General features: G+C 50.9%; 6 protein-coding genes and 5 long non-coding RNA genes across 21 annotated transcripts; 6 read left to right on the top strand and 5 right to left on the bottom strand.

Annotated features, from left to right (window-relative positions):
* Positions 1-29,647: 29,647 nt before the first annotated feature.
* On the top strand, positions 29,648-48,124 carry LOC309859143. 3 transcript variants are annotated; one of them, XR_014308561.1, is made up of 4 exons: positions 29,648-29,830; positions 30,420-30,492; positions 39,132-39,283; positions 47,691-48,124. It is a non-coding gene; the product is annotated as an uncharacterized lncRNA (long non-coding RNA). The 3 variants fall into 3 exon arrangements; XR_014308562.1 differs by lacking the exon at positions 47,691-48,124 and adding an exon at positions 44,880-45,126; XR_014308560.1 differs by lacking the exon at positions 39,132-39,283.
* Positions 48,125-52,571: 4,447 nt separating this feature from the next.
* ABRAXAS2 (abraxas 2, BRISC complex subunit) lies at positions 52,572-82,101 on the bottom strand. Its single transcript, XM_082721684.1, has 9 exons — positions 81,469-82,101; positions 77,456-77,546; positions 73,594-73,630; positions 71,154-71,220; positions 61,379-61,569; positions 60,475-60,594; positions 59,876-59,960; positions 58,220-58,334; positions 52,572-54,770 (listed from the first exon to the last, which is right to left on the bottom strand). The coding sequence occupies exons 1-9, from the start codon at positions 81,613-81,615 to the stop codon at positions 54,301-54,303; spliced, it is 1,323 nt and encodes a 440-aa protein (XP_082577810.1). The 5' UTR covers positions 81,616-82,101; the 3' UTR covers positions 52,572-54,300.
* Positions 82,102-87,916: 5,815 nt separating this feature from the next.
* On the top strand, positions 87,917-157,433 carry EEF1AKMT2 (EEF1A lysine methyltransferase 2). Of its 7 annotated transcripts, none has more exons than XR_014309181.1 (7): positions 87,952-88,117; positions 89,167-89,232; positions 90,246-90,360; positions 103,259-103,366; positions 106,082-106,298; positions 110,764-110,951; positions 157,296-157,433. XR_014309181.1 is itself a non-coding variant. In XM_082721687.1 (6 exons), the coding sequence occupies exons 1-6, from the start codon at positions 88,005-88,007 to the stop codon at positions 110,856-110,858; spliced, it is 705 nt and encodes a 234-aa protein (XP_082577813.1). In that variant the 5' UTR covers positions 87,917-88,004; the 3' UTR covers positions 110,859-111,160. The 7 variants fall into 7 exon arrangements, 5 of the variants coding, with proteins under 5 accessions (XP_082577813.1, XP_082577812.1, XP_082577814.1 ...); XR_014309182.1 differs by lacking the exon at positions 157,296-157,433 and adding an exon at positions 147,196-147,295; XM_082721687.1 differs by lacking the exon at positions 157,296-157,433 and having other exon boundaries at positions 87,917-88,117; positions 90,246-90,351; positions 110,764-111,160.
* LOC309860131 lies at positions 98,139-102,023 on the bottom strand. Its single transcript, XR_014309183.1, has 2 exons — positions 101,313-102,023; positions 98,139-101,101 (listed from the first exon to the last, which is right to left on the bottom strand). It is a non-coding gene; the product is annotated as an uncharacterized lncRNA (long non-coding RNA).
* Positions 157,429-228,369, top strand: FAM53B (family with sequence similarity 53 member B). Its single transcript, XM_082721683.1, has 4 exons — positions 157,429-157,568; positions 165,418-165,472; positions 178,636-179,414; positions 224,139-228,369. Exons 1-4 carry the CDS (start codon positions 157,491-157,493, stop codon positions 224,505-224,507), a joined length of 1,281 nt encoding a protein of 426 aa, XP_082577809.1. The 5' UTR covers positions 157,429-157,490; the 3' UTR covers positions 224,508-228,369.
* A 3,912-nt stretch (positions 228,370-232,281) lies between these two features.
* Positions 232,282-345,011, bottom strand: LHPP (phospholysine phosphohistidine inorganic pyrophosphate phosphatase). The gene is made up of 7 exons (XM_082721233.1): positions 344,795-345,011; positions 329,849-330,036; positions 325,514-325,667; positions 318,784-318,847; positions 317,826-317,918; positions 299,366-299,457; positions 232,282-233,024 (listed from the first exon to the last, which is right to left on the bottom strand). Exons 1-7 carry the CDS (start codon positions 344,917-344,919, stop codon positions 232,928-232,930), a joined length of 813 nt encoding a protein of 270 aa, XP_082577359.1. The 5' UTR covers positions 344,920-345,011; the 3' UTR covers positions 232,282-232,927.
* On the top strand, positions 246,315-255,602 carry LOC309859940. The gene is made up of 2 exons (XR_014309050.1): positions 246,315-249,324; positions 251,140-255,602. It is a non-coding gene; the product is annotated as an uncharacterized lncRNA (long non-coding RNA).
* Positions 247,212-250,782, bottom strand: LOC309859941. The gene is made up of 2 exons (XR_014309051.1): positions 250,495-250,782; positions 247,212-249,781 (listed from the first exon to the last, which is right to left on the bottom strand). It is a non-coding gene; the product is annotated as an uncharacterized lncRNA (long non-coding RNA).
* Positions 345,012-359,030: 14,019 nt separating the features above from the next.
* NKX1-2 (NK1 homeobox 2) lies at positions 359,031-361,605 on the top strand (the record flags this gene model as incomplete). Its single annotated transcript, XM_082720242.1, has 2 exons — positions 359,031-359,244; positions 360,872-361,605. The coding sequence occupies 2 exons, from the start codon at positions 359,031-359,033 to the stop codon at positions 361,603-361,605; spliced, it is 948 nt and encodes a 315-aa protein (XP_082576368.1).
* A 9,391-nt stretch (positions 361,606-370,996) lies between these two features.
* On the bottom strand, positions 370,997-378,142 carry LOC309860121. Of its 3 annotated transcripts, none has more exons than XR_014309169.1 (3): positions 377,537-378,142; positions 375,846-375,926; positions 370,997-372,076 (listed from the first exon to the last, which is right to left on the bottom strand). It is a non-coding gene; the product is annotated as an uncharacterized lncRNA (long non-coding RNA). The 3 variants fall into 3 exon arrangements; XR_014309170.1 differs by lacking the exon at positions 377,537-378,142 and adding an exon at positions 376,782-377,269; XR_014309171.1 differs by lacking the exon at positions 377,537-378,142 and adding an exon at positions 377,178-377,269.
* Positions 378,143-378,229: 87 nt separating this feature from the next.
* OAT (ornithine aminotransferase) lies at positions 378,230-399,450 on the top strand. Its single transcript, XM_082721664.1, has 11 exons — positions 378,230-378,346; positions 383,773-383,859; positions 385,219-385,443; positions 388,217-388,441; positions 388,547-388,642; positions 392,185-392,312; positions 393,540-393,662; positions 394,292-394,420; positions 395,373-395,486; positions 396,801-396,945; positions 398,453-399,450. The coding sequence occupies exons 3-11, from the start codon at positions 385,245-385,247 to the stop codon at positions 398,611-398,613; spliced, it is 1,320 nt and encodes a 439-aa protein (XP_082577790.1). The 5' UTR covers positions 378,230-378,346; positions 383,773-383,859; positions 385,219-385,244; the 3' UTR covers positions 398,614-399,450.
* Positions 399,451-423,059: the final 23,609 nt, after the last annotated feature.

The raw sequence follows: 423,059 nt of genomic DNA, 5'->3' as shown, positions 1-423,059 counted from the left end.
TGTTTTATAACTTTTTAGGCAACAATAATAACCTGTATCTTTAAAGTTTTTAAATTTTCTCTTTTTTTAAAGGGATTTATTAGTTTGCGAGAGAGAGGGAATGCAAGCACAAGCGAGGAAAGGGGTAGAGGGAGAGAGAGAATCTCCAGACGGCGCCCTGCTGGGCACGGAGCCTGATGTTGGACTTGATCTCAAGACCCTGAGATCATGACCTGAGCAGAAATCAAGAGTAGGACACTCGATCAACTGAGCCACCCAGGTGCCCCTAGGATATTTAAATTTTCATAGCACTTTACCATCCATCATCCTATTCTATCCTTATTAGTTTTGACAGATAAGTATTATTTCCAGTGATTAAACGGAAAGCCAAGGGCCAGAAAGGTTCCAAGACTCTCTTTTTAGGAATTAGAACACAAGCTCCAGAAGTTATAACCCAGTAACCCTTCCCCAGAATTTTTCCTCGACATAGCTGGGACCCAGAAAACACACCGCTTACCAAGGTTTTCATAAAATGTGTGGATTAAAACTAAATAGCAGTGCCTTCTCCATTCTGAGATTACTTTTTTCAAGAAGCAGTTCTTGCAAATAGAATTTGCCAGAAGGATGAGAGATTAGTGACCTCATTGCATTTGTGAGATCACAGTCTTCCCAATTGGGGGGGAAAATGAGAACTAGCACAAGCACCAAAGCTGAAACCAAACTCATTCAGTGACGCACTGAGTGAATCTGAGTGCTCAAACTGAGTGACTTTCTCACGCAACCTTTCGGGATGGGTCCTTAGCATCAGCTCCACAGCACTTTGTTTCAGGAGCCTTGCCCAAGTCCCCTTGAAGTGTTAGTTAGGGTCAGCAGGCAGGACAGTAATGGGGAACAAAGCAAGGCAATAAGAGAGTGAGCTGGAGTGCACATGCCTGCAGGGTAGGTGGGTCTGGGAAAGAAGACGCTGATCTTAGAGCCCACTCAGTACTACACACATCGGCCCCGGATCACAGTGGTAAGACCACCACTCACAAGGGTCTGGGAGCTCTGGCAGGATGTCAGCAACCCGCCTTGAGACCTCGTTGAATTGTACAACTACCTTGCAGAACTACATCCTTCCTCTTTACGTTCTTGTGAAAATGTAAACAATTTCAACTCTAGTGGCAAAAACAAAAAAAACAGCAGGAGAAACTTAAATTGTCCAAGGCCTTGCTTTCAATCTTATTCATGTTGAAAATATTTTCTCCAAACAAGTCATAGCCAAATGACTATTATCCCAGGCTTAGGGTTGTCATCAGGAAACTCGCCTATCCGTGTCCCAGGCAGAAACAGCATGCTCCACTGGGAAAATCGAAATTCTTTACAAACGTGTGGGCGAGGTTGAAGAAAACAAACAAGGATGGTGAAACAGCCCTGAACCACCATTAAATCCTGGGGAGGGAGCCCTTGTAGGGAGGCCCACCTGGCAGGAACCTTCCTAGGGTAACATAGCCACTGTCAACCTGCAGCCCAGCAGGAACCAGCCAGAGTAAACATCCTGGTGTCTCTCTCCTCCCTTCAGTGTCTGGATAGGGCCTCCCACTGGCCAAACCAAATCAGTGGCCATAAAGCCAGGGAGCCATTGACATAGCCCTCACAGGCCAGTCTGCCCCAGGGGCACAGAGCAAGTGGATCTGGAGGGACAAATAAAAGTTCTCCAGCCAACAGACACTATAGCAGAAGACATGCAAAAGAACGGACATTTCCTGGGGTGCCTGGCTGGCTCAGTCATTCGGTTTTTAGTTCCGACTCAGGTCATGATCTCAGTATCGATCATAGGACTAAGCCCCGCGTCGGGCTCTGCACTCAGCGTGGAGTCTGCTTCAGATTCTCCCTCTTCCTCCAGCTCACTACCCACCCCCCAAAATAAATAGATAAAATCTTAAAAACAGAAAAAGAATGCATATTTCTAGAACTTCACTTGGAGGCAAAAACTATCGCTATTTTGCCTAAGCAAAGACTTTTCCACCCAAAGACAATGTATTTTGAAAACTTCTGAATTTTGCCTTTGTTACTTCAGCATGATTTCATGCTATAAAAAAGAATTCCATTAATCCATTCTAGAGCTGAAACTCAGGAAAGACGGATGTCAGAGGTGGTACAAACACATTGCAGTAAAATAATGGACAGTCACCGGGAACAGTCTTCCTAAAGCAGTAGGAAAAAGTTTAAGTCCACAAAGGTTATCTCTCCAGCACCATCTCTTCAGACTAAAAAGATTTACCACCAAAGGTAAGATTTGGGGTGCCTGGGTGGCTCAGTCGGTTGGGCATCTGCCTTCGGCTCAGGTGGTAATCCCAGGGTCCTGGGATGGAGCCCTACCTTGGGCTCCCTCCTCTGCGAAGAGTCTGCTTTTCCCTCTCCCTCTGCTGCTCCCCGAGCTCATGCTTTCTCCCTGTCAAATAAATAAATAAAATCTTAAAAAAAAAAAAGCTAAGATTTGTTGGGGCCTCCACTGAAGTTGATGCCTGTCGTCCTCATATGTTAAGCAATTAAACTATATTTCCACAGTTGGCGGATATAAGAGACTTTCCTTTTATGATTTTGTCTTATGGAATAGGTCTGAGTCTGTCTACAGGATTTCCATCCCTGAAATCAGGATTAGAGATGAAGAATCTTTTATTTTATTATGTAGGAAAGAATTATGTGAAGAAGCCAGCTCTAACTCAGAGATAACTATATTTTAATAAGGCAGAGAAATTCATAAAGGACCTGTAGATTTGTGCTAACATAATACTCCTGGAAGCTTCGCTCATCAGAAGGAAAAACCCCCCACGAAGAAAACATTAGCAATTTAATCACCAGGTTACCCTGCACAACAGATACCTGATAACATAGTGGCCCACGGTCATTGTAACTGAAGCATGACGTTTTTCTTGTGTTGCTATGTTGAGACACAATGTCTGTCACCATGCGAAAGAAAGAAAATCAGTCTTTTAGAGGAAGGTATACTCTTGCTCAAGAACTGAGAAACAGGGCACCTGAGTGGCTCAGTCAGTTAAACATCTGCCTTTTGCTCAGGTCACAATCCCGGGGGTTCTGGGATCCAGCCCTACATAGGGCTCCCTGCTCAGTGGAGAGCCTGCTTCTTCCTATCCCACTCCTCCTGCCTGTGTTCCCTCTCTTGCTGTGTTTTCCTCTGTCAAATAAATAAATAAAATCTTATTTATGAATTCATTCATTCATTCATTTGATGAATGAATGAATGAATGACGCCTGGGTGACTCCATGGGTTAAGTGTCTGCCTTTGGCTCAGGTCATTATCCGAGAGTCCTCTGCCACTCCCCTTCCTCCTTCTCCGCTCCCTCCCTTATAAACAGATAAAATCTTTTAAAAAAAGAAAGAGTTGAGAAATAGACCACTTAAAAAAAAATACATTCGCTTTCCATCAGAAAGCCTCACGTACTTGTAGAAGATTGCCTGACCAGGTGCCCTACTGTGGCAGGAGTCAACAAGAGAAAAGAGCTTTTTTGTTGGGGATTAGTTTCCACAGGAGAAGAAAAAAAAAGGTAAGATGTCCATTCAGAAACACTTTTGTTGGGACCTCGGACCTAGAACTTAAATTAATACCGTTGTAATCAGCCCATTATTATTTCCTTTCTCAAATGCATGTTTAAAAAATTATTTTGTCCTGTAAAATACAAAGTTCTATTTAACTACAGTGAAATCCTCTTTTATTTGACTGTACAACGCCAAAGCAGGCGAAATGGTAGACTACTTAAGTTGACATACACAAAAGCAGTAAAGATGACAGAATCTACATTCCCCACTGGAATTTCTCATCTGAATTTTAAAAAGCTAGAATGAGAACATTTTAAAATATAGTTTCTCTTGGCCCTAGGAGTTAGGTGTTGATTTATTTTCCTGAGATTTATAGCCCTTATACTTGAAAAGAAAAACGAGGGTGGAGATTGTGGCAGACATTGTTAGGGACTCTTTCCAACACCCGTTCTCCTTCCTCTCTGGAACAACAGAGCACAAGTTTCTAATCAAACTGTTACTCGGCTAATGCTTTTCCTGTATTTCCAAGTCTTTATTGTAGATAGGTGGGGCCATGTTATTAAGTTCTAGCCTATAGTGAGGTTGTGTGTGTGTGTGTGTGTGTGTGTGTGTGTGTGTCATGAGGGATTTGATGGCAATTTCCCTCAAAAGAAAGGAAACAGGCCATTCAGCTCACCCGATCTTCCTTCTTGGAGTGTGGATGTGATGGCAGGAGCTCCTATGACTGTCCTGAACTAAGAGGCGATTTTGAGGATGGTAGAGCAGAAATACAGTTCATGCATGGTCTGCCTTCCACCAGACATCTCTTACATGGGAAAGAAACATCCGTCTTTATTGAAGGCACTGTTATTTGGGGATTTTCTTTGTCAAACAACCTGACAGAATGTCTACTTCCTGATGTGGAAGAATTGCTCTTGTTCCTTTTCCTGCAACCTTACATTTTTATTATCTAACACTCTGTGTTTCTTTTTGGGGAAGAAACCCTAGTGAGCAGGTGAAAGAAGGAAGGGGAAAAGATCATTGCAAAAAATGTTTAATGCTCAGAAGATGCCAGAGATAATTTTCCCAAGTCTCCAAAAATATGACAATAAATGAAGTGTCTGTTTCAAGGAGAACTGAATTCATAAACATTACAGTTTAAAAAAAAAAAAAGAGGGGGATTCTAACCAGAATATTTTTTATATGACATTTTCAAAGCTTAAAATAACTTCTAACTAAAATTGAATCTTACGCGGGCAGATTTTAACCGAACAGTTTGTGCTATTGCACACTACTCACAACTCCTTGTAATCCGGATGGAGCCCTGGGGGGGATGACAAGGAAGGTGACACAAAGGACAGCTGTGGTGCCTCATGTCCCCTCCTTCTCCTCAGCTTCTTGCTCAGACGTCACTTTCCCAAACCCCAACACTGAAAATCTTAACTCACCCTTTTCCTATCAGCATCACCCCCTGACACTTTCTCTCCCCGTTCCTTGCTTCCATTTTTCTTGTTAGTACCTACCACCTCCACACTTGGGGTCTAAAGCAAGTTTGGTTGCTGCCTTGAATTTCTGAATTAATTTTATCTCTGCATTTGTGTTTTACGCGTGAGATCTGGTGGGTCAGTGGAGTACGGTCCTGGATTCACTCACCGGCTAACCTCCCTCTACCTCTTCCCACCCCCAGGATAGGTGCTCCGTTGCCCAACCCCCCGATCCAAGTACTGAGCACCTCTGCCTTTGATCTTGGTGGGATCCTGGGTGCAGGCACCCAAAGAATCAGGTAAGTCACATACGCCCTGTGTGCCAAGTCACCGGGCAAGACCCCAGGCAACTATGGGGTTTGGCATTCATCCCACAAAAATCCCCAAGTCCAAGAGAACGTGACATTAAATAGGAAATAAAGGAAGCTGTGAGGGGTGGAGAGAAAGAAATCATGGGTGAATAAGGAAAAGGCTTTTGAATGAGGAACCTGCGTTTTCACATCGCACTGGGCCTTGCAAGTGACACAGCTGGCTGTACCTAGCACCGAAGAGAAAGGGGCCAGGGAACAGACTCCGCAGAGTGTCCTGCCAAGCCTACCTAGTCCAGCGGCAGAACATCCCTTAGGGGCCGTCCTCCGCACGCTGTCCCTGTCTGCCAGCAGGTGCGGAGCGCAGGACGCACAGAGCCCCCAGGCTTTTTCCAGTTCTGGTCAGTGAGTCGGGGGGCAGCCTCTCCTGCATCCATGGGTCAGCTTCACCCTGATGCTGTTTTGGACCAAGCTCTGTCCAGATGTGAATGTGTGGAGGCGGTGCTGTGCCAGGAAAGGTTTAAAACCCAGCTCTCCAGGAGTGGGAGCCTTGATTTGCAGGATTTGCTGGCTGTCGCACCCTAAATGTCTGCACAGGGCTGATTCCGGGCTACCCATAGTTGAAAACCAGTTCACAAAATTCTTGGAAACTTAACAATTAATTGACTCTCATCAGCCAGCGCAGGCTGCTGCCCCTTCCTGCTTGGAGGGGAAAGGACAGAGAACTCGCTGTGATTGTGCCTATAATCTGGAACAACATGGCAGATAATTCACAAGAAACAAACAAACAAACCAACCCCAAAGGACCAGCAAATGAGAAAGATCCTCAAAGTGATTATGAAAACACAAATAAAACAGAAGAGTATATTACTTTTTAAAAATCAGAGATAAAAACACTAAATCTCATGGCGAGGGGTAGATACATGACTGGAAAGCGTATAAATGCGTGCAGATTTGGAAAGCACTTTGACAGCATGCAGGAAATTCAAAATGTGTATCAAGCTAGCAGCTCCTCTTCTAGGTTTGTTCAGGGAAACCCCCCCACGCTGCGAGGATGTTCACCCCACAACATCACAGAGGGCGCCCTGCCCCATCACCCAACTTCAACAATTGTCAACTCGTGGCCAGTCTTATTCCAGTTTTATCCCCGTCTGCTTCCCCCCTACCCATGTGATTTTGAAGTAAATCCCAGACAGTATATCATTTCATCCATAAATATTTCTGCATCCCTGAATTAAAGACAGACACCTGAACAGGCTTTTGCTGTTTATGCAGGAAAGAAATTCCAGCAGAGTGATCCAGGAAGGGTGGATAAAAAGGCGAAGATAATTTTCTGAGCACTTGGAAGTTTGGTTAATTCAAGAGAAATGTTTCAAGAACATTCCCTGAGGAAATTGTCCCTGTTCCCTACCAGACACAGCAGGCTGAAGGGACAACCTTCTGGTGCTTGGCAGATTTGGAGGTCAAATAGAATCTGTGCTAGGTAATCAGCTTAGTGGATAATACACTAAGAACTAACGTTTGCATGATACTTCCAAACTTCCGGTGTCAGGGGTTATGCCCTGTTTTCATAATGTCTCCCTTGAATAATATACTTTATTGTCACTCTTTGAAAATAGGTACCTGATTAGTTATACTCAGTCAATAAAAATACCAAATGTAGGGGTGCCTGGGTGGCTCAGTGGGTTAAAGCCTCTGCCTTTAGCTCAGGTCATAATTCCAGGGTCTTGGGATTGAGCCCCGCATTGGGCTCTCTGCTTAGCAGGGAGCCTACTTCCTCTTCTCTCTCTGCCTGCCTCTCTGCCTACTTGTGATCTCTGCCTGTCAAATAAATAAATAAATAAAATATTTAATTAACAAAAAAACTTTAATATTAAAAAAATGTTTTAAATACCAAATGTAAAAATGACCACGTGAGAGGTCTTTAAAATGGCAGTGACCTTTGATTGCTAAATTCATTCCCACCTCTAAACTTTTGTCTTGATGTAATACTTCATACTTGAAAAAGTTACACTAATAACAGTGACCTTCCAGATTGTTTATCAACATAAATCAAAAGAATCCCTCTTTCCAGGGCACCTGGGTGACTCAGAGGGTTAAGCCTCTGCCTTAGGCTCAGGTCATGGTCTCAGGGTCCTGGGATAGAGCCCCACATCGGGCTCTCTGCTCGGTAGGGAGCCTGCTTCCCCCCTCTCTTTGTCTGCCTCTCTTGCCTACTTGTGATCTCTCTCTCTGTGTCAAATAAATAAATAAAACCTTTAAAAAAAAAAAAAAAGAATCCCTCTTTCCAAGTTGCTGTTTTGTTCTGTGATTTGTGGAAGAAGCTTCAGAATTTTGTTTTAACCCAAAAATGATTAGGCCAAAGGATGAAAAGGAGAAAAGGAAAAATGAGACAGTTTCTCACGTTAAGTGATGCTGTATCAAAACCTTAGTAAACTGTTCTATATTTAGTTTCTGATTAAGTGCTAGAAAACTCCCAGAATACATCAGAGAACACCATCTCCCCGTGGAACATGGTTTCGTAATTCCTACACACTACACATAATCCTCAAAACCATCTCCTTACTCACTGTCACTTGGTACAAATCATTACTGACTCATTAGATCTTAAGCAGCAAGCAGCCGGTGGGTAGGGAAGAAAGAAAGAAAGTGCAAAAGCACTGTGGTTATCCTGAAAACGCAAGGATCTGCTTAGCTTTCAGTAGTAGTAAGTCCACAGCTTGCCCTAAAGCCTGTGCTACCGTCAGACTGAGCGTCCACCCAGAGCGACGGCAGACGTGCAATGAAATGGCAGGATGGGACACCATTAGAGGAGGAATGTCAGCTCCAGGAGCAAAAGAGACAGAGCTGCTGCGTCCCTATCTATGGAGCAAGAGCCATCCTCCTCAGTGGAGCTCTCCCCATCCCAATCCTTAAGCAACGCTGTACCTTCCCTCTCTATAATCTGCAACTCCTGCCCATCTTCTATAAGCCCCTAAACATTGTCTTTATTGACAATGTTTTTGACTTCAAAACTTTATTATGGCATTTAGAGCCATAATAGGGTGAAATCACATATTTTGTGGAAACAAATGCTTATCATTCACTGGGGCGGGGGAGGTCTGGAGAGGATGGAGAATGCTCCCAACACATTGACCCTGCCTTCATGGTTTTTGTCCAGCAGCAGGAAAAGTGGGATGGTCCAGACTGGGGCTCTGGGGTCACCCACCTATAATACCATATAATATCTATAATACCATCATGATATTGAGCCAGACATTGCATCAATCAGCCTCTGTTCACCAATCTGTAAAATGGGAACAATAATATACCCAAATGAAGAACGGGTGTCACCCCAACCGTAGAAGCATGACGGAGAGGGCAAACACAGGACTGAGCATCGCAGAAGCGTCTACAGTTCCTCCTCAAGCCCAGATGCCACCTCCAGCTCCTTCCTCACCCACGGCCAACCAGGGACTTCTCCCTTGGCCTCTTTTATAAAATAAGTGATTTAGAGGAGATCAAATTCACATCTGGGTGTAAAATTCTAGTAACTTCTCCTGAAATGACTGACCCACTGTCCCCTGTTTTTACAAGACAATATTGCAGATCCTGGGGAATGTGAAAGTCTGATCAGGTAACAGAGCCCCCACTTCTGTACATTAAATTCACATGTGGGGATCCCCTTAAAGAACTCTGCAATGAACGAACCCAGAAAGGGCTGCCGGATCCCCTGATTTAAAAAAAAAAAAATGTTTGTTTTTATAGAGCCAAGGAGAGGTGACCTTCCTTTCACTCGGCAAGAAAGGATATTTATAGGGCTTTGCCTTGATCTCTCAAAGTCCATATCCTTGCATTTGTGCATGGAATGGACAGCCCTCCCTAGGAACTTAAACTGGGCAAACTCATGTATCTGTTAACCTTTATTTGTACCATATTTGACTATTTACAAAGCATTTTCACAACCATTAGCTCCCACCAGAGCCAATTCATGCTGAATCTATAACGTTTTCCAGGGGCGTCTGGGTGGCTCAGTCATTAAGTGTCTGCCTTCTGTTCAGGTCATGATTTGTGGGTCCTGGGATCAAGCTCAGCATTGGGCTCAGTGGGAAGCCTGCTTCTCCCTCTCCCACTCCCCCTGCTTATGTTCCCTCTCTCACTGTGTCTGTCTCTGTCAAATAAATAAATAAAATCTTAAAAACAAAAACAAAACAAAACAAGAAACCTTTTCCAGAAATCCTAACTATTCCGGAGAATGTAGGTATATCCAACCCGTCAACACTGAGGCACCTCGGCTGGGGCTCCCACCCACCAAAAGACTATCATGGCAATTTTTGAGAATGTATTTTTTCCAAGTACGTTGTTGAGTCTTTTGAATGTGCATAAGATGACATATTTTGTGGCGTTTAATTTGTATGTTTTTCACATTTAACATCTTTGAATTCACGATGCATCTCACAACACAGCCTTAGCTTTCTGTCCTAATTCTGTGTCCTGGGTTCAGTAGTGTCCCCCAGAAATTTATGTCCATCTGGAACCTTGGAATGTGACCTTATTTGGAAACAGGGTCTTTGAAGATGCAGTCAGTTATGATGAAGTCATGTAGTTTTGGGGGGGTGGGACATCTGATACCATGATGACTGGTGTCCTTAGAAGGACAGGAACATACAGAGACACAGGGAAGAAGTCCATATGATAATGGAGGCAGAGATAGAGGTGACGTGTCTGCAAGCCAATGAGCACCAAAACTTGCCAGCTCCCAACAGAAGCTGGGAAGAGACAAAAGATACTCCCCTAGATTCTTCAGAGGAAGCCTGGCCCTGCCAACACCTTGATTTTTGACTCTTAGCCTCCAGAACTGTGAGAGAATGCCTTTCTGCTGTCTTAAGCCAGTCAGTGTTTGGTACTTTGTTAGGAAAGTCCTCAGAAGTTAATACACCCTACAGAGTGTGTACATGTATGTGTGTATGCACACACATACACAAGATGCGCGTGGGTTTGGTTTTCATTTCCCTTTCCTCACTCACATGGAAAGGATGAAGAGAATTACTATCTCCCGAGCTGCCAAGCTCACACTGTGCTCTCTGGTCTCCCCGAGGCCAGCTCACGGATTCCGACAGTCTCCCCCGACCCCTGCCCCGGCCCTGCCATCAGTACCCATTTCCAGAGGAGGACCTGAGCACGGGGAGGCTGAGCTGGGCTCAACCACTAGATCCTGGTAAGGAGAAAGTCACGGATTTTGGAATGAAAAGCACAGACCAGGCAGCCATAATGTCAGTCTTCTGCTCGGTACAGAAGAAACAGTGTCACGGGAACTTTCCTTAAACTCAGTGTGTTGAGTGTTCTGAATTTGTCTTTAAAGGATAAACTTTTGCCTTCTCTGTCTGCCCTACAGTCTACAGAAGAGTCGAGCGTCTAGGGGACAGTAACGATGGTAATAACCCTCCTTGGAGCAGAGCTTTGGCTGGGATTCTGGGAGAATCTCAAGAGGCCAACACCCCCCGGGCTTCCCTTCCTGACAAGTCCCTAGAGCCCCAGGTCCTCTGAAGCTGAGTCTTCTCTCCTCAGCCAGGGTACCCCTCCCCCCTCCTGCTCCCCCCAATCCCGGGGCTGCCCTGCTGGTCTTAGGGTTCAGCAGGCAGAATGTATTGCTATTTGCATGTGGTTCCTTTTCAGGGAAGGAGGGACAGACAGAAGGAAGAAAGAGAGGAAGGGAGGGCCCAGCACAGGACCTGGAACCTAGGAGCTTCTATCACCCCACAGGTCATAACCAGAAACATCCGCATCCAGGACATATGTGTCAGGCCTCAGAAAAATGCTTCTGCACAATTCCTGGCTGCTGTCCTTGAACAGAAGGTAGCTAAGCCTGATCACCTTGGAGATCTGTGGTTGCAACATTGGAGACAGACACGATTTCCAAAGAGCAGAAGGGATTTAGCCAAGGAAAAAGACTGAGAAAGGGAAGAGAAAGACAGATTGGTCAATTTGTTAGATCTTCAAGCAGCATAACTACAACAGAATCTTGCAAAGAGAAGCATCATTTCCCAGTAGTCCTAGATGCCTTTTTGTCCCTGTTCCTTCGTGTCCTAATTCAGGATAGGAAGGTGTTCGTAGATGAACACAGTCTTCACCGGAGTCACTCATGGTGGCCGAGGAACACCGTGCCGTCTCATACCATTCATGTCTTTCTGACAAGTGTTCATAAGTACCTCTCAACGTCATCTCGTGAAGCACAATGCCAGATATTAACTGGAGTCTGCGGATCTAGATATTGAAGAGATGGGGAAAATTGCAGTATAAATGATAGCAGTTTTTAGGGTGTGATTCAACATGCTGCAATCTTTGCTGCAGTAGAGAGAACTTGTCACAAGTAATCTGATGTAAGCTTGATTCTGACACATGAACTGCACCGCTCATTTCTGAATCTAACTATTGCTCTAATAATTCTACTGACAATTTCAGTTGCTATGGCTTCACCAGGGTGAAGTTTCTCCAAATTGAAATTTAAAGAATTTTTTTTTAATTTGAGAGAGAGAGAGAAAGCGAGAGCGCACACATGCCCGAGAACTCAATGGGGGAGGGGCAGAGGGTAAAGCAGACTCCCCGCCCAGCCTGGTTTGGCGCTTGATCCCAGAACCCCAAGATCATGACCTGAGCCAAAGGCAGATACTCAGCTGACTACCACCACCCAGGTGCCCCTCCAAATTGAAATTTAAATTAAAAAAAGAAAAAAAAAAACTACCCAAGAACTACAATGACTCCAAGTTGTCTAAATTAGTACTACTACTGATAGAACACAAAGTACCTGAAAATTTTGCCTAGAACAATATAATGACTTTGCTGCAATATAGAAAAGAAAAATAAACATAGCAGCACAAAGATAGAATAATTTATGAATTTTATCTCTATCACCCATACACACATCACCGGCCCATTAACAAAGTGCCAAGACATTTACAATAATAATTCAAGTCAGCTTCTTTGATATTTTTGCCAACTTTCTCCAAGTAAAAGCCAAGTCTTTATAAATAGAAATGTTTTGTCATTTTGTCATTATGAAGACACACTTGTTGAGACAGGAGGGTAGAGCATATTTTTATGTATCAGTTGGGAGACTTGTCAATGACTTTTAAACATTTGGACACATGGCATGTGGGCTTCCACTCCCACTCCTGTCCTGGGCCTTGCCGGTGGTGGGGAAGGCCGGGCTGGGGGCCTCCAGTTTCGGCACATACACGCAAGAATGGTGGACGGCTCCATTATCGATCATGGGAGCTCTGATGCATCTCCAAGCAGGGGGTTGGCGGGGGAGCCCTTTAGCCAAAGAGCTCTGAGAAAAGCCCATCTAGGGGGCATGGTAAGTAGAAGCTACTCCCCAGGCGATGCGTTTCTTGTGCACGTCCTTCTCCTCCCTCTGGGTCATTGTACAAGTCAATCCAAGGCCCCAGCTACTGGCTCTAGGTCTTAAGAGAGGGTAGGACCAGGAGTTGGCCGATACGTCTGCCCTGAGCTAGGATGAGCCTCCTGGAGTGGCTGTAAGTGGTACAATACTGGAGGAGCTAAAGTGGGGTGAGCCCACAGGAGCGCTCTCGAGGCACTGCCCAAACCCGGAGGACCTGACCTTCCCTCCAAGCCCCAGAAGCATGAATAAGGGTGTATCACGGGGGTTGGGGGTGCATAAGAGTAGACCTAAAGGCAGAGGCTCCAGAACAGACCCTAATACCTGATGCAGAACTGAGGCCACCTACTCCGGGACAGCAGCATGGGACGGGATCCTGGAAGGTCCCGCCCACTCCACACAGGCGAGGCGTCTCATTCAACCATGTTGGCTAGGGGTGACCAGACATGGCCACTGAGCGTCCCTCCTTCCCTGGGCCATGTCCTGAGAGGGCATGAGGGTTCCTGCTGTACGTCTCTAACAAATGCATCTACACCCTATGCCACGTGGTCGTCCCATGGCTGAGGGGTGAATTCATGGTGGAAAATCTGGAGCCCCGGCACTCCCTTCCTGAGGCGGCATTCATCTCCCCCGACCAGGGGTCGGTTCTGTGCCCCCGCAGAGAGGGGAGCATGTTGGGCACGGCTGACCCTGGGGTCAAGAAGCTGCTGCTCAGGGAAGCTGCCGAGGGGAAGACAACACGCTAAGCCGGTGGTGGTGAGTCTTTGGAGATTTCTAGTCCCCAGCCCCGAATCCCAAGGGACTTTCCAGCCTGGGCAGGGTAGGCAAGGCCGGCATCTGGCAGCTGTGAGCTCAGCATCCTTTGCTCGCAGGGGTTCTCTGGCCGTTTTCACAACGGACTGAAGCTCGGTCGGTTGTCAGAGTCAAGAGACTGATCAGACTTGGGTTTGAAGTGCCCGAGAGCCACGAAATCACCCTCGGGGGTCCCCGAGCAGCTTCCATCGGCCCAGAACCCAAACCCACACGGAACACTCCATCCTCTCTCCCAGAAACTGCAGCGAGTCAGCATTTCCAGGCCATTTGCAGCACCATGGCAACCCACACACGACACACAGCAGAGTCTGGAGAAGCCAGACCGTGAGCCTGGGGCCCAACGCGAGAGACTGAGCTGCGCCATGTAGACAAGAGACTCATTCACTGAGGGACCCGAATTAAGAATTTAAGACAAGAGGACTTGATAAATTCTTGACTTGATGACAATTTTTCCTCACGTAATCTAGAAGAGGAAACAAACCCGTGTGTCTGGTTTCATTCTGACCAACCGGAGGGACAGAGGAGGGGCAGGGAAGAAGCGGGGTCACTGCAGAGCGCCCAAAGATGCGAGGCCCTCACCAGGCGTTCTTCCTGGGCTCTTAAGAAAGCAGCTCACGGGCTCCTGGGTGGCTCAGTCAGTGATCCCGGGGTCCTGGGATCAAGCCCCTTGTCTGGCTCCTGGCTCAGCAGGGAGTCGGCTTCTCCCTCTTCCTGTGCCGCTCCTCCTGCTCATACTCTCATGCGCATGCTCGCTCTCGCTCTCTCTCTTTTTCAAATGAATAAATAAAAATCTTTAAAAAAGGAAAAAAGAAAGCAGCTCTCAAAAGATGTAGAGAAGAGCTGCATGTCTCAAGGGCCTGGAAAATCCTGGCTCGGCTCCTACATCACTCCCGTGATGAATGGTGGAGTCCAACAGCAACAAGGCCACACAAGGACTTGGCCAGGGGACAGCAGCCGCCTGCAGGAAAGGGACCTGGGAGCTCAGAGGGCTTGTGCCAAGGCCCTGTAGGCCAGACCTTCACAGTCTCGGGTTCACACTGGGCAGAGAAACACAGCAGCCCGACGCCCCGCTCCCAGCTGGGAGAACACTGCACACCCCAGACCATCTCTCCTCCTTGGTCCTGGGCGGCTCGTGCCTTTCCCCAGAGGCTGCGGCTGCCGCCACCTTCGTGGTCACTACCACCACTTAGTCGCCTTGAGCTTGTGTGTCCCTCCAGGCTGTGGTTCTTGAGGCTCTAGCCCCTGCGGTTATCACAGTTGAGGGGCCCAAAGGTTACAAAGGGTTTTGCTGAGACCTTTGTTTCTAGCTTCTCCTAAGGCCGCAAGCAGAGGAGTCTGTCATGCCGAGAAGGAGAAGAGTGACAGAGGCGTGCATGGAGGAGACCCCAGGCGGATTAGAACCACCACGGCGGGGGCTCCTGGGTGGCTCAGTCAGTTAAGCGTCTGCCTTTGGCTCAGGGGGTGCTCTCAGGGTCCTGGGATCAAGCTCTCCTCAGTGAGGACTCTGCTTCTGCCTCTCCCCGGCTTGTGCTCTCTCTTAGATAAATAAATAAAATCTTTTTAAAAAAATAACCGCCATGATTATGCTTTCCAAGATTTCAGAGAAATGGATCTACACCCTATGCCACGTGGTCGTCATGGAGTGAGCACACTCGTGACCCACTCCTAGACCCTCCACCTCTGATTCGGCTTCACCAGGTTCCTTCGTTTGTTCCTGGATGGTCTCTCTAGTCAGTCTCTACCAGCTGATGATACTCTGGACCATTTACCTGGCTTTCCACTGTAACATTCTCCCACAGCCCACCCAACCCTGGCCTTTCAAGGAGAAAATCAAATAAAAGGAATCATCATTTCTAGGGTGCCTGGGGGGCTCAGTCTGGCTCTTGGTTTCAGCTCAGGTCATGATCCAGGTTGGGTCAAAGAATCAACCCCCGCGTCGGGCAGGGAATCTGCTTCTCTCTCTCTCTGCTTCCTCTGTCCTTCCCCATGCTCATACTCTTTTTCTTGAATAAATAAATGAATAAAATCTCAAAAAAAAAAACAAAAAAGACTTATTTCTTACGGAAGATCTAGAAACTACAGAAAAAAAAATAAAGAATACAAATTACCTACATACCCCAAACCAAGAGAGAATCACCAATGATATTGTAAGGAATTTCCAAAAATGTATGATTTGAGGGTACCATTACTGGACTTGGTGTGTGTATGTTTATGTATACATGTATACATTCTGGTGTTTGTTTACTCACATTTTTCATCTCTACATATGTGTGTATATGGGCCTACAAATTCTTTTTTTTTTTTTTTTTTTTTTTAAGTAAGCTCTACACCATAGTGGGGCTCAAACGCACACCCCTGAGAGCAAAAGTCACATGCTGTACTGACTAAGCCAGCCAGACGCCACAATACTTTGTAAACATTTTACTAAATAACTACGTGAGATTCTGTTTTAGGAGTATACCAGCAGTCAGCCACTCCCCTACTGCTGGACATTTAGGTTGCTTCTGAATTTGACTTTTCGTAGGAAGAAACAGCTTCGAAGGTCTTCTCCAATGCTCATGCTTCAACATACCCAAGAGCGTGATTCCAAAATACACGCTGTTCCCAGTTCCTCCACGAAAGAGGGGGAGTAGCTCATTCCATTGCCTCTAACTTAGATCAACATTTTACCAAAGATCAAGGTCACCAGGCCTCAAAAGTGGGCACTGTGCAATTCCTCCTTTACAGCCAGACTCAAACGTAGGCAGCCCTCTGGGCTGCGCTGCTCTACCCTGTCCCCTGGTATAAAGAAACCTGGGACTGTCATTCTTGCGGTTGTTGGATGGCGTGGACATGAAGTCGGTTCAACCTTGTCTTGCCGCACCACGCACCTGACCATGTGGAAGCTATATCTAGATTAGGCATGAGAGCGAAGAGACCTTCGACCCCAGGACTGTCCCTGTCCCCCAAGATTGGGGCAGGGAAAAGGGAAGGACAGAGCGAAAATATATTTTTACTTTTGTGTTGTTCTCTTTCAGCAGTTTAATGCCCTCTCTCCAGCAGATGTCTAAATGTGGACTCCTGTTCTCTTGGGGTACATTGGGGGGTATGTGGCGGGGGCAGGGGTTCGAGACCCACCCGTTCATCCAACCCTACCCTTGACATCACACAGGTCCTGGATGCAGGTGAGGCACGGTCATGCTGGACTCTTCTAATGCCCCGGCCCCTGCCCCTCTCTTTCAGGGGTACAGTTGGCACAGTTGGACCCTCCCAAGAGCTTTTCTGAGTTTATCGCTAGAACCCCCCCGGGAGATCTGTGCACTTCTGCAGACACTAGAGGGCTGAGCTGGAAGCCCCTCTTATGGCGAGCACCCCACTACCTAGGGTGGTCCTGTCAGTTGGTTCGAGAAGGGGAGGAAGTGGGGAGACCACAGCACCCGCTGCCCCCAGGCCAACAGCCCTTCCCCACCCATCCTCATGTCTGCATCTTGCAGAACCAGCTGGCGCCGCCCCTCTCCCTCTCTGCTGTTGCTTCTCTGCGATGAGCCCCATTCCTTTCTCTGGAATGGGGACACTTGTCACTCACTGACCTCTCTTCCTAGACAGAAGTAGTTACGTAAGCAAATGAGATCACGTTTCAATCAGCTGCTGAAAATCATTTGCACTCATTGCAGAAAGAAGCTTTGTTTTATTGTCATCATCAAGGTTGTTTTCATAGCTGGATAAATAAAACAGAGGAAAGCACCCCCTGAAGTGGAGATTCCACGTAAGTTTCTACGACTCCATGGTCACCAGCCCCAGAATTCTGTTCTCAGAAGCAGGGCCATGGAAGGAGCCAAGTGAGCAGAGAGGAGCAGGAGACCCCAGCCACAGGTCTAGCTGGACTGGGAAGGCTGGCTGGAAGTGACCAAGGAGCTTTGTGCCAGGACTTTCTGGAAGCGGGTTGCAGGGGCAGGTGGAAGAGCTTTGGCCGCGCAGAAGCCTCACCAAGTAGACACGGCTCAGGCCAGTGCACAGCCTGTGCTCAAGAAAGTTTCGAGTCCCACATTAAATTCAGACAAGAGAAATTTCAGTACCGTAGGCTGCTTCCAAGAAATTTTGTGCAGTCACTATGAAGACAAAACAAGGCTTTTCCCCAACAGTCTTAAAATGAATTCTGAAGCAAGAACATGAGAAATTCAGTAATGTTGGGGATAATATTTCATAGCTCAGAGGGCCAACTTTATATTTAAAAATGCTGCTAGGTCTCTGGAAAACACGAGTGCAGCAATGAAAACATTGTAAGAATAGGAGAGGATTCAGGATATAATTTCATTTAGTTCTTTATGAAGTAAAAAATAGCAGGAGGATTTCTGGGTTGAACTGATGGATTGAACACATGCATCTACGTTCACGTCCCCCTGAAATCTCCAATAAACGGATTGAACAAAGAATCAAGCGAACAAAAATAGAAACTAATAAGGAGAGAGGGAACAGGGAAGGGAAACAGTGACCACATTTTCAAAGCTGGACATCAAGCTGCCCCTGACAGGAAACCCAAGAAAGCCAGTTCCTACCCAACAGTGAGAACAGCTGAGAGCCCTTGGTTTATATGTGGAACCTTGAATAGACATTGGAATGGGCAATACCAGGGACTTCTGGCTGTAGAGGAAAGGGGCTGTGCTGAAGTGAGGGCTGGCTGGAAACTCTTTGGTAATCACATGGACTCCTAGATGCCCTGCCTGATCTACGCGGCTGCATGACAGCCCCACCCTCGGCACCATCTTAGTAAAACAGGACCCAAAGCAGGGGGTGGCAGGAACACTCGAAGATGTGAGTGACATACCAAATGCACATGAAGGTTGAGTACAGAGAGCCTTTGCCGCCTCTTGGACTCCTAGATGTCTGGCATCCAGGCTGTCCCTCTCCACAGAACGACTGTGTCCTGAGGAACCTGGCTAGCCATAAGAAAACATCTCAGGTCATGGGCAACAGGAGTGCTCCCAGGAAGTGGTGCCCCGGTCATCCTAGGGAAGAGTGTGAAGACAAGTTCTACCCACATACACCGAGTGTCCAATAGGTTTTTGAGTTCCCACTTCATGATCAAGGATATATCTGAGAAAACCTATTATCTAGGAGACCCAAGAGAAACAGAAAAAAAGAACTTGGTGGAAATGAAAACCGTGTAGAGAAAAGAAAATTAAAAGAAAAAGCTATCAGTGAGAGATAATAGAAGCTATTACATCATGAAAGGCTAAGGCACTATGAAAAAGTTATAGCCAGAGAACCACATCTCTGAAAAACATGAGTGCATCAATAAAAACTCGACAGAGTTCTAGCAGTGCATTAAGCCAAGAAAAACAGAAAGGCATAAAGATCAAAAAGGAAGAAATAAAACAATATTTGTAGACAAAATGATTATACGTAATCATAAGGAATCTATAAAAATATTATAATCGGGGCACCTGGGTGGCTCAGTGGGTTAAAGCCTCTGCTTTCGGCTCAGGTCATGATCCCAGGGTCCTGGGATTGAGCCCCACATTGGGCTCCCTGCTCCACAGAGGAGCCTGCTTTCCTTCCTCTCTCTCTGCCTGCCTCTCTGCCTACTTGTGATCTTTGTCCGTCAAATAAATTAAAAAAAAAAAATAAATATTATAATCAATGAATTTAAAAAAGAATACAAGGTCAGTACACAAAAATAATTGTATTTCTATACAACAGTTCTATACAACAGAAATACAATAATTGTATTTCTATACAGTTTATAAAAATAAATTGTTTAAAATTTTAATATAGAAAAAAGGGCAAAAGATCGCTATAGATAACCTCAACAAGGATAGTACACAGATGGCAAATAACCAAGTGAAAAGACACTCAAAGTTATGCCTCACTAGGGATTTGCAAATTCACATGACTCCACATCCGACAGCATGGACAACATCCAGAATGCGGACCCCTCCAAATGCTGGTAAGGATGTGGAGCAACAGGAACTCTCATTCACCGTTCATGGGAAAGCAAAAAGGATAGCCACTTAGGAAGACATTTCTTACAAAACTGAACATGCTTTTACTGTGTGGTCCCACACTCACATTCCTTGATATTTACCCAAAGGAGGTGAAAATTTCAAAAAAAGTTGCACACAGATAGTTATAGTGGCATCATTCATAATTGCCCAAACCCATAAGCAACCAAGATGCTCTTCAATAAATAAATGAATAAACCATGGCCCATCCAGACAATGGGCTAACCAGCCATGGAAAGACACAGAGGAACTTTAAATGCATATGACGAAGGGAAAAAAACCAATCTGACAAGGCCACATGCTATATGATTCCAACTACAGGACATCCTGGGAAAGGTCAAACTATGGAGACAGTAAAGAAATCAGTGGTTGCCAGGGATTGAGGTGGGAGGGTAAAAATGAACAGAGGACACACGGGAATGTGTGGGCAGTAAAAGGACTCTGAGGATACTATAAAGATACCAACCCAAAGAATACCCAACACCAAGAGTGAAGCCTAACATAAAATATGAACTTGGTTGGTTCATCGATTGCAACAAATGTTCCACACTGCTCCAGGGATGCTGATGCAGAGGAAGGCTGGGTGGGGAGGAAGGGTTGGGATGGAGATACATAAGAATCTCTCTGTACTTTCTGCTCAATTTCTCTGTGAAACTAAGACTGCTCCAAAAAATAAAGTCTATTTGGGGCACTTGGCTGGCTCAGTTGGAAGAGCATGTGATTCTTGATCCTGAGGTCATGAGTTCAAGCCCTACGTTGGATGTAGAGATTACGTAGTAAAACATTTAAAAATAAATAAATAAGGTCTATTAATTAAAAAAAAAATACCATATTGTGTTTTGTTTAGGGAGTCCTTTCCCCACTTAGAATGTTCTCATCAGGGGCATCCAGCTGGCCCAGTTGGAAGAGCATGGGACTCTTGACATCAAGGTTGTGAGTTCAAGCCCTACGTTGGATGTAGAGATTACGTAAATAATTTTTTAAAAAAGAATATCCTCTTCTAATATTTTTATGGTTTTGATTTTTACATCTTCATCTTTCAGGAATTTATTTCAGTTAATAGAAATGAAAACTGTCATTCTGTCAAGGGAGGGGAACAGGACAGGAGATCGACTGATCAATAGCAGAAGGGAATTCACTGGAATGGTGGAATGTATACATCTTATTCGGTGGTGGTAACATGAATATATATCTTTGTTGAAGTTTATCAGCTGTGTAGTTTTTTTTTAAGATATATGCACTCCATGCTTATTAAGTTTTTTATTTTAATTCCATTAGTTAATATAGTGTTATATTAGTTTCAAGTGTACGATGTAGTGGCTCCACACATCACCCTGTGCTCATTATGACAGGTGCTCTCCTTAATCCCATCACCTCTTTAAATGCCCATCCCACTCTGGTAAACATCAGATTGTTCTCTGTCATTAAAAGTGTGTTTCTTGCTTTGACACACTCTCATTTTTTAGTTTTTGCTTATTTTGTTTCTTGAATTCTACATATGAGTGAAATCAGATGGTATTTATCGTTCTCTGACTTATTTTGCTTAGCATTATACTCTCTAGTTCCACTCATGTCACTGCAAATGGTAAGATTTCATTCTTGTTTATGGTTGAACAATATTCCATTGTATATATACACATCTTCTTTATCCATTCATCAGTCAATAGACGCTGGGCTGCTTCCATATCTTGGCTATCATAGATAATGCTGCTATAAACATAGGGATGGATATATCCCTTTGAATTAGTACTTTCGTATTCTTTGGGTAAATACCCAGTACTGTTATGTGATCACAAGGATCTTTTCATGAGTTTATTGACCATCTGTATGTCATCTTTGGAAAAATGTCTGTTTGTGTCTTCTGCTCATTTTTAACCGGGCTATTTGTTTTTTGAGTGTTGAATCTTCTAAGTTCTTTACATATTTTGGATACTAGCCCTTTATTGGATATGTCATCTGCAAATATTCTCTCCTATTCTGTAGGCTGCCTTTTAGTTTTGTTGATTGTTTCCTTTGCTGTGCGGAGAGTATTTTGTTGTAATTCCAATAGTTTTTTTTTTTTTTTGTCGTTTCCCTGGCTCAAGCTGTACGTTTTTAAATCTATGTATTTTATTTTATGTAAATTATACTTCAGCATGCATTAAAGTAGCTTACTAGAAGATTTAGAAAGTAAAATTAAAAAAATTTCTCCAGAAAATAAAAGAACAAAGAAATTTTTAAAATAGTCAAAAAAGGATTCGAAAATCAGAGGACAGTCCAGGGGACACTATTACAAATAATATGAATTACCCCAAAAAGAGAACCAAGATTATAAAGGGAATATGAACATCAAATAATCTTAGAAAATATCCCAGAAAGCCTTCTATACACACGCTGTAAATCATGACTCTTTATTTAACCTCCCTATTTGGGGATCATTGCCAATGTCAGTATATAAAGACCCATCTCACTATAGCCACAAGGTATTCCTTACAGGGTAGCTCATAATGACTTAACCAGTCCCCTAACAACTGGCATTCATGCAGCTTCTAATCTTTTGACATTTTTTAAATTTTCAAATTTTTAAAAATTTATTTGACACAGAGAGAGCACAAGCAGGGGGAGCAGCAGAGGGAGCGGCAGGCTCCCCATTGAGCAGGGAGCCCAACTGTGGGGCTCAATCCCAAGACCCTGGGATCCTGACCTGAGCTGAAAGTGGATGCTTAATCAACTGAACCACCCAGGCGCCCCTAATCTTTTGACATTTTAAGTAATATTGCTAATATCATCTTCACACATTCATCATTTTCCATGTGAGAGTATATCTCTAGGAAAAATCCTGGAAGTTAAATTGCTCAGTCCAAGGAAATATGCATTTTAGTTTTAATCTAATTTGGCCAGACTCCCTCGCCCAGCCCATGCAGGTAGCACCATTACAATCCCGCCCTGGGATGAGCCCCCTTTCCCTCATTCTCGGTAATGCACGGTATCAGTAACCTTTTTCATCCTTGTCAGCATCATTGGTGAAAAACACAATCTCTCGTTATATTTTAGTTCTCTTTTCTCAAATTGAAGTTTTTAAAAGGTGTTTTGGGGGGTGCCTGATTGGCTCTGTCAGTTAAGCTCCCGACTCTTGATTTCTGCTGAGGTCATGATCCCTCAAGGTTGTGAGATCAAGCCCTCCAGCAGGCTCCACGCTGTGCATGGAGCCTGCTTAAGATTCTCTCTCACCTTCTCCCTCTGGCCTTCCCCTCTCTCTCTCTCTCTCTCTCTCTCTCTCAAATAAATAAATAAATAAATAAGGGGAGAAGGTGTTTTTGTGTTGAGTATCTGGGAATGACATGAGCAACAAAACAAGTAATATTGGATTATAAGGCAAAGGATAAAATATCCATGAGTCCATGTGGATACCAACTATTAGCTGTGTAAGTAAGTAAATGTGAGAGAAGTGACAACTCTTTCTTACAGAAGAATTCCAACTAATCAATTTAGAAGGAATGGGGAATGGCAATAGGAGATCACATTAAAACATCACAGTAAGGGGCACCTCTGTGCCTCGGTCGGTTAAGACTGCCTTCAGTTCAGGTCATGATCTCAGGGTCCTGAGATTGAGCCCCACATCAGGCTCTCTATTCAGCAGGGATCCTGCTTCTCCCTCTCCCTCTGCCACTCCCGCCTGCTTGTGTGCTCTCTTTCTCTGCCAAATAAATAAAATCTTTTAAGAAAAAAAAAATCACAATAATGACTGTTGTAGGAAAATTCACTGATGGATGCTAAAATTAATGGATAAAAGTTAAAAAACAAACAGGATTTTTGCATAATCTCAAAAATATCTCACCCAAAAGATTTCAGCATTTCAAAGGGAAAAATTGTAGAGAAGCCCAGCAGGCACCACTTCAACCAAGTGATCAGGGTTGACGTACCAAAATCATGTATTCTTGATGATACACTGAGAAGGGTACCTTACCCTATGTGTCCTTCCCAACAAAACACAAGCTCAAACCAATCACAAGAAAACGCCAGACAAATGAACAGTGAGGGGTATTCTCCAGAATATTTGATCAGTACTCTAAGAGTGCCAAGGCATGAAAGTCAAGGAAAGGCAGAAGACCCATCACAGATGGGGAGAGACTAAGCAGACAGAGAAATGCAGTCCCTTACTGGATTCTGGACCACAAAAAGGACATGCATGGGAAAACTGATAAACTATGAATGAATTCTGTACTGTAATTAATAGTATTATATGGAGGTTAATCTCTTAGTTTTGATAGTTGTGCTCTGACTACATAAGATGTTGATATTAGAAGAAGCTGGAGGAAAGATACAGGAAGACTATATTATCTTTGCAACTCTTCTGTAGGTATACAGTGGTTTCAAAATAAGAGGTTTTTTTTTTTTAAGCTGATTTTCCCTTTCTGCTCATACACACTCCTTTTTAAATTTTATTTTCTGCCTTTTACATAAGGATTTTTAGGAATTCTTTCTTACATTAGGGAAAACAGGTTTTGTTATATGTACTACAAATACTTCTTCCCAGTCATTTGTCTTTGATTTTGTTTCTGTTAACTTTTAAAGCAAAAGTTTATTTCATTTTTAGTCAAATTGATTAGCCCTTCCTTTCTATGTCATGTCTAGAAAGTTATTTACCCATTTGGAAACTTTTCTTCTAATATTTTTATGCTTTCCTTTTCCCCATGTAAACCTTTCTTCCTCCTGGAATTTAGTTTGGGATTTTTTTTTTCCAAAAATGGCTACCTAGTTGTTGTTTTTTTTTTCAATATTTCCACTAAATTATCTACCTTTTTCTCAGTGGTCTTAAAGCCTGCCTTTATTCTATACTGATTTTTTATTTTTAATTTTTTAAACAAGGTAGTCTCTGTGCCCAACATGGGGCTTGAAACTCATGACCCCAAGATCAAGAGTCCCATATTCTACCAACTGAGCCAGCCAGCTGCCCCTATATGTTTTTCTAATTAAACAAACTGCTTCTGAGACTTACATAAGTAAATACTCAAAAAGAGCCAAGGAGACTCCGAGAAGGAAATATGATGAGGACAGTACTAACCCAACCAGACAGGAAAGTGCATTTTTATAAAGATTTTATTTATTTGTCAGAGAGGGAGAGAGAAGGCACAAAAGTGCATTTTAAAGCTACTAGTAATTCTAAAGATTTGTTTAGTAGACCATGAGCCTGTGGACTGCAAGGACTGATTCATCTCTGCATATAGCACAGTCCTGGCAAGAATAGGGAACCGACAAATGTTTTCTGAATGAGTAACTGACTGCGTAGACAAGTTGGGAGAGGTCAAAGCAACTACGCTGTTGGGAGCCTATTGTGTTTCCAGTGCTTTACATTTGCTTTCTTTTTTACCTCCATTTTCGACCCCAGTTTACCCTGAACAGCAGCTGACCAGGTACTCAGCTGGTGGTGAGGGATGGAGCTAAGATGTGGCTTTCACAGACAGTCTACAAAGCTGCCCAGGACCTTGGGGCCCACTTGTCCCCATGCCAGGCTGTAAGGGCTCCAGGTCCCAGGCCCCATGCAGGAAGGGTCAGGGTGGGTGATGGTCTCCCATCAGGGCTTTCCTGAGCCACCACCCAGGGAAAGGTGGAGAAGGAGGGGATTTTGCAGAAAGGAAAGCCAGGGTCAGAGTGAAGAGTGCACAGGATGCTGTGGCCAGAGAGGCAAGGTCTGAAGGCTTCAGTGGGAGAGAATGGCAGGAGGGGAGGGAGGCCATACTGCTCTCTGGGGATTGTCAAACACTTTCCCACACGTAACCACCCCATGAAGAAAGCGGATAATTATCCCCATTTCATAGGTGCAAAGACTGCAGGTCTGGGAGAAAAAGCTTCAGCAACCCATCATGTCATAGCAAGTGTCTGAATGTTCTTTTATTTTTTTTTTAAGATTTTATTTATTTATTTATTTATTTATTAGAGAGAGAGAGAGAGAGCATGGCAGAGGGAGAGGGAGAAGCACTGACATGGGTCTCCATCTCAGGACCCTGAGATCATGACCTGAGCCGAAGGCAGACACTTAACCAGCTGAGCCACCCAGGTGTCCCTGTCCTTCCTTTTAAGGCTGAATAATATTCCAGGACATGGCTGGACCACATTTTGTTTATCCCTTCCTTCGTCAATAGATACTTGATTTGCTTCTACCTTTCAGCTGCTGGGAATGCTGCTGCTATGAACCCAAATGTGCAGGTATCCCTTTGAGACTCTGCTTTCAAATTTTTTGGAAGAAGTGGAATTACTGGATCACGTGGTGATTCCATGTTCAAGTTTTGGACAAACTTTGGTTTATTGGTCTGTGGTCACAGAGCAGAAAAGTTCCATTTGACGGCAAAGTCCTTACTCAGCCAGGATCTTCACAACTGTTGGAGAGGGCATACGTGTTCTGAACATCATGGCGGACATTACCGCGGACTTCAACTGCATTAATTGGAGACCCACAGCTAACGAAGAAGTTAAACTAGTGCTTCGGTACCTGACTAACCAGGTTAATAGTGGTCAAGCCAGGACTCTCTGACCCCAAGGATCCCAGGAGCTTTAATCAAAGATTAAATGGAAATGTGTGAGCATATTAGCAGTGACTGTGTTTAGGAGGAACCTAGAAGTGATTTTTTTCCTGCCTTTTAAAATTTTTTAAAGTACTCACTAAAATTCATATATATGTATTGCTTTTATCATGGAAAGAAATTAATCCTATTATCTGTAAGACATTGGAAATACAATTTTTCAACTCTTCTACTAGCTCTGTATTCCACCACAGTTCAGTCGATGTAGCTGTTAACTGATGAGTCATAGCACATTTGCTTCATTTTCTAATGTCCTAAAGGAAATGTTCTCACAGTCCTTAGCATTTATTTAGTAGTTTTTAAAAGCTTCATTTATCAAAATGACATGTTTATAATAAAATTATAAACACTCCAAGAATGTGGAAATTATCCAAAATTCCACACCCAGACAGAACCTCTGGTGAAGTTCAGTGAATACTTCCGGTTTGCACAAATCCATTTTTTAATTGATTTTATCTCTTAGTTGTGTTTTAAATGGGTTATATATATTTATAAGGTTTAAAATCGAGCTTCAAAATGTGCAAAAGGAGACGCAGAGGAAAGAGCATCTTCCTTAACAATGGATCAGTGAATCTGTAGATGTGCGTTGTTCCTTGGAAGGGGACCACCGTCCGGGCTTGGCAGGTACTCTAACTGATTTCACCTGAGCCGGTTGAAGGACGCTCTGCTGAATTAGATTCATTCTCTCCAAGCTACGAAATCACACACCACATGCAGATGAATAACCTCTCCGAGATATGCCATCACGGCCTCTGCTTTTGAGCTCACCTGGATGAGACCCATTTCCTGCCCATACCAGCACCTCTTGGTTTCAACAAGCCAGGCCTCATGGATCTCCGTGAAGTGCCCTTTTTTGCAGGACCTAGATATCTGCTTTCCAAATTAGCTCTGCATTTGAGAACTAAGTTGGCAAGAAAGAGAAAGGTCACCTTTACACATTGAAGGCTTCTCTCTTTTGCAACGTCCTGCCTTCCCATGTGGCTGAGGCCCTTCTGGCATGGCCAGTGAGCAGCACCCCTGACAGTCACGAAGTACACTTGTATTCTGCAAGTTCATGATAAATGGATGGGAAGAAAAATCCAGTCGGGGCTGGGTGTGTCTGAAACTATCCAAGCATCTAGCACATTAGAAACAATGTTTTTTGGAGTGTTGCCTCCCCTTGTTCAAAAGGGCAATCACTGGCATGTGATGGTGTCGCTTGCCTTCTTTGTTTTTCGAGCTGATTCTCCACCACCCCCAGAAGCAGCAATCTGGTCTGTCTCCTTAGATAAATATTTCTCCTTTTCTTCCTCAAGGGCACATGTATCCACACACATTTGAATTCGGGGCCACTCCTCTATCCTGCACTGACTACGGTTTGGAAAGACCAAATAAGAAAAAAGAATAACATGTACCTCAAAGATTGCTTGAGCTTCCTGGAGCTGAGAGAAAGGCTGAAGAGGCCTTGGCCTATCAAACAAGGTCCCCTGTGTGGCCAGCATGGGACAGGTGCCCCGCCAAGTCCGTGGGTGGGGCTGAGGCTGGGGATGGAGCTAAGTGGGGAGCCGGCAGCCACCATCTCCACGCGTCCACACGCATAACGCGCCTCACATTTCCCATCCACACAGGGGGCGTTTTCTAGAGCCATCTCTCCCCGAATCACAGGGGGAAAGACAGCAGGCGGCAGCCTGGCCCATTTCGGAAGGAAGTGGATATTCAGGGAATTCATCATTGTTGGTCACAATGTCCAAGACTGCACAGGAAGGCAGTAAACCATCCCGGTCCAGGGGTGTCCAGGCTCAGGGAAGGGAGAGCAGCTGCTTTGGGGAAGACCATTTTCCAGCTGGAGTCACCTTGCATCTCTCAAAATGGCCCCGTGACCTTGACTGAATGACGGAGTGGCTAAAGCCACAGCCTGGCTGCCGAGTTCTGGTCCTGGCTCCACCACTGAGAAGTCCTGTGCCCTCAGTTCGAGCCAGTGACATCTCTCAGTGTCCTTAACGGTAGCAGTGGCGCCTAGCGGTAGCAGTTGTACCTAGGTGGTAGTGGGGCCTAGTCCTCCTGAGGGCTAGCGGAGAAGCAGGTGCCTCACCTCCTAGAGGGCTTCACGGCTGTTCACTAGGGTTACTCCCCTGAGCACACCATGCAGGGACCAGCCAGACCTGCTGTAATTACAAGAAACCAGGGAGGGAAGCCACTAGAAGTCTTAGGTCGGATGTGCTGACAGACGGAGACTTTGCTCCTCCTGCTCCAGACGCAGGATGTCAGGGCTAGGCCGAGGCCCTGAGCCCGGCTGCCCTTCAGGAGACACTGAGTTTACAGGGCTGCGGACCGCGCCGCTCTGCAGGTGGCCAGCCTCGTGGAGGACAGTGCACGACAGCTCAGGGAATGGAGGCAGGGGTGCGGTGGGGAGGGGCCTGTCCAAGGGCCTGCGTGCAGTCGGTGGACAAGCTGGGCCGGCCCCGTTTTCTGTCCTTGGACCCCCACCATCTTTCCTCTCCCGCCAGGGTCCCTGCAGCCAGGAGGCCCCTTGGGAAAAACCAAGGAGGATGCCAAATGTCCTTCAAAGTTGTTTGTTGTTTTTTTAAACCCCAGCAGATAGAAAGTTGCATTTTCTGCCCACATACTTCCTCTCATCTAAAAGCAAGCAAACTTCAGGGTTTCAGACACAGCTGGATCCAGCCAGGACCTTCACTGGCCCCACGCACAGACAATCCACCGGCTGGTGGGCTGAGCTGAGACCTTTTTAATTTAGAGGATTGTTTCCCTGCAACTCAGGAAGACGCGTGCTCAGCTCCACTTTAGAATTCGCTCTTTTCAGGAGGATGAATATCCGTCTGTTGTTTTGAAAGGGAACATATGGGCGTCAAATGACCATCATTTTCCTTTAATGGCAAACATGTGTTGATGAATATGGAAACGTCCAGAGGTGAGGCTGGTGGAGCTTGGCTGTTGCTGGGCTGGATTTCTTTGAAAGAGCCTTTGCACCAGATGGCGTTTGGGCTGCCAGAGACTAAAGCTTGGAGGAAGAGGTCTTTGCTTCTCCCTCCGCGTCCTCAGGGTGGGGGTTGGGGGTGAGCAGCCCCAGGGAGGAGCCCTGTTGACTGACTTCTGTGCTCCTGGGCCGCACCTCCCCCCGACACCCCCTTCCAGGAGAGAGAGGAAGGAGACACATGGGCCTCTGAGTCCAAATGATTCTGCCCACGTGGCCTCAGCCAAATGGGCCGCACTGTCATCAGCACAGAGTGTAGGTGAGGCCACCTGGGTGACACATGTCACGTGCCTAGAGCCAGGCCGGCAGCGGGTGTGTTGTGAGTGACAACAACTATGGTCACCCAGGCCTAGACTCCACCCACCGGCCTGATCTGGTTTGGGGCTGAGATGTTGACTCATGGCCATGCTGTGCTCTAAAAAGGGAATGTGTTGGGCCATAGCCGCAGAGTAGCAGGAAACAGAGCCGGCTCGACACCCTGTCATTACTGGCCCAAGAGCTCCTCCTGGGCCTCTGTCTCCGCTCATATGGCAAGGGCTGGATGGAGGTGCCCCCAGGCTCCCTCCGGCCTCAACAGGCTATGCACTCAAATGACTGCGGGTTTACATCATAATGAGCAGTCGGGGTTGAGATGGCCAGTTGCCCAGTGAGCTCTTCCACCGTACCAGTGGCCCTGGCCATGCTCTAGACTGGTGTGGGGCCTGAGTGTTGGTATGTTGCTAATGCCCCCCTGGGGGAAGGGAGAGAAGAGCCCGGGTGGAGAAGCACTGATAAGAGAGATGTCCTCTCATGGAACAGTTCGGTGAGCCTCACAAATCCAAGGCCAGCAGTATTCAGGTATGAACTTGGCACCGCCGAGCTAACTGCCCCATCCTGGCCAAGTTCTAGGCTATTATACAGAGGCAAATTTCGGAAAGTTCAGCCGGCAGTGCCTGTTCCACTCCCCTAGTCTGGAGGTAGTAGATTTGTCTAGGAGTCTTTGGGGTCAGAGGTCAAGTCTAATGTGGGCTAAAATCCTGGTGGAGTGGCTTAGCACCTGCCCACGGGCTATCCCTAAAAGGATCCTGGTTCAACCACACACCCACCCATGGGCTAGGAAGGGCAGCCTGCTGTGGGATGGGTCCACACACTTTCTGACAGCTGGGTCAGCCCGTTGACAACCTCTCAACCCTTCCAGATCTTTGATGGTCAGCAAAATGCTAAGGATAGGTCCAGTAATTTTAACAACTTCATAACCATCTGTTTACTGAGGGCTGGCTCAGTGTCCGGCCAATACTACTTATTTCACATGCATTAGCCAAATTCTAACTCCCACGGCATTCAAGCGAGACAGAGGGATGGTCCCTACTTCATATATAAAGAAATAAGCTTGGTAACTAGCTCAGAGGAAAGTTGCTAAGCCAGAATTCATTCCCTCGTGTAACAGGCCTGATTGCCCCCCATCCCTCTGCCAAGGCACCCTGCACTGCCCTCCTGGCATGTGAGCCTGAGGCTGCAAGGTAAGGGGGCCCACGGAACACACTTGCATCTATCTGTTGGTGCATGTGAAGCTGCGGTGCAACTCCTCTACATCTAGTTCTTTCAGTTGTGATCCCCTGTAGCAGAGCTCAGCTCAACTCCTCGGGGACTTCTGCTTGCAGCTAGGACACTGTAGCTTCTAGAAGACCAATTTTCCCGAGGGGGACAACCAGGAAAACTGGGCAGCACACACTAGTGTGCGTGAACACACACACACACACTCATACATACACTCCCTCGCTCTTTGAAGGCATCTGAGAACTCCTTAGACAGCCAGGACTTCGAATAACACTAAATAATTCATCAAAAGAAAGAAAAAAGGAAGAGGGAAACAAAATAGGTAGGATAAATGGAAAATAATTGTTAAAATAGCAGATTTAAATCCCAATATATCATTGTATAGATGTAAATAGACTAAATGCTCCATTAAAAGAACCTTTATTTTTAGAGATTTGGGGTAGAATGGCACATTCTTGGGACTGATGCCATAATGTTCTCCCATCTAAGATTGAATGGTTTATTTTTAAATGGAGAGGAAGGGACTTGGACAGATATTAACTATCCTGGACAAAAACGAAACAGATCAATAAAAGGACACGTGGAGAGGCCAGACATTTGAGGTCGAAAGGGTCTCAAACTCAGCTGGCAGAGACACACTAGTGGCAGGAGATGAGGACGAGAGCCACCAGACACAATGGACAGACCGTGCTCAGGAAACAGACTGACGGCAGCCTGATCAGGCAGAAGGCAGCGAGTTAACACCTTCCTAAGGAGCGGGGGGAAGCAGAGAACTATACACTCAGAACTGTAAACCCAGCAAGAGTATTTTTCAAAGATGCAAATGGAAACAAAGGCATCAGATAAACAAAGTACCAGAGCCTCCCTGACTTCTGAAGGACGTGCCTTTGGGAGCGGACTGTGATCCCAGCAGAAAGAGCCAAGGTGCCATCAGGAGAAGTGAGACCAGGACTCCTGGACAGGACCCTCTGCCACCCAGGAAACTTCTCCCAGTTCCCAGCTCTACTGCCAGCTGCTCCCCGTTTGCCTTCCCTGAGACAGCGGCTTTCTACCATGAGCTGGGGACTCAGGTAAGGACACTGTTTTCTACAGCTGTTATTCTCAAGAACAATATGGAGACTCTTCTGGGGGGCCCACCATGTCCAAACTATTTTTCTTGGCCAAGCTATTTTTATACTACTACTAAATTATTAGACTCTTGCACTCCTGTTCCTACATGAGCACACCATGGGGTTTTCTAGAGACTCCATGATGTGTGATACTGCAACAGACTAAATGTAGAAGCCAGTAGGAGCTTTCTTCTGTCTTCTATTAAGCTCTGTATTAGGGGTGCCCATGTGGCTCAGTCAGTTAAGTGTCTGACTCTTTTTGGTAAGATTTTATTTATCCATTTGATAGAGAGCACAAGCAGGGGAGTGGCAGGCAGAGGGAGAAGCAGGTTGTCCTGTTGAGCAGGGAGCCAGATGCGGGGCTCGATCCCAGGACCCTGGGATCATGACCCAAATTGAAGGCAGACACTTAACTGACTGAGCCACCCAGGTGCTCAGCATTTGATTCTCGATCTCAGCTCAGATCTTGATCTCAGGGTCATGAGTTCAAGCCCTGTGTTGGGCTCCATGTTGGGCATGGAGCCTACTTAAAAAAAAAAAAAAAATCTATACATTAAAGATTCACAAAAATGTAAAACATTACTACTATTCTAATTTTTTTGACATGGAAAATAAAGCTATTCTTCATAAAAGATATGCTGTGTTCATGTTAACAGGCTTATTGTAATTTTAAGATGAATTGATGTATTTATTTTGTGTTTTTTGTATTTTTAAGTAAGCTCCATGCCCAATGTGGGGCTTGAACTCACAACCTTGAAATCAAGAGTCTCACACTCCATTGACTGAGCCTCATAAATTGGTGAATATTTTAAAATTTCCTCAGAGTATAACACTCTTTTTAAGAAAGTACCACAAGGGGCGCCTGGGTGGCTCAGAGGGTTGAGCCTCTGTCTTCGGCTCGGGTAGTCATCTCAGGGTCCTGGAATTGAGCCCCACATCGGGCTCTCTGCTCGACGAGGAGCCTGCTTCCCCCTCTCTCTCTGCCTGCTTGTGGTCTCTCTCTCTCTATCAAATAAACAAATAAAATCTTAAAAAAAAAAAAGAAAAAGAAAGTACCACAAAATCTAGCACTCAAAAAACACAAAATTTACAATGTCTGGTATCTAATAGAAAATTACTAGACATGTAAGGAAGTATGAATAGGTGACCCACAAACAGGAGAAAAATCATTAAAAGCAGACCCAGAAGTGACTGTCGTAGTCAGCACGGACTATTTTAACAGAATCCCGCATAGCTCATATACTGCACAAATGGAATGCTCATGGTTCTGGAGGCTGGAAGTCTGAGATCAGGGTGCCAGCATGGCTGGGTTCTGGTGAGCAATGTCTTTCTAGTTTGCCATCTTCTTGCTGTGTCTTCACGTGGCAGGGCACTAATCCCATTCACCTGGGCTCCACACTTATTACCCCACCTCCTCTTAATTACCTCCCAAGGGCCCACCTGCTAATACTATCAAATTAATGGACAGAGTTTCAACATATGAATTTTAGAAGGACACAAATATTCAGTCCCTGAGAGTGAAAGGGATGATTAAATTAGGCAAGTATATTTAAACAGCTATTATAAATACGCTCAAAGATTTAAAGGAAAGAGGAACCTAACAGAAGAGAAATGAAGATATTTTACAAAGACTCCAAATGGAACTTCTGGAGATGAAAATTATTATAATACCTGAAATAAAACTTTCACTGGATAGAATGAATAGTAAATAGAATTCTGCACCAAAAAAGATCAGTACCTGGACAGAACTACAGAAGCTATCCAAAATGAAAGACAAAAAGAACAACAACAAAAAAGACTGAAAAAGGAAAACAGAATCTTGTGAACCACCGGATGGGAGTCAGCAGTTTGAGGTTTATTTCATTGGGGATCCAGAAAGGGAGTGGAGACAGAGGAACAATTATCAGAAGAAATAACTGAACATTTTTCAAATTTGATTAAAAAGTATAAACCCACAAACCCAGAGATTTCAAAGGCTAAGCACGATAAATACAGACAGTGACACCAAAAGCACATTATAATCAACTTGATGAAAACCTATGATAAAAAAAAAAAAAAGGAAATCTTAAAAACAGCTCGCATTTTTTTTTTTTCAGCTAGCATTTTAAAAAGGGGAAAAAAGGCCTATTAGGAAAAGAAGAAGAAAGGTAACAATTATAGATTGCCCACCAACTACTTAGGCCAGAAGATAAGAGAAAAATCATTCTAAAATACATAAAGAAAAAAGTCATCAAAGTAGATGCGTTTGCATAGTGGAAATACCTTTTATTTTTTTGGAAATACCTTTTACAGATGAAAGCAACATAAAGACCTTTTTCAGACAAACGGGGGAAAAAAGTCAAGAGAATTTATTGCCAGAACTAATCTATGAGAAATGTTAAAGGCAATTTTTCAGACAGGAAAAAAATGGTATCCGATGAAAATTCAACACAAAATGAATGAAGAGTGTCAGATATAGTTAATATGTGGGTAAATATAAAATCTGTGGACTTCAGATACAGCTGTATTTAAAGGGAAATTTGTGGTCTTAAATATGTGTCTTAGAAAATGGGTACCACTATATCCATCATGGGAAGCAAAGGAAGCAGAAAAAGGTCAAGAATATGTGAAATTCAAGTAAGCAAATAACAGAGATAAAAGCACCAATGAAATAAACAGATTTACCATTTTTTAAAAGTCAAAACTTGTTTTTGAAAATAAAATAGATTTACAGAAAGAATGATCAAGAAAAAAATAGGAGCAGCACATGCTACCAGTATGGACAGGGAAGATTTAACTACTTATGAAACAGTTATTAAAAACACAGAAAGAGCCTTGTTCTAAGGAAGTCAATGTTCACTGAAATATTTAATGATAAATGTAGCAGGATATCCCCAACTTGCTCTCGAAGATTCAGGAAAAAAAAAAAAGCGGGGGGGGGGGGAACAAAATGTAAACAATTTTTGAACTCTGGGTCAAGAACACACAGAGGTTATCTGTACTATACTTGCAACTCTATTAGTATGAAATTACATATAAAGTCATAAAAATCATGTAATGATATCATAAACAACTTTATATCAGTAATTTAAAAGTGAAATGGACAGATTGCTTGAAAAAGTAATTTACCAGGGTCTCTGGGTGGCTCAGTGGGTTAAAGGCTTTGCCTTTGGCTCAGGTCATGATCCCAGGGTCCTGGGATTGAACCTCGCATCGGGCTCTCTGCTCAGCAGGGAGTCTGCTTCCCCCTCTTCCTCTTCCTGCCTCTCTGCCTACTTGTGATCTCTGTCTGTCAAATAAATAAATAAGATCTTCTAAAAAAAAAAAAAGTAATTTACCAAAACTGACACAAGAAATATAAAATGTGAATAGTCCCATATCTACTGAATAAATTGAATTTTGAAATAAAATCTTTGAACACAAGACACACAAACATTCTGGGTATATATAGCTACACCAGAGAATTCTTTCAAAACAATTCAGGAAGAAATAACTCCAATATTACATAAGCTCTTTCAGAAAATCAAAACAGATGGAACAATGCCCAGCTGATTTTGTAAAGCCAACATAACCTTGATTTCAAAACTTGATAAAGACACTACAAGAAAATGACAAGTGGAGGTCTTTTGTGTACAGTAATCCAAAATCCCTTAGCAAAATATTAACTAAAGCCCAGGATAAATGGAAAGGATAATACCCCATCGAAATTTACAAATCAAAGATTATTTTCACATTTAAAAATCAAACAGTGTAGTCTATTTAACCAAATACGGGGAAGAGTCACTTGCATTTGGTAGTCAGTCATCATTCGTAGTAACAAAAACTCTCAGAAGACTCAGAAGATCATAGACAGCTAAGAAAGCTTCCTCTATCCAACAGAACATCTGCAAAAAGCCCATCGTAAACATCATACTGAGTGTAAGTTATTGAAGGCTTTCCCCTGGGATCGGGAATGAGACACGGATATACCCTACCACTTTTATTCAACACTATACAGACATCCAACAAGAGCAAAAAAGGTGAAAAGAAGTAAAATGTATAAAGAATGGAACTGAAGGAGTGAGACTGTCATTATTCTTGGAAACACGGTGGTATCATAGAAAATCAAGAAATCTGTAGATAAACTCTTGGAATAATTTAGCAAGGTTGCTGAATACAAGGTCAATATCAATAAAAATCAACCGTATTTCACCATACTGGTAACAAACAAGTAGAAATGAAATTTTTAAATATTACTGTTTCTATTATGTGTGCATGTTTGAACCCACATGCACTCAGACATGCTCACACACCACAAATGTCTTAGAATAAAACTAATTTTAGTTTTGCAAATAAAGATTTGCAAGATGCCTACAGTCAGTATTGCAAGAAATTAATAAAGACATAAATAAATGTGTAGATATATCTGGTTTATGGGCTTACTGTTATTTTTATTTTTTTTTAAGATTTTATTTATTTATTTGACAGAGAGAGATCACAGTAGGCAGAGAGGCAGGCAGAGAGAGGGGAAGGGAAGGAAGCAGGCTCCCTGCTGAGCAGAGAGCCCGATGCGGGACTCGATCCCAGGACCCTGAGATCACGACCTGAGCCGAAGGCAGCGGCTTAACCCACTGAGCCACCCAGGCGCCCCAATGGGCTTACTGTTATAAAGACGCCAATATTCCCAATCGATCTATACATTCAATGCAATCAAAATCCCAGCAAGACTACTGGGAGAATGTGGGAGCTGACAAGTCCATCCTCAAGTTTACATACAAATGCGAAGAGCCAGGAATAATGAAGATGAACAGAACTCCAGGATTTTCCACTTCCAGACATCAACAGCTGTCATAAACTGACACTGTGATAAACAGCCCACAAGGACAACAGAGAGATTAGAAACAAACCTGCACTGGGGGCGCCTGGGCGGCTCAGCTGTTTGAGCATCCAACTCTTGATTTTGGTTCAGGAGTTGTGGGATCAAGCCCCAAGTTGGGCTCTGTGCTTGATGGGGCGTCTGCTGGAGACTCTCTCTCCTTCTCCCTCTGCCCCACCCCTCACTCTCACCCTCTCTCTTTAAAAATAAATTAATTTAAAAAAAGAAGAAGAAAGAAAGAAAAGGAAAAGAAACCTGCACTTGATTCAACAGATATGACAGCGGGGTGCTATGGGAAAGGGTTATCTTTAATTACTGGGGCTGAGCCCGCTGGATATTCAAAGTGAAAAAACAATCTTTTTAAAAGATTTATTTGACACAGAGAGAGCACAAGTAGGCAGAGAGGCAGCCAGAGAGAGAGAGAGAGGGAAACAGGCTCCCTGCTGAGCAGAGCGTCCGATGCGGGGCTCAATCCCAGGACCCTGAGATCATGACCCGAGCTGAAGGTAGAGGCTTAACCCACTGAGTCACCCATGCACGCCGGGAAAAAATAAATTTTGACCCTCAGATCACATAACATACAAAAATTGTGCCCTTACTTCATACAATATGCAAAAATCAAAATATGTAAAGTAAAACAATAAAACTTCTAGAAAAAAAACTCAGAAAATTTTCTTAACTTTGGAATAGATAAGGATTTTTTTAAAAAAAGATTTTATTGTTAAGGGGGACCTGGGTCGTTAAGCATCTGCCTTCAGCTTGGGTCGTGATCCCAGGGTCCTAAGATGGAGCCCTGCACTGGGCAAACTGCCCGGTGGGAAGCCTGTTTCTCCCTCTCCCACTCCCCCTGCTTGTGTTCCCTCTCTCGCTGTGTCTCTGTCAAATAAATAAATAAAATCCTTTTTTTCAAAGATTTTATTTATTTATATGACAGAGAAAGAGAGATCACAAGTAGGCAGAGAGGCAGGAAGAGGGAGAGGGGGAAGCAGGCTCCCTGCTGAGCAGAGATTCCCTTGTGGGACTCGATCCCAGGACCCTGAGATCACAACCTGAGCTGAAGGCAGACGCTTAACCCAATGAGCTACCCAGGCACCCCAATAAATAAAATCTTTTTAAAAAGAAGAAGATTTTATTTTTACATAATCTCTAAAACCTACATGAGGCTCAAACTCACAATCCCGAGATCACGAGTTGCACGTTCTACCAACTGACCCAGCCAGGCGCCCCGAGATTTCCTAAATAATCTGTAAAAACACTTAACCACTAAAGGAAAACAGCTGGTAAATTGAGTTAGATTAAAATTTAAAGTTTCTGCGCAGCAAAGTAAAAAGTTAAGTCACTGAGAAGAAGATATTTGGCTATCTATGTGCATATATGTGCACACATAACACACACCTGCACATACAATATGTAGACATGTACATATTTGAAAACCATGTCTGGAATATGTAAGAGCTCTTACAAATCAACAATAAAAAGACCACACAACAGGAAAATAAGCTCAAAAAGGAATTTTACAGAAGTTATTTTATAGGGACACCTGGGTGGTTCAGTCAGTTAAGCATCTGCCTTCAGTCATAATCTTGGTGTGCTGGGCTTGAATCCCACGTTGGACTCCCTGCTTGGCGGGGCATGCTCTTCTCCCTCTGCCCTGTCCCTTGCCCACTCATGTGCTCACACTCTCTTTATCCCTCTAATAAATAAAAATAAAATCTTTAAAAAAAAAAAGTCATTGGATGATCAGAAAACATACAGAAAGCTGCTCCCCCTTCGAAGTTTCCAGGCAAGCACGACTTCAAACCACAATGGCGGGCGCTCCCACTAACAGTCATGGCTAAAATGTTTACAGCTGTCAGTACCACGGGCAGACAAGCATGGAGTTCCGGGAGCCCTCCTACCTGGCTGTTGGGACAATGCTGAGGCGACAGCCCCGTGAACTGCTGGTCATGTCTCCTAAAACCAACCAGTTACCTGCGCCATGACCAGCAACACACCCTGAAATACGTACCCAAAGAAACGCGGACATGGGTCTACCAAAACACAGGATAAGAAGGTTCCAACGGCATTACTGGCGCCCCCATCCCCGAAAAGCCTCCAATGTCCACCGTGGTTGGACAGTTGCTGTACTCAGCCACACCGATGGACCCCACAAACCTAACGGTCAGTGGAGGAAGCAGACGAGTTTACGAACAGACTAAGCGAACGGATGGCAAATGTCTTCGCTTGGGCTGCTGTAACAGTGCCGCAGACCGAGGGCCTGCAAATACCAGAAATGTACAGAAATGCATCGCTCACGGTTTGGAAGGTCTGAAGCCAGAGATCACGCGCTGGAGCTGGTGGGTCCCGGGGTGGCTGCTGTTCCTGGTTTGCAAGCTCTCTCCCAGCTCCTCTCAAAAAGTCCCCGGTCCGTGGGGCGGGGAGGTGGGAAACCGTGTGTTGGGTATTAAGGAGGGCGCCTGTTGTGATGGGCACTGGGTGTTATACTCAACTAAGGAACCATTCAACACTACATCAAAAACTAATGACTTACTGCATGTGGGCTCACTGAACATTAAAAAAAAAAAAAAAGGTATTCACAAACTCAGAAAAAAAAAAGTCCCTAACCCCAACATGAGAGCCCCACCCTCATGACCTCCTCTAACCCTACTCACCTCCTAAGGGCACCACCTCCACATACCCTCCCATTGAGGATTCGAGTGTCAACATAGGCATCTGGGGAGGACCCAAGCAGTCAGTCCCCAGCAACGAGAGAGAGGTCAGGAAGTAGGAGGAATGACTGAGGGGGACATCAGCGGGCATCCTAAGGCACAGGTATGTTCTATTTCTTTTTCAGTTGAGGTGTAATTGACATATAACATTAGAATCAGGTGTCCAACATAATGGTTCGCTACATGTACTGTAAAATGATTGCCGCTTTGTGCTGGTTTCACAGGTTTGTTTGGTTTGTAAAACTTTAACAAGCCGTATACTTATCATTTGTGTCCTTTTCTGTATGTATGTTACACTCCCATAAAAATGTACTCCAACAAAAGGGAAGGGACGGGGAAAGAGGGTGGGGTGGGGGAAAAAGAGAGAGGAAGGAAGGAGGAGAAGATGCCACATCTTCCAGCTTAGGAAATGGGGTGGACAGTTGGTCCCACCAGGTCTCCAGGTGCCTGGAGCACGAGTTCCCAGCACTGGTTGCAGTGATGTGCCTTCACACAGGATTTGGTGGGGACAGATGGCTAGAGGAAGGTGCCAGCGATCTCTCCCGCCATCCCCCTTCTCCTGAGGGCTTGGATGTCACTCAGCCTCACTCCCAACTCTGTGCCCGCTCTCCCCGGGTGGGTGGACATGTGCGTGCCAGCCTCCGGATAAAGAATAGGGATTAATTTGATCCTGCACCTGCGTACCTCTGAGTGGGCAGGCCTGGGGAATGAGCAGGTGGCGTGTGTGCATGAGCTGCAGAGACGTGGCTGACCTCCACCTTGATCCAGCTCTTCCCGCGCAAGCTGGGTCAGGGGAAAGGGGGCCGTGCTGGTTAGGAATGGGTCGCCGAGACTGCAGCTGCTCAGGCAAGGTCCCCTGACCCCTGCCGGCTCTGGCCTGCCTGCCTCTGTGGGCCAGGGCACCACAGAGGGCATCGCAGGCTGAGCTGAGGACAGCCAAGCTTCCTGAGTGGGGTGCCAAACCCCGTGGGGGCTCCAGAGCCAATGCTCCAGCCTGTTCCTTGTTTACTTCAATCTGGGACAAATGTGGCCGAGATGATCTCTATTGGGCTAACTTTCTGAGTCTGGGACGGTCTGGAGAGGACTCTGCTGAAAGGAGGCAGGTGGCCTGAGCTCTGGATCTTTCACTGGCTTGGTGACCTGCCACCCATCACAAGCTACCCTTGCTTCAGTCCCCTCTTGTGCCGTCAGCAGTTAGCATCCTGTGCTGCCCAGCGGGGTAGCCACTGGCCATGCGGCGTGTGGCCCTTTAAATCTAGATTCCAGTTAGTTACAAATGAATTAAAGTAGGGGTGCCTGAGTGGCTCAGTCAGTTAAGCATCCAGCTCCTGATGTTGGCTCAGATCTCAATCTCAGAGTTGTGAGTTCAAGCCCCACCTTGGATGTAGAGATTACTTAAATAAGTAAATCTGTTTTGTTTTTTTTTTTAAGTGAATAAAAGTAAAAACTTGGTTCTTCAGTTGTGCTAGTCCATATTTTAAGAGTTCAGTAAGCCACATGGGGCTGGTGGCAACCGTAGTGGTTGGTGCAGATGAACTTTCCATCAGGGCTGGACTAAACTAATCCATGGTTTCAAGACCATTTCTATTACCCAAAGCCCAAAGTAGTCAAGGCATAAAATAAGGGGGAGGCGTGGTGACTGGGGCTCTAGTGGTTCTCCCCAGGTGAGAGGAGAACATTCCATCTCTCCCACCTGCTCAGGGTTTTGACCAGAAGGAACTTAAGCAAGCACAGCATTCATCTAAATAAACAGGAGAGAAAAGTAGGAGGTGGAGGAGGGAGAGGACTTGACCGGGTAAGAATCCCCGCTGGGCACCTTCCGGGACAGCTCACACACCTCTTTCTTGGATGCTCTGTGGTTAGTCTCACGGCAACCCTGTGATGTAGGCCGGGCTAGATATTAGCATCAGCCCAGTTAAAGGATAAGTAAACTGAGGCTCAGAACGCCGCGTAGCTGAGATGGAACCCACACCCATAGCTTGGCCCGTGTGTGGTCTTAGACCCGGTCCCCACGTTACTCCCTCAGGCTGAACATCCCTTTGTCGGCTCCTTCTAACCGCTTCATGAGGACTGGCTCCCATGTACTACGGGGAAGGCCTCTATGTTCTAGCAACAGTGGGCCTTGCCCACTACAATTTTCTCCCCCGCACACTCAGTCACAAACTACCCGTCACCGTGGGTAGATGAACGGTGGTCCATTTCGACAGTGGAACATTACTCAGGACTAAAAAGAAATGAGCTACCCAGCCATGGGTAGACATGGAAAGAGAGAGAGGAATCTTAGATACCTACGATGGAGTGAAAGAAGCCAATCCGAAAAGGTTATGTACTGTATGATTCCAACCTTGTGATATTCTGGAAAAGGCAAGAACTATGGAGACAGTAGAAAGATCAGTAGTTCCCAGGGGCTTGAGGGGTGGGATGAACAGGCAGAACACGGAGGGTTTCTAGGTCAGTGAAATCATTCTGATACTGTAGCGGTGGATACATGTCGACATATATTTGTCAAATGCCAGAGACTATGCAACACCGAGAGGGAGCCCGGGTACAAGCTATGGCCCTTGGCTGAAGACGCCATGTCAGTGTAGTGACCTCCCTGGTGAGGGAAGCTGGCAGGCCCGGAGCCTCTGCATGCGTAGGAGGAGGGAGTGTACGGGAACTCTACTTTTAGCTCAGTTTTGCTGTTAACCTAAAACTGCTCTAAAAAAATAACATTTGTTAATTAAAAAAAAATAGTACTGGCTACCCACTGAGCGCATCAAGCTGCGTCCTCTGTCCCAGGCTTTGCACTGCCATTCATCTCCTCTCGTGGGCCTGGCCGGTTTCCTCTCCCACCTTTCTGACTAGATGTCCCTCCCACCCAAAAGCCTCCCCTGGCCCTCCTTTGTGCTAGTCCCATACTTTGAAGATGCATTGCTCGTTTCATGTATCCCATTGTATTCTCGCTTATTTCACAGTTCTTGTCCCATCTGTGCGTCCCCTGGGGGCCTAGAATAATGCCCGACACAGTGGAATCTCTCCGTGTTCTGCTGTGGACTGTCCTGAACCATGCTGCCTCTCTGTAGACTCTCCGAAGCTTCTCTCTGCACACCTGCCCCAGACCCAGTTCTTCACGGACAGATCCCTTACATCCCTACCGATGATTAACCAAGTGACTGTGTTGGCTGCTCTCTGGAGCTCTAGACCAGCCACTCCTTGAGAGTTGTGTGTCAGCAAGGGCTTTATAGTTGCAAGGAACAAAAACTATTTCTAAAGTTGGCAAGAAAACAGAATTCACCAGGGGGATTCTGAGGAGCACACACTATCGGAGATGAGCCAAAGGGCCTGGACCAGGCTGGGCAGGGACTGGGACATCTCCAGGGATGTCAGGAGCAGGAACACCGTAAGCCCTCCCTCCAGGCTATGGCCACCAGGTGACTCGGCTCCAGCCCCTTCTGACTCTACATACCTCCCTCAAGATGCGAATTTCACCCTTTGTCAGCCTTACTTTCTCCGAGCAGGGAGCTGAGATCCAGGAGGGTGAGGTGTTTTGCTCAAGGTCCCAGCATCATCAGGATAGGTTTCTTCAATCACGTAAAGGTCAGGGTTCATTCCACTGTGCCGCTGTTACCCTCTGTGCTGACGGAGGGGTCCTGGGGAGCCCGGCCTTGGGCCTTTCCTTGGTGATCGGATGTCGGCTGGCTTGTTCCATTTGGAGCCACTTTTGCCTCTTTGGTCCACAGATCCAGGATGATGGCAGCTTGGCACAGTCAGGCTGAACGGCACCGTGATTGCCTCATCCTTGGTAAATGTGCAGCACGCACACCTAGGCTTTCTTCTACCTGTATTAGCTAGCTATTGCTGCCTAACAAATCAGTCTCGAAAGGCAGAACCTTCTAAGAATAACCTTTTCTCTTACTCACAGTTCCACAGGTTGGGAATTTAGGCTCAGGTTGGCTGGGCAGGGCTTCTGGTTTGGCTCAGCTCCCTCACTTACCTGCAGACAGATCTGTTACCTTGGCTGGGTGCTCTCCTGTGTTTGGGGATCAGGTGGCTGTAGACACAGTCTAGGGTGGTTTCAGTTGGGACAACTGGGCTCTTCTCCATAATGACTTTTACGGTCCAGCAGACCCTCCTAGGTTTGTTCTCACGGTGATGGAAAGGGTGAAGAGGGACAGCAGAAACGGAGGCCTCTGTTACATTCTATTACCCAATTTATTACCAAATCACAAGGTCAGCTCAGATTCAAGGAGCAGAGAAATAGACTTTCCCTCTTAAGCATGAGAGCTTACCTATTACAGCAAAACTCATGGAACGCATTATTCATAATTACCAAAAAGTAGAAGCAATGCTAATGTTCACCAGCTGATGAACAGATAAACAAAATGTGGTATATCTGCACAAAGCAATATTTTGGTCATAAAAGGAATGAAGTATGGATATGTGTTACAACCTACAGAGATCTTAAAAGCATTATACTAAGAGGAAGAAGGCAGATACAAAAGGCCACATATTGTATAATTCCATTTACATGAAATGTTCAGAACAGGCAAATTCCTAGTGTCAGTAAGTAGATCAGTGGTGTCCAAGGACTGGAGTGCACAGGGGAAACGAGATGGGGTTTCTTTTTGGGGATGATAGAAATGTTCCAAAATTAGATAGTGGTGGTGGGGGCATAATTCTGTGAATATACCAGTAACTACTGAATTGTATCATTTAAAAGGGTGAATTTTGGGGCGCCTGGGTGGCTCAGTGGGTTAGGCCTCTGCCTTCGGCTCAGGTCATGATCTCAGAATCCTGGGATCGAGCCTGCTTCCTCCCCTCTCTCTGCCTGCCTCTCTGCCTACTTGTGATCTCTCTCTCTGTCAAATAAATAAATAAAATATTTAAAAAAAAAATAAAAGGGTGAATTTTTTGGTTTATGAATATCTAAATAAAGCAGTTATATAAGTAGTAAACAAGTGAAACTTAGGGACCCTGGGTGGTTCAGTCTGCTGTTCCCCCTGCTAGTGGGTGCTCTCTCTCTGACAAATAAAATCTTAAAAAAAAAAAAGAAAAATGAAACTTATTCAAAACAAATCAACCAAAATAAGAATACCTCTTTTTAGAAATGTATAAATCAGGGCCATGAAATTTTAAATATTTTTTTAAAGATCTATTTTGTTTATTTGAGAGAGAGAGCATGTGTGCTCACACACATGAGCGGGGGGGAGGGACAGAGGAGGGGGAGAGGCAGACTCCCCCCTGAGCAGGGAGTCAGATCCTACTGGGGGCTCCATCCCAGGACCCCAGGATCCTGACCTGAGCCAAAGGCAGATGCTTAACCGACTAAGCTGCCCAGACACCCCAGATTTTAATCACTTTTCATGAACTTTCATCTGTTATACATAGAAATTTATTGATAATCTACTCAAAAGAGAGATTTTAAGATTTTTACAGCCATTTAATGATTCTCGTCCTCAATGAACAATATTTGAAGTAGTACAGTGAGCTTTATTGTTGCTACTCAATAAAAATGATTCCACTGGAAGAATTTACAAGTAAACATCATTGGTTTTGTGTAGATAGTGCTCATGTAAAGCTATTAAGGAAATCTAAAATTTGGCCCAAAGTTTAGAATATTTTCTGGATGGTTGATACCTTGTGGATATGTTCAATTATCTATGAATTATACAATAAAATATGTAAATCACCTAAATCACTGTCTTTTCCTTTAAAAGCACTGTATTTACTATCACACCAAATAACTATCCAAGAAAATTAAACAGTGGATCTTATGAGCTGAGAACCTATAAATTGAAAATCAGAAGACTATTTGGATCCATGGGCAGTCCAAGATACTCAAGCTACAGGAAGAGTTTGGAAATTGAATTGAGTCTTCAATTTTATCTTTAATGGAAATTACAGTGTAGGAGCAGTTGGCATTTGGAAAAATGAAAACAAAGAGTTGTAGTTTTAGGAAATAATTTTCAGAGATGTCAGGACTTTGAGTACTTTGTTGAGTTCTACAAGAAAGAAATGTTTTGATTATTGAAGCTGATAAGTAGAGGGTGAGCATAGAAAACTGGTAAAGGAAAACATGAAAGAGGAACAGAAGGTATTAGAAAAACATAAATATGCTGTCTTTGAAAACAACAAAGTGGCAGTTCCTAGGGAAAAAAACTATTAAATTGTCTGACGAATTACACGAGAACCTATTTGCTATTTTATCATAAAAATAAATGAGCGTAGGGACGCCTGGGTGGCTCAGTCATTAAGTATTTGCCTTCAGCTCAGCTCATGATCTCAGAGTCCTGGGATCAAACCCTGCATCAGGCTCTCTGCTTGGCAGGAAGCCTGCTTCTCCCTCTCCCACTCTCCCACTCTCCCTCCTCTGTTGCTGTCTCTCTATCAAATAAATAAATAAATAAATAAATAAAATCTTAAAAAAGAAAAAAAATGAGCATAAAGGTGCCTGGGTGGTGCAGTCAGTTAAGCATCTCACTCCTGGCTTAGGCACAGGTCATGATCTCAGGGGTCACGAGATCGAGCCCTCAGTGCAGAATCAACTTGAGATGCTCTCTCCCTCCCCCTCTGCTCCTCCTGCTCATTCCCTCCCTCACTTTCTCTCTCTCAAATAAATAAAAATCTTTAAAATAAATAAATAAATGAGCGTAGTAAGCTTTGCTGTGCTTTAATGGATTTAATTCTGAAATTGACCAACTGACGTTTGCAAAGCTTCGTGGTTTTCAATGAACAAAATTTTATAAAATTGAACCAACTTATCTGACAGTCTAACAAAATATTTGTAAAATAGGTGATAATAGAAATTGGCTGTACAAAAATGTCACTACAATAAAGGCAGAAAAATTCCAAATGCAGATGCTGTGGGTTTAGTAGACACCAGAAGTCCAGGGTTCAAAGCACAACTGTGGATGATAAAAGCGATTCTCTTCTTCCTGAGACTCTGTGTCTCCCAATGCTATTGATTTCCCGAGAAAGCCACTGGAAAAGTTTGATGCGATCCCTAAGTCAGACTGTGGCCCAGACAGGGGCGCCATTGAGCCAGCAACAGCTGTACTGAAAAAAAGATCACACCCACAATTTCTGAACTCCAATAAGTGACTTGAAAATGATTAGAATAATGTAATGAACAGTTTATGTTACTATATATACCCCTTCATTTTTCTATGTCTTTCTATATGAAATGTCTTTATATATCTTAGGTTTATTTCAAAACAATAAGAGAAAATATATTAGCTTTATTATTGCCACGTTAATTTATATTCCCCATTACTGCTTATTTTTACTATCATCCTGCCTGTGGAATAGTACAGTAGGAATTGTCATCATCTGTGTTTTTATTTTTTCCCATTCTTATTCCGTACGTTTTCAAACTTACAGAAGAGGAGTTCAGCGAGCACTCGTGTACATACGGTCACCTGGCTTCCGCAGGTGCTGACCTGTGCTGCATTGTCTTTCTCTGTATCCGTGGTTTTTGAGCCGTCTGAGTGTACACTGCAGACAGCATGACTTTTCACCCCAGAACAGACAGGCCATGTATTTCCTAAAAGTCAGGAGATCCTCTCACATAGCCGTAGTATCATTACTGTGCTTGAGAAAACTCACAATTTCCTAATATCTAACCCAGTCCCTACTCAAATTTCCCCAAACGTATAGTCGTTTGTTTGTTTGTTTTCAGAGTCACAAGCAATCCTGGTTGTTGTGTTTCTAGACTCATTTAGTCAGATTGGTCCCTCCACTTTTTTCTCTCCTCCCACTGACACTTTTTGAAGAACGTAGACCAATTACGCCATAGTGGCGCATGTTCAGGATTTGTCTGTCTCCTCATGACACTCTTTCCTCCACCCCTATGTGTTTTTGTGTACCGGAAATTGGGCCCAAAGACTTGGCTGGATTCAGCTTAGAAAGTCCAAACATGGGGCGCCTGGGTGGCTCAGTGAGTTAGGCCTCTGCCTTCGGCTCAGGTCATGATCTCAGGGTCCTGGGATCGAGCCCCACTTGGGGCTCTCTGTCCCCCCCCCCCCGCCTGCCTCTCTGCCTACTTGTAATCTCTGTCTGTCAAATAAATAAATAAAATCTTAAAAAAAAAAAAGTCCGAACACTCCACAGGTAAAGTCCGTTTGGAGTCCCATCACATCAGGAGGCCCATGGTATCATGAGTCCCCGTTAATGAGACTAATGGGTTGAGGAGGGGAGACAGTGAGATCTCTGTCGTGCAAGCAGAATTTTGAGACAACCAAGGGCACTGGGACATGCACAAAGCCCTCGATAGTAGCAAGGAATTCCTCGCTTCGTTGGGGTGGTAATGCTGGGATTATATAAGGACCCTCACACACAGAAGTATTTAGGAGTAGGCAGAAGGAGGAGATGCTGGCAGCAAGTGTTGAAAGAGCAGAGCCACAGTTTGTTGAAGGAAAAGAGGGAGCCGAAGCAAGGCCGTCAAATAGTTGACAATCCTTGAAACTGGGGCAGGAAAAGTTGTGGTTCCTCATACTAATCTCTCTGCTTATCTTTGAAAACTTTCATAGCGAAGAAAAAAGAAGGAATGAATGATTTTGAGACGGTGAGGGGCAACACAGCCAAACCAAAGAGCCGCAGCTGACCGACTGCGACCGTGGCCACCGGGCTCTGTCCCTGCTCCGCCAGCAGACCAGCGAGGCGAGCCCCGTGAAGCAGAGTGAACGTTTCTACCACCGTTTCAAAGGGCACAATACCTTTAGTCAGCCTTACCTTTGTAAGATCCACTTAGCGCTTGTTTGCTCAATAAAAGGCCACAAATTGTTTTCCCAAATGGCCAAAGGATGAGGCTGAAAACGAGTGCTGTTTCTAAAAAGCGGATTTTGTTCACGGAGGAACCCCTCGGACCCTTCGAGCTCGTCTCCAGTGCGGCTGCACCAGGCCTCGCCTTGAGCGCAGTTGGCAGAAACCTATTCTGGCCTTGGAGGAAAACCAGACCCATGAAAGAAAGGATGCTCACGAGACTGCTTTCCAGGCCCTTCTGTCTCTCCAGGGACTGCCTGCCACTGTCTTCAGAGGTGATCCTGGCTTCTTAAAGCACCTTTCCTAGGAAGATGTTAAAATGAGGTCCGGCCCACTGTAAGATAACAACTTCTATGGCGCTTTTCAGTCTACAAAGGCATTTTATCCCTTTTTTTATTTGACAGAGAGAGAGAACAAGGGGGAGGGGCTGAGGGAGAGAGAGAGGCAGGCTCCCCGCTGAGCAGAGAACGTGGGGCTCCATCCCAGGACCCTGAGATCATGACCCGAGCCCATGGCAGCCACCCAACAGGCTGAGCCACCCAGGTGCCCCAGGAAGTTGGTCTTGAATGGAAACTCTTTTTTTTTTTTTTTAAAGATTTTATTTATTTATTTGACAGAGAGAAATCACAAGTAGGCAGAGAGGCAGGCACAGAGAGAGAGAGAGGAGGAAGCAGGCTCCCCGCTGAGCAGAGAGCCCGATGCGGGACTCGATCCCAGGACCCTGAGATCATGACCTGAGCCGAAGGCAGCGGCTTAACCACTGAGCCACCCAGGTGCCCTTGAATGGAAACTCTTAAGGGTGTTTTCAGGACACGTGCTTAAAGGGGTAAGATTTAACAAGTGAAGATTTATCCAAGCGACTTCCTCAGATGACCATCTGCATCTTACCGCCTTTTCTTCAGGAACAAGTACATCTCCGGGGCGGTTTGATTTGGGTCCCCCTATTTTCATTCAACAGTCAAGCAACAGGTATTTCCTGGTACCCGCTCTGTGCCAGGATTGTGCTGGTGCCAAGAGTTCTGAGATGACTCAGAATTTCCTGCCCTTGAGGGCTTCGCGTCCTACGGGGGAGTTCCATACGAGCCGGAACTCTGTGTGCTGTGCTGAGTGCTCTGTCCCGTACGGGCCAGGCACCCGACAGGTGTCACAACAAGTCCTCAGGTCGCACAGGCCTCCCAGGTGAGACAGGTTTCCTCAGGGAGGGGACATTTGATCTGGGCCTTCAATGATGAGTAGGATGTGACAGATTGAGAAGATGGAGAAAGTTTTCAGGATTTAAGTTGCGTAAGTCTCACGTGTGCCAGCTGCCTGCCTTGGACTGTGTTTCTCAAGAATGCTTAGGTAAGATCTCCAAATTCCTCCCACACACCGCACCCTGAAACTGTCTAAAAGGTCTTTTGGATGGCCCACCTTTTAGTACAGCTAAACCACATATATTTCTTTTTCAAGATTTTATATATTTACTTGAGAGAGAGAGAGAGAGCATTCACGCATGGACAGGAGGCAGAGGGAGAGGGAACAGCAGACTCCATGCTGAGCAGGGAGCTCAGTGCAGGGCTCTGTCCCTGAGATGGGACAGAGTCTCGGACCCCGAGACTGCAACCCAAGCTGAAGTCAGACACCTAACTGACTGAGCCACCCAGGTCCCCCTAAACTACATCTGTTTTCTAACCAGTCAAGACTAACGACTAGTGGCCACGAGCTCTACCGAGCGGTGCTCACAACTGGAAGGCCACAGCAAAGGCATCAGGCAAGCGTCTATTTACTTCAGAATCAAACACCTCCCAGACCTGTTTGTATGTGGGATGGACCATCAAGGGTCTACACCTCCTAATACTGAACACACGGTAAGCTTCCTGGAGCAGGAAGGATACGAAACTAAAGAGTAGTAGCCAGCAGGACACGTGAACCTACTTCTCCACAAGATGAAGGAAATCAGGGCGCCTGGGTGGCTCAGTGGGTTAAGCCTCTGCCTGCGGCTCAGGTCATGATCTCAGGGTCCTGGGATCGAGCCCTGCATCAGGCTCTCTGCTCAGCAGAGAGCCTGCTTCCCCCCTCCCCCGCCTACTTCTCTGCCTACTTGTGATCTCTGTCAAATAAATAAATAAATCTTAAAAAAAAAAAAAAAAGATTTAGGAAATCACTCTTACAGTTTAACACCCCAAAATCAATTTTGTGGGAAGCACAGTTGCCTTAGAGAAATATAAATAATTGCTTCAGTTTTGAATCACTCCCAAACTCAGAAGGCCTTTCTTATGTGCTTCTTGGAAATTTAGGAAATGGATTCCAAAGGAAGGAAAGTAGAATTGACTCTAGTAGTATTAGGGGAAAAAGTCCATGCCAATGCAAAACAAAATGTAAGTACGTGATTTCATCTGGAAATGAAATAAAAGTTGAATGCAGGGAAGTTAGCAGCACCCATGAGGCTGGCTATATTGCCTGCAAGTCTAAAACACTGCAGTGCGGTGGCCAAGAGACCCGGGGACCAAGAGCATTTACCGGATCACCTCTTGGGTGCTGTGCATGAAATAAATCGTGTAACCAGCAACCCATCATTTCTGTCTCTTGTCATACAAATACTTATCACAGAAATACTAGAAAATACAAACAATGGTGGGGGAAAAAATCGCCTGCATTGCCCTGACCTCGAGACAACACTGTTGATACTTGGGTGAAGATCTTTCCAGTTTGTTTTCTATCAAGAGCAGTTTACCTCTCTCTCCCCCATAAGAATTAGACCATGACTTACATACTACTTGGAAACCTGGCTTTCTTCATGTACATAAAACCCATCTTTCCACGGAAAGACATCTTTTTGATTCCCATCTCAGTATTTTTATTGGCTGCAGACTTTTTTTTTTTAAGATTTTATTTATTTATTTGACAGAGAGAGAGATCACAGTAGGCAGGCAGAGAGAGAAGGGGAAGCAGGCTCCCTGCTGAGCAGAGAACCCGATGTGGGGCTTGATCGCAGGACCCTGGGATCATGACCTGAGCCGAAGGCAGAGGCTTAACCCACTGAGCCACCCAGGCGCCCCATGGCTGCAGACTGTTTCTGTCGGTGTACTGCATCTAACCATCCCACTATCAGGAGGATTAAGTCCCAGTTTTTTGCTGTTAAGGCAAAGGCTACAGTGAACGTCCTTTAGCTAAATCTGAGCACACACAGAAAGCCACTTCTTGGTGTACATTCTGGACCATGCATGGCACCTGGCATTCGAGGACATGTCTCCCTGTTGATGTTCTGAGGCCTCACTGCTAGAGAGGGGGTGCCCCTTCCTCCCTCCCCAGGGGTCAGAGTAACCTCAGAGTAACCCAGTTTGGATGTGCCCCAGGTCCAGACTCTCCTGCTTTATTCAGGACATCACAAAAATCACTGTAAAAAGGAAGGCAATTTAAGTGAAATCCCAGAACTTTTCCAAATCTGTTTGCCATTAAGTTGGAAAGTAAACATTTTCCGTTACTTATTAGCACCACACTTGCAGAAACAATTTCCCTTTCGGTCTCCCCGTCTGGCAGAATTACGGTTTGCTGTGGAAAGAAGGATGCAGAACCTTGTAGAAGGACGATCTTTTAGTAACTGAAATGAAATGGACACTCAAGGCTGGACGCTCAAGGCAAAGCAGACCCAGAACACAGCTAATAACCGTTCTTTCTTCCTACTGTGTTATTTTACATTCCCCAGGCTCCACCTCCTTAAGAGACGACTCACAAGACAGTACATTGAAATCTTTTTATTAAAGCAGATATTGTCACTGCTCCCCTTGGTCTGGAATTTTAAAACCTATATCCTTAGGGTCTGAATGTTTGGGGAGATTTCCGTACTTGTGTTTTCTTCTCCAGGAAAGCCAATTATAACATGTAATTAAGTATCTCCAGACTTCTAAGTAAAAGAATCCAGTCTTCTTTTCTCTCAATAGGTGGAAAAGATAGAGTAGAATCCCACTTTTTTTTTTTTTTTAAGATTTTATTTACTTGACAGACTGAGATCACAAGTAGGCAGAGGCAGGCAGGGTTGGGGGGGCGGGAAAGCAGGCCCCCTGCTGAGCAGAGAGCCCAATGTGGGGCTCGATCCCAGGACGCTGGGATCATGACCTGAGCTGAAGGCAGAGGCTTTAACCCATTGAGCCACCCAGGCGCCCCTAGAATCCCACATTTTAAAATCCCCCTGAAAACAGACTATCACCTAGATCTTGGAAGAGATGCCTCACTCACCAGGAACGGCTCCCACGGAATCCAGAAGGCACTTGTTAGCCAACATGATGTCCTCCCAAGGCGGTTCTGTCACCCCTCAGACACTCAAACAGCACGAAGTTCTATAAGCTCCAGATGGTTATGCTGACTCAGTCTGAGGGGTCTCTTTAAACAACATCAGCTCTTCCTCGAAAGGTGCCTTTGGGGACTTCCTAAACTCAGTGTTGTACCCAACTGGTGCTCCTCTCTCTTGACACTCAACACACGCTCCTTGAAATCAACAGAAACATTTTAGTCAATTGTGTTCTTGGATCTCCCCCGAAAGCAGCCTTACCAAAACTGTGTGCAGATGAGTTTTCTGACCTTTACAACTGTATTAAGTCCCCTGAGAGCAGCCTGAAAGAGAACACCGAGGCAAGACCTTTCTGGGGCGCAGACACACAGGAAGACAAAGGTACCATGATTAAATAAGTTTTTATTGTCATATTGAACTGCTTTGTCAGCTATACATTGTAGGTTTCAGTATGGCATAAAAATAAAGATATTTTCCTGAATGTCAAAATCTGAACAGAGAAGATGGCAATGGCACTTAAAACAAAAAAATAAAATAAAATAAAATAAATTCACACTGGCGCTGAAGCCGCTAGAAGGGAGCTGATAAAAACCGCAACACATTTGCAGATAAAGTGGTCTGCAACGTTTCAAATCCAATGGCAGTGGTGTATGGCCAACAAAACCATGAGAGCAGGAAAACACAGACCCCACAGTGTGGTTCTCTGAAGAACGGCAGTTTTAGTATTTCATGTTTCAGTCTACACTGGGTAATTTCATATTGAAACCAAAGCTCAGGGAATAAATTTCTCTCCAATAAAATGAAACTTTTTCAGAACCTGGATTTGAAGTCTCTTGGACACCTTCCTTATGCTCCTAGGTTTTAGCTAGTTCAAAGGAAAGGCAGTTATTTCGCAAAGCATTAACTTCATGGGCTGACCTCATCAGTCTTGTCATTTCCAAACCAGGAGCCTCATGTGCTCACGAATGTCTTTAGTGGTTTCACACATTCTGGGCAAAACTAGAAAACAAGCACTAATTAAATAAAAATATAAGTGCATCCCAACAGAAAGTCTCTACACATTCCACAACTATCCTCCAAATAGCAATTAAAAAAAAATAAGTATGGTTATTTGGATTTAAAATGAATCTTTATTCACCAAGATTCCCAAACAGTTTATTAAATGTCTTTTCCTCCACAAATAAAACTAACACTAGGATTTGTCAAAAGAGCTAAATGAATTATATCCCTTATGTACGAACTTGGCTAAATCCACCATGTCTGGAATCTGTTCATCATAAAACTCAGGTCTGGAGCGTAACTCCTTTCTGATGTACCCACTGCTGTGTGTCCTTCATCTTGAAGACTCCAGAACAGAGACCATAAACGTGGCTAGTGCAACATAGCAGTCACTGTAATTCCCCGAAAGAAAAATAAGTAATTTATTTTATGACATACTTATTTGGATGATTACTTACTGGTAATTAGTATTTCTACATTTTTTTTTAAAGGCAACCATTTTAAGTGACAATATATATCAGGCTAGTAGAAAAAAGTTGAAACAAAGCCCTCTCTTTTGATCTCACAAAGTCATGCAGACAAGAGAAGGTATATCCGATTTGTTCCAATCAGGCTTCTTGGAATTATCAAAATTTCTTTCTGGCAAAGATGAATTTGGCTCATCATAGAAAGAAGGTTCTTTGAAGGCTGCTGCTAAACTCGCTTCCCTTTGAAAAAAGTAAATTTCAAGGCATGATAGTGCAAGAGGTAAGTTTTTGATTTATAGAATATTTATAGACTAATTGTGCTTAGTCTCTAATTTCCAATTTATCTTAAAGAACAGAAACTATGTTGATAAGTTTCACTTTGCCTAAATTTACCAGTACATCCATGAATCGCACCAGAATTAGGACAATTTGATTATCTCAATGATTCTGTCATGAAATCTGCACACTGGGTCTGTAGGTGAGAACCGGCGATGTGAGGCCCCTACCAGCTCTGTGCTCGAGGACCCTCCTGTGGGGTGGCCAGGGGTCTGAGAACGCAGTCCCCCGCCCCCATTAAGTCCTCAAAAAACTCTCTCAATAAGCCATTAAGAAAAACAGTGCTAAGTGGAGAGTTTCTTTGTTTAGCTAAATCTGGGAGGTCTGAGTGTTCCTGGAGCCCCCGTCGGGATGTGTCAGGGGTCGAGAATCCCGCGAATGGGAGCATTCACTATTAGAGGGTTCTGTTGGGTCAATCAGATTTTCATAATCACTGTCATCTGATTCCTCAGCGCTGTCTGCAGCTGCTCTTTGGGAAGGAGGAAGGTCTGTGCCACTTCCGGGACACTTCAGTCCGGCACTGGTGGAAGCATAACTGGAAGAACCCACGGCTTGAGGTCGAGGCATAAAGACACTGGTTTCCATGCGCGAATGGCTCAAAGTACTTTCTTGATTGTTTGGGTGAAAATCGGAATAAGGGGGAGGAGGATCAGAAGCCTCTGCATCTCCAAGTGGACTTCTACCTTCGGCTGCAAGCCCAGAATAGGGCATCCGAGGGCTGAATGCCGGCCCCAGACTTTCGGATGGCACCTGTCTGTGGATCATCGCCTGCTGCAATCCTGGACAAAAACAGAAAGAAAATTGTAACATTTCCTCTAGTTTCAAAGCTTTGCACTCAGGGCATCAAACGGTCAACCTGAATGTTCTGGAAAATGGCAACAAAGAAGTGAAACTGACAATTATCTTAAACTTGCACAGTACTTCGCAATTTATAAATCCAGTTGCTATACATCAATCGATTTAAGCCTCAGAAAACCTGAAGTGTTACTGTCATCATCACAAAAATCACTGCTTCCAAATTATGAGGCAAAGAAGCCAGAGTTCAGAAAGGGGAAGTGACTTCACTAAAGGAGTGGCTAGCAGTGGGGCCCCGGATACGCAGAGCAGGTGTTTTAACTGCAGGTCCTGCGCTTCTTCCCTCCCCTCTGCTCACCCTGCTCTCAGACTGTGGGGATGGAAAGATGAAATACACAGTCCTTACCACCCTTGGCACACATCTCAGTGTGAGTTTCTTCTTTGATAGGCCTTGCATCACAAAACCATATTTCTTTTTCTTTTTTTCTTTTTTTCAGATTTTTATCTACTTATTTGACAGAGAAAGACACAGTGAGAGAGGGAACACAAGCAGGGGGAGTGGGGTGGGAGAAGCAGGCCTCCCGCTGGGCAGGGAGCCCAATGCAGGGTTCAATCCTGGGACCCTGGGATCATGACCTGAGCTGAAGGCAGATGCTTTAGAACTGAGTCACCCAGGTGCCCCTCAAAAGCCCCCCCCTTTTTATTTTTAATTTTTTTTTAATTTTTTTTTTTTTAAAGATTTTTATTTATTTATTTGACAGAGAGAGATCACAGTAGACAGAGAGGCAGGCAGAGAGAGAGAGAGAGGGAAGCAGGCTCCCTGCTGAGCAGAGAGCCCGATGCGGGACTCGATCCCAGGACCCTGAGATCATGACCTGAGCCGAAGGCAGCGGCTTAACCCACTGAGCCACCCAGGCACCCAGCCCCCCCCCTTTTAAAAAGATTTTATCTATTTATCTGACAGACAGAGATCACAAGTAGGCAGAGAGGCAAGCAGAGAGGGAGAGAGGGAAGTAGGCTCCCCGCTGAGCAGACCCGGAGATCATGACCCGAGCCAAAGGCAGAGGCCTAAGCCACTGAGCCACCCAGGCGCCTCAAAAGCCTATTTCTTCCCAACGATGGGACACAACATACACATACACCATTTTATTTTCTTTTCTTTTTTGAAACAATGTTTTCTCCTTTAAAGTTTAAAAGCCAAAAAAAAAAAAATAAATAAAGTTTAAAAGCCCTGTGTTAGGAGGCCAGTTTTCCAGGTTCTGGACCCTAAATACAGCACCTTTTTTGTTTGTTTGGTTGGTTTTTTTAGACATAAGCTCTACACTCCATGTGGGCCTCAAACTCACAAACCCGAGATCAAGAGCTGCTCTCCACCAACTGAGCCAGCCAGGCTCCTGATACAACGTATTTTCAGGCATGTTCTGGAATAGTCCAGAGCATCTCTGGACTCATACCGATGAGTCCCTTGCCTTGAAAAATACTGGTATAAAATTTAGAAAAGAACAAGGAAAATAAAATCACCCATAATTCTATCACCCAGATAACACCATCGGACTTTTGGAAAACAGCACAAGATTTGGGGTTAAAAGATAGAAACTTTAGATGTCGGCCCCTCCCCCCTTTTCTAAATTCCAATTTTATTATCCAGCCGTGTGCGTGCGCGCGTGCCTACTTATCTGTCAAATACATAAATAAAATGTTTTTTTTTAAATAAAAAAATAAAAATAAATAAAATAAATAGAAAATATATAATTATAATTATAAATAAAATTATAAATATAATAATTTATAAATTTTTATAAAAATAAAATAAAAATTAAAAGTAAGTAAAAATTAAATTTAAAAAACACAGCTGAGATCATATGTTTATGCCATTTTATATCCTACTGTTTTCACTTAAGATTATATACTAGGGGGGCGCCTGGGTGGCTCAGTGGGTTAAAACCTCTGCCTTCGGCTCAGGTCATGATCCTAGGGCCCTGGGATCGAGCCCGCATCGGGCTCTCTGCTCAGCAGGGAGCTTGCTTCCCTTCTTCTCCCTCTGCCTGCCTCTCTGCCTACTTCTAATCTCTGTCAAATAAATAAATAAAATCTTTAAAAAAAAAAAGATTATATACTAGGCATTATCCCACGTTACTAAAAATTCACTTCAATGGGACGATATTCCACCATATGGATACATCATAATTTATTCAACTATTCTACTGCTAGTTATTCAACAACCCCAATAAGTTGTTTCTCAGATTTTAGAATCATAAATTTGTGATTAATATTCTTATACATCAATCCCTGTGTGCATTTGATTGTTTCTCAAAAAATATAACACTAAAAGTCAGGGCTGCCTGGGTGGCTCGGTGGGTTAAGCCTCTGCCTTCAGCTCAGGGTCATGGTCTCAGGGTCCTGGTATCGAGCCCCACATCCGGCTCTCTGCTCAGTGGAGAGCCTGCTTCCCCCTCTCTGGCTGCCTGCCTCTCTGCCTGTGATCTCTCTCTCTCTCTGTCAAATAAATAAAATATTTTTAAAAAATGAATCAGATATCATCTACCCAGAAATAGAAATGACATTTTAATTGGTTTGCAAGTATTCTTTTTCAATTAGGAAAGGTTATAAATTTAATGTACAAACATTAAATCTGGTAGTATTACAGTAAACATGTCTATTCTCATGCTAGAATCAATAGATTCCCGGGTCTCCTCCTCATTCAACCAGCTGGTTCCTTAGCTCATTTGTATCCATTCATCTACAGCTACCAAAAACCAGACATTTAAAGCCTTTGTTGTGACTGTGACTATGAAGCAAATGTGAAGTGATAAGAATATTAGGTAGCTCCTTTATGTGGCTATGTGAGGAACACAGGATGCGGTCCCCATACGCTAGGTTCGCAGGGGGTTAACTCAGTGAGAAACATCCCAGCTGAGGTAGAGATCATAGTAGTCCACTCAGACACGTCTGCACCAACCGCTTCTCAGGATTTACTCTAACTTGCTTCCGTGGAGGCGCTTCTACAGTTAATCTTCTTTTCTTTTCTAGTTTAAAGTAGTTGAAGGGGGTGGGACACCTGCGTGGCTCAGTTGTTAAGCGTTGGCTTTCAGCTCAAGTCATGATCCCAGGGTCTGGGGATCGAGTCCCGTATCCAGCTCCTGCTCGGCGATGAGCCTGCTTCTCCCCCTCCCTCTACCCCTGCTTGTGTTCCCTCTCTCCCTGTGTCTCTGTCAAATAAATAAAAATCTTAAAAAAAAAAAAAAAAAAAAGATAACTTGAAAGGGTAGCATGAAAAACAGTCGTCTGTTCTGGAAATACAAGAATGCTCCTTCACTAACGCCTCCCGGGGGCTTGAGGACTGTAGAAGGAGTCCCGTGATTCATCCTATGGTTTGATGTTTGAAAAAGACATTTCCCTGACACCGAATGGTGAAATTAATAGGAAAACTCACTTCTTTCTTGCTCCTTTTCATTTTTCCTCTGAGTGATTTGTCTTCTTAATTTGTTCACTTCTGCCTGACAAGATTCAACAACTCGCTCACTCTTTTCTACATCTGCACACACTGCCTGAGGGAAAAATGACAACAGGGTCAATCAGTTTCAATCCGAGCACAAGGCAATCCATGAAGATGGCCCGGACTGCAACCCTAGGAAGAGACCAGATGCTTTACGGAGTCAAAAAGCAGACATGTGAGGCAGAACAAGATCACGAAGGTCCAGGGAACCAGTATTGCGGTTCACTGACTTGTTTTTCTTAATTTTGTTATGATGATTAGCTATTTAGCCTGTGAATTCTTGAAGTCAATGATTCTTTTTTATTAAACTGAAAGAAGGATTTTGATACCAGTCTAGCATACAAAGGACGAACAAAAGATAAGACAGGAATGAGATGCTTTCAACTTTAATTTATAACCAACAAACAAAAATCAGATGTCACAAAGAGACTTACTTAACAGAAAATATTTATAACTGGGGGAGTGGGAAAGAAAGTGTGTTTCAAAGTCGAGAATCTAAATAAAGACAGCGAGTGAGGCTACAGCCTGCCCTCTGACCATCGGGATCAGGGCTCTCTATGCGAGACCGGGTTTGCAGAGCAGGCCTTAGTCACTCAGCAGCGAATGCACAACAGCGAATGCACTTTGAAGTCGGCTAGAGAGTGCGGATGGCCTGAAAAGAGCATGGTCATGAATTTAGGACAAAAAGCTGTTTTTCACTGCACGTTCCTTCCATAGCAAAAATCCCAGAAACTGCTGGAAAGTAGGCCAGTCACCAGTGAGCCTGTTTCACTGCTAGGCGGGCCGCGACCCGACTGTGGAGCGCCAGCGCTGGAAACTGCCTGTTGTGGGCTTTCCTCTTCAGCCCCAGGCCGACCCCTCTGCTTTCTTCTTTTTCAGCAGCTGCCTACATTCCCTTCTCTGTTCCCTGCGGCTTCTTCCTCAAAGCTAGGCTCTCTCTGGGCCTGGGAGAGCTTCTATCCGGCCTGCCACCCTTCTTCTTGTTCTCAAAGCCTCTTTTGTTCTTAGGGTTTAGGGTAAATGACTCCTAAGAACACACTGGGGATGATGAAAAGATCGTGGGAAAGCACTGGGAGCACCTAGCTCAGTAAGTGGCTGGTAGGAGACGTTTCCATAAATATTTGTTGCATGAATGACTAGGAATGAAGAGGCTCCAGCGCAATCCTCCCACTCAATGAGGTAGCTGGGGGCAAAGCGAGTGACCCAGAGCAAAGGGGCAGAGCTGTACCAATTACGGGTGCCCTCTGATGCATCTCAACTTCGAGCATACTGATGGAGACAGCTGGGGTCTTAGCAATCCTCTAAACTCGGAAGAGATTTCCCGAAAGTAAACACGGTTATCAAAGGGGCACGCGCATTCAGAATAGTAACAGAAATGCTAGACTTCAGACTCTACTTCGGGCCAATCATGAGACAGCCTTTTGTAGGCCAGTATGAGTAACTACCTTGCACATCTGAGATTATTTTGGGAAGGTACATTCTGACTTTTGGACCATGATTCATTCGTCAGTTGGGAGATTATTAAAAATTAAAGTAGAACTAAAAGCATTGGGCATTAGAAATAAGACAAAAACTAGTGAATAACTTGGTTACCTGCACTTTCTCCTGAAGTGCATTATAAACCTGATAAATCGCCCTGATGTCCTTCATGACTCCGTCCTTGTCAAAAAAGTCAGTACTGGAAGACAGGAAAAAGAGGTCACAAAATTATTTTAATTGCTATGGGCCCGAAAGGCATTTTCCTATCATTTGCACCTTCATTTATTACATAAATGCTGCAACTCCAAGTGACTGTCTGAGCAACAATGCCCACGCTACTAGAATTACAGAAAGGGAAAAAAAAGAACCCATGTTACCAAGACAACTTGAAAAATAATAAAAAGCTATATATTTTTTGTTGGCCACATTTAGCTTTGGAACCTCAGAAATATACATACTCTGTCCAAACTTTTACATAAAAAAAAAAAAATTTTTTTTTGTAGCAAATGTTTAAAAAAATCACCGGTAAAAACAAATGATCTTTTTGATCAGCACAAAAGTCTGATATTCGGTGGTGGTGGTCTAGAGGATGACCTGACCACATTCCACCATCAGTTTCCATCACATCAAAATTGATTTTACATGTCTCCATAAACCTGTTAAGCACTCCTCACAAAAGACAGGAAGACATTTTCATTGTACTTTCAACTCACCCATGTTCTTTGATAACTTTGGCGTAACTCTGAGAAGTGTTTGGCACTGAAGACACTTTATATTCCTGCTGGCTAGTGTTGCCTAGATTGGGGATGGCAAGGCTTATCCTCTGATTATACCTGCGGGAGGATCCAGAGAGACCATGTTAAAGGCGTTGCTCTTCCTGAACTCTGGGTCTCTGCGCTGCTGAATTAACAGGCTTCATGGGGCAGCTACTTGCACAGATGACCAAGGACGCCTGAGTGAGTAGAAACTCGACGGTAAACTTCTTGAGAACAGAGGTCATGTCCCACAGCAATGGGCAGAGTGCTGAGGTGGTTTTAAGAGCTCAGGAAATACCTGCTGATTGACTGATTAATGAAACCTTGCAGATGGCTAGTTAAGAATTTGTTTCCGTTGATGTTGATGTAATATAATCTACAAGTGAACTTCCAGAAGGAAACCTTTCTCTTATTGATAGACATCATAATCGTATGATTTTTTTTTTTTTTTTTTTTGCTTTCACAAGTTCACAATGCAAAACCTTCATTAACCAGTAGGTGGATCAATTTGACAATTTTGTCTTTGAAATTGGTTTTAAAATTACAGACTTCCAGAGCAGTAAAACCGTGTATCTACATAATGGATCATGGAGAAGCAAATGATGATTTCCAGCTGTGTATTCCTGTAAGAATTTATGCACAATTAACATATCTCGCTAATGCTTCTTGGTTCAAAACATTTTAATTTATACAGCTGACAGGAAAACACCTTCTCTCAAACAAAGAAAACTAGCTGAATGGGAATTATAAAAGCTTTTCTTTAAAGATGCTACAAAATGCACATTTTCAAAGTTATAAATCCCAATTATATGTACCAACATCTTTACTATTTATTTGAGGCTGGTGGGAACGCTTTCTTTACCTTCGATTTGGTCTAAAGAGAACGTATTCTAAAGCATGAGTGGAATTGTTGGCGGTGGAGATGAAGCTGAAGAGAAGGAACACGAGGTCGGGCACCCCGAGGATGCGGGTGAGCTGCTTATGGATAACCTGCTCTCGGTACGACATCTGCTGCTGTGTGTTTCGCCGGAATCTGTACCATCCAATAACTTTCTGCAGTAAAAACAGAAGGAAAAAAGGATGAAAGGTTGCATGAAATCTTAATGAATTTAATTCTGAATGTATCCATACAAACACTTGTACACATGTTCGTAGCAGCTTGACATACAACAGCTCAAAACTAAAAAGCAGCCCAGTTGTTCATCAACAGGTGAATGAATAAACAAACAAAATTCCTAGAGGAAAACATAGGCAGTAATCTTTTGACATCAGCCATAGAAACATTCTTCTAAATACATGTTCTTTGGCGAGAGAAACAAAGCAAAAATAAACTACAGGGATTACATCAAAATAAAAAACTCGGACACCTGGGTGGCTATTAAATGGGAGAAGATATCTGCAAATGATGCATCCAGAAAGAGGTTACTATCCAAACTACATAAAGAACTCATACAGAGGCACCTGGGTGGCTCAGTGGGTTAAAGCCTCTGCCTTCGGCTCAGGTCATGATTCCGGGGTCCTGGGATCAAGCCCCGCATCAGGCTCTCTGCTCTGCGGACAGCCTGCTTCCTCCTCTCTCTCTGCCTGCATCTCTGCCTAGTTGTGACCTCTGTCTGTCAAATAAATAAATAAAATCTTAAAAAAAAAAAAGAACTCAGGGCGCCTGGGTGGCTCAGTGGGTTAAGCCGCTGCCTTCGGCTCAGGTCATGATCTCAGGGTCCTGGGATCGAGGCCCGAATCGGGCTCTCTGCTCAGCAGGGAGCCTGCTTCCTCCTCTCTCTCTGCCTGCCTCTCTGCCTGCTTGTGATCTCTCTCTGTCAAATAAATAAAATCTTTAAAAAAAAAAAAAAAAGAACTCATACAATTCAACACCAAAAAACCAAATAATCCAATTAAAAAATGGGCAGAGGACATAAACAGATAATTTTCCAAAGAAGACATACAGATGCTCAACAGACACATGAAAAGATGCTCCATATCACTCACTGCGGAAATGCACATCAAAACCACAATGAGTTATCACCTCACACCTGTCAGAACAGCTTAAAAAAAAAAATTTTTCAAGAAACAAGTGTTGGCAAGGATGTGGAGAAAAAGAAACCCTGTGCACTGTTGGTGATGGGAAGGCAAACAGGCGTGGCCACTGTGGAAGACAGAGGGGAGGTTCCTCAGAAATTTAAGAACTGAAATACCATATGATCCAGTAATTCCACTACCAGGTATTTACCAGAAGAATACAAGAACACTAATTTGAAAAGATACACCCATACCTATTGTCTATTGCAGCATGATCTACAATAGCCAAGGTATGGAAGCAGCCCAAATGTCCATCAATAGATACATGGATAAAGAAGTAGCATAGAGGGGCACCTGTGTGGCTCAATGGGTTAAAGCCTCTGCCTTCGGCTCAGGTCATGATCCCGGGGTCCTGGGATCAAGCCCCGCATTGGGCTCTCTGCTCAGCAGGGAGCCTGCTCCCCCCACCCCGCCTCTCTGCCTGCTTGTGATCTGTCAAATAAATAAGTAAAATGTTAAAAAAAAAAAAAAGTAGCATATATATACACAGTGGGATATTAGTCGGCCTTAAAAAAGAATGAAATCTTACCATCTGCAACAACATGGATGGATCTAGAGAGTTTAACACTAACTGAAAGAAATCAGTCAGAGAAAGACAAATACCACATGATGTTATTCATATGTGGAACTTATGAAACAAATGAACAAAGAGACCAAAAAACATACCCTTAAATACAGAGAGCAAATTGGTGGTGGCCAGAGTGGGGGTGAAGGGGGAACGGCTGAAATAGGTGAAGAAAACTGAGAGTGCGCTGATCACGATGAGCGCTGAGTAACGTACAGAATTGCTGAGTCACTGTATCGTACACCTGAAGTTAATTTAACACTGTACATTAATTATACTTGAACAAGATATATTTTTTTAAAAAGAAAAGGGCAAAGGAGACTTGCAAGGGTATAGTCATTATCTTATTACACTGACGGGTTCATGGGTATATAAATATTTCAAAATGTATCCGAGTAAATACTATTAAATATGTGCAGTTCACTGTATGGCAACTGTACCTCCATACAAAGATTTAAGAGATTTAGCTTCGGGCGCCTGGGTGGCTCAGTGGGTTAAGCCACAGCCTTCAGCTCAGGTCATGATCTCAGGGTCCTGGGATCGAGTCCCACATCGGGCTCTCTGCTTGGCAAGGAGCCTGCTTCCCTCTCTCTCTCTCTGCCTGCCTCTCCATCTACTTGTGATTTCTCTCTGTCAAATAAATAAATAAAATCTTTGAAGAAAAAATACGGTACACAAGAAGAAAAAAAAAAAAAAAAAAAAAGAGGTTTAGCTTCATCGGCTCTAACTACAGGATAACTAAACTGCCCAAGTCGATTAAACTGATATGCTCCCTGGAAGAGTATCTTTTATAACGTGATCCTCGGGACATCTGGGCACTTACTAAAATGCTCCTGGGCCCACCCAAACCTGCAGAATTAAAATGTCCAAGGGGAGAACCAGGAATCTGAATTTAAGATAAGTTCCTTGAGTTTTTTTCTTGTTTATACTAGAGTTTGAAAATCTCCACTGTAGAGACAATCAACTCTTTATCAAAGGAATAATCTTCATATAGCCTCATTCTGTGAAACACTTTTTTTTTTAAGTGAAAATCCTGTTTCAAGAAGTAAAGGTAGCTTGGGGTGCCTGGGTGGCTTCAGTGGGTTAAAGCCTCTGCCTTCGGCTCAGGTCATGATCCCGGGATCCTGGGAATGAGCCCCACATTGGGCTCTTTGATCAGCAGGGAGCCTGCTTCCCCCTCTCTCTCTGCTCTGCCTCTCTGCCTACTTGTGATCTCTCTGTCAAATAAATAAATAAAATCTTAAAAAAAAAAAAAAAAAAAAAGAAGAAGAAGTAAAGGTAGCTTGGACTCCTAGGTGGCTCCGTCAGTGAAGTGGCTGCCTTCAGCTTAGGTCATGATCCCAGGGTTCTGGGATCAAGTCCCACATCAGGGTCCTTGCTGATCAGAGAGCCTGCTTCTCCCTCTGCCTGCTGTTCCCACTGCTTGTGTGCTCTCTCTCTCTGACAAATAAATAAAATAAAATCTTTAAAAATAAATAAGTTGGGGCACCTGGGTGGCTCAGTGGGTTAAAGCCTCTGCCTTCGGCTCAGGTCACGATCCCAGGGTCCTGGGATCTGGCCCAGCATCGGGCTCTCTGTTCAGCGGGGAGCCTGCTTCCCCCTCTCTCTCTGCCTGCCTCTCTGCCTACTTGTGATCTCTGTCTGTCAAATAAATAAATAAAATCTTTAATAAATAAATAAATAAGTCAGCCTAAAAAAAAGAAGTAAAGGTAGCTTAAAATTGTTAGTGTCATATTAAAATTAACAGTAAAGGGGTGCCTGGGTGGCTCAGCTGTTTATGCATCTGCTTTCAACTTAGGCCATGATCCCGGAGTGCCGGATGGAGTCCCACATCGGGCTCCCTGCTCAACAGGGAGCCTCACTCTCCCTCTGCTCCATCCCCTGTTCGTGTTCTCTTTCAAATAAATGGATAAAATCTTTTTTAAAAAACGAACAGTAAGTTTAGGGGCGCCTGGGTGGCACAAGTCAGTTAAGCATCTGACTCCTGATTTTGGCTCAGGTCACGATATCAGGGTTGTGGGGTCGAGCCCAGCATCAGGCTCCACACTCAGCACAGAATCTGCTTGAGTTTCTTTCTCTCTCTGCCCCTCCCACTCATACTCTCGGTCTCTTTCTCAAATAAATAAAGAAATCTTTTTAAAAAGTAAATAAGTAAAAATAAATAAATAATAAAATTAATAGTAAATTTAGATTCTATTTTGGTACTTTCATGTAGGAAGTGAACCAATCTTTGTTGAGCCCACGTGCCAGGCCCCCAGGTAGCTTTATTACAACTATTTTCACTGATTTTAACAACCCTGGGAGGCAAGTAATGTCTTCTCCACTGGGTTCACAACATAATTAAGTAACTACAGGAAACCAAGGAATAGTTCCTGCCTGCATGGAGTATTACTGAACATAAAGTATAACTTCTAATTATATAAAGCAATTAACTATGATATTTTTTTAAATTTCTAACTTTTTTAAAAGATTTTATTTTGGGAGGCAGTTGTTGAGCAACTGCCTTCGGCTCAGGTCATGATCCCAGCGTCCTGGGATCGAGCCCCACATCAGGCTCCCAGCTCAGCGGGAGGCCTCCTTCTCCCTCTCCCACTCCCTCCACCCGTATTCTCTCTCTCACTGTCTCTCTCTCTCTCTGTCAAATAAATAAAATCTTAAAAAAAAAAAAAAGATTTTATTTTTTAAGTAATCTCTACATCCAATGTGGCTCAAACTCACAACTCTGAGATCAAGACTCACACGCTCTGCCGTCTGAGCCAGCCAGGCCACCCCGATATTCTTTAAACAAAAAGGAAACCCAAACACTTCTGACACTGTAAATCCTATAAGAGATGTTTTGTGCAAAGTCACTGAGCTCACGAGTGACAGCCAAGATGGGAAACCTGTCTTTTCCACTGTACAATGGTAACTTCACAATTCCAAACTGGTCACATGACGATGAGTGAAGAGTAGGTTCTAACAAGTTCCCAGGTGCCGCTAATGCTGCCGGTCCAGGGACCACACTTGGAAAACCAAAGCTCCAGGGGCGCCTGGGTGGCTCAGAGGGTTAAGCCTCTGCTCTCGCCTCAGGTCATGATCTCAGGGTCCTGGGATCGAGCCCTGCATCAGGCTCTCCGCTCATCGGGGAGCCTGCTTCCCCCCTCTGTCTCTGCCTGCTGCTCTACCTTCTTGGGATCTCTGTCAAATAAATAAATAAAATCTTTAAAAAAAAAAAAAAAGAAAAAGAAAAGGAAAGAAAACCAAAGCTCCAGCTGAAGCCCCTCCACATGTAAAGATGAAGAGAGGGAAATAGAGGCGCCTTTTGAACACTTACTCTCATTTAATGAAACATTTAGATTAAAATACCATCCTTAATCCTTTCACAATGGGGAAATCACAGTGAATCATTTCACAATGTATACGCTTACCCAATTAACACAATGTACACTTTAAGTATCTTACAGTTTTATATGTCCATTGTACCTCAGTAAAGCTGAAATAAAAAATAAAATACCAAAAAAAAAAAGAAAATGTGGAGAGGTAGTTTCCTTTAAAAAAAAAAAAAGAAGAAGAAGTCGGTAAGAAAAGCCATCGCCTGGCTAGAGGTATTGATGCCTGAGAACATGGCATGTCGCACTCTGAGCAGTATGTCTGGGGCATGAGGAATAACACTGGAGTCAGCTCCTTCAGAGGCCTGGGGGTGTCTCTACTCCCTCTCCCTGGCACCCTGCAGAGACCTAAGCTTTGCCAGAACATTGGGTGCTCTCATGAAACGCTCACTGATGAACAGAATCTTACAGGTGGCTACTGGATGAGGCATAATGCTTTTCACTTACGTGGATTCCAACTGTTTTATTCTACCTGTATTTTCTGAGAGACAGGAGCCTGATGCATTTATTTTGGATATCAACAGACAGAAATCAACGTATTCATTTGTTATATGCTAAAAGGACAACCCCATTATTCTTATTAATGAAAGATGAGATGCCAAATTCATTCACATTTGTTGACACCCATGATTGTACCTTTTAGAGCTAACAAGATCGTTGCAAGGCTACTGAGAAACTTCCTGACGCTAAAAAGCCCATTTCTGACAATTATGCCTGGGCCGTGATGAAAAACTGTGGACATCTTTCCCTACAACCTTATTTCAGCCAAAGTTTCATAGACAACTTCTCACAAAGACTTTCCTCTCTACTCTCAACTAGATAGTCACTTATACTCTTTGGAGCCAAAGCAACCGTCCCCAATAGAGGACATGCTGGTTATCTTCACCTCATGAGCCTTTGGGCCTTACGATGATATTAACGTGGCCGTTATGTTTATCATCATCTACTGCACAGCAGATGATTCCAGAAGGCAGAAACCCCCTTCTCACTTGCTTTTTTGGCCTTGGCCCCAAACCTGAGGCTTGTGCAAACTTGGTAAACACAAGACGTAGTCTGCCAGGGCAGTAATTCTGCACGTTGCAGTAGATGACCATGTTGTACCTACTGGGGGATTCTCATATCAAATCATTAGCCTTTGGATGCCTGGCTGGCTTAGTTGGTTAAGAGTCCAGCTCTTGATCTCTGCACAGGTCTTGACCTCAGGGTCGTGAGATTGAGCCCCATGTTGGGCTCTCCCTGGCTGTGGAGCCTACTTAAAAAAACGAAAAATAAAACATTAGCCCCTATCTTAAGTCTATGGTTAAAAAAAAGTTTTAGCAATGTTGTAGAGTTTCTACATTTGAGAGCCACATACCTTCCAGATAACAACAGATGTAGGATGTACTAAAGATCAAAAGAGCAAATCCAATTTTACTTTGTTAATTATTATTATTTTAAAGATTTTATTTATTTACTTGAGCGAGAGAGAACAAGTATACGAGCTGGGGGCAGTGGGGGCAGAAGGAGAGAGAGAATCTCAAGTGTGGGGCTCGATAGTAGATCCTATGCATGACCCTAAGATCACGAACTGGGCAGAAATCAAGAGTCAGATGTTCAACTGCCTGAGCCACCCAGGTGCCCCAATTTAATTTTTTTAATAAGCTCTACACCCAACATGGGGCTTGAACTCATGACCCAGAGGTCAAGAGTCACAAATTCTACTGAGTCAGCCAGGCTCCCCCGGCATATCCGAGTTTTAAACCCCCAAATTAATTAAGAAATGTGTCCTTATCTACAGCTAAAAACAAAACAAAACAAAACACAGAAACGAAACAAAACCCTACCTGGTAGACTCCTCTTTTTTTTTTTTCCCAACTTATTTTCAATTAACGAACACTGTTACAAACTTTTCCCATAAAGTTCTCCTTCTTCAGCAGCACCTCTCCATTCCCTTCCCCAAAGTAAACACTTTTAAGTTTGGCTGCCTTCCTTCCTGATCTTTTTCTGTACATCTAAATACTCATTCAGATTTGTGTTTTTACATAAAACAGGCTCAAATTATAACACTACTTTTCTCATGTAACCCAACTTTGAGATCTTTCTAGGGCATTACCCAAGAACTTCCCTCATGCTTTGCAATGGCTGCTTCATATCCCACAGTATAGAGGTGTCAACACAACCGACTTGACCGTTTCCCATTGGTGGACATTTAGACTGCTTTCAAAACCCTTACTATTAAGCAAAGACACAATAAACACCCTTGCATGCTGGGTTCCGAGGCCAGACTGCTGGGGTTAACCTTGGGTTCCACCATTACCCACTGGGGACCTTTAGCAAGGCACTCACCCCTGTTTCCTCAATTGTAAAATGGGGATGGTAAGAACAGCAATTTACCTCCTAGTTCCAACACCCGGAAAGTGCTTAGAACACGGCCTGGCACAGAGTTGAGCTATTCATTAACGCCAACCTTTCATAACTTTGTTCCTAGATCCAAATGTTTACTTGGGCCAGATTCCTAGAGGTGGGACTGCGTATTTAAAATTCTGTTACTGCAGAGCGCCTGGCTGACTCAGTATGTGGAGCACGTAACTCTTGACCTTGGGGTCCTAAGTCTGAGCCCCACATTGAGCATCAAGATTACTTTAGTAATAATAGAAAGAAAATTAAAAATAAAATTCTGTTACTGCAAAACTCTTAACTGTTTGTCATCAACTTACATTCCCACCAACTACAGCTTCCCCATTTCCCAAAGCCTTACCCAAAACTGGGTATTAGCAATCCCTTTACACTTTTGCTAATCTAATGAGCAAGAAAATAGCATCATGCTGTTTCAGTTTGCATTTCCAGATTGAAAATAAACATCTTTTCATTATTTCTTGGCCATTTGTGTATTTCTTTTTTCTTTTGTGAATTTCCTGTTCATATTCTTTATTCATTTTTGTCACTTCGAATTTTTTTCATCTATTTAAAAAAATACTTCAGGGCACCTGGGTGGTACTGTCGCTTAAGCATCCCAGTCTTGGTTTCAGCTCAGGTCATGGTTGTGGGATTGACCCCCACATCAGGCTCTGCACTCAGCGTGGAGTCTGCTCAAGATTCTCTTTCTACCCCCCTCTCTGCTCCTCCCACTCATGCTGTCTCTCTCTCTCTTCCAAATAAATAAAATCTTAAAAAAATATATAGGTGCCTGGGTGGCTCAGTTGGTTAAACAACTGCCTTCGGCTCAGGTCATGATCCTGGAGTCCCGGGATTAAGCCCCACGTCAGGCTCCTGCTTCTCCCTCTGACCTTAATGCACTCTCTCTCTCTCTCATTCTCTCTCTCAAATAAATAAATAAAATCTTTAAAAAAAAAATACTCCTGTTACTTTTAATGTGTAGTAAATACTCTAGAAAACTGCTCGAAAGAGAATTTTCATGGAAGAAATTTCAGTTTTAGAAAGTATAATAAAAGTTCACTGTCTAAAATATAAATGGAATGAGGAGATAGGTTGGAGCTAGGATAGGAAGGTCGGACTCCTGAGAGATTCCAGAACATATGCTCCTGGGCACGTCACTGAAAACAAGAGAGCTGGACCCCAATGTCTGTGGCCGCTCTAACTCCCTTTCCCGGGTGGATGGTGACGGGGTCCAATTCCAGAGACCTGAGCTCATCAACATCCATAAAGCGGTCTGTCCTTTCTTCCGGCCTTCCCAGTCTTCCTTTCATCTTACCTGCTTTTCTTTCTGCTTTTCCAACTGACGACGCAACTGAGCCAGCCCGCCCATCGCCCAGGCAGCTGACTTACTCTGACTGCACCCTTACTCCTGGTGCCCTTCTTCAGACACCTCGGGAACCAAGTCCTACGGTGCTGATTCTTTTTTTCCACAAGTAATCTTTTAAAAGCTTTTTCATAATACACACTTCTAAACAAAGGCATTTTTTTGTGACAAACTGAAAACTTTTGTTAATATTTTTTTTCCTCAAGGCATGGTTTAATAACAAATCTACTTTTCTGGAATTAATATTTCAAGGTAGAAAAGTAAAACCCACACATGGTACAACAGAATAAATTATAAATGAGATCATCAGACAATGCCGCAGCAATAAAACTGGTTCATTTTCAATTCTATTCAGACTTGCTTACCATACATAATCAGAACATTATATGCATATGTTGACAGAAACAATAAACACATGACCTTTTGGAAAAACATCTATGTTTGGCATTAATTGAACTTGAAAGGGTAACATATCCAGAGATGTTTAATTATGACTTACCTTTTTTAGAACTATTTTTCCTGGTTATAAAATTAATGCATGTATGTAAGATACTTGCAAAATTACTTTTTAAATTACAAAAGAGAAAAAAAGAACCACTCAGAATCAACTAAACTAATTTTTAACTCTCTAGAGTATGGTTCTTGTTTTTCCTTCTGATTTTTACATAATAGAATCACACTATAAATATCTAAATTTTTTTTTCTATTGATAGGTTATAAACATTATCTCACATCTGCATTTACCCTTAAAATCTACTTAAGTCAACAGAACTCTCATACATTAATATCAAATCCTATTGTTTCATTTTACATTCCCTTCTGGTTTTAAGTTTAGGTAATAAAATAAACAGTGATTTCCAAATCGGACTGGGCAACAAACAGGACATACCTTTCTCCGATCCTTAAGAATCCTGTCCAAGCTCTCTTCGTTAACTTTGCTTGCATAGTCATAAAAACTGTTTTTTTTTAAAAGAAAATACATTTTATTAAAGTCATATGGTATTTTGGAAATGAATATACTTAGCCTCATGTGTCTATGGGTCCCTGGATCCTAAAAGTTGGTAATCAAGACATAAAGATACAATTGCTTATCTTCAACAGATAACCAGAGAAATCAATCTCAGTGCTTTATTGATGATATATCTTTTGCATCAAAGAATACTCAAGAGACTGTTACATTCAAAAGGTATTACTTCCACATGTGGGAGATACTGATAGCAAGTAATTAGAAAACGTGTGGTTTCCAATGGCTGTGACATCTTTTCCTTGTTTCTAAGTATCAGTTACTTATGGGGGAAAAAAGAATACAGGAGCTTATTTTCTGAGAAATGCAGAAGGGAAATGAACATCTGTTGAATGGTTAAGAGGCCTGGCTGCATGCTTTCTCAACTTATTTCTTTTCATTCCTGCTTCAGTGCTGGTAAATAGGTATTACTGCAGCCCAACGTGTCCCAAGTTTTATTCCCAGTTTTGTAGGTAAAGATACTTAAGTGACTTGCCCCAAACTATACAGGTGGAAGATGGAAGAGCTGGGCTTTGAAGCCAGGTCTGCCCCTCAAACAGACCTAGCCGACCAGGATCCTACAGTAAGCAGGCATAATGATGTTTGGGTTTTTCTACCACTGACTGTGCTTTTAGGAATCCCATTCTTGGGACACCGGGGGTGGCTCAGTTGGTTAAGCGTCTGCTTCAGGCTCAGGTCATGATCCCTGGGTCCTCGTATCGAGTCCCTCTTCACGCTCCTTGCTCAACAGGGAGCTTGCTTCTCCCTCTCCCTCTACTCCTCCCTGCACTCATTCTCCCTGTCTCTCTAATAAATAAAATCTTTTTTAAAAAAAAGGGAAAGCCATCCTTCCTCCCTCAACCCACAACCATTAGGCCCAGGCCTTATAAAGCAGTAAGAAGTTCGAGAAATGGTCAAAACAAAACAAAACAAACAAAGAAAACCCACTGAACTGGGAGTCAAGAGATACTAGCCCCAGCCCAGCTCTGCTTCTCACTGCATGATCCTGGGCAAGCCACTGAACCTACGTGCTCTCCACTTCCCTCTATACAGAAGAAAGAGTCTGGAGCAGACACATGACTTCTAAGGTTTCCTTCCACTGTAAGAATTATAGGTATGTAATTTAAACTTAGTTAAATCCCTCTGAGACAATTTTACTGACAGCCTTACATGCAATTCCTCAGAAGGGCAAAACAGGGCACACCTAGAAGAGCTTCGCAGAGTCAGGGCCAAATCAGACACTTGTGTGGACCAAACATAGCCAATGTGTGAACCATGGCCTGAATCCTTTCATTTGCTCGGAGATTCTTCTCGAACAAACTGCTTGTCTTGCTTCCCACTCCTCTTTCAGTTACATGCAAACCTAAAAGTGATGAGGATCTTGGCTGCCTTTAGACTTTGTCCACAGGTAAACTTCCTGCATGAGGACAATCTTCTAAAATAATAAATGGATGGGTATCTGTGTGTGGTGGGGCGGGGGCCCCCCAGCAGTTCTTGGGTGCAAGGGCCTAGGTATGTGGGTCAGCTAAGAACAGGACAGGGACCAGGGTGAAAGCTGCAGGGGACACACAGCAGGAACAGCCAGGCACCAAGGGTTGGCAGTTGTTAGAGAAGGGAGTGCTGACCAAGAATGCCGAATCCTACTCCGGGAAGGGAAGTACTGGCTGCTGGGAAGGTAGAACATGCTGGGCCGGGGGGTGCTGAAGGAGCTGAAATCATCACACCAGCCAGCAGGTGGAGGGCTCTGGGGCTGAGAGAGCAGACAGAGGCCTGCATATTGGTGGGGAGAAGTCTAGTGGATGGGGGTACTGGCCCTTGTCTCTCTCACCCGCCACACATCTGTCATTTGCTGCCTCCCTTCGGAATGTCGCTCCTCCCATTTCTTTCTCTTGCTGTCCTTTAGTTGGTCTTAGTATGTAACTAGTGTATGTTAACACATACATGCAAAAAGAAAGTTCCATGTTTCCTTTCCTTGCATTTTAAAGTTGAACACTGAACATGTTTTATTCTTCTTAAAAACACCCATTAAATTCTTTTATCTGTATGGGATTCTTGACTAACTTCCTGCTCTGTGGCTGAAAAGCCCTTGCTTGGGAGGCTGCTGGAGTAGACTCTCACTGTAAATCATGGAGGCCAAGATTTACACCATCCCTCCCCTATCTCTAACCTTACACACACTGGACACTCAATAAACAAGTGAATTTGGATGCCCTCAGTTACACCTGGGACTTCATAGCCACAATCAGGTACAAGCCTAAATTCAATAGTTTTTAATCAATTAATCTTTCAATAAGGACTAAAAGTGACAAAGGAAGATGTGGCTTACCTAAAAAGCTTTGAACACGGCTGATGATTATGGATTTCTGTAATTAGAAAGAAGGAACACAGCTTAGTTAATCATGTAAGACACAGGCAAGTACAAAATAGCCTACTTGTTTGTTTACTGAAACCTCAAACAATAAAAAGACAGTTTTCCTCTCCCATATAGGTGCTGCATGTACACTAGTGAGGGCAGTGTGTCTTCTCAACACTGAAACTCAGGGACACCTTTTCAGGACGAATTAAGCTGGAGAACACGTTCTGTTTCCATTTACCCATGGCTGATGAGCACATAGCCGAAAGCTTTTACTCAGGAACACACAGCCGTTGTGCGCCCTCATGCAATCTCACCTAGTTAAACAAAGCATAAGAGGGAAAAGTAACAGCTAACTGAAAGCATTTAATCAAAGCGGATAAGCAGGGTGAGGGCAGCTTGGGGAGAGGAGGGCCTAACCTCCCTACAACCAATAACCCAGAACAAGCTGGGCCAGGCGTCCTGAACGTCCTGAACGGAAAGAGAGGAGAAAGCTCTGGACGCCTGTTAACCCCTTCAAAGATGGTCAACACCAAGGGAAATAGTCCTTTGTAAGGCAGATCCTAACAGCTTCTGGAAAGACTGCTCTGATTACCCAGAGGAAACAAGTCCTTCAGGCTCATCAGGGGGCTTAGGATCTGGGTGGCTTTCTAAGACCATGAGACTAATTAACCACTCGATCCTATTCCTAACATTCTTCGAGACAGAAACTCATCACCTGCTGTCTAAAAAGCCACAGCCACAGAGCTCCAGGCTGCCACTTTAACACAATTAAAATGAAACCATGACCCTGGTGGCCATGGGACTCTGCCCGTTAGCTTCTGTACTGATGTCAATGCTGCAAAAACATACGCACAGATGCAATCCTTCCACTGGAAAGACAAGCTTCCTTGCCTGGCATGGCTGTTGACACAGTGATGCAAATAAGAAAACTTCATCCAGAAATTGTTCCTTCTTTTACCACCAGCAATAATACAGTGTGCCATCCTATATTATTTCTGAGGTACTATGAGTAAATTAATTAGAATGTGGAACATTTTTAGCAAAAACTTTACAGAGGGCTCAGGAAAAAGAAAGAAAAGCCCACCTTCTCCTTTAAAGGAACGAATATTTCTTAAAAACCCTACAGTGGATCTGGATTCCCAAACACACAGTGCTGTCATCAACTGCCCCAGCAGACTTCTGTCGTGATTTACAACCGGGATTAGCAGCACACTTAAGATACGCCCTAGATATCATGTGGCATTTGCTAAAGAAAGTTGGACCTTTCTCTGTAAGACTTTTTGCAATGCCTAAACCCTCCGTGGAAAAAACAGGGTGAAGGCCTCGAACATGATCAGGATGCAGACTGCAACGAAGCTGGCAGGCACACTGGCGGATAGACCGCTGGAAACCGGCAGGAGCAGGGCAGCCCTGCGTGGGATTCCAGAGTCGGCCACGCCTCTGCAGTTCATCCACACGGCAGACTGCTCTTCATGTAGGTATGACTGCACTCATTCCCTTAGCAGTCCTCCCCAGCCCCCCGCCCCACCCCCACCTCCGCCTAGTCTCACTGATCTTCCTACCTCTGCTTCTCCTCTCCTGATGGAGACTCAACAGTTCCACTACTCCCTCCTCCATCCTTTCCAGTAACTGCAGTGGCATCATCTAATTAACTAAGGAAGCTCTTCCGTGGCTGCCTGCTCCCTCCCCTTCTAGAACTAAGGGTAGACAACTCTGCTGAAAGTGAGTCAGCCCAGCTTTTAAAATTAATATGCAGTTAACACAGAATGCGACACATCGTGTTCAAAATGTAGCACTCTGGATGCAGTCCTTACTGTACAGAGTAAAAGTGTCCGTGCGTGGATTCAGTCATTTGCAATAAATAACAACTTCAGTAGACTCAATTTTATTTAAAACATCTTATTCTGAAGTTAGGCTATGCAAGAAAATTTCTTGATACCACTGGTCTGGAATACTACTCAGGGCACTTGACCTAACCTTTGGCCTTCCAACCTAGGTTTGGAGTCCCTGTTTCTATTTCGAACATGTACTTAGTTTCAAAAGAAAACTACTGCAATGGTAACAGTGCACCTAAGATAACACCAGTAAATACTTTGCCCATGAGAGCCACAACTGTTTCATGCAATGAACGGAATATAGTTAATAAATTAAACGTTGTGCAGCAGAAGATGGTTGTCATGGCGCTGCATTAACTGGGGCTCTATCGACTGGTACTTCTCTGTATCTACAGTACCATGGAAACGTATTTACTGAAAGAACCAGAAGGTTTATGAATCAGATACAGTGCATGAAGCTGTAGAATTTGATTATTTACAATTCTACTTCTTTTAAAATAAATAAATAGCCAGAATATTCAACAGAAGTACTATTTTTATGGTCACACTAGGTAACAGAGCTCTTTCTTGCTTGGTGTGCTGTCTGTTAACTACGTCTGACATTTTAACCTTCGCATACCAAATTAGTTTTGAAAATCCAAGTGCAAACAATAAAACTACACCCATGTTCCATGAAACCAAATTCTCCATTTTAGGATTTTAAAGAGTTACAAGAAATAAAAACAAAACCTCAGTGAAAGAACAGCTGGAGACAGTATATTGAGTCTTTATTTAACAAGTCAGTATTGTGAGGAATGGGTCTTATCGTATGGGTCCTTGAGGAAATGAACTGTTCCTTGTTTTCCCCCAATCCTAACCCCACCTCAATCCTCATCCTGGCCTCCCAACCCATATCCTAGAAGGCTATCAGAACTGGAAGGCTTGAAATTGATGATGTGGTCGCAACATAACCTAACCTTCCAGCAATACTTCAAACCAAACCACTCACCTTCACACATTCTGTATTTTCTCCACATAGAAACAGGCCAGATTACCTGTATATCTTGTGTACTCCCTGCTCTGTGTTCCCCTGAACCCACTGCCCCCCTGACCCTAAGTTCACTGCCTTCAGGATACCTTTACTCTCTACTACCTTTACCCCCTAGCAGGGAGGGGATTTTCTCTGTTCCTTTCTTATAGTACTCATCTTGTACAGTTGTCTGAGACTTCTGTGCACTTGTCCTATCCTGCCCCGCTCCAGGAATTAGGGATGCACCTGGGTACTCCTCTCCTTGCCTGGCACACGCTTCACACACAGACGGTTAGTAAATGGTGGTGGCCTAAGTGAAGCACCCCTTGCTGAGACCTGAGTATCAGGATACGCTGTTTGGTGACATGCTCAATGTGCAGCTGGAAGGAGTCTGATCCCTATTTATCGAAAGGAGACTGATCCAAAGAGGAAAAAAAAAGAAAGACACAGAGAGAGAGAGAGAAACTGATCCAAAGATAGTCAGTGCATCTATAAACACTCCTTCATCTTCCCCAACAATCAACCCAAAACTATTTGGATTGTCCTCCAGAAGGCTGGGTAGATTTAGCCAATAGCTCTTATAAACAAGTATGAACACCTTTGGCAGATCCCTCCAGGAAGGACCAGCCCAAAAGATCCTTGCATTTCAGTGTGTGGTGATGTCGACAATGGGGAACAGCCCAGTATGCGATCTAAGGGTGACTGTGGTTTTGAAGAGACCATCATGAGCAAGAGCAGACAGCGATTCAATAAAAGACCAGTTGGTGGATAAGAGCTTTATAGACTACCCAACCTTACAGCCACCACTGCACGTTCACACTCCTAAAGCATTTCATACCAGCTATCAGTGCAAACGATTTGCATTGTGATTTTAGCTGCTTTTTATGTACTCTTTTTATCTTTCAGATTAAAACCAGTTAAGGACCAAAGAACAAAACAAACAGCATTGATACAGAAAAAATATTCCTAAGCTAGGTGATAAACTCACCAATTACTTGCAGAAATTCTGTGTTGCTGATTTGTGAGTCACTGATGCTAAAGGTTTCTTCTTGTCTTACTTCTCCCAGCAGAAATCCTTCCTGAAAGTAATTAAAAAAAAAAAAAAAAAGATAGTTGCAGACTAAAAGTATTTTTTACTGGAATTAAGACGAATTGAGAGCATTATAATTTTAAAATAATTTTGACATTAATCCAAATAAGCTTTCTATTCTATAAACCAAGAAGACTAAAGTAGTCTGAGATGTACCTATTATCTAGATTGCTTGGAAAAAGGATTCCATACACAATGAAATATTTTAATCCCTTAAAAAACACCCTGTTTTTTTGAAGCAAAAATAAGCAGAGTGAATCCACTTCCTAAATCCTACCGAGTGTAATAACCAACATCAAAAAAGCTCAGGAAGCAGAAATATTCCAAGGTTGTTTTCCTGTAACAGCATATAATTTATTTCATTGTTTTAAAAGCCCTGTTAACGATACAAGGATAAAGAAGTTAACACAATGCACAACGAACTGCTCTTGTACAGGGTGTGGGAAATGAGAATTTCAGCAAATAAATCACTCACATGAACGTTCTTCCTCAATAAACGCTGAGGTTACTTTCTTTACACCTTTGGTGAACACAGGCCATAAATTCTGGATTACGCAGCACATAACCTGCTGTGGGAGCACTTGCTGTCATGTTGAGCACAAGCACGGTGCAGAACATTAACTCTATGTGCCTCGGCAACTTCCCTATGAGGATGGGCTAACAGGATGCCTTGCAATCTCCTTTCTTGGGAGAACCACATGGCTTGCTCCTTCCCTCCATCTGGCTTTTTACTCAAACAGCACCTTATCAGAGAGGCCTTCCCTGGCCAATGTAACAAAAACAGGGCACACCAGACACTCTGTCCCCTGTGTTTTCCTCTCAGTCTTCTCCCACTTGCCACATCTTTACATTAACAAATGCCTATACCTACTAAAATCTAAGCCCTGGGGGCGCCTGGGTGGCTCAGTGGGTTAAGCCGCTGCCTTCGGCTCAGGTCATGATCTCAGGGTCTGGGATCCAGTCCCGCATGGGGCTCTCTGCTCAGCGGGGAGCCTGCTTCCTCCTCTCTCTCTCTCTGCCTACCTCTCTGCCTACTTGTGATCTCTCTCTGTCAAATAAATAAATAAAATCTTTAAAAAAAAAAAAATCTAAGCCCTGTGAGAGGGACTTTGTGCCTGTATACCTCAGCAACTAGCACAGTGCCCAACACACAGCAGGTGCTCAGTACATACTGGCTGAGAGTATCTGTGGGAACAGTGACCTTGTACTATGTACCTTTCTATTCCAGGCTGACCCTTCGAATCAAATACAGAGATTGCCTAGTTTAAAAACACTCCCAGTTGGAATCTGTGGGGGTGAGGAGGGAGGGACAGATGCTTTACAGCATAGCTTTTGTATTGGAATAGGGGAGGGAGTGTCCTAAGTTCCCAAACTATCACGTATAGGGCTTTTCTCAATCTTGAGTAATATACAAATCTCCCTTAAAAAAATTCTCTCAAACCTGAAGCAATATCTATGACTACTAGCTTGAGAAATAGTGACTAAATAAGCTTGTTTTATCCAACGAAAGCCTTTCAGTTAAGAATTCTCACTACACAAGAGCAGCTTTCTCTTTATAACAAGTTAATAAAGATTAAGGTGAAAGCAATTTTTTAAAATTCCTACAGAACTTTACATTTTAAGAACATATATCCAGATTCCTAATGTTCCACAGTCTAGGGATGCTAAATTTAGAAAATAAAAATATAGGATACTGTTAAATTTGAATTTCAGATAAACAAACAATTTTGTGTAATATTTAGGATATACTTACTCTAAAAAATTATTTCCTATTTATCTGAAATTCAATTTATCGGAGTGCCCTATATTTTATCTGGGACCTCTATCATAGTCCTCAGTTTGAAAAAGTCAACAATGACAGCAAGACATTCTAAAGCAAAGTATGAACCAGTGCTTCTTTTCTGCTAGTCTGGATTGTCCGAACACTGTTACTTTATAGAAGGAGGAGGCAAACTACGGTGTGTGGGTTAAATCAAGCCTCATGCCTGTGAGTGTACAGCCCACAAGCGAAGAATAGTTTCCACTTTTAAATGGTTGAAGAAAAAATAGGAATATTTCATGACATGTGAAAATTATATGAAATTCAAATTCAGGGTCCATAAATAAAGCTTTATGGAACTGTCACCCTAATTAATTTATTGTCTATGATTGCTTTCTCTGTACAACAGCAGAACTGACCAGTTGCTACATAAACCACATGGCTCACAAAGCCTAAAATATTTACTTATCTGGAAAAAGCTTGCTAGAGCCAGCTCTACAGAATGAGTTGTTTTAAACTAATATCTTGCCTGGAAAAAACAGGAATGTGCTACAAAGGCAAAATTTGGTTCCTCAACTTAAAAATACGTAAAATTGACAAAAGTATTCCACATATATAATTGCGGCAAGGTTAACATAACCAGCTATGGTCACATAAAATACACCTGCAAACTACTGTCACGGTGAAAACTTCCATGAAGTCTACTACCATGCCTGGCACAGAATAGATACTAAAGAAATAGGTGTTGAAGTAAATTAGTAACAATCTAAGGAATGTAGCCATCTCCCTGCCATTTGTAGAAAAACGATCTGCTTTTCAACAGGTAGCTGCTTATTCTTAGAGTAGCCTCGCCTTTTACATAAACTATGATATTACTAAGTACTCCAAGAACTAGAGATGTTAAAAAGCATTAATGAAACCATATTTAGTACTTTCATGGACACTAGGAGTATCACAAACCACCTATACATGGAACTGTATTACATTATTAAATAGCTAGCTCCAGCATCAAAGGCCTTAGCATCCAGAGACATCTGCTAACTCTGGAAAAACCCACGTTGTGTGTACTCCTATCATTAATCTCTACCATCAACACTACACAGAGGAAAAGTAGAATAATTTAATGCCATCCAATTATCTAACAGAATCACCTCTATGAGATGAGTTTTTATTAATGGAAGCTAAAGTTGCAGACATCAAACCAAATCCAGTTCCTTATTCTACAGTGTATCATTTTGCTTTGTAATGAGAACCTCAACCCCCCCCCCCCCACTTACTAAATGAATTTGAATAACTCATTATTAACATCTCTTAAAACCATCTCTCAATTTCGTGGGCAGATTAATTATGGACTTAAAGATAAAAATTATCTAGTTTCACTAAGAAACTTCCAGCTAGGCGAATGACATTAAAAGACAATTCGGAAAATAAAGATATTAAAGCAGACAGGCTCTGCTCCCTCTGAGCTCCGAAGCCTATGCGTTTTCCGATCACTCATATGTAGGCCTGTCATTTCCCTATTTCACTGCGATTAGCGCCGTGGCTTTAAAACATTCGCCAAGGAACTAAACGTGCAACTTCAAGGCAAGCAGACCCGACACCTAACACTCCTGTTTACATTCTCCATTTTCCATTGAGGCGAAGAAAACACATGAACGCATCTCACAAGTAGGAATAGTGACAGTCATGGTTTCCCTCGTCGCACCCCACGACAACCTGTGAGACCGGCGGGCGGGGCTGGGTGCCTCGGCTCCTAGACTAAAGCTCGGTCTCTCCGCTCTTTGCCGACCCCGGGAGCCCCTCGCAAGTCCAGAAGCCTGACTCTTAGGAGGGGCAGACGCTTGGTCTCCAGTTAGCGACGCTTGACACTGCCGGCGGCCAACCTAGACAGCTTTGCTGAAAGGGAGACGGCTGTCCTGAGAGGGTCAGGAGGCGGCAGGCACTGAGTGAGGGGGCCCAACCCCGGGACGAAGGAGCTCTGGGTAGCAGGAGCTCGCCGGGGGCGGGAGCCGCCCGGGTCACCAGCCCCTAGGGCCCGCCCGGGAGCCCGGGAGGGGGGGGCGAGCCGCGAGTGGTCCGGCTGGGCCGCAGACACGGGCCCGGGACCAAGGCTGGAGGCTCCAGCCGCCGCGGCGGGGGGCCCGGCACCTACGTGGTCGGCGTTGCTGTTGGCGCTGTGGAAACACACAGCGCTGAAGGTGTAGCCCGAAATGGAAGCCGCCATGATGGAAATCTCCAACTCCCCCATCATGCCCCGCGGAGAGGACACAGCCTTCCGGCCGGTTCCGCCCCTTGGCATCCTGGGAAATGAAGTCTTCGGCGGATGAGGCCAAGGGGTCGCTTTGCCCGCGAGCGAGCGCTGAGAAATGCAGGTCTGCGTGATCGGAACTGACCCCGAGGACGTGTCCTCTTTGTGGGTCTCGCGCGCGGCACATCTCAGACACTACCTCTTCTGAACAACCCTCGAAAGTTCCCCAGATCGTCTTTTCTGTTTGCGGGTGAAATTCTTACTGATAAAAGCCAACATTGCGGTGCTCAAGGATGAAAGGAGGGCGATGATTCAAGCAATTGTCTGGCTTGGGTTTGACGTGGAGTAACATGCTGTGATTTCCATTTTCATATGACCATTCTAGCTGCAGTCGAGACTACAATGTCGGGGAGGGAGACGGGGGGGGGGGGGAGTGTGGCGGCACTCCTGTAACCCGAAGGGACAGAGAGGACAAAGGTGGTAGCTGTGGAGGTGCTAAGAAGCTATTGGATTCTGCGTACAAAAAAAAAAAAAAAAAAAAAAACCATGAAAAATCATGGAAAGAAAAAGAAGAAGAACAACAAAATAACCGTGAAAATAAAATATAACAGTTAGGAAAAGAAACTCAGGGGTCCTTGTTCTTCAATTCGTTTGATCGCTCAGGGTCAAAACTGGACTCCTGATCTCCGTCAAGGCTCCTTCTACCACACTGTTCAGCAAATGGAACTGCTTTTGACAGTTGCAAAGGCCAAAAATCTTCGACTCGTTATCGACACGCCCCATTTGATCCATCAGCACAATCTTAAAAATATGTGGAGAATCCTAGAATTCACTGCTAGCACACCTAATGGTGGTCCAAGCCATTAACTCTCTCCTGGATCATTTTAACCATCTCTAACTTAAGAGGTCTGAACTGGGGGTACCTTTGGCGGAGTCTGGAGACATTTTTAGATGTCACAACTATGGGGAGGGTGCCACTGGTAATTTAGTGGTTAGAGGACAAGGACACTGGCTGCTAATCATCCTACAAAGCATGGGAAGAGCCCCTCTCCCCCTCTCCCACATCAGTGGGATGATGTTGAGAAATCCTATATTCCAGCTTCTGTCTTTAACCCCCTCCCTACCAAATCTATTCTCAACATAGCAACTAAGCTGGTCATGCTAAAACTGAAATTTAAAATTTAAATCATGTTGCTTCTTGGTCTAAACCCAAACCTTGTAATGACCTCGTCTGACTTCCTTCCTTTCTGCTGACCCCTTTGTTCACTCTGCTTCAGCTACACTAGTCTTTCTGCTTCCTGGCAATTCCTATCTCGTCCTACCTCAGGGCCTTTGCACTTGCCCTTCTCTTTACCGAGAGTGCTCTTCTCATAGAGCAGCTCGAAGTTTCCTCCTTTATCTCTGCTCTAGATGTTGTAATGTGCCAGCCATACCCACCCTTCTGGGATTGATAGACTTATTATTCTAGCCGCAGGGGAAATTGTTTGCTTTCTCTGGGAATTACCTTCAGTGTAACAGAGTGTCATTGCCTAAGGTCATTCCCCTTTTCCTGGGCAACCAACATTCAAGGCCTTATCAGTGCAGACAGATAAAGGTCCACCACCTTCCCTTCAACTTGGAGCAACTCCAAAGGGTCAGCTCAGTTCCAGAGTGCTTTGTGGGGGAAAGGATGCGAGTGCTAGCTGAGGTGCTGTTGTAGCTGTACCCCGGTCCCAACCACTTCCTCCATCCAGCTCTGTTTCTTTCCCTTCCCCAGTAGGTGGTGAGCCTGAGAGCACTTCCTAATAAACTTTCACGTTCATCTCAGTGTTAGACTCTGCTTCACTGGGGATACTACCTATGACGACCTCTTGTAGGTTTCCACTTGGTGCCACCCTGTCAGAGAATCCTTCCTTATCACCCTAGTTGGACTGCAGCCCTCACCTGATGTTCTCAATCTTCCTCCCCTGTTTCCCTTCCCCTTTCCCAGTCAGCACCACCTCACATCATCTCTGGCTTATTCATTTCCCCAGCGTATTGCCTTTGTTCCTCCACTGGCATATGCTGAACTGCATGAAGACAGGGACTCATCTTTGATTTACTTCCTGGTGTATCTCCAGGGGGACTCAGTCCCAGGACCCTGGGATCATGACCTGAGCTGAAGGCAGACACTTAAATGACTGAGTTACCCAGGTGTCCTGCCACAATATTGGTAACAGAAAATGCAACCTACAAACAATGCAAATGGTAAAATCCCATTTCTGTATATTTATCAAAACAAAGCAGTGCACTTCTGCAAGTACGTGTATGCCGGCAAATGGCACACTGCCACGATGGGTCTGAAAGTAGAAACAAGAAAGTCCAGTTTCATTTGGATTATGCCCATTGGGTAGTCAAGGAAACTGGAACCTAAAAGGGTTAAAGTAAGTGCTTTGCCCAAGGTCATGCCTGGTAGGGACAAAGTTGTGATTGAAGTTCAAGATGGTGACTCCATAATCTGTGATCAAGCAAGAGAACACAAAGGAAAGGAATGGGTGACATCAGGCATCGAAGGAGAGAAAACCCAGCTGGGTTTTAGGGACCTCTGTAGAGGGAGAGAGGGGAAGAGAGGATAGCTGGGAACAGAGAAGGGGCCTAGAGCTGAATGGTTTGAAGGAGGTCTACTGGGAAGGGGCTGTGGTGGCCCCAGTGAGCTGTGAGCCTGAAGAAGCCCAAGGGAAGGCAGAATGATGACAAAAATGTCCCTGAGCCTTGAGACCAGGAGAAGCTGCATGCAGAGGGGTGGAGGAAGGGCAAGACAATGATGATGCTCTGCTTTGGCTGATGGTAGGATGGTCAGGAGCCAAACAAATGGAGAACATGGGGAAGATAGGGTTTGGAGGCATCAGAGCTGGGGGAGAAGGCAGTGCAAGAAAGTTCAGTTTTGAACAGGTTGAATTTCACATAACAAGAGACATCTAGGCCAAAGCAGTAAAAGCCTAGAGCTGGGGATAGAGGATGAACCTGGAAGTCACTAATAGTAAGAAAAATACCTAACATTTACCAAACACTGACCATCTGCCAAGCTCTGTTCTAAGCTCTTTAGATGTACATTCTATGCCCTTATTCAGTTTTACTAACAATGCCCTGAAATAAATGCACTTTGTTGATTTTTAAAATTTTCATATTTTTTAACAATTTTATTTATTTGACAGAGGGAGCGAGAGAGTGTGTGTGTGAACAAGCAGGGGCTGTGGCAGGCAGAGGGAGAGGCAGAACATGGGGCTTGATCCCAGAACCCTGGAATCATGACCTGAGCTGAAGACAGCCGCTGAGCTGACTGAGCCATCGAGGCGCTCCAAATAGACCTATTGTAAACTCTGTTTTATAACCGAAGAAACTGTGCTAGCATTTATTGAGCGTTTACCATGGGTCAGGCACGTAGGAGTTCACGGGAGTTCTCTCATTTAATCTCTACAAGGGCCCTAATTGTGAAAGGATGGGCATACTGAGGCCCTGAGAACTGACAGAACTTGCCTCTAGTCCTACATGATAGGGTCAGGACTCAAAACCTGAATCCAACTCTACAGCCTTGTGCCTACCTCCCGTTTTAGAAGGCTCACTTAAGAGTAGGTGGTGCTGGGAAAATAGGGAGGGGTTTTCAAGAATGGCATCCTAGGTGGTGTTGATCACTGCAAGAGGATCCAGGAAGGTAAAGCCTGGAACTTGACCCTCGGTTTGCCAAATGCGAAGTGTTTGAGAACTCTTGAAAGCACTGTTTCAGGGAAGTTGTAGGTAAGCAGGGTTCCGGGCTGCAGGGATTGGCAGCATGAGAGAGGGTTGAGGCAACCAGGGCATCCGAAGAGCTCCCCCCACACCCCCCAATACCGCCTATGTAATGGACACCTGGTGAGAGGACTGTGTTCCTTGGATCATTCCACCTTCTCCTTGGTGATGGGCAGCTCTGCTCGGATTGAGCTTCTCCACCCTCCACTAAGAATCCTGTTGCCCTGGGTGATCAGAGGTGGTGCCCCACACAGCCGTCAGGACTAAACAGCCAGAGTTATCCTGGAGCCAGAGCAGGAACTCTTTATAAACAGAGGGTTTTTCCAGGGCTTCATACCAACAACTGTTTATAGTGTTCATCACACACAGCAAAAACATCTTAAGTGTTGGCAGGACACCAGGTTGAAGATGGCGTTATCTTTCATGGGTGCTTCTTAATTAGAACCTAAAACTTTTTAAGACTTGGTCACATTCAAGCTTGCTTTCTCTAACATCTAGAGCCTGGAAAAGATCAAAACAACCATTTGCCCAGCGCAGCACTAATTGGCTGTGGCATTTGGTGGTTTTATTACACTGTAATAAGGTTACTTCTGTTATTTCTTGAGTCCTTTAATCACTATACACATGGATCCCCATCTGTGTTTTACTGTATTCTAGCACCAGTAGTTGCTGGAACATCTTGGAACATCTTGTCTAGGAGAAGATGCACATTCAGTCCTCACTGGGGTCTCTGTCAACTGTTGGTGCTGTTTACCTCTAGGGACTTATTGGACTCCTGTTTGCTGAGTCAACAGAAACGCGGCCTAGGAAACATTCCTTTTGGTAGGAAGGCAGCTTTCCTAGGAGCCTTTGAGAGCCTTGCCTAGGACATTGGACTGTCAGTAGTTCACTGCTGCTACAGAACCCCCCCGACCTTTGGCTCATAGATTTCTCATATTATACTACAGAACTCCCAGTGGTTGTCAGACCAAGAGCAGATGAATTTCAGGTTCCTGGTTTGGGAGCAACCTGGTAAGAACCAGTCACCATCTATCTTAGGCATGGTGCAGGTGAGGAAGTTGAAGCATACAAAGGTTAGGAGTCTTGGGCAAGGTGAAGGTGCCTGGTTAGGGGCAGAACTAAGACAGGCATCCGAGCATCTTGACTCCCAGCATTTTCCTCCACACACTCTGATTCCCATGATTGGAGTACTTTGGTGTGGGGGATGGGGAGGATGTGGTGTGGTGGTGTCGTAAGGCAGTCATTTCTCTGGGCATAAATTTCCGTGTCCACCAGTGATGTCAAGTTCCGAGAGGGCAGAATGCTATTTTTAAGGGAGAATCCAAACTACAAATTAAATCTCTGACCAGGAAGCCGAATAATGCAGCAGACTATCCCATCCAATTTCCAGATCTGACCATGATGTGCATACATGAGGTGATTTGTGTTTGCAATCAGCAGTGTTGGCTTAAGGTAATGTGGTTTTCCCATTGCCAGCCTTTTCCAAAATGCAGTACCTTGAATAGTCCTGTTTTTAAAAAATGTAGCTGAGTAACGTTTTTTTGAAATATCTTGTTTGTTTCTTTATTGAGAGAGCACGAGAGAATGCATGTGCAAGTGGGGGAGGCAGAGAAAGAGAGAAGGCAAGAGAGAATCTCAAGCCAGCTCTGAGTTGAGCACGGACCCTAACACCCAGCTCCATCACCTGACCCTGAGATCATGACCTGAGCAGAAGTCAAGAGTCAGTAGTGGATTAACAGACTGAGCCACCAGGCAGCTGAGTAACCTTAAATATCTAATAGATCTTATTCAGTGAATCATGAAGCAGACGACACCCAGTCTATGAAGTAGAAGGGAGCTCTGAGGAGTTGTGCAAAATGGAAGGTTTTTATAGGCATCAGATATCGGTTTGGGGGTGGTGTGGGTGGGGAGGGTTGGGGCACCTGGGTGGCTCGTTCCTAAAGCATCTGCCCTAGGCTCAGGTCATGATTCCAGAGTCCTGGGATCCAGCCCCACATTGGCTCCCTGCTCCGTGGGAAGCCTGCTTCTCCCTCTCCCACTTCCCCTCCTTCTGTCCCCTCTTTAGTTGTGTCTCTTTCAAATAAATAAATAAAATAATTAAAAAAAAAAAAGCAGGGGGTGCGTTGGCTAGTACATTACGAATGGATTATTTCAACATCCCAAACTAACGTAAAGTTGTCAACTATACTTGAATAAAATAATAAGAAGAAAAAGAATGGATTGGTTCGGACAATGTCACTCTCCCTTAAGGGAATCTTCTCAGGCAGATGACTTCACTAATGCCCACCAGAGAATTCCATACTGATTGGTTTAAAATTCCATTCCTGGAAGAGGCTCAAATCGGCAGTTAACATTGGATATTAAGTCTCAGGCAAACCTGACTCCATTTGGACCTGCTTCTTCCTCTCAGTCCCTTACAAACAGCAGTCCTCCCATGCAGCGGCGCTTAGGCGGGCACCCCAGCAACCGGGTGCCTCTGACGCCGGCGGCAGCGGCCAGAGAGGCAGGCGAGACCCCGGCGACCGCGCCTGGGTTTGCGAACCTCCACTCGGGACCAAAGACGAGCTGAGGAAGCCGAGGCCAGGAGTAGTAGAGAGGGCAGCCTCCTGCCGCCTAGAGGCGCCCACCGACGAGGCCGCTCTGCCTGTGCCTCGTCTCTATGGCGGCCCCAACGGCCCTCCGGGGCGCGGAGCGGGATGAACTCGGGCACGGGCGGCGGCGGCGGCGGTGCTGGGGCCGCGGAGCCGTCCCGGAGCGGCAGTCCCGGGGAGGATGGCTTCGCCCCGTCGGCGCTGGGGACCCGAGAGCAGTGAGTGTGGCATTGGGCAGGGAGCCTGAGCAGCTCCGCCCGGCTTGGGCCCCGGGAAGGGTCGGGGAGGGGGAAGAGGGCCCCGGAAGATGGGGAGGACCTGGGGGGGGCGGGGAGTGGCGCGAGGAAGCTCAGAGGGGGCTGGTGGGCTGGAATCCCGAGGGGCAACCCTGGGGGTGGTTAAGAGGCGCTCCAAGGAGCCGGCGTGTAAAGGGCACGTGAGGTGCGGAATGGCCTCCGAAGCTCTTGGGGGAGGCCTTGTTGGGGGGTCTGGACCCGGAGGGGCGGGCTTGGGAAAAGCGCGAGGGGCCGGGACGTAGGGCTGCTGGGTAGGGGATGGGGTAGGGATGTGGGAGCGGGAGGATGACCCGAGGAGGGAGCGAGGAGAAAGTGATCTGACCTTAAATCGATGTGCGGTATTTATGGGCGAATTAATAGATGGGTGAGCGAATGCCAGGGGAAAGGTACGGATGGAAGGTGAGTTGGAGGACCGAGAGGGAGCAGCGATTCTGGAGAGGGGACGAGGGAAGCGAAGGCAGATGTTGGGGAGAGGGAACTAGACTTCCAAGGAGTAAATGTTAAACGTGCAGTTTAATCTTTAGGCAGAGCTTGTGTTTGCTGAGTTCCCTTGTGAGGAACCACTGTATTGGTAGGAAATCTTTGTGTCCGCACGTTTTAGGCTGAAATGTGCTATGATGACACTGTGCCTGTGCAGTGAAGTTTTGGGCTCGTGTTTGGGACTTAGGGATCCGTGGACACATACTTATTTGTGGGTGTGTGGGTTTTTTTTTTTTTTAAATTAAACTAAAATATATAGCATTTTTATGTGTCAGGTATTGTACTTAGAGCTTTACATGTGTAAACTTATCTGCTTTTCTGTGTCTTTCATTCTTTTAACAAGGATGTTAAGAGCGTGATCTAGTGCACTTACTGAAAACACTGATAATGTCTTAAACTTCTGTCATAAATACCTACAATGTATTAGAAACATTTACATTGTAATTCAGTTTGATTCAAGAATCTTGCTTTGCATTTGATTATTTATATAGTTGGGATGCTGTCTATGAGAGAGAGCTGCAAACTTTTCAAGAATATGGAGATACAGGAGAAATCTGGTGAGTTAGAAAAAATAGCGGAATTATGATTCAGAAGAGTGTGTGTGTGTACGTCTTTTAAGTGCTTACCCCCAAAGAAAATAAAGACAACCTGAAAGTTCTGGGAATCTTGGACTGATTCTGGCTTTAGCAGGTAGATTTAAAGAATCTCGCTCTTCTCTCTCTTTTAATGGTCCAGACTTAAATTTGATGAGAATATTGGTATCCTCTGCTTTTTGAAAATTCACATTATGTCTCTCAGCTTTTATGAAAGACTTATATTAGTACCTGTTTTTGTTAACTGAAAGAAATATGAAGATTTTCTCTTGTACTAAGAAAGGTGAAAAGCAAAAATAGCGTTCACCGTTTGTTTTTCAGTGAGCCATTTAGGGAGGCAGTGCATATCCCAGCAGCAAGAGTGGTGCTGCCAAGCTTCTTTCCCCAGGAACTACACTCAGCATCCCAGCGCAAGGCCACCATAGCTTTGAACAGTGTCTGTGAGCGTCTGTGCTTTATCTTGATTTATTTTGTGCCTGTGTTAGCAAGACGTGTCTTGTGGTATCAGGCCTAAGACAGGTTATTTTTGGAGTCTGGGAATGCTGAAAAATTCTACCACATAAATTACTGGTCATTGTTTCTTTGCTTTGTGCCATTTTGCCTTAGGAAAGATTTCATAGCAGTGCTCTACTTGCCATTAGTGGGGGAAACCTGTGTTAGGAAGTTGCTATCATCCTGTGATCATCCTTGTTCAATGAGCAGTAACATTTTGAGCCATCAGCATATACAAGTGCTGATGCTGATGTAGTGAAACGTTAATAAGTAACATATTGACCTTATCTGTTGTGTCCTATTCTTGGGAGCATACTCTCTTCAGTAATAGCACAGGTGAAGCTTAAGCAGCCACAGATGCTACGTCTTCTTTCAAAAAAAGGCTTAATTGAGCATATTGTATAAGCTGCTTAAATGGAATATAGTTATAATCTTTGCTCTATATTCCTCTGGTCTTTGAATAACGGATTCTCTGTTTCTAATAGGTTTGGAGAAGAGAGTATGGATCGGCTAATAAGGTGGATGCAAAACCGCAAGATTCCATTGGATGCTTCAGTGCTTGATATTGGAACTGGAAATGGTGTTTTCTTGGTTGAACTTGTTGGTACTTTTAGTATTCATGTGTTAAAGCCAAATTTTGAAGTGAAATTAAAAAAGAAATCTTGGAAGTGAGGATACTAATTATGTTAATCTAAAGTAGAAGAGCAAAAAAAAAAAAAACCAAAAACCAAAAACCAAACAACTAATAAATAAACAAAGTAGTAGAGGAGTTGTACCACTTACTTTGAGAAGTACACAGTAGAAAAGGGAGGCTGCATGGATTGTGAGAAAGCATTAACTGAGAAGCCAGGGGATCTGAGTCCAGTTTTGGCCCTTCTGGCCTTAGTCTTGACCTTGAGCAAGCCACTTAATTTCTCTGGGTGTAGTGTATTGTAGTTTTTTTTCTAAAGCTTTTGACAAGGTGATCTTAATTGGTTTCTTTAGCTCAGAACTCTGGAAATCTGTGTGTATAAAAGAAAGGTGACTTTTTTACGCTTCTTGTAGGACATAAATACCTTATGTGCATATGGTTCGAAGAGCGTATTTTTTCTATGGAACTGAATTTTGGCACGAAACCATCACTGTTGTGTACCTGTTGTGTGCTCATGGCTGTGGCTTGTACTATGGAGAAAATTATAAAACTTAGGCTTCCTCCTAGATGGCTTTACTGTCTTAATGTAAATGGATATATACATAATGGTGACATTTATTGAATGGCTTCCACATGCCAGGCCTTGTGCTAGGCATTGGCAACCTGAAAATATAGACCTTGTACTTGAATACAATAGAGGATGGACAGACATATAAACAATTAATGCTGTAAGTTGATATGTGTGATAATAGATGACTGAATATAGAAAAGAGGGCGGTTAATTTGGGGGAGCAGAGATAGGAAGGGTCCTGGAGGAGCTAATATCCACGTTGGGTGGAAGTTGCAGGGGCAGGATGTGGTGAGTGTGGGAGAGGGAGAGACTTTCAAACAGTGGAAATAATATTTAAAGATTTGGGTTGGAGGTGCCTGGATGGCTTAGTTTGTGGAGTGTGCAGCTCTTGATCTTGGAGTTGTGAGTTTAAGCCCCATCCATGTTGAGTGTGGAGATTGCTAAAAATAAACAAACAAACAAATAAATAAATAAAGACGTGAAGGTTTGAAGCAGCAGCATGTACTGGGGATGTAAATAATTTGGGAAGTTAGAATATAAAGTGTATTGATGGGATGGACGGAGGCGAGGATTAACTTAAAGGTAGGAGCCATATCATATACCACGTCTAACAGGTTAGATTTTACTTTTAGGTTAGGGGAAGCCATTAAAATGTTTTAAGCAGTGGAGTATGATTAGAAAAAACTTCGGTAAATGTTTTTGAAGCTTAAGGTATAATGTATGTATGTCCAAGTGCACAAATCAATAGCATGTGGCTCAGTGAATTTCTGCAAAGGGAACACAACTGTAGTCACCTATCAACTATTGCCCTGGTCAAGAAGTAAAAAATATTACAGACTCTAGAAACTCCCCTGAACTCCCTACCAGTCCTTTCTAAATTACTTTCTCCTTCCTCTCTAAAGGAAGCCACTAATGGCAAGGAGTTTTAACATTAGAGATTAATTTGCCTGTTTTTGAACGTATACATGGAGGACTCCAGTTTGCTTTCCAGGGTGTTCTCCACTTTCTGTGAGAGTCACTCAAGTTGTTGTGTGTAGTAGTAACACATTCATTTTCATTGCTGTATAAGATTTTTTTATACTCAGCTTTATTCATTCTCTTGTTTACCTGCAGATTCTTTTGGATTTTAGTAGTTTACTTGTAGAAGCTAATGATTTATCCTTTGAGACTTTGAGACTTGAGACTTTGAGAAAGTAAATTCTTTCATATTTTTACATATACAGTTGACTCTTGAACAACAGCGGTTTGAACTATGCAGGCCCACTTATTTGTGGAATTTTTTTCAATAAATGTATGTATAGTCCTAAAATGTATTTTTCTTGTGAGTTTCTTAATCTTTTCCTTTCTCTAACTTTATTGTAAGAATACAGTATATGATACACATGGCATACAAAGTACATGTTGATCGATTGTTATTTTATCAGTAAGGTTTCCACTCAGCAGTAGGCTATGGGGTGCCTGGTGGGTCACTCCGCTAGGCGTGTAACTCTTGATTTTTGGCTCAGCTCATGATTTCAGGGTTGTGAGACTGAGCATGGTGTCGTGCTCTGTACTGAGTGTGGTGTCTGCTTAGGATTCTCTTTCACTCTCTGCCCTTTCCTCTGGCTCACTCTCGCTTTAAAAAAACTGACTAAAACCAAGCCCCAACCCTTAAATACCCATAGATGATTAGTAAAGTTTTGTGGGAATCAAAGGTTAAATGCAAATTTTTGACTGCATGGGGTGTCAGCACTCTTAACCTCTGTGTTGTTCAGTAGTTAACTGTGTAATTATGCAGACTTTGCATAATGGTCATTTTCTTTCTTCCTTTCCAATCCTTTATAACTTTTCTCTTATTACACGGTCTCGGACTTCTAGTAGAATGTTGAAAAGAAGTGGTAACAGAAGACATCCTTGTCGTTTTTCCCCTTTCCAGAGATTACTTTGAAAGTTTCACTGTTAGGTATGATGTTAGCTTGTAAATTTGTTTTGTAGATCACTTGGTATCAGACTAAAGAAGTTTCTTTCTATTCCTCCTTCGCTGAAAGAGAGTGAGTGTGTGTGTTTCTTATAAATATTGTTATTTATCAAATATTTTTCCTGTTGTTGAGATAATCATATGAATTTTCTTCTTTAGCTTGTTTGTGTTGATGAATTACATTCATCATTTTTAAATGTCAATTGCATTTCTGGAATGATTCCAACTTACATATATCATTGGATTCACTTTGTTAATATTTTGTTTAGGGTTTTGCAACTCTGCCCATGAGAAAGATTGTCTCAGTAATTTAAATTTTTTGTAGTGTTCTTGTCAAGTTTTAGCAACAGGCTATGCTGACATCATTAAATGAGAATGTATTTTTTTGAAAGAGTTCATTAATGATTAGTGTTTCTTCCTTAAATGTTTGCTAGAATTCACTGGTGAAGCCACCTACAGGTGGAGTCTTAAGGGAAGTTACTTTCTTTTTTAATGTGTACTTACTAAATGTAGTGTGATGTACGTATGGAAAAATGGTCATTAAGTATATAGCATTTACAAAATGAACACCTTTGTGTAACTCACCAGACTAATCAAGAACTCAAACATTGTTAGTGTCATAGAAGAAGCCCCTTTGTGCACTCCCTCACTCCCATTCCTTCCTAAAGCTTTCACTATTCTGATGTCTATCATCATGTTAGGCTGTTTTTGGTGTTAGCTGTACTTGTTTCTCATTGTGATTTTATTTATCTGTTAGTCAGAGAGAGAGAGAGAGAATGCCGTGCTAGCGGGGGTGGGGGGGTGGGGAGTGGTGGCAGGGGGAGAAGCAGCTCCTGCTGAGCAGGGAGGCTGATGGGGTAACTGACTGAGCTACCCAGGCATCCCTATTTATTTTTTTAGCATTTTATTTATTTGAGAGAGAGAGAGCACATGCACGGCCAAGCATGAGCAAGGTGGGGTGGTGGGCTGGGGCAGAGGGAGAGAGAGAGAGAGAGAGAGAAGCACTCTTTGCTGAGCTGACTCCAGTGCAATCCCAGGTACCCAGATGACCTGAGCCGAAGGCAGACGCTTAACCAGCTGAGCCACCCAGGCAGCCCCTCACTGTGGTTTTAATTAACATCTCCCTAATAATTAATGATGTTGACCACCTTTTCATGTACTTATTTGCCATTTGTATATCTTGTTTGGTGATGGGGGTTCAGATCTTTTTGGCCATTTTTAGACTGGGTTGTTTGTTTGCTTATTGGTAAGAGTTGAGGATTCTTTATGTATTCTGGATATAAGTTCTTTACCAGGTATGTGGTTTCCAAATATGTTCTCCTGGTCTTTGGCTTCTTTTTTTATTCTCTTAATAGCATCTTTTGAAGGGCAGAAGTTCTTGATGAAGTCCAGTTTATTGACTTTTTTCTCATATGGATTGTGCTTTTGTGAACATAATAACTCTTTGCCTAACCCAAGGTCACACAGGTTTTTTCCTATTTTGTCTTCCAAATGTTTAAGTTTACATTTATTTTCTTTCTTTCTTTTTTTAAATTTTAAGTAGACTCCACATCCGATGTGGGGCTTAAACTCACAACCCTGAGATTAAGAATAGCACGCTCCACTGACTGAGCCAGGCAGGTGCCCCCTACCTTTTACATTTAGATCTGTGATTTTTTTTTAAGATATATTATTTACTTGTTTTAAGATATTTATTTATTTGTTTGAGAGAGCGTGTGTGCTAGAGAGAGAGAGAGTGCGCGCGTGAGCACGAACAAGGGGAGGGGTAGAGGGTGAGGTGGAGCAGACTCCCCGCTGAGCAAGGAGCCTGTTATGGGACTCCATCCCAGGATCCTGGGGTTATGACCCGAGCCAAAGCAGAGGCTTAACCAACTGAGCCATCCAGGCGCCCCTGAATAAATAAAATCTAAAAAAAAAATTAATTTCTAGTAGTTCATTGCTAATAAAAGCACAAATGATTTCTCTATTAATTTTATATCTGGTAATTCAGACATTAATTCTAATAGTTTATTTATAGATTCTTTTAGATTTTCTTATGTACAGTAATGTCATGTAGTTTTAGTTCTTCAATTTCAGCTTTGATACCTTGTTTATTGAAATGCTCTGTACTCTTGAATACAGTGTTGAATAGAAATATGAAAGCAGATAGCCTAGTAGAAGAGGAAGGTTTCTAGTATTTCACTGTTACATATGGTGTTAGTTATAGGTTTTTTAGATAGTTTATCAGATTGAGGGTGTTCCTTTATATTCCCCTTTAAGTTTTTAATCATGAATGGGTGGTGAATTTGATCAGCTGCTTTTTTTGATATTGAGATGATTAGATGATTTTTCTTTATTAATGTTGAATTGATTGGTTTTGGGGACAGGGTGTCTTTATTTTTTTTTAATTGACTCTTTTTTTTTTTTTAAGATTTTATTTTTATTTATTTGACAGAGAGATCACAAGTAGGCAGAGAGGCAGGCAGAGAGAGAGGAGGAAGCAGGCTCCGTGCTGAACAGAGAGCCCGATATGGGACTCAATCCCAGGATCCTGAGATCATGACCCGAGCCAAAGGCAGCGGCTCAACCCACTGAGCCACCCAGGCGCCCTTAATTGACATTTTTATTAAAAAAAAATTTACGGATTTTTTTTTTTTAATATTTTCTAAGTAAGCCCTGCACCCAGTGTGGGGCTTGAACTCACGACCTGGAGCTCCAGAGTTGCATGCTCTACCAACTGAGCCAGCCACGTGCCCTTAATTGGTCACTCTTACAACAAACTTCCATTCTTGAAATAAACCAAGTTTGATTGCTGTGTATCATCCCTTTCATAGATTATTGGATTTCATTTGGTAGTATTTATTTTGCTTACCCTTTGTATAGTTTCATGAGAGAGATTAGTAAGAAATATTCTTCACAAGAAATTTTCATGTAAGGTTTTTGTATCAAGGTTATGCTGGCCTCTGAACAAGATGGGAAAACTCTCTCCTTTTATTCTTTAGGAAAACTTGTAATTGGCTTTGTTTCTTCCTTAAACATTCAGAAGAATTCTTGGTGACATCCTCTGGAATATGGAGGGTTTTTTATTGTGTTTTTCAAATTTATCTGTTTATCTAGATGTTAACATTTTATTAGTGTCAAGTTCGTAATTTACTGTTAAATTTAAAAAATTTACATACTATAACATTGACTTTTTTGCATAGAGTTCTGTGGATTTTAGCACATGTACAGGTTGATATAATCACCTTTACAGTCAGGATACAGAATAGGTGCATCCTATGTAACCCCATCTTTTCCCCCTGCTAGCCGCCAGTCTGTTCTCCATCACTAGTTTGTGCTTTTGAGAATATCCTATAAAATGGAATCATGCAGTATTATCATCTTTTGAGTTTTCCCCTTCTTTTGCTCAACATGGTACTTTTGAGATTCATCCACGTTTTTGTACGTAGCAGTATTCATTTTATTGCTGAAACGTGGCCAATGTATGGATATATCGCAGTTTGTTTATCCATGTACTTGCTGAAGGACATGTGAATTGTTGGTAGTTTTTGGCAATTATGAATAAGCTGCTGTGAACATTTGTGTAAACATTTTGGTATGAACGTGTTTAATTTCGCTAATGTAAATATGTGTTTACCTTTATTAGAAACTGCCAAGCCACTTTTCTGTGTGGTTGTACCATTTTGCTTTCACATTTCACATACATAAACAATGTATGGTGGTTGCGCTTGGTCTGTATGTATCTTTGCTGACACAATTGCCCATGTTTGCTGTTTTAGACATTCTAATATGTGTATAGTGACGTCTAATGATGGTTTTAGTGTGTAGTTCTCTGATGGCTGATTATGTTGAACGTGTTTTCATGTACTTACTTGTTATCTTTATATATTGTTCAGTGAAATTTCTGTTACAGTCTTTTGCTCATTTTTGGATTGAATTGTTTTCTGACTGTCGAATTTTGTGTGTTCTTTGTATGTTCTGAATACAAGTCTTCTCTGAAACATAATTGTAAATGTTTTCTAACTTCTCTTCAGTCTAGCTTCTCTTTTTATTCTGTTAAGAGATGAAAAGTAAAATTTTAAATTTTGATAAAGTCCCAGTTTGAGTTATTTCTTTATATTTTTTCTATTAAGTATCTCTGCGCCGGGCTCAAATTCTTGACTCTAAGGTCAAGAGTTACTTGCTCTGCTGACTGAGTCAGCTAGGCACCCCTAGTTTTTTTTTTCTTTAATGTATTGTGTGTTTTTGTTGTTTTTTAAGATTTTATTTCTTTGACAGAGAGCCATCGAGAGAGGGAATACAAGCAGAGGGAGTGGGAGAGGGAGAAGCAGGCTTCCCTCTGAGCAGGGAGCCCGATGTGGGGCTCAATCCCAGGACACTGGATCATGACCTGAGCTGAAGGCAGATGCTTAAGGACTGAGCCACCCAGGTTCCCTAATGTATTGTGTTTTTGGTGTCATGTCTAATAACTCTTTGCCTAATCTACTTTTTCTCGTTTCTTTTCCCCTGAAAGTTTTTACAGTTTTACTTTTTTACGATGATCCTTTTTGAATTAATTTTTGTATAAGATGAGGTTCAAGTCAAGAATCTTTTTTTTTTTTTTTTTTTTTTGCATATACATGTCCCTTTGTTTTATTTAAAAAAAAAATTTTTTTTTAAAGGAGCACCTGCGTGGCCCAGTTGGTTTGGCTCAGGTCATGATCCCGGACTTCCAGGATCTTGTCCTGCATTGGGCTCCCAGCTCCTTGCGGGGTCCGCTTCTCCCTCTGACCTTCTCCTCATGCTTCTCTCTCACTCATTCTCTCTCAAATAAGTAAGTAAAATGTTTACAAAAATTTTTTTTTCAAGATTTTTTTTTACTTATTTATATGACAGATCACAAGTAGGCAGAGAGGCAGGCAGAGAGAGAGGGGAAGCAGGCTCCCTGCTGAGCTGAGAGCCCGATTCGAGGCTCGATCCCAGAACTCTGAGATCATGGCCTGAGCCAAATTCAGAGGCTTTAAACCACTGAGCCACCCACGTGCCCTAAAAACTTTTAAAGATTTTATTTATTAGAGAGACAGAGTGCGCATGTGCGCGATGGGGAGGGTCAGAGGGGAAGCGGACTCTCTGCTAAGAGGGGAATCTGATGAGGGCTTGATCCTGGGATTCTGGGATCATGAGGTGAACTGAAGGCAGACGCTTAACTGACTGAGCCACCGAGGCGCCCCGATGTCCTTTTCTTTTAATACCATTTGTTAAAAAGACTGCTCTTCCTTCACTGAATTGTCTTTTCACTTTTGCCAAAAATCAGTTGGCCAGAGTTTTGTGTATCTGTTTCTGGACTCTTTTTCATTGATGTGTCTATCCCTTTGTAACACCGCATTGTCTTGATTAGTGTAGCTTTTTAGTAAACTTTAAAGGTTGAGTAGTGGGATTCTGCAAATTTTATTCTTTTCTAATTTTTTGTAAAAAGATTGTATTTATTATTAGAGAGCATAATCACAAGCAGGAGGAATGGCAGGCAGAGGGATAGGGAGAGGGAAAAGCAAGCTCCCTGCTGAACAATGAGCCTGACGTGGTTCTCACACCCAGGACCCTGGGATCATGACCTGAGCTGAGGGCAGATGCTTAATGACTGAGCCACCCAGGTGCCCCTTGTCCTTCTTTTTCAAATGTTGTTTTGGCTATTCTAATGCTGTTACCTTTCCAAATAAATTTTAAAATCAGTTTGTATTTATCTGCAAAAGAATCCATGCTGAAAATTTGGTTGGAATTGAACTAAATTTGTAATTCGATGAGAATTGACATCTTTACTATCTATAGTCTTCTGATCCATGAACATGTTATGTCTCTTCATTTATTTAGATCTGCCTTGATTTCTTTCATCTGCATTTTTTCATTTTCAGCATATAGAGCCTTTTAGATTTTTATACTTGTATCAATATATATTTTTTGGAGTATTTTAAAGGTATTGATTTTTGAAATTCAGTTTCTGGGGCGCCTGGGTGGCTTAGTCATTAAGTGTCTGCCTTCGGCTCAGATTATGATCCCCGTGTCCTGGAATCGAGCCCTGCACTGGGCTCCCTGTTTGACAGGAAGTCTGCTTCTCCCTCTCCCACTCCTGCTTGTGTTCCTGCTCTCACTGTCTCTTTCTCTGTCGAATAAATAAATACAATCTTTTATTTTTTTAAGATTTTACTTATTTGTCAGAGAGAGAGAGTGTATAAGCAGGGGGAGCAGCAGGCAGAGGGAGAAGCAGGCTCCCTGCTGACCAGGGAACCTGATGTGGGACTTGATCCCAGGATCCTGGGAATATGACCTAAACCAAAAGCAGATGCTTAACCAACTGAGCTGCCCAGGAGTCCCAAAATAAAGTCCTAAAAAAAAAAAAAAAGAATTTCAGTTTGTAATTGTTTATTGCTAGAAATATGGTTGATTTTTTTGTATCGACCTTGTACTCTGTAACCTTGCATTTATTAGTTCTAGGAGTTTTTTTTGATGGATTTCCTATGCTTTCCTATGTAGACAGTCATTGTTTATGAATAGGGGAAGTTTTAGTTCTTCCTTTTTAATTTGTATGCCCTTTATTTCTTTTTTTGCCTAATTACATTAAATATGGCTTCCAATACAATGTTAATTAGAAGTGGTGACAACAGGACATGCCTCCCTTGTTCCAGTTTTAGTTTTCCAATCCACCTGTGCGTTTCACCATTAAAGATGTATTGGCTTTAAAAAAAAGGGGGGTTGGTTGTGTCAGCTGTAGGATTTTTTTTTTTAGATGTCCTTTATCATGTTGAGGAGATTCCTTTCTATTTCTAGAATACATGTTGAATTTTGTTGAATTTCTGATTGTCCTATCAAGGTTATTTATTTCATTTGAGTGAGTTTGCAGTTTTTGAGGAATTGGTTCAGTGATATTATAAACAGAATTAGATTCTATGACCAGATGGGGCTTATTCTGAGATTGCAATGCCAGTTCATTATATGAAAATCATATAACCTATCATATTAACAGTCTAAAGAAGAAAAACTTCATTATTATACTCACTGATGGGAAAAAATATTTATATAACTCTTCTTTCCATTTGGGAGTCTGGAAATAGCAGTGTTAGAACTTTTCATAGTGTTCCACAGGTCTGTGAGGCTCTGTTCATCTTTATTCCCCCTATTTTTCTCTGTTGATCAGATTTGGTATGTCTTCAAGTTCATGGACTTTTTCTTCTCTAATTTCTATTCTGTTGAGACTACATACTGCATTTGGTTGATAGTCTCTCTAAGGCTTTTTTTTCCCTGCACTTTTTCCTTACTTAACTATGTGATGTTTTTGTTGTAAAAGGTAAAGTTTATTAGTCCCAAATGATTTTCCATGATGTAGATTTTTCTAATTGTACTTCTGTCATTTAAAATGTTTTCTGCACTCTGTATTTTTGTAGATCAGAAGTTAGATCTAGAATAAGGTACGGTAAACTACAGTTTGAGGGTCAAATCTGGCCTTCCTCTGTTTTTAAAAATACTGATTGAAACGTATTTATATACATATTGTCTGTACCTGCATGTGTGCTGTGGTGGTAGAGCTGAATATTTGGGACAGAGACTGTATGGCTGGGAAAGCCCAAAAATATTTATGCCTGCCTGCCTTCACTTTCTTTCTTTACTTTCTTCGTTTTCTTTTCTTTTTCTTTCTCTCTTTCTTTCCTTGCTTCCTCCATACCTCCCTTCTTTTATTCCTTCTTGTGAGTAAATGATAGAAGTTTATTAAGCAAGGATACAGGAAAAAAACCTTTCAGGAACGAGAGGGGTCCCGACAGGGTTGCTCTGCTCTATTCCTTTATTTATTTTTATTTTTTTAAGATTTTATTTATTTACTTGGCTGAGAGAGAGAGACAGAGAACGAGAATGCACAAGCAGGTGGAGCAGCAGGGAGAGGGAGAAGCAGGCTCCTCACTGAGCAGGGAGCCCCATGCAGGGCTCGATCTCAGGTCCATGGAATCATGACCCAAACTGAAGGCAGAAGCCTTAACTGACTGAGCCACCCAGGTGTCCCTGCCCTGTTCCTTCAAAGTAAAATTTTGATAATCTCTGATTCAGAGATTGCTTTTTTTTTTTTAATGAACTTAATAGATGGTCATTTATATTTGCTTCTGTGGCACATAATGTTTTGTTGTCTGTTTTTGTGATGTTAATCGTCATTGCTTATAAAAGGGCTTTTTAAGTGATTCACCTACATTTTTTTTTTTTTTTTAAAGATTTATTTATTTGACAGAGAGAAATCACAAGTAGACAGAGAGGCAGCCAGAGAGAGAGAGAGAGGGAAGCAAGCTCCCTGCCGAGCAGAGAGCCCGATGCGGGACCCGATCCCAGGACCCTGAGATCATGACCCGAGCCGAAGGCAGCGGCCTAATCCACTGAGCCACCCAGGCGCCCCGATTCACCTACATTTTTGATGTTTTTTTTTCTTTTTTGCTGGGCATAAAATTTTAGACTGCAGTTTTTCCTTTGCTATTTTCTGGCTTCCATTCTTTATGACTTATTGTCAGCTTTCAGTCTTACTGTTAGTCTTCGAAGGTAGTCTCTTGTTCCTGTGTTTCTCGCTACCCTCCACTCCCTGGATACTTCTGAGGTTTTCCTGTTTGGGGTTTTTATCAGATACACAGTACTGGTTTTCTTTTTTCTTTTTCAGTCTTCTTTAGATTTATATTGCTTTTTTAGTCTGTGGCTTGAGGTCCTTCATTGGTATTAGAAAATTCTGACCCATATTCCATTTTCTCTCGTGCCCCATTTCTCATTTCTTCTCCTGAGAGTCCTATTACATTTATTTTAGATTTTATACAGTGTTATATTTTGTTTTTTTATGTTGTTTGCTGTTTTTAATTGATTGTGCCTTTTCTTCTTTGCCTAATAGGAGTATTTTCTTTTGACCTTTCTTAAAATTCACTAATTTTTTTTCTGTGTTTAATCTACTGTCAAGCCTACCCTTGAATCTGTTTAATTACTGCTTTTTTCATTTCCGTTATTCATTTGGTTCTTTGTTACAGTTTTCAGGTCTCAGAATTCTCCATGAACTGTCATTTATTTCAGTTGTTTTAAAATTGATTTCTGATCATTATTTTATTTGGGTCTCCTGTGGTCTTTTCTAATGTCAGTTCTTCAAAAGAGTTGGCATCAAAGTGGGGATGGTAGACCTTGAGATTAAAATAAAAATAATCAAAGGGAAAAAAATTCTGTGGGATATAATTTGTGTGTTAACTAGAGTTTACAATTAGCTACTAGGTGAAAAGTCAAGGTAGTCTTAATGGAAGGTGTAGGTGTAGGTTAAGTTTTGAAGGAAATAAATTAGGTAAATAGTGAAGAGCAGGAATAGAATTTCAGGCTACACTGCTTTTCTTCTTCAAATTTCCTTTGAAATTACCTTTAGCCTGATTGTTCTAAAAATGTTCGGCACAGTGTTAAGGGGTGGGGTGAGGACCGGAAGCCATCATTTTTTTTTTTTTTGCCACAGGCTCACACACTCTAGGTAAGTTCATACAGCTAGTGAACAGCTGGCGCTAAAGTTCTTGGCTCAAAACTCTTAATGTCCTCTGAGCCTTGGTTCTTTGGGGATTTTAATACTTTTTTTAAAAAAAAATATTTTATTTATTTATTTGACAGACAGAGATCACAAGTAGGCAGAGAGGCAGGCAGAGAGGGAGGGGGAAGCAGGCTCCCTGCTGAGCAGAGAGCCCGATGCGGGGCTCGATCCTAGGACCCTGAGATCATGACCTGAGCTAAAGGCAGAGGCTTTAACCCATTGAGCCACCCAGGCCCCTCCAGCATATTAATACTTGCCCAACAACCTACCTCACATAGTTTTTGTCAACATTTCAAAAAAATACTGTACAAATGTAATGTGGTTAATAATCACATGGCTGGTTGAAAATTGTGATTTGTAGTTATACTGAAGGAAAATTTTTCAAGAACTTACTACGTATTCATTTCATTTATTCATATAACTTAATTGTGCTAAGTAAAATTTTTGACAGATTTATGTGTGAATTAGAGCATGTCAACATCAGAAGTTTCATGTTACATTTTTCTGCTTGAAGGCAAAAATATTACACGTACATTCTCATTATCTTTGAGAGAATTAATTTTCTTTTGGAATAGAAACCAAATACTATAAAAACAAATGAATTGTCACTTGATATAAATTTGAACTCTTAGTGTCTATTTAGATTCTACAATAAAATTTAAACTGTAGATTATTGGATAGTATATGTCACTTGATCTATTATGTAAATAAAGCAGTCCCAGTCCTAAAGGAATGTTACAATTCATAAGCAAAGCAGTATGTTAAAACTTTATTTTAAACTAAAGTATAAAATTGTTTCTCTGTCTCTAGGCAAAATTTGGTTTCTCTAATATTACCGGAATTGATTATTCACCTTCTGCAATACAGCTTTCTGGAAGTATTATAGAGAAAGAGGGTTTATCTAACATTAAGTTGAAGGTAACTATTATATTACTATAAATTTTTTAAAATATAAGTTATAAAGTTTAAGCATTTCTAGAGTATATTTGCTAACAATATCTTTGAACTTGTAAATTAAGGATTAATTATAAATAATCCAAATTGAAACATCTTTAAGTAACTGAAAATTTTCAGTCTAGTCAGCTTGGGGAAGTTATTTTCTCCTCTTCCTTATGTATGAGTGTGTTAATTCTCATGTTTGTGAACATACACAAATACTGGCCGCTAACTTTGGATTAACTAGGTCAAAAAGTTGTAGATACGTAAAGTGGTGTAGTGCCACCGAAGATTAGTTCGTTTATTTTTGTGTCCTGTGATCCATAAGGAGATGATGACTCTTGGATTTATAGATCTAGCCCAGGCTTCTCTGAGCTTTAGAATGATTTATTTATTTATTTTTATTTTTATCTTTTAGAGATTTTGTTTATTCATTTGAGAGAGAGTGGGTGAGAGAGAGAGCATGAGAGGGGAGAAGATGAGAGGGAGAAGCAGACTCCCCGTGGAGCTGGGAGCCTGATGTGGGACTCGATCCTGGGACTCCAGGATCATGACGTGAGCTGAAGGAAGTTGCTTAACCAACTGAGCCACCCAGGTGCCCTGAGCTCTAGAATGACTTAAAAACTGCCTATTTTACAGTTCTGCCTAGATAGCAGTAGTCTCTCATTTAGTCCAAAAGGAAACTCTTACTTTCTCTTTAAACCTGCTTTACTGCCGTCTTTCCATTTCTGTTACTGATACCACCATTCACCTGTTGTATTAACTTAAAACCGGAAGAGTCATCCTTGATGCTTCTCTTTGCCTTAAGTCCTGTGTTTCCTTCTGTTGGTTTTATCTTCAGAGTGTATCAGGCACGTGCCCATTCCTTGCTGTTTCCTCTGTGCCCTCCGAAGTCCGAGCCGCCATCATTTCTTGCCTCCGTGGCTGCGGTGGCCTCTTGCGTGGCCTCTCCATTGCTCCTCTTGCCACCCTCTGTTACCACAGGGCAAGCAGAGTGATCTTTTAAAATGTCCCCGTTGCATTGAGAATGGAATCCGAGTCCCCATCCCCCTTACAAAGCCCCTCCTTTCTCACTTGGTTTCCTCTTCTCACCAGTATTCCAGTCACACTGGGTTGCTTTCTGCTCCTGAAACATGTCGGGCCTGTTCTTTTCCAGTCTTTCTACCTGCTGCTCTCTCTGGAATATTCTTGCCCCAGATCTGAGCTTGTTTGGCTCATTCTCATCAGTCACATCTGTGCTCAGATACCACCTTCTGAGACCTTTCCTGACTCCTTTTCCAAAACATCTCTCTTCCCTGTCACTCACTGTGTTTATTATTCTGTTTCTGTTGTCTTCAAAGCACTTCATCTAAAGTTATTTGTTTAGCTTATTTATTTGTTGTTTCTCCCTTAGAGAACATAAGATATGTTCTCATACACGGACACTTTCTTTTTTTGTTTACTATTATATTCTCAGTGACTGAGAAATCCCTGCATTTAATAGGTGTTCACGACATACTTGTTGAATGAACGGGAACTTTGATACAGGTGTTTCAGATAGGACCCTCTCTAAACTTAGCTCCTAAGAATAGTGGTCATCCTTTGCTTCAGGTATAATGAATACTTTGGTGTGAGGGCGGAGAAAAGAAACCATGTTCTAATGTAGATAAACATAAAGATCCACATTTTAAAATCAAAGGGTTTTAGGTAATACAGTGTTTATGATTAATGTATTAAGGTTGTATGAATAATAGCTAGTTGCTCAGTTTTTCAAAGTAGCTTTTCAGAATTAAGTACACTGACGAAGTATTGTATTAAATGAAATTGTGGCGGATCACTGGCTCAGGTGCTTAAAATATACTAATAGGTTATTGAAAATGAATGATATGCTGATGTGTGACTTCCACAACCTAAACTGCATGGTATTTATAAAGTTAAGTAACTGCAGTTTAAATAGTCCTCTGATTTCTTTCCCTTTTTTTTTTCTTAAAAGATTTTATTTATTTATTTGACAGATAGAGATTACAAGTAGACAGAGAGGCAGGCAGAGAGAGGAAGGGAAGCAGGCTCCCTGCCGAGCAGAGAGCCCGATGTGGGGCTCTATCCCAGGTTCCTGGGATCATGACCTAAGCCAAAGGCAGAGGCTTTAACCCACTGAGCCACCCAGGCGCCCCAGTCTTCTGATTTCTTAAGCTTTATGCCATTCATTTTATCCTATAGTTCTTGCTGAGCTGCTGGTCAGGGCTGAGCAACTTCTGATTTTACTGAGTTTACTTTGAGTCACGTAACTGGTAATCATATCAGCTAAAAATCATCGTATTTCTAATGACCCGTTTTGAGTTCAGCATAGTTTTTGTCATCTTTAAGAACATGTCAAATATTCTACTTTTGATGGAAATAACTTTCATAAGCTGGGCTTGGAGGCTCTGTTATGTGCTGGTATTATTAGGCCGTACACCTGGCTTTGATTTGTTTCCAAATTTGTAGAGATTTGGAATGTCCAGGAAACAGTGTTAGTCTCCCACCAATGTTAGCTTTAATGATCTTAGAATGAACCACATAAAAGTTAGCTATAAAGTTGAAAATATATTTATTATATGTAAAATGCCATCATAATTCATTGGTTTTTTTTATCCGTAATCTTTTACAGATTGTCACTTGAATTCAGGAGAGATTGTGTGTTAATTGTTCTCATAAAGACATTGATTTTTAATATAGGTAGAAGACTTTTTGAATCTTTCCACAAAGCTGTCTGGATTTCATATTTGTATTGACAAAGGAACTTTTGATGCCATAAGCCTTAATCCTGACAATGCGATTGAGAAGAGGAAGCAGTATGTGAAATCCCTGTCTGGGGCGTTGAACGTGAAAGGCTTTTTTCTAATAACCTCTTGTAATTGGACCAAGGAAGAATTGCTAGATGAATTCAGTGAAGGTAAATGGCCACGTGTTGTTAATGTGTGCTTACTTCGGGTTTCATGTATTTCAATGGTTTTTTTTTCCCCCTTGGTGTTACAGTGTTTTACTGTTCCGTTTGTGGGAACTGCCCGCTTTTCTTCTCTTTTAACTGTATAGGCAAGGGACAAAGAAATAATATCCTGAGATCCAGAGTCCTTTCCAAAATTTTCCAAGAAATCCTGGCAGTGAGGTACTAACATTTATGAGTCTATAAAAGTTAAGTTCTTCATTTAAGCTATATAATCTCTTATTTAGAGACTCAAACAGAAAGCATATACATTGTGCTTCAGACTAGTGTACTGATAGACTGGTCATCAGCAGTAATAGTAATCAGTCATATGCAAATGGGAGCAGTATTTTGAAAAATCTGACATGAGACTTTGTAGTCTCTAAATACTTTCTGTGTCTTGCTAATGGTCATTTGGGTATTTAGGATTTATCTTTTCATTGTACATAGAACAATTATTTTTAATGTTGCACAGAAAAAATGTAGGGACTTTGTAGTAGAAATGCTTCCTGTTAATTCTTTTTTTTTCTGTGTTTATTATTATCTTTATTATAGCCATTCTAATAGGCATGTGTTTTTAATTTGCATTTCTTTTTATTATTATTATTTTTTATTTATTATTTTTTAAAATTTTTTATTTTTTATAAACATATATTTTTATCCCCAGGGGTACAGGTCTGTGAATCACCAGGTTTACACACTTCACAGAACTCACCAAAGCACATATCCTCCCCAATGTCCATAATCCCACCCCCTTCTCCCAAACCCCCTCCCCCCGCTTCCTGTTAATTCTTGAGGACAGCTCTACCTTTTTCAAGGTTTTGGTGCCAAGACAGGATCCTTTCTTGCCCTGTTAAGAAATTATAATTAGTGCTGTGTCTACTAGGTGGGAATCTTGTGAGAACTGAGAATCTGTAATCTATGCACAAATATTTTGAGTTCATTGGCAGACTGTTCTTATGTGTTTAAAGGAGTATTTTACCTGCCAGTTTGTTCATGTAGTGCACAGGCATTTCTGGGAAAGTACCTTGACAATCCAGGACTAGTATTTGCTTGTTTTTTTTCACAGACTCTTTTTAAGATTAGCATGAAGTTTTGTTAAAGAAAGGGGAGGGATTTTTAGGATGGAATATTAATATGATATGGAAGATTATATTATGTGGAATATGGAATATTAAGATGATATGGTACTAAATTTGTGTTAAATTTTGAATCTCAGTTGCCACAAGCTGATGGGAAATGAATTTATAACTATTTGCATGTACTTTTATCTTAGAGTTTGTTTTCTTTTTGGTAATAAGGGAATAGGCAGTAGGAGGGAGAACACTTAACACATGTCCTTCTGTGTGCATTCAGTGACTTTGGCAGGTTATATAATGTAAAACTTGAAGTGTTTGAAGCTTGAAATGTGAGCTTGTGGTTTCATTACTCTTGCCTCTGGAAAACAAGAATTATATGTGATTTATTGTCTTGTATTTCATGCCATTAATTTTACTATCTTCCATGTTAAATTTGTTTCGTTTAGAACTGCTGAGGCCCTGTATCCATAGTCTTTCCTTTTTCCTGAAGCTTGACAGTTTTAATAAATGCTTGAAGTTAACACTGTGTAGGGCAAGTTTCTTTCCTGGTTTTTAAATACAGGTGTTCTCTTTTACCCTTGGAACCACCAGACAAAAACATATTTGTCTGTCTTTGATAATGAGGAACAGACTTTAGCCTGGTAAAGTGTGCTTAAAATTGTGTCTGTGTCTGAGAACTACTTTAAAGTTATGTTCACTTTCAGAGCTTAATACAGAATTTCAGCAAAATGTTACAACAGGAAATGTTAAATAAATACATAGAATTGAGGACATTTTTTAGGCATCTGTTTGAGAATATGGTGTTTGGAGTTAGAGATAGAACGCTAAATGAATACATGCATCACTGCCCAGGGGATTGCCAATGGCTTCTCGCGACTGGCTTCTGTGGTCCCTGTGACAGTCTTTTAAGGTTCTTTGCTTCTTTCCTTATTTGAAACAAAACTGTTGAAATAAATCTTGTATTTTTCCTTTATAGCGCTATTTATATAAACATTTTGTGATGTCATTTGTTTTGGTGGGGATTGCTTGAATCATTTGCCAGATAGTGGGATGTTCTAATTTGATGTCCAAGGAACTTTACTTTCTTAAAACTACTGAGTTAAAAACAACTCCAGAAAACCTGTTTTACTGCGTAAATAATCCAGATTTGTTAAGAAAAAGATTGAAGAATGTCAATAACCCCAACATGAAGGATATAGGTTAAAATAACTAAAATGATTTATTACTTATCATTGGCTTACAACCACTTTTAAAATTTCGGTCTGTTATTTATTAAAATATAAGCACTTCAATTCTGTAGGTTAGTCCAAAGAGTTAAAAGATTAGTCTTGGAGAATTCACACAGACAGCTCCATTTTCTCTCTCTCTCTTTTTAAAGATCTTATTTATTTATTTGACACAAAGAGACAAAGTGAGAAAGGGAACATAGCAGGGGGAGTGGGAGAGGGAGAAGCAGGCTTCCCACATCAGGGAGCCTGATGTGGGGCTCGATCCCAGCACCCTGGGATCATGACCTGAGCTGAAGGCAGACGCTTAATCAGTGAGCCACCCAGGTGCCCCTCCATTTTCTCTTGAACATTTCCATTACGAAGTATTTTAAACATGCGTAGAAATTACAGAAAAAAGATAGAGTCTGTACCCATATATCCACCACGGTGACTATGTTTTCCAGCGTTAAGAGACATCATGTTATTTAAAAGACCTGTCCTGGGGCGCCTGGGTGGCTCAGTGGGTTAAAGCCTCTGCCTTCGGCTCAGGTCATGATCCCAGGATCCTGGGATCGAGCCCCACATCAGGCTCTCTGCTCAGCAGGGAGTCTGCTTCCTCCTCTCTCTCTCTGCCTGCCTGTCTGTCAAATAAATAAATAAAATCTTAAAAATAAATAAATAAATAAATAAAAGACCTGTCCCTCTTTGGAGAAGTTTTCTTATCAGTTTTAATGAGCATTTTGATTTATAGATACTTGTTAAGATTTGATGAAGTTTGATGAAGAGTATGAATTAGAATCACAGTTGATACTAATATATATCTCTTTTTTTTATTTAAGATTTTAATTTAATTTAATCTTTTATTTTTTTTTAAAGATTTTATTTATTTGCCAGACAGAGATCACAAGTAGGCAGAGAAGCAGGCAGAGAGAGAGGAGGAAGCAGGCTCCCTGCCGAGCAGAGAGCCCGATGCGGTACTCGATCCCAGAACCCTGGGATCATGACCTGAGCCGAAGGCAGAGGCTTTAACCCACTGAGCCACCCAGGTGCCCCCATATATATCCTTTTATATTTTTTCTGTTTATAAGAGTTAGTTCAGCTGAAGCTCAAGGCAAGGAAGCTTCCAGAATGCAGACACCCCCACCTTGCAGGAAAAAAATCTACCCTCCAAACTAATAGTCCCATCGCTTAGGGAAAACCATGGTTAACTTCAGCCTTGCTTATCTTAGTTTTTCAAAACTAAATAATGAAATGTTAACTTTCCATTTCATTTTATAGTTCAGGAAAATACTGTGTTATCTTATTTTGATCTTTGCAAAATCACTGTGAGGTAGGTAGGGGCGTTGTTATGTGTAACCTCCTTGCATAGAAACTGAGGGTCCCGGCAGCATATCTTTCACCTAGTAAGTGGTAGAGCTGGAACTTGAACCCAGGACTCTTGAATCCACATTAATTTTTAAGTCACACTGTGCTGCTTTGAAAGTTATTACTTCCTTTTCTTCCCAGATCCTTCATTAGTTCAGTCTAGATCTTGGTTTTTGTTTACAAACTCTTTTTTTTTGTCGTGGTAAAATATATACAAGGTAAGATTTACCATTTAGCCATTTTAAAGCGTACGGTTCTGTGACATTAAGTTCTTTCCCATTTTTGTTCAGCCACGAGCACCGTCCATCTCCAGAACTTTTTCATCTTCTACAAATGCATCTTGATTTCCACATTGTTTGACCCCTCTGTATTAAGTACATTTATATGTGTGATGTGGATCGAGTTACTACATATAAACCCCTCAGAACAGTGCCCGAATCCTGGGAAGACCTCAGCATGTGATGGCTGCTTCCTCCAAGTGCGATGGTGCAGCAGTCTAGGGAGAGGCGGAGTGTAGGGATCGTAGACAGGAAGTGGGGGAAAGAGGAATGGATGGAAAGCCTCTTTTCTGCAATTTGATTTGGGGCTCGTCTGTTCCTTGTTCAGTTTCAAGCATTAGTGTGTATGTACTCTGTGCACACAGTAGAACTGAAAAATTATCAAGTGAAATTCCGTCACAGTTAATAGTTTTATAAAAAAGGTTTGCAAGTACATTGTTCATACAAATTTCCCTTAACTGTGGGATTCAGTCCCTATTAAAAGTATTTTAATCTTGTCTGACAGGGTTTGAACTTTTCGAAGAGCTGCCAACACCCACGTTCAGCTTTGGAGGCAGATCTGGAAACAGTGTAACGGCATTGGTTTTCCAGAAAACGTGAGACTTTCCACTGGACAAATTCAGTTAGCTTCATTAAGAAGCTCCACATCAAAGTTAACCTGACACAGAAAATGCCAGTGCAAATAAATGCTTAGTAAGTACCCAGGATGCACATGTTGAAGAGATGAAATGGGTTGGTAAGAATATGAACATGTGAGCGGTTGAGTTTTAGAGACCAACCAAGAACCATTTAAAGTTTTCTTTTGTATTTGAGATGTAAGTATTTTTCTCTTTGATTAAAAAAAATTTTCTGTAACTGCTGAACAGTCAAAAACGTTAAAGCAGTAAATGAATTTACAGAAAGCATGTATTCTTGGTTTTTGTGCCTTGGAAAAGTTGAATCGAATATAGCTGCTCATTAAGATTTGATGAAACTACTCCAGGGTGAGAATAATAAACACCAACTTTCTTAGCGTTTTATTAAACTGTCTATGAAACATAATAAGTATAATATTTTGGGTTGAATGGTGGTTATTTAAAAAAAAATTTTAATATCTGAGAAAAGTCCCTTAGTTTTCAAGTGTATAATTAAACAAAATCAGATAAATGTGTGAGTTGATCAAGAAATATTTATTGAGCTTGTATTTTGCTGCTGATGGCCTTTTACACACCGCGAAGGATAAACAGGAAGTAGGAAAGACAGCTAACAAATCCCATTATCTGCTAGCACCGTGTTAAGTTACATTATAGTATTAAGTCACTGAATCCTCTAGATATCTTCTTAAGGTATGTATTAACTTATTCTGGTTTCTTCATACCGAAGGGCTAGTACTGGGACACCTGACTGGCTCAGTTGGTAGAGCATGCAACATGATCTCGGGGTTGTGAGTTCAAGCCCCACATTGGATAGAGAGATTACTTAAAAATAAATCTTTATTTATTGATTTTAAAGATTTTGTTTGTCAGAGAGAGAGAGCACAGACAGGGGGAGCAGCAGGGAAAGGGAGAAGCAGGATTCTTGCTGAGCACGGAGCCCGATTCGGGACTCAATTCCAGGACCTTAGGATCATAACCTGAGCCGAAGGCAGCCACTTAACCAACTGAGCCACCCAGGCATCCCAAAATAAAATCTTAAAACAACAACAACAACAACAACAAAGCTAGTGTAGGATGGAGCCAGGAAGGATTCTTTGGGTCTGACTAAAACCCATTCTCTCCCTCTAGCATATTAGCCCCCTCTGCCTCCTCTAAGTCTTTGCTTTATTGGTACTTGCAGTTCAGTAGGGGAACCAGGACTGGTCCAGAGAAGACACTGTCAGAGAAATTGAATAGTCGAATTTTCAGGAGTTCTGCAGCTCCTTGTTGTGACAGTGTTGGTCTGTGGCCTGTGAGTTAGTGCGTCATCCTTCCCTACTTTTCTCCATCTCCCTTTTGTCTTAACGGACTTGCCTAACCAAGAACTGAATAGTGGCATTCTTTCTGGAAAGGGTGGTGTAGGCTATAAGTATATATAAGCCTTTGAGGACGTGGGGACAAAGATATTTTAGTTAGGGCTAATTAGAAAGAGAAAGTTTATTTGTTAATGTTTTTGAAGAGAGATGTTAATATATAATGCCAGTTTTGTATTTGGGATAATATTTTCATATTGGAGCCACAATACAGATTTTAAAGTGATACAGTTTTTGATGATTTTCAACTTTTTGGATTGGTTGGATTTTTGTTTGGCAAATGTTAATCTAGTAACGAGTAAGTCTAGCATTATAATCCTTTTTTCTTTTCTTTTTGTGTCTGAATGGGGGCAGGAGTACGGGGAGCAGAGGGGCTTGATTTAAATCAACATTAATCAGCCGTTAAGATTACTACCTGCCTTGCACAAGATAACTGAAGACATTTACAAAAGCTTTCAACACAAATAACATTGTTTGAAAACCTTTAATTTTTAACATGTAAAGAGTGAGGAGTTCCTTCAAAATATATATGTGATTTAAACTTACCAAAAAATTGCGTTAATGTTACAAATTAGGCAAAGGATCTTAAACCACAGGAAAACAGTTCATAATTTATTGAGGAGATCTGCTCTTTGTTGTTTTTTCATATTACTGTTCCTTGATATCAAATAGGATAGTAGTGTGGAAGTACTTTTTTTTAGAATTTTGAGTTGTTACGTCTGGTATTTTCAAGCATCACTCTAACAGAAAGGGCTTTCTGTGCTCCAGACTGAGGCACTGAGTTTGATTCACCGATAGCTTGGAGTGGGCCTTTGTTGAAAAGCTCCTCGAGTCACCCTTGTGGCGGGGGATGTATGTTCCATTTGCAGAGAAGAAGGATTTGGGGGAATCATGGAGCTGTTGCTAAGGTCAGGAGAAGGGATTTGTGATCTCTCCTTATCAGTTAATCCTGCTGGAAGCCAGCCTCTCAGAGGTTGAAATTAGAACAAATGGAAGGTCCCAAAATGCGAACACTAAATTAGTATTTTCAAATAATACCACACTTTAAAAAACGAGGCCAGTAAATGGCCCCAAGTTACTGAAGCAAGTCGTAAATATGTGACTGTTAAACTGAGTTTCGTTAAAGCACGTGACTGTGTGGGTAACTGGAAGAAATTATACGGTTATAAAAGGGAGCGTGAGTTATGTAGTGAGCGCTGGTTTCTCTGCATAAAAAGTTGGAATTGTAATTTTATTTCATCAAAAGACACTCCTATTTTGAGGAAACTTGTTTGAAATGCAAACGAAGTTTCTTTCCAGAGCCTGCGTGCCCTTGTTGCTTCTCATTACGCTGTTACTGCTGCAGAGCAGGGCGTCTGTGTGTAGGAAGCGCGCGGCCCGTCCCAAGGGATTTGAGGCTGAATGGGTGGGTTACACCAATTAACAAATAGAAAGTTTCAGAACATTTTGTTTTAAGCCAGGTGCACAAGTTAGAGTTGCTTTTTGGGACTGGCATTTATGCATATGAGAATCAAACCTGACACTCCTCTTGGCAGCTTGACTGAAGCCATTTTAAAATAAGTACAAACTGTCCTTGAATTGATTTTTCCCCCCATTGTAGTAGCAGCAAGTTTGCCTTTCTTCCTCTGTGACATGCATGCAGTTTTCTGTTATTTGGGGGGAGGAAGGGAGGTAAACGTATACAAAAGACTTCTATTTATTTTTTATTTTTAGTTTTTTTAAAAAAGATTTTATTTATTTATTTGACAGAGAGAGAGAGAGCACAAGTAGGCAGAGCGGTGGGCAGAGAGAGAGGGAGAAGCAGGCTTTCCGCTAAGCAGAGGGCCCAACGTGGGGCTCGATCCAGGACCCTGGGATCACAACCTGAGCCAAAGGCAGCCTCATAACCGACTGAGCCACCCTGGTACCCCATACAAAAGACTTTAAGTCTTTGAGTGAATAATGTGTTTCAGTTTACTTTTTATTTTTAATTTTCTGTGATACTGTAATATTATATAGTATGTGTTGACCTTAATTCACGTTCATCCGGAGTATAGTAGAAAGCTTAATTTTTAAGGAACCTTTGTTAGTCTCTAACCTTTGAAATAATTTTCCTTAACTTGGTATGCAAAGAAATAGAGTATCCCTGCTTATGTCAATAGACTCAGATATATGTTTTCTTAAATAATTTTATTTTACGTATTTATGCATGCATGTGTCTGGTAGTCCATAATGAAAATATATACAAATGTGAAAACTCAGTTGCTCTCCAGGCCAGCATTCTGCTGCTGTGGGGAGGCCTGGGTTTGATTTCCTGTTGTTGGCACTGTGAGCTAGAGTGTACGTGCTCCAGAGAGAGCTTTCTGCTTTGAAAGCAAGAGACGAAGTGTCTTGTGTTCCACAGTAGTAACCTCTTTAGCTAATTGTATGTGTGGGGGTTGTTGATGGGCTCTGAAAGGAGTCTTGTCTAGTACACTTCACTGGAAGGAGGCTGCCCATGACCTAGAGCTTGATTGTGGGAGACCAGGAGCATGGTAGGTTGAAGGACAATTGTTTAGTGGGAAAAAATTAGGAAACCCTTGTCATTTCTCTGTCAGGCAGGAAACAGAGATGTCCTTAGATGAAGGGGGAGCACATGAGCATGTTTTATTAACAGTTAATGGAAGAAAATTAATGCTAATTTATTCTTCATACACACCATGCAATTTGTTAGAAAAGTAAAAGAATAGTTTGAAATTCTTTGGTCAATTGATGGGTTCCTATGTTAGGGGCATAGAAATGAAACTCAACATTAAGCAGACAAATACCCAAGCCCACAGGCTACATAAATGCTGAATAAAACCAGCTCTACAATAGAACTCTGAAAAGCGAGGGGTAAGAAGCCTAATGAATGATTGAATATGACCTTAGCAAAATCCCTGGAGTGTTGTTGAAAGATCATTCATTTCCAGCTTAGATGTCAAGATGGGCTCCAGTAACCAGGAAAAAAGAGAGCTTGAGTCAGTACTTACTGAGTTTTAAAAAATCTTTACAACTCAGTGCATTAGACTAATCATTAAAAGGGCTTCTCTAACTGAATTTTGAGCTGTCACTGTGTAGACCTGTAGTGTAGGCCCAGGGAAACCAAATTAAAAAGATAGGAATAATTCGCAGGACCTCAGTGTATCAATATCATACTTTTATGGAGTGGGACTTCAAAAACTGGATGTAGAGGCTGGCAGAATGTACTTTTGTCATGCTGATACTATTGTAAGGAAGACTTACAACCGGGAGATCAATTGTGCCTTAGAGTAATTGCAAATTACTTGCCCAGTTTCTTAGAAGAAGATAGAGAAAAACCAAAATGTACCTTTTTCATTTCTAAGTGGCCTATTCTGAAGAAATGATAAATTCTTTTATGTTATATTTTAAAATATGTATTATTATTACTGCATCGGAAAATAAGTATTTTGTGAGTGATCTTTGTTGTGCGTGCTGTCCAGAAGCTTTTTAAGAAAAGCCAGTCTAACACATTTGTTTTCCCAAATACCTAAAAATTTACACATGAACCAAGATTAGCGTATCCTGGATATTGTATGAGGAACTTAAATAGGAAAACACTCTGTTGCATAAGGGGACCTTGAACTGTATTTCTCATTCTTCATTAACATACTTACCGATGAAGCAGTTTATTATTGTCTGTGACTCTAGCAGAACCTAAGTGCTGTTGGGAGGGTCGCAGCTCTCCTGCTCTGGCCCTCCAAGCTGCTTGTCAGAGCTGGGCAGAGTCGGGGGAGGGAGCTAAATGGAGAAGGGAGCGGGTGCTGCCAGCGCACGTTTTCTCCTCACCCCTCTAGTATGAAAATGTCAGTCCTTTGTTCCCATCTAATTTTAGTACATCCTGGCTAAAAAAAAAAAAAAAGAAGTTAGGATGCTTTCCAACCCTGGAACTTTGAGGGGTGGGGTGGGCGGGGGAAAGGGGAGAGGAAGGAGCAGTTTACATTCCATATCCGTCTGCCTTTCTGCAACAGCATCTAGGCCCTACTCTGTTGATTCTGGTAATGAAATAAATTTAGATGCACCGAAGCAGCAATAATTAAGTTTTCCTTCCATGTCCTCAACAAGAAGCCTGGTTGGAGTCTGAATGGGGAAAATCATAATATGGCATTTAATAAAACGAAGTGGGCTGAATTAAAGAGCTGTGTGCAAGGTTTGGAAGACAGGCCTGAAATTGTGAATGAAAAACTGCATGTTGTCTTCTTTATAAATGTAACCTTTGAGGCCCATTTGTGATTCAGCGAATCTGCTTTTATACTTTTATTTTGAATGAGAATAATATTTGTTGATTTTTGAGAAGCAGTCCTAACCAAGGCGCACAGGTCAGAGCTATTTATTCCTTGTGGAAACCTTCGCAGGTGGAGAGGGAAAGACCTGATTTCGTGAAGAGAACCAGTTGGGTCAAAAAATTGATAGGATAGTTTGTTCAGCAGATAGGACCGAATTCCATATGGCTTTGTAGTTGGAAGTACTGATCGTTGTGGTTATTATTTAATTAAAAAGTAATTAACCAGATTAAGCTAGGAGGGGAAATCCACTTGTCGGACCGTACCATGAAATAAGCCCATCTTTTCCAGAGGTTTGGTGCTTCAGCGTGCTGAGGTTTCCTCTTGGAATCTCTGTATGGTAAAGATGTTCAGATAGCCAGAGGTAGGAGGCATCATTTTGTTATTAAGTCCATTTGATTAATGATTTAATCTGTGACACATGCAGTATTATTTTCTGAACTTGAAATTTATTTTCATTCCTCTCATTTTATAGTAACCTAGTGTTTAAAATCTGTTAATAGAGTAAATATTGCAGAGAAATGATTTTTTTTTTTAAATACTAAATTTGGGAATATTTATTTTAAATACTAAATGATTGGAATATAGGCAGGTCGCTTTTCTTTCCTGGGCTTCAGTTTTCCTCCGCGTAAAATGAGGGTGGTCAGTAGGTGATATTTAAAGTTCTTCTCTACCCCTGTCCTAGTCAGCTTGGGCTGCCATTGACTGGGGGGCTTAAACAACAGAAATTTACTTTTGACAGTCTGGAGACTGGGAAGTCCAAGGTCAAGGTGCATACAAGGCAGGCTTCATTCTGAGGCCTCTGCTCTTGGCTTGCAGATGGCTGCCAGCCCCTATATGTTCACACGGCCTCTTCCTCCTCGTACATGCTTACAAGGGAGAGAGAGAGGGTGGGAGTCAGCTCTCCTGTGTCTCTTCTTAGAAGGGCACTCATTCCATCACGAGAGCCCTACCCACATGACTTCACCTGACTCTGATTACCTTCTAGAGGCCTCACTTCCAAGTACCTTCACATTGGGGCTTAGGGCTTCAACATGTGGATTTGGGGGCAGGACACAAACGTTCAGTCCATAATACCTGCTGAAATTGATCTAAGATTTAGAGAAGGGCTCATGAAGTAGATTCTACTACAAATGAGAAGTTTAAATGCTCCCACTAGCTAAGTACCAGTTGGTAGGTCACTTTACTGTTCTGTTAAGCCACGGTGTCTATGTATATGAGAAATAGGTGTACATATAATAAAACGTTTGGAGCAAAAAATCATGTATTTTTTCATCTAAAACATCTTTTGTGCGTTCATTGGTAAACTTCAGATTTTTGTATTGATTGTCTGTTATATATATTTTTGGTAATTCAGTTTACATTTGTTTGACCATAGCTATGTTTTATCCAAGAAGAAATTTACATCTGATTGTTTAGGCTCCTTCAGTTTTACATACAGAAATATAGAAATCAAGATTGGGCCTAAGCAAACACAAAGGAATCATTCTCACAGATGATCTAATTTAGAACCATAAAGTCCCAGGGCTCTGAGACTTTCCCTTCTCATGCTACACAGAAACCCATGCTTGAATAGGCAGTACATGGGTCTGCCCTTCTCAGGCCTTGTAACCTCTCTGGGTTACTGTCTTCCTTTCATATACCTGCTTATCCCCTCAGGGAAGCTGAAAAGTATGTTAAAGATGTCAGGAAAGTGCTTAACGGATAGTAATACTTTTTTTTTAAGATTTTATTTATTTATTTGACAGATCACAAGTAGGCAGAGAGAGAGAGAGAGAGAGAGAGAGAGAGAGAAAAGCAGGCTCCCTGCTGAGCAGAGAGCCCGATGCGGGGCTCGATCCCAAGACCCTGAGATCATGTCCTGGGCCGAAGGCAGAGACTTAACCCACTGAGCCACCCAGGGGCCCCCGGATAGTAGGACTTAAACGTGGTTTCCCTTCAGAACATTTCTTCAAAGCAGTTCCAGTGTAGCGGAGGGAGAAGCAGATGTGGACACCTTCTGTAACAGGGTTAGGACTATTCAATGAGAAGAATCAGTGTGAAGCAGCTTAGCAGGATTCCTAGCTCACCCCGGCGACCAGTCTCTTCTCCAAGACCCCTTCCTCCCCTTGCAGCTGATGCATTGACTTGTTCAAGATTTTACCCTTCAGGGGCACTGAGTTCATGTCTTCAGTTCAGCTGTATTCTAAGAGTGTTTGGATGAGGGAAGAGAGCAGGAGTGGTGGATGAGTGTGTAAGAGTGAACATTTGCAGCAGGTGGGCCTTTCAGAACCTCTTGAAAAATCCTACTGTGTAGCTCCTTCTTGAGTCTGTAGATAGGGCTGGTGCTAAAGCACCTTTTTATTTAGCTAAGAAATGAGGACCAGATAGAATGCCAGATTTTCACCAAATGTTCTTTACAATGTGTTTCAGCAGACTCCTTAAGGATATTCAGATTTAAGATATTGTCTGTTTAAGTGGTAATTATTTAGTAATAATTATTTAGTAATAAATAAAGATGATGGGGAAAATGTTCATGTAGATGCATTGGAATTGGTCAAGAACATGATATGACTTGCTTCATTATGTTTGCTTGCTAAGGCATTATTTCCAGCGACATGAAACAAGGGAACTGCGAGCAGGTCCCTCGACTATCTATGTAGGTTTAATGAAAACCGAGTTGGATTTGGGTCTTCCTGGGCATTTAGGAAGCAGTGGGCTAAGATTTTTATTATTATTATTATTATTATTTAAGATTTTATTTACTTATTTGACACAGAGAGAGAGATCACAAGTAGGCAGAGAGTCAGGCAGAGAGAGAGAGAGAGAGGAAGGGAAGCAGGCTCCCTGCTGAGCAGAGAGCCTGATGCGGGGCTTGATCCCAGGGCCCCTGGATCACGACCTGAGCCGAAGGCAGAGGCTTTAACCCACTGAGCCACCCAGGCGCTCCAAGATTTTTATTATTATTATTATTTTTTAAAATATTTTTCTTTTTCTTTTTTTTTTTTTAAGATTTTATTTATTTATTTGACAGAGAGAAATTACAAGTACACTGAGAGGCAGGCAGAGAGAGAGAGAGAGAAGGAAGCAGGCTCCCTGCTGAGCAGAGAGCCTGACAAGGGACTCGATCCCAGGACCCTGAGATCATGACCTGAGCCGAAGGCAGCGGCTTAACCCACTGAGCCACCCAGGCGCCCCAAGATTTTTATTTTTTTAATTTTATTTATTTATTTATTTATTTTTTTTTTAAAGATTTTATTTATTTACTTGACAGAGAGAAATCACAAGTAGATGGAGAGGCAGGCAGAGAGAGAGAGGGAAGCAGGCTCCCTGCTGAGCAGAGAGGCCCATGCGGGACTCGATCCCAGCCAGGACCCTGAGATCATGACCTGAGCCGAAGGCAGCGGCTTAACCCACTGAGCCACCCAGGCGCCCCCAAGATTTTTATTATTGATTTCTGCCTTGCATCATCTAGATTTGATTTCTTTGATCAGTGAGTCATATTTATTTTCCTTGTTTTAAGTTGAGTTAACAGTGCTATTCACAGTGACATTTCAAGGTTCGATGTTGGGTAATACTTTATAGTTTATCTGATTTGATCTTAATTTAAAGATTTTTATGTATTTATTTAATAGAGATCACCAGTAGGCCGAGAGGCAGGCAGAGAGAGAGGAGGAAGCAGGCTCCCTGCTGAGCAGAGAGCCCGATGCGGCTGGATCCCAGGACCCCAGGATCATGACCTGAGTCAAAGGCAGAGGCTTTAACCCACTGAGCCACCCAGGCACCCCAAATTTGACCTTAATTTATACTGGAACTGACCATATCATATATAATATACAGTGAACCAGTTGTTTATACTAATCTAGAAAATATTTGGTTTTCAGATTTGTTTGTTTATTTAACATTTTTGTTGGTGGTGAAGTCGCTCCCTTAGTGCTTGGGCTGCTTAGTGCCTAGAGAAATGCTGGCCAGAGCAATGTCACTTTCTCTAGTCAGCCTCAAAGAGTGTGAGTCCTTTGAACTATTTTTAATAAGTTCTATAGGGATGCAGTCAATATGATGATGATGTATGTCCGTAGGATAGTTTACTAAAGTTAAGTAGTTTAATAGTGTGATGGTTAAGTAACCTGGTTTTTTTTTTTAAGTTTTTATTTATTTGACAGAGAACACAAGCAGAGGGAGTAGGAGAGGGAGAAGCAGTCTTCCTGCTGAGCAGGGAGCCCAACATGGGGCTTGATCCCAGGACCCTGGGATCATGACTTGAGCCACCCAATAACCTGATCAAGATTGATCACGATCAACTTTGATCAAGATTTTTTGTTGTTTGTTTTGTTTCTTTGTGAAAGTTAAGAGAAGCTGTAAAGTAGTATTTAAAATAGCAAGGTAACTTCTCATGTCATTTCTCTGTTTCAGGTCAGGTCCAGGGTATGTGCATACAAAATGGGCAAACCTAGTCCCTCAGAAACAGTAATGGATACAGTAAAACAAAACGTCTTTGCTTTTGGTTAAAATAGAAGCTTGACAAACTGCTGAGGAGAGTTCAGAAATTCACAGGCTAATATGCTATGTAGGACACATGTTCCTTTCATACTGCTCCCGGGGTGTTCTCCCCTTTGGAGCCAGAGACTGATTTTTTTCCTTGATATTTTAAATCCAAAGGATTCAGTCTTTAGATTGGGTATTCAAACTCTATGAAATCACAAACTGTATGTAGTTTCACAGTTTCCTTTCTACCTACTGAAAATGAAATTCACTGTTTCATTTTTATGGGGCTAGGCAGGATAGCAGTAGCTTCCAGCATATCACTAGGGATGAGTTAAAAATAGATTGCTCTTGAGGCAATGACTTATATGGTAGATAGTTGACAGGAGAGAAAAATTAAGTTAAATTTTGGGCTTGTATCATAAATACTCAATCTGAATTCCACTAAAGGATATGTAAGAAAAAAATTGAGATGGTTTTCATTTGAAGACGATAGCATAAACATTTAGTGTGGGTGTGCTGTTGAAATATTTTCTACTTAAAATTTAATGTGTAACAGTATGAAAATATTGTGACTTGTTTTTAGCTATGTATTTGGTGGAGTAATAAGGCCAAGCTAGGTTATGGGTGACTAAATGTGTTAATAGTGATATTAGAGTACTTCAGCTCAGATCATAAATAGATCAGGGAAAGGTCAAGAATGAATTATGCTTTTCACTGTTACTATTAAAATAGTAAAATAGGTTTGGTAAGTTTTACAAACACCAGTAACTTTGCATGTAGATCATGAAAAGCCTTCATTATATTTACTTTTGCTTATTTACCATGCTTAAACTTTTCACTGTCTGTTTTTCTCATGTTTGTGTTTTCTGGTAGCACATAACATCAAGAGCTACTATTGGCTTGCCAAAAAAAAGGGAAAAAAGTATATATCAAATTGAAATAAGTTTTAACTGTTGCTCTGTTCCTTTTAGCTTATATTACCCAGAGTTCTTCCATCCAGTGAGTTGCAAGCGTGACATTTGCTGTGTTTTCAGCACCTGCCAACTTGGAAACCAGGGTTTGTGCTCAGGACTTAGGCTTACAACCCACACTTTGTGGTGCACAATGCCGTCCCAGCTGGCAGGCTTCGTACCTCAATGGTGCTAGACGTTTGGTTACAAAGCTGTGCAGATTCGCATGCACTGATTTCAATAGGCATTCCGCTTCAAGCTGCTTTCAACTCTCATTTTGTATCAAAGGAGTTAGATTGGTATCATTAAATTCACTGCCATGGTTATTTTTCAATGAAGATAAATTTGTTTTATTTAGTTCTTGAATCAAAAAGTAACTGTCTTCAGGAACCAAAGTACCTCTTAAAAAAGGTATGTACCTCGATACGGGAGATGCCACTGCCTCTGTCCGTGTAGATAGATCTGCCTATATGAGAGAGATTCCAGCCAGAGTTACAATTCATTTTCATCAGTGGAAAGGTTTCAGAACACAATATAAAAAGGACAGAAAGGAAAGAACAGAAGGATTAGTGTGTCATCACATGCTTAGGTAGCTGGCTCATAGATGTGGGAACTTACTTTTCTGAATAAGATCTATATTAGAAAATTGTCCCTATCATAGAGTCAGAATTTTGGCTTTCATCTCTAACCAGAAACTTTATGTGTTACCCAAAGTGATGTATTTTGCTAACTTGTTTCAGTAGCCAGTTTCTTTGAAAATGCTTCAGGTGGACTTCGTGATGTCTATCTTTCCATCATCTGTTATAAGCAATTTTAAAAGGTTCTGCTTTATAAAAGATCTTTTCAGACTGAGAAAGGACAGTGTGAAATGTGAGTGACCGGCTTTTAATACAGCAGTCGTGACAAAGAGGCAGAGGCTTTTGGAAGCTGAATAAAGGGGTTAATACTGTGCTGTTGGGTCCAACATATAGCAAGTTTGATGTTTGTTTCACTCACTTTATTCTGAAAAGAATACTACGTATTCTCAGAGACAAACTGCTTTATCACTTTCTAATGGTGAACTCTTTTTACAAGAATAGGCACACATAGATTTGTTGGGTAAAACTAAACAACGTTGGCTTCAAAGCTTAGCTCCTTATTCCTTGAATATCACATTAATCTGGTTCTAAAGGCACAAAAATAAGATACCCACTAACTACCTAGGACACTCCTTGGTGCGTATTAAAACCCAACCTTTACCCTCCCTGGCATAAATATGCTTAGGTGAATACTTGATTAGCTTGTTGATACAAGTTATAGTTGGTTACACCCTTTCTTAATAAAGTACACCCTTCTCATCTCCTATTGCTTAAGAACATTACACTTGGAATAGGGGAGCTCTTTAGTACAGAGTGATGCTCAGTTTAAATTCTCCTCGGGAGTTTTGAGTAGACATGATGCACGCCATACACAAGCAGTCCTCCACGTGGTGCTTCTGCTTTGAGCAGAGCCAGGAGAGCCAGTATTGCTGTGCTTTATCCTTGGGTTTCATGTATGGTCTTGGAGTGCGACTGTAAGTAATCCCTACATTTTATATTTCCCAGGTGTTCGCGGTTTACCCAAGTTAGTGTTGTTGGTCAGTGGTAATAGAAAAGCTACAAGTGATCGTTTTGGGATTATTTATGGATTTACTCCTAAATTGGCTTATGAATTTGTGTTTAGGTGCCTAGTTGTGCTCTAAATCTGGTTTTGATTTGGCTTTGACCTTTAAGGATTGAACAAAGGTAGACAGTTTAGTCCCCCATCCCCCGATTGCAGCTTACATCGTTTTACATCCAGAGTTCAACTGCGGAGTTTACATTTTTTAAAATAATAAGTAACTATGTAGTATACCCTAAAAAGTGGGCTATAGGACTTAATTCCATTATTTGGGAAGAACCGCATAATATGGAAGGCTAAGTGACACAATCCTTATTGTATGTATTTTTTAGCCTTTGGAGATTTAAATTAAAGTACATGAGAAATAGCCATTCATTGGTTAGTAGCACAGCTTCTTAAGGAGATATTTTAGTTCTGTGCACTTGCAAGGAAGCCTCGGAACCAGAAAAACAGGCTGCTTTAGGTTGGAAAGGAGGCGTGCAGCAAAGAGCTTGCCATAACCACAATCCTTGGAATTTTGTGAATCTAAAATCATCCTGAAAGCAACAGGAATCATGGTTGCAATAATTGTCTCCAGGCTCTGGACAACCCCCCCGCCCATACCCAACCACCCCCTGCGTTTTGTTTCATTGACCCTATGAACTGGTAATTGTAGGAATAAGCTGAATGTTTGCCAGCAGGAGTCACTCTAGGCTTCCTAATAAAAAGTAAATTAAACTATATCCTTAAAAGCTCTCAAAGGCCATGGTGACACTATGATAAGATGGCATTAAGGAAGTGTAGCAGCATTCTCAAATTATCCCTTGTGTTTTATCTGATTAACTTAGGAAGACTTGGTTCTCGTTCCTTCAGAATTGGCCTGTGATAAATTCTTTTAAAGCAGTGTTTATGGATAAGGATATCAGTATCTTAGCATTCCGTCTATTAGCTCATTTTGGCGTTTGTAGGATGAATTGATTATATCGCACTTCATCTAATTGAATGAATAGACACATATCCTTCTGATGGTTGTTCATCCTAATCTTGTAGAAGAAACCACTGGAGCTGGAGCTGGTATGAAAGGAGATGTTAGCTCATGGTTTTCTGAAAAAGAATGGGTCCAGTGTGATGGGAAACTGAAATATTTCAGCAATAGCCATGAAATATAATAGTTTCCCAAGTGCATAGAAGTTAATTGTTCATTTATGTTTGATACTGGGATTGAAACATTGGATTAAAACCAATTAAATGTTCCTAGAAGCAACAGAAAAAGTTTCCTGATTTATGAATAGAACCATTCAAACGGCGCAGACACAATCCATGTAAAGTAATGAGGTGTTTTGTTTTTTTGGCAAAGGAGAACACAAAACAGGCATAGGGGAGTTCTTAAAAACAAAACAAAACAAAAAAAACCCTTCTCTTTAAAAATCTCGTTGGATACAAGGTCAATAAAATAACATACACTAGTCGGATCGAGCAATGGGAAACCTGGGACTTCACAAGGACAACAGTCCCCCTCCCCCAGGTGAGCAGTGCAATGAAAACACTCCGCCTATTCTATCAGGGTTACATTCCTGAACTTAAGTCAACATCCTAAGTTACAGAACGAAACATGCTCTGCGTCTGCTTAGCAACCACAAACCCTCCTTACCCAGTGGCGTAGATTTTGCATGTGGCTTCTGAAGTACACATTCCTTTATTTCCATCAGCGCCCCTAGTTGGGAAACTAGCGCTTTATTTTCCCAAAGTGTGACAACACTAACACAGCCCTCCCTCCCCTGCTGCCCAGCACGCCCCCGAAACGATCGTTTCTTTGAAACCTCAAAAAAACCCAACAACCCGGAAGCTGGACGCCCGGAGTCCACGCGGCCCAGGGTTTTTGCCCCGGTTCGTGCGGGGGGCGGGGGAAGAAGCCTGCGGGACCCCTGGCTCCGGGCCCGGGCAGCCGCGGGGGTGGTGGCGGCGCGGCCCGGGCCCGGGGCCACTTCCCGCGTCCCGGGGCCTCGCAGGCGCGAGCTCGGCGAGCGGCGCGCGGCTCAGCCCGCAGGACGCCCTCTAGCCCTGCCGGCGGCGCGCCGCGACCCCCCCACTCCCCGCCCACCGGCGGCTGCGCGCACTGCACACTCGCCCGCCGCCGCCGCCGCACGCCGCCCGGCTCCTGCACGCCGCCGCCGCCGCCGCCGAGCGCCCGGGCCCCGCGACGCCGCCGGCGGAGAGCCCGACCCAACAACACACAGCCGCGGTCCGGCGGCCCCGCGGCGGCGGCGGGCGCGGCGGGCGAGGGCGGCCTGGCCGGGGCCGGTTAAAGGGACGAGTTGCAAACAGTTCAGGAAGTGACAAGTCGATTTCCTCCTCCCTGGGAGCCGCTCGGTACAAAGCGCTCGGCGCCGGCAGGAGAGCGTGCGCGCGGCGGACGCGCGGCGGGCAGCCGGGACGACTTGGCGAGCGCCGGCGGCGACGGCGCGGGGCCCGCGCCCGGAGCGCCCCGTCGCGCACAGTAAGCGACCCTGGGCCGCGCGGCGGCGGTGGCGGCCGGGGGGCCCGTCCCGAGCGGTGGTCCCTGCCGTGTGCGCCGCAGCCTCGGGCTGGAGGGACCCCGCTCGCGCGTGTGCTGGGCTTGCCGTTTTAAGATTATTATTATTATTTTAAATATTGCTGGTTTCCTTTTTTTTCTGCCTTCTTTCGCGTTGGGTCGAGTGGTTTCTCGGGGCGCTGAGTGTCGCCCCTGGTGCAGGCGTGAGACTTGTCAGAGCGCAGCCCGGGGAACGAGCCAGACCGGCCCCTGCAGAAAAGTCTGTGCTTCCCCGGGGCGGGTGCAGGGACTGCTGGGGCGGGGGCGGGGGGGGGGTGCTCCTCTCCGCGTCTCAGCTTGAGCCCTGGCTCGCGGCCGCGGCGTAGGCGCCAGAACCCGGGGACCCGGGCGCCCCGGCTCGCCCCGAAGTTCCCGCACCGTTTGCAGACAACTCTTTTGTTCGCGGAAGTTTGCGTCCGCCACCCCCGGGATGCGGGCGCACAGCGGCTGGCTCCGCGGCTGCCCAACCGGCCGGGGCGGTCGCACTGGGGGTGAGGGGGCGTTCTGCCCCGGGCGGGGGAAGCCCGCGGGGTGGCGGCACCGGGGGCTTGCGGAGTGGGGGGCGCCGGCGTGGCTTTGCACATGGCGTGAAGGGCCGTCCGGCACGGGCACACTGGTCGAGTCACATTTTTGCCAGTCCTTGATTGGCAAGCCTGTGGGAGTCAGCTTTCCCGCTGGGAGTTTCTCTTGCTGGGGCAGGGACGGAGGAGGCCGGGACACCCAGAGTCCGGGGAGGGCACTCGGTTTGCGTTGCTCCAAGGGGCTTCTCGGGCACCCCCAGCTCCCCACCCCCGCTCGCAGACTTGGGGAACAATGCTCGTGGCGCGGGACACAGCGGCGGAGCGCCGGGGAGTCGCGCGGGCTGGCTTGCTCGGGTCCCTCGCCCCCGGAAGCCCCCTGAAGCCGGGCTCCCTCCATCTGACCGCCGGGGTTCGTTAACACGTACAGTACTTCGTACGATGGTGAACAAAGAACAGCTCTTTGCAGCATTTGATGAATGGGATTCTGCCTCCTATAGGCCACACTCCGAGTCTTCCATACGTTACAGCCTCGGGACTCGGTGGTGGTGGGCGAGTGGCCCCTTCGGTGGGCTGCGTTCGGGTCCCCGAACCCTGGGCCAGGGCATGGGTGCCGCCGCCGCCGCCGCTCTCGCCTTGCCGGAGCGGGTGCAGATGGAGCCAGGCTGATGGTTGTTCAACAGGAACAAATGTTTGTTGAATTGTTGGATGGCGGAGACAAGGGACTGTTTTCTATTGACTGCTGCAGGAGTTGGAATGGCATTGTTTATTGGCCTGGGAAGCCAGGCAAGCGTCTTGCGCTGCTTACAACGTATTAGCAGACTTCCAAATGACATACTAGCATATGTGTTCCCAGCGCTTCCCACGGGCTGGAAGGGGAGCCCCTCTTACTTCAGATCCCAGACTCGGTTGAAAGATGTCACCCGCTTTGAGAACTTGGGAAGGAATGGAATTAGCAGACAGGGCGAAACTCACTGTTGCTGATTTGGCCAGGTTTTAGTTTCATTTTAATTTATCCACTTAGCAATAACTTGTCTCAGTTACACTTTTGATACTGAATTGCAGATCTGTGGGGTTTTGGTTCTCCTTCCCGCCCCCCCCCCCAACTCTGGACAGTCAGATAAGCAGAAAGCAACTATTTGTCCCTATTGATAGGCCTGTTTAGTGGGAGCAGAAGGTTTGGGTTTAAAGGTTTGGGCCCTTGGCCCTGTGTCTGCACTTGGCTGGGATCTGGATGCTGCCAGCCATCCTGCAGACCCAGGAAGGAGGATGCTGATCCAGCTTCTAGGGGGTGGTTCAGTCTAGGAAAGGAAGGAGAGGCTTGGGGCAGGTCTGTGTCCCCCCCACCCCCCAGTGCTCCTCCAGAGAACAAGGTGACTTTAAGACCAGTTCAAATCACTTTGGCCAAGAGCTCACTATTTTCCCCTGAGAAGGTAGTACTGATATGCACCCATTTTAACCCTGAAGACAAGGTTTAAATAAGACAAATTTTAAATAAAAGCTAGCAGTACTGGTTGCTGCAGAAGTGGACTCGAATTCCTAAGGCTGGCGGGACAAGTAGAGCATTCCACGATTGTGATTGATAACGTTCATAGTCAGTTTCTCCCTTCTGTTTTCAATTTAGGGTAAGTTGCACCCCTAGTAGCATTTTGGAAGTTCATAAAGTTCTTCTAGGAAGAGCTTTAAGATACCTTGTTGTCATCTTGGTGGGCTCTCCTTCGTTGACATTTTATGGGAAGCCCTGTTGGTATTTTTTAGGCTTTTTCTCTCCATACCTTTCATCTTTCTCTGTCTCCCTATGGGTTCCTTCACTGTGCCCCAGCCTCCATCTCCCTAGTTCTCTGGAAGCCTCATGGGCTGCATGTCCTTTGAGTGGGCTCAGGGGGCAGGCGCCTGCCCCATGGTGGGAGCTCAGAAAAGGCCAGCCAGCTCTCTTCCCCCGCAGGAGATGGGAGAGGAGGGAGCCTTGTACACCCTGGAGCTGGCGGCAGAGGACGCCTTGGAGCAGCCTGGTGGTGTCTGTTTGCAGTGCTCTTTAAACAGTTGGCCCGTCTCACCCCCTGCTTGATGCAGGAGGCCCTGGAGCGCTGGACCCACGGGCGGGTTGTTGAGTTGATGTTTTATCCGGGCGAGTGTGACTTTTTTGAACTGCATACCATACGGAAACTTTTTTTGTTCTCGCTCTTAAGAAAGCCTGAAATAAGCAAATACTCAGACCCGCACAACTGCCATCAGTACCCCCCCCCACCACACACACCTCTCTGATGTGTAATAAAAGAAACCTGCAGGCATAATTTGTTATGTAATATGCTGATAATACAAGTTTCGGTTTTTAGATGGAAACCAGATGTGGAGGGGCTCTCTTTAATTGATCCAGCAAGGGGGACATGTTAATAGATTGACTAGCTCTTGCAATCTCTGAAAGTGATTTCTTTTTCCATGTCAGGGGAGAATCCTTAATGTAGGGCTTTTTCGAGGGTTCCCCCCCCCCGCTCCCCAGCTTCTTGCTTTGCTTGCAGCTGTCCTTTTTGTCAGAGTCTTCCTCTCTTGAAAGAACCGGTTTGTTGCCAACATGAAGCACATGGCCGGGTCTGGCTGGGCTCAGCGCAGCTTAACTCTGCTGGGCTCCATGCTCCTCCTCGCCTTGTCCAGCTGCTGCCCTGTCCTCCACCCTAACAGAACAGGGCCTGACTGAGGGACTTGCCTGCTGCAAGGAATGTTGACTGGCCTCCTTCAACTCCTTTCTGAAATGTCTGATCATCCGGGGAGAGCTGCTGTTGAAACTTGTCCCATGAATACACTTTACAAAATCATTGACTCTCCTTCTCTGATTAATTTCTGTGTTTGTTTCCTGCCTAACTTTACGAGGGTTCTTTCTACATGGCTGAGTCACCTTTATTATGGCCCAGGGTCGGGGACTGCACTGTAATAGCTGACCCCATTAACAGCAGTTTCATTGCGTGCTGGGATGTAGAGCTCTGGAAACAAACCCAGAGGCTTAGATAACGCTGATGTGCCCGGAGACTTGCTTAGAAAATTTTTGTTTTAGCGCAGTTTACATTAACATGATTAATGACCGCGCCACTGAAAAGTCTATATTCAAAAGCAATTTACGGTTCCCTAGAGTTTTTCTTATGGTGAAGTAATTTTCTTTGCCAAACAACTTTGTTTTAAGGTAATTTCTTCTTTCATGTTTAATCCAAACCTCCTGTGCACACGGTTTTGGATCAAGGCTTGGGCTTCGAAAATTGTGCGTTGTGGTTTTGGTGGTGCCTGTCTTAACCTTCCCTAACTCGGGTCCGGGTCGGAGGGCACCCAGATCCTTGATTTAATAAGAAAGCCCTCTGAGATCCGAAGCAGGGGCAGAGTCCATGCGGGTCTGGTCAGGACAGGAGGAAATCTTGCAGGGGAAACTTGGCTTCGGGGTGTCTTGGAGGAGGGATGTAAGGAGGCTGGAGCTGAGGACAAGATCTTTTTTTCCCCCTCTTTCTTGCATCGGCTGGAGATACTTGAGCTTTTTCAAAAACAGAGACGTCCTTGCTGCAGCCACCACCTCCTCTCTCCTTCTTTCTTTTCTTTTCTTTCTTTCTTTTTTTTTTTTTGGTTAAATGCTGGTGATTGAGAGGGGAAATGCTGATGGGTGGGTCTGAAAGCAGCCTTAGGAACCCGAGGAAATAAAAACACATTTGAAGGACTCGGGGAGATTTTGCATTTCAAAGGGTCTACCTTGTAGAATTTCACATCACGTCAGGGGTTAGGGAGAAGTGTGACAGGCACCCCCTGCTTCGTTAACGGTCCTGCCCCTCTCCTGCTGTGGGGGCTGCAGAGGAAGCTGTATTTTGCAGGGGTGGGGTGGGGGCCATTTGGCCAGACTGGGCAGGAATATCTCAGAAACAGCAGTGCTCCAAGGCATCTCTGGTCCCCGGAGGGACTTTTTCCATGGGGCTGCTCTCAGGAGGTAAAAGCAAATCATGCTGCTGCACAGCCCGTTTGACCCCAGAATGCAGGGGCAGGCCGGCTCCTGACGGATCTTGCTCTTTTCCTTCGCCCCTGAAACAAAGACACAGATTCTCCTTCTGCGCTGGTATAATGTGGTTCCCAAGATTCAGGACCATGAAGAGTTGGGCGCAGCAGGCTTCAACTGAAATGGGTGTGGATTGTTCGAAGATTAATAGCAGTGCCTACTAGTTATTGAGGGCCCACCCTGGGCCAGGGGCTTTGCACACGCGTTCCTGTAGTTTCAGCTAAAGAAATGGAGCCTCCGAGAAGCCAAGTTACTGGCCTAAGGCCACACAGCTACGGGGCCAAGAGGCTAGCAGTTCTGAGAGCATGGTGGTTTTGTACACACGTGCTATTGATTGGCGGGCTCGAAAGGTAGAGGCGGTAGGTTCTGTTTTATCTCAAAGCATAAATTTTGTTTAGTCTTGTTAGCACCGCAGGGAAACTTAGAAATTTTGACTGCCTCTTTTCCTTGCTCCCCTTTTTCCTACAGCTTAAAAAAAATTTTGTTTTTTAAAGGAGTTCTTGGATTCTAGATCTACTGTAGGACCAAAGGCAGTCCCTCAGCAGGGAAGACAAGAGATGTTTTGCATCATCCTTACAGAAGACAGATTCACAAGAAAATATAATTATTCCTAGCGACCTTCTAGGGGAAATGGGAAATAAATCTGGCAGCCCAGAAGGAGCATCCCCATTTAATTCAGATTCCGTTTTCCATTCAAAGAGGTTGTTAAAAGGGTTTCTGGCCTTTGTGTGTGTGTGTGTGTGTGTGTGTGTGTGTGTGCATTTGTAATTCAGAGCTCTCAAAGTAAATCATTTTTGGTGCTTGCCACCCCAGGTTTGCGTAGTATCACGTTTTGTTTACATGCCTCAAGTAATCAAATAATGAAACACAATTGTGTGGCGTCCCGTGTGTGGGAACGTGGTGCGGCCCAGCCCGGGCTGGGCAAAGGCCCTGCATTCTATCTCAGACAGATGGCTCTTTGCAGGTTGATCCTGGTTTGGGGGTGGAGGTGGGGGGTGGCGGGAGGATACCGATCTCCAGCAGGGCCTGCCTGGCTGGCTCTTCTGTTCCTCAAGGGCTTGTGGGAGGCGGCTGGGGCCTCTGTGCTGAGATTTTTGACTCTGGAGCAGTCGTTCTCAACCTTGGCTGTGCATTAGAATCACCTGGAGAGTTTTTTTTAAAAAAAAAAAAAAAAAAAAAGGCCTGATGCCCAGTTATGTCAGAATCCTGGAGAGAAGGGGGGGGACTCAGCATTGGTGTTTGTGAAGCTTCTGAGTCGATCCTGTTGTGCGCCCAGGGCTGAGGAATGAGGGCTGGAATAGACCCCAAGCGTACCTCACTTCCTCAGGGACCTTGCTCTTCAGGAGTGGAATAAACCTACTGGAATTTTCCGTTGTTGCCATGTCTCAGTGCAGGAGGATCTGAAAGGTGCCCACCTCTGGGCGAAGTGCCTGCTGTAGACATCATCCAGGTAGTTCCTATTTCTACTGGGCTGGGTCTTGGGTGTGCCTCCCTGCCCGGGATTTGGTACAGCAGCCCTGAGCCACCTTCTTTCCGGAATGCAGAGGGCAAGTTTTGTCCATCTTGTTGCCTCAGGGTAGTTCTCACACGGGCCCTTCCTCCCTTCTACCTTGCTGGTCTTTTCAGCTTCTGGTGCCTTCTGCAGGCTTGGCACGTGGGTATCCCTCTGGGCTTCAGGGGAAGGAAGATGCAGTTTGGGTCCCGGCCACATCTTGGGGATTCTCAGTGAGCGGTCATTCCTTTTCTCCTCGGTCTGCAGCGACTGTCACACTGTCCAGCCACCTGGTTGTACCCGACTGCTCAGAACCTGTCCTCTTATTTGCATGCTTGAGATTAGGCGTCGTAGAATTATGTTTAGAATGACCAGGGGCTGTAGAGAGCACGAGCGTCTCTGGCCTGCTTGTGTCTGCTTACGGAGAAGAGATTCCCCCCCCTACCTCCAGAGGTGCGATGACTTTGCCAAGGTCACACAGCTGGCACACAGAGGAAACAGCACCCACGTTCTCTGTGGAGAGACGACTCGAGATGCAGTCTTGCTTGCAGGACAGTGTGCTGTACGCAGCACAGAGCGGCAGGCCACAGAGTCACTGCTGAGAGCCCTTCCGGCTAGTGAAACGGGCCCTCCGTTGCGCTCGGTCCATATCATCAGTCGGTCCTGTTATTCACCCTCTCCCCCTCCCCTGATGCAGGCTCAGCAGGGATCCCTTAGGTTGCTGAAGGTAGGCTCACTAAACCTGGGGGGGGGGTGGACAGGAAACTGAGTCCCAGTGGAACATACAGAAACCTTGAGCTTGACAAAGAGAGGCTGTTGGTTTCTTGGCCAAGGTTTGTCCACCTGCTCTTCTGTGCCCTGCTGGTGGGGGTAAAAAAGGGCCCTTTCTCCTCGCTGGGAGCTGGGCTTGGGCCTAATGAGGTGGGGAAGCAGGGGCTCATCTTCTCCAGGCATTCATTTCCCAGGCGTTGATTGGGCACCTGCTGAGCATCCCGAGTGGGGCTGGGCCCTTGACTTCATTAGTTCATTTAACGCTCAGCACAGCGTAGATGGCCGAGGGACTTGCTCCGTCCACTGCAAGAAACACTGCCGCTCAGAGCAATTACTCGCCCGGAGAGAGAGGGGGTAGTGGGATTCCAGCTCATTCTGGCTGGCTGCAGTCCTACCGGCTTACCACCCTGCCCCCCCTTGCTCTTCGTCCTGCCTCCGGGGACCGGTGATGCAGTTCCTGCTGCACACAGGGCGTGTTTGTCGGGGTAGGGGTGTCATTCGGGGGCCGTGCCCTGGTCGCCCTTGCCCGGGCACCGCGCTGCTGCTTCCAGGAGGGGCTTGGGTGGCCGTGCCGCGGAGCCTGCTAGGTGGTCCCGGCAGGCCCAAGCCCGGCTGGCAGGCCTCTCTGTGTCCAGCAGCGCCAGCAGTGCCCTGGAGAGCGGGGTGGCTCGCGTGGGTTCCAGTGCTCCTGCTCGCCCGTCCTCCGCCCAGGGAGGCCGCCCTCCGCCCAGTTGCCCTCTGCTTGAAGTGCCCTGACGGACAAGGCCCAGCTGGGAGAGGCCTCAGCCGTGCCTGGAATTCCCCTCGCTCTGGCACTCGTGTTGGCCGGGGGCCTGGGAGCTGAGGGAGGTGCCCTCCGCTGGCCGGGAGCAGCCTCGCCGCATTTTCAGAGGTGGAAGGACTGTGTCCTCTGTCGCCGGCCACCTCTGTGCTCTGGGTGAGGAGAGGGAATCGTCTCCTGGGGGTTCGGGGTGTGTGTGTGTCTGTGGTTCTGAGACTCCAGAGGGGGTGTGAAATGCTGGGGTCCCCATGGTATGGTCCTGGGGCCATCCTCCTGTGAAGGCTCTCTGGCAAGCTGCCCCTCTCTTGCGGGACTGGTGTGCCCTGTGACCCCCTGGGCCCTGGAGTTCTTGTCTCGCTGGCTCTGCCTCCCAGCGCGTTAAGGAGCAGTTAAGAGCTGGTCTGAGAAGCCCCTGCGTGGGGTGTGTTGCCGTGTGGAGGGACGGCAGGTAGGAGATGCGCGTGGGACTGGATGGGCAGAAGTGCTGCCACGCGGGCCAGGGCTGGCCACCTTCCAGCGAGGGAAGGACCACGGAGGCACTTTGGGCAGAGCATAGCTGAAACCCAGGTCTGCGTCGTTCAGGGCCACGCAGCCTGGTGCTCTGGAGTCAGGGCCCAGGTTCAGATCCAAGGTCAGCCCTGTGCTAACCCTCTGCCCTCGGGCAGGTGACTGTCCCTCCCAGCTTGGGTTCCCTCATCTGAACAATGGCCTTGCCAGCAGCACCCAACCTGTGGGTTTAGGACACTGAGTGAGTCTATGCGTGGAGACCCTTAGCTCCCTACGAATGTCAGTGAGCACCTCGTGCAGCCCGTGGTGGGCACAGACTGTGGAGGACAGATTGGAGGGCTGGCAGGACAAGGGAAGGACAGGGCAGTTGTCCTCATGGCCCTGGGGGGTGACAGGACAGAGCACAAGGCTGAGCTCGGCTGGACGGGCCAGAGTGGGGCAGATAGAGCATTCTGCAGTCCCGATGTCCTAAGATTTTTTTTTTCAGGAGGAAGGATTGAAAGCATGTGTTTGAATTTAGCTCACAGTGTGTCTCTTAACAAGAGTTAAGGCTGGTGAAATCTTTTAAGAGTTCTCCTTAGGAAACAAAATCTCTGTTTACTAAAAGTGACTGACTCTGGTCCTAAACACAGGGAAGTAAATGCGTGTCAGCGTGGCCTTGGAGCCTTGGCTCTGCTCCTGCCAGCCTCCGAATGCGAGCATGTTCTTTGCAAGTCTCCGGGGCTGCGCACCTCCCTGGCCTGAGCGCAGGAGGGCGTTTACCTCCTCCTCAGCCTCTCTGAGATTCTTTGCAGCTGATGTCTTTATTTGGTTTTGCCCCTTCTTTCGAGTCCGTGAGCTGCCTTCACAACCGCAGTCAGTGTTGGGGCAGGTCATGGGGTTACAGCTGGGGCGCTTGGCCCCAGCCTGGCCGCCTCTTGCTGACCCCTGGGGTGTGATTCCAGGTGCCTCTGGACTCCTGTGCCACCAGGACGTGGCCGTCCACCTCTCCAGGGGGAAGCGCTCATCTAAGGTCATTCGGGCTTTTGAACCAAGCCCTTGACACAGTCGACAGAGGAAACGGCCTTTACCCTCTTCAGTGGTCGCTGGGCTTCTCCTGGCACAGGCCATGGTTCCTGACCACCACCCCCCCACGTGTCTTCTGAGCATTACACCTTGTCAGCCCCAGCCTGGCCTTCTGTGGGGTAAACAGGGTGGACAGTCTTGGCATGAGAGACTGCCTGCTGGACTTTGGGCAGCCTTGGGGGAGACCCCTTGGTACCCCTTGAAGTGCGAAGGCTCAATATTATTTACTGGGCTCTGGCGGGGGCCCTGGCTCTAGGTAGTGGCAGCCCCTTCCCCCCAGAAGCTGGCATCTGTGGTTGAGGCTGGCTTTGGAGAGCCCCCTGCAGAGGGCCCAACACGGTGGTTTGGACTGGATGGCCTTGACACTGACCCTGCTCTTGGACAGGATGAAGCTTTGTGACGAGGGGTTGTGTGAGGGAGATAAAAGGCGTCTGGACTGCCTCTGGTCTTGGTGGATGTGCCAGAACAACTTTTCCTCACCTCTGTGTCTTTTCAGATGTGTCATTGTTCCTGTGGTGAGCACAGACCTCCCTGCCATGCTGGTGGTACCCCGGACACAGTCCAGTCCGTCGGTAGCTCGTAAATGCCCTCTGTTGTGTCAGGCCCTGAAAAATTCAGAGATGAGTAAAGCAAGTTCCTGTTTTTGCAGAGCTCACGGGCTTGTGTCATGGATAGTGAGACGGCACTTGTTTTTTTTTTGTTTTTTTTTTTTTTACTTTTTTTGTTTTTAGTAAGCTCTGCACCCAATGTAGGGCTTGAACTCAGGACCCTGAGAACAAGAGTCACGTGCTCTTTCGACTCAGCCATCCGGGCGCCCCGAGAGACAGCAGTTGTTTTGACTGAGTTCCTACTGTGTGCCAGACGAAGTGTGATGCGTGTAACGGAGATGTGGGTGCACAGGGTGCTGGCGAGTCTGCAGTCCCCTGGGAGTCTCAGGAAGCTCATTTCAAGCCAAAGGGAGGGGGGCAGAAAGGCTCCCCGAGTCTTGACGAATGAGCAGGAATTGAGACAGGTGAAGGAAGGACGGGGAGTGGGAGATGTTCCAGACCAGGGCACTCTGAGTGTGGGGCCCCAGAAGCATGATGCTTTGGGGCGTTTGGGGAACAGCAGGTGGTTGACCGCCACCGGGACTGGGGCACCTGAGTGATAAGAATGTGTTGGGCTACGCTGGTCAAGGTCAGGATGGCAGCAGGTGCAAAGCAAAGGGGTGCTGTCTTTAAGCAGAGGGCTGGGAGCCGGGAGCCATATATTGATGCTTTGCGCTTTTGGAGGCTCAGCGTTTGGGGTGTGGCAGCTCGGGCCAGTTGGAGCAGACAACTGGGAGCCCACTGACTGAGCCGTGGGAGGGATGTTGAGCCAGGGCGGGGTGAGGACTGAAGGGGATAGCACTTGTCCCGTCACGACCTGGAAAGGGGGGGCAGCCTTCTGCAGCAATCCTCACTTTGGGGGCCACCTTCCAGGAAGACTGCCCAGGGGCTCAGTCCTTTTGACCTTGGAGTGACTTCCCTAGAGGGCACAAGGCTAGCTTCTTAGAATGTGGAACTTCCATCAGGTTCCATCTCCTCGGCCAGAGGGATGTGGCCTTTGTTTATTTTAGTGGGAGCTCTTGCTTGCAGCAGGGACACTTGGGATTCCCAAGAACTTCCAAAGTCCCTTGCCTATGCCTACGCTGGAGCTAAAGAAATCACGATGAACGAAGCCTTTTTTAGCATTGGGTGAATTGAAAACATCCAATTCAGTATAAAACTACCTGTTTTTTTAAATTTTTTCTCTTAACAGAAAAAAGTAGCCATGTTGGTGTGATTGAAACAGGAGCTTCAGTGCCCTTCGGGCTCTGTCATAGCGTGTTCTCCAGGGGTGGGGGAGCTGCTGACACAAACACGCGAGAATGTTCTGCCTTGGGTCACCTGATTCCTGGCGCCCTACGCTCCTGTGGCCTCCACACCCTCAGATGCCAGCCCAGATTCCAGGCCCTGTTGCCTGTGCGGCATGTGACTCAGGCCCAGAGGAGGAGAATTTAGGGAAATAATGAGCCTACAATGATGGGTGTGGCAGCAGCCCATCTCGGCTTTGGGGTGTCTCTTCCACGCCTTGTAGGGTTTTGCTCATCAGCGTTCAGGCCTGAGAGGAGAAGTGCGTTAGCTTTAAATAGTGATCAGTTCGGCGGCAAACCTCCCTGTTCATCTATTACCCGGGAGGTTAGCTGACACCCTGACGTATTAGAAAGGAAAGTACAAGAGAGATCGGGCCTGGCTGAGGCTACGATCACCTACGGCCAGCAGGTGAACTATGACCTGGAGCAGAAGAGCCACATGCTGGGAATAGTGGCCAAGCCTGTTGGCCCCAAAACCTGGGCTTCTGACTTGCCATAGAAACCAGTCAGTTTTCTAAACTTGTGTGAGGTTCAGGCATGTCCCTGAGTGTTATGAAAAAGACTCCAGGGCATTTCATGCTCCGGGATGCAGCACAGGGCCCCAGTGACTGCTGTGCCGGGTCAGAGGATGGCCAGTGCGGTGTCTGCCTGCCGGGGCCTGGGACACTGCCCTGTGTCTGCAGGTGTCCTGCTTGGCTTTGAACCTCTGTGAGAATGCCTGACCCAGCCCTACCCCTGGACTTGTGCGAGAGTGACCGAGCAGGCTGCCCCTGTCTGTTTCCGGGCAACACGTGGGGTCTGGGGGAGACCGCTGACCTCCCTCATGAGTGGCATGGTAGTGAGTGGCACGGCCAGGCCCTAGGTGCTCCTGGGGGCACCGTGGGCCCAGCTTCCAGCCCCCAGCTGTGGCAGAAGGAGAGAGCTGGGGCCCCGCTGATTCGGCCTTTGCTTGGGTTTTGGCCCAACTGCTTGGTGGCTGCAGTAAGGCTGGCATGTTGGCCACAGCCTGTGGTGTCTTAGGGCTCTGAAGGAGAAGACAGTCGTCCCGAGTGCCCTGTCCTCTGCTTGGGAATGATCCTGGCATATTTGCCAAGGAGATGGGGGAGAAGACTCATTCTGACCCAGCACTGGAACAGGGACCGCACTAGGAGGACGTCTTGTGGTGTGTCGGTGACCGACAGCCTTAGGTGAGGGCTCTCTAGTCCCCAGAGGTGACCAGGGCTCCAGAGGGGTGGACAAAACAGGAACCAGAACAGCACAATATCTTAGAGCCCATAAGAAAGGATCTGCTTTGTTTTTCTTAATGATTTCCTTCACAAAGGAGTGAGCCTCTCACAGGGCAGGCTAGCAGACATGAGCCCAGACAGCCAGGCCAGGCTGAGCTCCCGTGGAGGAGACACTGAGACTAGGGCATGGAATGGGGAGCCCTGGATCCTAGTCCTGTCATTTTATCACACCTGACTTGGAACCGGCCACTTGAGGTCCCTATAGGCGGGACTAGCCGTCTGCCTCACTGGATGGGGAGGAATACGCAGGAGACTGGAAGTCAGAGCACCCAGGACGTATCTGGCTCCCGTTCACCCTGCAAGTACTTTTGGAACACCCACTCAGTGTGGGCATTGTACTAAGTGCGTTACAGGCTTCTCATTTAACTCTTAGAGCCCCCTTAAGTCGTGGGCGCTACGATGGTCTCCTCTTTATATAAGATGAAAAAATTAAGGTTTAATAAGATAAAGATGGCCAAGTTTGTCCCAATGGTGGGCAGTAGTCCTGAGGTTTGAACTCCCAGTTCTCTGTTCTGTATCAGGGGTTGGCAAACAGCCCACAGGCCAAATCTAGCCCACTGCCTGCCTTTGTAAATAAAACTTTATTGGCACGCAGGCATGCCCATTTGTGCTTGCAGTGCCTGTGGCTACCTTCGTTTCGGCAGCAGAGCTGAGTGGTGACAACAGAGCCTGTATGGTCTACAGAAACTGAAATGTACCTGGCCCTTCCCAGGAACAGCGTGCTGACTCTTCTCTGTGTGGATGCTGTATGTTCTGTCATGTATGGTGGCCACTAGCCGCATACGTGGAGCTATTTAAAAGTTTTTCAGCTTCACTGAGGTATAATCAACAAAGTCGTCAGGTTATTTAAATTTGAGTTGATGACACAAAGTGGAATCGAAAACTCGGTTCTTCAGTTACACTAGCCCCACGTCAGGTACTTAGTGCTGGACGGCACAGTGTGAACCACCACCGTCCACACAGGAGCTTCCGCTGAGGGGACGCGCCCTAAACCGTCTCCCAGTGTGTAGAAAAGCCAGATTGGAGAGAACCAAAGGAGGCATTCCAGTGAGAATGAACATTGGCCTTTCCTGGCCCAAAGCAAAGAATTGAAAGTGAGTTCACTGACTTAGAGGTAATGGAAAAATGGGTGACATGACGGAGGGAATGTGGGTCCAGAAGAAGCTGCCCCCCAGACTTCTGTATGACCGTGGGTAAGCCACCTCGACTGCCCAGGCCCCAGGTCCTGACCGAAAGTGTCCTGTTGCTGTCCGAGGATCCCCCTCAGCGCCGCTTCGCTCTGCTCTCCCAACCTGTGAGCCCTGCTCCTTCCTCTGCACCTCTTGGCTCACCTGGGCTGATGGCCTCATCAGCGGTGCTGTGCCTGGCACGTCCCTGTCCCCATCTCTCCCCCCTCCCACCACACTGGGGTAGAAACATTTTTGCTCTGATGAAGTGGCCATGTTTTCCGTGGACACAGATAGGGAACTACTTCACTCTTTCTGAACCATGGCTACTGTGGAGCTTGAGGAAAGAAAGAGAGGAGTCCTAGCTCCCTAAGCCAGCTCAGGTCACGTGGCTTTCCCCGCAAAATGCTCTTAGCTGCAACACTGAGGCAGCTTGTTGACTAGCTTGGAGCTCTTGTCTGCTTGGGTCCAACATTCTCTGAATAAGAATCTCATGCTTGGGTGGCTCAGTTGGTTGGGCGTCATCTGCCGTGGGTTCAGGTCATGATCTCAAGGTCCTGGGATGGAGCCCCGCGTTGGGCTCCCTGCTCAGCGGGGAACCTGCTTCTCCCTCTGCCCCTCCCTCTGTTCATACACACTCTCCTCTCTTAATAAGTAAATAAAATCTTTAAAAAAGCTCTTCAGAAGCTAATGAGGAGCAGAGTCATTCTGAGGTGAGAAGGCGAACATAGAGGATGTGGGATTTCGGTTCATTGGATCCGTCCGTGCCAGAACCACCTCCCGTCCCTTTGTGCGCACTGATGGATCTACGCGTGGAGGAAAGCTGTGTGGCTGTGGGCTGCTGGGCTGTCCCTGGTCTGCGGATGGCTGCTCTGGGGTTTCTAATGACATGCCGTGTGTGGTCAGGAGTCTGGTCCACTCCTCCTGGGAGCGGCCGGGCTGGTCTGTGTTGGTTTATATGGGTACATTCTGCACGCATCTGCCCAGCTTAGCCAGTGCCCACTCCCTGTATAGCCAGAATGAAAACTGGGAAAGTGCAAGAACGAGATGCCGGGCAGAGTTTGCAGAGCCCTGGGCAAAAGTAAAGAAAGGGGAAAACCAGCCCAGCCTGGTGGATGTAGCCATGGCATAGGTGCAAGACTGAAGCACTTGGTAAGGAGGAAGTTGGGGTTAAGAGGATGCACAAAGAGAGGTTTTGTCTCTTGCTTTAAAAAGGAAAAGAATAGCCCCGGAAGGCCAGGCTTGACTGCGTGCCTGCCTCTTGACACTGCTTGCCTCTAGCCAGCCACTCCCCACTGGTCTCCTGTGTCTTCCTTCCGCTCCAGGGGAGGGCTGAAGGCGGGGCAGGTCGGGCTGGGCCCTGAATTGCTCACTGCCATCTCCTCACCCTGAGCAGAGCAGGGGAGAACCCACATGCGTACAGAAAGAACCTAGGCGCAAGTAAGATTACCGGGGAAGTTGTTTTGTACTTGAGAGTTAGCTTTCACTGAGCACCTACTATGTGCCACGCACCGGCTATATATTCTCATCTGCCTGTCCCGCAGTCGGTTGTTAGGTAGTTAGCCCCTCTCTGTGGGTAAGGAACTGAGCTCCAGCCGTAGCCTTCCAAGTGCGGGTCCCAACCCCAGTTCGCTTGTTCCGAAGCCTGTCTCCTCCACCCCTGGTGTTATCCGCAGTCGGGGACCAAGCTGCCCTTTGAAAGAAGTCTCTGGCTCCTCTGGATGGGCTCCCCAGTCACATTTTTATCAAGGCCTGTGGGCAGAGAAGTAGGTTGCTCTGTGGGTTGACATTTAAGAAAACCCACTTCATTCAGCTTTCCCTTTTAATGTGTTGTTATGGTACAAGAAGTCTTCGTTTGTCCCAGGCTATTTTGAAATAAAAGGCAGGAAACCCCCCTCTCATTTCTATATCTCACATAGAAGTCACCAGAACAGAATCCTGTGTTCTGTGCAGGAGATGTGATTGAGGAAGCAGCTGTTCTGTTCCCGCTGACCCGGCCGGAGCCAGCCATCTGTGGGCGTCAGGGAGCCAGAATTGCCTGTTCCATCTGCCGGCTGTACTTGCATTTGCTTCAAGTGTTTGGCATGGAAACTCTTTCCTGCCCCAAGCCCACGTTGTGAGAGGCCAGAAGGGAGCCCTCTTCACGAGGGCGGGACAGACTCCAGGCCCCTCTCTGCTCTCAGGGACGCCGCAGCTCGCCCTCTAGAGTGGAGGCCAGGCAGGGACACAGCCCAGGTCAGTCCCCTCCCCAAGTACGCAAGTTGGGAGGCGCATACGGTTTGGGATTGGGAGCTTCGTGGCTCTACTTGGACGTGCTCAGGATCTCTAAGTCTGTGCTTTCTAGTCATTCTGGGGCCTCGAGCTCACTCAGAATAAGCCAGGAGTGACAGGGACGGACATGCGTGGCTGCGGCACGGACGCCCCATGAGTTCACACAGCTCGCCAACCAAGATCAAGCCTTGCTGTGCAAGCCGTATCAGTTTGAGCAGTCAGCATCCGTGCAACCGGAGCCTGCACCCTTGTGGTCCCGGGGCCAGATGTGGTCCTCGGGCATGATTTGCTTGACCTTCATGAAGCTTTAGGAATTTTTGCATTTCTTGACAACACTTAAAAGCTGGGATTGTACAAAGAAGTCTGGATTTTCACCTTCTCTTAGCAAGGCCAGTGATTTTGAGTGTTACCCTTGGGCCCTCTTTCTCACTCAGTGCCCCAGTGCTGGACCGAGCGCCCAGAGTAGCTTGCTGTCCGCTCCCAGGGTGCGCTTTCCACGCATATGACAGCTCCCGCCTGGCGCTCTTCACCCAGTTTCGTTTCCTGCTTGCCTCTAGAAAGCACTTGAGTTTGAGATCCCTGGAGTAGACCAGACATTCAGAGGACAGACTGAGAAGTTCTGGATTTCCAGGTTTGGCGCAGGGTGAGTGGTGGTGCATGGCTGTTACTGCGCGGGGCTCTGGGTCATTCCCACTGTGGTCCTGCAGGCAGACTGGCAGAATCAGCCAGCGCTAAGCAAAGGGGACCTGTAGCCTTCTCCTCGGGGCTGGGGGGTGGCGCTCTCCCTGCTGCCCCCACAGTGGCCACTGGCTCTGGGAGGACAGCACCAAAAACAGGGCCCTTAACTCAGAAGCCATCCTCTGCCCAGGTATCTTCCACCCAGGGGGCTCTGCAACGCCCCGTGACACCCTCCTCCTGTGCCCCCCACCCCCAGCCCTATAGAGTCACTCAGGTGCTTCATCCAGTTTCATCTTTTTAGTCTAAAAGTGTCTCCATGGCCTTAACAGATACTGCGGGATTTTTTTTTAAACAAAGATTTAATCTTTAAATTATCTCGACAAGCAATCAAGCTGCCATTTATCAAGTAGATAATTTCTTTTTTTTTTTTTTTAAAAGATTTTGTTTATTTATCCAACAGACAGAGATCACAAGTAGGCAGAGAGAGAGGAGGAAGCAGGCTCCCCTCTGAGCAGAGAGCCTGATGTGGGGCTCATCCCAGGACCCTGGAATCATGACCAGAGCCGAAGGCAGAGGCTTTAACTCACTGAGCCACCCAGGCACCCCAAGTAGATAATTTCTGCTGGTGGTAGAAAGAGAAATATTTCTGAGAATAAATGAAAATACACTTAGATTCTTCCAGCCCTGACTCTTCAGCAGAGACTCAGCAGAGGAAGCGGAAGTGAGGAAAAGATTCTCCAAATGGCAGTTTATGTTTTTCCAGGAATTAAGTTTTTCTTCTCATAGTCCCACAAGTATTTAGTATCACCTTCCTCTTTCTGCACCTGTTTTGCTCAGTCCCGTTTTTCCCCTCCTGTGGCCAGTGTTCTGCAGGCATTTGATTTTCCCCTTGCTGATGCTGACACATTTCACTAGATGGTCAACCTTTGGGCTTCTAGGTGTCCCTTCAGGTTGTTTGCTCCTTATGGACAAGCACTAAGTCATCTGTACCTCGATCACCAGGTCCTGCCCCAGAAGAGATGCTGGTGGTGGGCTTAGGCCTCGCACCCCTTACTGACCGACCTCATGAACTGTTACAAGAGACTCGGCCTCAGTGGACCTCAGGTTTTTCATCTGCCATGCTGTCCTCCCTGTTAACAGAGTTCTGGGTACTGAATGCACAAACACATTGGTTTCCAAACTTTTGGGAGCACCAGAAACACCCGGAGGGCTTGCTACCACACTGATGGCCAGACCGCACTCGCAGAGAGTTTTTGAATTAGTCAGCTGGGGTGGGGACTGAAACTTCATTTCTGACAAATTCCCCGGTGAGGCGGCTGCTGCTGCCGGTCGGGGGACCACACTTTGAGAAGCGCTGCTGAAACCACATTGTTGAAGAGGGTGTCATACGCTATAGTGTTTACCTCAGCAAGGGTGTGGGGCAGCCTGCACAGGTCCCAGCTGGCGACTTGAATGCCTGCCCTTGGCAACTCGTGAGTCTTCCTTTGTATTTTTGCGCTGTGCGGAGGTACACACTTACACAACTTTGCGTCTTATTTTCTGGGAAACTTGACCCTTGATGCCCCAAGAGGTTTCGTTTCCAGCTGTTACGGTCTGAGTGTCTCCCTCCCCCCGCCCCCAGCTTGTATGTTGAGATCAAGGTGATGGTGTTAGGAGCGGGGGCCTCTGGGGGTGACTAGGTCATGCCAGGGGAGTCCTCATGAATGGGCTTCGTTTGCGCCCATTAGAAGAGTCCCCAGAGAGCCCTCATCCCTTCTGCCCTGTGAGGACACAGTGAGAAGACGGCTCTCATCCGACGCTGAATCTGTTGGCCCCATGGTCTTGGACTTGCCAGTTTCCAGAACTATGAGAAGGAAATGCGGTTGCTGTAGGCCCTGCAGTTCCGGGTACTCTGGTCGCAGCCAAGCTCTTTGTCTTCAGACTTCCATTGTCGTACTTAGACATCCATTTCCTACCTGTAGGCGAGTCTTTCTCCGCAGGCCAACTGCTGTCCACCCCTGCTGTCTCTCCCCTCCTTGTCTGGACCCTTAACACCAAGGGAGGGAAATACTGGTCAGCCTGGGTTTCGAACTTGGTTTTCTTAGGTTTGTCTTCCGTGTTCTCACTGAAGCAGGGCCCCCGCCGGGTTGAGCTAATAACCAGCACAGAGACGTGGTCAACCTCTGAGGCAGCTTGTGTCCCTCCTGATGCTTGTGCTTCCAGATGCTTCCCCAGACTTCCCAGGAGCCAGTCCCTGGCTGAGGTGTCTCGGGTGCCCTGAGATCAGCATCCCCATGTACTGGTGGGAGCTGGGCGGGGGGTCACCAGCAGTGTCCAGAAGCAGCTGCTCTCAGCCCTCCTTTCTCTTCCCTGATAACAGAGGAGCCGGCCTGGTCTGCCAGAAGGGAAAGAGAACTTGCTGCAACTGGGGAAACCGAGGCCCAGAGCTAGGAGCTAAGGTGCCTGCGACCATACAGAGCAGCCCTGGTCGGACAGGCCTGAATTGTCTGTCTGTTGGTGGCTGGCAGAGATTGATTTCATCTCGTTTTTGGTTCCCGTTGTCCAGAGTGAGTCTGAGACCCCTGCTTGGTGCGTGTCTTGAGCCGGACTAGCTGGGAGGGGGCGTGGCTTATCTGTTCTGCCAAGCTTTGCAGTTTTCCCTGTGCCTCTGTTCTCTGGAGCAGTGTCCCCCTTCCACTTTTGCCTTTTAAAAACTCGGGGACAATAAAGCAGTCATGGCTTTGAATGCAGCGTTTCTGTGGTGTTTTTCTGAGTCCTTTCTCGCCGCCCCGGTCCTCTGCTGTCCCCAGGCCAGGCCCCGGCAGCTGAAGCACAACGGCCCTTGGGCTTTTGTGTTTTTCATAGCCGCATAAACACGTGGTGAGCGCGTGCTCCGCACATGCCTTGAGCACATACTTGTAACTCGGGGGTCTGAGACGATGGTGACATTGTCATATGGGCTTGTGCATGGCCACGCCCCTTTCCGCAGAGAGAGCACAATTCTCGCATTGTGTGTTGGCATATGCCGCGTTAGCCGCGTGGGGTGGCTCGGGGGCTGCTGGTTCACGGGCAGATTGAAATAACTGTTCTGCGGCTTTGCATCTTTATGCTGTCGTTTTACAGAAGGGGGAGGTTTGGGATACCCTGTCAAGACCCCCCAGGCCCCTGACTGTAGAGCTCTGGCCGGTGTCCCTAGTGGCTCTGCTCGTGTGCCTGGTGTTCTCGCCGGCAAACAGGAGAGCAGGCCAGGTGTGGTAGGGTAGACCCTGGAGAGCGAGGCTTCAGAGCGAGGGGGAGGCGGGGCAGGGGATAGAGAGGTGGGTGGCGGCCCAAGGCCACCCTCAGCGGCAGAGCCCCCCATGCCCCTGGGCCTTAGGAGGGGCAGCTGCATCAGTGGTACACGTGCCCGTTTGGGCAGCGCGGGGTTCCTTCCGCCGGAACCTGGGAAGGGGCCCTAATCTCCCAGCTCCCCAGCCTGCTGGCTTCCTCCTGGAGTGCCCTCGCTCTGTCTTTGGCTGTTGAACTCCTACCCATCCGTGAAGGCCCGACACTCAGGCCACCTCCTATGGGACATCTGCCCAGAATTACCTCCCCATGTGGATCACAGTCCATTCCTCTGTCCCGTGGCAGTCACCGTGTTCTGGTACTTACGGTGCCTGTTGGAACACCTGGCGGGTGGTGCGAACTCGGTTGGTGGTCCGTCTTCTGCCCTTGGTGCCTGGCATAGCTCGTCCGGCGAATGCTGGACTTAGGATGGGAGGAAATCTGGTGGAAGAGGCCCAGCACGGGGTGTGCTTGGGATTTGCCCGTTAAACTCATGTTCTCTAGAAGGTTCCTGGTGTGTCCAGGAGCAGAACGTCACAGACACGATCAGCTTCTCTCGGACGATCGTGCCTGCTGTCCCTCTGCTGCTCACCACGAGGGCTTTCAGGACCTGTGGCCTCCTTGTTCGGAGGAGATGCTGGCCCATGGGGCTGACCCCAGAAGCTCTGGCTCCGAGTGAGCCCCGAGGGGGGCCAGCCGTCGCTCCTAAAAGCAGAACGTGAAGGACAAAGCCTGGCGAAGGGGCTGGGGCAGGTGTTTCTGAGGATCCTCTGCGAGAAGGGCTGCACCTGCACGGAGGCTCTGGCTGAGGCTTTGACGAGTGTTCGCAGGTTCCCAGGAGGTGCGGGTGCTGTCAGGGGAGGGATTTTGTGCGGGCTTCGGACTCTGCTGGCGTTCTGCTACTGGGAATCCATGCCGCTTTGAGTGTAGCCCCTCTGTGGACCGAGAGTTATCATACTTGAAGTTAGTGTTAACAACACAATTGTGAAAGCTGCGGGAAACCCCACAAGCAGGAGAGGTTTCAATAGCTCTTGGCACTGGGAAAGTTGAGGGAAGCAGGCTCCTCGCCAAGCAGAGAGCCGATGCAGGGCTCCATCCTAGGATGCTGAGATCATGACCTGAGCTGAAGGCAGAAGCTTAACCCACTGAGCCACCCAGGCGCCTCTATATAGTTTAGATTTTTTATAGGTCATCCTGCATGTGGTTCTCGATTCAAAATGAGCAGAGGAGTCTCCTGTCACTTCTCTTCCCAGCTACCTGCTTTCCCTCCTTAAAGACCACTGATGTTAAGTTTCTTTTGTATCCTTCCAGAGACTTCTAGATCATTAGAATCATCTAGTTTCACCCAGATGGGAGCTGATGATGTCCACTGTTCTGGTCTTTGCTACAACTAGACTGGAAGATGATTTCCTAATAGTACGTGTTGAGGGCTCTTGACCTTTCGAAGAGCTGCCTTTTGTCCGTTGCACAGGTGTTTTTGCATTTGTATACCCTGCCCCTCCTGCTGGGCTGTTAGGTGGCTTTCTGCCCACGAGCAGGACTCTCTGGAAGGCAGATTAATTTGGTACGGTGGGCTCTGGGCGCACAAGGGTCTTACAGGGGCATGGGGACTTTGCCTATAGTATGTATGTGTTGCGTTCCTCTCTCTGGAGGTTGACTCATTCCTCTTTGTGGAAGGCAAGTGAATTTTAAATTCGGTTCTACTGAGAGTTTTGGAGAGAAACTCCCTTATTCCTTTGTTGCCTGCTATCAGTGATGCCCTCTGTGATGTGGGTGGGATTCACCTGGGCTCATGAAGTGTGGTTGCGCTGGGCTGTGGTCAGCAGCACTCAGAGGAACTGCCTCTTGGGCACCTGTGCCAGACTCAGACCCTCCTGCCACCCACAGTGGCCAGGCGAGGCCAGACCACGGGGCCAGGAGAGAGCCCGCAGAGCAGCTTTGCCAGCCGCGTCTGCCGGGATCTCATGGACGTGGAAGACACTCCTGGGCACTGGCTGGGCTTTGTGCTTTGTGGCTATCACAGGTCTAGTAAATGCTTCGTTGGCTTATTAATAATTGAAGTGAGCAAGCATCTGCCCAAGTAGAGAACTGGCCAGCGTGCCGGGGATGGGGGGTAGTGGGGAGAGAAACCCCAGGATAGCTTTGTACTTAACCCATAAAGTTGCGATGCCAGTTTCTGAACTTGAGAAAGTCTGATTTGTTATCGTGTTCCTTGCTTTTTGAAATGTGCTCTGCTTCTTAGTGTATTTCATTTTGCTTTTTATTTGACTCAAGTATCAGTTGTTAGTCGTTTCCACTTCCTTGGGAGGAGGGCCTCTGGCTCCAGCCCCTCCCATCACCTCTGCGGCATAAGTGCTCAGTGAGGGCCTGTGGGACCGTGAACACAGCTCGGATCTCATCGGGCTTTTCAGGGGTGGTAGCCTGCTGTTAGCTCGTCACTGAGAGCACCCAAAACTGGTTTGGCGCCCAGATGCCAGCCTCTGACCAGTACCGGTTAAGTTGCCCCCGTTCTGACCCCATCCCCTGATGTAGTCTCACAGCTTTGTATCCTTTAGTGTTATTTCCAGCTCTTAGGACGTTGCTAATCTCTGTCCCCCTCGCTTCTTGTTCCCCCGGTCAGGGGCGCTGCTGGGTTGTGCAGTGCTCTCGCTCTTGCACATTTGGTAACTCCTGAAGATGAGGCTCTCAGCGGGGCCAGACCCTTCCCCGAGAGCCGAAGGCCACTGCGTGCTGGCTTTGGGAGGCGCCCCAAGGCCTGGCTCTAGAGTTCCGCTGCTGACTTACTGAAATGGGCTTCCGCAGTGCAGGGCAGGCCAGCACCCACACCGGGTTCTGGTGACTCCAGGCTGGGGACAGTGACAATAAGACAAGCATGGCAGCAGCTGGTGCATCTGGCAGTTTTTCACGCACTCTGTGAACAGATAGTGGAGCGAACCTGTTTCTTCCGGGGCCATTTCTGATGAGGAGGATGGTGTGCTCACCTTTGGGAATCAGGTCAACTATCCCAAAGACCTTTGGAGTCTCAGAGCCGTCACAGTGCAGGTGGAAGGCTCTAGAATGGCTCAGCAGGGCTTCCAAAGCACCTCACCTTGCTCCTGCACCCACCTCCTGCCAAAAAAATCAAAAAGGGGCTCAGGACCCAGTAAGCTGCTGCTCCCCAGGCTGCTCGTATTCATTTCACAGACAGTTCCAAGTAACTTGGGGGGACTGCCTGGGCTTGTCTTTGCAACAGGACCTCAGTGAAGCCCTTCTTACAGGAGGGAGTCTCTTTCTTTGTCGGGCCTTTCTGCAGAGTGCTCCACGGCCAGAGTGAGCCTAGTAGGGTCCGTCTCACCCTTCGGAATCTCCACCCCAGGAGGTAGCAGAGAGATGACTTTGGGGTTTTGACCTGAGAGGTGCCGTGAAGCTCAGGCATACCTGTTGTTCATTGTAACAGATTGGTCAGGCAGCTAAGTCTCTCGAGTTTGCTTTTGGCAGATGACGCTGGTCTTGAGCGCACGGTGGTGCTTGCTGTATGAAATGGGTCAAGGGGGGAAGGCGGAAGTCTTGGTGTAAGATTGTTGCCTGTCTGATTGATCTGTGTACCCGACCCAGGAAACCAGGTTGGCCGATATGACTCAGTCGGGTCAGGAGGGTGACGTCCCGTAGGAAGAAGAGATGAGGCTGTGATCTGCGAGTGGGCGGCAGATGGGAAACCTAGCGGTGCTCGTGTCCCTCCCCGTCTCCTAGAGCCTTTTGGTCCGTCCTGCGTCACCTCCCGGGTTTCACTGTGATACTTGTTTTGATAGTGTTTGGGGCCCCAAGGCCCCTGAGATAAAGAGATCGCTGCTCTCCCAGCTGTGTCCCGAGTGCCAGCTGCCGAGTGATTAGGAGCCCCCTGCGGGGTGACCTGGGGGAGTCGCACTGGGCTGTGGCCACGGTCTGAGCTGGAGTGCTTCTTCCTGCCCGTGCAGCTTCTGGAGCCATGCTAGCGTGGAAGCCACGCATGCTGCCCGGGCTGGGGGTGGCTCGTCTTGTAGGAGTGTGAGAAGGTAGCGGTCTGTGGACCCTGAAAGTCCAGTTTAGGAAGAGGATATTCTTGCTGCAGGGGTGGGAGATGAAGGTGTGAAAGCTGGTGAATGACTAACTTCCTGGGCCTCCAAGAAACTTCTAATTCAGAATGCGGTGAGTGTCACTGAAAGACCCCGAGATGCCCCAGTGTGCTTGAGGACGGAGCTTGGAGAATGAACGTGCACAACAGCCCCGTCTCTCTCCATTGATAGGTAAGAGAGGGGCTGGTTCTGTAACGCCACCTCCCCCAGCCGTGCGTGACCTGGAGGTCGCCAGCAGAGCAGAACGGCTCCCAGCTTCCCACTTCGCCGTGTGGGAGGGCCCCGCTGAGGCTCCTGACGGCAGTGAGGAAGGAGTAGGCCTTTGCTGTTGTCTAGTTTCCTGGGGCCTTGAGCACCACAGGCCAGGCTGGAGCAGGATCGGGAAGGCTGGCCTAGAAACAGCCCGTGCCAGCAAATGCTCCGGGATGGGCGCTGTTGCCGTCCTCTGTCACGGCTCACGCGCCCTCGGATCCATGGTTGAGACTCTGGGTACGCTCGGAGTTCCTATTTGCATGTCACAGGAGAGGAAACCGAGCCTCAGAGCGGCACAGTGACCTGGCAGGTGGCTGCACGTAGATGCTCGCTTGTCAGAAAAGGAGCTCCTCTGGCCCAGGCCCGCATTTGACAGGAGGAGGCCCAGAGATGGAGAGTGGCTTGGCCAACAGGCAGAGCTGCTCGGGAGCAGGGCCAGCGCCAGAGCCCACGTTTCCGGAGCCTTGCTGGCTCTACCCGGACCACACTGCCTCTGGTTTGGGCTTTTCTACTTTGGATTTTGCTTTAAAAAAAAATTTTTTTTTTCCTTTAACTCTTTACCTCCTTTGGTTTTTCCTCATGGTTTGACTAAATTCATTGTACTTGTAAATAGGTCCGACTGAAGAACAGGTCATGGTCGTCTTAGGCTAAGTGGCTTAACATTTCAGATTATCTTTGGGGCCCTTGCTGTGTCTCCCCGTCCTCTGCTCTCCGCCCTTCTCTCCCATGGCCCGGTTTGGAGGCGCGCGCGGCGCCCGGCTCTGCGCCCCGTAAGTACTGGTTCTCTTCTCCTCCCTCCCTTGTCCTTCCTTTTGAGTTTGCTCAGCAAGTTCTGGTCACAGTGTCTCGTCTCTCGTGGTGGCGGTGGGTTGGAATGACACGAACCGTACTGAGAAGTCCTGGAGTGCTCATGGGAAACTTGTCTGTTGGGTGTTTCTCATTGATAAACGGGCCCCTGACAAGTCATGCATGCAGCTGGCTTTGGTTTCAAGAAGGGACACCGGCTGTCTCGTTCCCATGTTCAGATTTGTTTTGGCTCAGGGTCTCGACACTCTCATGTCCCTGAATAATGTCACCCCTCCCCTCCTCTCGAAATGCTATTTGCTTAAACCCCAGGAAATCCCTACAACACTGAGAGTGACTGTGTTAAAGTCCCAGAGAACAGAGTCCTGATGTGGTTCAGTGGCTCATTTTACTGGTTTCTTTTTTCCCTCCAGGAAGGTAGTCTCATAAGGGGGCTTGCTCGACTTTGTTCGGCCAAGGGCATGGGTGGGTTCCTTGCTAGGCAGTGATGTGACTGCCGGTCCTTTTCCAGATGTGGACCTTTGGTGGCCTTTGGTCACTTGAGGGACTAGGCCAGGGAAGGTATGTTCATCTCAGTTACAAAGAAAATGCCTCCAAGGGGACACCTCACTTTAGGGTGGGGAGTGAGGGTTGGGTTGAGCAGGTGGTTGGCCTCTTCTCCCCTGAGAGTCAGACGTGGGCACATGCCAGCTGTGAGGCTTTAGATCATTTTGTTTCTTGTAGCCTAGTTTCCTCACCCCCGACCCCCTCCCCCGGCCCCCCCGGCACATGTAACTGGGATCCCCGAGTGAGCATGAAAACCAGCAACAGACTCAAACGTCCAGCAGCCCCATCCTAGGAGTAAGGTGCTTGGCGGACTCACAAGCCCGTTTCCTGCCCCCAGCAGCTCACGCTGCGGCTGAGAAGACATGACCATGTTAGCCACACACAGCTAATAGAGGCCTGCACTCTGCTTGGCACGGGGCACGCTGAGGACTTCATGCCTGCAGGGACCACCCTGCAGAGTCTTACCTCCTCAAGCTTCCACGTGAGGGGGCAGAACAAGGATCACGTCTTACAGATGACAGAGGGTGAGCTCAGAAGAATCATGTCGCTCCCCCGGGGTTCTGCCGCTCCTCTGGGACTGCGCTGGGCAGCCGTGTGGCTTCCGGACGGGGATCCACTGCTCTGCCCCTATTCTCCTGACTCCGCCGACAGACCCGGATGTCAGGTTCCTGCTGTGGCAGGCTCCGGGCAGAGACCAGAGGATGACTGAGGCAGGCCTATACCCAGACTCTGCAGGTGGACGGGAGGGCCCCCCATCCCCTAGGAACAGACTTGTACAGGAGGGCAGGGTGGCCGGTGGAGAGGCCGCTGGAGGCAGAGGCCTGGGGAGAGGTGGCAAATGGATGTGGATTCCAGCTGGTGTAGCAGGAAGCCAGCAAGACGCCCCCAGGGGACTGGGGACACCCCGGTGTTCATGGGGAGCACTTCACCTTCCAGGTGGCACCTGGCCTGGCTGAATATCCATGCGGTTAGGATAGACGGCACTGACGCCCTCTTGCCTCCCTGCGCCCTCCAGCTGTGGGACCCTAGTGCTGTGTCTCAGCAGTAGGTTCCGGAAGGTCCGTGCTCGGCCTGGGATACCTCAGGATGAGCCGTGAGGACGAGGACTGCTACAAACCTCGTGTCTCTGCTTCCATATTTGGTCAGTTTAATTGAGAAATACTTGAAGGGTCATTACGATGAAATGCACAGATCCTGGAGTAGAAGAGTCAGGGGTCAAGACCCAGGTCTTGGAGTTCAGCAGATGTGGCCCAAGTTTTTGTGCTGTCCCTCACAGCTGGGTGACCTAGGGCCTGTGCCTCAGTTTGTCGTTCTGTAGAATGGACTAGCAACAGGCCCAGGCGCAGGGACTCCGTGGATGCACTAAGCTGAGAATCCAGCACGGCTGCCGTGGCCCTTATTTTATTCATGCTCTGCGGAAAGGTGGACTCTGCATCACACTTAGTTCTGCAAATACAGACCAAGGAGATATTAGGCAAATGGTGAAAACAAAATGCAGTTTCTCCCTGGATTCTGTCTCTCCCGTGGAATCCCCTCAGATTGACAGGGTTTGGTGTTCCTTGCATCTGGCGTGTTACCGTATCGACTGAAGAGGCTGTTTGTCTCTGGTTTTCTGTGTGTTGAAGGTGGTGGAGGCACCGTTGTCTCGCCTCACTGACCCTTTAGGAGGCTGGAAGGCCTGGGCACCTGGGCTGAGGGACATCACTGAACCGTCTCGCGGGAGCCCACACACTCCAGCCTCAGGTCCCTTTACTGAGCCTCCAGGGCCTTTTTCTGACACTAACTGGGTCTGGAAAAGGAAGGGCTCTGGTGAGGTTTCCGCATATTTTAATGTTCCTCCTTCAAACTCTCGGCACGTAGCTATAGAGTCTGCAAGCCAAAAGGTTTGGTTCCCTTTGTGGGACAGCTAGGAGCCTTGATTTCCACCCCCCTGCACCCCCCCAGGATTCGGCTCCCCTGGCCACCCTTCTAGTGGTTCATCACTGGCAGAAGGCACGGCCCACTCAAAGGTGCACTTCGCCACGTGTCCCTAAATTTGCTGTAGGTCCTGTTTCCATACAGCATTTGTCACACGAATGGCTGAAGTGAGGCAGGTCTAAAAATGCATGCGGCCTTTCTGAAGACCTTGTCAAAGGGGCTGCTTCCCTTCCATTTCCTTTGCTTCATGGGAGGGGAGGGACAGTGCTGAGGCACGGCCGGCTCAAGCCCTCAGCAAAGTCACTGTCAGTCACCAGGCCAGAGGGGGGTCCGTGCCCAGAGGTGGCCTGCAGAAGGCCTTCATCATGTCACCTGCGGCTCTGGGCACCTTCTACCTGGGCCAGAGCCTTGCTCCCAGTTGTTCCTTCAAAGGTGGGGCCAGTCTCCCCTCACCCCCCGGCCTCCAGCCCGGCTTCACTCCCAGCTTTTCCCTGAGCCGTCCCTGGCCCCATTCTCAGACTCGACTCTAAGTCTCTGGATGGGCATTGGCATTCCTTAGTGAACTTGGCCAGGCCCGTGGCACGGATCAAAGGAATCCCAGAGAATTCCAGATTGTGCCAGGCTCTGCTGGTCTGGATTTGCCTCACAAGGTCTGAGAATGTGCCTGGATCATTTCAGATGTTGCTGTGATTTAGCTTCATTCCAAAACGTGTATTGGGCTCGTGCTGCGTTCAGGGCACCGTGCTGGGCATTGCAAAGGACCCCCCAGAATCACTCTTCCTCGACAGGCCGAAGAAGCCCAGCCCCTCGGGGAGCTGCCTGTGGCCACGTGGTAAAGTCTGCACTCGGTCGGCATTGCGAGCTGTCAGTCCGGTTTGAATCTGTCTTCCCAGCTCCTTGTCCCCGTGCTGCCACCTGTCCACACACCCTCTGCTCCTGCCACTGGGGTGCTCCCCGAGTCCCATGCAGCATGTACGGGGCAGGGCCCCATGCTTTGCTCGCAGCCTTCCCTCCGCTCCTGTGCCTCTCCGGCATGTGGAAATCTTGCCTATTTTCTTTTTCACGGAAAAGGTGTTGTAGGTCCTGGGTGGGGTATTCAAGCAGCCTGCAAAAGCTGCCCAGTCTGTCTTCTACTCCAGAACGGCAGGCGCTTCCGTAAGGCGGCCGCGCTTTCGGGACCACACTGTCCTCCGCTGTACTCATCTCGCAGCGTGGCTTGGAGAGGGTTTTTTTCTGTCCTGTCAGAGTCACCTTATTGCCGATGTGCCTGAAGTGGCGTGGTGTCCCTTTCCGTGGTTCCACCGTGTTTCATGGAAACAGCCCCCTGTTGATGGCATCTTGGTTGTCCCCACTCCTGGGCTCCTGTAGGTTGTGCTGTATGTTGTCGGCCCTGTGCAGGGGGTTCTCTTTACAACTCAGCTGCGGTGCCCCCTCGCCCTGCCTGCCTTCATCGGATTTGTGCCTGTGCCCTCAGAATTCCCCATGACCCCCGGGGACAGGGCTTGTGCTAGACCTCCTCTCTCCGTTTGGCGCCTGCCGTGTTTGGTGACCGCCCGTTTCCAGGAGCTTACGGTGCCCCGGTATCCACCCCTCGCGCTGCCGCCCCAGGTCCTGGGCTCTCGGAGGGGCGGAGCTGCAAGAGCGGGGCCGCCCACGCTGCTCCCTCCGTCCGGCTTTGTGTCTGGTGCCAATCGGCTGCATCCCGATGGCCTAACACGTTTCCATGGCGACGGACTCCCACAGTATCATTCTTACTGGCCACCTACTGTTTCACCAGAGGGATGGGCTATAAGATGGCCTGTTCCATCCTGGTGAAATTTAGCCTTAAAAAATTTTGATGAAATTTCTCTTTAAAATAAAAATCCAAGAGGACAGATAGATGCTTGGGCATCCGCTGCTGAGAACGGACGGGGACCTACAGTCTCCCCGATGAAAGTGGGGACAGTAGCTACTGTTTATCGAGCCCTTCCTCAAATGAGCTAGGGCTTCTCCCTGAGCACAGGGCTTGAGCTCTGTTTTCAGACGATATAGGAATCTTGTGAGGCAGGCGCTGTGGTCCCCATGTTACGGAGAGAGAAACAGGCTCACAAAGTAAGTAACTTGGTAAAAGTCCCTCAGACAATGCATTTCAAGAGCTGGGATTCCAACCCAGGTGTCTTAGACTCAGGACCTGAGCTTGTAACCACCAAGCCGTCCTGCCTTGTTAGGGAAGAAGGAAATGGGGGGCGGGGGTGGGAAGGGCAGGTCCCCCCTGGGCCTTGGACCAGTGGCCAGCTGCCCCAGAAGTGAATGAGGCTGCACCCAGAAAGAAGATGGCCGCCAGTGGGCCTGGCCTCCGCCCCTGAAGCGGCACAAAGGGTCCCTTTGAAGGGCGAGTCCATAGCACCCCCCTACCCTGCTCCCCAGCCAAGCGTCCAGGGGGCTGGCGGGCATTTCTGGCTTGGTTTTCTGGCCTGAGCTGGGAGGAGTGGTCTGACATTCTTTCCTTGAGCAGCTCACTCTCTGTCAGAATGTGTTGCTTCTAGACTGAGGTGGTGGTGAAACTCCTTTGTGACCTGGGAGCCTACATGCCACCAAGTCTCTTCCTGAACAACCATCCTTGGAAAATGTATTGATTCCCGCCCCCCCCTTCCCTGCTCTTGCACTTTGGATGAACCTTGTTTTCGAAGAACAGTAGAAGGTAATTTTCCTGGGCTTGCCAGCTGGCCCGTAATTGAGCAATTCCAATAACACCCACTGTAAAGTCTAATCGAAGTAAACAGGAAAATATGATTTACAATCTGGACGGCAAGTAAATACCAGGGTGCAATTAATTTTTACACAGAGCAGCAGATTCTGAAACATTTTCCTGCACGGAGCAGTTTGTTGCTAATTACAGATTAGGAGCTGCCCTTTTCTGGTATTTTTCGTTGTTATTTTTTACTTTGTGACGGTGATCTTCAGGTTCCTTGCATCCATGTGACTTTCTCTGAAGGTGTGACCACAGAGGGGTGGGCTGGGGAAATAGGATCCGAGAAAGTAACGTGTAGGGAGCGAGTTCTCTAGCCTGAGCTAAGGCCTGGTTCTCAGCATTTGCTTGGGGGTTGACGCGGTAGGAGGCGCTGGTGGGCTGTGCAGAACGGCGCCACGAGGGGTCCTGTCACTGCTGGCAGCTCTGGGTGGCGTGGGCAGGCCCTGTGAAGGCCGTGACTTGCTTCGGCTCAGTCTGCAGAAGGAGGCAACACCGGGGGCCTTGCAAATGTGTGTTTTGAAACGTGGCGCTTCCAACAGTGGGAAATATGTGCCTTTAAATGGACCTCCCGCCCCCCGGCGACTCTTCCAGTAGCTCATAATTCGGTGTTCATAATTCGGTGGAGGACAGCAGCCACCTTGCTGCCTGAGGCCGCCTGAGGGCCTCAGTTTTGACTGTGGGGTTGGAGCCAGTCTGACCCTCAGCCTCGGGCATATACCAAAGCTGTCTGTTAAGCCAGCCAGGTTTAAGATGCCATGTGACTTGAGTACACTCTGGGGACAGCAGATTGTGACCAACCCAGACCCTGAGCTAGGTCTTAAAGGTGCCATGCGGCTGAACGGAGACCCACTGCTGTACCCACTAGAGCGTGGGCTTTAGGGTTGCCCCAAGGCCAGCATGGGGGATCCTGAGAAGGGGATCCTGGCCTTTGTAGCCATATGCCTGTCCTTCAGCAGCGAGGCAGTTCCGTTTCCGAGCGGGGTCCCAGCACGGGGGTGTGCGGCCGGTTCTCTCGGGGACCCGGTCTTCCCATGTCCTGAATCCCTTGCCTTTTTTTGTTGTCTTCTCAGGGAGTTAAGTGCATGCAGCCATTTCCTGGAGGAGCCCTTCCCCAAGCGTGAGCAGCCGATCGGGAACTGCTCCTGCTGATGCCAGGCCACCTCAGCCCTGGGAGGTGCCCAGCAGGCCACCTGTGCCCAAGTCCGCCCAACTGAAGATGGCTCGTGGCCGCCCTGGGATGGAGCCCAGCGCCTGAGGTCCTTACCATGGTGATGATCCTAAGTAAAAGCCTCGACAACCAGGGAGCCGACGCCATAGCGTGCAGGACCTTGAACCCTGAGCTGGTAAGGACCTAGTGGGCCTCATTTCCCTGATGACCTCTTCTGAGGCCTGCTGTCCAGGTGGGGCTGTGGACTGCACGTGTGGGCTTAGCAGACTGAGTCCAGAGTGCCCAGGGCAGAGCCCTGGGAGATGCGGCAGGTTGGGGCAGTGGGCCGAGGTGACCCAGAGCCCGGCGGCATGCTTGCGAGAAGTAGCTGGCGGAGGGCCCCTGACATGCGAGGTGGGAAGGCCGGCACCCTGGTGGAGAATACCAAGCGGGGCTCTGCCGCCCTGCCGGGCTGAGACTGACATACCTTGTGGCCTCCGCCCGGTAAGGGGCGGCAGTTTCCCCGCAGGGAGGTGGTGCCCGAGTGGGGGTGAGATTAGGCCGCCCTTCAGAAGGCTGGTGCGGAGCGAGAGCGGCTGCCTCAGGAAAGTCAAGGGTGGGAGACGAGCGAGAAAGAAGGGGCGGTCCAGCGGCCAAGGTGGTGGGCCTTGGCGACAGCTGCCCTCCAATGCCTTCTCCCAAAGTTGTCCTATGACCAAGTGGCCTGATGGGGTGGGCCAGAGAGGCGGACTGGCCTTCTCAGACTGAGAACAGGGTAGTCCCTTAACCTTCCAGACCTCATTCCTCAGAAGTGAGTGGGGCTGCTCCCCTGCCGGGGGGCGGGAAGGGTCCCACTCTGACAAAAATAAACCTGAGGAGGAGTTTTGCAGACAGCTAAGAGTCCAGGGCTCTGCCACATTGCCTGGCACCCTTCCTAGTGAGCCCCTCCTGAGAGCCCACCCTAGCCCCCTTGTGGGCTCCCTCCCCAAGCTCACAGTGGCAGTCAGGCGAGAGCAGACGGGCCAGGCTGGGTCTCCAACCCTTGTAGGAGGGTGGGAGAGCCATCGAGACCTGAGGCCTTTATGTACCACTGCGCATGTGCCGGACACTGGGCTCGCAGAATTCCACAAGCAGAGATGGGTCAGGTCTCTGCCCATCCTGGCTTCCTTTCCAGTTTGCCCTGAATATGTATCTGGAAATATATTTGATTCCCACTCGCCATCCTCACTGCTGCCGCTCTGGTCCCACCTGCTGCCCTCTCTTGTCTGGGAATGTGGTGTAACGGTCTCCTGCTGTTGGCTGCTTGGTCTGTTCTCTACCAGCAGCCAGAGGGACCACAAGACAGGTGCATCTCTCCTCGGCTCCGGCCTTCTGCTGGCTTCCCATCTCCCACCTAGCAAGCGCCAAAGCCCTTACCAGGAGGCCCAAGGCCCATGTACTGTGGCTGTCTGTGACCACGCTGCTCTTTCTCTGCTCTCACCCTGCTCCCTTCACTCTGCTCAAGCCACACTCAATCAATGTGTCAAGCACGAGCCCGTCTCAGGGCCTTTGCACTTCTGTGGCCTGGACCGCTCCCCGCCAGCAGGACTCCTTCCCTCCCTCGTTCTTCTTTGCTCACTCAGCCTGAAACCGAGCTCTGCTCCAACCACCCTCTGCCCAGCACTTGCCTGCCCTTCCCCTTCTCTCTCTTCCTTCTCAGCGCCTGTCACTTTCTGACGTTTCGATCTTGTTTGTTGAATGACTGCTCTGAAATGCGAGCTGCATAAAGGCAAGGAATTTTGTTTCTTTTGCTTGTTGCTGAGTGCCCAGGGCCCGAAACCGGGGCCTGGGACAGGGTGGGTGCTCTGAGATGTTTGTAGAGGGAATGGACGCGGGTTCCTGCCGCCCAGCCCCTCACTGCTTTAGTTCCTCTCCGGCTGCTGCCCAGGTTCACAGCCAAGGGTACGGGAAGAGCCGCTCTGCTTTCTGCTGTGTGGGTGGGGGCGCGGGGCGGGGGGGTGCTTTCCTGCCGAGATCTGAAGAATACACTGGGAGGACTGTTGGCCAGAAGGGAACGACCTCTGGGGTGAGGGCCCTCCAGAGGTCCCAAGGGAGGGTCCCTGGCCACTTCCAGCTGTGCTGCTGGCTTCAGCGGATGCCACAGAAACTGGTCCCCTCACGGGGCCCGCCTGGCTGGGGCTCACCGTGCGGCTGGTCCTGGGGCACATGGGCCCCAGTTCCGCTGAGCTCCATGGCCGGAGTGCCTGCCTGCCAACGCGGGGCCTCGCAGCCCTCGCCGGGGAAGGGAAACTCATCTCCAAAGAGTCTAGGGAGGCCGACTTCCAGTCCGGCCATGCACAGGGAGCAGCCCAGAACAACCCCAGATCATCTCGGTCCAGTGCTGACGTCCGTGAGGCGGAAGGGAGGGTGAAGCCACGTTAGAATGCGCCCTCCCCTGCCGGCAAGGTTGGGGGGGAGCGGACGGGGCTCTGCTTCAGCTTCCTAAACTGGCAACGCCATCCTCGTGTAAATACCATCAAGATAACAACAGGAACATGGAAAAGCATTTCTCTTTGTTTTCTAATCAGCCTAAGAAGATAACAGAAAGGGGGGGGGCGGTGGGCTTCATATTAAAAAGAAAACATGAGTCACAGGCCACTTTGGAATTAGGGAAGCAGGCCCCAGAGGCACCCGAGCGAGAGAGAAGGTCTCAAACTGCGGGTGAAAGTCACCTGGGGGCCACCCAGTGCCCTTGGACACACTGGGCAAGGAAGCCTGTAGCCCCTCCCTCCTTGCCCTCCAAGGTCTCTTGTTCTTTTTCTAAAAACAAAATGCTGGTGACAAGTGACTGGTCTTTTTCCCAAGAGAGATATAGGAAAACAGAAAAAAGGACTGACAAGTGCCCAGCGTTTTGCCTTTCCCGGCACCTGGCCCTGGGGAGAGAGAGGGCTAAGGGCCCCGCCTGGCCCCAGCCTGGGCCTGGCTTACACAATGCACAGCAGTGAAGACTGCTCAGTTCCCTTTACCACCCCCCCAACCCCCCTCCCCCCGCCCGCTCTGCTGGTCGCTTTCCTCTGCCGAGTGGGCTCTTCCTCCTAGTGTTCTAACATTAGCTGCTGCTGCTGGAAGGCAGCCCAGACGGTTGACCTCGGGAGCAGTGTTCCCCAGCCCCTTCCCACACGCCCACGCTCAGCCTGTGGCCTGTTCTCCCAGGCCAGAGGGACCGTCTTCCCCGGCCGGGCCTGCCTCCTCTCCCTGGCCGGTGTCTCAGCTCTCTCTCAAGTCTGGAGTCTGTCTTGGAGGAGAGGGTGGAATGTGGCTGTAGGCGGCCTTGCTCTCCCCAGCCTTGAGGTATTTCCCACAGGAGGCGACACCGGGTCGGGGAGCCGGTCCTTCCCTTCGTTCTTGTCAGGTTAGGAGGCCCGGGCTGTGATCTGCCCAGTGGGGAGAGTCCGTGGCCATGTCAGGCCTCGCAACTGCCTGGGGTGGAGGGTCTTCATGTTCGCAGCTCCCCAGAGCTGACACTGGGCTCACTGGCCCAAGCCAGCCTCACTGGTGGGCCCAGGCTGGCCTGAAGTCAGACCCCAGAGGGGCACAGATGTCTGGGACAGTCTGAAGCCTCTTGCCTGCACAGGCTGGGCCTTGGCCAACCCTGAAGTCCGGGGAGCCCAGGGAGCCCGGGCCGCTGCTCCATCCCTGTCAGCGAGTCTGAGAACCTCTCTCTACGAGGCCGCTCATCCCTTCTCGGCTTCTCTTGTCCTGGTCAGGCCTGGCTCTGTCTTCTGCTTTCCACTGCCATGGTCTTGCTGTGTTCCTTTTTGGAGGCCGGGGTGTTCTTGCTTGTTCCGCTCGAGGGCATGAGTAGGAGCCTGCCTGTGTCGCCTTGTGGTTCCCCTTAACAGTGTTGTGGGGAAATAGTGACTTGACGGCTTTGGTCAGGAATCTGCGAGCAAAGCTCTGAAGAAGCGCGACGAAGGCCAGAGAAGAGCTGCATCACGTTCCGTCCGAGCTAGCTCCTCATTAAGACTTCAGACTGGACTGTGGCTTTATCTAAGTCAGGCCTTCTTTCGTCAGTCAGACAGATGGCCCCTGAAGCCCCGGTGGGATGTCCAGCTTTTGCTCTCCTTGTGGAGGGTCTGATTCCAAAGCCTTCCCTTGTGCTCTGAGGACTCTCACAGAGGCCCGGCTGAGGCGGGCTGGAGAAGAGGTGCGTCGCGGCGGGAGAAGCGTCACGGGGAGCTGCGCTCCTTGGGCTCTTCCTGCCAGCCCCAGCCGAGGCCTGGGTGCCGACTCCGGTGCGCGCGGTGAGTGTCGTGGGAGCCCGAGGCTGGAGTCCCCACAGCCTGCTAGGCCTCGGGCCGGCCCGTCCTCCTGCAGTGATGCGGAGGGTGTGAAGTTTGGGAAGGCCGCTTGCAGGCTGGTACAGACCAGTCTGGGTCTGTTTTGTCACAGTCTGGGCATACCGGGGATGACTTGGCTCGGGCCAGCCTGGAGCCCAGAGGGGACCTTGATGTTGGGCTCAGAGAAACCCGACAGCAGCCAGCGTATGCCTGCGCCTGACATCTTGCGAAGCTGTCAGGAGAGCTGGCGAGGGGGGGCCCCAGAAAGGTCAGGGACAGGGCAGCTCGGAGGGTTTTGGAAGCAGGTGCTCGAGGCAGGCTGGGGGACCCCCACTGGGTAAAGCAGCCCCCGCACTTCTTCAGTCCAGGCTCAGAGCCCCAGAGCAAAGAGGACCCGGTCGGCCACGCCAGCGTCCCGTGCCCGTCTCTCGTCAGCAGAGATGGAGGCGTCGTCCCGCCGAGAAGCTGTGCGGTGCGGAGGGAGGAGTCCCAGTGTAGGAGTCGGTGCTGAGGACAGAAGGAGGTCACCCACTTTCACGTGCTCCATGAGAGAGCGGGGATGGAGCTCACTGAGAACAGGGGACGCGGAGGTGTTCCTTCACGTCGTGAGATCTGAGTGTGAGTGATTGCTGCCCTCTTCTCCCCAGCTGTCCGGCGGGTGCTCTTTCCCCTTCTCCACCGAGTTTTGACTTGGCATGAGCCCATCGATTTGGGGAGGTGGCAAGTTCTGCCCAGTGAAAGTCTGTTTCCATTGGCCCTGCATTTGCTGGGTGAGTGGCGGCAGGAGCTAGATAAGCGTGGGCAGACAGGTGGCCATCGCTGTCGGTCACCAGATAGTCACGTGGTGCCCAGTCTGTGCTGGGACTAGATGGCAGCCTTAAGAAGCTTCATTCTCAGGGGCAGAGAATAAGCACAGAAGCAAAGGAACGGACGCAGGCGGTGCGGACACTAAGAGGAGAGTGTGGGTGGGGAGGGTGCCCTTTGGCTGGGATGGTCAGGGAAGGTGGCCTGGTGAGGAGCTGGTCATGGAGAGACCTGAGGTGGCAGCACTGCACATGTCTCCTGTGCCCAGGCTTGGCTCTCACGGGCCGGGTGGCTGTGGGGGGAGGGGTAGCCGGGTTCTGTTCTGGTGGCTGTGGGACGTCACGGGAGCAGAAGAGCAACTTCAGCTGCCTCTGGGTTCTGGGTGGAGAATGAAGGTGGGCCCAGGACACAGGCCCCGGGACCAGCTAGAAGGCTGGTTCGGTCTCCTCGTGGAGGGTGGTGGCTCAGAGCAGGGCTTTGGGGGGCAGTGAGAAGCACTCCCATTTCAAGTGTGAGTCCTCCAGCCTGGGAAATGAACGGTCTGCAACCAACAGGGCCTGATCCTTGCTGAGGGAATGAATGCACCAGCCAGGAGAGCCTCGGAGTCCCTGTGGCTCGGCCCGGTGCTCCCCTCTGTAGGCCCAGACCCCAGCCTCTCTGGTGCCCACACAGGTGTCCGCAGTCCCTGGGAGGGCCCGGATCTGGAGGGCCCCACCTTGCCCCTCTGTCTGGAGCACACCGGCTTTGTGGAAGGACAGGTGAGCGGGCTGGTTCCCTGGCTCACTTCCTATTGTCTGTCAACCCCAAGCCCTCCTCGGTGGGCCTGCGTGCCAATGCTGCAGACAGCTGGCTCCGGGATCCTTGCTGTCTTCTGCTTTCCCCGGCCCGATCTGGGTTTGGGTTTCTGTGGGCCACCGGCCTTGGCTCACTTGGCCACCTGCCCCCTCAACCCAAGTGTGGGCTGGGGACTCTGGTTCCCCAGCGGGTATTTGCTTGGCGCCAAGGTGCTCTCGCAGTGAGAGTTGTCTCCCTTGGCTGCCAAGGACCCTGGCCTTGGCAGAGCCCGACTCATGACTCTGCACCATCCCCCTGGAAGCAGAGCCTGCCTGGCGTCCACGGGCTGTGTGCTTGGTTGTTTGGGGCTATGTGGCGTGGAGGTAGGCTCTCAAGTCATTGTCACCCATTCTCCATTTGGTGGCTTGGCTGTGGGCTTTCTGTGTGGATCCCGCTGCGTCAACCACGTCAGTTGGGAGGGAGGCAGACGCAGATGTCTTTCACTTTTTCCAAATAATTCCTCGGATGACTGTGAATGGGATGGTTCAGTCCAGGAGGACAGCCTGTCTTGAAAACACAACGAGTATTTGAAGCTGAGGAGGGCACCAGAGCAGGCCCGCCCCGGCGCCTTGTTGCTTGTAGGCGTCTTCTGGTCCTTGAGAGGAAGCCAGGGCTGACCTCTCGCACCCCAGTACCCTGGCCTGGGCCGTCTCCTCTCTGGTCCCACACTCCCTGTAGTGTAATGGTTTGTGGGACTGTGTCCTCTGTGAACTGTGAGCTTCCTGAGGGCCCAAACAGGCCTCCTTCACCTCTGTGTCCCAGGCTGGGCAGGAAGGACCCTTAGCAACGAGGCTGGTGAGCACATGGCTGACCAAGAGCAAAGGTCTCTGAATCAGGGAGCTGGGGACAGGCACTCGCCACCCTTTTATCTGGGAGGACCGGGCGTTCCTAGTCACCTCCGCCCTTCTCCTTCCAGGCCCCAAAGCTCCAGGGCCTGGGTTCCCACCCACTTCTCAGACAGGATGCCTGCGTGTCCCTGGTATTTGGGGCTCCTCTCAGAAGTCGGAGTTCTCTTGGACAGGCTGACTCCTCTGGGACAGAGAGCTGCTTCCCCCGTCATGGGCTCAAGCCGTGGTGCAGCCCGCATGTGAATAATCACCAGTACTTAGGAGTGGGTGAAGGAAGGAAGGAGGGAATGGGTCTTAGGAACACTCGAGGCAGACCTTTCTTCCTAGAGCCCCAGTGGGCACCGTCTCCGCCTCACTAGAGGTCAGAACAGGCCACCTGACCCATGCCTCAACTAGTGCAGGGGAGCCTAGAATGTTCCCTGTGCTCAGGTTACTGTGTAGCCATGGAGCAGTGCCTAGTCTTGGAGCCTAGGACCCAACTGGCCTGTCCCTTTCCCAGTGGCCGTAGCATTTTGTGAGGCTCGGTGTGAGCCTTGAGGGGAGGCATGGGATCCTTATGGTGGGAAGGGGAGCCATTGTAATACGGTGCCAAGGAGTTCAAAACCCTAGCTCTCTGCTGCAACCAGACATAACCTCTGAGTTTCTGTTTCAGTTCAGGGAGAGTGCCTGGGGGGCCTCCTTGTTGCAGCAAAGCAGCTTTGCATGGTGCAGGGCCCCCCGCTTGCGCTCTAACTGGTGCTTCTGTGGAGAGGATGAGTTGCTGTTCTCCTGGTGTCTCCGGGGAGGGAGGGAGCTGGGGTGGCAGACGTGCCTCCGCTTCTCCCTGGGGGCTCCTCCTGTCACCAAGAGGCCCCCTCTTCTCCCAGCCTGCGCTGTGGGGTGGCCTCTCTACAACCCAGCTCGGTGACCGTGTGCATCACACCTCCTCTCGCACCCTCCTCCCCAGCACTCACATGGAAAAATCCCCAAGTGTCAGAAGTCGTGGCGCTTTCTTGTGTGTGTTTTGAAGCCATTAACTTGATGAACTCCATAACTCACTGGAGACTTTGGACGGAGAGCCCAGGTCTAATTATGGGCAGATGTTGCCTCTTAGAATGCTTTTTTCTCCTTTCCCTAATCTGACGTTGGCAGAAGGCAGTTACCCCTTTAATTGTGACTTTAGCGAGGGATCAGTGCAGGGTCATGTACAAACGTGCTTCTTATGACTTGAAGAGTGAATAGCTTTTCTGGTTGTTTTCAGCACACGCCAAAGAAGATGAGTCAAGGACCGACACTTTTCTCTTGTGGAATTATGGGTGAGTAACCAAGGTGGCTGTGGAGAGTCGTTCTCTGGTCCTTCCACCAGGGCCTGAGTCCCCAGGTGAGATGCTGGAAGCCCTTTCTGGACACAGGCACACACGGCAGCCGTGGGTCCCTTCTCTGTGCTTGAGCAGTCTCGGGCCCGGCCGTGCCGGAATGGCAGCCGGGCTGTGGGGCTCAGGGAGCCGGCGGGCCCTGGGGTGTGGCTTCCAGCTGTCATCTCCAACCATAACGTTGAGAGTTTCTGTCTGGTTATTAAGGTAATCATGTTCACTTTGATACATTGGGACGACGTACCATAGTGTAAAGTATAAAATAAAAATCTCTTCTAGTCCCAGTACCCGGTGAGAACGCCTGCTAATATTTTGGTGTATTTTTAATGTTCTTTGAATTTCTTACATGGCCAAGTCCACAATGAATGAGCGATTGTATAAAATTATATACAAAAAACTTTTTTTCTTCTGGTTTCACTTAGTAGTCCTTACTCCCATTTCCCCCAGCGCGGTAGCGTTGGCCCCTCCGTATGGTTTAATGAGTGTGTAGTAACACACTAGGTATCAGCGGGTGCTGACCGATGTCACTGTCTTTTGTTTGTTGGGAGGAATGGCCGTGTTCTGTTCGCCATTGTGACGAACAGTGACTACGCGTCTAAGTCTTTGTCTTTTGTCGGCCTTCTGGATTATTCCGTAGGAGTTCCCGGGAGTGGCTTACAGAGGCCGGGGGCAGGGACATTTTGAAGGCTCTTGCTTTTGTTGACATGCTTTCCAGAAGGGTTGTCTCAGTCTCCGGTGCCCATGCAGACACAATTACTCTTTCTCCTAAGGGGGAGGCTGAGATGACTGTATTGATTATGTTGATTTTTCTGAGCTCCAGAGGATCGGGCACTATCTCTCCTTCCACTGTCTCCCCATGGCTCCCGCCCACCATGGGGACACCCTGCTGCACGAGTTTCTGGAATGTTTGCACCGAGGCAGCAACCAAGTTCCCGTGGTGGGTGACTGCTGTAGGCCTTCCCGTCCCAGGCCTGTCTTCACAGGACTGTCAGGTCTTCCTGCCTCTTTTCTCAGCCTTTGACTCTGTGTGCAGTGTTTTCTTTGTCTTCTTGAGACTCTGTCTGGTAGACGGGTGGTGATGGCAGAGGGGTTGCTGGGTGTGTCATAGTAAGCACCAGGCTCCTTCCTCACGACGCTGTCTCTGGGACGCTGCAGCAATTCTGCTGTGGGGCCGCGGAGGCCGCCCCATTCGCATAGGGGGACACCAAGAGCTCATGAAGCGACTCCCCACCAAGCTGCCTTGGCAGAGTTGGGCCCAGGTTGGGGGAGAACAAAGATGGTTTGCTTCTTAGTCCCAAGCCACAGCTTGGTGGGAGAGCCCCAGGTGGTCCTCTTGATGCTGCCCCCCAGAGGACGTGGAAATAGCGAGATCACCTGGCCTTGGTTCCCCCACCACGACACACTTCTGAAGCCTGTCCCCATATGGGGCTTGACTGAGCCCCTCTGGTGGTTAACGGCTTTCAACAAACCCTCAGCGACTTAGCCACGTGGCTCAGAGGCTTGCCTCACTGCCTGCTTCATGGGCTGGGCTCGGTTTTGTGGTGGCGAGACTGCCTTTGTCCCGCCAGGAAGCAGAGGGAGGCTCCTGGGCACACTCAGCTCCTCGGGCCCGGACTTCAGCTCCGTCCCCTGGTGGTGGAGGCACCGGAGGCGCCGGGCTTCATTTCAAGGCTGCCTGATGTACGCTGGCCCCAGGGCACGGCCAGGGAGCAGGGGAGCGGCCCCGGGCGGTGGGGGGTCTGCCGAGCCCTGTCGCCTGCCCTGTCGCCTGCCTCCTCGGCTGTTCTCTTCTGTTGGCCAGCCCCTCCTTGATCTGGGGAGACCCTTGCCCCTCTGACATATGCTTTTCGTTCCCCAGGGTTCATTTTGGCGGGTTGTTCCCGTAGGTGTTTATTGAAGATCTACTATGTTGTCAGGCACTTGGCCCAGAGAGGGAGAAAGTCAGCCCCTGCAGTCAAGAGGGTTTCTGTCTAGTGGAGCCGAGAGAGCGAGAAACAGAATTCCCTGTGGATTGGGGTCCTCAGAGCTGAGGGCAGATCAGCCTTCCTGAACCCCAGTCTCCTCCTCTTGCAGATTGTAGTTTCTGGTAGGATTTAAAGAGACAGCAGCACACAGAAGGCACCAGCTCAGTCCCTCCCACCCGCATCCCCTTCCTGGGCGCCTTCCCAGGCCTTTGTGCTGGTGGAAGCTCTGGGGACTGCTCTGGCCATTTTACCCTGCGCATCGAGGTGTGGCCCCACCTGCACCGTGAATGGGAGGGCGTCCGAGGCAGTGAGGTCTCACCTTCCGCTTGCCTGCTTTTTAACGGCCCTGGGAGGGTCTAGCTGGACTTTTCAAGAGGCTTTTGAGCCTTTCCAGGACTGGGTCGATACTCAGACAAGACAAAATGTCCCATTACTATAATCACCAACCCCCGTCTGTCTCCCGGAGATAATGAACTCATGTTCTGGCCCCGATTGGTGGAATTCTCCCGTGATTGCTGGGGGCAGGTTGGCCCCATGACTAAGGGCGTTTCCCTCCCAAGCGCCCACTGCAAGGGTCCTAGCTGGAAGCCAGGGCAAGTTTGAGTTCCCTGAGCATTCTGAAGAGAATCCAGGCAAGTGCATTGGAGTGGGGAGTGTAGCGGCCTGTTTGCTTCCTCTTAAAAAGCCACCCTTCCCAGGAGCCCAGCCTCCCCTACGCCCACTTAGATAAAGTGCCTTACTCATGTCATCAAGGGCTCACCACAATGTGTTCTCTTTAAGTACTTTTTGTTATCGTGAGCTGAATGGGCTCCTCCCCAGCGTTGTCTCCCCCCCCGCCCCCCCACACCCTAAGTTCGGGAACTTGATAGAAAGAAGCAGTTTAATGCCTTCCCAGAGTAGGGGAGAGAACAAAGCCAGGATGAGGGGTGAATGGCAGAAACAGGGCACAGTGGGGCCCGGCCACCGCCCAGCCTGCTCTGCACCAGGGCCCAGCACTCCTTATTAGGTTGTGAGCCCAGCCCGGTCCCTGAAGGGCTCTTTGTAGCAGAGACAGTGTTTGCCTCTCGGTTTCCTTTCTCCCCTCCCGTAGCATCCCGAGAGCGCTTTCTGTGCCGAGCGGTGATTTCCTCTGCAAGTGGCTTCTTTGGGGAAGGGCCACGTACATGGCTGGTTCCTGTGTTCTTAACACGGGAAGCCTCGGTCAGGTGGCAGCTTCAGGGCCGTGGCCTGTCCCCGGTCAGCTGGCCTGGCAGGCGGGCCAGCGCTTGCTGCTGGCCGTGATCTCTAGTGGGTAGGGAAGGGGGCGTGGCCGCACCTGACAGAAGCGCTCTGCGCTGGGAGCGCAGGGGCTCCCCCTCCCAGGTCAACAGTCACTCGCCCTGCACGAAGCTTCTTTGCGCTGACCCAGTGGCACACGTGTGTCAGTTTAATCTTTTTTGGTGAAGCAGGGCAAGCGGGGTGAGAGCACGCTTCGCTCACCACCCTTGGCTAATTGCACCCATTAAATGAGTTCCGTATCGCGGGGACAATGGACACTACACATTCCATTTTCCTCACCACTCAGGCGAGGAGAGACCTGGAAATCAAATAATATGTGAGGAGGCAAATGCGATACCAATTATTGCAGAAGGGCCACTAGGAAAAGTCGTGTAAATACAAGTCAATGAACAGAGAACAAAACAATTCATATGCTAAAAAAAAATTGCATGGAAACCCATAATTACTTTAGGAGTTATGGTAATAAATTATTTATTAATGTAAATTATTTCACAGGCAGAGAACATAGAGAAACTTGAGCAGAAGGATCATGCATTATGTATAAAAGGGAATTGTAAAAATATTATAGCTGTCCTGCTTGTGCTGCGCTGGTTCAGGTTTGTCAGCATTTTAATTACAAGCCCGTACTTTCTGTGTTTAATTACTTGGCTGTTAAATTCTGCTCTGTACATGAAAGGGTTGTTCCCGGGGGCACTCTCTGTATTAATTTCTACAGGGTAAACCAGTTGGCCGTGTTGGGCCATGCAGGATGGAAAGATTTCACTTTGAGATTTCATAGCTTTTGGTCTTTTCACTCTGTCACTTGTTGAAAGTGGAATGCAACGGCCCCTCATATGAGAAAGCTGGCATTCGGAGGTGGGACATTTTCGGTTTCCTAGAACAGGCATGTGACCGAGGCTGAAGGGACAGTCATAGCAGCCGCTGAGCTGCCCAGGCCAGTTTCTGGTCTCTGCTGCTGCTTCCGTCTCTCGGGGCTAGCCATTTGGAATATGACCATTGGACCAGAGCCTCCTGTAAGGAACAGGTTAGTAACTGAAATTGGCAAAAGGGAGCTTTGTTTTCATTTTTAAAAGTACATCCCTATAGAGGCATGCAGAGGAATGATTTTTTTTTAATTTACTTTTTATTTTTTATTTATTTTTATTTATCGTGGGCATATGTGTGATTTTTTAGTCCCTAAGGTAGTTTAAGGTTTGTCTATAGAGAGTGCTCTAAATGGCCCCTCGCACCGTGCATTGGTTTCTGACAGTGTTTCTGGAATAAAATACAGGCTGGAAGTAGGTGCAAAGTGTAGTTGGCACAGGATGGCTGTTTACAGTGTCAAGTGAAAAGGGAGCCTCCCGGGCTGCCTTCTCAGCCAGGCTGGCCTGCCTTGGGGTGCGGAGGGGTCCCAGTGGTGCCAGAGGGAGGGGAATGAATGACAACTGCCGGACTGACTTCGGGCACCACCCAACACGGTGCATTGCCAGGTGGAGAGGGGCAGCCCGGCCCCACTGCAGGAGCGTGGCCTTGGGACCGCAGACTGTGCTGTTGGTGGGCGCTGTGGCCCTGGGTGAGGTGTGACGCTCTTCTGAAGCTCGGGCTCCCCACTCATGTGACCGGGTGCACTGCGATGCCCCACGGTTGAGTAGCGTGCGTGCGACGTATGCTGTCTGCCGCCTCAGCAAGGAGCCCGGCAGGGCGTTGGTTAATCACCAGTTAAGACGCGTTTCTCGGCAGTTTCCTGACCCGTTCTCCCGGCTGCTGGCTCTCTCCTCAGCTCTGCTGCGTGTTCATCTCGGAGATGAATCACAGGCACGTACCCATTTCTGATGCTCCGCATGTACCCACATCCAGGACGGGGGTGCCAAAGAGGGTGGGCAAAAGTGACCTTTCTGGCCCTTCACAGCTCTTGTTGTCATTGGGGGTACCGGCTCCCTCCACATTCCTGGATGACCCCGGGGTCAGGTTGGGCACCCTGCCTCATACAGGGGGGGCGACTAAGGCCCAGGTTCCTAATGGTGAGTCTGGTGTGTTTTTTACCCCTCTATTCTGTCTGTTGGGAGATCCCACCAAGTCTCTTTTTGTAAGAACAGCAGCTTGCCAGAAGCTCTGGCAGCTGCCATGGGCCACCCCTCCCCAGCTGGTGAAGGCAGGGTCCTGGTTACCACTCGGAAGTTAGCAGCCTCTCAGCCTCCAAGGCAGGCTCCTTGCTTCCTTGGATGGGGCTGGTAGTGTGTCCTCTCCAGTCATCCTCATGCCCTGTCCTTGCACCTTAGCCGAGGAGCTTGGTGTCCTGTGTCCCTGTCCCTGAAGCAAGGACGCAGCTGACATTTTATGGTTCATCGCTATCGAGAGGCACCACCGGAGGCGAGGCCTGCTCAGGCAAAGCCCGAGAACCTTTTCTTCCTGACATAGCTTTGAACTCTCTGTTCTGATGACACAGGGAAAGAGGCACTCCAGGGGGCCAGGGGCTCTGAAGTTCATTTAAAAATCAGTGACCCCCTGTGGGATAGCGCAGGTCATTGTCCTTCATGGTTTTCCCGTGTTCTTTTTTGTAAGATTGGCTTCATAAAGCCGCCTTCAGAAAGATCTCTTTCCATTTCCTACTGAAAGGGCTAGGGAGCTTCTACCCTAACAGCGAGCATAGAGTCTGCAGTCCTGAGGTCAAGTTAGCACTAGCCAAGCCACAGGGCGGGGGAGAGAGAGAGAGAGTCCTCATCAGCCCAAGTAGATAGGTGTGAAGTCCAAGAATGAGTCAGCCGGTCTTGATGGGGCTGGAGGCTCGAGACCCAGGCTGAGAGGCTGCAGGAGTCCAACTTCTCCGGTCTTTGCTTCAGGTGCTTGGCCTTTTCTAGAAACCACATTCTGCTGTGGTTCTGTCACCATAAGGTGGCCTGTAGCACACAGCACACAGATGTCCAGGGCTGTAAGTCTCCTGGCTTTTGAACAGAAGAAGGCTGCGGTCCCCTAAGAATCTGGGCCCCTGGGAATCTCCCTTCAAGTTTAAGGGTAGGAATGGAAACAAGAACATTTGAAGTCAGAGGCTATTTGTGCTTCTCCGAGTGTTTTCTTTCTTTGAGCTCTAGATCTGTGTACTCAGCAGCCTTCTGAACCTCCCCAGTCTGGGGGCGGCAGGATGGGTGCCTTGTGAGCAAGGCTGGGTGGGGATCAGGGGTTTTGTTCCCACGCGTGTGAGCGTTGGCTTCTCCCACGCCTCCCAAGCTGGTGCGAGTCTCCAGAGACCTCAGGCTCAGATGTCAAACCTCACGTTGTGGAACCTGGGAGGTCACCTAGTCGGGCCGTCTGTGAGAGACCTGGATGGTTGGTATGCTTTTGTATGAGTTCGCGTGGTTTCTCTTCCTGTCTCGAGGTAGAGCTTTGTGGGTGCTTACCACACACACACACACACACACACACACACACACACACCTGTGAAGAATCTCAGTCTTGTGAAGATAGGCTCCCTGGGGAATGGAGCAACAGGAGAGGACAGGGGACTTCCCTGAGGGGGTGTGGCTGGGGCTGGTGCGCGCAGGCTGTGGGCCATCATGCTGGGTGTCCTAGGAGGAAGGAGAGAGACCTCAGACTCTTCCCCTGGCTTCCCAGGCCTCTTCGCGTGGCTCTCCACCAAGAAGGTGCTGGGCAGCTTGGGCCCCCGCCCCCTTCTGTGAGAAAGGGCCCTCCAGGGATGTGAAGGGTTAAAAGGTTCCTTCTCTGTTGTTCTGCTTCTTATTACCGGCTGGAAACAAAACAGACACCAAAGCACCAACTTCTGATGGTGGTCTGAATCCAAGTTTGTAGAAACTGGAAGGGTCACGCCTTCAGGGGCGTCCTGGGTGTGGCTGGATGGTTTGAGTGAGAGCCCCCCCACCCCCCACCCCTGACAGAGGCGTGAGAACCCCAGCGCTGGGGCAGCCTGCAGGAGCAGTTCTCCATACCTTTGAGTTCAAAGAGCCCGAGGAGCTTATTCAAATGCACCCCCCCCACCGAGATTCTGTTTACCAAGTAAAGGACTGGGCCTGGGAATCGCATTTTATCACCCCAAGGGGCGCTCCTGCCAACCCAAGTGTCACAAAACCACACTGAGGAATACCGGTGCAGAGCGTATAGGTTCCCGCCCCAGCCAGACCCCCAGAGCTTGGGCACAGGAGCTGAGCCTCGGCTGAAGATGCGTCGTCCAACACTGTCCTCCTTGTCATGGTGCTGCCGCTGGCAGAGCCCGCTGTGCCCTGGCAGGCCCTGTCCCAGGCAACTGTTTGATTCTTAGAATAGCTCTGCAAGGTCGTTCCTATCTGTCTCCCTCATTTTATAGACGAGGGAAATGAGGCTCTGAGAGAGTCAGTGACTTGCAGAGCTGAGGTGCAAACGCATGTCCACACCCTCCCACCATCCCAGGTGACCCCTGCTCCGTGGACTCCCCAGGTCTGTGGCCATTGTCACTTCTGACAGAGTTATTGCTGTCTGTGCAGAGTGGTATTGAATGGAGGGGCGGGGGTGTCCTGTATCCTCTCCTCAGAGCCCTGCCGGGGCCCTTTGTCCAGAGTGACGTCAGGGCCAGAAGTTCGGGGCTGTTTGCCATGAAAAAGTAGCTTCTATTCCTGTTTCTTTTGTCTGGTGACCTGACCCAGCAAATTGCTTTCTGTTCCCTGAGCGAAGGGGGAAAACACAAGGGCTAAACATAGCCTCGATTGTTTTTACTTTTCTGATATTGTACTTCTTCAAGCGATAAAGATAGTAACAATTAAAATATTATCTGCCCCTCAGACAGACCAAGTGGCCACCTGGCTGGTGTTGACACACAGTAGCAGCACTCGGTGTTGGACAGGGCTTTGTGTTTCCAGACTATCTTAGACCTCACACTGCCAGCCAGACTCCCAGCCGCTTCGCACGCAACTGTCCATGTCCTCGGGAAAGTGGGAAGTTGAAGGCAGAGCCCCCAGGGTGGACCTCGCTGGTCAAGGAGGGGTTACTGGGGCCAAGGATAAGGGGCAAGTGGCGCTCATGGCGTCAGATAACCGCCCATGGCCGGCTCTGCAGCTTTTATCTGCACATTATCTGTTCCTTCCTCTGCCCACCACCGGCTAAAGTCTGCTCTGTGCCAGGCTCCACGCTGGGCACTTGTGGGCTGCACTGGGTCAGTGCTCAAGAGCTTATGGCTCCGTGGAAGCAGACATGTAAACAGATGATTAGGGTTCAGTTAACATCTGAGCCATAAGATTGAAAGTCAGTCCAAGAGCTGTGGGCGCCCAGTGGCTAATGTGGAAAAGGCACATGAACAGAGAAGGTGATGTTGGAGTTGGCTCTTAAATGATGAGGAAGAGATTCTTGCTGGAAGGATAGAGGCAGGAGAACAGTGCAGGCCTATACAGAGGTGTCAGGGCTTGAAAGAGCTGGTGTTTGGGGGCAAGCTACAGATTGACTGCAGACGCTCGTCTCTCGTGTTTAACCAGTGGACCTGGTGGAGAACTGAGTCTTCGTCATCCCCAAGGCACAGGCATCTTACTGCTAAGGTCATAGAGGGTCACCCTTACAACAGAGCCTAGAAGGTCACCCTGACAACCCTCGCACAGGCAGGCAGGAGCCCGTTAGAGTAGCCATCCAACCCCAGGCCCCCCGGGGATTTTGACAGTCCACCTAAACAGACGGAGCTCCCCCTCTTGCGTGTAGATGTTGGCTGTGCGCGTTTCCACAGCTGTTTCGTGAACATTCATTTGACGAGGACTCTTTTTCAGGGCTGTGCACCCCCGACCCGAAGGCGTGAGCTTCCCGGGATCGTCCAGGGATCGTCCGGGATGGTTTTGATTCTGCTGCTTCCTGTCTGACTTCTGATGTCACAGGAGGGTCGCTGTGCCTGGAGTAGGGTGAACAGGGCAGGCGGCGAGTAGATGGGTCTGGACGGCAGGTCAAAACTTTTCTGTTCTTTCTTGGAGGCCACGGGCTGCTGTATGGGGACGGACATGACAAGTGTGGGCCTCGGGAAGTTCTCTGGAGGCAGTGAGTGGGTGAGCCTGGAATAGGGAGGCCTGAGGGCCCTGTCAAGAAGCACCAGGATCACGGGGTGGCCGTTGGGGAGGAAGGGCACTGCCAGGTGAGGGGGACTGAACCTTCATGCTTCACCGGCTCCGAGGTCCCCTTTCTTTTCATGACTTCCCTGGAAATGGGGTCAGTTCCGGGGCAGGGAAATTAAAATGGAATGAAAAGTGGTGTCCTTTGGTGGTGGGTTCGGTTCTTTTTAATTTCAGGGTTTCCCAGGACCTGGGATGGAGACTGCCTGTAGTGACCCTCGGGTTCCCAAGGCAGGGCCACTGTGGCTCCAGGTGGGGACCCTCACCGCTCTGTGGCTGGGCCTGCTGGGTCCTTGATTAGCCACATTCCTGGCCCATCTGGTGCCTTAGTGCCTTGTCCCAAAAGAGAAGTTGGTGGCCAGCGTTATTCTAAGGGAACTCCCTGAAAGACCGAAGGAGCAAAACCCAGTGGAGGTTGGGCTCATAGGCCCTGACCCTGGCACAGCACCAGCGGCTTAGTGGCCACGTCCCCCACACATGTGGAAATATATTTGTCCTGAAAGAGAATGTAGAAACTGTAGCAAAACAAACAGGAAATAAATAAATAAATAAATAAATCAGCTGGCTCTCTCCCATTCGGTTATGAACATTTTGGTTTATTTTCTTTTTATTTTTAAAAGACTTTATTTGACAGACACACAGCGAGAGAGGGAACACAAGCAGGGGAGTGAGAGAGGGAGAAGCAGGCTTCCTACTCAGCAGGGAGCCCGATGCGGGGCTCCATCCCAGGACCCTGGGATCATGACCCAAGTGAAGGCAGAGGCTTTAACCCACTGAGCCACCCAGGCGCCCGGTTTACTTTCTTTTAATCATCACATATAACATACATATTTTACAAAATAGGGATCATGCTATCTATATAGTTTTTCTATCCTGTTTCTTTAGGCTTCGAATTACATAATTAACATTTCTCCATTTCATTAATATTCTTTGGAACTGTACTGTTTTCATGCTCCTTATTATTCCCTGATCGTTTATGTCACCAGCCCGACTGGAGGGCGTTTTAGTTGTGTTTATAATGTTGTCACTCGTATCACTTTTTCTTTTTAAGATTTATTTATTTGAGAGAGAGCAGGAGTGAGAGAGCATGAGCAGGGGGGAGGGGCAGAGGGAGAGGGAGAAACAGCCTTCCCACTGAGGAGGGAGCCTGACCCAGGGTTCAATTCCAGGACCCTGAGATCATGACCTGAGCCGAAGGCAGACACGCTTAACCAACTGAGCCACCCAGGCGCCCACTTGTGTCACTTTGAAGAGCATCATTACACAAATCTGCCCTTTTTTCTGAGGATAACTTTTCTTCTTGTAAATCAGCTAACAGTGACTCAGTTGATGTTAGCTTGTATTTCTTTTAATTTTACCTTATTATGAGTTTACTGATCTTTCAATTGCCGACGAATGTCAAATTGAAAGTGTTTTAGAAGAATCACGGCTGCTCTAGGGGCAGTGAGTAGTGAAGACATATTTTGAACAGCATAAACGCTACTTGTGAAAATGTAGCTTATGGAAATACTTTATCAGATTTTGTTAAAGGGACACGCATGGAGACCTGCTGTGTACCAGGGCCCAAGAAGATTCCTGGAGGAGGTGAATTGTACGCTTGTGACTGTCCTGTTTTCTTCCCCACTGGTTTAAGGAAGAGCCTCTCCCGCATCTCCAGCTTCTGAGGCAGCCTCCTGGGGAGCAGCCTCTGGGCGGTTCCTCCTGTGTCCCCTGTCCAGAGTCCCAATCCCTTAGGCGTGTCTCAGGACTGGCAGGGTGGTCTGCGTGAAGAAGCAGGCACATTTAGCCCCGATTTGGCTCATCTTGGCTTGGAAGGCTCCTTTTGAGCCTCACTGGTCATTCCCTTTGAACCTGTCCAGTAGCTGCGGACACTGAGCACAGGGTCAGTCCCTCGCTGTGTCTTTCAGTGTCTTTTAAGAAGTGGCCCCCGATTGAGGAGATGGACTTGTGGTCCTTGCTGACTGGTGCACTCACGTGGGTTTCACCATGGTTTGTCTGAGTGGATAGCCCATTTTGCATGACTCAGAAGGTCACTGAGGGCAGCCCCGATGTTGGGCTCCCCTTCGCTGTGGTGTAGTGAAGAGAGCAGGGCACTGGCGTGGGCCAGCCGGGGTTAGCCTCCAGACGATTTTTTTTTTTTTTTGAAGATTTTATTTATTTATTTGACAGAGAGAGATCACAAGTAGGCAGAGAGGCAGGCAGGGAGAGAGGAGGAAGCAGGCTCCCCGCTGAGCAGAGAGCCTGATGAGGGCCTCGATCCCAGGACCCTGGGATCATGACCTGAGCCGAAGGCAGAGGCTTTAACCCACTGAGCCACCCAGGCGCCCCCCTCCAGACGATTTTTAGCTGTGTGGCCTCGGACTACTTTCTTACCCTCCGTATGGGGCACCCGGTGGCTTTCAGCCACCATCCAAGATAACTGCTCTGTGACCACTGAAAGTGCTATGAGAATCCATGTGCATCAGACACCTGCCCGAATGTCATTTCACGTTTTGCTTCTGTCCTGACGACTGATGGACTCTAGCCGTAGTTTTCTGTGTATTCTCATGTGTACTGTTCATAAAAGTGTGCAGATTTAAAAAAAAAAAAAAGACCCAGAAACGTGCTAATATGTGGATCCCTGGCAGCACATGCTGTTTCTCAGCTTTGCTTTTGTATTATAAACTCGAATACAAGAACTCGGTCAGGTTTATCTGTGCCCTCCTAAGGTCCTCAGCACAGTGCCTGATTCTTTAGTAGAAAAACACCAAATAGTTCCTGAATATTTCACTAAAATAAAGGGTCAGGTACAAAGCCAGCATTTCCTAGTGGGGTTAGCTTATTTATTCATATGTTCAAGTAGAGACCTGACGATGTAAGTTTAAATCATGCCCTGTGTCTGTGCAGCCGAAGACACGCTTCTGCAGATTTTGACACTTTAAACATCCTCGATCTCGGTGAGGAATCAGGTGAGCACAAGGAAGGTGCTCCATAGTTGGCTGTCATTGCTGATGATGTTGATATTATGGGGCATTTTGATAGAGGGAGGCACAAATCAATACAGTTTCCAGTTTCTGTTGTCAGCGAGCATTTTATTTTATTTATTTTATTATTTATTTTTTTAAATTTTATTTATTTATCAGAGAGAGAGAGGGGAAGAGAGCGAGCACAGGCAGACAGAATGGCAGGCAGAGGCAGAGGGAGAAGCAGGCTCCCTGCTGAGCAAAGAGCCCGATGTGGGACTCGATCCCAGGACGCTGGGATCATGACCTGAGCCGAAGGCAGCTGCTTAACCAACTGAGCCACCCAGGCATCCCGTCAGCGAGTATTTTAGAGATAGAATTCCGAAGAGCTAACCCGCAGCACTGCCCGCCTCATTTGACCATGACCTTCCCAAGTACCAAAAGATACCTCTTGGGTCGTGGTCTTCTGCCAGGGCATCAGGCCCCAGCTTGAGTGGGGATGGAACTGCTGCAGGCCAGGGAGGGTTGGGGCAGGTCGGCTTCCCACCTAGAAGAGGGGAAAACATTTGGGTTACAGCTGTGGTTTTGGACTTTCCCAGGAGGCAGTGTGGACTGTTGGAAAGAAAGACGCGCCAGGAGGCCTGGGCGGGGGCGGGGGTGTGCATCCCCGGCCTCGCTCTGCACCTCACTCCACACCGTGGGACTCACACCCCCGCTCTGGGCCTCCGTTTCTCATCCATAAAGCGAGGTTGGACTGGAGGGGCTTTGAAGGGCCTTCCTGGCTCCAAAGTCCTGTCTAAAATGGGCTCTTGGTTGTGGAGATGGAGGGCTGGCCTGGAGGCCTTCTCAAGTCCTGTTTTCTCTCTGTCGTTCAGAAAATGACAGATGGCGCGAGCTGGACAGGAAATGCCCTCTTCAGATTGGGCACCCGAGCGCCGGCATCTGGGAGTGCCTGCCTGAGAAGTGTCAGGACAGCCCCCTGTGGCACCGGGAGGCCGCGACCGCCTGTGCCGTGACCAACCTGATCAAAGACCTCAGCCTCAGCGACCACAATGGGAACCCCTCAGCACCCCCCAGCAAGCGCCAGTGCCGGTCACTGTCCTTTTCCGATGAAATGTCCAGCTGCCGGACATCGTGGAGGCCCCTGGGCTCCAAGGTCTGGACCCCCGTAGAGAAGCGCCGCTGTTACAGCGGGGGCAGCGTCCCGCGCTACTCCGCCGGCCTGGGCACCATGCAGAGGAGCTCCAGCTTCAGCCTCCCCTCCCGGGCCAACGCGCTGTCCTCGCCCTACGACCAGGCGGGATTCCACCACCGATTCGGAGGTCAGCCTTGCCAGGCGGCGCCAGGCTCGGCTGCCTGTGGACAGGCGGGCGACCTCTGGAGCCCCGACCCGAGCCCCGGGGGCGGGGGCCGGCTCGACATGCAGCGGTCCCTGTCCTGCTCTCACGAGCAGTTTTCCTTCGCGGAGTACTGTCCACCCTCAGCCAGCAGCACGCCTGCCTCCACGCCAGAGCTGGCCAGACGCTCCAGCGGGCTGTCCCGGAGCCGCTCGCAGCCGTGTGTCCTGAACGACAAGAAGGCGGGAGTCAAGCGGCGGCGCCCGGAGGAGGTGCAGGAGCAGAGGCCTTCCCTCGACCTGGCTAAAATGGCACAGGTAAGAGCCCCAACCCCGCGGGAGGCATGGCACAAGCATCTCGGTGCTCTCGGGGGCCTCTGCTGGTCCTGGCCTGTCCCGGGCAGAGGCGGAGCGCCACTTTCAGAAGTGCCCGGAAGCGGGTTAGGAGTCCTTGTTTTTTAAGTCCTCTTCAAAGAAGGATGAAATTGAATTTTTTTTTAAGTATCTCTTTCTCTCCATTTAAAATCAGAGACACAATGCTAGCGGTATTGGAGCAGAGTTGGGGTGTTGGGGAGGCATAGACCATCGTCATCAAACCCTGGTGGTCCCCTTCCAGCACTTTGCTGGAGCCTCTATCCCCGGAACCCAGCCCTGCGGCACAGGCCGGGACTCACTGACACTTGGATGATGCTGGCCCTGAGGTCAGGACCACGGGTCATGGTTTCAGAGGGTGAGAGATGGGGGGAAGGCACTTACTCCTTTGATTAAACTGTCAGCATCACGAGACCCGAAAGTATGACTGCCACCCTCTGTGCCACCTTTGTAATCATCCCCACTCTTGGCTAGGCGAGACCTCAGGCCACATGCCCTGGCCCTTGCACTCTGTCCTCTGTGTCTTGGAGTCCTGCCTTGTGCTAACACTGAGCTCAGGGACCAGTTTGAATGAGATGAACTTGGAGTGAATACACTATCTATGGGACAGTCTCTGAGTCTGGGTGCCAGCTGGGTTTGGTTCTTACGGAGGAGGCCTGGGCAAGACAGTGAGGTTCAGGGATGAGGGTTGGCCCTTGTGACCCAAAGTGGGGACGGGTGGGTGTGGTGGGCAGGGTGCAGTCTCTCTCTTCTGTGTCCTCACTGGGGACCCTCCGGTGCTTCGTGGTACGGTTTAACTCTCGTCTTTGCATCTTGTCATGGAAGCATTGGTCACCGCGACGTGTTAAGGGATGGAACCTGGCTGGCCTTGCTCATTAAGCATGTGGCCCCCTCCGGGCAGGCAGACTCCTGTGCCCCTCCTCTCTGTGGGCAGGATGGCCTCCCTTCAGTGCCCAGAGCTGCTTTTGCCTTAGAACAGAAATGCTACTTCTGTAGATGGCATTTCCTTCATTTCTCTGGCCCCCCTCCCAGCCTAGAGGTACCCACCCCCACTACAAAAGAAGAGGGGCAGGTATCCTGAGCCTTGACCATGCGCCTGGCCCCAGAGTCCAGACTGTCTGGCCCTTTGCTCCAGAGCCCGGCCCTGGCCTGGGGCAGCCAGAGGACAAGCTCGTGATGTGCTCTGCCGTCCCCTGTGCCGCTGAGGCTCCACCCCCCACCCCCGCACTGTCCAGGTTCCGTCACTCCTCCACGGGTGTCCCTTTCTTTTTCCTGAGTAGCGGACATTCTTTGCTTTACTAGCTAGGCAACATCAAACCCGCGTTCATTTACTTGGACACGCGGTTAGAATTTTCCTTCCCTGGAGAAATTTAAATAGGTAAAAAGGCTGGAAAGGTGACAGATTTAGGTGACTTTCGGAGGGAAACCCAGAGCCCTGAGTCCTGGGTGCGATAAATTGCTTCAGTTAAATTTTTAATGTTGAGCTTATTTTATTAGCTAATAAGCTAGATAGGTAATAAAAGCAGCTTACACATGTTATTCTGTTTTACTGCCCACAAGTTGGAGTAACCGCACGGGCATCACTGGAGACGTTTCCCGTCCTCACTTGGGTAGACGCTGTTTGAAAATATATTGCTCGGTGGGGCTGTGCCCAGTTGTGTAGATTGCTTCATTGGCTTCAGGCAGGCCTCCAAGATCCTGGGGAGGCCGCCCTGATTCCGCCTGGTTTTCTCTAGCCAAGGCCTGGGTAGGGCAGAGTCCGGGGAAAGTGAAGACGGGGCCCCTGGGAAGGGCGTATGCCAGAGGGGGAGGCTGGAACCCTGGGGATGGACCCTGAACCAAACCACCCCGACCAGGCCTCTGGAGCCCCAGGCAGCCCTCTCTCCACAGGGCCCAGCCTGCTTCGGCTCCCCTGCTGGATAATTTATGGCCTCACGAGGTAGACCTTGCTTTTACAGGAGCTTTGAAAGCCAGGCCTGAGGCAGCCCCAGTACCTTTGCAGAGAGCCCTAGATCCGTCCTGGAATGTGAAGGACCCTGTGCCTGGGAACCCCGTGAGCTGAGCCTGTCACTGGCTTACAGACACCTGCCTGTGGCCAGGTGACAGCTGATGTGGGCCTGCTGTCCCCAGATAACAGCCTGTGTGGGCTGCGGCTTTCTGAGCATTTGTCACTGCTGGGGAGGAAGCAGGGTCTGTCATGTCTGGGAAGACAGGCTTGCACTGGGGTCAGCACGGCTCTGTTTCTCCAAGCTGGATCTTGGACTCTTTTTCATAGGTCTTGTGATCTTGGTTTAGAAATACTCATTTACGGGGGGTGGTGGGGGGTGGCGGGCAAGGGATGCTAGCGGAGCATCTTTGTGAAGGAGCCCCTTTGTGTGTGTCGATCTGGGACCAGATGTGCGAGATGGGTGCGCAGCGCCTTTTCGGTTGGAGTGACTGGGAGTTCTGACAAACCCCAGCTTCCTGCAGGCGCTGACTGGGGCTGGGCACACCTGCCGGCCTGCGATGAACACGCAGGCGCTCTTCTCCAGCTGTTAGGGCACCCAGAGCAAGGCGGGTACCCAGAGCCCCTCCAGCCTCATCCATTATGGCCCCTCCTGAGATCCTTCTGGAACACGGTGTTCACTTTTGGGTCTGCATTTGGAGGCTGCCGGGGGACATCAGCACATCAGAAGGCCTCCAGAGGAGTGGCAGGAGGCTGGCAGCCCTGGCACATGGCCTCCCGTTTCTGCACAGCGGATCATACTGCTGCCGCCTCTGCCGCCGCTCCTGCCCCCCAGGACTGTCAAGGTCGGGGGGGAGGAAGGGAAATAGTGTGCATGCATGCGCACGTGTGTGAGATGTGTCGGCGTGTACGCATGCATCTGTATCTATGGAGACGTCTGTGCATGTCTCCTTGTTGGTCTCTGCATGCGCGCGCGCACACACACGCACACAACCCGGCGCCCTGGCTGGCATGTGTCGACGGTTACCATTAGCATTGCTGCTGCACGTCTTGGGAGGGAAGGCTCATTGTGGGCGACTCCAGAGGTGGAACTGGGAGAGAGGGTGACGGTCCCAGGAGGCACGCTCCATGCATGAGAAGGGCTCCCTTTTTTCTGTATCTGCCCGTGTCTTTCTTCCCTTCTGCTTTTCCCCCTCCGTTTTCTGTCCTTGCCGATTACTTCTTCTTCTTTGTTCCTCTTCTTGCCTCAGCCTTTCCTTTTGAAAATGGGAAGGAGCCTGCCCTGCGGCTCAGGCCGGCCCGTGGTGAGCTCTGTGCTCAGAGCCAAGGGGCGTGAAGTGGTGACAGAGTCGGAACTGCTACCACCAGAGGAGGGGGCTGTGTGGGGGCATTTTGTGTCACGCCTGTTGCCCACCGGGCTAGGGAGACGTGATCCTGGGAGCCCACCAGAGGCCCCACCCCTTCCCACCTCACCCCTGGCGCAGCTGGCCCACCGGCTACAGCAGTGTCCCTCTCAGCCAGTGAGGCCGCGGCGCGGAGCGTCCAGAGCTAGAAATCGCTTTCACACTGTCTTTGCTCACGTCTTCTTAAAACCTCAGTGCCCAGCTCGTGGGCATGGATGCCGAACGAGGCTGCAGGTGCCCCAGCCATCCGGCTTCGGAAGGACGGAGGATGGTTGCAGAGAGGAAGGTGCCCCGTGGGAGAAATGGCGCCAGGACCCGGCCCAGGAAGGGCCAGCCCGCCCTGTTTGTTGTCCTCGCCTCCACTCGGCTCTCAGAGCAGCTGCTTGAAGGCGGCCCAGAGGGGCAGTTGGGCCTGCCCCTGCCCAGGTCACATTTGGCTGACCTCCCCCTCAGCTTTCCCCACGTGACCCCTCCTGCCTGATGTTTTATGTGAAGCTGAAGCCTCTGTTTGCAGAATGACAATGTGTGCCATTGAGAGCAGGGCCCGGCCTGAGCTCAGGAGTTGTTTACTGGCAGGACTTTGCTGACGTGATGAGTTACTGCTTCTCTGAGACCAGGCTTGATTACCAAGCGCTGGTTGACTCCCAGCGAGACCTGAGCTGTGCATGGCCCTTCAGACACAGGTCACATGTATGTGAGCAAAGATCTCAGGAAAAAAGCGATAGTTAAAAAGATTACCCACGGAATGCCATGCCCCTGGGCGTCCCGGTCTTGCTGTATTTTTAATTCTGAGCTAGTCGGCTTGCAGGAGCAGCACGCTGTATTTCTCAACAGTGCTTCAAACAGAAGCGAGACATTTGTGAGGAGGGGTCGGGCCGCTGAAACAGAGGTTTGATTGATCGCAGCTGCCCACGCACTCAGTCCTCCAGCCTCCTGGAGGAGAAGCCCCAGAACAGGCAGCAACTGTTGTGTTAGCAGATGTGTGAGGGGCCCGAGAAAGCTGGCCGGGGGCGGCGCGCCGTAGGGGAGCAGCCTCAGACTAGAAGCTCTGCTGAGAGTTGATCCAGGACTCGTCTCCGGGACGGCCGGGTTGGCTGGGGCTGTGGGGGCTCTGCCGGGTAAGATGCTGGTGCCGGAAGCCATCGGAGGGGTAGCACAGACACTCGTCAGCAGCTCGTGGCTCTTTGTTGGCAGCGCGTCCCTGGATCAGCCTTCCACTCTCTGTTCAGCTTGCCAGTGGGGGCTGCCTTCCACCAGGGAGGGGCCCTCCTCAGCCACCATGTGGGGTGCCCCCTCACACCCCTGGGTGCGTGACCTCCCTCCTTAGGCGGCCCCAGCATCCCCAGCCAGCTGTGCTTTTCCTTGGCAAAGTCCCTGGGCTCAGGCCCGGTGTGTCCGAACCTTCGCAGCCTCCTCCTGTCTGCTCTGGCCCCAGCTGGCTGCTGGGCTGGTTTTCGTTTGCTGCTGCCTTGCACCCCTAGACCATTCCTGCTGCCCTGGAGGACGCACTGACTGCAGACAGAGGCCCTCAGCAATGGGCCGCCCCATACAGCACAGAGTACAGGTGGTCCCAGAAAGCCCGGGATCGCTAACTGGAATGAAATAGATGCTTAATAAAAATAAAGGCAAAACCAACTGTGGGCACATGGGAGTCGCTGCTTCTGATGAGGAAACAATCAGAAAGGGCTTGAACCAAGGGAGAGAGTCTTTAAGACTTGGATCGTTAGGGGGCGCCTGGGTGGCTCAGTCGGTTAGGCGTCTGACCCTGGGTTTTGGCTCAAGTCGTGATCTCAGGGTCACGGGATTGGCCCCATGTTGGGCTCTGCTCGGAGTAGAGTCTGCTTGTGCCTCACCCTCTGCTCCTGACCCCCTTCCCTGGCTCATGCACTCTCTCTCTCCCTTAAATGAATGAGTAAATAAATAAATTAAATATTAAAAAAAAAACAAAACCCAAAAACTTAGACCATCAAGTGGTTGGTGGTTGGCCGGGAGTGGCGGCTCTGGGCGCTGGCCCAGCGCGTGCTCTCAGTGCTGGTCAGTCGCAGCAGTCTTTCTGGGTGAACTGGGAGGTCGTAGACTCCTCCTCTCTGCCATCATGGCAGCCACTGCCGAGCGATCTGCCTCTGTCAGTCTCTTCACTTGATGGTGAGGCCTCTGGAGTCCAGGAGAATCAGCGACTTGCCCAAAGCCACGTGGCTCTTCAGGACGCCAGGAGCGCTAACCTTGGGCCTCCTGACTCTGGGTTCAGGGCTCCTCCTGCTGCTGTGATCCGTCCTCTGAGAGGACAGCCCAGTTGGCCTTTCCAGGTGGGCGACCCTGGCAACCCTTACAGGACCTGGTGGGTGTGGAAGCGAAGGCCTCGGTTCTGGAATCAGAAAGGGGCTGTTTCCCCCTCTGCCACTTTTTTTTTTTTTTTAAAGATTATTTATTTATTTATTTATTTGACAGAAATCACAAGTAGACGGAGAGGCAGGCAGAGAGAGAGAGGGAAGCAGGCTCCCCGCTGAGCAGAGAGCCCGATGCGGGACTCGATCCCAGGACCCTGAGATCATGACCTGAGCCAAAGGCAGCGGCTTAACCCACTGAGCCACCCAGGCGCCCCCCCCTCTGCCACTTTTGAGCTGTGTACCTTGGGCAAGTCACCCTCTGTAGGCCTCCACTTCCGTGTCTGTAAAATGGGAACGGCAGTTCCTGTTTCTCATGGGCGAGGGGAGGAGTCCGGCAGGGTGGATCCCGACAGTGGCTCGCATGCCGATGAACTTCGAAGCTGCCCTCTGTCGCCTGTTTCCCTTTGCTCTGGTTCTGGGCATCAGCGGAGCTCGCCACTCCCGGGAGAGGTGATGTCAGCATGAGGCTGGGGTCCTGCCGGCCGTGGGGGAGCGGAGAGGGCTGAGCGGGAGACTAGTTTCAGTTCTGTCCAGGGTTTCTTTTCTGTCAGTAGGCCTGTCAGGGACAGTGCAGCACCTTGATGGGGGTTCTCATGATTCAGGGACACCCCTGTGCAGATGCTTGGATCACTTCTTGCCATCCCCTGTTGCAGCCACCAGGTTGCATAAGCAATCCGCTTAAGGTCACTCAGATTGGGGCCGAGTGTTGACACAATAGATTTGATCTCCCGGGAAAAGGAAAATAGGAGTTCAGCTGGGGACATGCCAGCGAGGCAGCTTTTAGTGCCACTTGGTGATTTTCCATGCTTTAATTGTGGGCCTTTCTGAGCCAAAGGGTGTCTTAGAAGATGTGAGGCAACACCACTCTAGGGTGCCCAGGGCTTTCCTGAGGGCCTCTGCTTCGGAAGCCGGTCGTTTGGGTGGGAGCCCTCCTGCTCCCCAGGTGTGCTTGGAGCATCTGCAGCTGCTGGGCACTGCTCTGTTCCTGGGCACAGAGGCCTGCGAGCTGGTGGCCCTGTCCTGTGGAGGCCAGCACACCTGAGGACATCTCTAGTCCCACTCCATGGAGGCCAGAGTGGGAAGGGTCTGTGGGCCAGGTGGCTCCTACCTCTTTGCTTCAACTCCAGGGGAGGGTTTTGAGGAACCCTGTGTTGCCCCCCAGCCCGCTGAAGAAGAAGCAGACTGTGGACAGAGACATGGGGAAACAGAGGGCTGGTGGAGAACAGGGCCTTGGCTCTGCCCATGGGGTGGGCTCGAGCCTCACCCTGGGCGACTTCTTGACCCCTTGGTGCGTGTTGGCCCAGCGTCAAGGTGGGGTAGCACCATGTCCCCCTGCCGTGTTGTTGGCGGCCCTGACTGAGCTCATCAGCGTGACATGCTTGTGTGTGCCCAGGGTCAGCCCTCAGAGTTCTGGAATCAGAAAGGGGCCCAGTTTCCCCCTCTGCCATCAGGCTACTGGCAGTGACACTTTAGGAGTAAGGGGGAAAAATTGGTCAAAAAGAAGGACCTGTCATTCATCGCTGTGATCTCCTCCCTGTGGCGATTCTTTGTCTCTGCCGCTCAGCGGTCCTCGGCTGTGTCTCTGCTCCCCAGGAGAGGGTGTGGAGCCCAGAGACTTCTGTGTCTTGTCCGAGTTGTTGAGTTGCCTTATTGGGGTTTGGACCCAGGGCTCCCGGCCTCCCCGGTGGGGGTTTTGCCCGGCTGCCACGGGATAGACACTCCCACAGTACCACGGAGATGAAGCAGGGCCTGTCATTGGGAGCACAGCTGTGTCTGGAGCTCGAAGACCCAGGTTGGGACCCAGTTCTGCACCCCACTGTGCTGTGAGCCTGTCATCTTGCTTCTTCGAGCCCTGGGCTTCTGACCGTGTGTGCATGTGTGCAGGCATGGCTGAGAGGGCCTGCAGCTTCCTGGGCCTGACTTCAGGGCCTGAATCCGTGGGTCTGAGCCCAGGGCCCCCAGGGTCCCCAGTGCCAGGGTGTTCCGGGAGCTCCCCAACGGGGTGGGCTTTGGGAGCAACAAGGCCCAGCCTGGTGACTCTGCAGAGGCCCCGGATGGACTTACCTTGTGTGGAGACAGCACCAGGAGTCAAGGCCCCTCCGTCAGGAGGCACTGGGTCAGCCTGGACTTGGAAAGGCATAAGCTGTAAGAAGGGATGCAGGAGCCTAGTTTTCTAACTTCCCGGTCCTTGGGTGGCCCTGCTGAGTCCTTGTGCCGGCGGAGCGGCAGCAGCCCTCCCCGAGGGTGAACCTTCCCGAGCTCCAGAGAGAGCTTGGGGTCGACTTACGCTGCCTTAGAACTGTCTGGAAAGACAGCTAACATGCAGCGTTGGACATGTGGGAGGCCAGTCCCTGCGCCTGGGTTCTTAAAGGCGGCTTCCGAGTCCCTGTTCACCGTCCAGAGTCTGGGCTTCAGGGCAGTGTGAATGAGCAGGAACCCAGTGGGACTGTTTATGCCCTGTCCACAGGCTGCGTGTGCTGGGTGTCTCGGGCTTGTGGGAGCCTTTGAAAGAGGCCAGGCTTCCAGAGTCTTCTCACAGCACAGTAGACTCGGCCTCAGGAGGGAAATAAGCCATGGGGCAGCCCTGGAATTGCTGCGGGTGAGATGGGGCCTGGCGGCCCCAGAAGAAGCACAGATGCGAAGGTCGGAGTTAGGAGGGGCTGAGAGGAGCCCCATGTGGCTGGAATAGAGTGGAGGAGGGGGCAAGGGGCCCCGCACGGGGGCTTCCTCTGTAGCACGCTCAAGTCCTCTGGCTTTTATTCTGATGCAGGCAGGGGGCTTCAGAGAGTTTTAAGCAGGGGAGGGACAGTACCCCAGAGAAAGCTCCTTACAGGTGGGGTGAGCCGCCCAGACTGAGAGCTGTGGGGAGACAGGAGTCCGTCGGCAGATGGTAGTGGGCGAGCCCAGGGCAGGGGCAGCGCTTGTGTTGGTCTGTGTTTGAGGCTCAGACATTTTGGAGGTGTACAACAGGCCGATGGCTTCCTCTGGTCTTTAGCTTCCAAGTCGACTGAGTCACGGGACCTCAGGGGGCAGAGAAAACGGAGCCTTAATCCCCAAAGACCGCTTCCTTTAAACTACTCAGTTTAGTGTCTGCTGGATGTATGTCTGTCTTGGTATCTGACCTGCGGCCCTCACTCTGTCCGTTTTCTTGATCTTTTCTCAGTAAAAGTGAAGTGCAGTCAACCACTACAATTCCTTTGGTTTCCGCAGCCACCTTGAAACTGTCCCACCCCCAAATCCTTGCATCTCGGTGCTTTGCCAACCGGGCTGTCTTTCCCTGTTGTGGAAGCTCGATTCCTACCCTGTCCCTAGACCTCTGACTCCTGTGCCGAAGCTTCTCAGTTCCTTGCCCGCCTGAAAGTGGGTGCCACTCTGGGCTGGAGAAGGCTGAGGGCAGCTTAGGGCCGCAGGAGGGTTCTCGTAGAGGTTTGAGTGGTTGTCCTGCTGGATTCCACTTCAGCGGTGCCACAGCTGATCTGTTTACAGCAGCTGGGGCAGCAGCTCTAGAAACGTGGCATCTGCGGTGGCTTCTGTGGATCTACTAGCAGCCCGGAAGGATGCCGGGGATGCGATGCTGGACAGCCCTGGAGGGATTCGGGGCTTCCCTGCCGTCTTCCAGCCCCGCCCCCCCCGGGAAGGCGCTCCAAGCCCTTGGCAAGCCTGTGGGGCTGAGAGAGCCCCAGGGAGGGTGGGAGACGGGGAGGCGCAGAGCCGCGTCCCTGAGACGGGCCTGTGCTTAATTACGAGGCTGACCCTGAGCTGACCCATCCGACAGGAGCCTGTGCCTCTGCCCAGGGCGGCCGCTGGCTTCCATGGCTCCAGCACAGGGTAGAAGCTTACTGTCACCCCTTTCGCAGTACAGCCCTCCACGTCCCAAGGACAGAGAATCTCCCCTTCGGACAGGGCTGTTTATTTACAACATTTTTGCAGTATCCGCTGTCCTGAGTTACTGCTGCTGCTCCCAGCGTCGGGCCCCAGTCGAGAACTAAAGACAGGAAAGCCCACACGGGAGGGCAAGTTGCAGTCCCCAAGCCAGTGGGAGCTTGGTTCGATTGGACTTGGAGTGGCTGGTAATTGCCTGTTTATGGCCAAATGATGAACAATGCCCCCTTTGAAAGTTGGGCATAGTAGGGCTCTTGGATAGCTCCTTTTGGGGAGGGAGTGAGGTGGCTTTCTTTTCTGTCTTGGAAAACAAAAGAGGTGGTTGGTTCCAGAATACAGTGCAACGACCAGAAGCACCATTCCCTGGCAGTAGCAGTGAGCTTGCGTTGGTATTGTGTCACTGAAGGCCACCAGGCGCCAGCCCTGTCCCTGAGATAGTGCAGGGCCCTCTAATGCATTTAATCCGTGTGGAGCGGGTGGTCGCGGCGGTGGGGGCTGCAGCTGCTTCCTTGCCAGAGCTCGTGCACGGAGAGCGTGGGGAAGGCTGCCTGGAGCAGCCAGGGCCCTGGCAGGGGACAGAAACCACCCACGTGTCCACGGAGGGCTCATCGCGAGGAGTTGTTAATTGGGTTTCTGGAGAACCGAGAAGCCAAGACATGAACACGAGATACCATGGAGGAAGCAACGGCAGGAAGCTGCTCCCGCCCCGGTGAGGGTGACAAAGGGGAGGCCGTGGTTCCGCAAGCTGCAGAGCTTAGAGGCCAAGGGCCCCGGGGCTGAGGACAGGAAGCGCGGTGAAGCTACAGCACATGTTGGGAAAGCTGCAGGCTGCAGCAGCGCCGGGCATGGGGCAGAGGGCCCTGCCGGGTCAGGAATCAGGCCGGTGATGGTGACAGCCACGGGAAACAAGCAGGAGGATGCAGCCCTACTCCCCCCCCCCCCCCCCAGCGCTCCTGCTCACAGGGACTCGAGGGGAGCAGATGGCAGAGCCTCCCCACCCCACCCCACCGCAGTGCTGGGCTCAGAGGCCAGGGAGCCTGGAGCTAAGCCCCTGGCTCTGGGATTGACCAGAGCTGCCGTGGGAATGCCTGCCCTCTTTTTGCCATGCGACCGAGCGTGGCCCCTCTGTACCATTGAGCATCCCAGAACTCGGGCTGTGTTCGCACTCTTCCTCTCTGTCTCTCCTGGCCTCATGCCCTGGTGACCCATGAGTGCCGGGCACTCAGCAAGGCCCTGAGGGGGGTCTCTACAGGTTGCGCTCCGTTCTCATTTTCATGGAAGCTACTTTCTAGAAAGAGGGGTAGATAATGAACAACAGGCAAGAGACTTGCAGGTGCCAGTAGGTGCTATAAAGAAACTAAAATGGGCCGGATGTGGATGCCAGGTGGGAGGGGGCATGTGGCCCGCTTTAGGTTAGAGTGACAAGGCGGCCACTCCGGAGGTGATCTAATAACAAGACGCCTGCGGCCAGGCACAGGTGATGAGGGACAGTGAGCACAAACGTGAGCAGGCGGGGTGGGCTTGGCAAGTTCAGGGCAATGCAGGCTCGTGCGAGGGCGTGCCCAGGAGGGACTGCAAGGGATTGGCAGGGCCAACTCAGGGCTGGGCCTCGCAGGCGGGGTAAGGAGTGGGTCTTAGTGCTGAGCCCAGGGAAGGCCATCAGGTCCCTGAAAGGGATCAGATGTCATTTTCTAGGTCTGGGACCCTCTGAATCCATTGCCTTGGGGATCTGGTCTCAAGAGTGCACCCAGGAGACCATTGTGCAAACAGGTCAGATCAAGAAGGCATATAAACATTCATCAGAGGGAAGAGGAAGATAACCAGCTTTGTCCTTGGGGATGCAAACCAAGTGAGATACAGCTTGCTTTTCCTCTCAGGCAGCAGCAAAGCCAGAACAGTGAGACAGTGGAGCTTTCTGCATTAGTTTGGGTCAGATGCCTGGTCAGCCTGCCATTCCCTTCTCCCTGGGAATGAGGACAGCTTGGTTCATGCTGGGAACCTTTAGCCGGAGACGTGTACCTCCTGTGGCCTGGGTCCCACTCTCTGAAACCCCAGTGAACGGATAGACGCGTCACTGATGGCTCTCACCACGTGTGACCATGTGCTTGCAATGCCTACATGTCCTTACCTACCTCACCTGTGGGCCAGAGACGGGATTTATGTTTGTGGTGTTCTGTGTTGTCTTCATTGCAGTCCTGGAAAGTGGGGATTGCTCTTCCCATTTTGCAGAAGAGACTGAGGTCCAGAGTGGTACCCAAACCCCCAGGGCCTGGTGTGCCTGCAAGTTCCACCCTGGGCAGAGCTCAGGGTGCCAGGCCCTTCCCACCTTGGGTGTCTGTACAGAGGGTGAGAGCCAGTGGGGGGGTTGGTATCATAGAGCTGAGGCTGCGCTGGAAGCAGGTTTCCTTCCTCAGCTCTGGTGGGTCCTTGATGGGACAGATCATCCCTGGACACGAAGGGCTCTCTGGTTTGAAGATAGTGACAGGGATGGGCTCCAAGGTCAGTACCCAGTTCTGGGATGGCAGCTAGGTTCTCCCGTGACATTGCCAGGGGACCCTGATCTGGCCCCCACTCCACCAGCTGTTGGAACTGTCTAGACGATCTGAGGTGACAGTTGTCACCAATCTGGATGAAGTAGGCTACGATTGGATTATTATTGAAACCTGAGACCATTTCGAAGCAGTGACAGCAAGCAGCGCCCTAATGGGGCACTGACGGTGGCCTCGGTGGGGCTCAGGCAGCTGTGTGAGGTGTCGCGGGCTCTCACAGCCATGCCTGGGGCTTGGCACGAGGCGGTGTGTGAAGCTGAAGGGCTGCTCCCTCTGTGGACCTTCCCGACTGCCCCGGCCCAGGCCCTAGAGAGACCCACAGTGCGGGGTGCTGGCCATGAGGCTAGGCCCACAAACCTGCCATCCTGGAGAAGGAAGGGAACAGGGGGGAGCACGGTCCTCATCTTAGGTTTTGGGACCCTGGTGGGTCTCTTCAGAGGCCGTGTATCCCAGGGAGCTCGCCTAGCCTTTGCTTCAGTCTGCTGGGGCCGTCTCTGGTTTCTCCAGCGTTTTAGGTGGAACAGAGGGGAGCCATGAGCCCCTGAACCCCTGAGCCCATGCTGGGAGGGCATAGGGAAGGCCCTCATCACAGAGCAGGACCGTGGAGGACCAGGGCCCAGTGTCCGTGGAGTTCTGTGCGGGGGTGACTTACTATTTTGTAATAGGTTCAGCATTCTAACTAGACTTCTGCCAGGTGGACTCCTGGGGCATGTGTGGTGGGCTGGGTTCCTAACTCTACAGTTGTGGGCAGTGTTTTCCAGTAAAGGTGACAGTTGTCACCTCAAATCATCTAGATCAGGGATCGGCAAACCACAGCCCACAGGCTGTTGCCTGTTTTTGCAAATAAAGTTTTATTGGCACATAGCCATGTTAGCTTACTTAGTAAATTGCCTGTGATGACTTTCATGTTAAAACAGAGACTGGATGGGCCACAGAGCCTCAAATACTTACTGTTGAGCCCTTTAAGATATTTATCCCAGCCTCTGATCTAGATGGCCCAATGCCTTAGTTTCCCTGTATGGAAAGCGACTGGAATTTGTCGGTTTCTCACTGAAAGCTACTCATAGAAAGGGCCCCGAGACTGTTACCCTGGCGGTCAGGAATGCCGGGGTGATGTAACGCGGCCCACCCGATTGGCTAAAGTTCTGCCGAGCCGAAACTTGGCCCCTGTGTGGCCTTTTCCTGTGCTCCTCAAGTGGCAAATAAGAACACGGTGCTGGAGAGGAGGCAGCGGAAAAGGAGCGGCCAGAGTTTGTGAGTTTTGGCTAACTGGGGCCCTGGCGTCCGAAGGAGTCATTCAGTGTATCTCAGGGCACAAAACGTGATTTTTTTTTTTTTTTTTTTTAATGAAAACGGCGTTCTCATGGTGCGTGGCTCTGGGAGGGTGTGCTGGGTTGCCTGTCCAGTCCCAATGCTCCCAGCCTTTCCAGGCTGCTCGTCTGCCGCTGCCATGCCTCAGGAGCGCGGGCCAAAGACGATTGTTCATTTCCTTCTGCTTTCACTCACTGCCTGCATTTTCTCCTGTCCCTCGAAGAATTTTGGTGAGGCTGTTCCTCTCAGTGTGGTGGAACAAAACTCCAGGGAGGCCGCAGGGGGGTTGGGGAGTGGCCCTGGGGTTCTCGTCATTCAAGACAAACCCCTAGAAAGTTCACCCTGGCCAGGGATCCAGAAATCTCTCTGCCGGCCAGATGTGTCCTGGCCCCGGAGGCAGACAACCAGCTCGGAAGTTGCTAGAGGATATTAACTTTGTGGTAACAGAACTTGGCCCTGCGAGGTAGTTTTGGAGCCGCATTGTGAAATAAGGGAGGGACGACTGCTCCGACATGTGAAGGCCTCTGCTGCCTGGGCTTTTGTCCCGTGCTCCGCCCCAGACTCCATTCCCACAGGCCGGCCTGATCCCCGGCTGAGGCCGCCCCGTGCCTGGGCGGCCCGCAGCGGCCCGCACAGAGCCAGGAGGCTGTTTCTGCCCGGGCGAGGCGCGTGCTCCCCTGTGCCCCCCAGCAGCACCCCGGGGGCCCTGGGAAACACTGGGGCGCCGGAACGAGGCTGCAGGCCCTTCTCTGACCCTTTCTGCTTCCAGTGGGGGCGAACTCTCCTGATGTTCAACTCAGGACACAGAGACCCTTTTGTCACGCGGCTCACTGCTGAGGACGGGGTCGCAGAGACATGGTTGGTGACTTGCCCGTGGCAGGTGTGGGACTCACAGCTGGAAGGTACAGTCAGGAGTGTGGCCGAGCCCGTGCGCCCGGGGCAGCCTTTAGGAGGCCCTGGAAGCAGGGTCGGAGGAAGAAAGGCCAGAGAAGATTTCCCAGGCAGGGGTGGGAGCGTCGGTGGAGAGGAGGAATGCGGTCCTGGAGTCCTGCCCCTGGCAGCCCGTCCTGTCCCGCAGCTCCTGCCCCGCCTTCTGGGGGCGGGGAAGGTAAGTCTGTCCGGGTGCCTCGCCCGCTGCTGGGAACTCGTCTGCACCTTTGTGCCCGTCTCCTGAGGGGGACTTTGCAGACTCTCTCCCTGTGCTGGACTCGAGAAGGTTCTCCAAGGTCTAGCCCAGGGACACATGTCTCCGAAAGGTGACGCTTCTCTGAGCAGGAATGTGCTGTGTGTCTGAGGGACTGGAGAACGCAGCATTTTGCACGCATGTGTCGGGGCCGACCCCTTCGCAGAGCACCTTCTGGGAAACAGCGTGAACATGTCAGCAGGACTGGGCAGGTGGAAGCATGTGGGAGGGGGCTTGCTCGACATCTGGTCTGGGGTCTGTGGCCTGCAACCATGGCAGAGGGGGCCTGGGACTTCTGGTCCTGAAGCCTCCTAGGGTGGCACACAGTGTCAGGCAGCACCAGCGACGGCCAGGCCTCCACCACCTGCCTTGCAGCGTCCATATTCCCGAACATGCTGGCGTGTTCTTCAGTTTCACACCTAGCAAAGCCGTTCCCCCAGGCTTCTGCTGGCCCACGCCTTTCCCCTGCCTCACACAGTCTCCTGGGGGAGGCCAGGAACTGACCCCGCTCTTCAACTTTGGGAGACAGGTCACCAGAGTGACCCAAACATCTCCAGAGTGCCCACCCAGTCTGTGGCCTCTGTACTATTTGTGATTTACTAGGACAGCTGTTTCCAGGGGCCAAGCAGGAAAAGGGGCAGAGAGAAAGGAGCCCTCAAGTCTGTGGGGAGGCAGGGAAGCAGGCTGCCTGAGAGCAGGGCCCCGGGAAGCAGACAGAGCTGGTTGCAGATCTAGCTGTGGGTCCCCGAGCCTCCGTGTCCTCATCTGTGAAGTGGGTCTGGTAATAGGGAGTTACATGAAGTGACATCTCTCTCACACTTACGTGCCACTACATCCTCAGTGGCATGTAGGACTGCAGTCTTGGCACATAGCAATGTTCTTGTTGGAGTAGGGACAGACGCTTATATATGAAAGCAGATGATTTCTAGACTTATTTATTTATTTATTAGATTTTATTTATTTATTTGACAACGAGAGAGAGACAGTGAGGGAGGGAACACAAGCAGGGGAGCAGCAAAGGGAGAGGGAGAAGCAGGCTCCCCGCCGAGCAGGGAGCCTGATGCCGGGCTCGATCCCAGGACCCCAGGATCATGATCTGAGCTGAAGGCAGACGCTTAATGACTGGGCCACCCAGGAGCCTCTCTAGATTCATTTAAATTTCTTGTTTCTTCTGCTTACAAAATTAATGCATACATGTAAAAATTTCCAAGTTTAGAAGGCAAAAACATTACAGTTCAGAAATGTAAGAACAAAAAGGGAGATCCTTCTGGAATCCACCCCAGAGGTAGCCAGCACCAAATGTCATGGTTCTCAGTCCTTTCTCTAAACAGCTGTGACACTTGAGTGGGGGCTCTTGAGGCGCCTTCCAGCCCAATGAGCCCATGGAATCTGCAGGTTCAAACGCACTGCGGAACTGTGACAAGAAATAGGAATTTGTTCCTTTAAAACAGAAAAATGAAAGAAACAGTCCTTATGAAAACAAAACATGTGAGCTTAGCACCAGTTTGTCACTCTAACCAATAAGAAAAGCAGACACATAGTCTTTTTTTTTTCTTAAGATTTTATTTATTTGACAGAGATCACAAGTAGGCAGAGAAGCAGGCAGAGAGAGAGGAGGAAGCAGGCTCCCCGCTGAGCAGAGAGCCCGATGTGGGGCTCGATCCCAGGACCCTTGGATCATGACCGGAGCCAAAGGCAGAGGCTTTAACCCACTGAGCCACCCAGGCGCCCCCAGACACAGTCTTTAAAAAAAAAGTCCCCACAAAATTCTTGGCGCAGCACAAAATAGAATTGAATTCTTTTAGGCTCTGTGGTCCAAGGTCTGTGGTGAATGTGTCGATTCTTTCGTACCCTGAGTTTGTAATAACGCAGGTTCCCGTTAGCATCACTGAACCCGCTCCGCTGGCTTGGACGACAGGTCTCACGTGACTCGGTCAATCTGCCACCTGTCCAGGGGCTCGTAGTGGCTGCACCGAAACACAGTGTGACCAGACATTCCCAGGCCGTCCGAGCTCAAGAGCTGTTTCCAGCGTCGGCCCCATCCCACAGCTTGGAGCGGGGGTGCCTCTGGCCAGGGTCCTGCTGGTGCTTTGTTTTTTGTTTTCGAATAGTTTGGGTGTTCGGGGAGCTGGCTTGACTAGCTTTCTCTCAGGAGCCCATTCTGTTTTCCAGCAGTGGAGCCGGGAACGCCTGCCCACCTACCACAGTGGTGCCCCTGGAGCCTGAGGCCCCCGTGCTCATGCAGGACACGCGCAGTCGTGGGGCCTGCCGGGTGTCCACACTGCCCGTGCACACAGGTGTGTGCATTTTGTGTGGGAAGACCCAGAACGTGCCCACTTCGTGTCTGCTTCCCAGAGTCCCTGGCCTGGCTCCATGCCGGGGGCCTAATCGGCTTCCACCTGAGTTTCCTTCATATCCACATAGGACCCATGTCTGGTCTGTCTCTCACCTTCCATTCAGTCCAGAACCTCTCTCTGGGTTCCTGCTGTATTCAGGCCACCTCAGGGCAGGAGAACTAGAAGCCGGATCCCGTTGCCTCCCTCTGTGCGGATTCTTTTCCTTCGGGGGCAGTGCCGCTGGGTGCCCGCATGTTGCTCTTGTTGCTAAGGCTGCAGTGTGGGGCAGGGTGGCCGCAGGCCCTGGTCTCTAGAAGCTTCCCCCTTGTGTGGGTAGACGGACAATAAGCAAGAGCAAAGAAGATTACATGAGACATAGTGCTTCACAGACCTGAGATGTGGCTGATGGGGCAGAAACAAGGGGCAGAGAAGCAGAAGGATCTTCCATGGGGAAGGGTAGCGTGAGTGACCCCAGAGGCGAGGGCAGGGGGCATGGTCAGGGACTGCACCTGGGCTGGCCCCAGCTCTACTGCTGAGCAGTGCTCCAGACGGCAGTGACCTGTCACCCAGAGTGGTAGAGCCTCCTTCAAGGAGGGGTCATTGTGCAGAATCCCAGCGCTGGATGGTTCTTCCCCCTTCCTGTTCCCTCAGCATCCGATGTGCCCTTTCTTGGCCCAGAACAGTCTGTGGGGGGCATGTCTTGGTGGGAAAAGGCGAGGAGGAGTCTGGTGCAAGGAGAAGCCCCTTGTTTTGCTATTGATGTCCAAGAGGGCTATGGCTTTGGGGACCCTTACCAGCCCAGTGGGTGTTGGCACAAACCCTTAATTCATGTGGAGGCTGTAAGCCTCAGAATGGGCTGCCTGTCCTGCGAGAGGGGGCGTCGGCAAAGGGATGGTCCTGGCCTGTGAGTGTGAGATGGGGTGTGACTGTCCTTGAGGGTCTTGGCAGCATTGTCACCCGAAGGTAGCAAGTCATACCACTGTCTCTGGCTGAGAGCAAGCAGGACAGTAGGGAGGTTAGGAATGGCTGATAGCCTGAGGGCCTCAGGAGGCAGTCCTAGGCACCAGAGCCCATATTCTGTGTTACTGTCAGTTAAAATGGGATTTCCCAGAATTCCGTGACATGTGTGCACCTCGAGCTCATATAACCTGATCACTGTTTCGGGACCTATGGCTCATTTGAGTCCTGACTACTGGCAAATGCTCTTCATGCCCTTCTGGCCTCTCTTGCTTTTCAAGGGAGCCAGGATAACCTGGTGCGAACCTGCCCTCGGGGCTCCCTGGGCCAGACATGGGCAGGTGAGTAGTCGCAGGAGGGCTCTTTTCAAAGGCCACTAGCTTGCAGACTCAGGAACTCCCAAGCGGGAGGGGGTCGAGTCAGCAGCCTGGGGAAGACTGAGCCTCCTGCAGCCCTACCCAGTAGCTCTGGCCATTCTGGTAATGGGAAGGAGCGAGCTCCTGCCACGGCCCCTCCGCGGGGCTGGGAAGGAAGCCGTTCCTGCGCACGACAGGGCCCGGCCTTGCTACCCCGGGCCTCCCACAGCGCAGCCACAGCCGGTCCTGGGATGGGAGGACCTCGGCTGAGTCAGAGGCAGAGTCTGCCTTCCGCCACTCCCTCTGCTTGTTCTGCTGCAAGTGGAAAATAAGCCCTCACGGTTCTACCCCCACCGCCACCCCGACACCTGCAGGCCTCGGGACCGGAAGTCCCATCTCGTCCCTGGGAGTCCCGCTTCTCTCCCATTGTCCCCAACATGGCAGCCATTAGAAATGCCCCCTTTCTGAGAGTCCGTGTTCCAGTGTGGTCCCGTTTGGGTCCCAGGGTGGAGAGGATGTCACTGCTCACACTCGGGGGGGGAGGGCCAGCCAGGTCCAAGGCTTTGGGTCCTTTGTCCTAGGGTCTTTTTCTGAGCACCTTCGTGTTGGATGAAGATGACGGTCAAGCGCAGCGCAACGCGCTTTTCTCATTTAATGTTTTGTAATTATTTCCTTTGATAATGATAGGACTTTTTTTTTTTTTTTTTTTTTAAAGAATACGCCCAAATGTCTTGAGAGCCACATTCTCTCCAAATAAGAGGAGATGTGTGGCAGCCTAGTCAGTGGCTGGAGTCCTGTGGTTCCTTAATGGCTCTGAGCGACCGTTCTTCCTGTGTCCAGACTGACCTGGTTAGGGGCTCACTGGAGCTACTAGAAGCTTGATTTGGGGGTTCCCGGCACATGTGACTTGCCAGCTAAGCCTCTGGTGAGTGCCAGGCGATGTGAAAACATCAGCTAGAGGATCCTAACGCTGCCAGCCCTCAGCCGGATGGCGGGTCTCTGGGCCTGATGTGTGGCCCCTCACTGCAGGCCTGATGTGGTGTGGGAGGGTCCACACCACATCTAACGGGTTAGATTCATGAAGAACATTTATACGCTTCATTTTCTTTCTTCCGTGCGGGCCCCCTCTGACATGGGCTGTGCTTGTCCAGCTCGTGGATGAGGAAAGCAAGGCTCGGGTGGAGGGAGCTGCCCAAGGTCCACAGTGAGGAAGTAGCTGCAGAGAGGGCTCTGAGCCCAGGCGTGTCTGGCCCCTTGCCTGACGCTGCCATCCCAGCGGCACCCTAGCGAAGAGCCACAGCCCGTCTGTCCTTGGCTCTTGGCAGAGCCATTAGAAAGTTGACGGCAGAGAGTGGGGCCTGCTGCCCCGGCACCTGGGTGTGCCTAGCTGCTTCCAGCCTCATAGACACCTCTGTTGAAATAGCATCAGAGTCCCCAAGGGGGACCGCTCTCGCCGGCCCCTGCCGTGCCCCAGCCTTCTTGGTGTAGAGGAAGCCGGTCACCCCAGCTCAGGCACAGTGCCTCCTGAAGTCTGGAAGACCGCCCTTCCTAGCTGGCCCTGAGCTTGGGGCTTCAGAGAAACTCATTAAAGCCTACGGCTTTCCTTCCAGGGAGCTGGAATGTAGACTCCTTTCCCCAAGGTGGTTTAGAAACCATCAAAATAGTTTCGAAGAACAAACCCCTGACAGTGGGTTTGGGGTGTTTGAGGGGCAGGCAGGGAACCCTTGAGGCCGCTGTGAGCTGAGCTGTCTGCAGAGCGCTGGGGGTCCCGATGGGTGGCCTGGCCGAGGCACTGAGTTCCCCAGAGAAGGCAGCCTCTTTTGTCCGCAGTCCCTCGGGAGAGGTTTATCAAGCCCACGCCAACATAGGCAGCTGTGCCAACGTGCAGCCATAGCTAGAAGGTCACAGGAGGTGCCTGCGTCTTGGGGACACACCGGGAAGTTTCTGCTGGAAAGACTGCATCTCCTTGTGGCTGGACTCCTGCTGCCTTCCAGCCTGAAGGGGCTGGGGCCCTGAGCTGGAAGCCAGGTAGGACAGGGGACCCTGTGGTGTCAGGCCCTCAGCCAAGATACTTCTCTGTAACTGTGACCGCACACCATCCTGGCTCCTGGGCTCCCTATGGCACCCAGTGGACTGGCAGCACCCAGAAACACCAAACTTCCTTCAGTTCCTTGACTGCAGGCGAAGCCACTGAGGCCTGAGGAGGAAAATGGCTGCGCTACAGCCACCCAGGAGCTTGACACCAGGGATGACGGACTGGGACCAGACCCGAGGGTGGCTTCAGGCCAGGCTCCTTCTCAGAATTCTCCAAAGCCCAAGGCAGAGAGGCCATGGCCATGGCTTCTGCTGCCACTGGACAGTAGTGTGCACTGGCCTGTCCCGGTGCTGCCCAGGGCCTTAGTTTCCTGATCTGTGCATTGGGCCAAATTCTTTGTTTTACTTGCCCCCAGGACTGGGTGTGGACATGCTGTTTGCATGGGAGAACCCCAGGCACCGTAAGCGCTCTTGTGGTTGTGACCTACTGAGTAGAAACGTCTGGGGAATAGGTAATTTTCCCCTTTGCAGAGACAAACTTGGGCAAGTCTTAGAGCCCAAGTAGGAAAAAGGGCTGGAAATTAAGAACATGGGGAGATGACTCGAACCTCAGAATTATTTTCACTGCACTTTGATGAGTTGGGTTTGTGCTGGACTCCACATTCTCCAGGCAAGTCCTTTGGGAACAGGGCTTCTAGAAGGCAGGGGGCCCGTCTTGCTGATGGCTGACTCTGTGGAAGTCAGGACAGCACGCCGTGCACAGTGGGGACTTTGTGGCCGGGGATGAGTAAAGGAAGCTGAGTGCAGGCCCCTTGGGCCCTCCGTTTCAGGTCATCCTAAACATTCTGGGGTCTGTCAGCAGGGGCTGCGTGAGGGACCTGGTGGTCTGTGTCATGTGTCAGTGCTCAGGTTTGCTGACCTGGGGCAGGGGCCAGATGTCTGCAGGGAAGCTCCACCAGCTGTCTCTGCAGCGCTGTCCCCGCAGAGTGGTCAGGCCCCAGGGCAGGAAGTCAGCTGAGTGTCTGCGCGGCACTGCAGGAAGCCAGGAGGCCTCTAGGCTGGGATAACCATCGCCGGGGAGGCCTGGCAGAGGAAGAGGAAGGAGAGTGGGCGCTCAGTCCGGGTCCCTGGTGCCCGTTTGTGGGCTGGAGGTCTTGTCCAACAGCTGAGCTTGCCGTCACAGTGCCTGTGGGTCAGGAGCGAGACTGGCGCCAGCCAGCGCCTTGGACTCCTCCATGGCCCTCCTCAGCTGGGCCTCTGCCTGGCCTGTGCGGCTCCGAGGCCAGAGCGGGAGGATGCCAGGCAGAGGCCTCCCTCCAGCTCCCGCCCTCGCCGCCTTCTCCTACCCTGTTGCATCAGGTGGAAAGGGAACATGAGGAGCTGAATTGAGGTGCTGGAGGCCTCGATTGCTGGCAGGAGCCTGGCAGCGTGGCCATGACAGCCTCTGAGGGAGGGCTTGGGGGGACCTGTGTCCGCCGCTCTACCTCACGGCTGCGCTTGTCGCTGTGCCTTTGGCTCTGGAGTGGTTTGGGCAGGAAGCAGGCTCTGAAGAGAGGTTGGGGGGCTGTCCGGAAAGGGAGGTGTGTGGAACCCAACAGTGCCCCTCATTGTCCTCCCAGTGCCCGTCAGCCCCCGCTGCTCTTCCTTCCTTATAGGAAGAAGTTTGCTTCTTGGGCTCGTTGCTGAAGGCGGGAGAGGGGTCCGAGTCTGCCGCACACAAGGCCTACTTTAGGAGGAACCCTCTCCTTTCCGATGAGCCTGCACCTTCTACAGCGAGTGCCGGCGGCTAAGGGCGGTCGGCCCCATGCATCTGTGCTCTGGGGCTAGAGCCCGGGAATGGCTCCTTGGCAGGAATGATGTCCCCTGTGCAGCTACTCCCTCAGGGAGCGTGAGGTAGAGGAGGAACAGTGACTTTGGAGTCCAGAGCCCCTGCCTCTCCACTGTCATCAGGTAGCCATGCTGAGCCTCAGTTTCCTCATTGGAAGATGAGGATAATATTAACTTACCTCAGAGGGTTGGTGTGAGGATCCCATAAGCCAGAGGCTGTAAAACGCCTGGCCACGCCTGGCCACACTGCAGGCGCTCTGCAGATGGTAGCTGCTGTCGTCCTCACAGTGACCAGCCCCGCTCCCTTCACCGTCACCACGAACACCACCGCCTTCATCACCACCACCACCCCTCCCCCTCCCCCACCCCTTCCCCCACCTCCACCATCGCCATCACCACCATCCTCTAGTACAGAAAGTGCAACCAGAACACCTTGAACACTTGGCCTCCTGCCCGACTCTGAACCACAGGGGCAGACAACTGTCCTGTCACAGTGACCTGGGCTTCTGTCTCCTCACGAAGGCGCTTTACCTTTGGCCTTTTCCATCTGGTAGTGAGTTTTCCGGTAGGAAGAGGTTCCAGTGTTGGTTGCCATCTCCTTAGAGCTCGCTCAGAGTAAAGCAGAGCCTACAGGATCTCAAAAGTATCCTGTGCTCAATTATAATACTAAGAATAAAACATTCTGGCTCCATTAGGGAGAAAAGTTGTCTGGTAGATAATTATGTTGTCTGTACATGTCATCAAATCATCTTTTTATGACTTTAGTTCTTAATGCCGTGAATATCCCAGTAGACAGAAAACTGGGATCTGAGAGCACAGCGGAGCAGGGGCCAGCGCGGGGGGCAAGCGGGCCCCGGGGGCCGTCCCCACCCCTGCTGTTCCCTAGCTGAAGGATCCTGGCCGCAGGACTTTTCTGGGCCTCAGCTTGTTTAGTTTTGAAGAATGGGGCCCCGGGCGCCTGGGTGGCTCAGTCGGTGAAGCATCTGCCTTCAGCTCGGGTCCTGATCTCAGGGTCCTGGGATTGGTCTGTTGGGCTCCCTGCTCAGCGGGGAGCCTGCTTCCCTCTCCCACCCCCATGGTGTTCCCCTTCTCTCTCCCTCAAATAAATAAATAAAATTAAAAAACAAAGAAAAATAGGGCTAATAATATGTCATGTAGAGGCTTTGGGAGCAGTGAGGAGGGGTGGCTTGGTTCCCGCTACCAGCGTGTTTGCAGTAGCTGTTGGTGCTTTGGGAGTCTGGGGGAGTAGAGACAGTGCCGTGGCCCTTTCGGTGCATGCCAGGGAGACCCTGAGTGCTGGGGAGGGCCGCTGTCGGGTCCTGACTCTGGCCAGCTTCCAGTCGGGTCCTGTTCGTGGCACGAATCCTTCATACAGTCATGTGAACGTGGACTCGGGCTTGATCCAGAAGTTTGTTGAAACTGCCGTTGTCCAAATCCTTGCAGTTGTCGGGTGTTGGCAATACCCTGTGGCATGCGGTGGGGTAGCAATAGGTTGGGAGAAGCAGCTGCTGACTCACGTGGAGGTGAACCGGCCAGGACTGCTCTTCGGCTTCCCACCGCAGCCGCGGACGCCTGGGCCAGCGAGCCAGACAGCACCCTCTCCACCCGTCTACCATCCCCCATCCCGGCTGGCCAGGACGGTGGTCCAAGGGTGCCAGGTGGGTCCAAGAACAATTTGGGGGCCTCTGCCAAGGTTGGGATGCTGGGGTCTACTGAGACAATGGTATCTTCCTCTGGGAAGACAGTGTGAAAACTTCAAGTAGTCAAGGATGGTTTCCGGGCTCCCGGTTTTGAGAATGAAGAGGTACAGAAGGTTGTAGCTGGAACTTGTAAGTCTCGGAGCTTTGAGGGACCGGAGTCTGGTCCCGTCCATTGTCTATCTGGAGAAGGTGAAGAGAAGAGGCCCCTCGCCCAGGGTCACATAGTGACGCAGTTGATGACAGGGCAGTGACTGGCCCTGGGTCCTCCATCACTCCCGTCGCCTGCCCTTGCCCCAACCTGGACACCCTCCCCTGCGGGCCTGCAGCTGTTCTTGCAAGTGGGTAGGAGGTAGCTGTCCTCTGCCACTGGTTCCGTCCTGTCTGCTCGGCCCTTGCCCCGAGCCTCCCAGTGCCTCTCGTGTTGCGGCAAGCTCTTCCCACTGGTCTCGCCAGTGACACCGCCCATTCCTCAAGGGCTGGGGTGGTGCCCTGTCTTCCCAGGGCGGCCTCCCATGATGGCTGATCCCAGCGCAGCCTCTTAGTGGAGAGAGGAGCCCTGAGCAGTTGAGGCAGGTGGCCGTGTCCAAGTGCTGGTTGCACGGCCTTCAGCTCTGGGACCTTGGGCAAGTCACTGGGTCTCTCACCCCGTTTGCTCATCTGCAGAGTAAAGATTAGACACACCTCGTGGGGCTTGGTGGTGGGAGCACAGGTCTACTCTTTATTATTATTCCGCTGCTACTATTTTAGGGGGTTTTCCCTCCTGAAGCTTCACGACATCATTCTTGAGGTCTCCTGGCAATGCTCTGAGGGGAGCTGGCCGGAGGCCCCTTTTGCCGTTTTACAGATGGGGACATGGAGGCTCTGAGGGGGGTGGAGATGAGTGGTGACTTTATGCCCCGTGCTGTCGGGCCGGGCCAGCGCACAGCAGGCTCATCCCTGCCCCTAGTCCTCCTCCCCGGGCTTTCCCGTCCACAGAGACTGGGCTCATGGGTGCTGGGGTCAGGGGTCTGGAGGCAGCCACTGCCCTCCCGTCCTCCCTCTCCATTTTGGGGGTTTCCTGCCCCACGCATGGCCCTTTGCTGTGCCCCAGCCTGTGGCCTCAGATCTGGAGTTTCTGACCGATGTTCTCAGAGTCAAGGAGCCTTAGTATCTGCGTTTCCTCCCAGAAGCTTGGGTGCTCCCTGCACCCTCCGAAAGAGGGCTTTCTCAGGGAGGAAGAGCGTGCTGTTTTGCCTGGCAGAAACAAGCAGATTTTCAACATCTGAGGGAGGCCTGAGAATGCAGAAGTCTGGGGGTGGCAGCCCGGGCCTCAACCTGCCTCAGGGGCATGTTCCCAGCGCATTTCCTGTTGACTGTCTCCTCACCCACACCCACTTCCTTTCCCATCCCTGGCTCCACCCCGACCACCCCGCTGCCTGACAGCTCGGAGTCCCGCTCCTGTGCTCCCCGTTCGCCTCCCGCCGTCCTGGGCGCTGCAGGGAGCCCGGACCCCAGGGCGGCGCCGTCACAGCTGTCCCGAGCTTCCTCCTGCGTGCGTCTCCTGAAGCCAGAGATGTTTTCTTGGCTCGTTCTGGGTCTGTCCTCAGCTCCTCCGACAGGTGCGGGCAGGAGCAGCCCTGGGTGGGGAGACGTGGGTCCCACCACGGAGGGGGCGGGGCGGGGGGGAACGAATGATGTGGAAAGAACACAGGATTTCTTCGCGCTCTGCTGCGCCCTAGCTGTGACACTGGGCACCCCAGCGTCCGTTAACGTGTCCGTGACTTTCACTTCTCTCCGTACAGCTGTGTGAGGACTTACTCTTGCTCACGTGAAGGACCAGCACAGATAGATAGTCCTCAGCAGGCTGCCTTCCCTTCCTGCTCATGCTGAACAATCGGAACGAAACTTAAGAGTTCATCTGGGGCCTCAGACTGGACCAGTCATTAGCCAGCTTGCGGCCCCAAAGCACCTGACTGGCACCGTGTGGGGCTTAGGAGCAGGAGAAGGAGCCGAGCACGGGTAGGGGGTGGAGGGGGCCTCGGGCATGTTCTGGGATGTGGGGAAGCTTGTATGGGTTCCTGCCAGCCATTCACTAAAGCTACTGGGGCTCAAGTCCCCCATTTAGGACATGGGGATGATAGTAGAGTCCCTTAGGGAAGTGGCACAAAATAAATTTGATGACAGTTGAAAAGCGCTCGGCAGAGCAGCCAGCACAGACCGCATGGTCTGAAAACACTAGCCCTAGTACCGCACCCTGAGCACCCCTGACCTTGTCCCTTCCCGGACCGAGAACTCCTCAGACGCAGTGGCTGGTCCCCTGCTCTGGGTTCCTAGCTAGGGCTTAGTGCCAGGCGATGGGCCTGGCAGGAAGCTGACCAGGTCACTCTGCCGTGGCCCCTGGCCACCTTGGATCCGTGGATGGAGCCTCACTTTAGACCTGGAGACAACAGTGACCACTACGTTCAGACTGACTCTTGGCGTGTCGTAGGCACTTCTGCGGGGGCAAAGATGCCGGCCGTTCTCTCAGAATTCCTGGGCAGCTGTCATGCCCTGCTTCTAGCCTTCCCTAAAGTAACCCTGTGACTCCCCCCAGCAGGGCAGTTGACAGTTCCCGTGGGGGAAGAGCCACAGAGAGTGACCTTTACCACTCGTGCTGGGGGAGCAGGACACAGAGTCATGTCCACCATGAACCTGAGCTTGTGTCTTTAGCCCTTGGCCTATCATCCCAGAGACCCAGGGCTGGGAGTAAAAGGGCCGAGGGAGTACATAGCAGGTGGAGCCATGACCGTGGGAGCACCCTGGTTTGGGGCAGCTGGTCAGAAAGCCGTGGTGTTTGTTCCCAGATTCCTTCCTTCTGCAGAGCTGCACGTTCCTCCTCCCTCTCCACACGCCTGCTCACGGCCTGCGCGGGGAAGGTGTTTGAGCCCCCGAAGGGCCAGAGCAAGTGTCGTCGGCACCGAAGCCACGGCGGGAACATTCTTACTGCACCTGGCAAGTGCCTGGGCGCAAGCGAGCTGCCCTCGCGTGTCCCGGGGGGCGACGCTGCCACAGGGAGACCAGAGCTTCTCAGCCTCGGCACTGCTGGTGTCTTGGTCTGGATGGTTCTCTGTTGGAGGGCGAGGGGCTGTCCTGTGCTGTGGGATCCCTGCTTCTTCCCACCTGACGCCCACAGTCCCCGTGACCTCCGGAGTCCGGACAGTCCCTGGGGTGACGTAGTGTAGGTGGAGATCCACAGACTGGACTGAAAGGTCTTGGCCTCCCTGGGGCCCTGTTACGTGCCTGGCCTCCGACCGGAAATCTGAGCCTTCTGAACTAGCAGTGCCTTCTAGGCCCTACTCGGCAGGAGCACCACGCCAGGGGGATGAGCTGGGCCGTGGGGCCTCCTGTTACCTGAAGAGGGGTTACAAGGCCTGCTGCCCCTGGGCTGGGTGTGTTGGCTTTGTTGGCCCACCACTCAGAGTCTGCGGCCCCAGGAGCTGGGAACCACGGCGCTGCTGTCTGCGGGCTCGTCGGCCCGCTCTGCCCGAGCCCCTCCAGGAAGAGCAGGCGAGCAGGCACATGGCCAGGCAGCTGCCAGCAGCGTGCACTGCTGTCTTTCATGAGAAAAAGCGCCAGCGTCCCACTGCCAAAGCAGAGCCATCTTGCCTATTAATCAGGACTTCAGGGTTCTTGGAACCGTCTTAGCAACTGCTTGGCACAAGCCCTACTCGACTTACCATCACCTGTCTGCCTTGAGAGCTGGCCCCTCCTGGGAGGCTGGAGGAGGAGGGGGAGGGAGGGAGCTGCCGCCCGCTCCTCCCAGCCCCAGAGCCCGTTTCAGGGGCCGAGGCTGCCCCTCTCAGTGGGGCCCCGGGAAGCACTGGGTTAGGATCAGTGTTGTTTTTGTTTTTTTAATTTTTTTTTAAAGATTTTATTTATTTATTTGACAGACAGAGATCACAAGCAAGCAGAGAGGCAGGCAGAGAGAGGAAGGGAAGCAGGCTCCCTGCTGAGCAGAGAGCCCAATGCGGCTCGATCCCAGGACCCTGAGATTATGACCCAAGCCGAAAGCAGAGGCTTTAACCCACTGAGCCACCCAGGTGCCCCCAAGATCAGTGTTGTTTTTGTTATGACTCTTGATTTTCAACTTTAAAAAATTTAGAAAATGGAAGCCTGACCACTAGTCCCCGGTATCCTTCTGAGGAAGAGGAGAAAGGAGCAGGGGCAGGGTGAGATCAGAGCAGGGCGTGATCAGAGAGCACGGTGATGGAGAGCCCCCGCTGGGCCTGGCTGCCCCTTCCTGCACTGAGGGCTCAGCCAGCTCCTCAAAGGGCCACAGGGGCACCCAGGGACTCCCCCGCTGAGACGGAGCCTGGTCACGTTGTGCTGCTCTTAGCCCCAAGGGAGGTGACCACTGTTGGGGTCTTTGTCTCAAGGGCCTGACTTCTGCCCTGTAGACAGACACGCATACACCTGGCTCCTTTTCCTCTCATTCAGCGGAGGATAGGAGAGGCAGACCCCTTGGAATCTGGGTGTGGCAGGGGCCATCCTCACCCCCTGCGGGGCAGGTGCTCTAGCAGTGCTGGTTCCCATAGTAGCGGGACCCGAGACACCGTCCCTTCCATCTCCCAGTATCCCGACCAGAGGCGGCTCCTGCTGCCCGCCTCCGCATCTCTCTGCCGTTTCGATTGCCTCTGCCATCCCCGGCACCTGCCTGCCCTCTTCAGTCGAGCTCTCGGGCTTTGCTCATCTCCCTAGAAGCCCCTTCCCGACATCATCTGGGAAACAGACATCCCAAGCCTCCCTCTATGGCACAAACCTTTGAGCAGTATAGTTCGGAGACGTTCTTTGGGGCGGACCTCATACAGCTCAGATACCCTGGTAATTTGGAAAAGAGCGAGTGCCACACAGGTCAGCCGGAATTAACATGCGTTTTGCCAAAAGAACAGAGTTGCCCCCGTGTCTTCATCCATTGCCGGGCAAGGCGCTGTCCTGGAGTTCTGAAGGGCGCCGGGAAGGGAGGCCGCAGGGCAGCAAGGGCACCCCCGTCCACTTCTGGGGGTTCTGATTGGCCTCATGGAGCCAGAGCGCCTTGGTTTGCTGGCAGAGCTTCTGACGGTGGTGGCCACTGGGCAGTGCTGTGCTTAGCGGTCTCCGTGTTGGCAGTCACAGGGCATGGCTGTGTGCGCCATGTACATGCTAGCCCAGCAATTCTGCAAGGGAGCACGTATCCTCACTGCTTTCCAGTTGAAACAGGCCCGGGGGGACAGAGTGGGCTTTGGATAAACAGCCAAAATGGGGCCAGGCCTGGGTCCCTTCTTTGCACCAATCATGACTGTCTCAACAGTCCGCATCCCCTAGCTCCCTGGCTTGCTGTCCCCGGGTGTCTTGGGAGCAGGCATGGATGGTAGGTGTATCCCAGAGGCGTGTCAGCCCTGCAACAGGGCCCATTCCTACCTATACCAGGGTTGCCCTGTCTTCCTGAGGTTCAGAGGATGCAGGGAGCTCTAGAATGTTCCACTGGTCCAAGGGGCGGATGCCCAGGAGGGCCCTGCTCCTTCCTCCCAGCCTGCCGGTCGCCGCTGGAAGAGCCGGGCATTCAACAGTCGCGCCTTGTCTCCTGAGACCTCTGTCTTTGCTCCACCCCAGGATCAGCCTGGGACGGACCACGGTTTTAATTAGCCTCGTTTGGGGATGGCGGCTTGGAAGCCCTGGGAGGTGAATGCGGCCCGCCTTGCTTTTGGAATCCACTGCCAGTGGACACAATGTAGCTGTAGGAATGAAAATGAGGGAGAGAATGGCCCACAGGCTGGGCTTTTTAATTGGCACCGTCCTCCCGGCCCTGCGCCCGCCCGCTGGCCCTCCCGGGGCTCTGTTTGGGCGGCCGGACCTGGGCCGCGAGCGGTGGAGCCTTTCAGAGCGTCAGACTGATTTAAGTGGCCCCGTATAGATGCCGGCAGCGCTCGCTGAAAGGCGCCGCGCGGTCCCCTCATCGAGGAGCCCTGGGAATGTGTCCGCCACCTGCGCGTCGTGAATGGCAGTGACCGCCCGGAGCCCCGCCGGGCAGCCTGGGCTTCAATGGGCCCTGGGCCCTGCCCGAGAGAAAAGGTTTTTCTAAAGCTGCAATTAATGTCTTTCCCCCAATCAATTGAAGGTTGCTTTCTTGTTTTCAGCCGGGTGAGCGGGACGCGTGATTCTCTGCTTCCCTGCTAACCTGGGCGCCGACAATTGATGTCCGTCTCAAGAGACAGAGAGTGGCTTTATTTCTCACCGGCTGTGGAGGACGGGACTTTTTTGTGTTGTGTGTGTGTGTATGTGTGTGTGTGTGTGCGTGTGTCTGTCTGTCTCCCTCTTTTTCTTTCTCTAAGATCATCTCAAGCTAATAGTGAGAAAAAAGGCATGTGAGCGATTCTGCCCAGGCAGGTCCCACAATACCTTCTGGAACGTCCATTTTTCTTGCTTTCATGGGAACACTATGAGGTCTCTCTTGGAGGGGACAATGGCAAGATTAAAGAGGGAGGGAGCGTGAGGGAAAGCGGGGAGTAGAAAGGCTGTTCAGCCGGACCGCTGGAGAGCTTTATGCCGCAATTTAAAGGGGTTTATCCTGGACGCCCCCGACCCTGCCAGCAGGATTGGCGGAAGCCTCTTGGTTTCTACTTAGTTTCGCAGTGAGAACCAGTGTTAAGTGCAAAAGAGAGAAAAGGCCACCCTTTCTTTCAGGAGTCGCTCTTGGGTTTCTGCGAACATAACTGTGAGGGTACATATGTCTGGGTTGGGTGCTGACCCACAGGATCTCAGGTTCCTTGTTCACGTGGGGACACTCCTGGCAGGACGTCAGCCTGGCCGCTGTTGTGCCTAAGCCGGATGCCTCAAAGCCAGCCTGAGCACCGTCTGTCTCTTAGGCCATCAGGGTGTCCCCCGCACCCAGGCCGGTCCTCCTATGGAGGGGAGGGGCCAGACTTGAGAAGTGGCCTCTGGGACTGTCTGGGCGGTCACGGCAAAATCCCCCCGGCCCCTCTGCCCCAACCTTGAAGCTGGCCTGCTCTGGCCTCCAGGAGAGATTTTGGTGAGAGGGGAAGGTCTGTCGCTGTGGGTTTGTCCACGGGCTCAGCTTTCACCCCCTCTCGTCTGGGGCCCCAGCCTTGTTAGGATCCCTGACCTGCTTGCTGGGCCGACGCTGCTAAACCTCGGCACAGTCAGTATGTGCCGCCCCGAGCCCAGAGACATGACCACTGGCTGTGACTGCAGTGACCGGCCGGTTAGGGCCCCCCAGACTCACTGTCCCCTGAGGCGCACGGGTGCTGTGTGCGCACGCCGTTTCGTTCAGATGGGAAAGGGCCACGCTTGCTCACTGACCTTACAGGCTCCTCAGCTTCCTCATCCCAAAGTGGAGGCTGAACTTTGCCTCCTGGGGGGCCCCTCCTGGGGGTCGTAGGGGAGCAAGTGAGGCCACGGGTACGGAGTCTCTGCTGTCTGCACTGAGTAGGTGCACAGTTCAAGGGAGATGTCAGCAGCTGGCTTTCTTAAGACGCACCTAAATCTGTGCTTGGAAGACGGAGGGCAGAAGGAGGCCCAGGGGCAGGGACCTCTCTAGGGGGTGGGTCAGCCTCTGTCTGCTTTTGTCCTAGGCTGTGGTGGCAGCTCCACAGGGATCTGAGAACCTTATCGCTCGAGGTCCCATGGCTCCGGGCTCCCCGTTCTAGGTGAACGCGGGCCTCTGCCCGTGACACACAGTGTGGCTGCCCCTTTTGTGGCAGCCACTTGCAGATGGAGAGTGAGGGACTTCCCCCTGGGTTCTGTGCTTTTTCCAAAGTGTTACACATTTTTATTTTTGCAAGAGAGAAGTAGGCTCATTTCCTGACTTGGGCTCAGCCAGGGTTGGTGTGAGGCCAGAGCCTGGGGCCCCAGGCCTGGAAGCTGGTGGCCTGGGGGTGGGCACGTCCTGTGTCCCGCTGCAGCTCGAGGGCCACTGGGGTTCAGAGTCAAACGGACCGTGTCATCATCAGTATAGGAATTACAGCATCTTGAAGCAATTACAAGATGGCGGTGCTGTGTGCGTGCGCGTATGCGTGTGTGTGTGTGTGAGTGTGAGCGGGAGGCAGTTGCCCGCACACCTGCATGTGCGCGCGTTTATATCTACGGGACAGAAGGGAGCGAGGGCCGAGGGCTGACCTGGAGGCCCCGCCGGAAGCCTGGGACTCTGCGCATGGAGGATGTTGTGAGGGCCCTCGGCTGCTTCCTTTTGTTTTGTCTTGCTGGTTCGCCGCCTCCTTGCACTTTCAGCCGTTTCGCCCTGACACGTCCTTCATCACCTGGGGGAGGGCTGCAGAGGGAAGTGATACACTCACGGCCTTTGCCCTTTTCTCCCTTCTGGCCGAGGGCCTGGCCCCGCGTGGGGTCAGCCTGGGCGCACCCTCCCGCCAGCCTCTGGCCTGGCTGCCACCTCGCTGGTGTCCTGGATCAGGGAGGCCCTGTCCTTCCCCTGGCTCCCTCCTTACAGCACCTGGGCACCCGGCCCTGCCGGCAGACCGCCGGGGTTCAGGTCCTCCCCAGTTGCTCCCCAGGTGGCCTCGGACCCCCGACACCAGTGGCACAGCGCCCCCCGCACCGGGGTGGTTGTGCGGGTTCAGAGGGCAGTCCCTGTGAAGACGCTCGCCGTCAGTGCTCAGTAAACATTAGCCCTACTGTCATGGGAGGCTCCGCAGCTGTTAGGACACGAGAATGAGCCCCCAGAAATGCTGACTTTGTTCCCGAGCAAGATAAGATTGCAGGGGAGGACGGGCGGGATTGACGATCGCTCAGCCTTGTGAGTCCGTTTTCTATACATGAGGAAATGTCTGGACTTGAGAGTGGTTTAAGGCAGCTCCCAGCTCTGCACATTCCCCGGGAGCTGTTTGGGAGTCCCTGTCCCTTTGGAATTGGTATCAGTACCAGGTGAGGATTGCTGGTGGCTCTAGGTGGATAGAAATCAGGTTGGGTTTCTATTCTGAGTTTCTCTGGCATGATGGGTAAGGGCACAGGCCTTGACCAGACAGAGCTGGGTTGAGCCTGGCCCAGCCACTGCCCCCTCTGTTGGAGTTTGCGGAGTCAGCCTTGGGCTGTCCAGGCATACACGGGGCTGCCGACAGTTCCTGTCTCGGGGGGAGGAGGGGGGCCTGGGCATCCACCTCAGGTAGATTAGCTCGGAGGGTCAGGGCTTCTTGGGCCTTCTAGGAGCCTCTTGAGATGTGGGTGCCGTGTTTGTGTATCCTGCCAAACATTTAAACAGTAACGAACAAAGGAGAAAAAATAGAAAGGGAAAAAATAAGCCTATCAGGAAATTAACAGTTGTGCCGAGGTGTGTCCCTGAGAAAGTCAAAGGGACGGAGACCCGCCCTGGCCAGCGCTTCCGGAGTCTGTGGTCAGGCCTCCCAGTGGGAACTACATTCTTTCGGCACAGGGATGCCTTAACGGGGCCATCCACACGCACCCTTCCGCATGAGGTCAGGGTCGTGATTCCCATCCTGGCTCAAAGAGTGGAAATGACTCGTCCAGAGTCGCTAAGCTAGAGAACGCAGACGCTGCCGTCCACCTGGGTATGTCCCGGGCCACACCCTTTCTGTTGAAGCTGGGCCTCCTCAACAGGCCTTTATGGCCCTCCTGGGACCTCTGGTGCCCTTTAAGCCAGTGTCTCTCCCAGATGCCTGCTCCTGGCCTGGACTCTGGATTTCCTGCTGGCTAGGTCTGGCCTGGTCCTGTAGGAGAAGCCAGAGCCCCTCCCATGCGGCCCCATCCTTGCAGCCCAGGAGCCCCTGCGCTAGGGGTGCCCGGTCAGCAGAGACCGAGGCGTGCCTTGGGCTGGTGGCCAGGAGCATCTAGAAGTCCAGTAAGCACAGCGCAGCCTCCCAGATCTGTGCACCCTCTGGCTTCTGCGGTGGCTCCAGTCATTTTTCCTGCGGCTCAGAGGAGCCTGCAAGAGGGGATGAGACCTGCTCAGGTGACCCATGGGGCACTGGGCAGAGTTGGGACTCTGAGCCAGGTCTGCTGTCCAGCTCCTCCGAGATGCAGGCCCTGCATGCCGCAGCACTGGATCTGGTTGGAGAGAGGGAACTGGAATGCGGGTTGTCCTGGGAAGGGCACTGGTGGGCCAGAGACCAGGGTGAGTCCCCCTGGAGACTCTCTGCCCTACCCCAAAGTGAAGCCCTCAGGTGAGGCAGTCCTCTCATGGGGCCTCGGGCTTAGGAGGACCAGGACCCCATGCACTGCGTCCCTGCCACTCATCTTGGCTCTGCGGGTGGGGACAGCCGGCCCTGAGAAGCAGAATGTGCCCAGGAATGTCCTGCCGCACCCAAGGCCAGCAGGCATGTCCGTGGCCACCTGCCGGGCTCGGGCAAGCCAGGACATGCTGGCTGAGCCCGGCTGGGCCGCTGCTGCTCCTCGCCCCCACAGGGCTCCAGTGGCCAGTGTGGGCCCACGCCGCCCCTTTGCCCAGCATGCCTGCGATTCTGCTGTCACTGGGAGTCCGGGTGGGTGAAAGGCTCTCCTGCCGCTGCTTCCTCCTGGCGCCTCCATCCGGGCACAGCTGGGTACCATGAAGCGGTGTCGAAGCCCACGGAGTCGGCCCCCACGTGATCTGATTTCCTCACCATCACGGCCCCACCAGAGCAGTTTTAGCTCCCCATTTTACAGACAGGGAAAGTGAAGCTTAAGTTGCATAAGGAGCTGAGGGAGACCTGGCCTGACGGCAGGGGCAGGGCTCCCCCGCAGCTGGTGGCCGCTTCAGCCTTGTGCCCGGGAGCCCAGCCCGTCCCTCCAGAGCCCGTGGGTGTGGGCCTGGGGGCTCCAGGACGGCGTGCGGGAGGCCGGGGAGGGTGTTGTGGCTGGGTTCCAAAGCGGGAGAAGGAGGTTTGTGAACAGTGTGATCCTGGCTGGGGGAACGTAGCCCCAGAGGGAACTGAGGGGGCAGGGGGGCCGCGGGTGAGGTGGGAACAGGGCTGCTGGGGCTGGGGCTGCTGCCATGAGATGTTTGCTCTTCTCAGAGGCTCGAGGAGGAAAGTGCTGGGTCAGGTTTGAGCCCTGATGAGCTGAGAGGCCCGTGAGGACATTCACGGGACCCCCTAGGTCTGGAGCTTAGAACAAGGTCTGGCCTCAGAGCGGCTGTCTGTGGCCCCTGGGGCCGAGGAAGAGTTCTGATTTGGATTTGGGGCCAGGCCTTGAGTCGTGTCAAACCTGGTTGGGCACAGCGGCCTTCCTGGGCAGAGCGGGGACACCCCGGGCTCAGGCAGAGCGACTCTGTCATGGCACAGATGGGCCCAGAGCTGGCAGGACTTTCCCAGGGCACACCCAGCGTGTGGCAGGCTGGAGCCCGAGGCCAGGTGCCTGCGTCCCCACCAGGGGCGTCTCGGGTTACGCGGTCCTCGGAGGATGCTTGTCGCCTCCTGCCTTCTGCAGCCTGCTGGGAGGCCGAGCCAGCAGGGGCGACCCTTGGGACCCATCCGTTCCCAGAACAGAGGGCAGCCGGAGGCCCAGAGCAGGGCGGGTTTGCCCGAGGCCCTCCTGAGTGGTGCCTGGACGTCGTGTCTGATGCCCCTTCTGCGGACTGTTCTCCTGCCTGCCGCGCCTTCCCGGGAAGCCGTCGCCCTTGGACTCCTATCCTTTGACCAAGTCACAGATCTGGGAGGGGGCCCAGGTCGTCTGCCACGGGCCCCTTTGTGGTGAGGAGCTCCTCTGGGTTTAGGGAGGAAGCCCAGCTTCGTGCTGCGGAAGTGAGGGCCGCTGGACATTTTGTGCACGTCCCCTGGGGCCTCTCCTCAGAGGAGCTTGGCAGAGCCGGGGACCCCTTCTTCGGGGCCCCAGGACAGCCCTGCCCCCAGGCTTGCCCTCCCCCTCTGGCTACATCACAAGCGCCGAGTGGCGGGAGAGCCGGGGCTGTCTGTGACCAGCCGGGTGGTGGCTCCTGGGAGCAGGCAGGGCTGTGGGTGCCCCCTGGGAAGCCAGGCTCATCCCAAGGTGGGGAGCCCTTGTCAGCTGAAAGGGGCAGCCCCTGAGGAGCTTCTCGACGTCGCTTCTGTCATGTTCCACGTGGTAAATCCGGTAGTTGTGCTCCTGCGACGTGTGCTTACCTTCATGGCTCAGACTTTATTGCCGCGAGGAGAGATGCGGTCCCGCACCCAGCTGACAGTGCGGCTGCAGTTGACACCTGGAGCTTTGTCTCTGCGTCTCCTCTGTCAGATGGAGAAGTGACCACGGCCGGTGGAGACGGCGGCTCCGGGCCGCACAGCACGATCCTGGACGCCAGGCCCCAATGTCCGGCTCCGGCGTGTGTCCTAGAGTCCCCTCCCCGGGCGCCGGGGCTGGAGTGCGGCAGGCTGGAGGGCCCGCGCCTCCCCACCCCTTTGTGGCAAACTCGCAGCCTCCTCGTAGCGCCCCCCGCTGGCGGGGCCGGGCAGCTGCTCCGAGCGAGCGGCTGACACCCACCAAACTGCACGGGGGACGTCGGCGTCGCGTCGGAGAGCAGGGGTTCGGGGCACCAAGCAGCCCCCCAGCCCCACCTTGGGTTTGCCCACAAAGCCTGGCCCTGCTCCCCTGTGGTAGCAGGAAGCCCCAAACCAGCCTCTGCCCGGCGGGCAGGGAGCCACGCGAACCCCTGCGGCAGCGAGAGGTTTTCCAGGGATGCCCCGGCCCCGCCAGCCGTGTTCTGTGGAAGCGCCCTCGGGCCGCGGAGCCTGGCACATGTGCGGCCCGCTCGCCCGTCCGGGGCTGGCGCTGCTTGGTGTTTTCACATCCCGTGCTTGTATGAACCTCAGATTTAATTTGGTGATTATTAAGTGCAGGAACTCGGGGCTGGTAGGGGCTTTTCTTTCCTGCCCAGTTCTGCAAAGTTCCATTTTCAGAAATGCATAAGCCTCGTTCCTGCCAATAAGAAGGGAAGCCAAAAAGAACTTTGATGAAGAAACATCAAAATGGTTTAATATGGAGATTGGGGGGGGGCTCCTTTTTTTTGAAAATGGAAGTGACCATTTGAATAAGATTTGGGCCTGTGGGTCATCCTTCTCTGAATTTCTAACTCCGTGTGTATTCTCCTCTTAAAATTAACACACACACACATATATATTTTGTTTTTTGATAGTACCTTCATGTGTTCAAAAATTAAAATAATAGTGGAGAGTCTTGCCTTCAGGTTAACTGCTACTTTGTTTCTTGTGATCCTTCTAGAACTCCTTTATGCAAATAGAAGCAGAGGATAATTCCTCTTTTTTGTTTCCCCTCTCTCACACAAAAGATTACCTGCTTTATCTACTCTTCTGCACTTTGCTCTCTTAAAATGACAGACCCGGGAGGTGTGTTTGTGTCAGAGCCAAGCTGCAGGATGTCCTGTCCTGTGACCATGGCCCCTCTTTCCCAGGCCGCCCTCCCGGGCCCCCGAGCCCGTGCGGGCGTGCGCAGCAGTGAGCTCCGGAGCCCCTGCGTCCTCTCAGACATGCAGGTGGGTCCTCCTGGAGATGCAGTCCCCCAGGAGGGCCGCTGGGCCAAGGGTGGCATGTGTGTGTCACCCTGAGGGTGTGGCCCCAGTGACGTTATAGGAGCCACGCCCCCCAATGTTTTCTGCAGGTGGCCCATGTCCCCACTGACACACTGGCCACACGTGAGTTTTGCCAAGTGGATGAGTGACACATGGTCTCTCCGTGACACCTCAGTTTGCCTTTCCGTTGGCAGTCAAGCCTCTGTTCTTGTCTCTCTGAAAGCTGTTCAGGTGTCCTGAGCTGTCCTTATCCAGGGCATTTGGGGGGCGCCTAGGTGGCTCAGTGTGTTGTCTCTGCTTTTGGCTCAGGTCATTGATCTCAAGGGTCCTGGGATCGAGCCCCGCATCGGACTCTCTGCTCAGTGGGGAGCCGGCTTTCCACCCTCCTCTCTCTGCCGGCCTCTCTGTCTACCTGTGATCTGTCAAATAAATAAATAAAATCTAAAAAAAAAAAGGGGGGTAGTTGGGGGCGCCTGGGTGGCTCAGTTGGTTAAGCCTCTGCCTTCGGCTCAGGTCATGATCCCAGAGTTCGAGGCTCATGTTCACATCGGGCTCTCTGCTCAGTGGGGAGTCTGCTTCTCCCTCGGCCCCCAACCTGCTCTCGTGCTGTCTCTCGTACTCTGTCTCAAATAAATAAAAATTTTAAAAGGGCAGTTGGATTTGGCCCCCTGTGGTACAGATTCTGTTCCAAAACCTGAGCCCTCTGGGCCCGAGTGAGGTGCGAGGGCGGCAGGGGCTCAGGGTCGCCGGCGCCGTCATTGGCCGTCTCGGTGCTCTCATTTCTGCAGACAGTGCTAGGACTTTGGGGCTCTTCTTGGCCTCCTGGTACAAATGAGAAACTGAGGCTCAGAAGTTTAATGGTTTGCCAGGGTTCCACAGAGGGCACCCAGGAGCTGCGATTCCAGCCCTGGCTTGTCTAGCCTTTTCTGGGCCGCTGTTCTGCCTGAGGATCAGCTGTTCTCCGGAGCGCAGCCTGGAAGTCAGAGGTCTGGTCGCATGTCAGCTAGGCATGCGACTGGGGGCGAGTCCTAATCCCTGGTCTTGACCTCTGTCTGCCAGTCTGCAAAATGCAGTTGTTAAACTGGTTGACGATTTGCTCATTTTTCCATAAAGGATCCTCTTTCTCCGGAAGTTGCTATTTGGAACAGGGACACAGAGCCGCGAGGGCCCGATACTCTGTAGTCTTTGCTCCCTGCGTCCCGACGTGGCCCTCAGATCACCCAGCTCCAGGCAGCTGGACAGAAACCGTGCCCTTCTGTGCTCTCCAGTCCTGCTCCTGTAGGAGCTGCCCCCGACACCCTAGGCATCCCGGCAGCATGCTAGCCTTGGCCTTCTGCCAGAGCCCTGTGTGCTTTGGAAAGGCCCCTGGACTTTTGTTAGGCAAGGAATTCTCCTTACTCCAACCCGAGAGCGAGGTGGTTTCACAAGTCCTGTCCTGAGTGTGTGCTGGCTGGGACGCATGCCGCAGAAACAAAATGTTGGTTTTCTGATTGCCAGAGTGCTGGAAGGCCCTTTCGCATTGGCTTCCATACCTTCTGTGTCCGGACGGGCCATCTGCCCCCTGGGGTCCCGGTGCAGAAACTGTGTCTGTCACAGTGTGGCCTGGGCCGGGGAGGGGGGCACCATTCAGAGGGCTTGCTGGGCTCTGGGCCACCAAGGCCTGGCCTTGCCCCCGGCAGCCTGGGGCCCTCCGGGCTGCGCAAGCGTGCAAGCCAAACCAGGTGGGGCTCACCACGTGCGTCCTCCCTTATGCTCCCAGGCTGCTTTGAGCTCCTCGCCTGAGCGGGCACCCGAGCCAGGCAGTGGGGTGCAGGTCAGGGCTGCGTGGGGCTAGTCATGGCACACACAGGCTCATGGATGGCTTCCAGAGGGGATGATGCAAAGATGGGGTTTGGGTGCCAGGTAGAGAGGTGCTCAGTAAACTTGTGTGGCCTCTGCAGAAATAAATTGTGGAAGTGGTGGCCCAGGAAGCCAGGGACATCCTAGTAACTGCCAGGGCTGTCATTATGCCCCAGAGATAGTTGCTGGCTCCCTGGGATTTTGATTCTAGAACCTGTGATCTGGGAGAGAGCCCCAGGTAGCCAGTGCCAAATCAGCAGGGCTCACTGGGCCCCAAAGGCTCCCCTTGGGGCAACTCTGTTTCCTACTTTTGCGGGCCTCTCTGGGTTTCCCTTGTTTCTGTGGGTAGAGAAACAGTCTAGGCTCGAAAAGGCTGCCTCTTGTAGAGTCCAAAGGTAAGCATTTCATAGAAATGGGCTGGGCCTTGACACAGGCCTGTGCGAGCAGCTGACCCGCCTGGCACAGAAGTGTGAGCTGGGCTGTGGCAGGGCCCCGATGGCGAGGAGCGCAGAGTGAAGGGCCGGCCTCTACAGCGCCCCGAGCAGCGGCGTCCAGCACAGGCCGCGCCGCCGGGCTCAGGCCGCTTGAGCCCCAGCATGTCACCCCGCCGCCCCCCGCCCAACAGTGCTGACCCTGGGCAGCCTTGGCAGAAGCTGCCCCCCCCCCCGCCCCAACCTGACTCCTTGGGCCCCGGAGCTTCCTCTGAGACAGCTGGCCTTCATGCCAAATTCAGATTTGCCAGAGATGGATTCTCGTTTGGCCCAGCATGTGCTGGGACCTTTTTTTCTTCTCCGAGACATTAAAAACAACAGCACCACCAACAAAGGACAAACCCACCCCCAGGAAATCTCTTGTCCAGCATAAATGAGACTTAGAAAACTTCCAGGCCACTAGCCATCCTCGTGGTCTGGTGCTCTCTTGATGCTTGGAGAGTTGTGTTCTCATCAGAGTGTCTGTTTGGGAAGGAAGCGGCCTCTGCTTCGCCAGAGCCCTGGACCCAGCAACTTCCAGCAGAGCGACTGCAAGGCCCCGGGCAGCTCAGGCCAGGAAGGCTCTGGGTCCGATGATCCTGACTTGTAAGTTGGGCTTCTTTAGGGCCCTCTTTCTAGAGGGAGTAGAGGTAGCTCCCTCCAAATCTGTGACACAGAGAGATCTGTAAAGCTGGATTGAAAAGAGGGGGACAGGCTTCCACAGAGGAAAAGCCAGGTGTGCTTGTCTAGTCCAGCAGCCAAAGCTGGAGTGGGGGGCTCTCGCAGGGCTCGTCTGGGAAGGCGTGCGCCTCGGGGGGCATGTGTTGTCCCAGTTCAGTGCTAGCTGTAAGGCTCTAAGGCGCGCTTTGTGGGGACACTATGCCCAGGACACAGAACAGCCCAGGAGAGGGGTCCAGCAAACAGCCGGCCGTGCTCCTGCAGCCGGCCTCTGGCCAGGACCCACATTGCTGTTCTGGAAAGTCAGCAGTGGGGGAGCCAGACTTGGGCCCACTTCCTCCAACTCCAGAAGCTCCGTCCCGACTGGTCCCCCGCCCGTGCTAGGTTCAGGCGTGGGGGGGGTTCGGGGCATTGGGGGGTGGCCAGGGAGACGGGCATGAGAAGGGCTTGCCCTCTTCAGGGTAGGACGGTCGGGAGGAAGGGGGCCTGGCCTCCAAAAGTCCACGTTTGCCCTTGTCCTTGCGTGGGATCCCCCAACCGCTTCCTCCACCGTCTGGCATCCTGGAGCTCTTCTCAGGAGAAGTCTCTTGTTTCCCTACCCACCAGACTTAATGCTCTGGGTCTTTATTGGTAAAGCCTGTGGTGCAGTTCAGCTTGTAGACGACTCTGGGCTCCCTCCCTTGTGCCCCTCTAGGCTAGCATTAAAGCAGGGGCACTAGAGGAGAGGCGTGAGCTTGGGGCCCAAGTTGGTGCACGCAGCAGGCTGGGGCTGAGTGTCTGTTGAGGTAACGTGGGTTTCCTGGGAGCAGGAAACCAGTCCATCTGGAGGGACCTTGACCTTCCTGGACTCTCCACAGTGTGGGTGGTTGGGGGGCGGGGGAGGGACTGGGCGTCGAGAAGGGAACTGGGCCTGGCAGATGAGGTGCTGTTGCTGCCCAGGATCTGGTGGGCCTCTGTCTACAAGGAGGACCACACAGACTTTCACTGGGGCTGCACCGCGGAAGGTGAGGACCTTTGTCTCTGTCCCCAGGGCCGGGCCAAGGCCTCCCACCCAGGAGGATGTAGGAATGCGGAAGAGGGGCCCATTGCTCCTGGCTGTGAAACCCCGGGGGACGGTTGGGGTGGGCTGGAATGTGGCTGGCTAGAGCTGAGGTCTGGCGGATCTGATGGGAAGATCTTGACGTTTAGGGGCCCCTTTTGGAAGCTGCCCCAGACTCTAGGACTGGGGTGCTCAACAGTGTTTCCAGCCACTAGCCTGAGGCCACGGTGATGGCTGCTTCTGATCTTGGTTACCTGAGCAGGCCTGTGCCCAAGTGGGTGGCCAATCCCTGGGCCAGGGCTGGGCCTCAGGAGAGCAGAGTTTGGGGTGGGGGACTGTTTGTCCTGGAGCAACCATTTCACCATGGAATGATGTGTTCATGTGGCGCTTTGAACTTGTTAGCAGCTTTTCCCCAGACATTTTTGAGGGCACGCAGGCCTCGGGGCCTCCAACAGGCCCGGGCAGTGTTCTTGTGTGGGAGCCAGGCTTCTGGGGAGTGCGAGCTGCCAGGAGAGGCTGGGCAGGACCCTGCCCCCAGGGCGCGGTGGGCACAGGTAGCCCTGGGCCCTGGGCGTCGGCACAGGGTAGGCTCACCCGGGCTGGAGTCCGGGCAGGACGTACACTGCCGCATTGTGTCGGTCACGTTCCTCCCTGGCAGGTGGGACTTGCCACCAGCTGGGGCACTGGGCGGGCTGGTCTCTTTTTTTCCAAGACTGTGGCTGAAATGGCTGAGTTTTGAGTCAACAAAGTTTTCAAGGTGACATTGGCTTTGCAGTCAAGCAGCAGGTGCCTTTGAGGACTTCTCAGGGGTGGGGTTCGGTGACACCCTGGGGCTTGCTTGTGTCAACATTCACCAACCACACCTGGCAGATTCTTGCCCTCTTGCAAAGCAGAAAGGACCTCGTTATCCCAGACAGCTGCCGCAGGGTGGCCCCAGGTGCCCTGGGCCACCCCTTACCTGCCGGGTGTGCTGAGGTCCGTAGCTCAGAGGCTCTTGTGTGAGACCCTGGTACTCATTGGTGGCAGAGCCCAGGTCTGTGATAGCCTGTCCCTCCTCAGCTCTCTCCAGGGACTACATTAGGCAAAGGCAGGAAGGTCCCAGCAGACTGGGGTCCCCAGCGCCCTGCTGCTGGTGCGGCTAATGTTTAACCTGATTAGTGTGCAGACACAGACGGTTACATTTGCCATAAAGCCAGACGCAGAGTCCTCCACCCCCTCCACTTGCACCTTTACCCTGCTGCCCCCCACCCGGGATCTGTGGCAGGGGGGGGGGGCAGTCTGAGCAGCCAGGGAGGGTGAACGCAGACTCGGGAGTGCTTCCTGTTCAGGTTTTCGCCAGCCTTCCCACTGTTGCCACGTTGGGGCTCCCAGCAGGTGTCCGGCACGCTGCGGTGAACGGCCGTGGGTGATCCCCAGGGCCACTGCCTGTGACCCCCTTCGTAGCACATCCGGCTCACATCAGACATTATTACTCTGTAACAGGTGTCACTCGCCACTCTCTGCATGTCCTCACACAACACAGCTCCTCTAGGGCCAAGAGGCTGACTGTGCAGCCCGGCAGAAGGGCCGGGTCGGGCTCCTTGGGTACCTGGGCTCCAGACATGTCCCCACCTTGCTTCTGCAACTCTGTGTGCAGAGCAGCTGGGGACCCGGGCTGAGGTGGAGGTTGACAACCCTGTCCAGACAAGGCCATCCGCCCACTTCCTTCTGTCCTGGCTCAGGTCTAGGCAGGAGAAGAGAGTGGCTGGAAGGCAGAAGGGGCCCCCGAGACCCTCCCATCTGGAGGGCAGAAGGGGCCCCCCAGACCCTCCCATCGCGGGCATCTGGGGCCTCCACCTGCCAAGAGTCAGATCACGTTCTAGTCTGGGAGCCGTCTCCAGCTCCCCGCAGTGGTGGGGAACAGAATGTGCACTGTGTGGACGGTGGCCTTGCTGAACCCCACGGCACCCCCAGGCCAGGGGACGGGAGGGCCCCCAGTCCGCGGGGACCGTGACCTGGGCTTCCACCAGGCCTGGCCAGGCCTCACAGCTCTCACCCGTGGCCTGGCCCTTCTCTCTTTGATCTCAGCCCGGGCTCCCAGAGTCCCCTGGCGCCACCCCCCACCCCCCCACCCCCACCCTCCGGGCTTCACCTTTCTTGGTTAGTCACAAGATTCCAAGGAAAGCAATCCCATGAGACCAGTTTGCTCCGGAGCGTTCGGGAACAATGAGCGAGCCCAAGAAAGGCACAGCCACCTTCCTCCAGAGAGGGTGGCTTTTCTTTTCCGTTGGCTGATCCTGTTTCAGCCGCTCGTTTGCCATGACAGCCGGTGGTCGTCCTTCCCGCCGAGTGTGTGTGAACACCGCCGAGTGTGTGTGAACACCGCCGAGTGTGTGTGAACACCGCTAAGTGTGTGTGAGCACCGCAGCCTGTGAAAGAACCGGGGCCCTTGGGACACGCCTGTGATCTCGGCGCTCCCGGTCCCCACCTCACGCCCCAAAGCCCATCTCTCCTTGGGTCCCCTTTGAGAGGAGACTGTATGGCTGCTGGTCCTTTGGGGGGTCCCCAGAGCGAGGCTGTGGGCACCCCCAGCTGTCATACCCCTCTGTCCCAAGTCGTGCTCTGTGGTGAAAGCAGGCGTTTAACCTCACCCACTTGTGCACAGGACCGGGCCTGCCCCCAGGGGTCCCCAAGCACCCTGGGGTCTTGTTGGAGCTGCACCTGCCACTCGGGGAGCCCCCAGGCTGCCTCCCTCCCCGGGCCGGCCCCACACAGGCAGTACTCGGTAGGCGGCCTCCGTTTCCCACTGGGCCCTCAAAGAGCCCTACAGAACAGGTGAGGCAGCCGGGGCCAGGGAGGCTGAGGGTCTGCTTGAGGCCCCCGGCGGGCGAGCCCAGCGACCCGGCCCGCAGAGCTGCGGCATCCGCCAGCGACCACCTGCCGGAACGGCTGGCGGAAGGGAGGCGCTGCGTTTCTGCCAGCTCGCCCTGGGGAAGCGCAGCCTGCTCCGGGTTCAGAGCCCGGCCTTCTCGCCGCAGCTTCCCTTCGCCTCGGTGGTATCAAGCTCGGGCCCTTTTCTTCGTTTTTGGGTAACTGGATTTTGTGTGTGTTAACCCGGTGTTCACTGGCCGGGGCCTATTTCCTCGCGCCCACTCGCCGACGGCCCCTCTTCTTGCCCGGATGTTGGAGGAGGCCGGGCGCTGGTGGGCCTCCACCGCCCAGCGGACCCTTCACCAGGTCGCCCCAGGGGCTGCGGCCGGCCGTCTGGGCCGTACAGCCCTTGCGTTGGGGATGGGCGCGGGATGCCGGCTGACCCGTGTGTCTGTCTCCCCACAGAACTGTCAGACCTTCAGCAGCCTCAGCTGCCTGAGTGCGGGGATGGAGGACTGCGGCCCGCACAGCCCCTTTGCCCTCCACGTCAGCAGCACCAGGTCCTGGACCGCCTTGCTCTCGGCCTCCGCCTCCAGCCTGGGGGGCAGGACCCCCGCCGGGACCCCGGTCCCCGAGCCTCTGCCCCCAGCCTTCGACGACCAGCTGGCCTGCAAGGAGGAGCAGTGCTGTGAGGAGTCGGGCGGCTGCGGCCTGGGCGACGGCTGTGCCCGGAGTTGGGGGCCGGCCTCGGCCTGGCGGGACCGCGGGGCGGCCGGGAACAGCCCCTGCTCCCTGGACGGCGAGTTGGACATTGAACAGATAGAGAACAACTGAGGGGCCGCGGACACTTGAGGCGGGGAGCCCCCCGCAGGCCCGGCCACGCCGCACAGCCGCCCGCCCCCGCGCCTCACCGGCACAGCGGCCACGGCCACGGCCATCCAAGGGGCCGCCGGAGCCCGAGAGCAGCTTCCTGGGCTGGGCCCGTCCCCCCTGTTCCTCGCCAGCTGCCCTGCCGGGTCCCGCAGGGTCCGCTGCTCTGTGCTCTGTGGGGCTGGCGGGGGTGGGCGCGTGCTCAGGGCCGTCTGGCGGGGTCGGGCCCTTCCCGGCCTCCTGCTCAGGTTCATTTCCGGGGGGTCGGCCCCACAGCCTCCTTCAGTCCGTTGTATTCCGTGCCTTCTCTCCCAGGTCTCCCTGCTTCAGGCTTGGGAAGGTTCGGGAGACGCTTTCCTTTGTAGTAACATCAGAACCATTTGGCCTTAATTCCAAGTGTGGGAGACCGAGGCCCTGGGGTGCCGGGGTGGGGGGGCACCGTGTCGGAACTCTGGGGGCCTGGGGAATAGCTCGGGCTGCTTGTTGGAGGCGTCTGCGTTGGGTAGACGTGGGTGGGTCTGTTGGTGAAAAGACAGAACTCTCTGCCTCTCCCGTGGCGTGGAGAGCCTGACCCTGTGGCTCTCTGCCGCTCCGGGAACCGCTTGGGCAGGGCTGGCACGTGACAGCCATTCTCTGTGGCCAACCTGTCCCTGGGGGATCAGCTGGATTCAGGTGAGCCGGGAGAGGTCACCAGTAACGGGCAACCTCTTGAAAACGTCCTCGGGAGGCAGGAGCTGTGAGCAGGTCCGTGCACCCAGGCCCTGTGCACGTTTCAGGGGTGGAGGCGGCCTGTGGGCTGGACCGGGGACCCGCAAGGCTGCCTGCCGTATTCGAAGCACACTGGCGCTGGTTGGTGGGATGCTGGCCTTCATCCCAGTGCACCCCCCGCCCCCGACAAGCGCCCCTGCTGCTCAGCCCAGGGAGCAGAGCGCCTCCACGCGGCGTCCCTACGGCGGGCACAGAGTGCAGGGCGCATGCACGGTCCCCAGCTCCAGGCACCCCTGCGGATGCCCTGCTGCAGGGGAGCCCCGCCCCACCCCTCCCCAACCCCGACCCCCTGAGGTTTCGCTCTCAGGAAGCCCGGCTGGCAAACACACCACACGGGCTCTGCTCTCTTGGACTCTGGCTTGTAGCAAACTTGGCATCTTCCTCAGACAATAGCAATTTTGTCGGCTTATGAGCAAGTGGCTCCTTTCCCCACTACAGCTAAAAATAACCGGTGTATTCTCTTGAGTTTGCTGACACGTAACAAAGGCACATTCGTAGTCTCCTTGCTTTTGCTCATCTTCTGTGGACAGCGAAGGCCTTACGTGCACAGAGTGAGTACGAAGGTTCTCACTCTCTTTCCCCAAAAGAAAGACCCTGTTTGGGAAACTGTACTCACAGCTTCACGGTTTGCCTCAATGAAAAGCGTGGTGCTCAAGTTCTGATTTCTGGGGTGGTGGTTCTTAAAAATCAGCCATAAGATGCTTGTAGAGAAGATCTCAATTCAGTGAACACAATCCCAGATTGTGTTCAAAGCCTCAGGTCAGATAGCATCATGGTTGTGTGGACACAGGGAAGGTCCTGGGGCCGGAACCAGTTACCTTCAGTGGCTCCCACCAAAGGCACGTCCCCTTAGGACCCCGAAGAGCCAAAGCAGGGAGCCGGTGGCTCTGGGTGGGCCTGCCATCATGCCTCGTCCCCCCCGTAGTGGGTCATGGAGGCCACATCTTCTTAGAGCAAAGCCAGCGGGGGCTGGGGTCGTTGAGTTACAAACTGGGAGAGCACACTCTGGTGACTCCTGTCCTCAGAAACCTTGGCACCCAGTACTGGCACCCAGCCCACACCAAGAGGGGCCACTGAGGGAGTGTGGTCTCTTAAACCTCCTTCCTGTGGAAGGAGAGGCGGGGTCCCATCTCCTGGTCCACAGCACAGTGAGGGACTGAGGTGAGCCAGACGGGCCTGAGTGGTGACTCCCCCACCGGCTGCCTTTCCTCAGGGTCAGCTGGGCAGGCACCTGAGGTGGTGGGTGTGTGGCACAGCGCCGTGGGGCCGGCGACCTGCCTGCATACCCCACCCACCAGCTGCTTCCCCGTTCTCAGGCCTTGTGGCAAGGAAGGCCAAGCCTTCCCACCTCCGCCCTAGCTGGTCCCGTCGACCCTCAAACCCAGTCCTGTGGCACTTTCGGGCAAAAGCTACTCCAGCCCCAGGCAGGGTTTGGCCCTCCAGCTCCTCAGGCCCGTCTTTGCTGTCCTCACTCCTGCCAAAGCTCCTAGCGCAAGCCCACAGCAGCAGTGGGGGGAGAGTGGCCACTGTCCCTTCTGCTCCGAGAAAGAAATGCCCTCCGGTCGTCCCACGTTCCCCTTTGGCTGGAGCGCCCGCCCTGTGCAGAAGGTGCCGCCCTGCCGTCCAGGCAGGCGTGTCCCGCTCGGCCCTGCTGACGCCGGGACTTCTGGTCGGGAGGCTCTTGGAGGGAGGCTCGCCCGGGGCTCCCTCTGGCTGCGTGTGCCTGTCCCCGCGGGGCCGTGGGCGGGCTGGCACGCTCGCCAGGAGGAGCCCCGTCAGCGTCCAGGCCCTGCCTCTCCTAGGGGATGCCTGTGAGCTCCTGCCTCTGAAGGAGACCCAGGGAGTTGCGAGCTGGAAGGGAGGCCTGGACTGGCCGCCTGCCTGCCCGGGGACCCTGAAGGATGAACGCAGGGTTGTAGCTCCCAGAGAGCAGGGTGGGGAGGAGAGACTCCCTGTTGCGTGTGTCCCGACCTGCTCCAGAAGGAGCATCTGCTACGGCCATAGGACTGACAAGAGCCGCTGTCTGCCCGCAGGGCCTGGGCCGGGCCGGGGTCGGTGGCCTTAACCGTTTACCACAAACCCTCTTGCCTTACTCGCGGTGGAGGCCGGGGCTGGCGCGGGGCCCGCGGGCAGACACGACGTCCAGGCCACGGGGGCGCTTGTGCCGATCACCCATAGATTTTCATTCTCAGAAAGCCTTACTCGTCATCAAAATGTTTGTAGCAGGAAAGTTTTGTGAATTTGTACACGGAAAGAAAATTTAAATAAAGGAAAAGTCCACATTGAAAAGAAAATCCCAATGTTCAAATGGGTCTCCTAGTGCACAGGGTGGCGCGCGAGCTCCCTGCTCCAGCGGAGGCTTCCCTGGGCGGCGGGTTCGGGCCGCTGCGGGTCTCAGGGAGCTTCCGTGGTATTTAACACAGAGCCCTGGACGCTCTGCCGTGGGCCCGGCCTGCACCTCCACATCTGCCCGTGAGGTTCAAGTCACGCGCACTCCGTGGCCAGCTGGGCCGTGGCTGCCGTGGCCCAGGCACTCCGCCCCCCACCCCACCCCGTACAGGTAGTTACGCCGCATCTTGCCACAGCCGCGCAGCTGGTCAAACCTCTCCTGCTGGCTCCAGTCAGAGAAGACATTGCCTAATCTTTAAAGAGAAAAGATAATGCAAACCGCCCCCCAGACCACAGCAGAGATCTCGTAGGCTAGGTAGGATAGTCTGTTCTAGCATAGTCTCTTTGGCAAATAGGTTGTGTTTTCAGTGCGTGGAGGAGATGTCCCAGGAGCTGCTGGGGGGGCTGTAGCGTGCTTTCCAGAGGCTCCGCCCATGGGGCTGCTGAACCCCCAATAGTGAGGCAGCCGAAGCGAGTGGCGTTGGGCCAGCCCGCCGGGGGCCGAGCCACATGTGTGCAGAAGGCACTGGGCCTGCACCCTTACCCCCGCCCACGGCTGCCTGTCCTCCCACGCGGGCCACAACTGTCTTGCACTAGAGCCGCTCTAGTCTCTCAGGAATTTGCTTGTTACTCTTACTGTGTAAATAAAGCTTCCTGGTTCAGTACCCAGCCTCCGGGAGCCTGCTGCGTGGTTTGTCGGCTGTGGTGGATTGGTGGCTCCCCACTCTGTCCACGGGAGCAGTGGCTCTGGGTTGGCAGGGGCCGAGGCCGGGCCCTCCTCTCCCCTCCGAGCCTCGCGGTCAGGGTGGTGAGATGGGGCGAACAGACATCTCAGCTCTCCAGAGGCTGATGCGTGAAGGGGAGCGAGCCAGTGTGTGTGGCCACAGCCGTGGGCATGAGGGAGCCCTCTGAGGCACCGTCTGATATGCCCGGTCCCCAGGGCAACGCGTGTGTGTACACGGGTGTGTGTTTGGAGGTGGAGGGGCCTGGCCTCTCTGTCCATCCGGGAGCCAGAGACCCCAGGACGGCAGAGCAGAGACACCGGCTCCATGTGATTCCGGAGTCAGGCGCGGGAGGGGAGTCCGCCTTTGCCAGCTGGGCCCCCCACAGGGCCGTGCGCCCCAGGTCGTGCTGCTGCTGCTGCTGCGGAAGGCCCGGCCTAGCGCCCGGCAGCCTGCCGCCTTCCCCCACGGGCTAGGCGAGGACGTGGTGCGGGCGGGCCGTTCCCCACGCGGGCAGCAGGGCTCAGACCTGCGCTGCTCCCGCTGCTGGGGGGGACCGGCGCTCCCAGCCTGACCCAGGGTGGGCTCCGGGGCGCCCAGTCCGCGTGCCTGGCCCTCCAGACCGCGGACGCTTGGCTAGCCACGCTCGGGAGGTTGAGGACAGGCTTCAGAGGCTCGTTTACATTTCTGTAACCCAAGGTTTGCCCATGAAATCGAACCACAGAGTTTCTGGCTAGAAGGCCCGCCGGGTCCCGAGGACGCCCTGTGGCTGTGAGGCACCAGAGCACTCTGGACTCTTCCTGTGGCTGGTTTTCCTTCCCGCAGCCGCCCCCGTACCAGGATGGTGTTAGAACGCCGAGTTCGTGCCCCAGGTGCAACACGGCTGCTGGGGCTGAAGCTTGGGGGCTGGGGGCCCAGGGACCCAGGGACTCTGCCTCCTGTTCCCTGCCCAGGTGGCCCTAGACAGACCTCCAGCCCTCCTCAGCTGAGGTCCCTGGCTGGGCCCCGGCCTCCAACTGGCCTCACGTAGGGGCATCTGCTCTCCGCTCAGCCTGCCCAGCCACGGCCACCCTGCATCTCCCCCAGTGCCAGGGGAAGGACACGACCCGAGCTCCTGTGCCTCCAGATCTGCCTGAAACCAGACTCTGCCCGGGGCCCCAGCGCCGGGCTCACGGGGTCTGTGGCCCCCGGCGCCGGGCCGTCTGGCACCTGCGTCCGATGTCAGGCCGCGAGCCGACGGAGCGGCCCCAGGTCTGCACAGGCTGAAACCCCTGCGGGGCTTACACGGGAGTCCGTGCCCCGGAGCCCGGCACCACGGCCGACTCGGCCGAGCCGAAGTGTGTTAAGAAGGCTGGGAGGGGCTGGAAGGAATCGCCCCGGACAGTCGCGGAGGGCAGAGTCTGACTTTTGGTTTCTTTTTATACCAATATGTTCACCCTCTGAATGGGGCACTTTTGAGAGAAAGGGAGAGGCCCTCGGGATGATCACACCAGCGTGGGGGGGGCACCACGAGCCCCAGGAGGCCGGCACGCGTGTCCTGCCCTGCGTCCCCATCTCTGCAGCACTTTCCACCTGAGAGGGGCAGGGTTGGCCCCCAGGAAGGCCCAGGCCTTTGGAGGGGCCTTATTCCCCCCCAGTCTGGAGGAGGAGCGGGGACGCCGAAGCGGCCCTGGCCCCGTGGCGGGCAGGCGGGCTTGGTGCTGCGACTCAGACTTCCCGCCACGCCCCAGCCTCCGGTCACGGCCTCCTGTCCTCCCAGGGTCACGCCGCCTCCTTTCCATGTGGGGGAATTTGGGAGGGGCTGCTCTGGCCCTGCCTCAGGGTTGCCTGGGCATGCCTTGGGATCTGGATCCGGCCAGCCCCAGACTTGGACGTGAGGTGAGACCTAAACTCTCTTGCTGCGTGATTAACCTGGGCGGAACTGGGTTTGCAAAGTGGTCGCGGGCCGGCAGCATAGGGTTGCTTGCACTGGAAGGTCTGGAGGGTAGGTGAAGCCCTTGTGCCCCCAAAGAGGTGACCCTGCAAGACTGTCCTCCCCTCCCCACCATCCACCCCTCCCCCTCCCAGACATGGCTGGGCTCGTGGCCCCCAGAGCCTGGGATGTCCTGCTGGGCAGCGTGGCCAGACTCAGGCCCCTGCCTCACCCCAGGGCTCCGCAGGGAGGGCTCACGGAGCCAGCCTGGCCTGTTCCCTGGGCTCAGAGGGCCCTTTCTTAGTGGCAGGTCTGGTGCCTCTCCTGACCGCAGACAGGTACTTAGGCCACTGGCGGCCCTGAACTCCAGCCCCACCCACAGGAGCGGCTTCGTGACATGTGTCTGTGGCTTGAGATCTGCACCCGCCTGCCGGGAAGGAGGGTCTGCGGCAGGTGGACCGTGGGTGGCTGGAAGGACCCTGGGGCGAGGGACGCCCTTCTCCCTTCTGGGCCGCAGGACAAGGGTCGTCATCCACAGCAGGTGACAGGGCATCCCGGTGTGGCCTGCCCCCCGATAGGGCTCCGACCGTGTCTATTCAGGAAGGAACCCCCCCTTTCACAGTTAAGGCAGCTGAGGCTTGTGGATGGTGTCCCCCGTGCTAGGGCTGAATGGACCTCGGTCCTGAAGAACATTTCGTCTCCAGACGGAGGATACCAGTGTGCAGGCTCACCAAGAAAGTCACAGTCACCCGGCCACCCCCATGGAAGGACTGTAGGAGGAACTAGAAAGGACAAGACTTGGGGTCAGACCTTGGTCTGAGTCTCAGCTCTGCCCTCCCCAGTCCGTGGGCTGGTCCTCTGTCCACACCACCATTTCCTTCTCTGTAAAATGGAGAGAGTGTGGATGTCCCCTTCACTGAAGCTGGGGTGGCACGTTTCCCGGCCAGACACAGCAGACGTCTGCCCCCACCCCACCCGAGCTGTCCCTCGGACACCCTCCCCGTCCCCCTCCTGGGCAGCAGCCGGTCCATGGACCAAGAACAGCAGCGTCCTGCCTCCAGAGGGGACACTGCCCTGGCCACAAGCCCCAGCCAGGACAGCAGGCAAGGGCACCCCATGAAAGAAACCAAGGACCCGCAAGACAAACTGGCCAGAACGTGGCAAGTCCGTCTCCTTGACGCTGCCCTCTAAGCCCTGGTGCGCTTTGCCCACCGCGGGCCCGCCGGTCCCCCAACAAGCTATAATTAGCGGACTTGTCCAGGAGCAGGCGATTTGCATACTTCCCAGCTAATGGGCCCCACGCCCCTCCTCCCTCACCACCATGGACACCAGCCCCGCTGGTGGCCTCCCTTCTTGATGAAAAGACTTGGCCACTGGTTCCTCTTAATCCTGATTTAATGGTGGCCAGCCTGCCTGGGGACAGCACAGCCCCCTGCGGGCCTTAGGCTCTCTTGCCAGGGCGATTCAGAGCTTGGGGTCCAACCTTTCATCTCGTGCTCCGCAGAGTGGAAACCCCGTTACGGACCCATGACCTCTTTCACGCGCAGTCGTTGCCCAAGACTCATCAGGGACTTCTGGATTGATTTGAGGAGAAACAGCCATCAAGTGATCTGTTGAGCTGACTGATTCTGAAACCTGAAACCCGGCTCTGAGTAAATTCTGGAAGCCTGTGGCTCACCACCCCCCTCCGCAGGACGGCCTGTGAGAGCTGGCCAACATGTGCCCTGCTCTGCTTGTCCCCGTGGGGCCGCCTGCTGTCCCTTATGGGCCTCCGTCCTCCTGAAGGGGACGGGGTGGCACGGGTGTCCAGGGGACGGGGTGGCACGGGTGTCCGGGGGACGGGGCCTCTGGCTGCTCGAGCTCAAGCATGTGGCAGCACCAGGCCAGGGCCGGGCACCCCCCACCCTTCCTTGGGCCCTCTGGGTGTCAAACTGAGTCAGAGACCCAGTCGGGTCAGGACAGTTTATTTATTTAACCAGTAGCTGCCCCGGCAGACGCTGGGCAAGACACATTCACGACTACCGAGTTAGGGCCCTGGACCACCCTCTGGGCCCACAGCCTTGAAGTTCTTGATTATAGGACGGCAGTCTTCAGGGTCCCCGGGGAGCTGCCCCAGCCTTGGGCTCCAAGGTGCCTTTTGGGGTAGGAGGGGGAAGGGGTGCCAAGGGGCCGCTCGGACTCAGGGTGGGGGCAAGGAGGCTGGCGGGGGGTGCTGGGCCTTCCCAGGGAGGCTGCTTCAGCCCCGGGCTGCATGGACGGTGCAGGAAGCCCCCGCCTTCTCCAGGCCCCTCCGTCAAATGCACAGAACGTGTGACAGAGGGCCGGGGAGTCGAGGTCCCTCGGGCCAGTCAGCTGGGACACTCATACGACTGGGTGCGGCTGGAGAGCGTTCCTAGAGACAAGGGTTCTCCTTGTCTGGAGACACCCAGACGGGTCTGTCCCACTGTCTGACCTCACCGGGTTGGGGGGTGGCTGGGGCAGCAGGCCATCCCCGGAGGAACAGCTCCACGGGAGGCTGGGGGAAGCAAGCCTGGCCTGCACCCTGGGGCCCAGGGGAGGGGTGGCGCCAGGCGGGGGTCGCCCTACGAGGCTCGTCACTTGTCCGCGTGCTGCAGAAGCAGGTCCACGGCCTCTGCCAGGTTGTCCACGTATCCATCAGCCTTCACGTCCGGATGCCGCTCATCACTGGGCCTGGAGAGCAGGGTCGCAGGTTAGACCATCCGTGACCCCTTCGGAGCCTCTTTCTCCCTGCGTCTAGCACGGGCCCTCAGGAGGCCTCCAGGTCCTTCTGTACCGGGTTACCGATGCCCCCTCCTCCCACTCCCTGTCTCAGCCACCCATCAGGGTGCAAACAACCCCTCCTGTTCTCTCCACGGGTCACCTCTCCGAACCCCTTCTAGCCGAAGCCTGCTCAGAGTGGCCGCTGGCTCTGCTCCATCCCCACCACCAGCAGAAATGTCCGACTCCTAACAGCAGGGCCGTGAGTTTGACCCTGCTCTGAGTGCCTCCCCGGCCAAACCCTAGGGGTGCACTTGCCAACCAGTCCCTGTCCTCTGAGGTCACTCCCACACCACAGAGGGCGGTGCTCCTGCCAAAGCAGCTCTCTGGCTGGGTGGGATTTGGCGGGGTAGAACTGTCCAAAGCCCCAGATACGTCCTGAGATCTGCCTGGAGGATGAGCACAAGAGAAGAGAGACCACGCCATGGATGCAAATGCCTATGGGCCCAGGTGGCACCCAGCACGCCACTGTGGGGGCTCCTGGGGGAGAGGCTATGGACGGAGTCCTGAGGTAGAGCAGGGGTCCCAGTGGGCATGTGGGTGGGGAACTGTAAGAGGGCTGGAGCCCTGGCCACAGGAGCGACCTGGGGTGGGCTCCTAGGGACATCCCAAAAGTCTCTAACACTTGGGGGAAGGGCTGGGACCTCGTCCCTTGGGCTGCGTGCAGCCTGGTGCTGTGAGCTAAGACTCAGGTCCTGGTGACCTGAAGACCCTCCTGCACTACTCATGAGCTGGAGTTTGTGGGGCGGGGTACCCCCGTGCAACTTCATACCACTGAGGACCTGCTACTCAGATCACCCCATGGCCTGACCCCAGCTCCCTGAGAAAGCAGGAAATCATGGCTTCCCAGCAGCCAGGCCACCACCTCGGAAGCCCCCACCCTGGTTTGGAAGGAAGTGGTTGACACTGGCTCTGATAACATCCTAAAAGCCAAGTTGTCCCTTTTGGAGGGTTTGTTTTTCACAAAGCTCTTTACCCTACAGTGGTTGTCCTTTCAGGGCAAGGGAACCACCTTTTGTTTTAAAGAGTCAGCCTGGTGGCCTGGAGGCCACCTCCCCAGGGGCAGCTGGGGCCCCAGGGGCAGCCGTGGGAGTGGAGAGGGCAGTGCACACAACCCTGATGACTGAGGCCCCAAACCAGGAGCCCTGGAGACAACACAGGTGCTGAGCGCCTGGGGACCCTCACCGCCACCACTGGGTCTGCAACTCAAGCAAGAACAACCCTCCCATCTGTGCAGGGTTCTACGGGCTCGTTTCACTCTTGCCATCACAGACACAGCTGGCGATGGCGGGAACTTAAGATCCATCATCCCCAGCAGCGCTGAAATACATACTTGTCGCTGTCAAAAGGTTGTATGTGGCGTGGCCTTTAGTTCACCAAATTGTGTGCCGGCACCTGCTTCGGACCCATCCATTTCACTCCCAGGTACGCACATGACAAAAATGCGTCGATATGTTCACCAAAACACGTGTACTAGAACATTCCACGCAGCTTTATGGTAAGAGCACAAAGGAGGAAACTGCACAAGTGTCCGTCAGCAGGGGCCAGAGAAACACGGTGGCAAGCGTAGGCGGTTGAATGCGGCGATAGTCCTACTCCCAGGAAATGACCCTCTGTGCTGCTGCATGGGGGTCCCACCAACCTTATGACAGGCTGCAGGAGCCAGCAAGGAACCCCAGCTGGAGGACCCATTTACGCCAAGTTCAGGAGCGACACAACCAGTCCCTATGGTGCAGGGGCCAGAAGACGGTCACTTTTCGGGGGAACAGGGTTGGGGGTGCTGGCAATGTTCTAGATTTCACCTGGGTGGCAGTTACGGGGTGGGGCACACAGGGGAAAACGCATCACGCTGTTTGTTTTTAGAGTGCTCTCTATGCATCTGCAGATACAGGCATGTGACGAAGTCACACATGATTGACAAGCACAAGGTATCTATGTGCTGTCACCTTGACCAGTCTCTGTGGCCCCCCAGGCCAAATCCTCCCTGCAGCCGGCTTTGTACAACCCTCAAGCTGCTGTAAAAAGAATATGCAACGTTTGGCTCACAAAGCCTTGGCCAGCTACACCCCGCGCCTCTACCACACAGCCTTGCAGACCTCTGGTTCTGGCCCCTGCCACCCACCGGCCTCTCCATTTTCGTCCACCCGGACGGCGCTCACGCCTGCTGACTGCCCAGGGCTTCTGCGGGCAGCCCCTCCTGCAGGACGTCCTTCGTCCCTGGAAAGCCTGCGCTCCCCACTCGGGCCCTCCTGGTGGGCAGGAGCCTCCCGTGGGCAGGAGCCTCCCGTGGGCGCTGCTGGCCCTGCCTGGCTCGGGAGTGTGCGGCTGCCCCACCCCCGTAGGGCCGCCCCGCCCCCATCACTCGGCCCCGCCCCGGATGGGAGGGTGATTCTCCTCAGGGCAGCTCTGACCGCAGGGCTCAGCAAGGTGGGTGGGAGGGGCCCTCTAAGAGAGACGGAGACAGAGTACCCGAAAAGGCAGTAAACCTAATCCAGGAGAACTGTCTGCCTCAGTTTCTCCACCTGTACCTTGAGGCTAAGCGTGGTTCTCTACTCACCACGTGACCTGACACCTCAGTGCCTTGGTGTCCCTGACTCTCAACAAAGGTAGTAAGAGGACGCATGCGCAGGCTCTGGCAAGGGGCAGGTGCGGGGGTGGGGGGGGGCAGTTCCTTTCTCTCAATTACTGAGAACCTGGGTGCCGCAGGGGAGCGCGCTATGTGCCGGGATGGCAGGGAGAGGGAGTGGCGGCCTGGCCTTGGGCCCTGCCTTGGCACACAGGCTGGTGGGAGGACAGACCTCAGTATATGGGATCCAGGGAAGTCAAAGAAGGGGCCTGTGTGTGAAACCACAGGCACTGGATGGTAGGGTGGGCAGGCTGGGACCAGGACCCCGCGGGACGGCCCGATGGCCCCGAGTCCCAGCAGTCCCTGCACCTGAGACCACAGCTCCAGGTGCCCGCAGGGAGGGGCCGGTGGGAGGACAGGCACCTGCCCAGGCATCACTGCTCCCCGGCTGCCGGCCCCCTGGTCTCCCCTCTTGCTCGGCCTGTGCACGGGGGCTTGTGTTGCGCCTCCTGGAGGTGCTCTTCGGGGCTCCCTCGGCTGTTCCTGGGGCAGGAGCTGCTCCAAAGCCCCACTTGCCAGCAAGGTGGGGGCGCCCCGCCCTTTGCCTAGGAGGGGGCTGTTGAGCCAGGGGGGACAGCCAGGCAGGCTTCAGGTCACGCCTGGGCAGGTGTGGAGCCCCCCGGCCCCTGCTCCGGGGCCCACCCCCAGCTCCCACGGCATTCCCAGCTTTTGCCCCAAACAGGTCAGCATGATGGCTCAAAGGAACCAAACTTCTCCTAGCAAACCCCACCGGCTCATCGTCCAAGTCCCCGGGTGGCTGGCCCGGGGCTCCCCTCCTCAGACCCCTGCCCCGGGCCCCTGGGCCAGGCACCGTTCAGTGCCGTGAGCTCAGCCCCGGGAGGGAGCAAGAGATCTGCCTGTGAAGGAAGCCGCTCTGCACCGAGCTGCTCGCAAGCCTCACTCGGCGCTCAGCACCTAGCGAACGGCGGACCCAGCTAATTACGTTTAATTACATATCATTTAAATTCAAGAATCCATTAAAAGAAAGGACTGCATTAGCAGCAGGCCGGTGTTTGCCAACACACAGAGGAAATCACGGATTTTTATGTCTTAATTACGGGATGCTGCCATGAGCTGTGGCTCGGGAGCCGGGGTACCGGGAGGGGATGGTCCAGGGCCCAGCCCGAAGCCCCGAAGCCCCGAAGCAGCCACACTCGGTCCAACGGCAGACCAGCGGGCAGTGCCCCTGTCCATGCCGGCCGGTGACCCAAGCCCTGCAGGGCCTCAGAGACACGGCACCACGGAGGCCAAATCATGAGACCCAGCAAGGATATGCCCGTGGCAGTGGGAACAGAGCAGAGAGCGTGATGGAGAAAGGGACCGAGAGACCCCTGGGCCTTGAGCAGGACGTGGAGGGACAGACGGGGCAAGAACACAGCCAGGCAGGGACGGCAGCAGGGGGCTGCGCGAGAGACGGACAGAGGGACCCAGACAGATGCACACACACAAAGCGAGAGAGAGGAGGGAGAAGAAACTGAGTCAGAGACAGACAGAGACAGAGGGAGGAAAGAGCAAAACAAAGGTGTGGGTGGGGGTGGGGGTGGACAGCAACTTGGGAGAGGGCGACAGAGAGGGATGGAAGGAAAGAGGCCGGAGAGATGGGCAGACGGGGCAGGGGAAGCGCGAGCTGCACGGAGCTGGGGCAGGGTGGGGAAGGCAGACACACACCAGAGTCTCCCGGGCCAGAGTGGGCAGCCTCGGTGCCCTGCTCTAGGACACATGTGTCCTGGTCACCCACTTGTCCCTCTGTGACTTTGGGAGGCCCCCTTTCCCTGTACCTCATGGGGTCTGTAGGAGTCGCAGCACTGCCCCTCCCCAGGGTCCACTGGTCTGCCCAGCGTGAGTGTCTCTTTACCTCCCTGACCCTCAGCTTGCTCATCTGTATGGTGGGCGCACGGCCGACTCTCAAGGCTGCTCTGAGAACGGAGCATGGCTACAACAGAACCACCTGACGCCCACCCCTCATCCTGCCCTCTGCCCTCCCGGCTCAGGAAGAGAGCTCTGAGGGCATTTAGAGGGAGCTGTGGGGCCAGGGAAGCTTCCAGAAAAAGGGACATGAAGTCTGGACGCCCACCCCCCAACATCGCCCTCACCACCCTCCAGAGGTTGGCATGAAAACACGGGTCCCTGTGGACGTCCCCCGAACTAGGCAGGAGCACCAGGCCTCCGATCTTGGCCTGAAGATGGAGGCGGAGGCAGACGCCCCGGGGGCTGCCCTGCAGAGGGCCAGCGCATCCCTCTCTGCTCTCCTGGGCTCCGGGGGTGGCGTTCGGGTGTCTCTGGCTGCGCCCAGATCCGGTGGGCGGGTCAGAGCAGCTTCCCAGACACCCATCTGCTCCCGCCTCTGCGTGGGTCAATGCTGGCGGTGACCCCGCTGGCCCATGCCACTGGCTCGTGGGCAGAGGAGACGGTCCATCCCCACAGGGCCTCCAGCCCCGGGGCCGGCCGGCATCCAGGGCCCGCCGCTCTTCCGGCCTTCCCCGCCCTCCCACACCTCTGTCTGCACCGTGTCCAGGGGCGCGCTTCAAACCTCCGACTGCAAACTCCTATTCATCCTTCAAGACCTCACTCACTCGTTCCCACCTCCAGCTCGACCCCACGGGGCCCACTACTCTCTTCTGAGCACGTGGCACGTCCTCCAACACTCCCCGCCCCCGCAAGCCCCCAAGCCATCCTGGCAGGTGCTCTGCTGACCTGGGCTGCCCAGAGGGAGGAGCCCGGATTCCGGCCGGTGCCGGCCGCCCCCGCAGGCCGAGCCCAGAGCAGGCACCCAGGAAGTGTCCGCCATCAAGTGAATGAACAAAGGCCCCCACTCGGGCAGGGCGCCGCCTGTCATTAGCTAGTCCTCCCCCTCGTGCCTTGTGAGCAGAGGGAAGAAGGGAAGACAGAGGCCGAGAACAAGGCCGATGTGTGCGCCGGCCAGAGCGGCCTCACAGTGATGGTCTTTGTACCAGTTGAGGAGAAATGGCGGCCAGACCCCCCACCTCCATGCCCGCCCGCTTCCCCGGGGCTGCCCGAGGGGCCAGCACCTCCTCCCTGGCTCTAGCGACCGTGGGGACATGGGCAGCCTCCCCTCGGGGAACTCTGGAGGGTCAGCGCCACCGTGGCAGGCCCGCCTCCCCACCCTGGTCGGCCCCGGGGCACGACAGAGGCTCCCCAGCCTGGAGGCCACTGCTCACGTGAGGAGGGGCATATGTCCTTGTCCCCGATTGTTCTGGAAGAGCCAGGCACTCGGGGCAGGCCAGCCAAGTGAATTCAGGGAACTGGGCACTGGCCTCCAAGAGTGATGCCAAGCAGGCTCTGCTGACAACCGTCAGAGGAAAGGACAGAGGGTGTCGGCTCACAGGGCCAGAGGTGACACGCCTGGGCCAAGGGCAATCTTTCCATCTGAGCCCCAGCAGTCCAAGACCCAGGATCAGAGAGCTTGGCCTCCTGCAAATGCTTCCCATCGCCCCCCTGCTGGCCCAGGATGGCGCCTGGCAAAACGGCAGCTGGCTGGGAACCCGAGGGGCCACAGTGTCCCCCTGACCTGGGCTGGCTGCTGGCAGGTGCCACAGGGTCAGTGACCTGGCAGTGGGGTGACCCGGAGGAAAGTCAGCCACAGATCTCAGATGGGTGCTTCTACCCCACGGTCCCCCGGGCCAGCCCAGGACCTGGGCTCCAGAGGTGGGGTGGATGGGCCTTAGGACCCCTCTGGGAAAACGCTGGGACTTGTGCTAAGACTTCACGAGGGGCTCTGATCTGGTCCTTGCTGACAAGGAGATCACCATGGACACAAGAGCCAGGGCCGCGACAGTCAGGGGCTACAGCCTTAGGTCTCTGTCCTCACCCAGCTTGTCCTGGGACAAGACAGCCTGAAGTCCCCGGGCCCTGCCCTGTCGAGCCAGCTCACACGGACAGGGGTTTCCTAACTTCCTTGAAAATCACGTGGGGGAAACACACTGAGAGAAAAACCCAGGCCTGAGAGAGGACTTGCCCCAGGCCCTTCTGAGGCCCACGACAACCAGGCCAGGAAAGGAAATGGCGACACCTCTCTGCTGGCTGGGACCTCTGTGGAGGGAGGTGGCCGCACCCCCTGGCTCCCATCCCCAGTGGGCACCTGGGCCTCCCCTCGTCTGCTCGTAATGGGGAGGGCTGGGGGAGGGGCATCAGGTAACCCTCCCTCGCGGTGGCCCCCATGATGAGCACAGACATGTGCCCGGGGGTGACACGCAGGTCTGAGCCCCTTCAGGCTGTCTTCCTCCCACCCACTGCCTGGTGCCCTGGGACCAGGCCCCGCAGAAAACTGACAGTGGAGCCAGGGGCCTGACACCAATGGGGGATGGGGCAGGGGACCGCAGGCTGGCCGCCTCCCCCACCCCCACCTCTGCTTGTCAAGGTAGGGCTGGGTCCCTACTCATGCCCACCCACTGGGAGACATACCCTTCCTGCATAGGCACTGTAGACTGTGGTGGGCTGGGAGTGCCCCCCAGAGAGGAGGGAGGTCACACCAGGTCAGGCCCTGTGGTCTCCCGGGGGTCCAACTCTCGTCCTGATACGGAAGCGAGCTTGGCCAAGGGTGGGCTGGGCTAACTCAACACCCCTCTTGTTCGGGCCGGGGGCAGCCTAGGGCCCAGAACTCCAGGCTGCGTGACCCAACCTGCAGTTGGGAAGGGCCAGGAGTCTCTCCACGCTGAAGGAGGCACCTGCTGGGCCAATCTCAGGGGTTCTGAGCCCTGGTGGGTAAACTGAGGCAGGGTAAGGCACTTGCCACAGCCCAGAGCTCCCACAGGCGGGCAGGCAGGCCCCGGAATGCTAAGCAAAGCTCACCCGGCTGGGGCGATGGGTGAGCTGCAGATGTCACTCCCCAAGGATGAGGGCACAAACGTGCGCCAACCCCGCCTCTGTTGTAGGTGACTTTGAGGACAGTCTCCCATGTCCCCGGCACAAGGATGTGGGCACCATGACTCGGTGTTCTAGAGATGACAACGTGGGTATATGAGCCAACGACACGCACCCAGCGCCACAAGCAGGAAAGGCAGAGCTGGGCCTCCCACCTCATGTGTCTGGCTTTCTGGAAAACCTGGGCTCATTTTTGAGATTCTTCCCTTACCATGCAGGACATATCCCGCATCTGGGGGTTACTGATGTACCGTTGACCTCCGGCCAGACTGCGAGGCGTCTGGGTCAGCTCCTGGTCAGCGGTGGGCCCTGGGAGGCATCCGCCGGCTCCAGCAACCGCAGGGGGGACAGCACAGGGGGACAGATGACAAGGAAACGAAAGAAAAGGCGTAACTCACGCTGTGTACGGCCTCCCCCACGGCTGAGCACGCCTGCCCCGCAGAGCTGAGAAGCCACTGTAACACCTTCTCCTCTGGGCCTCGCGGTCACCAGCAGGGGGGTTGGGGGGTGTCACCAGTGGGGGTCCAAGCCCCGCTGAGGGAGGGGAAGTCACTGTGGACCCCGACACCCCGCCTCAGGGCCACTCGTCCACACGGAGGAACTGGGCCTCTTTACGGTCTGTCTCGGCTGGTGGCACCTTGCCGAGCAGAACCCACCCCTGGCACCAGCTGTTTCCTGGGCGGCTGTCACCGCCCGGCACCAGGAGGCACGGGGGTGGGGGTGAGAGGTGCCCTCACACGGACCAGAGAGGTCCCCAGAACCCCCCGGTGTGGCTGGAGACCCCACACCTGCCTTTGCTCAGTTCCCATCCACAGTGAGGCCAGAGTCACACACCGGTGGCCTTCGGACATGTCAGGCTGGGCCCAGAGTGTTTGTCAGAAACAGAAGCTGGAAGTCTGGCTTCTTTCGAACATCGGGAGGAACCAGTAACAACGCCCTAGCATTCCACAGGCAGAAACGAGCTGATGCAGCCCTTGAATGGGGGGAGCAGCTTGGAGCCTATCGTGCTCCCCACTCTCCAGAATCTCCTGGCTCTCAGGCCAGGCCTTGTTCACTCTGCTGCATTTCCTGCCTGCCTGCATGGGTATCTGAATTTGCCGCCCTACCCAGAGCATTGGCTATCTGGGACTCATTTCCCAAAGAAAAAGTAACCTCCTCCAGGAAGCCTTCCCTGAAGCTCCTCCCTAGCCCTCACCTCAGGGGCCTGCTCTTGCTCCAAGGTCCCTGTGTTGACCCCACTGGAGCATCCATCCCTCTACTGCAAGTGCCTGGGTACCTGTGGGTGCCCCTCCAGACTGTGGACTCCCTGAGGTCAGGCGCAACCCCATGGTGGTCTCATACTCCCGGGATAAGGCCTTGGGCATAGGCAGCCGACTGAGCAGACAAGCAGGGGGCCTCCTTCCTTTTGACCATCCAGGGGCTGTGTGTCATGACCAAGGCATCTAGCTCCTTCCGGTCTGAGCCGTCCTAGAGGTCTAGGCACAAGGGCCAGTCCACCTTGGAACTGAGGGATGAAGAGCAGAAAGGCAGGAGTCTAGGCCCTAGGGCCCGGGGAGCCCTGGCCTGGTCTCCCCTTCCTGGCCCTCCCTAGAGGAAGTCCCCTACTCACCCCCGCAGGCATCTGAACTCCCCCCAGTCTGGATGGCAGTGCTGGGCCACAGAGAATTTTCTTCTTGGAAACCACTCACCCCCAACCCAGACAGTCAGAAGTACGAAAATGCCACCCCACTGCCCCTGTACGGGGCAGGCTGACTCGGCCCCGAGAAGCAGGCTCCCTGTGCCACAGACAAAGCAGGCTCCTGAGCCCAAGGAGTGTCCCGGGCTGAGCCACAGGTGCAGGGGCTGGCAGCAGGAGCATACGGAAGCCAAGGTCAGCCCCGAAGCGGAGGGATGGGTCCAAGGGGCTCTCCCTACCCCCACCACCACTTAGACGGGATCCACCCTCCCTGACATGGCTCAGGAGATGGCCCCGGCGCCCGCCAAACACCCCCACTTCTCCTCTCGTCTGTAACTCCCCGGTTCCCCGAACTGCCCATGCCACTGCCTAGAACACCCTCTCATGCCTGCTCCCCTGCAAGGCCCAGCTCAAGGGACCCTCCCCTCCCCTTGGTCTCCAGGACCCATCCTGCCCCCTGAAGGGACACCTGTAAGGCCTCTGGGACACAGGCCCAAGGAATCCAGTTGGGACAGACGGAGGCCTGGCACTGTCGTGGTTAGAGTACCCGCGGACAGGAGCTCTGTCACAGAGCAGCAGGGCACCCCCAGGGCACCCCCGCCGGGCACGAGCAGGAAACCATCCCACAACCCCACGCCTCCCCCAGGTCATCCAAACAGCAAGGCCCGTTTCTCTGGTCTTCCCCCATTTTGCTCCCAGAGAACATGGGAGACCGGACCCCAGAGGCCCCTAATGATGACCGCATGGACTCAGGCGGGGACTGGGCAGGGATGGGGCGAGAGGGCCGGGGCTGCCAGCCGGAGTGTGTGTGGTCCTCCCATTGTCGGACAAACACCTTAACACTCAGAGCCCCTCGTCTGCGGGGTAGGGGGGCTAAGGGGACCCGCCGGGGGCTGCGGTGGAGCGTGTGAGACAAGCAGCTGGCACAGGGTGTGGCCGATGCGATGTGTGATCCGGGTGGTTAAGAGCCCTCGAGGGCCCCCTCTGCCCGGGGTGAGGGGTGGGCAGGGTCCACAGCTGTTCCTGGGAAGCTCACCTTGGTCCCCACATCTGGAGAACAGATGCCATCTTTGGAGAAGGCGGTAGGTCCTTTTAGGGCCAAATATCTCAGGGGCCTCGTGACAGAGCCCGACCAAGCGGCCGGGACAAGTGCCATATTCCTGCTTGGCAGGGGTTGAGCATGACTGGTGGTGGCCGATGTCCCTCGGATGTCCTGGGGACAGGTGGCAAGGGGACCCTCTGGACTCCTTTGGCAGGGTGGGCGGGGGGGGGCAACCACAGCAGAGTTGCTGGCCCAGCCCTTGGGGGCCACTTCTCCAAGCCAACGGGATGTACTATTCATAACAGTGATGGCCACGGGGAGCCCTCTCCCTCCGGGGACCTGGTGAGGGGCCTTGCACACTTTAGTGGCCCGAAGGTCTAGGTGCGACTGCCCCCTTCTTAGGGCGGGCAAAATGGAGGCTCGGAGAGAGTGAGTGGCCTGCCCGGGGTCAGCAGCCCAGGGCCTTTGCCTGTCTGCCTCCCCGGCGTGGCTGGAAGCTTCTGCAGTACGGTCTAGAGCTCCCCGAGAGCCAGGCGGGCTGCACTAGCAAGCAGCAGGCAGGGCCCGACCTAGAAGGCTCGCTCCGGCAGGGGGACAGGCCCTCCGGCTCCCCGTAGAGGAACTCCCGACAGCTGTTCAGAATATTTTGATAAAAACATGTTGAACACCTGGGGTGTGTTTAGTTTAGAAGCAGCCGGCCGGGCCCCTTGCAATATGCTCTCCAACGGTCAGATCCCCCGAGAGGCGCTCCTCCCGGCCTCCCCCTGAAAGCTGCTGCACTCCCTCTCTCTTCCTGAGGCCGGACTGCAGGAGGTCAGGGAGATCCCCTGCTAGCCCGGCGAACCTGGGCTTGCACACCTGAGCCCTTGGTTCTCGGGAGGTGGCCCAGGAGAGCGGGAGGGCACACGGTGGCGGTGCTGCCCCATCCTGGGGGCAGAAGGGGTCGCGGAATCCCGCTCACTGAAGGCCTGGCGTCATTTCCACCCCCCCGTAAAGACCCAGGTGGCTGGGTCGGGCACCTCACTACTGACAGAGGCTTGCTGGGGGGATGCCCTGCGGGCACTTCCTCAAGCTGGTCTGGGATATGCCCCCAGATACACGAAGAGAGATGCTCAGGATGGGTCTGGAAGTTGCCCAGTGCTCAAGTGGCAGAGCAAGGCTTGCCCCCAAACACTGTCCTGTTCTGTTGGCCTGGGAGCAGAGTCTCCTAAGTCAGGGTGCCCCTCACTGGTGCTGCTTAGGGTCCAACATGTGGGGAAGTCCCACCTGACCTCAGAGATGCGGTTCCATGAACCCCACGGTCTTCCAGGGACACGTGTGGGACCTCCAGCCCACCAGCCTCCACGTACTCCACACATGTTACTCTCACACAGGGTTAAAATCTGCACTTCACAAGCCAGGTCTACGCTGGCCATGGCGCACGCGGAGCAGGGCTCAGCATCACGAACCAGTTTGAGCAGTCCACGCCACACACCCCCCCAAATGGCCAGAGGGAAGGATGCTGAGGCGGGCAGGACATGAGCAACAGGAACTCTCCCCCTGTGGCCGGCGGGAGGGGCCCGCAGCGCAGCCTCTAGAAAAAACCCGCTTGGCAGATATGTCCAAACTGGAAACCTGTGAATACCACATGACCCGGTGAGCCCATCCTGGGCACCTGCCACAGGGCCATGAGATTCTGTTACCCGAGGGACGGAGACAGGGAGGTCCCACCAGCTCTGTGCACAATGACCCCAAACTGGGAACCAGCCCAGTGTCTGTCCATCATCTGCAGAACGAGGAAATCTGCGGTGGGCCAGTCGTACAACAAATCCCATGACAGGCTCCTGCTACACAGAACGTGGATGAAATAGAGCTGGCTTTTCTTTAAGTGTCTCAGCTCAGAAAGGTTTCTCTAGGACATCAGATGAAGTTGGAGAGATGGTTCAGAAGCTGCAATGAAGAAAGGGGGAAAGAACTGCACCACAGGCCTGTGACCTGGAACCAAAAACTGAAGCTTTGAACTCCCCGGCAGCCAGAGCAAAGAGGGAAGCCCTGTAGGTTAGATGGCAGCAGGCAATGGTTCAGGAGGGACGCCCTTCTTTGCAGCACAGACCAGGAAGGTCTTCTCCCGGCCCTATATGGGGGCAGTGAGGCTCCAGCAGACCGTCCCCAGAAACTCAAAGGTCACCCTTCCAAATGAACAGACTCCTGTTACGCAGCTCTAAGGGCGAGAGGAAGGCTTGGGGCTCCGGGCTGGCCTAGCCCGCTCCCCTGACTTCTCAGCAGGTCCCTGAACTGGATTGTTCAGTCCAGGTTTTTCGAAACCAGCTCCCACTTGCTCCCGAGTCCCCCCCCCACCCCCCAGCTGCCCCTTATTCGGGGAAGTCCCTTCTGCTCTCCGGACTTTGGCGTCTCCGCTCGCAAGACTAGCTGAGCCCCCAGCCCTCTTACCCCTCTCCCCCATTTGTGGATGGGCGGCTGATATCAGGGGCCGACAGGGGACAGGCGGACGCTGGCCTGGGACAGGTGGGATGGGGGCGGCAGGCGTGGGGCAGCAGACAAGCCAGCAGAGGTCCCGAGAACCACGCAGAGTGTCGGAGCCTGTGTTTGAGGAGACCCATGCTGGGATATTATTGTTCAGTTCCAGTCTTGTGCAGAAAAGGTCTCTGAAGATGTCCCCGGCTTGCGGGGGGGTGCCAGTCACTCCTCTCCCTGGCAGCCTGCCGTGTGCCCTCTCTCACCCAGCCTGGCCCAGGCCCTGCCCAGAGGGAATGGGCTGAGTGAACCCACCTCCACTGCCCAGGCCCCAGCGTGCTCAAGAAATCCCTCCAACGGCCACCCCGAGTGCGTCACACGGAGAGGACCAGCTCTGTCATAAAGAGGCAGCCGGCTGCATTCAATGCGAGTGTAGATGAAACACTGCGGTGCTGAGCACCGAGCATGGGAACACGCTCCGTCTGTCATGGGTCCTGCGTTCACTGCCTGTGCCCGACTAACCACAGTCAGAAGCCGCCGGCACTACAGTGGGGCGGAGGCAGAAACTGCAGCCCGCTCCCTCACCCCCGCTCCCCATGCCGGCCCCTGTCTGGAGCTGGGAAAGGAGATGCCGTGCCAGACGGGGAGCAGGGCGCTGTGGGCCTGGCTCCCACCAGCCACCGAGCTCAGAGTGGGAGCTCGTCACGTGCAGAGGGAGGGAACGGTAGCCTCCCAGTCCTCCCGAAGGTCGGCGGGGGCCCCAGTGGCAGGGCCTGGCTGCAGGCCTGCACACAGGCTCTGGACTTGGGTGCCAGGGCCCACATCCCGCCCAAGCAGGTGACCTCCCCCACTGTGAGGACTGAATACAACAGTGGACAGTGTGCACGAGGCACACAGGGGAGCGTTGGGCTCTGGGACAGCAGCGGTCGGGCTGACTGGGGGTACTTAGGGCGAGCACTGCGGGGGAGAAAGGCCCGAGGCAGCGGTGCTGACAGCCCTCCCGACGGGAAGCCAGGGAGCAGGGAAAGGACCAGAACATCCCGAGGGGACATCAAGGAACACTCCAGAGGAGCTGTTCGTTCGTTTCAAACTGACACGCTGACTCACGAGGACTGTCCCCTGCGGGGTGGGGCTCACTGGCAGTGCCCCGGCCTCTGGGACGGCCCCCTATCCTGCACGGGATCCTGCCACGGCCCTGGAGCTCTTCCCTCCACCTGCACACACTGCCCCCGGGCGCGGACGCACTCTCCTTCGCCGCCCTCCTCCCCACGGATGCTAAGCCGAAAGGGCTTCTCCTGTAGAGAGCGGATCTCTAAAAGGAATTCTGTTCTTTAACCCTATTCCTGGACATCTTTCCTGAAGATTTAATTCTAAAGAGGACTCAAGCGTATGGACAAGTCTTCAATAAAAGTTTGCTGAATCGAGGGAAAAAGCACTTTTAGAAACATCTGTGACAATGCTACTTACAACAGAAAAGGAGCCAACCGTGGGGGAGTACTGAAGCCTCGTCCGCTTTATCTGCTCCGTGAAACACGCCAGAGCCGTGAGCCACGGCAGGAGGACGGAGGAGGCGGAAGACCAGGGGTCTCTGCACGCCTGTGCCCAGGGATGCAGGAGGGAACTGGCTGCAAACCTGAGATATACAGCTGTCTGAGCAGGGAAGGATCAGAGACAGAACCTTTTGTCTTTCAAATTCGCCTGGAGATTGCACTGACGCTATGTCAGCAGTCCGTGTAGTAGTAAAGACAGTTTCTCCATCCGTCCCGCCACTGCTTCACCAGAGGTATTAACAAGGCCGGAAAGTGGAGATGATGTTCCAGCCCGGACAGACACTAGGGGCACAGCGACCCCTCCTGGGCCCGGGGCTTGCCAGCCAGGGGGCAGCAGTCTAGACTAGCCCTGTCCCTGGGGCCAAGCACCTGGCTGGGCAGGGCCAATGCCGCCTGCTCTGTGGAGCATATCACTTCATTACGGAGCAGGGCTGCCCAGGTGTGCTAAGGTAATCCTGGGGGAACCCCAAATGCCGCCAGCGATCACCCCAGGCTGGTCCTCCCCTGGCCCCTCTGTCCAGCTGCCAGCCATCGGGTGGGTGTGCATAGGTCCAAACCCAGCCCAGGACGGACAGCACCTCATTCATATCCCGACTTCGTATCTCACCCCCCAGCAAGAAGGACATGGGAACAAGGGGTTGGCTTCGGCTCACATGGCCAGCACATGGCAGGGCTGGGCCTTGGATCCCCGTTCTGATTCCAGTACCAGCACCTTCCCTGAACTTGCTGGATGGAACAACCAGAGGGAAAAGCAATGAGCCCCAAACCCCAAGACTGGAGGCACTTTCTCTGGGGACGAAATCGAGGCCCAGGAAGGAACAGCTGCTGGCCTGAGATGGCCCGGCCAGACTGCACCCAAGATGAGGAGGGTGACCTTCTAGAGAGTGGAGCCTGGCTCTGGGGACGACGGGGGGACTGGGGCTGGGGTCGGGGCCTCTTCATCCATTCCTCCATACAGAGGGGGAAACCGAGGCACAGAAAAGGAAGGCCTAGAGTGACCCAGCAAGGAGGCCAGTGCTCCTCCCCCATTCACTGAGCACCTTCCATCCTGGCCAGGTTCCCCGAAAAGTTGATGAACGCCACCTCATTCATCATAGTCCAGACGGCACCTCGTAAATGGTCAAAGCCTCCCGGCGAGGGGCCATTCATTCCGGGCCTGGGGGACGCCAGCCGGCCGGGGCGGCAGGCCCCACAGTGGGCTGATTGTGTGTGCAGGGACCCCGTCCAAGCTGCCCTGGCTCCTGGCAGGCCGCCGTGCGCTGGACGATTCCTAGACGGAATCTTGTTTTCGCCAGCTCCGTCTCTAGGCAGGCAGACGAGCTGCTCCTCCCAAACATTTACTCAACACTTTTTCTTCAGACCCTAGTCCTGCCCCATGATTTACGGGGAAGCCATAAACCAGCCCCAAACAAGCCTGCCCTGTGGCCTCCAGAAAGCTCTGGAAGCAGCTCCAGCAGGGTCCCATCGGCCATCTGGGCTGTGGGTGGGGATGACCGTCACCTTCTGCTGCATTTACTCAGTGACCCTCAGGGGGACACTGTCCTCTCTGCAGATGGGGAAACTGAGGCCCAAAGGGAGGAACCGGGACGTGGGCAGCCATATAGGTCGGGATTCTGGGCCAGAATTTTCCCCAAGTTTTGGGAATTGCCCCGAACAGCCTTGCCACCTCAGTTCTCCACCAGAGGCTTTCGGGGCTCGAGCCCGAGGTTCAGTGTATGGGAAGGGCCTGGGCATGCCAGGACTCCAGAACGGGCAAGGGTCCTGGGGTTGGTGACAGGTGGGAGGAGAGAACCAGGACCGACTTCCTCCGGGTGCTGTGTGGGCTGAAGATCCTGTGGGAAGCAGGGCCCTGCATGCCATCGGTGATGCCATTTCTTCCTGGGCACCAGACGCCAGGGACATGGTCCCTCACCAGTCTCCCGGCCCAGGCGCACGCCAGGACCCTCCTTTCCACACTGTCCCGGCTTCACATCACTTAACACCAGGTAAAGCCCATCTGGTTCTCTCCCTGCTCCCACCCCCAAAGGCTTCCTGTTCACTTGTTTTCCATATATACTTGAGAATTAACTTCTCCAGTGTGTGTGACGAGGTAGGGAAGGAGAGAGCAGCACAGGTGGCCCGGCCAGTGTCATGTTGTCCCAAAACAAAAGTTCTTCAGCAGGTCACACCTGGTGTCCTCCTCACAGGCCTGGAGAGGGGACCGGGACGTGCTCTCAGCTCCAGGTCAGGAGGCCCGAGAGCCACAGGAGATGAGGACACTGGTTCTCAAACCCACTGCCCAGTGGGATGACATGGGAGCTCCGAACAACCACCCGGTGTCAAAGCTGGGTGGGGGTGGGGCGCTAGAGCAGGCCCCGGGGGGACACTCGTAGCCCTGCAGCAAGGCTCGCATTATTAGAGAGAAAGTCTCTAGTCCCCCATCGATGCTCCCACCTGAAGAAACTAGAAAGAGAAGAGAGCAAGATAAACCCACGGCAAACGGGGGTGATTCCTAAGAGAGCAGAGCATAGAGCCATGAACTGAAAACAGAAAAACAACAGAGAATATCATTGAAACAAACAGCCAGCTGGTTCTTGGGAAAGAGCGACTAGAAAATACTGATGCCCGAACCCTCCTTGGAAGGTTTTTTTCCACTTGGTTGGTCCTGGTGTGGCCTGGGGGCCGGGTGGTCTAACCTCCCCAGATGCTTCTAATGGGCAGCCTGGGCGGGACCTTCCCCTCCTCCCAGGGGCAGACCCCTCGAGGGCGGGCCTGCAGGGAGAGAGAGCCGGCAGCCACAGCTCCTGCCCCAGTGTTCACGTCTGCGACACCTGACTGTGCGGTCTGGGCCAAGTCCTTTCCCCTATCTGGGCCTCAGTTTCCACACCGGACTTTGTCCTAGAGCTGACACTGCCCACCTGTGCTGCTTTGAGCCCTGGCTTCCCGGAAGGGCCTGGGGGGCGGCAGGAGTGGGCAGCGGGCTGCTAGTGCAGGAGCCCTGCCTCCCCCTCTCCTCCCCTGGGATGGCCTGGTCTCCCCACCTCTGGGGCGCAGGGTGTTGTCTTTTCTCCCTGTGAGCTCCCTCCCCAAGCAGACACTCAGGACGCACTAGCATGCTAGGATGCCACGAGGACGCCCCCTGATGTCAGGCCTGGGGTCCGTCCCCCCCGTCCTACCTCCTCTCTAGTGAACAAGCCTGGGCCCCCAAACAGCACCAAAGGTAACACCCAGCTCAGCCTCCCCTCCGCTGCGCCCTGCCAACTCCGCTCCCTCCACAGCTGGAGGCTGCTCTGGACTCCCCGTGCAGGCAGCCGCAGAGACAGGACGCCTCAAGCTTTCTGGCAGAAAGTTCACGAAAGCATGGCGATGGGCGAGATCTTTTCCACCTGGGACAGGAATCCTGCTTACTTCAAAGAGGTGGACAACAGCGTGTGCTACAACCACACTCCCCTCCCTGACGTTATGGGGCACAGCCCATGCTAGGAACCCCTTCTTCCCTCCCGCTGCATCATATTATGATCTAGCCTTTGTTTTATGCATGAGGAAGCAGGCTCAGAAAGGGGGTCATAACCTCCCTTGGCCGCAGAGCTCGTAAGTGGCAGCACTGGGCTTCAGACCCCCTCTGTCTCCAGGTCCACCATCTCCCTCCCGTCCCTCATCTGTGTACCACTGGGTGTCTCTGCTGGGACGGGCTGACTCTGCCACTCCAGGCAGATGGGATAACCTCAGAACTGGGAGCCAGGAAAAAAGTTCTTTTGGCTCTGATGGAGCCTTTGGAGCTCAAGACCCCTGACAGTGTGCCCTTCATGCCCTCACACCAGGAAAGACAAGGAGAAGCCAAGTCCAGAGCCGGCACGGCGCTGCCCCTCCCACCTTGGGGAAGAGGTGGGCGAACACATACAGAGACGGGTTATTAATTAAGCCAGGCCTTTGAAACATCACAGCAGAGAGAGGAGTGCCAACAGGGATGTCCAGCTGCAGCAAACCCTGTATGGAAGGTTCCAGCATCTCCCCGTGGGCACCATCATTCTCTGGCAGCCTGTGGCACTTTTCTCTGCACAGACGTCAGCCAGTGCTTACTCTGTACCCCAGCCTCAAAGTGCTGCTGTCCCACACTGTCCCACTGCTGTGCCGCGTGCACTTGGAAGCAGGGAGGGAGAATGTGACGTGAACCGAGGAGCTGCTCATGCCCTTCTCTGCAGAGAACAATGAAAACCCTGCGCAGCCAATCAATTGCACGTCTATTTCTCTAAAGGGGCAGTGGGGGTGGAGAGAGCTTTCCTGAAAGGACTTGGCCTTGAAACATTAAGCCAAACAACTGGATTTGGCAGCGGCCGGCTTCCAAGCACCGCCAGCCGGAAGAACCCAGAGGCCAGGCATGCTGAGACTGCGTCGGGAAGAATGAACTCATTCAAAGCCAAGCCCGGTGCTGGAGAGTCCGCACACCGCAGACCCGCACATCAAGGGGCTGCAGCCCCAGGGGTCCTGGGGTGGGGGAACCGAGAGCCCGACCTCAGCTCTGCTGCGGGGGCCAGGTCTGCCCACGGGGATGCATGGCGGAACGGCCAGCGGGTCTGTCGGGGGCGGACAGGGAAAGGCCTCGCTCCATGTTGTCAGCGCAGCATCAAAGTGCCCGCACCTGGGAATCGCGGGGGGCCAGTCCCCGGTAGGCATCAACGTTGCTTGGGGGTGAGCCCTGCGCCATCGTGGCCTCCAGAGCGGGGTTCTCACATCAGCGGGTGCCTGGCTCCCCCCTGCTCATCAGGCCCTGGACGGAGTGGTCGTACTGAGCCGGCGGGCGCTGCCCCCACCTTCTCTGGTTTGCAGTCCTGCCGCGGCCACGCGGTTTGTGAACCAGGCCAAGCCCGTGCCACCTTTTGAAAGTCAAGTTTTTATCTTTGCCAAATGGCCTTCGACTTTGGGGGCAGCTTTGAAGCCAGAGTGGTGGGCACAGCTCAACCCAGCAGCAGGAGCTTTTGTGAAGGAAACAGACAAGCAGGACCCAGGATGCCCGCCGGACGCCCACGGGCCCCGGGATGCTCCTCTCCCAGCCCTGAGAGGCTTAGGCAGGAAAAGGCGCCCACCACACACCACCCAGTCTCCGTTCTGCCCTCCGGGCTGCTTTGAGTAGCCCCTGGTAACCCCGACAGACACCCCTCCTGCACACAATGCCCCAGAGGCTGGTCATAAAGCCTGCGGCCCAGGGTCTACACACGCTCGGTGGAAGCCACAGCTCTTGTAGACTACGGGCCGTTTTCTCCCAGATGGTTTAGAGAAGGGACATCAAGCGAAAACTTCAGAGTCATCGTCAGCTGCACTGCTGTGGGGGCACCGTGACTTACGGACCCTCCACCATGGTTGTGAATAACACCATTTTGCCAGCAACACAGCCAGTCGAGAAAATGAGCATCTAGTTTTCCCGAGCCTTGGCTCTTCCTTCCTTGGCTCCTACAGCACAATGCAACATGCGGGCCAGTCCCTGTGCTCCCCAGTGCCCCCCGAGGGGACAAGGTAGGCTCTGGGAATGTTCTGATCCTCCCACCTCGGAGAGCAGACCTGCCCCTCGCAAGCTGTGACAGCAGGTCCTGAAGAGCCAGAACCCACAAATATGAATATTTTTTTGCAAACATTTGCAAAAAAAATTTTTTTTAATTAAAAAGCATACCTTTCTGCTTTAGAGAGCAATGCTTCAGGTGGGGCGGACCCCACGTTCACCGTGAAGGCAAGGCCCAGGCTGACACGGCCATGCCCACAGCTCCGCATGGACTGAGAAGGCGCGGAGTCCCACACCTCAACAAATGGCCATTCCATGGGTCGTGTCCTCTCAGCCGTTTCCTCTCTGAACACAGAGCACCTGAGAGCCTGGTTTGCTGGGAAAGGGGCAGTAGGCAGCAAGACCTACTCCTGTGGCTGGCAGGCCAGAGCGGTGGCATTGCCGGTGTGGCCTGCGGTCTGGGATGCCCCTGGTGACGGAGGCCTGGAGCCAGCCCTGCCTGGCCAGCCCTCAGCCAGGGCATCTGTGCCCTTGAGGTGCAGACGGTTGTGAGGTCACGGCCAGCCCCCAATATCCCAGCAAATGGTTCTTGGCTTTTCTTATTCTCAATTCAGGGTGTGTTCCAGCCACCCTGCAGAAGAAAGAGGTAGGGCAAAGGGCATGGAGCCCAGTGGAGGGACCGCAGTGACCAGGAGAAGTCAGGGCATAGTAGGGCTCGGGGGTCGGGACACGCCTGATCACGTCACTGTCAAGGGCCCCCTGGCCTCAGAGTGGATGGGGGCGGATGGAGAAAGGAGTAAGCCGGATGGGGAAAGAAGCATTCAGAGAATGGAGAGCAGATGGTGAGGTCACAGGAGTGGAGGTGAGAAGGAAGGCGACCTTGACCCAAATGACAGGACAGGGCTGCTTGCTGAGCCCCTGCCCTGGCATACTGAGTTGGGGGCCAGCCTCATTTTTCTGTGGGGACCCCTCCCCTGCACCCAGGGCCCCCCACCCGGCCAGGCTCCCACCACACTCTGGACCCACCTCCCCACCCTGAGTCCCAAGTGGCCAGCACAAGGGGAGGGCTGTGGCGAGGGTGGTCTGGGAGCCCTTGCTTAGCCCTTGCTAAGTCTCCAATGTGCTGGTGGGGGCATTCCCAGGCCCTCTGTGCCCAGAGCAAGGAACGACGGCTGGAACAGACATGGGACACGGGGCTCAATTGCATGACCCTGAGACCATGACCTGAGCTGAAATCCAGCTGGAGGCTTAAACGACTGCACCACCTGCCCCCCGAACCCCCAAATCTGGAGATTTCTGACCTCCTTGGGCTGTTCTCCAGATACCTGGCTTCCCCCCAGGGGACCTGGATGTCCCCTCTAAGTGGATATGACATGGGCAGTGCAGGGGTCAGAGGCTGGAGAGTGCTCCTGCCGGTGGCATGTCCGATGGGATTGGGACTTCTTTGCTCTTTGCGTCTTCTTGGCCCTTCCCTACATCCCACCTGGAAACCACTTCGCTTCTCAGTTCCCTGCGTCGATCAGACTCCCAAGCCTCTTCTTCCCTCCCAGGGCCGGGCAGGACAACCACAGACAAGCACGGGGGACGAAAGCAGCTGATGACAATGTTGCTGACAGAGACCAGTTTTGCCCCAGAAAAAGCTGTGGGACCACAGTTTCTTTTTCGTATCAAAAACGCAGTGGGGTGTACACGGCGGTGTGCGGGAGCCAGTGTGTGCGGACTGCGCATCTCCCCCAGCTCCACACTCTGAGAGCTCGCTCTGGTGGCTCGAAACCAGCCATGCTGGGAATATTCATGCCACGGAAAGTGGCACACACTTCCCATCAGGGCTTCCCCGGCCTCGCAAATAACTAGTTTTTCAGTTAAAGCAGACCACTTGAACTTGATAATCCTCCAAGTTCCTCTTATGTGAAAACAATTCCCTGAGACAGTGATTTATGTGCTCACATATAAATAAGCCCATGTTCAGAGATGCATGCAGGGCAATTTCCAAGATAATGACAATAAAACCTAATTACTGTTAATCCAGTGACGGTCTGCTGAAATGAGCAAACCTTTAATTTATAAAATTTTTTGAGTCATTAAAATCAGTATTAGCAAGGTGGAGGTCCACAGGAGGGCTGTGGCTCTTTCCTGCCTACGCTGTGACAATGGCACAGCCACATGCAAAAGAATAAAACTGGACCCTTACATCACACCATGGGCAGACATATACACAAAACGACCCAAAGACCTGGCCAACAGACACATGAAAAAGTGCTCCACATCACTCGGCATCAGGGAAATACAAATCAAAACCACAGTGAGATACCACCTCACGCCAGTCAGAATGGCTAAAAGTAACAAGTCAGGAAATGACAGGAAACAAACTGAGGGCTGCTGGAGGGGAGGGGAGCGGAAGGGGGTGACTGGGTGATGGACACTGGGGACGGTGTGTGTTGTAAGGAGCACTGGGTATTATATGAAACTGATGAATCAGGACCTGTACCCCTGAAACAAATAATACATTATATGTTAATGTTTTAAAAAGAAAGAAACTTAAGAGCACCAAGGGCTTTTGGCACCAGAAAGACCTGAATTTGAAACTAAACTTTTCCACCTGTGATGTTCTGTGATCATGGTTAGTTAAGTCGATATGACTAAACCTTGGTTTCCCATTTGTAAAAATGTACTGCCATGGAAATGACTTTTTAGGACCATGTTAAGCAACAAATAAAGTCATCTGTATATGCTTAACAGCCAGTGGAACAAAATATATGCTCAATAAAATACACTTATCAGTTTAAAAAATGGCCCAAAGATCTGAATGGAAGAGCTAAAAACATCAAATTCTTAGAAAAAAACACAGAGGTTAAGTCTTCACGGTCTCAGGTTTGTCAAAGGGAGGGGAACTGCAAACCCAAACCATGACGATATTACTTCCCCACCCACCGAGAGAGCTGGAATCAAGAAGTCCGATACGCACAAGGGCAGGTGAAGATATGGAGAAATCAGGACCTTCATACACTGCTGGTGGGAATGTAAAATGATGTGGCTGCTTTGGAAAATGGTCTGGCAGGTCCTCCACTGATTAAAATTAATTACCATATGACCCACCAGTCCCACTCCGAGGTATATACCCAAGTGAAAGAAGCCGGTAAAAAAAGACCACTTTTCACATTGTTCCACTCATACGAAATGTCCACAACAGGTAAACCTACAGGGATGGAGAGTACGTTAGTGGTTGCTTTGGGCAGGGGAGATGGGGTGGGTAGCTACATGGGGAGGATGGTACACACCATTCTTTTAGAAGTGATGCAAATGTTCTAAAATTGGCCAATGGTGATGGTGATTGTACATACTAAAAACTCTGGAATTATACATTTTACATGGGTAAACTATGTGGTTCTAGATTCTACCTCAATAAAGCTTTTTACTTAAAAAAAACCCCACACATTTAAAGGGACTGATAAGAGCAAAGATGGAAAGCTGACACGCAACACAGGCGGCATTCCAAGTCAGTGGGGGGAAAGGGTGGCGACTGAAGCGGGTGTTTGAAGAGCTGCTGGCTACCATATAGACAATACAATCAGGTCCCTACCTCACGCCATGTGTACCAGTCACATTCAAGTAGAGTCAGAACCTGAATGTGCCAAGCAAAACTTTTGAACTCCTGGAGGAGAATGCAGAAGAGTATCTTTCCAACGACGGGGAGGGGAAGATGTGCTGGAGAAGACACAAAATGCATATTTCAATTTAAACCTTTCATTCAGTAAGACACCATAAACTAAAAATACAAACCACAGGGGAGCCTGGGTGGCTCCATTGGTAAAAAGTCTACCTTCAGCTCGGGTTGTGATCTTGGGGTCCTGGGATCGAGCCCCACACTGGGCTCCCTGCTCAGTGGAGAGTCTGCTTCTCTTTCTCTCTTTCTGCCCCTCCCCCAGCTCACACTCATTCTCACTCTCTCTCTCTCTCAAATAAATAAATCTTTCAAAAAATACAAGCCACAGATGGAGAGTAAATATTTACAACACAAATAACTGACAAAAGAGCATGAGGAGACTGTATTCAGAATTTTAACAAACTACACTTGACTCTTGAACATGGGGATTAGGAGCCCCCCCAGCAGTCAGAAATCCATGCCTAAGTTCCGACTCCCCCCAAACAGCCCACTGTTGGCTGGTAAACTTACCAGTAACATAAACCATAGATTAACGCATTCTGTATGTGTCATACATATATATACTATATCTGTGTGATAAAGTAAGCTTGAGAGTAGAAAATATGAGGAAAATCATCAGAGAAAATACATTTACAGTACCATACTATAAAAAAATTCACGCACCTAAGTGGACCCACGCAGTTCAAACCTGTATTGTTCAAGGGTCAACTGTACTTTTCTTTTTTTTTTTTTTTTTAAAGATTTTTATTTATTCATTTGACAGAGAGAGAGATCACAAGCAGGCAGAGAGGCCGGCAGAGAGAGAGGAGGAAGCAGGCTCCCTGCTGAGCAGAGAGCCCGATGTGAGGCTCGATCCCAGGACCCCAGGATTATGACCTGAGCCGAAGGCAGAGGCTTAACCCACTGAGCCACCCAGGCACCCCTCAACTGTGCTTTAAAGATTTATTGACTGATTTGAGAGTGGGGGTGGGGAGAGGGAGAGAGAACCCTGTGCAGACTCCACGTGGAGGTAGACGCCGAGGCAGGGCTCAATCTCACAACCCCAAGATCATGACTTGAGCCGAAACCAAGATTCAGAAGCTTAATTGACTGTGCCACCCAGGGCCCTGAGTCACCTGTGATTTTATTTTATTTTAAAGAAGATTTTATTTATTTATTTGACTGACAGAGATCACAAGTAGGCAGAGAGGCAGGCAGAGGGGGAGGGATAAGCAGGCTCCCTGCTAAGCAGAGAGCCCAATGCGGCTCCATCCCAGGACCTTGAGATCATGACCTGAGCTGAAGGCAGAAGCTTCACTGACTGAACCACCCAGGTGCCCCGGTCACCTGTAATTTTAAAAGTGACGAGTACTCCACAGTAAAGTGTACGAAGGACATGAGTAGATCATCCACAAAGGGAAACCAGAACAGTCATTAAACGTTTGAACGTGAGCTCAACCATGCCGAAAGCACGGGGTGTGCTGCTTATATTAAAGCGATATTACTACACATCCTCCAGATTTGGAAAAGCTTTTGAAAAACTTAACAGTACTGAGAGCTGGCAAGGAAGTGGGAAAATCGGGTTCTCTTCCACTGCTGGAGGGGACAGAAACAGCACATGCCCCGTGGAGCCACCAGCAGTATCTGAGCCCGTTCGCTCCCGGCCAGCCGCCCTGCTTCTGAGTCAGGGCGCGCTAACCTTCCCCGATAACAGGAGTCACTGAACTTTGCTGAAAGAAATCAAAGATTCCTGGCTCCAAAGTCAGACTTGCCAGGACAGGTCTGGTGAGACGTACGTTTAATCAACTCTCCATGGTGATGCTTACTGCCTGGCAAGTGGGGGAAACCATCCCAAGGAAAACCTAGCACATTTGCACAAGAAGCCATGCCAACACCGTTCACTACAGCATGATTTATAATCATGCAAAAATTGGAAACCATCTACACGTCCATCAGCGGGAGACTGGAGTGCAAACCGTAGGACAGCCGCACATGGAGACTCCGTAACGTAACTCTGGCCGCCTTCCTGGCCAAGCCTGAAAGGCTCCTTCCCTGAGGCTGGCGGGGCCTCTAAATAAATAGGTTCTATGTGCAATTTTCCCCGTTGCTGCCATGCTGCACGAAGGCAGCTGCGGGAAACTGGAAGGCGTTCAGTGCTGTTACCAGTAGCTGTTTCCATCCAGGGGCAGTGTCTCACACTCGCCGGTCCCATGGCGGTGGCAGGGCTGCTCTGAGCAGGAGGTCCTTCTGTGAAAGGGAGGCCAAACCGTGGTGCCATGAGATGCTTCTAGAAAGGGGATTCTGGGGTACGCTCAGTCAGTCAGGACACGTGTGTACTCAGGATAAGCACTGGGCAGACCCAGCGACAGCCTCGGGAAGGCCTTTGGGAGGACGTGTTTGAGCATTCCGGGCCGTCCGCGAGCTAGGCGAAAGCAGCCAGCTTTCCCCAAAGCCCTTTTCCATGGAATCTCCTTTCCTAGAAACCTCTCTGGGCCTCGAAGGGGCCCTCCAAGCAGCCTGGCACGGGTGTGGCCCAAGATAAATGATGCAAAAGACTCTTTCTCCAACCGTCCAAACCCACAGTGTGCAAGCCAAGAGTGTGTTGCCACTGGAGGCTGGGCGCCGCAGAAGACTCAAGCAGCCTCTGGAAAGCACAGCAGGGGCAAAAGACGGACGGTCTAACCCACGGAGTCCTGGTGGTATCAGCGTTCCCTCGGCCGGCTTCCCTGGCTGGGCCGGTGTGGGGATGTGGGTGGCCATGACGGTGTGGTCTCACCTCAGGGGAGGGAGAGGGGGACACAGACAGGCACGAACCACCACGCAGGAGTCAGAACAGCTACTCGCAGCATGAAAGGGGCTTTGAGGGAGGCCGAGCTGTCTGCGGAGGAGGAAGGAAGGAGGTGTGCGCAGGCACACGCAGGTGTGGGTGAGGAGGGGCCTGTCGCCAGGGAGGGAGCGACGCAGCCTCGCTCATGCTGCGGGAGGGGTGGGGGAGGGCAGTGCCAGGCTGGGCCTCGAAGGCCACCTGGCCTCATCCGAAGAGGGAGGAATGCGGGGGCAGACGCAGGCAAGCTTGCCCGCCACCTACCTCAGGGCCCTGCCTCCCTGGGGGCCCTGGAAGCCGGAGGCAGGCCCTCTGGACAGAGTCAAGAGTGACAGTTTATGAACCTAATTAACGTTTTTCTTTGGATCAATAAAATCGCAGGGGGGGCTCGTTCCAGGGCACGTCTTGCCTCAGAGAAGAGGTGACATGGGAGTGAGGCCGCATGGGTGGGCTCAGGATGGGCCTGTCCCCTGTGCCCAGGAGGCTGGCATGGGTCCCGGGGACAGCCCATCTCCGGCTGGCTGGAGCCTGGGGAGCCACCCTAGGTCTGGTCCTCAGCGCCCAGAACCTGGCGGCCAGGACCCCCTTGTTCATCTCCTGGTCAAGCACAGATCTGGGCTGGGGGGCGCACCTCCCGGGGCCTTATTCTTCCAGCTCTAAAGTGGGGAAGATAATGGCACCTACTCCTACTAGTGATCACACGAGCTGGCACCAGGCCTAACTCAGTGGGCTTGGTGGGCACTGGTATGAAATTCCCCATCCTCAGAACGCAAGGAATGGCTCTTGCTCGGAATCTGTTAGCGGCGCTGCGTGGATGGCGCAACGTACCCGGCAGCTCCAGGACCATCAGCCAAGTCACCTTGACACCAGCCGTGTTCAGCAGCTCACGCAGGGACGGGCCAGAGGGGTGGGAAGGAGGCAGAGGCTGGGGAAGGAGGGAGCGGGGATGGCAGGTCTCCCCGGGCACATGGACACTGACCACGGGCACCCCGTGGGGGACACCACCCTGGCGCTCTCCCCGGTCCTCCCGCCATCCCTTGCTCAGGGATGTGTGTCCTGACGCAGAAGAGACCCCTGCACCCTGCGTTTCCAGCAGGCCTGGGGGACGGGCCGTGGAGGGGAACCTTGGGGGCAGGATACGGAGGGGGACTGGGCCAACCGCCACGGCCCAAGCGTGCCCCCAAATTCCCTCGCTACCTCACACTTCATACTAGCACTCTATGTTCTCCTGAGTTCTTAATGGGTTTTTGCTTTAAATATATTTCTGGGAAAGCTATATTTTTACTCCTGTCCTGCCAGGTTTTTGTTTTTGTTTTTTTCTTTTTTAAATAAGTGTGTACTCCATTAGGCAGTAAAATCTCCACATGAAGTCATTCTCGACAGCTAATAATCAAAACTCTGGGTGTTCAGAGAACAAAGCGATTAAGAAAACCAGGCCCGAGCGCTCCAGACCACAGAGCAGTGACCGGTGTGGCTGAGACCCACGCTTGCCTTCGGCTTGTGTCCCCGTTGTATGAGCTACTGATGGCCAATGTCACTGCAGCACCCAATGGGCGCGAGCCTCTCTGTGGGCCAGCCGGCCACCCGGAGTCCTCGCCGGGCCACACCTCTCCCTGCCCCGGCTATCCTGCTCGGCCACCACTCCCGCTCACGCACCCACCATGCCACACGGTGGAAGCCAGACTCACTCGTCCACACAAACAAGGCCTTCTGCAGCCAGGGTGCAGAGGGACAGGTCATGGCCCCCGCGCCTTGGGGCAGGTGACACGGGAAGGGTCAGGGACACATGGAGGAGGTGGACATAGGAACTAGCCACCTCCCACCCCCCATTTTCATCATTTACCCACAGAGGTTGAAACCGTGACCTTGGAAGTCCAGCCTCCAGAACAGTGAGAAAAGAAGCATCTGGTGGGTCAGCCCTGGTCTGTAGTGTTTTGTCTCGGCAGCATCCCCCGCCTCCCAGCCCCGCTGCTGCCGTTCTGCTTTCTGTCTGCACGACTGTGCCCCTCCTGGCTGGCTCAAATAGAATACGACGGTGTCTCGTCCTTGTGCATCAGCCTGTTTCGCCCAGCACAAAGCCCTTTGGGGACACCCGTGTCGTAGCCTGTGTCAGAACTTCGTGCTGAATGATCCGCCACCGTAAGGACAGACCACACTGTGCTTATCCCGTCACCCGCTGATGGACACGTGGGTCATCGCCACCTCTCGGGGACTGGGAGGCAGCATGCTGCGAACACACGTGTACGAGGACAGGGTCAAGGCCCTGCCTGCGCTTCCTTCCTCAGCGCGGTGAGTCTGAGAGCTCCCCGTGAAGCACGGGGAAGGACACACGGGGCCGAGGTGCCCTTCTCAGCATGTCGTCAGGAGCACGTATGTGCCACCAACCTTGATCGCCAGGCTACGGTCCAGCCCACCAGCTCCTCCACTGTAAACTTCCTAGTTTTCCCTTTGTGACCGCTGAGTATCTGGCATGTTAAGGTCATGCAAATACCCTGTTTCTGCTTACACTTCCAGAAAGTTCTGTTTGGAACCTGCCAGGCTGGAGATGTCTAATGATGGGTGAGGACAGAGATCAGGAGGCCACCAGAGGCAGAGGTCGGGAAGCTGGGTTTAAGGCCTGCAGGGTCACCTGGGGGGAGAATGGAAGCGGAGAGCCTCGGTGGGCCTGGCCAAGTCCCGATGCCTGTGGCATCTGGAGACCAGCAACAGAAGGGGACAGGAGGGAGACCAAAGAAGCCCCGTGAGTGACGTCACACATCGAGGCCGTGAGAAGACACATGGCCTCAGCTGGTGAAACATGGGAACCTATTCCTAGTTCTTCAAGATAACAAACACGGTCCCCACCGCCGCAACCCTGCCCTCACCCTGTCTCTCCTGCCTTCCATGCTCTCCTGCTCCTGTCTCCACACATCCTCCCTCTCAACCTCCGGGGTCCACCTCACATGCTGCACCCCTGCGGCCCTTCCAGGGGCTCAGTGGGACGAGACTGCTCCCCTCCCTTAGCCCAGGCTCTTCAGGACTCTGGTTGTGCCTCTGGGACAGCACCCATGCTCAGGTCAGCCCCTGTGACCTTGGAGCTCCAGGAGCAGCTCCCTGCCTCTGACGTTCCACAGTCCAGATGTCCCCACCCCTCTGCACACAGGACACCCCATGGGTTTAAAGCCGAGCAACCCCCGTCACGTCAGTCCTTGGAGCCAGGTGTGAGGAAGAGTCCGTTGCCAGTCACCTGCACTACACCAGGCACAACCACAGACACAGCTCCCAAGGCACTGGGCACCGGGGTGGCCCAGCCTGAGCCTGGTGGGCTCACGGACAGGTACACGCAGTGGCCACAGGTTAGCTGTGCTGTGCTGCAGGCCTGGGGCCCGTGGGTCTGGAGGCCTTGAGGGTAGCTGTTCATGTCCCAGGCCTCCGACATCAACTCACACCTGTCCCGTCTCGGGGACAAGCAGTCACGATCTGGGAACATGGCATCTTCTGTGCTCCAGGTGTGGTAAGCCGCCTCGCTCCAACCTGTCTCTGTGACTAACTAGTGCAAGCCTGGCAGCGGGGACCTTCTCCCCAGTGGGGACCTTGGGCCACTGGGTGCTCCCCTGGACCTGGCTCTGTCGGTTAGGTGGCTCAGATCATGACCCTGGCGTCCTGGGATCCAGTCCTGTACTAGGCTCCCTCCCCCTTCCCCCTGCCCATGCTATCTCTCTAGTTTGCTCTCTCTCAAATAAATAAAATCTAAAATAAATAAATAAATGTTCTCTCTGACCCAACAATTCCACTTTGGGGTGTTTATCTTAAAGAATCAGGGTGCCCGGGTGGCACAGTCAGTTAAGCGCGTGTCTGACTTATGGCACGGCATCGGGCCCCACACTCAGCGTGGGGTCTGCTTGAGCGTCTCTCTCCCTCTCCTCTGCCCCTCCCCACTCATGCACACTCGCTCTCTAAAATAAATAAATACATCTCTGAAAAAAAATTAAAAATAAACAATCAAATGAGTATACAAAAAATAGGTTTGCGGTAAAATGCACATAAGGTTCAGATACAAGATAAACCAGTATGTGCACCAGTGTCGGTTCTGAGCGGTGATGAGTGGACCCCAGAAACGTAAGGTGTGAACCAGAGAAGGAACTGGGGGAAGGGCAGACAGGAGCTCTCTGCTGTCTGGGTAACTTTTCTGTAGCTATGAAATTATTCCAAAATAAAAAGTTTATTTTTAAAAATACACACACATATGTTTGCATAGGAATTTTCACTGCAACACTGTCTAAAATAGGGGGAAGTGCGAAACAGCGACGTCTACCAGCCTGGGAGTCGTTAAGCAGATGACAGTGCGACTGTCCCACATGTGCGCAGCTGCAGGACAGGGAGGTGGCCCCTTATAGTCAACACGGACACCAGGGCACACACACGGGGGGTGGCGGGAAGCAGGTCTACTAAACTTTACACTGAGGGTGTGATTCCATTCAAGTAAAAAAGTACGTGCACGTAAAAGAGCCCAGGGGCTCTTGGGTGGCTCAGTCAGTTAAGCGTCTGCCTTCAGCTCTGGTCATGATCCCAGGGTCCTGGGATCAAGCCCTGTGCTGGGCTCCCTGCTCTGCGGGGAGTCTGCTTCTCCCTCTCCCGCTCCCCCTGCTTGTGTTCTCTCTTTCACTGTCTCTCTCTCAATCTGCCAAATAAATAAATAAAATCTTTAAAAAAAAAAAAAAAACGAGCCCAGGAGGACGGACGTCACTGAAGAGAGAGGACTGTCTCTCGGAGTGTGACGATGAGGTGACTTCAGTGTGACGATGAGGTGACTTCACTTTGCAGGGGCGCATTGCTGCGTTACTAGAACAGTGTTTCTTCCCATCCTTCGCTGCTTTGTGCCAGCGCCCACCAGCTCGCCATGGGATGAGCCCAGAGGCTGCCCACCTGGTCTCCCTGCTTTGCCCTCTCCCCGTCACCTGAGCCAACAAAGCGGCAGAGGGACCCCTTTAAATCCTGGAGTCAGACCATAGCTGAACTCCGCACAAAACCCCTACATGGGCCCCCTCTGCGAATAGAACTGATCCTTCTCCCGCCGGCTGCTGAGGCTTCCGTTCCTCTTTCCTGCCCCAGCTGCCCCGCTCCGGGCCGGTCCTTCCCCAGCAATCTGCGCAGCCCCTGCCACCTACTCCAAGGCGTTGTTCAAATCTCACGCGACCCCATGTTTCTGCCCGCACCCCTTCATTGTCAGGAGCCCCTCTCGTCTCCCCGCCCACAATACGACCCGCTTCCTTAGCGTCCTGATCTCCCGTCCTCCTCCGTGTGGTCCTCGAGCAGGACTGAGGCCGCTCACGTGCCCAGCGTGGCGGGAGCTGGCACCGAGTGGCCGTTCCGTGAGTGCAGGTTAAAGCAGCGAACGGCTCAACGTAAAAACACCATAAAACCACTTCCACTTAAGAGTTCTTCGAGCTCATGGAGGAGCTGGCCTCCATCAGACAAGGTCGACATCTTGCACGTTATTTGGCAAGTGTCTTGAATGGAAGTGAATAAATTTAGTCTTTTCCTTACATATTTTTGTAAAGATTTTATTTATTATTATTTGAGAGAAAAGGAGAGAGCTTGCATGAGCGGGGAGGGGCCAAGGAGAGGGGAGAGGGGGAAGCATCTGAAGGAGACTCCATACTGAGCGAGGAGCCCAGTGCGGGGCTCGATCCCACGACCCCAAGATGATGACCTGCGCCGAAACCAAGAGTCAGACACTCAACCGACTGAGCCACCCCAGCACCCCTACATAGATACATATTTTACATAAGTACCATATCCAGCATTGAGCCCAATGTGGGGCTCGAACTCATGACCATGAGATCAAGACCTGAACTGAGACCAGGAGTTGGCTACTTAATCAACTGAGCTGCACAGGCGCTCCTTTTTTTACACATTTTTACCCAACCTTCACACATGGCTGCTCACTCCTTAAAAAGTTTAACATGAAGTCACCCTACGACACAGAAATTCCACAACTAGTCACATACCAAGACAATTAAAAATAAACGTCCACTAGGGGTGCCTGGGTGGCTGAGAGGGTTGAAGCCTCTGCCTTCGGCTCAGGTCATGATCTCAGGGCCCTGGGATCTGGCCCCGCATTGGGCTCTCTGCTCATCGGGGAACCTGTTTCCCCCCACCCCCCCATCTGCCTCTCTGCCTACTTGTGATCTCTGTCAAATAAATAAATAAAATCTTTAAAAAAAAATACACGTCCACCAAAAATGTGTACACGAATGTTCACAGCAGCATTTGCACAAGATCTGAAAATGAAACAAGTGTTCGTCAGCGGATGGACAGCTAAGTCAGAGGTAGTCTCGACACAGGAGGGAACGTCGCTCCGCCAATGAGGAGGGAGGCACTGATGCACGCTACCACACGGACAAACCGGAACACGGGGCGCTAAGTGAGAACAGCCAGTCCCAACAAAGGCCGCACGACTCCACTGAGACGAAACGTCTGCACCAGACAAATCCGCAGACTGATGGAGACCTGAGGGCCCCAGGGCCAGGCTTTGGGGGCCAGAGCAGAAACTGCCAATGGGTATGGGGTTTCCTTGTAGGGTAACAGAAATGTTCTGGAATTAGAAAGCGGCGATAGTGGCACAACTTTGTGAATATTCTAAAAACTTAAACCCCACTGAATTGCACACTTTAAAGGGAATTCCATAGTATGTAAATTATATTTCAATTAAAACATTTTTTTTAAACCTAGCGGCTCGTAGGGTGAAAGCTCTGACTTGGGACTGATCCCAGTTGGGCTGTCCCCTTCATCCCCACGGGCCCGGGGCCAGCTCGCTGCCCGACTCACAATAAATAGGTGCCTCATGACTGTTAGCTGCGGGGAGGGGCCTCCGATGGAACCCAGTGCACGGGCTGTGTGCCAGGGCCAGGGAGTGGGCCATCCACACAGCGGGTAGACGGCCAGGCCATGGACAGTCGTGATGGCCAGAAGGACTATGAGGGGCTCCTGTGGGGAGCCATGGAGACAGAGGGACACTGTTCCTCCAGTCTGGAGCAGAACTGCGGGGGCAGAGGGTGCCTCCTGGAGGAAGTGACCGCCAACCTGACCTTTGAAGGGTAAGCGTGGATCAGCTCAGGGAGAGCTGGGTCTGGAACAGACATCATGTGCAGTACTCCTAGAAGCCCCTAAAGAGATTTAAGCTGGGGGGAATTGGCCAGATTTGCCTGTTAGAAATAAATCACAGGGGCACCTGGGAGGCCGAGTTGGTTAAGCGACCAATTCTCAGTTTTGGGCTCAGGTCACGCTCTCATGGGTGGAACCCCGCATGGTGCCCTGAGCTCAGTGGAAGTCGGGGTGCACCTACTGGCGGGAAATCCGAACAATAGTTACCTGCGGAGGAGAGGGGAGTGCTGACCAAGAAGGGGCGTGAGAGAACCTTCCGGAACATTACACAGATGGATCTGGGTGGTGGCTCATGGGGGTACACGTATGTACAAATTCATCGAGCTGTACATTTCAGAATCATGCACTTTACTATTCATTATGAACATTTAAAAGAAGTAACAGATAAAATCTACTGTGAACAGTCAGTACCCAGCAACACCGTGCGCCCTGGGTCTTTCCCTTCATGGCGTCCACCACATCTGAGATGGTTGGAGGGAGGCCCCTGTCTCCCTTCTAGACCCTGGGCTCCCTGAAGGCCGTGATACCCCCCGCTGGGCTGCCAGGCGCATCGAGCCATCCAGCAAATACCTCTCAGCGAAGGAGTCACATGTGACAAACTGTTCTCAGGCTGCCGTGCCCTCCACACTCCTGTTGGCTCTTTCGGCCCTGCCTTCAGACGGAGCATGACCAAGCTCAGCGCCAGCCGGACCTGGACAGCTGCAGAGAAGCCGCCTGATGGCCGTCCCGCTGGGGCCACGGTGCTGCGCGGCCAGTGACCGCACTCAAGGGGCCGAGAGGCCGCACACCCACATCCGCACTTCCCCAGACGCCCGACCCAAAGCTGTCGAGAGAAAAGAAGTCAAATCTTTGCAGCTGCCCCAGCCCCGCAGTCTTACGTCCAGACGAAACCAAGAGCAGCTCCCTGCGGTGGGAGACAGAAGGCAGGACAGACACACTGCTAGCTGCTGCCGTGCTGACCAGAGCTGGAAAAGGAGCCTCATCCAGGCTGTGTGTGTGGAGGGGGACTCAGAACCCCAAAACAGGCCTGAAGCCCCCCTCACCAGCGGGTTCTGTGCTGGCCCTCCAGGAAGCAGAGGGGACTCCGCTAAGCCCGCGGCCTGGCAGTTGGGGTGCTGGCACTGGAGTAAAGCGTGGTGGTTACCCACACGGCTCCTTACAGATCAGCGGGTGCCAACCCACTGTCCCCGGCTACCCAATGTCGCTTCATTTTCCTGTGCCTCAGCTTCCTGAGGTGAAAGGTCACTACCAACAGGACGACTGTGTGAAGTTTAAATGAGACTGGTGTCCCCACCCTCCACCCCCTACCATAATGGGCCTACGATGAAGAACAAGGTCAATCACCAGACTCCCACTGCCAGGTGCACACGCCAGCCCGCACATAGGAATGTTCCAGTATGCTGTTCCCGATGGCCCCGCGGGCCCCCATCAGCATCCCAGAGACGTGGCAGAACAGCACAGCACGGAGCAAGGCAGGACCTGGCCCACAGGAAGCCTGCAGTCTGCTGTGGGGACAGAGCCAAACACACTCGGCCCCCACAGAAGCCGGGATGAAGGTCTGGAGCGTCCGGAGGACGGGGCTGCCGGTCCACACCCTTGGGGACTCTGAGACCACGGTGGAAGCTGCAGCCCTGAGATTCTGGAGTCCCAGGGAACTCCCCCTTCTCCCCTCCCCTGCACTCCTCATTGTGGGATCCTCCCCCTGCCCCCCAGTAGACAGGGAGCTCTGCAGTCGGGATAAGGGTGTGTGGCCTGGAGAGCTGGCGCCCGCAGAAATGGGGTATTGGACCTGGGGAGGTAGCGCGCTGCTTCTGGACAAAGCGGGGCCCCCTGGGGAAATCCAATGGAAACGTTCGGCGGCCGGGATGAAGTCTCCAGGCACAGCTGTCCGCCCTCAGACCCTTAGCCTCTGTTGTCTAGAGAACCGGCTTGGCCGCCCACCCGCCTCTCAGCCTAACAGCCTCACGAAGACCTGGCCAAATTTCTGTTGGGATTTCACTCACTCTGCACAGAAGACCCCAAAAGCTAGAGGTGCACTGGAAAATCAGCTCCCGAGGGGCTGGGAGCAAACCCTGGGGTGTGCGAGTCTGCCGACCGCCAGGGGGTCAATACTTGAGCCAAGGACCAGAGTGGAGAGGAGGTGTGTGAGCTGGCCCCAGCTCGCTCTGTGGACCTGAACTCCGGTTATGCATGTCCCCTGAGCCGGATGGCCTCGTGTCAACGTTGGGAAACCCAGAGGAAAGTGGGCAGACACCCTGCCGAGGTGGCAGCACCCATGGCCTCCCAGCTTCATGCCCCCGGCGGTGAAGTACGCAGGACGCCCCTGGGGGGCCAGGACAACCCCTTTTGAGAGTGGGTATCCCTGGGGACCCAGTGATGCTGAGGAGCCTCCTGGTGCCATGAGGGTGCCTGAGCCTGGGGAGGGGATTCGATGTCCAATCCAGCCTCCAGGATCTGCACCCACTGGCTTCGGGAAGTAACTGGAGAAGGTGCCACCTACTGGAGCGACCGGGCTGGGGAACCACTGTGCTCCAGCACCTGTGCCGGCGCCTCTCTGCCACGTGGCATGACCAACCCCAACAAACACGGCCCAGCAGTGGTGCCCAGCTCTGCAGGCCCTCCAGGGACGAGGCTGCCTGTGGGGAGCCCACCTCCCCGGACACCCTCAAGGACGGCCGGGGCACGCACTCTCGGCTTCGGCACCTTTGCTTTGTTGCCTTTTTGAAGGCATCAAGGCCGGTTTTCTCCCTCACACACAAGCACAGAAAGGCAGCCGTGATCATCCAGCCTGGCTCAGGGCAGTGGGAACACGATGCGCGGCTGGAGCGGGAAGCAGGTGACCACGTGCCAGGCTCTGGGTGCCAGTCTCTTCAGCTGCCTCTCGGTGAGAGGCATCCTCACACGTGCCTCAAACGCCGCTCAGGCCTCCCGCTGCACGCCAGGTCGATGGCAACTGTGCTCCTACCCCCACCTGATGGAACCAGATGGGCCAAGAACTGATCCCGGGAAACCTGCAACTCTTAAGCGGCGGTGGCCCCCCAGGAAATGGTCTCACCTCGGCAGGCTTCTGAGCACGGGGTCCTCTCCTGGTGAGCATACCGAAGGACGCAGGGTTCCACAGAGGCTCTGGGCTGGAGGCAATCAATTTAAAAATAGGTGCAAAATCCAGAAACGCAGCTCGCTGGGTCCTGCTCCCCACAAACCAAACCGTCACCCTACGTATAAACAAACGCTGGCAGAGAGAGGCCAGTGAGATCTTAGGGACGGTGGCCCGCGCAGTGAGCCAGTAGACTCCTGTGTTCTTTGTCAGCTTCCAGGAAAGAACGCGCAGGAGGCCAGTCCTGGCTCCTGCAAGAGCTAAAAAACCAGCGAGCCGACAAAGCCGTCCTTCTCTACCGAACAAGATTGCCAAGGGAGGGAAAACGCCATCCTCACACGTGCCCCTCAGCGGGCTGCGGCTGCTATGGGGAGGGGGGTTCGCCCAGCGAAGGCCTCTGAGAATCTCAGGTGGGCATCACTGCGGCCCGGTGTGCCCTCGGCAACATCGGGCCAGAGCGTGTGTTAGGATGCATGGAGCTTCCCACACCAGTGGGTGATGCCCCATGCAACCCAGCCCTGAAGACACCTCAGATCCTGCAGGTCAAGAGCTCTGTCTCCAGAGACGGCCCCTCACCACTTCCAACACCAATCACAGTCCGGGCTGTCATTGTGCTTCCCATCTACCGGCTACAACTCAGTGTCCTCCCCTCGGCTTCGGCAGAGCTCAGAGAAACATCTCCTTATGCTTACCACTTTATTATAAAGAGTGTTATAAAGGATACAGGGCAAGGGTCCAGGGCAGGGGGTGAAGGGCGGTCCCGCCCTCTCTAAGCCGGTCCCTCTCCGGGCCCCTCCACGGCTGCACTGACTTGGAAGCTCCGGGAAGCCCACCCTTCCGGGTTTCTGGCAGTTGTCACCATGTAGGCGTGACTACTGGAATCCTTGGCCTTGGCCATGGTAGTCGATCTCCTTTTTCTCTCCCCCAGGAGGCTGGTGCGTGGGGCACAAAGAACCAACATGGCTGGTTCGCCAGGTTTGTTATGAATGGGACACATTTACCCTCTTACTACTTAGGGGACTCCAAAGGTTTTAGAAGCTCGGTGCCAGAAACGAAGATGAAGACCAAGTCTGTATTTCTCACTATAAATGACGGTATCACAGAGCCTAACACGGGACACACAGGGGTGAGGCCATCACTGCTGAATAGAGACACAGGCTCCTGTGACAATCCTGCCTCGCTCCCACCTCCTGGCTTATTGGCGGCCGGGAAAACAGGCTGGAACAGGTGTGTGTGGCGCAGGTGAGGCCACTACCCACATCTGGGCCTGGGACGCCCCCGTGTCCGAGAAACGCAGGGCAAAGCCCCAGCAGCAAAGTAGTCAGAGCGAATGTCCCCCTCTGCTCCGTACCAACCAGAGCGGCTGTCAGATGACGGTCTGACGGCTTAGCGCAGCCTGTGAGCTCCCTCGGAGGCTAGCAGAAGAGCGTAACTTTGCTCATGTGGTTTCCATTTCTAATAGGTAACTTCTTCCACCGTAAAAATAAAATAAAGTAAAATAAAATAAAATAAAATAAAATAAAATAAAATAAAATAAAATAAAATAAACAAAACAGGAGTGCCCGGGGGCTCCACCCGAAGGCATGACCTGCCTTCAGCTCAGGTCAGGATCCTAGGGTCCTGGGATCCAGCCCCGCATCAGGCTCCCTGCCCCATGGGGAATCTGCTTCTCCCTCTCGCCACTCCCCCTGCTTATGTTCCCTCTCCCCTGTCTCTCTCCCTGTAAAATAAATAAGTAAATAAAATCTTTAAAAAAAACCTATAGCCACGACACATGTTTAGAACTTAGAGACAGAGAAAAAATATTACCCATAATTCCACAGCATAGTACGCTGCTCCCCCCCCCGCATCACACTGCAGCTGCCCCCTCCTCGTCTGTCTCCCACTGAGGAACCAGACAGACAGACAGACAAATGACAGGTTGATCCAGTCCTCCAACTCCGTCACTGAGTGTCTGGGTAGAGACACTTCCAGGGTGCTTCCCCACAAGCACACTCATTCCAGAATTCGCCTCACTCTTGAACAGTCTGTCATCAGCCCCGGGCACTTCCAATGATATCACAGGCATGTTTCTGGGTTGCCACACAAAAAGGGATCCCCCTCCTTGTCCCATTGCTTTTTCAGTAAACTGTTTATTTTAAAGTCATCGTAGATTCACAGGCAGCTGTGAGGAATCTACCAAGCCCAGATTTACCCAGTTTCCCTCAATGGGAATATCTTGCAAAACAACAGAACATTAAGCCCAAAATCCTGACATCCTTGTATTCAAAAGAGAGGAGGTTTCAATCCTTAGTACTCGGATCCCTCATGTGCTCTTTGTACCCTCGTCCCCTCCCCCATACGAACTCCCCAATCCCTGCCAACCAAGAGTCTGTTTTCCATCGCTGTAATTTTATCATTTTCAAACTGATTTTGTCATTTTGAAAATGCTATATACTCGGCGTCAGACAGTACATAACCTTTGGGGACAGGCGTAGGGAGATTTTATCTAGTGCATCAACTGCTTCTCTTCTCTGCCAAACAAGGTTCCAGGGACCGGACGGACGGTGAAACTCTTTACCCACCAAAGAACATCTGAATCGCTTCCGGTTTCAGGCTCGGAGAAAAACTGGTATGAACATTCATGTGCAGGTTTTCGTGTCACTTATGAGTTTTCACTCTTCTGTGAGCAGTGCCCGAACGGCCACCACTGGGTCCTATGATAGCCAATGTTTAGATTTTTAAGAAGCTGCCGAACTCCTTTTCCAGTGGCTGTACCGCTTCTCATCCCCACCAGCAACCCCAGCATCGTCTAGATTCTCGGCATCCTCATCAGCCTGTGTTCTTGTGGCTGATATTTTGTTTTTATTTGGGCCCTTCTGATAAGCGTGTAGTGATACCTCATTGTGTGTGGTTTTAATTTGCATCTCCCTAATGACTAATGATGCTGAACATCTTTTTATGTGTTTCTGGTATCTGTGTATCATCTTTGGTGAAACGTCTGTTCATTTTCTTCAGCCCGTTTTTTCCTCCTCTGCAGAACCTCTGTTTCTATCTTTACGTTCACAGACGGTTTCCTCTGTCCCCTCAATTGCAAGTTTTTTATTTTGGCTATCATATTTTCCAGTCGTACAATGGCCATTTGGTTCTTCTTTGGATCTTCTGTTTCTTTGCTGAGACCTTCCACGTTCTCATTGCTTCCAGCATTCTTGTAATCCTGGCTTTAAAATCTCTGTCCTCACATCTGTGTCCTCTCAGTGCTGGAGTCTACCGGTTGTCTTTTCTCATTCAAGTTGAGATTTTCTCAATTCTTGGCACGATAATGATTTTGCACTGAAACCCAGACATTTGGGGTACTGTGGTTCGAGACTCTAGCTCTTATTTAAACCCTCCCTTTCAGTTGGCTTTTTTGGGACACACCTCTGGCAGATGAAGGGGTTTAGAGCTGCCGCCTTACTCCCAGGAAGGATAGAAGTCCAGGTTCCCCACTGGTCCTCTGCTGACACTGAGTGGTGGAGGGGCTCTTTGTACTGCCAGTCAAGGGTGGGACTTCCACCCTGGCTGGGAGGAGCAGAAATGCCTCATAATTGCTCCCAGTATGGGAAGGAGGAGGGGTGAGGTGGACTTATTATCACTGGGTAGGGCACCTCTGGGTGGTCTCCACTGGCAGCCCAGCTGAGGAGCTCCAGTACCCCCTGGCTCCTGGCTCTCTCCTTGGCCTCTCTGATACACAGCCTCATGAGGGCGGATGTTGTGCCCCCGATTCAGCCCTGGCTGGACGGAGATGGACCACAGCTTGCAGTCGTATCTGGCTGGCAAAGAGGGTTACTGTCTACGAGTCTGGTGTCTTGCTAGGCTGCCTGTTTCCTGGTCCGTAGGCTAGAGAGAGTAGGCTTTCAGGGGCTTTTCTGTCTGTGCCCCCTGATGCTTCCACTGGCTGGCATCTTCTGTTTCAAGTCTGGGATCTATGACACAAAAGGACAACCCAGGGAGTCACTGCTGGGTCATTTCTTCAGTCCCAAGGTCACCAGCCTGTGTGCCTTCTTCTCTCCACCTTCCAGAGTCTTCTGTTTTATACCCAATATCCAGGGTGTTTAGTGGTACTCAGCTGGAAAAATCGGGAAGGGTCCTTCTGCTCCGTCTTACTGAGAGCAGAATTCTCTCCAAACGCTCTTCACGGTTGAGAGTTTCCCTCCTGCAACCAGAGAGGGTCTTGGGGGAAGAAGTAGCCGGTGTCCAACAGAAGACCCCTCCAGCCCGCCACACAGTGTCCGCTCTGCAGAAGAAGCTGGAGAGCTCCTGAGGTTCCCGAGGAAGGCACTGGGCTCCAGCCTCCTCCACAGCCAGGCCAGGCCATGCTCCATCCAGTGCTCCTTCCCGTCACGGCCCCTTCCTCATCTCTGGGCCCGAGAGGGAGCGCGCGACCTGTGCTCTGTGAGCGTCGACACCAAACACCAGCATGAAGGTCCACTCTTCGTCTCGGCTAATTCTGCCTTTATTCTCCTGGGAGCAAAATGTGGAGCCGTGGGGTTCCTCGTGCCAGGCCAGCGAAAGGGATATTTTTAGATTTCCTCCTCCCACAGCTAAGCGTCGACAATCTGGTCTTTCCCCTGTAGCCCGTATCGAAAACGCAGATGAGTCTACTTCAAAAATGACAAGTACATTCTGTAAAACTGTACATAAAACAGAATCTCGATTGTCTTTGAAAAATACTAAAGGGGGAGGAAGGGGGCTGCTGGGAGAAAACACTCCACAATGCTAAAGCAAAGTTACTGGGGACTTCTTCTGGCTGCTTCAGGATTGCTCACAATCCAAATCTTCCATATGAACAAATCACATTTATAAAATTAAAAATCAAAATCTGAAACCAGAACCAACTTTATCCCCACCAGAAAGAGCAAACCAGGGCTGCCTGAAGCGATCTCAGGCCGCTGATCTCCTCTGGACCTGAGCTCCCTCAACACTCCGAGCTGCGGTCCAGGCAGGACTGTGACGGCGCTGCACGTGCTCCAGCCCAGACGCAGGGCTGGGAAGCGGAACTATGCCTCTCCCCGGGAGCCTGGAGCTGCCGCCGTGCCCCAGCCCCCAGGCCGTCCAGCGCCGGCGGCGCGTCGGGGGTCAGCACCCCTGTAGGGAGTCACTCCACAGATGCCACCAAGGATGGACCCCAGGGAATCTACTCGGGGGGCTCCGGCGTCAGGGGTGCGCACCCCGCACAGGAGCTCTCAGGCTCCAGAGTACACAGCACCACCAAAGCACCCAGAGGCAGTAAAACCCAGCACTTCCAAGAATCGGCCCCCAGCCCCATACTACAGCCTCCCCAAGACTTGCCGGAGGAAGCTCCCTGGGACGAAGACAAAGGAACTGCTCACTGTCCAGGTGAGGCAGCTCCATGGCAAGGTGGCTGCAGCCCAGGCAGGCTAGGACCCGCACGGGCACCTTCCCCAGCTGCCACACCCTCGGCCCCGCCACCATACCCCCTCTGTGGCCTTGGTGGGTGGCCTCCATTTCAGCATGCCACATGGGTTAGGGCCTCCCTGGAAGGCTCTCGGCTCCGAGGAAGCCAGATGGCCCCACTGGAAGTGGGGGACCAAAGCCGGGCAAGTGCAAGAAACCGAACACGGCTAAGAGCCAGCTGATCTGCCTCAAGGGCAGGTGCCCTCAGACCCACCCAGATTCCTCCAGCGGACAGTGCGGGCAGAGAGCCCAAGGGCAAGGAAGACTCAGCACTTCCAGAATCCTGGACAGACTCAGCGCAACTTCCAAGAGTGGACACCCGTCTTCGGAAGACATCGTCTCGCAGGAAGCCTCGCCCCCATATGTCCCCCAACAGCGTTCTATCTTCGGTGGCAGGGGGTGGAAACCTCGCTCTCTGTCCCTCTGCCATCTGGAAACACCCAGTAACTTCCTGTCACAGAGGTGGGGCCACATGGGGACCCTCGTGCTCAGTGACAGCTTTGGAGAAACCACGGATGGACGGCCATTTGGAAGACCAGGCCCAGGCCTGGCCATTGGCTGTGTCTTTATTTGAAACTCCTTTTACTTCCAGTGTTGAGGCCCTGCAATTCCAACCGAAAAGGCAGAGAGAAAAATGAATGCCTTGACATTTTTTCCAAACATCCTCTCAAAGAGCGCTTGGCAAGAGAACCTGGTTTTGCTGAGAGCATGAGAATGTCTGTGGCCGCAGAGCCCTCCTCAGATGGGATCTATTTTTGTTTGGTGAGACAGCTGTGTTCTGCTAGGCTCAACACTTGGGACTATAAAGGAAAAACAAAACATGGAAACGGGGACAGAAAGCTATACCAAAATAAGAGTGGGTCCTGAACCGTTCTGTTGGTGGGCGGTGGGGGGCAGTGACAGCCTGGCAGGGCCAGCCAGGACACGGGCTCCGGCTTTCTGCCTGATCTTTTCCTGCAAGCCTTTCCAGGAGGTTCTGGTCTGAACCGAACACAAGTCAAGCACACCTACCCCCGGGTCTCGTCTGGGACTCCCCACAACCAAGAGGGAGACAAACAGAGCAGCTCAGGGCACGGCTTCCAGGGTCACAAGGCCAAGGGGCTGAGCCCCATCTGCCACCCACTGTGGATCCTTCATGCGTGACTTATGCCTCCCGTCTCTCTGTACCTCACCTGGAAAGCGGGATTACTATCTGGGGCTGTGCCGAGCCGGGCAGGTACTTGCCCAGGTGGTGTGTTGATGGAAGCTCCGTAGGGACAAGGTGGACCATCAGCCATGATAGCACATCCACCAGGTAGGACATGTGAAGCCCTTCCAGCTCCTCCCTGATGCGGGGCTTGGGTTCCAGAAGCGTCACCATGACTTCTGCCCCCTGCAAAGACCACCGAGTCCATTGCCAGGGAGCCACTGGGCCCATCCCCTGGTGCATGTGTCCCAGCAGGTGCAGGAAAACACGAGGCTGTGCAGTTGCTTCCCCTGCACAGCTTTGTGCCTCCTGGACCGTCACCCAGAGTCATCGGGGGGCCTCTCTATGACCCTGAAGCACCAGGAAGACAGGACAGAAAAGACAGGGGAAGGAGGAGGACAGGCTCCACTCGATCCTCCTTAGGATCAGGGCACAATGGGAGAAGGGGGGCCCCTTGCTTGCCTCTGTGATTCCCTCACCCACTCCTCCACGTGCCGTAAGTTCCCCAGGCAGCCTGTGATCCGTGTGTCCTGGCAACATGCCCCAGACCAACTAGTGGGACTCCCACCCCTCTGACCCCTCCAGAGTCCACTCCTGGGCCCTCGCCCCCCGGGGCCAGCCTGGCCTAGCTTCACTGCAGAACAGGAAGGACACCTGGCCCCGTCGATGGCCATGTGGGGTGGTGGTGAGCCCACTGGCTGGGCAATGGCGAAGTCTTACAAGGTTCAAGCCCCACCCCAAGACTGGCACCGCAGGTCCTCCTCTAGGAAATGGGACTTTCAAAACGGACAGTGACTTACTCTACGAGATCACTTAGCGATGTATTCTTGCTTCTCCAATTCCTGGCGATCTGAGCACAAAGCAAACACAAGTAGCTACGCACTGACTCACTTTCCCAACATGAAGGGGGCTGGGGCGCATGCATTCTGAAGGCACGCCCGTGGGCTTCTGAGGCAGTGCACATGCGGGCCCCACAAGCATCATGGCTCGCGCAGCTGTCATCTGTGGAGCACCAGGCCCTGATCCACCAGTCGTGGCTGGCGGGCCTCTTTCCTTCCTTCAGCAGCTCAAAACCAGGTCTGGAGCGCATGCCAGGACCTCCTCGGCCTGGACACTGGGGATGAGAAAAGGAAGAAGCCCTGGTCTGGGGGTCCAGCTCCTCCTGGGCCACCACAGAGAAGGGTCTGTCACGAGAGCTGTGACCAGGACACGGATGAGGCCAGGATCCTTACGCAGGCCGGCCTCCAGCCTCACCTGCTGCAAAGCAATCTGCCGACATCTTCTGGTATCTTATTAGATTAGAGAACAAAACACAAGCATCTTCTCCAGGGAATAAACGAGACACAGGCCCTGTGGTCCATCTTTGGCAAAATACAGATTTCTCATTTTAAAAAAAGCCTTTGTTTTCAAAACATACAATAAAAATGGAAGAGCATATAAATATGTAATTTAGAGAAGGAAAGAGAGTTAGTGACCAAAGAAGATGAAAAAAACCTTTAATCTCATTAGTAATCAGAGGCGCTAGCGTTTTTTCCATTAACAGAGACATTTCTGAGAGGCTGATGACACTGTTCACTGGTACGACCTGTCACTGAGAATGTCGAGGCACAGTGCTTGTGGTCCATGCGGATGGGGCGCCACAGACGTGGGGAAGGACTCTGCAGAAGCACCAAAAGCCTGAGAAGTCCACCCATCTTCTGACCCAGCAACTCCGTGTGCACCCAGAACGGGGGCTCGGGAACGCCCATAGTTTTATTGTCAACAAGAAAAATCATAATTCTCACATGAAAGTTTTGAGAGAAGAAGCTAACAGTCACAAGAGAGATGCTCCTGCCTTGAGGCAACCAGAAAATAGGATAATCTATGAAATGCCAGTATTCAGGCCCTGGACGACAGGCAGGGCAGGACTGTGGTCCCAGGGGAGGGGAGCAATGAGGCCAGCCCCCAAGCTGCCCCATGCAGAGAAAGGGGTCCATCCACGCTCCTCAGGGCCCTGTACCTCCCAACCTAGGCTGTGGGAAGGTCAGGTGACATGTCTACTGGTGTCCCCATCCTTGAAGGGCCCTCCAGAAGAGGGGGGTGCCTGGCTGACCACCACCACCCAGTAGGCCCTGGGCAAGGTCTCCGGGTGCACTTCTCATTCCTCCTGGAGAGGGCGCCCTACCCCAGTGTTCTGTAGGCTCCTCCCTCTGGTCCCACCAGGGGATGCCACCTTGTGAGAGTTCGAAGAGGGAGGGAGCAGGAGGGAGCGGGGTGGGGAATGCAGCCCAGCCCAGCCTGATGGGTCCCTTCTCTTCCACGCAGGCCAAGAATCTGCATGACCATCCCCTCTCTCCACCCCACTGGCTGGCCCAGGAGAGAGTGAGCGAGCTGGTAGGAGAGAGAGCACAGTGGTGGTGAAAATGGCAGGGTTCAAATCCTGGCCCAGCCACTTCCGTGCTGGACAAATTCAGACCAATGACTCAACCTCTCTGAGCCCATTTCATCATCCATGGAAGGTGACTAGAAGGCCAGCTGCATCGAACTGCCGCCAGGATTCAGCAAATGAGTCTGCACAGTGCTTAGCCTGAGTCTCGCACAGTAGGTCCTCAACCTGTACTAACACTTGTTACTATAATCTGTCGCTATCTCCCTAAGGCATGTGCCGCCCCTGACCAACCACCTGTTCCCACGGAGACAGACGTACTTGTGGGCCACGCTCCTCCACTGGAGAATCTAGTCCTGTCTGGCAATTTCGGCCAGAGGTGCAAAGTCTCTGGGGTCCAGAGACAGAAAGGTGTGCAGAAATGAAGAAATAAAGAAGGGAGAAGAGCCAGCACTGGACGTACACCAGACCAGAATCAGCGCCGTAGCGATAGTGGAGACCCCACCCTCCACCCCACTCCTGCCCCCAGCTGAGCCTGTCTCATCTGGCCCCTCCCCACATGCCCCTGCCTCCCTCCGGCCCTGCACCCATCTGTCCCGGTGTCCTCCAGAGCTCCCGTCAGCAACAGTGATGACAACAGCAAGAGCAGCATTAGCCGAGCGCCTGCTGTAGATCGGCCTCTATGTCAAGTACTTCATGTACATTATTTTAGCCATCGTAGCCCTGTTACATAAACTGGCCTTGAAGTGGTTAATGAAATTCCACCTGCCCAAGTCAGACCAGCTGAAGTGGCAGCGGCAGGAGCCAGGCCCAGGTAGCTCAGGCCAGTAACAGCCCTGCCACCCTCCCTCCTAACACCAGCCTGAGGGCTCCCGGCTGCACTGGAACCCCACCCGGAGGAACCAGACGGTGCCGGCTAAAGGAGCACCAGGCTCCCAGAGGACAGTGCTGCAAGGACAAAAGGAGGTCCCTGTCCCTCCCACAGTGCTGCTGCTTCCCTGAGCAGGAAAAGGACAGATTCCAGACAGATTAGCCTTCTGTAATCCTCTCCCCCGACCCCCCCACCAATCCAGGGGTAACTGCTTGCTGAAGCTGCCACTTATCTCCCACTCCAGATTTGGATTTGGGGGGGGGTCCTGGCAGACGGGCTTCTGTGCAGCTCACAAAGCTGATATTACCAGGAACTAGACCACATCCAGGAACAGGAGGAATCCTGGCACTAGCATGCAGAGCTACTGGACTTTTCCTGAGGTTGGGGAGGGATGGAGAGAGGAGGGGGTATGATCTGGAACATTCTGTATTAGGTTCCTTTTTCTGGACATACTGATTTAGAGGCCATGCAAAAGCCACAGGCAGTGAAGGGAATCTAGATTTCCTGGCTGGCTCATGGCCTCTGGGCACTGGCTGGGTTCCCCCGATCCTTGCATGCAGTCCCCCCACACCCACTAGGCTCAACTCCCCACCCTCAGGCAAAGAGCAGGGCAGTCCCACGGCACCTCTACCCCCAGGGCAGTGAAAAGGGCACGGGGTAGCCTGGCTGCAAGTGCAGGGGTGGGGCAGGAGGAAAGACCGAGGGTAGGACCCCTCCCCCCCCGCCCACCAGAAACTTCGGAGGCTGGTTTTTAGTTCCACACATGAATTTCTCATTCTCTTTTTCCAAGAGCTGCTCTGCCCAGCTGAGTTTAGGAGCCAGAGCCCAAGCTGAGCCCTGGGGACAGCCAAGTCAGAGGCTCTGCCTCCCTTGGGGCTGCCGTCATCAGCCAGGTGCCTGCCGCAGAGCCCCAGGGTGGAAATGGCGGGCGCGGACCCCACCCCTGTGAGGCAGGGCGCGAGCACTCGAGGCCTGAGAGGCAGAAGCCAAGAGCTTGCGGAGGCCACAGAGCGCAGAGCCAGCCTCATTATCAGCTCGGAAGGCCAGCTTAAAGGATATCCCAGTAATTGTGAGGTTTTTTGTAAATGTTAATTACAGCTGCCTTAATTAGCTCAGAACCCATTGATCTATGGATTATATTAGGTTTATAAGTGTAATTACCTTAACAGGCATATGGATTACAATTATGCTCCAATTAAACCCCAAGTGTATAGCATATAAATCAGCAAGGGGGTCCTCCTAATTCTTCAGGGTCGGGCTGTTAAAATGCTGGGGCTGGTCCTTCGCAGGCTCAGGGGCATTTGGGGGTTTTTAGGGAGGGGGAGAGGAGGCGGGAGGGGGAGGGGGGTGGTCCGCATGATCCCTGGCATTTTCCAAAGGACGGTGGCCACGCATCCAGTAGGTCTGGGCCTGATTTAGAAATGTCTGCCTTGGCGGTGAGCAGGGGCAGCAGGGCCCCAGCCTGCAAAGCGGTGTCTCCAGGATTAAGAACTGTGCTCAGCTTGGCCGCTGGAGCACCAGCAGCCCCACCACCCCATCCCCAGGCCCCTTTCTTCCCTCAAGGAGATCAGGACCTCATCAGCCTGTTAATATGACGCTCTGCCCCTCCAGGAAGACATGGTTTTCTCTCCTTACCTCTGCAGGGGGCTGATGAATATTATTAACCTGCTTTCCAGGGTGGCAAGTGAGGAGGCCATAGGACCAGAGGGGCACAGAGGGCAGGAGGGCAGGGTCCCCTCTTCTGACAGGGTGACAGAGTGCCAGGAACCCCTACCCAGCAGCCTGGGAAATGGGGTGACAAGGGGTACCATAAGGAAAGGCTCCACAGGACAGCCCAGCAGAGCAGGGGGAGAGGACAGGAAGTGCCCGCCAGTGGTGGACGGGATGGGAAGGGTCCTAGGCCTCAGGATGCTGGACCTGCTTGCAGGGTGCTCCTACAACCTACAAGACCTCAGAGCAGGCAGCCAGGGGTGCAGCATCCTTGGACCCAGCACGGGGCTCAGCGGGGGCTAGAGTTGAGAGCCCCCTCCCGCGCCCCCCTTCCCAATCTGGGCCAAGCCACACTGCTCCCTGAGGATGCCTGCCAGGGTCTTCCCTGGGCCCCTCCCATGCCTGTCACAATTGGCTTTTACATCCGTGGCCTTTCTTCCCGTGGAGGCCAGGCCAACCCGGCGGGAACCACTGGCATCAGAAGACTACAGCTCTTCTGTCCCCTGGCAAAGGCAGCTCCTCCGGCCCAGGGCTCCAGGCCCCCTCTACCCACTTTGGCTCCTGTGGTTCTGAATCTCCTTCTCAGGACCGTATCCCATGAGCTGGCCCTCCCTGCCCCGAGATGAGGGAGGGAAGTCTGCCGGCCCCTGGAACATGCAGTGTGAGAGAATGGCCCACGGGGAGGCAGTGGGGGGACTCAGGGGGACCCTACACCTCTGGGGATAGGCCAGCTGGTCATCGGTCAACCTGCCTTCCCCTCCCCTTGGTCTCCGAGGCGGGTGGGCGATGAACTGGGGAGGGGCTGTCTCCTTGGGAACTCCGAGGGACAGATGGGCACGGATGCAGGCATGAGGACGGTGAAAACCAGCATCAGGGGAGGTGACGGTTCCTGTGGTCCCATTTTACAGATGGGTTATGTAGAAATGGAGGCACAGCGAGGTCACACAGAGAACCCAAGACTGCGAGTTACTCAGTGGTGGACCGGGGGTCTTCATGCAGACTGCCAGGCTCCGGAGCTGGGCTTTAGGACCCCACCTGGTCCACGTCCCTCTGTGGGGCACAGGGCTGGTCCCTCGCTGCTGAAGATGGACATGACCCCAGGGCACAGAGGTGGTGGCAGAGCAGGGAGCAAGCAGTTCAGCTCTCTCCGACTTGTGCGTGCAGGCTGGGCCCCTCCTTGCCACCCCAGCTTCCCGCTCCCCAAGCTGGGCCTCCAGAGCCCCTTTCTCAGAGTCTCAGCCTGGAGAGGGGAAGCATGTCTGTCTCCTGCCTGGTCAGTGAATGTGAGGAAAAGTTGTGTGTATATGTGTGTATATATGTGTGTGTGTGTGTGTGTGTGTGTGTGTGTGTGTGTGTGTGTGTGACAGAGAGAGATCACAAGTAGGCAGAGAGGCAGGCAGAGAGAGAGAGAGGAGGAAACAGGCTCCCTGCTGAGCAGAGAGCCCGATGTGGGACTCGATCCCAGGACCCTGAGATCATGACCTGAGCCGAAGGCAGTGGCTTAACCCACTGAGCCACCCAGGCGCCCTCTTTTTTATTTTTTTAAAGATTTTATTTATTTATTTGTTTTTAAAAGATTTTATTTATTTATTTGACAGACAGAGATTACAAGTAGGCAGAGAGGCAGGCAGAGAGAGAGGAAGGGAAGGAGGCTCCCTGCAGAGCAGAGAGCCCGATGCGGGGCTCAATCCCAGGACCCTGAGATCATGACCTGAGCCAAAGGCGGAAGCTTTAACCCACTGATCCACCCAGGTGCCCCTCAAAGGCCATTTCTAAATTGAGGTAAAATTCACATAACATGGGTGGCCCAGATGGTTAAGTGTCTGCCTTCGGCTCAGGTCATGATTCAGGGTCCTAGGATCAAATCCCACATTGGGCTCCCTGCTCCTTGGGGAGCCTGCTTCTCCCTCTGCCTCTGCCTCTTTCTCTCTCTCTCTTTCACAAATAAAAAAATAAAATCTTTAAAAAAAAATTCACATAACACCAAATCCACCATTCAGTAACTTTTGGGACACTCACTGCATTACGTATGCATCACCATCTACTTCCAGAACATTTCATCACCCTAAAGGAAGCCTTGTACCCATGAAGCAGTCACTCACCAATCCTGGCTCCCCTGCAGCCCCTGGCAACCACGAATCTACCTTCTATCTCCACAGATTTGCCTATTCTGGACATTTCTATAAACGGAACAACGCAACATGTGGCTTTTTTTGCATCTGGCTTCCTTCACTCGCACAACGTCTGCAAAGATCATCCGTGGCACGGCCTGCCCACAGGACCTTGTTCTCTTTTATGGTTGAACAACATTCTGTTGTGTGGGGAGGCCACACTGGCCACATTCTGTCTTCCCTGCGTCAGCTGACGGACATCTGGGTTGTTTCCACTTTGGGGATATCATGAATAACGCTGCTCTAAGTACTGGTGTCCATGTTTTTGTTTGAACATATGTTTTCAATTCTTTTGAACCGAATTTTGTATTCATAAAACCCAATGTTGTATTTCTTTTTTTCTTCAAATGCCCCCCTTGTCCAAGCTCCTTAAACTTCAGGCCTTAAAAAACTTGGATTTATGCTGATACAAAGGCTGGTGGACCAGAAAGACAAAGATCGCACCTAAGAGCAGTGCCAACCGTGAGTCTGAGGATGGTTGGCTGCGTTCTTAGGTAAATAACTACCCTGAGGGTTGAGGCCACTGCTGGTGGAGTGTCCTGTCAGCCACGGGCGGCCAAAGGTGTGCCGACGGGAACAGAGGGTTACGAAAGGGATCCAGGCCAGCGATGGTGAGGAGGGGATGGCGTGGCTGGCTTGAAATCTCCAGGCGGGAGAGCCTAAGACTTGGCAGCCACAGGACAGGACAGAAGAGGAATTTAGGATGGCTCCGGACTTCTCCCGGCAACTTCTCGGGCACAAGTACAACAAAATAACTCACTGTCTTATTATTTAGCTAATAATTTGAGCAAATATTTGGCAGGTACATCCCAGCGCCTGGCAGGGGCCTAGCAGAGAACAGACCTTTGATAAATGCGAGTGGCCGGCTGCCAGGAACGGCGCGATGCGCGCAGCCCTCGGCCCAGCTCCAGGCACAGCAGGCACAGAGCGACCCTGTCCCTTAGCGGCCACCCAAGGTCAGGAGAGTGTGGCAGTCCAGTGGTGGCTCCCTTCCTCTGCACACTGCTCCGAGAGACACCCCCTGCAGACGCAGTGCCCCTCACAGAGCCCTATATACCTTGGACCTTTTCCCACCAGCCCACCAAATGGACGGAGGACAGACACCCAGCAACACCCCCAAGCATACCCCCCAAACAGACGCCACTACCGATGCCAGGATAACACCACACGGTCCAGCTGCCCAGCCAGCAGATGCCTCCCTTAAAAGGCTGACCATGAGAAAGAAGAGTACGTGTGCTACGATTCCCTTTATAGGAAGTTCCCGAGCAGGCAAACTAATCTCTGCTGTTAGAGGTCATCAGGGTCATGGTTATCTCAGGGGGCAAAGTAACTGAAAGAGACCCAAGGGGGTCTGGGTCGGGGAGGCTGGCCTCGTTCTGCTTACACAGGTGTGTACACTTAATATAAGTGTGTTGAGTTTGTGTACCTAAGTTCTGTTCACTATTCTGTAGGTTACAAGTCAATATCAGTTTTTTTTAAAAAAACAGAAAAAGAATCCTGACCACCATAATGGGACGCTGGCCTAGACGCTAACAGTAGCCAGGGGTGTGTGGAGGCCGCTCACCACCCCCATTAACCATCTTGAGAAAAAGGCCCTGAGCCCAGAAAGACTCTTCATTCCCAGACTCCGAAGTCTCAGCCTTCCTGGGGCATCTCTGTCTTCATTCCATTGGTAGGACTGCTCCTGACTGGGGTACGCAGTCCCGGGTGTGGGTGATGTGGCCTCAGGTGGTCCTGAGGGCGCACCCGGGGCTGGGGGACAGGCAGTGCCTTTCCCAGGTCAGTCATGACCTCAGGTCCCTATGGGGTAGGCACGAGTCAGGCAGACAGCTGGACCCCAGTGGGAAAACACAGGTGGGCTGTGCCCATAGAAAGACCCATGAAAGTGTGGGGAGGCCAGGCAGGGGTAGGGAGGGCCAAGCAAGGAGGCTGTCAGGAAAGTAGCATGCGTGGAGTCTGATGCGGGGCTTGATCTCACGACCCTGAGATTATGACCTGAACCAAAATCACACGTCAGATGCTTAACCAGCTGAGCCATCCAGGCACCCCTCATTGCTCCCATTTTAAAGATAAAGAAACTGAGGCCTGAAGGGACTGGGGCAGGATGGGAATGCAGACAGCAGCTCTGATGCTCTGCTGCCTCCCCTCCACCATCCCCAACCTGCACCCTGCAGAGCTCGGGAAGGGGGGTGGCATTTGGGTTTCAAGACAGTCAGTGAGCCACAGGGACCACTTGGGGGCCCTCTGGTATGCCTCGGGGCATGCCACATTTCCTCAAATCATCCAGCTCCCCTGGAAAAGAGGCCGTGAATAAGCATTCTATACTAGAAGCCTGTGTGCCGAAGCTGCGGCAACCCTCTTCTCCAATTCCGCGAGGCCAGGCTAAAAATAACTCAATCCCTACAATATTTTGAGAAACCAAGTGCCTTAAAATGTCATGGAAGGTAGCACAAACTTCTTAGGAAGTGCTTCCTTCCTTCGCCACGCCTCTGTTGCAAGGACTGAGAGGCAGTGAGCACGTGCCCGGGGGAGCATGTCCAGACCGCGGGATCCAGGCAGCTTTCCGACGGCTGTGAGAGCCAGGCACGGTGGAAGCCACACTGAGGCTTACTCTTCTGTAAGATGGGGTAGAAAAGGACTTAGAGAATTCCCAAGGGTCCCCCTACATGTGTGAGTCTCCCAACAAATGGCACACCGGTCCCCAGAGCTGCACCGTCACCGGCCCCTTCCAGATCTGCATCGCAAACCCTTTGTGGGCAGCCGTGTGGCTCAAGGCAGACCTGTGTGGCCCTCAGCCTCCGGGGAGGGGGGTGATAGAGGCCTGTCTGCTGTTTCCTCTTGGGCTAGAAGGGCAGCCTGGTCTCCTGAAGCTGCTGGACATGTGTGTACCAGAGCCCTGCAGCCCCGCACCTCTTTCCCTCACACAGAACATTCTGATTCAGTGAGAAGACAGGGCGAATGGGAGACGGGCCCTGTTCTGGGACGGGCAAAGGCGGTGGTGGGGTCCACGGAGGCGAGGCCTGTGGACCGTAGGAAAAGCAAGAGCCAACAGCAGAGTGGGCCTAGACTTCCGCATGGGGGTGGGGGTGTCACCCAGGAAGGGGGAATTGGAATGGGAGCGTCCACAAGAGGATTCAGCTCTGACACCCCCAATGTGTTCCTAGGCCCCCACAATACTCCCAGGCTCCGAGTTCCCAGGACCTCTCTCAGCAGCAGGGGACCAGAGAGGGCAGGTGGGGAAACTGAATCTGGGCACGCTCAGCCTAGATTGCAAATAGAGGATCTGGAGTCAGACACACCAGGTTCAACTCCCAGGCTGTTACTGTCCCTGATGCTCAAGTTTCTATTTAAAAACTATGTTTACCCTACAAGCTGGTTGCACAAAGGAGGAAAAGTGCCACAGCCAGCACCTGGTAAGCGCTGGATTATTCCAGAAAGATGGCTATTCTTGTCATTGTCTGAGAGATCAGAAAGCCCGAGCCAACCCCTGGAGGCCCTCAGCAGAGCCAGGAGGCAAAGTCCCGGACCCCCCTGCTCACGGCCCAGCCCACCCATCTCCCAGCAGCTGAAGGATACCAACAGCTTCCAGCACAGCCCATCAAGAGGCGCTGTCCAAACCAGCCCTTGCTGGATCAGACCCACTCCCCAGCTCAGAGCTGCAATGAAAGATTCGTTCTTAAATATCTCAGATTCCCGACAATCTTCTGCCAAATGGGGGCCTATCCTGCTCCCTGCCTGCCTTCAGAGGGTCCCTTCCAGAGTGGCCCTGAAACCCTGAGCCTCCCCAGACCCTGGCTCGCAGAACCCTCCAGAGACTTCTGCTTTGGCTCCAGGACATGCCGGCTGAGCTCCCTGGAGTCCCAGGTTCCCTTGGCGTCCCCACACATTCCGCCCTCTGCCCCTAGGTCTGGGAGCAGGAGTAGGGGTGTTCTCAGGCCTGCGGAGAGGATCTGGAACACTAGGAGGCCCTGGTGAGCTTCCTTCCTGCAAGTGGAGAGGCAGGGCAGAAGTCTATTTTAAACTATTCTGCATAGGGGGACACCTGGGTGGCTTAGTCACCTGACTTCAGCTCAGGTCATTATCTCGGGGTCCTGGGATCGAGCCCTATGTTGGGCTCCCTCTGCCCCTCATCCTGCTCATTGCTCGTTCTCCCTCTCCCCGTCTCACTCTTAAACACATAAATAAAATCTCAAAAAAAAAAAAAAAAAGCTATTTTGTATGATGCGGTGCCTGGGCCCAGTCAGTTAAGCTGCCAACTCGATTTCAGGTTATGCTGTCACAGTCGTGGGATTGAGCCTGAAGTCCAGTCCACGGTGGGTTTGGAGGCTGCTTAAGATTCTCTCTCTCCTCCTCCCTCTGCCCCCCCCAATAAAAATAAAATATCCTTAAGCTATTTTATATGAAGACACTGGTGCTTCCCCTTCACTGGTAGGTTCTAAACCGGTTAACCTCTTCTTCCCTGCTGTCTTTGTTCTGGTTTGCCGGAACAAAACCAGGAATGTCTTCCACATGCGACCCGGATCCTGCCGGCCCCCAGACACAGTATCCAGGAGACCCATGAAGCCTCTGGGCGGAATGCTGGGGAGGGAGACCAAGAGGCCCCTTGGGAGGCATAGCAGGGCAGGGACAGCGGGGCCCATTTGACTCTGAGCCAGGGCTGCACACACGGGCGGGGATGGGAAGGGCACCTCGGGGGCCCTGGGGCCAGGGCCCTGCCAACCCCCCAGTCAGCTCCTGGTCTGTCTCAGTCTCCACACCTGTAAAAGGGCAAGTGGGGTGGGGACAGAATCTGAAGATCCGGGCTCCCTGAAGCTTTTAAATGCTTCAAAGCAGCAGTGGCTAGGACACTAGAATTCACAAGGAACCCGATACAGACAAGAGCTGCTCCAGCTGAATTAGGGGTCGGGTCGGGAAGCCACCTGGATCCCGCTAATTTCCGGAGACCAGAGCAGAACTGGGACATGAGGCCCCCCTGCCCGAGGACGCTGAGCCCACACTTTTTCTGCCCTACGGCTCAGAGCTCCTCTGGCTGCTGTGACTCAATCCTCCCAGCACCAGGCCCGCCTAGCAGGACTTCACAGCACAGGTCCCTGGTGGCTGACTCGATTTAAAAGTCCACCGGACTAATTTAAAACGGTGCAGAAACAGACAGAGAGACAGTAGTCACAGGTAACACTGCTCATGCCGGACCACAGGTTCAAAGGCCAGCTCTGAGCAGCTGTGCGAACCCAGGCGAGTCACTCAACCTCCCGAAATAATGAGTTAACCGTCCCATACAGTTGCTTTGAGGGTAGATTATCCCATTAGAGATCTTGTCTGGCTCAAGAGGTCCCCATCTGTGTTTTCCCAACAACCTTAGGAAGCAGACATGACTCACCACCTGTGGGGAGAAAGCTAACGCCCAGAGAGGTTAAGTAACCCACCCAAGGGTGAACAGCTGAGCTGCGTCACACCCCCGGGGCAGGTCCCAGAACCTGTGCGCTTACCCACCAGGCTCCAAAGACCAGGGCACATGAGAAAACACTCAGATTCCGTGGAAGTTTTTACTTGGAAGCATAGGCCTCACTGCGATGTGTACAGCCTGATCAATGAGCTCTTCCCAGCCCTGGGTCAGACCAAGCCCGAAGCCATGAGCGATCGCCGGTCAGGCACCAAGAAGGGAGGAGACAGGGCTCACGGCAGCTCACCTGTACCCAAGCATCCTGAAGGGCAGCCGTGTCATCCGTAAAATGCAGACGGAGAACAGAGAGGCAAACGAGCCCACGCAGGGTCACGTGCCTGCCCCGGGCCCCCTGCGCCCAGGCTGGGACTGGTCAGGCTGAAAGACACCCATGCGGGCCTCCTGCCATCCTGGTGCCGCTTCTGACAGGCCACCACTGCCCCCTCCCTGCCATCAGCTCTCTTTACAATCCCACATTTCAACGACCAGAGAAAACGCTACAGAGCCGTGTAGAGAAGACCCAGGCCAGCCTGACGCCTGCCTCCAGGTGCTGAACTCCCCAGCACGGGGTGGAGGGGAGGGCAAGACAGCAACACGAATCCCCCAGCAGTGGCCGTCCAGGTAGTCCTATGAGGGGCATCTGCTCCTGAGACAAGGGTGACCCTGCCTCGGGCCTCTTCCTGCCGCCGACCACGTCTCAGTCATGCTTTGGGGCCTTTAAAGGAATCCTGCTGCAGCAAAGGGCTCTGCTCTAGCCAGTCAGCCGTCTCCCGGCTCCACACCCCAGGCCCAATTGGGTCCCAATCCCTGAACTCCGTCATTCAGAGCCTGCAGTGTGTCCAGCCCTGTGCCCTCTCGGGGTAGGACACAGAGCAAACACAGTCCCTGCTGGCCAGGGGCTCCCCTGTGCTGCCGTCCTCACCCTGGACACCTCATCCCCCTGCCTTCTGCGTCAAACACACATTCCGCGCCCAGCACCGGACTGGGGACTCTTCTCCCCACACGCCGCTGCGCACTCAGGAGCTGCTCGCAAAGCCGAGCTGCCTTCCGGATGCACTCTGGGCGGCAGGAGCAGGCCGCCGAGCAAGAGTGGGTCCACCTCCTGGCATGGGGGTCAGAGAGGCTGGGAGCACCACCTGCTCCTCCCCGCACAGTAAGCTGGGATACAGCCAACTGCATCCTCTTTAAAGAAAAGCCGACTTTTCCCATCAAGCATCCTTCCTTCGGGGTGAGGCTAGGCAAGCCCTGCCTGCCTGAGCAGCCAGAGAGACCATCGTGGCCGTACCTGGACTTTTCCCTCCCCCCACCCCAAGGCCATAAACTTCTGAGCAAGGCCAACCCTGCCCCCACACAAAGGGAAGGCCAGGAGCCAGCCTGTGAGAACATTCTGGTTACGGTCTCTAGGGGCAAATTTTCAAAGTGGTGCCGTGACTCATCCCAGCGCACGACCCCCATGATCCTACCCAGAATGAAGGGGGTTGGCTGAGCCTGACCTCAGGGATGCCCTCGGGCCTCTGGAGGGTCAGGCCAGCAGCCACGGGCCCTGCTGGGCTGTGCAGATGAGGAGACGAGGCATTCCACTGACCTCTCTCTGCAGCTGTGTGTTTACTGAGCCCTTCCTGTACCAGAGGTGCTCAGGACACAAAGGAAGCTTCCCTGTCCCAATCCCCACTTTACGGATGAGAAAGCTGAGGCTCAGGGCTCTTCCAGCTGGAAAGCGGCTGGGCCAGGGTGTGAGCCTGGGACTCCTCTCCAGGGAACACGGGCTCCGTCCCTGCAGCACCAACCCCAGGTGAGGGCCCGGGAGCAGCATCAAAGGGTCCCTCCTCCCATATGAGCACGCACACGACACGGCAGGGCACTCATCCAGGCGCAGGGACAGCTAGGACACGTGCTGGCAACTTCCTGGGAGCTGCCTTCCTAGCCTGGGGTGGGGACCGTGGAGGAGTCCGCTCCGTCCCCCGAAAACAGCACTTTCTCTGCCTACCATGGGGCCAGAAGAGGCCACAAACGTGAAAGTGGCTGGGAAGCCGGAGGGCCTCTCTCCCACTCAGTTTAACAAACGCAGAGTGCCCCCCACGTGCCGGGCATTGTGGGGAGAGTGAAACTGCAAAGACCCACCCGTTCGCTCAAGAAGCACGGAGGGAGAGAGCAGGGAGGCAGACGAGGCGGCCAGCATCTGGGGTCTTCCCTCCTTCCTTGTGGGCAGGGAGCCCATGGCACCCAGGCCTGGGAGGGGGGCCGGGGCCCCTGGTCAGGAGGCTCTGGGGCAGCAGGTAGGACAGCATTCAGCGGCCCGGCAAGGTCAGGCTGGCTACATGCAAGGGGGCCGAGCAAACACACCAGTGGAGGGAGAATAATGTAAACCAGGTTTCTCCCTGTAAGAAAAGGAAGGTACAAATCTGCAAAGGCATCAGCAGGGCTGAATCCCGTGCTGTCGGCCTGGAGTCCGAGGTGGCGGGGAGAATGTGCTGTCTTTGAGAGACACGGATGCAGAGGTTCCAGTGGACGGATGTGTGAATGCACGGGGTCACGCATGCATACGTGTCCCACCTCCGTCCACGGAGAGGGTCAGAAAGCAGTGACACCCAGAGGCATGGGAAGAGCATCAAGTGCACTGGAGTTCGATTCTACCTACCACTATCCACTAAAAGGAACCAGGGCTCCTCAAGAAATGGCCAGCTCCAGGGCTGAGGCAAAACACTGTTTTGTGCCAGAAAACTAAGGAGGGGCTCCAAGAATGACGGGATGGGCCAAAAAGCCACACCACCAGCTGGAAAGACGGCCACCGGCCACATCGGGGATGCTGTGAGCCTCAAAATAAATTCTGATGGTAACAGATTATAACCCATCAAACTAAACAGAATTCCATACATCCACACTGGTTGAAGTGAGTGGAGAGAAGAAAATCTTCTTCTTTACCGCAGATTGCCAACAACAAGCTTAAGAACGCAAAGATGGAATGGCTTCAGCAGGCATCACAGAAGCAACGACAGACATCGGAGCAGAGAAGCGGAGCGAGGAGAGGGATTTCACAGCCTCCATGTAGCCCCCACAAAGGGTCATAAGTCCCAAAGGGAAGAAAGCTCGGAAGTTTGCACAACTTTAAGACACTCACCATCGTAACTGACGTTGCCACCACCAACAGCGGGGCAGACAGACACCCCGCGCCTCCTGACAGGACGCCCTGAGCAGCACTTCTGTGACAGTCCGGCCCACAGTGTGTGACCCAGGTCACATCACGAGGAAGCACCAGGTAAAGCGCATGTCCTAGGCTCCTCAAGGGGGTCAGTGTCCTGAGAGCCGAGGGGAGGCCGGCGATGCGGCCCAGACCAACGAGGCGGTCTCGAGAGAGGCCCATGGAGCTGCCTGTCCTGGACCGACGCTCCTCACTGCGAAGGACGTCAGGGACCGACGGGGGAAGCCTGGCCAGGTCTGGCCCCAGGGGACAGGTACGTGCAATTGTTTTCTATTCTGGAAACCTCACGAATGGTTTGGAAAATAAGAAGCCAGGGGAAGCCGAGAGAGAGCCCGGTAGTTCTCCTGGAGGTGAGGTGAGTTTGGGCCCTGGCGTGGGCTCTGTCACAGGCTTCCGCTGGCCACAGGTTACCCCTGCCCGTGAGACCGTCCGCTGCTCCTCCGAGCTCCCCACAGGAAGCCCGGGAAGTGCCCTCACGGCCCTTCCATGTGGAGGACTCTGGGAATTCCTTCATGAGGGAAGGCCTCCAAGTCAGCAGGACTCGGGTGAGGAAGGGGCGGCGGCAGAGGCGGAAGGCACAGCATGAACGAAGGCCTGGAGATGGGACAGGGCCCTGGGGGCTGGAGGGCCCGGAGGGCCGCCTCCTCAAGGGGGCACCCGGCTTCTTGTGCTCGCAGGTGCAGCTGGGAGGCCCCCTCAAGCTCGGAGACAAGAGGGTCTCAGGCTCCTCTCCCCTGAGAAGGTGCCAGATGGAAAAGGGGAAAAGGCCTGGCGAGCTGATGTGAGGCTGCTCCACCTGCTTTAACTCCGGGGGCCCCAGCGGCCAGGAGGCTCTTGCCACAGCAGCAGCAGCGAAACCCAGCACCTCCCTGTTTCCCAGGCCTTGGTGACCCTGCCTGTGGGGGCAGCAGAGGATGGCGAGGGCCTGGAGGGAAGGCCGGACGCCCAGGCCTGCTGCCCCAGTCCCAGCACAGACACACAGCTGCTGCGAGGAAGAGCGGGCACGCAAGCGGGTGTGGCCGGCATGTGGGCTGGGCGGGCGTGAGTGTGAGTGTGCCAGCAGGCCCATGTGTGCCGTCTGAGGGGGCCTGGGTGTGAGTGTGTTTGGGAGGGAGCCTGCGTGTGGATATGTGTGTGCGTGTGTGGCCTGGATATGTACGCGTGAGGGTGTGGGACCTGGGCGTGAGTCTGGTGTGAGTGTGGGACCTGGGCGTGAGTGTGTGGGACAGAGAGGTCACCCGTGAGCTGGTGTGCATCCGGCCCCTCCCCGGACCCGGCGCAGGGCGCCCTCTAGCGGCCGCAGCAGCAGGCAGCGCAGGGAGGAAGGGAAAATGAAAGCGGACCCTGCCAGACCTGGGCGGAGGCGCCACGCCCAAGACCGCCGGGAGGGTGTGAGAACAGGAAGGAAGAGCCCAGGGGTGAACCTGGAGGAGAACACAGAGGAGGCCAGGCTGCACCTTCCCCTGGGGTCCCGCCCAGGGGAGCAGTGAGTTGTCATAGTGACCGTGACTGTCTTAGATGACAGGTTGGCTTGGCCCTTCAGCTGGGAGAGCCCCAAGACGGTCTTCTGACGGCCCCTCTCCAGCTAGGGCTGGCTCAGGGCTCTCCGCCAGCGACACACCCAGCCCCCCACCCTGCTCTGGGGTCTACAGTCTGCAATGCCAGAGAAGACAGCCCTGAGCACCCCCTCCGCGCTGGGGAGGCTGGGATGCCCCCCTTGAGTGCCTGCCACTCTTCCACAGATCAAAATGTGTGTGTGTGTGAGCTGGTGTATAGGGTGTGTGTGTAAGCGGATATGTGTGTGTGAGCTGGTGTGTAGGGTGTATGTGATCTGGTGTGTAGGATATGTGTGTGTAAGCCGGTGTGGGGGGTATGCATGTGTATTTGTTGTTATGTAGGGTGTGTGTGTGTGTGTGTGTGTGAGCCAGTGTGTAGGGGGTATGCCTGTGTGTAAGCTGGTATGTAGGGATATGCGTGTGTGCGTGTGTAAGCTGGTGTGTAGGGTGAAATGAGGCCACCCCCTGCTGGCCCCCAGGAGGGAATGCCACGGGGAGGTCGCAGACAGCTGCGCACGTGCGGCGGCCCAGAGAAGGCACTGCTTTCACCGCCAAAGGGCTGGGAGCCCCCTGCCCTGACCCCTTCTAGATGGAACACCTCAGGGGGAGCAGAACGCACCTTGGATGTGTTGCATCCTAAGGGGAGGCAGAAGGAGCTGGGGGAGCTGTCACTGGGCCAGCCCCAGTCTGGGCGGTGGGAAACTTCCCTACGCAGAGACCTCTGGGCGGTGATTTAGTCTTGTGAGCGAGAAGGGGTCCTCCCTGGGCACCGGGAGTCAGGGGACAGCTGCCCGCAGGCTTGAGGATGTTGGGGTACTTGGGTTGGTTTCTGTTTGTAAACTAATGAAGCTATACTTTTATTTTTTTGAAAGAGAGAGAGAGCACAAGCGAGTACGAGCAGGAGACGGGGACCAGGGGCAGAGGGAAAGAGGGAAGCAGGAACCAGGCTCAATGCGGAGCCCGACACAGGCCTCCATCTCACGACCCTGAGATCAGGACCGGAGCCAAAATCAAGAGTTGGACACTTAACCGACCGGGCCGCCCAGGCACCCCTGAAGTTGTACTTTTGGGAGGTTTTCTTTTTTTGGAATCTTCCAAATTCATACACCTGTGGGCAGGGTGCACAAGTGTACTTTAAAAAAAAATAACTCTTATTTGGAGTCTCATCCTAAGATACTGAGAAGACACTTAACTAAATGCTCTGTGACAATCAGATGTCCTTCCTTCCAGGCTCCTCGCTACTCGGCCGTCTACACCCCTGCGTGTAGCTCTGCCTGTGGTTTTCCCGGCCGGGCTCCAGCCCTGGCAGTAACAGCCCCGGACCTGGAGCAGGAGGTCACAGGCTGGGCGGAATCGGAGGCCTGAAGGACAGGGCCTCAGCTTCCGCCTCCACAAGCGGGGACTGTGGCACTAACTGTGTCTGTCAGTGGGGACACAGGACCAGCCCCTGGGCTCGTCCCACGGACCAGAAGCACGGAGACCTGACTCCGCGTCGGCAGCCTCAGGAAGGATTCAAGGCTTCTTGTCGCCCCGGCCTCTGGCTGCTGCTGCCCCTTCTTCAGCCTCCCCAGAAGGAGGTCCGCCAGCCTCTGTGGGTCATCTCTAGTGACAGGCAGCTCATTCTATGTCGAGACGGCTCTGGCAAACCTTTGTGGGCAGTTCCCTCTGAGCTTAAATGAGGTGCTTTCCAACACATTCTAGAGCAGGGAGAAAGCCAGTGGTGCTAAGCTGAAGGCCATTGTGGAGGTCTCTTTCTGCCCTTTGAAAAGGGCAGCATGGGGACCTATCAGCATGTAAAGACAGGGGAGCCCTGGGGCAAGCTCCCCAGTGGGCATATCTCAGAAAGAAGCCCACATGGCTGACCAGCCAGGGAGAGCTTGGAGGCTGGAGGGATGGAAGCTGAGGTACCCCCGGACCCCTTGCTCTACTGCTCACAAAACTCCTAATTCAATGGCCCACTTTTTCCAAAAAGGCCAGAGGAGGCGTCGGCTTCAGGCAGTGCTAGATCCAGATGCTCTAATCAGGTCACCACAATCTCTCTCTCCCCATCTCCAGACTCCGCTTTGACCCTCGATCAGGGTTCTCTCTGGGGTGCCAGAGATGGCCACTGGAACTTCCTGGCTTACGCCTCACTGGCCATTTTCCTAAAGGTTCTGGAAAATCCTGGGCTAACTCACCAGCCGACTTAGATCACAACCCCAGCAACTGTGGCCAGGAGCTCTGCATGCTTCAGACTGGCCAAGCCTGAGTCCCATGCCCAGGCCTGTGCCTGCCAAGGTGCTGGGGTGGACAAGGGTGACCCCAAAGAAACACAAGGATCACACCCAGCACAGGCAGAAACAAAAGGTGCCCAGCACCCCACCCTGTTTATGTACTACGGCCCTTCAGAATGCCCGCAACCACGGTACATCTAAGTTTTTTCACCCTTAAGAGGAATTCTAGCCCCCTTGGGAGCAACATCACCCCTACCGGGCATGCATGGGCTAAAGTGAGGAGCCACTGTCCCCCACCACCAGCCAATCAAAGAGCAAGTAAACCGAGCAGGTGTGGAAAAAGGCCAACCCAGGCAAAGCCGGAGGGCAAGGCCAAGAGGGGTGTGTCCGGCCCCCCACCCACCCTGCCTCTCCCACCCTGGCAGCCATTGACCTCACCACCCATGCCCATCACCACCTCTGCCTCTCCCATGCCTTCTCACCCGAGACCCCTGTGGGTCCCTCCCCACTTCCCAGGGGCGCCCAGCATCCGGGTGGACTGGAATACTGGGAGCTGACACTCCCCAAGGCCCCTAAGCCTGGAAACTAGGAACACCACAGGCCTCCCCTTCAAAACAGCCCAGTGGGGAAGAGGCTGGAAGCAAGAGGGGCCCTGCCCATGGCAGGCGGAGCAGAAGTGGTCCCACACGACCACCGTGGGAGTCTGGCATCACCTGCTGGGTCACATGCACTCCCCACAACGCTGCAATTCCAACTTACGCAAACCTCCCCTGCGAGGACCATGCCCACGTGCCCAGGAACAAGGATCAGACATTCCTGGCAGCACTTCAAAGAATGGCCACACCAGGACCCACCCAAGTGTCCTCAGCAGGGAAGGGGAGGAATGGGGCGTGTTCATAGCACGGATGCAGGACCACCAGGTTGAACCACTTATGCTCCGTGAAACATGCGGTAACTCCAGACAAAGCTCAGCTCAGGAAGACCTGACTGCATTCTGGAGGGAAGTTGACCCACACGGGAGAGCCAGAGAACACCATGAAGTGGTTCCCAAGCAGGGTGCCACGGAGGCTTCCGTGGCTTCCCAGCCCCATGGGGCCCAGAGCACATGGTTTCTCTAGCTGTCCTTTGGGGCCTGTGTGTCGCGAGTGCCATCTGCAGGGGAAAGGGGGAGGTGCAGTTTCCCCCCCCCCCACTCCTTACAGAAATGCACGGAGCAATGGGACCCAGGGAAGTGAACAAGAACTTTCTAGCAGCTACACTGACAAAAATAAGAATAAGCAGGTGAAATTAACGTAAGATGTCAGCCTCTGCACATGTAATCGGGATACAACACGACAAATGAGCTTTTTCACATTTTTTGTCTCCCCTTCAGTCTTTAGATCTGTATTCCGTACTTCGAGCACATCCGACTGAGACCAGCCACAGTTCAAGGCAGCCTGTGGCCCCCGCACTCAGCAGCAGAGCTCTAGAGTGGCCAGTGACAGAGAGGTCCCCACCCACTCTCCCGCGCACAGAACCCGGCCCCCATCTTAGCCGGCTGGCTCACTGGCTGCCTTACCTGCACCAGAGCGCCTCTCACTCCGGCCTGCACACCAACAAGGGCAGATTCACATCCTTATGACAAACAACAAGATAGGAAACTGCACCGCCTTCCAGAAAAGACAGACTAAGCCCCAGCCTCTGTGCTCAAGGCCAGGTGAGGCTCTGCCTGAAGAGGAGACGGTATGACAGACACCATCAGCTTCACCCACCCCTGCTAAAGGCCCGCCGGGCGTCAGGCACCAAATGGTATCTGCATCTCCTGAGGCGTTTAAAATAAGTTAGTGTGGCCATGGAAAGATGCCACCAAGCACCGTCCAAGGAAGTAGAAAGTTGTACAGTAATATAATGCTGTTTTCATAAAAAGATCTTTATATATATATACACACACACACACATATACATATATAAAAGCATGCACATGTATACACACACACATATATGTGTGTGTATATATATATATAAAAGCATGCACATGTACACACACACACACACACACACACACACACCCATGTGTGTACCAAATGTTTATCTACACACAGTGAGCAGCCTAGAAGGGTCTGGCCAACTGTTGATGAGGTTGATGTCCCTGGAAGATGGCATCGGGGGGACTCTGAAAAGCGCCAGCCCCAGCCCTGGGAGGCAGGACAGGAGCAGCACCTTGCAGCGGGGGCGGCACCGTACAACAGAGCGTCCACCAGACAGTGGCCAGCCCCCCAGCTCAGCAACAGGCCTGGGCTCTGCACCTTTAGGGATCGGTGGAATTAGGGCCCTTGGAGCTCCAGGCTGCTCTCCTGAAATGCTTCCGAGGTTGGTGGGTGGTATCTCCCTTACTTCCTTAGGCCAGACATAGCCAAGCGGACCCAGAAAACGCTCCCTTTGAGGGCCGATATTTCAGCTGTGCCAGGAGCTCGAAGAGAGCTGCCGGTGCCCTGGGAGGGTCCAGGCGGTGGCCGGAAGGGACTTTCTGGCCGCAGATTCCACCCGCACCGAGCCTCCCTCACTCACCTTGTGTCCACCCCAAACTGCAGGTCTCCTGGGTCTCACACTCGAGAGAGGGGCTTCACAGTGAGTAGGACCTTCTACTCCATTTCCCTGACCCTGGTTTGTTTTTGTTTTTATTTTTTGTTTTTGTCTTTTTAAGATTTATTTTAAAGAGAGAGCGAATGTGACTGGGGGGAGGGGCAGAGGGAGAGAATCTCGAGCAGACGCCCCACTAAGCAGGGAGCCCGACACAGGGCTCAGTCTCATGACCCAAGATCATGATCAGAGCTAAAACCAAGAGTAGGACACCCAACCGACTGAGCCACCCAGATGTCCCACTTCTCTGACCCCGTTAAGCAGATCACTCAGGACAGATGCCACCCTCCTCTCCCCCACCTCCCCACTCCCACCACCAATCCAAGTACCCCTGGGTAACCATATTTTAGCCAAGTCTCTCCAGCAGCTACAAAATTATATTGAACAGCCACAATCAAACCCGTCCGGAAAACACAAGCCAATACTCTGATGTCTAAGACACCCTCCACAAGCCAAACCCCAAAACCGCAGGGCACCTCCCCATGCCCACGCCCTGACCTAAGAAGTGTCACTGGGGACCCGCCAGAGACTCGGCTGCACTTCTGACCCAGGAGATTAACACAAGCTCCTCTGGAGACCAAGGTTTGGTTCCAAGGGGTCCCTGACCAAGGAAGGACCTGCTCTCTCAAGGTTCCCTGTCTCCCACAAACAGACAAGGCAGAGCCCCAGAAGGAGGACGGCCAGGAGGGGCACCGGCTGGAAGCTCCAGGGGCAGGGCAGGCTCTGACCACTTTGCCCAAAGGAGCATGGCCCCAATGCAGCCCGACCTGCTGTAGCCGGGGACAGCTTGGAGCCCTTGCTCTTTCCTTCCAAGCTCCACCCTATTTGAACCCCAGTTTTCAGTCTTGGATCCTGTAGCAAAAGCGCTTTACTTGACCACTCCTGAGACAAAAAGGTCAGCGAGGCCTGACCTTAGGACACACTTACACAGAGGTCAGCAGATGTCCACATACCATTCTTTTTGGAAAGAACAACCCCCTTTATTTGGGGGAAGAAAACAAAACAAAAACACAGGACACCCCCGGAATCCACAGAGGAAGGCAGACAGATGAACCTGACCACGAGCGGGGCACTCACCTGAACTTTCCCGTCCGCACCTGCAGGGCCCTCATTCCGCACCGCTGGGCACCGCCAACATCTCCCACGATATCGTCTCCGATCATGATGGCCTGCCGGGCAGACACATGAGCTCAGAAGTGATGTCAGGACAGTTTATTCTGTGCTCCTTCATCTTTTCTGACATAATCAAGCGCTTGATTTGATGCTTAAAACCACCACCATACAAATTAAACAAGGCAGTTTTGTCATGGTATTGATTGAAAGTCGACCCACCTTGAATATATCTCCCACTGCACCCCTCCACTCCCCGCCCAACAGCCAAGGGGCTCTAACAGCGCATACGTAGGCAACATGAAATCAACCCACAGGGGTTGAAACGACACAGTGTCACAGGGATGTGTGGGGAGGCCGACCCTGTCTTGCCTCTCCTCCAACACAGGCTCCATTTTACCTGCAGCCAAATGGCTCTACCCAGGAGCCAACCACTAGTTCTGTGAAAACTGACTAAATTTCTGCAAACCTTCATAGCTCACAGTTTAGGAAGTCTTGCTTTCAATAATGAAGGTATTACTACAAAAGCCAAACTAACGTGCAAACAAAAACACACACACACACACACATACACAAAGGAAATGCTTGCAGCCTAGCTGTCATTTCAAAAAGCATCTTGTGGGATATACTCTCCCACCCAAAACAGCCAGAAAACCAAAGAGACTAGAAGAAACAACATTTTTCGAGTCGCTGGACATCAAGCAGTGAAGGACAGTGATTTGGGACACTGGAAACATAAGGGGAGTCCGCCTTCCAGACTGGGTGCAGGGCGGGACCACACAGAGGCTGGCAGCCTCCTGGAATTGAGGACAAAGCTAGGCGCTGGGAGACTGAGGCAGCTGAAATTCCCAGGATGGAGTGTCAGAGAGGAGGGGGCCACCCTGGAGAGAGAGGACGGGCGCAGATATGCAGAGCATCCCTCTGAATGAGGCAGCATTCGTAGACCGCTGATCAGCACACGTGAGTGAGGAAACCACTGAGGCCAGGGAAAGAATCACTCTGGCAAATGAAAGAAAACACCACCCAGACCTCTCATGGGGATGGGAATAGTGCCTGTTTCCACCAGCCAGACTGGAAAGTCTCATAATGCGCGGGGCACTGAGTTGCGTTCTCAGAAGCACCTTGTCTTAGAGTGGGGAGTAATTAGCCTTAGACCAAACCCTGCTCTGGGGCTGCCTCCCAAATTTTAAAGCAAGCTCTGGAAGGATCCAACTGTTTCCAAGCTGTTTAACTACATCCCAGAACAAAATAACACCCAAAAAAGCACCCAAAAAAGGTAAAATTCACAGCATCTGGCAACTAATTTAAAAAAGTGATCAGATATGCAAAGAAGACAAATATCACACATAATGAACAGAAAAAAAAAAAAATCAGCCTCAACTGACCCAGAACTCACACAGATGTGGGAATCACCAGACAAGGACATTATATTAGTCACCGCAACTATTTTCCATACACTCCAAAAGTTAAGTAGGGACACGGTAGATAAAAGAAAAGATCCCAGTTGAAGTTCTAGAACAGGCAACTAGACCGGATTTTTTTCAGGTGGAGAAGAACTGCTTTGATTTTTAATTACTAGTAACAGTGCAACTTACTGATATTTGTAACTGATGGCAAGTGAGTGGTACTAAATAATGCTTACATTTCATTTACATTTTTAGCACTTGAGATACATTATGTCTGGAATGGAAAACCCGCTGGATGAAATTAATACTGGATTATGCAATGCGGAAGAAAACATTAATGAACTTGAAGATACAGTAATAGAAACCAACCAAAAAAAAAGCAAGAAAAAAAATAATTTAACAAAATGAACAGAGTGGGGCACCTAAGTGGTTCAGTTGGGGTAAGCGTGTGCTTTCCACTTGGGTCATGATCCTGGGATCCAGGATAGAGCCCCACATTGGGCTCCCTGTTCAGTAGGGCAGTCTGCTTATCTCTCTCCCTCTGTCCCTCCCTGTCCCTGGTCATGCACACACACTCTCTCTCTCTCTCAAATAAATAAATACAATATTTTAAAAAAGTGAACAGAGTCTCATCAAACTATGATGTGACTTCAAAGGGCCTGATACACGTGCAACTGGAATTCCTGATGGTGAGATGAGAGGAGGTGACAGAAACAACATTGGACTTCCTCCTAATGGCTGAAAAACTTCCAAACACAAGAAAACTCATAAAGCCACAAATGCAAGATCCCAATCAACATGAAACACAAGAAACATGAAGAAAATTACATTAAGGCACAACATAATCAAATTGCTCAAAGTCAGTGATAAGGCAAAAATCTTAAGACTACTGATGCAAAAAAAAAAAAAAAAAAAAAGCGGGGTACTACCTAGGTGGCCTAGTTGTTAAGCATCTGGCTCAGGTCATGATCCAGAGTCCTGGGATCGATCCCAGGACTGTGCTTTCTGCTCCGCGGCAAACCTCCTTTTCCCTCTCCCACTTCCCCTGCTTGCGTTCCCTCTCTTGCTGTGTCTTTCTCTGTCAAAAAAATAATAAAATCCTTAAAAAAAAAAAAAAAGCAAAAAAGCACGTCACATGCTTTTTTTTTTAAAGATAAGACATGCAATTTCCCACTGAAAAACAAAGATAAGACATACAATTTCCCACTGAAAACAATGCATGAGTAGCCAATGGGGGAAATGCCAACCTAGAATTCTATACCCAACAAAAGTATCTTTCAAAAACAAAGGTGAAATAAAGATCTTTTCAGATGTCTTAAGCTAAAAGAAATCATCACCAATAGATCCACACAAGAGACATGTAAAAGGAAGTCTCTTAGGCAAAAGGAAAGGGTACTAACTAGAAATACGGATCTGCCCAGAGGAACAGGGAGAGGGTGACCCATGACGCATGGCAACCCATCTGCCCGCTTAGCCCCCTTCTACTGGCCAACTCCTAACAGGCTTTCAAGACCACCACCTTTGAAGCTGCCGGGGCTCCAAGGCCCTCCCCAAAGCCTTTGGGTTACCCCCCTGCACTGCACGTCCCCTCCTGCACTGCACTGATTCTCTCTTTCTGCAGCAGGTGAGCTCCCGCAGGCAGGTACGTGATGCTGGCACTCAGCTAACGAGCTCATTGAGGGAACCAGTATTCGGGATGAAGGCGTGGCTGTCCGCGTCTGGGGGCAGGTAGGAGGCAAAGTCGAGCGGACTCTTCACTGGTCACCAAGGTAGAGTCTACTTCGGGACTGCCTGAGCTTTATTCATTCCCATTCAAGCGGGTGTGCTTATGCCCGTGTCGATCTGTATTATTAATATTCTTGTTCAAATTGATTCATACTTTCTTAATAAGAAAATGTGTTTCTAAAGAAAAAAACAGCAGCTCCCCTCACTCAGCTACCACAGAACTTTGATTAAAAGCTTGAAAATATTTTAGGAGAAGATGTGGAAATAAAGTCCAATGCCTCAGACATCAAACACGTTCCTAGATCTGTTCTCAAGTTCAGTCAGGAATTTACGTGGTTGAAGGCCCAACACGCCTGAGAAAACAGATCCCTGTGACAAGGCAGTGTCCTGATGGGGCCGGGACAGAAGCTTCAAAACCAACAGTTACTCCACAAGTCTTCTCTCTGGAACCCAGATGCCAGGTAGGGCGAACCAATGAAGGAACCCACAAGCCAATATCAAGGAATATAAAAGTGATGACTGTGAAGCATTCATGCTGGGGGAGTTCCACCCATGGGAGGAAGACATGGATCCTGTCTTCCATCTTAGAGTAGGGGTACAAGGTAGTGGAAAACAAGGCAGGCCCTATGTGATGAGCAGAATGGACAGACTGAGTTTGAGATTTAGACAGGGGCAGAGCAACCAGGCTCACATTCCAGCTTTGTTATTTGCTAGCTCGGTGGTCTTAGGCAAGCCTCCACTTCTATCTGTAAAATGGGTATAAGCGGTGTGGCATTTAAATGAAATCATGCAAGTTAAGCATCAAAGACAGTGCCTAGATTTGTTTACTGTACATCTTTAAAAGGAAAAAAAAATGAGGAAATGTTTTGTTGGGGAAATTCCTAATCTAGCCCTGTTGGAGACATTCCAAGTCTCTATGATGGCATTCTTGCCTCCAGTGTCCCAGCTCTTTTGTATCAAGCCCTTTTGGGGACAGGCAGTAAGGACACAGGGAGTCAAAGAGACACCATCGCTGCCCTCATGAAGCCTCCAGTGGAACGCAAAAGACAGAGCTTCGTCAGAAAGTTCACAAATACATAGCCAAGAACTCTGCAAAAATACAGGAGGTTGTAAAGGGGTAGTGGTCAGGGAAGGCTTCCTGGAGGAGGTGATGTTTTGAGCTTTGATCTGAGCAAAAGAGGCCAACCAGGTTAGGAGGTACTAACAACCCATCTGCCACCATTCACCAAGGCAAGCCACACAATGAATTCCACAAAGCACAGGTTAATAAGCTTGAAGCAACTGTCCTTGAAAACATCTGAACAGGCATTCAAATTAACAGGAGGAATCCTGAGGAGATTGTGGAGAAGGCCAGAGACTGAGCTGGTGCCACTCTGGAGGCCAGAGAGGTCCTTCCGGGTGGAATGAGGCTCTTCTGACAACCGCCCCAGGCTATCTCGCGGCTACCAAGCCTGTCGTTTGATCACACTCAAGCAGAGGCCGAAGGGGCCTCCACCAATGAAGCCACAGGCAGATGCTGGCCCCAGGAGGAAGCTCAGACACGGACACAGTGAACTGTGCCAATTGTGAGCGGCTCTGGCTCCCGACCTGACCCCCGCAAGATGCGTGGAGAACTTGAAAAAAACTGCATTTCTTCCAGTGAGTATTCTAAACTTTATACGCTTCATAAATGCCCTCTGATCCTGTCTCGAATCCCACGCTTCCCAAAGTCAGTTCTGCATATGGGGGACACACTATTTGATTTTCGGTAAAACAAGGACATACATTTTATTGTAGCTAGTTGGTGTTTATTTATAGAGGAATCTATTTATGGGAAGTAAGTGATTCTGGTTTTCCATTTATAGCACTGATCAAAGTTCCTTTCAAAATTCATTTATTTAGGGGCACCCAGGTGGCTCGGTTGGTTAAGTGCCCCGCTCTCGGTTTCAACTAAGGTCATGATCTCAGGGTCCTGGGATCAAGCCCCACATCTCAGGGAGCTCTGCTTGACGATTCTCTCCCTTTGCCCCTCCCCTGACTCTGTGTTCTCTCTCTCAAATAAATAAATAAATCTTTAAAAATAAATAAATTTTAAAAATACATTTATTTAGGGGCACCTGTGTGGCTCAGTTGGTTAAGCGTTCAATCTTGATTTTGCTCAGATCTTGATCTCAAGGTCATGAGTTCAAGCCCCATGTTGGGCTCCACACTGGGCATGGAGCCTAATTAAAAAAAATTTTTTTTTAATTATTTAAGTGTTTAAAAATAAATTGACTTAAAGAAAAATGAAATAAATAAAAGTGCCGGTGGCAAGGATCCGGATATGGTCAAAATTGTTTTTTCTAGAATGACTGATGCTGGGGAGAACACTGCCAAATCCAAATGGGTTTAATTTTTGTGTCTGTCAAGCTCCCGTGCAGCTCTGGGGAAATCATCAATCACCAAAGAAGAGCGAGCCAGTGGCAACGCGTGCATCCTGACCCGACGGGGGCGGCAACAGCAGCCGATGTACACACGGGGGGATCCTGCAAGCGGGGGCCACCCAGGCCCCCACACGCCTCAGCTGGGAGGAGGGCACTCGAGCAGGGGGAGGGCTCGGCCCAGGCGGGGAACCAGCCAGGAGCCCCAGCAGGAGACTCTGCTTTGGCCTCTCAAGGAGTTGTCCTGAGACCCGTAAGTTGGCCTGGGAACAGACACAACACTCCAGCTTAGGCTTCTGTCCGCTGCTAGCCGAGGCTCCAGGGGCCACCTTGCTAGATTCCCTGGGAATGACAAGGTCGTCAACCCTCACGCCTTCCACGCTCCTGGGGAAAATACAGTTTTATGCTCACACACTCCCAAGGCGGCATAAATTCTTCCCCCTCAGAACAGAGCCCCGCGGGCCTTCGGGGGGCAAGCACATTGGTTGCTGTGGCCCCCAAAGATGGAAGCAGAGATCCGGGCCCTCGGAGGAAGACGTCGGGAGCAGCAGCAGCTGGCCTTGCGCCCGATGAGCCGCCGCCGGACCCCAGGCCGCGTGTGAGGCTGGGGGGGCGCAGGGGTGCGGGGGACACGGGCTGTGCAGCTGCCCGGAGCAGCGATGCCTGTCCGGGCCAGCTTGTGGGCTCCGCATACCAAAAGGCGCCGGGGCCCCCGGGGATTTCACAGATTTACTATCAGTGAAGGGCAATAATCACGCCAGGAGGAGCAATTATTGCCAAATCATTTAGGATTTAAAAAATCATTGGCAAGAAGATAGAGGTCAAGAGGTGCGCTGTCGGGGGAAATAAAACCCCTACCTGTCAGGCCGGGGACGCGCCTCCTCGCTGACTGCAGGACGGCAGCGGGACACGCGAGCGCGGAATCGCGCGGGGCGCGGAGATGGGGGGGGGGGCCGCACGGCCGTCCTGCAGGCAGGCTTTCCGGCGCGAGCCCTGACGCGGATTCACTCACCTTTCCGAGATCCTGCCCGCCGCCCTCTCTTTACCATCCCGGGTGCTGTTCTCACCGGGAACGAAGTCCGGGAGCGCAACCCTTCAGGGCCAAGGAGCCTTCCCGGGCAAGCGCACGTGACATACACTTCCGGTCATCCCGGGCACACACTTCCGGTCATCCCGGGCATACACTTCTGGCCATCCCGGGCATACACTTCTGGCCATCCCGGGCACACACTTCCGGTCATCCCGGGCACACACTTCCGGTCATCCCGGGCACACACTTCCGGCCATCGGGGCATCTGCCCAGGAGCACCCTCCCTCCTGCGGGGCCGCAGCGCTGGCGGGGACGGAGCACTGGGCTCCGTGCGGATCTCCGCCCGAGGGGCGCACACACCCACCGGGAGACGCCTCGGGGGCACATCCAGCTCTCGAGGAGCCTCGGGTCTTCCGCCGGCACCCAGACCCCCTCGAGACCTGCGGACGGCTCGCTGCTAAGTCATTCCCCGCCCGACCCCAGTCTGACACATTCGTGAGGCAGGATGCACACAGCACAACGCAACGGCCACTGTTCTACAGGAAGGAAGAAGCTGGGTGTGGCGAGGCCGTGGGGGGTTACGGCTGGTAAGGAAGGTAAACCGAGCCCACCTTTCTGAAACAGAAATCAGCCCTGTGCCTCACGGCCCAACAACTACCCCGCTAGGTGGGATTTCTCCACAAATCAGGTATGTGCCAAAGGACGTGCGTTCAAGGGCGTTCACAGGGCTAGGCACAAGAGGGAAAGTGGGAGTCAAGCCCAGCGTCCGACCACAGGGGGTGGGTAAAGAACATGAGGTTACAGGCCACCTGGGTGGCTCAAACCCGAGGCTGCGGGTCTAGGTCTGTCACTGTCTCGAGGCAGAGCTTCACGTTCAAATTGGGGCCGCAGGTGCAGATGAGCCTCTCCTCCTGGCCCCCTCGCTCCTGGCGCTCCACTCACACTGTCCCAACCAGGGGCCCCTGAACTGACAGCCGAGAATGTGCACGCAGCCGGGCGGCAGGGCCGAGCAGGTGGAGGGGACTGGGGACGAGCCCTCCGTGGAAATCCATGACGGGGACGAGGCCATGAGAGAAATGAGTGGCCCCCAGTGGCCCCACATGGACAGCCACTCCCCAGCCACAGGTCTCACCACTAGAGTTAACTGCCTGGCCCCATAGCCACATCGGTAGAATGCATGATCTGAGAACCAGCGAGCAGAAGGACAGCGTCCACGTTTTATGCCCAGCCCTCTCGGGATAAACCTACAAACCTCGCCCCCATATTCGACAGGCTGCCCTGAGGGCATTTATCCTCCCCACTTAGATCCTGTCTAACTTCACCGTCTATAATATGTAATTCTGCCAACGATATTTAGTCGTTTCCAAAATAGCAAGTGATACTGTAGTACTACATACACCTTTTCAAAGTTCATTCACCAAGCCTAAAAATCCTGCAATGTGGCCGGCCCCCTCCTTGAGAACCAGGGTACAGCAAAGGCCTGGAGGGGACAGGGTCGTGGACACGTGCCTCATCAGCAGAATATCTAGGGCTCAGTACTAGGGTTTCTGTGACTCCTCCCTAATGCTGTGATTCTCAACTGGGGACAATCTGGCCCCTGGGGGGATGTTTGGCAACATCTAGAGACACCTGTGCTTTCACTCTGGGGGCAGGATTGCACAGGACAGCCACCCTCCACCACAAAGAATGATCTGGCCCCAAAATGTCAGAGTGCAGAGGTGGGGAACTGCTGCCCTGACCTTAAAATGGAAATGCGAGGACCTCGGACAAGGACTGGCGTAAGGACTTGGTGAAATAAGCAGGGACGTGACGGTACCCGGGTGTGCCCAATACACACGGGGCTCCAGGCAGTCAAGATCCTTCCTCTCTGAGCCTCAGGTTCCCTGCCTGTGAAATGGGCACCCCCAGCCCTCAGCTTCTTGGCCCCTGTGCTAATTCAGCCCTCTGGTTTCAACAGTCCCAATTTCCACGAAACCTGCGTAATTTGCAACAGACGCAATTTCGGTATTTACAGAAAACTGCCAAAACCCTCACATCATTTGGGCTGCGGTAGGAAGCTACAAAACTGCACTGCTTCAGAAGCCTTAAGCCATGAGAAATTAGGTATTTCTAGAAGTAACCTTTAAGGTATGTTATCCTTTGCCTTATTACTGACTCCCAGAAAAGGCCCGTTTACCTCTAAGAGGTTTGAATTTTCAATCTATTAGAGTAATACCAGCAATCTGTTCTTTCTAGGCTATTGAGGAAAGGTTAGAATGAAAATTGGATTTGGGTAGTTATGTCCATTCCGAAGGCAGGCGGAGGGCACATCAGTGGAAGCGGGCCGGGGCCTGGAAGGAGCAGTTATCAAGGGAAATGACTGGTGATAACTTTATTGATTAAAGCAGCTTGAAAAATTTAAGATTTGCCACAGCCTGGCACTGCGGGAGCAAGACCGCTCCTCACAGGCATTTTTCATTAAAAATAAAGAAGCAGGAACAGAGAATTTATTACCTTGTACCTAAGACACAGTTCATCTGAAATGGCCTTATTCTGAAATACTGCCTTAAAATGTCTACACATTCTGAGGCTCAAAACAACATGAACGAACATTTTAGAAAAACAGGGAGTGAGAGTGTTAACAACAGGCAGTTGCCACTCATCTGTCTGTCGAGAGGAGAGACAGAAACGGCACGTGAGGGCGGAAAGGAGAATGATAATATGAGAGGTAAGTAAGATTCAGCTCTGCCGCCTGAGCTGGGGGCTGCTGGAGCAAACCAGCCCTCAGCCATCCGGCCTCCGACACACACAACCACCGCAGGGACCTCAACCTATCCAAGAGATTCCCGGGGAATCCCCCAAGCCAAAGCCCACCCCAGAACCCCCAGCCCCAGCACCCACCAGATGAGATGCCCAGACTAACCTGCCCCCCATGCAGGCCTCCGCTGCTCTCTCAGGTGTGGGGAGGGCAGTTCTCAGAATGTAAAAGGTGCCCTCTGCGAAAATAATTGAAAAATGCCAAAAAGCAAAAAGGGGAGGGGGGAACCATGCCAGGTTGAACTATACAATATAACCAACGAAACTGTCAGAATGTACAATTCTAAATACTGGGGTTGGTTGTTTTGTTTGTTTTTTAAGATTTTATTTATTCATTTGAGAGAGAGAGCACAGAGAGACTCCCCACCAAGCAGGGAGCCCAATATGGGGCTTGATCTCAGGACCCTGAGACCATGACCTGAGCCAAAGGCAGATGCTTTAACCAACCAAGCCCCCTGGCGCCCCCTAAATACTGGTTTTTAAAACTCATGTTACATTAGCCTTTCTTAAGATAATTTGTTACAGAGTAGAAGAATTTATTCTTTCTTAAATTTATCCTATGAGAATATAAATATGGACAAGGACACCTGGCTGGCTCAGTTGGTTGAGCGTCCAACTCTTGGTTTCGGCTCAGGTCATGATCTCGGTGTCATTGGATGGAGCCCCAAACTGGGTTCCACAGTCAGCACAGAGTCTGCTTGAGATTCCCTCTCCCTCTCCCTCTGTGCCACCCCAGCTCATGGGAGCTTGCTCTCTCTATAAAATAAATAAATAAGTACATATATAAAACCTGTTAAAAACAAATAAATATATATACATAACTGTTTATATTTAAGAAATGAAAAGGTAAGCCATAATATTTATAAAAAGGGCTCCAATGAGATGAGTAGAAAGAGAAAGAAAAGGACAGAAGCTCAACTTCCTTGACTATATCTCGTTTTATGGATTTGATTTTGGAGCCAAGTAAATATTTTACATAACTATAAAAAATGTAAATGTTGAAAACCAGTTCCCTAAAAATGGTAAGTAAAGTGAATTCAAAGAGGGTCATGTTGGTGGCATACCATCCGGAGAAGAACTATGCCTGTGGCTCTAAAACCCAGCATTTTGGCCATAAATTTTTAGAAGGAAGTGCTCAATACAAAAAAAGAACTGCCAAAAAAAGAAATTGTAAACAGTAAGGGTCAGGACAGTGACATTGTGATGGCCATCCGGTCCACTGGGATACTAACCACAACAGTGGCTCAGTCTCGGGGCACTGTTAACCCTGTGGTAGCACCAGACTCTTCTTGTTTGGTTTCTTTCCCATAATTTCTGGAACTCAAGACTCTTGTGTGTACAATGGATGAAAACAAACGACTGGTTCTGTTGATATCCTTGAAAGCCAAGCTTTCTGATGTGGAAAAAGGAAATAGAGATAGAAGACTGATGAGGTCAAGTAGAAACCCACTGGCCTGACACATCAGAGGTTTCAGTATGAACTCCAGATGTAGTTCATATTTAAAGAAAGATACTTTTCGCAGCACCTTGCTGGCTCAGTGGGTTAAGCCTCTGCTTTCAGCTCAGGTCATGATCTCAGGGTCCTGGGATTGAGACCCCTGTGGGGCTCTTGGCTCAGCAGGGAGGCTGCGTACCCCCTCTCTTTGCTTGCCTCTCTGCCTATTTGTGATCTTTGTCTGTCAAATAAATAAATAAAATCTTAAAAAAAAAAAAAGATAAATACTTTTCTGAGCCTGGTTGACTAAAAAGGCTCAAAAAAGGGGTGCCTGGGTGGTTCAGTTGGTTAAGCATCTGCCTCCAGCTCAAGTCATGATCCCAGGGTCCTGGCATCAACCCCAGCATCAGCCTCCCTGCCTGGCAGAGAGTGTGCTTCTCCCTCTCCCTCTGCCCCTCTCCACACTCGTGCTTCCCCCATCAAATAAATAAATCTTAAATTTTTTAAAAAAGGCTTAGAAATTTAGAAATGATGATCAACCCAATAGCAACAAGAACCCTTCATGTTCCCAGTATGGTTTCTAAATATCATTTTCCACCAAAGGTAAGCATGGCTCCTTGGAAGAAAGGTGAATCCCGGGCCTGAGACAGAAAATATACACGGCAGGTGTGGAAGATCCTGTCATAACAGGGAGTAAAGAACCTCAAAGACTCCTGAGATCGGGTCAGAAGGACTTAGAGGCCAGCTTGAAGGGGGTTCCACTGGTCAAAGATGAAATACTTTTGATATGAATAAGATAATGACTGCAATGGATTGAAACTCATCAATCTATCTGTCTTAAATCTATCTATTCATAGTGATATATGTATAGTTTCAAATCTCCTTCGTCACCTTGGGAGGATGCTAGAGAATCAACTCATTATTGTGAAAACTAATGAACAATGAAAAAGAAATAGGCCTTTATCTGGAGCTCCCTATATGAACTGTACCTCAGGGTAACAAACAGTTGGTGAGAAGCTTTCTGATATACAAGTAACCCAGAGGGGAAAACGAAGAAGGGATGGAAGAATTAATACAGCTCCATTCTATGGTCCGGGATGAATTAAAGGAGTTGGCACCAATCACGAAAGCAGCTAATAATACAGAAGGGGACAAGTGGACATTCTCCACCTGCTGACGGAGGACACACCACCACCTGTAAGCAGTCATCCAAAAACTGAACCAGACTCTGAGCAAACTTGTAGATCTTACTGTCAATATTCAGAGAACAGAGAACGGAAGAGCAAGTGAAAGTATACCAGTGGTGCAACCAAGAAAATCTAGACCATGCAAGAAACCACCCAATTTCCTCTTCACCACGTGGCAAGGAAAAACAAAAGGGCGATTGGGGGCTGGGAGTAGAGGGAACCAGGAGATTAAAGAACACCTGAGATTCTCATTGACCAATAACAATTCAAGAGTTTCATCTGGATCTGATTCAAACAAATTGTAAGCAACGTAGAACAATTTTAAGACCATCAAGGAGGGATGGCTGGGTCGCTCAGGTCATGATCCCAGGGTCCTGAGATCGAGTCCCACATCAGGTTCCCTGCTCAGCGTGAAGCCTGCTTCTCCCTCTCCAGCCTCCCCTCCTTGTGTTCACTCTCTCTTTGTCTCTATGTCAAATACATAAATAAAATCTTAAAAAAAAAAAAACAAACCATCAAGGAAATGTGAACAATAACTGGATATTTGATGATATCACGGAATTATTGTTGGTATTAGACATGGAGATGGCATTACCTATGGCATTACCTATGGCTTTAAAAAAGAATTCCTATCATCTGGGAACAAAGAAACATTGACAGATGAAGGAACAGGATTTCTGGGATATGACTCAAAATAATTTAGGGGAGAAGAATGGGTGGAGTACAGATTAAATAAGTGGCTATTAATCTTGAAGATTACTTAATGGCTAAATATGGGACAATCTGAGCAACAAAATTAATAACAATAGGAATGGACTGTAACTTGGGCAATAAAATAAATATCCTTTGGTCCAAGTTGGAACAAACAAGTCAATGGGGAAAAAAAAGAAAACTCTTTCTTACAGTAAAATTGAGCTAATAAATATAGAAGGAATGACAGAAATGGAAATACAGATTCACCATTTGGCAAACACCCCGTAATAACTGCTTCAGGTAAGAATTATCAGTGGAGGGGTGCCTAGGTGACTCAGTGGGTTAAGCCTCTGCTTCGGCTCAGGTCATGATCCCAGAGTCCTGGGGATCAAGCCCCGCATCAGGCTTTCTGCTCGGTGGGGAGCCTGCTTCCCCCTCTATCTGCCTGCCTCTCTGCCTACTTGTGATCTCTGTCTGTTGAATAAATGAATGAAATCTTAAGAAAAAATAAAAAGAATTATCAGTGGATGCAAACATTAAGAAAGGAAAAGAGTGATGGGAAAGAGGTTATTTATACAGTCAACATGCTTTCCCACAAGACGCTTACTAGTTACATGGGACAGGGAGTAATCCTGCAGTGTGGAGAACTCTGGCACAGGTCACCTCTGACACTCATCAAAGGGACACTTAGCAACAACAGGGCAACATGCCCTCACGTGCCTCCTGCTGGAGTGCACCGAGAGGGCACAGCACTGTTTCTGGGACATTCCTGCCAAAAATGTGTAACCTAAAATTAAATTAAGTCACAAGGAGACATGAGGAAGAAAACCAAATTGAGGCAAAGTCTACAAAAGAGTCAGCTAGAACTCTTAAAAAATGTCACCATGCTTAGAGACAGAAAGGACTGAGGTTCTGGCCCAGAAGGAAGGACCCTGGGGGAAGGCAACTGCTACAAGCCATGTGTCCCACATAACGACGCTGGCGGCTGGCTGATGACATGTGATTTTATCACGGTTCTATGACTATCGTATAAGATGTTAGCATTTGAAGAAGCCGGCAAAGGGCATGTGGAAAATTCTTTGTGCTAATTTTGCAACTTTTGTAAGTATGAAATCACTTCAAAATGAACAGTTAAAAGTAAGTTTTTTCTAAATGGTTGTAAGTTGATCACTAGCGAAGCTCGGTCATGGGTACCTAGGAGTTCATTATACTACTCTCTCTCCTTGCATAGGCACTACAAATGTTCCATGATAAAAAGTTAAAATGAGAAGTTTCGGAGACAAAACAACCACATGCAAGGTACGGATCCTGTTTGGACTTGAGTCAAACAAATCAACATGAAAGCACATTTCTGAGACAGCCAGGGAACTTTAAATCTGATTACCGGTTAATACTAGGCAATCACTGTTGATTTTGTAGGTAGAGTTTTTTCCCACTGTGACAACAAAAACACAAAATTCACCGTCGGCATTTAAAGCGTACAAATCGGTGGCATTAAGTACATTCACCATGTTGTAGGACTGTCACCCCATCCAGCTCCAGACACTTTTATCACCCCAAAGGGAGACTGTCCCCATCAGCAGCCAGTCCCCACTCCCCCGCCCCCAGCCCCAGCAACCACTAACGTGTTTTAGATTTCTGATTTGCCTGTTTGGGACATCTCACAGAAATGCCACGTTACATGTAAAATGTGGCCTTTTGTGTCTGGCTTCCTTCATTTACCGTAGTGTTTTCCAGGCTCCACACTGCACCACTGATCAGCATTTCGTTCTTTTTACGGCTGAACTATCCCATTGTGTGAACAGCCCCCATTTCGTTGCTCTGTGCAAATGCCCCTGAACATTCACATTGTTTCTGCCTTTTGGTTACCGTGAGCGCTGCTCTGAACACTCACGGTAAGGTTTTGTTTGAACACCTGTTTTCCATCGTTCTGGATGCCATCATCAGAGTGGAATTGCCAGGTCATATGGTGCTTCTGTTTCCCTCATCCAGAAGCGGTTCTCAACAGCGGCCGCTCCATTTCACATCCTGGCCGGTCTCCCCACAGGAGGGTTCCAGCGTCTCCACATCCGCGCCAGCGCTGGCCATCTTCTGTTGTTTTTGTTTTTAAAATTATTATGGATAGGGACACCTGGGTGGCTCAGTTGATTAACCATCTGCCTTCAGCTCAGGTCATGATCCAGGGTCCTGGGATTGAGCCCCGTGTTGGGCTCCCTGCTCAAGGGGGAGTCTGCTTCTCCCTCTGCCCCTCCCCCTGCTCATGCATTTTCTTTCTCTGTCAAATAAATAAATAATCTTTTTAAAAAAATGATTATGGATGACCTTCCAAGTGGTGTGAGGTGGGCACTCACTGTAGTTGTGTTTTTTTTTTTTTTAATTTTATTTATTTATTTGACAGACAGAGATCACAAGTAGGCAGAGCAGCAGGCAGGGAGAGAGAGGGCAAAGCAGGCTCTCTGCTGAGCAGGGAGCCCGACTCGGGGCTTGATCCCAGGACCCTGGGATCATGACCTGAGCCGAAGGCAGAGGCTTAACCCCATTTTGACTTGCATTTACTTCCCAAATGACTGACGACACTGTTTGACGAGCATCTGTTTACGTGTTTGCTGGCCATTGTTAGATGTTTCAACACATTGGAGTTATGTCAAAAATAACCATCTTTTTTGGAAAGATGTACTATAATGCGAAACGACACAATAACAACAAACCTGGGGTTTGAAATGCAACAGCGGGGGGGGGGGGGGGGGCTGGGTGGCTTAGTTGTTAAGCGTCTGCCTTTGGCTCAGTCATGATCCCGGGGTCCTGGGATTGAGGCCTGCAGAGGGCTCTCTGCTAAGGAAGAAGTCCAAGTGTCTCTCTCACTCTCCCTGCTTCTGTTCCCTCTCTCACTGTGTCTCTCTGTCAAATAAACAAATAAAATCTTAAAAAAAAAAAAAAAACAGCAAAAAAAGAAAGAAAGAAAGAAAAAGTTTCTAAAAAAAGAAGAAAGGAAAAAGAAGAGAATGTGGCAAAATGTTTTAATTGTTCAATCTGAGCTATGGCTATATGGGGAGAGTCACTCTGTAACATGCCACAATAAAAAAAGAAATTCTGCCCTAGGAAACAAAGTCTTGAAAACCCAGGGTCATTGTGCCCGTGGTCTTCATTCAAAACACAAGCCTCTTCTCTTCTACCAGAGAAGATGTCCTCACAAGACATTTCCTGGGTTCTTCCTAAGAACCCCAGACACCCTGTGCCCTCTGGCATTCACAGATGTCAATAAGGCTGAGGGCAGCGGTTCTGGATATCTGAGGCAGTGGGCCAGCCTCCTCCATGCATCACGAGAGACCAGTGCTCGAGACTCGAACATGTGGGAAGTTCGGGTCTATCAAGAAGGGAACACCACAGTGATCCTGGGGACACCTGCCTCACCACAGGATGCTGTCCCCACTGTCATGTCCAAAACGGACATCGGGGCGGCCTCTGTTGGCTGCAGGCATGTGCCCCTTGTCTTTTCAACGATGTTCTTAGAAAACCACCTGCTGCTGGGGGCCAGCACCACACCACCTGGGAAATGGGAGCACTGTGGACACCAAAATCGTAACTGTTTTTTTTTTTTTAAGATACATGTTGGGAAGGCCATCTGTCTCAAACACAGTCATCATGTAAGGGTGGCAAAATACATATTCTTTGAATCTTGTTACATATTGTCTTTTCAATGAACTGTTTTGTTTTTTGTTTTAAATGGAGAAGTGTCCTCTTATTTTATCATTACTAACGTAAGCATTTGATGTCTAAGAGACGAAGGTAATTTTACAAACCCAGAACGCTTGCAAGGACATAAAATTTCCATTTTATCATGGTTTTCTGCCACACTAGCTCAGATGTGCTTGTCCACAAGCACACCGCATAGCCCCATCAGAATTATTTCAGTCACCCTCAACATGTGACTCTCCCCAATACACCCGAGTCTAGAATAAACAGAAAATTGTAATTATTAACTTCTCACTGGATGGGGTAAGAAATAAAGTCATCAGGTGATGGGATAGTCATCAGGTAGGACTGTTAATTTCCAACAAGAAACTTGGTTGAAATGTTTTTTCTGATAACAGTAGTTACAAATTAGAATTTTCGAAAACAAGGGCAGAACAAAAGTACAGTGAAAGAAACTTCTGCAGCTTAGACCTCCCACAGCCCTAAATCTCTGAGCAGCAAAGCAGATCAATGTTCCTGCGAATTAAGTGGGTTTCCAGGATTTCCATGTAGTGAGGATTTCAGAGATATATACTCAAGACATAGCATTAATCTATATACTATCTAATCTCTGGTTGTCTTTTTTTTTTCTTTTTTCTTTTTCTTTTTTAATTTTATTTAATTATTTGACAGGGAGAGAGAGGGAGGGAGCACAAGCAGAGGGAGTAGCAGGCAGAGGGAGAGGCAGACTCCCCACTGATCAGGGAGCCCAACACAGGACTCGGGAATCCCAGGACCCTGGAATCATGACCTGAGCCGAAGGCAGACGCTTAACCGACTGAGCCACCCAGGCGCCCCAGCAGCTCTGGTTGTCTTAATTATGTCTGGAGAGTTAGACGGCCATCTGAGTCCAAAAGCAGAGGAGGAACATACACGCAGGTGTGGTCAAGGGCAGGGACAGACTGGAATAGCCCAGGGTGACTGGGCTGGGCTGGTGCAGCCTCACGTGAGCTTTTCTTCCACGGAGGAGGAACTGAACAGTCCAGCTAAAGAGACGACGGAATAAGTCAACATAGGAAGAGGCAGAAACATTCTCCTTCCCCACGTCTTACCTGCCATTCTGACTCTTTAAAAGGTAAATGGTATTAAGAAAAATCAGTTGTGGGGCGACTGGGTGGCTCAGTCAGTTAAGCGTCTGACTTCGCCTTGGGTCATGATCCTGGGGTCCTGGGATGGAGCCCCGCATCGGGCTCCCCACTCAGCTGGGAGTCTGCTTCTCCCTCTCCCTCTGCCCTTCCCTTCTGCTCACGCTGCACACTTTCTCACACTGTCTCCCTCTCTCAAATAAATAAGATCCTTTAAAAAAAAACTCCGTTGTGGGTGTTGTCGTCTTCCATTTCTTCTTGCTTCTGATGTTGCCATGTCATCCTAGCCGCCTGTGACCATGTGAGGAATCCCGTCATAGGCTCTTCCAGAATCTTCATTCATCAGTTCATTGGTCAGTGCTTCACATTGGAGTGGCTTCTCGGAGGGCAGGCACAGCTGGACTCAAGCAGCGCCCGGTGGAAGCGGGGCAGGTCCCCTGAACTCCTGCTCTTGTCCACTGACCACTGTCCCCCGGATGCGGGCAGGCACCCCTGGGGCCTGCACGTACCCAGTGTGTACCCCGCAGCACTGAGGCGAGCACAGTCTGGCAGTCCATGCGACCCTCGGCCAGGCCCCCACGCCTTCCGCCCATCCCCCGGCTGGCCGCCCCTCACCTCTTCTGTGAACTACTGTGAACACAGTAGTAGGGCACGTCAATTCTTATCCTTCCAGAGAAGCGGCAGAAGTCACTTAGAAACGGCCACAGGCCTTTGTTTCTGACTCAAGGCTGACACGAATTTCGCCGCCTGAAAGCATTCGGCAGGCCTCCTCTTGGGGCTTTCTCCCCCTTCCCAGTAAAACCAGCTCTCGTGGAGGGCCGGGTCCACACCGGGCTGCCCAGCCGGCCTCCACAGGTGCCTAAGCCCCCCGGCCCGTGCTCCAGGCCGCCCCCGACCGAGCGGCTTCCACACACGGGCTCCCTCAGGAGACCTCCCTACCTCATGGGCTTCCACCCCCATCTCCTTCAGGGCCGACTGGAAATACTCAGGAGAAGGTTTCCCCACCACTTCAGCCTCGATTCCACAGGCGTACTGGGAAAAGAGAAAAGGACACAGCGTGGGTTGAGGACAAAGCCACAGGTGAGCCCTCCTCCGAAGGCCTCCCTCTGGGGAATCAAGGAAAGAGTGCCCCGAAGGTGCACCCGGGGCCAGGGGCCTCCAAGACGCAGGACACTTGGGCTGAGAGACACATGGCCCCCACCTGGCCCCCTGCGATCTGCTCCAAAACCTGAGCACAGCAAGAGACGGGCCACCCTCCCTCACCTCTCATTTGGTTGGTGCTCTCATTTGCATAATTGCTTCTCTCCTGTCCCCCAACTCAGTCACAGGCCCCCCATGGGAAAAGGTCCAGGGCTCTACCAGCCAGTCTGCCCAACACTCGCACCCGACTGCGGGGTGCCAAGAGCCAACATAGCAGCGAGGGTGGCAGGTGAGCTGACCTGGGGTGGCTGAGCAGGCACGGGTCGGGGGGTCACCGGGGACCCCATCTGAACCCAGCCCGGAAAAGGAGGAGGGAGTCAGGAGGGAGTCCCATTAGGACACGTCATGCTCAAGGTGTTGCAAATGACCAGTGTCAGGAAGGAGGCAGGTGGCAGACGGATGCCGAGGGTCTGAGAGGACAGCGGCAGCGAGCAGGCCGGCGGTGGGCCTGGTGCGGGGCCTGGGAGTGGGAAGGAGCAGGAGGGACAGGACAGCAGTGTGACGACCCCGGCGGCTGAGGGGCCACACTCTGGAGCGGAGCGGGTGCTCCGCCTGAAGCCCCGAACAGGAGGGCGCCTGCTCTGGCAACAGAAGAGGCGCTTCAGACACGGAGTTCACCCCTCTCTCCCGAAAGACCAGAAGCATCCCAGACAGCCCCGAGATCTGAAAGCAGCTCAGACAAATTCAGGCCAGGTACCTCGAGCGCCTTCATGTAGGCACCAACGTCCAGCATCAGGCCCGAGTTCTCCTTGTAGTAGCGTCTACAAGAGAGGAGGAGGGGACACGGTGAGCGGAGCCCGGGAGCAGTGCCAGGAGAAACCGCCGCACCCCGGTTCTGGCAGCTCGAGAGAGCAGAACCATGGGTGAGGGTCAGTCCGGGCGCCAGGCTGGGAACGACCGACAGAGGCCGGCACGACACAGCCCAGCAGCGGGTCACCATGCCCGGGCGGGAGGGGTAGTGGGCCAGCAGCTCTCACTCCCAGTGGCCCCCTGCTGCCAGCCCTCGGGGGACCCCAGGGGCAAATGGTTCCAGTCACTAACAGAGAAAGACAAGGGGCCTGCGTTGTATTCTGGGGAAGGGCAGAAGGTCCACAGAGCACATGGCGGACTCCTAACTGCTAATGATTAACCCTAATTGCTGCCCGAAGAAGAAAACCCCATTAGTTCCATGGCACCCCGCAGCATCTCCTATTAACCGGCGGTCCCGGTGCCAAATGCTTTCACGAGAAGACAACAATCTCTTCCTGTCTCACCCGAGGCTCATGGGAGTCTGCCTTTCTGAGGACAACTTCGTGACTCCTGTGAGCGCTGTGTTGGCCCTGGCCTCCACTATCTGGCCCTCCCGGGGCCACACCTAGACCCCTCGGGACACATGGAGAATGAATCCCAGTTCCGGAGCAAAGCCATTCCACTAGAAAGAGAGCAAAGGTAGTTTAATCTGCACTACTCAAAAGACAGGGTTAACGGGAGCCCAGGACTGTTAAAATGTTTTGAGACCCGTCACAGCAGGTGCCTCTCTTTCCCCTGCTCTACAGACTGGAGAGACGTCAAACAACACGTACACAGAGACCTGAAGAGAAGAGTGAGGCACACTGACTCCAGGGCTCCAATCCAAGCTCTACATCCTTTCAACTGTGAGACTTTGGGTTGCTGAAGCCCTCCGGGCTCAGTTTCCTAATCTGGAAAATGGGGGGCAAGGACCCTAGTGCCCACCTCATGAATTATTGTGAAGCTCAAACAAAACAATGTGTGCAAAGTTCTTGACATGACGTCTCGCACGCAGGCACTGCTCAAAAAATATTCGAGAAAATGATTATTCTGGTTACCTGGACTGGGCTACACGCAGGGAGCTATGAGCGGGGCCAGAAAGGATGAACACACGTCTTTCCCCTCTGTGAGGGTTGCAACCTGTCCTGTGCCTACTGAAATGTTAGAACTGAGCTTCCCAGGAGCTGCCGCAGGGCTGGCTCCTTTCCTCAGCTCTGCGCCCCCGGAGTCCTGTCCTGCCCGTTCCTCTGGACCCCACCTGAGGCCCTGAAGGCTGCGGGAGCCTAACTGCCCACCACATGCTCCCCCAGCACGCGGTGTTCTCGGGCTCCACGCAGGCTGGCCTGCAAGGCTTTAGCCAAACCCTTGGCTTTGGGAGGGGCTGGTGCCCAGCCAATCCTTCCTGTCAGGTACACTGGGAGCCTGGAGCCCACGAAATGAAGCTGGGGTGGGGACGGGGTGGTTCCTGGTGTGGCAGGACCAGTGGGTCTCCAAGTGAACCCCAGGTTTCTTGGTCAGGGGTCACCCCACAAGGGCTAGGTGGAACACTGCACCCCTTCAGGAAGATGCCTGGTAGCCAAGCGGAACAGCTCCTGCTTATAGCATTGTGGCCTAAAAATGCTACCCCATTTAAACGGTGACCCCAAAACCCAGGGTTAGAGGTCCTTAATTGCCTTTGTCTTAAATCAAGAATCCAGACATGTAGTCTGCCTGATAAAGCCTCACTGAAGTGTTTCCTTCTATTTCCCCATTCCTACAATAAACCACTTTCCCTAGCTAGGTCCCAAGTTTTAAAGGAACGGCAAAGTCAAGTCAGGTTTGGCCTACAGGAAGAGGGAGACACTGGGTGCTGGGCCCTGCACTCAGTGACCCTGGAGTTGGGGTCCATAATTCAGTCCCCAAGATCCACGGCCCTCTCTGGGACTCAGAGACCAGCCGAGACCTAGGCTGTCCCTGAGGGACTCCCAGTCTGGTGGGGAAGCAGCCCAGTCCACAGACAAATATAAAGGGGCAGGGCACAGGCAATGACCAGGGGAACCCCAGACTCTGCGTGCTCTGCTTGAGGAGGGCTAAACATGCTGGGCACAGGGAGACAGCATCCCAGGGACACATCAGAGCTGGGAGCAGAAACTAAAGCGAAGGGAACAGAATTGTCCAGCCATAGGGACCATCTCAGAATCAAGCAGCAGCACTCTGCTGAGGACCCCGTGGGCCGGATGACCCTCCAGGCCCGGTTTCGGCTTTGTCCCCTCATCCTCTGTATGAGGACTGCTGTGGGAAGGGAAGAGAGGGGCAGTGGGAGCCCAGAAGGGGCAGGAGGGGGACCAGGGAAGGCCTCCCTGAGGAAGGGACACAGCAGAGTGAGCCAGGGACAAAGGACAGAGGTGAGGAGAGAATGCGGCCAGCACAAGACCCCGAAGCCGAAGGACGAATTAAAAGCGACACCATCTTGTTGCAACAGGCACAGGTCTGTTTGGAGCAGAGGATTCTCTGGGCCTCTGGCCAGGGCCCTGGGCTGGCAGGAGGAGGCAGGAGCTGAGTGTACCTCCCTTTGGAAAAACCTCCCGAGGACATGTTCCCAGCACAACTTCTGCCCAGCCGCACTCCCCAGAGTCTTTCTTCCCAAGCGACAGGAACCCGCACTTTCTGAAGTTTAAATTTAGTCCTGATAGAAGGAAAAACCTGAGTATATAGCTTAAAATACACAATCAGAACCTTGCCTTTGTTACCCTCATGTTTAGAGCCTAAAGAAAAAACTGACTTCCATAAATCAAAATTAGAAACCTTACAATTTCTTTTTTAACTGAATCTCGGCTTTGTTTTTCCAGTGTCCAGAATTTTTCTTTATTCCTTACTCATTCAGGAAAACCAAAAGCTACCTCAAAGGCCATCTGTTAGCTGAAAACATTTTTAGAGACATAGGAAATACAAGTATCTAAGTTAATTTTTTCTAAATATAAAGGTCCAGGTTATTCCTGAAACCGAAGAGATCTGATCCACCACCTTCGGTTACTGGCATCAGGAAAGCAGCAGCAGAAGCGGAGTGCTCCGACCACAAAGAAGAAACTGGGGGTGCTGGAGAGACGGGAAAGAGCTGGCCTGAAGCGGTCGGAGAGATTTTATGCTTTACTCTTCTGCCCTTCCGATTATTCAGCACGGCCTCCCTTCAAAATGACCACTTGACCTTTCCCACAAGAGCCATTAACCTTCCATAGTCTGTCGCGTAAACAGCTTAATTTTCTGACGGCAGCATGACAGAAGAAATTACAAAGGCAATTCCCACTCCCGGTCCAAACAGATGCCAAATGTAAATCACTCCATTTCCAGGAGGAGGACATTCTGCCCCAGTGCCCCTGCCATCCTGCCTCCTCCGGGGGCCCCGCGTGGCCCTGCGCCGGCAGAGGACGGCCCCTTGCCATCCACGACCCCCACTCGGACAGGACAGCAGCTCTTCATAGGTCCTTGGGCTGTCCTAAGAAGCTGCTGACCTGGGCCCCAAAGCTCTCGGTTCCTGTCCCTTGCTTCTGAGCGCCCAACCCACAGCCCAGGTCAGGAGCCCGATAAGTCAGAGGCACCCCCGATTGCGTATTTGTAAAACCAACCCTTGCCTACTCTTGAATTTACTACAAAATGAGGAAGCTAAAAAGCAAATGATTCCTTTTCTTTTTCTTTTTCAACAACATATCTACTTTGACTACTCCCCAGTAGTAATAACGTTTAACAATTAGGGAAAATTTTAAAGAAAAAGTTTTAACGTAAATGAATCATGACAGATCTTCATTATGCTGTTCTCTAGTGAGGGGCTGGTGATCTCAGGGATGACTGAAGGATCAAGCCAGGAGCGTGAGGGAGTTGAGCAGGCCAAGTTCCATGGCTTGTAGCACTTTAATCCGCAGATGCTTGTGAGGTCGGAAAGGGACTAGAATGCTGAACTTATGTGTCGGCCTGACTGGGCCAAGGGGCCAGATATTTGGTCAAACATTATTCTGGATGTTTCTGTGAAGGTCTTCCTTGGGTGAGATTAACATTGAAATCAGTGGTCTCTGAGTAAATAGACTGCCCTCCATTCTATGGTGGGCCTCATCCAATCAGGGGAAGGCAGGAACAGAACAGAATTATCTCCCTGAGCAAGAAGGAATTTGCCGGCAGACAGCCTTTGGACCCGGACACAGCTCTTTATGGACACCTGGCCCCTCTCGGTTCTGCTTCTGTGACAAATCCTGACTACTACAGGACATATTTTATTTGCATGATAAACACATTAAATATTTTAAGTTCCTAAAAGAAATATATACTCTCAGGGCACCTGGGTGGCTCAGTGGGTTAAGCCTCTGCCTTCGGCTCAGGTCATGATCTCAGGGTCCTGGGATCGAGCCCCGCATCGGGCTCTCTGCTCAGCAGGGAGCCTGCTTCCCTCCCTCTCTCTGCCTGTCTCTCTGCCTATTTGTGACCTCTGTCAAATAAAGAAATTTAAAAAAAAAATGGGAAATATATTCTCTCTTTCCTGAAATCTCTTTTGTTTGCCTATTTTGACAGAGACAAAGCCATTAAGAAATACCATGAGAAAAACAACCAAAATAGTGCACTTAAGTGGCAGCGGACTCTGAGCTTGGTGAAAGGGATGGCGAGAGTGGCGAGGCCTACGGTCAGCTGGAATCAGTGGAGGCGGTGGCCTCCGCTAAGCTTCTGCGTGTGGTGGAATGTGGGGCCCTGAATTATCAGATCTTCTGATTTTTTAAGTATCCAGAAATCTGGGAATTTTATATAAAATCTCCCAATTCTTTTTTTAAAGATTTTATTTATTTATATGACAAGTAGGCAGAGAGGCAGGCAGAGGGGGAGGGGGAAGCAGGCTCCCTGCTGAGCAGAGAGCCCAATTTGGGGCTCGATCCCAGGACCCTGAGACCATGACCTGAGCCAAAGGCGGAGGCTTAACCCACTGAACCACCCAGGCACCCCAAAATCTCCCAATTTTTAAACACGCTGCCCCCAAATTTAGGGTCTTGTGAGGGCCAAACATCTGCTTTTGAAGTAGCCCCAGGGGAAAGGATTTATGGGCCGGGGACCCCAGCTTACTTCAACTCCTTAGGCCTCGATAAGCCCACTTCCAAAATGGCACTGCTGCTGCCTACAGCTCACAGGGTTGTGGTGGGAATGAAACAAAATGGAATACGTAATGGTGCGTGGCCAAACCAAAGGTCCCCCCCTTGACTCCTCCGATAGCCGGCCCCATTTGGTAGGCGCAGGGCAGGAGTTCCCGACCAGCAGAAGCACCCAAGCTGGAAAAGCCTTCCCCAGGGACGGCCCCCAAATCCCCGCCAGGCACGAAAAGCTGGGGCAGGGCTCCAGAGGGTCCCTGCAAATGTAAGAGCCCATGACTTGAAAGCCTAGTACTGCCTTGTGCTGACAGATTAAGTCTGCACAGCTTTCTGGAAAGCAGCCCGGCGATGTGCGCGGAGAGCCTCGGATCCGCCTATGACTGCTTTACTTTCGTAGAAAATCAGAAACAACCTAACATCCATCATTGGGCATCGGTTTAAGAAAACTACAGGATAGGGGATGCCTGGGGGATTCAGTCAGGGAAGCATGTGCCTTTGGCTCCGGTCATGATCTCAGGGTCCTGGGATCGAGCCCCACATCAGGCTCCCTGCTCAGCTGGGAGCCTGCTTCTCCCTCTGCCTGCAGCTCCCCCTGCTTATGCTCTCTGTCAAGTAAATAAATAAAATCTTTTTTAAAAATTAAAAAATAAAAAATAAATTTAAATAAACTACAGGATATCCTGTAAAAAAGATTACAGGAAAACTGTGCTACACAGACATTTCTTTATCGAGTGGATAGCTGTTCACAAAGTACTGTCTGGTGAACAACAAAAACCCGGGTGACAAAACTAGGTCAGGTTTGATACTGATGCTCCAAGGACATCCCTTCGTAATGATTTCTTTGCTCCAAGAACCACATGGAAGGAAACACACCGACGTGTTGACAGCTGTTTTCTTGTGCAGTGGAATGGAAATCTCTGTTTTCTTCTTTTTGCTCAACTGTACTAATTTTCCTCCCATGAACATGCACTGTCTTGGTGCTAAAAGATGTTGAGAAAAGTAACCAGCATGGTTGGTTTGGTTTTTTTAAAGGAAGAGACAATGAGGACTGTGCTAAAGGCTCAGACAAAAATGTCAGTGACAAAATCAGAACTTTACAGAGACTGCTCTGTGGCCAGAGATACAGAGCCTGGCCCAGAGCTTTCCTCCAGGCCCCTGAGCCTTCCCTTTACTACTCAGGTGCCCCCTAGAGACAATCCTTCAGTGCCTGGTGCTGTACCCTGTGCAAACACCTCTAACCTTGGGACAGTGAGCACCTGTGCTCTGAGGCCTCAACAGGGCTTCCATCCGCAGCAGCCCTCCCTGGCCCCAGCCTCTTCCAGCCCAGGGCCCACTCAGAAGCCTGACCAGCCAGCTCCCCCGAAGCCAAAGAGTTCTCATTTCCTCACAAATTATTAAAAGAAAGGAAGCATGAAGGGAAAAAAGCAGAGAAGGAAAAGGAAGGCAGCCTATGCCCGCCCCACACCCACTTTTCTGCACCGCGTGCTGATTCTGCAAGGCCAGAGACCCACAGAGTGTCGTCCAAAGCAGCCGGAAACCCTCTTCCTGAAGCTGACTTACCCTTTTCCCAGAGAGATGAGCACAGGACTTTCCAGCTCCATGAGCACCCGGAAAGCCTTATTCATGTTTTGGTAAGAAAAGCTTTCTCCAGCATCTGCAATGACCACGCAGTTGGGGTTGGAGGTGTCAATCTGATCAAATTCTGAGCGGACTCCTGGAAAGAGAAAGAGGGATAAAGCCCTACGGAGACATGGCTCACGTCTCACCTCCTACCAGGGACACCCTCCGTCTGCCACATGGGTCTGGACCCTTTCTCAGACGCACTTCCGATCCTCCCAGCTGTACGGGAGGCGGACTTGGAAGGGGTCTGACTCCCACTTTACAGATGAAGGAATTCCACTCCCCACAGTTGGGGTTTGTCAGGAGAAAGATGGACCCACCCCGGGGAGCCCCGGCCCAACACCGCCATTACCCCAGGGCTTCCTGTCCAATCCCACAGAAGGGAACCCATAGTTCTGCAAGTGAGAAGCGACATTTGCCAGGAAGACACAGATTCCTGAATGCAGGGTGAAATGAGGCTGCTGGAAACCTTTGTAGGGTCTGTACTGCTGGACCCACACTGTAAGCATTCCAGTCCAACCCCATGGAAGACAGGAGAGCCTCGAGTTACACACGTGCTGGAAGGAGTAGCCGCTGACCTCCACTGCCCCTCCGCTCACCGAGCCCCTTAGCAAAGCCTCTTCCTCCTTTCCTTCTCTGCCCTCCCCTATTTTATCTTTTTTTTTTTTTTAAAGATTTTATTTATTTATTTGTCAGAGAGAGAGAACAAGCAGGGGGAAATGGCAGAGAGAGAGGGACAAACAGACTCCCTACTGAACAAGGAGCCTGATACGGGACTTGATCCCAAGACCCTGGGATCATGACCTGAACCAGAGGGAGACTTTTTTTTTTTTTTTTAAGATTTTATTTATTTATTTGACAGAGAGATAGACAGCACAGGCAGGCAGAGGGAGAGGGAGAAGTAGGCTCCCCACTGAGCAGGGAGCCTGAGGCAGGGCTCAATCCCAGGACCCTGAGATCATAACCTGAACCAGGGGCAGAAGTTTAATCAACTGAGCCACCCAGGCATCCCCCAAAGGCAGACATTTAACTGACTGAGCCACCCAGGAACCCCTGTCCTCTCCAATTTTATTTATTTTTTATTTTTTAAAAGATTTTATTTATTTATTTGACAGACAGAGATCACAAGTAATAGGCAGAGAGGAATACAGAGAGAGGAGGAAGCAGGCACCCTGTGGAACAGAGAGCCCAATGTGGGGCTTGATCCCAGGATCCTGGGATCATGACCTAAGCCGAAGGCAGAGGCTTAACCCACCGAGTCACCCAGGCACCCCTCTCCCCAATTTTAAATTAAAATCCGAGAACATTGCAAGGATAAACTAAGTTGTCAGCCTTATGCCCTCCATTGCTTAGGACGAACCGTATTCTCACCTATCTTGGTCTTAGATGTTGACCTTGCTAATTAAAAAATGGAAGTAACTGCATGATACCACTTCCTATTTGGCAGAACAGCAAGAATTAAAAAGACAGGCACCGCCCGGCGCTGGTGGGGAGGCAGAGCAGCTGTAAGAGCCGGCTGGTCAGCACGTGAAATGATACAGCCCTCTGGGGAGAGGCTAGCGGTTTCCGATAAAACTCAACAGCCACCTACCCTCTGACCCAGCAATTCAGTCCTAGGTATTTATCCAAAAGAACTCCACAGAAACATTCATAGCAGATCGCCTCCCTAATGGCCTAAAGTTGTTAACAGCCAGCTGTCGGTCAACAGGGGACTGGACAAAGCCTGGTATGTTCACTTAATGGAACAGCACTCCACAACAGAGAAGAAAAAACCTACTGATAACCCACAACCGTACAGATAATTCCCAACAACAGTATGTTGAGGCTGCTTGGACCCGGCAGATTCCAAAGAAAGGCGGTCCTCAGGGCACCTGGGTGGCCCAGGCGGCTAAGCATCTGCATTTGGCTCAGATCATGATCTCAGGGTCCTGGGATGGAGCCCCAGGCTGGGCTCTGCACTCAGTGCAGAGTCTGATTCTCCCTCTCCCTCTGCCCCTCCTCATGCACCCTCTCTCTCTCTCAAATACAATCTTAAAAAAGAGAGAGAGAGAGAGAGTTTTTGTATGCCTGAGGCCCTGGGAGGTCAGAGACTGAGTAGCCAAGGTTGGTCCACGGGCGCTGCGTGCCTCTCCGACCAACTCCTACTCAAAACCCTAGACACCAGGCTCCAGTGGGCTCCCCTGGGTGATGACACATTGCATGTACGGTCACACACCTCGGCTGGGGGAATTAAGTCATCTCAGGGAGTCTTCCCAGTTGAGGACCACTGAAAGGTCATGCCCCAGTCTCCTAGAGTTCACCCTCGCCTCTCCTCCCTTTGCTGAGTTCAATCTGTGTTCCTTCACCGCAGTAAACCCTAACGGAGTCCAGCAGCTCTTCTGGGCCCTGCAGGTCCTTCCAGCAAATTGTCAAGCCTGAAGGTGGTCCACAGGGCCCCGGCACAACTAGAAGCAGCAGGATTCTATTTATGCAAAAATCTAAATGAGGCAAACTTCTCATGATGAAAGAAATGAAAATGCCTCCGAGGGGGTTGGGGATGGGGACTGACGTGCCAGTAAAGCTCTGTATTGGGATCACGACAGGGCTGGGGACACACAGATTCCTGCATTTCACTGTACATAAATTTTGTATCAAAAGAAAAAATTATAAACAGACATTGAACTCCAGTTAAGTGCTAAAGTGTTTTGGGGACATGTACCAGTGTCTGCTATTTACCTTGAAATGCATCAAAAAGATAAGAAAAGCGGGAGCCTGGGTGGCGTAGTTGGTTAAGTATCCAACTCTTGGTCTCAGGGTCCTGGGATCGAGCCCCGCATCAAGCTCCACACTCAGTGCAGCATCTGCTTAGGGTCCCTCTCCCTCTCCCCGCTCCTCCCCCCACCAGCACGCAAGCACTCTCTCTCTCCCTCGAATAAATAAATCTTAAGAATAAATCTTAAAAAAAGTAAGATGAAAAGATGGACAGAGCAATAGGTAGACATAATAAGGAAGAAAACAAAGCATCACTAGTAAAGCCAAGGGGACCACATACAAAATTATTCTGAGCACAATTCCTTCAGCTTGGCTGTATTTTGAAAATGTCATAATAAAATTTTGGGGGTGGGATTCATCAACAGTAAAACTTGGAAAAAGATTCCAAGTCTGGAGACAGGCATTTTAATGGAAGAGAGATGCAGGGGTCCGACTGAGGAGGGCACCCGGCTTCCCCTCCGGCCCGCAGCGATCAAAGCCCCTCCGGGCAAACACTGAATCTCCTTCCCCTTCCCAGCGCACTTCACCCCCATTCCTCCCTCTGCCCCGGGGGTGGGGATTTTCTTTCTTAAGTTCTTCTCCTTCCTTGAGGACCTGTTCTGAAGACACTGGCAGAGATCCTAGATCACAGAGGAAGGGTTTTGAGAAAGAGGCTTTCTAAAGGCTGGGCGTATTGCCCTCAACCGGCACCAGAGCTCTGGACTGGACACTCGAGCCTTTCAGGGCGCACTCTCAAGCTCGGGGGGGCTCCCTCTCCTGCCGGGAGGCAGAAGAATATGCTTGCTTCTGCCCTGGTTTGTAAATAAAAATACCCAGTGCAGGGGAAGAAGGAGGGCTCAGTGCAATGACAGGGAAGTGTCCTGAACTCCGAAGCCTTGCTTATGTGTCTTCTTTTTAAATATTCAGAAGGCACCCAATAATACCGCTCCTTCCACTTCCCAGAAAAACTCCCCAAGGAGGGTCAAAATGTCTCTTTCGTTGCATTCAGACGAAGATCAGGATATAAACCTTGTGCCGTTTGCCAGAAAGTAGGGCTGGTTTTCACAAATAGAGATCAAGTTCAGGGTTGGGGGAGGGTGGCGGGGGAGGTGGGGGGAGTGGGGGATGGGGTGTGGCAGACAGAAACCTACAGACTTCAGTGGAGCCCCTCAGCCTCCTTCCCTGCCCATCTCCTGCCCCACAAGCCCTAGAAGCTAGATTTTTGCCGCTGTGGCGATTCCTTGCCCCTCTGGTCCATTCTAGATCAAAGAAATCAGGCTCAGAGGTTTCCTCCTTGGAAACTGTTCCATCTGGAACCCGCCTCTAAAGACCCTCCAGTACTCAGCGAGGGGTGGAAGGGAACTGGTCCCCAGCAGGGAGCCAACGAGGTTTCCACCCCACAGGCCCATGAGCACCAGCGGCAGGAGCCAAGCGTTCGTGTCCTCCCCGGTGGTCTGCCCAGGTCAGAAGGACGCCCTCCCTCGGGCCCCCACCTGGAAAGGAGGCACCGTCACCCCGACCAAGCCCAGGGCCCGGCAAGCCTACCGTCCTGGACAAGCAGGTGTGGCCGCAGGCCTCGCTCCTTCAGGATCAGAGAGGCGGCTGGGGCGGGGGCAGTCACCTCGCTCTCGGAGATGTCGAAGCCATGGCGCCGAAGCAGCTCCACCAGGTCTCCCCGGGACTTCTGCGATTCGTTGGTGCAGAACCTCACCTTCAGCTGTGACTGCTTCAGTCTGGAAGTGGGAACACGACAGGCAGAGGGTGCCATCAGCACTTGGAGCACTGGGCCTCCGGGGAGGAAGCTGGAAAGTCACTTCCCAAGGGCGATCAGGACCGCCAACGTGGGCCAGACCACGGAGGCTCCCTGAAGCCAGATTCGGCTGACCCCGGGGTCTGGACAGGAGCTGCTGAGCTGGAGCTGACCCTTTCCAGGGAACCCCGACCCTGCCCACAACGCTCCTTTCCATCTGCACTGAGTCTGTTGCTGGGGACACGTCCCCACTCCCTCGGCCTGGGACACCCCACCTGGGACATATCTCTGTCCCCACTCCCTCGGCCTGAGACACCCCCCGCCTCTTCATCTGACACACAACTCCAGCCTTCTCCTGGGACACATCTCCACTCCTGCCTGGGACATGGCACCTCTCTACATGTGCCGATTCTCCCACCTCCCAAGACGCACCGGACATCTCCCCTCCATCACTCCATCCCACTCGGCCTGGCCAGAGATCGCCCACGCATGTCCGCGGCAGTTTCTCCGGACCGCTCCACCGTGATCAGCACTTCCACTGTGCACATGGGCTACGTGTGCCTAATTACCTCCACATCCATATTTCCCCTAAAGAACAAAGGCTGAGACACCAAGTTTGCGTGTGTCTTCTCATTGCTGTCGCCGAAGAAAAGTTTGCCAGATGGTCATCAGGTACATGAACAATCCCGGGATGGATAGATAGGACCCAGGGAGCCCCTGCAAGCCCAGGATTAACCTAACAGGACCCTGAGACCCAGCTACACCCACATTTCTTCTCTCCTGAGCTCCCAGGACCCCGGCTGCAGCCTGGCTGCACTTGGCCAGGTTCTCGGAATGCAAACCCACAAGCAGATGCCGAAAGAGGTCCCAAATGCTGTAATATCCAACCCTCCCGCAACATTTACCGAGCATCTACTAAGTGCCTGGCTGGGGGCCAGCGCACAGAACTGTAACCTTGACCACAGGCAGGCTCCAGCTGGAGCCACAGGGAGGTGCTTTGAAGGACTGGAACAGGATAAAGAGACAGATGGGGGCCAGGAGGCAAAGAAACAGCCTCCAACAGAGGGAAGAGTGGACTCAGTCTGCGCAGGAAAAGGGGCTGGCACAGCTGAGCCCATGAGCCAGGGACCCATTCTGATGGCAGATGTCCCCATGGGCCCAGAACACACAGCCCTCCCTAGACAAGCCAGAGCAAGACGGCAGTTCTACTTGGGGCGCCTGGGTGGCTCAGTGGGTTAGAGCTTCTAACTTCGGCTCGGGTCGTGTACCAGGGTTCTGGGATCGAGCCCCGCATCGGGCTCTCCACTCAGCAGGGAGTCTGCTTCCTCCTCTCTCACTCTCTGCCAGCCTCTCTGCCTACTTGTGATCTCACTCTCTGTCAGATAAATAAATAAATAAATAAAATCTTAAAAAAAAAAAAAAGACGGCAGTCCTACTCAACATCTGCACAGAGTCGCAGCGTGGCATCACGGAACAGAAGCCAGGCTACAAGTCAGGAGGTCTGGGAGACGTTAGGAAACTAACCTGAGGGCACTAACTGCCACCTCGCACTGTTTGCAAACAGGTCTCTGACACAGCCATGCCAGCGGTCTCCAAACGTGCAGAAGACACCTTTACTTTTCAGCCATCCTTTCAACTTTTACATTTTTATAATATAAATAATATATCTGATCCAGTGTTAAGTGCATAATTTATCATTTAGTATTTATCAATAAATACCCTGTATAACAGATACGTGTTCCAATTTTGTGCTCTTGTGCAGAGGCAACACACAGAGTAGACCCAGTTACTCAAAACTATGGACTTGAAATCAACCTCTGCTTGGCCAAATAAGGGAGACCCCTGGTAAAAATGCAACTCTGTCTCAACCCTGGCGGTGACATGCTTTCTATCCTGCTTTATGAGTGAGGACACTGAGTCTCGGAAGGTCAGGAACTTTCTATTCCTCTTCCTGGATCTCAGACACTAGGGACATGGGCTAAGTTCTACTTGACCCCAACACGGATCCTGGAACCGATATGGAGTCAGAAACAAGAAGCACACACGGTAGCTACCCTACGAAGCCAAAGGTGGGAAAGGTCTCCTCCAAGGATGGGGTCTCAGAAAAGGCTTCTCAGAAGAGCCAGATCCAACTCAAAACTGATTAGGTGGCCAGGGTGGGGGGGCGGGGCAGAGGGAGAAACAGGTGCAGTGTAGGCCCTGGTCGGGTTCAGAATCTTTGAGCAGCCTTGGGTAAATGGAAGCTGGGCCAGAAAATGAGGCTGAAGAGGAGGGTCACTGAGCGGGTAGGGGTGCCTCAGGCAATCTGCTCCATCCCGGGGTGGAGGGAGCTCCAAATTCAATGCTCCTTAGTGATAACAGAACTGGGAAAAGGTGGCAGGTCTGTCCAGTGTCCCCTCTCCACCCTGTGTCACACTGTCCTTATCCTGGCTCTGGCTGTATTTTTCTTTTTTTGTAACATTAGCCAATATCTCCAAGTGTCTGACTTATATCTTTGTTTATTGTTTCTCTCCCAGACCTATGTGCTCCATGAGGTCAGCAGTGACATCTGGTCCATTCTCCTCGGGATTCCTGCTTCACACTGGGCTGGTACACGGCAGGCTCCCGTTTGCTGAATGACTGAGTGACGGAAAATCCAAATGACAGCCAGTGAGAGGGACTCTTCCTTAGAACCACACCGACTACACCTACTGCCGCCCCCAAGGGTGCCCCTGCAGCCCCCTTCCAAGCCCCGTTGGACACAGGCAAGTGCTCCTTCATTGTGACGACCCTCCAAGCCCTGGAGCTGACAAGTGCCACCTGAAAAGAAATCTGTAGACTGACCAACAACAGAGTGAACACACACCTTGAGGCTAACCATGTCTTAATCAACAGCCCAGGTGGTTCAGTCCTTTCTTAATATTTGTCTTTCCTAATCAGAGAGTTATGAATGATCAATTACGCTTAGTGGTTAATTGCCCTTCATAAAGACAGCTTTTGTATTTTTAAATTAGGCAGTTAATATATTGTAACTAATAGCATCACCTTGTGCATCACAGACAGATCTTCATTGATTGGCACCGGGAATGTGTGATTCGCACCCAAATTAATGGAGCAGTTGAGCGAAGAAGTGCAGGGGTGTCCGGGGACTAATTATTGCTAATGAATTATGATGTGACCTTCTCAGAACAGTGAACAATCGGTGTGACAGTGAGATGACAGTGCCTCACATCTGCTATTCAGAACACGACTTCAGATGCCGATGACAAATGTGTAAATAACACAACTCACTTCGGGACACTTCAGTCACGGGTCTCCTTTGAAATAACCACCTAAGTTCATAAGACATGTATTTAAAATCAAAGTACTCGTTTTAGGATCAAATCAGCCCTTGAAAAACATCTAGCGCAAAATGTGTGGGGAGTCCCTCCCTGTGGCTCTGTTCATCCATACCCCCCCCACTGACGGCACCCCCTTTCTGACCATTTGGGACGAGTCCCAGGTCCCCTCTGTTTCTCGTAGTCACTGAAAATTATAAAAGCATGGTTTATTAGCGGAGTAAAGCATGACTACAACATTACATTAAGTCCTGCCTCGGGACTCAGTGTCTGTGACTTGATTTGGTCCAGAACCACATGCTTTCTTCCCTACACATGTCCCCGGGCCAGTGCCCGGCGCACAGTCAGCACAGAGCACGAGCTGCCTGAGTACTGAGCCCAGAGACCAGCACCACTGTCCCCATTCTAGAGATGCCAAAACGGAGGCTCTGAGGGGCAGAGACCGATAAAGTCGCACAGCTGGTAAGCAGTAGAGCCCGCAGGCTGTAAACCGGCCTGGGGGGCGGGCGGGGGGCAGCTACGCGCTGGTGTGTGCAGACCTGCATGTTTCTAGTAAAGGGAGTACTGTGCCCCCGGCAAGACCCAGGTCCAGGTGCGTGCAGGGCACACGTGAGTGTGTATGGGGGAGAGAGTGCGAGGTGAGTGGTCAGCACTGAAGGGAAGGCCCTGAACGGCCACTGCTGTGCACCGAGCTGCATTACACACACACACACACACACACACATACCTGCCTGGCAGATCCCTGTGTTAAAGCCCTGAGGAGGCAAGGAGCGCTAAGTGAGGTCGTCAGGGTGGGGGTGTGAGAGGACAGGGATTACTGTCCTTAGAAGACCACCAGCAGGGGCGCCCGGGTGGTTCAGCCAATTAAGCCTCTGCCTTTGGCTCAGATCAAGATCTCAGGGTCCTAGGATCAAGCCCATCCGGCTCCCTGCTCAGCTGCTCCGCGGGAAGTCTGCTTCTCTCCTCTTCTCCCAAGAATGCCTGGCACACGGGTCCTCCCACAGGACCCTGACATCCCACGGTGGGGTGCAGGCCAGATCGTCCCTCTGAGCCCCTGGCCACCACTTCAGCCCGCTGCCCCCTTCCCAGGAGTCTCACGAGAGTGGGATTTGCCCCCACGTCCTGTAGCCACGCCGGATCTTTGAACTGACCTTTACCTCATCCCGGCAGGACAGGACAAACCCACCTGGTGCAATTACTGTGCGTCACACGAACTGGTCCCCTGCAAATCACCTCGGACCTCACACAGCTGCTGGCTGTCGGCATCTGCCAGGGGCGCTCACCCGAAAATAATGGAAACCCTCTCATTATGGCTCCGTAGCAGGTAGAGCGCTAAGGCGATTACTGGACATCCTGACCGACCTTGGCACAGCTCCACAGCCTGCTGCCCTCTCCGGCTCGCCAGAGGGGCTGGGAGGGGAGGCCACCAGGGGGCAAGAAGGCTGCCCCAGACAAGGCCCTCCCAACTGGGCCCATCCTCCCTCCTCACTCCATTCCCCATCCCCCCACCCCCCCACCAGCTCTTGGGAAGCTGTCACCTTCGTATGCCCTACGGAGGGCTCAAGTCACCCAGAGTCTGCTGACCCTCCTCTACAGCCCAATCTTTGTCATCTTTCAAGGACTGGTTCGTGTTTCCCCTCCTCCAGGAAGCCCCCCAGGGCCCCCATCCCCAGTCTGCTCAGGCAGAGCCCATCTTCAGCTCTGCTTTCACAGCCCTTGGAGGGTAGCAATGCTTTTCGATGGGAATTCCCTAACTAATCTGAATTCCAGATCTGATGGGCCCACGCATCATAAAGGAACAACATTGCCCTTGCATCCAGAGAACCTCAGGAATAAACCCCATGCTCCAAGCTAATCCTGCCCGTGGGCAGTATCGCCTCCCTACTGTGTCTAATTCTTCAGTGCAAGGTCTAGAGAATACCAGAGGAGAAAGCCTAAGGGAGCCAAATGCGTCCCGACAGGTGAACGGGAGACTGAGCCTACGCATACGGTGCTGGAGTGAGTCACTCCTTCACGCAGGCTATGGACCAGATGGAACAGCCATGCCCGAAGACGCTCTACTGCCAGGCTGCAGGCCAGGGGGCCCAGTGGGGACAAGGAGGCACTTCGAAGTCTGATGACTATGGACTGTGGACGGAGGCACTTCGAAGTCTGATGACTGTGGATGACTGTGGCTCTGCCACCTAACAGCTGTGGGACCTTTAGCGAGCTCTCCCTTCTCTCTGTGCCTCAGTCTCCTCATCTGTAAAATGGGGACGACCACAGCACCTGTCCTGTCTCATACTGTGAGGCTTCAGCGAGACCCGCAATGTGCCTGCATGGGCCTGGCACCCTGTGAGGGTTCACTCCATGCCAGCCGAGAACATCGACCAGGACACAGGAGAAACACAGCGGGAGGAGAGGGGAAGTGAGGGGTGAGGAGGGGGAGTCTCCCCATTCCTGTCTCAGCCTGCTCTGCCCCTGGTGCCACAACTCACGATGGTCCCCGGCGGAGCAGGGGTCCCTATGACTACTATAAGGGGAAAAGCAGCAGATCAATGAAAGGACATTCATGACACCTCAGGGGGCTGTCGTGAACCGGAATGCGGGTGGCAGTGCCTGGCCAAGGCCCTCAGCGAGATCAGTGTCAGCCGGACGCGACCCCGGACGTGACCCTCAGCCGGGGTATGGCTATGCCAGCCGCTGTCTCTCCTGGAAAGCCGCAGAGCTTGAAAACAACTCTGAGAGAGGACATAGCAGATATTAAATTGATAAGAACAGATAATACACTTGATCTTAGCCAAAAGGCCAAGAATTAAGAAGTGAATCCTGCAAAGTACTTATTTGCTCTAAGAACCCCATTTAAAAAAAAAAAAATAAAGGGTCAAACAGGATCCCGCGAGCGGAGCAGGAACAGTCTGCAGTGAGTCCCGCGTTTCCTGCACCGTCCCTGGCGCATACCAACAGGCGCCCTGTTGACTCAGGGAGGGACCCAGCCCAGGTCCCCGCAGCCCGGTGACAGGCATCAGCTGGGGTCAGGGAGCCGCCCTGTGGCTGGAGCAGCAGCAGAAGGGATTTTGCCCCCATGAGAACAGGGTCTGGCTCCCCAGCTGGGGTCCTGCACTTGCAACTTGCCAAGCATCTAAAGTCTAGATACAAGTCTAAAGGTCAGACTCCTGGGGTCCCGGAGTCCTGGCCATGATATGGGGTAATCCCAGTGCCTGGTCTTCTGCTCTCTCCAGGACTGGGCATGCCATGAGCCGTCCCGCATGCTGGTGTCACCATCAGACCAGGAACTCCAAGGGGCACCAGTAACAGCTTCTGCCAGTAGGTCGAGCTGGGCCCGCCACACCTCCCCCTTCCCTCCAGATCCAGCAGGGCTTTCTGCTCGGCTGACAGCCAGCCGCTCCCCCACTCAGGGTCCCTCCCCATTCTCCATCTGACATTCTGTGGGCAGCAATGCACATCACTGTGTCATCAGAGCCCAGGCCAGAAACAGAGTCCAAAGTATGGACAGAAAGAAGAGAAGGAACAAGGGACAAGGTGACGCACATGGACGGGCCCTGGCTGGGCCTCTCAGTCGGGCCAGCTGGCCAGTGACCTCAGGGAATAGGGACGAGGGCAGATAGACACTGGGCAGGCTCCAAAGCCAGGACCCTTAAGAAACACGAGGCACCTCCTCCAGGTGCCTGTGACTGCCTCACCACCCAGCATGTTCTCTCTTACCTGCCTGAGTCTCAGAGCTCAGAGCAAAGGGGAATGCTGAGTCCACAGACATCAGTGTGCTATTTATTAATAAACACAACTTAAAATCAAGTGCAGGGAATCTAGAAACCAGAGGAGAGGTTCAACAGGATTCCACCAAGGGCTCACTTCACAGCGGGAGACTGGGGTGCAGAGGGATGCAAGGTACCCCAGGGCGTGTGTTGAGGCGCTGTGGGTTCTTCGGACCACTCTCCAACCCTGAAGAGCCAGTCACCAGCCATCACAGGCTGGTCTGGGCCAGGAGCAGCAGGGGACAGAGGCCAGGCACACCCAGAGCGAGGTGACAGGAGGGGGCAGCCTGACTCAGAAAGCGACGAGCCTACCGCACCTCCACCACCTCTGACTGTGTGGCTGAGGCTTCTGACCTGACTCTCCGATCTCAGTTTGCAAATCTGTAAAACGGGACACTAGCAGCAGGACAGTGTGATGTACAAATGTGATCCCCACAAACCGTATCAGAAGCACCTAGCATGCTGCAAAGACTCAGAAAATGCCAGTGCAGACTACCAACCACAAAATTTATGTGTCTGACAAGCCTGGGCTGGGGACATCTGGGCCTTGGAGGCAGGCAGTCTCACAGGAAGCCGCATGCCCCAGGAACTGGGGCCAGGAGGTGGGGAGCCCAGATAGCACCACTAAGAAAAGAGGGCAACATTCAATCCAGAGAAGGGAGGCTGGGGCAAACATCCTGGGGCACCCGGGACAAAGGGAACCCCAACAACAGCCACTACAGCTCCCAGGGACTGGCTGCCAGGGCCTCCCCCAGCTGCCCAGGGCACCACCCACAGGCTCCCAGTGACTTCTCAAGACAATCTGGGAGACAGGTCTCTGTCCGCATTTATAGATGAGGACCTAGGCTTCAGAGGGTCTGCGTGCCTCACCCAGGTCCAGAGCACAGAAGAGAACCCTCTATTACGAACCGGCCTCATGAAAACGTATAAAAATGTGAGAAATACAACCTGGGCACAGCTAAGTGATTTTGGGTGGAATCAGCACCAAGTTCAACAACAGAAAGACTTTTTGTATTTGCAAAAGAACCACTCCTTCCCCATCATCTGACCGTTCAAGCCACAAAAGGCTCCTTTAGCTCCTAGAGGTAGCACAAGTAAAATGGTGGTTTCAGAGAAAATATCCTACTTAACTTACCCCCCAGTGATGCACACGGGAAACTGAGGCACAAAACGGCTATGAAACCTGCCCAAGATTCCATCACAATCACAGGACAGAGTTGGGATTCAATACCCAGGCCCTCACCTACAAAAGCCGACACCGGCGTTCTTTTTTAGGTGACAGGTAGGAAGTGGCACCCACTCTCCCTCTCAGTGAGGCATCCTCAAGCCAGGCTCTCTGAGTCTCTGGTTCCTTCTCTACACATCCCGTCGGCCCCACGGTCACGGGAAATTGCCCTTCACACCTCTACAGGCAGGGCTGAGGCTGGGTTTGCCAATATGGCTTCTCCGTACATCCTTGGGGTGCTAGGGGCAACACGGGCAGGGGCGGCGGTATTCACGACTCCTTTTGTAGGCCTCCTGAGTAACCCAAGCCACAAGGCCCTCCTAATCTGAGGGGCTTCCTACCAGAGGCAGCAATGTTGGGGTAAACCATGAACTCTCTTCCAGAACCACCAGCCCGGTTGCCCTTGATTTCCGTACGGTGACCCTGCCCACCTGTGCTGAGATGGGAACCCAAGAAACAGCCCTTGTCCCATGCGGCCTCACGCCCCATCCAGCATGTCTCGGTTTCCCTCCGTGTGGGTCAGGTGCATGACTCTACTGCTCTCCCTCCGAACTGTGCGGATTGTCGGGCCTCCTTCATCTTTCTGGACAAAAATGCTATTTCCTACACATTATTCTAGAACATGTTTTACTGACCACATACAACATTGATGTGACATAAATTGGGGCACCTGGGTGGCTCAGTGGGTTAAGCTACTGCCTTCGGCTCGGTCATGATCCCAGGGTCCTGGGATCAAGCCCCAAATCAGGCTCTCTGCTCAGCAGGGAGCCTGCTTCCCCCTCTCTCTGCCTGCCTCTCTGCCTACTTGTGATCTCTCTCTATCAAATAAATAAATAAAATCTTTTAAAAAAACATTTATGTGACATAAACTAATGTCAACATCAAACAGCGGCAGAATCATGGTCTGGGTGAACCGCAATCTATTTCCTCCTCTTGTCCTGCTAGACGTGCCCCTTGTTTCCCAGCCACGCCCACAGAGGCATGAACAGAGGAACTGTGGTGCTGTCGGGGCGCCTGGCTGGCTCAGTGGGTTAAGTGTCTGACTTGGGCTCAGGTCACGGTCCCAGGGTTGTGGGTTCGAGCCCCACACCAGGTGTGCTGCTCAGTGGGGAACTTGCTTCTCCCTCTCCTCCCTCTGCTGCTCCCCCTGCTTGTCCTCTCTCTCACACATAAATAAATAAAATCTTTAAAAAATAAACTGGGGCCCCTGGGTGGGGCCTCAGTCAATTAAGCCTTGGCCTTCTGCTCAGGTCAGATACCGGGTTGTGGGATGGAGCCCTGCTCAGCAGGGAGCCTGCTTCCCTCCTCCCGGCCACTCCCTTCCTTTGCTTGCTCTCGCTCTCCTGCTTGCCTTCTGTGTCAAATAAATAAGTAAAATCTTTGAAATAAATAAATAAAATAAAATAAACTGTTGGGCTGTCCACTGGCCCTGACTTGAATATCGTTATTCATCAAAATACTTTGATCATTTTCACTGACTGGCTTCATCATCAATTATAGATTTGAAGAGAGAAAACATACATTTGTCAAACACTGTTCTCTTATTTATTTTTTTAATGGGGGGGGGGGCAGTTCCTACCGCGGATTTCTTTGGGAAATAAATGCTCTGAGGCTACGGAAGATTGGGAAGTTCTGGCCCGGGATCTGCAGGGACTCAGCCCCCAGTGACAGCCAGCACCAGGGCAGAGGAGGTAGGGGTGTGGGGCAGGGGGCGAGGAGGATGCCATGTCAGGAAAAGGAGGCACTGGGCCTTCCAGTCCTCTGTGATTTGGGGGGAATGGAGAGGAAGGGGTGTGGTTGTTCCCACCCCCTCACCCGGTGGGGAATGCGTGGGTCAGGCCTGGTGACAGAAGGGTCCGGACTCTACTCCGCACCTTCATGCCCTAGTCAGGACTGTTTACAAGGAGGAGCCCGCCCCCGCCCACCCGAAATGGCAGCAGGTACGCGGCAGGGTGATCTTGTCAAAACACACCTTGTCCCAGGTCGGGGCTGAGTGAGGCAAGCTCCTGCTGGCCTTGACAAGCTCAAACAAGCAGCCTCCTCCCTCCAATATCCCCAAAGGGCCTCCTCTGGCAGGTGAGGGGACGAGGCCCCGAAGGTAAGGCCCCCAGTCCCTCGCAGCTCTTAGTATCGCCACTCCTGCGCCCAGATGCTCAGCCCTGGCGGCCCAGCATTGAGGAGGGGAGGGTCAGAGGGGTTGGTCCTGAGGTCTGCAGGCTGGCGACTTCGGACAAGGTGCCCCTGGCCCTATCCGTTGCCATCAAAACCTGCTGGGAGGGGCCTCGGAGTCAAGAAGGTCCCAGGGCTTCCGGGACACCTTGGGGCTTGAGAGGCCCCACCTGGAAGGATGGGTTGTGGGTCTGGCGGCCCTGGGTGGGAATTGCTTTATGAAGCGGCCCTGGGCTCAGGCCTGCTCCCTTCCGCCGGCCACAAAAGGGCTGGGCCGAGCAGCTGTGCTTTAGTGGCCGGAGACAGGATGCAGTAAATGCCCACCTGCCTTTCACATGCAGATGCCTCCGGGGCTCTCCTTTGTGCCGGCCAGCCCCCAGGCCAGCCCCCGCAGCCCCCGCTGGGCCCGGCCCTGCCTCTGAATGGCTCCCCCGGGAGAGCCCAAATGCCCAAGAATGGGCTCCAATAAAGGGCCCGTTGGGGGCACCCCGGGCTGGTTACAGATGTCCCATTACCACGCCCGCCCACAAATCCTAGTGCAGTAAGAGCCCCTGGCAGCACTGCCCCCAGCAGCTCCAGGAAGGAGCCGGCGTGGCCTCCGGGGACACTCCTGGCGCCGATGACATCTACAAACCCCAGCGCAACCGCAAGAGACCCGCGAGGCTACGCTTCCCCCACCCCAGCTCCCCAGCTTCCTGCCGGCTGGGTCTCCCCCCATCAGATATGGGTCTTCCCAAGGCCCTTTACACTGATTCTCCCAACTGTCCCTCTGCCTCCTTCCCAGCCGCGGGTCCTGTCAGTTTAGAAGTGCTCGGTAAACACTTGCCGGCTGGAAGTGAATGAAGGAGCAAACGCCTGTACCAAGAGGCAGCATGGTGCTGAGTGGGACACGGAGGCCTTGGAGTCACAGGAACCCAGGGGTTAACCTGGCCCAGCCAGCTTTTCCACTTCGGCCAGTTGCTGAATCTCTGGGCCTCCGTCCCTTTGAAAAGGGGCCCGAAATCCCTACTTGGGGGTGGGCTGGGAAAGCAGCTATGTAGTCAAACACCCAGCTGGGACCCGACAGGCCCCCCTAAATCGCTGGTGACCACTATGACTGTTGTCCACATGGTTCTGGAAAGCAGGGCTTATCCTCTGCATGTGCTCCATGTCCCCAAAACAGTGGGAACCTCTTAAAAAACCTGGGGACAAACATGTCACTGCAAAAAGTCTAGGAAGAAGAGTAGTCAGTCGTCCTCCTTGGGTTCCTCAAATGATGGTGCTGCTGGGAACCTGTGCTGGGGGGCTGCTGGGGGCTGAGCGGTCCCCCACAACCTCGTCTCCTCCCCATCATGCCTGGCCCTCTGCAGCTGCTCTCACCCCAGGGACTTCCATTGGGCTCCTCGGGACATCAAAGTGAGCCTCTCAAAGTGAGCCTTGCATATCAAGGAGGCCACCCAGTGCAGGTTGTAAAGAAACCCCTCTCCATGGCTACACACACTATAGAAAGCAGCCAAACACACAGGGCACAGCGTCCTTCACCTTGACAAGCAGGCCTGTTCCGTAAAAGGTTCCTCGGAGAGTCCACGCTTGGCTCAGGCGCTACAAAACAGGGTCATGCGGCATGTGTGAAACATTCCCATGGAAAACTCCAAAAGAAGGGGGAACCTTCCAGCACCACACTCACTACCACTGAGCGTCTGGGCCCTGGGCTTTGTGCCTGCCCACGGCCACCCACAAGGGAGGCTTGGGTGTGATCAGTGGGCTCCTGGAGGCCAAGCAGAAGAGCTCAAGAGGGGAGGATGTCCAGAGACCCAGAGCACACTGGGGTGCGCTCGGTGGGCGCTTGGCCACAAAGAGGCTCGTGAGTGAAAACCCTACCCAGGAGTCTTTGCAACTGGCAGTTACGGGATTAGGTGGGAAGGAGGGGACAAGGGGCCACCACGCTCACTTGAGAAGGCCCTAGCAGACCAGGAGGAGGCATGGGGACTTGGTCTTGTGGCCTGGGAGCCCCTGAGGTTTCAGAGAGACGAGGCCATTAGCTCTCCAGGACCCTGGGCAGCACGATGATAAAATCTCCCAGGATAAGGAGCGCTATGTCCCCCCACCGAAAATAATCCCACATGCTCTGGAGAAGGCAATCCCCCTCTCAGTCACAAAACTGGTTCTGATGTATTTTAAGATTGACGTCACACAGCTGTTCGACTCCTAGGGTACAGCTGCTACCAGAGACAGCCCAGCTACTTAAATCAGCCTGAATTAAAGTAAATCAGAACAAAACCCTCCTGGGAATGAGTGGGAAGGTGCCAGTGCAGAACCCACGGAGGTCAACAGGCCGGGACCCCTCCTTACTGTCACGCCCTGCGATTGGCACACGCATTTGCTGGACACGGACAGGTCTGTGTCGGCGGGGGCTGCGTTACTCGGGACGGGTTGCCTTCTCAACACCCGTTGCTTCTCAACAAAGCAAAAAAAGGCACCTTGGCACAGTTTCGATTTGCACTTCTCTTATCTAAGTAAGGCTGAACATCTTTCCGATGCTTAGGGCTCATTTGCTTTTTCTTCCTTGTGAACTAACTGTTTATATCTTTTGTGCATTTTTTATTAGGCTGTCGATTTTTTTTCTCTGTTGATTTCTAGATTTGGGGGCATAATTATAAAGGTCCTCTACTCCAAGATTTCAAAGGAAATCTCTGTCTTTGTTTGGTACTTATACAGCTTCACCTTTCACATTTCAAGTTCTTTAAAACATACTTCAGATCACACGACACTCCTGCCTAGAATCTTCAGTGACTCCCCACTGCACTCAGAATAAAATCCAGGCACCTCTCCGCGGCAGGTTCCTGCTCTAGCCATGCTCCCTCTCTTTGGTTCCCTGAACATGAATGTGCCAAGCTCTCTTCTGCTGCTAGGCCTTTGCAGCTGCTGTTCCCTCTAGCCGAATGCACTTCCTCCGTGCCTCGTCCAGACGGCCCTTTATACCCTCTGGTTGGGTCCAATGCCCTCTCTGTCCAACCTCCCCTCTGTCCCTTTTTCAGCCAATCTTACGTTTACTTGTCTGCATCCAAGTTTACTGTCCATTTCCCTCACAGACATGAGCCCCATGAAGACTTGTCTGCCTCATTCATGGCCCTGAAACTGTGGCCTCGTGCTTCCCCACACTAGGTACACATAACCCCAAAATACAGCCAATGCCCTCTGCTGCACTCCCATAATGTTCTTGGCTTCATAAGATGCCAATGCATATATGTACTGATATGATCTAATCCTAGTTGGCAATAAAAATGAATGAACTAACAACAAAAAAAGATGCCAATGCACAATGTTCTTGCTTATGACAGAGTTCATCTGAAGCCTTAGGGTAAATAGGAACTAAGGCAGAGGGTAGAACTTAAACCTGGACTTCAGGAAATGAGGCTCCCGGGGCCCGCAGGAGTCTCCTAGGACTGGGCGTCCTTCCCATGTTCTCCTTGCGGTTATGCCTCCCCTTTCTGAGTTCCTGGTCTCTCAAACACCTCCAACTTTGCTACACAGGACAGTTTGGCTCCTGTACAGACCAGTGGGGTGGGCTCCCTGAGAAGGACCAAGAGGCTCACTTAATTGCCAGCTACAGGTAGGTAAACTGAATGCTAGTGAGATCAGGCCACTAACCCGGGGTCCTCCCACCAGTGAGTCTAGGAAGCCAAGTCCGGAGCAATTAGCCCTTCCTGGCTGCCCACTGAAATCATGGCAGCACTGGCCTGGCCTGCCAATGGCAATTACAAAGCGGAGAGTCCAATGGTGCCAACCGTGGTCCTTGCGTGGTCTTCTGTGCACGAGATTTGGTGGGCAAGACGCCCTTCTCCTCCCCTCCCCCCCCAACAAATGATGTCAGCACATCTTAAAGTTTTCTGGTAACTACATTAGCAAAAGTAAAAAACAGGTGGAATCTAATATATCTTATTTAACGTAATCAAATTATTATCACTTCAACATGTTATCCCTATAAAGCAAGGTCTTTCCGTATTTGTCACTAAGTCTTGGAAATCCGTGTGGACGGTGCCCTTACAGCGCATTGCAAGTCTGCCCAGCCCTACCCCAAGCGCTCAGCCGCCACAGGAAGTCAGGGGCTGCCGGGTCAGGCAGGGAAGTTGAGGGTCGGGGCGGCGGGGGTCCAGCCAGGATGGGGGGGGTGGTCCCAGCGCGAGGGGCGGAGCCAGAGCTGCAGCCCCGCCCCCGGCAGCGGCCAGAAACCGCCGGTGGGACCCGGCTGAGCGCGGAGCCTCGCGCCCACCGCGGCCGGCGGGACGCACTCACCTCGCTACCGCCTCCACGGAGCCAGGGATCGGCATGCCGCCGTCCTCACTGCCATCGTACAGCACGCCCGAGATGTCGAGCAGCACCCCGCGCACGCCCGCCAGCCGCTCGCCCCACGAGGCCATCGCGCTCTGCCGGGCACCTCAGTCTCCGCGCGTCCCAGCCTCCGGCGGGGAACTGCGGCCGGGCTCGCCGCGCAGGGGCGCCTGGGAAGTGTAGTCCTGGGCTGTGCAGCCCGGAGGGGCGGGGCCAGTGGGGCGGGGCCAGTGGGGCGGGCCGGGTGCAAACCTGGCTCCTGGGGGCGCAAACCGGGATTCCCGGGTGCCGCCTCTCCGTTCCTGGGTCACACACCCCCGAAATGGGAGCCATCTCCCCAGGAGAGCTCAGTGGACAAGAGGCAGGAAAAACAAAACATTAAGCCCCTGGGAAATAGTCTCCCTAAAAACCAAAACAAGTCAAATCAAGATAAGGAGGCACCTGTAGAGGTAGCAAGCATTAAAGAGATCAGTACTTCTTGGGGCGCCTGGGTGGCTCAGTTGGTTAAGCAACTGCCTTCGGCTCAGGCCATGGTCGCAGAGTCCTGGGATCAAGTACCACATTGGGCTCCCAGCTCCATGGGGAGTCTGCTTCTCCCGCTGACCTCCCCTCTCATGCTCTCTCTCACTCTGTCTCTCTCTCTCTCTCAAAATAAATAAATAAAAATCTTAAAAAAAAAAAAAAGATATCAGTACTTCATTGGTGTCCTCATCTTTTTGCTGAGTGTGAACGGCCCTAAAAGCAATGGAGATAGTTGGACCAATTGGCCTGATAATCCCACGCCTGGGTAGTGATGCTAGGGAAGTGATTCTAAAGACGGTGAGGGCAGTGTAAGGTACCGCGGCAGAACAAGCCGGAAGAAAAGTCACTGTACAAACAAGTGTAACATGGCTGCAGAAAGAAATATTATGCCACCAAAAATGGAAACTAGGTAACAACATGGAAACTGCTTGTGTTACAACATATGAGAAAGCAGACCACAAAACTAGTAAATTTTACATTACCAGGCAGTAATGTAGACTACAGCCCTGCAAAATTAAGGATGGTAGGAATAGGGCTGGGAAGCAAATGGAAACATTGCAGTGTGTTAGGCCAGTGACATTTTGGATGGATTGTTACAATCCATTTAATGTTACCTCATTTTTGCAATAAATAGAAGTTGATAGGAAAAGGGAAGTTTCCTTGACTGCCCCTGTGGCCTTTCCAAGTGTTGAAACTTGAGGGGTGCCTGGGTGGCTCAGTCGGTTAGGCGTCTGCATTTGGCTCAGGTCATGACCCTGGGGTTCTGGGATGGAGCCCCTCCTGAGGCTTCCTGCTCAGTGGGGGCCTGCTTGTGTCTCTCCCTCTGCCCCTCTCCACGCACACTTGTGCTCTTGCTCACTAGCTCTCTCTCTGAAATAATATATAAATAAGAATTTTTAAATTAAAAAAAGAAAGAAAGACATTTGAAAAAAGTCAGATTCCTCCAGGCCTGACTTAGCTTGAAGGCATCAAAACAAGACCATTTTAGGGGCACCTGGGTGGCTCAGTGTGTTAAAGCCTCTGCCTTCCGCTTGCGTTGTGATCCCAGGGTTCTGCGATCGAGCCCCACATCGGGCTCTCTGCTCAGCAGTGAGCCTGCTTCCTCTTCTCTCTATCTCTGCCTGACTCTCTGCCTACTTCTCTGTCAAATAAATAAATAAAATCTTAAAAAAAAAAATGGTCATTTCAGGGGTGCCTGAGTGCTTCAGCTGTTAAGCGTCTCCCTTCAGCTCAGGTCATGATCCCAGGGTTCTGGGATCAAGCCCCACATCAGGCTCTCTGCTTGGTGGGAATCCTGTTTCTCCCTCTCCCTCTCCCTCTCCCTCTCCCACTCCCCCTGCTTGTGTTCCCTCTCTCGCTGTATCTGTCAAATAAATAAAATCTTTTTTTTTTTTTAATGTTCATTTTAGGTTCTTTAGCCACAGACAGAATACAGAATTCGTCAGAATCTTAGAATTTTAACTCAGTTCAATAAATTATGCATACTGTGTTGCTAAGTTTACTGGGGAACTATGTACTCTTGATTTTATAGGAGGGATGTAAAATGTAGTTCCTGCCCTTTGGGAATTTACAATCTGACTGAGGGAGAAAAGAATATTAGACCTAAAAAAAATTAGCCATGGGTCTTAGCTGCAAAAAACAGAAACACACCAACTAAAGGGTTATGTTTACCCCAGGCAGTAAGAAGCTTACAGATGTCCAAGGGAACTGAAGAACCAAGCTCAAGTACCATGCAGCTCTGAGAAATGCCCAATAGCATTGTTTCACTGGGGTACTTGGCTCCCAAGTCACCAGGGACCTGACAGTACAGGCCCCCCAAAACTAAATCCACACACCACTGTGCTCCTGACGGATTCTCTCCACCTGTGGCTACCACTTACCTTGCTTTTCACCATGTCCAGCTTGGTGGAACCTAGTCCGACCTGCCAGGGACTCTGGGAAATGCAGTTTTTAGCCGTCCAGATTCTGTGGTACAGGAGCCAAGTGAGTCGATCTGGATAATCTGCTATGAACGCCGTGCTCTGTACACACGTATTGAACTGTCCGCTCTGTGGGCTCAGGGGTCCAGGAATGCAAAAAGTCTAGGGTGTGATCTTTGCCTTTGAGTCAAGACTGCAGAAAACAAGGTATACACTTTGAAGATTGCTGACCGAATGTGTGCCAAGTGCCAATGAGTGACATAGACATAGCCAAGAGGATGGGCTCTGTTAACCACAGAGGGCAGCAATGGTTTCTGAGCTGAGGGACAGCCTGCTATGGACCTTGAAGAATGACTGGCCTGCAGCTTCCAGCCAGGGAGGAGAAGCAAGGGCATTTCTGTCAGTGGTGGGGAGCCTACCCATGGTTCTCCCTCTTCTATTGGCCAGGTATGACCTTGGGCAAATCATTTTCTATATCTAAGGTTATGGGAGATAAAACAATGCTCCTAGAAGGTGTCCACATCCTTCTCTCTGGTGCCCATGAATGTACTACCTTACCTGGTACAAGTGACTTTGCAAGTGGAATTAAGCTGAGGATCTTGACGTGGGCAATTATCCTAGATGATCCAAATAGTCTCAGTGTGATCACGAGAGTCCTTAGAGGGAAAGAGGGAGACAGGAGAGTCAGGGTCAGAGAAGGGGACCTGACAACAGAAGCGGAGCTGAGAGAGAAAGAGGGAGGGAGGAAGAGAAAGAGATTAAAAAATGCTGCACAGCTAGCCTTGAATTTGAAGGGGGCTGTGAGCCAAGAAATGCAGGCAGCCTTTAGAAGCTGGAAAAGGAAAAGAAATGGATTCTCCTCTGAAGCCTCCAGAAGGAATTCACCCCCCGACCCCTTGATTTTAGGGTTTCTTGCCTCTAGAACTGTAAGATAATGAAGTTGTGTTGCTTTAAACTACTACATTTGTGGCAGTTTGTTACAGTAGCAATAGGAAGTGAATCCAGGGACTCGGGTTCCTCATCTGAAGAATGACATTGGTCCAAGGTGAAACATGGTATTGTGAGCCACTAATGGTCTTGGACTTAGCCCAAAAGTCTGTGACCTTTGCTTGGATATAACAGGTGAAAGACATTACATAAATTAGAGTTGCATTTGGCTGCATGAATCAGAAACGCAACTATAGTTGCTCAACAAAACTGAGATAATTTTCTCATGTATCAGGAGGTCAAGAGGTAGGCAGGCCTGGAGATATCAGGAAATAAACTCCTTCCATCTCCAGCTCTTCCATCACTAACGTGAGGCTTTCACACTGATGAGCTCCAGGTGCCTACTACATCCCTAAAACATTGTGTCTGCATCTCGAGCGAGAGAAAGGGGAAGGAAGCGGACAAAGGACGTGCGGCAGCTGAGTCTTGCCCTTGCACCAGGAAAGCAGAAGGTTCCCCCAAATCTTGATCCGGATCCGATAGATTCTTGTTTATATCTTTTGGGCCAGAGCTAGTTCAGTTAACACTCTCGTGTGCAGAGCTTTGGGCCCATTATATTTACGATTATAAGTCTATAAATCATGTCTGAATTTCCACTCCAATGTGAATCCATTCAATCTTCTATTGGTATATAGACGTCGTATAATCCTTCTAGATTTGCTTGTATTAGCTAAGACTTTTTCATCACCAGTAACAGAAGCCCAATCTCACACGGCTTAACTTTCCAGGGAATGTTCTGGCTCCCGTAATAGATAGCCCAGCAATTGATGGCTTCAGGCATGACTGGTTCCAAGGCTTAAATGGTGGTGTTCTAGGCCCTCCGACTCTCCATTTCTTGGCTCTGCCCCATCTGTGGGTTGACTTCCTTCTCTCTCTGTGTGGTTGGGCTTTCTCCAGGCAGCTGGGAGAGAGAGCTGTGTCAGGCCAACAGAGTCCCAGGTAAACCACATGGGGAGGAACCTATTCCTCAACTTGGTCTGACACTCCCAGAAAGAACTCTGGCCCTCTTGTATCAGAGCCCCTGAATTCCTCATGTCTGTGTTCAGAGGGAAACGGTACTGTGATGATCCAGCCTGACCCAGGCGCCCTACCAGGGCTGGTGTTCACTCTCTTACCACACATGGAATTTGGGAGGGCCTCCCAGGAGAAAGCAGGGCCCTATTACAAGAGCACTAAGGTCTAAAAGTTTGTGTCCTCAAAAATATTCATATGCTGAAAATGGGTAGCTCAGTTGGTTAAGCAACTGCCTTCAGCTCACGTCGTGATCCTGGAGTTGTGGGATTGAGTCCCGCATCAGACTCCCTGCTCAGTGGTGAGTCTGTTTCTCCCTCTGACCTCTCCCCTCACATACTCTCTCTCTCTCATTAGAAACAAAAACAAAAACAAAACAACCCAGGGAGCTTGCTCATCCTTCACTCTGTGACAGCACTGCAAGAAATTGGGCAGTCTGCAACCTGGAAGAAGTTGGGCCACACCCGACTGCGCGGGCCCCCTGATCTTGAACTCCCAGCCTCCAGAATTGGGAGCATTAGGTGTCTGTTGTGGAGAAGCCACCCAGTCTTCTACATTTTGTTTAAGTAGTCCAAGTGGATAAGAAAAAGAAGGAAGAGACACTGTGTAGGCAAAATTATGGTCCCCCACAGGACCGCTCTATTCGTATCAAAGTTTGTGTGCCCTGGAAAGTGAGACCAGACCAAGTGAGGTCTGGGTGGGCCAAGGGGTCTTCTGTGTGAGGTGTAGTAGAAAAGACAATAAGGAGCCATCAGTCCAAAAGTGCTTCTCAAGCTTCCATGCGCATTAAAATCACCTGGAGGGCTTACTCAAACCAAGTTTTGGTTCAGGAGGTCTGGGATGGGCCTGAGAATCTGCATTTCTTACAGGATCCCAAGCAATGCTGCTGGTCTCCAGGTCGAGATCACCGTTTCTCAAACTTTACGATATGTGTGAATTTCCTGGGGGAACGTACTAAAATCTATATTCTGATTCAGGGGGTCGGGGGTGAAAAGAGATTCTGCATTTCTTTTCCTTTTCCTTTTTTTTAAATTTTATTTTTAAGTAATCTCTACACCCAATGCGGGGCTCAAATTTACAACCCCAAGTTCAAGAGTTGTGTGGTCTTCCAACTGAGCCAGCTGGGTAGCCTGAGACTCTGCATTTCTTTTTCTTTTCTTTTTTTTTTTTTAAGATTATCTATCTATTTATTTACTTATTTGACACAGAGAGAGACAGAGAGAGAGATGGAAAGCAGGCAGAGAGGCAGGCAGAGAGTGGGGGGAAGCAGGCTCCCCGCTGAGCAGAGGTGCTGGGCTCTATCCCAGGACTCTGAAATCATGACCTGAGCCAGAGACAGAGGCTTAACCCACCCAGGCACCCCAGGATTCTGCATTTCTAACAAGCCCTCAGGGAGGTGGCAATGGCTGCTGCTGCTCCCAGACCATGCTTCAAGTAACAAGAGCCTAGATTCCTAGAATGACCTCGCATGCACAGGGCAGCTCTGGTATTCTGTGATCCTGTGTGTTTTTTTTTTTTTTTTTTTTTTTCCTAAAAAGAGATCACTTTGTAGAGGAATACGTTCCAGCTGCTACGCCGCTGCGTGCATATGGTCGGTAGAGGGACTGACCGGCCAGGCGGCAATGATGCCCTTTGGCCAAGAAGCCGCCTGCTCCTTGGTTACACAAGTGGGGAGGTAGCAGTTTTACATAAGTACGCTGAATTATGAGGACTTGGCATCAGACCATGGGCGCACTCACATGAGGTCCTTCGTTGGAAGAGATTACAGCCAAAGGTGTGGGCAGGAGTAAGGGAAAGCAGCAAAGAACTTGTACTTATCAATGGGAGCTTTACCCGCTCCCCCCACCCCGCCGACCTGTGGCCGGGGCACCCTATGGCCTCCCCTGGGGGAGGGCAGTCACTGCTCACCCCAAGCTGGGTGAGAGAGACGAAGTAATCTCCTTCCTCCCATCCCTTCTACACGACTGTTTTCTTCTGTGAAAGGTGTGGTTGTCCAGGGTACACGGCCTGCTTAAAAGCATCAAAGTCATTCCACAAATGCATGGGATTTCCCCTAAGGAAGCAAGACCCATTATGAACCCATACGCCTATCTGAACACTTCTGAATCATATTGTTATTTTCAGCTGAGCCCATACCAGCTCTTACAGCATGGGGTTTCCAAACCCTCTTACTCAGGGTTTATGCTATTGGGCCATCATTTATTCCTTTGGAAACTTCAATTGGCCAATGCCAGGGTGTTAATGGGCACAGAGACAAATGCTACGTGGGCCCCCAATCTTTTTTTTTTTTTTTTTAAGACTTATTTATTTATTTCAGAGAGTGAGAGTGGGGGCAGGGGCAGAGGGAGAGGGAGAATCTCAAGCAGACTCTCTGTTAAATGCAGGGCCCGACACAGGGCTCGACCCCATGACCCTGAGATCATGACCCGAGCCTAATTCAAGAATCAGACACTGAACCAACGGAGCCACCCAGGCACCCCAGTGTGGGTTCCGACTTTAGGAAAGACCAAGGACCAGACAGTCTCTACCCCATACAGTATGACAAAGGCTGCACCAGTCGGCATTCCTGGGCCCCGGCTAACTGAATTCCAAAAGGGGAGGGGACATGACAAGCATTGGGAAGGCTGTAAGATGATTTATAGAATTAAAAAAAAAAAATGTGGTTAGGGCACCTGGGTGGCTCAGTGGGTTAAAGCCTCTGCCTTTGGCTCGGGTCATGATCCCAGGGTCCTGGGATCCAGTCCTGCGTCAGGCTCTCTGCTCAGTGGGGAGCCTGCTTCCTCCCTTCTCTCTCTGCCTGCCTCTCTGCCTACTTGTGATCTCTCTCTGTCAAATACGTAAATAAAATCTTTAAAAAAAATGTTGGATAGCCAGACCTCAGAAAGCACTAGAACCAGCAACTCCGGAGTGAAAATCAGGCACTACTGCTGAGATCAAGCAGCCCCAGCTCAGTGTTGCAGGGGAGAGAGCAGGGCCGGTCCTGCAGGATCCCACTCCCACCCCAGGGCCAGGGCAAGGTGGGGCCCTGTGTGGCAGTCCCATACAGGAAAGAAGGTGAGATGGGGTCACCTGAAGGCAGAAAAGGGGTGAGGGTGCTGATCAGGCAAAAGCAAGCGATGCTTAGCAAGGCTGGCCAGAAGGCGGGGCGCCCTGTGGGAAGAAGTGCCCAGGTCAGCCTGGGCAGGGCTGGGAGCATGTGAACACAGGAGACTTGAACCTGAAAGTAGGCTCCCTGGCAGGTGTGGGATGGAGAGAACATTGCCAGAGCAACACACACATTCTACAGGTCTTAGGACTGGCCAGCCTTCATAACTGCATGAACCACTTCCTGATTTTAAAAATCTCCATATCTCAATGTATCTCTCTCTCTGTGTCTCTATATCCATTCAGCCTACTGGTGCTGGCTCCCTGGAAAACCCTGACTAATAACCGTAGCTTGCATCAAAATGAGGCAGAAGAGTCGCAAGGATGCCCAGAAGCTCACCGGGAACCCAGAAGCAGCTGCCCAGCTGGTCTCTGGAAGAATGGATCTCGGGCAGCCACTGGTGCTCGCCCATCTGCCTGTGCCTATCATAGCTTCCCCGCCTTGCTCTGCACATCTGTTATGTTCTGCTCCCCAACTCTTGCCGAGTCTCTATTTCCTCATTACTTCTGTGCCCGTGTGGCCCCACAACAGTCACCCCATTTCTATATTTCTTGCCCAGTGAGCTCAAGCACCCACCACGGGCAGGAAACAGGCCTGTGGGTCTTGGCTAGACTCCTGGGATCAGAATCCTGTGGTCTGACTCGTCCAGCTCACCTGGCTGAGCTGACTGCTTGGGGGAGCCCAGAGTGGGTCCGCTCAAGGATTGGGAGTTCTCCCCTCCCCCACTAGCCTGCCCACTGCCTACTCACCAGGCCCCAGGGGCAGGGCAGAGTCTCTGAGAAGGCAGCGTGCCTGGGTAGGAGACCCATACACATGTAGCAAGGAACAGCTCGGTGCAGGGACCAGGGCTGCCCAGGTAGTGGGGTTGGATGGTAAAGAAACTCACATTCGAATTTAAGGCATTTTGTCTTCCCCCTGTGGATGGATCACAGCAGCTGTGGAAATGCCGCGAGCAGTGATTCAGGTGCGGTCGCCTGCCATGGGCTCAGAAAGGCAGCAGACATGGGACCCACAGACATGTTTTGTTTTTAAGGACTTATTAATTTGAAAGAGAGAGAGAGAGGGCAGAGGCAGAGTTAGAAAGAGAGCATCCTCAGGCATGAAGCTCAATGTGGGCTCGATCCCAAGATCCTGAGATCACAACCTGAGCCGAAACCAAGAGTCCGATCCTTAACTGACTGAGCCACCCAGGCGCCCCCACAGACATGTTTCTGATGGATTTTTTTCTTTCCTTCAACATTTGGGATCGGTTGCCAGGGTTTAAAACTTAGGACTTACCACATCTGAATCCAGCTTCCCAGCTACTTTTGGGCAGTGTGCAGACCCGGCCGCTCTGATCAGCATTCGTACGAGGTCAGCCCCCAGCATGTGGAGCCCCAGCACGCTCTTGTCCTTGAACACCAGCATTCTGGCTGATGGTGCTCCTCTGGGCCAGGCCTGGCCCCCTGGGGGCTGGAGTTTGCACACCCACGAGCTGAAGGGCCTGAAGGTGGCAAGGCTGGAGGCAGGGAGACCAGGGAAAAGACGCTGAAGGCATGAAATTTAGACACAGGTGGGGGGAACAGAGGGCTTTGACACCTGCCTTACAGGAAACTGCCTACGAATGATGGCTCATACTTACCTGCATTCAAGGAAGCAGGTGCACCATATGCTTGCAAAGTCCCACCTTGCTTCCTTGTCTTTATGCTTGATGTGTCTCCCTTGGAAAGGGTGTTACCACGGCATTCCATGCTCACAGTCCACGATAGCCCAGACTGTGCTCTTGTCCCTCGCTGCTCCTGCCAGCCCTGTCCCTCACCGGTTCTCTCCCCATATGTCCTCAGCTTGTCACTTGGCGTTTTCCCTTTCATTCTCCTTCTTCCAATTACATGTTTCTACTTTCCTAGATGCCCGGAGCAATTTGGTTCATGGGCAATTCCCCTGTCTTGGGTTCCTCCCAGGAATATCTTAAAACATTAGAAAACACTGAACATCAGAGCTCCTGGAGCCGGATCCTCAAACAGGCACCACGGTACTCCCTCCCCCTCCAAGGCAGTGCTGGGCTCAGTTATTTTCCCGCAGGTCCTCTTACACATCCCAGCTCTCTGTGTAACTTTGAAGGAAAGTCATTCGATAAATGTCTATAATTAGATTTCACCCTGGGGCCAGAATGTGATTCTCTGGGTCAGAACTTTCCCCAAAGCAGGTTCTGAAATCTCACTGCTCCGATTCAAATCTTCACTTCATCACTTCCTAGCTCTGGGGTTGTGGGCAATTTGGGGACAGTCACAGCTCCTGCTCCATGGGGTTATGGGGGAGGAATGAATGAAATAACCCAAAAGGAGCAAAAAGCTTGGCCAAGCACCTGGCCCAGAGCAAGTTCCTCAAAATGAACAGCTGTTAGTCATATTAATTGTCATTATCAGAAGGAATTAACATGTATTCCACTAATCAATATAATCGCTGCTTTACCCCCTTCTTTGATCCTTCTCCACATTTCTGAGACAAAGAAGTTGACTTAAAAATTTTTGATTTTTTTTTAACCTGTTGATTTCCAAGAAGAAATACTGATTTCTTAAAGCAAAATGTGTTGAGTACCCACTTCTCTTATGGCTGCAGTGGGGTTTAGTGGGAAGGCTACCTTCTGAGCTTTCACAAATCAAAGCCTCTGAGAGGTGTGTTTTTAAAAGGAATACTTGCTGGGCTTGGCAGCCGAGTTCAAAGCCCTGGTGGGAAACTAGGGCTAGCCTTTAATTGTAAATGAACTCTCTGGGGCAACCAGGGGTGTAGAGTCAAGTAAACATTAACACCTGATTTTGCTAGGATCTCTAGCTTTCTTTTACAAACCAGAGCCTTCCCCCTTCCCATTCTGCAGACCCATTTTTGAGTTGAAATACATCTTGGGGAAAGCTGGCTGAGGCTGCCCACACGACTATCCCTGCGGTTGACTTCTCTCCCTTTGTCACCAAGCTGTGCCTTATGAAGCTGTCTGTTTGGCATCCCTGTCCTACTCAGGGGGCTGGCCCTGACTGCAGGGTTTTACCTAGAGAATTTGCTTATTTTACTTCAGAAACATAAGATTTTATCTAAGGTGCTTTGACACGGCTCACAATATTGGTCTCCCTCTGCATAAACAGCACATTCTTTCCGTATTCACACTGTTCATGTCTCCGGCAGCAGCTCTTCAAGGCTGTGCTGGAATTATAGGCCACTTTGTTTGTGGAATAGCTTGGGAAGCTTGGCACCATCGATTTGCATCAGTGCCTCCGGAATAGCCTTTGCCTTCTCCTTAAAGATACTATCTAAACTGTGAAATTCATTAAATAGCCCCAGAAATGGATCAGGTTATTTAACACAACATCCCTAATGGCGCAATATCTCAGCTGTCTGCACCGATAGCGAACATTGTCTTGGATAGTGTTATCAGCCCAGGACACCCGCTATGAATATTGATCCCGAGCTTGTTACAGCCATCGCTTGCCATCAGGACAGGTCAGGGTTGGAACCCACCTAGCATCAAAGCAATTTAAAGACAGCACTCGGGCAGAATTTTAATGCCCACGTTGAAAAAACAAATCAACTCCAGGCACAGAGGGAAGGTGGCTTGCTGGATATGGATGTATTTATTATATAGGAATACCTCGGGTATAAATACACGTAGGAGGATGTTAGTGAGTGAACATGGGCCAGACTGTACCTATGGGAGGTCTCCTAGCTCCTGGTTATTTACAAAGCAGGTGGCCAGAAAGAGGACTCCCTAAGCCCCCTCCCACCCTACCTCCCCTCACCAAAGAGAGTAATTTTTGCCTAGTTGTTGGGTGGGGGACTTCTAAGTGGGGTGAGTCAGAGGAAGCATTTTCCATCCCTTCAGTGTTGATGGGAGACACTCTTGATGTTTCTTCTGCGTCATCTATTTCCAGAAGCCACACACAGTAACCTGGGCTACGCCGAGCATGCATATCAGAAATGGGGGGGGGGGTAGTGGGCAAGAACAATTAAAAAGAACTAAAGGAGGGACGCCTGAGTGGCTCAGTTGGTTAAGCAGCTGCCTTCGGCTCAGGTCATGATCCCAGAGTCCTGGGATCGAGTCCCACATCGGGCTCCTTGCTCAGCAGGGAGCCTGCTTCTCCCTCTGCCTCTGCCTGCCATTCTGTCTGCCTGTGCTCGCTCTCTCCCCATCTCTCTCTCTGATAAATAAATAAAATCTTAAAAAAAAAAAAAAAGAACTAAAGGAAGTTCTTAAAGGTTGAGTCTTAAAAAGCGTGGCCTTTCTGTACTCTGGGTTTTGTCCCTGATTTGTTGCTTCTCCCTTTGCTGCTCCTTTTCTATGTCTAACACCCATAGACCTCAAAGGAAAGATGATTCCTATCTTTTAAACAAAAATTGTTCGAGGTAATTTATGCAGTGAAATGAAAATGACCCGGATTGGGGCTGCTCTTGGCCACCCTCCTTGTCCCTCTGGCTTGGGTACAGGGTGCCTCTGGAAGGCTAGCCCAACTTCCCAGGAAAATGGCTGCAAGGTTGCTAACAGAACAGACAAGACCCATTGGTGGGAGGTCACAAATATCCCTTCTGGAGCTGCCTTAGGGAGATCTATTTCTACCCGGAAGACCTAAATGTGGAAGAAAGATGAATGTGTGTGGGGACAAAAAGTAAAAGGGACCAGGGCTCAATATGGGGAGGGAAGGAAAAAGAAAAGGAAACTTAAAAAAAAAAAAAAGGCGATCTGGGTAAGAAAAAGCCCTCAAAACAGAAAGCAAATTATCCTAGGCGTATGTTCTGGAAGGTTCTGTGATTTGCAATCCAAGTTCCTGGGTGCCTCTGTGTATGTAGTTCCAGAGCCACCTCTTTCTTTGGTTTTCACACCGCGTGCATTCCCTCTGGGGAGGTGGGCCAGGGGGCTCCAGCCGGGCCCCTCCCTTCCTGCTGTCCTGTAAAAGCACAATCCATCATAGCTTTAGACCAGAGCGGGTTTGCATTTCGGCGGGGCTTTAAAGTCCGCAGGGAATACAGGGGCCGCCTCCAGGAGGGGCCACAGGTTTGAATGAGAAAAGCTACAAGGAACAGGCGCTGGGGGTCTTCCCTTCAATAACAGATGGGATTAACAGCGCTCCACCCACCCCCGCACTTTAATGAGCGACTTTCTCCTCCTCTTCCTACTGCTACCTTCTTGGACAATATTAATTGCCAAGTCATTGTTTGGAAGCCCCATGGGGCAGGGAAGAAAGAAACAGCAGAGTTAGAAGTGGTTCTGGGCAGAGGGGTTTTTGAAGAAGCCTCAGAATTTGCTCACTGCTCACAGACTGCTCCCCAAGCGACAAAAGGAACAGGGAATGTTAAGATGGGTCTGGCTGGTGGAAGCTTCCCCCAAGGACTGATGTTCATCATTCCAGGGGACCTGGAGGGGCAGATGGGAGCCCGATCCATTATCTCTGTTCCCTGACCTTAAATTCAAACCAGACAAGCATCTTTTAACCTTTTTTTTCGTCTTGGGGCTAGAAGTAGATTGGGTGGTGGTGGTGGTAAAAAGTCCAACCTGGGTCCTAGAGACCCCGTCTGTTGCACATGATTGAATCATTGGCTGTGAGGAACGACCGAAGGGCACAGGGCTGTGCTTGGGGGTCCTCGAGCGGAGCAGCCACCCTCACCCGGCTCATCTCACTTGGCTCTGAACCCGCAACCCGCCAAGGCTCCCAAAGCGGCGGGACACCCTAGCGGGGGCTCGAACCTCTCCCCCAAACCCCTGCTATTCTCGGGCAGAAGGGAAAGCCTCGGACTCAGGGCAGAATTTCCCTCGTCCATTCCTGACAAGGCAGGATATCCTGGGAGGGGTCCGGGACGAGAAGACCTCTCGGTTCCAATCCGGCCGCTGTCGCCAGTCAACAGTAACCTTGGGCAATGCTCTTCTCATCTTGGAATCTCCATTTCCTTGTCTTTAAATGGGGATAATAGTCTTGCCAGGCCACTCCTTCCACACAGGGATGCTCCGAGAACCAAGTGAGATCGCGCAAGCCAAGGGGCTTTGTCAACTGTAAATCGTGAGAACACTAGAGCTTTTAAGTCTGAGGTGACGAGGTCTGAGACCATCCCTGTGATTCCCTGGCGGGGCAGAACATGTGCACAGCGTTGCCTTCAAGTAATCATTGTTGGCCTCAATGATATCCCCAATTCAAAGTCACGAGGGAAAAGTCACAAACGCAAGCCCAAGTCAGTGTGTATATGGGAGGGAGGGGATCCCCAGGATGGAAAGGTCGGCGACCCCTCGCTCGCGCACATCGGGAGTCCCTGTGGGAGAGGCGCGCTGAGCCCGCGGCGATGTATGCGCGGGCGGGTGCGCGCACCGGGCTCACGCAGGCGCCCGGATGCCGAGGCGAGCTGCCCCAGCGCTGTGCGGGCAGTCTGGGGGCCGCTGCGAGCGAGCTCTGCACGTGGCGGGGGTCTGGCCGGCGCAAGTGCCAATCCCCGCGCAGCGCCCCCGCGGCTCTCTCCCAGCCCCGCCTCCGCGTGCCCCTCCCCAGATCCACTTGGCGGCTCCGACCCTCCTACTGGCTGGAGAGCTGCGGCCCAGCCACAGCCGAAGGCAAGCTAGAGCGCTGCCATCCCGGACCCCGCGCCGCGGGGCCCGCGGGCGGCGGGCATGCTGGCATGGCAGGACGGCGGGGCCAAGGCGGCCCCCTCCCACCACAAGATCTCCTTCTCTGTCCTGGACATCCTGGATCCGCAGAAATTCACCCGCGCTACGCTCCCGGCCGTGCGCCCTGCTTCCCGGGAAGCCAAGAAAAGTTTGGCAGAGGCCGAAGCGGGGAAGGACGCCGGCCTAGGGGACTCAGCTCGGCAGCGGGAGACCCCTGGTAAGGATGCGAAGCGGCCCTGGGTCCCGGAAAGCCCCAACCCAGATGATGCGATAGGGAGGTTGGGAGGTGGATGGACAACCAGGGACCGAGTGAGTGGCCGTTAGGAGAGCCTTCACCAAAGGGAGAAGACTCACAGGACGAGGTGTAAAGTGTTGTCTTTTCTCTGTGTTGGAACTAAACTGAGGCAGAAAAGAGGCCCCCAGCATCCTCGGTCAAGGATTTGCCTCCCAAAGCCCGTCCCTGCTCACCGGCCAAGCCACTAAGCATCACAGCTCTGTTTTGCTCGCCCTGGAAGCTAAACGGCTATCCAGGCTCATTCATTTCTCGGGCATTTAATGCACCCACCACGTGCCAGGGCCTAGACCAGAGATAAGAGTCATGGAAAACTTCGGAACCCGCGAGGTAGACAACATGATGAATATTGCCCCTATTTTATGGATGAGGAACGTGAGGCTAACTCGTGTGTCCGTGTCTGGAAGGAAGTGCGAGGTCAGGTTTAGGCACCTAGGGCCCACTTCCAACCATCTAGACACCTGCCGAGATTCCGCTAGCCCACGCGCTCTGCTCTCTCTCCCCAGACCCAATCACTGACTGGGGCGGGAGCAGGGGTGAGGCTGGACGATGGGAGGCCTTTGGTCCTTTCTCCACGAAAGGTTTTCACTTACTCCTGTCTGGCGGCCACCGAGGCAGCGTCTGGGAGAGTTTGTGTCTGGAAGGACGAACAAAAGACAGCAGGATCCTTGCGGGGTCGAGCGTGGGCAAGAGGTTCCCCAGAGGGACGCAGAGTCAGGGGCGCAAATCCGAGAGAAGCGGGATGCGGCACAGCCCCTCGCTTCTCCTTCCCAAATTTGGCAGTGATTGTCTGGGGGCTCGGGGCGCCTCTGGCGGCTGTGCTTGGGCCAGGTAGTCCGCCTGGTAATTGTTCGGATCGCCCCTCGGCGGGGCAGCCCTCCCCTCCCCCCACAGCGATGATCGATATTCTATTACGGGCGCCTGCATATCTCCTGCCCGCAGCTTGCAGGTACCGACTTCAAACCCCCTTTCCCTGTCTGATCCTAATATTGTTCGATTAAAACTTACCTTTAATAGATGACATCTATCGATCCAGTCCCGCACAAATCTGAAACTCTATTAACACGGCAGGAGAGAGAAGATGGGAAAGAGGGAATTTCACTTTAAAGGGGGGGGGGGAAGGGGGCTTAATAACTTCTTTTTTAATTGCTAGGAGTTCCAGACCAAAATAGGCTTCTAGGGACTGGGGATACAGAGCCTTAAACGCGCTTGACATCTCGATGTCTCAATGTACGGTGATCCTACCCGCCCAATTCTGTCCAATATGGTCATTGTATTTTCTTAATGGGGGTTGTCATTCATTCATTCAAAATTCATTTCTTGGACGTCAACTAGATAGCAAATGAGTAAAGGGCAAGAGGACACCGCACCCCTAATCCCCAACTCCTGGGAAGAGCTTGAGAGATGTGTGATCGCGGGATGATTTGGGGGGGGGGGCGAGATCTCAGAGAGGGGCAGAGCTAGGGACTCTGGGGCAGAGGAGGAGGGGGTCTGGCGACCCGGAGGGGCTGGGTCGTTCCGGGCTTCTGGTCACCCTCCCCTTCTCCACTAGACGCTGCGGATCGCGGCGCGGGCACTGCGTCCCCCTTGGAGGGCTCGGAGGCCGAGGAGGCGGAGGAGGAGGAGGACGAAGCCGAGGACGCGGGCCAGCGGCGGCCGCAGGAGCGGGCAGCGCGCTTGCAGGCGGACCCGGCGCGCTCTCCCGAGTCCCGGGCGGCGGCGTTGGCGGCGGGGGAGCCGGGCACCCGTGGGCTCGCGGGATCCCCGGGATCGCCCGGCTCCCCGAGGCCCCGGCGCCGGCGCTCCGAGCCCCGCTGTGCCAAACCGAGGCGCGCGCGCACCGCCTTCACCTATGAGCAGCTGGTGGCTTTGGAGAACAAGTTCCGGGCCACGCGCTACCTGTCGGTGTGCGAGCGCCTGAACCTCGCGCTGTCGCTCAGCCTCACTGAGACGCAGGTCAAAATCTGGTTCCAGAATCGCAGGACCAAGTGGAAGAAGCAGAACCCCGGCGCCGACGGTGCGGCACAGGCGGGGAGCGGCGCGCCCCAACCCGGGGCTCCCGGGACCGCAGCTGGAGCGGGCGGCGGCGGCGGCGGCGCGGGGGGTAGCCCGGGACCCCCCGGCCCGGGCGCGCTGCCCTTCCAGACTTTCCCCTCCTACGCGGCGGCCAACGTCCTCTTTCCCGCCGCCTCCTCCTTCCCTCCAACGGCCGCAGCCGCTGGGGGCCCCTTTGCGTCCTTCCTCGGGCCCTCCTACCTGACCCCTTTCTACGCTCCGCATCTATGAACCCGGAGCTTCTCGGGGCCCCCTTGGTCGGGATTCACGGGTGATTGGCGTGGTGGTGCGGTTCCCCCGGCCACCGAAGGCGCCGACGCGCAGGGACCGCCCCCTCGTGGTGAGCGGCTGTCTGCGCGCCCCTGGCTTTCCAGCTGTCGGAAGGCGCCACCAGAGGGCAGGGAGAGGTTGCCTGCCCGCTCCAGCCGCGCCCCTCCCCGCCGCGAAGACCCCCTGAACCCACGCGGTCTACAGGGGGGCCAAGGTTCTGCGGTCTGTAAAAGTGTCCGGAGACGAACGCTGTGCGCAGCCTTCCCGATTCTGGAACTGGCTCTTCACTTTCGGTCAGGCTCAGTTCTGTTCCGGGGCTCCCCCGGAGAGTCTGGGTTAGTCCCGAGCAGGGCCAAGAGCAGGGCTAACTCGGCTGCGGGGATGGGGATGCTGGGAGCCAGGCTTCCTGCCTGCGGGTCGCTCACACTTAGGATGGAGTCTTCGAACCTTTCAGCTCGCTCAGAGGGTAAGCGGCTTCCCCCTTTCGGAGCACATCGTTTCTCTTTTCATACTTGATTATTGGCCCAAACCCAGCGATTCCTCCCGAATACTGAACAAGCGGGGTCCTCGAGCACACACGGCCGCTGGAAATGGACTATTTTTAAATGCACAAAACTGCACATTTTTAGATCTTCATTTAAGATTGGGACTTGAGCACAATTCGTGTTCCAAACAGACTCCCCACAGGCTGTTCCTGAGAGAATAGGTATCCTACTTTTCGGAGAAGACCAGAAGTTTCTGCCAGGAAATGCAACGGCTTTGTGGCTAGACTCACCTGCTGACGCAGGCGCGGTTTGGTTGTCCGGCAGATTTTGGGACCAACTTTAACCAACAGGCAATGGCCTCACATGCTTAGAAATGATAATGAAGGGACCAGTGGTTCAACTAAAATCTTGACGTTTATGCCTGAGGCCTCCTGTTCTGATTTGCAGTATTCGATACTCTCATTGGTCTGTCCTGGCATTTCCCTAGGTTCCCAAAGAAAGAACAGAGTTGGGAGAGGACAGCTCCCCTAGGACACATGACAGTCATAAGTCGGACTGTTTTTTAAGGGCACAAACTCAACATTTTTAGAGCTTCATCTAGAGCCATTCTTGTTCCAGAGAGACTCCAGGACGGCACAACATGCAAAACGTTGTCAAGGGTGTGAGGGAAGTAGTTGCTGGGCTAGAGGAGGGCTCTGGAAGCAAAAACATTCTCGATTTAACCGTGGGAACTTAGTGTATGGCCCCTAGTTCCAGCTACTACTTTGATTATGTCCTTGGAAAAATTATTCTGTAAATTTTTCATGCCAGATTTGTTTGGGATACTGCCTTTAGTTTTCTATGTGCTATGTTTGGGATTTGTATCTCAGAAACCTAGAGGTTCCCAACCAGGTCCTGTCTATTTCATTCTTACCTTTTTTACTTGAGGTCAGCTGATATCTACACAGATAACCATACTGCTTGCTATTTTTTGAAAGCCTGTACCAATAACAGTTAAATTTAATGCCCAAAGTTTGCTGCTGATAAAGCAAACCCAGTTTGGCGTCATGAACACATATACTATAATTTTGAGATCTCTAGTTCTGTTATTATCAGGAGTGATAGAAAATATCTCCCCTTCTGCGAGATTAAATGAAAACTTCATATTCACGGGATGCTCACAAGATTTGAGATTGGGTATCCTTTAACTGCATATGATGTGCTCATTACTCGTTTCCTTCTATGTTAAAGGAGAATGTCCCCGAACAGCGCATTTTAACTTTCTAAAAGACGGTTGATGCCAGATGAGATTAAAAATGCAGTTTCTGTAGTTGAGAATGTTTTATTCACTTTACCTGCTGAGAAACACTCCCTTAATAACTGTTCGTTGGTTTTCGAAAAGCAACATCCCGTATGTCATGAATAGGCAGTTCAAGTGCTCAGAGTCAAGATCTGTAACAAGAAGCTGAATTTCTGCAAGGTGTGGGGAACGTTTCATCTCTCAGGTACCAGCATCACAGAAGACTCCAGCGGAAGGCTTATCTGTCTGTGGGCTAGCAAGGAATGCTGTCATTCCTGACCTTTCTAGTTTCTACACGTTGTAGCAGAGTAATGCTCCGAGGGTGTGACTTTGAACTTCTGCGGCTTTGAAAGACCCAGTGGCTTTTGGGCTAAACCCTTAGACTCAATCGATTGATGTGTTTGTCTAATAAATCCTTTTTGTAATGATTTCTCATTTAACTATTTCTTGTTCTCTGTTAGCAGTTTTTAACTAATTTTATAATTGTCCGAGTTTGTATAGACCCGTCTCCCTCTCCCCATCAGCTAATCTCCACAAATAAAGGGTATTTCTACCCTGACAGGACTTTCTCATGCCATGCTAGACAGTTTTCCAAACCCACGCTGGATATACACATAGTGGCTGTGCTAGCAGGCTGTATATACAAACACATGGGGCCATTTTCATAGCAAAAGTGAAGTACCTTACAGAATTTTGTTAGTGGCTACAAATTAGATCAACACCTAAGTACCAGATTTTTAGGACATTAACTTCCCAGACTTACGTTATAAATTCTTAATACCCTGTAAAGAACCTAGTAAATAACTTTTTAGGTTTAGGCTGTCCATTGGTCGTAGATTTCCGATGTTGAAAATGACCATTGCAGGGACGCCTGGGTAGCTCGGTCAGTTAAAGCGTCTGCCCTTGGCCCAGGTCATGATCCCAGGATCATGGGATTGATGCCCTCATTAGACTCCCTGCTCAGTGGGGAGTCTGCTTCTCCCTCTGCCCCTCCTCCTCACTCCTACTCCAGTTCTTTCTCTCTCTCTCTCAAAAATAAATAAAATCTAAATAAAAGGGTGCCTGGGTGGCTCAGTGGGTTAAGCCTCTGCCTTCGGCTCAGGTCATGATCTCAGGGTCCTGGGATCAAGTCCCGCATCTGGCTCTCTGCTCAGCAGGGAGCCTGCTTCCTCCTCTCTCTCTGCCTGCCTTTCTGCCTACTTGCGATCTCTCTCTGTCAAATAAATAAAGTCTTTTTTTAAAAATCTAAAAAAAAAAAAAGACCATTGTAGATCCCACTTGGAACCATGTAGCCAAGGAGCCACATGTGTTTAAGGGAGTGAGTGGAGAGCCTACCATACACTGAGAAATCCACTTCCATTTTATGGGCACAAATCAATATAGTGTATTGGTCTTTTTAGAAATAACCGATAAGACTTACTTAGCTAGTTTTAAACATTATGAGTAGGCTGAAAGACATTCTTCAATAAACACTAATAAGTATACTTTTAAAAACGTAATTCTGCCTTAAAATCAGTTGAATGGAAGCATCTAAGAGTTAACGAAGTGGGATAGGAAGTGTCCCCAGCTGGGATCTGGAGGCAAATTCCAGAGGATCCCAGCTGTGGAGACAAAGGGAGAGAAAGCTTTGGAAGAAGGGCTGCTCTTCCGGGTCAGCCACGCTTGCCACACCTAATCCTCCCTGGTTCTCTTGGCCTTGGCCTGAGGGTTTTCTTTTTTTTTTTTAAGATTTTTTTTTTTTTTTTTAAGTTGACAGACAGAGATCACAAGTAGGCAGAGAGGCAGGCAGAAAGAGAGGAGGAAACAGGCTCCCTGCTGAGCAAAGAGCCCGATGTGGGGCTCAAATCCAGGACCCCAGAATCATGACCCAAGCCAAAGACAGAGGCTTTAACCCACTGAGCCAGCCAGGCGCCCCTGGCCTGAGGGTTTTCAAGGACTACAGGTTCCAAGTCACTTGCACCCCTCTGTCCACACGTGAATTTGCAAGTTCCCTATGTCTTTGGGCCTCACTTCCCTCACCACAGAGCCTAGCTCAGATGACTACAGAGCATCTCTGCAGAAAACACGGAGCTTGGGGCCTGGCACAATGAAGGTATTGTTATTGCACCTGAAGCTAGAAATGACCACTTCTTTTGGTAACTATATCTTCCTGCTCTCATTGGTAATATATCCAGCAGGGGGGCTCCTGGGTGCCCACAGACCTAGCTTTAGTAGACAGAGCCAAGTAGTTTTCCAGTGTGGTTGTAACAGTTTACATTCTCACTTGCACTGAAGGAGTGTTCTACATAGGAATGACCACCATTGTCATTCGATGATTCTGGGAGGTATGTGGTCAGTCCGCTCTGGTTTCAGATTTCATTTCCTGATGGGTAATGATGTTGACTATCTCTCCATATGCCTTTTGGCCATTGGAGATCTGTTTTGGTGAAGTGCCTAGTCAAATCTGCCCATTGGTGAAATAAACTTAGTCTTAGAGGGGAGGTAACTTTTGCAAGGTTGTCCTGGTTATGTAAGAAACAGGCTCAGTGAGGTTATGTGACTTACCCAAGCTCACACAGAGGGTAAGAGAACAACAGAGCCTAAAAGCTGGGCCTCATAACTCTAGGATGATTAAAAAAAGTTTTTTAACTGGGAATATGCACAGAGTCTCAAATGTCACCCCATAAATTACTTTATTAATTACAAATGGAAATAGGTTTCCCTGCAATGGTAAAATCTGGAGGATATCACCTTGACCAAGTAATCACATCCACATCACCAACATGAGACAAAGTGATATCAGATCCCTCCTAGTGTAATCAGGATGATTTAAATTGTACATCAGGCCACCAATCATAGGAAATAATTGGAGGGTGGGGGGAGACTCCTGCATGGCTCAGTCGGTTAGGTGTCTGCCTTCAGCTCTGGTCATGATTCCAGGGTCCTGGGATCAAGGCTCACATTGGGCTCCCTGCTCACCAAGGAGACTGCTTCTTCTCCCTCTGCCTGCCACTCCCTTTACTTGCTCTCTCTCTCTCTCTGTCAAATAAATGAATAAAATCTTTAAAGAATAAAATAATTGTTAAGGTCTTTATTTATTTTTCTTTTCATTTTTTTTTTTTAAATTTTAATGATCTGACAGCTATTTGGGCATTTTGTAGTTAAAGGTAAGCGTCAAGATTAGAAAGAAAGGGTATCCATTGCTCCTCCTTCCTCTATCCCCTGCCTTTTTCCCTGCCACAGACATGTATAGAGTCCCCATTCTGCGCCAACTGTTTTGGATGGTGGGAATTCATTGATTTATTGAGTTCCCAGGCACAGGGTAGATTACAGCCTGCGTATTCCTAACTTTTCTGCAACCATGGTGGTCTGGGGAGCCAACAAGAGGACGACACTTTATTTCCTCTCCACCACTTACTAGATCTGCAATCTAACATGAGTTTTCCCAAGCTTCCCGAGCCTGAGAGGCACATAATATAGCTCCCAGTAAATGGTAAAGTTCTTCCTGCCAGTGGAGAAATTGGCTTATACAGGTAACGACTGAGCCAGCCAGGCACCCTGGGGAGGGATTACATTAAAAAAAAACCCAAAAAACAAAAAACAAAAAATGCTCTTCCAGGTAGCTACTGATGATGACACAGTGCTCATCCTTTGCGAGATTTAACCTGGCCCAGAACACAGCGGGCGGGAGAGAACAGTAGACAGTCCACACGAAAGAGCTGAGTGGATGATTTTATAAAATTACTCATTTTACAGAATTGATTCCCTTCTTGTGAGCCATTTTCTTTCGTGTATAGTTAATATATTTACCAAATGTTCTCTTTGCTTCTTCTAAATAACCGTCAGATCCGAAGGCAGAAGGGGCCAGGTCTGGGGAAGATCTAGATAGCACTTGCAGAGTACATGCTCATGAGGTCCAAAATTACCACAAATGTGCAGGAAGGTTTAAGGATAATCTTAAAAAAACAAAAAAAGAATAATCATTAAAAGGTTAGTTTATCCCGTTTCTGAAAATTCTCTTCTTTCACAAATGCATTTTTTTCCGGAGGGGTTCTAGTTTTGCACAGGGGGTTCTTTCTGGTACATCACCATTGTGGCTGGCTAAGTCACTCTAAATTCTAGAGATTCAGAATACTCAGTTCCTATGAATATCTCTGCAGGAGGAGGAAACAGATCAACTCCTCTTGGAGCCTAAAAAATCCCCACATACCTCTAAGCAAGATTCTGATGGAATCTTTTTTTTTTTAAGATTTTATTTGACAGAGAGAGATGCAGCCAAAGAGGGAACACAAGCAGGAGGAGTGGGAGAGGGAGAAGCAGGATTCTCGCTGAGGAGGGATCCTGATATGGGGCTCCATCCCAGGACCCTCGGGATCATGGCCTGAGCTGAAGGCAGGTGCCCCTCTTTTTTTCCTTTTCTTTTCTTTTCCTTCCTCTCTTTCTCTCTCTTTTTTTAAGATTTTACTTATTTGAAAGAGAGACAGAGAGAGCATGAGTGGGGGGTATGGAGGCAGAGGGAGAAGCAGACTCCCACTCAGCAGAGAGCCCAGTTCAGGGCTCCTCCCCAGGACTCCAGGCTTATGATCTGAGCCAAAGGCAGCTTCTTACTGGACTGAGCCTCCCAGGCATCCCAGTTCTTTATGATGTGTGACTAGCGGTGAAATTGCTGGCTCATGTGGTCATTCTGTGTTTAAGCTGTTGAGGAATCCGAGTATTTTGCACAGCTGCTAGACTGCTAGACCATCGTACATTTCCCACCAGCAATGTCTGAGGGTTCTGATTTCTCATCCTGACCAACCCTTTTTATTATTGTTTTAAAATTAAAACCAATCTAGTGGGTGTAAAGTGCATCTCATTGTGATTTTGATTTGTATTTCCCTAATCATGTAGTGATACTGAACATCTTCTCATGTACATGTTGGTCATTCCTATATCTTTGGAGAAATATGCATTCAAACCTTCTGCTCACTTCTTAATTGGGTTGCCTTTTTTGTTGAATTCTAATAATTCTTTATTCAAAAGACACATTCCCCTACCCACTTTGTTTTTGTACATTAAAATAAGCATATAGGGGGGCCTTGGTGGCTCAGTGGGTTAAAGACTCTGCCTTCGACTCAGGTCATGATCCCAAGGTCCTGGGATCAGCATCGGGCTCTCTGCTCAGCAGGGAGCCTGCTTCCTCCTCTATCTCTGCCTGCCTCTCTGCCTCCTTGTGACCTCTGTCTGTCAAATAAATAAATAAAATCTTTAAAAAATAAAATAAAATAAGCATATAGTCCAAAGACTCCCTCCCGTCCTTTGCACAAATACTTACTGGGCACCAGCTGTGTGCCAGGTGCTACTCTAGCATCTGGAAGGCAACAGAAAGATCCTGGCTGGGCACCGGAGGGGAGGCCCGGGGGGAGTGAAAGTCACAGACAGCTGTGCACTCAGTGCAGCAGAGTGTAGAAAATGCCACGGCCTTCTTGTCAGCTGTTTTTGTATGAAGGAACACTGATGTCATTTGGAATGTGGACTGGAAGTAAATAAGCCACTCATGCCTTCTTTGCCAGGCTTGTTTTCTACAGATCTGGTTTATGGTTTACGAAGGTCTCACCAGGCATTTATCCCTTCCAGGGTGTGGCAGAACATCATCAACACAGAACGTGATGGTATTAGCAGGATATCAAAGAATCGGAGTTACTCGTTTTTTCCGAGATGAGTCATAATTGCTTTTTTCCCCTTACAGACTTGCTAGCTCCATCATGGTTTTCCAAAATCATTTTTTAAAAGATTTTACTTGTGTATTGGAGAGAGAGAAAGCAAGAGAGAGAGCAGGATGGGGGGAAGGGCAGAGGGAGAGGGACAAGCAGACTCCCTGCTGGGCAGGGAGCCTGATGACAAGGGGCTGGATGGCAGGACACCCGAGACCGCTGATTAACCCACTGAGCCACGGCACCCCCCAAAATAATTTTAAGTAGAACTACTTCCAATGGCCTAGAGAAATGGATTTCTTCCCAGCAGCAAGGTTTATGGAGTATTAACCCATGTAATTGGATCTGCCAGCTGATTTCTAATTTTTCTTGCAACTCCAGAAGGCAAAAATACTCTATTTGAATGACAACTTCGGGGCAGGACAGGTATAGGGTGTTTTGTCCTATCTTTCTCTTTGGATGCTTAACTACTTAGCAACCATAGCTCTCCAGCCATGGAAGCAACTGGGCCCTTGAAGCAAGGACTTACTTTCAAAGCTGCCTCAGATCCCACATAATCCTTCTTTGCTCGCTGTGGGTCAGGCCCTGTGTCCCTGGGAGTATGATGGTGAGCAAGACACACTGGATCCCTCCCCTCCAGTCCTGCCACAGAGCCGGGAGTGGTCTCCCAGCTTTTCTGATCTCTGATCTTCCGAATAAAACATAATGAATCTGCATCCCCACTACATGTATTTGCTCAAATTGTGCATGTATACCACAGCGTTAGATTATTTACATGCAAAATACAAATATACATTGGAAAGGACAAGATTATAAAATATGTGAATTTCTAACATTTTCTTCCTGCACATCCCTACTTCATCTTAGGCTCCCTTCTTACTTTTTTGAAAGATTGGTGTCCTGGGGGTGCCTGGGTGGTTCTGTCAGTTGAGCATCCCACTCCCAATTCCAGCTCAGGTCGTGACTTTGGGGTCACGAGATCAATGCCTGCATCAGGCTCTGGGCTCAGCATGGAGTCTGCTTTCCCTCTCCCTCCTCCCGGCTTGTGCTTGCTCTCTCTGAAATGAATGAATGGATGAATGAATGAATAAATAAATAAAATATTTAAAAAAATAAAATAAAGATTGGTGTCCTGGCAGAGAAGGATGATACCTAAGACCTTCCTCTTCTCTGACTGGGCGGCCAGCTCCTTCTGCAGGGGACCGATCACCATATGACTTAACCCCTACTACATTTTATGTTCTGTCATTGTCTGCCTCTCACTCTGGAATATGCCGGCACTCACTCGATTGCTATTAAAGGATTGAAATATCTTTGCACTTTTTGGTTTGTCTAATTTTGTTGTGTTCTTTGGTGTGTGGGGATGGTTTCTCCATACACTTTTCAGAAGTTGGGTAACAAATCTGAGTCAACATCACGTTAAAAAAGAGGTTGTTCATGACTTTTGCCTCGCAATGGAAGTAATTTTTTTTCTCTCCAGTCATCATAGGTGGATAAGGTCAATAAAACTAACTCTTTAGAAAAATGCAGGTGGATGTTGCAGTGGGAGATTGCTCTAAGTTTTCCAACTGCTTTCAGTTTCTGTACTCCCCCTGCAGATCAGCACCAGGCCAGGGACACAGGGAGAAGCCTGCTTTATTCTCTCTCCTCTGAGACCAGGATTTAGAGCCTTAGCCTTCACATTGGAGATGTGAGCCAGTCCTTTGACCCAGCAATCCCACTTCTAGGACTTTATCCTACAGAAACACCTTTATGAAATTTCAGAGAGGAGGTTATCCCTTGTGACACTGTTTGCAATAACAAAAGATTGGAAATAATCCAAGTGTCTAGCAATGGGGCTATGAATGCTACTCTATGAATGCGGGCCATCTCTTTGTGTAGACCTGCAGGGAACTCCAGTGGCAAGGTACAAAGAGTACATGTTACCGCTTTCTCAGGTGTTAGAAAGTGGACGAAATAATGGCATGCATTTCTATTTCCTTTTATTTGTACGAAGTATCCCTAGGAGGATTAACAAGAAGCTAATATTAAAGAGTTGCCCAAGGTGGGGGATACCGACTGCATTGCTTTGGAGCAGAAGAGGAAGCCTGCGTGGGATGTACTTTTCATTCGTAAATGAGGCAAAGGCATTAACTATTTTCAAAACAAAAATGTTGTTTGGGGGAGAAAGTGTCAGAGAGAAAAGTAGTTCTACAGACTTATTAAAAAAAAAAAAAAAACACCAAACAAACAGCTAGATATTTCACACAATTGGAAGGTTTCCAAAGTTCCTTCAAATATCACATTTGGAAATTAACAAGAAAACTGGGACTGTCTTTCAATAACCTGCCCAGTGGGGCACTGGGCTCCCTCCCTGGGTTTATCATAAGCTTCCTTTAGAAAATTAAACACATGGGAAAGTGTGAGCACAGAGCTTGTTTATGGTCCAGAAGAAGGCCAATCCCGCCCGACTGTGCTTCCCAAACTCCAAGGAGCCAATGAGAAAACTCTAGGGTGGTCATGGGTAGGGCAGGAGTGGGAACAGTGTCTGTGCCACCCAGGCAGCCCTTTCACTGACTGTTAAAGAAGTTGCCTTTTCTAAACAAGATTTACTCCAGCAGGTCCCACTTGTGCTGCTCCCTGTTTAACTTCTCTAGCTTTCAAAGTACAATACCGAGTTACTTAGGTTTCAGCAGGAACCTGTAGAGGATGGGAGAGTCAAGGCCAGAGGGTGATCATGAGGGCTTACAAAAGAGCCTTTGCTCTAGATAAAAATAATAATGTAAAAAAAATAATAATGCTGTCACGGGTTGAACTGCTGGGTAGCTTCGAGGCAGCTGGGTGTTTTAGAGTGTCACATTTGTCTGTGATCCTCAGGACAACCCCCTTTTACGAGGTGGGTAAGTGAGCTGTGGGGTCTCAGGCTCCCCAGCAAAGAAGCGGAGTGAGGGTGGACTTCTGGAGTGTCCGGCTTCCAGTAAAAGTTATCCAAGTTTTGGCACTCAGAGTTGGTCTTCCTGGAATCAATAAAAAAAAAATCATTGCAAAATACACTGAGTTTCTTAGTGCCTTCATAGATAAGGATGTAAATATTTAACTATTACTTGAGGTTTCTCTTATTTTTTAAATTAATGAGCAATGCAAATGGCTGCAAACTCCCTACTTAAATTTTTGTAGGGCACCTGGGTGGCTCAGTCAACTAAGCATCGGCCTTTGGCTTAGGTCATGATCAAATTGTTCCAGGACGGGGCTCCCTGCTCAGGGTGGGGAAGTCTGCTTCTCCCTCTCCCGCTGACCCTCCCCCTTCTTGTGCTCTCTCTTTATCTCTAGATAAATAAAATATATATATTTTTAAAGATTTTATTTATTCATTTGACAGGCAGAGATCACAAGTAGGCAGAAAGGCAGGAAGAGAAAGAGAGGAGGAAGCAGGCTTCCCGCGGAGCAGAGAGCCTGATGCGGGGGCTCCATCCCAGAATCCTGGGATCATGACCTGAGCCGAAGGCAGAGGCTTTAACCCACTGACCCACCCAGGAGCCACTGTTTTGTTTTGTTTTGTTTCATAAATAAAATCTTTTGAAAAATGTTTATAAAAATTTTTGCTTTAACTTTTTTGTGCTCAGTTGAAATTCCTTCTTTTTTTTTTTTAAAGATGTATATATATATATATATATATATATATATATATATATATATATGTAGTATGTATGTATTTCCGAGAGCAGGGAGGGGCAGAGGGAGAGGGGGAGAGATCTCAAGCAGACTCCCTGCTGAGCAGAGAGTCTGACATGCGGTTGGATCTCAGGACCCCGCGATCACCACCCTGAGATCATGACCAGAACTGAAATCAAGTGTCAGACACTCGATCAACTAAGCTACCCAGGTGCCCCTGAAATTCCTTCTTCTGATGGTCTCAAGCAAGGAATTTGTTGGGCAGAATACCTGATTCCTTTGGTCTTCCATTACTTATTTCTTATAACACTGGGTGGTACCACCCTTTACCTTGGAGTCTTGGATTTCTCTTTAAAAGTATTAGATTAGGGTGCCTGGGTGGCTCAGAGGGTTAAAGCCTCTGCCTTCGGCTCGGGTCATGATCCCAGGGTCCTGGGATCGAGCCTCACATTGGGCTCTCTGCTCAGTAGGGAGCCTGCTTCCTCCTCTCTCTGCCTGCTTCTCTGCCTACTCGTGATCTCTGTCAAATGAATAAATAAAAATTTAAAAAGAAATAAAAGTATTAGATTAGGTTTCTAAAGCTCCTCAGCTCTAAAATCTACCATGTACTTACATCTCTAATGCACATGTCCAAAATACCACATTTATTATGTTTCCATATCGAGAATTAGCTGACTTTTCAGCTTCAGGAGCTGAGTCTCTCTTTAAACACTTGCTGTCGAGCTGATGGAAATAGGCTTCACCTCTGGATAGATGAGCTGAACTGGCCTGGTTGACCTCCATCATCTTTCTGGGATTTCCCATTCTCTCTCTACTTAGCCTTCCAGGCACACAGGTGTCCTCCAGCTATTGTCACCAGTGCCCAAGCACCTCTCAGAGTCTCCCCTTCTGGACCCAGTTGTGTCTCCATGAGATATGGAGATCTCATGACCCATGCTAAGGACTGGTCCACCTCTTTCGCTCCAGCACTCAAGTTTATAAACTTACCACACCCAGTGATATTCCTTCGGCACTTAGATAAGTGACAACGTGTTAATGGACAATAATGGTTCCAAGTGACCTCTTTTCTTCAACCCCAGCTTCTAGGGCTTAAATCTAGTAACAGCTTACCAGCATAAGAGTGGGGAGGGCTTTGGGCAGCCTGGGCTTTTAGAATCCCAGGATTATACTCCCATAACAGCCACTGGCTCTGCCCCCAGGAATGCAGTGTTGAACAATCATTCCTACTAAGCACCATGAAGATGCGTTCTGCGAGGTTGTAAAGATCCTGCAAAACAGGCTCAAACTTCAGGAACTTCAGAGTGTCGGTGGGATGATATGATATAGATAGAGCTAGAGGTATATGGCGGTGAAACAAGGACGGCAGGTGGGTGGCCCTGTGGCCTTCGTCACCAGGGAATGTGTCATGAGAAGGACAGGAGCTGCAGCTAGGATTCTTTTCTTTTTTTAAAATGTATTTAATTAATTTTAGAGAGCGAGTGTGTGCATGTAAGTAGGGGCAGGGGCATAGGGAGAGAGAGAGAGAATCTCAAGCAGACTCCCCACCGAGTGTGCAGCCATATGCAGGTCTTGATCCCACAACCCCAAGGTCATGACCTGAGCGGAAACCACTAGTCAGATGTCCAACTGGCTGGGCCATCCTGGTGCCCCATAAAGCTAGATTTATTTCTTCTTTCTTTCTTTCTTTCTTTCTTTCTTTCTTTCTTTCTTTCTTCCTTCCTTTCTTTCTTTCTTTCTTTAAGATCTTATTTGAGAGAGAGAGAGTGAGAGAGAGCATGAGAGGGGAGAAGGTCAGAGGGAGAAGCAGACTCCCCACGGAGCTGGAAGCCGGGTGCGGGACTCGATTCTGGGACTCTAGGATCATGACCTGAGCTGAAGGCAGTCACATAATCAACTGAGCCATCCAGGCGCCCCGCAGCTAGGTTTCTTAAGTGGAGTTCGGCGGCTGGGGAGGGAAAGTAAGTATTTCTGGCAGGTGGACTCTCCTATCAGAATCAGTACTTCAACTGCAAAATTTCTGCATCTCTGCCTATTGTTCCCAGTTCAGAACTAAGCTCAGAACTTCTCCCCGCTATTCCTCTGCGGTTCCCCTTACTACTTTGCTTACCTCGCTCCTGCCAGATCCCTTCTGGTCTTAAAGAAGTTTACTCTCCTCCAGATGCAAAGGTCTGCCCTGGCTCAGGGCAATAGCAGCAGGAGAGACAAGTCATGTACGTTGTCGAGGTTTTTTGTGTGAAGATATCTTTTTAGGGTGAATGGAACCTGGGGGAAGGAAAATTTCTCCTGCTGGGTAAAAATCACCAAATACTTAGTTCCTGAGTCTCTTCATGAGGTTTCTCTTTGGCTGTCAGCTTGGATTTTTCCTTTTTAATCAACCCAAGGTCAAGGTCAAGTATATGTAAGCTGTACTAATAACAAATCATAGCAAGTTGGACAATGAAGGGAGCAGTGAAGAGTCAGGGGCCTGTAGAATCCATAAATCGTTTTTCTGGTCACTGAATAATTGAGAGTTGCCTATAGGAGAAAATAAAGACGTTTTCCTCTTTTTGTATAATTTTAGCTTTTTTAGATGGTCAAGGTAATTAGTTTCAGTTCACTCCTGTTGAAAGAGCACTTCCTGAACTTCTCTTTTCTCACTAAAGTGACGCATGTGCTCTTGCCTGATTCGAAACTCAATGCAGAACCAAAAATGTAGGCACACAAAGGACTTTGTTGAGTGAACTAATGAAATTAATTTAGGTGTTGGGTATCTGCTGTAAGATCAGTCTTTTTTTTTTTAAATAAAGATTTTATTTATTTATTTGAGAGAGAGTGAAAGAGAGCATGAGTAGGGGAGAGAGGCAGAGGGAGAGGGAGAAGCAGGCTCTCAGCTGAGCAGGGAGACCCACATGAGGCTCGATCCCAGGACCCCAGGATCATGGCATGAGCCAAAGGCATGTACCTAACACTACTGAGTCACTGAGGTGTTCCTACTGAGTCAGTCTTCATATTTCCCAGATTTATGGCTCCTGAATAGTTAATTACTTGAATCTGTCAATAGCTGTAGAAGCTCAAAAATCTTTGGAAAGTATGTTCTATTTAAACATTTCTAGATTGTACAAGTAAAAAACTTACAAATAGAACAGCTCTTTCTTGGTTGAAAACAAGCCGCTTTCCAGTCCAGTGCTCCAAGGACATATTATGCTGCAAAATTACCTGGTAGTAGAGAAACCATAAAATATTATCATGTTCTTTGTACCTACTGCATTTTTCTGATAAGAGAGAAGAGATAAAACCCAGACATTCTTAGAAGTTTCTTACATATGGAAACTTTTTTGTTAAGGAGCATCTTGTCTGTGAGACCAAAGGCAATGCAACATACTTTGATGTTACACTCAGATCTTGGGTGTCATGTGCCCCTTCCTGAACTCAGAAACATCTGCCCCTACTTGCCACGGGAGGATTCCTGGGCTCTGTAAGAGATCCAAAAGTGGGTTTGGCATGGTATACCTGCCCAGGTTTGTAGAACAGGAGCGTAGAGAAACAATTCCTCTTTGACCTGCTGGGTAGAATGACCTAACTTCCAAAAAATCACACTGTGCTCAGGGTTGTGGAGAGACATCAAAGAAGTAAAAGGCAAAGTCCTGCTCTCACCTGCTCTCAGGGAGCTCCAGAGAGCGAGTGGCCGTAACAGCTGGAGTAAGTGACCTTGGTCTGGGGTGGGGGAACCAAGGAGGACTGAATCCCTTTTGGTGTCTTGCTCTGGACATCTGCAGAGAGGGGCTCTGTTGTTTCAGCTCTGCCTCTGGGCCCACTCAATTTTCGACCCTTGACCTTGCCGCTTTGACTTTACTGTCTACTCAGCTAAGACGAATCTTAGTTGCTTATGTGTGTTCAATGTCTTGCATTTGTCTCTCTATCCCACCTACTCTCCAGCCTTTCCCACCGGGTCTGTGTTCCTGGAGAGTAAGCTGCCAAGACTTCCTTAAAGGGACTCCCTAGGTCTCTGGCTTCCTGATGTGTTCAGCCCATGGACCACTCTGGCAGGAGGTGGGAGGTCTGGATGCTTACCACCTCGGCACCCGCCCAGTGGGGTCCCTGATGACCACAGCTCAGGAAGGTAGCCTCTTCCTTCCTCCTCTCTTTGGGTTTTGGGAACCAGTCTAGGGTTGACAATGGTGCACTGACTCCAGGTTACTTCTCCATCCTTGTGGTTCACCAGTCAATGTTTAAATAATTCCTTTAATAAATGTACCTCAGGGACGCCTGGGTGGCTCAGTTGGTTAAGCAGCTGCCTTCGGCTCAGGTCATGATCCCAGCGTCCTGGGATCGAGTCCGGAATCCGGCTCCTTGCTCAGCGGGGAGCCTGCTTCTCCCTCTGCCTCTGCCTGCCATTCTGTCTGCCTGTGCTCGCTCTCTCCCACTCTCTCTCTGATAAATAAATAAAATCTTTAAAAAAAAAAGTACCTCAGATTTTCAAATTTGGAGCGTGCCATTTGTTTCCAGCTGGGATCTTGACTGGGCACAATGCTTTCTTTTCCTCTCTTTCTCTCTTAGATTTATTTTAGAGGAGAGCGCGCTCCTGGGAGGGGGGAGGAGGGGCAGAGGGAGATATTTCAAGCAGACTCGCTGCTGAGCGCCCAGGCTCTATCTCACCACCCAGAGATCATGACCTCAGCCAAAATCAAGAGTCGGTGCCTTACCGGACTGCACCACCCAGGCGCCCCTGACCACTATGGTCTAAGGAACCGTGGTGCAGTCCTTTGTCCCAGCATCTGTCTTGCACTGAGAAGGGAAGTGGCACACGGGGCTGGGCTGCCTCTCACCAGTGGAGTAACCCTGGGCAAGTGGCCTTCCCTCTCTGGTTTCCATTATGTAACAAAAACGGTGGAGGCAAAATGACGTCCAGGTCCCTTCCTCTTCTCATACGAGATTGTCCTGGACCGTCCATTTTGAGTTCCGAGTTTTAATTATGGCTTGTGGAGGGCGCCACAGACAAATTACACGGGGTGTGTCGCGGTCATTTAAGGGTCTGCCCACAGCCACGAGGAGGTCGGCAGTGCTTTCCAGCTGCCGTGATGACTTCTAGGGGTGGGTACAGAAGCGTAGCAGAGTTCGAGGGGTCCCGCAGCTGTGTTTGGGATGTATCTGGGTGGGCGTCCCCCAGAAGGCCCTGCGTGGCAAGGGACTGGGAGCACGGCCGGGAGCGCAGGGCTGGAGGTCGAGCCGGTCATCCAGACCCCCCTGGAAACATCACGAGCCCGAGGCCCAACAGACATTCCATCCTTTCGGTCCTCGTCTTGCCCGCAGCGAGCGGCCGGCCGAATGGCCCCGACCAGGCCGGCGCCGGAGCGCAGGCCCCCGGCGGCGGCCCCCAGCAACCCCCCCCGCGGAGCTGCGAGAGAGGCTGGAAGCCGCGGTGGGAGGTTGGGTCCGCGCGGAGCGGCAGCGGGGCGGGCGGGGCGGAGGGCGGGCCCACGGCGATTGGTGCCCAGCCCTCCGCCGCCAGCCAATGGATGGCGAGGGCGCCCCGGGGGCGGGGCGGAAGCCGAGTCTTAGGCTCTGTGACGCGCCGCCGTCGCGCTGCTGTGCTGGGGACGACGCGTGTCCCGGGCGGCTTTCGGAGGCCCAGCCAGGTATCCGCGCTAGCGGAGGGGCCGCGGCTGGAGCCGGGACCGGGGTGTCCTGGCCGGCGGCCGAGGCGGGCGGCTGCAGTCCCGGGTCGGGGGCCCGGGGGTGGGGGAACGGGCTGAGGGGGCGCGCTGGGCCTCGACCGGGGGGCAGGCTCCGCCTCTGCGGCCCTTTTACGTGGCGGGCGACGGGCACCGTGGGGCAGAGGCAGCGGGCGGGCGCGCAGCCTCGGCGGGCGGGGACGCGGCGCATCCCGGCCGGGAGCGGCGGGCGGGCGAAGGAGGCAGGAGGCTGAGAGACGCTGAGGATGTGGCACCTCCGCCTGCCAGGGCAGGCGGAGCCGGGCCGGCCCTTGGCCCTAAGCCCTGGGCCCTCGGCCCTCGGCCCTCCCGGCCCGCAGCCCCCCAGCGCCTTGGCTGCGTGCCTTCGGGTTTGGGAGAAGGTGTTGGGCGCCGGCGCGTGGGGAGGAGGCTCCGGGCACTGCGGGCACCTCGGGGACCCTGGGTTCCCGAGGTCTACCAGAGGCTGCATTCTGGATGTGGGGGAGCTGCTCAGTTAACGGGTGACTTTCGTAATGGGGTGGAGGGCCCGGATGGAGAGAGACCCTTGAAAAGGGTTCGAATCCTTCCGGGTAGCGCCTGGGCCCTGCCCCCAATCTGCTTATCTCTCCCCCGCCCCCAACATCTTTTTTCCCTCCAATCTGTCCAAATAAAAAAATTACAGAAGTAGAGCCTTATCTGTAGTAACGTGCAGACTAACTGGATGGTGTCAAGGGATTGGGGCCAACAGGGTTTTCAGCATGAAGACTTCATCCTTAGGGGTCTTTGCGAGCATCAGTAAGTTCTGGTTGAAATCAGTGGGGCACTCTTTCTCAGGAACCTGTGGTCTCCACCTTTTGTAACTCTTCCTACTTGGTTTCTGTTTTACCTCTTAGGTAAATAAAGGGAGGTGATAAATTCAGGGAGGAAAGCAGGCGTGTTTGAAATGAATTGGGTTTAATAAATTACTAATCTGTAATTTTCGCAATTCTAAGTCTCTTTGGGTTTGTAAGTTTCTGTAGGTAAACTGGTTCAGTTGGAACCTGGAAGTGTTATTTATGTAAACCAATTTCTTTATCTTACCTATTTGAAATAAACAATAGACTTCTTTCATTAGAATATCTTGGTTTCATCTTCAGAGAATCTAGTTCCGGATTATGAAAAAGATGCAAGTATGAAAGTAGAGTTCCTCTTTTTTAAAGATTTTATTTATTAGAGAGAGAGGAGAGATAGTAAGAGACTACCTGGGGCGGGGGTGGGGGGTTGTGGTGGTGGAAGGGAGAAGCAGGCTTCCTGCTGAGCAAGGAGTCAGGGGCCAGGCCTCCTGGGATCATGGACCTGAGCCCAATGCAGATCCTTAACGACTGAGCCATCCAGGCGCCCCTTGTTATTGTTTTTTTTAAATGAACCATTTAAAAAATGTAAATTCCAGTGTAGTTAAAATAGTGTTATATTAATTCCAGGTGTACAATGTGGTGATCCAACAGTTGCATATATTAGCACTCAAGAGAAAAATCTTTTTTTTAAAAGAAGATTTTATTTGAGGAAGTTGTGGGGGGAGAGGGTCCGAGCTAGAAGCAGACTCCCTGTTGAGCAGAGAGCCTGATGCTGGGCTTCATCCAGGGACCTTGGGATCATGACCAGAGCTGAAGGCAGATGGCCAAACGAGTGAGCCTACCACATGCCCAATAAATGTACTTTAAAAATTTTTTTTTTTTACTTATGCCAGAGGAAGAGAGAGGGAACACGCGCATGAGCAGTTGGGGGTGGGGTGAGGGAGAGGGGGAAGGGGAGGTGGGACACTGCTGAGCAGGGAGCCCAAGCTGGGATGAGGTGAGGTTCTATCCTAGGACGCTGAGATCATGACCCCACTGAAGGCAGCTACTTAACCAGCTGGGCCACCAGGTACCCCTGAATCTCATATATTTTTATTTTATTTTTTTAAAGACTTTATTTATTTGACAGACAGATCACAGGAGGCAGAGAGGCAATGAGAGGAAGGAAGCAGGCTCCCTGCTGAGCAGAGAGCCTGACGTGGGGCTTGATCCACCCAGGCGCCCCTCATATATTTTAAAATAGAGAAATTGGGGCATCTGCATGGCTCAGTCAGTTAGGCAGCTCTTGACCTGTAGGTGGTTGAGTTCAAGCCCCCGTGAGCTCTGCGCTGGGCATGGAGCCCACTTAAAAAAAAAGTAAAATAGGAATGGACTAGATTTTGGAGGTGTGTGGAGGGTGTTGTCTGGCAGAGCCAGTCCTTTTTCAATAGTAATGGTTAAGATGTTTGTGCCAATGACGCACTTGAGTTGAATTTTAGCCAGATTACGTACAAAAAAAACCCAAACCAACAAATTTTTCTTGGCAGAACTTAAAAAAAAAAACTGTATTTGTGAATGGTTACCTCAAGAAAAGTAAATATATGACCAATATAGGAAAGCCAAATTACAAGTGGAATATTTTAAGTGGCTTTTATAAAAAGTTTTTTAAAAGGGCACCTGGGTGGCTCAGTGGGTTAACCAACTGTCTTCGGCTCAGGTCATGATCCTGGAGTCCCAGGATCAAGTCTCACATGAGGTCCTCTGCTCGGGGAGCCGGCTTCTCCCTCTGCCCCCTCACCCCTTTCATGCTCGCTCTCTCTCTCAAATAAATAAAATCTTAAAAAAAAAAATTTTATTTATTTGACAGAGAGAGAGAGAGAGAGATCACAAGGAGGCAGAGAGGGAGGAAGAGGGAGAGGGAAGCAGGCTCCCTGAGGAGCAGAGAGCCCTATGTGGGGCTTGATCCCCAGGCTCATGACCTGAGCCAAAGCCAGAGGCTTAACCCACTGAGCCACCCAGGTGCCCCTTTAAGTGGCTTGATGAGCTTTGCTGAACAACTTCTGGTTTTTCTTTTAGAGATATTTAAAAAAAATAGTATTTCGTAGTGCATGCTAAATTAGATGAATTTTCAAAATGCAGCTGTTTATCGACATTCTGTTTTAGGTATGTTTTCATGGAGACAAGATAGACTAGATAGATGGGAGTAAAATAGCTTGAAGAAGGGCTTTGTGAATTATGTAGGTTTCTGAAAACAATGTCAAAATTTTCTGTCAGTAGCAGTTTGCCGCCCTCCCCTGCGTGAACAGCCCCCCCCCCCCCGCCCCCAGTTTGGGCCTTGGTTAACCACATGACAACAGCCTGGACTGGTCAGGCTACACATACTATTTTGACTCTTGAAGGCCATTAAATTTAATGAAATGAGCTTTTTAAAAATAAGTTTTTATTTAAATTCCAGTTAGTTAATGTACAGTGTACTTAAAAATTTTTTTTTAAAGATTTAATTTATTTGAGAGAGGGCGCACAAGCAGGAGGAGCCACAGAGGGACAGGGAGAAGCAGGCCCCCTGCTGAGCAGGGAGCCCAAAGTGGGGCTTGATCCCAGGACCCTGAGATCATGACCTGAGCCAGAGGCAGATGCCCAACCAACTGAACTACCCAGGTGCCCCAGAAGGTTCTTTAGAAGTATTTGTACAGATTCTGGTTACATCATCACATACCTACTGCAGGACTTTTCCCAGTTGAATATCCAGAGTTCATTTTAAAAGCCTTAAGAATGAGTATGGTAATGTTTGAATGTTACTGTTTTATCAGTAAGTTATTTTTTCAGTAAGACTGAACTTCACAGATAAATGGATATTTTATCTCAATTCTGTTGCAAATTAGCTGAGCAAATAACTTCTTGTATAAGATGAAGACCATTGGGGCGCCTGGGTGGCTCTGATTTCAGCTCAGGTCATGATCCCAGTGTCCTGGGATTGAGCCCCACATCCGGCTCTCTACTCAGCGGGAAGCCTGCTTCCTCCTCTCTCTGCCTGCTTGTGATCTGTCAAATAAAATCTTAGAAAAACAAAAAGAAAGATGAAGACTGTTGAATTTAGATAATTTCAAAAATTCCTCTCACTTGCAATACTGCTCTCTGCTCAGCAGGGAGCCTGCTTCCCCCCTGCCTACTTGTGATTTCTCTGTCAAATAAATACATAAGATCTGAAACAAAAAACAAACAAAAAAAAGCCATGCCAGTTAGGGGGCACCTGGCTGGCTCAGTTGGTAGAGCATGTGATGCTTGATTTGGGGTTTGAGTTTAAGCCCCACATTTGGAGTTGAGCTTAAAAAAATGCTAAATAAGAGGGTATTTAGGTTTTTTTTTAATACGTAAGTTCATTTCATAGTGCATCTCTGCAAGCTTCTAGTCACAAAGCTGCAGACCTTAATAGCAAAATCATTACGGAGAGTAGTTTTTATTTTAGAATTGGACCCCGTCTCATACAAATAAACTTCTAGACCTACTTGCTGTAATCCAGGTTGTACTTCCTAGGGGAAATGACCTCTGCCTTTCTTTAACCACAGACTGTTTTCTCATAGCTTCTCAAACACTTCCTTTCCCCTTAGTTTTGTTTTGTATGTTGCCTAAGCTTTTTCTCTATCAGACATTCAGCTTCACTTGTAACAACTCTTTCTGATTATAAATGTGGGAAATACAGAATAGTAGAAAGATAATAACTGAACATTTTTGTGCCTTCTCAGGTAGTTTTTTCATTATGTGACTTTTTTATAATCTTGAACATATCGTATATATTTTTTCACTTAACCACATCCTAAAACACTTCTCCGTGTTGTTATACTACAGTGGTTTTAAATGACAACATGCTGTTATGTATGCGATTATGTCTATCCATTCTCCGGTTGATGAACATCTTTTATGCATGAATGTTTCTCTGCATTCCTGAGTATTTATGATAGGATTTTAGGAGTGAAGTTACTGGTCTAAGAGTACAAACCCTTCAGAGGCTGTGATAATGGCTATAGTTATTTTCTTTTTAAAAATATTTTGTTTATTTGAGAGAGAAAGAGCACAAGCAGGGGGCGCGGCAGAGGAGGAAGAATCAGGCTCCCTGCTAAGCAGGGAGCCCCATTTGGGACTCAATGTGGGGCTCCATCTCAGGACCCTTGGATCGTGACCTGTGCTGAAGGCAGACACTTAACTGACTGAGCCACCCAGGCACCCCTGTAGTTCTTTTCAAAAGGGGTTTTAGTTCAGAGTACCATGAAGGAATGCTATGTTTTATTGCTAATTTGATCAAGGCAGAAATTGTGTTAATTTTTTAGTTGGTCAAATAGAACATTAATTCTTACTGCGTTCAGAGCATAAAAGGCCAAGAAATAGGTTTTAGACTTCACAGTAGTATTTTAGGGAAGTTCTGTATCATTTTGTATAGCTAGACCTTGCATTTTACTAGCCACTGTCCCATGTCTACTAGTTCCTATATAAGGTTCCTCTCCCAGATAAAACCCGGTGAGAGCTAGGGACTTTCTCCTTAGGAGAAAAAACTTATGCGAATGATTCTGCATTTTATTTCAGGAGTTATTGGACCCTCTGAACACCATCCCTGGAACTCAGATTAAAAATCTGTCTTCTCATCTGAACCGTGGGAAGAAAGGATAGTCGGTGAGTCTGGGCAAACGGAGTGCTGGATTTTGTTTAGTAACTGTGAATTCCTGAACATACTGGATTTACCACATTGTGCCAAGCTGAAAGGGAAGTAAGCCAAGCTCCAAGTATTAAGTTTTTGCTAATTTGGCAGCTCACATTGAGTGCTAGGAGGTTGTGTGATTTGGCTTGTCATTCAGAGAACTCTGTCTAAGCATGACTTAAGTAGTCTTTTTAAAAAATAGGTATAGACAAAAAATAAGAAAAAATATAGACATAGTTAAGTGTGCTTAGTGTGTGGCAACTTTAAAAAAATTATTTATTTATTAATTAGAGAGAGAGAGAGAGAGAGAGCCCCTACCTCCCTTTGCGTGAGGGGGTAGGAGCAGAGGGGGAGGGAGAGGAACAAGCAGACTTGTGCTGAGCGAGGAGCCCCGCCCCTAAGATCATGACCTGTTTGGAAACCAAGAGTCCAAAGCTTAACCAACTGAGCCACCCAGGGGCCCCCTGGCAACTTGTAAGATTTTATTTTTTTATTAGGCGGAGAGAAAGAGTGCACTAGCAGCGGGAAGGGGGGTCAATGGGAGGAGGAGAAGCAGGCTCCCCACTGAGCAGGGAGCCCAGTGTGGGGCTGATTCTGCCTCCTTCCCTGATTTGATCTGTATGCTGGGGGGGGGGGTCTGCCCATCTGAACGGATCCTGCCCCACAGTAGTCCCTTTATAACAGCTGCTCAGTCCACAAGATCAGGTACCACCTCTCCAGCTCCTCTGCTGTGCAACCTTGCCTGAGTCCCCAGGGTGAGTTCCTTGGCCTTGATGTACTCTCAGCACCGATGGCTTAAAAAAAAGTATGTGTGCTTAATAAAGAACTCTCGAAGGGCGCCTGGGTGGCTCAGTGGGTTAAAGCCTCTGCCTTCGGCTCAGTCATCATCTCAGGGTTCTGGGATCGAGTCCCACATCGGGCTCTCTGCTAGCGGGCATCCTGCTTCCTCCTCTTTCTCTGCCTGCCTCTCTGCCTGCTTGTGATCTCTGTCACAAAAAAGAAAAAGAAAAACCTTTCGAGTGTTACAGAAGAATGCGACAGTCAAAGCCTCTGACCTCCCATCCATAGTTTTTCTTGGTTTTCTTACCTATTATCCTGGCCTCCTTACTTCTAGTACTTCGTGCACATCCTGCTGTAGTCCTTATCAGGTTTGAGTCTAAACATGTCCACGTTTATTTCCCTTAAGCTTCCCATCACAAGGACTGGGTCTTTGTTCTCCCTTATTTTCTTGATTCTTTGGAGGACTTCAGTAAATACTCAACACGTGATGGGCTGACATACACGGACTTTGGGAAGACTCTTACTTTCACTGCCTTCTCTCCTTTTTTGAACAGGTGGGTGCTTCTACTTGAAGAGCACGATGTTTTCCAGACTAGCTCATCTGCAGACCATCGCTGTGCTTCGTCGTGGAGTTCATTCCTCAGTGGCTTCTGCTACGTCTGTTGCGACTAAAAGGACAATCCAAGGTCCTCCATCTTCTGATTACATCTTTGAGCGAGAGTCCAAGTATGGGGCACACAACTACCACCCTTTACCTGTAGCCCTGGAGAGAGGAAAAGGTACATTTTGAATTAATCCAATGCCCCTTCTCCCTTTTGCTTGAAACTTTTTATAAAAATTGCTTTTAAATTTTTTCAGTGTACATTTGCTAGATGCATTTCTATGTGGCAGATATGGTTAATTCAACATTTAATGAGTGTCTAGTGCTTGCTGTCTTAGGTACTTGTGGGGAATACAGAGGTGAACTCATTCAGTCTTCGTCATGATGGACATTGCCAGGAAGGAATGTAAGATCCTTAAGGAAAGTTGGCTGGTGAGGTAGTGACCGCCAGCCTTCTTCACTGCAGAGATACTGTTTTGCCCTTTCGAATATCTTGTGGGGACATGATTTGAGATTCTGCAAACTTTTACTCACACTTTTAGCATCCATTAATTATTCTCTACCTGAAAATGATTACTGATATTTGCCAAGTGGTGATTTAATGCACATTTTGAAATAACAGCCTTAACCTAATAAAACCAAAGTTTATTACTTAGCTTTGGGCCAGAAGATGATGTATAAGAGTATTACACATCTTTATCATTTGCTGTATTTATTTAGGACCACCACTGTAATCTAGATTTTGAACAGCTGAAAATCTAGACTTCTATAATACAAATTTGGGAACTGTTAGTAAAAATATTGTACTGGGGCACCTGGGTGGCTCATTGGGTTAAGCCTCTGCCTTCGGCTCAGATCATGATCCTAGGACCCTGGGATTGAGCCCCGCATCGGCTCTCTACCCAGCGGGGAGCCTGCTTCCCCCTCTCTCTCTGCCTGCCTCTCTGCCTACTCTTGATCTCTCTGTGTCAAATAAATAAAATTAAAAAAAAATGTTAATTGTACTAGCAGAGTGTCTGGGGTCAAGACCTGGTTCTGTATGTGCTAGCTTGGGCTGATTCTAAATCCAAGCATCTCTTTCCATATCTTTGTACTGTAGGATGGTCACACTTTTAGGTTTTTTTTGTTTTGTTTTGTTTTTTCAATAGGTTTTCTTTGATGAGATAAGGCTCAGCAGCACCTAAGACAGTATGTTAAATACATGGTAAAAGTTAGCTGGTAAGCTGCCCAATATATTTTTAAAGGCATTTTTTTTTTTAAAGATTTTATTTATTTATTTGACAGACAGAGATCACAAGTAGGCAGAGAGGCAGGCAGAGAGAGAGAGAGAGAGAGGGAAGCAGGCTTCCTGCTGAGCAGAGAGCCCGATGCGGGGCTCGATCCCAGGACCCTGAGATCCTGACCTGAGCTGAAGGCAGCGGCTTAACCCACTGAGCCATCCAGGCGCCCCCAGCTGCCCAATATATTCTAATATCTATAGTCAACTTAAAAATTTTTTTTAAAGCATACATAACTTAAAATTTACCATTTTAATCATTCAATTCAGCACCATTAAGTACATATACAGTACCATAGAGCTATCTCCTCTAGCTAGTCCTGAGACTTTATTACCCCCAAAGGACTCCTTACACCCATTAAATAGTCACTCTGCAGTCTCCCGTCTCCCTAGAACCTGGCAGCTGCTGACCTTGACTCCGTCTGTGGATTTGCCTGTCCTGGATGGCGGAACGGCCGCAGCATGTGGGCTTCTGTGTCTGCCTTCTCTGACTTAGTGTGACATTTTCAAGGCGGCCGTGTTGGGGCGTGTGGTGGTAGTCCGTTGCTGCTTACGGTTGAATAATCCTTCCTCACGCGGGTAGACTGTGTGTCCTTCATCCATTCGTCAGCTCATGGACATTTGGGTTGTTTCCAACTCCTGACTGTTGTGAGTAGTGCTGCTCTTGAGCGTTTGTGTATGGCTTTTTGTGTGAACACCTGTCCTCCACTCTTTTGGGGTATGTACCTGGCTGTGGATGGTAACTTCCTGTGTGACTTGCTGAGGAGGTGCTGGCCATTCGCTACAGCTGCTGCGCCTTTTACAGTATACACGAGTGGCGGTTTCTCCTTGTCCTGCCAACACTTGTTCTCTTTTTTTCTTTTTTTCAACCATCCTTACGAATGTGGAAGCTATCCCTGAGGTTTTGATGTGCATTTCTATAGTGATCGAGATATTGAAGCATCTTGATTTTCATGTGCTTTTGGGTCATTTGTATGTCTTTAGAGAAATGTCCAGTCATGTTCTTTGCCCATTTTTGAATTGTGTTTGTGTGTCTTTTTTTTAAAGATTTTATTTGTTAGAGCAAGAGAGAGAGAGAGAGGGGACAGGAATGGGGGAGCAAGGGGGGGCAGAACGAGAGGGAGAAGCAGACTCCCCACTGAGTAGGGAGTCCCATGCTAGGCTCGATCCTGCGACTCCAGGATCATGACCTGAGCCGAAGGCAGCCACTTAACCGAACCCATGAATTGGGTTGTTAGTTGTTGAGTTGTAAGTGTTCTGGATACTAGACCCTTAGCAGATGGGTGTGCGATTTGGAAGTATATTTTCTCTTTCTCCTTCTGTTGATAGTTAAAACTAATCACGATTTTTCGGTTATGTATAACTTCTGATTTTAAATTCCAAACCCCAATTTTCTAGGAGTGAGGGTGTCACTCCAGAGTTTATAAAACTTTTCATGTTATGGTGTTCTGGTTAAATATGTAATTTCAAGCTGGGCATATAAAATAGAATTCCTTATAAATCAGATTATTTTTAACCAACCTGACTATGTTTGAGCTAAAACATGATTAGCCACAATTCTGTATTATAAAGTAAAGGTTCATGTGTGGGTATTCAGAAGGCTTGCCAACAGTCTTAATCTTTGAACTTTACGTAGCTCACTGATTTTCTAAAATGACTCTCTTTATATATTTAGGTATTTACGTATGGGATGTAGAAGGCAGAAAATACTTTGACTTCCTGAGTGCTTACAGTGCTGTCAACCAAGGGCACTGCCACCCAAAGATTGTGAACGCTTTGAAAAGTCAAGCAGACAAACTGACCTTAACATCCAGGGCTTTCTATAATAACGTGCTTGGTGAATACGAAGAGTATGTTACTAAACTTTTCAACTACCACAAAGTTCTTCCTATGAATACAGGTAAAATATTTCATTTTTACATTAAATAGCCAAGAAAACAATCGTACAACTTTTTGATAATTTAAAATGTTTTTTTTAAACTGAAAAATTTTCTCTCTTTAATAGGAGTAGAGGCTGGAGAGACGGCTTGCAAACTTGCTCGTAGGTGGGGATATACTGTTAAGGGTATTCCAAAGTACAAGGCGAAGATTATTTTTGCAGGTATGTGAAATTCAGCATTAACCTTTGTGATGTCAGCATATATCATTACTGTTTCATTATCACTGGAGTATTTCCAGTGTTTGCTTCATCTGTGATACATTATTTGCTAAATGTTTCATAAAAATTGAGAGATTTTCCGGGGCTCTTTCTGCAGATTTCTACATAAATGGGTTTTTTTCCTGTTAAGTGACTTCCTATTCCTCACTCCCTAAAGTGAGGGACTATATGATTTATTTATCATCTGTTTATCAGAATTTTTTCATAGCAGGTTTCTCATTAATTAGATGGTAATTAATTAGATGGTAGAGCATTTTTGGCAGGTTGTTGATTTTGTGTTGTGTTAGAGTAGGGCCATATCCTAGGTGTGATATGGAATTTGCATCTTAGTATTTGATGTAGTTTTGTATCATGTCCTCAAAAGCTGTTGGAAGAGGAGGGCTGCAGCTGCCCTGGAGAGATTGCTGGGAATGGTTGAGAGGAAGGACGTGGATACTGATTCAGGAGACGAAGAGTTACTTCAGATGATGGAATCCTTTGCTTAAGATTTTCTCTCTCCTTCTGCCCTTCCCCTGCCTTGCTAGTATTTCCTCTTCCCCACCCTACCCCTTATTGGCATTTTATTTGTTTATTTAAATTTTCCTTTTAGTTTTTGATGTACCAAAATGTGTGTGTAATTAATGTGGACAACTTGCTGAGCTCAGAGATGGGTGTTCACCCACGAAACCACCGTCTGTCTATGCCGCTACCCTTTATACCACCTCCAGAAGCTTCCTTTTGCCCTCTTACTTGTTATAACTAGTACTTTTTACTCATTTTTTTTTAATTGAAGTATAATCACCATACAGTGTCCTGTTAGTTGGGGGTGTATAATGTGGTGATGGAGCAGTTCTGTGCGTTCCTCAGTGCACCTTGTGCTGAGTGTGCCCTTGAGGCCCTCGATTTCATCCGTGCCCCCCGCCCTTTCTCTCTGGAACCACCGGTCTCTCCTCTGTGTGATGTCATCTGACCCTTGGAATCTTTATAATGGTGTTCAGTTGAAAGGTTATGACTTTTTTTGTAAAGTTCTGATTTTCATTTTTAAAAAAATAAAGTGCGGGGGGCACCTGGCTGGCTCAGTTGGTTCAGCCTCTGCCTTCGGCTCTGGTCATTGTCCCAGGGTCCTGGGATCGAAGCCCTCAGCGAGGAGTCTGCTTCTCCCTCTGCCTCTGCCCCTTCTCCTTCTCATACACACTCTCCCTCTCAAATAAATAAAACTTTTATTTTTATTGTTTTATTTACATATTTTTTTTTAAAGATTTTATTTATTTATTTGACAGAGAGAGATCACAGTAGGAGAGAGGAAGGGAAGAGATCACAGAGAGAGAGGAAGGGAAGCAGGCCCCCTGCTGAGCAGAGAGCCCGATGTGGGACTCGATCCCAGGACCCTGAGATCATGACTAGAGCCGAAGGCAGCGGCTTAACCCACTGAGCCACCCAGGCGCCCCTATTTACATATTTTTAAAATTTATTTGACAGAGATCACAAGTAGGCAGAGAGGCAGGCAGAGGGGGGGCGGGAAGCAGGCTCCCCACTGAGCAGAGAGCCTGATGCAGGGCTTGATTCCAGGACCCCGAGATCATGACCTGAGTCGAAGGCAGACGCTTAAGGACTGAGCCACCCAGGCGCCCCAGCATAACTGTTTCTTGCAAACAACAGTGGCATTTCTGGTCAATGTCATTCTTATAGACTGTATTAGTCTCTTAAATATTAGCAAAAGGTACAAAGGTGTTTTCTCCTGAGTACTGAAGCAGTTGGTGAGTCAGTGGGGTAGAGACAGAAAGGCTGTTCCCAACTGAAATTCCCTTACACCTGCAGAGTAAGCCACAGAGGAGGCTGCTGGGCCTACGCGGAGGAGAGCACCTGGTCTGATGGGTGCAGTTGCTTTTCTTTTTTCTCTTCTCTTCTCTTTCTTTCTTTGGAGGGAGTGTACTCCAGAGGCAGTGGGAAGGGCAGAGGGAGTGAGAAAATCTTAAGCAGGCTTCATGCCCAGTTAAGAGCCCATCGTGGGGCTCATTTCTACAGCCCCAAGATCATAACCTGAGCCAAAATCATAAAATCACTGAACTGAGCCACCCAGGCGCCCCTGGTGCCTTTTCTCGCAAACAAGCGTGGTCCTATCAGTGTGCTGTGACTGGTGGACAAGGAGAGTGGGGGTCCGTCATAGGAGAGAGATCCTTTGCAAGAGTGATGGTTAGGGATGCTTTATGCCAAAATACAGTAATTCAGTACTGGGTTAACTGAGTTGGTGCTGGTAGAGGTGGTAGAAAGCTATTTAAAAAACAAAAAAAGTGGGGGAGCCCCCAAGCCTCTCTGTTGTTACTCTACATTGTTTCTTCCCTTACTTGAATGTAACCTATTTGAAATTACCTTATGCATTTGCTTTACTCTGATTCAGGTTATGGTGTTTCTTCTCTCTGGCATTTAAGCAAGCTCCATGATGATCCCTCTTATCCCCAACACTGAGAACAATGCCTAACCTACATAGTAGGGCCTTAAACTTATTAATGAAATAAATTAATGGATAAAAAGATGTTCCTGAACAAAGAACAGTATCAGTCATTTGGTGCATTATAATACCAAGGAAGGAAAAATTGAATGTTTAGATTTGCCTGAGGGTGTTTCAGAAGATGAAATTTTAAGTTCATTCTTTAGTGTTGGGTGTTTGAAAGGAAAATACTAATTCTCCCACAAAGGATATTCTTTTTCTTTTATTACTATTATAAATGCACCGTGTCTAGAAAACATGTGCTGAATGCCTCAGTTGTTAGGGTTTGAGATTACTGAAAGAAAAGACAAGTGTTGGGGCGCCTGAGTAGCTCAGTCGTTAGGCATTTACCTTCAGCTCAGCTCATGATCCCAGCCTTCTAGGATCGAGCCCTGCATCGGGCTCCCTGCTCATTGGGAAGCCTGCTTCTCCCTCTCCCACTCCGCTTGCTTGTGTTCCATCTCTGCTATCTCTCTCTGTCAAATAAATAAATGAAATCTTAAAAAAAAAAAATAAGTGTTTATCCTCTGGGGCTGTGTATTACAGTCGTAGGTTCAGTAGAGGAGTGCCTAAAGTAGCAATGGCAAGGGCAGGCCTTGGTGGTTGTGTGAGCCACGATGTTTGATATCAGGTTTTTGTCCCTTTTTTCTTCTTTCCCTAATATCTGGTTTTATTTTAACAAGTGAAAGCTCACTGGAAGCTCTATAAGGCAGACCCACATTTTTATTTTATTTTTTATTTTTAAAAAAGATTTTATTCATTTATATGACAGAGAGATCACAAGTAGGCAGAGGTGGAAGCAGACTCCCCGCTGAGCAGAGAGCCTGATGTGGGGCTCGATCCCACCCTGAGATTATGACCTGAGCTGAAGGCAGAGGCTTAACCCACTGAGCCACCCAGGCGCCCTGCAAACTTGCATTTTTAAAAAAATCAAACTTACTAAGGTAGTTTTTGGGGACAGTGCTTATTAAATCTGGGGGTTTGTTTAAAGTAATGTCTGTTTATTTTTCCTTTTCAGCTGGAAACTTCTGGGGGAGAACTTTGTCTGCTATTTCCAGTTCCACAGACCCAAGCAGTTATGATGGTTTTGGACCATTTATGCCCGGTTTTGAAATCATTCCATACAATGATCTGCCCGCTCTTGAGGTATCACACTTAGCGCCACAGTGCTTTAGCTTAGAGTAAATGTAAATGAAATTTATTGAATGTATGGATTGAAAATAGATGTGGGACTGTAATGAATGTCTGTCTAACGTAAGTTGGGCCAAGATTTCAGACTGGTCTCTGGAATGGCCAGTTAGTTTCCAGCACAGGGAGGTCAGGTACTATGGTCTAATCCTGAGAACCAGCTACTTTCCCTCCGTGTCCTGCATAAGTGATTTGGATAGTGTATGTTTAATTACTTTATTAGATAAAATTACTCAGTTTTCAGCTAGCCTTTTAAAATTATGAGTGGAGGACTTCTAAAATAAAAAGAGTCACTGAAAATGTCTTTTAAGAGCTATGTTTTTGGGGTGCTTGGATGGCTCAGTTGGTTAGGCATCTGCCTTCGGCTCAGGTCATGATCCTGGGGTCCTGGGATAGAACATCCGGTTCTCTGCTCAGTGGGGAGCCTGCTTCTCCCTCTCCATCTGCCTGCCGCTCTGCCTACTTGTGCGTGCACGCTCTCTCTCTGTCAAGTAAATAAAATCTTAAAAAAAGAAAAAGAAAGAGGCGCCTGGGTAGCTCAGTTGGTTAAGCGGCTGCCTTTGGTTCAGGTCATGATCCCAGGGTCCTGGGATCAAACCCCGCATCGGGCTCCTTGCTTGGCAGAGAGCCTGCTTCTTCTCCTTCTGCCTGCCTTTCTGCCTACTTGTGTGCTCTCTCTATGTCTGTGTGAAATAAATAAATAAAATCTTAAAAAAAAAAAACAAAAAAAAATAGGATAGAGTAGATTAAAGCTCAAGTATTTGGAGCTTTTGGTAACTGAGTATAAGAAATGTTATATTTTGTGTGTGTGTGTGTGTGTGTGTGTTTAAGATTTATTCATCTATTCTAAGAGAGAGAAGAGGGAGTGTGCATGTTGGTAGGGAAGGGGGAGAGGGAAAGAGAGTCCCAAGCTGACTCTGCCTGGAGTGCAGAGCCTGATTGTGGTCCCAGTCCCAAGACCCCAGCTATGACCTGGGTCAAAATTAAGAGTCGGATGCCCAACCGCCCGTGCCACCCAGATATGTTATACTTTGACATCAGATATAAGTTAGTATGGAAACTTAATTTGCATACTTAACGTAAAAATATATGCAGTGTGTGATTTCAGATTTAAGCCATTTTTAGCCTATTTAACCAAATAGGTTTAAAAGAAAGTTACTAAAACGTATTCATATTTTTTGGTAGCGTGCTCTTCAGGATCCAAACGTTGCGGCGTTCATGGTAGAACCAATTCAGGGTGAGGCGGGCGTCGTCGTTCCGGACCCCGGCTACCTGATGGGCGTGCGAGAGCTCTGCACCCAGCACCAGGTCACCCACCTTCCGCCTGCCTACCTTGCTTAGGGCTGGGCTGCTAGGGTGGAAGCAGCGATGACATCATTTTTCCACTAGGGGGAGACTTCATTCTGAGAGCTTCAGAACTTTCTAGTATGCTCTATCAGTGGCCTGCACAGAAGAGCTCTTTTTGCTAGCTCTGGAAACCGGCCAAGCCCGGGCCCAGGCAGAGTTGCAGACTTCCTGGGCCCAAAGGTTGTTCCTTCCTCCCCTCTCCCGCATCCTGTGGTGGGAGCTTCCCCAGGCCCCTGGTTGTATCCCTCTGCTGCCTTCCTCTTCTCACCAAGCTAGTACATACTTAAGAAGAAGTAACTGTTTAATACATGTTTGGAATAAGCAAGTGAGTTAATATCTTCCCAGAGAGTAGTTCTATCCAAACCTTGCTGAATAGGGCAGAATGGGCCTTGGGGAGGGAGTGGACTGATACAGGAGGTAATTGTGGGTCTGCAGATTTTTATAGGATGCTGCTGAAATTATGTTGGTAATTAAAAGATTCTCATAAATCTGAGGGAATGTCAGAATGCCAGATTTGTGTGGGGAAGAGTTCACTGTTGGCCCTGCGGAAACAGTATCAGTAATGAACGTATTCTCTTGTTTCCCAACAGGTTCTGTTTATTGCCGATGAGATACAGACAGGATTGGCCAGAACTGGCAGGTGGCTGGCTGTGGATTATGAAGGCGTCAGACCTGATGTGGTTCTTCTGGGAAAGGCCCTTTCTGGTGGCCTATACCCTGTGAGTTGAAGGTTCAGCCTCTCTCTCTAGTCACTGCTCCTGTGAAGTCTGTCCTTCACAGGGCCCTGGAAAAAGTGCACTGCAAGACACCTGGAATGTGTAATAGAAATATTTCAGGGTTCCAGGGGCTTGATAGGCTTAGTTAACCTGAACGGGAGACCTGCGTGTACCTTGGAATTTGCCGTGGGGTCTATTTTGGATGGAAAGATTTTACCCCAGAAGAACTTCTGTAGAAGTCTGTGTTTTTTCCCATTGTTTGGAGACCTAGCGTGACCAGTTGTCTACAGCCATGACTGATTCATGCAGAGGTTGGGGAAAAGTAGTGTTTTGTCGTAGCTTCTTCATTGGGTTTACTGTTCAGACCAGTCACTGGTACTGGATGGCCTGTAAAGTCTCTGAATGTAGAGTATGACATGGTTTTTTAGGCAATTCAACCAGGTGTTTCACTTTGCAAGTGAAAAGAATTCTTAAATTCTGTCATTGCAGAAAGTGCTTTCCTCTTGGTTCTGAAATGCTCTGGTTCGGAGCCATCGAAGTGTGCCTGACGAGCTCACACCAGGCCTGGGGTGTCACCAGTTAGTCCCCGGTTAACTTCAGTGAAAGATGTGTAGCCCTTGTTTGTGGAAGCTTCATGTCACATTTTTTTTTTTTTTAAGGATTTTATTCATTTATTTGACAGAGGGACACAGCAAGAGAGGGAACATAAACAGGGCGGGTGGGAGAGGGGGAAGCAGGCTTCCTGCTGAGTGGGGAGCCTGATGCGAGGCTCGATCCCAGGGTTCTGGGATCATGACCTGCCCTGAAGGTAGATGCTGAATGACTGAGTCACCCAGGCGCCCTTCATGGCACATTTAAAACCAGCTTCATAAGTACTTGTGTTCCCGGCGTGCTGAGAGTGGGAACGGTTAGTCTGGGAAGTGACTCAGTTGGTCCTGAATTCTCTGTCTTGCAGGTGTCGGCGGTGTTGTGCGACGACGAAGTGATGCTGACCATTAAGCCGGGGGAGCACGGCTCCACATACGGAGGGAACCCGCTGGGCTGCCGAGTGGCCATCGCAGCCCTGGAGGTAATGGCCGCTTCAGACCGTTTGTCTGGTGTGCATTTGTCTGGGTCGTGTCGATGTGACTTTTAAGTTTGAGCCCGTGGACGTACTGAGAAATGTAACAGGATTGCCAGGAATCAGAGAACACCAGTCCAGAGGAGGGACTCCAGGGGCGCGGCATTCTCAAAAAGTGATTCAACCTTGGTCTAGCGGATGGGAATCTTTGGGGTCTTCCGAGTTGCAGTCACTTGGGGCTTTCGTCCTGGAGGCCTTGGGTAGTTCTCGGAGCTTTCATTCTGTGACCAGACCTGGCCTGGGGACTATTTTTTTTTTTTTTTTTAAGATTTTTAAATTTTATTTTGAGAGAAAGCGAGAAAGAATGCACAGAGGCAGAGAGAGAAGGAGACTCCTGCTCAGCAGGGAGGCCAGCATGGGGCTGGATCCCAGGGCCCTGGGGTCATGACCTGAGCGGCTTAACTGACTGAGCAGCGGCTTAACTGACTGAGCCACCCAGGCAACCCCCCCCTTCCCCGACTTTTTTTTAAAGTGTAGATTTGAACACTTTTAGACTTATTTCTTAGGAGCCTACCACAAGGCACAAAATTATGTGATGTCCAAGGAAGGGCTTTTTAGAGGGAAAAAAGTAAAGGAAACTATTGTAGTTTAAAAATTAAAGTATATTCAATCCATTGATTTATTCAACTAATAAGATATCACTTGCATTAAACAAATATTAACTCTTATTTTGCTGTGAAATCAGATTGATGATGGATTTGTCACTAAAGCAAGGTTCTGTTTGAGCTTTGTATGTTTAATTAGAAACTAAACTGGTTGGGCCACCTGGTGGCCCAAGCATCTGATTCTTGGTCTCAGCTCAGGTCTTCATCTCCAGGTCGTGAGTTCAAGCCCCATGCTGGGCTCCACACTGGATGCGGAGTGTACTTAAAAAAAGAAAAATGAAACTGATATACTGGCTTTGGAAAGCAGGAATAAAAGTTCAGGGGCATCAGGGTGGCTCAGTCATTAAGCATCTGCTTTTGGCTTTGGTCATGATCCTGGGGTTCTGGGATCGAGTCCCACATCGGGCTCTTCTGCTCTGTGGGAACCTTGCTTCTCCCTCTCCCACAACGCCTGCCTGTGTTCCCTCTTTCTCTCTCGCGTGCTCTCTCTCTCTCTTTGTCAAAAAAGTGAATAAAATCTTAAGAAAAAAAAAAGTGCAGTGACTCTGGTCTTTATCTGGTCGTGTTCTTTCGCTTATTGTCCACACTCCCTTCCCTTCCAAAGAACAGCCTGAAACAGGACAATCTTAGCATTTATGTAATTTTTCTTTCATCACAGGTTTTAGAAGAAGAAAACCTTGCCGAAAATGCACAAAAAATGGGTAATATCCTGAGGAATGAGCTCATGAAGCTGCCGTCTGACATTGTCACTGCCGTCAGGGGGAAAGGATTGCTAAATGCTATCGTTATTCGAGAAACCAAAGGTACGGACACAAACTTTTTACTCCAGATGTTATTTTTATGTTTTCTCTGGTTATTGGGTTCCCCTGTCGAAATTGTTGACTAGGTCTGTTGGGCAGAGTCTCATCTGACTTCTGTTGATGGTCTTTGGAAATGGAGCCCTTTCCTCCAGGTAGGACGTACGTACTTTGTGACGTCACTTGTTATTCTGCCTTGAGTTAGTGACACAGCCCTCGGAGGCGGCCCGTTGCCTGCTGGTACAGCCCGCACACAGCAGTTTCTTGGGAAGCTTCCTCTTCGATGTCTTCCCCGCCTCCCTCCTGGACTTTGCACGTGGGTAAAGGTGGCAGGAGCAGCGGTCACAGTGACAAGTGCGGGCGATGGTGGTGATCAGAGACCCCCCCCGCACCGCGCTTCCGGAGTGTGGGCTGTCTCAGTGCTTTTTCGGGACTAGCCCTCAAGGGCTCCCTGCCGGATTTTCCTGTGGTAACCCTTTCTTTTAAAGCAGCGATTCCGACCTTGGCAACACTTCAGAATCACCTCAGGACTTTTCATTTTTATTTTATTTTATCAAAGATTTATTTTAGAGGGTGCCTGGGTGGCTCAGTGGGTTAAAGCCTCTGCCTTCGGCTCAGGTCATGAACCCCAGGTCCTGGGATTGAGCCCCGCATTGGGCTCTCTGCTCAGCGGGGAGCCTGCTTCCCCCCCACTTCTCTCTGCCTGCCTCTCTGCCTACTTGTGATCTCTGTCTGTCAAATAATAAATAAAATCTTAAAAAAAAAAGATGTATTTTAGAGAGAGCACATGCAGCAAGTCAGAGGAGGGGCAAGGGAGAGGGAGAGGCTCTCAAGCAGACTCTGCAGGGCTCAACCCACGACCCTGACACCATGACCTGAGCCGAAAATATAACCCATTGAGCCACCCCGGTGCCCCCTGAGGAACTTTTATTTTTTGTTTATTTTTAAATTTTATTCCCCCCCCCCAGGAACTTTTAAAAACTTGATCCAAACCTAGCCTCTCCCCTAGAGAGTCTGATTTAATGGGTCTGGGGGCGGCCCAGGCATTGGCCGTATCCTTTCGGTGACTCGGACGCACAGCCAGGGTTGGGAATCATCGTCTGAAGTGAGCAGAGTCTCTGTCCACAAGCTCAGGAAGCAAATCCGTTTGAGGAGTGTATAGTGTTCGCGGGGTTTGAGTAGTGTTCATTCCCTGCCAGCTAACTTCTCTGTGTCCTGCCCAAAGTCTTTTTCGCTGGTTCCTCATGGTTAATATGACAGCCTGGTCTTTTTCATTTTTGGAAAAATGAACAGATTTGTGTCTGATCGTACCATCCAAACCTAATTATGCACTTGCTGAAAAAGGACCTCATTTTTAAGAATAAGGACAGAGTGAGCTTGCACCTCCGGGCGTCTTTCTTGAGCAGGCCCTGGCAGTTTTCCTCCGCCGGGCGGCTCTTGCCCGTCTGTACCACGAGGGCTGCCCAAAACCCCTGTCTCTGATCAGCGCACGTGTTTGGCCATTTTTCTTTAGATTATGATGCTTGGAAGGTGTGTCTGCGGCTTCGTGATAACGGACTTCTGGCCAAGCCGACCCATGGCGACATCATCCGGTTTGCCCCTCCGCTTGTGATCAAGGAGGATGAGATCCAGGAGTCGGTGGAAATCATTAACAAGACCATCTTGTCCTTCTGAGGGGAGCGACTGTTCTCAGTGGTGCCCGTGCAGCTGGGGACGGTGGTCCCCGTGCCTCACGTGGGCATGCACCACTCCCCAGCGTCTTCGAGGACTTTTTAAAATATGTCTTTTTTTTCAGTTCATGCATAATAGAATGGCATTTATAAACACAGCTGTGTAATGTGTAAGAGAATGGAAAGGCCTCTCTGATGAAGTTTCTGTGTGCGTGTATTCTTTCTGGAAGTGAAATGTACCTACTGTATATAGAGAGCCTTTTAATCAAGCCCTTCAGTATAATTTATATGTTTTTATAATTTCCATACTGATACAGATGTTTCATATTTGAAAAAGTGATATGGGGTCGTACGTGGAAGACTTGCTTAACCTTATAAAGTTAAATTATAATCATTGAATTTTAGGAAGGATTAATGGTTAAGCTTAATAAAACACTAAGATTTAAGGAAACTTCGTACTGGCCAACACCAGGGTGTAGCCCATGAATGTAACTTTTAATTAGAAATTAGTGTTTAACATTCTCAAATTATGTTTTAAGTGATAGAATTTGTAAGAAGAGTTTATTTTTTGTTTTTCTTTAAATTAAAAGTAAAGCCTCTATTTAAAGTGTCTGTTATGATGGCAGTGTCACTGATTACCTAACATTTTTAAGCTCTTTGAGAATGTTCTTTATTGTGTGTGTTTTTCTAAGAGCCTTTCAGTGTCTTTGATGATATTTAGAAAAATAGAAATTATAAAAAGAAAGTCTATTATATTCCCTTTTCCCCTTTGACAATAATTGCTTTTTTCCTGTGCTTATAGTGGTATTTACCATTTTTATTAAAGTATCCTTATTATGCATGGTATTGTGCAACTTTCTTTTTCCTTTTTTTATCTGAACATAGTATTTTGGAGGCTTTTCTGTGTCAGTAATTTCAAGTTTATCTCAGTCTGTAGGGACTGTCATGTGGATGTGTTATTTCATATTGGGGGACACTTGGGTTGTTTCTAGTTTTTCCTTCTTTAAACAAAGCTTGTGTCTGCTTAATGTTTATACAGTCTGTGTTTGTGGAGGTCTCTAGAGGTGGATTGCTGTGTCAAGGGAATGAACTTTTATTTATTTTTATCTATTTGTAATTTTATTTTTACTTTTAAAGATTTTTACTTTACTTATTTATTTGACAGAGAGAGAAAGCACAAGCAGGGGGAGTGGCAGGGAGAGGGGGAAGCAGACTCCCCACCGAGCAGGTAGCTTAACACGGGACTCGATCCTAGGACCCCGGGATCATCCTGAGCTGAAGGCAGACTCTTCACTGACTAAGCCACCCAGGCGCCCCTATTTTTGTGTATTTTTAATATTTTATTTCTAAGTAATCTCTACAGCCAACAAGGGGCTCAAACCTATAACCCTGAGATTGAGAATCCTGGGCTCTGCCGACAGGGCAGCAGGTGTCCTGGGAATGGTTTTTTCCCCCCAAAGACTTTATTTATTTATTTGACCGAGAGACAGCAAGAGAGGGAACACAAGCCGGGGGAGAGGCAGGCAGAGGGAGAGGCAGATTCCCTGCTGAGCAGGGAGCCCGATGAGGGGCTCGATCCCAGGACCCTGAGATCATGACCTGAGCCGAAGGCAGAGGCTTAACCCACTGAGCCACCCAGGCACCCCTGGCTGGGGGTTTCTGACTGAAGTGTTGGCAGGGGCTCGACAGGTCTGTGTGACACATGCACACTGGAGCGTGACCTTCCTCCCGAGACCTTCAGGGGCTGCCAGTTCTGCATCCCGGGTTTGCACTCCAGTGTACTCTCAGCCTTCCCTACAAACCCCCGGAGGCCCCTGATTGGACCTCCAGGTGGCCTTGAGGCTTCACGTTAGCATCGCTGGGGCTGTGGGAGGCTGTGGGGTGGGACCCAAGCGCCAGTAAGTTTCAAGTTCCCCAAGAGGATCCTGTTTGCAGTCGGGGTTCAGAAACCCGGCTCAGGGCTCTTATTAGAACACAGATCCAGATTCGGTGTGAACCGCACTGAGATGCTGCATTTCCAGCGAGTACCTGGGGGTCCCAGCATCGGATGCTGATGCTGACTTCAGGCCTATGACCATCAGGCCCCAGTCAGGTCGATGGGCATTCACCAATTCTCACCCATCCGAGAAGCCCTGAAGCCTGGGTGAATTTAACAGATCCACAAGATTCTTGCTAAATCCTTTGTGGGCCTAGATTGAGAAAGGACCCTGTAGGAAAGCACAGGGTGCTGTGGGGAACAGTTAGAACCCTGCATGCGAGAAGGTGGGATGTTAGGGAGTCCCTAATTCCTTTGGCATCCCTGGAAGAAGGGTAGGAAGCAGAGATGTGGGATGAGGCCAGATAGATTAGAAAAGCATGCCGGGGCCATGTTGCAGACGTGTTCACCCAGTGCATGCTTACTGGTTTGCTAGCCGTGCCTTCGGGGACCGTAGTGCGTGGGGTGGGGGTGTGGAGAAGGAGACCGAAAGACCCAGGTGCTCGCTTCACTTTAGTTTGTGGAGTGAGTGCGGAGCTTGGTGATGGGGAGCCCAGGTAGTGGGGAGGCAGGAAGGAGGTAGAGGTTTTGGAATGTGGGAGCTATAGACTTGTCTTTAGAGCCTCAATTTCCCCCTCAGAGGAAGTGGGATAATTAATACCTTTCCGGAGAGGTCTGAGCGTTAAATGCAATGAAATGGGTCAAGTCCCGGCATAGAGCCTGTCAGAGGCCTATTGGAATCTGAGTTGCTAACCTAAAAGGAGCAGATTCGGCCTAGGGACTGTGATCCCACTCAGAGGTCCCCACTACTCTCAATGGGAGGAAGAGGGAACCTCCAAATGAGGGTGCGAGCCAGAGGGGGAGACCAGAGGCAGAGTTGATGGAGCTGGTGCGACCCGAAGGGGAGGAGTGGCCTAAAGCAGAAGCCACGGACAGTGTGGGATGCCCGGATACAGGCCCTGGGTTGAATCGCCCAAAGAAGGATAATGCAGGTGTTCCTTCGCACTTACAGTGGTCACGCGCCGTGTGTTGACTGGCTGAACTGCCCTAACGAACTACCGCGGATGTCTTAAATGGCAGAAATTTATTCCACAATTCTGGAGTCTCGAAGCCTGGTGACAAGGTGTCTGCAGGGCTGGTTTCTTCTGGGGCGGCTCTCACATGGTCTTTCCTCTGTGTGTGTGTTCTTATAAGGACAATAAGGACACCGGTTGCACTGGGCCAGGGCCCACTCTAATGACCTCATTCCAACTTCATTACCACTTGAAAGACCTGATCTCCAAATAGAATCACATTCTGAAGTCCTGGGGATTAGAACTTCAACCTGTTAATCTGGGGGAGGGGCAGGATTCAGCCCATAAGACACCCTAAGGGTGATTTGTTCTTTGCATTTTGACTTCCTAGGACACCTGATCTAAATTTGTCATTGCACACTCAAGAAAACGGGTTGGGCGAAGACATCTGATTTAGCTCAGCTAGCACGTGAGGCAAGATGATGGTGCATTTGAAGAGCGCCTGGGAGGCTCAGTCGTTTGGGCTTCTGCTTCCAGATCAGGTCATGATCCTGGGGTCCTGGCATTGATCCCTGTGTCGGGTTTCCTGCTCAGTGGGGAATCGGCCTCTCTCTCTCTCTCCCCTTTTGCTCCTCCTCACTGCTTGTTCTCTCTCTCTCAAATAAGATAAAATCTTAAAAAAAAAAGTTCAAAAAAATTACAGTGGATCTGAGGCACTAGGAATTTAAAGCCCCCAGCTTCTTCCCTACAGGAGGGAGCACACCATCTGGGGGCCACTTGTAGGTTTAGATCTGTGCTTAATACTTGACCAAGGGTCGCTTGACTTGCTGGAAGAAATTAATACCAACATCAGGCTTCACCTCACATCAATTGCATCAGAATCTCTGGGCAGAGGGCCTGGGCAACTGTACTGAACACTCCCCTGGGGGATACTAATGTGCAACCTTTGCAAAATGGGTGTTGAAGTGAACGTGTGCATGTGTGAGTGTGAATGTCGGTGTCATTCACCCAACTCATCGCGCCAGGCACTGGGCTTGCCCTGGGGGTCCAGTGGTGAAAGAGAAGGACTTCATGTGGTTTTTTGGTGGGTACATTTATTTTTCTTATTTTGAAGATTTTACTTGAGAGAGAGAGAGAGGGAGAGAGAGAAAGAACTAGAGGGGTGTGGGAGGGGCAGAGAGAGAGAGAAGCAGACTCCCCGCTGAGCAGGGAGCCCAACACAGGACTTAATCCCAGGACCCTGAGATCATGACCTGAGCCGAAGGGAGATACTTAACTGACTGAGCCACCCAGGCGCCCCCAGGCAGTACATTTATTTGAAAAGTACTTAGTACCACTTGGCTAGGCCCAGAGGAGAGGCAGTGGTTCAAAGCAATCACGTTTATTAACTGGTATGTGTCAAGCACTATTCCAAATGTGTTGTTTTACCACAGATACAATCATTCCCATTTCACAGATGAGAAGATGAAATCTTAGGGCAAAGAAACTTGCCTTAAGTTATTAAAATAATAATTAAGTTATTATTATAAAATAATAACTTAATAAGGTGGTGGAGGCCTGGAGCCCTGAGTGGCCTGGGCGAGGCTTCTGTGGGGAGGCCGGGGGTAGTCCCAGGTGCTTCAGGGACTCGTGGTTTGGGGACAGACAATGCCTACATTCGTCTAAAGAGTGGCCCCAAATGTGTGTAAAAGCATTTTTCAATTTGTTCCTAACTTGGGCAATGGATTCTTAAAAATACCAGCAGGAGCCATTCAAATGAGTAATACATTAAAAAAGCAGCTTAGTCCACTTAGGAAAAACTTGAAAATATATTTCAGGACTTACTCTACTGTTTCGTGCATAGAGAATGTTTCAGAGGAGCCGTTATTTTGATTAACGTGCAAATGAGATTTTTCTCCCCCTATGCACTAGTCTAGTCCAGCGAATTGCTAATGAAATATCTGAGCTAATATGGCTTTTATAATTTGCATCACAAAACCCAAGTGCAGAGCAGATGGTGGTGGCTAAAGATAAGTGGGGGGTAGAGCGGAACCTGGCTCAAAGCAGCTTGATCAGGACAGCGGCTCCAGCCTCTGTGTGAATGGGCCATTGGGGGCCCGGGGGGGGGGGGGCGCTTCTGATCTTGGTGGCCCCGACGGGTGGATCTTCGTCTTGGGGAATGGAAGGTCAAAGATGCTGGTAGGATTCACCAGCCCCCAATCTCTTCTACCTTCCCTTTTATCACAAAACATTTTAACTTAGTGACGCCTGAGTGCCAAGCCATGTTATTAAGAAAGACCTGGGAGTCCTGACTCCTGGGGTGATTTCAAATCAAGTATGCAAACAGCACACAGGGCTGCAGGCCTTCCCGGGGAGGACCTGGTTGCGCGAACCTGGCTGAGGAATTCTAGAGCCGCCGGAGGTCTATTGCCAATCGTTTCACAAGTGTGGGACGAGGGACGGGATGGCAGGCAGGTGGACCGTCAGGACTTCAGCCTGGCTCTTCCCTCCGTGGCCTGCGGCGAGTCCCCGCCTGTCTGTCCTTTAGGAAACGGCGGTTTGAATTAAGCCAGTATTTCTCCAAGTGTGCTTCTGGCTGAGTCGGTCTCTGGAGGTGACGCCCGGGCGGGGGTGGGGGTGGTTGTGCTTGGATCAGTCCGAGCCCCCCCTGGGCTCTCAGCACGCCTTCCTCGCCCGCTGGGGAGCCGGGGAGCCCGCCGGAGGTTCCAGATAGGGACCTGCCAGAAAGCGGCTCCCGCGGGCTGCGAGGTTCCCATTCCCCGCCTTGGGTCATTAGAGCCAATTGTTGTCCCTCCAAGTCAGCTCCTTGGACAGGGGAGGTGCCGTTAGCGCGGAGGAGGGGCTTCGAGCTGCGGGCGCAGGACAGGGCTCGTCCCCAGGATGCAGCACCGCTCGGCAAAACCGGGTTTGGCCGGAGCCGCGCGCGGGCTCGGGGCCCGGGGCCCCTCGGGACGGCAGGGGGCGCTGTCTGCAAAGTTTTGCTCCCCCGGCCCGACCTCTGGGCTCCGCGCCCCGCGCGAGCGCTGGGGGCCCGGGGTGGGGGTGGGGAGTGACCGGGGTGGCCCGGGGGGGGGGGTGTCTGGGGCGGCCCGGGAGTCGCCGGCGCTCCCAGGGTCCCTGCGCGGCAGAGCCGGGGCGGTGCGGGAGGTCCGGGGGCGGCGGCGGCCGCGCGCGGAATGCGGTGTGTTTTCGGGATCCTTGTTTTATTCCGGTGAAATATGCTCCTTGTAGGGAGTTTGAAAACGTAGAAAGCTCCCGCGGCTGCTCCCCGCAGAGCCGAGCGCGTTGCCGTGGGGACCCCGGGCGCCTATTCGTGGCCCTAGGGCTCGACCTCCTGGCTTGTCGGGGCTCTGCGAATCGCATCCACCCTCCCAGAGCCCAGACGCCGCCCGCTGCACCCCTCTGCAACCCTCTTCTTCACTGCGCAGGGGTGCGGGCTCCCGAGCAGCCTGGGCTCCCTCGGGCTCCCGCGCGGGGTCGGTGACCGACTTGGCAAGGGAGGGCCGCTGTGCGTCCACCCGGCAGGGGCAGGGGGCGCTCTGACCCCACGGGAAGGGCCTCTTTCCAGGGCCTGCTGTGACCAGAGGAATTTGCAGCTTGAGGTCCCGCAGGATTGGTGCAGGGGTGGAGGGGTGCGATGGAGAGTACAGTGGCGGGTGGAGGGGTGGTTCTCTGGCTTCTCTGCACCTCAGTTTTTGTCCCGGTGGTTGGGGGGCTGCGTTGTACAGTGAGTGGCGGGATGTGGGACCTGATGCTGGCCTGGCTGTGGCCGTGGGTCATGGAGATCGTGACGGTCCTGTGCCAGTGAGGTCTGGCAGGCTCTGGGTGTGTGGGTGCCAAGGGCAAGGCCAGTGCCTGGGGCCCAGACCTGGGCTTGCCGCTGTGCTCCTGGACGAGAAGGAGAGGCGTGGGGAGCTGAGAGGAGTGATATCCCTCCTCCTCCAGGGAGGAGCCAGGTGCTGGGGGCCTGGTGGGGGTGAGTGTGGGCAAGCTTGCTCGAGGCTAGTTACCAGCTCCATGGACTTGGACCAGTTTCCTCCTTTAGAAAACCCAAGCAAGGTGCTGGGTTGGGGACAGTGTGTTGCATTCTTGGTCCTGCCTCTCTCCCTCTCTGCCCAACCTCTCTGGGAATTCTCAAGCTCTGGAGGGCACTGGGGTGGCCTGAGATTTGATAAACATGCAGGTGTCCTGGGCCCAGCTCCACAGGTGGGTTCTGTGGGTTTGGATGGCCCCAGGAATCCTGCTTCAAACCCTCCTGGGGTTGAGGGCCCCAGGGGCCCCAGCTCTGGGCAGGGGGGTGCTAAGGTCATGAGGTATAGGGGAGGTACACACTCCAAACCCATTAACCTACAAGGCCTTGTCAAGAGTAAGGGATTTTAGTGCTTTGGGTTTGAAACTTTGGGTAGGACCTGACTTAGGAGGGCTCAGTGCTCCCTGGGCTTGGGTGGCCTGGGGGTCCTAATTCTAAGTTCACCTGCCCAGTGGCTGTCCCTGTCCCCATGGGTCTCAACCTGATGAGTGAGTAATAATCCTATCCTTCCTTCCTCATGCTCCAGACTCACTGACCGCTCTAGCAGCCCTGCAAACTTGGTCGTTCCCAGACCCTGTCTCAGGGAGGCCGGGCAGCTCTTGGGGTCTTCAGACATGAGGCACTGAGACTTGAGCCCTATGGAGTCTGGTAACCACACAGCCCGGATACGCATCGGAATTAATGAAAACCCCAGACCCCATGCTCATGACATCCGTGACCCCGTGTTCTCCAACCCAAGAGCGGCTTGGGCTGTTTTGGTAAGCAGGGCCCAGGGTGGGGCGGGGTCCAGCCCGGCCTAGAGGCCAGGGGTGGGCGACATGGCTTCATCCCGTGACTTCTGTGCCCCTCACCTGTTTCCACTGTGTGGGGCTGAGCCCCAGTCCCCAGGCAGAGTTGTGATCCCATGCCACCCCACCTGGAGTGTGGCCCTTTCTGGACAGCTCCTGCCAGGTTGCCTGTGGGTATAGCCAGGGCTCCGTCCTGCGGTGAGGAGGAGTCTGCCCACCTCCTCCCCCATTTGGAGGAATGTCTGTCTCAGTGGAGCCTTCTTTAAGCTGCCCTACCTCGAGGTGGGGGAGCTCTGTATCCTTGGGTGTGGAGCACGTTGGGCTGCGGGAGCGGCACCTTCCTCCCTTTGCCAGAACTTGGTCCCCCCTCCTGCCTGGCCTTGACTGTTTGTGCTTCTCGCCCCCCAGAGTATGTTTGTTTGGGTTGACACACCCCCCTGCACACAGCCAGCCACAGGCACCTCTGTGGCAGCCAGACCCAGCCCTGCCTGGGGCCGGCCACTTCTCCAGAGGAAGACGCAGCCCCACAGGAGCGCCAGCATGGCTCTGATCGTGGCTTTGAAGGTGGGAGCCAGGAGGCCAAGGCAAAAACTGCACGGCGGGTAAACAGCTGAGGACGCAGTTCGGCCTGCTTGGGATGCAGGCTGGCTACAAAGGGACTGTGAGGGACGCCCTTGAGCAGAAGGGACCCATTCAGTTCTCCCCGAACGGGATTTGCCTACTAATTAGGTGCGGGGGACCTTAGCAGTGGGTGGGCTGCAGGAAAGGCTGGAAGGGGTAGGGGAGCGGGGGGGGGGGGCGGGGTGGCTATTGCCGAAGAGCCGGCTGCCTCTGACTGGCTAGGACCCAAAGTCCAAACCCGGCTCGGCAGACCAGCTGCTCCAGAGCCATGCAGGGAGCTTGTTAAAAATGGCAATGCTCAGCTCCTTTCTGGGGGGCTCGGCCAGTTAAGCATTGGACTCTTGATTTCAGCTCAGGTCATAGTCTTGGGGTCGTGGGATCGAATCCTGTGTCGGGCTCCCTGCTTGCAGGAAGTCTGCTTGAGATTCTCTCCCCCTCTCCCTCTGCTCTCCCCCGACCACTCACGCGCACGCTCTTTCTCTCTCAATAAAGAAAGATAGAAAGAAACACATACCTTAAAAAAAAAAAATGGCACTGCTGTCTCAGTCCTCCCCAGTGGGATGGCCAAACCCAGCCCTAGGTGGCAGGCTTAATGTTCACCAGATCCCTGCCTGGTGCTCTGGGAGGTCCAGGCCTTGCACACGGCTGCCCTCAGCATCCTGGGCGACAGGGGCGGAGACGGAGACCCCGCTAGCCCTGGGGTGGCTGGACGGGGCTCGGGGCGGGAGGCAGCTCCCAAGCAGTGCATTCCTCTGCTCAGTGCACTGTGCACGTAGCTCTCATTCTCCTTGTGTCTGGTTATGAGAACCCCGTGAAACAGCAGGTACTTTCGGTCCATCTCATAGCAGGATGTCCCGATTGCACAGGTGAGAACGCGGAGGCTCCTCGAGGTTCACCAGTTTGTCCAAGGTCACACCACGCGGGGGCTGGGACTTTGTCCATGAGTCTGCCTTCTGGAGGGTGGATGGGGCCTGGACATGTGATGGAAAACTCCACAGCGACTGGACTGTGCTGCCCTGGGGGAACCACGGTCCCCACAACCTCTTGCTCCCATGGCAGGTGGCCTCACCGAACACAGGGCAAACGTCAGGGCCACGCAGGGCTCTAGGTGGGGGAAGTGAGGGAGATTCGCATAGATGTGCTGATCGATTGCATGAAGACAGGCCCCAGGGGGGCCCTGGCACTTCCTGGAAAAGGGACCCGATTTTGTGCAGGGATGCAGGCCAATGACCAGGAGTGGCAGCTGAGAGTCATTTCTAGACCCTTCTGGAGATGCGATTGCTTTTACACAGCACTATCTTGTTTGTTTAGAAATGGTCTAATGAATCTCGGGGACCATCGGTGGGCTCATTCAGGGTCGCCGACTTTGTGTCTATCCTCTATGCCTGGCATGGAGGCCGGCACCCGGCAGACACGGCGGAGGCTAGTTTGGAGTGCAGTAAGCGGGTCCCGGGGCCAGTACCAGGGGGAGCAGCTGGCTGCCGGCTGCTGGAGTGACTGCTGGGGCTGAGCGGGGCAGGACAGGCCCACCAGAACCAGAGAGAGAGTGAGTGGGCTCTCAGACCTCACAGAGCTGAGGGGCCCTGTGCCAGGAGGGGTCCTGGCCAACTCCCTGCAGTACACTCGGGTCTGATACAGCGTCCTGGTGACAGGGGCCTGGCAGTGGTGGGCAGACCCCTGCACAGAGGCCACTCACAAGGTGAGTTCCCGTGTGAATTATTCCATGACCCACGTGAGGGGAGAGCTCATTCCCATTGTTCTCTCTCAAGGACGCAGAAGAAGGTGCTTGGGCAGGTAAAAAATGGCAAGGGTTTGCTTAGCCAGCAGATGGTTCCCAAAGCAATTCGCGGTTTGGATTGGAAAGTGGGTTGCTGTTTCTCAAGCCGTCCCTTAAAGCCTGGTGGGTTTTTCATTCCGGCTCGAGTTGGGAGAGGGAGCGCGGCTGGGGCTCTGCGAGGCTGGGTGATGCCGAGGAAGGTCCCCTGGGTGCCTGAGTCTCTGGAGAATCTGACAGATGCCTCAGTTCTGCCTCTGCTCTGGGTTTGAAGGAAGCGTCAGGGGGTGGATGGAGTTGAAGATGAGAGAGTCTGGAAATAAACCTATGACTTCCTCGACTCTAAGGTCTTACCCTTGAAACTAGAGACGTTGTACTTCAGAGCTAGAAGACCCTACAGAGCCCTAGGCAGGAGAGACTTAATCAAGGACATGCAGGAAGTTGGTAACAGGAGCTGACCTTGAACCCAGGTCATGGGACTTCCAACCCAGTGGTCTCTCTGGAGTCGGAAATCCGAGTGAAGGAGCCTGGTTTGTGTCTGCTTTCTTTCAGACCCAAACCCTCATGTACTAATGATATATCCACTCAACATGAGAAAGTAGGTAATTTGGAAAAATTATCAAGTGACAGGTTTCTTGCATCTGGGTGTCATGGAGCAAAGTCAGCCTTGTTATGTAAATTAAATAGTATTTGTGGCTGACAGCTGCTTTATGAGGTCAGCAGGGTGGGCTCTTGTGTCTCAGGCAGACCTATGTGGTCCGAGGAGGACAGGATTTTACTACGTCTGTTTTACCGATGAGAAAGCTGAGATTTGGACCAGCAAAGTGACTGACCCCAAACACACAGAATGTCAGAGGTGAAGCTGGGACAGCATCCGCCCCCAACTTTGTCTCTCTGCGATCCAGTGGTCCTCAGTCTCTGGAGCCCTCTAGCTGGGGGGAATCCCACCCCCCCCTGCAGCTTTATAGCAGACTTTCCAGGTGTTTCAGTTGAGAGCCCCCTGATCAAAAATGCGATGATCAAACCCAGAACGTTTGGTCAGTGATGTGATGAAGAGAAGTGTCCACTCGCTGAGCACTGAATGACTTCATCTTGGACAACCGTTGACAGATTTGTCTTCCTGGGACTAAGTCTCACCATGTGTTCTTTACGGTCGCGTGCCAGCTGCTGGGAATTTGGAATCCCTCCATAATCCAGCCAACCTTCCCGAGGACCTGCCACCGACACGGGGGTGCCCAGCTGGGTGTCTACAGAGAGCCGAGCCCCCCCAGAGGCCAGGAAGCTGCCTTTAGCTGTTCATTGTCTGTCTGTCCTGCTCAGAGGCCCCGGTCAGGGGCACAAAGCAGAATAGGCTTCTGGTTCTCTGAGGGATCCTGAGCAAGTGATGGGTTTGGGGTTTGCGTGGGTGGGATGTGTGCTGCTCCTGCAGGGTTTTTTTTTTTTTTTTATAGACTTTATCTATCTATTGATCGATCGATCAATCACATGAGCAGGGGGATAGGCCGAGGAGAGGGAAAAGCAGACTTGGAGCTGAGTTCCAAGCCAGATGTGGGGCTCAGTCCCACGACCCTGAGATCACGACCTAAGCTGAAACCAAGAATCGGATGCTCAACCGACTGAGCCCCCAGTTGCCCCATGTGACTGCAGTTTTGTCCTCAGGGGGTGCCCCTTGGGTGCCCGTCCTGGCTCGGACATCACTGGCCCTGTGATCACCTGACTTTCCCACTCCAAGTGTCCCCAGGTCTCTCCGGGATGCATCCCACGAATGTAGCACATCAATTACAGAGGACCCTCGACAGGACAGGCTTTGATTTCCTCCCTCAGCTCCGACGCTGGCTTATTGATGTTGCTGCCTTTCCAATAGTGCTTGGGAAGCAATGCCTGTCCTTCATGGCAGAGGGGCCTCTTGTTTCTGGTGATTTGTTGTGCTGGCAGCATTGGGGTTCTACGAGGAACTGCGTATTTATTCCAGGGCTGATATTTGCTCCCCTAAATGCACACGTGAAGGAAGACGGACGAGTCAGAGTCTGGAAGGCTTGCCGAGGAGGTGGGAGAGGCTGGTTTCTGATTTCCTCAATGTGCCTGCCCCCTCCCCAGCTGGGCATCTTGAATCAATTTATGGAAAACTGCCAAGGAATCTTGAGATGGATTAATTTCAGAGATTGGCCAGCAGTGTCAACTTCAGCGAGGGTTTGTGGGATGATTAGAGAACGGTGCCAGAGGCCAGAGGGGGAGAGCCAAGAGAAACCGAACAGTGCAAAGACCAAAACAGTGAACCTCAGGCAAGTTAGGGGAGGTGCATGGACATGTGGGGTATGAGCGCGGGGAAGCTGGGCTTTGTGACAGGTGCATGGAAGAGGTGGCATTTATTTTATTTTTAAAAAGATTTTATTTATTTGAGAGAGAGAGAGCACGTGCATGAGCAGAGGCAGAGGGAGAAGCAGACCCCCCGCGGAGCAGGGAGCCCGTTGCTGGACTCCATCCCAGGACCCTGGGATCATGACCTGAGCTGAAGGAGGCTGCTTAGCTGACTGAGCCACCCAGGCACTTTTAAATGGTGCCTCGCAGATTAGCAAGAGTGTAGTTGCCAAAGGAAAGGGGGAGTCAGGCCCAGAGGCCTGGCAGTGGTATGTGGTGCTGTTTCCTGGCCACAGAGTAGGCAGAGCTGATGCACGGAAGGCCAGCCACGCCACTGCCCAGGCCACCTGTCTGAAGGGCCATCAGCATCACAGAAACGCGGCCTAATTGGCAGCATGTGCACTTGGGTTTGGGCGGGGGAGAGAGAAGGAGCAGATTCTCAGGCTGGGGTACGAGTCCCCTGCAGTGAGATCTGCATCTCACGCAGTGTGGACGGGGGCACTGGTCCCTTTCCTGCCTCAGCAAGTACACGGGTATCAAGCATGTCAACTGGAACGTACCGGCGTATCAGCCTTCTTGGGTACCTGCTGCTTCTCCAGCTTTTACAGTCGGCCACTTGTGCTGAGCTAAGGGACACCTGAGTTCGGGCCCCGAAACTACGGGCCTGGAGATCCTGACGCATGTTGTCCTGTTGGCTCCGTATCCACGCCGCGAGCGGCTTGAGGAGCCCATCTGGAGTTGAGCGGCCTTCAAGAAGCAGGACCAGACCCCAGCAACCTTGGCTGGTTATCCTGTTCCTGGGACAAGCTGTCTCTCTGCAAACTTTCTCCCCAGCCTTCATACCTTCCAAACAGCGTGCCCTGGGCTAGATCCCCCCCACCCTGGGAAAGGCCCTGGCTGCACCCCCAGGACCTGCGGTGTTTGCTGCTCTCCCTGACCCCCGCTCAGCGCACCTGCATCAGGGTGCTGGGCCCAGCTCCCCACCCTGAGATCTCTGCTGACCATCAGCAAACTGTCAGGTCAGAGATTGACAACTACTGGCAGGTTCATGCTCCAGATATGCCCTCAGGGTCTGAAAGGCCAAGAAGTGGCCTCGGTGCTTGGCTACTGTGTGTTTCCACGTGCCTGGCAGGCAGCATCTTGAGGGCCTCCGGCCTGGCCCTAGCTCTCCCTGGTTGGGCCTTTGAGCGTTAAGTACGTTGATCTCCTGAGTGGCTTGAGGGTGAGGGGAAGCCTGACTGTATTATAAATCTACTTTTCTTATTTTAAAAGTGATATATGTTCACTGAAAAATATAGTATAGAAAAAACATACAGGAGAGCAGAAAAATCATCCATTATCCCATCCCTGAGAGAACACCTGCTGATAGGCTAGCATCTCGCCTTCTGGGCTTTCTGTCTCTGCGCTCGCAGAACGAGTCCTTCCAGAAACCGAACACCACAGGTAACACGCGTCTGACAAGGCGGGAGTTAGTTTGCTGTCTGTGTTTACCTGAAGAGTCCCACCCGTGGTCCTGCAGGCACCTCGTCTGGGGGGCACAGGGTGCATCTTGACGTCTGAGTTTCTTTGAGGGGAGACAGAAAAGGAACCAGGGCCTTTTGGAAGGAGGCTGTGTACCAAGTCCCTATTCCCAGCTTCCCCAGGTTGCGAGAAAGGGAGATCTACTGGTTGCGGGGACCCAGTGTGGCCCCGGTCTCGATGCAGGGTTGGGGTCGGCTGGTGATGTCTCTGGTTGATCTTGTCGACCAGGGCAAAGCTGCAGTGTCTGGTGGCCCAAGTTACTACCGAGGGTGTGGGCGTGTGTGTGTGTGTGTGTGTGTCGGGGGGGGGGGGGGTGAGGCGCATTCCCCAGAGCTCCCTTCCCTGTGTAGTTCCAGGTTGGCTGGAGCCATGAGCCATTTGGCCTGAGTTTTGCTTTGTTTTGTTTGTTTGATTTATTTATTTTAGAGAGTGCATAAGCAGGGGGAGGGGCAGAGGGGATAGAGGCGTGGGGGAGGGGCAAAGGGGAAGAGACCAAGCGGGGAGGGGCAGAAACAGTCCCAGGCAGACTCTGGGCTGACTGTGGAGCCGGATGTGGGGCTCGATCTTGTTGAAACCGGCAGTCGGATGCTTAACCGGCGGAGCCACAGGCGCCCCTGCCTGAGATTTGGAAGAAGTCTGGTGGCGGCCACGTTCCCTCGCCTTAGACGGGTGGGGGGGGCCACTCGTACCCGCAGCTCACATACATGGTCCCGCAGGCGGGGGCTTACCTGCCCCCATGGCCTCAACCGCTCCTTCAGCCTCTGCTGCTCCTGGCCGAGGGCCGCTGGGCTCTGGGACGAAGGGCGCCAGAACCAGGCCATTGCCGCCATGCACGTGGGCTCTGCTCCTCCAGGCTTCCCTCCTCCCGGCACAGCCACCTTTCCCTTCTCCGTGGGCGCCTTCCAGCGTGTCACCGCTGGAGCAGGGCCAGCCTCCCAGGGGTGGTTTGACCAGCCCCACAGCCGGCTGACACCAAGCGCCTGGAACCACACACATGTATTTGTGATATAATCAGTGCGTTGTATGTATTATTAGAAATAATGATTGCACCTACTTTACACGTGTGGAAATCTGGAAACTACCAGGCCACAGTCTGTGGCCCCAGATGCTGGCTGGGCACTGGACTGACTACGAGGGACCCATGGTCCACTGAAGACCTTCTTCTCCACGGGCTGGGGGTCTCAGCCCCTTTAGGAAAGAAGCAGGGTAAGGGAGGGTGCGCCCCACACGCCATCTTTGTACCCCCCCCTCTCCATTTCCTCCAAGCTTTCAGTGCCCAGAGCAAGAGCTGAGCCTTCTGCCAATCGCCTCGGACACTCGGCTGATTCAGGAGAAGGCGGGGGGAGGGTGCTGGGGTGGGAAAGGAGGAAAAAAGATCTCAGAAAGGAAAAGGCCCCAGGAGGAAAGTCCTGAAGACCCCCATGTGGTCTTCACCCCCAAAGAGGGCACAGCCTCGGGGTGCTGCTTTGTACAACAGCCGGCCCTCTAAAATGAGCCCAGCAGTCTGGTAGGGAACCCCTTCCCCTGGCCCCTGGGGACCCTGGGCACCAGCCCAGACAGAGAGGCAGAGCCATAGACTCCCAAGGCTGTTCTGTAGGCTATTTCATGCCAAAGAGAAAGCTCAGGCAGAACTTCTGCAAATAACCCTTGCAGGAACCTGGGGGGCTGGGAAAGATACTGCTCTCATCCCCCAGGAAAGGGTGTCCAGAAGTTAGAGGCAGAGTACACATCAGCTCTTGGAAGTGGAATCATAAAAAAGAATTCCTTCAAACCTACATTCACAAGTCTGTAATGTCACAGGGGACATTGGTGTGGAGGGAGAAGGGGAATCCTAGTCCCTGAACCCCAGTGGGGCTTTGCCATCCGATGATGGGCATTCTGGAGAGGGTTTGATGGGCTCAGGGGTTGGGGACTTAGAATGTATCTTAGCTCTGCCCACCTTCTTGCGGAAGTCACCTGACAGCTGTTGAAAGATAAACTGAGGCATATTCAACATTTTCAGGGTTTGAGCAAAAATCAATTAGAATCGGGCAGCATCCACTCTAGCAAAATAAGAGACTTGCAGGCAGAAGGGAGTGGGAATAAGGAGGTTAAATGGCAAAACAGAGGGCTGGTTATTGCAAAGTTACTTTCTTTTAGAGGACGGCAGGGGTCTATGAGGCAGATGACCTAACTTGTGCTGATCAGGGGATTCCTGATTTTTTTTTTCTTTTTTTAGAAGATTTTACTTGTTTATTTATTTGACCGAGAGAGAGGGAGAGAGAGAGAGAGAGAGCTCAAGCAGGGGGAACAGCTGAGGGAGAGAGATGCAGGCTCTCCGCTGAACGGGGAGCCTGATGTGGGGCTCAATTCCAGGACCTTGCGATCAGGATGGGAGCTGAAGGTAGACGCTTAATTGACTGAACCACCCAGGCGCCCCCTGATTGACTGGTTTAAGATTCCATTTCTGGGAGAGCTGAAACTAATTAAGTCTGAGTTTGGTGACCTGGGGCTTAGCGTAAGTGACTCCATTTGGGGTCTATTGTTTTAGTTTTTAAATACAGCCCTTCCAGAACAAGTCCTTCTGTCCAAAACCCACAGCAATGATTGTGGGGAAATGATGCATTTCCCCCCAATCCCTTACATTTCTTTTAGGCTTGCATACTGTAATTTGGGAAAAATTATATAATGTGATGTCTTTATTAATAGTGCTTTGGGGAGGAAGCAGGACATGAGGTGAGGGGACTGGAACAAGCTGACATCGCCTCTGGAAACCCTGCCTCTGGAAACCCTAGTGGAGGGGCTTTGAGGGATCTAGAAGGAAAAGGGACCTTTTGTCATCCTGGCCTAGCCCCAGGAAGGGACCCAACAGTGCCATTGAAAGGAAGAGTAAACTAGTGCCCAGGTTGCTATTCTGTTGACCAAAGGGGCTATTTGCATCTCAAAGACCCTGGACTAGTAGATGCTCCATTCATGGGGCTCTTGTTCCATGGAAGAACTTTCTTCATGGTACGTGCAACTGTGCTTTAGAGTGGGTCCTCAGTGCAGAGAAAGGGGAGCCCTCCTACACTCCTGGTGGGGGTGCCAACTTGGCACGGCCACTCTGGAAGACAGTATGGAGCCTCCTCAAAATGTTAAAAATAGAAATACCCTACGACCCAGCAATCACACTACTAGGTATTTACCCCAAAGATATAAACGTAGTGATCCGAAGGGGCACCTGTAACCCATGTTCATAGCAGCCATGTCCACAATAGCCAAACTATGGAAAGACCCCAGATGTCCATCAACAGATAAATGGACAAAGAATATGTGGCATACACACACACACACACACACACACACACACACACATCAGAATATTACTCAGGCATCAAAAATGAAATCTTGCCATTTGCAATGACACGGATGGAACTAAAGAGTATTAGGCTAGATGAAATAAGTCACTCAGAGAAAGACGATTATCATATGATCTCAGTCATATGTGGAATTTAAGAAATAAAACAGAGGATCATAGGGGAAGAGAGGAAAAAATTAAACAAGACAAAATTAGAGAGGGAGATAAGCCATAAGAGACTCATAACTATAGAAAACAAACAGGGTTGCTGGAGGGGGGGGGGAGGTGGAGATGGGATAACTGGGGATGGGCATTAAGGGCATTACATGGGCATTACATGATGTAATGAGCATGGATGTTCCATACAACTGATGAATCACTGACCTCTACCTCTGAAACTAATAATACACTCTACGTTAATTAATCAAATTTAAACAAAATAAAAAAAATAGAATGGGTCCTCAATGCAACAGCCTTGATCATCTTAAGGTGTGATCTGGATGACAGCAGACCTAAAGTAATTTAGGATGTGGTTCTAGTGGGATATTTCATGTTATTATACAGGTAGTATCCGGGCACCAGCAGGGGAAATTATTTTCAGGTTGGACTCTCGGCAGGAAATGATCCCTCCCTCCCAGAGAGTTTCATGGTGGGAGAGCAGCACTGGATTTAGAGTCAGACAACTTTAGAACCCATCCTGCCTCTATATTTTCTAGCTGTGTTGCCTTTGGCAAGTTGAGAACCTCCTTTGAACCTCAGTTTCCTCTTCTCTAAAACTGGGCAATAAGCTCTTACAATTTTATTTTATTATTTTATTATTTTTTATTATTTATTTTTAAAAAAGATTTTATTTATTTATTTGAGAGAGAGAGAGAGAGATTGAGAGAGAGAGAGAGAAAGAGAGAGATCATGAGCAGGGGGAAGGGTAGAGGAAGAAGCAGACCCCCACTGAGCAGGGAGCCCGAAGCAGAACTTGATCCCAGGACCCTGGGTTCATGACCTTGAACCGAAGGCAGATGCTTAACTGACTGGGTCATCCAGGCATCTTATTTTATTATATTTAAGGATTTATCTATTTATTTGAGAGAGAATGAGAGCATGAGCAGGAGGGGCAGAAGGAGAGGGGAGAGAATCTTTTTTTTTTTTTTAAGATTTTATTTATTTATTTGACAGGCAGAGATCACAGGTAGGCATAGAGGCAAGCAGAGAGAGAGAGGAGGAAGCAGGTTCCCCGCCGAGCAGAGAGTCCGATGCGGGGCTTGATTCCAGGACCATGACCTAAGCTGAAGGCAGAGGCTTTAACCCACTGAGCCATCCAGGCACCCCGGGGAGAGGGATTCTTAAACAGACTCCATGGCGAGTATGGAGCCTGACTCAGAGTTTGATCTCAGGTCTCTGAGATCACAACCTGAACTGAAATCAAGACTCGGACACTTAACTGACAGCGTCCTCCAGGTACCCCTAATACTGGGCAATAATCTTATCCATGCAGTAGACTTGTTATGGATAAGAAAAGGCATGCAGAATGCTTACTCTAGCAACCAGCCCACAGCATGAAATTAATGGAAGAATTTTGAACAATGAGGATTGGTTAAGAGTGCAATGGGGTGTTGAAAAAAGGTGCAGATGCTGCTTCAAAGCTGCTCATCTCAGTGGCCCTCAAGACCTCCAATAATGTCCACCACCCACTCATTCTTCTAGAAATCCATACAGGAAAGTAGCCCAAGATGCAGTCAAAATTCTGTATACAAATATGCTTTTTTTTTTTTTTTTAAGATTTTACTTATTTATTTGACAGAGAGAGACACAGCAAGAGAGGGAACACAAGTAGGGGGAGTGGGAGAGGGAGAAGGAGGCTTCCCGCTGAGCAAGGAGCCCAAGGCAGGGCTTGATCCTACCCTAGGACCGTGACCTGAACCAAAGGCAGATGCTTAACAACTGAGCCACCCAGGCACCCCAAAAATATGGTTTTATACCATAGCATAAAGTAGAAAATGGGCAATAACCTTAGTGTCAGACAATAGATGGCTAACAAAAATGATGGAAATCTTCATTTTGAAAGGTTAGATATTAAAAGTGTCTTTCTTTCTTTCAATATTTTATTTATTTATTTGACAGAGAGTGAGAGTGCACAAGCAGGGGGAAAAGCAGGGGGAGAATCAGGCTCCCTGTAGAGCAGGGATCCTGATGTGGGCCTTGATCTCAGGACCCTGGGATCACTACCTGAACCAAGGGTGGACACCCAACCAACTGAGCCACCCAGGCCCTGAAAAGTCAGGCTTTCCAAGGATATTAATGATGTGGGAAAATGTGAAAATGAATAAAAGTGAGCCTGGTTTAGAATAGAGTTGGGAGGCTGGCAGAGGAAGCTCTCAGGTTCTACCCCCTTGTCATTTGCAAATCTAACAGGTAGAGAGGGACCTTTTCTCTCCCAGCAGGAGGAAGACAGACTTTCCTTCTTCCCTGGCAACAGCCCAGCCAATGAGACATGGTCACAAATCAGCCAATGAAAAGTCACCATACTTCAAACTCCCAGTTTACTCCAATGGACATTTTGTTTATAACAGCTCTCCCAGCATCCTCCTTTCCTCTATAAAAGAGCGTTCCTCTCCTTTGTTCTCCGGACTTGCCTATGGTTTTGCAGTAGCTTGCTTGTCCTGGATTGTAATTCTCTGCTGTTCCTGAATAAAACCATTTTTGCTGGTACAATAACTGGCAGTTCTACTTCTTAAGGTTTATAAAGCCCACAGCAAAATGTTAGGAGGGTTGCAAAATTACGTGTAGCCAGGGCCCCAGAATAAGCCTACGCTTCAATCTAACACGGAGCTTGGGGGGTAGGGCAGGCTGAAGTCCATCCTGGTGGCAGGTGGTCACGGGCCATGATCAGAGATTGCCCTTGGGGTAATGGAGAGCGCGACGGGGGACCTGGGACCTGGGCCAGCCAGGAATCCAACCACATTGCCCAGTGTCCCGGGAGAGAAAACCTGGCAGACTCTGTCCTGGGCTCCATGGTCAACACTTTCTCTGTGTTTTCTCATTTACTCCTCAGAGACTCTCTGTTAAGTGAAAAGGCCCAGTTCAGACCAGCTTAAGCTAAAAAGGAATGATTGGCTCCTGGAACTAAGAGGTTCAGTAGCGTAATTAGCGTCAAGCCCAGCTGGAAGCAGGGGCCGGCAGGTGTCGGCATGCCCCATTTCCTTGGCTGTCATTTAGGGGCTGAATCCCAGTTCTGCTGTCCCCCTCTTCACCACCCCAAAGGCCCCTCTGCGCATTATGGCTGAGATGGCTGCCTGTGGCCCTTACAGCAATCCCAGCAAAAAGTTGGTCCTTTCTTTTTTTGAGAGAGAAAGAGAGTGTGTGTGCCTGCGATTGGTGGTGGTGAGAAGGCAGAGGCAGAGGGAGAGAGAGAGTTTTTTTAGTTGTTTTCTTTTCTTTTTCTTTTTCTTTTTTTTTTTTTTTTTTTTTTTGAGAGAAAGAATCTTGAGCAGGCTCCATGCCCAGCACAGAGATCCACATGGGGCTTGATCTCAAGACCCCCTGAAATCATGACCTGAGCCAATAGCTAGACTCTTTTATTTTTTTTAAAGATTTATTTTATTTATGTATTTGACAGACAGAGATCACAAGTTGGCGAGAGGCAGGCACAGAGAGAGGAGGAAGCAGGCTCCCCACAGAGCAGAGAGCCCGATGCAGGGCTCGATCCCAGGACCCTCGGATCATGACCTGAGCTGAAGGCAGTGGCTTAATCCACTGAGCCACCCAGGCACCCCCAATATCTAGACTCTTGATCCTTTTTTTAAAGATCTTATTTTCTTTATTTGACTCAGAGAGAGAGAGAGAGAGAGAGAGAGAGAGAGAGAGAGAGAAAGCGAGAGAGGGAACACAAGCAGCAGGCAGAGGTAGGGAGCAGATTCCTTGCTGAGCAGGGAGCCCAATGCGGAGCTCGATCCCAGGACGCTGGGATCATGACCTGAGCCTAAGGCAGCCGCTTAACAACTGAGCCAGCCAGGCGCCCAAGAGTCTGATGCTTAACTGGCTGAGCTAACCAGGTGCCCTCAGCTGGTTCTTTAAAATTATTTATTTATTTGAGAGAGTGAGAGAGAGAGAGCACACAAGTAGGGGGAGCAGAGGGAGAAGCAAACTTCCCTCTGAGCAGGGAGCCTGACGCGGGGCTCGATCCCAGGACCCTGGGACCATGACCTAGAGCTGAAGGCAGCTGCTTAACTGACTGAGCTATCAAGGTGCCCCCCCCCCCTTCTTAAAGATCTTCTGTATTTATTTGAGAGGGAGAGAAAGTGTGAGCACAAATAGAGGAGGGGCGGAGGGAGACGCCGACCCCCTGCTGAGCCCACTGACCTGCTCGCTCCTCGCACCTGGAGATCATGACTCCAGCTGAAGGCAGAAGCTTAACTGATTGAACCACCCAGGTATCCCTGAGATAGTCAGAAAAATCCTGGGAAATCTTAATGAGCCTGGAGACCCCTCGGCCATTCTCAATAAGTCACAAATGAATTTACTCCAGGAAAGACGGATTCCATCTCCCGGAGATGGAGTAGCGCTGCCAGGCAGACAGTAAATCCTGAATGTCTCCTGCCGAGCTTCCGTATTATCTTCATTGTACAGCTAAAGCCAAGGTTCAGAGAGCCCAAGTAGCTTACTCTAGAACACCTTCTCTAAGTCACCGAGGAAGCAGGATCTTAACCCAGGCCGGCTGTTACCAGAGCTCATACTCAGATCACTTTTTCATCTGCTTCTGTTAGTCTGGTTGGCGTTCAGTAACAAAATATCATAGGCTGGAGGGGCTCAGTCAAAAGAAATTAATTTTCTCACAGTTCTGGAGGCTGGAAAGTCCCAGAACAAGCACTGTCACAGGTGGCTTCCAGGGAGCACCCCCTTCCTGACTTGCAGATCATGCTTTCTGCCTGTGTCCTCACATGGGAGAGGGATGCCTGTCCCCCTCTTCTTCCAAAGCCACCGGTCCTACCAGATTAGGCAGCATCATTATGACCTCACCTAACCTTAAGTTCCTCATAAAGGCCCCATCTCCAAACATAGTCACATTGGGGGTTAGGGCCTCAACATCTGAAATTTTTGGCAGGAGGTGGGGCCCAGTTCAGTCCCTAGCCCTGCTCATTGAAAAGAGGAGTGAGCCAGCAGCCCAGGCTTGAATGCAGGAGGTCACACAGAGCTCAGTCCTTGGCCCACTCCCAGGCCCTCCCACAGAATCTGAGAGCCAGAGCGGCCGCAGGCAAAAGCCGGGAGAGCTGTGTGCGCTGAACTGTGTGTCCATCAGGGAGCGGAGTTGCAAGCAGCTGAAGCTAATTTTGCTCATTAAAGCAAACCGGAAATGCGTTATGCTAGGGAGGAGCACACAGGATGGCCAGAGGGCTAGTCGGGAGGCTGTCTGGCCGGGCTCAGGGTTCAGAATCACTCCACAGAGCTGCCCTGGGAAGACACCTAGGAGTGTGGGAACGGACACCTCCACGTGTGCTAGTGACCCTGATGGTGAATGAGCTGGCCGTTGCTGCTTGAACCCAATCCTGGAAGCTTCTAGAGCTGGTGTGTGGGTATCTCTGTTGCTCTCAACCTCCCCAACGTGGTGTCCAGACTCTGTGTTCTTGGCTTCCATGCACACCTAATTGACAGAACTCTTTTTTTTTTTTTCTTTTTAAGATTTATTTATTCATTTGAGAGAGAGAGAGGCAGAGAAGCAGACTCCCTGCTGAGTGTGGGGCCTGATGCAGGGCTTGATAGCAGGACCCTGAGATATGACTGGAGCTGAAATCAAGAGTCGGATGCTTAACCGACTGAGCCACCCTGGTGCCCTTGGCAGAACCCATCAAATGTCTGTTCCCCTGGCTGCAAGGGAGGCTGGGAAGGCAGGGGCTCTTGGCATTTTCAGCCTCTGTAATGGGGTGGGGCCTCTGCCTTACTTCAAGCTTCATGAAATAGGGAAAGGGCATGCAAGGATGCTGGGTGGCCCCAAAGTGAAACTGATCAGAGAAGCAGAACCACCAGGAGGTTGTGTGTGTGTGTGTGTGTGTGTGTGTGTGTGTACATATATACATATATATATATGTATGTATCTCCAACTCTGGGTCTCTTGCTCCCCTGTTGCCTTAATCCCCCCAAGGTGAGAGCTCCTGGCAGGGGTGTGACGGAGCTCTTGGGGCTCTGTTCACCAAGCCTGTCTGTGCGCAGAGCAGGGTGGAGAGGGCAGACCCCGTGGCTGAGCACCAGGGCCCTCGCTGGTCCAGGAACATCCACTGGACCCTGTTTTCTGTGTGGTCAGTGTGGGCAGCGTCTCCTTACCTCTGCCTCCCCCTCCCTACTATAAGTTTTCATTAGGTTTATTAATAAAATATGGCCACATCCCCCTGCCCATAAAGTTGACTTGTTACATTTATAGGTCTTGGAAAACTGCCCAAACCTCAAATCCTCAAACCCTCGACCCCGCCAAAGCCCCTGCTTGGCCAGCACGGCTCCTTTTCCAGAGCTGCTCTTTCTGCCTGGCTCGGATGGGACGTAGTATCCGCGGGCAGATGCATGTACCTGGTGATGGACAGCAGCCTCTATCCAAATGGGTTCAAGTTTGTCAGAAAGCAACTTAAAACCACTCTCAGAGAAGGAAATGTGTTTTATTTAGGGGAAACCGGAAAAGTCTGTTGCTATTTAAAGTTATTCTATAGTTTGCATCTCCCCCACCCCCGCCTTTTTTAAACCTGTCAAAAGACGCAGAATGGGATGATCTAAAGCCTGTTTTTCCACCCGGGAGCAGAACTCAGAACGATTGTGCTCTGACCGAAAGAGACACTTTTTTTTTTTTTTTTAAAGATTTTATTTGTTCATTTGACAGAGAGAGAGAGATCACAAATAGGCAGAGAGGCAGGCAGAGGGAGAGGGGGAAGCAGGCTCTCCACTGAGCAGGGAGCCCGATGTGGGGCTTGATTCCAGGATCCTGAGATCATGACCTGAGCTGGAGGCAGAGGCTTAAACCCACTGAGCCACCCAGGTGCCCCAAAAGAGACACTTCTGTAAGGGTCTCAGGGCATGG

Source organism: Mustela nivalis (genome assembly GCF_964662115.1).
Source record: "Mustela nivalis genome assembly, chromosome: 2".
Classification (NCBI taxonomy): Eukaryota; Metazoa; Chordata; class Mammalia; order Carnivora; family Mustelidae; genus Mustela; species Mustela nivalis.
Note: the sequence above shows the minus strand (reverse complement) of the source record. Positions and strands in the feature narration are given on the sequence as shown.

Coding starts and splice junctions, on each gene's coding strand:
- OAT (XM_082721664.1), top strand. CDS start 385,245: ATGTTTTCCAGACTAGCTCATCTGCAGACCATCGCTGTGCTTCGTCGT. Junction 393,663..394,291: donor AGCTCTGCACCCAGCACCAG/GTCACCCACCTT, acceptor GTTTCCCAACAG/GTTCTGTTTATTGCCGATGA. Junction 396,946..398,452: donor CGTTATTCGAGAAACCAAAG/GTACGGACACAA, acceptor ATTTTTCTTTAG/ATTATGATGCTTGGAAGGTG.
- FAM53B (XM_082721683.1), top strand. CDS start 157,491: ATGGTGATGATCCTAAGTAAAAGCCTCGACAACCAGGGAGCCGACGCC. Junction 165,473..178,635: donor TTTCTCTTGTGGAATTATGG/GTGAGTAACCAA, acceptor TCTGTCGTTCAG/AAAATGACAGATGGCGCGAG. Junction 179,415..224,138: donor ACCTGGCTAAAATGGCACAG/GTAAGAGCCCCA, acceptor GTCTCCCCACAG/AACTGTCAGACCTTCAGCAG.
- EEF1AKMT2 (XM_082721685.1), top strand. CDS start 88,207: ATGGGGAGGACCTGGGGGGGGCGGGGAGTGGCGCGAGGAAGCTCAGAG. Junction 88,341..89,166: donor GCGTGTAAAGGGCACGTGAG/GTGCGGAATGGC, acceptor TTATTTATATAG/TTGGGATGCTGTCTATGAGA. Junction 106,299..110,763: donor GCTAGATGAATTCAGTGAAG/GTAAATGGCCAC, acceptor CTTGTCTGACAG/GGTTTGAACTTTTCGAAGAG.
- LHPP (XM_082721233.1), bottom strand. CDS start 344,919: ATGGCCTCGTGGGGCGAGCGGCTGGCGGGCGTGCGCGGGGTGCTGCTC. Junction 325,668..329,848: donor ACACCTGCTTGTCCAGGACG/GTAGGCTTGCCG, acceptor TTCTCTTTCCAG/GAGTCCGCTCAGAATTTGAT. Junction 317,919..318,783: donor CCTACATGAAGGCGCTCGAG/GTACCTGGCCTG, acceptor CTCTTTTCCCAG/TACGCCTGTGGAATCGAGGC.
- ABRAXAS2 (XM_082721684.1), bottom strand. CDS start 81,615: ATGCCAAGGGGCGGAACCGGCCGGAAGGCTGTGTCCTCTCCGCGGGGC. Junction 77,547..81,468: donor CCAACAGCAACGCCGACCAC/GTAGGTGCCGGG, acceptor AATTACTTTCAG/GAAGGATTTCTGCTGGGAGA. Junction 60,595..61,378: donor CTCTTTAGACCAAATCGAAG/GTAAAGAAAGCG, acceptor ATCCTCCCGCAG/GTATAATCAGAGGATAAGCC.